Below are 495,784 nucleotides of genomic sequence, written 5' to 3' on the forward strand. Positions count from 1 at the left end.
GTGCCTGTCCTTTAGTATAGTGCTGGAGGGAGATACTGCACAGGGTTTAGAATCAGCGTGGGTAAGGGAAACGGCTCCGAGTGGATCATCATTCTGAGAGAGCTGGACAAAGGGCATTGCACAGTGTAGACATACACTGATACCTTGGTCTTTCTGTTTTTTTCCCGACAGGCCAGAAGGCTTGCATCACTAGAGTCATAGCACAAGTCATAGTATCAAGATAATCTAACAAATCCTGCCAAAACACAACAAATGTCTACTTAGAACAAATTTAGGCTTCAGTTACATGCATCCACCTGCTGCTTGGATTGCTGTGGGAATTGTGTGATTTGAGGACCATATTACACTGTAAGAGCCAGTACGGGAACTTAGCTTAGGCTGATTATTAAGAGATGGGTAGTTCAGTCTTAGGGGAAGGAAGACGTCCAACTGCAGTCCTACGCCAGCAGATTCACTGAGTGCATGTTGGCAGAGCCTCTCTTTAGCTCTCAGCCCACAACCAGTATAAACGGGAAGAATACTGGATGTCATTTACTGTTGTCACTGTGCTGCATGTTCTCAAATAAACAGACATCCCTATAATTAAGCTAGATATAACTACTGCTGTTTTGTTTCAGCTTTAATACATTTTGGCACTTTTTAAAAGCTGCTGGGCCATATTTATTATACGGATAAATCTGCAGAGTCAGGATTCACGAGAGAACTTTCTTTAAAAGAGAAGAATTACAAGTCTACAGATATTGTAAGTATTGTGTGGATGAGGAACAGGGATAGGTATGCAAGTTCAGTTTTCAACATGTAGAATAATACGTCCTGTAAATATAACCCTTAAGTTAAATATATAAATGTAGAGGTATTTTCTGAAATAAATTAGTGTTAAATGTTTTTCCTAGTAATGCCTGTCACTTAGTAGTGTTTCTCCAAATGCTTGTGAATTATTACTGCTCTGAAGAGCTTGCAATTTATGCAAGTTTTCTTAGGGATACACTCTTTGTAACGAGCATTAGAACCTCTACCTCAAGAGTGGTTCAAATCTGTCAAAGACTGGACAGTTTAGTAGCGCTTGAAGTGTGTTCAGTGCTGTAGAAAAAGGTAAGTTCTCTGACCCTGTGAAGTAGGGCCTTGCCAGGATGCTTTTGCAGTTGTCTTAGCTGATCACATCTTTTCCTAGGTCAGATTTTTTTTTTAATCTGATGTAGCATTTCCTGTACTCCATCTGCTATGCTGAGAAGGAATTTCTAGCATTTTTAAAAGTCAAAGCGCCATTGATATAATCCTATTTGCAGGAGAGGGGGGAGAAAGAGGTGATACTGTCAAAAGATTGTGAGAACAGAGATATAAAACATTTATTAAAGCCTCAGTTTAAAGAACATATTCAGGAATAAATGACTTAGGTGATGTCTACTTTAGGTATCATTGCAGCTGAATTTTGACTAATGTTCAAGTACATTTTCCCAGAATTACTGAGGGTGAACTACAAATTAAGAATGTAGTTTTCCCTTTTAGTGCTTTTTGGTATTCATGTTATTGAAATTAATGTAGTCCTGCCATTATGAATGTACATGCTGATGCAGATACTCCAAGAGCAGTCAGGTGAAAAAGTCAACGCTGGTGGCTTCTGTGGGATTTCTGAACACAGCACGTCTACAGAATAGAGCTCTGAGCAAGTGCTTATGATTGGAAAAAAAAAAGTATTGCACGCTGTTTGCAAATACAGGCTAGGATACTTTGGAGACTGCTTGGGTTTATAAGAAATGCAGGGAGCGTGAAATGTTTATTTTCCAGATTGAGATTGTTTTAGCTGTCCAGACTGTTATTTCTGTAACAGAACTAGAGCATTCATTACTGACACCTGATCTTTTCCTTGACTCAGCTTGACACCACCCGAGTGACCGCAGACTTCTGCACTTTTTGATTATGAAATGCGGAGCAGTTGAATTCCATAGGAGAGCCTTTTCCAGAGTCTGGTATCGTCACATGATGAATGCAGAGGTCAATAGCCATTTTTCTTCCCACTTATATGATTTAATTTAGTTATGAAGTTCTAGAATTTTACTTATGACCAACTTGCATTGTAAAGTTCAAACTTTTTAAGTATAATTAAATACCAGGCATAAGCAAGGGATCAGAAAGAATGGCCAAATATATTTTGTATGCTGGGAAAAGAAAGCCGGTGTAAACCCTCAGAGGTAATAATACACCTTCATGGAAAACATGGACAGTCCATGCTAGATGAAAATTGATTTGTTATTATACATTGCTATGCCTACTGAAACTTCAGGTTCCGTTTTCTCATTTCATTTTATGCTGGTGGATGTATATTAATTTAAATGGTGCTATTTCTTACATACGTAATGAGTGACAAAAGATCATTATCTGATTAGTTGTCACACTGATTATAATATGAGATGGGGTAAGTGTTTGACTTCAGATACACTGTATATATTGTAACTCGATTTACAGTGTAACATACATCGGATTTTGACCAAAAGGATGAAAACAATGAATGAAAAGATCACTGATGTTGTTACTGCACAAAAGCTGACATCATACAAGAAAGCAGTGTAGATGTAACTGCGATACTCCCCAGAGTGATTTCATGGTTCTTGTTTAATATTTGCAGCAGCTGAAAAATGAAGGTGCTTGTTAAATTGAACAAGACAGTGATGGGCTAAACCACAAAGTTTTATTATTTTTCTTTATAGCCATTTTTACTGTGCAGAAGTGATTTCTAGCAAGGATACGCTATCAAATGGCAGGCCTGAGGTACGTGCTTCTTTAGTTGGCCTATTTACTTGCTAGCCGTTTTGTATTAAGCGTTCTCTGGAAGTTTTAGAAATCATGCTACATAAGAAAAAAAGTGCAAGTGCAGTGTCAAATATATACTCTCTAGAGCAAACACAACTGTTACTGGGGAGGACTGGACTAGTGTTGCCTTGTATGCCTTATTTTCCTTCAGAAGAACCTGGTGTCTCCCCATCCAAGAATCAGTTGCTAATTATCTGTTGGGATTTAAAGCGATTTAGACCTGTGTGTTTTATTCAGCAACCTCAAGAGTTTTCAGTCACTTCATCTTGAAAAAAATAAGAACTGTCTTAAAAATTCTGTTTAGCAAGGTGACAATATACTTTTACCCAAAGTGTCTGTAAAAGCCAAGTAGTATTTTAGTAATATTGAAACACCCAAAGTCACTTATAAAGAAGAGATGGAATTTCAAAAAGCTAGAGACATCTGTAAATGCCTAAGCAAGTTTAAAAATCCATTCCTTACAAAACTTTGTCCCCAATCTCAGACGTTTATTTCGAAGAAGAATTACGCAGTTTCACAGACGGAGAGGTAGGAGAGCTGTCTTGCCACCTCGCTGGTAAGAGAGCTTCTGAAACATTTTTGATACTGGCAGTACTCACATTTCTTTTTTATCTTATTTATTAATCAAACTCAGAATTTATCGTTTTCCCAGTGTTTGACAGACTTTATTTGGATAAAACAGTCTGGTCAAAATATAATAAAGTGGTTGTGAGTTTCAAAAATACTTCCAAGAATGAACAAAATTTACAGGTACACAGCATCACGGTCCTATGCAATTTATTATTGCCAAGCTCTAACTAGCTGACTTAATTCCTATCTCTACTTGACTGGTGTGCTGCACTCACCTCCTTCAAATGCAAACTTCACAAAGGTCAGCCACAGATTTATACCTTGATTTAATGAAGAAATTAGGCTCTTACAAGATAGGTGCTGAATTGGAGATTAAAGATACTGGAATGAGAGGAAATGTTGTGAGGTTAGTTACGTAGCCTAGTGCCCAGGACACTTACATGAAGGAGGAAATTGTGAGCTGTGCTTCCTGCTTTGTGGAATTCTTCTGTCTTAGAATTAATTTGTTATTCATCTTCTGTCTTTAAATTAACTCATTATTCACTGGAAAAAGTACAAAGCCCATCCATGATCCACTTCCCAGGTGAGTGCCCTTACCACATATAAGATGGTTTTGCTCTACCCTCCGCTAAGAAATTTCATTAGACCTTAAAGAAGTGATAATACTATATTGCATTCTTGTCTTTGTGAGATTGTTGGGGTTTTTTTCCGTTACTCTGGCAAGTTTTATGGAGAGAAGGAGATGGCTGTAACTTAGATAGCTTTCTGCATGCCTTAATCACAAGACTGTTACGTGATGTGAGAGTTAGGTTTTCTGAAGTTACCAAAAGCAAAATAAAATTTTGTGATACAGCTTTCACCAAATGCAAATCACAGGTAGAGGATTATCAGTATAAAAGAGTTTGTATTGATAAACAGATAAACCCTTATCAATATCTTTATATTGATAAGAGTCCATCAGTGGTATTTATTAGGACCTTTTAAGGAAAATTAAAATACTCAAATTTTTTTTTTTTTTTATGTTGTTTCTTCAGGCTCTTCCCATTATTTCACTTTTTTCCTTCTAGCTTTCTTGTATCCCCACGGGCCAATTAGCCTCATACTTTAAAGTACAGACTGGTAGGGAGAAATCTTTCACTGGTGGAAGATTAATGATCTTAGCGTGGTGACCTAATACGGTAAATGTGTTCTATTTCCATCTGTCTGTAATCCCACTGAAATCCATGAGTCACACTAAGGATGTTTGGCCTTACGCCTTTTCCTTCACTAAATTTTGTGACTCTGTGAGCCTCCCTTCTGTTTTTGAAAGCTGTATATACAGTCACCTGATTTGCATCATTGCTGAAGCCATTAGTCAGAAAGAGCTACTGAAGAGGCAGCACTGGGTGTACCTGACCAATTAAGCTCTCCCAAGCACAATTACTTATGTCCTAGATGTATTAACATTGTTTTGACAGACTGTTTTGAAACTTCCAGATACACTGAGAAATCCTGATAGTTTTATTCCAAATGAATTGATGGAATCTGCTATCTAGTCACAGCGCTCCAGTCTTCATTAATTAAAGCTTCTCACTGAATTTAGTAAACCATAAATTCAGGACTGTGTTTTGCTCCAATGATATTCACTCTGACTATTCTGCTGGATAGCTGAAAGTGGAAGTAGGTTACCTCTGAAGATAACAGAGTGAAAAATGAAGTACTAGTTTCTGAGCTTTCGTGGTTGGGTTCTGACAACAACTCCAGTTGTTCACTATTTGACGCTCAACAAAAATAAACACAGTCCAAAAACTAAATTAAAAAGTGCTATAAATACAGTGCAGGGGACAGAATTAGCAAGCATGCAGCTGCTGAAGACAGATTTGATAAGCTGGAGTAAATTAATTTTGAATGAAGCTTACATTGATATGAAATTTAAAAGGTCAAATCATTTTCCAGTAACTCACCATTAACCCCTGATGTAACTGCAACCTCTAAGTAACTACGTTTCTGCCTCAGAAGTAAAAACTAAATAATAACAAAAAAGAGAGTGAAATGCCATAGTAGCTACACTCATTTAGGTCTGCAATCCTTGATGGTTTGGGTTTTTTTCAACAAGACTGGTCCTAACATCTGTTAAGAAGTGTCAACGCAGACAATTCCATGCTTTATGTTCAAAGTGATTCTTTGCTCAAATGCAGGAAAAACTGCACAACCCTCCCTCCTGCATTCAGCAGAGCAGCAAGTAATCAATTACAATTATTTTGATCACAAACCGCGGTGGGAGGCGACCTGTAGTGTTTCATATACTGTAGGAACACACAACCTTATAAGCAGAATGCTATTTTTTTAAAAATAAAAGGAACTTGTTTAATAAAACGATATTAGAAAAGAAATCTCTGCTGGATATCTTGCAGAGATTATTATTTCTTGTACAGCCGTAGCACCCAGACTACATTTTCATTTTACCAGATATTGTTCAAATACCAAGAGACAGACAGCAAAGATGAAAAGAAAGCAAAGTACAAATACTGAAGTGGATCTGGAAAGGTCATTGATAGATGCTTTTGTTCTGGTTACTTTTCCAAATTCTAAAATACACAATGAAAAGAGCAAAGGGAGAGAGAGACACATCATCATAATCTGAAATTTCTGCAGCAGATTATTCTGATTCTAGAGATTAATTGCCTGTTAATTTGTGCTCCTGAGTACTATTAGGACCAGAATTAAAGTGTAACAAATGTGGCTGCTTTGGGAATATAGTCTGGGTGTGTGGATAAACTGTATGACTACTTGTTTGACAGTCTTGAGTGTTAGGTTATTTTGTTCATACTTGAACAGAAATGTAAGGTGGCTGCAAAATCCCCAGCACCTAGTAAGGAGGTTACACCCAACTCAAGGCACCTAACTCAGCTGAACTGTTAATTTCCTGAGGCTGCTACCATCGCTATCGTGCATCACAGGGTCAGAACGCAGCGCTGTTGCCGATAGCACACAACTGGGCCAGAACCCTCTCCCTGCTCCCCTCCTCAGCTGCAGTTGCTCGGGCAACAAGATCATTCAGCAGCAGAAAAGCACAGAAGGAAACTGTAAGGAGTGACAGGAGAGAGATTTCCCAGGGGCTATAGAAAGGGCAGAGGAAAGAGGAGGAAGAATATTGGTACGTGTTTCGGAGAAGGTATTTGCCCTTGTTCTTGCATAGACAATAGAGAGAGGGGGCCAGAGGCTGCTTCAAAGCACTTCAATTAAGCTTCTTTCTAAATTTCCCATTTGGAATAGCTTCCTTCCCTCTCTTCGCTTTTGAAAGAGGTGAGCAGACTGAATGAGGTGCCTGTTGGGTAGTGTTAATACCCTCCTGTATACCAGAATAGCATTCTTAAGGAGTCGTTTAGGTGCCTTTACCTGGTAAACTTGGTATGAGGCATCTGATCTAGGCAAATGCAAGCTGAGGTTTGTGTTGGGCCAACAGCAAAGCTGTTCTGGCACACGCTTGCATCCTTCAGAGGAGCAATAGGACCTCTAGGAGCCGCTGTCAGCACTCGGGGCATCTTCTCCCCTTGGCTCTCAGGAGATCATGGTATGTGTCTTAGGGCTCTTGCCATATGAAGGTTTTTGGCAACTGGCTTACCAAGAAGGGGAATATGGTGTCTAGGATCATCCTCTTTTAGGAGCAGAGAAAATATTAAAAAAACCCAACCCCACAGACTTTCCATCAGTGTTTCTACAAATGCATTTGCAGTATTGATATCGTTATCAAAGCTGTTAAATGTGAAGACTTGTTACTGAAAGTTCTTTAAACTTAACACTGATGAAAAATAAATGTTTCTTAGTTCTAAACATTACCTCTTCGTTACTGTTTTAATAGCTATTACTTTTTATTTCATCAGTAACAGAACATGGATACACTGTAAGCTTTTCTGCATTCTGTCTTTGCAATTCTGATTTCCGATGAATTAATATTGATTGGCTGAACTAACGTTTATTTTTATAACATCTTATGAAGGATCCATATTTTTCTTCACATAGATTTTATTGCTGTTCCCTGTTAGCTGTTTTGTGCAAAAAAGCTTTACATTATGTCTGGCACATCCATAGGAAAAAGAAGCCTTTTAATCTTTAAAAGTTGCATTGCAATCGAAGTTTCTATCGACAACTAGATTTTGCTTCTTAATTGCAATGAATTACATTGTTTGGATGAACCTGTTTGGTTTGTAGTCATTTTTTGAAAATTCCGATACGAATTCTTACAGCGATGCCTACAAAAATCTTCATCACAACTGTTGGCCAATATTATTATCTCATTGCTTCCCTTTTACATATGTTGTCTCTCATCTTAGATGGTAAATTCTTTGGAGCACTGATTGTCTTTTGTTCTATATATAGTACCCTGCAAATGAAGTCTTGTTTATGATTGGGGCTCTTGTGCAGCATGATAATAGAACTCATAACCTCTTCCTGTATATTTTTCCATTAAAATAGGTAGAGATGGCAGGAGCAGAACGATGATGTTAACGGACTTGATAATGCTGTTTGGGCTGGGCTGTGTAGCACTCTCAAAGGCTGCAGTATGCTGATGGAAGTGGTTTTGCCACTGCTTCACAACAAATATTCATTCAAGTTTTTACACTTGTCTCCTCATTTTAAGTTCATCTCTTGGAAAGAACAGTTAGCTAAATTCCTCCTTTATCAGTCCCAGTAGAGGGGATACTTTGGAATGAGATGCAGAGTTTAGCATCCATAAGAGGAATAGACAGATTTCATTAGATCAAGGTAGGAAATGGTAAGATAAGTGGAAAGGTGTCAGAAGGGGAAGAAAAGTTAGTTGAGTCACCTGGAAGGTGAAGTAAAGAACTCTGTAATGAGAGTGCTGTGGAAAGAACAGGAGATGAGAGCTGGTGAAAGGGGCGCTGATTCTGTGCTAGGAATCCAAGGCACTTAATTGGTGTTTAATGTCTTATGGCAGAGCATCCAGGATCTCACAGTGATGGAAAGCTGCAACTTTGTACCATGAATGTGCAATAATAATATTCCATAAAAATATAAGTTTCTCATCATCGGGTACATAAACAGTTGCTTTCGTTTTGTTACTTTTCATCAGTGAAAGAATGGACAGCTCAAGAACGGGGAGAGGGGAGGGGAAGAGTATATTGCATATAGGGAGGAAAAAGCTGCACAGAAAGGAAAATCCAGAAAGAAAAGCTGAAAGATGAGACCCATATGCAAGTGAGGAAGGAGGAAAGATGAGGGGAAAGTTTAATATTGTTTCCGAACTTTCAGATGGGAGAAAAACAAAACAGGAGAGAACCCTAGGAGAGGGTAGAAGATACAGAAATTAAGGAAGCCCAAGCGATCTTTGAGCTGGGAGAAACAAATGATGCAAATGTTTCTGGGTAAACAGCGGGGAATGCTCAAGAAAGCAACTACAAATTCATAAATAAAGATGGAAGGAATGTCAGAAGACAGGCATATCTTTATTTTTCAGGTAGAAAAGACTGCCATTGGTGGCCCTTCAGCTGATGGATGTATAGCTTTTATGGCTTTCATTTTTAATTCCTGTAGGGGAGTCTTTTTTTTTTTAATACTTTCTTTTCACTGAGCTTTTCAGTAGAAGGAGACATAGAAGCCCAAAGAATGAATGAAATTGTTTACCATCATATCGACATTGAAATGAACTGAAATTTCAGAAAAGTTAAATTATTCTGATTATGAGGAGGTATTTTTTAACAGGGTGAATATTATGGAAGTGCTGTTCAAGGGAGATTATAGTTTTGTCCTTTGGGATATTTGAAACTGGATTGGACAGAAGACGAGAAAGGTGACTGGTGATTTACTACGTTCTGTGTGTGAACGTGAGTGATGGAGACTTGTCGTGCTGTGTCATGCGCAGCTGAACCAGCATTGCTTTCCCTACATTTGCAGCAGGTCTGGTCTTTAATTAGACTCACAGACAAGTAATGCTGCATGAACTTGAATCCCAACAGTTGTATTCCAGGCTGGGATTTGAAGTGCGATCAGGAACTGGCAGCTGCTGATGGAATATTTGTATAGGGAGGTTATATTAAGAATTTTCCTTCAGCACTAAGTATGGGCATAAATATTCTTATGCATAAGGGTTTATACATCCCTCATTAGTTGCACATGTCTAAATCCTCTTTACACTGAGATACTTACAGTGGTGGTTTTAGTTATTCTTAGGGTTGATCCTTTGGCAAAAAAAAATGTATGACAGGGTTTAATAGTTGTACACTTGTTTCTGCTAAGCCCAGCTATTAAAAATACTTCTAATTTCCCTTCAGTGAGTATACTCAATTTGTCTTTGTAGCTGTGGTTGTAGGAACCTGTTTGTATTTTTCATTAGCTAATGTTTCCGAATTGAGGTTTGTGTCATTGGCAGAGAATTTCAGAGCTGAATTTCTTCCTCATTCCAGAGCCTACATGTGGCATAAGTTTTGTTTGAAGAGGGACAGCTAAATGGTCTTCTCATTCTAATATGCTTCTGGAAATTCCCTTCTTGATTCAAACACTTGTAAATTTAGATTCTGTTTGTCACACATGAATAATGCCTAATTCTCTTGAGCCTAATGGGAATATCTGACTCTTAGAGGTATTTATTCCATTGGGTTTTGAATGACAGACCTGTACAAACAACAGTTTGTTCTTTCTAGAACAGTGTGTGGTGCCATTGTCTGCAAAGAGAGAATATGTCTAGACTAGGAATAGGCATGAACTGGAATCCCACATCCATGTGTTTCTGAGTTGCAGGGAAATGGGAATTCATGGTTTTGAGTCCGGATCTTGCCACAATACACACTTTTATTTAGCTCTTACTAAGAAGGTGAATCACAGTCTTCGCTGCTGGTCAGAATGACCTCAGACTTAGAGTCATGTTCATAGTCAAGACCAACATCTTGTGGCTTAGGATCAACTGTTGTCTAAATGTGTGAGGCATATAGTGGGTTAGCAGCAGCAGTATAAATAGAATATATTGTAGGTTTTAGTAGCTTGGACAAAAAGTCACATTCAGCTGCTGTGATGATTTGCTGTTGGTAGTAGGAAACTTAGGAGCATGGAGATTGGCATTGCTGAATTTTGTCCTCTAGGGCAAGGGTGTAAGAGACAGCGTGGTTGGCTGCAGATCACAGGCTTGTAATGAAAGGCCAAGGTGCTACCTGGAGTTTCTCCACCTGTGAGAGGAGCGGTGTCCCATGCTGGGTGGGCTTTCCTGGCCCACCTTTAGCTGCCATGAGTGGGAGTGGAGGAAGACTAGGAAGATCTGTGTCCCAGACCTTTGCTGGAAGTTGTGGGTGAACATACTTTCACCTCTGGAAGAGAAAATGCCTTTCGGAAGAAAACGTTCAACTTTGACCTGGGCGTTTAATGTCATTAGCAGTATCAATAATGAGTAAAATGCCGGCAGATGGCGCCCAAGAATATCGAGTGCCCAGACCAGAGTCACTGGGACCCGGCATAGAATCACAGAATAGTTTGGGGTGGAAGGGACCTTTAAAGGTCATCTGGTCCAACCCCCTTTCATTGGCTTTTGTGTATTACCTGAATTTTTTTTTTACATGCCGCTCTTAAGAAGCACCGCGTAGTACGTCTTCCTAAATTAATTCGTAGAACAAGTAATGCATCAAATTGACAACCACCCATTGCTATGTGTAAGAACTGAAACTGCCTGGCGGTTGGTCGCGGCAAGAAGTGGCTTTGCAGTGCTAGTGACAAGGGAAGAGAAGCACTGCAGGATTCCAGAGGGTAATGCCCATGGCAGGAGGAAAAAAATCCCTTGTTCCAGACATGGCTTCACTTCAAAAGTAGTGACTTGTCTGAAACAAATGAATATGGTAAATAAAACCCCTATAAAGCCTTGCAGAAGGCCGGTTAATTGCAAATAAATAATTGCTTGGGTGGGTGTAATGGTGATGGTATGTCAGGAATGAATTTTTTTGCTTAGTCATGCTTTGCAACATATGTTCAAGCGTTTCTTTACTCATAAATATTTGAGAGAATAAGATGGGATGCCTAGATGTGGGAGTTTTCTCCTCTTGCTCTCAGCACTCAGGTGAAACACACAGAGGGATTAAAAATGGATTAGATAGGCATTCTTGAGGGAGTAGAGAACTCTGGGAACAGTGCTCTGGCCTATTAATTGTGAAGGATGCAAAAAACTGCCTGGCCCTTTTCTGGTTTGGAAAAGCACAGTATTTATATTGGCTTTTATCTGATTTACAGCTTTCTGCTTGTTCTCCCTCCCCCCCCTTGGCTTTCTTTTTAACTGTTTCAGGGTATCCAACGTGTCTTCACCATTCTATTCAGATGTCCTTTCCTGATGTATCCCATGTGCCTTAAAATGTCAGTAGGACTGGAAATAAAACTGTGACCCATAAATTAATACTAAAATGCTTGTGTAATTCCAACTTGTCAAGATACAAAATTTTACTTTTAGGCAATTTATTCTCTAGGGCAGTGTTCTCTGCCTGATTATTTTAGAGCTTTATTGTTGAATTCAATGGGAAGGAAGTGAGGCCATGACATGTGTGTACTTTGTGCACCCATTTTTATTTATTCTTGTATATTTTCTAGATGATGGGTGTGGAGGATAGTCAGCACATGTAATTATTACGTGCTAATTAATGCCCTAAAGCTATATTTAATTAAACCTTTAATAGCAACAGATTACAAATATTCCTGGGAAATAAATTTCTCTTTGTGAAGTAGGGCTGTTGTAGTGCAGCCTAACTAGAAACGGATAGACTGACAGCTTGCACCATCCAACACTTATTTTTCTGTGGGGAAAGATAAGAACACTGGTAACGAAGGGCAAAATGTCACTGTCACAATTTTAGCAGCTGAATCCATTCTGTCTGTCTCCTGCCAAATAGCCTATTAAACCTTTTAGCATTATGCTGTCTGTGACACTAGGAGTTGGTCCCATTTATACTAATAGCTTTACTGTGAGAAAGGAGCATGAATACCCTTCGTTAGTCCTGCAGATAAAATCCTGCATAGTACATGGAACATAAGTTGCTTAAAACATGTTGTTCTCAATGTATTGTAGCATGCAATGTGTTAACTATCTAGGTATGTTTAATATATAGCATAAATTGCGTATCACTGTTCTACTGAGATTCCATGTTGGATTGAAAGTATAAAATTGATGTGTATAATTTCTGTTTATTCCATGGCTTCTGTCACACTAGAGCCCCTTTGTCTCTTTTCTCCCATGTGTACTCTTTTAAAAGTGCTCCTTATAATTCTCAGTGTAGTTCAGGATGGCACAAAGAAAATGTGCCAAACTGAGCAGAATTCCATCACGCAGACTTGTCAAAAAACATTTTCTGAGCCATGCTACACTTTAATGCAATGAAATGTTATCCTTTCATAAGGTTTGCTTCCTTACTTAGCAGTTGTTCAGAAATGCAGTATGCTATTTGCTTATGCACCATGATTTGTTTCACAGAAAATGCTTCCCCCCCCCCCCCCAATTTAGTTTGGTTTCTCAAAGTACAAATATTATTAGAGGCTTAAGAGTTACGGTATTGCTTAGAAATGGATCTTAAAGACTTTTATGCTACTTAGTTGGGACTCTTGAGTTCCTATGAAATTGCAGAGTGCAAGATGCTGTAGGAATCTGCCTGAAAAGCTTAAGCAGGCAGTGAACTCTTATTCATGGTAAGATGCCACACTGTGCTGATTCAAAAAACCAATCAAACAAAAAGAAGTCAGAGGTAGATGTGTAGTCTGTGAATATTTAGTAGGAATTAAAAGAAAAACTGAAGCAGTAAAACATCTCAGATACTATGCAAAGTGGTGCAACTCACTGTGCATACTTGGAAGAAAAACCTTGTAAGACACTCACTTTGAGTAGCAGATGCTTTTGGAGTAACTAGAAGAGGCATTCTGCTGCATAGTGTTTTATCATATTATTCCATAAACAAAGACAACCTTCAGCTTCAGTAAGACAGACCTGCATTCTAGATTAACAGAACAATGAAGGAAAAAAAAAATAATCAGAAACGAGGTGCGCATGAGTGAGCAGAGGGGGAAATTTGCCCCGATTTGCCTATGTAAATTTAGTTCATCCCCCCTGTGTACATGGGTTATTATATAGCCTTTAATCATGTAATGGCATACTGTGGGAAACAGCGCAGCAAAACCACATCGTGATTTCTGCAGTGCTCTTGTCCACACTTGTGATACCATCCTCTGCAAGTGTGTACATTCCCACACATTTATTTCACGCATTTCTCTTCTCTTTAGCTTCCTCCCAAAATAATTAAATAATTAAACAGCTTACTTCCTGCAAAGATCTATTGGCCGATATGTTTTACTTTCAACTTTGCTATTGGCCGGGGTTGTAATTGCTGCAAATCTCTGTGTTTTAAGCATTATGAAGGAGTTGAAGCTATGTTTCTTTTTCATAGTCTAGTTTCTCATACACAGTTGGTATTCTTATGCAGTGTTTGCAAAGATACTGCTGTGCTTTGTTTGCACATCCATCTTTTGATATCTTTCTGGTTAAATGAAGTTTTCCTTTGTCAGGCTTTCAAGTCACCAGATGCCAAAGAGGCAGGCTGAGAGGTCTAAGCTGACAGAAGATTTTGTCCCCAAAGCTGCAGCTTGGGGAAACATACAATAAATTCCTGGTCCCCATATGCTATTGTACAGAACAACATGTGGTCTTCTGCCATTCTTACTAGGGAAGCAGTGTTTGTGAATGCGAGCTGTTCCTGTCACTAAGATGGATGTATTCATTTTTGCAGGGCTTTTGTACACAGCTATTGGTTAGTTTGATATTACTTCCAGGTTTTGATTTTGTGTAGAATGAACTGATCTTGAAACTTCCAGGGGAAAAAAAAAAGACATCAGAAGAGAGAAATTCAGTGTTTCTTCAACTAGCATACTCTTTAAGGAAAGAAGATATGCAAATTCTTTTGGATTTCTTTATATCAGACTGCAGTTACAGCTAACAACACACTTACAGCATGCTACTGCTGGCTGCTTCTTCACTCAGCCTTTTGCTCCATGATGGGCACTGCAATACAATCTCAAAATACATGTAGTATTGCCATACAGTCTGTGTATTACACATGCACTGGTTTGGGTTTTCATTTTCAGAGTAGTCCATTCTGAATTTTCTTGTCACACTGAAGGCTTCTTCATTTAGGTTTACTGAGAAGAAATTTCACAGTTCTTACTTAAAAGCTTGCAGAAAGCCTTCTTGCTGAGGCTCTAACATTTTCTGTTAGGTAATTGAGGTTATTGTAACACGTTACTTGAGGGGCATACAAGAGAACAGACTTCATGTGATATTCCAAAATAAATGCTGACACAGTTTTTCAGTTAAAAAAAGTTTGCCAGAATATTTTAGAAACTAACGATTATATGCTAATATTTCTAGACTAACAGGAATAGAAATTAGAATTAATGAGTTCTCTGCAGGTACATCTGTCGCATATTTAATAATACGAGCCATATTTCATGCTCACAGCACTCTGCTAACATTATGCAACCCTTGTAATAGCTCTCTGCAGTAAATACCAATCTTGATTTGCTGCTAGAGAAGATGAAACTGAGTTTCCAGGCATGACACCTTGAGGTGCTAAGTGTGCCTCCCCCTGAAGTCAGTGGATAGATATGTGTTGCTTGGACTATCTGTAAAAAGCTGTGCCCAGTGGACTTAATGATATTACTTATGACTGAAAATATCCTTGTCTAAAACATATTTACAATTTAGAACCTCTGACTGCCATAGCTCTGCATTGCCCAGTTGGGTGCATCAGTTTGCAGTCGCTGAAGCCTTGAATACAGAGAAGCAGCAATTTCCAAACATACCTGTTGAGCTGCTCATGTCTCCTGGGATAAAGACAGAGATAGATGCTGAATAAATATATTTGCTTAGAGAGCAAAGTTTAACCCGGAACTATGCTGTCAAGTTTTCTGTGGATGCTAATTAAGTGACACGTTTTGTCTGTGTTGCCATTCTCCCCTGTGTAAAATTAGAATAATAATTGCACCTATCTTAGAAGAAACTGGAAGAATAAATCTTTCCCTAGCGCTGAGACAGTGTTGATCCAATAGAAATATGTCTTAATCTTTCTTATGATAGAATAAGAGTACCTAGCTAAGGTGCCAAACACTGCTGTTCTTGACATTGTACATACACTGACAAAGGCATCCTCTTCTTTTGGCAAACTGTGTTCATTCAAAATAAACAGGTAGATAACTGCGCTCTTCGCTTCCAGTCTTTCCATAATTCACAATATGGCCATAAACAAATTGCATCTGCGATTCATTTAACCTGAAATGTCTAAAAGAGTTTACCTATAAATGGAAATTTGTTTGAAATTTTGTTGCTCTCTGCTTATTTGGCTTACTCTCATTTTTAGTCACAAGTAATATAACCGACTATTAGTAGTTTTTAATGTAAAAGTAGAATATAAGGAGCATAGGCATGATAGTTTCAATAGTTGCTGCTGCAGCTCTACCTGTGTGTGAGATTAGTGTTGGCAGGTGTTGAACTCACTTCCCCAAAATAGAAGACCCACTCTCAATTGGTTTGAGTGTGGTCCTGGGAGATGTTCATGCTTCTTTTTGAACTACCACATTTCAGGATAGGATAATTCTATATATGTGCATAGCAGGTATCTTCTATCATATCTATGATATCTTCTATGATATCTTCTATCATAGAGGTGGACCTAAAAGAGAAGTTTTAATTTGGATCTTAACTTTCCTCACATCTAGGGGCTGTTTGAAGGTCTATGTGAATCCCATTATAAGCTTAATTTCTGAAGTTCAGTTCTAGTTCTGAATTTTCCCTAGGCTAGAAATAAGGAGAATTTTTTTCAGTCTGGATGTCCGGTATATATTCTGTCTTTGCCATCACTGTTGGCAGACTTCTTGACAGAATAGAAAACCTTTCATTTTGCCCATTTAGGGAATTTCCATTTACCCTGTGTGATAAAAACTTTTGTTATGAATATAGAAAGACTATGCCTCATATTTTTGTTCCTGAATTGTATATAATAAATTATTCCTTATCCAGGGAAATGGGGGACTGGGGTACATGGAAATTTTTTGGTTTCCAGAAATATCTCATGCTACACTTGAGTTAGGCTTTCCTGTTGCACTGCTGAGTAACTCACACATATGGCAAGCTCTTAGGCACCTGAGATAATACTCTCTTTTTTTCCTTCCTTTTCAGTGTGTCAGTATGACTGTCATTTTATGCCTTTGCTTTAAAATTGGTTTCTTCTTGCAGACTAACATCCAGTCAAAAGGACATCTTGTTTGCAGATAGGTCGTCTTGGCTACTGCCTAGGAGCTTCTCAAGCATATATTAGTGACAAAAATTATCCATCAGTACTCATTATTAGTTCCTCCACAAGGGCTTTTAAAGAATAACTAAGTTTCTTTTTATTTTTAAGGATATAGAAATGAGTTGTTGATAAGAACTGTTGATATCTCACCACAGTTAGTGTCCCTGAACTAAAGAAACCAGTGTACTTCTGTTGCCATTCTTTTGCTTTATTTTTGAGCTGTAGCGTCTGAAAAGACTGTTTTTAAACAGGAAAAGTAAATCAAGGGGTGATGTAATCCCGATGGTATAGTCCTGATGACTATAGACTGAACGTATGGGCTTTAGCAAGTCACTGTTTTTCTCCCTCAGGACATGTCTGCACTGGAGATCGCAGTGTAGCTTAGAGGTATCCAACCTGACCCTAAACTAGACTGTCCAGAAACAGGGAAAATTAGCCCACGGCAGACTCTCTTCAGGATTGCTGTAGCTGGAGAGCTTCCGGGTCTCAGTCAAACAAGCTGGGCTCATTTAAAACTTCTTTTGGTTTCTATACGTTGTATCTCAGGCTTCAGTAAGGATCTATCTAGTTCTGGTTTTCCCTCTTTAATCTAGGGGAAAATGATATGTGTACTATAGGAAAACCTTTATCAGTTGTGAGTAACAAATGTTAGGTGGGGCCAGTAGTTTTTGTAGAACGTCTTTAATTTTTTAAGGGCTGCACTAGCATCAGCAACTAGGCAAAAAAGCGTGCTGAAGTAAAAGGGGATCATGTCTTGTGTCCATTCTCCTTCTAAAAGAGATGTTGAAACTGCATCAAAATAGCAATAACTCTCTTTTGGTACTACTAAACTAAATTCCTGAGAGTGATGAATGAGAAAAAAATGTTTTTAATTCTTTTGATCTAATCTGTGGAGTTTAATTAGGTATCCAGTTTTAAATCCGGTTATGTTTGCATGTGGCTTTAGCACTGCCTCTTAATTCAAAGAGCAAATGTGACCATGTTATTCTCTCACAGACTTCTCTGTAAATGGTCTTTAAAGTCTCAATGCCTGTCAGAAATGTTCATTAGGTTTTTTTGTGACCTTTTTTGTTTTATTCCTGAAAATTTGTTAATAATCTACAAAATGTGGGTAAGCTTCACTTAAAAAAGGAAAAACAAGCAAACTTGAAATAAGTAAATCTCACAACTTTTGAGGTTGAGAATAGTTTACATACAGAAACAATGCAGAATTATGAAGACATGCTTTTGGTGACCTTTGATCACTATGCATGTGTGCCACACTCAGCAAGGTGGTGAGCAGATCCTCCAGAGAAAATGTGCAAGGCCCTGTTTCCTTTGCTTAGGGCTTGTGTTTTTTAAGATGAAGACAAGCATTCAGAATAAAGACAGCCAAACCGACTCATTTTTCCCCAGGCCTTCACCCATCCAGGCCATCTGAAGCCTTCTATCAGCTGGTTACTGTTCCTCACCGTTCCTCTTTCTCAGAACTGCACCTAAGGGTGGTCAAGGGCTTCATCGTCTCTCTTGTCTCCTCTCTTTACAAAAGAGATGTTGCACCTTGCATATAATTCCAATTTGTAAGGACTTAAATTATAGAGGAAGTGAACGAAACTGTCCCAGCGTTCAGCACCCTGCTCTGTTCCTGATCCTGGTTTGTGTCCTTTTAGGCCCTAGTATGGTTACTTGCATATTGGCCATTGCCTAAGCATAGTCTTCTTGAAGTCAAATAAGAGCTATGTGAATAATGGAAAATCAAGAACCGAGACTGTAAAATCCCAGTGCAAGGACTATGTTTTCCCACTGTGCAGTTCATGTTTCATTCTGAGTCATGCTTAAACAGGTTCAGCAGCTGTGCATTTTAAACTGTTCTAAAGGCATGTCATTTTCATGTAAAGGTAGATGTAAGAACAGAGTCTGAAACAAATCCAGGTTGACAAATATCAGCTGTGTTAATTTTAGCTAGAATTAAAACTTTACATTTGAAGCTCTTTATGTTTTAGGAACATCATGGACTGTTCATCTGAACTGGTTTTTCCAGTTTTGATTCCTGTTGTTTTGTATCCCTAGCTTTTGATTGAAAGGTATTAGTTCCTTCCAAACTGAAAAGATATTTTGGAAGAACAACTCGTGCATTTTTGGACCTGGTCATTTTTGTATAGCTACTCTGGCTTTTATGTCTGGCACAGATGTCTCAGATAACTTCCAGCTATAACCAAACTTCCATCTACCTTTTTTATTTTACTGGTACTTGATTCTGGGAAACACATGCATATCCGTATTACTAGCTGTCTGTGAGATCCAGGCACACAAGCACGCACTGCAGAAGTTAATAGTGCTTCATATGTTGAAATTCAACTTTCTTCCGTGACTTCATCTGTCTCCTACCGTCAGTTATCTGTATTGTATATTTTATAATAGGGCAGCTCATGCATTAAAGATCCTTATTGATCAGCCATGATTTGAAGAAGTGCTATTCAGACTTGGCCTAGAGTTAAGCATAAGTCAAATCAAGGACAGTGCTGGCAAGTATTCAGGCTCAGGCACCACAATGCTGAAATCTGCATTTATTCTAATCTGTTCAGATACAATTTCTGCAATGCAGCCAGTGGCTAAGGCTGACCTTAAATCCAAAGAATCCTTGACTGTTGGTCTGTTTCCAAAGGCTTAATCCCTTTTTGTCTTGAGTTTCTTTTGTTCCTCCTTATGCATCCACAGAATTCAATGATATTTCTGCTGCTGTTTTATTTTTCCTGAAGCAGTCCTTCACATCACTTATGGATTATTGGCACTTTTGCACTTTCTTTTTGAAGTATTAATTTCACTTAATCCTACTTCTGCAGCACTCTCTTTCAGTTGACATGCAAGCATACTTTGAATTGCATCAGTGCTACTCTGTCAGTCCAGAGGCAGTATCCCAATGTGATACAGGGCACTCCTCCGAAGAGTCTGAGCTAAACACACAGCCTCCACGTTTCTCCCTGTCTCCCTGTGGCTAACGATTGGAAACTGAGCACAGAAATCTTCCTAGCACCATCATACCACAGATCAACAGTTTAGTGAGTGTGATGCATTAACGAGTGTTACAAATATTACAATTTGAACAAAAAGGGGAAAATCAGAAACAAGATGTGCTGCCCGAAGTACCCATCTGTGATCTTTGTAGGTAACCTGGCAATGCTTCGTTTTATTTTAATAGGTAGAATCAGCTGTCTGTTGCTCTGCAGGCAAGGCATCCCATTCTGCTCATTTCCTTCATAACGTCCTTGTGTCAATGCACCTGTGCCATGTGCACTCTGAAGAAAACAGCTACCTTCTCTAGGCTGACTGCGCTGAGGAAGGGGTTACTGTGAGCAGGACAGGGAGGTTCCTGACCTCGATTTCAGTGCCCAGCTTTCTAGCATCTGGGTGCAGCAATTACAGATGAAAGTCCTTGTGAGTCCCCGGAGCTCACGCTCTGCAAGTTGGTAGTGCTTGCACAGTCTGATTACATAGAGAGTTGTAAAAGACATTGGGATCTCTAGAAATTCAGTAGCTTCAAATTCAAGAAACTCTACAAAGTACATATGAGTTAGAATTTTTCTGAGGATTATATGTAAATTTATTTCAGGGACAACAAGGTGCACACCTTACCAGTTACATGCTCTTCAAGATAAAAAAACCAAACCCAAGCAAAACCCAATCCTCTTAAGATTTCTTTTTTAATATCACCATGACAGTGTATTTTTCTCTCTGACTGACTCCTTGGAAACAGCTGAATCATTTCTTGCTGAAAAGCTCTCCAAAATTTTCAGCCAATGGCATGGAAAATTTTGACGCAAAGGTTTACAAGAAGCTGAAGTCAAGTTGTTTTAATGGGGAGTGGCAGGCAGCTGTACAGTATGGAATTCTGTGAGCCCAGAGTATAATACACATCTATGAAAATACAACCTTGATGTTAGATCGTCCAAGTGAATAGGACATGACAGACTTTTATTCTGTTGAAGGAACATAAAATATTTTAAAACAATTTAATAATTTTTCACTAATAGTAATTGTGTTCATGTGGGTAAGCAAGGCTAGCATATTAGATTTGCATCTATTATGGAAATCTGACCTTTCCTGTAAATCTGAGTAAGATAACAGATTTCATCTGGAGTGTAGAGTTTGTATCTGCCTTAGCACTGTGGCTGGAAGCTTTTCTGTTAGTAGCAGGCAACTTTTGCCATAAGTTGAGATTCCATATGACATACTCAGTAAGTTTCTGTATTAAAAAGGTTGTGTAAATTGAATTACACTAACACCACCTATGGATTCAGGGCTATCTTATTTGCATAACAAACGGTCTTACAAACAGTATGCATACTGTACACTCACCAATTAGGCTTTCTTTTCAATCCTCTTGGTCGTCCATAAAAAGAGGGAAGGTTTTTTCTTTGGTGGTGGTGTTGCAAAGAAAAGCTGCTAATGAAGGAATGATGAATGGTCTGATTGTGTTGCTGTTTGTATAGTTTCACCTTCATTTGCATCAGTACCAGGCACAGATCCCAAGACTCATTTTTCAGTTTTCAGTGCTCCTCTTCTTTGGCCCCTGCCTGCACTAGAACCAACCAAACAAGCACATTTGTCTTTGCCTCCTAGAATACAGGATAGTAATGTTTCCCTTCTTGCACCACTGGGGCCTAGACGTGGTGGAATGTGTACCTCTCCCCGAGCACATCTCCTGTCTTCAGTTGCAGGTTGATTTGGAAATCTGACACCAGCTGGAGGATACACAAAGCGCACTGGGAGCCATCACTATACTTTCCCTCAGGAACGCTTAATGCATCATCTCTAAGTGTGCATCCATTTCCTGCTCCAAGGAATGGATCTCTTATTTAGCATCCTTTTCCAGCAGCTCCCACAGTGTGTTTGGCACTGTAAAAATAACTCCCCCACCCCACCCCCAAAAACAGAGAAAGCACGCAAACAGAGTGTCAGATTGCTTACATAGCAAACCCCTAAATGATTCAAATCAAAAGTCTGTGAGTCCATTGTGCAGAGCAAACAGTGGAGCGATCCCTCCCTCCCCGTAGCAGCAAATGAGTATACCCAACCCACATCTGACAAGTGACTCTTCAGTTCTGGAGTTCTTTGGTTCTTCCTGTTTTTCCTGTCATTTTGAAAATATATCAACTGCCAAAAAATAATGATTTTCTTTTTAAAAAAGAAAAAAAGAAAATGAAAGAATGCAGCCCTTTGTTTTCTATATCTGTTCAGGGAACAAGCTTCATTTGATTGAATGCCAGGGAGAGGATAATGCAATCTCCCATTAGGCTTGTTTGCATCTTTTTCCAGGATGACAGTTTAAGTCTGCTGGCTACAGATGGCCTTTGACAACTGACAACACTTGCTGTTATGCCAGTGTATGACTTCATCTGTGTGACACTGCATGTGACTGCAGCTTTCTTCCTCTTTTGCTTGCAGAAACTGTTCTCCATTTCAGTAGCGCCAGAATAACAGAGGTTTCCCTTGCATAAAAGAACCAGAAGCCTAAAACTGCACTGCTGCTTATGCTAGAAGACACTGGGAGCTGGAAAAAACAGTATTGTTGGAATCTGTTTGTTTGGGGTTTTAACCACCAAGTCTGAAGTTAACTTGGCCAAATTTGGTAAAGCATCTTGACAGCTTCAATACTTTTTCGAACCAACAGTTTCCAATTCTGTTAAGGTCCACCTGGCCGTTTAAGTGTTTCTGTAATATCTATCTCCCATGCACCAGAGTGCTTCCCAAGTAAAGAAACACCAGGCTCTGCACAGCTGTCTTGTTCTGGTGCAAAGCCTGTGGACCTGTGCTGCAATTTGCAGAAGCAGTTTTTGTCTCCTCTGAGTCTTGGCAACCTCAGGAGATGCTACAACTTGAATGAATGAAGTCATCCATCATCTAGCAGCGACTGGAGTAGGTTGAACTCATTCCCGTTCTGCCTTTTGCTTCAGAAGCAGGGAAAAAAGTAACGTTTATATTCTAGACTTCTCTTTTTACCACCTTTGAACAGGGCTCACAGTTCGCTCTATGGTTGGTAGCTATTACCTTTTCCTAATTTTTGTTACAACTGTTTGATCTAAACATGGTCCTAGGGCCTATTCCAACACAGCTAACTTGATATTGGCTTTAAAAAAAAGGGGGAAAAAATACTTTTATCTTTTCCTCAACATTTTTTTCTGTTAATTGTTCTAGACAAATAGAGAGCTGGGATAGACATACAGTGGTATGGCTCATAGGCAGTGCATACACGTGCTGTCAAAGTAGTCCATCATAGGTCTGGACTGGGGATGAAGTTTAGCAAATATTGGGCCTCATAACAGAAGGTGATGGCCAAAAAGTTAAATGCTGTACGGGAACAAAACTCCAGTCCTTACAGAACATAGTGGTGGTGTTATCTGTCAGCACCTGAATTGCAGCTTGCTCTAGCAGATATGGAAATACTTTGAATGCCAGGCACGTGTCCTCTGAGTCCTGGGACATATCTAGTGCAGAAGGGACCATGAGTCTTCCCTCTTCTAGGAAGTTCTCTGTTGTGTCTTGGAAGAGGGGATCTAGCCGGCTGCAGCAGAAGGAAATACTGGCTTGCAGGGGTAAATCAGTGGGCCCAGCTGGAGCAAGGCTTGATCGGTAAAGACAAAAATACCAGGAGTCGTATTTTTCATTCTTTCTTATTTTTAGTGGAACTACAGGAATCCTCCTCTGAACTATATGGTACAAGCATTTCAAAGTCTTCAAATTAGTCATTCAGTTTTAGCAAAACGATGTGGTTTTCAATATCCAGGGAACAATGAAGGGAATATACAATAATCTCTATTTGTTCAAAGATCACATCTCAAAGATGATCCTGTCTTCACCTTGAAGTCACGCTCCTGTGAAAATGCCACTGTCACGAGTCTGTGCACCATGCTAGAGAATAGGAAAATGAATATGTGCTTATCTGAAAATTTATTTTCTTTGAGTGATAATGTCCTTGAGTCTGGCCCACTGTCAAAAACAGTGGACAGCCTAGGAGAGGAATAAAAATTAACATCCCAAGATTTGTATTTGCTATTAATAAGGAGAACCTGCTTCTGCAGAGCATGAGGAAATTCCATAACAATTTCAGAAGACAGTTTATTAAAATAAAATTGAACTATCCTGGGTAAGTAAATTGCCTCAATTAGAGGGAAGTTTTGGAAACAAAGCATTCTGAGAAGTCAATTCTGGCTCCATACTGTAAGCAGGCTGAATTAGCCTTTGTCTGATGAATGAGTTACAGAATAGGTCTGTGACTCTCTTTACAAGATAACTTCTTCAAGTATTACTGGTAAAATGTTATATTCCCCACATCCTGCTAAGAAAGGGTAGGACAGATGCTGCAGATTTAAAACTTTGACACTTATCCCATCTGGTCATCTGGTAATTTAAGAGATGACAAAATAGAGGAATGACACTGACAAAAAGAACTTCTATCCCAGTTTCTTTAGTCATGTGGCAAACATGTTAGATGAACAATCAGGGTGACATCCAGTGCGTTGGAAGTGCTGAGTTATAGTTCCTGTACTGGTCTGAAATCCATCACCTCTATCAGGCAGAGTGTTTGATCCCTTCAAGCTGGCAGGCATGTGGCCAGCTAAATGTCATCTCTGTTGTGATGTTCAAACCACCCTCTTCACAGACTTAGCTACCAAGATGTTAATATTATTTCTATAGAGTCTCCTAATACAACTCCTCTTCCAAAAGATCTTGGAACAAAAAAATTGGTTGCTTCTTGTGCCCTTGATCCTTGTGACTGTGGATGAATCTGTCTGCTCTCTTGTTTTGAGACTTAAGAACATGTGAATTTTCCCCTGGTTTAGACGGATTTTTCTCTATCTAGTGACTGTGAAGTTGAGCCCTTGGAAAGGACAGAGAAGAATAGCAGCTGCTTGGCTGTGAGAAATCACTTTGGCTGGCAGTTTGTGAAAGAACACAGTCTGTTAACTGGTAGCGATATAAATATTCAGGACTGGATTGACAGTATGCAGGACATAAGCCTGCTGGGAACAGTGAAATTGAGACATGGCTTCTTTCCTTCTTTTGTACTCCTTTTGTGAACGCGTGAAGGGTCTCCAGCAACAAGTTTCTTTCCTTCCCCAAGATAAGCCATTAGAGGACAAATCAAACCGAGCGGCAAGGAGTTTTTGTTGGTATTGTTTTCCACTTGGTTTCAACTTCCACAAACAAAGCTAGAGCTGGTAAGTGAGTATGGTTTAGATAGCTTGCTGGACCCTCCCAAAAGTGCTCAAGGCTGCTCTTGCTTTTCCTGGGCTAAAGAGGGGCTGCGCAAATGACAGAGCGTGCTTTGGTGTTGGCTACATTGGGCCATTTTTTTTGTAGTTCACCTCATTGCCTACCAGTTTGAGGCTTGATGCAAAAGATAATTAATTTCGGTGGCGGTGAAGAAGCAGCTCTCAGTGACAGTTAGGGGGCTGCATTTAAAGGCTAATATGGTGACATCAGTACTGAGGAATGTTATTTGCAGTCAAATGTGGCCAAAGAGACCAATGGTTGTACTCCAAGACATAACCATTAAAAAAAAAAAAAAGGTTTAAATGGCTTTCTAATATACATATTCCCAGAACTTTAAAACTGATCATTAGAGCCCTTTTTAACTTATCTACTCTTGGGTCAGATGAAACCAGTATGTTTATTCAGAAGCACTCATAACATTCAAGTGGGATGAGTATTAGAGCTAAGCTAAGAAGCTGCAATTCTACTTATCAATAGACCTAAAACTGCATCAGGTTTGAGATTCTCCCAACGATATAGAATAAGACCTAGATCTGTTTGTGTGTATTATGTAGTTGCATGTGAAGCAGAACCATTTTGTCTATGTACTTATATTTATGCCCTTTATTTCCCCTTTTCTTTTGGGGGCATTTTTGTGTATGCAGCAGGAGTGCACCTGGGACGAGCTCTGAAAATTCTTGGGTAATCTGCAGGCAAAAAGCATAGTAGGGGAAATGCATGAAAGGAAAACTACCAGATTGTGAAAGGAAACCAAGACCGACTTTTTGCTTTGTTCTTATTGACACATGCTGTTTCTACTTCACATTCTTACGTTGCTGAGAAACCCTGTCATCTGCAAACAAAAACAGCTCATGCAGTATAGAGCTGGGTGTGTGCAGAATGTAAAGAGGGAGATATCTGTAGTCAGCCTACAAGAGCTTGCCACATTATTTCCATGCACACAAAAAGTTACTTTTTGGCACTAGATTTACCACCCTGAGAGGCAACCTTTCTGCAGTTAATATATTTTATGTCAGGAAGTTTTTCTGAAGACTGGACTCCCATATTCTTCAGTAGTAAATAAAAAGCTAGCGTTAAGTTATGAATTATGTTCCAAAGCATCAGTCAATATTGTATTAAAATTACAGCACGTGGGATTACTGTTATGTTGTATAGTCTTAACCAGGAGCACCTGACTGAGGGTTACTGAATCTCTCTCCACACCCTTGAAAAGGCAAGTAGCTTTAGTATTAGATTTAGTAAATTCTTGCAGAATTTCTCTAGTTAATGGATGTTTTACTGAGAATAGAATTTGATCCTATAGTATCTTTAACATTTTGTTTTCTGTCCCCTTTTTATGTCCTGCCATCCCTTTATTAACTCTCAGGATGAAAAAAAGAGGCTTAGTTGTGGATTCCTTTCTGAGCTGTTTACCAGCATTTACCCAGTAAGGGCCAAGTCTGTCCTTGGATTTTTAGAAGAGTAGCCCTAACTAGGAAATGCTAAGACTGCAGGATTATATCTGCAATAAAAATTTGGTCCCAGTGGTGAAATAACAGAACATTTTCTCAGCCAAAAGCTGCTTAGTCAGACAACCTGAGAGTAATGGACTGGCTGTATTTGTATTGCTGCAGTGACACGTTGCAAGGCTCAAACCAAGAGGGCACAGCTGGCTCAAGATCCCTAATCGAAGATATTCACGGTAATGAAGCATTGTCAACAGTAAGCTGGTGGTGGGCAGATGGCAGCGCACAGACTGCTGCGAGGGGTCTCCTCACATTCAAATACCCCATTATATCTGCAGGGGTCTTCTGTCCTTAATAGGGGACTCGTAGCTGGGCTTAATGGGCTCTGACTAATGACTAAAAAGGAAAAAAAATGAATAATTAGCTCCTTTGTGATTTTCCTTTCTTTCTTTCACCCATCCTTGACAAGCTGTAAATGGATTTTCTGTAGCTGCTACATCTCACTGGGAAAATCAGCACGGTATCTTTTTAGATGATTAGTCATTATCGATAGGGTCTGTGCTCAGCTCTTGCACTGTAACCGTGTGAGACTGAGAGGTAACAAGGAGACCTTTCAGTTACCAAGTGAGAATTCCTGCTGGGGTGTCTATGGGAAACAGTTGCCCCAGTGCTGTTCATCCCCAAGGCAGTAACAAGACATGGCTAGCTTCATTGCTTGTGACCTACCTGGCTCTGGACACTTAGTTTCTGCAACCATCATGACTACCTGGCTCCTCTTTAAGCAGCTACAACCGTGCGCACTCAAACATGCTGTGTAAACATCGTGGAGAGAGAAGAGACTGCAAACCCTCACATTTTCTACATTGTTTTAGCCCACCATGTGCATTCTTAGAAGGCTTCAGATTTCCAGATATTAGTGATCTAGAATATGTAAAACAAACAGCTTTTTTGTTGGTAAGGTTAAGAAATGTAAAATTTTAGTTTATCTTTCGGGCTTAGCAAGTAATTCCAACTTCAAGGAGAACTCTGTGGAGTTAAGTTCCCTGATGTCCTGTGTTTGCACTCTATTTGCAGAGAGCTTGGCATACCTGATGTCACAGTGTTTGTAGGAAGTGTTGGGTCAATATTTCACTTTGGAAGTCTTGAAAAAGAATGAGGGAGATTCATGAACTGAGAATACTGCTGTCTATATAGGCGAAAAAAAGAAACCCTTAAAATTCAATTGGAAAAAAATGCTGTCCGTATCAATAGTATGTCCTTATTTCAGTGAGGCTATAAGGCAGGAAAGGAAAACCCTTTTAATACAGGCAAGCTTTTTTCAAAGCTGAAGAACCTGAGAAGATTTGAGCTTTTTTCAAAGTATATGGAGTCCCCAAACAGATGCAGCCATCAACTTCTTCCAAAAGCCCAGTACAGTTACGCCGCTACACTGTGGTGAAAGACAGAAGGCAGAGATTATTTAACTGGGGATTCCTACCGGGGTGTCTCTGGCAGGAAGAAATTGCCTCAGTGCTGGTTTTAAAAATGTGCTTTGGCTGGTGAAAATGTGTGAAGGACAATGGAGTATGGAAAAGAGAAGCGTACTTTCACAGAAGGGTAAATGTATAGACAATTTAAGCTACAGTTTTTGGCTTAGTACATCTGAAATATTTGAGAGAACTTTGCATGGCATGTTTCTTAGAGCTGAGTGATATCCTGGTGTGTGTGAATTTTTTTTAACAAAAACCACATTACATTTGTTAATAGTCTGTGATAAGCTTATTGTCAGTTTGAAGCTCAATCCAAAGAAATATGTTTTGTTTTGCGAGGAGGTGATTAACTCTGAGCACGCTGCAAGTGAGAGAGAGTTTCCCCTGACCAAAACTTGAAGTGTCGCAACACCGATCAGCTACTTGGACACTCACAGATGTGTGAATTTTTGAAAAGGAGCTATTATCGAAAGCTTATCTGTGGTTTGCCAGCGTTGCAAAGGCATTATATAGGTTGGTTGAGAAAGAAAAGTCATTTCAACACTCTGCAGAGCATGACTTTGTCTTTTCAGAGCTGAAAAAAGCTTCTTATGACTGCTTCTTCCTTGGCTTATGCTTATATCCTTTTTGGAAAGGATTCAGATGCTAGTGCTTATGGTTTGAAGATGTCATTGGTCTAAGAACATAAATGTTGTCAGCCTACATAGAATAAGTGACGTGTAAAACTTCGTGTGGTATGGAGTGATCTTACCTAATCATGAAGACACAAGTATTTATAGATTGCACAATGGCTTAAGTTGCCTGTAAAATAATCAAATCTGTAAATATCTGTTGTTTGGAAGTGGCCTCCCAGGGCACTCGCTTTCAATAGGTCGGCCACACTTGATGGAAAGCATCAAACAGCTTTGAGCTGTCATTCTTCCCTACCTTCCTTCCCTTTTCCACCAAGCTGTATCTATATGCACAGAGCAGTATGACTTTTCATTATCATCTCTCTTGGCACTGAATAAGAAATCCACAGTCTTAAACAATAAATTCACTTGGTTTAACTAGGTAACATATGGAGATAAACTTTATGTTTACAAAGGAAGGTAAGTAGTAGATAGAAAATGAATTCTGCTGTTTACTACCTAGAAGTAAGCCAGAAAGAACAGTAAAGGATGTTGTAGTATAGAACAGTGCCTTGTATGTGTCTGTAAGATGGTGAAGTCGAGGTATGAAGATTTAATGTCTGTTGAACTCAGTGGAAAGATTGTCTAAGGAGTTGGGGTAGTATGGAGACTAAGGCTGGGGGAGAAGATGTGATGTCACCTCAAAGCTGTGTGTCCTCTTTACTATCCAGCAATGAATTTTATTACTATTTCCTAAAATAAAAAGTTAAAATATGTTTTTGTTTAAAAACCATAGAAAGATTAGAAGGTGTTTGAAGGAAACAAGCATAGAAAGATGGAAATAGATATAGAGGAAAAGAGGAAGATGATGTGGACCAAAGGGAATGAAGCAGAGAGCGTTGAAGTGAGATCAGAAGTTGCTTTTAGAACGTTTTCATTTTGAGGATTTGCATGTATGATTTTAAAAAAAGAATTTGACTCCTTCTGTGTAAAGAAAAGAAACTGAAAGAAGGCAGAAGTATTTAGTAAGTCACGGCTAGGGCTCGGCTATTGTTCCTTCCCCGTAGGAACTTATTTGGATGTTTTGTTTTATTGTGGGAAGTTGCAAAGCATACTTTGAACTCAGCATTGATGTAGCAAAGAAAGTTTGAGCTAGCAGAGAAGGCTACTTCCTCAGAAAATGTAATGACTCAGAAGTGACAGCAGCAGAAATGACTCCCGGTGAGGATCAGTTACTCAGCATCATTATGTGACTGGGCTAAATCAGTTCCCTGACACCATTTTCAGAGTTCTGCTGACAAAAGCTCAAACTGGAGAAGGCTCTGCTGTGGCGGTCAAAGGGAAGAATGGTTTGTGAGGTAATATATACCGTAGCTGACTGAAAGATGACAACGCATTCCAGTTTTGGGGTATTTCTTTTCAAAGCTGTTGTGTGATGTCTCCCAATAATAGTACAAAAATGAAGAGGCTGTTCTAGGCTCACTCTTCTGGACTTTGCTCTGTTTGCATTTACAGTTAGTAATTCTGCTTCTCCACAAGAAACAAGCGTATTAACACGGGCAAGCATAAAAATATAGAAAAATCCTGAAGGCAGTTACATTCAGTTGGCGTAAATTACACAGGTTAATTAACATAATTGAGGCTTGCTGGTTTATTGTAGCTGAGGATCTGGCCAAAATAAGTACAGCGTGTAGCACAATTGTAATGTACCTTCAATTAACAGAAAATTAGAAACACTTGTAATTGCTAGTATATCTGGTAAATAACTGAAATAGACTCAATCATTCATTTCTGTTTGAACTCCATCTGTAAGAAGCAATGGCAGATTTTCTGAATCAGATATGTAAAATTACTCTGATAGCTTTTGTTCAGCCATGAAATGAGACATTTAAGCAATGCAGATCACCCAGCATTTTGATAACATGAAATAATGAAGTGGTAAAATGCTCTTAGTACCCTACAAATTGGTTATAATGGAAGTAAGTTACCTTGGTTGAAAATTGCTTAGTGGACAACTTTTAAGATAGGTTTCATTTGTTTGGGAGGTTTTTGAGATATTTATTGTATTGTCCAGACAAGAGAGTTTTGGTCAAAAACTTTGAAAAAAATATGCTCATCAGAATCTTTATTAATATAGCCTTCATGCTGTATAATAAGGTAGTCCAGTTTGAACTTGAAAACAACATTTCCAGGACTCATACAGTTCTGCAGCTTGGATGAGTCTAAGAGACTAAGCATTTGTCACCTCTAACCTGTCACATCTCAACATGGATGTTCAGTGGAATGCCACCATGCTTGTAAAAAAAAAAAAAAGCAAACACCCAAACCCAAAAACCAAACCCAAAAGAAACCGAAACCAAAAAAGTTGCCATGACAGCTTACATTAACTGAAGGACTGACTCGCTATTGTTAGCCTTCCTGAGTGAGATTTGTGTGTGCAACCAGTGTTAATGTAAATGCTCCTTAATAAGAGCTCTGTGCCTCTCTGCGTCAGCTTCCACCATGAGGAGAGTTCAAAAGGAAGGAGAATATCCAGTGGGAGCCTTTGGAGAACAAGGAGACCATCCGGGGACTTACTGCCTAGAGAGACTATCTTTCAATCAGCTTTGTCTATTGGAAAGATATTTCCAGTAGCTAGCAACAGGTTTGCCTCTTTTTCAATGAATATAAACAATTTGTACTTCCAACAGGGAGACCAGATACAATTTGCTTTCTAGTTTTAGCTTGTGTCATAATTTTGTTTTGGGACAGGTTCAGGTACATAGACTGCATACACAGGCTAAACCAAGGAGACAATGAACAGTGCCAAAAGAGCAAGATGAAAGCTCCTGAAACAAAAGTCAGTCTTTTTCAGACAGGCTTTAATTTCATTTTGGAACAAGGAAAGGACAAAAATTATCTCTGATGTCCATTATTGGTGGGGGGAGAGAAAGAAAAGAATGAGCAGCGTGGAAATGAACAAGAATAATTTTAGTCATGTCAGTGAAAATATTTTTTTTTCAAGCAGAAAATAAGTTTTAAGTGTCTCAGTTTACCCACTGGCTGCTCCCGTCGGTACTTTCACTTTTTATGGCAGTACTTTCGCTGATCATTTCTACAGTTGGACATTCCACATTTCTTCTTTCTGCCTAGAGATAAATACTGAATATCTTACAGTTCAGATGGTTGCTGTCCAGGTTAAAAGTGGGAAAGCAATAGTTACTGAATTGTTAATTTTATTTGGTCAGAATTTAGTAAAATAATTCTCTGCTTAACTTGCTGCTTGATATTTTTTATGCTTGAAAAATAGTTTGAATTGAAGGATTATATCATGCAGTGTGCATGACTGCTGTGAATCCAGTCCCTCTTAAAGGTTTTCACCCATCCATCTTCTCTGTTCCTCTTTAACGTAACAAATATTAAGCAAGATCACATTTGGAAAAGTCTGAGGTTGTGATATCTTTCAATTATACTTAAGTATTCTTGGATTTCTGGTATCGTACTAGGGCTAATCCTACAGCCCCTTGGGGCTGTACAAATATAATGGGAACAGGCGTTTCGGCAAGTTCTCAGGGTTAATTCCTGAGATTAAGGTCCTCTCTTTGGAGCTAATTCTTTATGCACCTAAGTATTGCTGTTAAGCAACACAGGCTTATTTCCTTGAGTAAAATTCACATGTACAGGTGAGGCTTGTTGAATATTTTTGGTTTCTGTGTAAACATGAAGCAATGTAAATCAAACTAGGCTGTAAATATTTTTCATCGCTGTTGCAATCTTGTTGCTTCAATACACAAACAGTAAAATACAATGTAGGGAAAGCTAGAAACTTAATAATAAGATTTATTGAAATATTATCAGTGCAAAGGCCCCATCTTGATATCTTTGTAATGATGTAAATTACTAAAGCCTAATGTAAGTATCTGCTAGATGTGTGAGGCCTGGAAAGAAATAGTATTGCATTTATGAAGTCAGGGGAAATATATTTGGCATAAACTGTTTCACAAAAATTTGATACAGATCACTGCCTGACAGCCTGGTTTATCCTGCATGTATTAAAGACAATTCCAGTGTTTTTGTACTGAGTGCTATCATCTTTTTGGCTGAAGTCTGCAACATTTGTACACATGAATTATTTTATTTATGTGAATACTTCTATTGAACTCATGCATGTAAATATTTTCAGTGCGGAGCCTTGGTCAGTGTAAATTCTTCAGAGAAGTGATTATAATGCCTAATTTTTGGCTCTCTTGTAACAGAAATGGTAATTTAAACACATATCAGAAATATATTTATAAAAACTTCAGTGGCAAATACTTTTTCTAAAATGTGTTTTGAGAAAGGACATATCACTTACTAACCATTAAGAAGAAATTTACAGGAGTGTAAAAACATTGGATTTATGTATGTTGGGAGACAAAATTTAAATTTTTCAGAAAAACTTGTCTGTGTAATCATGCTACATGTATTTAGGAAAAGGGAGATTTTTTTTTTTAACTGACTACATTTGAGAAGAAATTTATTGTAAAGGTTGTGGGCCAAATAAAGTCTGGTATCAATATTTATAATCTTGTTGATTTCAGTTGAATTGCATATGGTAAATCAGGTTTGGACCTCTTGACTGTCAACAATTTGTTGATCTTTTTTACAAAAGATCAAATTTAAGTCTAGTTGTGATCAAGCAAGTTTCTGTGGAGGTTACAGTCATACCAACTAATTTCAGACCATGTCAGCCATTGACCCGATTTTTTACATAATGGGATACTTAAAGGAGTAGATTTTGGTCTTTCTATGGATGCATGGGAACATTCAAATATATTCTGCCATTGGCCGAAAATCTTGGGCCAAATCTTCCATGTTAGTTAAATATATCTGGATGAAGTTATAAAGTCAGATTAGGACTTTACACTATTGAATAAGTTTCACCAATATAGTAAGTGAAATGTGTTTGGTTGCCTAGGATTTCCTGCTACAACATCTGTCTTACTGAAATCTTTCCTGATACAGAGAAAAAGTACTGATTCAGGTAAGAACACTGATTTTTCTTCTTGAACCATTGAAGTGTAGGCATTCAGAGACATGCATCAGGTCTTGTAATTTGTATTTTCTAACTGTACTATATAGTGTGAAGGGCTTCAGAAGCATCTTTCTGTGCCAGGACGGAGATTGCTTTGCATGCCTTGCTTTATTAAACGTGAGAAGCACACCAGTACTAGAAATGCCTGGCTGATAAGCTGATGCACTTTTTATCTACTTGGAGCCTGACTGACATCTTTGAACACTGTTGTATCTAAACAGCTTGAATATGTGACCTCATTCCTTAAATACCATCACTTGAACAGCTCTTGTTGCTAAAATAAAAGCAGTGTTGGTTCTTTGTTGTGAAAACTCCTACAGACCCTCTGACAAACGCAAACTAAACCACACCTTCTTCTACTATGATAAAAATGATTGCTTATTTGTAGCAATTACAGTGTACCTGTAGCAGCAATTACAGTGAAGGTATCGCTTGCGGTTTTTATCACATTCACTTTATGTTAACCTGTGACTGTCACAGAAAGCTCTGGCACATGGAATAAGACTAGGAAACAGACCTCAAGGAAAATGATCCCAGAAAGGTAAAGTGGCTGAATAATTTTGTTTTCTTATACTGGCAAGTAGTTTGTTAACTGCTCCCTAAACTGAGGGAAGATTGGAGGTGAGCCAAACTTTCCAGTAAGATGAAAAGAGGCGAGGATCAGCTTTCTCATTCTATGCTGTCTTTTAATGCTCTGAAATAAGCCTTCTGCAATGCAGGCCTGTGTCAGTACTTTGTTAAGTATAACCAGGATTTTAAAAACACAAGCTATGCCTTCCATTCAAACACAACTGCAAAAACAACTATGTGTTTCTCTGGAAACAATATTTGTAAGTTTTTTCCCAAGAGGTGATATTTGGAAAAGCTGAACTTTTACTGGGAAGCTGAAGGACTATGGACTGGTTAAAAAGAAGCTTAAAATTTTTATCTATGAAAACCATTTTTGTGAGAGGACTGATGTGCAAATTCCTTGCAAAGTAAATAGAAAAGAAAAGAAAAGAAAAATTCTTATTTTAGTGAACATATTTATTGACTATTGTTTAAACAGTCTTTTCAGTTAGTTTGGTGCTCAAAATAGTATTTTGAAATGCAATTGTGATTACATATTTGCATACAATTGTTTTGCAGATGCATTTATGACTATAAATGCACACTCTGTTACTTGTTATGTTTTGGTACTATTGGCAATATTGAGGCAAGTGCCATAAAGGCCAAAGGGGTCATAGGGCAGAAAGGATATTCGGGTAACTACTGCATCTTTAACATAATCTAGACCTCTCCCCCCAAAAGCTGGCTATAAACTGTTTTAAATTGTGTTTTATTTTCAGAATATAACCTAATTTTGTTAAAGTAAAAACTTTTTTAATATAAAACCTGCTCTTAGGTCCAGTCCAGCAAATACTTTGCTACTAAGCAGTTTTGGGTACTAGATAGGGCAGGTTGTGGCTATGAAGAGGAACACACATATACAAGCACTGCAGAATCAAGACCTGTGAGCCGGTATACGAGCCAATGAGAGTGCTTACGGTTTTATTCTTGGATGCGGGGGTCAAAAGAATTAGGAATTGGTGTTGTCCTTGAATTACGTATTGCATACAACCATGATTTACTTACTGAAAGTTTTACTGGACTGAAATAAATGTAGATTACATGGATTGATTTATACTAAAGAGAGCTCACTATTTTTAATCTTTTCATCCAGTAATATGAATTGCCATCAGGATCAGTGTATGCTTGTCACCTGTTTCTTAAAGCTTAGTATTATTTTGTTAAGGGAAGAGTGTGACCGAGAGTGACAACTTTAATTTGTATTTTGATTTCTAACAACCAGGTATAGCATTTACATAAAAATAAAGGACTTCAGTGTAACTTTGGATGCCAAACCTGCATTTTGGGGGAAAAAAGGGAAAAAAACCTTGAGTACAATCTCTGTAACTTTCGTGATCACAGTAGGTTGGACATTTCTGCAAGAGAAAGATAGTAGATGCAGTCAAGTTGCAAGATAGCTGGGCACATTTGTATACCTGCTGGTGAGACAGAGAGGACTCAGGCGAACCTGTTTGGCACTCAGGAAGGTGAGGGAATGCTGCCTTGGAGAAAGTGCTCGGGTCGAGATTCCACAGGGCTTTAAAGGTCAAGAGGAAGCACCTTGAGGCCAATATTGAATGTGGCTGGCAACCAGGGTAACTAAGCCACTAAGGGAGTTATGTGATTACTCTGTCTGCTGCCAACAAAACTCCTGCCAACATCTTTTTGTAGTAGATGAAGTCTATTAATTCTGCATGCATACACATCAGCAGAAAAGGTCTAACATTACGCTGATCTAAAGGGAACAAAACATAGACATGAAGAAGGACAGTTGCATCCGAAAGAGGTGAGGAAGTGTATTGGCAATATTCCCAAAAAGAAAGGAGAAACATTTCACTCCCATGAAGACACACTGGTTGTGCGCTGGACCAGAGATTCCTAGGGTTGAGAAAGAGCAGTATGAGATGTTGTAAAAGAAATGCGGAGTTTAAATTGTATCTAGATAACATGGACATTTTCTCTGTTCATACTGCACTGATTTGCAGACTTCTTAACACTCTGCATACAGAGGAGTCAGGTGCACTGACAACGCACAGCAGTGGCAGATGGAATAGTGGTAATGATTTTTAATCACATCTTTGTGATACTTGGCATATGAATGAAATGTAAGTTTCCTGATGATCTTATTAGATCCATAAGTGAAAAATTTACAGATTGAAGGAAAGAACTGAAAATAGTGCTGTGAGGAGATCCATAATGAGTGATTTAATGAAGTAGTTAAATCCACTGTAGAACACAAACTGTTTTTAATTGGAAACATTGGACAGTTTAATCGTTCTATCAAATGTTCAGAGGAGATCAAATACCCCGTTGTATAAAAAGCAGCTGGGACACGGGGAGAATGGCACTTATATCAGTGCTCTGTAAGAGGTCAATGACAATTTTAATTGATGCTATTTCAGTTCTTGTGGTATGGTGGTAACTAGAATAGAAATATTTGAACTGCTTGTTCTTAGAAATATGTGGACTTTATTCAGGAGAATCTTCAGCTTAGACTCAAGTACAAAGATTAGATGAAATCTGCAGATAGAAGAAAATGGGTGCAGTTAAAGATCGTTTTATGACTACATCCCATTCCATTAATTTCTGGAAAATATAGGGAGTGGCAACATTCACTTATTTTCAAAGATACAGTTGATAGTTAAGCCAGATACCATTAAAAATGCATGTTGCACAAAAACTAGTATACAGTTCTAAAAAAAAGATTATAAACAACAATGCTGTAAAGATTTCTTTTCTTGATTTTTTAGACTTTGCAGAGCCCTTTTATGGCTTGTTCTTTGTCAGCCTGAGATCACAGCATGGTCCTATTAAATCCATCTCTTGATTTCTTTGGTGTCAGTGTTGCATACCATCCCAAATAGAAACTGTATTACTAAAGTAGTGGGAATATGGGCTCAAGTTTGAACAATAGCAGTATTCCCAGTTTGGTTTTGCTTTTTTTCAAATATATAGAGGAAGATTGCTGTAGGGCATTAGAGACAATAACATGAAACAGAATGTAACTAATTTTGGAGGTAGAGTATTTCTAAAGTTTATCTGTGAAGAGACCGACTGTCATTCATTAAAAAAGAAAAAAAAGAAAATATTCTAGGTTTTGGTCTTTGCTGTGGGCTGAAAGCTTGTAGTAGGGTATTGGGAAGTATTTTTTAGCTTGTGGTGTATGGGTATGTGAAGAGTGGATGATCTTTTGACCTCTCTGGACTAAACACCGGGAAGGTGGACTTTGGGAGTCAGATGGTCCCATCCATTTCCCTGTTTCTGTGATGTATGGTGAATTTGGTATCAGGCTTTGGCTTGGAGTATTATTCTTCTGCACAGAGATATCTTCTGATACTATGCTTTTCATGTAGCCCATGTTTCATTTAGTTAATTTTGAACCTCTTAAGCCTAACTGCAGCAAGCCAGTTTCTCAGCTACCACTAATTCCCAACAGCGTATTGATATTTTGAATCTATACAAGCTGAGGATCTAATCCAATAACTCTTTGCGTAAGAAGGTTGGATCTGATTTTAGTGCCAGTTCTCTTAAATACATAATAGGAACTTTCTAGAGCTAATCTTTACCCAGGTTGGTAAAAATTAAGGATCACTTCACTTTTCCCAGAAGCAAATACACATTTGCATGATTTCACACATCTCTGCGTTTATCTTTTGAAAATAGTATAGTCCACCAATGTCATTAACATGTAAAGCTGTAACAAAGTGCCGTGGTATTCTTAGAATGAGGTTGTGCTCCTTACACTGCAGAGCTGTGAAGAAGAAAGCTCCCTCTGGAGAAACAAGGCAGAGACGATTTCTGCAGGGCAGCTGCGTGCCCAGAAAGTGGTCCACAATCCACAGTTCTCAGACTGATGCAGCAGAGTTTCACATCTATTCTTGTGGTACTTCAAACCCTCATGAGCACTGAGGATTATATTAAAATCGGTGACTTTGTGCTAGGACAACACCAACTTCTTTTCAAGTGTCCTTTTTTTCCCTGCTAGCTGTGGTTCATGTTGCTTTCCCAAACTCTTGTCAGTTCAGCTCACTTGTGTTTTTCACTGCATCACACCGGTCTCTGGGTTTCAAGTGGCTATACTGGAGTCATACTTTCTTCAGCTGAAGAAGCGATGGGTTAAGCAGCTGCATCTCTTGAACTGTTCATTTCCAAATTTGAATACCTTTTGATTTTTTTCCCCAGCTCTATTGTGCTTTCTAGGTTTTAGGTGGGATCCTTCTAAAATGCTTTAATCACATTAAAGGTTTAATCATAGTAACGGTTTTGCTTATTATACATTCAAAAGTCTTTTCAGCTTTTACTTGTGGGTGGGTTTTTTTGCTTAATAGTCATCTGAGAATTAATTCTTAGTCTACAAGAAGTTTAATCTGAGCGGTATTCATAAATGCAGAGACTCAAATTTGTTATTATTCATTAAATGAATGCACGGTTGTTTCAGAATGTTGTCTAACTTCAGGTAACACCTTCCTATTTTAATATCTTTATACAATTAGAACAAGCAGAATGGAAGGTCAGCCTGTAAAGTCAGTCCTCATCATACTAAAAACACTGTAACAACTGCCTCTTGATTTATCTTGCACCAGATTTCAGTCCTCTCGCCTTCAGATACCTATAGACAACTGCATTTTACTGTAGTAACACTTAATGCACATGCCTGAGAGAAAACCTGGTCCTTAGAAATAAGTTTTGAATGAGAAGGGAGAGTAGAGAATAATATAGGCTTAAATGTATATCTAAAATAACAGAACTGAGTCAAACTATAAATACGTTCAGTGCAGCAAGGTAACTTGAAATTAGGTTTGTTGTTGTTTTTCTGCGTCATCTGTTTTTCTGCTTATAAGGAGGGTTTTATGCCCTTTCCTTTCTTCTGTCTTCATCCTAAGTAACAGAACTGAATCAAACTATTAATACATTCAGTTGCAGCAAGGTAACCTGAAATTACATTTTTCACTCTTTCTCTGCCTCATCTATTTTTATGCTAGAAAAGGGGATTTCTTGCCATTTCCTATTTTTTACATTTTCTGTATATTTGGCTCATGATTAATTTCACTCTTTTTCTCCTAACCCTCTCACGTCTGGCTACGGCCACTCTTTCAAAAGCTTAGGGATACAGGTTCCATTTTGTTCTGCCTGTTTTCTTTCCTCTCCAGCTGCTGCTGACTGACACTGCTTGGCTTGTCCTCCCATCCAGGCTGCAACGCACCGGGCGCTTGCTCATCTGTCATTCACAGTTTCTGTGCACAAATTCACACCTTTCTCATTTGCCATTTCAATCTCTTCCCCACGTAACGATCGCTGACAAGCCCCAAAACTCCTAGCTTCAGTATTGCGTTGCTCTTCCTGAGAAAATTACTTCATGCAGACACATGGACAGGAAGAGCCAGCCGTTCTTCATGCTTGCTGTATTAGATGGCCGTTTTTTTTGGAAGAGTACCACACACCTTGTGGCAGTGTCAGAGTTTCTGTGTGGCAGCACTGAGAACACAAATACCCAACATTATCTCTTGCAGTAATCTTGTGGGTTCCTTATCCAAATACTGCCAAACCCCAAACCTGCCTATCTTGTCAAATCCTATGTGACGTTGCCCCAGGTGATACGGCTACAAACACTGCATACACATATCCCACACACCCGATTGTTGCCAATACTCAGAAGGGATTTTAAAACAAATCAGTCATGTGCTGACATGAAGCAGAACAAATGGAAATTAAACTGTTCTGTATATTGTGCTATTAACTTTATGGGCATAATGATTCTTCTGAACTTTCACAGTGTGGGTTACCAGCGCCTGGTTCAGCAGTGCTTCCGGCTGACGTTGTTTGGCCCTTCTGTGGAGTTGTGAGAAATCTGCTTGAAAAAGAAAAAAAAAAAGCCCATTCTGGCAGGGGCTATTTATAATACCTATGTATCATACAGGGGCCGTGATCAGGATTGCGGGTTCGTTGTGTTACGCTCTGTAAATAGGAGATTATGTAGTCTTTGCCTTAGAAGCTTACAACTGAAGAGAACTCACAGAAGTGTGTGCAATTAGCTATAATGTAATATATAGTGTCTGTATATGCTATCTGTTATATTCTGGTCTGCCTATGTATCTAAATTTAGTATTACGGAATGCTATTCTTAACTCACTGAAGATCTTTTTTTTACCCTTTTTTTTTTCTCAATGCCTGTATATATTTCCTTGCTTGCTTCTAGATCTTTCAAATCCAAGCAAATCCAAAACATCTGCAGGAGAAATCAACTAACCAATAATGGTAGGTAGCAAACTGACGGCTCTTTTTCCACTGACCTCTTTGGTTTGTTGTTACCTCATTTTTCCAAAACACCCCCACGCAACATGTCTTTCATCCACCTGTTGTATTGTGTCTTGTGAACTGCGTGTAGGAGGAATCGACTTCTTAACATGCCAGTACATTGCATAACGCAGTGAGGCTTGGTACTTGACTGGGAAGCCTAAGCACTCCATAGGGTAAACAGGAACCTAATTAAACAAAGCCAAACAGCCGGTCAGGCCAGAGACAGTGTATTTTGCTTTTTTGGTTCACATTTTGCATATGCATGTATAAAAATATAGTATATATGCCACATGCAACTATAAATGCATAAATGCTTAGGCTGAAGGAATATCCATAATCTGAACTGAAATTTCCAAGCAGAGGGGAAGACAAAATCCCTAACATAGTGTGTTTCAAAATTACATATTGGTAGGAACGCAATAAAAATTTAAACATCATTCAGCTGCCATAAAATGATCGAAAATTGAACCAATGTATCATATACTATGTATTTATATGGGGGCACCTGATTTTATTGTAAAGCAGTTCGGATAGCACTTGCTATTTCTGAAAAGTATGGGAGATGATATTCTGTACTATTTTTAGGAATAATATGTTTTATCTTTATTTGGCTGCAGTTAGATGGATGCTATACGAAGAAGTAAGAATTAACCAGTCCTGGGCTGTTTAAGTCTGAGGGAACTAAATAGTTTTAGATTGTGCCAGTTGCCAGTGCTGATCTTTCTGTTCCGTGGGTCAGCAGCTGGAGGTCTAGTCCATTTTAGCACCCCTTTTTGTCTGCTCCCAGCTACCTTTCCTCTTATCCCACGGTGGGATACATAAATTACTTTTACAAGTTCAGCATCCTGGGGCAGCCATAGAAACGGATTTTGGAAAAAAAAAGTGCCTAAGCTCAGGGCAGAGAGCTACTACAGAGGTAGTAACCATCACCCACTTCGCGGAAAAGCCAGGATAGAAGTTTGATGAAGTTTTATGTTTAGTGAATATAAAATGCATATACATCTTAGTGTCTTACAACCTTTCTTTTTGTTATATCCTTGAAGAAAAAAAAAAAGGATACTTTGCTTCACAGACAGTTCAGTACAACTATTGAACATCTGTACGAACTTCAAACTGTAAGAGGGGCTAAACCAGGTCAGATGAGCAGCAACATGATGACAGCGATGATCTGGTGAGGGGATTTGTCTAAAAGTGGACTGAATTTGAGGATTCCTCCGAGACAAGAGTAGAAGGTAAGCATGGTACTTGCATAAGTGCTGAAAAGAGACCGCATGAGTGATCAGAGGTCCATCTTACAATCACGTCAGTTACATGAGCATGCCAAAGTATGAAGAAACTGCCTGCATATGGTCTGTGATCACACAGCTATTGAGCAAAATAGAGGAATTCTCAGATTTAACTAATAGGAACACGGAGGCTGTCTTCTCACCATCGAAAGAATTTATTTGAAATGGCAATCAATAGGCCTGTTGTTTCAATGTCATTCTTTTTTACTAGGATACTTACAAAACAATTTTACACTGTAAGGAATACAATGTGCTGAAAGAATAAATAAAATTGACGTGAATTCAGTGGCAGCCTATAAGTATGCATCTATTTGTATGCCTTATTAACTTGTTTCTCCTCTAGATTATAGTCTAGGTAAAAGAAATGACTACTGGTGTAGTGTCAAAAAGCTGCTTGTCATCACTCAGTGAGGTTGGCTTTACAGCAGACTACACAGTTGAAGCATTATATGATTTTATTCTTTTAGCAGCACTCGTTTGAAACTGATTTGCCAGGTGACATTCTGAAAAAAAAAAAGAAATTTTAAGGAAGTCGTCATTCTCATGAAAAATCTGAGTGAACAGGGATTAAGTAAAAATAAAAATTGCAAGCGAAGAGAAATGGAGAATGAAATAAGTTTCTGAGGGTAGACACCGCCTGCCATCTTAGTTCATCTATATTAGCTTCAGGAAGGTTGCAATGTGCTCCATCAGAGACATCTGTTCAACATTACAATGGCACAATGCAAAATTTACAAGAACTCTGTTGAATCAATTTAGTTGGATAAATCTTAAAGACTGCTAGTTCTAAATTCTGATTTTATTTTCTAAAGCTTAAAGTGGGTAAGATTTGGATGAGAAACAAGTAACATATAGCTAGCTACCTCTAAAGCCAGACTGTTTTGGTTTTTTTTTTCAATTTACCCAGGCATTTCTGCCCAGGATATGGTCAAGTTATAGTTATTTCCAGGCTTATACATTAAAACTTGCACTGTTTAGCAACCTGATTCTAACTGATGGAATAAAACCAGTTAATCTTAGCTAATAGCCTGTGCTGAAGTAGTAATTTAAGCAGATGTTACATGGTATTCAAGTAGTTAGTTTTTACTGAAATGTTAGTTTTTCACAAGTTACAATGAGAAGAGTAAAAACTATATTTGCACTGAAAAAAATGCATTTGAAAACAGCTTAGAATAAGTGATACCTGCCAAACATCATGCCCTAGAAAATCTGAAGAACCTCGATTTTCTTTGGGGAATAAAGTAGCCCTATGTAACTTCTTTTTCATGTGCTGTTTCTTCAAGATCTTTTCCTTTTGTTTCTGCTCCTTTTCACAGGATAGATCAGAGACAATTCAGCCTACAAGATTTACCTCCCTTTTTTTTCCTGTCCTTGCCAAAACTGTGGCTACACCTAGGTAGCCTTCACCACAGTTCCACTGGCACGACTCACCTAAAATACATCCCTATCTACAACAGTCAGGAACTAGTTCCAAAACCAGTAAAACTAGCCAATTCAGGTTTCCTATAGCTTCAGGTCTTATATTGTTTGCATCTCTATCCTAGAATATCTTCAGCTGTTCTCACATCTCTCTTATCCTCCTTTTTTGGTTTTGCCATCTGGGTAAAAGACAGACACGCTTGTAAAAACTACGTACTAGCTGATGGCTCCCAAATGGAACGGGTAACAACCAAGTTCTCCTGGCTCCGGCTCTGTCTCCACAGGAGAGCTCGTCAGCTCTCTGTAATTTAGCCAGCTGCTGATTTTTACAAAACTCTCAGGAATTTAATATCCTTGAATCTTCTGCCACTGCCGTAGTTAACTGAAATTGTCCAAAGTGTTCAAAAGCTGGAGTGTTTTATGTGGGGAAAGGTGAGGGAGATAAAGGGCTTCAGCGTATGATCAGCTTGATGTGATACTGAGAAAGCAGGGTAGTCGTGTTGAAATTTTTTTTAGCTGTCCTATCTTTGTCTAACCCAGATAAAAGCAAGAGCTCCCTAAACACTCATAAGAAAGAAGCAGCAGTCACAGTCTTGGTGGTGTCTTCCAAAGCTGCCATACTTTCTGTCTTTGGAAGTCAAAAATGCACTGCGACCCCAAAACACCACCATAACTCAAGTGAAGACTCCAGCTGCTGTAGTCTGATAAAAGCAGTTACAAGGGCCAAGTTACTGAGCAGTGAGCAAAGTGCTAGAAAATGATGGGCTGGTACCTTTCAAATGTGAGCCATTTAAAATCAGTACTGTTGCTTCCAGTGCAAACTTTGCCTGTGCATTGAAGTTTCATAGTCCCAGTAGCAATGCCATCAACCTTGTCTACAGTAATGGTGAAAATGTTGCTACTATCAATCTGTTTACTCCTCGGGCATATTTGGCAGCCAAGGGAATAACCCTGACTGTTGGTAACCGGGCTGTTTCTTCACTAAGTGGGTAAATATCAATGCATAAAAAGAGCAAAAATTGACTTCTAATTTAAATTATATGCACTTTTTCTTTAAAAAAGCAAACCAATTTAAATCCCAAATTATTATAACCTTTATGAATTCCTAAGTTTTAAAAAAGCTATTAAAATAACATAGATAAAATGCCGTGATTTCAGATAGTTCATTCTTGCTGTTGGAGTTGTAAATTCTAGTCACCAAGCCAGTAGCATCACTAGCTTAGCATCTGGAATCAGAATGGTGGAGCTGCCAGATCAGCTCTTGCCACCTGCATCTTCCTCTGAATATGCAGGGAACGTATTTTCCTCGGTCGGTTCATTCAGCTAATTCAGCTCAGTCACTTGTGCATTTCAAGTTAAGAAATCAGAGGTTGAGCACCCCCGATTTAGACAGAGGTTAGATACTCTGAGCCTGGAACGTGCCATCCAAGTTCTGCTCTAAAACTACACCTGTAACTTGTTAAACTGTTCTGTCCATGCTCTAATTTGTGATGTAATGAGTAGATCCTCCTTTCTTCACTCCCCGGGAATTGAACGTCACAACTATGTCAGTCCAAATGACCCGAAAGGTACTGGGCATCAATGGACTTTATTCCCTCCATTGAACCCCCAGGCACACAGGGAACAAACATTGCTGGTTCATTACTTTAATAACAGTGTGTGGGATGTTCACATAAAACAGAGCAGAACTGTAATAAAACCATAAAAAAAAAAAAAGCTAAATATTAAGGCTGAAAAGTTTGAATTTAGACATGTCCATGGGTATAGATTTAGGGATGCCGAGATCTAAACTTGATATTGATTTTAAGCATTCATGTTTCAATGAAAAGTAGGAGGGGAAAACAGGAATTAGAAAAAGTAATTATGATACTACCTTGATCTGTTTGCAAGAGATATTAACAGAGAATGGATTTTTTCTGTCTAGGTCCAATGAAGCTGATGGTCCTCATGCTCCTCGGAGCGTAAAGTATTATGGCCAAACTGGTAAGTGATTAATTTAATCGTATTTCTTAAAAGTGTGAGGGGCTGAAGAGTAGCAATATTAAACCTAAAGTGGGGAATTACCTGTATTCTGGGTAATTGGAAAAATTTTCACCATTCATTCTGATTCCTTAGAAAATTACAGGAATGCTCACAGAGAGTCTCAGAAGACTTCACATTCTTGTATGTTTAAATTTTCTACAGTGACCTGATGCATTTAGAAAGTGGTATTAAAAATCGCTTAGTGTACATCATTCTGCCACATTCCCAGGGTTTTGTTTTCTTAATAGACTATTATTAAGGCGTGAATGGACACATTTGATTCAATTTTGTTGTTGATATATTGCATCATTGTAATAATGAAAGGTAAGTCTTCACTCTTTATTTTCACTTAAGGGCTCTTCTGGTTGACTGCACGCTCCCTCGGAGTGTCCAACCCTCACCCCCCTGACTGGGCAGAGAGGAAAGGACTTCAAGGAAAATATTTATTTTAAATCCACGCTATCTGCTTGTTGGGAACTTGTTAGTCCTATGAGTTAAGCAGCCTTCACTGGGGTCAGTATTTAGATAGGAGGTTATCCAGGAACATGGAAGTGCTACAGGAAATGTTTGAGGTTTTTGTACAGAAGTCTCGTCTCTCTTCAGTGTAAACAACGCCTTCTTTGGGTGTGGAAGGACCCCAATGCTTAGGGTCCTAAATGTCTGTAAGATGTAAAATTGGTATCTTAACTGTGCATTGTCTTTTAAGACCTAATGGTACTTTGCAAGGGAAAGAGCAGTCACACCAAAATCCACTTAACAGTGGATTCCTGTGCAGTTTTAGTGATGTGAATTCCTCACGTCGTAGTCTCATTTGCTGGAGAGCATTGTGTATTATAAGTCGTTGCTTTGATTCACTTCAAATGCTGGTATATTTTAATGGTGAGCAAATATATTCTTGTTCATTGTTGTAACGTCATTTTTAATGTTATGCATCAGCTTTGGTTTCTTTGAATGACAGCTTAAACAGACCCAGTTGTGGCCTAGGAAGAAACTACCTGGATGTAGGAATTTATAGCTACAGCTAATGGCAACTTTTCACTGGTGGCAGCTGGTGTAATTAAGAGCTGTCCTTAAACCACTCTCATTTATGCAGATGGACTGGCTCAGCACCCGGCTGGCTGGCTGAAGGAAGTTTTAAAGAATGTTTTGTGACCGATCTGCATCAGAATACTGTATATTGACGTGGTTATTAGGACATTTACTGTAGAAATGGACTGTTTGGATTTACCAAGATGATGTTGGGGGCATAAAAAAAAGTGGAAAAATTGGCTCCATCTAAGTTGGCTTATGGGATGTTAGAAACAATTCCAGGATAGGAAGTGCCCGGAACACTAAAGAATATAAAAGGTTTAAAAAGCTACTGTCAAGAAAATGTTAATTCTTGCAGAGAACCAGGCTGAAAGGCAGGCCCCACAGAAGATTCTGATAAAGCTGAACCTGACTCAGTCATCACCAAGAGATGGTAATCCCTCTGTACTATTGCTTTAACACTTTTCCCCTCCGTATGCTGCGTTTGTATTGATAAACTAGGCAGTGATTTTGTCACAGTATCCCACTACTGATGTTGAAAAGAAGTACAGCAGGTGTTCAAACAAAGACAAACCTGCTAGGTAAATATGCTTGATGCCCAAGGCACTGCAGCACAGGCATAAGCTGAAAACAAAAGAATCACAGAGTTTTATCCTTCCAGAGATAAAGACATGATGCCTGAAACCTGGAGGATTGTACTTCGAGCTTAAAAGGAGGGACAGAAATCCAACCATCCTTGCAATTTTAACTCCATCTTTTTAAATTACTGTCTGAGACCAAATGTTTTTTCCTGTTTGATCCCGCTGTGAAGTGATAATACTGCATTTGTCCCATCACAATTATTTTCCTAGTCTACGATACGCTGTGATACCATATTACTTCTGCGTAAGATCAAGAAGAAGGTCACAGTGGACAGAAAAAAATCCAACCAGTACATAGCCATTGTCAGCACCGCTGTGGAAATTCAGAAACACACTGACAGGTGTTTCTTTTTCACGTGCTAAATGCTTTTCTTCCTAAGTTCGCTATATGAAAACATCTCATGGAAACTAAGTTTGTGAATTAACTTGCTGAATATCTGCAAAATACTCCTACTTGTTGACAACCTTCATATAAGAATTGTAAAATATCTTTCTAAAGAGCTAAAAGGAAGCGTGTTTTGCAGTATAGTTTCAGTACTGGAGAGCTGTATTTTCCTCTCGCTTGTTAATTTGACTTGCTCAGGCTATCTGGAACTCCCTTCCTGTTTCCCTCCAAGACCTTTAGTCACTTCCTTTCTCTTTGAAATGAAAAAAACCTTTCATTTCTCTTTAACTGATGATGGATTCTCTTACAAGCATTCTGATAAAATCAGCCAAATTATATATAGATTTTTCCTACTTGTAGGTGACCAAAAATCACTGCAGTTAGGTATGTTAAAATTAGTTTCAGCGCTGTGTCTGTACTCAGAATTTTACAAATTTTTAAAGGTACCTTGTTGCCTTAGGGTATATTTTAATGGAATGTTAAAATTCCATTTTCTTGTTTAACCAAGAGATGCGAAAAATAGATTGGCTGGTGAAATTATATCAATCAAAGTATTTTTACTTGCTATGCAAAAAGCGCAGATTTACAATACAAAAGTAAAAGTCTATTTACTTTCCGGGTATGTAATAAATGAGTACACTGATTTTCCAATCCGATTTAAAAAATTTTTCAAAGCTGATTTTTCCTTTTAGCAAAATATTTCAGGCCAACCAGCTACTGTGAATGGGGTAAAATGCCACTGAAGATTACAGACCTCTATTCATCAGTAAGGTCATTAAATCTGGCCTGTTTTTTTTCTCAGATAGAAGCCATCACCAGATTGTTACTCATTTCTTAATGCAATTTAGCATATTAAGCTTCTTCAAAGAGCAAAAATGTTCTGAGAATTTACGTCACCCAGAACGGAGTGCTCTCCCCCATGTACATTCTCCACATTGACTAGGTGGTAGGAAAAGAGAGGAAGTATTGTTAAGATTTTCTTTGCGTGGACTTACACCGTGGCAGCTGTGTGTAAGACACTGGGTAGACATAGCAATCGCTAAGTAAAAAAAAGACTGAAGGTATCGGTTTGTATCTTAAATCATGAACCAAATTAATTACCGGCTCGGTGAAGTGGAAGTGCTGGTACTGGAGTTCCAGCAGAGATCTAGGGCTGTGATCCTCCACGTCAGGACCCACCCTTTCTACCAGATCAAAAATACCATTCAGGGGTAATCGACATCTCGGTGAAGTTCAAGGTTGATACCTGAGCTGACCGAGCTGAACGTTGGGTTACACTCTGTCCGAAGTAGTGTAATATAAATTTCAGTGAGGGTGATGGGAGCCACTGGGCCTGTTCTGTCTTTATTTATGCGTATGTAGTCCACTGGCTGTAACAGAGTTGCAACAATAAAACTAGGAATACAGTTTAGCCCAAACTTCCATGTTTTATATTTAACAATACGTTGAATCTAATCCGCCCATCCTGCTGCCACTGCAACATCCCTTATATAGCTGTAAAAAGGGCTGACTTGAAAATATACACAGATGATTTGTCAATAGAAGATACAAAATCTTAGGGGAAAGGAATGAAATCTCAAGACCTCACAGGTTGTTAAGTGCTTATTCACCTGCCGTGAAATTTTTATCTCCATCAGGATAACAGTGTTGCCTTCACTGCATTTATAAAAATGCTTTTCACATTCCTTCTAGTCATTTCTGGTAGAGATAGGGAATATTGATGTCTTTGTACATCCTTGAAAAAAGTCTCATCTGGAACTTCCTGTGCCCGAACGGAGACTGGATCGGGTGCAGGGAGAGGCTGCTGGGAGGAGCAAGGGAAAGGGTGACAGCAGAGCTTCTCTAGCTTTAGCTTCAGAAAGCAAGGGCTGGACAAAATGTGTTCTTTTAAGCAGGTTAGAAATTAAAATTCAGAGATTTAATTTAAATTAAAGGGAAAAGGGCGTACATTGGCCTTGAGCAAATTAAGACTGGAAGTTAGAAGAAGGTGTCTAGTTGTTTAGAAAATGGGATATTTTAGAACGGCCTTCCCAATACAAATAGCAGCAACGACCCACCCCCACTCAAATATTTGGGTTCAGACAGTTCATGCAAAGAATATGATACGTTTTTCTGAGACAAGAGAGGACTCAATGCTGGGACCCCTTAGAGTCCCTCCATTCGTGTGTTGCCATCCTGTTTTTCAGAAAGTGACTGAATGCTGGAGATCTAACCCCAGTTTCATGCTAGAGACTCTTCCCTCCACGGTATGAAACGTAGCTGCCCCCTCACCACCTCCACGCATTCAGATACGACCAACAGAGCCCACTCGGGAACTTCTGATGCCAGGGCGTCAGTCATTCTGCTTACGGGGACCCGAATATGCCTCTCTGCATAGACGGCACCCTACATGGCAGAACGGAAGTGACAGGAGAGTTGTGGTTCCTCTTCCTTAAGTTCTTGTGTCTCACTGAACTCGCAGTTTGCTTGCCCTGAACGTTTCCGTGAACTGATCTCTTCGTACGGGCACACGTGGGGGAACGACATCATCTGTGGGTTAAAAATCCATAGTAATGTTGGAATAGTATTAAATATAGAATTGTAAGTCCTTTTGGTCTTGTGGTAGCTGCGTGGGTGGAAATTACATCCACATATACACCATTTTAGTTAAATTGTTACCCTAAGGGCTTTGGCCAATGTTCCGCCTCTGAGCAGAAAGCAAGAGACCACACCAGACTCTAACACAGAGATATACGCCAATTTTTGCATTGTGAACGAGCCACCATTTTTTCCTGCACAAGTTGCATAATTCAAATTTTAAAGAGCTGGTTAGATCTGTTCAGATGGCCGACTTAACTAATACGAGCGGTTAAACAAGTTTGTCTCTTCTGAAAATGTCTGCCCTCTGTTTTTTTCAGACACAGTAAGTTTTTTGCACCGTCTTTTGGCTAAAACTCCCATTGCCCTCGGAGGAAGGCGCTGACCGGCTCCGCTTCCCACCCCAGGGGCGATGTTCCTGCCTGCGCCGGCCTGCGCGGAGCCCCAGGAGAAGGCGCGGGACGGGGAAGGAGCCTCGCCGCCTCCCGGCCCGGCAGCGCGGAGCCCCCCCGGGATGCCTCGGGACCCTTCGGTCACACCCAGGGTGAGAGAAACCGGGTTACGGTTGATCGGTGCCTGGCAGCGGGGGTCCCCGCGGAGCCCAGTGATACCCTGTCCTTTTTTAATAGCTACGGGTTTCTGGCCCCTGTTTAAAAAAAACGAAAAAAAGTAACACCGGTCCTGGCGGAGGAAAGTGATGAATCACGACACGCACTCACAAGATGTCGTCACGCTGCCGCCCGAGCCCGGCCCGCGGAGGGATGCAGGGCTCCCCCCCCCCCGCCCCGTTAACGCGAGGGGCCCCGGGCTGCGCCCCCCACCCCGCCACGTCCCCGCAGGCCCGTTCCGCAGGGGGCGCGGCGGCCCCCAGCGCCGCCCCCGCCGCCGGGCCCCCGGCCGCCGCGCAGGTGTGGCCCGCCCGCCCCCAGCCCCGCGGGCCGCCCCCGCCCCACCCTGGCCCCGGGGGCAGCCCCCGCCCCGACCCCGCGGGCAGCCCCCGCCCCGCCCCGCCCCGCCCCACCCTGGCCCCGGCCCCGGCGGCAGCCGCCGCCCCGCCCCCGGCCCCGCGGGCAGCCCCCGCCCCACCTGGCCCCGGCTCCGGGGGCAGCCCCGGCCCCGGGGGCCGCCCCCGCCCCACCCCGCATTTTCCGCGCTGAACTTTACCCGACTTCTACATCCCCACTTCGCCGGCCCTCGCGCCCCGCCCCCCGCGCTGCATATTCATGAGGTGGCCGCACCCGGCGCCGCGCCTCATTGGCGGTCCCGCCCCCCCCCCCCTCCTACTGGCCGTCGCCGCCGTCGCTCAGCGCCGCGGCGGGCGGGCGGGGCGGGGCAGGCGGCCGCGCCCCACCGCCTCCCCCACCGGTGACTCAACAGGGCGTGGAGTCCGGGTCCCGCAGCGGCGGCGGCAGCGCAGCCCTCGCCCTCCCCCCGCAGCCGGCAGAGGCACAGCCCCAGCGCCGCGCACTCATTGTTCCAGCCCCAGGCACCATGGACGAGCTGGACCAGTCGTCTCTGGTCTCCTCCTCCTCCTCCTCCGGGCCAGCGCGGCCGCAGCAGCCCCAGTTCAACTACCAGTTCGTGCTCGACGACGAGAAGGAGGAGGAGGAAGAAGAGGAGGAAGAGGAGGACGAGGACGAAGACTTCGACGAGCAGCTGGAGGTGATGGAGAGGAAGCCCGCCGCGGCTCCCGCCCCCGCCGCAGCCCTGCAGGAGCGGCCGCCGCAGCTGCTGGACCTCGGCGGCCCCGCCGAGCCGCCCCGCCCCACCGCTCCGGAGCCACCGCAGCCTGACTGGAGCCCCCCGGGAGCCGTCTCCTCCTCCTCCTCCTCCTCCGCCACCACGCCGTCCCCCGCGCAGGAGCAGCCCTCGGCCCCAGCCCGGCCCGCTCAGCCCCAGGCGCCCGAGCCCGCCGCCACCCCCCGGAGAAGAGGGTCCTCCTCCGGCTCGGCTGGTGAGTGCCTCCGCCCCGGGGCCGGGGAGGGTGGCGGCCGGGCGGGGGGCAGCGGTCCTCGCAGCGGGGCGCCTCCGCCCGAATCGCTCCGGTTCTCGCTCCCCGCTGCCCCGCCGGGAGGCTCCCTTTGTCTCCCGGCCCTCGGCCGCCTCTCTGCGGCATCGCTCCCTCCCCTCAGCCGCGCCGGGGCGCGGCCCCGCTCCCCGTGGCCCCGCCGCAGCTCATGCGGGAAAAAGGGCTCCCCCTCCCCCTCGCTTTTTTTTTTTTTTTTTTTAATTTCTTCTCTTTCCCTCCTCCTCCCCTCTCTGTTATGCTAATGGCGGGAGGGGGGAAGCGCCGCCCCGGCCGCCGCCTCGCACATGGGCCGCCTGGGGGCGAGGCCGCCGCCTGGCAACGGCCGCGTCGCGGGGGGGTGCGGGGGGCAGAGCCTGAGGTAACGGCCGCGGCCGCCCCTCTGGGGCCGCGCCGCCCGCGCGGGTCCGGCCGGTTCTTCCTTCCCCCGGCGCAAAAACCTGCCTGCGGCGCAGCTGCTGCCTTCCCGTCCCCTCGCCGCGTTGTCCCGGGCACGGTTCACCCGCAGGGCGGCCCGACGTGGCGGCCTCCGGGGCTGGGCGCGGGGGGCGGCGGGCAGCCGCTGCGGCGTGGGGGAGGAGGGAAATAGAGATGCTTTCAACCTTACTCATTTTAAACAAATCACCTCGCTGGGAGGGGCGAGGGAGAGGAATTAAGGAGCAGCGCTGCCTCCTTTCCTAGACCTGCCTCGCGGAGGCAGGGAGCCAGGGGAAAGGTGAGGGGATGGGCTCCTCTGCGGGCCTGGCAGGGCGTGCGGCCCTGCGGCCGGCAGCCCTTTGTGGGGAAACGCCGCTCTCCGGCTTCAGACAATGAATCTTAAACCCCAAGAGGGAATGTAAGCTGGTGAAGTACGTATGGAAGCACAAAAGGCGTGCAGGCTGCTCGCTGCTGTAGGTGTGGCAGTACTGGGAGAAAAACGTCAACCTCGCGTCCTCTGTATGCCTCCTGGATGGCTGCAGCTAGCCGTAGCTGTGGTCTGGGGCTTGTCTAAGGGAATCACCCCTTAACGTTGGGGTACCCTGAGTTCAAAACTGCTGTAGCAGAGGGCGTGCCGCCCCCTGAACGATTGCCAGGGCTGCCAGAGTGCCAAAACCCTTCTTGCGAGGTCTAATCTAGGAGGTGACCCAGCATGACTAATGTGTTGCATGCGGATTGCGACTGTGCCTTGGCTCTGCTTTTGCTTAGCTCAAAATACAAGAGCTAACTTGAGGCCATTACAACGGTGAAAATGAACAAATCAAAGTGCCTTATCATGATGGTGCATGCTCATCTTCATTGCTTTTGTCATATCGGTACATTGTATATGTTCTAAAGGTGCAGGATTTCAGTAACAATTTGATGTCATGGTATGAGTGAGCATGATACTCAAGATTTAATCAAAAAAAGCATTTGGAATAATAACAAAAGAAGGCCTGTTAAACCTGAATTGAATTTTGTTGGGGGGGGGAGTTTCACAATGCATTTTATTGTGACAGGACTTTATAGTTAGTTGTGCTGTTGTCTTTCAGGAAGCCTACTTTTTTTGTCCTTCTGGTAGCTCTCTGTGTAGCAATATGCTGAGGAGATTTTTTTTTTTTTTATTTCCGCCATTTGGAGGACATGATGACAAAAGCTTGCAACAGATTTAAGAGGAGGGATCCTATATGATGGGTGAACAGAAATTTTTCTAGGCGAGTTGTTTGAGTGGAGCTGTGGAAGGTTTGAGCAGAACAGAATGAAAGGAATAGGATCAACCAAATCTTGCTGTTGCTTTGAAAAGTAGGGATAAAAGTGTGATTTCCAGAGCTGATTTGTTTTTCTACTCCCTGACCCCTGAAGGATAAGGCAAGGAGCACAGTAATTCCTGAAATATATCTTCTCTATTAGAGTAGAGGAGACCTAATTGTGTGAGAATTGGGTGGTGTAGCTGAGAAGTGGTGTCAGAGTTACTTTATAAGACCTGATTGGAGGGGATGGAATTTATCAGCGATAATTAGTTTAGAGCTCTGAAGAGAGGACCGGCGTCTCTGGGAGGCCTGTTTTCCAAAGACAGGGTGTTGTAACACATAATGCTCATCTAATGATGGGTTGGAGTATTATAGGCTATGTTTTAAGAACTCGAAACTCGTAGATGAGAACAACTTATTCTGATGAAAGCATTGTCTAGCTATGTCACGAATACTTTGGTCCTCTCACATGCAGGCGTACTTAGTTTTAACACCAGCTGCTAGATGAAAGACTGAAAAATACTTGATGTTCAAATGGGTGCTTAGCATACTCAAAACCATCTCAATCAAAATATTTAACTTGGGTCCAGATTAGTTCACTTTCAGTCTTGCTGTGAAATCGGCAGAATCAGATCGATGCCTGCAACTTGCGGCAGGGTGACTATGGCATGGACAGCCACGTGATTGGGATGGTTCCCTCTCTTCCGGAGGGTCACGTTTTCATTTACTTTCAGCTCTGTTGTATGATTTTAAGGTATAAGTGAAGAATTGCAGCTCACAATCTAGAAGCTTTGAAAATATTCTATTCTCTTCATATTTAAAATCTAAGGCTTTGATTTAGTGAGGATTTGAGGCAAGTAACTTTGAAATTTTGTTTCCAAGAGAAGGAGAAAGTAGCGTTGCTTGTAGCAAGTATGGGAAGAAGAGTAGGGATTCTTTTATCTGCAACAATAGGCCATGGTGCTGCATTTTGTCAGTATAACAATAGAGAAAATGTATGGACTACTTGATGGCCCATTAAAATGTATTATTTGTATTCCAGGAGGTGTTTTAAAAAGTAAATCTTTGTAATTACTATTAGTTACATACTTCAGAGTGTTCGGTATTGTTGTAAGAAACTGTGACATAATTATATGTAACACAAGTCTCTGGCTGTGTATCAGCAGCCTGCCTTCTTAAGAGCTAATATATTTGGTGAAGAAGAAAACAAGCAAGAGGGCTGCAGTAAAACTTATCCTCTCCTGGATGCTTGCTTGCTTTTTTTTTTTTTGCTACTCACTGTTACGTAGGTAGCAAAAATTACAATTCTTCTTGAGATATTACTACTTAAATCTTTTGATTACCTAAATTTATGTACAGTGCAAAGAAAAGTAAATTTGAGGTAGTCATACATGGTAAAAGTAATGCACTTTTTGTTTTTTGCTAGGTGCCCAAAGTAACATTAACCGGTAAACTACGATGAGAAGTTACTGCTTCCCACCTTTAAAGCCCTAAATCCTAGCAGCGCGTATTGCTGCTTGTAAAGGCAGGTTACATATGACTTTCCTGGAAGAGACTATTGTGATTTCAAGTTAAATCATGCACTTACAAGAAACCGGTATAGTAAACCCACCAGACTGGCCACAGACCAGCATCCAAAGTAAAGAAAGATGTCTCCTCGTGTGTCAGTTGCCTGCAACTCGGCCACAGTCAATGCATATGCAAATGTTGTGACGGGCCAGTTTATTAATTAGTCTTGTTTTTCTGTTTAGTTTTATAGGACTTGGTTTTAATTCATCAACGTTGAGGAGAGGTTTCATGAACAGTTTGCTTACGTGCCAGGCAGAGTCAAGCAGAGGTCAGCAGGGATGCCCCAGGCTGTACCAGGAGCACATACACTGTTCTGTATTAGAGTTCACCCTTGCCAAGCTGACCCCCAGCTGCAGTAGTTGATTAAATGGAGTGATCTATACCTGCTTCCGCTCAGTCTATAGAGCGTACCGTTTATCCTGTGGTGGGGATACACAGATCCTGTAATTTGCATTTTATACAAATTCTAAAGCGGCATATATGCTCCTTAGATTTTTTTTTCTGTGTTGCTGAGTTTTCTGGTGTGCTGCTATGTATACAGAGGAGTTGTGTGGATTTTAAGGACTGAGTGCAGCATGACTTGGAAAAAATGTAGCTGTCCTTGAATACTACCACTGGTGACTTTCATTTGCACCCTTCACTTATTAAAATATGTTCCTGCTGATCTTTTGAGGTGCAAGACCCTTTCTCTGCCCACCCTCCCAAATGTAGTCAGTAAAGCTGTAAGGGAGGTGGTCATAACCTAGGTATATCAAAGGTAGAATGTGATTTTTTTTTTTCCCTATTACACAGTTTCCATTATAGTGACATATGGGGAGGAGAGTAACCAGCAATTTGGCTGGTATAGTAAAGATATTTTCTTCACTTCGTATTTTGTGTTCCCATCTAGCTGAGTTCAACGAGGGATGGTTTTATTTATTTGGTTTTATTTATTTGGTTTTATTTATTTGGTTTTATTTATTTGGTTTTATTTATTTGGTTTTATTTATTTGGTTTTATTTATTTGGTTTTATTTATTTGGTTTTATTTATTTGGTTTTATTTATTTGGTTTTATTTATTGTCATGTGCAATGTCTAGCACAGTGGGGCCTGCTTCTGTAATTCAGCTGGTATAAGAGTTTCTAAAGCCAAACAGCTATTTCTTCTGTTAACCAGAAGTATGCGCAAGGATAGTCCTGCCAAGTTTGATAGTATATTTGCTTCATGTGTGTATCCTTTGACTTGCTTTCCAGGATAAAACCACATAGCTTCCACCTACCATATAATGATGTAGCCCTCAGGGAAGTTTTGAATTGCATTGGGAGTTTTCCCCTTGGAGATGAAACCCTACAAACCACAAGTTAGGAGACAGCGAAGAACTACTGGTTGTTTGCCCTTTTTTCCCTTCCTCCCTATCTGTAGTTAAGGAAGTTTCCAGCATGCCTGTGAATTGAGGACTATCTTGTCCACCCTGTTGCATCACCACTGGTGAACACTGAACCTCTTTCTTATCTCATAACCACTAACAGCAGGACTCGTTTAAGAGTTGAGGACAACATTTAGGCCTCCCTGTAAGTGGTTTTCTCCTGCTGACTGGTACAAATTGCTAGGAAAGTGTCAAGTCCTTTTGCAACAGCTGATCTACAGATGGGTTAGAAATGAGTGGTTGTTGGAATATAAAGGCCTAAGGGCAAGACACTCAAACTTTGCAGCTCACGAGGAAAGAAATAAGCTGTGGTTGTTGGCAGTTGACATGGTGAAAAGACAATCTTAAAGTAGATCTGTGATTGGAAAAAGGTGATTTCTAAGTGGCTTGCAGATGCATCTTGTGTGTTATTTCAGTAATTTGCGATGCATTTTTCTAGTATAACTTTCTGGTTGGTGTATTGTGAGGATGTTGTTTTAACTTTTCCTTCCTCCTCCAGTGTCCAGGATGGGGAGGATGAGGATTTTGGAGAGCGCTCAGTCTGGGAGCCTGGCTACTTAGCAGAAGGCATGTAGGCGTCATCACTCTAACCCTGGAGACCAATTTTCCCATGCTGTTAGAATCCTGTGGGGGCTTCGCTGCTTGCCACCCGATTTTGAGGGAGGTTAGTGGCTTTGACTGCCTGTTTCAATGTCCATTTTGTCACACCCAACTACTTGGTGGCTCTCATCAGATTAGTCTGGCCTTTGCGTGCTGGAAAGGTATTAGAATAACAAAGGGCAGTTAACGTACAACTTGAGGCATGTCTTGGTGTGCTTGAGTTATGTTTCTTTGTTTTCTGTTAATATTTTGAATAAGACTTTTTTTTGAGCTGGCGTGTTACTATAGTAACTATGAAACTCAGATACAAAAATTAGCAATGCACAGTTCAATCTGAAAATGCCCTTTGGGTTCTAGATATCTTGTAAGCAAGGAAATAGTTCTTGGTCTTTTGCTGGCTAGAAAACGTAAAGCAACGTTTAGCTTACAGATAAATTGTCCTGAGATATTCAGAAACGCTTATGCATGAAGTAGGAGGAAAATTGTGTAACTATCAAGCTGCATTAGAAACCAAAAGAAAAAAAAGCTATTATTACCACATAAAAAATACTGAACTGAGACCTATTCTAAGTAGAGCAGTCAAGTATGTTTTCATGTGGCTTTTTTATTTCTTGTTTTATGAGCTAAAATAGAAATTACTCCTGTTCAGCTTTGAAAACACTGCATAATGTTTTCTACTTTTTTAAGACTGTTTTTTATGCTAGCTGTACCGTGCTGCCCCGAGATCACTGGACTACAGCTGACATACGTTTGGTAGATAGTTCTCATTGACAGAAATGCCAATTAAAAAAGCTATTACAATAGCAATAAAATAATGGGCTTATTAATATTCACAATATCTGAGAAAATCAAATTATCTTAGAATGTTTTTCTTTCAAATGGAAATAATCAATCTGCTGCTAACTGTAACTGTCAAAATACGAAGATTTTAAGTTAGAGATGTTTTTAAATTACTGCTCTTCCCCATGGTTTTTAATGGGTTTGTCTCCATTTATTGCTTTCTGATGTGTAAAGAAAGAATACTTTTAACTTTAATTTTTTTTTCCCATCATGTAGAAGTGTTAGGAATACCAGTTTGACGCTCTATGGTTTTGCTGGAAGGCTTGCTTTGTGTCTTAGGAATGTACTGTGAACTCTTTTTAATGAACGGGGCAATCATGTCATCAACTTCATCGGCTAGGAAGAATATGTCAATTAAGATGTCTTTAAATAAGGCACAAGACTGAGATAAACAAACTTTTCTGTTGCCAGTTAAAGATGTTCTCAGTCTGTTAGATGCTGTTGGTCTAATGTCAAGGTCCTACTGCTTATCCAGTCGTTACTAGTTTGTGACAGCTTTTCTTGAATTTTGCTATTCCCTCTTTGGACAGAAGGTAAAATTCCTTAACACCTGTCTATCTCTGTCCTTTGTGTGTGATAAGGAAATGAATGCAAAGTAAAAGAGATGAAAGAGCACGTGCGAGACCTTCAAAAGCAGCTTGTAGCTGCAGAACTGAAAGGGAAAGGAACAAGGGAGTAGAAAGATGTATGTGGCAGTGGTGGAAACAAGATCGCTTCTTTCTTGGTCTTCAGCCAGGTCTTCAAGTACTCATGGCTTCAGCTTGAGAAATGCTGTTCAAAGGGCGAGGGGATGAATTTCCAGTGTATTAAACCCAAGTTTTCGTTAAAAGATCACATCGTTAGATAAGAAAATCAGTTTTCCCGTGTGATTGGTGTCTAAGTGACAAAAAACTGAAGGGGATAGCTAAAACCCGTCTTGACCAAAATCTGTTGCAACCCAGGAAGTGCAGTGCTGCTTGATACCTAATCATCTTTGTTGAAGAGGAGGACATCAGGACAGTGTGTGTCATGTTCACACCGCTTCATTCATCTCATTAAACGATATTCTTATACAAATGCTGATGGCTGTAATGAATCCTCTAATGAATGTCCATGTTCTTTTTCCCTCTTTTGAGATGAGGATGTCTTATGCATTAATTTGTTTTTATTTTACAGACTATAAGCTCTTATGTCAGAGGCTTGTCGCGCAAGGTAATGTGTTGGGAATAGATGCTAAAAGAAATCAGTAGCATCTCTTCTCCATTCTTTAAAGATTAATTTAGCTAATAAATACATTCTTCAGCAATGATCAAGTTGCTAATCTAAATACTGCATAATTTGTTTAATTGTGGGGAAAGCAGGGACAAATTCCATCTGTACAAATCAGTGAAAGGGAATCTTATGATTGCTATAATCTCCAAAATTAAATTGGATAATATCTGCATAATGATAGGATTTGCATGGCTCTTTAGACCTCCTGCCTTTGAATAAGTTCTGGTGTAGTTATTATATCTTTCTGCTTTGTGACACTGCCAGAACCCAAATTTCTGTTTGTTACTTCAACATACTGTTAAAGAGTCTGGGTCTTGAGGAAGAGTTATTTAGGTTTTTAGAGGAATTATCTAGTATTTTTTTGGTTACAAATACTGCCAAAGACTGAATACTTATCTTCAAAGCCATGTGTAGCTGGACACATGTGTTTGCAATTGGCTAGATTGTGCCTTTTTAATTAAATATATTAAAATAATTAAATCGGTGAATATAAATACTGGATCTGTGAATGTTCATATCTGAAATCATTCTAGATTCATTCTAAGCTTTGCTATTAAATATATTTGTGATTTATGTATTAAATGTGATTGTGAAGTGGGTATTTCAAGCCATCAGAGATGGGCTGTGAACAGCTGAAGTTGATTATTGTGGCCACCTGACTGTAAAGGGAGGTATTTACCCACCACCTGATGCTAACTCTGTAAGAAGGCAGAATTTATGTGATTAGGTCAGTTGATACACTTGGGGGAAAAGGCACAGGCCTTCAGGGCACAGTTAATGTATATGACACTTTTTGTTGTGTCACTTATTCGTCTGTGAGCTTAGTTTATGCTCAGGAGCCAAATAATTTATCTTCATTCTTCAGAGGATTTAACTTTCCTCATGGCGAGCCACAGTGGATTGCTGGTCTGTGATAGGTATGTGTGTCTTGTTTCTGAGAATTCCTTGTTCTCTTGTTATACTTGGTATAAGAATAATGAAAAGTTTCTTTGGTGCTGACCTGTGTGACTTTTTTTTGTTTGTTTACTTTTAATAACAAAATATGCCAGATAAAATTCTCTCCCTGCTCTGAAGAGATACAGTGACACTCATATTGCTGAGGGACTTTTAATAGGAAGTGGCATTATAGAACCATCCTCTGAAAAGCTGCTTGGATCCTGTCCATCGTGTTATTGATCAAAAGGTTTGGTTGCAAGAGCGAGGTGAGGCTGGCAGTTATGTGTCTGAAGTATTTAATGGCCTTTTAAAAACACCCTTATAGTGGGTACTTATTTTGGCAATCTGGGAATTGTAATGGAAAGAATTGTGATAGAGCCAGAATTAACATATCTTCCTTGTCCGTCTGTTCTTGCTTTGGTTGGCCATTGGGTATTGCAGGGGAGCGGTACTGTCTCTCTTTTCACTCTATAGCTGACCAAAAGAAGATGAAATGGCACGTACCTTACCTCTGTCATTGTATGCTTTGCAGTATCTGCATGGCTGAGCAATTTGCCTCAAATGTAATTTTTCCAAAAGAGGAAAAGGTTGCTGCAAGTTGGACCATGTGAATATGATATTGGAAAAAAAAAATTGCTTAAACCAGTTTGGTTATAGATTTCTGCTTAGACAATAAGAAAACACTTGCTTCTTGCTGGAGACTTGTGTTTCCATAAACAGAATATTTAAAGCAGCAAGCATTGTTCAAAATGCTTGTGTTGAACTTTTCTTTATCTATTTCGAATAACATGAAATGAGAACTCTACTGTGCAGTAGCGTGCAACTCACTCAGCAAGCGATGCATGATATCGCTTTGCAGTAATTTCCATGAAGAGCTGAGACGACCTACGGCTGCCCTTGTTAATAATCAAAACTCTCGGATCCTTTTGTGATCCTAGTTCTGATACCCTCAAGATGTTAAAAATGGAGGTCCTGTTTTCACTTAAATCTTCAGCAATTTCCATCTTCTGTAGCAGCTTGTATACTTTCCTCAAAGATTTCCACGTAGTTTACAGTCTGAGTTTTCTAGACTGGAAACTTCTCTTTATAAACTTAGATCTTTTTATAAGTTTACACATATAACTAAAAAGAGCTAAATGAGAAAACCTAATTACTTGCTGTGGCTCTGCAGCTTGATCTAATGATGTGAAAAGATGCTATTAATAGTTAATGTTCTTTATCTTGAATCCCTTAAATAATTGGTGAAATACCATATTTAGAACAATTGCATCATAACAGGAGATGATTTAAATGGAGTCTGTGTAGGCAGCTGCTTTTCTCAGGAAATTCTTGGGAAGTTGTGTGCCCTTGTTTACTTTGCAGTAGGAAATTAGGCATCCAAGAACTTGACTCTCCTTGAAATCATTTAATTTAACTTTTAAGTGGCCAGGTATGTTGTCTTTGACACTTTATGCCAAGAGGTAACAATTTACTTATAATAAGTTGACATCAACACACACAGGCGAAAAAAACCCCATGGCAGTTCTTCCCTATGGTTATGAAGTGTGAGGGTACTGCACTGGTCTCCAAAAGCCTTTTGAGGTTTTTGTAGTTCTTGAATCTGTAAAAGAGTAAAACTTCATGGTAGTACTACATACTTGTGTGTTGCTTAGATAATGGTTTGAGATCAGAAATGCTGCTTGGGGCAGTCTTCACCATGGACAAATTAACAACTTGGTGCATTGAAGAAGCAAACAATTTCTCTTTCATATCTGCCCTAGAGGGATTGCTGCAAATGCAGCTTTTACACTATATATGAGTCATGTCACAGATGCCATTCCTTTGAGTATTAATTTTACCCTGTTTTCTTTTATTGCTAAATATTTGTTTTAACAAGAGAGGCCCTTCAAAATCAGCGTCCCATTGTGGGTAGGTCTGTAAGATAAAAGCAGTCCCTGTCTTTTAGTTAGGCATTTTGCTCATTTTCTAAACATGCAAAGGTGAAGTGGATTCTTAAAAACTTTATTCTTGCCAACTGCTTTTTTCTTTTGTTTTAAGAATAGCGTACATTCTCCAGCAAAGTAATCCAGAAAATGTTTTTTTCTTTTCTGAAGACTGAAACTGCCATCTAGCAGCCTAATAGAGTCTTCTACCAAAGATAAACTGTGCATCAGGGTGAAGTTTACTCAGTGTTTATATGTAGAAAATAAAATATTTACTTTTTTTTCCCCCTAATGCTAAGCTTATACATAAAAATAAGGAGAGTATCAGAACAATAAACCTACTTTACCACAGACCTGCTGCTGATGCTTGGAAGGAGTCACATGTGAGAGCAGATGGAAGGGTACATCAGTTACCAAAAATCTGGTGATGAGGGACAGAACACGTTCTTTCTGAGTTCTTACTTTCTGTGACTAGACTTAAGTCCTCTGCTTTCTGTTGGCAAGTGTGTTGGGGGGGGCAGGTTTTCTTCATAAATTGCTTTTCTTGGAATTGTCAGTTTATTACTTTCTCATTTTAAACATTCTTCTCTCTTTCTCTGGAAATCTTTGCAGCTAACTTTACTTTCTCTCTCTTAGCTGTCTGGGAAATCTCTCTCCATTTATTTCTCTGCTTTTTATCCAAAACTTTGATACTAATTTTAAAGTTTTATGCTGGTAATATCGGTATCTTGTAACAACAGCAGTTAGTGGGCAATCAGCAAAAATTAAAATGAGAGTTTAAAATGACACCTCTTTGTCATGCTGGTGTCAGGTTTTTATTTTTAAACTGAAATCTGTTTCTTGTTGATGGAGCTTACATTTTAGCTGAAACCACAATACAAAGTTTTAGAGTTCATGCTAATGAAAGGAGAAGCTACAGGGCTGTTTGTGGGTGGCTTTTTTTTTGAGGGAATATTTAATTTGCAAAAAGCCAAGGTAAAATTTGCAGAATGTTTTTGGTTAAAAATAGGAATGTGATCAGAATGACTCACGTTGTGCATCACTTTGTTCTGTTGTTCCTTAAATGCTTTTCCTTTCCCACTAGGGGGATATGTTCATATATGTGGATATTAAAAAAAAAAAAAAAAAAAAAAGCCAGAGGAGTGTGTGCTAGTGAGCAAAACTATTAACTTTCTCTCTTGTTAGGCAAACAGCAGTCATGCAGTCATTGGTTTGGTGATGTGTGGGTGTATATGTTTGAATACAGTGTTAGTATTTTACTGAATGCTATAAGGTCACCTGGGCAAGGTTGAGTCTGTCTATAAAGTTCTCTTTAAAAACCATTGATTGGACTACTTCAGTAACTAATATAAAGTAATACCATTCACAAATAGGAGGTCTGTCTTTCTCTTAACTGAATGCTGAAGGTAGGTTACTAACCTGCACCATTATGGATTTTTGGCATTAAATCTCCAATCCATTTCTGGAGATTGTTCATTTCGAGGTCTCATTCTTCTGTATTTCATGAAACAAAATCTGTCTTCCGGTGGAAACTGTAATTGAGCAGTTCCTCTTACAGAATTAATTTTTTTTGTTATGATTTGTAAAACCTGAAGGCTTCTTTACTTAGATTTTCTTTATAACTTTGGGTGAAGCTTTGCTGTAGCGAAGGCCCGCTTCATAGGTCAAGAAAGGAGTTTTGAATATGCACCCTTACTTGAAAATAATCTTGCTTAGAGCTTGATATATTCTGAAATTTTTTTACTTGATTCTAGTAGTAGTGTACTACTTTGTTTCAGTCACCTAATTTTTGCCATTGATATGAAAATAGGAAAAGCCACCCTCAGTGATCTATGCTCCTCGCACTTCTGAATAACTGAAGTTATTCCACTAAGCATAGTACTTCATTACAAAACTTACTACATTTGTTGTCAGCTGTTACCAGTGCTACCACTTGAGCAGTGGGTGGGAAGAGGCAGCCAGTTCTCTAGAGTGTTCCGCAAGTGTTGGCTGAAGCGGCTTGCGTGTTCCTTGTGGTATGCTTTTGAGCCTGGGCAGTCTTGCTGTATGCCAGGCGACAGTCTGATAGACGCTGCATTTTTTTTCTCTTGTCTACCAAAGCACCCACAGAGTTCTGTTTCTGAAAGGTTTCTAGCTCCAACATCCGGTGGTAAGGATTCTTCAGCGCAAATGTCATTGCTGGAAAAAACACCATTCCTTTCACCATGTCATTTGAATTACAATTTGAAGAGAATGAGTGGTTCACGTGCTCTCGGTTAGCAGTTATGCTGATGTGGGAGTTGTAGAGGTCCTACTCAGTTCTCCCTGCTTGCCTGGAGGTGTTACACAGGGCCCACAGCAGGAAAAAGTCCTTGTATCTTCTTCCTTTCAGCACGAAAAAATGCCATTCTGATGTGGGTGGAGGGAAAGTGGGTGGTTCTCCTTGGCTCGTTAGAAAATACTGCTTTTACGTAATCACTTTTCACGCTCCAGCTATGTGTGGAAAATAAAGTTTGGGTGTGGGCATAATACCCTTCCATTAAGAGAACCTGGGAATTCAGTGACTGGCATAGCTGTATGTTTTTGTGTTGCGTAAATGGAAGCTAAACCTGAGAAAGAGTTTCTGCATTGTGCTGTCTTAATGGAGCACTGAAAAAATCAGTGCCCGTGCTCCTAAAACCAGTGTTCCTCACCAGAAACTGAAACCTCTCTCTCTGGGGTTGGGAAGTATTCAAAAGATTTTTTAAGTCTAGAATTTTTGGTAGAGATTGCAGTTGGTCTTTGGACACCAAGTGTACTGCACCTTCAGGGACTTGTGCATTTTCCTCTTCACCTGCTTACCCCAGTGGACTCTGTCTTCTTTCTTTGTCCTGCTTTTACTTCTACATTTTCAGCATCTCCACTCCATTGACTTGTTCTTGGTTTCCCTGCGAGGTCCTTTTTTGTTGGGCTGTCAGGAGTCTCTGTCTTCGTGCTGCACAATCTGGTCTCATCAGGTCCATCCTGGTTTCTCTCCCCTCTCCTCCGCTCCAAAGTGTAGACCCCTTCTAGCAAATGAAGGTTATGCTGCTCTGGCATGGCCCGGAGGAGGTGAGAGTGTGTGGCTTCAGGGAAGGTGCAGGCTGTGGAGTAGTTTCTATTACCAGCTTCCTGGTGAATTGCCACATCATAGGTCCCTTGAGGCTTTGGACCTGGTGTGTGTGTGCAGCGCTCCAAGGGGAGCGTGCTACCGGCGGGTAAGAGATGAGGTGATAGATTGACACTGGCTCAAGCGTGGAGTGTGTGGACACTGCTACTCCATTTAACCAACAAGTGATTAGGTATTTCAGCAGGATCAGCATCCAGTACACGCATAGAGGGACACAGTTCTACGTTTGTGGTCAGGAGCTGTTGCTTGCTTGGTCCATCTAGGCATAACGTTGAGAGAAAAGGAGAGCGTGCTGTTGCTTGGTGCAAACCCTAAGGCTTGCTAGCCTAAAATCTAAAGCTCAGCGGTGACCCGTGATGTACCAGGTACACTAGGAACTGAAGAAAAACCTCTGATGTTACTGCTAAAAGCCTCATTTTGAGGAAGGCAGAGCAGGCCTCTGGACTGGTTAGTCCTAAGGTGCACTCGTACTGAAGCCCCTTGTTTCACTCTCCAAACCAGGTGACTTGCTAACTTGTCTCATGGGGCGGTGGGCCCCTTGCAAGCAGTCTGCTTGCGGAAGAGATCCCAGTGAGCCAGGGCATGCGGAGTCGAGCATCTCCTGAAATAAAGGGCATATGGTGATACCTGGCAGTGTATGGAAGAGCGTTGCAGTTCTGTGACTTAGTGTCACATATTGATCAGTTGTCCTCCAGTGTGGTTTTTGTCCTTAAAAGCTTTTGCCACCACTGAACTGTAACACTGCTTTAATGTGTTCTAAATTCGGAATTGAGGTTTCTCTCTCTGTGGTCCTTAATAGGAAAATGTAATTTCTAGAAAACTGAACAGAAATCCCTTTGGCCCGGCAGGAGTTGAAGAAGCTTCTAAATACTGAGTCCTACACTCCAACTTTATTACTCTGTTTTCTTATATCTTGCTGAATTTTGTGGATTGTAAACATCACTTGAAGATAACAACGTTCTGTGAAGCAAAACCAACCGACTATATTGTGACAGGAAACGTAGGTTGTGAGGAGATTTGATTTTTGGAAAACTGCTGGTGGGATTAACTTGAGTAAGCCAGACAGGTCATGAGTATCTTGAAGTGGCATTGCTTTTGCAGAAAGTCATGGTTCCATGCCAAAACAAAAATTACCTTAATGCCCTGCTTTACTGGGTTATTATGTATGCACTGCTGGGTCTACTACATTTCCCACTTTTTGCCTTTCATCTTTCAAAATCAATTGCTTCTGTTTTTCTTTGCTTTTAATTAAAAAAAGTTCTTTTTCAGTACTTGATTTTGTCCAGGCAAATAGCAAAACTAAAGATTGTTGATGTCTGTATTGGAAATTCAAAATCTAATTGAAATGCTTTAATATAATTTTGCACTCTGCTAATACAATTGATGTAAATTGCAAATATTCTTTAACAGCCTTAATTTGAAAACTTTATGCACTCTTCAGAATGAAATATATTTACCTAAATGTTACTATTTTTACATTAACGTAATGCCAACAGGCCACGATGGACCTGGGAGAAATACTGCTGCTCACACAGAAATCCAGACAAGGACTGGTTTTGATTTGCCTGGTTCCTAATGATGGCTGGTATTGCTGCTTCTAGAGTGTTTTTCATTAACTGCTTCATGCAGCTTAGTCAAATGTCATAGTTGTATGCTTTTACTTTGGATAATGCGCAATATGAAACTCTGGGATTGTCCAGCTTCTCACCATTGTGCATTAGTGAAGGAGGGTGACTTCCTTAGCTTAGGAGAACGGTGTCCTTCCTTATTTTTACTTAGTTCTTTGAATGGAAATTGGAGAGCTGGGATTGTCTTGTGAAATATTAGCACAAAATTCAGCAAAGCCAAATATGCTCCTTGGATCATGCCAAAAGAGGCTTTGAAAAGAATTCCTTCATTTGGAAGCTTGTCTACATTATAACACAACAAAAATGGTAAAGACATAAACATAAAGCAAGTAGTACAGTAATTTAGAATAGAATTGACTGTTACCAGTTTGATTAGTATCAGTATGCCTGATCAGTGCTCTGTTTGTAGGGAGTTTCGAAGCTTACTTCGGTCATTTTAACTTTTCACCAGTTTTGGTCGTGTCTCCTTATCGCTGCTGTTCTCGCACAAGTTAGTCGGCGTTAGGAGACCCTCTGACAAAGTGAGCTGATTAAGGACAGTGTGTCGGTGTCAATGGCAGGTGTTTTTTCTGGTGCTAGAGACACTGTAGCTGCTCTGTGGTGTGGAAGTTTGGAGAATGAAAATAAAGAGTAGCTACTGTGGTGTATCTTATCCTCAGATTGGTCCCTGGCTTGGAGGCTGGAGACCCCTCCCTTGCCTCAGTAAAGATCTCACTGTAAATGGAGAATTCCGAGCGTTGCCTCTCCCAAATTACCCGGCTTGTATCTAGTTCTGTGGTTCTTTGTGGGTGTAGATGTTGGCTATGGATCTGTTTGATTTACTGGGAACTGGCTACTTGCGTGCTTTCTCCCCTCTTGAACCTAGCCTTTATTTCTGCTGAGGTTATTTGTTTGTTTTTCAGATGAGACCCTTTTTGCTCTTCCTGCTACATCTGCGCCTCTGATGCACTCCTCTGCAGGCAAGTTCTTTCTGCTCACCTTTGTCTGAATACATCCTGCATTTCTGATCTGATCTCATTAACTCTTTCCAATTAGTCTGCCTTTGGCAAAAGTCAGCATGGGTCCAAGAATAGCCTCTATCACATTTTTCAGTTTTGACTTTTCAGTTGATCTGTTCAAGATTTTAATACGCATTCATTTCTTTACATGGTAAACTGTTTTATAAACAAGCTACAGCCATCTGTGAATTCTTGGACCCTTGATGTAGGAGAGAAGTTGATACTATTAACAGGTTAACACATCAAAGCATAGTTGCTTTACCGATTTAGCAGAAAGATTTAATCCATAGTAACTTTCTGCAGTATTTTATATAAGTAAAATTTGTACCTGTAGTATTTATTTAGTGGTTTTCGTTAGCTACACTATCCACCAAATTCCCATTTTAAAAAAGTGTCAAAAAAGCCTTCTTACTGGCATGCGCGTTTGAGCATATGTTTATGCACAAGCATACACTCATACCCTCTCTCTGCCTCACCTTGCCACCCCGCCCTCCCTCTCTCACTTTGTTAATATTGCCTGCTGTACTTGGATGCTCTGTACTTGTCTGGCATCTTCAGCTTTACTGTGATCTTTGCGCTGCATAAAGTTGCTGCTTCTCTAGCCTCTTGCATACTTCTCTGCTAGAAGAGGTGAAATAGAATAGTGTACTTTAACTGATACTTTGTTTTAATGCCTAATAGTATTTATGATAGAACTTGGAAGAACCTCTTAATAACTAACATCATGTGAACCTGTCATGAAAGTTTGCATTGACTTTAAGAGCACTTGCATTCTCTAACTTTCCTTTCTGTCCACGGTCACAGAAAAAGTTATGGACTTGCAGGAGCAGCCAGGTAGCACTAAGTCGCTTGGTCAAGAGGATTTTACTGCAGTCCCGCTTGATACTGCTCCTTCTCTTCCCTCCTTCTCTCCTATCTCAGCTGATCCCTTTAAAGAGCACGCAGCCTTTGACACACTCTCAGATGGATTACCTGCAGGAGGCATTTACAAAGAAAATGCAAGTGAGGTTTGTAAAGAAACTATGGAAAATGCAAGAAATCCATTTCTTGCAGAGGGAAATGAAAAAGACGTTTCGGAGATGAAATACTCGGAACCCCCATTTGCTAAAGCAGAAGCAGCCATTTTATCTCAAGCTAAAGAAGAAACACAGCTAGAGGGCCCTAAAGAATTGCCTAATCTGGAGAAAATGCCTGCACAGCAGCTGAAAATGTCTCCAGAAACTCCTCAAGATTTGTTTGAGAAAAACGAGGAAGATCTCTTTTATAACAAAGATGAATACAGAGGTGGTGATCATGATGAAAAAGGGGCATTGAAAGAAGACCCTCTTAGGAGGGAGGAATATGCAGACTTCAAACCATTCGAGCCAATATGGGAAGTAAAAGGTGCTAGTCACGGACTGAGCAGCGTGAGAGAGGATGTTGGAAGTAAGATAGATGCCAAACCAGAAAGCAGTTTAGATGAGAAATATGGTGTAGATAAGCTGAATGTGCAGAAGGATTATGAAAGAGAGAGTGAAGGCAGCGCTGAAGATCGCTCTTTCCCAAGTACCCCAGAAGCTGTAAAAGAACCTTTGCAGACTTACATCACTTGTACTAAATTTGAATCCTCTATAAGTCCTGATGGTAACAAAGTCAAATCTCTTTCTCCACTAGAGGAAGGCACTTCAGAGAATAGAACCGATGACGAGAAAAAAATTGCAGAAATGAAAGCTCAGACGAGCACAGAACAAGGTGATTTTAGCACTCAAGCAGTTGGCAAGCAGGAAGGCCAGGAAGCTGACTATGCTAAAACAGAGAGTAAATCAACAGTACCATCTGACACTGCAGCAAATATGCCTGAAGGTCTTACTCCTGATCTAGTACAAGAAGCATATGAAAGCGAAATGCATGATGCAGCATGTACAAAACTTGCTTATGAAACAAAGATTGATTTAGTTCAAACCTCTGAGTCAGTACAAGAGACTCTGAAACCTGTGACACAACTCTGTCCCTCATTTGAAGGGTCGGAAGCTGCTCCATCACCAATATTGCCAGATATTGTTATGGAAGCCCCACTGAGTACTGGGACTGCTGGTGCAGAAGCATCTGCCGTGCAGCTTGAAGCTTCCCCATTAGAAACATTTATTCCTACTGCTAATTATGAGAATGTAAAAGAAGAGACTGAAAAACCTCCCTTATACCAAGAGGCAGTGAATGTACCACTGACACAGGCCCAAGAAGCAAAAGAGGCGTTAGCATTTAAAAAACCTGATCATGATCATGAGAGTAGCCCCAGTCCTGAAGATATAGAGACTCCATATATATCTATTGCATGTGACTTAATTAAGGAAACTAAGGTCTCTGGTGAATCTGCTTCTCCATCCTTTACAGATTATTCAAAGACACCGATACCAGAATGCATTTCTTGGGATGTGCCTGAACACAAGGAAGTTGTTGAAAAACTGTCTCCACAGTTTGGAAAATCTGACTTGTTTAGTAGCCAGGTGATACCTGACTTTACTGAGAAAGTGAGCGAAGATCCCTCTCTCATCTTAAAAAGTAAATCAACTGAGAATATTGTAACTGATGAACATGAGGAGCGACTAGTGGGTTCAGTAGCTGCCACGGGCAAGCCTTATCTGGAGTCTTTCCAACCCGAACTGGACTCTTCCAAAATTGTTGCCACTCTGCCGTCTGAGCCAACACCTACAAAAATAGCCAAGGCAGAGAAGATTCCTCTTCAGATGGAAGAGCTGAATGCTATCGCTTATTCAGCTGATGTATCTGTTGCTACAGAACCAAAACCAGCAGACAACAAAGCGCTCTCACCCATGGAGTCTTCCCCAGTCCCAGTGGAAGAAGACTTTGTGATGTTAGCTCATCCTAAAACTGCTCCTGAGTTTGTGGCAGAAGCCACTGACAGAGAAATAATGCACAAAGATGACAGTGGAGAGATTGCTAAGGTGATCCAAGGTGAGAAGAGGCAGTTGCCTTGCCCAGAGCTACCCTGTGATCTGTCTATAAAGAATGTAGAAGTAAAAGCTGAGGAAGATACTACTGCCTTGAAAAAGTCCTTGGAGGCTGTGGACAGAGAAGTGCCTGAAGTATCCATGATATCTTTACCGGCCACAGATACCTCACCTTTATCTGCTGAAAAAGAAATAGTCAGTGTAGTAAAACCAGAAGCTTTTGAGAAGGAAGCTGAGCGAGAAGCTGCTTCTGTTAAAGAAAAGGAAAAACCTACTGCTGTATTTTCAGCAAAGCTGAATAAATCTTCAGGTAATCTGTGTATGCTGTCTTGCAGTTCACTAATCTGCATAATTCTTTAGCTAAACTTAAGCATGTCATGACTTAATCTTTTTAAGTCACTTTCTGTAAACTTCTCTATGTAGGCCAAGGATAACAGAAAATGTTAGTGCCTGCACTTTTACCTTTTTCATATTCTGATTGCTTTAGTACTTTTTTTTTCTATTTATCAGGGATGGACTCACTGTCTCCAGTTTTCTCCTTCAGTTCTCCTGCTGGTGATCTGTTGATACAGAAATAAGTCGCTACTCACTGCAAGCTCTTCTGTGGTTGTCTACAGGCTGGGCATTAGGTGGCCTTCCAAACTTGCTCTTAATATGTGATAGGAAGACAAGGATGGTGTTTCAGTCTGTTGTGTGTACATGATTTGAAGAGGCATTTCTTTCTTTTCATACACGGTCCAGACATCAGACTTTGAAACGTAGGAAAATACCCTTGCTGCTACTGTATGTGTCTGGAATCTGGAAAAGAACCTGCGCATCTCCACTCATGTGACTTGCAGCTTGCGTTAGATCAAGGCCAGGGGTTTAAAATAAATAGCGCACATGAGGGAGCTTAGTATTCAGGTTACTAGGAAAGTGGCCATTAAGAAGTTGAGTATCCTGCAAACATTAAAATTGGTTTATACACAGCACAGATACTAATTTCCATTTTTCTTTTCAGGTGGGGCTTGCACTTCAGTGTAGTTAATTTTTCTTCTAGTAATGTGTAGTTTAAGTAGCACAAAGTTGAAGGAAGGGTAAGACCATTGTTGTGTTGCGTTCTGTTTTCTAAACTGAATGCCTCGTGGAGTCCCAGCTCTTTTAGACTAGAGGAGTACTTTGCTTTTTCATACCACAGCACTCTGCTGCTACTGAAGTCTTGCACCAGAAGCATTCCTGCTAAAAACAGCTACTGCAGAAAGCACAATGACTTCATTCTAAACAGAAAACCAAATGTTAGTTTGACTCAGCAGTAGTATATTTGTGCAGTAGCTGCAGTCTACAGTTCATAAAATACTACATTCCTAATGTATGTCTTCTGCATCAAATGTATTTTTGGAAGGGAATAATAGATGTATGTGGAGGGGAACGTCAGGGTGTTAGTGCAATTGAAATAGGGTTTGGAAAATAAGGTAGAAGACGTAGTTTTTATGTTTAACTTGGCATGATAGTTGCCATTCCTCCTGTTCCACCTCTTCTATACATAAGGTAGGCAGAAAGGAGAGAGTTTTCCATTTCCCTTGTGATGAAATTTCAGTGATACCTGCACTGTTAAAACACTGTTTGTGTTCGGTGAAGACTTCGCTCCTTGCGCTCAGGCTTCCAGCATATAGTACTGTCTAGAGAACAGCTGCTGTGTATCTTATACTTCATGTCAAAGAGTTAATTGTTTAGACATCAGACTGCTTTAAAAAAACCTGAACATTACACTTACTATACTAGCTGCTTTGTTAGTTTTTTTAACAGGAAGCCTTTTCAGAGTGGTCTTTAATCATTGCATGGATGTAGCAGACTGGGGGTGGCAAATCGCTGCCTTGGGAAGACAGACTCTTAACTTTGGGTCTGACAAGGACACAGCTGCTGCTCTGCTGTCTATGGGAAACTGCCGGAGAAGCTGCACATAAAACCATTGGCCATAGCAGGGGAGGAGAGAGTTGAACAGTGTCTTCGTTCTCCCATCTAGGGGCACAGTGCTGGGACAGGGCACGCATCTGTCCAGCATTGGTGTTAGTTGAGGGGCAGGAGGCGGGCCAGGGCGCTGGGCTGGGTGTGTGGGAAACTGGGGAACTGTCTACAGCCTTTCTGTCAGTGTTGTGCTCACTCTGTAAATCAGTTGCAATTTTACTTTTTGACATGCTGCGTTGTTTGGGAAGAAAATACATTTTTTTGCTTTACTTTGGAGGAGCACTTTCTTAAAGCTAAATAGATGAGAATACTAACTCAAAAATGTTGTCCTTTTTTTTTTTTCCCCCTAGTTCCCCCCCCCATCTGTGCTGTTTACTGTTTTGCTCACTTCTGCTGTATTATAGAATACAGAACTGGACTTCCGAGACCTGCCCGAAGAGTATAATGACAAGCCATGAACAAAATCGGTTGTCTGCTTTTAATACCACACTACTTAAGCACAATTTCAAAGTAGCGTCAAAGAACTAACACATACACTTGTCTTCCATACCCTCAGAAATGAGGGATAATTCATCACGAGGCCAAGAAGTGGATCTGTGCATGTGTTTAGCTTTCTAAGTCTACCTTTATTGTGTGGGGTTTTTTTCTGTCTTCCTATCAGTGGAACTGAAATAGATTTTACTGTGCCTCAAGACATCTGGAAATCAGTTGGCATGATTGTATGACTGATGCTTGTTAAAACATTAATCTCAACTGCTTTACTGGTGCACTTAAATTAAGGTTCTTGAACGCTTACTTAACAGTGCTGTTTTTTGAAAGCTAGCCTAAATGCCAACATATCTATGTGTACCTGAAAGTGTAACTTCCAACAGTCCCAGTGGACTGCAGGGAGCTAACAGAAACTCTAAAAGGGTTGAGGATTTTTTTTTTAAACTCCACCACTCCAATAAAGCAAATGTAAAGCTTTGAACAGCCTCGTGGGTAGAACGGGGTTTGTTTAATGCTGTCTGGCAGACCCTTGGGTAACCTGTTTTGTTTTGTAATGATATCAGACCACAGGGACCTTGTACTTCATAGCTGCACAGATGTGAAAAACAAACAAAACAAAAAAAATCCCAAACCAAAACAAATTCAGAACTGTAGTTAACTGTAAAGAAACCCCTCTCCTTGTAAGGAGCTCCTATTTATAACAATTTCAACAGCAAATACCCCCCTGCAACACCAGCAATTCCTACTGACTTGGATAAAGTGATCCTTTTTTTTTGTTTGTTTTCTTCCATTTCTCAGTACATGCTCTATTTGGCTTCCTAGCAGATAATCCTGCTGCTTCACTCTCACACTCACCAGCCTTCAAAACACATATTTCTGATCTCCATAAAAACACTGTGTATTAAGTAGTGACTTCAGAGTGGATGTTTCCTGATGGTTCAGGTCCTGCTGACCTGTGCCACAGCCAGTGCAGCTCCAGCATCTGCCTGGGCTTGCGCGGCCCAGGTGCGTGCACATCATGCGGTGGGGGGGACGACCAGGGGAAGTCATGTTTTGGGGTGTGCTCATAAAAAAGGGCTTTGATGCCATCTAGTGTTCATAAATGAACCATAACACCAGCACACTGTGCCTTTCAGAGGACTGCATCCCAGGTTTTGAGGAAATCTGAACTCTAGGAATTGGTTTAATATTCTTAGAGTTAAAAACTAAATAGACGTAGTATGTATCTTAGCCCTTCTGCTGTACAGACTTTCTTCACTGATAACCCCTTATTCGCTTTTGGGTAGAGATTGTTAATGCTCCCAAATAGGCTAGAAAACCATGCTTTCCATAAACCTTTTTTTGATCGGTGGGGTGTGGAGGATTTTATATTATTGAACTACAAAATCAAAGTATATTGTAGAACCCCCCAAAATCTAAACCTCTGACCGTGACAGAAAGTTGTGTACCAAAATGTAACCACATTGGCAGTTTAAATCTCTCAGTATATTCATGTCGAGCATTACAATAATAATTGAAAATGGTGCTGAGGTCCTTACTGTCAAGGCAGTTTCACAGGACGCCCTTGTTTCATGGTGTTTTTGAACATCAGGCTCTGTAGACATTCATTTCAGATTAAATCTTACAGGTTTACAGATCTCTTGTTTTCGTATATGCTCCAGGGCACTCTGTTATTGAATTACAGAATTGCAGCTAATCACTAATATCTTGCATTTCCCAGACTTTCTTGAGGGGGCAAATTCAAAGGTGAAGTCCAAGTGGGAAATGTGCTTTGAGAGGGTGGCTGAGTGGTAGTAATGATGAAGCTTTCCTTTTTACTCCCGAATCACGGGGGCAGAAATAAAATACTTCCTGTGATTCTGTAACAGCAAACCAGGTCATTACAGTTATGTGAAGCTTAAAAGAAGTTAGAAATGCCGCCTCACACCAGTGCTGTACCCATTTGGTTTGTTTCTGTTAATTTCTGTGTTTGTAGTTAGTTAAATAGAGCCATTCAGCAGATGGAAAGTGTTTGGTTTGGTTTGTTGTTTCTCACTGGGGGGAAAAAATACCTTGGAATGCCTCTGGAGTTTCTTTCAGGAGCAGATTATTTGTAAAATATAATTTATTTCAACCTAAAATCTCAATTTAATCAGATTGTATTCTTAGATTCTTTGATTGTTCAGGTCTTCTTTTATGCTACCAGGTAAATAATAATAAATGCAGACCCACGTTCCAGGGTGGAGAATTTGCAGAGGAGTGGGAGGAATGAGGAAAAAAAACCCTGAACGACCTTGAGTGAAATTTTTCTGAAGGAAAGACCTAGACCTGCTGTGTTTCATTAGAGCTCTCATGTCACCCCCGTTGAGAGGCAAAGGCTTGTATAGCTAAGGCCGCTAACAGAGCAAGGCCTTTGGGAAGTTACTTGCAGAGTGGCAGAATTATGGAGAAAATGGAGCGTTTGCGGTAAGTTATCAGCTTTCCCAGAAGCACAGATAGGTGGCCAGCATTGAGTGAGGCTTTGGGCAAGAGCAGAATTGGGTAGTCATCCAAAATGCTGTCCTGTGGGAAGTCAGGAACGCTCATCAGTACAAAAATGCTGTTGTCAGTCCATCTGCTCAGGGAGATTTAACGACTGTGTAGCGAGTAAAGTACTCACCCTGCAAGCATGCAGCCCCTCTGAACGTCGGTGCGTTCAGTAGAAGAACATGTTTAGAATCGATTGTGTCTGTTTTAGTTGTCTGGGTGACTTGATAATACCATCTTGAAAGTAGCCTGTTAGTTGGATGGTTTTTGTTTAAACATTGGTGTAGAAACAGGTATGCAATTTCCCTAATGAAACAATAAAGCTTAGGCAGAAGTTTGTTGACAGTGCTGGTACTCAGTTTATACGTAGAATAGGGTAACATGGGTGTATCTTGCCTGAAATAAGAGATGGGAGTACAGAGGGATGCAGACTTCATTTTAGGTATCGTTTGCGTGGAGTGGTAAGTGTGAACATTGAGTATGCAAAGAGGAGGATCTTGAGGGCAGGGAGGAACAGTGTGGAGGGAGTTAGTGGCTCACTGGAGATGGGAGGATAGGGACTGGTAACGCAGCCGTTCTCACGGCTGGGCTGCGTGTTTGTCCATATTCTGGCTGCTGCCGATTTGCTGTAGCTGCGTGTGTGGCTACAACAAAAATGTCTGTTTAGGAATGTATTGCATAAATGTACTATTTTAAGTATGTAATATAAAGAATATGAAGAAGAAATGAGGAGGCTTTAATTGTGTATCTCCAGAAATTTGAGAATTAGTGGGAAGAACTTCCTGAAAACATCAAGTTTTTGACTAATTTAGCGACAATGCAATTATCCAAACAAATGAGGGGGGAGAATTACAGATTTTGGTGGCTTCCAGTTGGTCTTAAGAGTTTCAGCTCAAGGACAGAGGCCAATTTTCAGACATGTTTTGTACTTTTTTTGTATAGTGCAACTTTTCAAATTTTCTTGCACTATGGTCTTTGAATACGTACTTCCCACTTCTCTCCTATAGTACGCGTTTTGATTTACCTGGTGAAATTGTGAATGAAATGCATGTATACTTTGTATAAGTACTTTGTATAAGTAAAAACTACAAGTAACTGGTCTTGCTGTCAAAGGAGGCCTTAAATTTATGTAGCAATTGAAGCAATAAACAGGGCTTTCAGGTAACTTTGTGGTAATCTTTCTCGATGTAACATTGTCTGTTTTAATGAAAAGTAACACTCTCTAAGGACTGAATCAGAATCTCCATCCCAGCCAGTCTAGTATTTTTGTGGAAATGTGCAAATGTCCTTTTCTGGTTCTTTAGAAAATGGTGTATCAAATTTTTAAGAGGTTTTGGAGCAATGCAGGGAAGGTTTTTATTGTCAGCCCCAGATATTAAGAGACTCCGAAGTAGAAAAGTAGTCGTATTTTTTTCAGCAGGGGTGGAACACAGAATGACAACATCATTCTCACAGCTCTTCTCTTTCAGATTTGAGTTTCTAGTTCATGCTCATCTCACGTCTGTACAATACTTCCTCTATGTTATTTTCTGTATGTTAGTAGTGTAAACTTTCAGGTGCTTGTTTTTATTTAAATGGAGGGAGCATGTAATTGTCAGGTCTGCAGCTGACAACATAGGATGCTGATGTAAACTAAAAAAGGGAAGGTGTTTGGTTGTAGGAATTAGGTAGAGGGCGAGAGAACTGTTCTTCTCAAACCTCCGTTAAGATGAATAAATATGTCTGAGCAGTTCATAAGGACTAAAGACACCAGCAAAAAGACTTCTTGTGATCTTCAGGAGCCTCTTGCTTTTGTTACAGGCACAGAAAGGGTCCTACTCCGTTTTCCTTCGACCTTTTTTTTGAAGGGAGAGGGGTGTTACAAAGATGTCTCTGTTAGTTTTCTAGACAGTCAGACATTTGTTTGAAAAAATGAGGGGAAGGCGTATATCTAGGAGATTTATAAACGTGTTTTAACCATTGTTTGAAAAGCAATCTGTTTAAAGCCTGTCTGGTGACTACTTTTAGCTCCACGCCGTTGTGAAAAGCCGCTTAGGGTGGTTCAGCTTTTGTTAGCCTGCCCTGAGCCTTGCTGCACTGGCGTTTCCAATGCACCGGCGCTGCTCTGCAGGGAGAAGCTGGCTCTCTTCGTGCCGGTGATTTCTTTCTCTGCCTTGCGTCTTTTCGGTTCTGCTGGCAAGCAGTAGGAAGCAAATGGCTGCACCAGTCGGGGATTGCATTTTAGTCTTGGTGGCGGAGCGTTAGCAGCCTGGTTACAGCTCGCACTGCGTCAGTCGTGCTCCACACCCCGCGCTGTCAGCTGACCGGCCTCCTGCAGCACCAGTGCAGCAGCAGACTGCAGACGCTGCTGGGGAAGCCCATGTTTCTCATCCTGGGCTGTAGATTTCTTCTCTTGCAGCTGTCCTCTTGGTATGCATAATTGATAATCACAGCTGGAGGGTAGATCGTTTGTGGAGAGATGGACAGTCAGCCGAGCAGTTGGAAGGATAAGGGTATTTGTTCTTTCACCTTTTTTTCCTTTTTTTTTTTTTTTTTTTTAAAGCTAAAGATGCTGCGGGTTGTTTTTAGGAAATGGTGTTTGTAGCATGTATTTGATTGTGAAATGTATCTGAAGATGTAAGATCTGCTTGTACTGTATGCAAAATTGTAAAAGCTGTAGGTTAAAATGGGTAAATATGAGCAATGCAGAAGAATAAATTATTTATGTAGGTGAAATAGCTTGTGTGACATGGCAGATCTTTTTCAGTCCTACAGAGCATTTTAAAGAACAGCTTGCTTTGGTATGCACTGCACAAATACTGGCATAGTCTGAATTTAGTTGATGTTCCTTTGAAATTCCTAGATTATTAATAATTTAACAATACGAACCATTAACTCGAAAGAATGTAGTGTCTGCAGTTCATGTAGTTTAATAATTTTATGAGGAGAAATCTCATGCAGACTACGGCAGGGTAGTGGTTGTTTTCTGTTTGGCATAGTGTGTTTGGAGTCTACCCTTAATCCCATTTGCTTTGGATTTTTCATAATTCTGTTGGATTCTAGGTAAAACTGTGTCTGATTTTTCAGAATTTACAGCCATAATACCAAATTGCTTTAGGTAAATAAGTAGCTAACCTTAAATTAGTGTGGTTCTGACCTTTGTTCCTGTAACCACCAATGGGAGATCACCAGTGTAAATCTCTGTGGATCATTATATTAGTGCTTGGTGTGTAAGAGTTGAAGCCTTATTTGAATATGTAATCTGCAAACTTTATCAACAAGACAAGCTCCGAAAAAATTTTAATCATCTCTGGATACTTAAATATCTTCTTAAAGGGCCCTATCATGGTTGGTACTTGTACTTAATGAAGTTTTCCTCTTTTTTTAATAACTATTGTTCAAAATCTATGTGTTTTCCCACTTGGACAAAATTGCCAGCTGTCTAGAATCCACAGAATGCTCTATCCAGAACCTAAATGTGTAGCAAAAAACCCTGCAGGGGAAAAAACTTTGCCCCTGCAAAACAAGTTTCTAAAAGTTCTAATCTTTCATTAAGGTGCTGTCAAATATTAGGAAAAAATACTCCGCAGTGTTTAGTAATATGTTCTTGATGTGTAACTAGTTTAAATGTTCAGCACTCCATACGAAATTCTTGGGGTTGGGGAAAAAAAAAAGGAAAAAAAAAAAGGAAAAAAAAAAGAAAAAAAAAAGGAAAAAAAAAAAGAAAAAAAGAAAAAAAGGAAAAAAGAAAAAAAAAGGGGTGAGGTCAGAAGGTTTTTGTAAAAATTGAAAGACAAGTTACCTTTGGTTATTCAGGCCCAATTTTCAGGTTTTCTTTTACAACCTGATGAGTAGGGTTGGTGGTGGTCTGTCCGTCACTGCAACTGAAAGCAGACATTTCTGAGCCTAGAATTTGAGGCCTTGAGAATAATGGAGTCTTTCTGGGTTTAGAATTAATGAATTGCCAATCATGAGCACGCCTGTATGGCACACTTGGGGGACATACACTGACTAGTGCAAGCCATGCTGTTACAGCTGCACGGAGGCCAGTAATGTGGGGTCTGTGCACTTGGCTTCTTTGCAAAATGTAGACCTGGCTAGCGTGTAATGGAACTGGCCTCAAATGAACAAAGCAAACCTGAACCCATCCTACGTGCATATTTTGTGCTGGTATAACTGTTTCAAGCAGGGTTTTAAATTCCTCTCCCCCCCCCCCCCTTCTTTGTTTTTATGTAGTGGCATCCCCTTAGGTGGAGGAAGCTGGTTTAGTGCCTATTTCTCCCTCCAAGGAAGTCCCTACTGCCTTGAGGTTTAATTATAATTTAACTTGTAGAGATAGAGTCTAAAAGAACACGGAAGCAGAGCAAGAAGAAGGTTTTCTGGGGAAGCAGAAGAGTCTGGTTCCTCTCCTTTTGCAACTGTTCTTGAAGCCTGGTTTGGTGTGGTTTCTGATAGCATTTGTTTATAACAAGATGAAGATGCCTTGTTTCGTGTGTTCTTCCTTCATTAGGTCAGGCTCCAGTGGCATAGAAAATGATGGGTAAAGTTCAGGGACTGATGACACTATTCATTTTGCCCCAAAATAAATATAGAAGCAAATATTGCAACATGCTTCTTTCCATGCTAAAAAATAACCTTAAAAAAATATAACGATCAACTCTAAAACCAGAGAAGAGCCAGACGTATGGTTCATAGTTAGACTTTTCAACTAAAGCACTACTTTCTAATTAATATAATCCTAAACTTAGTTTTGGTCTGCGTGTTTCTTGTGCTACAGTCATAGTAGTTGAGGAGCCAGCATAGTGAAAGTGGTGTAACCTGTGCTATTGATTAATACCTGCGGTATTGATCATCTAGATAGGCAAGATGAAATAGGTTTACCCTGGGGATGGCATGACTTTTATTTTTAGCGCTTTTAAAGACAGGCTGCCGTGGAGTAATTGACACTGAAGAGTCTTAACATTTATTTATTTAACTTTTAATTATTCAATGAATTGTCAGGTTTTAATGGCTGAATGATGCTAATGGTAGGATGAACACCACAGCTATACTCCCAGGCTATCCCAGGATTATTTTTTCTTTTTATTAACGTGCTGAAAATCTACCTGAATTCTGGTTCAGATTAGTTAAATGGTGGAAAAGGTTGCATAGGCTTGTGCAGCCCTTGAGCTTTTTAAATTTTTATCGTGAGTAATCGGGGCTTTGGAATGGTTTTCCCAGTTTGTACATTGTGCACACATGCATGGGTATATGATTAGGTAGAAATGAAAGAAAAATACTGCTTTGGCTCATTAATAATTGTTAGATAGTATTTGCATTTTTTGGGGACAACCTGGTAGTGTCGGACTTCGGTTTCATTCTAGCATGTACTTTGTAAAATCTGTATCACTTTTTCTTGCTCGGGACTGTGGGGCAGATGTGCCAAGTCTGAAACGCATGTGATGCAGACTTGTTTTCTGACCTTCGGGGTCCAGTTAGACAAGCCTGTCAGTCCCACTGGACGTGCCACTCCTTTGTAATGTCTGTCCCTAGGACAGGGAAGGCTCTGTTGGTTGAAGTCAGCTCCACGTGCTTGGCACCGCATGCAGTCATGCTATAACCACCCCGTTTTACCAGCCTGGGATTGTTTTGTTGTTACTGACTTGCAACAAGGCAGTCAAGGACCAAACTGGCTTCCAGCACATCTGGTCAGGGTAAAAGGAGGCTTGAATTCTGTGGCCCGGTCTGTAACTGCTTCTGTTTGGGATGTCAACCATGATTTTCAATGGTCATTCTGATGTAGGAGACCTTGAAAATGTCAGACCCCAGTCTACTAATGGTCTTGGTGCTTGGCAGACTTTGACCGCTTGATAGGTTGGTGGCTCCTCCTTGGAGTTGGTCTATCTCCAGCTAGGGCTGCCCCAGACCGGGCTCGACCAGGCTTTGAAAGTGAAACTGCAGGGTCAGATCTTGACTGCTCGATACTCTGCACAAAAGATCAGTGGAAGCCCTGAAGATCACTGTCGTGTAAATATGAAGTTTATTTAGCGTAACTGGAAAATGCCTCTCTAAACAGAAATTAACAGCTTTTTGCTTGTTTGTGGTCGTGTCCTGGTTTTTGCTGGTCTAGAATTAATTTTCTTCATAGCAGCCTGTTTGGTGCTGTGGTGACAGTTGTCGCCGTGCGCTTCAGATGCATTTGAAAGCTGCCCATTCTCAATACTTCTGTTAAATTTCTGTGTTAGTACAATGCTGGCTGTTCTTAAATTGATCGAGAAAAGGCTCTTAATTGTGCTTCTACACTATTTTTACTATTACTCGAAGAATATAAAGAATTTCTGCTTACCTTTCAGATTACAGAAAGGTTCCAGTGTAATGGCTGCTGTTCATACAGGGTTTGTAAATCGCACACTTGTTTGCGTTTTTTTTAACCTTTCTTCTCCTTTTAGACAAACAGCCTTTCTTTGGCGCTGAAACCCGTTTTTTGTTTGTTTCTGAACACTGGATAGAGAGTGGTTGTTCATTGTGAGCGGGAATCTCTTCGCTCCGCAGCTGCATTCTGAGGACTTAGGGCAGAGGCAGCCATTGGCGGGGGCCGGCCAGATTTCGCGCTGGCTGGCAGCGAGGCGGCAGGCAGTTGCGTCTCTCTGCCGACCTCCGAATGCCCTAGCAGGAAGTGAAAAGGCTCCGGGTAGTCAGCTGTGCAAGACCTGGGTGCATGCGGGCACACTCAAGATGGATGCCAAAATGGGTTAGTCCCTTTTTCTTGGTTTTCTTTAATAGATGTGAATTAAACTCGCTTGTAGATCTCCAGGCTTTTAATTTCTCTTTCTGGAAGGAGAAGGAAAAAAAAAAAAAAAAAAAAAAGGGTTACTTGGTTCAGTTTTATTTAAAAAGAGGATTATCAGGTTAAATATATTAAACCACTTGCTTTTGTCATCAAAAAACAACACGAATTGTTCAGTTTTAAGTTAAATGTCCATGAAAGAAAGAAAAGCCTTCCAAAAAAAAATAAAAATACAGTGATAAACCTATCACGGCACTTGCTTTAAAAGCAAAATGTAATTGGATGAGTTCTGCATGTAAGGCACGGATGCTAGCAGTACTATTTTTAGACGTGTCAAGTGACAGTTCATGCTTACCAAATGTAGGCAGCTGTTCTTGCTTTAGAATAGGCCTGGAATACTTGCATTAAATGCATGATTATAGTTCATATTGTATAAAATAAAGCTTAAAACGGTTTCCATGAGGAAAGATACTGCTTGGCAGGGCTGTTCCTGAGAATTGGTTGGTGTTTTCGTTTTCCTGGTTTTTTTTTTTTTTAATCTGCTGTGAGTATCTTGTGTATAAGTTAAAGCCAGAAAGCTGCTTCTAGTAATGCTTTTAATCTTTTACTTTAGAAAGAAATACAAATACCTGTTTCTGATCAGTTGGAGAGTATAAATCAATTTCATCCTGTACTACTGAAAATTACAGATCAGTTTTGCAGTGACTTACAACACTGACTTTCCCTTTGAGGAATTTACAATGAAACAAGATACGTAAGTCGTTAAGCTGAGGCTGATACGGTAGTTCTCCAAATGGAGTGGAGGCAGAGCGAGGAAAAATGCTTCATGTGCATCTTAACTCTGGTCTGGGAGGTCCTAGCTTGGGGATTTTTCTTACTGATTTCCGAGAACAAAAGACTTGAAGATGGGTCGCTAGAGGCCATGTGGCATTTGTGGTATGCTTTAATTCCAGCAATTTACCTTTGTTTCTCGTGTTTTGGAAATTGTCATACAGATGAATTGCTGTCCTTGCATTCCTTATAACTGGGTTTGAGTATCTCATTTACAGAACTAACGCTGTCTGCAAATGGAGAGGAGTAGGGCTCATACTTAGTGTGTCACATGATATGGGAGCAGCGCTCAAATTTGAATGTATGGATGCTCAAATTGCAGCATTTAAAAATAAATATAGTTTCAGTATTTGAAACAAATACTCAGAAAGAAATGAGTTTTTTCAAAGATTTCTTGCATGACTTAGGAGCACAAAATCCACCAACATTTTTTGGCAAGACTGGTTTTGAAAATCTCACCCAGGTGTTATGGATACTTGCAGCTCAATTTAGGTTTACAGTTTACGATGATTTTTAGGTCAAGCTCACAATTTCATTTGTAAGCTCCTTTTACATGCTAAACTCGCTTAACGTAAGGTGTAGAGACACTAATAAACACGTTTGTGATTAGAAGCAATGCCAAAGAAACCAAAGAAAATGTTGTTAAATTTAGGGATTATAGCACATACAAAAGGAATTCTACGATGACTTGATTTTTTTGTTTGTTTGATTTTTACAAGGTTGGGCTGCAGTTTGACGAGGACTTTGCATTGGTGCTGTTCTGAGAGCAGGAGTGTCACCTCCTTGGGTTGGCTGCTCTATCTCTCACCCCATATGTTTGTGGAGTCACATGGTGAACCACATCCAGAATCTGATCTGGCTGGCTGCTTAGTTTTTATTTTATTTTTCTGGTGCAGTAGTTGTCAGCAGCATACAGAAAACCAGGCTGGTTCTGTGTGTGGCCATGCAGAGGAAAGGAGTGGGATTGCGTGGTGGTGGAGGGGTGAGGCTGTTTATTTCCACAGCAGTTTTGGTTTATGACAAATTTAAGGTGTTCATGCCACTGTAACCTGATTCTGTCTGTACAGCTTCAGGAAATTTCTGCTGAAACGTGAATTAAATATTTGGATAAAATATTTTGCATTATGAAAATGGCGGCTTTAAGTTTCTGACCAGGGTTCTCATCTTTCCAGCACCTGCTGCTCAGTACCGTTTCCCTACAGAAATAATTAGGAAAGGACTTCAGCTTCTGAAACACTGGGAAATTGCATCGTAGCCCCAGTGGCGTTTTTGTGTTGTACCTACAAGGGGATTTTGCAGACTTTGGCCTACAGAGGCTACTAAGTATTTCATGTTGGTGCATTACCACATTTTCATCCTGTAAGAAATGATAGTCAAATTTTATTTTTTAATTTTCTTTTATAGTAATTCAGAGTAAGAATCTGTTCTGAATTGTGACATGCTATTTTACAATTAACTTCGGTGATGGTTAGGATGAGATAGGATTGCTAAGCTTGTGTTGTAATAGTTTTTCTATAATTTGAGTTCTGTATCTACAAATTCTTATGTTATTGCTATTAACAAGCAGTTTTGATGCAGAAGAGGAATTTGTTCTTGTGAGAATCTAATCAGCTGTGGAAGTAGAAATCATGAAGAATGAGTTTTATTGTGTATCTCACGATGAAGTATAAAACTAGACTAGATGCCCCTGCCCAGTTCTGTACTCGGCAATGGAGAATGATGTTTGTAGATTTCGTGAGTTCAGTAAGGTAATCAACTGGCTGCGACTGCACCTCAAAACAAATCTGCAATGGATGTACTAGGCCATTACCTATGACTTGTCCAAGGGTGTAGTTTACTCTAAACAGTGATGCTAAAAATGGCATAATATTGTGTTCTCTTATGAGGGTCACTTAAGGAAAAAATAAACTTGGCTTACAAATGAAGTATTTTGCATTGTTGCACAGCAGAGTTAGCCTCGATTGACATTTCAGTGAGATTTCCCTCTTGATGACTCAGTCTGTCACCCATAATCAACATTATAAACTCCCATGGGAATGTCTTCAGTCAAAAGGAAACAAAATGAACTGTTGATGAGTCTTGAGCAGTGCCTTTGCCTCTACCAGATTTGCAAAGGTATAACGGTTGAGAGATCTGTTAGTGTCTTGTCATTTGTTCTAACAGGGAATCCGAATCAATCTCTTTAGTGAGTGACCTCCACAAAATCCACAAAAAAAAAAAAAGAAATGAAGCACAAACTGCTGTGGTTCTGGTGCAGAATACAGCACGGTAGTTGAAGAGATTAATTCTGACATTGCTTAAGGGCAGAATTGTTCTTAAATTTTAGCAATTACATTTGAGGTAATCCTAATAACAATAATCCCAATAATGGGAAGTCCAATGCAAAATCAGTGCTAAAATAACCTATTTCTAGTTGTAATTTCAGCTCTGGTCATATGGTGAGATAGCGAGTTCCATTCTTGATGACTCTCAGCAGTCAAATGAATCACGTTTTACTGTTTTTGTATGGATGCAAAAGGTATCTTGTTCTAATTTCTTACCTTTTTTAAATTTTAGTTGTTGACCTCCTTTACTGGCGAGACATTAAGAAGACAGGAGTGGTGTTTGGTGCCAGCTTGTTCCTGCTGCTTTCATTAACAGTGTTCAGCATCGTGAGCGTGACAGCTTACATTGCCTTGGCCCTGCTTTCTGTGACGATCAGCTTTAGGATATACAAGGGAGTTATCCAGGCAATCCAAAAGTCTGATGAAGGCCACCCGTTTAGGTGAGATTTTTCTTTCAATTAAGAAAAAGTGTGTTGTTTTAAGGAATGGTGGTATTGGTGCTGTTAGAAGCAGTAGATGACATATGCCATAATATATTGCGTAATAATGTAAATAATATCTGTACTGAAAAATCTGTTACCCAGCCTATGATTACTCTTATTTCAGTTTTTCTCAGTAGGCATACACAGCGGTAAAGAAAATGAATTGATCACTTGGTACAGGGGATTTCCCTGGGAATGCTAGAGTATCTTAAGTTACATTAAAAAAAAAAAAAAATCTATATACTTCAATCTAATGGAGTAATACGTGCATTTTAGAATGTTATAGTCTTCAGAATGTGAACCAGTGGCAGATGATGTACAAAATTTAAAGAATACCCAGGAGATGCAGCACTTTCAATGCAATATATTTAGAAAAAATCAGAATAAACGTAGCAGAGGATGCTTTTATCTTTTTGGAATTTTTTTTTTTAAGAATACTCTTAAAATTTATGTTTTAGTATGTAGCAGCATAGCTGTGTTCTCCACATGCAAGGCTGTCTTGTCATCAGCAGAATCCAGGTTCATTGCAGCCTGCCCAGATCAGAAATCCGGAAACTTGGTCTCTGAATTCTAAGGCTTGAGGAGTTGAATCATAGGAGTAATTGAGGTCCTCGAAGAGGACCTCCGAGCTCTTTGCTTTAAGTGATGAGCTAAGTCCTTGGGGCATACCATGTGTGTGCACTTCCCTGCAGCGTGGGAATAGGGTATCCAGGGTATTCATCCTTTCCCGTGTAGAGTACAGTGGTGCCCATTATCGCAGAGCTGCATCTTAAGAGAAATAAAAACTTATTAATGTGTTAGAGTAACACTTATTAATGTGTTACTAAGAGTGCATGTTTACTGTTTCCATACCAGCCCTATCCCACACTGCTCAGACTTGCTTCTCTCCTTCATTAATCAATGAAGTGGTTCAATCTCAGTTTCCCTTGCACCTTTGAGAAACTCCTGTGTGCCCTCCTATTTACAGCTCTCTTACTAATTTTGCGGTATTTCCAGTTATTCTTGTTCTCTTCCTCTCATCTTCAGTAAGGCAAAGTAAAATGTTTTCTTGGGTTTACCTCCATTCCTCCCTGACTATGTGTAGTGGCTCATTTACCCAGCGGAAGCCAATCTATGCCTAAACGAGCTGTGGGACAAAACTCTGGGAAAAAAAGGAGTATTTGCTTTCAAGCTTAGATCTGATATAAAAAAAATACATCTGAACAATTGGCAGCAACATTCAGTATAGCAGTATGAAATATGTATCTTTTGTAAACTTAGTTTTTTTGTTTGGTTTTTTTTTTAACCATCAAGGCCTTGTATGGCCATCCTTACTCGCCCTCATTAGGGTGAGTAATTCCCAGCTGAAATCCTGTTTGCTCTGTCTACCCAGTAGTGCTTTTCAGTATCCAAACAGCATTTCCAAGTTCACCAGTTCAGTTCTTTCTTAGCAAGAACAAGCAAAGCTTGTTCTACCTGTGCTTCTTCTGCAGTTTATTTCTAAAAATACTGGTATTTGTAAGAAGCTTCCAGACATTCTTGTCCAAAATACCTGGTTGCTTACTTTTTATCTGTATAGCTTCAACTACAAGAAGGATATTTTTACTTGAATTTAGTTTGGCAGTGAAGAGCCTATCCATGAGATCACTTTAATTTTTGATTCAGGTACTGAATATCTTGCTGATGAGTTGAGAAGGGTGTGCAGATTCAAGCCAAGTGTGGATAGCAGAATGTAGCCTTGAAATGGCCGCCCTCTGTAGTTATTGTTTTAAGTATTTTAATTTGTTTTGGACTTGCCACAAGGCCACGTTTAGCTTTGCCTTAAATGACATACACTGGGGCCTCCACTGTGCATTTTTTATTTTTTAAAAAATCAAAAAAAACCACCCCAAAGCAGAATCCCCCTTTAAATGAAAGAAGAAGTTTAACAACTGTAGTAACTGTAAAATGGGTGCCTTGTTACAGATGTGCTGCATTGCTCCCTCTCCCTCCAACATGCAAATTAGATAAATAAGTTATTCTTTCTTTAAAGAGTCTAAATTGCCATAGCCACTGCAACTACAGATAAAAGTCACAGTGTAGTGAAAAGAACACTTAACCAGATAGGAGCTTATATCTTTCTGTTCAAAGAACTGCTGTCACTAACTGTAAGAAATTTTTTTAGCAAATGATGAAAAACGTGCTCATTTTACCACGCCTTAGTGTGTTTGTTACAGCTTAATGGTAATTTCAGAAGTGCCTTCCAGAGGTATGAATGGATATGTTGCTTTTGTAGGATTTTTTCTGTTTGAGAAATGTAGGAATCTTGTAGAATATTAGGCCGCCTAATACAATAGCAAAAACAGAGAATGACACCCACCCCACCCCCCCGACTGTCTCTCTCGCATTTTTTTAAATACACCTTGCCCTTATTAGTGTAGTAGATTACAGCATATGCTGAGGAGTAGGAAGAGACTTCATGGACCAAGCAGCATATGCGTCAGTGGTGCTGGACGCTGTTTTGGCCACTCGCTAGCCTTGTCTGTTCACACACGTATGTTAGCCAGCGCACCTTTTTTGCCTAGTCCAGGTAAGACTGTGTGTGTGACTTAGTCACTGCACTAGCACAACATAGCAGTAAGCAAGAAACATTTTTTTCTTTTCCTCTAAGAGGTTGTGGGGTTTTTTTATTTTAAGGTTCACTTTTACCTTCTAAGAATAACTTAGGTTAGTTCTGTTCTACCCTTTTAGCATTCCTCATATGGTGAGGTTTTTCTCTTTATAACATAAAAAGAATGTATGTTGATACTGTATATATAACATACAACGTGTTGATACTGTTGGCAGCACTCTTGCAGTAAAGTTTCATAAGCTCTTCTTTCTTGCAGGGCTTACTTGGAGTCTGATGTAGCTGTGTCTGAAGAGCTCATTCAGAAATACAGTAATGTTGTGCTCGGTCACGTTAATGGCACAGTCAAAGAGCTGAGACGTCTCTTCCTAGTCGATGACTTAGTTGATTCTCTGAAGGTAAGTTTACTTCAGCTGTAGATAGAGCAGCCTTGTGTAAACAGATTCCTTGCTGACCTAGCTTAGCAAAGCCCACTAGGCCTTATAAACATGAATGAACAATGGCATCTTTGGCTCCGTATAAGTAAATACTGAGTTTTAGTTTGCTTGTTGGGAGTACTAAGCCTTTTTGTTTTTCAAGAAGTACAGCTTTCTGTTAGCCACACTGAGTTGAATATGAAGTGCTGCATGCAGTAATAGAGTAGGTAACTTCCTGTACTTTTTTCTGACAGTATAATAAAAATGAGTGGAAAACTGAAATAAGCTCTGGCTGCACGCAGTTCAGCTGTTACACCTCCTTGCTGGTGCTTAACAGCAAAAATCTTTTGAGAAAACAAGACATTGGGCATTCAGAATTTGTCGCTAACATATATCTCTCCCTCTTGAAAAATCTATGTTTTGGGCTAGACTGGCACAGTCTGGTTTTGTTTTGTTTTTCGGTTTGTTTTCTGTATTAGAAGAGTGGGGACTGAGTGATTCTCCACTGAGGAGTGGGGACTGAGTGATGCCCTTGTTTTACTAGGAAGGTGGACACCCGTTTCAGTCCCTGGATTTGGGTGTGAATAGCTGCTTCTTTTAGTGATGCAAATTACTGAAATGGGTTTTGCAAGTTGCTCTACCTCAAGTGTGCAATACTGCCTAACAGGTACCTTGACTATGCCCAAGTAGTATGTAATGGGATTTATTGAAGGTGGCAGAGCAAAACTGACAGTGAAGAATAATAATTTAAAAAAAAAAAAAAAATTGGCTGAAAACCCTTCAGTTTTGTTCTGTGAGAATTATATTCTCTCCTTTCAAGCTAATCGCCTTTCGTCATTTTTCAAACAATTGTTTCCTTTACTGAGTGCAATGTGTTGTCCATTTCTTTTTCAGTTTGCTTAATCTTCTTGAAAGAAAGTTGCATTTATCCTCCAGTAAATCCCTTACTTAGTGCTTTGTAAAGTCCTTTGAGTTGTTGTGGGGTTGGGGGAAGGGGTTTTTAGTGAAACTTGGGACAAAAATAGGAAGGCTGTAGAAGTCTGTTATCTTTGTGGAATAGAAATTGGAGGCAGATCTCAGGATCTTGCCCAGAGTTGCTAGATCCTGTTTCTCATTATGCTTCAACTTCAACACAGAGTTTGTGCTGGAAAAGTTGTGCCTGATGCTGTGCAAGTCTCCTGCAGTAAGAGTCCTTTCCCTCTGGAGAAAGGAAAGATGATAAGGCTGTCGGGTTGTTACCTGGGGTCTGCTGCTCGTGATGAAGATTCATTTTCTCAGAAGGGAAAGAGGAGATGGGATATTAGCCCAGGGTTTTGTGTAATAATCTTCCTGCTCCTAAAGGGTTGTGCAGTAAAAGTATTTTTATGAGGTGGCTGCACGTTCTTATTTTCTGGTCATCTTTCTGGACATGATGGATACTGCTGCAATCGTTTTATGGCAAAATGGCTGAAATAAGACCGTTACTGTCTGTGCCTTGCCAGTGTTTCCACACAGGGATTGCATTTTGATGGCTAAATCCTCTCACCACTGCCCATCGGTCTGGTCTGTAAGAAGCTGTGTCTTGCCTTCATGCTTAAGTGACCAAGTAATTAGGATTCATCTCTGCAGCATCTCAAGGCCACAGCCTTGACTAAAAGAATTATTGTTACAGGGCTAGAATTGCATTTTGAGAACTTAAACTTGGGGTACCAGGGAGGAAAGGAACATATTCTTTGTTTATTGTGTTTTTTAAGGGCATTGAGTTTCAATGTTCAAAGAAAAGTTATTTTGTTTAAGTTGTGTTTGGATCTGATTAAACAACATCACAGAGAAACTTGCAGTCACAAGGGCACTTGTATTTCTTTAAAAATTAAGCCCATTGTGGTATGTTCCTTCATCTGAGTTAGAAGAATTTCCACACCATTGGTTTAGAGATCACAATCCCTTGCAGTAAAGGAAAAGGAAGCAGTGAACAGCCAACTGCTGTTTCAGTTAACACTGTTTTAAAAACTAGGCCTTTCAGAGGAATTATGTTAGAAGTAGAACTAATTCCAGTCAGAATGTCTTCAAGGCACTCTAATCACTTTTAAAATACCATGGTACTATAGGAAAGACATGTTTATTCAGCTGAACTAATTCATTTCCCCTCTTGCCTTCTGACATGTAAAACGTTTTATGTAAGTTAATTAGTCTAATTTATGGTAGTTGGGAACAACCCTTATATGAAACCAGTGAACGTCAGGATGGTTCACAAGCACAAGTTACTGATTTTGAAGAGTTTGTGCTTGAGGAGAACATTAAGATGCTGGGGGTTTATGTAATATAATGGCCCTGGTTTAAAAAAAAAATAAAAATATCTTGGCTCCTGTAGTTTAAACATCTTCACTGTAGGAAACAGCATGTTTGTGTATAATTAAAGTTACTGAGCTTTAATGTAGAAAATGTCTGCAGGTCAGTTTATTGTATGTAATAGTTCTGGCTGTAAAATCTGTCTTGTTAAGATTTTTTTCTTTTTTATTAAACAATGCTTCAGTCATGGAAGTCTTAAAATGGACTCTAAATATTTATGCAGCACAAGGAGAAGTTCCTCACAGCTCTTGAGGAGCAATTCCAGAGGAGCCTTTGCCAGATAGTCCCAGGAGAAACTGCACTTTGTCCTGATAAACGGCGATCTAGGGCGTCACCCCCAGCTGCGCAATGGTAGCCGTTCTGACACTGGGGCACAGTTGCTTTCAATTTGTCATTGCTCAACTGATGTTTTGAGAAACAGAGCTCTTCGCTGTGTTTGAACTATTTTATAGTAAAGAAACCGATACATGGACGCTTCTGGATTTGCCATTAAATTGCAGTATGCTTTGGGTACTGGGGAGTCATTAATCATTGGAATGAGGTAGGCAAAAACTTGATTCAGTCCATCAGCTATACTGTTTTTTTTTACTGGTTGACGTATCATTGTAACGTTCAGGCTGAGCTGGGGCCCTGTGCTTTCCTTCTGTCCTGTCCTGAGTGTGTGGGAAGAGCAGAGAAGATCTTTGTAGGTCAATCCTGGGTTGCCTTCTGCTTTTTTTTTCCGTCTTAGAGCTTTAAGTGTTTAGACGTGTTTCAGGTAAGCCTTTTTGCATTTGTAAGGTTCTCTGAGTTTGTCTCATTTCTAAGGAAAAAAAAAAAAATAGAGACCAATACGAAATAGAGACTGATACGTAAATGTGGGATTGAGATCAACACCACTTAATCCCAGGAGTGTTGTTTTCACTGTCAGACGGGTGTGAAGAGAGAAGGTGTTGTGGAAGGGGGGTTCTGAGGTGTTTGCTGAACTTCATTTGCTTTGGTAGCCCCAGCTTTCAAAGTAGCTGTCCCTTACTGACGCGGCAGAGAGGAGGGGGTGGTCTTGCTGGCCTCAGTGGTTCCCTCTCCCGCCCACTATGGATAAGTGAAGTGGATTGAAAACTGCACGCGCAACACAGTTCGTCGTTAGACCCTGATGCTGCTCTGGTCAGACTTCAGGAGAAGCAAAGCCTGTGTCAGTCAAAGGTTAACTCCTGGATTTTGATCTTTCTTGGGCCATAAATTCAATGCTTACTAAATAGGATTGGATAGTTCTGATAATTGTTGGGCTTTGGGATTGATTCATATCTGTTACCCCTCTGCTTACATAAACTCACAGTTTCTGACTTGGTCATAGTCTTCAGCAACATTACTGAATGTTTACCTGACCAGGGTGGTGCTCAGCCTTGGTAAGCGTGTTCATGCAGAGGAGATCTTGGATAGCTGTCAAGATGCTCTGCTGTGTGTGCTTGAAGCTGGCATATTTAGTTCACTGAATGCACAGCCTGCAGGAGAATCGTTCTGAACGATCACAGATGTGGGGGCTTTTTGCTGCAGTAAAAGTTGTCGACTTTCCTCCCGTCGCTGGGGAGGGGGACGTGCTGCATGTACAGACTTGCTCTGAAAGGAAAGTATTTGTTCCGTTAAAATGTCTTGTGCAAAGAGGCAGGCAGGCAGCTCTCACCCTGGCATTGCGGAGAGCAGAACTGGGCCAAGGTTTGAATGAATCATGAGGGAGTTTAGGGAAATCTACTTTATTTTTCTTGATAAACCTGCCAAAATCCTTCAGTGGGAATGCAGTTGATGGTAACATTGCAGCCTTGTCTGAGGGTTAACTTTGTGCCTCGAGTGCTGCTTGTGTTGCATGTAGAAAACTGACAGATAAAGAACTGCATCATTTGCAATTAATCCTACTGAATTTTGAATGGGATCAACTTTGAATGGAGCTCTTGAAGTAAACTTCATTTCAGTACAGAGGTCGTGCAATTAAACTCATATTGATTGTCATGCCCTTATTGTTGGCAGTTGATTTTTGTTTGGTTTGGCTATTTTGCATCTTACGATAAGCTAAAAATGGACATTTGGATACGTAACTTCTGAGTAACTCAGCTGCAGGTTAGGTCCTTGCCCACACCCACAGTCCTTCAACATGCATTTTTTTATTTCCAGTGCTTTGTACCCATCTTCTCCTTGCGTGTATCTCCTGCGCTTGTTAACTGTCCCCAGACCTTGTCTCCCTGATGCCAGCAGCAGCCTCCACGCCATGGCTGGCTGGCTGTTCGGTGCTTTGCAGTGTCTTGCACTGGAAATAACCAGACTTGCTTAGTTGATTTCAGGGCTGGGGTTTCGTCTGTGTGCTCTGCACAATGCAAAGCATAATTCAGCGCTTAGCAAGAAACAAGCACCGGTAAATCCACTATGACATCCAGATCCTGGCTTCTGCTCAGTTCCTTATGGGCTGTGCAACACTAGAAGAAACTGGCTGATTTTCCTTGGGGAGGAATCCTACACAGAAATAGAGCTGGCAGCCTTCGGCCCCCTCCCACCCCGGTATAGGTCAGAGGTGTGCTTGGGACACTCTCCACCTGGCAGAAAGCTGAGGGGCTTGAACTTCTGCAGATCTTTGTGTAAAGCTAGTGAAGCGGAGCGGAGCCGGTACTCGACGGGAGCTGTACAAGTGCAGTCAGCAGGGTGGCGGTGGGGGAGGAACAGGGTCTGGGTACGAGTTAGGGGCTGGGATAGGAAGCCAGAAATTATGGCAGTGTGAGGGTTTAGGTGTCTGCCAACAGAGGGATGTCTTTGCTTCTGAATTTGTCTCTGACCTAGAGCCAGCTTCCATTTTATGGCACTGTTGACTTCTCTCTTTCCTGAATTTTTTAGTATCCAAAGCTCCTATGTTTTTTTTTAAGGGGAAAAAAGTCAATTAAGCCAACCTTGCCATGTTACCTTCCCGACGTGTTTTTGCCCCGATGTGACAGAAGTCTAGTCAACGGTTTATTGAGACCTTTGCTGAGCCAAAGCGTGATTATGATAGTTTGGTGCCGTCGTTGGCGCTGCAGCCCCGGAGTGGATGGGCTTGTATGTTGGCTGCTGGGCTACCACACAAACAAATGACCTCCTACGTGGGAGGCGGGAACTGTGTTTGCCCATCGTTACGAAACCCGGGATTGGAGGTGTTGTATAAATGCAGAGGGCACTGAGCAGCCACCGAGTACTAACAGCTTGTGGTCACTGCTGACTTGGGCTGAATTCAGCCTGGTGACCTAGACGCAAGAAGCCACATATCCTATTACTGAACCCTTCAGCCATCTTGTCACTCATCTATAATTACATGAGACGTACAAGGGTGAAGTGGAGTTTGGGGCGTTTTAGTTTCGTGTGTGTGTTGAGAGAAGTTCTCTCACTGCTCTAACTAGTACGTTCTGGTAAGACGGACTGTGGGCTGACATGCTTTTTTTTTTTCCTTTTTAGTTTGCAGTGTTGATGTGGGTATTCACTTATGTTGGTGCCTTGTTTAATGGTCTGACATTACTGATTCTGGGTAAGTGTTTTAAATTGTGTTAAATACCTGGCATACAAAATAACCCTGGAAAAGCACTGAAGTCTGCTCGGTACTGAGGCTATTCCTGTGTTATTGAGAGTGCAGCAGTGTGTTATAGCTGTGTGTCCTTTTCTAGGACGTTGATAACACTGCAGGATGGATCAGTTTGAATTGCGGTGTTGAATTCCTTGAGAGCGCTGATTTTCCAGACATTGTATCATTTAAAAGCATGTTCTGTTGTGCTTGTCCCTGTCAGGGTTAGCCTTACTTGAATATCATCGCTGTATTGTGACTTTGGAGGAGGTACAAAATTGGCTCTGGCCGTGTCCCACTGCAGATAGTTTTGTATCCCAGAGCAGGCTGGCTTCAGGTGTCGGAAACCGACTGACGTTGGCAGAAGCCCTAAGCATCCTTTTTGAAGAATTTGCATAACCCACAGTGAGAGAGTGAGCTGTGACCAAACTTGCTGTACTGTTAATGAGACCTGGAGAACAGCCCAGCTTCTCCTTAATAGGGATTATTTAAATTACCGGCCAACAGTTTTTGTGTGTGGCTTAGTTATTTCTTTTTCTTGTACCTTTGAAAGAAATGTCAAGGTGTGAAAACTAGTCATTGTTTTACCTGACCACCATCCCTTTTGTCAATATTTACACCTTTGATGTGCTCTTTTCCAGCTTTGATTTCGCTCTTCAGTGTTCCTGTTATTTATGAGAGACATCAGGTGAGTGTTTAATATGATTCATTAAATGCTTCAGAAAATTAGCTCTTGAAGCAAACCCACAAGCGAATAAAAACAAAATTCGTTTCAATCTTGTAAAATCTTTAAAGCCTTTAAAACACAGGCCTTTAACTGGGAGTCAGTGCCAGGGCCAAGAGAAGCGAGTCCACGTTGAAGTCCAGGCTGCGTGTGCTTTCCCCTCCACCTTTTTGGTGGAAGCGTAAGAAGGCTTCCCCAGCAAACAGTTGCAAAAAAGGCCCGATTAACCTGGAGGCCTTCTCTCCTCTGATCCAGATTTGGTCAGGACTAAAGCAGCAGTAGGCACGGTGGCGTTAATCCTGATGTAAGTACTCTTACAACAATTTCTGAAGAAACCTCTTTGGAGCTGGTATTCAGGATTCATGTCCTGAAGCCCTGTGGAATTTGTAGCCCTGGCAAAAACAGGAGGTGGGAGACGCTCGGCACAGTCCAGTGCTTCTCCTGTGGAGAGACTAATGTAGAAGAAAGAGGTAAGAAGGAGCCAAAATAAAACACGTATGATTAAATTATAGCAGGGCTTGAGCTGGGACTGTCTTCAGCAGGTCATAGCACAGGAGGGGGGAGGCCAGCTCTGGCTTAGCAGTTCCTTCTCCTCTTTCAAAAACAACGCTGCTGATGGAGGCCAGCCTGGGACTTGGGAAGGGAGGAAGAAAGGCACTGAGCAGATGGCGGAGCCTCTTGGGCTCCTCTCCGAGCTCCGAGGAAAGAACAAAGTGCTCGGCGGTGAAAGGAAATCCTGTAGCCCAGAGGAAAGACGATGGACAATTTGTGTGGCTTACTGGGCTCGTCAATCCTCCTGATGGGCTGAAGGCTGCTCTCCGAAGGCGTAAGCTGTTTAACAAGCCCAGCCCCCCTAAGCAGCTTTCCTTCTCCACGGTGCCCAGAGGAGGCGGAGGAGCCGACTGCCCCTCACCGAGGGCCTTGGTTGTGCACCCTCACGTGGGGGCGGCCTTGAGAAGAGGCGGGGGGAAACGCTAGTGACCGGTTTGATGGAACATGCAGAAGCCAGGGATGAATTTATTTGGGTACTTACCCGCTGTTCCCTGCCGTTGTGCGCATTCCCGGAGGCAAACACTAGCACGTGCTGTGCCTGAAGCCACGGGAGCTCTGGCGTGGCATCGAACTGGGAAATAAACACGGCTGAGCCCCTTCCTTCCGCCAGCGGCCTTTCGTGTAAAGCACATCTTGGTGCGGTGCGACTCTGCCTTCCGGGCAGCAAAGTAACTGTGTGTAAGAGCTGGTCTGTAACATCTGTCATCTTCAATTTCAGGCCCAAATTGACCATTATTTGGGACTCATGAACAAGAATGTCAAAGATGCGATGGCTAAGTGAGTTGGGTTGTTTTTGGTTTTTTTTATTTATTTCACTTTATCAATAATGTTTACAGTTCTTGGTATGTGTGGTACTTCAGTACATAACAAATGCATTACGTGCACTAGTCCTGGAGGAAAAAGCCCTTTAAATTCGGAATGGTTATAAAATCGGCTCCTTTCTTGCTGATGCTGTTGTTAAGTTAATCCTATATTATTTCTAATAGAAATCTGTGTATTTGAAACCATTAGTGAACCCAGAGCCCTCAGCAGTTGCAATTGAGGGTGAATGAAGAAGAGTTTAGCAGTTTCATTGCTTTCTGAGTGTAGTAGTTTTGTGTTGCTGTGATAATTATCTTCACGTGTTTGTAAGACTATGTTTACACCTACTTTTTTTTTTTTGTTTGTTACTCAAATGCTGTTCTTTTTCCTCTCCTGTTCCTCCTGTAGGATCCAAGCAAAGATCCCTGGGTTGAAGCGCAAAACTGAGTAAAAAGCCTGAAGCAACTTATCCGGGAGGAAGTTCATCTTTTAAGGGGGAAAAAATACTCATTTGGATTTACATGGGGAGGGTCAGGGAATAGCAAAACCCTTGACATTGCAGTGCAATTTCACAGATCTTTATTTTTTAGCAACGCAGTGTTTGAGGAAAAATAACTGTTTTGACTGCCATGTGTTTCATCATCTTAAAAGTATTGTAAGCTGCTATGTATGGATCTAAAACTAATCATCTTTCTTTATCCTGTGTGCAGCACTGGCTAATACAAAAGATTTGAGAAAGCTGTACATTTTGCTTCATCAGAGGTAGTCCCTGCTGCGTTCCAGAAGAGGTAGTGCAGGTGGAGCGGAGGATAACACTTCCCAGTTTGTGCACTGTGTATGGTCTGTGTAGATTGATGCAGATTTTCTAAAATGAGATGTTTTAGAAGAATATACCATTTTAGCAAGTTTTGAAAAATCTTGCCTTTTTGGTATGAGTATAGCTGTATTGTGATTTTATTGTTTTATCAATTGCCTATATATATATATATATGTGTTTCACAAAGCTTAGATCTTTCAGCTGCTCCACAGTGCTTCATACTTCAGAGAATTGAGTGATTTCTGGACTAGCTCCATAGCACACAAGCTTGAAAAACTAAAATGTCTCTGTAAACACTAGCATCTGTTTAAAAAAAAACAAAAAAAGAGAAATGAACAAAGGAACCTCCACGTATGTTAAAAGAAAATTACAGCGTACACTTTGTTGCACAAACGTACAGTAGTTGATTTTGAGCAAATAATTCTACAGTCTCTCAAACTCTGATAATCTGTGGACCGAATATCTAATGCTGCAAATGTTGTTTGGAAACGTAAAACCTCGTTACGCAAGGAATGATAAATGAAAATTTATAGACTTGCAGTTTAAGCTGTATCGAACTAAGTCTGTGGAATGCATTGTGAAATGTAAAAAAAAAAACCCAACAAAAAAGAAAAAAAAAAAACCCAAACCCCAAGTATCAATAAAGCTTATAGACATAAAATAATATCGGTATTTTGCTTTCTTGAGGCAAGTTTAATATATTTGTGTTTATTTTGTTTAAGTTCATCGTGATTAAATATCCATTGTACATGGTGATGGAAATAGTTTGTCAGACGTATAGCAATGTGAGTAGGTGGATTTTTCATGATACCTTTTCTTTTCGTATGTGCAGTGTGAAGCAGTTTGTTCAGTTCCAGTGACAGATTTGATGTCCCGACTAGCTGTGCCGGCCGGTGATGCTCAGTTCAGCGCGTAGTTCTTTCTTGCAGCGCAGATTCTTGCCTGCAGCGAGGAGGCCTCGATGCTGAAGGCCCCCGTTGTTACCGCTGCCAGCTGCGCCGACAGCTCAGTGACACGGGGGTGACGGTGTCAGACGCCACTTAAGTGGTGTGCGTGAGTTGGTTATCGAAAATTGTGACAGAGGAAATTTCAGATTCTGCTAAACGAAGTGAAGATCCTTGGTTTCTTTTATTTTTGAGACACGAACGTATGATGCCATATTCTAGTTTGAAGGAACTTGTAAAGCAAGTCCCAGTAATCTTTTCAGATCAACCTCCTGAATCTGATTTAAGAGCTGGACATTGAAAACTTGTATCCAAATTTATTTGAGACACAGATTTTACATTAATGGCATCTTGACCATTGAAAAATAAATTAATTCATGCACTAATATTTTAGTTTACAGTATAATACATCATTACTTCTGAACAATTTATACATAAAGCTGAACCATATAAACATAGAAATTTTAAGTGTTTTCCTGACAGACACTATTGCTTTAAGATATTTTTCACATCACCATTTATTAATTCATTCTGCCACGCAACTGGTTTTGTTTAGGATACAATCAATGTGAAAGGAAGGCAAACATTATTACAGACGTAGGCAAAGAAGGTGCTTACTGACATCACCACCTAACATGATTACATCACTTGATCAAGAAGGTTTCTTTGAAAAAAAAAAAGACTGCATAGGGACGCTTATTGTGTATCTGACAAACTGATCTTCTGTATAGTAATATAAGGCATTAATAAATTCAATTTTAAAAAAAGGTGATTCGTTGAGGTTGCTGAAGCACTTTTGTGTGTTAAATGTACATTGAGCCACTCCTTTACCTGGGTAGTCGTTGCAGCCAACAGCTACCTTTTTATGCAGCGGGCATCAGGCGTGGATTGGCAGGAAGTTTCCACAGTTCAAAATTCTGTTTTCCTGAACTGGGACTAAAGCACTATTTAACTTTTCAAAGACTAAATGTAAGTCTGAGTGTTCTATTTTGGCCTCTCTTTTGCTTAACAAACAGTCTTTTCAAAAGAAAGGTAATTTCAAAATACGGATGCTGTTCCATGCCCGGAATCTCCAAAAGCATTTGTTTTGACATTGCCCACATTTTCTGTTCCTTTCTAAACAGTTTCATTGGGAAAAGTAGAACTTACTTCTCTTCCTCCGATTCCACTGTCCCTGTAGTTTTTGGTTTTGACAAAGTGTTTGTTAACAAACGTTGAACGGCTTTACTTGCCTTTTGTGAACATCTGCCCGTGGTCTCCACTTCCACGTGGAGGCAGCTCTCCTCTCGTCTCAGCTGCCTGCTGCCCTCCTGCCCCACGATCCCGCAGCCCAGCCACAGACGAGGGGGCTGCACGGGGTGCAGGTGAAGCAAGGATGGGGAGAGGAAGTCCAGATTTAGCAAAGATGATGTTTTTCTTGAGGATAGGAAAATTTTCTGGTATCGGCATGATTTATTTTCTACTCATAAGCCGCACAGGACTAGCAGTCCCTGCTAGTGACGTACCAGGCATTCCTAGAGATCACTCTGGATGTCTTCAGGAAGCCCCTCCAGAATGGGAAGAGTGGGAGATGATAGATAGTGATTCGTGGAAGCTTTCAGACCACTTCTTAAATACACTAGGTGGCCACTGCCTGTGGAAGTCGTTACCTATAAAGCACATTTTCCCACAGACAGAGTGCAGGAACACTTGGGGAACAACTTCCTCCATTATTTGTGTTAAAATTTCTTTAACCAAGTCCCTCCATACTCTTTCTCCCTCTACTCACTCTTTGAGTTAAGCTTGAAATTCTGGCTGCGGTCAAGCTACCATCACGAACCAACTGTGAACAGCTTGTCAAGAGGTGTAACGCCGTCAGGAATTTGTCCTTGTAACAGCGCATAGCTTCTTGCTCTTGGAAACATTTTGGAATTCACTTGTGAAGGTATTAAAAAAAAAAAACAAAACCCAAAGCAGAAAACAGGGATAATGTAAGTACACAGCTGGAAAAGGTGTTAATGGTTAGCCCTCCTCTGTGTGAAAGTTATAGCACCGTATGTTGAAAGCAATTGGTGGGAGGCAAGACTGTAGCCCATACTACTGGAAAATTACTCAAAGGCACTTCATGGATAGAAAATTTTGCCAAGTATATATATTTAAAAATAAAATAGACTTTTAAAAAAAAAATGGTAGTTTGCTCCTTCGATTACTGAAAGCTGAAGTGTGAACCCCAGCATGCTCATTAAAAGCTTGCAGTTTTACTCGGCGCACCAAATTTGAGTTTTAAGCAGGTGTGGTTAAACCCACCAACTTTCTTGAACAAATGTTCAAGCCATAGATTTTGAAATTACGCAAATTAAAGGGCCCAGCGTTTTCTCAGTGTGCTCCCTTTTCAGACATTGAGTAACACAGTATTAGGCAAAAGCAGCTTCGCGAGTGAACTGTTCATCACTTGGCCTACCCAGGTTACAAACCGATTCCCTTTCAAACTTCAGCTTCCTTCTCAAGGATATTGGTCTTTCAAACGCAAGATCACGTTCACGATCAGTAAATTCCTATGAGTAATCTGAAAATGTGTCATCCATGCAGCATCGTATGGAAATTACAGCAGCCGAAGGGGTAGAGGCATTCATGGCTGTCCAGTCCAGAGCAGTCACTTGGTGGTGGCAGTCACAGCAGCAAGAGGAGTCTCCTTTCAAAGACATCGCCATACAAATACACTACGAAGAAATTAATTGACAGCATAGTTATTTTTCTGAGTAACTTGATGACAACCTTCAGCATATCGTACTAAGAGAGAGACAGGCTGCCTCAAATACCTGGATGGCTATAAACATAGGTTTACCAGCAAGATGCCAGGTAAAGCAACGTTAAGCCCTGGAGTTACTCGACAAATACCGGCACTTGAATGTGCTTCCTTTTCTCGGGAGAGAGTTAAAGCATCGTGACTAACTAAACTAGTGCATGTGTGTTGTGTTTAGTGGAGGCCTCCAGGCTGGAAATGCTATTACTTTAGTCTGTATAGTTACACTTTGAATCAAGAAATCCTCATCACAACTATACTGTCAAAATTAAGGCAGCTGATGATTGATAAGCTTTTCTGACTTGTGTAACTCCTAGCTGCAAGTTGGGAATTGAGGTATGTATGTGCAGCCTTTGTTCCTGCGCAGCTGCTTTTTGATCTGATGGAGCCTCCTGCTCTCCCACTGTCCAACCCCTTTTACAAAGACAAGTACTTCTCCCCCCCCCCCCCCCCCCTTTTCCTTTTTCCCCCAAAGTGGAAAATGAAAACATCTATTTTGGGGGGGGAGCTAAATTTGAAGAACAGCTCATCCCGTGCAATGGGAGGAGAGTTAAATTCACTGCAGGGTGCTGAGGAAACTGAGCGTAACACCAGTACCTATGCTGCAGGCACTGCAGGCTTACTGAGGGGAGCCTAGTGTCACGAAATGCACATCAGCAGTTCTCTGCTTCTGGAAAAGATGCGCAGTCTCGTTCACTGGCAAAGATGACTCAATCTTGCAGTCTCTGGCTTGTGTTTTTCCTGCTGAGTAAGCAGTTATAAATACCTGGTTCTTGAATGCGGCTTCCCGGTACTTGCTCCTGTGAGAATTTGTGCCCTTTCATTTCCTACCTTGTTGCTTTTCAGTTTCCTAGTTCTGCATTTTGCTGTTCAAAAAAAGTCTGTTACGTTTTGTGTTTTAAACACGTTTAGTTTTTGTTCCTCACCCTTCTGCTCCCTGTTTTGCTTCGCAATAGTGTCCTCTCTGAGCAGTACTGGAAGCTCAAATAGACTTGGGGAGTGAGGGTGGAGAGGGATCCGGCAGGAATCACTCATGTGTGTGCACACACACACTGGCTGTCTCTTTTTAGGGGGAAAAAAAAAACCCAAAACACCCCAATACAAACTTAAAGCACTTTTCAAGAAGCCTCCTCTTATTTGAAATGTCTTTCTAAATCTGTCTATCCTTCTGTTCAGCCGGAATTCCTGTCCTACCCTTTGCTGGGCAGGAGCTATTCAGTTATTTTTGTGTGACTGACACCCCCACCAGCTGTCTTTGATCTAAATGTTCTTCAGACACACGAGTGGTTCCTGTGCCAGCAGCCGGGGCTCCTTCAGCCACCTCTTGGCGCCCAAAGTCTCAGAGGTCGGTGCTGGCCCACACGGCAACAGGTATGGTCTGCCCTCTCACAGGGAGGAAGGCAAGCCAAGGAGCTACAAGCAGATGCCTGGTAAACACAGAAACCCACGTGCAAGTAGAGGCGACCTTGTGAATGGCGCCAAGCTGGCAGGAGCCAATTGGTGCAAGTGACCATAAAATAACAGCAATTCCAGAGTAAGAAAAACAAGCTAAAACTAGCGCACATCAGCAGGCTTCAATGACTGCAGAGTGGGCCGAGAAAGGTGTTAAATGCATTGCTGTCGGTTTGGCATAGAAGGGTACACACAAAATTTTTGATCCACATAAAAATAAATAAGCAGCTACCTGCAGTCATCTCCTCCTGTACTTATAACGTACTTGTCATCATGAGAAAAGCGTATGTTGGTGACATGCGCAGAGTGCCCAAAGTACCGCTTGTGTTTGGCCTATCGGAAAAAGAACAGAAGTTCAGGAATCGGTACAGTAGCGGGGCATTACAGAGTGATAAAGTTGCCTTGTGTGTGTAGACAAAAATCACGTCCCCAGCAGTGCTGGCGTCTTCGAGCCCACAGTAATCCCAGCTCAGCACCTGATGCTGTGCCTGCTGTCCTCCCCGGAGGCTGGACGGCGGCTACCCTGTCGCCTGCGAGCTGCTCTCCTGGGGACGGCCGTTCTGCCGCACAGCTAACTCCCACGCTCCTGCAGCCAGCACTGGCTGGGAGCAGCCTGGAGATGACCTGTTGGACCGGGCCGTTTGGACGCCTTAATATCATACGCTAAGGAGTCTGAACATGGGGAAAAGCAAGCTGTTTAGATTAAAATAAAATATCCACTTACAAATTTTTCTGTGCACGGGAAATCAAACAGTTTCACCAGACCAAAGTCATCTCCTGTGACTATATTTAGGCCAGCATGGGTCACACATGCACAATTGACATCTGCTTTATCTGCGTTTCGTGGCCAAATTCCAATGACTTCGTCTCCAAGAATGCTGTTCCAAAACCAAGTTAAAAAAAGAGCATTAGACCATAAGACTGACTTGCTGCTGTTCTCTTCCAGAGCGTGGTGAGGCAACACAGCCTGGTAATAAAAAACTGTTTCTTTAAAAACAAGTCTTTTCCCTCTAAATCATTGCACCGAATGCAATCTCATAATAGAGAGCATCACAGGAACATACCTTTTTTTGTGTGACACTTACTTAAACTATCTCTATCTATAAATCCTGAGGTTTATCTCCTGTGAAAGCACTCGCATCATTTTATACAAGCAGTTTGTGCAGCTATGGTCTCCTCCTTTCCTTACGGACATGTACGTAGCCTCCCACGGTGATTTTTGACAGCGATGTTCTCTTCTCTTAGCCATAAGTTCTTGAATGAGGGGATGCTTGTTTGGAGGTAGAGTATTTCTTAAAATAGCTGTTCTTCCCTTCGTTTAAGTTCCTTTATAGTTGTTCCTATTTACCCGCATATTAACTGTCAGATGCGTCTGCCCCACTCCCACAATCTGCCAAGAGTCCTTAGAAATGAGTAATTTGGGGCAGATTCTTGTGCTTGCTTGATAACAGAGCAGTAAGAGTAGGAGGATTCTCACTAACCTTCTCCTAAAAACCTGCCTGTATTATCACCCACTGTTTACTGCCAGATCTGCTTTTGGCCTGTTCCACTTTCCGCAGTGAGAGCACAGCCATAGTTTTGTAATGGTGTTGGGAGGGTCCTATATAAATCCAAGTCAGTAAATATATTTTAATGGTACCCACAACTTTCTTAACACAATCAGCTCACGTTTCCACGCCTCCTGTGCCGCTTGTGTTTACTGACATGGGATAAGGTAGCGCCTACGCCAGCGTGCCAATAAAAGCGAAGCTTTAAGTGGTACAGAGCCATGTGAAGGGCCAGGCACCTCACTGTTGGGAAGCCTGGGACGAATGGCAACAAGCCACTGTGGCTATGACAGCCCTCGGTACTACTACAGTAATAATTACTACAGACACCAACCAGCTACAAATGTGTGTAAAAAAATAAGCGTGTGAGATAGAGCTTTGGGGAAGGGGAGCGTGTACGCTTTCTCTCGCAGGTTTGCCAAACCCTGGGGACGTTTCAAGCATTTGGGTTTACACAATCTGGTCTTGTGATCTGGTCTTAGTTCTGTATTACACCTGTCCCCAGTCAGGCAGAAGGTTGTTCTTTAGTTTTTTTACCTTGTCCACGTGGCCCATGTGATCTTTTCTATTAATGCAGGATCTGTTATTTGCTTTCCTAGTGGTACCTCGTGAACTTGACGCTTATAGGCACCCGTTGAGACCTGAAAGTAGGAAGGGAAAAAGCTAGTAACTTTGCCACCATTTTCTTTATGAGATTTCCAGCAGTAATATTCCCAACGGGTTTTATCAGGAAATTAACATCTAGGATAAAATTTCTGATTTCTCCTAATTAGCTATAATTCATTATGTGCAATATGAAGTAATAACAATATTACAGGATGACAACTGAATGAGCTGTTCATATGCACACTGCACAGCTGAGAGATTTCCTTTTAGTTATATACTCTCTGGTTTACCTCAACCTAATTTTACTAAACCAGAAGAATTTCAGAAGGAAACCTCTCCTATTAATCCATCTATCGTATGCATCCCATCCTAGGGAAAAGGGAGGAGGAGAACTGTTTCTATATTGAGGTTATAACCCACAGTTTCTTTCTCAGTGTTGTACCCATTCCCCTTTGCCTTTAGCGCACTACTAATCTCGTAAGGGAACTGAGCTATATTGCTGCGGTCGGTGACGCAGAGCCCAGGAGGAAGACCTGAGTATTTAGAAAGAAAGAGAGGACTTTCAATAGGGCTCTGCGAACATCCTAAAGGCAATCTGAGTTATCTGGTCTACCTCGGAAGATTTAGGGGCACCTTGAAATTCAGAATAACTTTAGAAAGCCTCCCTCGCCCTGTCTTACCTCCATCTTCTTGTTATGTCTGGTAACGGGTAAGTCACAATAAACGCAAACAAACATGGGGCTACCTGAGACGTACCTGGATGTACCTGCTGTCTGCAGAAAAATCCATCTGTATGACAAAACTTGCAATGTCTTTGCAGTAGCCTATTCGGTTTAGGGTTGCACCTTGAGTGAGATCATAAAAATCTACAGTATGTTCTTGTGAACCCACTGCCAAAAACCTGTTATCTGGGCTGATCCTAGACAATAAAACATGGAATGGGGATATAATTTACTGCTTCTGTGCCAGATTTTCTTTTGCTTCTCATGTTAACACAAGCGAACAAATTTCTTTTACTAGAAAACAAGAAAAACCTTCTATCAATAGCAAGACCGAATCCAAACCAAACCTTGATGCTTAATAGGTTGAGGATATCATAGGTAGTTAACCGATGTTAATATTGCACTCGCAGAAAGCACACAGCACAGTGTGCAGAGTAACACTAATCCTCTGTGAGAAAGCAACAGGAACTGCAATTTTAAGATGTACATTAATATTAATTCTCATAATCACAGCTCCACAGCGTACCAATTACTAGCTATATTCAAGTGGATATAACCGAATTAATCACAGGGAAAAAAAGTGTGTGGTATATAAGACATATAAGCTTTAGGTATACATAGATATAAGCTTTAGGTATACGTAAATATAAGCTTTAGGTATACGTAAACCCACCAGTCAGCCAGTAAATACATTTCATGATTTCATGCAGGTTTCAACAAATATGGAGTTATGAAAAATCTGGAAATCAACTTGGAACTTGATGGACTTTTTCTTGAGTAAGGGCTGCGTGTTTAGAGAACTTCAGCTGACATTTCTGACGTACCTGATATCCTGAATTGCAGACTTCCTGTCTCGCTTTTTGCCCCAAACCTTAAGGCTGTTTACAAGTAAAATAACAAATTCTCCATTCTTCATGCCAATTGCAACCATTTCACCATCAGGACTATATGCGGCACATCTTGCCGGATGACCCAGATTCACTTTGTTCAGCAGTTTCTGTATTAACAAAAGCAATAGGCTCATACCTCCCCTGGAGAAAACTGCCAAGCAAATGGAAAGCTTCCAAACACAAAGTATAAAAATCATGTATTAAAAAAAAATTGTCTATAATTTCCTCTAAATATAAATCTGAAATTTCACATCAAAAAATCACATCCCACCAGGCATATGTCACAAAACAGACTTCAAAATATAGATGTAATTCAAATGGGAGTTTCATGTTTGCATCCATCTTGTTGCAGGGTGACTTCAAGTTTTACACCGGAAAGAAAACTATTTAGCAGAAAAGGCTGGAAAAAATCCATTTCCTATTTTGTTTGAAAGGTGATTTTTGATAGCCTCTACAAGTGCTGATCAAAGTAGGTTTTTTCCATTTGATTTGCTATGTGAAAACATAGTAGAATGCTCTTGCATTTTCACTTACCTGACTGTATTTATAATATATTCATTTTCCATATTAAAAATTATCCCTATTAGCTCAGGTAACTACCTTTTGAAAAGGCTGAGGTAGGCTAGCATAAGCAGAAACCTTTTTGTTATTTTAAAAAAATGTTTTATTTATTTGTGGTTTTTTTTTTTAAATAGTTGTTGTTATTATGCAATTTGACTCAGAAAAAAATCCCGAACTACACATCCGCAACATGCTCGGTTCTGAAGAAAGGCTCTAAAAAGGAGGGAGCCATGCTTGCCAGTAAGGGAGGCTTATTGTCAGGGTCTGTGTGTTAGTCAGTGACAGGACAATCTGTGTCACCCAGTCTGTCAGCAGGGAATTAAAATGCTTCCTTAATCCATGCCAGCCTGTCCTTTTAGATCAAAATAAGCAATACACAACAAAAGGCATCAGCACGAGTGCTTTTAAATAACTGCATTTCTCTGAAATCGCTCGCTTTTGGAAAGAGCAGCGTGCTACCTCACCAAGGACTTACCTTTTCACATCGCCACATCGCAGGGAAAAATAGAACCGTACCAAAACAGAAGAAAAACACTGCGCTCTCTACGTGGCTGCTCAAAGGCGCGTACACGGCTGGAGGAGCGCACATCGTACAGTTGGAAAAACGCATGGTTGTATAAAATGATCATTTTTAAACATATACTTTTCAATTTAGTGATACTCACTTTGTCACACAGGTCCCAGATTCTTGCTGTTCCATCATTACTTGCAGAGATAAATATGTCTTTTGAGGGGTGAGTTGCTAAGCCCCAGATTTCCCCTTCCATGTGACAGTCAATCAACAAGTTTGAAGCAGCATTTTTTTCTCCTACTTCAAGGATTTCTCCGTCTTTTGTTCCCACTAAAATTTTCCCCTGTTTGTAGCCGAAAGAAAGAACGAGAGATGGGTTGTCAGTATAACAGACAGAATATCAATAGCAGTGAAGCACCGACGTATTGCAGAAATGTCTGTGATAACTCATCCTGATTTATACTGCTTGTTCATGCAGCATCTTAAAAACAGGAGAGTAAAACACTGACACTTTCACACCTCGAGATCTGAGCTCATGTTCTGGTGTTACTGTTGAATGACCGCGGTGCATTTCCATCTTGCCATTAAGGATTTTAATTCAGATCAAAGCGTTTACATACAAGTTGGCAAAGGATGATTCTCATACCTCTGATGTGACTAAATACCATTTTTGGGCAATAATAAAAAATCAAACCTAAACCGCATGAGCTTTCTCGACAAATACTTGGAAAAAGCATAAATAGATACAGTTTGGAATTGGTTAATGGCTACTTGATTAGAAATATAAAGCAACATTCCTCTGTGTGGTTGTTATCAAAGAGCATGCCAAATTCCTGAGACTTGATACACGAAGTTAAATAGAGACCATTTCACGAAGTGTTAGGTTGGACAGATACTCATCACCTGAAGTAACACTCCTGCATCATCACGCACTCCTTTCATAACATTTACAAGTACAATTTAGACATGTGCAAGAGTGATTTTAGCATCTCAAATTACTCAGTTATTTCTACTGTTTTCCACTTTATCAAAACTTAAAGTCAGTCAGTAATTCTCAGTGGCAAGTTGTTTTATTAGTGGCTTTAAAAAAAACCAAACAAAAAGCTAGGATCCATTCCGCCTAACTGAAGCACCTAAACTGTGCCTACATCTCACGGGAAGCAAACCTTGTAAAGTAGGTACCTAAGTTCCTTTTGTCGTTCAAAAGAAGGGCAGGAGACAAGGTCCTACCCTGGTGAAATATGTTCCTACACTTAGCGCTGTCCTTTAGAGGCCTTCAAAGGCCTTGCCCTCTCCCTGCTGACTAAGCAGGCACTAAGCATCAGAAACGCAGCTTAAAGCCCATCACTGAGCTCAGGAAGACAAGTAAGGAACTGTCACTGGGTAGGCAGACAAAGCCTCCTCCCGTAACTTGACAAAAGTCGTCTCCCGTGTGTCTCCCATCCAACCTCCATCAAGAACAACATGCAGTGATGCGTGCCGAAGCGTAACATCTGCCACGTCAGCTCACTTACTTTTCCTCTGCAGACGGAGCGCACGCACTCAATGAGCTGGCCCGTCTCAAGCTGAAATGCTCGGCACCGTTTCATCTCTTGATCCCACAGCTTTACAGCTCCCCCTTCTTTAGTGCTGAAAAGAAGTGTGTTGTATTACCCAGATGTCTCCTTCTGCATAGGCTACAACAAATCCCATATGTAAATCCCATCAGTATTTTTCTCATTAAATAATAAAACATACATTGAATCACCTTCTACTGTACAGAAAGACACCTCACAATCGTGTAATGGAAAGTAAATAATAAAAATTTAAACGCCGTCACACTTCATCTTTAATTTTAAAGAGTATCATGCCTGATTTGTAAAAAACAAACTGTTCTCTTGTCACTTAATCTCAAATCTCTGTCACCAAGATAAGCTTGGCAAATTTTTTACTTCTGGTAAATCAAAGAACTTACTAATCACAGAGTCTCCACTGGGAGAGGTTGCCTGTAGTTTGACAGAATTAAAAAATTAAGAAAAACCCACTTACATCAGGCTGGCAGGAACTCTGACAACAGGGGGCTTATACAGGTGTTCGTATCAATTGCTAATTTGGGGTTCCGTATGTCCTTTGCACAGTATGTGCGTTACTGTGACCCTTAAGTGTCCTACTTATTTGTCCTTTACTTACTAAGACACCTGGGCACGTTGTGTAAAATATAGATTGAAACTGCTACAGTACAGATACCACTTATCTCTGGGAAGCATTGCATATGTCTAGGGTACTGGATAAATAAAAAATACCATATGAGAGACAAAAGTTGAGCACTTTAGGAAGATTGTGTGTCTTACGGTCTCTCCTTCCCTCCTGTAACAATGAGTCCATCTCGAAGAGTCGTGTACATTGTAAACACTGGCCCTGTGTGAGCTTTTGCCACAAGTCTAATCAGAAAATGATCCTTCCAGACGTAGACATCTCCATTTATGGCACCAGTAAACGTAAGGTTATTCTGCAACAAATAGCAATGATCTCCGATATAATAAATACCTTAGCATTTTTGTTCAGATTGAATTAAAATTCTTTTAGCTACTGAATTTCCTGAGAAAAGTCAACTATGCAACAAACGTAGGAATTAAACCATCTGCATTGAGAGAATGAGTTTAATGACTGCACTCTAATGGTGTTTCTTTGAGATGTTATAAATCATATGGGTCCCAGTGTAGGGCACATTCACCTCATGCATCTCATCTTGGGATCTTTCAGATGCACGTACTTCTTTTGCTATGCATGTGCTATGTCATGTCTCCTGCTGGTGAGATGGACGGCAGGTTACCACTACTGAATTTTAAATGATGTTTCTGTCTTCTTTGAGTATGCGTCAGTGAGAATCTCAGTATAGGTGACTGGCAAGCAGCATCTTCAAAATGTTGAAAATAAAGTGTATAAAGTTAAACGCAGAACTAACTCAACCTGATAACTGCTTTAGGCACCAGAGCAATGGCATAACTTCTCATAAAAGCCATGAAACTCCTCCATGGAGCAAACCGGTCAGAGGTCTGGGACTCCCTGAGGAATGGGGAAAAGTAGCAAGTATTCCGCACTGCAAACGCTCTTTTGGAGTGTGCTCTGTGAAATGGAAAAGCTTGCCTAAAGAACTAAAGATGGTCTGACCTTGAAGTCCACTGACTCTGAAATAATAGATACCAGGAAAAATTGTGAGTGAACCCTTTTGATAGGGGTTCAAAAGAAAGTCTCATTTTCTGCAACAAAGAGCAAGGTGTCTGTTGAAGGAACTGGGGGATAGAAGCCCCAGAATGACTTTCCACCATTTGAGACAAAAATTTAGTGTAGCTGTATCCCAGCACGACCTGTTGACTTTGGCATTAGATGGACCTAGATGAAAATGAGTGAGGTCCGTGGATGGATGAAGAAGCACAAGGTATGTGCACAGCCCCTACTCTAGTAAGAGCAATTTACTCACGCTCCTGTGACATGGGCTCATAGTTCCAGTGAGATTCAGTGACACATACTTGAGGAAGACAAAAACATCCTGCATGAATGACATATGCTAATGGAGTAGAGTTCATCTGCTGGTTTTGAAGGTGCCCCTTACAGGACCTTAGTTTTATTATTTAAGAGAATAAAATGTCTGTTGGACTGTTTCTACTTGGAAAGTACAGACAAGCAATTTGTTTGTTCTAATATTACATTCTGCTTCTTTTTTAAAATCACTTTTGGGGTCTTTAGTGTCCATTACATTACTCCTATTTTATACTGGAATAATGCCATCGGAATAGAAAGAAATGTTTAGTATTAAGCAACTGTTGACAACAGTGTCACTTGTTTGGGCACAAGAATGAGGATTTGGGTGCCTAATTTTATACACTCACATTTCACACATTAGTACTATCGTCCAGGGTGGATAATTAGGAGCAAAGGGTTTCTTTTAATTGGTGATTTGTATAATTTATGTTTAACCTCTGCAAAGGTAATTTCTGTGGGGTTTCTGGATGAAGCAGAAGCTATTTCAGACCTCAGTATCATAGCAACATTGCTTTTTCACTCTTAATAGGTATTGTTTTCCTTACAGTAGCACTATGGTTCCTTAATGATCACACAGGAGAGTATTATAGACTGTCACCATTAGCTGGATCACTAGCATATGTCATACCAAATACTGACAGCAGAAAAAAAAGGTTGCAGAGCCTATGCACAAAATAACAATACTACATTTTTCCAAGTTAACCAGTGAAGTGCTAAATAACCAGCAAAGTAAAAAAATACAAGCCATGGTAGCTGATGCTGTAGGTATGCACAGACATTAATAAAAAACGTTCACTAACAGAGAAACCCAACCCTGCTTAGAAAACTTACATGAGGATCTAAAGGCGTACAGGTTTTAAATTAAAAGTTTAACTAAAAAGCAAGAGCTCCATGGTCTTGCACTGTCCACACCGTACTGGATTTCAACAAAGGAAATTGACACTTGCAGTTTTAATAAAAATGTATTATAAAATTCTGTAGCAAGTAATTTGAACTCACTGCTCCGAAGGCAACAGAAAGCATGGTTTGCATTTTGGCATCTTCCATGGAACCAATGACTCCTTTCTTATAAAGCAAAGCACTGCCAGCTAATGTCCAGAACTTCATGTGTTTTACCCCAACAGACACAAACTGAGTGTCTGAATCTGGGCGGAACTCTACAACGAATATCCTCTCCAGGTGTCCTCCCCTGCTAGCAACTTTAGCCCCTGTTTTAATTAGGAAAGGATAAAAATAAAGTTAAATTTACCTGCAAAATTAAGCTCTGATACGATTTTATAAAATAAATTGACCTGATATTGGATTAGAGAACTGTGTCCCAGATGCTGAAAGCTAAGCAAATCCCGACATTATTTAGTGTATCAAACATCTTAATTCACGCAACCTGCAAGGTCCCTGGTTATTCCATTGCATCTGATAGTCTTAGGAAATGCAGATTTAGGTCTTCATAGCATGATAACAACACAGAAATTTTGTATATCATCAGTGAGTTACCATCTGGTGAAACACACAGGGAAACATCTAATGAGCTGAGACACTTCTCCTCTCCCCTCCACCATTTCTGAAGATGATAATTCTTTTCTGGAAATGACTTCCCAAAGGCCTATCTATGGTGTAGGATTTAAAGTTCAAGTATTTTAGGAAGAAAAAGAAAGTACTTTCTTTAATTTCATGGAATTTTATATTAAACAACATTCTTTCCTTAACTTCTATTTGTAATAGAAGTTTAAAACTTATTTTCTTATTCATATTTTCTAGCACCTTGCTATCTCCTTTAACTGATTTTGTGACTTAGGGAGCCGTGATACGCTGAATAAGAACACAAGTCTATTCCAAAGACTTGAAAGGAAAAGCAAATAATTGTACACAGTTCTGTCAGGCTGAAGGAACGCGATTTTTCCAGAGTTACCTTCTTGCCACCTCCACACTGTGATAGTATGTTCTGGATCAACTCCCACTGAAACCAGAAGTTTGCCAGTCGCACTGAAGTTGACATAGTTGACCCCTTTGGTATGGAAGCAACGTAGCATTGAAATCGTTTGCTTACTCATAGCATCCCATATGTGAATTGTGGGAGTTGTACCTACATGTAAAAAGATGTATTAAAAAGAGAATTAATTCAGCATCTGGAAAGCTTCAACGCAAAACAGGCATTTTTCAAGAACATTTAACCTAAACAGACACTTATAAGTTGTGGGGTTTTGTTTTGTTTCAAGATTAACACTACTCAAAAAAAAAATCATAATAGCTTGCAAAACACAGGGGGAAATCATTGCATTTCATGAAGTAAGACAAATTCTAAAAGAACAACATATTTATGAAGAACCTCATGCAAAAGAAATTGTCTGTAGATGTTTCACTTGTATCCGCGATTCACACAGATACAACGAGGTAACATGAAACTTTTACATAACTCTGCTGACTAAAATTCACAAACGAATCAGCCTTACCTGGAAATTCTGTCATATCACCTGCATTGTGAGAGCAATGGCAAATGAGGAAGCACCAAGGGAAAACAACAGGTGAAATAAGTCATGTTTCTAATGCTGAAGTGCCAGCATCAGCACCAGAAGGAAAAAAAAATTAAAAATTTGAAAATGGATATGGATTAAATCAACAAAACAAATAAGCAGGAATATTGTTGAACTTTTTTGGGTATATTGTTTTTCTTTATACACAAATATCGCAACAGCATTTAGCACTTTTGAGTTTTAAAAGAAATGCTAAAGACATGCAGTTTTAAAGAATTATTAAATTTAAAAGTTAAATGAATCTGTAGTTATACAGAATATCAACCAAAATCAGAAACACTGATTTCATGGGCTCTTATTGACAGAATAGAAAAAGGGCCTTTAACAGTCACCTTTTCCCTGTCATAGAAATCAGTATTTTGAAGAGGAGCTCTGACAATATGTGCGGGTTTTTGTGTTTACTCAACATGCAAATTGAAGTGCCCGCACTCAGTACGGGTGGCCAAGATGGTTTGTCAAGGTGTTCATCTACTACCATTTTTCTGCCCCCTGTTAAGTTATTTATTACAGAAGTTACGGACTTGAGTCTCCTGCCCGGCATTTCCCATACAATGTTTACTCCTGCAAAAGGTACTAGGGAATCTAACAGGACTCTCCATGTAAATAACAAACAAATAAATACACGTGGTTTCACAACTGGCCCCTTACATGTGTCGTAACTTCTGCTGAGATTTCACTCTATTTCTTTCCCTTTCCACCTAGCTTTTGTGCTTCTGCCTAGGAAATTTTCATTATTGTATTTTCACTGCTAAGCATTTTACTGCTAAACAAGTGCCTTGGATACAGGGAAGGAAAGAGGGAATTCTATAAATCTTATGATTACAGATTAATGAGGTGATTTAGTGCAGTTTATCAAAGCTTGCTTTCGGAAATATGACTGTACTACAATTAACTCTCAAATCCAACGACTTGCAATCAGAGATGAAATTGAAACCATAAGAAAATCCTGAAGCTTGATTACCTCTTTAAAATCAAAGAAAAAGTTTGAGGACAGTAACACTAGCATGTCCGGGTAAAATTCCTACACAGAAAAGCCCAAAATAAATCAGTGCCCCTGATAATTTTTGAGTAAAACTTTGTTATATGGAGAGTCACCTACCGATCTGGCTGGTAGCCACAATATTTTTATACTTTGGGTGCTGATTCACAGTGAGGCAGAGAATGTCATCAGTATGCTCCAGGTAGAAACTCTGACTACCTAATAAAATTCAAACATGTTTTTATTCACAACGGTATCGAAGAAAGAACCACCACTGAAGCAAAGAATATTCAAGCAGCTTGTTGCTACACTCATGCTGTACTCTCCAGGGGATGGATGGGGAGAGGGCAAGAACTATGTCGACAGCGGCTCTGCTCTCATTCCCAGGCACCATTACCAAATGCACTATGAACGTAACCATTAACACACACATACATAAAAAAGCGGTATTTGGTAAACTAACTATGTCCAGGGAAGCAGAAATCAGCCCAAGAATCATCCCGTAGCCTCCTGTAACTGCACGAAAAAGCAAAACTAGCAAATGCAGGGCCCAAGTTTCCCGGTAAATCAAAGCAGCCAGTGGGAAGCGAAGTGGAGAGCAAAGCCCTGTGAAGTCTGCGCTTTGCAATATCCTCCCGAGGGAAAGGGCCCAAAAAGAACAGATGGGACCGTGCTTCCCAGCTCCCCAGGTCAGAGGCCGTGCTAGGACTGGAGTCCCCAAAGGTCACCAGATGTGACAGCACTTCTGCCTCTGTGCCTCCTTGGCAGCAGAGCTGCTGAGCGCACCGCTGTGACTGTTTGGTTCACTGTGGCAGCAAGAGGAAATAAAATAAAGCCAAAATTCCTTTAATTCCTATCTTTGTTTCTAGAGACGTATGAAGAATATGGAGATGTTGGTGCTACAACTTAGGGCCAGATAAATTTTTGGTGTTCTTCCTCCTCTTCATCACCCAAAAGGCAGAGACTATTTCTACCCCTTCCAAAGAGCAACTTGCTCACACTGTATTGCATCAAAATGTACCCTTCCCCGAGTACGTCTTTGCTAAAACAACTCAAAATGAAACAATGGCTCTTACTGCTCCTAACATTTTTTAGGCTACTAGTCATTTCATAACCCAGGCTCTCTCCTCTGAGAAAGCCATTCCTGTCTCTTCAGCGAGGATTTTAGCAAGGCACAACTGCAGAAATAGAACAGGTTTTATTACACTTCCTAGCAGAATCTCATACCTGCTGAAAGGAACAGGATGGCTCTACAGGATGACCTGAACAGGAGAAATTGTCAATCTGATACAATAGCCATCTAAAATTTTTTGCATTATTTATCAAGATGCAAAATGTGAGAAAGTTACAGGAATGTTAAAAAGTTAAGACTTTCAATAAGAAATATTTTACTCGTAAAGCATTTTTTATCTCAAAGTGTTGTTTCAAGTTGAATTACCAGTAGAAAGATTTTGAACTACGCCTGCTGCAGCTGTGTGGAAAATAATATCAGCACCATCATTTAGGTAATGAAGGTTGTTGCGGCAATCAAACCCTCTGTATCCAAAAACATGGTCTAAAGCCAGCTCCTAGTCAAATAAAACAAAAAGAAAGAATAAGAATAAAGTGAAAGAAGGAACAAGGAGATTACAGAGTTTGGGTCACATAAGCGCAGTTCTAAAGTAATTACACAAGCTACAAATATCTTGTAGAGGCAATAGAATAATTAAACAATAGTTAAGCAGTTATCCCTGTTCTTCTGCTAATTTATTGAGGCATGACATTCTCACAGACTATCTACAATGCTTTAATCAGTCAACTAAGGCACTGCATTTATATTATTTCTTTCATAATTCAGGCAGCTGTAAATGTTTTGTTTCTGTAAATTTCCATTCAAAATATATACAACTTACAAAAAAGGTCCAATGTTATGAATCTTCCCATCACAGTTTAATAGCTGTATAGGGTATCAGGTATTTGCAAATATCTTCACTTCTACTTTAAGAGTCTTCAAAAATCATTCTCGTAAACAACCAAATTTTAACAGACCAATTCTGACCTTAAAGTCCTTATAAGAAGCAAAGGCAGGCCATAAGTAACTCTACATTTAAAACATCAATCAGAGGTGTAATTTCAGCTTACAATAAGCAATTGCCAAGGAAATTTCCTCCAGAAAAACAGTGATGGTTAGTGGATTGTTGCTAAAGTTGCTTTTATAGCCCAGAAGACAGACTTAATGAATCTGTCCCAAACACAATTACAGCTTACTTTGAACAATTTGAATGACATCGACAGGCCAAGCAATTGTTGCAAATTGTCCACACAGACCACAGAATATTCCTTGTTCAGTGTATTACATGGAAATTCCAAAAAGTTGTTTAGGGGGGCCCTACAGTTTGGGGAAAGACTTATGTTGCAAAGTAAACGAGCAAATTTCATCGTTCAAAATCACGCATATGGTCTTTCATGTGCGAAACTGCAGTTTCTGACTGTATTTCCCTTGGGGTTATGTAGTGAGTATGGGTTCTGCTGTGCACGCACATACACTTTGGCTCTACCTGCCTTTCAAATTAAGAGACAAATTTTGGGTTTGGAGAGATCTGATATTATAGGTAAGCTTTAACACCCTGAATCTGAGGTTCTTTCTGACAGAGGTTGCTGCCTGTCACATCTTCTGGTGTTTGCCACCAGAGCTGAAAGCACTTTCTAGACATTTCTTTCTCTTCTCTTCTACCTATATGTGACTTTAGCTGCCCTCAAAATAGGGATTCGTTTCACCCAGCATGTATTACTTCTAAAGCAAATACAAAAGTATTAAGCCTGACCTCAACCAGTTTCTTTTTTTTGTTGATATTGTTCTTTTGCAGTTTTTCAGGCTGAGGAGCAGCTCTGCTAACTGGTGGCCTGAAACAAACATGTAAAAAAGAAAACAATCAATATGTTGGAAAGCAAACTAAAACCTTCAAAACCATACCATGCGTTTTGTATCTGAACAGAAAATGGCCAACTGCAACTGTATGAGCTTAATGCCTAGCTTTTTTTTTTTGAGTTGTACAATAAACTGAAATCATAGGCATTTTGATGGAAAGAGCAGAAGTAACATTGATGTAGATTTAGTGGATGAGTGGCAGAACAGACCACTGTACACCGATTTTATTTTCTTTAAATCATAATGATTTAAATCCATGGAAAATCCTTGAATATTAAATGGTAGTAAATTGTTGCTTCCAGAAATGATCTAAAAGATTTTCTACGGCTGGCAGTTGACCTTTCCCCAACCTTGCTTCTTCTGAGAAATTCCATCACAAAACCTTGACAAGACTTTATTAAAATCTCCTCAAAATCGTATTAGAGATAAAATGATTACATTTTAAAATGTACAGGTCATTCATCCATGTGAATTTAACAGAGACTAAAGGCAGCAAAGCATTTTCATATAATTCCAGTTGCTAAAAGTAGCTAAAAAGACAAATGTAGTACACAGACTGAAACACAATTTGATTTGTGCAAATGGTCTTTAAAGACAGATAACCTTTACTGCTACGATTTGACTTGATCCTTCCAAGAAAAAAAGAAGAGGCACAAACCTAAGAGGAGCAGAAGGAGCTCAGCCTCTAGAAGTTCACGACCTTACAAAACCAAATGCCTGCTGCACAGGCTCCACTTTGGATGACCCTTGTGTTAATTTAAGCACAATGATTCTCCCTTTCTGTTAACAGAAATTCACGAGAGCCAATTCTAACCCTGTCAACAGCAGAGCAGAGCCATTTACTGGAGAAATTAGCCCATAGAAATCTGTCCTAGATTCTTTATCACATTTGATCATCTTTTACTTAGAAAACGAATCTTGCTAGAAGGTTGGGGTAGAAGTGGTGATGGCAAAAGAATAAAAACAGGTATTATGGTTAAATGCCTACTCCAAAACATCACTTGATGGCTGCTGTTAATAATACAAAAAAACCCACTGCATGCCTTTAAACTGCAATTGCAGATTCTGGAGACCGGGTTAAACAACAGTGGGGTTCTGTAAGTAAAAAACCAAAATGCCTGGCCTCAATTTATTTAATAAACACTCGAATCTGGAAAGCATTTCCACTGTTTAAGATTTAAAAAAGGTGCGAACTTGATATACATTATATATGCTGTGAAAATTAGATTTTTCTTGTCCTTATACTGTAATTACCATTAATTCTTGTTTTGCAAAAATTAATTGCAGAAGAATGAAATCCCTTTTGCTTAGAGGGCGCTACTTTTTCTGGAGTTGTATTTTTTACGGAAGGTATTAAAGGCAGCAATTGACAAAGTGCACAGCTAGAACACTTATTGCTGCACAGCTAGAATAATTATTGCAGGAGTAAGTAGCATGAAAATCTGAGCTCTAAAAAAGACAGAACAAAGCTGGAAGTAAACAAACTAACCCACTTCTCAAGCAAACAAGCAAACTCACTAAGTACTAGCAAAGTACATTAACAGGTGATCTTGTAATCTTGATCTTACCTTGATCCCCTTGTAAGCAGCAAACAAAGCCAAGTAAGAAACTTAATACAGTTTAGGTGTACTTCTGACCACTTTACTCATGCACAAGCATTTTTAGAGTCGATCAGTCATTCCTTTGTGGCACAAAACATGCTATTCAAGCATGCCAGCAAGAACTAAAACAGAAATTAAAGAGTGCACCAGTCTACAAATTCGGAAACATCATACCCTGGCATCCCTGGGTATACTCTGAACTAAAGATCCTACGGGACAGAGGGAGAAAAGGAAGCTACATCCATGCTTCCTGCACACTTTATACTGAAGGCCAATGTGATTCCACGTTTGTTTATTTTCAGGTGCCTGACAGGGATGGAAACTGGTAGAAACTTAACAGTCTCATAAGCACTGTTGAGAATTTCACACAATGGATGCTTGTTTTCTATCCTAGTTCAGCCTGCAATTTAGCCTCATAATTGTTCATCGGTAGGCCAACTTCCTTATGGGGACAGCTTGTACTTTTTCGTTCACAGGGAAACAAGTACCTTTATTTTAACTGAAAGTGGTCAATCAAGTCACGTTACATAACCATCAGTGGTAATTGGACCGAATAGCAGCGCAATCACCAGTAGAGAAGGGGCAGAGGAAGTTATTACAAAACTTAATTCTCTTACAAAATAAAATCATTACGTGAGGCTAGAACAGCAAAAGCCGTTTCAGCCCGGATTTACTAAGGCCTTTGAATCAGCACTTATGAAAATAATAAATCATTTTCTTGTATGCTGCCTGCTCTTTTTTCTGTTTTAGTGTAATTTTAAAATGGATCATTTTTACATTTCTTTACCTAGGAATATCAGTTAAAGTTTATGACAAGAGCAAGCCAAACTTTTTTATGAAAGCAAGAGAATACTACCACTATGACATGATTGATAATCACGAGATTGTAAGCATGAGATTTAATTTGGAAACATACACATACACACATATACTTTTATATATATCTATTCACAGTACACACAAACACAAATGTTGTGTGCATTCATATATACATGTCCATGTATATATACACACGTATGCATTCATTGCCTTATTATCATCTTAATAAAACAAATGTAAAGCAGCATCAAAATTTTAACATTTTAACAAGTCATTTCATTTTTAACAAGTCTGTGACTACACCTGATTTATTTTGATACATAAGATGGCAGTGTCAAGACAAGGAATTTGCACTGTAGCAAATTACATATATTTCCCCTTTTTGACCTATGCAATCTGCATTGTACATTCACAGCAATCTGTGCTTTTTCTGTGCTGTGTGTTGTTAGTACTTACTTGACAATTCCCTGCCTCCAAAGGAAAGCAAGTTAAAACATAATACAAGCATTAACGGTTTCTTTCCAGTAATTTAAAATAAATATGCTTATATTACGTTATGGGATGAATGAGTTCCAGGAAAGATAAGACACAGTCAGACATTAGAGGGCTTTCAGTTCTTTAGGTACTGTGAATACAGCAAATAAAATTTCTGTTACTGATGATTATCTTGATGATATGCTTACACAAGCATAAGCACGGTCATAAATCAGTGAGCTAACTCCAGATTTAAACTGACAAAGTCTCACCCACTCTTTTTATGGGTCTTCATGCAGAAATGTAAAAAGATGCAAGTGACAATTCATTCACTCTCACCTAACCAAGAAGGCTATCTGAAATGGCCAAGACCAATGAGGAGGAAGAGGAGCCTAAATCATGGGTGGGGCGAACAGGCAGCACCAGGACAGAGAATAACAGATGGACAACCAAGATCTGGGCAGGGGGGGAAGAGGGAGTGGGGTTTTGGAAGAGTGGGACACCTTGAGGGTGGAAAGAGATGTGATCTTAGAGAACAGGGCCAAAGTGTGTGTGGGGGGAAGTTAGATCCATTTAGACGGAAAATAAAGGAGAGAAAAGGCAGACCAAAAATTGTTATGATAAATTCTGTGGGACAGGGATAACCAACTCATGTTTTTAGAGCACATGGCATAACTGGTCTCTGATGAGAGATGCTGTCTGCATCAGTACTAAATTGGTGAGAACACAAATATTCTGTTCTGAGGCCAATGGGAACAGAATTGGATCTTCAGAAACAACGTTGTGTGAAAGTGACAAACGATGGGGTTTGGAGCAGGGGCAGATAGACAAAAATGTCCTGACACCGAGAAGGTGACGGGCTGGGCCCAGCAGAAATGGGTAGAGAAGAAGCTGAAGAGAGTCCAAATGGGAGACTAACGTCTGCATTTAGATGGTTGCTAACTGGAGAGGGAACGTACTTGGTTGCTACACAAAAATAAAAATGAGCAGGACTGTTCCCAAGAAGAGAAAACAAGGTTCAAAGAGAGGCAAGACGATCCACTACCAGTAGGTTTGTTTGGACAAGAGAATTAAAAATCCAAAATTTAAAAAAATGTACTGTTCATTTTGTAAAAAATGCAAAAGCAGCTTTTAAAAGTACACTTCCACTAGTTGACAGGAGGGGGACTCCCAAGTACCCTAAAACTGCTGCAAAACTCCTAGAGCTTTAAGAAGTGACTGAAAGATTTTGTGAATTCTAAACCCTTGGATTTTCCCATCCTAACATACACAGTAGTTTTACATACAACTTTTCCTGCTGTTACTTTTCCTTTACATTTTGTAGATAACACAAGACAACAAAAAAGAATAGTATCCAATGTGAAAATATCCTACTCTCTAATACAGTGGATCAAAGCAAAGCTGAAACAAAACTAGAGGGAAACATCAATTGTAATCTAAATTATTTTTTAAAAGTGTAGCACTGAAAAAGCTTAGCATGGTTAGAATATTTACGATTTCACATGTATGCTGATGCACTCTTTAAAAAAACAAACAAAAAAGGTATTGCAGAACGTATGGTGGTGATAGCCATTTTCCTATTTTGTAAGGGAAGCTAGTCAGTGCATTCACATGTCATTCTAGTTCAGTCTCCAAATGTGAAACAAGCAGAAAAGCAGATTAATAAGAAGGATCATCAGTTCTGAATGAAATCCGAAGGCCTTTATTTTTTAACAAGTTCATTGTTCTAAACATCTTGTAAAGCTGTTAAACTAGACAACTATTGTAAACAGGCTGGCCCTATTGCATAGAGATCTGTCATACATAATACACTGGACAGACGGGGCTGTCTGGAAGCTCCCTCAGCCCCCTTTGCCAAAACCAGCTTCAAGGAACACATTGTAACATGCTTTAGGCAAAACCTAAATTTCTGTCTTTGAGCTAAAAAGTTTTGAATACCTCAGGTAATGAGACTTCAGGAGAACTCTCTCCATATACTACCAAGGCATCAGAATCAACCCAACTTTAGCATGTTCTGGAAGGTCTCTCTCTTTCCTTAGGCTTCTCTCGGGGTTTGTGATCATGTTTGAGAGGAAGAGTCTTTTCCATTTGTTTTGTTATTCCTTACATAAACTCTGACATGTTTTGAAGCTGTGCTCATTCTATAAGTAAAAATATTCAACCAATAGTATACGGAGAACTTTTGGGCTGGAGGTAAAACATAATAGGCAGATAAAATAGCATCCTTCCCCTGCATAACAAAACATACCGGAAACAACGCTTTTTCGATCATTCCTGGACTACAGCCCACACAACAACCCTCAAAAAAAGCTTAATATTTCGCATCAACCTCAGTGCAGAGAGCGCTCAAGTTCAGAGAAAGAAATGTCGGTAACACGTTGCGCCTTGTGACAGTATTGGCATCCCTCAATTCCATACCCACTAAGTGTCACACAAATGAAAGAGACCTTTGGGCCAGCTCATATTGTTGTAAAGAAATAAATAATCAAAAGAATAATATTTGAAGAGAGAAAATCCAACTTCTTAACCTTCTTTAACTTCTCATTTTTATCAGAACATATGATTACAAATGATGCATAATAACACAATTGAGAACAGGCTCCGAGACAGATAGCTCACGGAGAGTGAGACAAGCCAGTATGTTAAGAAAACAGAAAACCAGACAAACATGCTAATGCTGCTTTTTGTTTTCTACACATTCAACCTGCTTTAAAGGTTTTCCATCACCAGGTATATTACAAGAGTTTTCAGTTTATGTAGATTCATGCAAATCAAACTAAATGAAAGCTGCAAACATAGGATATATGTTAGCGGTTAGTAGAATGCAAAATGCAAATACATCTTTGCCTTTCGTATTAGTAACATAAATACAGTCTTCACGCAAGCTTGTTTTGCTTCTTATTATATAAATTCTTTGCCAGGTAAAGTGGTCCCAGTTCAAAAGTTAGCCCTTTTCTGAAATGGAGCACAATTCCTACATAACACACAGTAGAGCTTACAATTGTCCTGGATTGTCTGGGACAGTCCCACCAGTGACCAAGTGGTCCCGTGGTGTGGGAGCACTGCTCTTGGAGCTCCCACACTGTGAGAGTGCTCCTGCAGCACCTCTCATTGGCACCCCACTTCTGTACCATACAGGCAGAGCAAAGAAGAGGATGCCAATCAGAGGAGCAAAAAGGGAAGAAGAGAAAAATAAGGGTGGGTGGGGAGGATAGGAGGACAGACATGGAAAGGGAGAGGAAGAAAAACAAGAAGGTTGGGGAGAGGAGAGAGAAACAACAATCAATTAATTATCTTAACCGAATGCACCAACTAATATAATCACAAAATAGTTAAAAACTGTTCCTCAGCCTCATCTCTCCTGTTATTTTCCCATCCTAAAGCTGTAACTGCTGACAGAGACAGTAAATCTTGGGCCCCCCACAAAAATACCAGACCATGATTTATTTCAAATCCTGCAAGTAAAATCTATCATGTGACCTGTACGTTCCTCCAAGATATTTGCAGAATCATAATTCTTTTCATTATGTAAATAAATGAGACAGGAAAAGTACATTTGATACAGGGCTTTAATTTTCTTTTCTAAGGAAAAACCTTAACATTATCCCCAAGTTTGTCATATATAAGGTTTTTTGCCCTTTATACTAATGAAATTTCTCTGCCCAGTTTACTTAGGGGCCCAATACTCTGGAGATCTGGAGAAGGCCAGCGTAATATAGATTTCCTTTTCATCGTGCTGGATTGTGCTAAGCACAAAGCACGTGCTAGGTAGTAATAGAGAATGCACAGCGGCTGCTCAAAGTCACAGTTGTCTTGTATCGAGTATTACGTCAAATCTGTCCTCCTACTCTCTTTCCCATGATGGGGGAGAGAAGGGACAAGAATTGCTGGCTCCTCTCTTTAAGACAGTAGAGTAAGTCTTTGTATTAATTTTGGGGGGGAGTAATTTGTGAATTGTTGATTCCTTTCCAGAAGGGTGGTGGTTGTTGCAAAGCTTTCCCCTCATAACCCAGCACTGCCTGTATCAGCTCTCAACCATGTTCTTGCAATCTTCTCAGCAGACACATCACAGTTCCTGAGATCAAACTCCTCCTGGATTGTACAATGATTAGTTATTTCTAGAGAGATAATGTATTTCAAGTTTTTCAGATTCACCGCTCTTAATATTACAGAAGCATAGAGTCCTGCAAGCTTATTCTAGCAAACACAAAGGTTAAGAAGATGGAAATGTAGCTATAATAAAGAGGAAAATAAAACGTCCATCTTCTTGAGCCAAAACTGTCTCCTAGGTGTCACATAGGGCCTTTGAAGCGTATTTGTATATTATAAGCAGGGAAATAACTTTCTAAGTGACGATTCACCTTCTGAATATTACTATTTAAAGAAAGAAACATAGTGAGCTTAAAGTCCTTGCCCCCAAGAAGCAGCTCAGAGCAACAGCCCCAGCTATTCCCTTCTCTTGCTTGAGCTGGAAGCTTGTTTTTCTCTCTTTTTTTCTTTTCTTAATTTAAACTTACTTTGCTTAATTCTTGGTTTCTACCCACTATACCTATGAATAAGTCACAATTTTGCCTCTCAGACACACAATGAAAATACAGCAAGGGGGACATTTCTTCTTCTCAGATCCTCATTGCATTTTGCAGTGAAGTGGACCAGCAGTTTTTCAGGTCTTGTGATTAACTCACTGCTTCTAACTTAAATGGCTTTCTGGCTTGGAACATAATTTTTAAAAATTACACAGTATGTAATCAATCTCAGAGTATTCACAGTATGCACATCCCATCAGATGCACAATCCTCGGGGTCTTCATACAGACATATGGCACAATTACAAAGAGGAAAGATTTGGGATTTGGAGTATTTTCTCCAGACAATCTTCCCCCCTCAAAAGACTACCAGGTTTTCCCACGTACCTGCCTAAAAGAGAATGGAATACATCCTCTGGGTTCCCTTCTTCATATCTGAAGGGACTGGGAGAGGCTACTTCAGCTGTGCCTTTTGCAGAAAATGTAAAGCTTTGTGAACTGGCTTCAATATTACTTGTTGCCATCTCACTCAACTCTGTGCACAGAGATTTCAAGACTCCATGTCTTGAAGACCCGCTGATTTAGAACTTGGGTTTTCCTGAACACTGAGAGTTGAGTACTCGTAAGCTTTTAATTTTGTCTGGCTTGATCAACCGTCACTTTGGACCCTTGTAGGTGCAATGAAAAGTCAGCCCACTGCTTTCAGGAAGCTTTTAGAATACGGTCAGACAAATCCTTCATTAGCAGTTACATTCTTTTGTATTCTCGGAAAAGATGAAATCTGGCACAGCTGTGAAGGTTGCTTCATAATTCATACGTCTTTGAGAGGTCAGCTTCACCCTGAAGCACTCATAATTGGGAGTGTTGAGACTCTGCATAAATTGTGCGCATATTGGTACAACTGTGGCCAAAAATTGAAGTCTTTGACAATTGCAGTAGCCAACACATTAATCTCATCTTATTGCATCCAAAACCCAGTACCTTTCACAGCTTAAGGCCCTATCCCAGCACAACACCCTCAGAAACTGCAGTTTTGCCTACATTTCACCATAAAATTTCTGCTTCTTATTGTTTGATGATAAATTCTGGTAATTTATATTAATCCGATGAAGAAAGGGAAGCGAATCTCTCTTTGCCTAACAAGCTATATATGGAAAGTATGGGATCTGTTGACAGATTTATCAGAACAGCAAAGTCCCAATACCAAAGATGTGGTTATATTGAAGTAGCTGTAATTGAAAGATTATAAAATATAAATATATATATTTTTATATATATATAAAAAATGCGAAGAATAGCTGTGACTCCTTAGCAGAAAAGATGGAAAGGACAGTTACAAGGGTTTATTTTTAAGCTATTTTAAAATGAAATACAAACCTGTTGATTACATAGAGAGAGAAAGAAGCAAAAAGATATGGAGAATGTTAAAACCTTCCTTCTTGCTCTCTTCAGTCTAGAACTTGTTATGGGATAGATTATTCCTTCAGATAGGCTACAGTATGCTATTTTCATGTACAGTCATTATGAAGAGACTATTATGGAAATCGGAGGCAACCTCACTGCAGAGGAGGTGTCTACCCATTTAATTAGGCCCACCAGCTATAAACAGAGTGGGTAGTGTGGAAACACTTGGGCATACTAGAAGAGCTTCCAGCTTCAGTGTTGCTTTGTAGCGTTGGATAGCACAAAGCACATTTCCCCTGCGTTAGGGATTATCAGTGTTAGTATGACAAACAGGAAGCCTGCTTCATTTGTCCTGTTTTGTGCTGCTTTGCAGGTACTGTATGTTTTGTTAAAAAGGTTGAAAAAGGCAAACTGCCTGTTCATTTCAGGGGGTGCCTTCCTCCACAGCAACACAGCAGGTTCAGCTGAATCAGCTTACGCAGCGTAGGACTGAGGATGTGGACAGACCCGCAAGTCAGGAAGCCTGAAGTGGACGTGGCAGGCTGAGATGCTCCTCTGAGAAGCAGGGTACTTGCTTGCATGTAACCATGGCCAGGTTTCAGAGAAAGCAAGCTTCCTAGGGACCCAAAGGGACTGTGGTGATTTTCACTCCTGGACTGAAAATAGTGCTGAAAAGCTGTGGAAGAGACTGATGCTTATGCTCATACTGTTGATAATTCGCTAGCACAAAACAATTGTAAGCCCAGCTTAATCGGTCAATTAAACTCACTCTACAGTTGCTTTTGCATCACATAAAGCAGAATAAAGCAGCTGGAAGGTACAAGGGTTTCTGGTGTAAAACGTCTGACCATTGTACCATTGGCACTTGTTATTTCACGTGTAATAACAATTTAGCAGTATTTGCCCAAAACAAAATAAAATTTGTTCCTTTTTTAACTCAATCTCAAAACATTCATGTTTACTAGATAATACACTATGCCTTTTTATAGAAAAATGGAGGAGCAAGGACTTTATATGAGTAAACGAGAAAATGGAAAGAGCCTTAAAAGAAAGGGAAAAGAAATGGTTGTGGTCCAACATTTGACTAAAAAAAATCACTAATCCTCCTGCTGCATGTTGTTGTTAAAACATTGTAATAAAAAAAACAAAAGGGGTGAAACATTTTTTTTCTCATTTTTCACACCCAACATTAGTTCAAATACCAAGTGAAAAATTACTCATTATTACTTTCTGTCCATGATGTTCAGCACTGCATTCTTTGAGAACTTTAAAAACATAAACTAATTTCTTTTTCAAGGGTCTGCATGAGATTAGGAAGTATTATTAACTCCATTTTGTATCTTGCAAATGAAGACACCAAGGAGATTTTTAAAGCCAAAAATCTCAAAAATTGCCACTAATTTTCAGTAGGCAAGTAAAAGAACCTTAGACTTTAATCTGTTCAATGTGATTATGTGTTACATGTTTGTTCAAAGAACTGCTTAAATGATCTCCACTTGCAGCTGTGAGCATGCAGTTTTTCTGCAAATTCAGCCGTACTTCTCTCAGCTGACAGCAGGAAATGAGGAACACAGAGTTAGAGGCTGCCTGTAAAAATATTCTATTTGCCAACCATCACCAAGAAGCTCTGTGACAGAAGCAGGAACAGCAAGAAGTCAGCTCTCCACAGGCTCCAGAACGCTCTCTTCTTGCCTTCCCGGCTACACACAGTGCTCTCATCTTTTGCAATACCTGCAGCAGGGATCCTACAGTGCAGCAGCGCTTACTTCTGCACCCGCTGTGTTCCCTGAGGACTACGTATCCCATTCTCTAACTAGGGCAGGATCCCTGTGGGGAGAATGATATGCCATCACACTACTGGTATAGTTACTAGTCATGTGTTCTGGGTAAACTGAGGGGAAACAACTGAGCTTAAATTCTTTCTGTGGGTTAACACACAGCCATCCTTTTTGTCAGTGCCCAGCATCGGGCAAAAGCAAGAAAGCTCATGATAAAAGAATGAGCACTTATAAAAAGCAATTCTATCAAAGAAACTGCATGGATTCACAGTTGAGGCATCAACTGGATTCACAGGTGTAAATTTACTGTACACGTTTTTATTCATCAGAACTCATATAGTAACCGTCAGCATCCACAGGCTCTTACCCTTCCTAAAGCTCCATCCCAAAAGGGGAGTAAGACACCCATGTTACCAATAAATGCCACAGCTATTTGATCAATGCGGAGCATACTTTGTACAGATACAATGAGCCTAGATCCAGTTCCAGATTACAAAGGGGAATGTACTTTACTGGTTATAGATACTCCTGTTCTGTCCCAGCAATCCTGTCCCAGTCAGAGCTTTTTACTCACCCACTCCCCTAGGTCTGTGTTTCACTGGACCTCGCCCTCTATGCTTAGCTCTTACCTTTTCTTTACTGTCCTCTCCCACTACTGTTCTCCTTCCAGCCTTTTTTTTTTTCTCAGAGTAATTCAGCCTAAGGCCGTGTGCCATGGGAGATTTCAGCTTTAACAGTACCGACTTGACACAATTGCAAGCAACTGAAAATCTTTCAATGAAAACATCACCAAAAGCCTTAACTACAAAGTATTTACAAGCTCTTCCCATCACAAACGCCCTGCTGCAGACATATGTACAGCTACACATACTAATTAGGAAAGAATATAACTGCTTATGTGAACAGCAGAAGAGAATGCAACACGCGCAGATGTTTTACTTACATATACATATTTTTCTCCATCACATTAACACGTCATACCATATGAACACCATTTTAAATGTTATCTTGTGAATTTTAAAAATCCTGTCTTATTTCTAAGGACTAATTTCAGTTGAATGAAAAGAGATAGAAAAGAATGCAATGTACATTTGGAAACGAATGCCTTTGTGTGACATACCTCTCTTCTACTGAAACTTCCTTCAGCTGTTGATGCGGTTTTGTCCCTTCCATTTCTCGGATGCTTACTGCATAGATCTTAGTGGTATAGTCAATTGCTTTTTCTCTTGCAACATCACTATCATAACCTTAGAAAAATAAAACATAAAATAAAACAAACTACCCTTGTTTCATAGTGGAAGAGCAGAAAACAAGAAGATCTGCACCAATAGAAGGAAGGAAACAAATCCTACCAAGCTCTCCCTACACTGAACTTTAGCACATGAAAGTTTCTTGCCCACTTCAAGCTAAACGCCTCCATCAGTCTCTGTGGAACGAAGACAAATTAAAGATGTATTTTATACAATCTTTTTTACCTCCATCTTCTTCTGCATCTGTGTCTGATTCTTCACTATCAACCAGCTTACTCTCCTGAATGCCCAAAAATTCTCTGGTCCAGATCATCAAAGCTGTATCAGCACCACCTACAGTCAGCAGCACAGAATCATTGTGTAACCACCGCACATTGGTTACCTGTGCGCTGTGACCCACATACTTCTTGAATTTTGCATGTTGGCCCTGTAGCACAAAGAATTCGCATATTAGCAGTCTGACATATTGCAAACAGCGTCTTCCTTAATTCCTTTTCTTGCGCAGTTTCTAATCACAGAAATAAATACACTTATTACCTTCACCGGATATGAAAAAAGCTTCACAAAACCAAAATCATCTCCCGTAGCTAATAGTGTTCCGTCTTTTGTAAGACTAGCTGCATTTACAACAGTGACATCACTGTGCATGGGCCAAATTCCTTCACAAGTAGGACCAAGAACACATGTCCAGGTGTCCCACTCAATCTTCTCTATCTGCAATCAAAATTTCCCCAAAAGAAGTAATCTTAATACATACCAAATACACACTGGTTTTATGCGTACATTTTTCTATGTTTGATATTAACTTAATTTTTTTAGTGTTTTTAGAAACTGTTCACTGTTTCCAGCTAGTTAATACAAACTGCATATCTTCATCAAAAGGCTTAAAGCTTTCAACATTCCCGCTTTCCCAAGGTAGAGCATGATTTGGATACAAGTCTCCTTAAAGATTTTCTGAGGTGCTAAACATTGGCAATTTTATAGAAGAACTGTGTCACAAATAATCAACATCCTTGAAAGCCAGGTCATACTGCTTAAAAATGGTTTACAACCTGTATGCACACTGATTACACAGAAAACAGGTGATTGTTCAGGAAAGGGGATTATGGGAAATGACTGCTATTAAACAAACAAAAATAAATGTAGAGATACAAACAGAAACTGCAAGTTTTACCATTTACAAATGCTAGGAAAGACACTATACAGAATGATTAAATAATTCTAATTCTAACCACTGTAAATACAGTATTTTAAAAGGAAAAAATATACCATTTGAAGACAAAATATGCTAATTTTCAACAGTCCAGAAAAGTAACTTTCACAGTAAAAAAATCCAGTAAGCGTAATTCGTACCTCAGCAATTCTTATAATATGCCTTTTCCCCCTTGGTGCTTCAAAAAATAGTTGTTCTTTGGCACCAGAATTGACTTGCAATAACTTTCCTGGATACGAAATAAGAGTTTATTATGAATCTTATTCATTATTAGGAATATTATGAACTTTCTTTTGATTGAGTGAAGAGATTTCTGGGCGTAAGCTAAAAAATTATCGTCCAGAGAGTTATTCATAGCAAAAGTAAAACAAATGCCTAGAATCACTCTCACAGGAATCCTATACTCCTGATTCACTCCAGAAGTAATATTTTAAATACCACCCAACATCCTTAAAAAATTACTGTCTTGCAGCAAATTGCTTTCTTCTGCTATGAAATATTTTGCTAGTGTTTTATCATCATGATAATGGAAAGTAAAAAAAATAAATGCGTATGCTATTAATTTTCATGGCAATTTTGCAAGACAGCTTTGCCAAAAGTTAAAAACATTGTAAGCTTCTGTCTATTTTGCACTGCCTAACTGGCATATAGTCCAGCTACAGACCAAACTGTCCTTGAATGTGAAGTTTACCATACCCATACAAATACTGCGATACTATGAAGATAATCCTGTATGCAACTGATAGTATATGAGCAAGTATTTTTGCATGAAGAAGCAAAAAATGCTTTCAAACTCAGTTTTACAATATTTCTGATATAAGAAAATTAAAGGTGTTTTCTGAATTTTTCAAATTACAACTACTATACTAGTGTAAGAAATCCTGGGGGGATTTATTATCATAAAAGCAGTTCTACAATATCTAAACTGCATAACTGCCAGGGAAAGCACTCTTTTACTGAGAAACACTGGATTAGACCATCAACTGATATGAACTAGTGCAGTTCAAATGTTGCTATATTTTGACTGGGCATCTTGCCCTTTGTTACATGAGCTATGTTCAGTCTGTTGGAATCACTGACAACAAGAAGTGCAAGATGGGACTATAGCAGTATCATGCCCTTCCTATGTGACCTGTATAAGGTTGTACAATTTAGCGTATTAATCCTTTACATCTAGAAGTTCAGTTAAGAGTTTCCAAAAAATACCATTAAGGACACAAAGAATTTTCAGTTTTCTTATACTTTATATCTGCACATGTAACACATCCAAGAACTGGCTACTACAGATATACAGGTATTATCAGACAAATTGCTATTATGCATACACCTATCAGTACTCAGATTATCAGGGTTGTCAGCAGGCACACAGTGCCAGCTCAGCTGCGGCATGGCTTACTAGCTCAAGAATGGCACCCAGACCTGAATGGGTTCTGAAAGCAGGTTAGCTCCTATCGTCAGTGAGCTTGCACCACATTTTGGGACTAGCACAACAGGGGAAGCAGGGCTCAGACACACAGGAGGTTCCACACAGAATTGTATTAGGTCCGGAAAGGCGTATTTGCACGAGCTCATTATGGATCCTGTTAGACTTAATTAGTTGTGACAATAACGCTCTCTAACTTCATTGCCGTGATTGCCTTGTAATGCTCAGCAAAGAAGAAAGGAAATTGGACATGTAAGGTGGAAAAGAAAAATGTGCCATACACTACAAAACTATAAAAAGAACAGGGCAAAGAAAAGCAATATTATGTTCATAAGTGACATTTTAGTCATATGTTGTCAGCAGTGCAGTACCATGTACTCTGGTACAAACACTACAAGTGAGGATGAATTCCACCAACAAATGTAATTGCACTGAACCCATATGGTGCTTGATGTTGAAAAATCATTTGCATTAGTAGTTACAGTTTATCTTAGTAACTGGTACAAGAACAGTTTTCTGATATTCTGTTTTACAGGCATTTTAAATCTTTTTCTCCGGTCAAATATTTTACCTCTTGAGTCCCAGTCAATGTGTGTGATATAGCTAGATGCACCTTTACAAATGCCAACTCTTTTGCTGGTAAGTACATTGTAAATATCTACAAAATTATCATGGGAAGCCACAGCCAGGTACTTTCCTGATTCTGTAAAGAAGAGACACTGAGGTTATTAAAGGTTTACATGTTATAATTATTATTATGCATTTTTACTACTGTAGTGCATCCAAAAGCACTAGGGTAGGGGTGGGCCCCATTATACTAGGCTGCATACAACCTACAGAATTCTGAAGTATTTAAATGCATGGAGCACATACAAAGCCAGTCTACCTTCTGAACATTCAATCTTATGTCTAGAGGAGAAAAACAAACTCCGAGATAAACACTGCCCTTTCACTTTATCACCTGATTATACCTCGTGAAAACTTTATATCTGAGATCATTTCCTTTCTGTGGTGAAAAGAGACCATATCTTCAACAGTGTCAGCATTCACCACCAGAAAACTCCCATCATTCAACCCTACAGCCAAGGCTTTCCCATCAGGAGAAAAGGCACAGCACCGTCCACCTACAAAAGAAAACGGAAAGGAGTATCTTAAGGTTTACAAACTTGGGATTGAGAAAACCATCAGTCAACTGCAATTGAAAGGTTTTTACATCACGTATATACTTTTAAAATAGATTTGTTATTTATTAAAACAAATATGTGACAGGAGGGCTATGAATAATGTTTTACTGAATGGGAATGTACCCTCTGTATAGGCTGTTCTTGAGTTGACAATGGTGATTTGATCAGTCTTGAATTGGGTTTAGGTGCAAATACCACCTTCCAACTACGTTCTAAACACACTGATGATAGAAAAAAATAAAAAAAGAAAAAGCCCAAAACCATGCAGAAAGGAAATCCAGATGAAAACTTGAAAGACTCATTACGGGCAGCATAACTACATGTCTTTCAGGGATACTACACTTGAAAGCTTCTTCATTATGACTGAATAATGGTTCCTTTCAGGTGGAGCACATTTAAAACAGAGATGTACTACACTTCCACCGCTTACTTTTTGCCTCAACATTATTTCTGACCATACTCTCTCATACAGCTATCCTCATCCATTGATGAGGAGTTCCAAAACAATCAATTTGACTCTCCAAAACACTTGACTGTTTTCCCTCAGCCAGAGTTCCTGCGCTCTGGCTCTGTCACTGAAAATGAAGCATGTTGAATTTATACCATAAAATTTCCTGAAGGATATGAATGAGTAAACGAAATAAGAGTAATTTTGAGAAGGCAGCATTTCAACATAGCTCATCTACTTTTATACAGAGGAGAGGGCAGGAAAACTGTTCATTTTCAGAGAAGTTGGTATAACATGTAAAGTTTGTATTGCCACTGAAGGCTGATTGTGTTTAACATGCAGAAAATTTTACATTTGTATTTATAAGGAAACTTTTTAATGTCAGCAACAAATACGCTGGCCTTAAGTATTCTTAGGAAGGAAAATGATTCTGAGGTCAACTCATTCCCCTTGGAATCAGAGGAAAATAACATTCATTTTATTATTATTCATTACAATAGATTATAATCCTTTTTCTTTCTACCCTTTTCATTGACTTGACACATGCCAAAGACAATTTACTTCTTATGCTTCCAATTTCTTAATGACTGTGTCCTCTTCCTACCTAATGAATGCCTGTGATATGCACTGAAAGCAAAGATGGAACTGTTACAGAAATAGAGTAGTATCATTACTATCACAGCATACGGCCAAATAAGAATTACCTTTTTTGAGTTTCCTCACTGCCAGCATGCGGTGCTGGGATGAAAGTTCCCAGATTCGTAGTGTTTTATCATCACTCACTGTTGCACAGACAGGCAAGAGAGGATGAGCTGCCAAGCCCCAGACTTCTCCTTCCATATGTCCCTAACGGAAATCATTTAATAGAAGAGAAAGTAATGCATTTGTGTTTATGAATATGTTCTAGCACTTGCCCTGCCTCCTTTTACGAGTCTCAGACAATAAGGCATTCACCATCTTCTCTCAAAAATTTTCCACATTCAGAGACCTAAATGTCTGGTCTGTTTCCTCTGATAAACATCTAAAATATACCCTTCCATAGTCTCCTCCACTACTACTAGCTGTAATTCCTGTTCTTCCAATGCTCTTCCAGACTTGAATTGAACAGGAAATAGTTATGCCCCAAACAGGACTTTATCCTGAAATCCTAATATGGGCTCATCTGCCTTCACGGTTTATGTAATTTCTTAGATCCTGGAGAACTTGTTTGCCCAACACACATATACTTAGTTCTTTTAATCTTTCCTCAGAACTCAGTTTTCAAACTTTTTAATCACTCTTCCTGCTTTTTCTAGATTTCCTTCAACGTGCCTACAGGTTGCTGGCACTGCATTTCAAGGTTAAATAATTTCTTACTATTCTCAATCTAGATTTCAGTTTGGTAACTGGCATTTTTGTTGAGATGGAAAAATACCATTAAAAGAAAAAGGGGAGGAACTGTCATGACGTCTTGATTACACCTTAGGTATTTTCTATTTTGGCTCAAGTTGATGCATGCAAGCATGTAATTTAAGCTGGATACAATTATAACACTTCTTTTTATCAGAAAACTCACAGCAATCGGGCAATTTTAAGGTAATTTTACTCTCTCGCAACCTTACTATTCATGTGAAGGGAACTATGTTAGGATGAGATTGCAATTCCAAATTAGTGAATGAGTCAAATAATTTATCAGATGAAACTTTGCACATTTAGGTTAGTAAGGCTGTCATGCAGGCAATACAAATTTGAAAGATTACTTTCTGTGATCAGAACTAACTGGAAAGAAGAATACCAGAGAAACAATATTTTTGTAAAAAACAATGTTAATTTAGTCAGTTATAGAAAACAAAAAATAAAAACTTGACAAATTTTAACTCAGTAAATGATATATACAATTTTCTACATATAGACATTAGGGTTATTCAAGACACTAAACCAAAGCAACACCAAATACATCAGTGGACATATACATGAACATTTTTTAACCAAACTTTGCAAAGTACTTTGTCTTGCAAAAAGAGGTCTCTCTGTGCTTTGCAACACATGCAATGTCAACTGCATGTCACTGTAGGAAGCTGTCATAACTCTAAAACAATTTTCAACAAATTAAAGTATAGGATCCTTCAGAATACACTATATTATTTCAGTAAAAGCAAATAAATGGAACCACACTGTCAAAATAAAATAACTTGTGCTAGCTCTACTCTTCATTTTTCATTTTTATGTTGGGTCTTAAACTAAAATATCTAAAAAATTCATAAAAAGTCTCATCCGCCTTTGAACTTAATGGACTGTTTGTTTTACCTTCAGAATTCTGTAATCCACACTGAATCTCAAAGTCATTTACATAAGAAAGCATCAACTTCTGCCTGAGCAAGGAAAGGAATGGTGGCCAACAGGATTAATGAAAACAGAACAAAAATGACTGGGAAAATCTTTTGATGTCTTGTATTTCTACAGGGAATATTTTGATATGGAAGATCCATACAGTACCTGAACAAGTAGAGTCATAGGACCACTTTTATCAATTTCAAGTATCTCTCCATTTTTAGTTCCCACTAGTATATGCCCGTGTCCTAGACTGATGGCTCGAATAGAAGGATTGTCTTCTAAAAGTAAACCTGAAGAATACAAAGATATTAATTTTTGGTTTTTACTGTGAAATCAAAAAAAGCCTCATATCACCTATAGTTAAAATCTGCTTAAAATCATGAAACATGAGATACGTTTGCCTGATCAAACCACTAGATAATCCATGGATTTAATTAATAGTTCCAAGGAGGGAAGCTTGTGTTAGTCTATGTTGTGGCAATATCAAGACTGATATTTTACTGCTTTAACAGTGACAGTGTATAAGGGGTTCAAATGCTCCAGCAACACGGACAATTAAATCTGTGATTATCTGTGAATATCACTTTACAGACTTCCACACTGATGGCTGGGGAAGTAGAATTTAACAGGTCTTTCCAACTCATAGGGACCCTAGTCTCGCTACCTGAAATTTGGCCAGTTGAGGAAGCTAGCTGCTAAACAGAACAGATTTTGGAACAGCCAGACTCAAAGGCTCGTGACATTTCATTTTAAAATCATTTCTTCAGTGAAAACAAAGCCAAATGTCATGGAATAGAGGAATAAATAGCAGAACAAACTATAAATGGCAAAGACTATGTGAAATATAACTTAAATCAATCAAAACAGAAAATTCCAGCACAGAGTAGTAAGTAGTATATTACTGTTCCCTTTGTGTTCCGGTAAGATTTGACACCTATTACTGCCATTTACCAGCCTTCATGCATACAGTCCTTATTAAAACACACTGAAAAATAATACCTTTAGAACTAGCAGATAGTGCTGCTCTTTTAATAGCGTACGTCTTCAGACATCTTTCAAACATATCATCCCAAAGTGCCACAATTCCATCTTTTCCACCAGTTACAAACCCCTGTACGATCACAGTATGAAAACATACACAAATGTCAGCACTCGTGTTAATATTTAAAAAGACATGTCCAAAGGCAGTATAAATTCTCCCCTGCATTTTACCTATGTGTTGAATTAAAAATACTGGAGCCTATACCTATGCAGAAAAAAATATAAGAGGAGAAGATTGAGAGAGTTGCTTTTCTAGGGTTATAAAGACTTAACCATGCAGAGTGCATACTACTGTAAATAGTAATGCTGGACCATAACATTTTTCTGCATGTGGAAATAAGCTATGGAAAAACACGTGCTTCATCCTTAGAAGAGGCAGTAGTTGGTAATAATAGCTTCTCAAGTTATTTCAGGTTCAATGGACTTAACAGATGCTTCAGACTGAGTTCTAATAATGCATAGGGACCAATTCTTTGATTAATTCCCTTGGTAGATTCTCTTTATCTGTGCCAACTGAGTGCAAAACACAGCATAAATAACTAACCAGCAAAAACATAAGTGAAGAGGATGTCCAGAAGATAGAGTGCCAAGATCAAATAGAAAAATTGATGGAAAAGCTAGGAACAATCTATTAGGGCCAGAAAGGATTGAGCCACAGGGATCTTAACTGACCTTGATATATAAAAATGTTAATAGCTAATATTCTTCTTCTCATGCTATACTTTTAAAGTTGAAACTATAATCTCAAAAAGGATATTCCACTATCAACATCTTCAAATTGCCAGTGGATTTCAAGTGGCAAAACTTTGCCCCAACCTCATTTATGTGATGTCCATAATGTATTTTGCCATAGCTTCTCTTAAAGATTTATTGATGCAACTGAAGGAAAATACTTTTGATATTTGGAATAATTAACTCATAAAACCAAAACCTTTGGATATTTGAAGTCTTGTTTGCTTAAGATACAGTCATAGCATTATTAAAAATTCATGTTTCATATTTTGGAAACTGACAATGCAAAAATATTTTTGGCATCAGGTTGAAGAGGCAGTGAATGTTACCTGTTACTCTCCTGTGGTGTACAAATATGAAAATGACACACATGAGCACAGTGAGAAATAAATTCTGCATATTTAGAGGTCAGAAAGGTATCAGTCAGGTAACGAGCACATAAAATGTGGTGCTTACAAATACATGTCTATCAAATAACAGAACTCATTATTATTGGTTTTGTGATTTTAATCACATTCAGATTCATCCAGTGCAACTTGTTTTCTGTTATGGTTTTGTTTATCAAAGCATCTTCAATGTTAGTGCAATGTAGAACAATGTATTGCTTACATACACGTACAAAACCCAAGTAACTTCATTGGGAGATATGTTAGTTATACGCTTCTAAAATCCAGTATTGCAACAAAAATAATAAAGATGAATGGATCACATAAGACGATGAATACCTTATCCAGTGCATGCATGGCAAACACAGGTCCATCATGGGCTTTCACTGTCTTAAGCAACAGAGTATCCTTCCAGATATAAATGTCTCCAGTAGCAGCGCCAGAGAAAACTAGATCTTCTATTCGCCCGTATGAAACACTCATCATAGTTTCCAATTTTCCAGTAGTTCCAAATGTTCCTCGTTTTGATGTAAAGCCTCCACCTGCAATATAAACAAAAGTAAGTCTTTTTATATTTCGGTTTGTAGCCATAGTGCTGAAAAGGACAAACGTCTCGACCCCATCATCTCTTGTGATTGTCTAAGACATAGGAGATAACAGAAATACTGAAAGCATAGTGCACAAGGGAAAACCATAATAAAAGAAAGTCAGTCTAGTAATGACAGTTTTGAAGCACTACAGGCTCTATTTTTCAGATTGTTATTTCCAAGCAAATGATAAATTTTGGTGAGGAATTGTGTAAAAAGAATTAATACAATGGCTGGCAGAATATCTTTTGCACGGAACAGCCTGCCAAGCTCCTGCCAAGCTTTTGCTCTTTAGAGGTGACCACAACTACACGTGAGAAACTAGAGGTTTGTTTTAGTTGTCCGCTGGCAACCTGACAATTTGACAGCAGTTTTGCAGAATGCATGACGGGATTTGCTCCTCTTCTGACTGTCAGAGAACCAAATTGCCACAACCTTACTTTGGTTCAGAAAGCAGGAAGTAGCCATATGCGCCCAGGAGCGCTTATAGACAAAAATACACATACAGTTACAAAATAATATAGGTAGTGGTGCCCTTGCTTCAAGTCATCGTGTATTTCACAGTTAACACCAGACTCATAGTTCCAATTCCACTGAGTAAATCTTAATTCGAAATAGACCATTTTTATTGCAAAGAGACTATTCTTGGAGTAAGATACTGCTTAATGCAAATTCCTGTAATAGAATTTGGCAAACAGCAATGCAAGTCTATTTAATTACTACAAAAATAACCTAAACATAAAAAATGCAGGGGAAAAAAAAAAAATCATTTTTAAACTGAGAGCACCTGAACCACTTGAACGCTGTAAAGTATGGTATAAGAATAGGAACTTCTTAAAACTATCTAATTTTGAGTTGTCTTGAGTTCTATTTTTAGCTGCCCTTGTGCCGCCTATCTTTGCTGAATTTTACACGCAGAAGATGCTCTCTGAGATCTTTTTACCAAGTACTCGTGTAACGTGTATATGATTGAAAGTCATGAAGAACAAAAAAAATCCAGTCCTGAGTAAAAAATATCCTCAATCAGAAATCAACTTTGCTGTCTTTCTCAGTTTGACAGAACAGTCTAGACTGATGGTTACTTCCCATTCTGAATATTTTGTTTCTTAGTTTGCAGAATCTTGTTGCGTTTTTAAATAATGGAAAACACATTTTCATTTTTCATTATTTAGAAAAGGACACAAAATTCCTGTGTCATACAAAAAATACATTCCCTTGATTCTTGTGGTACCACATCCTGATTTTTAGCCTAATGGATAAAATATAAATTACTAGAACTGAACTTCTGCAAAATACCTGGTTCTTTACTTCTTTTTTGTTTTGCCCAGGCACGTATTTTAAGGTCCATCCTCAAAGCTATCTTTCCAGCCTGGCACCTTGAAACATGTGCTTCCATCTCTGGAATTCATCTCTGATGACTGAAAAACAGCTCTACCTTGAAACTGAAGGACTGCTGAAGTGTTACATCAGTACCTGAAGGGCAAACACTACTGTTTTTAGCAGCGTGCCAGGGGCACCTAAGATTCTTAGCTACCAGCTGGCATTTTCACAACAAGGGTCATAACCTGCCTAAGTGAATTCCAGGACTGCATGTTTTCTGAGACCCAAGGATGTTTGTTCAGGAGAAATCCTTAATACTATGACTTGAGTTAAAAAACAATTAGCTGGAAATGACTTCCAAAGAGAAAGGAATATTGTGACATTTGCTGATTCAGAGGTAAGTTTTCACCCTTTTAGTATTTTGGTAGCTATAAAATTGCTTTACAAATAAAACAAATTCTTAAACTGAGAACGTGATGTTCCTGTATTAAAAATATATACATTCTCAAATAAATTAAATATAAAATATTCAATACAGTACCTGTTTGCTGCCAAAATTTGATGTGCTTCATCCCAACTGTGACTAGTTTGTCTACATGATGTGGATTACACTTCACTACAAATATTTTATCTTTATGGCCCCTGCAATAAAAATAAAAATTAAAAAACACAGTAAGGGATGACTTAACAATTCCAACTAAATGGCATTTCATCATATTGGACTAACCAAACATAGCCTTCAACAATGAGAATCTAATAACCATGACTGTCATGCTCTTGGTGCAAATACAACAGTATGGATCTATAACACCATGAGAACTGGCAGACGAGTCACAGAGGCTATGTTTACGTTATCTCTACTGTCATTACCCTATCTAACAGAAGGTAGAGAGCCCTATTTCTAATCTGCAAGAGTTTAGCCTTGGAAGTCTGACCCACAGAGCTGGCAGAATGTATTTGAGCATATACTGCATAGGAATTAGACTACAGAAATGTGGTGAGTAAAAATTGCCTCCCACTGAATTTCAGTTCAGTTAAGTTATAATGAAGAAGAAGGCAACAAAGGTCAATGCAATTCAGAGAAGGTATAAAGGGCAACATAAATATTTCAATGGATAAGAACTCAATAAATATTTAAAATCCTCTGTCAAGAAAAATGAAGAAGTCTTTAACCTCCTGTGCTTCAAGAGGAAAAATAAAATAACAAATTCTAAAATTATAATTTAGGGAACAGTTCATTCAGCAGCATATACACCTTCAAATTTAGTTCTCGGGTAATTCAAGTTATTCTTGTTCGAGTATGTATTTATGGGAATTTGTAAGTTTAAGTTTCACTGCTGCAAAAAATATTCCCAGACGCAAAGTAGTAATTCTTTCTATTTCAGTGTTTTATAAAACACCAAAAGCAAAAATCACTAGCTTTTCAATATGAATTTTCAGGTTTTGTACTATGATAATGTCACTTTGTCTGACAGGTTTAGTAGATCTGAAAAATCACATGGTTCTGATAACCTTCTTGGTTTCAGTATTTTCTCTTGGTGAATCAGTCTAGACAAAAACTGGTCCCTTGACATCTGAAGTGTATCTTCTTGCAATTCCTCCTTTTTCTGTTCCTCTACTTTGCTATAACGATGCCCAGCCTTTCAGTTCAGGCCGGTTATACTGCTTCTTCTGGAAGCGTCTATCACACAGGCAAAATGTACTGCCCTGAGTCCAAAATCAAACTAATTGCATCCCAGTGCGGGTGTCCCCTGCAAAATGACAAGAGTATGTCTGCCTGTGTGATAGGACGAATAGTGCTGACACATGAGATCTGGAGTGGATGGCCTACATTTCCACCCCAATTTCCTACAACGGTCAGACCAAAACACGTATACAAGCCTATGTAGTTTTTTTGTCCTCGTGTGCCAAGGGACTGGCACAGGACATTTGCTCTTACAGAATGGAGAAAGGAGAAGAGCATGATGTTCACTGATTTAGATTGTAAATAAATTTGACAATGCCCCCCTCATCTCCCTTAGGGATTGCAGTCCACTAATACAAAACACTAGGATCAAATAGGACTAGCACTGCATCAGCACATGAGGCATGAGAAGCCAGTGAAAGAAGCTCAGGTACGTTTTGATTCTAACAGCGTATGCTTACTCAGTAAGGATTTTAATGAAACTAGACATAAGATTGTAGAGCCAAGATAGAGAAACAAGCTGTATAATTTACCTAGTGAGCAATTAAAACAAATAAATAAGAGTATATTCTGAACATTGTGACAAGAAAACTGAGAAGACATGCTGAAATAAATCATCCCAAGGAGATTAAGCAAAAAAATATTCACAAAAAATAAATGTAACTACAGCATAAACATAATGAAAGTTTGTACATAGTGAATGTACACTTCATTTTTCAGGTTTAGTCCTGTAGATGAATTCTTCTTGTGGGTCTATATGATTGTAAGGAGATGTCCTTCTATTCTTGTCTGCTAAGGCCACGTGAGGATCATGTCTAAAATTTGGATGTAAACTCTCCTGTCTTGGTTCTTGTCTCTCTCTTTGTATGTCCTATTGTGCTTACCAGAATGGGGGACTTGCCTTTAGACACCGGTAAAATATAAACAATAATTTAAATTAGAACTTTTTAGAAGATAAACTATTTTTTTTATGCTCTCTGTAAGGACCCTGCATATTTTCAAAAGAATAGATTAGCAATAATAGTAGATACATTGGGTACATATAGTATTATACACTGAAAAGAACCCGAGTACTTAATCTTATAGCTCTCCTGTGAGCAACAAGAGACAGGTAGCGATACAGCCCATCGTTATCTTGTTTTTAAAAGCTTAGAAGGTCTCTATGGGAATATATAAGGTATTTTTTCACTTGTGAGTCTGAAGCTCAATCTGTCTGGAGACAGTAAAACTAGGATTGGAAAGCAAATGAAAATGTCACATTTTACACACAGACAACACTGTTGCTAAGTAAGCTCTACATCACAAATTTTAATCAGGATTTAAAATCTTGCTGCCTAATAAACTGGATGTCTGAGACAAAATTATATAGCTAATATAGATTACGGTACACACACACTCGGATCAAAACGTTTATTTATTCAGTAATGGTATACCACTAACAGATAGTACTGCCAGGAGACAATCTTATTATTTCTTCTGGAACATGTCACCATATAATAGTGATAATAGTCTAATACTTACATAAAAGTAAATTACCTTTCGCAGGCACTTTTCAGTTATATTAATAATTTCTACTGACCAATGCTAGATGCTACGTGGTTGCAGACAGCATATGAAATAAACTCCTTGCCCTTCTGGTATGGAAGTCCATGCTTATGTGAATTCTACACAATTCTAGTATCTTGACCTCAGAGGTACGTTTGATTTGCTGGACAGAAACCAGGTTCTCAAACAGTTTGATTCTTCTAACATGTACAACTAGTTTAGTATAAAGAAAATGTTGCAATTCAATATTTTAGAAAGAAAAAAGCAAACACGTAAACCGTAATCCAATCCTGTTCCCAACATTGGTCCCTTCAAGCAATTGCAAAAGCTTCTTCACTACAGGGTTATTAGCTAAGCTTTCTGTTAGCAATTGCAAAGAGCAAATATCTCAGAAAAAGCTGACTCAGAAGGAAGGCAAGATCAGTAGACCTTGAAAAAATCTATTTATATTAGAGGGAACACTTTTTTCTTTTTAGAAAAGTGATCTGCATGTGTACACTGATGGAACCCAGCATACCATCTAATGCATAAAGGAAAATATGACATCTCTGATGACTTCTGCCATGAATCAGGAAATAAAATTGGGAGAAAATGTTAACTTAACTTGAAAATCATTAAATGAGCTATAATATCAAAGTAGGTATCCTAACAGAAAGGCTAGGGAACTGTTGACAGAAATAGTTCACAGGATTTCAAAACACTAAGCTGTAGATCCCAAGGTCTTTAATCTGGATATATTGCTCTGAAACACCTTTCTGTTTTCAGAGGGGTGTTCTGTTTTTTCCTATAAACAAAGTAATACATGTGGATGATACTATTCAGAAAAATGTAACCACAGGGCACATTTATAGAGAGATGTATTCTTACCTGGTTGTAGCTAGCTTTTCTCCTTTTTTCCAATCCCAAAACACAATGGCATGATTATCATCTAGCCCAACAGATGCCAAACATTTTCCATCAGCTGTACAGAAGCAATACTTAATGTTAAAGATGCTAAGGCTTTAGCTGAAAATATAACAGGCGATGAATACAACAAATACATTGTAAACTGAATTTCAAATGATGTGTTATAAATGAAGTAAAAAAAGGAATTAATACTTTGAGAGATTAGGGTTCAGATTCACTGATGGCCTTCAGTTCCTAAAGTAGACTGCGTACAGAACTAGGCAAATGAACTGAGAAAGACAGTCAGCCTGCCCAACCTCTTAAGATGACGGAAGTCTATACCTGATGAAAGTTTTATCCACGAGGAGGATTCATAGTGCAATACTTAGCACCAAAATGAATACCTATTGGGTGATGACACATCAAACTGGAATCCATAGATTTCACACAGCACTCTACTAATCCATAACCTAGCCTTCCTCTTCTTAACTAAAGTGACTTGAAATATGGCATCACCCTTATCAGAGACAGAACAGGTTGTGTTACAGGTCACCACAAGATTTTTCTGCTTAATTTTTAACTGTACGATTACAAGACAGGCTATTCTTTTCTAGAAAAGGCATTCTTTTGACTTTATTATCTTCTATTATGTTTGTATGTCTGACATAAGTTAGGGGTTTTTTGATTTGTGTTCCTTATCAAACCATTGATCTTTCCCAAAGGCAGACACAAAACATTGCTGTATGTAAGTACGAGGAAGGTAGGTAGGATCAAACAAGACAATGAAAGTCAATTTCATAAAGTCCAAGTACTCCAAAATCACATTACATTTTACTTGAAATGCTTCTGATCAGATGATGCTTCTTTTCTTTTGCTTGAAATGGTGACAAGAATTATTAGTGTATAATGAAATGGGTGGTTGAAAGTTAATAGGCAATGTAATGAAACTATAAATATGATAGAAAATTATACGGCTAAAATTAACTGCCGGCTATCATCTCTTCTACTGCAGGAAAGACACAGCACTACTGATAATGAGAGGAAGAAAAGCAAGAACAGAATGTCATACATAATTCAACAGTACCTAGGCATCCTTGCTATGTGTATGAAATAATGATAAACAAGACCATTGTTAAAAAAATTTTACAGACAAACTACTGTCATGGAATTTTGAAAATTTTTAAAAACTAAACCATAATTGCTGAAGTATATGATAAGGGAATTGAACTTTATAGGTTGTAGCAGGAGCTGATTACCTGATTTTTTTTTTAACTGAAGAAAAGTTAAAGGTGGAGGAAGTAAAGAACTGGTGAGATGGCCAAAAGAGTGAATGGAAGCAATGATTTGAGAATGTTACTTCTTGTAGAAGTTAACAGATGTTAAGGACTCTGTGCTTAAGCAAATTTGACTTCAAGAATAAGAAGAGTGCCACTGGTATGAATTATTCCATTAGAACTACTTCAAAGTTCATAAGGCTGAATAGGTCCTCACAGCTAGACTGGGCTCACAGTATTTGGCAACTGAGTTCTATGAAAAGCAAGTCAAGAAGGAGAAGGGGAATTACAGAAGGAGGAAAAGAGTTTACAGTTGAATGAAACAGGCCTAGATGGAAGGAGTGTAAGTAGGCAGGAAGGAATGAAGTTGAAAAACAGGACAGGAAACCCAAACTGAACTTATTTAAAAAAAAAAAAAAAAAAAAAAGAAAGAAAGATACAAAAAAGGAGACACAGAAAGTTAATGAGAAAGAAAAGCAAAGGAGACAGTAAGAACTATTCTGTAACAGTTTTAGTGCGATAAAATGCTATGAAAATAGCTGATATGAAAGGTAAATATGCAGTAATATGTATTTTTAAGAGGTATATTTGTATATTTTGATGACAATTATTTTTAGGGGTAACTCAATTATGTAATGGAACATGGTTGACAATTTTGTTGGTAAGAATACAATTTAAACTTTATTCACTTGAAACAGGAGGTTTTATGCACTAATACGGGCTATACACTGATTACTATAAAAAATTATAGATGTTAAATTAGCCACCAGATATTGCATGAATGAAATTATAATCTTCAAATCATAACATCATCAGAACGGTTCTACAGCCCTGTACACTGTTTTCAGTAATGGCCAACAGCAGATGTTTGAGAAAGCGAGTAAGGGCAGAGAGAACTGGTAAATAGTCAGCCACCAGATCAAGTACAGCCAAAAAAGGTTGGGAGTTTTGGGTTTCTTGCTTTAAGCTTCAAGTAGTGTGGCCTGAACCTAATTGAGAAATACCTATTATTAACACAATGAAAACTCCCTACATAAGACCAAAGTAGCACTCTGATCCCGTAGTGAGGTGCATATTTGCACAACTATCTGCTCCTCTCTATGCCAAGAATCATAACTAAAGCCAGTCAGGGATACAATATGCGCATTCTCAGGATCAGGTCCTAAAGCAACGCTGTAATGATGCCAGTGGTTGCTACTTTTAAAAAGAGCTTTAATATTTTTGTACAGATTTATGTCCACAGAATATGTGGCCAGCTTATTCTTTAGGCTTTTATAGAGGTACATGGATTCTAATACACGGAGTACTACTATCTGTATAGGAATCTAATTTTTGTTAAAAATGTAAACAACAAAGTAAGTATTTTCTAAATATATGAATGTTTATTCAACTAGGGGTCTTAATGAGAAGTTCTTTAACATCTATGCACACTACGTCAATTAGATCATCCATATTCATTTTCCCTTCTTCCGGTACCGTATCTACTTTCAGAGGGAGGTTACAGGCCACAGTGGAACAGCAATTTCACATTTGAATTCCAGCTCTTGGATGAACACCAAGGCTCCTCTTCTGATAATGGAATATGACTCAGTTCCACAGACTTATCTTTGTGGAAGTAAAACTTCTTTCGTATAGTCCTGTCTAATAAATGTGATCTATGTCCTAATGAATTCTTACCATATCTCTAGAGAGGAGAATATGAAATAAATTACGTTTAACTGAAAAAAAAAAAAATCAGAGTTAAGAAAAGGATAGTTCAGCTAGAGTAATTTCCTTTTTTTTTTAATAGAAAAAGGGAGAATCGATTTCTAAGCACTTCTATAAAGATGCAAAAGTATGTAAGTCACCACCATATGGATAATGTTTTTCAATGCTGAATACAGGAATTACCCTTTGGCAACTGAGACAACTTAGGTCATCCATCTCAGAAAGACAAGTAAGAGAAACAGCAGACAACCGTCATATTTACTTCTTCTGTAAACTCACTGAAAAATGTAGGAATTGTTAGCAAATTTGAAGAATTGTATGAGCCTACTGATCACATTTCCATCTCATTTATACACTTCAAGTCACCATTCTGCCTTCTTTTAAATTATTATACCACCATGTAGACAGCCACCAGAGTCCTAGCTGTACGCTTGGTATTATGTATTAGACATCACAAAAATCAATTATTGATCGACTGAGAAAAGGCCCATGACTGACTACTATACACACTATTTTTATCAAAACTGTCAGCAGACTTTTATGTAAAATTTGTATTGGTTGTAAAATTGGCTAGCTATTCAAATTAAGATTTCATCATAAGGATTGCTTTTTAATTAATCGTTTGGATAAATGTAGGTTGTGGCTTACCTGAAAAATCCAGTGCACACACTCCTCTTTGATGCTGGCCTTTGAGCAATGATAAACATTTCAGTGTCTGTGTGTCCCAAACATGGATAGCAGCATCTCTTCCAACCTAAATCAGAGGGTTAATTGGAGTATCTGCTCATAGAAGTTCAAAGCACGCCAGTATCTGTAATTAGCACTATCACATCTTCAAAACACTCCAGAGGTAACTACTTTTCTACTTGCCCTATTTTATCTTTTAGAGAAATATCAGTAGATACTCTCTAAAACATCAGTATTCGGTATCATATTAATTATATCATTTATCATGATATATGAATATATATGAATATACTGAATATATCATATTCAGTACCAGATGTCAGTAGAGTGCCCAGCATAGAATAGCCTTTATCTGAGTAAGGCTTTTGAATGCTACTACAGTACAAAAATACTGAGACTGACTAATGAAACCCCCAAACCTCCTAGGACGTAGATAAAATACAGCTCCTGCATTTTACAGATGAAAGCAGAGGTTCAAAGCTAATACAAGATTTTTTGCAGGGCCACAGCATAAGACTGGCAGTTTTTCTGCCATTATATAGGGATGATTTAATAATCACCTCAAATAGTTTCCAGTCCAGTACTCCCCAGCAGTTTGGCAGGGATATAGGAAACAATACGCAGCTTACCCATATTTAGGAGTAAACACTATGCTGAAGGACAAACAGAACCACATTTTTCCTAATTATATATTGTAAAGGGAATTTATTTCCATGTTTTGCTAAGATCATCACTTCTAAATACCCACCTGTCCAGTAGCAACATAGTCTTTCACTGGGTGAATGCTTAGGCTGAGGATGTCATCATCGTGACCAAGATACAGCCTTTGAGTGTGTTGTTGCCTATTATATACAACAGCTACAGCAGCAATATGATACACTACTTCTCCGGTTTGTGTGTAGAACAAGTTATTTCGACAGTCATAGCCTCTATAACTGAAGTAAATACAAAACAAATTATATTCTGTTTCAAAACAATTCTAGTACTTTGCGTAACAAATTGTGCAAGAATTTGTGCATTAACTTGAATGGAGTACATCTGCAGTGTCAGCTTTGGCTCAAAAAATATCACAGCACACACGCAGAGAAAGAATATTCCCCCTAAGTGCAGGCATTCATGAATCTTCTCATGCTTTAATTTCACAAAAAGAATATATAATATATAATATATGTTTTTTTTATATATATATATATATATATATATAGTGTCCAAATACGTTTTACAGGGACTTGGGTTCAAGCAGAAATCTATCAGGTATTTTTACAAATCACAGCTATCACAATCAACTTAACAGAGAATCTTTGCTCCAGGAAACATAAGGATGTAGTGAACATCTAGTTTAAAATGTAATTCTATAAAATGCAATGCTTATGTATTATTTATTATATGGCTACAGTATTATAAACTTCTCTTGTTCCTTAACAAATACAACTGAAAAAAGAAAATCTATGTCTGATATTCCAAAAATTACCCACAGTAATAATGACAAACAAATTAATTGTGGGTAAGCTTTGCTAAATGCTCTGACGTGAATTGATTAACATTGCTAGGATGGTTTAACAACCAAAACCCAAGTATTATCTAATATTACTCTACCCATGTATAAACTGCAACTTTAAACTGTCCTCAGGCGCTCGCTCTCTTTTAAGGAAGGGCACAGAATGGTTTTTCTCTTTACTTTGCTGTTTCAGCTGAGGTAGGTCTTCTTTGTAAACCTGAAGAATAATTGTTAAAGTTAATTGCACATCTCCAGTTTTCTAAATATTTGTATATATGAATGAAAGTGACTTTAAGTATTAAATTTAATATATGTTAATGTGATGTTCAGTAGTTACAACACAGAGTAAGTCACTATGGCTCCCTACAGAACTTAGATAACAATAAATGTTTTCCAGACAATGAAGTCCCCCGACATGTGAGTGGCCCAGAACATTAGTCTGAAGTAGCAGCAGAGTGTATTTTTTCTAGAAGATTCCAGTGTCACTTAGTGAAAAGGAATTTAAATATTGACCGGAACTCTTTAAGTATCTTTTAGCTTCATATGTGCTTCAGTGTACATACTCAAAGCTGAACATAATGAATTAATTCTATCTAGGGATTATGGTGAAATATACAGTAACCAACAGCACTTAAGTGATTTGCCATTGTGTCCAGAATCCCGAAGTAGAATTATAGCTCCACAAATACACTGAAGACACAAAATACTACACATTTAAATCTTTCAGAAATGCCAAAACTCTGTGGAGCTGCTAAACATATTTGAAGCATCTTCAAAGCTGTGGCACCAAACAAAATCCATTATAATGCTGAAATATAGCTTTATTGTTTGTCTTCTGTGCCTACATTTTTTGGATTTTGCAAAAGGACAATGAAATTGCCATTCCCACAGAAATCCACCTGACTGCAAAGATGGAATACTGGATTTTTACAAGAAAGGTGCTCATATAACGAGCTGAGCTTTTGAAATGGTAGGCAAACAGAGCCTTAACGTATTGTGTCTGTCACTCGTATGTATTGTACTTTATCCTGAGCGTTCTCATCCATTTACTCTTGCTCCTCAGTGAATGCTACCAATGACACAGAATATAGGATCGTCATTTTCTAATGCATCTCAAAATCTAGAATCCTCTATACTGCTTCATCCATAACGTTAAAAAAAGAAACAACCCAAACCCAATTCTCAAAATAAGATTAATGTTTTTGTTTCCATGTGCTTTTGTAAATTATTTCCTTTTACAAAATATGAAGTCCAGCTTATGCTTGGGGTTGTCTCACACTTCCTGTATAAGATTCTATTGTAAGTTGCTTCTAGCTTTTTCATGCATTAACCTGCCTGGAATATTGCTGTTTAACTGCCTACAACTATTTTTTCACTTTCAGTTTTTAAACCCAGACGTCCTTTTTGACACATAGACAGCATGGAGGAGGATGCTGCCTGATTTGAATACAGATGGAAAATCAGGAGAAGGAGGAGGAGGATGGGACAAGCACTCCAGTGAGACTTGGAGTAAAAGGGAGGGGAGGGAGAAAATTTGACAAAACCTCTGTTTCATTTGGCAAACATGACCGATCTCTGTAATAAAGAGGTAAAATAAGCTGTTGGCTTATGTAATTTATTGCAGAATCTAGAAAGTGAGGTGAAAAGACAAAGGATGGTCCTTGGCTAAAGTGTGGAACATTAGAGGTGACCCTTCCACATTCTAGAAAGCAGCTCTATGTCAGCCATTAAATCACTCAAACCAATTTGAACCAAGCTCGTTGTGTATTTTTCATGCTTAGTACAAGATCCCAGTTCTGGTCTGAGGAAGTTCTGACCTTTCACCATTGCAACTGATAAGATAACAGGACAAGGTGACAAGTAATATTCTATTCACAATGACAACAGCTCCTGAAAATCAGGTCCCAAGTATTTTTAAATAGAAGCGGGAGTCAGAAGACAGATAGCAGAATTTGATGTTAATGTTTGCTTTCCTTCAAAACAAGGATAATAGCACCCTTCCACATCACAGACTGTTATAGAGATCAGTGTTTGTGAAGCACTCAGTATCATGAATGGAAAGGAAAATAATTCTGTCTTCAGAGACATGTTCAAGCAATGTGCAACAAAGGCGGCCGTGGAACGGCCTGATGAATGAAAAAGGATTGAATAGTTTCTTGTTAGGCAAGAACTAAATATCCCATACACCCAACGAAGTAGAAGTCCTGCAGAAATGTGTAATCATAATCCATGCACCTAAAAAGGGCAAAACTGTGTTTTATTATGGCATTTTCTAAACTTCATGTAACTTTGTGACTTGAATGTTTTCTAATATAGTAGTGTGGGTGCAAATTGTTACAATGCAGGTTGGGTGAAACCTCACGTCAGGGAGCAGCAAGGTAAAACTGCTTGGTAAAAGAAGAGGAGCCAAGAGCTGAGCACGGTAACAAGGCCAGCCAAGAGAGTGCCCTCACAGAGAGGGGTGCAGTCCCACAGTGCCCGAGTGACATGAGCACAGCAGACTTGGTGACTGTAACCAAGTCCAGGCAACAGTCCTGATCACCAGGCAAGCCCATAGTGACAAAGCATAAATCAACACTGAAAGATCAGGTTAAGGAGTGGAATGGCATACTACCATTCCTGAAAAAAATCAATGCAGTAAAGAATACTTATTTGATTTGTTTTCTTCTTGCATGGAAGCAATCTATCTTAATTTATCTCAGAAAACAGTTGTACTGAAAATAGAAAAAAATTTACGTGTATTAAGTGATTATTAGAGACCAATTTTACTTGGTTGCCATAAACTAGGGTAATTTTAATTCCTGGACATTGTTGTCCTTGGCAATAAAAAAGAATCTGTCACAAATAAATGTATTATATAGGCTACACACTCATTAAGAGTACTCTGCTTTGAACATGCAGAAGTCATACAAAAACTCCATGAGCTGTATTCTACAAATTGGGATTCTAAATTTGGTAAGACTGAAAAGTCTTCTCTAACACCTATCATGAGAATGGGGATAGCAATAAGCTCTCACGTTTAAATCTGTGCTTTTTAAGATATATTCTTTAATCTAACATATAAAGGCATATACACCAACGCTTTTTCTCCAAACCTTTTTAAATTCTCATATCCAGCTAAAGTAAACTCTGTTTTTATGGTTATTAGTTGCCCAATCAGCTGAATACTGTCAAAATAATCTTCCTAGAGCAGTCTGATGAATTAGCTTCAAAATTCTTTTGCTTATCTTTACTGAGTAGTCACAATAAATTGTCAGGTAATTGGCACCGTGTGTTAATTTTTACTCACCTGGCGATCATAGTTGATTTGAGCTTCCTGCTCAATGTCAGAATCTAACTCTGGCACATCAGATAAATCTGAATCTGATTCTTCACTGTAGGAATCAACGCCACCCTCTGCATTAAAAAAAAAAATTAAAAATCAATATATAACACATCTAATCACAAGAAAATAGTATGTGATGTTTTTATATAATTTAGACTACATGCAAAGCAGTATTCAACAGCTTCGGAAGCTTAAGTAGCTTGTAAAAATCATGCGGGCTGACTGAATGTGTCAGGTTTCATTTCTTTCTCCTGTTTTAATGCCTGGGGCAGGAGGGTGGCAGAGGGAAGTAACTTAGTAGTTACTAGTACATTTCCATCATCTGAGAGAATACCGTTTTCTTAACAGGCTTCGGAGTGAAAACATACAGAAATGGTAAATAAAAACTTTCAGTGTGATCACTGTGTTTAAAAAGATTTGCTGTAACACAGGTATTTTACCAAATTGTGCAGGTACGGGGTGAATTTTTGCCCTTTTGCTGAAGGGAATCCAATTTTCAGCAGTTGCCACTACGTGGTTCATATGGCTTTTGCAGAATCTTGTAAGTATCATGGATATAACAAGAAAAAAATTCTAAAGTACAGCTATCACATATATGTGTGAATTTGCATTGAAAAGAAAATTAAACAATTCAACATGTGTAGTCAGACTTCTGAACGCAAGTTAGATGGCTAATTTTGAAAATGTAATTTGATCTAGCAATCTCCCTCTCAATGTCTTTTTTCAGATGCTTTGACAAACACTACTCGTGTATTCCTAAACATACAATATAGCAGAGTGCAGAAGAGCTTTTAATGTACCTTGCCTGAAACAAATGGTTGTCTATGTAAAGTAAAATTGTCCCAAACATGCTGAGTATATGTAATTCCAGGGAATAATAATAAAAATATTTTCTGTTAATTCAATAAAAGCTTTTCCAACAGTCCTGCATTCTCTGTTGATTTTATTTAATAAATAATTAAGAAGAGATCATTTTTACCTTGTGGAGATGTTTCAAGGATGCCATTTGTTATCCCTTCTGGAATAAATCGCCACTGAAAAACAGAGTGATCAGCACCTCCCGTACTTAAAACCCACTGAAAATCATGGGACCAACGGACATTGGTTACATGTGCTGAATGGCCAACGTATTTTCTAAATTTAGCTCCTAAAAAACAAAAATAGAACTGTTAGTTTGTAAGAAGAAAAAAAATTAACGTTGTAACTAATAAAGTTAGGCTTTTAATGGAAACACAGTCTAAACACCCTTATGAAAACTGAAAAAAAACCCCTTAAATGCCTCTTGATATTCTGATGCTAATAGTAATTGTAAAATAAAAATAAATGGCACAAAATAATATGAGCGATATGTTCACTTCAGTTTTCTGAAAAGCACTTAAATCTTGGCAGGAAGTACCAGATACACATAGGGTTTAATTTTCACCTTTATGGCCATTATTGCTAATGTGAATTATACACATGTCTTGTGACTTGTACTATACACATAAATTCAAATTCACTATCAGAAAATATACTGATATGATATCAAATTAAACACTTGAAGATCATGGAAAGCCAAAACGTTTTACTTGGTTTTGTTGGCGTTATGCATGGTACAGTGCAAATACTGAGGAAACAATCTGTGTTAAAAGCCTACTACAGATATGAAGCAAGTAGTTCACACAGAGCTACATTGACACACGCTAACAGACAGTGAAACCCTACTGAAGTTTCTGAAATTGTTACTGTCATAAATTTGGACGAATTATAGTAGTGCATCTGGTGTTGATACGATTTTGATGTGTTGTAAAGTCTTGCTGAATTAGTTTCTGAAAATGTACTATCAGAATAAGCACGTTAAACTATACATTCTCAACAGATCTAAAAACAAGTACATAATACGTTGGCAGGAAATCGCAAGATACATAGAGGGTTGAAGTCTCATCTTTATGTCCATTAACACGACTATGAATTGTGCACACGCTAATTTGAATTATACACAAGAATCAAAAACCACCATTAGAAAATATACTGATATGGTATCAAAGTAAATATTGCATTCTTCAGAAATACAAAATACTATCTTACCTTTCTTTAGGCACGGAAATCTGAATAATTTAACCAGCCCAAAATCATCTCCAGTCACTAGCACTGAGCTGTTGTAATTTCCATCCACAGAGTTGACATCTGTAACGTTTGTATATTTTGGCCAAATTCCATTCACTTCAAGTCCTATCACACAGGTCCATGAGGCCCAGTGAATTCCTTTGATCTCATCTTTGCTAGTTAGATGCTTCCCAGCTGAAAATATGCAAGTGAATAACCTCTTTAATCATTCGTTTTTCAGTAAACTCCATTTCTTTTCATCACATTTATCTGTGTATTCTTCTTGGGATTAGTCTTTTAACCTCAATAAATTATAAAGATTCACAATTTTACTTTAAATTAGTATAGTCTCACATTTGTGGTATTTGACAACATCACACGTCTTACAAGTTCTAATGCAGCTGCACATAAACATGCTAAAAACATACAAAAGTGGAAAAACATTAGATATTTATGTAAGTTCCAGTCAAGAAACTCCGCTTGCAGATGTACTATTTATATCATATTTTTGTTGTTCTCTTCAAATCAGCACTGAAGTTTACTTGTTCATAACATGAGCCACTTGTAAACTTACACGGCATCTTGTAGAACAGTCTCTCTCCCGCACCGTCATTGGTCTGCAAGAATTTACTATCCACAGACCAATCAATATGAGTTATAAAACTAGAAGATTTGTTGCATTCTCCTATTTTTTTGTATCGCTGAGCAACCGCATAGATATCCACTGGGCCATCGTTAGAACCCACAGCAAGGTAAGAGCCATCCGGTGAAAATTTCATTTCATGGATTACTTCTTTTTGGTCTTTAATATGAACTACCTCTGTCATGTCTCTGCAAGAACCAATAGTGAAAATGTGAACTGTAAACTTGTGAACATGCAGTCCACAAATATTCAAGACAAATATGAAGATAGGTGCACTGAATAATTTGTACAACAAAAAGCACATTTCACAAAAAAATCCTTTTTTGAGAAGTCCCTATTGCTTTCATTGGTTATAAGCATACTTTTAAAGCAAAAGTTAGAAACAACTTTACCTGTCAATGATATTCTTCATTCTATTCACCTAATTTTAGCTGTAAAATTAATAAAACTAATAAATTTAGCTGTCTACTCTAAACTAGACCAGACCGTTTTTTTTTTTTTTTAAACATAAACAATGAAAAAAGAGTTCCATCTGAATAGCGATTACCCTGTCTCTCACAAGACCATGTTGAAATGGCCTTTGGGAGATACCCATTTCTCCACACTGACTCTTTTGGGGAGACAGACAACAGTTTAGAGGCTAACCATTACACTGGTAAAGCTTGATATGATTAATCCCACATGCCACAACCTGTTAGCTACAGCTTTGGGGGTTCCAGCACCACCCACCAGTGGAAAAACACAAGTGACAATACATTGCATGTGTCTTTGAAAAAAATCAAGGCAGCTATATAGTCTAGTTTTCAAAAAAATATTCAATTCTTCCCTATCAAAGTACATTTGACATAACCCCCTTTCCTATCAATCAAGGAACCAAAAACTGCCATGCTAGTGAACACAGACAACATTTTTGCAAGTAGGTTTCTCCAAATTCTTTGGCTATGAGGAAAGAATTAAAAGTAAATACATTTAAAAAAAAAAAAAAATCTTCCCCTGAGTTGACTGAACAATGAGCCAAGTCTCAGTGCCATTAATTTTGTATTTACAAAGACAATCCATACCAGATTATACATTTGGGCTGTAAGGAAATTTTGTGAGGAAAAGTCTTCTGCAGATGTCATGCTTCTGTTACTCTCAATTTTAAGCTTTTTCAATATTTTTCCTGAGTTCTGCTTTAATTAATTACTGCTAGTAGCATCAAATTTATGAAAAGACTCAAATTATTTAAAAACCAATAAATTTTGTTAATACCTCTTAAAAATGCTGATACATAGTACTGTTAAAAGCAGAGTCCTGAAAGGAGAATCATCTGTAACCGAAGACAGAGATTTCTGGGAGACGCTGATATGAATGGAAAGGTTAATATTATAGATGATCAGGATCTTAAAAAAACCTAACAGAATAATTTTGTTAGAAATTTCTCTTGTAAGGGTGAAACTCCAAAATGTCAATAACAGTAGAAATTTTGTTGGGAAAATTCTTATTTATTCATAGCCATTTTTTCCTTCAAAAAGTGTTTTGGAAAAAAAAAATATTCTTAGCTCTGCCTTACTACTGAAAACTGGTAACATAACTATTCCGTAGTGGTAAATATTGCTACTGAGAAGAGCAGCTACTTCTCTGGATTATTCCATAGATCCACAATCCTTCATGGGCAAGAAAAAGGAGAACAAAGATTTGTGTCGCTGAGTAAATGATTCAAAAAAATGCCAACCACAACACATTGCCATCGTCCAGTTTTCCTGGATCATGGGCTGCAGATTTGTTACCCTGTCAGAAGATCTGCCACAGAAAAGGAACAGATGGAGAAGCAACTGCATTCAGGGCCTTACGCAAGGGTGTTGCCACTCTTTCAGGAATAATGCTGGGTTTATCATTATCAGCCTCCGCCAGCTGAATCATGAATAATGTTAGGTATCGGGCAAATTAGCAAAGACAAGATTACTGTGAGACAAAGAAGATTAACTTCTTTAGAAAAATACTAGTCTTTGAAAAGGATTTTAAATTAATATGAACAGATCACTTAAGTTTTGTTAAAGTCATTAAAGCAGTACATTACAGGGGTTTGCACAGATCTTCCATCGATTGCAAGCTTTTCCCTCCTATCACCTAATAGTTCAAAGTATTTTAAATATATGCTTACCAGACATATGGAATAACGTTAAGGAAGTGGTAAACTCTTCCATGTATCAACTAAAATAGCTTATGTGTTTTGAAATCACGCTATTTTGTTTGGCTATTTCACTCTATGGCCAATTTTATGTTTCACCTGCTTTTGTGTGTCTTCCATAACAGTATTCCACACAGAAAATACCTACTGCATACGATGCATTCATGCAAGAAAAGGCTTGTCATCTAATATGAAAAGTAGAATTCACGTATATCTTGCAAATGCTTAAAAATGTCTTTTAACCACTGATTATAGCATCCATTCTTGTATATGGCAAGAAATGAACCATATGGTCAAGGAGATCCCTCTCAAAACTATGTTCTCTCTGTTATGCACATTTCTTTTCACAAAATATCTGTATAATTACAGAATAAATAAAGAAAAAAAGCCAAACTTGAAAATCTTAAATTTTATCAACATTATTACTAAAAGCTAATATTTTGAATTAAATATTAGAAGAATTCTTTCCTCATAATTGCCAAAGTACCACCTTTTAAAACACCAAGTGATATTATGGAAGCACATGCTCAGTTTTTACTCTTTGCTTCTGATAAAATACCTAATGATTTTTTCTTTTTATAGGAATAAAAGACTTTATAATATGGTCTTGAGTTACTCAGGGGAAAAACAACTAATAACATGAGAAACTAATGTAAGATTTTCTCACCGTACTCGAAGAACAATGAAGGAGCCATCCTTCATTCCAAGTGCTAACTGTGATCCATCAGGACTGAAAGAGACACTCCGCACTGCTTCTTCCATATTACAACGAGCTATCAAGGCATGGTCAGCAAGACTCCATAATCTGCACCAAAGGAAATTGAAAGCATAGGAGATTTTTCTTGACTACACAATATTTCAATATCATCAAGAGTAAAAACAAAAAGTCTAACTCAATTGTAAAGGCCCATTTGCATTCACACCTTATATTAAGATTTTATAATGTATTGAGTTCCTTTCTAACCATGGAATGAAGATAATTGCACTGACTTGAGCTTATAGACTTACAGAAATTCAGTTTTTAAAAACTCAAAACTGCTTATCAATCTAGAAGAGAAAGGGTGTGTACAACAACTGCCTGAATCATTACATGGACACAGAATTTTCCAACAGTGGCACTGAATGTCTTGGCAAATAGTATCAAATGAAGCTTTCAGACAACTTCAAGTGAAATTCCAGGTTCAAATTTCTTTCAAAACAAAGGAGTCTTTACTGTTCCCAGTTCTAGCAGGGATGACACCTCAGACCTGAACACATATCTGTGATAGCAGAAGAGAAAACAGGGTGAAGCTAAATTACATAATCATTTGGTGTTATCTCCAGACTTTACTTATCTGATATAATAGAATTCCCCTAGACGAATAACAATAAAAAAATATGCAGTTTCTGTAGACAGAAAGGGTCAATGCAGATCAGACTGAAATTTTCACTGAAAGTGAAAGCAATACTCAGAGAGCATAAACATTCCAACCATGGGGAAAATTCTCTTGTCATAACCCTGAATGAACTAGTAGACAAAACTGCATGCTGATTCGTTCATTTACATAATTTTAAATAAAAAGAATCAACCAATAAATTATGCCGTAAGATGGAGAAAGCAAATAATGTGCCTATATTTTTAAGAAGAATGGAGGGAGTTTCCCAGATCATTACAAGCTGGTTAATCAGATCTCAGTAGTATGCAAGATTTAGAAAAAAAATTAAAGTACAGAATGATTAAAAGTATGGAAGAAAATGCATAAAAGACCTCTTGGGGTAGAAAAATTAAGTCAGCGATACCCAACTATCTTTATTTTGAGGACAGTGTCATAAATCTAATGCATTTGTAAAAGATTTATAAAATATTCAGTGAAATATTTCAATAGTTGCATATGTGATTGTTGGCTAAACTCAAGAAAATGACAATTTGTACAAGAACTGTAATGTGATACCAGATGAAGTTTTATAGTAAGCTTTACAGAAAGAAACAATTAGGCTGGATGGAAGATACTACTGAGATTTCTAGGTACAAGCTTTGGAATAGTAACATTTAATATTTTCACTAAAGACACTGGCACAAAAGATGAGAATGTTAATGAGATTTGCTATGGACAGCAAGCTGGGAGGCACTGTGAACCCAGAGGTGGATTTATCATATTGGAAGAAACTGAGGTTTCCTGATGATGAAACAAATAGACATGGAATGAAATTTAACCAAAGCCCATGCTTTCAGAGCCTTATGTCTGGCACTGTGCTGTAAGCTTGAAACACAAGTGGAACCAGCAGAAAGAAGTAAGATCTTACACTATTTTTCAATTCAAGAATGACTATGATCCATGAGTGAGTTGCAGACAGGAAAAAGGAAATTTGATCCTAAAATATATCCTGGGTGCTATTCCAGAAGGTACACAAAAACAGTAGCACACAACACATAGTGACCTCAGCTGGCACGTTCTTACAAGTTATCTCAAGAAATCGGAATAAAAACAGGAACAGATGCAGTGAAGGATTATTAGGATGATTAAGAGAATGAAGACCGTATCACATTAAAGAAGACCAAAAGAGTTTAACTTTTATACCTTAGTGAAACAAAAGCCGGGAAGGGATAGTATTGCTTCCAAAAATACATCAGAAGGATAAACGTCAAAGAAGGAGAAAAAGTTATGTTGAAGGACCATGTTGGCACTAGAACAAATAGCATAAACAGAACATTGAATATAGCCTGAAAAGAAGGACTTTTCTGACCACCCCAGCAGCAACATTTAGATACAGCCTCGAAGTAGAGTAACAGGGGAAAAAAATAAAGATAGAGTTTGATAAATTTAGTAAAAGGATTATAGAATTTGACTGCCTGCATTGAGAAAGAAACCCTTTGGGCCTTGTCAGGTTAACGTTATTAGGTTCAGTCTAGAATCAACAACCCTGCATGATGCTGGTTTCCTCTTACACTGAGAGAATTCAAGGATGAGAAAGAATTTGAAAAGGCTTCTCCATGAAAAAATGGCAAGCGCTATTTCCTGGTGAAAAAAATGGGTGTGGGATGCTAAAACTGTTTTCAAAGACAAAACAGAAGTAGATAAGATGCAAAATTCTTAGCAGCCTTGCTAGGGAGAAGCTATGAGCCCAATACAATAAAGAATGAACCAGAAAGGATTTTGAAAGATTTCAAAGGAAACATCAGGATAAAATTTGCCTCCAAAATGTTGCTTTCACATGGATCACTTTGACCAATACATTAGAAGTGTAATTGCAATTTACTTGGCAGTGCAAGCAGAATAATTCAATTTTCTTTAAAAAAAACCCGCTTCGAATTAATGGAAGGGTAATTCCAAATATGAGCTTTTTAATTTTAAAACAGGAAAAAAACACATTTTGCACGTGTACAGGCATTTGTATACACAACCGACAAAATAAATGCTTATTATTATTTCATGCTTATGAAAATAGAAAAAGTATCTCTCCTGGCAAAATACTTCTGCACGTTGTTTTTGGAAAAGCCAGATAAATAAACTATTTCCATATAAAATGTGTATGTGTTTTCAAATCAGGCAAAGACATGTATTTACCATTCTTTGGCAACTTTCCTATGCGTTTGTTTAAATGACTGAGTTTAAAAAACCCAAACAGGCTCATGAAACATTATTTTATTAGTCAATATTCCAGTCTTTTCTGTCATATACCTGACAGATGAGTTTATTTATCGGAGCACATACTGATTACAGCCTCCCAAGAGGCTTACTAGCAACCACTTCATTTGCAGAAAAAGCCATAGCTGATGACAGAAGCTTTACTTCTGACAGAAGCTTTGTTTCATTCAATTGGCAGAACAATGCTCCACACAAAACATCAGAGATATAAATATTCAAATGGATTCATACAAAAGCAGGTTCTAATCAATCTTCTTAAAAATGCAGGAATACAGAAAGAGATCATTCAAGAAGACGGACAGTGTAGCCGAGATGTTCTGCCAGAACAGCAGCTACTTGTGGTCCTACAGCTAGACGTTGTAACACGACGTTACAAAAAGACATGTGTGAGGTCCATTGAGCAAATGTAATAAATAATTCTGCGTGTCTCTTAGCATTCAGATGAGAATGATGCTTTTTTCCTGTTCCTGTTGTAAGAGACAGGAAGCAGGCAGCTTTCCTAGTTGATATGCTTTTGAAGTTTAAAATGTAGGAAACCTGTATTTGGCTAGAGCCTTCTCTCAGCTGTGCTAGGGAAAATCTACAGTAATTCCCCTTAACTCTACAGAGGTCCCTTTCATTTAGACACCTCACTTAGACATGAGAATATAATCTGGCCCACTAAATACTTCTATTTGTAAAACAATTTAGATTTATATTATATAGCCACTCTTTTCAAAATAATGTGATACCAAATACTAAGAAAAATTACACAATGAAGAGCAATATAGAAACACTGCTGTCAATGCAATTATGTTACTGAAAAAAAATTGTAAGAAAATCCTTTCGTGTACTTTATCTTAATGAAGATATTTATATATTTCACTGGAATTCCTCACATGAAGCATTAGTATATACAAAAATAGCACTGTCTGAACTAGAATTCAAATCCCACATTCTCTAGTGCCTAAACAGCTAAATGGATGTGTGACGTTGTGCAGTAAAATACCTGTAATGTTAACAAATGCACATTTTATAGAATGGCAGTGTTCAAAGGCATCAGTAATATAATAATCACTGTAACAATGATGATAATCATAAGAGCACCACTAATTATAAGGCTTTATGCACACAAAGAGCATGCTTGCACAGTCTTTCATAGAGGGGCCCAAGTTTGTTCCAAGCACGCTTGGAGTCAGCAGTACATTATCCCGCTCCAAGCCGGAGCTGAATTACCATGCTAACCAAGAGATGAGTCCAAGATAATAAATCCAAAGTCTTAGCATGGCTTATTAGCTTGAGGGCAGTACAATGCTAATCCCAGCTTTGCAGCTCTTGTTTCAGAACTGGCTTGCATCCTACCAGAATGCAGGCAGTGTGAATTTGCACCTGTCTGTAAAACTGTGCAGACAAACCCAAGCAGAAGAGACTATCCATGCATTTTATAAACTGAAAGAAATAATACTGATGTGTAAGAAACAGGGAGATAACATGACTGTAGTGAACAACTGGCAGTTTTGTTAGTTTCACAATTTAGATTTTAATTATGGTTAGAAAGAGATGAGGGATGGCAGGAATAGGAAACCAGTACAAGTGAAAAGATAGAAAGGAAAGGGAAAAAGAAATTCCAACTGAATTCCAAGCTTCAAGGCAGAGGTGAATCATAATGTGGAATCTGAAGGAGCATAAATTAGAAGCTGTATGTATGGTAGGAGATTGATTTTTCCCATTGAAATATGGCCAAATGGTAGAATCCACATGTATGTTTCTGAAATAAGTTGAATAGTAGTCTGTAAAACCTGAAAAAGTGTTTGGTAACTGCCTGGGGTTGATTTGAAAATATACAATCAAATTGTCTATACAAGATGAAAAGCAGTCATCATCCATCTGGCATAGGGTTGGAGAAAAACCTGATGGAGGGGTTAGATATTAGGATAGTAGGGTCAGGAGAAACTGCTAAGGAGGACATTAGGGGAATCAGAGCTTGGGAAACCAAGCTGTCATGAACCCCACTGTTCTGCAAGGGGTAGGGCTTCAGGGCAAGGGCAGAACCACAATTTGGGGAAAGACTCAGGAGGCTGCCATAATACAACCCGGTCTCCCAAAAGTCTCTCCAGTACCCATGGGCAGCTTTGGCAGTCAGGAAAACCTCAATCTTTTTAATCACAGGTAAATAATTAGTCACAATGGGCAGTGGCCCTGCCCAGTTGCAATAACACACAACAGCTGTGTGGGTATGGGAGTACATCCACTACAGTGAGAATCTTAGCTTAACCTCCAAACTTTACTGTAAAGTCTTACTAAGCATATTAAAAATGCTTAGGTTTTTTCAGAGGCTTATCAATTTGCCAAATTTTAACAGGGACAGGAAAGGAAACATCCTTGACTTTGTGACCACTTCCACAAATATGTGTACAAAACTTCAAATCTCTGCTACAAAGGCTTGAGGCGCAAGTGCTACAACTAAATATCCGAAGGACCTTTTTCACTGGGGTAAACCAGTGCATTTTCATTAATCTCGTTTTCTGGCATTTTAATTGAATTGGGTTTAGATCAGGTTTTCTAAACACTCATGGCTGAGTCAGACACCTGCTGTGTAAAACATTGGTCAAAGGTATTTAGGTTTTAGGCTTGTTGCATGTTATTAACAGAAGTACGAGGTGACCATTCTCCATTTAGATACCTACACCTGCTGTTCAGAACAGTAATGAATTAGCACTTAAAGCAGTGTATATAAATCCAGCATGTTTTGAACACAAATTCTGATTACTTTTACGTGATGTGTGGAGCCCAAATATGAGGGCTGAAGAGAAAAAGCAAAGCTGCTAAGAAAAACATGGGAAAAAATGTTGTCTTAATGGAGTCTTAACATAAGGCCAGAAAATAAATAAATTACAAATATGTCAAATTGGCATTGGTTAAAAATGATGCGTACATGAATGAATAGATAAAAAATAAATAAGATCTAGCCTTACCGTACGGATCGATCATCACTGCCTGTGACTGCTAAAGGCTTCTTTGGGTGGACCGCCAGGGCCCAGAGCTCCCCTTCACAATGACCCTGCATAATCAGCATGGGTTTATCTCTCTCTCTTACTAGCACCTCAAATATTTCACTGTCCTGTGTCCCTGCTAAAAGTCTGTCCGCTTTCCAACAGACACTTCGGATGGACAAACCTGACAGGGGACAGAATAATCTTAGATTAATGGCAACGATGAGACAAAGTCATAGTCAGTACAGTGAAGATCATTAAGACTTCAAGAGTTAATTTGTAACAACTGTTATGCTTTGACACTGAAGTCTTACAATACATCACAGCTGATTAAATCTCAAAACAGTTCTGCTAAATTATCTCCATTTGACAGAAAAAGAGAAGGCTCAATCCCAGGAAAATGCTGAATATCTAACATCGCTGCTGCCAGTTTCTCAAAGGATCAAATTCTTATGCTTTGCGTACACCTTGGGAATTGACTTTAAAAAACAATTCAATTTCACATGATTTAAAGATCTAAATTTTAGATTAGGCAAGGTTCCTGTGACTGAAGCTGATTTTATTCCTTTTTTCAATACTTTACTTTTTTGAACATTTAAATAAAATGTTGAATAAAATTTTAATGGTGAATTTAAATGGTTTGTGCCCATGTTATCACACTTCTCTCTTTTTGTCCCAACTGATTATTAAAAAAAAAAACCCAAACAAAACCAAAAAACCAACACAATCTTGCTTTGCATAACTTTTAGAGAGCTTGATCTTATTCCACAAATCTGATCCTAACTTTGCAGCCAGAATTTTACTAACCACAAGCTTAAAAATACCCTCTTAACAGGCTGAGCAATTTGATAGCTGGTTGACTGTCTGTAGCGTTTGTATTTTCTGTTCCAGTATATGAAAATTAAAGTTGGGATAATGGGTCTAGATGATGTGAGATGTGAACGAATAAAAAATCCATTTGTCATGTAGTCAAGGTCAAACACATCATCATTTTAACATCTTTTGGAACTGAATACACAATGCAATTAACTACTGGTCACATAAATAAAATATATTGTAGGCATTTTGTGTCATCTCTTGAGAAGGGCAAATTGATCTTCATTTATTGTCTTGTCCATTTCCAGTACCTTTTAATTTTGGCAATGTCATTTTGTGACATTTCTACTGAAGCTTTGACTTACATCTTCTTCTTGATAAACACCAAAGGCCATACAAGGAATGAAGTTCAGATGGAGTTCAGTGGAAAATGGGTATTGTTAAGTTTTAGAATACAAAGTACATCTTTTGATGTGGGAAAGGTAATGTTTTCTGTGATGTACTGCACATAAAGATTAGCCATTACCAGATTTTTTTACTAATATACATGTATATTTAAAAGCCAAGCCTATGATCAGATTGTTACTGGTGATGCATCTCATTTAAAAAAAAAGTGTTTAGTACTCTTCAGTACAGGATGACTGATGAATGAGTATATACGGGGCCGGGGGGGGGAAGTCTTCCTGGCACCCTAGAAAGACATTTTAAGTTTGAAAGCTGATACCTTTGCAAACTGCTTTGGAAAAAGTAATTGGAAAGGAGGGACAGAAGGTCATAAGGTAAGCAGTTAAGGCTACCACCATTGCTTGAAGTTACATACGTGCTTAAACTAAACAGTGCCATTGACATAGCTGAAAATGAAACAAAATTTCCACGGTCTGTTAGTAGCAAGCACTAAATGGAAGTGATCATCAGTGGATGACATACGAGACAGAAACAGCAGAAAAGGACAGAGACATAACAGGAACATCGCAGGCAAGAGTTGTATCACATTGAAAGAACACAGAGAGAGAAGAAACCCTGAAACAGGAAAAAGATAAAAGTTTTAAAAACCGATGGTGACGGGGTATAAGCGCATGCTTGGATTTTATGACCTGCAGTCATCCCCAAGGTCCTAATTTTTATAGTTGTAGTCAGCAGTCCCACCACACTTTTCAGAGATACACCACGATGTCTTTTTACTTAGTCTCAGTGATTATGCTCAAGGGCATACCATCTTTGACTAAGCTTTGTTAAATTTTGCAGACTTGCTTAAGTCAGTTTCTTGCCATTAAAGCAGGCAATGTTTTTATTTTGACAAACAAACATAAACCTGAAGGATTTAAATGCTTTGAAGACAAGATTTGGACAGTGTTCTAGTTTTAGTTTTCAGAAATAAATTAATCAATTTTAAAAATTTTTTATCATTTACATACAAGTCCAGATGGCAACTCAATTCACTTTCTGCAAATGAAATTTTTTACTACTTTTGCCAAGTAAGAAGATAGCAAAATCCTCTATTGACAGTCTCTCAGACATATAGCTGCCATTAACGGTGCCTGGCTCTACTTAGCTGCTTTCATCTATATATTCTGTACCCTGTAGCATTTAGGAGATGATAGGAATAACGGCATCAAGCTAGAATCACTCCATAGCATGTCTAATGAGAATTCACCTTCAGTAAGTCCTTCCTTGAATTAACTACCATCAAGATCAAAATCTCTTCTTAGGCAACCTGTAGAAGAATAGCTAGGTGCTTTCTGCAGACAATGTGCTAGAAGACGACACCTTTATGAATACACTACAGCTCTGTAATGTAAGTTTCAATTGTGAAGTAATAATTTTCCACAGAAGATAATGACAGTCAATTAAAAGTAACTGAAGTCAGCTAAAGTCTGTTTTGCATTGAGTGCGGACACATGCCAGGCAGCAGTAAGGGCAAAAAAGTTGCTTCTACTCTGGTCTCACAAATATTTGGGATAAAGCTCCCTCCCAGAATCACTTCACAAAGAACCAAGGAGATTGAAGATGCATGTTCCGTGTGTGAGCACTGCTTTCTCTGTGTCGCCCTTCATATATGTTATTCTGACTTTCATTAGGAACGGACTGCCTGCAGGACTGGTATTAGCCAGAATGATCTGTCTAACCCACATGTACAGGCTTGTATCTCCACAATTTTTAGAAAGTACTTGATCAAAACTGCTGTAAATGGTCATATGGTACTGCTATTGTTTTCTAGAAGAGAATGTTAAACATTATGATTCTGGCTGCAAAAAACTACATAAAGCCAGAACTACAGAGCAAAGGGGCTACTAGTTGGCTGTATCTGACAGCTTTTTTTGAGGGCTAAATTCCGTGAGTTTACATTACAGTATGGCAAACTGGTGGAGCAGTGTTCACGTAAGGCGGTTGGCAGTTTGCTTGTTGGATGAGCCGAGATATTGCAAATCTATGCATTTTAAAAGTATTAGAATCATCAGCTGATCTGGTTTAAGATAGATGAAAAATAAACAGAACGAGCTTGTTACTAGATCACAAGCCAAAATATCCATAATTGAGAAAGAAAATTTTATCCTTCTTAGTGGCCTCTTGACTATTCCAATGGTAATTTTAATGTGAAAACTAGGTCTAAAAACATAAGCTAAGAAGCAGGGGAAATTAACACTAACCATTACAAAGTTGGCTGCCAAAAGTATATAAAGCCTACTTCAGGCCAGCAAACAGACTGCTATACTCTCAATCCAAATGGATGTGTAGACTTCCCAGAAGACTAAGATCTTGATAAAGCATGCATTACTATCTATGGAGATTATAAGTGCTCTGAGAGTCTCATCATAAAATAAAGTGATGACTAAGCTCATAGGAAGCATGATTAGATTCAACAAATATGATGGTCAAGAAATTAATAACATTCTCTCTACTAAATATGCCAAGTGGTACCATTCCAAATGAACCTAATGGAGTGTTCGGATGCTCAGCATCTTTGAATATTGGGTTCCAGAAATCTCAATTAATTAAATGAATTGCAATTAATTAATTAAGTTAAAGATTGGCTAACTTCATTCTCCTATCTTTTGGTGTTCAATTAGTTTTTACTTATCTTCTTGTATCTGCATGGCGGGGAGCAGCAACCATAAGCATCCCTCTGTTTATACTATGAAACATGGAAAGCTCTTCGGGCTACATCAGGCTACATCATTGTCAGAGAGAAAAGGGAATACAGATCTCAAAAGTAAATACAGTAATTAAGTAAAAAAATCAGCAGTATGCAGAGACATTTATGCTTCAAATTATATTGTGTCATAATCCATTATCTAGATGTGTGAAAAACCGTTAAAGTAATAGCTCATTACCTTTGTATCCTTGTTCAGTCTCCCTGAGATCAATTTTAGTAATTGGTTTGAAATCAGTGTCCCATAACCGAATGCAACCATCTCTCCCTCCAGTGGCAAAACCTTCCTCACAAGCATACATACTAAAAATTCCAGCCTGTTAACCAATAGTATAACAAGTTTTAAAGTTCTTTACAATCGATTTAAACACACAAAGCAAATGTTTTTGAACACTCTTGTTGAAGGCTAGAAACTGCTAGGCAGCAAAATGCTGTCCATCCAGAAAGCAAACCAGCAAACACAAGGGGATACTTTTATTTCAAGTGCTCCCGCTGTAGCGATTTATGTAGAAATTTTCGTACAAACACCAGTGATCTAGCCTATTTGTAGAACATCAAATTTGGTTTAGTTAATATTATTACAAGGACTATTAAATAAATAATGGAACACTTAAAATAAACAGTTACCCGGAATAAACAAAAACAAGCAAACAAGCAATACAAATATTCTTACAGGTGCAGAGATGATTGAGACATTCTTTCATGAATTCAGTTCAGACATCATTTGGAATCTGACAGGAACTGAAAGAGTGTCAATTCATTCTCTTTGTTGAAAGACAAGTTTCTATTACAGTTTGAATTTCTTCATTTTCGAAAATGCCTCATTATGATGACTGTGCTGTACTACATTGGAATAGCTCATGGAATGCCTGCTGATTCAGTATTTTATTAAGAAAACCTCTCAGTTAAGGCACAAGTTGAACTGCATGGAAATGAATACAATGAAGACCTGACCTCTGTTTTCAAAGTGGCCTTGTTCAATGTCTTAATAAATTAACATTTCTAATTAATTCTAAAATAATTAATTACACAGAGATTAGAAATTGGGCAAGAGAATGCATATTAGCTGCAGCAAACCCCATAATTTATAAAGAGGAAACAGAACACATTGTATAGAAAGAGATTGTATTTAATCATTCTAATGAATCTAAATAAAATTCTGCAAACAAAATTCTGCAAATATACTACAGGGGTTTATTGTTTGCCAAAGATATTTCCATGTTATTGCAGCTGCACATAACCGCAACCTGGCAACTGCACAATAGTTCTGCAGGTAAGATGTGCCACTGACTTCAGTCTGACTGCTTTCATAAACTAGGGATTACTTCTATAAATAACGCTTACTCTCTGAACACTTAAATCTAATTTGAAAAGCTACTATGGATCTTGATGCACTGCCAACATAATTAATTTTGGGAGGTCAGAAAAAACTGTTAAGTTTGCAGTGCTCTTTCTAGAAAGGTTCTAGAAGAAAACTATAGCGACAACTGTTAGATTTTGTATCACTCTTCTAAGAAAAATACTTGTTTCCTTCTGTCCAAAAAACCCATGCTAGAATGCCATTAGCCACAATCATATTCAAAATAGTAGTTCTCAAATACATTTGAAACAAGACATGAAAATCCTACTGTGCCTTTAGTGCAGCAACAAGAGAGACATAAATTTATTATATTAGAGTGGTTAGAAATCTAACACGATCCTATACCTTCCCCTTTTTCTCTGTAATTATAAGCGTGCCAGATTGGGGGGGGTGTTATGAAGCCAATTGGAGTAAACTGTCTTTGGAATATGGTCGGAGTGCAATTCACAGATTAAACAGGTTTACTCCACATTGAAGCTTTTATGAAGAGTCAGTCTTCAGTGTTGGGAATTTTAGTGGTAAAATTCTGTTTAAAATAAGATCATTTGGTTACCAACTATTTTTAAGTAAACTGATCATAACTGAGGCTACTCAGTCGGTGAAGCTTTAGATTTACAGGCTTCACTTTAGATTTAGTCTGCTTGGTTAAATCAATGCTATAAATATAAGCAGTTCTGTCAATATCAGTTCAGCAGCTAGCATCTGTTGGCAACATGTAAACAAAGTATAAGATTACATATAAGTTCTTAATTGATGAACAGCCTTAGACATTCTTCTGACCTGAAACAGAAGAAAATCTTTGTAGATAAGCCTTCAAGAAGTTTTTCAATTCAATGAACAGTTTGTTTCAGAAATTGACATTAAAAACACAACTTACACTATGTGCTCCTTGAATTGTGCGGACTAAGTTTAGCCCTTTCCAAACATAGATGTCTCCATTTAAAGCACCAGAGTACGTGATATCTTCTTTTGCACATGCTAAACAAAGGATAGTTTGGAGATCTCCTGTTTTACCAAATATTCCTCTCTTTGCTGTCAGTGCATTTCCACACAACGTCCAAAACTGTGAAATGTAAATGACATATTAGGAAAAATTTCTGCAGAATTTCTCTTTTTTGGTATTAGTGTGCAGATCTCACAGATGTACATCCTTACAGAGCAGTGTCTGGACAGACACTTAAATGACTCCTGTAGCCCTATCAGGATGCCCATTACTCCAAAACTTACCCACTTACCAAGGAAACCCCCAGGAGAATGCAGTAAATCTAAGAACAAAACAAAATGATCAAACTGTTTGAGAAAGTGAGGCACAATTCTGACTCACTATTGCTACACTACCCCTTCTCATTATCTCACTACCTTTTATCATGTTCTGCTGGGTGGTATCTGGCAATATGAATGCACACTTTTTAAAGCCAGGAACGGCCCATTTTTCTTCTCTGCAAAACTTAAAATACAGCTACAGTTCAGAAGTAATAAAATACTTGATCTTAAAGAACTTATGTGCCTGGAGTAGACATTTCTGCCCTTTTCCAATGCACTGGAAGAGATACGTCCCTCAAATATAGTTATATTTACTGAGAAACCATCTGTTGGATGGAGACTGCAAACGCTTGTACGTGAAACAACTCTCTGACTACGAGAGTAGTAGGCTCTCTAAGTGTGGAATGGTGACTTTCTTGACTTCTACACAGACACAGTAACATTCTGCAAAAAAGAATGTAAGACTGACTGGGGAAGAGAAAAGAGTCAATAGAATACAAAGTTTATCTTAAAAGGGTGGGCTAGAAATATCATGCTATTTCTTTTTGAATCAGTTCAGAGTGCCTGTTTTTTTTTTTTTAAACAAACATAATTTTATCAAGTGGAGAGGATAGTTAGTGCACTCAGCTCCCTCTCAAGGATCAGACCTTCCAGGGAAGGCAGAGTAAAGAGAATTTCAATTAGATGTGTAAGAGAAGTGCTGAAATAGCCAGGCCTGCCAGCACTAGGATGTTCTGGACACATGCAGAAACAGAACAGTAAATCTACGTGGCGTAGCATAGTCCTGAATGGACTTGCCAGCTCAGGTCTTTATTAGTTGAGGCATCTATGCTCTGTGGTGCATCGCACACTGGAAAGATACTTTCAGAGATGATTGGACAGGAATACTCAAGTGTCTGACATAGATGCATAATGTCTATCTCATTCCCACGTTATATGCCTACATCTTTTCATGGCTATAAGCCAAATTTTTAGGTCTTTCTCTTTGTACTTACTCCTATAAAATTCCTATAAAGCTGAATTCCAGAAAATCCTTGGAGCAAGGATTTTTATTTCAGATCCTTCTCTATTTCTAATTCAATTAAATTTTCCCATTGCCTCTTCACATAAGCCAATTTTTGAGAAGGCAGTGGGAATACTCACAGTATGAAAGCCCTGGGGGAAGTAAAACATATACTGTCCTCACTTCTGGTTAGCTGCAGAAGGGCAAGAGAGCAGGTAGCAGTGTTAGGAAATGGGTGGAGGGAGGACCCTGAGCTCAGTCTGAGATTCCTTAGCTCCTAGGCTTTACCACAGCTTCTAATATCTGCTCAGCCAAATGAGCCAATAGAACTGAAATGCTAAAGGAATAAATGGCACTATTCCCAAGTATTAGTCCCAATTCTCCAAGTGATACAATTACATTAGAGCTGTTCTTTTCCTTCACTGCAAGTTAAAGTAATTATCACATTCCCACAGCCTTATAATGAACGGCAAGTATATAGACTGCTGTTTGAGCATCACTGGAGGGGAATATCTAGTCATTCCCCCCCCTTTTTTTTTGGCATGCCTGTATCTGTATATATTTACTTTGCCTGGTATTATGGATGTTCAGGGTAATTATGGCCATTTTAAACAGAATACAGGTGCCAAACAAAGACAGGTTTTAGAAAACAGCTTGCAGAATACAACAGATGGTATCACTTCTGCCAAAACCACCCACAGTTTGAAAGCAGTGGTGGTTTTAAGGGCACAAGCTTCTCAGTAACCAGAACTAGAGATATTAACTGGTCTCCTAAACTTCTAGTTAAAGCTCTTCCCACCCCAGTCATGTGAAATAATTGCCATCTGTTAGGAATGCTTTTGATGAGACAGGAGAAAAATAGAAGCCTGCAGGGAATATTGGCAAGCAGAAGGATTTCTTGCTAAGCTTCTTACAGGCACGAGAATGTTTTACCATAAACTTATAGTATATATCTAGGTTCATATTTAAATCAGCTCTGGAAAAGGTGACTTAGAGGGAGCAACTAGTGGGGCCCTAGAGTTTTCATCTGTTCATCTCTGCAGGTATTGCATACTTTCTCCGTGGTATTCCTACAAATGCTGGTAGCAGTTCATTCAATACATACTTTTAACTTGGTTCCTCCTATACCTGTTCAGTGACCCTTTGTGATGCTTGATGAGAGAAATCACTAGAGGCTGAGACAATTTTGAGACAATTTAGGTGGAATGGAGAGGGCAGAGAAACCTAAAATTACAAGTATATGATGACAATTACACCAAATGATCTTCCCACTTTGCTTGCTAAGTGGATCTGCACCTCAGTCACTGCTGAATGTCTAAACTGGCTTCAAACAAAAAGTTTTGCTGAAATGTTCACAGAGTAAAGAAAGAAAAATATAAACTGTCTTATATTTAAAGCCCTCATCATATAAGAGGACAAATTTCTTCTGTGACATTTATTTACTTTTTAACAAGTAAACAATAAAAGCTATTTACCTTTATGTGTTTTACTCCACAGCTGACGATTCTGTTTGGCTGATATTGATCCCAGGAAATATCGAATATCTGTTAAGAAATACAGTAAGCTGATATTTTAAATTATACAGTAGTTGCATCTAGGCTCAGCTTGCTTTTATCAATTTTTAGGCATCATTTCTGTTGCAACATATTACTAAAAATGAAAGAATACTATTTAGTTAAATTTGGAACTCTCTGTAAACAAAGATTAAGGCAAATATGCAGGCCTCCTCACATAGTTCTGTCAACACACCTCATTGCTGCCTTCACACTACCACTCTATTCTAGCTCCAAGATTTTATTGAAGAAACAATATTTACTGTCTCAAATAAAATGGGAATTATAGTGTAAGCTAATGTTCCTCAAGTTTAGGGAAGAAAGATTGGTACGTTTATCTTTATTCATTATTTTAGGTGAAAGGTACAGTATCTAATTTAACCTGATTGCCAAAAGACCTCAGTGACAAAATGGGTGAATATCATTCATCTGACCCAACCTACAGAGTTAAAATCGAATTCTTCATTTTGATTAATGTTACATTTACGTTTATAATAGCACGCATCAAAAAATGAAGTATCAGATCCTATACAGCTTACCAGAACAAACTTACAGTGTATTCTATGACTACGGGATTATGCCAAATGGAAAATATTATATAAAGTTTGGAAACAAGATGTTTGTATTTTGGCCCAGATTTTCAACAATATGTTATTTTTAGACTTTTCACCTCTGGCATTCAGCTTTTCAATGTCCAAGCTGAGAACCAATGAGGTTACCACAATCACTAGTTACTTCAGGAAACTACTGAGGTCAGTAGCAAAATTTCCACTGACATAACTGGAAAGTGAATCAGTTCTGAAAGAGAATTTCAAATAAGGACTAAGATTCGGTTGTATTGGGAACATTGTAAGTAAAAATGAAGGACCAGATTTATTCAGATGACATGTAAGATGCAGATAGACTGTACGTACACACCTGTAATGGGAAATCCTTCCTGTAAGGAAGGGTTTAGTCTGTTGCTTTGCATATACAAATACTCCATCATGTGTAGTAAAACATGATAATACCTCAAAATTATAACATTCTAACATGTTATAATATCATAATATGGATAAGAGAAAAGTTGTCAGAATGTGTTCATAATTTATTTTAATGTATTCATCCTTGTGCTTATATATGTTGGGGAGGTATTTTGCTTATGCTAAACCTGTTCGAACATTTCCTAATCCTGCATAATATTCTAAATTCAGACCTGTTCAGTTCTCATATTTATTGATGTTATTATGATCCTTTACCTGAAGTTAATAGATATAAAAGGAATATTTATCCTAATTATATTTCTCCTACAGGTAACTGTCTTAAGCAAAAATAAAAGGGAGATAATTAAACTTTCCCTCAGGATAAAGTGTCCTTTTGACATATTCAGAAAGAACATTATCTTTGTCCACTGAGCTAGCATTTCACATCTTATATAAAGAGCTATAAATCATCCTAATCAGTGCGTAATTACAAAGTATTTCCTCCCCAGGCTTGCTAGACAGTCAGCTCAAGAATCCATCACATGCCTCATTTATTAACACAGTGCTTTGTGCTATGTCTGGCACAATGAGAAGAAATTAATACCTTATTCAGTATTTTAAAAATCAGGTAGAATGATCAAAATTATCTTTGCATTAACCTAATATAACCAAAAATTATTTCCAAAACACTTTTGTAACTCCCAGACAAAATTCAGTAAACCCCTCATACAATTACCCTGTCTGAATGGCCTGTAGCTGTTGCCAGTAGTTTTCCTCTCTTCCAGTCCCAAATACACACTGTATTTTTGGCATCCAGTCCCACTGAAGCTAAACGCTAAGGAAAAACAATAGTAATCCAGTTAACAGAAAATCAACTCAAAAATCAGTTTGCTGTAGTTCAGATTATTATGTGTACAAATGGATTTTCCCACATGTGACTTGTGTTTGAGCTACATTGCAAAGGCACCATCAAGATATCCACACATCATTTATTCACTGGAGAAAGCACTGAAATGTCTAATCTTTTCTAAAAAGTCAGGTTATTAATTTCAGGTTACCAATGTCTCAAGTACAATTCTTATCATGAAAGATTTGAAGCGCTTCTTTCAGGTGCACACAATTCTAGCATTTTGATAAATTAACCTGATAATAAAAGCGAATGGGAAATAAAAGCTCTCACTATTTCCAAATACAGTGTTGTTCATTATGCTCATTTTGTTGAGCTTTAGAATCAGAATTGGATATACTTTTAATAATTGCCTTTTACATAGCTTAGTATATCAAATCACCAATTAAAATAACTAATAATTTTAATATTTTTAAATCTCAATAATGCAAGAAAGAAAAAGAACAAAATAAAATGGAAGGCAAAATCTTCCTGTCTACATTGAATTTAGTAGACAGCAAAAACATCAGGTAGGTCTGATTCTCAGTTTCTTTGCACCCTAGTATTGACAATGACTACTTGAATAATTAGGGAAGAGGGGGAGAAGGTAGATTGCATACATCTGCAACATACCCAGAAGATCAATGGTTATTGTGGCGGTTGTAGGTTTTTCTCCCTTCCAGTGACTGTGCTAATTATGTCCAACTTGATGTGATTTCTGTCAGTTTCTTATTAGGTGAGAGATCTTTGCAGACCAGAGATGGTAGAACTGGGTGTCATGATCTGTACCAGTGCAAAAACTAAGCTAGTGCCAGATGTACTGCAACTGTAAATAACGGCTGTGATGCCAACGTATGTTAGATAGGGATATAGAATGGATATGTCCAACCTATTAGTAAAAGGAATATGCCCGAGTAACTTGCACCATGGGAAGATGAGAGACTATTTTAATGGGAAACAATCTTGTAGCGCAGTAACATGACTTCTTAAAAAAGCTGTATCTGTTGCATCCATACTGCCTGTCCCTTGTTCTTCTCATTGCCCTGTCTAATAACTTCTTATCATAAGGAATTAAAGTCCAACTGAAACACCTAAGCATTTTGCTCTGTTATAGGAAAGCCTGCACTTCAAGAACATGCAATAAATGAAACCTTTCTTTTTGCCTCAGAGGCAAAGATCAGCAGATGAACCATCTCATCCAAATGGACCTATGTTTCAGAGATTACATTGACCAGATCTTTTCCTTGAAGATTTGCTTCAAGAAGATGACTTGCAAACTGAATCTCTTCAGTTGAATTTCCTTCAACTAGATGTCCACTATTTTTTGGCTCAAATTTTCAATACACAAATTGTTTAAAGTCTGGAGATGTCTGTCATAATACAAAAGGACTGAGCCAGCAAAGAAAACAAGTGTAGTTACCAGAGATTCCTCTAAAATGCTGTATTAGAAAAAATAGTAATTGCAGTGAGGCTATCAACTACTGCACAACTGAGAGAAGAAATCATTATTCATAAAGGAACAGAAGGCTCCAGTTTTCATTCTCTAGCAAAATAATTCAGAGACAAGGTACTCCATGCCTTTTCATACCATTTATAAGCGTAAAAACATAGTGTACATCTTCCTTCTTAAGAGAGCCACTATCAAAAGCCTCTGGTTTAAATGCAGTAGGTACACATGCACCCTTCACTGTCTTCTTAATAGTTACAGTTGCTTTATTTTAGAGCAATGAAATATATCTTTTTAAACTTTGGTTTCATGGGAGCTGACAACCTGCATTATGCCTAATGCAATACCTGAACTCTGCCTAGTGAATAATGCATAACCCAACTAATATCCTACCAGCAAATGTACTAAGCAATATGGTATTAATGAAAAAAAAAAACCAACCAAAAAACCAAAAACTTATTTACAGACTTATAGCACGAGTTCCTCTGAGTCCAGTCTACTTTTATATTGTCTTTCACTGAAATAAAAACACCTGAGGTCTTGTTAAACCAAGCTGTGTGAGAGTCTACTGCTGGAGCTTGCAAGACACCAAGTAGTCAGAAGATTTGATTATGATATATTACATCAAAATCTGTTTGAAGTCTCTCCACATGCGAGTCTTTGAAACGGTAGATAAAGGTAGGTTCGAAATTTGGGGTTCTATCACTAGATGTGTACTGACTAGCTGCATTTAACCTAGGACAACATGCTTGATCATTAGACATCCGGTAATGAAGGAAAACAAAAATCAAATACGGGAAAGAATGAACATGCTCCTGCCAGTTACCAACATAAAAATATTTCTTTTCAGAAAGGACTATTATTGTAGCAAAAATAAGTTTTATTTGCCCCTGAGCAATCTAAACCTACCCAGGGGTTTGGATGTACTGATCAAAACACAAGATATTTTTCATGGAACCTTCACCGATTCCAACTTTTTCTCAGCTCTTTTATACTGTTCTCTTCACCATGGAAACCATGGCAGTACTTACAGTTATCTTTTAGATTCATGATGTGAACAACATCAGACCTGAACTGTAACTACCAGTCAGGAAATTACCATTAGTGAGGTAGATGGACAGTGAAAGTACTAGGGGAAATTAAGAAATATTTTATATTTTCTTCTAACATAGGTCCACTGAGGAAGGTCTCCTGCTGGCAGAAAAGTAAAGTGATAAATGCTGAATTTCCTTTTTGGTTGAAACACTTACACTTTTAGTCCTCCTTCTGGAAGAGAATTTGACAGATTCTGTTCAGAGAATTCACAGAACTACCAGAAGAAAATATCTGCCAAGTAGTTTATGCACATAATTAAACAATTATTTTTAAATCTACACAGATTTAGAAGATCTGGCTAAAGAAGCCCACTGCTACCTAACACCAAATTTAGAAATGTATGTATGTATTATGGCAGTGCCCTCCTCACTCCATTTAAAAAAAAAAAAATTATTTTTAGAAAGCACACAAAAAGGGTTCATCCAAAATAACTCAGAACAGAAATTGAACTGTGTAGTATTGGTGAAATACTTCAATATAAAAGACATCAGCTTTGTAGGCAATTCTGTGAAGGGTAGATGTTAGTACTTTTAAGGAGAAACTGCAGTTAATTCCTGATTCAACAAAAGACATTTTTAATTATAGGCAAACTGGCAGATCTTCATTAAACATTTGAACAAAGTGCAGCTTCCCCCCCGCCAAAGGTCATCTCCTGGCCATATAGAAAAAGCCCAAACTAAAATACATATTTTTAAATAGCAACAGTTCTGCAAGATATTCAACTCCCATCAGTACTTTTAAAATACAGTATTAATTACAGATAATGTACAGAATAGGAAATTTACTCAAAATATATTTGTCTCCAAATTTAAAGCTGTATTGAAGGTACATAAAATAAAGGAAGCATACAAGCTATCCCTTGATTTAAGCTGCATATAGATCTTCTCCATATATTAGAAAAGTTAACAAATCCGGTCTACTCCATTACCCAGTTTGTGGTAAATTATGCCAGGGAAGCACTGCAGAGACAACTAAGCTGTCTCCGTGCAGTGTCAGCTGAAGTCCAGCAGAGAGTAATATTTCAGAACTAATTCATCTGAATGCCTGAAACAGACACCCCAGAGTTTCTGGTACAAAAAGAGCTAATTAATTAACTTGGCTAAAATACAGATGCAGTGTCACTATTTTGGGACCCACAGTAAATCCACATACTGGAGCTGTGCAGCACTCAGCAGCTAGCCTTGGAACCAGAAGCTGTGCACAGCAGAGTGGGAGGAAGCCCAGCTGACTTTATGGGGATCCAGCTCAGGTAGAGAAGCAGAATTATCTGGGCTTTTCCTCAGTCTACATTTATTTAGGAAGTGGACAGCTGACAGAGGTAGCAGAGAAAAGAATACATTTCTTATTGCATCTGTGCCTTATGTTATTGCTGAATTTATTTGTGTTTTGGGGCTAAAATACAAATCTTTCTTGGCTATTAACAGACATTCAATATAAAAGAATGAAAGGTATGCATTAGAAGGAAAGGTGCAAGCAATGTATGTGAAGTCTGTTTTGTCCTGTCACAAGATGCCAGCTCCCTTGGGTGTGCTGACTAAATAAACTGGAACTGTTAGCAGCTCCGAATTCCAAATACTCCAAGTCTTTCTACCATGCCCTTTAATTTTGGCTCAGCACAGCAGCTTCTTCTGCAAAGCCAGCAAGAGCAGCAAAAAGCCAAGGTACATTATCCATATTTATGTTTTCCAGCATTGGTCTTTCTCCAGATATGAAAGCATTCTGTGCAAATTTTTATTTCCAGAATAAACTGCAACTTCTGCAGCACTTCCAGAAACAGAACGTTACTGTTCTGCAAGGTCAACACAGCAGTAAGTTCAGTTTTTTATTACAGCAAAGAACCCAGCAGGACTTTCAGAAGAGCCTCCACCTTTAACTCATACTGACTGCGCTCTTTGGTGAGTCTTTATTCCCATTGGGTGCTTAAATAGGTTTTAAAAAAAAGTTTATCCACCAGTCTTATGAAGTTAAAAATGAGAAAAAAAAATTAAGAAGAGGTATTTCTAAATGAACAATATCTTAAAAAATATTATAGCATTAGAAATTTTGTTCTGTTGACTTGGGGGTTTTCTCATCTGATTTTTTTATTCCACAATCCCCAGGAACACCTTTTTCTTTAATTGGAATTGGCACAGGAGATTTCAGAGGAAATGGCTTTACTTTAAGAAAAGTGGAGGAAGATGGTTGAAAACTAGGCTTAAAATAGAAAGCTAGTTCCAATTTTTAATGGGGAAATATAATCCACAGTGCTGTTTAGTAATTCAAGTTCCCCAATGCTTTTCAAACATGTTAAAGGCAGCTGCTCATGTTGGTGTCCTTCATTTCAGACTAATCTTTAAACTGAATATACACAAGATAATGCACAATAAAAAGTACTTTTGTTTCATGTGAGAATACATTTTATGCATTGTATGGCCAGTTCTGATCTCAGAAAGAGTAATAAAAGCACTGTGTGGTCAGTGGAAGAGCAGCTAGGCATATGATAATAAAGCACTTCTCAATAGACAGATAACCATCTAGTACATGGTTTTAAGAAAATCATTTAAAGGCAGTTCTGCGCTATTGGGATGCAATTCTGAGGTACACAAGCAAATACAAAAACCAGTAAGGATCTGTGCAAGAATCCAGGTATCAGCTAATCTACGCATTCCTAAAAATATTTTAGCAACCAGCTATAAAGTATGACCACAGTGTTACACCAGAAAACTCATTTGGACATCAATAATCACAAAATTGCACAGATAGATATTTATAAAACTATGAATGTGAAATATATCTCAGGTTTATGTGAATCGTAGATCTATTTTCCTCCTACTTCATTCACAACTGAATGCTTTTAATAGTTTGCCTCTGCAGCAGGGGGGGATCAATGTGTTTAGCTGTGAATTTAGAACACCATTTACTTACATTTTAAATTTTGTCTCAAAATATCATACAATCATATAATCTAATCACATTGTACAAAGCCACACGCTCTGTGTCCTAACCCCATTATTCAAGTAAATTGACTGTGCACCCCAGCCAATGAGACTCTCCTAGCAGTGAGATTACTGAAGCTCCTCTGCCAAAAAAGCTGCAGGATTGTGAGGACTTTGCCAGGAAACGATCTCTTTGAACAGTAGGTGACAAGTATGTGGTGAAGCTATTACATTTGAGCCACAGAGGGCCATTTCTTCTATGGGTATTTGTCCCACACCCAATGCCTCTACTTGACTTGAATGCTAGGTTGTGATTTTTGTCTCAAACACATCTTTGAAAGAGCTGTATTTGCAGTCCTTAAAATTAAAAACTTAATTGTAATAGGAGTTTCAGCACTACAGCCATATAGCTACCTAAACATAAAAAACTTTAATGTGCATATCTTCTAGAATCAGAAAGCAAACTAAATTCAGAACACAGAGAAAGAAGATATACAAACCTGGCCATCTGAATCAAAAGCTAAGCAGGCAACTCCATGTGTATGTGCATCCTTAAGAACAGACACAGTCTGTACACGGTAGGAATCCCAGATGCAAATGTAAGGGTCCTTCCCAACCTGCCCTGTAGCTACTAAAGTTTTATCCGGGTGAACTGCAAGGCTGAAATAGAACACAGTTGAAGTTATAATACACTTTCTGAATCAGTAAAATAGTATAAAATGTAAAAATTAAATTAAAAAATAACTTAATTTTTTTTAGTTCTCAGAAACTTCAGCTACTTTTGATTTTTTGGAATGATCATATCAACTGTCTTCAAAACTCAGTCTCTCCCATTACTTCAAATAATATTTTACTGAGACCAACATGGATAGTGCAGAATACAATTTATCATGTAATAATATTTTAACTAGAAACTTTAAGGAAAACATAACCTGAGAATTTTTGAATACTTTTGCTTGGTAAGCTGAATGAACACACAGACTTTTATCTTAGTCTTTCATAGCTTTATAAAGTCAGTGGATGATTTTCTACAATTTATTCCTCTTTTACACATCAGCTCAAATATTCTGAAATATGGACCAGTGGCTGAATAATGGATATTTTTCACTATGAAAAATACATGCAAGAAATCCGCTCATCTTTACATGTTTAAAGATAGTAGCCTCAGAAGAGAGAGAGAAATAAATTGTTTCTCCTATATTTGAAGAACAATGACATATGTATTTAAGATCTACTTTTAGTTACTGCTGCCTAAGGAGAGGTAAAATTTACTGTACCTTTATTAGTTTACTCATTTTCTCTAACAGCCAATTAGAAACAGTACTTTGCACAAAAACTGTCACATCAAGCAGCGTTTCTACTACTTAAATTCAAGGAAGGTGCCAATGTTTCAAGAACTGTTTCCTGGTTTTCAGTGATTAACTCCACTAGCATTCAGAAGACTTGCTTTGACCAACTCTTTCTTATACATTTATTAAACACTTAACTTTTTTATTCTCTGTAGTATTTGTACAGCGATATGTTACTGCAAGCTGCATTCTAATGCAGGCTCTATAGCAGAGTCAAACTACATTTCCGTTCACGATCCTTCAGATATGAAAATTTCCACCAGGCAGCCCACAGTATCCTTCTCTCTCACCCCTGCCTAAGTGTGAACGCTAATATTTACTTCCATTTTGTTGTGTTGGGAGCATTTCTCTTAGACGTCAAACATTTTTTGGAACAAAGCAGTAGCATCATTTAAAAAAAAAAAAAAAATTGTATTTTCCTCATCACACATAACGGAGTTTCATTGTAACACAAAAGACAAAAGGCCGCCATTTAGCAAACTTCATCCCACATTAACAAGAGGAATGCAGGCTCTCAGTAGTGACACAGTACCAGAAGCTGCTCTTTGCAATTATTCTGAGCTATTGTCAAGCTACCCTTCAACCCTTGAGGTATTCTCTTTGACAAAACCCAGAGGATCTAGTTTGAAAATCTAGCTTGGGGATGTTAATAATAAAAAACCCTCCCTAAGGTAATATGAATACAGAGACAATTTTACACTGTTATCCAGGAAACAAATTTGAACAATGTCTGAGTACGTGAGCTACAGATAGAATAAGGAAAAATATCCTATTAATAAATTGACGTTCAACAGATGGCTTAGGGCAGCTGAATATTTTGCCTATCCCAGGAGTAGATAATACTAATTATTAAGAATTCATCAAAAAACTTAAGGAAGTTTCAAAAACTTATGTATTCCATTTTTTCACGTTAAAGAACAATTCATGCAAAAAGAACACTCTTAGCGCAATGCCCAGTAAAACTGTTCTATCTGCTCCTGCACTTGCTCATTCCTCCTTTCCTTCATAGGCTTGGGCTCTACATTGTACTGTGTGTCAACTAGTTCACCTCAATTCTAAACCTATAAGGGGAATACAGGATGACTCCACCATACTTCAGCTGTGATACCTATAATTAAGTTAGAATACTTTTCTTCAATGATAAAAACCAGATGGAAAAGATTAATTGGGCTAATCTATCTCACTGCTAGAACAGAACTGCAGCTTAATTACATCTACCTCTGCTTTGTACAGTTCTGTTTTCACATACTAGAACTTCCTATTTTACATGTTGTATTTCCATTCCTGGATATAAGGTTAAGAACAGGAACACATTTCCTACAACATGAATATGTCTGTACTGAACATGTCTGTTATTTATTTTATCCTTTTTGATGCATGAAGTCAACTAGCGGGGGAACTAAAATTAGGAGCTAATATCAATTTTTGGTACCTAAATTAGTAGCCTGATTTTTCAGAACGGCTAAGGACATTCATCTCCCGCTAACAGCCTTTACAATGCACTATAACTGCCTACGTTCAGTCTGGCTGTTAGATAACCAAGGGTTTATTTTTGGCAGACAGAACAGTGGGTTACAGAGTAAGGAAATGACGTCCAATTTCAAGAACAAATCTTGGTGACTGTTTGATACCTGTATATGATTTACATGTTTGTTGTGTATTAAACTATAAAAACTGTATGCGCAACTATATAATATGTCTGCTGTGTGGGTCACTTCCTGCCTTCAGACTGTAAGATTTCCTGCTGGCCCAGGTTCTGTGCCCTTCCCCGCCTTTTAAAATGAGTACCAACTTCATTGCTTGTGTTTTGAACTGTTAGGTGCATTTCTTCAACCTTTCTAAGCAAACATCCTATCCTATATCTAAAGCACTTACAACGATACCACGTCGTTATTTGCGCCACTGGAAAATACTGAAATACTGTGATAATCAGTGCAATATGAAAATACGATTAGAATAGATTAGACATTCAAACAACTGCAATTTATGGTATAGAAAAACATTATCAGGGAATTACTTCCTATTCCTTTCAACAGGAAGAACATCTAAAAACACACAAGCCTCTATTATGCAACCAGACAATTTTCTGCAAGTCACAGGCAACAGGCCTGCAGATATCTGTTTGAGATACATTAGCGTATGTCAGAGCTGTTCGACTAAAGCAAATGGCTGGACCACTGAAGACTTAACATCGCTGAGCAAGTCATTAATTTCTTCGCCCCCACACCTCCTACCACACAACTTTACCTCCCTAAGCCCGTATTGCCTTGCTCTGCTCATCCACCAGAGTTTGCACACTCTTATCATCAGTGTATGTACATTTGCAGACCTATTCTCAGTACTGAAAATACGTAACCATTCTGGTACCTAGTAACAATAACAAAAATAAATAAAGTGGGAAAAACAAAATCAAGACTTATATCTTAAAATCATGAGCATTTCTCTTAAATGTAATTCACATAATTCCCGTGCTTTTCCCATAAGCGCACTATACAAATTTCTATGAGCAAAGGCTTCACTATCAACGAGCAGTGAGAGGAGGGTTGCTCCATGAAGAAAGATGAGCAGGTAACCAAGGGCAGCCATGGCACATGCGGTGCCCTCACTGACCGGGGTGTAGTCCCACAAGATCTAAGCGTGTGGGCAGAAGAAATTTCACAAGAAAGTTTCTCCCTGCTTTCCAAGTTTGTGGGAAAAGGAACTGGACGCTCTCTTGCTAAAGAGTTGGGGTGGAAACGGAAAGGATAAAAGTAGCAGCAATTGCTGCTGGTACTGCTTGCTGGTAGTGGCAGTCACTTCCCCGCGTCTCAATCTTCTCTCTGTGGGAACAGGAACAGATGCACGTGTAGGGTAAGAGGCAGAGATCTCGGAAGCGCATGTTCCCTTCCTTCCAGGGAAGGCAAAGAAAGCAAGGGGATTCCTGGCAGTCTGCTCTTCTGAGCAGCTGAATGCTTTTGTGTATGCATAAAGCTAACTGTGAATTCCAAAAACACTCTGATGTGTTTGCAAAAAACGTCTGTAATAAAAGTGCCTCTATAGGCACTTCTTTTAAGCAAACAATCCATTTAAGATGAACTTTAATATTACTTTAGGTAATATTTTAACATTACACCTTATTAATAAAAAGATCTATTAGGAAGAAGAGATTTCAGGGAACATTTCCTTTTCCTTCCCTTCCAAGATCAACAACTATGAATCCTAGCATCCAAGGCTGGAACCCTGTTAATTTAGGATAATTAAAGATGCCAGTCATGTGTTCCCGCAGGGTCTGATGAAATGCTTTATAAAAGTCATTAGTGGATCCATCTGGTCTGGGGGCCTTGCCAGATGGTAAACTATTACTACCTCCGCAATTTCTGTTGCAATAACATCCCGCTCCAAGACTTTCTTTTTCTTTTATAACCACATTAGAATTTCAAGGGACTGAAAGTATTTGTTTCTTGTCTATATTGTATTTTTTTTGTTTTCTGTAACAGGTTCCATACATTTATATACATACAATAGAGATCTCAAATTTAAAACCAAGATGGAACTAAGTAGAAAAGTTTAGATATGGAATGCAAACTACTTCAAGTAGTTGAATCGAATATTAAATTGTTTAATTGAATTGAATATTAAATTGTAATTTCTGTATTTAAATTTTTCCCAAACTGCGGATAAAACAATTTTTTCTTCATAAAGCACATAGTCAAGGAACCAGAGAATTACAGATGCTAGAAAGAATGGATGACTGGGAAGAACAAAAAAGGGATGAGGGAATTGATGACTGTTGAGGAAGAGAAGTTTCAAGGCTCAGGGTAGGTTTAATGACAGTCTTCCAGAACATCAAAAGCAGTTATAGAGAAGGTGGAGGTACTCTTTTCACAAGGATCCACAATGAGAGAACAAAAGGCAAAAGACACAAGTTGCTCCATGGGAAATTCTGTCTGGATACAAGAAAAAAATTCTTCACCATAAAAAGAATTGCAGATTGAGATAGGTTGCCTAGAGAAGCGGTAGAATCCCCCTCGTTGGAAATGATTCAAGACTTACTCGGCTTGACAGGACCCTGGATAACCTAATCTAAGGCCATGCTCTCAAGAGAAAGTTGGACTGGATGATCTCCAGAGGCCCCTTCCAAACGAGACTTTTCTGTGATTCCAAATACTGAAATACATCAAGAAAGTCTAAAGTAATCAAAGTAAAAATGCATTTTGGCTCACAGCAGTTTACTTGCATTAGATAATTGCTCCTTGATGCTGCAAAAAGAAATTAACGCCCGTTATCTTTAATACATACATACAGAATTGATACGTTCGTTGAGATCTTGAAATGGGTGCATCAGATAAGAGAGAGAAGTTTAAAACTCACTATTCTGGGTCTTTTAAATATATCACTGCACTATCCTATTTATCAGGTAGTCAAAACACTTTTTCACTGCAGCAGCCAAAGGCTGAACGTTTGCTTTTATAGTTTTGAGTGTATAATTTTTCAAGGTATGTTTTCTATTTATGAATGCCTTATTAAATTGAATCTTTTTATAACCACCCTATTAACTATTCTTTGATTAGCATGAATCAAGCAAATACACTTTTCATACAAAAAGTTTCCAGAATGCCCCATCTGACAAACAAGAATTGCTTTTTGAAAGAGGAAGTAAACACCTACAGTTCTGAATTAAGTCAATGCAGACTGTGATTGAAGATCACTGTGTTAGATGGACTTGTCATCCGTCTCTTGACAATGCAATTCATGCTCAGTGCTGGGGCTGTCTTGCACCTTAAAGCAGCGTGCAAATTTGATGCTATTCTAAAATAACTCTAGATAGTTAGACACTGATAAATTATTCTCCACTCCAAATCCATCCTGTTTTAAATTTGGAATAACTTTCACGTTTAGACAAACCTTTACAGAATTTTGCAGTTTTATGTAACACAATGCTATACAATGATAATGAAGACTTGGGGAGAAATGTGAGGTAAATTTAAAACCAAATTCCATAGCAATGCATATGCTGTCTGCATATGATTAATTCCCTTCAGAAATAAATGAAAGAATTTATGCTTTCTTGCTCAAAATCTGCTACAAACCCTACAGTTTAGCAGAACAGAGAACATAGCGGGTCTTTCCTCAGAATTTAGGTCAAACTTGTTACGAAGTACTCAGGGCACTGACTGTGCTATGCTTGAATGATGGACAGATAAATAACACAGCTACATTTTTTCTTAAGACTTTTTCTCTGTAGCAAAATATATCTCTGAAAAAGAAATATTTCCAAGAAGCTCCAAGCCTGCCCTGAAATAGGCCATTATGTGCCAGTAGGTATTTTCTTCTTGGTTGCCCCCTTCTGCTCCGCACTGTTAGTTCTCAGTGCGGAAAGAAGTGACACTTTCAAGATCCTGACAGGCCAGCAGGCATGTCTGAAGACCAGGGATCTTTTCAGCTATATTTTACTGCTCACACAGTGCTAAGGACAGAGCTGTCTTCACGTGTCAGCGAAGAATGCAAACGCTCTTTCGGGAATTCCTCATTTCACAGGACAAAATGAGTTTCTTTCGTGAGTTGTGGGGTCAAAAGGGAAGGCTATAACTCACTGTACTGACAGAGCAATATTATTGGCAAAGTAAGGCAAGATGCAGCCTGATCCCTATTTCTGGATACAACACAAAACATAGCCAAGCCTAATTAAAAGGAACAATGGAATAAAGACCAGCAGTTCAGTGGAAGCAAACGTGGGGACCTGCAGGAGCAAGGGAAAAACACAGGAAGGAAAGGGAATCTAGGAAAAAGGAAGGGGGAAAAGGAAAGAACAAAGACACCTGCACAAACCCCACTAGATCGTGCTGTAAAAATGGAGAGGAATTTTAGGAAGAAAACTGCAGGAATTTGACAGACTTATTCTGCACATAATCTCCTCCCAGATTACTTCTGAAACACAAACACCACAACTATCATTTGAGGAAAATCAATCTCTCAATAATGAAGGAGATTGCTACTCATGCACATACACAGCTCCCAACCTTTTGCTCCTCCAGTGCAAGCCTGTGACCCCCACAAGCGGTAAAGAGCTGGCAGGCAGATCACACACCAGGATAACCAATTTTATTTGGCATGTACCACAGCGCAGGTGACAGAGGCTATGGGAGTGCACTGCAGGCATATGAAGCAAGTCTCGCTGGGAGAAGAGAGACAACAGAGATCTGGTAGCTCTGATACTCGCAGACTCTGTGTGTGTGCATATATATGTAAATATATAGATGAAAAAATGGACACGCTCATACAATTGAATTACGTTTTACACATGTGAACATATAGCTGTAATAATACTTTTAAATATACGAAATATTGCCACACACTTGTTGGAAACAACTCAAGTACAGAACATATTTGTCCTGAAAAAATAAGAATATAAACGTGCATGGAAACACCACTGGATAAGGGCAATGACAACATTTTCATTTACTGGCTTGATTTTTATACAGTAATAATTGCTTATATATAACACAGAACAGCATATGTGTACAGAAATATGTTTTTAAGATCATCTGGCAAATAAGGCATTTTTTAGGTCTAAGTTCTTACTAACTATTCTACTGCTTGCTTTTCCCTTCCATATACCCTGTGTAGGAAGAAGAGTGATACAGTCAGAGGTTCTAGCATTTATTCATAATTCTGCACCGGCTTCCTACCTAGAACAAGCCATTGCAGGCTAACTTCCTCAGCAGCGATTTCTGAATTTGGTGGCCTGCCTCAGACAGCTACCATCTGCTCGTCAGAGGAAGTAAACACCTACAGTTCTGAATGAAGTCAATGCAGACTGTGATTGAAAAATCACTGTGTTAGGCTTGGCACTCGTAACTGGTCCTGGCCACAAACAGAGTCTAAGTTTAATCATTTATGAAGTGGCTGTGCAGCTCAGCTGGGCTTAAGAAAGGTCTTTGAAGCACACACATTAATAGCTGTTGTTATGCTAAAGTATACTTAAAGTGTCCTGGGAATGCAAGGGGCATTTTGACAAGGATTTTATTTCTGACTATTTTCCAGAACTCGTGGCAGGGTAGAATGGTGGCAGGAGCATGCAAAGTTATAACCATTCCTGCCACTCTAAAATTACTCCTCTTTGTCCTCGGGAAATTACTGCTGACCTGCTCCCAGTGCCAGTGTTTGTTATTCAAGCCTATGGAGTTATTCCACCACATTTCAATAAAGTTTGTTCAGCTGCTCAGCGCTTATTAGAAGTCTTAACAGATCAGGCCCATAAGGCTGTGTAAGTAACCTAGCAGAACATGGAATTTGTGGTTGCAACGCGGAGCTACAGAGGTGTCACTGAGTCAGGCCAGATTTAAAGACTAAATTGCTTTTGAACAAGTGATTAAAATTTCTCCAATAACAAAAGGGAAAGAAGCAAGAGAAAAAAACTCTTAAAATGTAATGTTTTGAGCAAAAATGTTCTGCACTTTAATTAAGGCCAGCTCTGATTTACACTCATATGCATCTGTACAGAGAGAAAAATTTGTCAGATTTAATAAAAGAGAACGGCACTGCAGCAGTCCTACAGCACTGCGGTTCCTCATCACACATGGCTGCAGTAACACAAAGGTCACACAGTTCTGTAATGATGTATTTTTCTCATGCGTATTTATTTCATATCTCTCTCATGGATATTTTGCAACTCTGAGTTTCTGCCAGTGAAAAGAAGTCCTAGGAGATTTTATCCAAAGCCCATTTAATGACATTAAAAGGTAAGTATAAACGACTGTTGATGTCCTCATGAATTGTGTTTTTTGAGCAACAAGTGATCAGAGAAAAATATGCAGTATTTCCTATTAGCTGCACTACACCAAACAGACTCTACTGTGTAATTCTGAAATCAAACTACCATATATCAGTTTTCCCCTTCAGCTTTCACATGCATGCACAGAGTTTCCATCTGAGTCTAATTATATTTGCATTCATGATGATGATTGTAGCATGCTACAATACCTGAAAATAACCCCCCAAATGACACAACTATGAAATTTCCGGAACTTTTCATATGTAGCATGGTATGACTATTTTTTCAAGAAAGACCTAAAGATACACTGGAAAGAGAGGGTCTTGGCCCATGCTGAGAGAAGTATGGAGATGCTGCTAAACAAACACGAGCTGGATAAAGTTGCGTTGATGTGTGGGGCTTAGCCAAAACAGCTATAGTGCTGCTTCTGGCCTGAAATAAAACGTAGTATTTTTTTTGTGTGTAGAAACAGAGCAGGAAGCTACCAAAGCTATAAATTAGAAAGGAGAGGGAATAGGCTTTTCAGATACCTGAAGGATTTCTGGATAACCTCTTGCTACGTGGCCTCATTCTTTGCCCTGCTTGCAAATTATAGGTATGTAAGTCTGAAGATCATAGCAACCACTAAAAAATGAGAAGTAACGAGGCTGTAAAGGCTTTGGCCAAAAGACATGTAAATAAATACCCAGGACAGATACACATGGCATCTCTTGATTTAAGTGGTGTGATTTGACAAAATCAGTAAGATGGAGCTGAATCAATCAGTTGTAAAGAAAAATGTACTAGTTTTGGAGACTAAAACCAGAGGGTCAGGAAAGAGGAAAGAGCTATATTTAGTTCAGCATTATATTTGTCCCCTGCCCTACTCTATTCTATGTTTATGATAGTTAAATGGACAATGTAAAATATTTTGAAATAAAATGCATAGTAAAACATCAAGTAGATACTTGGTCTATGATGTTAAGATAAAAACAGCAACATACATGATATCAGGTTAACTCAATGATTTTTCAGTACATGGAAAACTAATTATACACTGCTGTAAATGTAGTATTGCTCAGTAGACACTAGAAAAACTTTCATGTTCATCTGGTATAAAGCATTTTAAGGCCAGTCTGAACACTGTGATTGGAAATACCATTTACACATCAGAAAAAAAACCCTGTAAGTTAAGAAATGATGGCCATGTCACATGTTGTAGCCTCCTTTATTTCCTGCGTTCACCCTATTTCAGTCTGACTCTGTTGAAATACCAGATTCAAAGTACAGTCAAAACAGATGACACCAACTGTGCATTGCTGCCTGTAATCAAACCATTTATTTTTCTGATTTTGTCACACTCAAGGGCTGAAACAACTAAAAATGGACTGAATGTAGCTGTGCCTTTTCTCCCAAATGCAGAGATGTGATCATAATTCAGGCAAAGATTAAGCCAACAGCTCTAAAACTGGTGGTCACAATGAACAGCAAATATCTGTGCACTGATTAATTGCCCACAGCATGATGATGTCAATCAAGCTGTACTAGTGTCACTGCAGATGGGTCCTATGCTTGACAGCACAGCTGAAGGTATTCTTTCCAGAGGCTGATTCAGTAATTAACTGCTTTGGGATTTCCTGGATCTACTCTACTTTTTGTACAGCTAACAGTCATCAGTGAATACAGCTATAACCATGCGGATCACTCAAGACACAATCCAAGTCAAAACATTTGCAGAAACATCTGAGAAAGAGGAGAGAGGAAACGGGAAGAAAATCTTGGAAACAGGACAGACAACAGATACAGCTAACAAAAAGAGGAATCAAGAGGGAGCAACAAAATGAATGAAATATAGAAGATGTGATAACAATAACCAAAAAGCCCAGAGAAGAACAGTTAAGGAGAAAGCGGAAATATTGTGGAGAACAAGGAAAACACCCCAGCCACTGTCATAACTTTTCTGGATCACTTTAATTTTTAGTTTAAGAGATTTCATCTCATCCTGTTGAAAATCCCTGAGTATATTCACATCTGTGACAAGTTGTATGATCTGACAAAAACTCATACGCTCTTGTTACAAAATTCACACTGGGATAATAATATTGTTTGCATAGGTTTGCCTTTAACTGATTAGCAGAAATAAGGATTTTAAGCCTAGGGAAACTGTTACTTCAGGTGCGATGAATGCATGGCATTACAGCTGCATCCTACTCAGGCATTCTTCTCATGATAATCCTGTCATACAACGTTTTGAGTTCAAGAACTTTAATGGAAAGAAATAGAGAAGAGCAAGAGCTTGATTCAATAATATATCAAACAAATGCATGCTGAGCTGCATTTGATCGGTCAGAAGCAGATGATGATTCTTTTTATGCAGAAAGTCTACAGAAATGATAAATGTGGCAATACTAAATGTGGCTGGAGAAAAACATTCATTTTTAGATGCCCTAGACTATGGGGGGTTTCAGTGCTACTAAGAATGCTTTTTTCTCCTTCGAACACTGCCAGCTGACATTTCTCATTATCTCACAGAAACGCGAAGCCAAGACCAGCAATTTTGTTACTTTTCAAAAACATGGTATTGTACACTGGATGATCATCAGATCACACTGAGGGACATAAAAGAATTTTCCTGTGGTGAAGGGATTAGATTTAAGTTTACTTTTGTACTTTCTGAATGACAACAGTCCATATTCTGTGGCCAGTTGCACCTCCATAAGCTAACGGACCTCTAGGTATAATGAGGGGCAGAATCTTGCACAGTATGTAGGAATTGGCAGTATCTACATTAGCCAACTGCCGCAAGAAGCAGTTAGTCTTTGTTGACCGTGCTGTAGTGGAAGACACGTAACACTGATGCATTGGCTACATATGTGGATACAGTCCAGTTTTAGGACTTCCGCTAGGCAGCAATAAAATTTCATCAAACTTCTAGGTCAGCGTGGTGAAGTGTCTGAGATCAGCTACGCTCTGTTGTAATTCTGAGTTCGCCTAAACTGAGACACCTTGCTCCATTAAGAACTGCAAAGAGGACAGAATTGTTAACGCCATTTTGTCATAGTCAGTTAAAAGTGCATGTTGGCTTTGGTTCTCAGAGAAACTCTCTTTCCCTGTATTTTAGAGGTTGAAAAATAGCAGAAATAGGAAAGCAATTCTTGTATGATTGTATAGAAATCCTACTCCCTGTTTGGCGTGCTGAAATGAATAACAAAGATTACATTGGAGCAGAAAACATTGCAGAGCATATAGAAACCATATTTAACATTAAAATAGGTCTATACTCTAAATCTCTAACTACAGTGCATCAGTGGCAAGGTCATTAATATCAGTTTTATGAGCACTCTTGCCAGGCTTCCAAAATTCTGTTTCACCAGCTAGTTGTGTAGAACACAAATACAAACACTATTCCTAAAAATTCAAAGATTGCTTTTAACAAATACATATTATAAATCCATTTTCCCTTTTTCTAGCAATTAAAAGAAGAAAAGTTTCTATACAATAATCCATGAAACAATTTTATTTTTTGAGAAGTGCACTTACTAAAATAAATATGAGTTGTGAGCTTGCTTTATATTGCCTGACACAACCTGAAGATTGTAAGTATCGAGAGTCTCTTTTGTATGGGATAGATTATACAAAGATTCTGTATCTCAGTTACCAATTACCGTGACAAGATGCTACTAGAGCTCATCCACCATTAGACTTGCACGTTAAACTTCTTACATAACAGCATTTATCTAGTTTCCCAGAGCCTATTCTAGCTGCCGTATATGAAAGGCATGTCACCCAGCTACAGCCTATTATTAAACAAAAAGCAGCTAAGTATCATTATTTTTTAAAACCAAAATAGAAAATAATTAAGGATTAGAAACAAAGCCTTGGTTTCACCATACTCTGCTATACTTCTGATGATGAAGTTATGCAGCATCATGGTAAAACCAACAAATTGGTTCACCAATAACATACCAATGCTCTGCACATAATATCCAGAAAGGTAAGCAGTAAAACACCAAAGAAACACACTTAAGAAACTAATGCTGATCAGAATTTTCCACTGTTTACCTTTTAGCCTTCTCTCCTTTCTACCACAGGCTTTGTCAGTCATTGCGACTCAGCCGATTTCATCTACTGCTGATTTGAAACTAAGCAGAATGTTGCTTTTGACTACGAGTTAACCATGCTAAATTTGAACCACTAGGTAGGGAAAGATCTACCTTTTAATGGGAAAAACACTAAAAGATTTGAGGAAATATTTTTCAATTTCTTCATCAAATGAAACTGGAAAATATTTTAAGGTTTGGGTTTTTTGTTTGGAAAAGCATAAATAAGCATAATAAGCGCTTACCAAGTCTCCTGAGCAGCTTCTGTGAGTCCAGTTTAGTAACTGAATTCTGCATCTAACCCACAACTATTCCCAGCTGATCCACATTTGTTATAAATTGACAACCCTGGCAAGTCCAGGTGCAGGTATTTTAATTGCCCGTTGCTATTTGCAACTTCTGACTTCTGTTTTTTCAAGTTCAGCAGGTTAAGTAGAGGTGAAAGACTCATCAGAGAAAAACGTGTGCTTAACTGGTGTTAGACAACAGAAACTCCTCACAGGACAGAGCTGTTTTTTATCAGAAAAAGCTAAAATTCAAGTCCACATCAATTTGATATCACAGAATTCATTCTACAGCCAAGGTCTTTTTCCCAGTGGAATCTCTAGTGTCTAAGACACAGACATGACACTAAACATCTCATGTAGTCAAGGTGTTCACTTGGTGGAGGTGGAGGTTTTCAGAGGTCTAGGAAAAGGAAGCTCATTTTGAAGCCTTATACTGAAATAAAGTCCTTATTAATCAAAAATAATCAAAGGGCACAATTTTAGTGGAAATCCGGCTCACGGCACTGCCTGTAGTTATTTAAAATGTTTCCAAAACTCAGTTGCTCAAGCTGAAGGATGGTATGTATTTTGCTCCACTTGTGAAAATATGCCTAAATACAGCCAACTCACATGTCTGAGAAAATCACCATCGAGATGTATCTATTTGCTAGTGGAATCCTCTGAAAATCTCGTATGCAGGCATCGGGACTTCAGCTATGATTGCTCCATCTCCAGCTATTACGCTAGATGCAGGAACTGGGAACAGGGAGACTGGAGGTGAAAAACGTCTGAAGACGTTAGAGTTCTTGGATCTAGCAGCAACAGAAATCTGTGGGACTACCACGGTCCGTTTCTTCTCAGAACTTGAAAGTGAACTCATAATTTCTCCAACTCCACATTGCTGCTACCGACTAGATGGAAGTTCGCTAGCAAAGGATTTATCTCGCCTCCTTCTAGCTGTTATTCACATAGAGGCACTGTGAAGGTTAAAGGACTGTAAAAGCCTATGTGAAACATAACAAAACATATGTACAGTTAGCTTAGTGCCTCCCTCTTCATCACAATAATAAAGGAAGCACCCTTTCTCCCTGAGGGCAGTACGTATAAATATATCCACTACAAGCAGGGGCAGATACCAAATATATCTGTGAAAGGAATCTCAAGTTATTTCTTCACCAAGGTACATGGTGACTACATCTAGGCCATATAACCTGTGGCCTTTGCCAATTTGAGAACCGTAACTCAAAGTATTTCAATAAACTGCCATTTTCCCAAATTTATTTAAGAGTAAAATTCACCAAGTTTTTCTAACAGTTATATTTTAGCATACTGGCTAACATGAGACACCTACGTTTCCCATTAAAACTACTAAAAATACTGTAAGAACTAGATAAACACATTGAAAGCCCTTAAAAATCTTCCTTCACTCAACACATACAAATATTGTTGAGTTTATCTTTACAGAAATCACTAAAAGAGTATGAAAATATTATCCTTTACCATAGAGGCATAAACCCCCCAAATTATATGAATTAAACAAGTTTCTCTCTCCTATACCTGGTGAAAGACAGAAATTTACTTTGGTTATTTTTAGAACTTAACTGTATATAGAAATTATAATCAGAAAAAGGTTTATTTTACTTTTTTACGTCTTTCCTGGTTCATTGATAATTTTTATGTGTTAGAATAATTTTATGATGCTTAATAGTAAAATAGACTTCATATAGTCACTTGAAAAATGTTTTAATTGTTCCACTTTTAACTTCTTTTTAACCGTTACTATTTTCCTGTGATATTGAATATTTCCTCTAAGTCATTTACTGCCATGTTAGGCAAGTACTTTTTATGCTTCCTTAAAAAAAAAAAAAAAGAAACCAAGGAGAAAAAAGTAAATAAGTTCACCCTAGTGCGGTGGTCCATACAAACGCAGACTACCTGAGGAGTTAGAAAGTCCATTAGAAAGTCAGTTACATTATTCCATCAACCCACTGTCTAACCAAGTAAAAGAAAGAAGCAGCTTCAAATGTAAATGTTAATACTAATTACACAAGCCAAAGTAAAATCTTTGCTTTTGCCTTTTGGAATCTCACAGAAGACTGTATAAGCTCTAAAAATGTAGTTTTTCAGGCTAATGTGGGCATGAGCAGTGCTTTCAGATGAGAAACTGTAGTTCCTCAGGATTAGAAAAAATCAAATTACTTCTTAGATTACTGTGATATAAAAATCTTATTCTTGAGATTATAATTCCAAAAAGCAGGCGTTAATACCAACATAGTATTTTACTGGTATTTAGGAATACCAGTTCATTTAGGAGAGAGAAACTTGTTTAATTCACATGGACTTCCTTTAATCTTTGTGATACCCATTTGAAAGCGTATTAAGACTATATATATATGCATAATAATGTATATACAACATAAAGACTATGCACATGCAAGCTAGTATACAGGCTATATCTAAGAAAGCCCATGGTATGTATCCTGGGTACTGTATAAAAGACAAGGTGCAGGTACATCAGACAACCCTTGCCTCTGCTCTGCCACCGAGATTCACCAGCTCCTCTGCTGCAGGTGACAGCAGAATCTACTTCTCCCAAATGTCTCCATCTTACAAAGGGAGGCATCATAAATTAGCATTGCTAAAAGCAATAGAAATGACAGATAAGAAAGTTCAAGGAGGCTCAAGCTGTCTACCTTAATGACAGTTAAAATTCTGTAAATTATGTCATGTGGACAGTCATACTTTACCAGAACAAGTCAAAGAACAGGATGAGAGTGCCCAGTGCATCTTCTCAAGAAGCAAGCCAAATGTGTTCTTTGGCACTGCATTCATAAATGTGAAATTCTATAAAGGAGAAGGATGTACAACAAAGTTGTCTTACTTAATATGTTCCAAGCTTTGGCTGCAACGCTAGAAGAACTATATACAGATTTCATTCTTCATTAGCTTCAGAACAGAAGCGTATGACAGCAAATACAACTACTAGAAGTGGAATAAATCAAAATGCTATTTTCCCAATAATTGTTTACACAATCATAATGTTTTAAGTGCACATTAAAATGTAATTTAAGATTTGAATACAATAAATCTGCCTAATTCAAATTACTGTATCTACAGGGTCTATGGGATATACTGCATATACAGCGTACTCAGGGTATAGCTTTTAAAATTTTGTGTTGCAAAACAGCTTCTGAGCTGCTTTGGGTATTCATACCTTGTGTTGTGCTCTCAGTATAGGCAAATAGATCAAATGGGAAGCAGACATATTTTAAGTAATGGTGCATTGGAGGAATTCCCAGATTTGCCATAGAAGGAGTAATAAAACTAAGGATAAGTTTGCCCTTTTTGAGTTCCGTGCTAGTGGTACCTAAGCTAGCTAGTTTAAAATATCTCCAGGAACATTATAGTCTGCAGTGCTAATGCACCTGCAGCTCAGCCAAAAATACAGCCATCAATATTTTCTGATTACATTTGTATTTTTGAAAGCAAAAGATTAATGCATCCGACTGATGTCTGACATCATCCACGTTCTTCTCTCTCTTGCAAAAATATCAGACTAGTTGAGAAACAACTAGAATTTTAATGTATGTTAATTTGTGCAATGTATTTTGCATAAATTTGCCTTTATTTTTGTATTATGCAGGCAGCTGGAATAAGTAAAAAAAGATCTGTAATCATCTCAGAATTTAAAAAAATTGAAAACCAAAGCTTTATTCCATATTCATGGTTTAAATATTAAAATAGTAAAATTCTGTACTTTGGCTCTTATGATCTCATAATGAAGTCATAAATATATTCAGAAATGTTTGTGTTTTTACTTTGGAAATGAGCTTCATAACCTGACTGGAACACACCTTAAAAATAAAAAGTGTTTTTTTTTACACAGCATTAGATAATCATATCTTTTGTATTTAATTGGAAAATGACTGAAATGATTGCATTTAAGTTTAAAAATATTCATGTTATCTTAACTGGCTGAAAATACAGCTCACTGCACTTTTTCTTTTTTTTTAGATTTTTTTAAACTATACATGATGGCCTATCAACATTAAAGCAAGTAGGTGCTCCACATTTAAGAAAGATTTGAAACTAAGATTAATGAAATTAAAAGCAAGTAACAGACTAGCGATAGCAATATGTATCAAATGCTAATACATGGGATTCTGCCAAGCATATCCCTGAAAAGGCCAAAGTCTGCTCTCCTGAAATCTGGGTTTGTGATCTTGCTTAGTTTCCTCACTGCCGTCTCTCAGGATCCTGAATTCCACTACCTCAATGGTCGCTGCAGCCAAGTCTGCTCCCAACCTTAACATCCCTGACCAGTTCTTGTTTGTAAATACGAGGTCCAACAGGATGTCACCCCTTGTTTGTTTCTTGACCACAACAGGATAAATCTATATATTCAGTTATTTTACGCACATTGAGAACAAACCTAAATACCCCTTCAGGTGCAGTTCAACAGTGTTAAACAAAAAAATAAAAACTGAAGATTGCCATACGTTTTTCCAACAATTCCTCATTTTAAAACCACCTTCATATCTATACCATAGGTTTTGGAAGAGAATCCCTTTTTATGTTTTCATTTAATCTCTTTACAGATAAATACACACATTTGAGTCACAGTTCCTCCCAGCCAGATGGAAATAGCTTGTTACATATAAAGATTATTTCTCTTAGGTTTCAGTTGAGTATTTTGGAAACAATCCTCAAAAGAAACGAAGTCCCCTCTTCAGAAGAAACAATTCTATTGATGAACAAGGTAAACACTTCACTAGTTTCTGATGCACAACGGAATATGAGCAACATATACTGAAACTGCAAGAGACTATGGACATGTACAGAAAACAAAAATATTAACAAACAGGGGAGATGTTCCATTATTTCTTTGTGTTTTATGCTAGTCTAGATAGTTTGGACAAAACAGTTCAGCCACCAAAGTGTGGAAGAGATTAATGCCAATAGTTTCTGCAACACTCTTCCGGGAAAGCCATCCTTCCTGGAAATCTGCATAATAATACTGCACGCAAACAACTTTCAAAGGAGATTATTTTTAGAGATACTCATATTTGTATTAAATTCATATGAGAGCAGAGAAGAGGAGAAAGGGAAATTATTACACTCTGACGGGCTTTATTTTACCTACTTCTACAAATGTGAAAATACCGAGATGCATAGCATGATCCTGAGAGCTTCTACAAGTGACTGATTGTCAGTCCTGTGTCCATCTTGGCTTGTCGTACCTCCAGGATCTCTAGTACTGTGGCCTGATGCGAATCTGCTGTCACCCCAGCATTCCAACAAGAGAGGGTCTTCAAATTCTCAGAAACATTTGTTAGCAATTTCCTGACTGACTTTTGTTATTTAGAGTTGGATATTTAATTGCCAAGCCCTCAGCAAAAACTATGTTAATAGATATGTCTATACTAGCAAATAAACCACTCCAGAACACGGATCCAACACTGACCCACTATCATCTATGCTACTGAAGTAGCAGCAGTTTTGGCCCATGGTATTTAGTGCTTTCCCAGACAGCGCCTGGACAAGGTTTGGAAGACAAAACATGGCACGGACATTTCCTATGACCTGGATGCTGTCACCCTCTTTTGAGGAAGAAAACCAGGCAAGTGTGTGGATGCAGGTTGTACCATGCTATTTGTTCTCAAGGCTGGAGAACCAAATGCCTTCGCTGTTTTATTTAGAAGTAAAGAAGTCGTCAGTTGTCCCTTGACCCAACAGTACTCCTCGTGTTGAAAGGTTACAATCAACTGAACCTCATTTTAGAGAAATAAATACTCTTAGCTGTGTAAATCAGCATCTAACTCTTGCAGATTTGGTGAAACAATGCAGATTCATAACAAATTATTCTTTTACCGAAGGGGTATCATCTTGTGTTGACTGGAAGGAACTATAACATAAATCTCTAGATTAACACAGAAGAGTGAAAATAGAACAGGGAAAAAAAAGGATGCAAGACAAACAGAATTAAGAGAAAGTAAGACAGCAAGGAAACTTTCCACATATTAGTCAAAGAATGTCTCTGAGTTAGCGTGGAGAAGAAGAGCCTTTAGCCAGCCTTTAGGGAGGTGACTATGGGGTCATCAGTCCAAGCAGATTGCTGCAGCTGCGTGGGAGTTTGATTGATAACTGTGAAGTCATCTCCCTAAAGGCTAGCCAGAAGCACTCGTTTTTATTCACTCTGTCAGCTGAGCTTTCTTTTTACAACAGTGTAAGAAGTATAATAAATTTGAGAAACAAGGAAAAATTACTAAATCAAGAGAACTATAATTTAAAATATAAATGAAGATTCTAATTAAGAAAAATAAAGATTAAATGTCTAACAACAAAATGATGTTCAAAATTTACGATACGCTGCCAACTTTTTCTATGAACTAAATACCTCAGGGTTTTTTACTGGTTTCTGAAACAGCTGATCAAAGACATATGCTAGACTTTTCAAAATAAGATAGGTAAAATCCCGCTTAGGGACATGGTTTAGTGGGCATGGTGGTGTTGGGTTGGCAGTTGGACTCGATGACCTTAGAGGTCTTTTCCAACCTTAATGATTCTATGAAAATATGTTGGCACATTGTATGAACAATTGAGTCTGTGAAGTCCCACATCAGTGAGCAATCCAAGACCAAAATAGGAAAGAGACAAGCTTACTTTGGTTTTAGTTCCACTGAAGCTATTCCATTTGGGTTGGTGGATGCCAAAGGTAACAAGAAACTAGTTGTACCTGACTCAAGGGAGCCAGAGGAACAACTGAAATATAACATGTTAGAAAGAGCATGCTAACATTCCCACAGGAATAATCAGTACAGAAGATAACTGGAAATGACATGTGAAATGCCATGATCTGTCTTCAGAAAGAAATGGGAGCTAGAAATCCCCATGATGTTCTGAGCAGAATGTAATGTCTTATGCTCATGCCTTAAATTTATGTTGAAATATAGTGACGCTCCTCTGTTTGTGATTTATTGGTAATACGCTATTATCAATAAACTAGATTTGGACATGTTGTTAAAAAGCCAGTAGACCAAGCCACAAAGAACAAATCATGGTTGTGACTATCACTTTTTTTTTTGGTGACTATCACTTTTTTTTAAGTTTATATCCCACACCAGTGACAAAAAAGCCCCTCCTGTCACAATCCAAGAGCTTATTTTTTTTACTGGTAACATTTCCCAGGAGCCTAAAATTCTGTCACAACTCAGAAAAATCTCAGATTTGCCGATATTGAGCATCTCTATTTAGTTCCAACTGCTTAGCAATTCCGGGTTTAAGTCCAGTACATTCATAAACTGAATGAAGGACAGCATCACTCATCACTACTACCACCAGGACAGAAGAGAAAGTGTCCAGAAGTTAAAGGAGTAATCCAGGGGTGGCCACAATCAGTGTAATTTCATTGTCAGGAGTTCTAATACTATTGATCTGAAATTATGGTGAAATGGACTTTTTGGAAGGCTGAAGGGAGGCTCGTTCCCAAATTTGTTGCTGTATGAACACACAGCTTACTGGGAGAGACATGTTATCTAGAGATAACTCACAATTGCATAGACTGTGGCTGTGATCAGCTCAGTCGTCCATAAATCCAAAGCACACAAGATGCTGTAACATGGAATAGAGGTGTGGGGCTTTTTTTAATATTGAACATTTATGTAAGCCATTTATTCAACAATTCACTTGAAAGCCAAATACATATATTATATTTTATATATTTATGCACTATATAATTCTACATAATTATATAATGATTTTTTTATATATACAATATTTATATTTTTGTGTGTATATATAAAAAAAATTTTAAAAAAACAGAACACGATCCTGACAAAAGGCTGAGGTGGATCAGTACAGAGAAACTATAGCTCAACTGGTAGTAACCTGTGACAGCTGCAGAAAATGCTCAGTTTTGAGGGGGTTAGGCTGATTAAATAGTTATATCCGACAGGGAGGAAGAAGGCAGAAAAAAAATTTGTGCAGTGCACTTAACTGTCATCATGTATAAAGTAACTGATACCAAACTAAATGACAAGGTAAAAGAACATTTACCTCTAGGCAGTAGGGAGTCCCATAGATTCAAAATCATAGAATCATTAAGGTTGGAAAAGACCTCTAAGATCATCGAGTCCAACCATGAAAAATAATGGATACCACAGGGAAAATGTGACATGCAAGACACTGTGTACAGAGCACATTCAGAACAATTACATCAAATAACTATTTAATACAGCAAGAAACAGTGCATTCTAAAGAGCTGCTGTCTTTAACAGCAGTGTATTCATACTTGATTTAATCTGTCCTCTGTTGAAAAACGAAATACTGTGGTTATTCCTAATTTAAATTATCTTATGACCCATCACCAGGTCTAACAGTTAACTGAAACAGAATTGTAAAATTATACTGATGTAGACACAAGTGCCAAAATATTCCTTGCTCAAATAAATGGACACTGCGCTTAGCTCTCTTACAGAAAAATCATACTATATCTCACATTATGCCAACTCTCAGAGAGAAATACTATCTAATCAGATTTAAAATATTCTTAAGATAGGCATTTACAAAAATAAATAGCCATCACCCATCTTCTACGTAGATCTAAGATTTCCTCACATGACTAGTCACACGCATGTATTCACCAGATTTTGGAAAGTGAATCTCTTTCTCACCCAAAACCTAGCATGCCGATTTATACAACTTGAAGTCTTTTCCACTTGTTTTGAACTCAGTCTAACCAGTCCACTCCAAGAACAGCGGAGGTCACATGCAGATAAGAGTCAGTGCTATCATTGCTAGCAAACACATGAAGAGCTATACAACATAGAGGCAGTTAAAGCAGGAGTCTTTACACACACCAGGACTCCTAGCATCTCTTGCAATTGCTACGTTCATCATCGACACGGTCTAACTTGAATAACATCTCATGCTGATGTTTTAAAAGAGAAGAGCTTCATCATCAATATCAAAATCGTGCAGTTCAGAGCTAGGTTCAACGTCCACTGAATCACAGAAATTTGTACAAAAAGTTTCAGCAGAGTTACATTAGTAAGTTGTAAAGATTTCGGAAAAGTGTGAAGATTTTTAGACTTCTCGTGTTAGTATTTTACACTTAAAGATGTACCTCTTAGTTCTCTTAACATTATGCCATGATTAATCATAGCATACAAATAAGCCCTGGAAATCCAGGTATTTTCTAGACATTTTAGACATTGAAGATTAATTTACTTCCAAACTTTATAAATGATCCATCTGTGTTAACAGAGCAATTCATATGTTAGCACATAAGGTAGTGCCCACAGAGCCATCATGATAGCTGAAAAGCAAATTATGTCTGTGGTAACTCTACAGAAAGATAAGAGAAATAGCAAAGAACGAAGATGGAGTTTGGAAATTTAACATGTTCTTTGAATCAGATAACTACCCTTCTGTGCTGGCTACAAAACGGATAGCTGGAAAAAAATGTATGAAGGGAAATCTTTCAGTACCTCTACTTAAGGTTATTTCAGGCAACCAGCTTAGAAGAGGTTTGAATTGCCTGCCTAGAAACAGTTCACCTTTGGCAACTCAATTAACTTAGGCTCCTGACTTTAGTTTCTCAAGTAACACCTAAGCTAGATAACTGAAAGAAACTACGTAAATACTTGACACACTCTTCAAAGCCCACAGGCTACGTGCACAATCTGACTTGATATTAACTTATCTTGAGTTAAGCAATGTTGACAAGATTGCTTTATGGTTGCTTAAAAAGGAATTGTTATAAAATGTAAATACAGTAAGTTTCAAATAAAAAATAATGCCATGTAATTAAATTAATATTTTTACATAAGCAACGGTAGATAAAATTTTCAGTATTAAATTCCTGAGGAACCAGAGCGTCATTGGAAATGTTCATTAATCTTCATGTTCTGGTGAATGACTGATCACATATTTTGAAAAGATAATCACAAAACGCTTCAGCTTATTTTTTCTTCAGTAGGACTGGCTGCACTAAACACCGTCATAATATAGGACCCCTTCTATTATTCAGAACAAATGTACCTCTTTACGCAATATACAGTCATTAATTATCCACAGTTATTAATTTTACCTGTGTTTTATTGGATGTGCAGCCAGTCACAGGCACAAATATGAAAGAGCAGGTGTAAAGTTATTACACTACCAAAAATCCATGAAATGCTGTATTTGAGAGATTACAGTTATCCAAAGAATGCCTTTTAAACTTTTTTTGGTGAGATAATACTAGGATTTATATAAACAAACATGGAATTATGACTTTTTATGGTTTTATGTAAGCACTATGATTCATCCTCTTGCCTATTATTATTTCTCTTTTTCTCTTGATTTCTTACCAAACTATTCAAAGCAGAGATTCTGAACCTGGAGTTCTGCTTTCTGTGAAATCTGAGAGAGCAGGTCTCATCGGAGACCTTTTTGCTGTATTTTCGGTGCAGTACTGCAGTGGAGACTGAAGTTTCACGCAATTATGTAACTGCCTGGCAGCATGTCGTTTCAGGCGGTTATAATCTGTTTTACTGCTTGTCATTTTCTAATACTCTGTTTTTTCTCTAGCTTATGGTATCATAGGTGTTATAGGGGTTTCTGCCTTCTACATCACCGTAGGAGAGAAAGCAGGCTTCATACCACAACTGCCAGGTTCACCTGAAGAACAAAATGTATCTTCCTCTTCATACCATCTTTTCTATTTCCTTTTGCCTCAGTAGACAAAGCATTACACTCTCCCCTTACAGAGAGAAAGTGGGTTTTGCTAAAAGCTCAGACGATACTTGGAGGCTAAAACTGAACAGAATATTTGAGCATAAACCCAATTTAAGATTAGGGGAGTGCCGTTTCAATAAAATGAGCTGATCAACTGCATTCAGTTTGGTTTAGCAGACTTCCAGATTTAACCATATGATGGCAGACAGCCAGGAATGTGAAATAGCAATAGACTTAATTGTGTGCAGGGCCATGAAGAAATAGGCCTCTGCTTCACTGATTTAAGGTATTAGTTTCAGAGCTTTAAGAAAAATACAAGCTTTTAAATAAGATTTCATGTGTCCTTGTATACAGTTCAGGTATCTACTTGCTCTTCTATTCTCTTCTAGGTTTCCTGAGCAAAATATCCTCTCTCCATGAAAGAATTCTGAGAATGAAACTGCATCCATGCTAGATATCTATTACAAAAAAATGTACCATACCTAATTCCTCAGTATAAACCTAAGCTAAAAAGTATAATGGACAAGCTCTCCAAAAACTTATCCCATTCCTGGCATTTATTGTTAATGCAAGCCATAGATTTTCTGTACAATGCGTGATATTATTATTTAGAATGTCTCTGGTAATTCATTAATCTATACTGCAATAAAAATTGTTAAAATATACACTGACATAACTAGCTTGGTGCAAGAGTTGAAAACTGTAGGCTTTTGCCATATGTGCTTTTGAAGATTTATTATTCTAGAATTCTTCTCCACATCTACAGAGCAGAGAATAAAACAACAGGTCGTATTCTGCTAAGAGCCTTAAGAGAGTACCAGCATTTAGCAACTTCTGTATTTTCTTGTTACATGAAGAGAGGAATTATTTTCCATAGATTCTGTTATAACGATACTGCTGGCTGCTTGCAACAACTCTTTATTGCCTCCTGCCTAGCTTTGTAATACAGCAGTGATGCCTTGGAGGTGAGTAGCCAAAAAATCAGTATGAGACCTCCATTAGTATAGCTAGTAGTATGCACTCCACTCACTCTGCAAACAAAAGTAAAATAATATATGATATGATATTCTTTTATACTGCATTTTATTTCTCTCTCCAAGAAGTTAATCTCCTTACAAGGAGAAAAACAATAAAATTTATAAATCTGAAAATTTGATAGAAGCCCAGAGAAAAGTAAATTTGAAAACAAACCAAAGAAAAAATGCAAACCCGTCAAAACTGTAAGTTATTAGCTAAGTTCTATCTCAAAGGAAGAAATTACTTTATATCTATTTTCTTAGGATAGTAATGATTTATGAAATTGTTTTTTTGATAAAACTATTAGTGTTCTGCCAGGGACGACTCGAATTTATGAAAGGTAATTTTAAAAAGGATATCAGGATAATTTAAAAGGATAAAAGAATAGTTTTTAAAAGGCAGTAAGTAATTTTAGGCTGCCATACAGACTAGGACATTAGTCATAAGAGAAACATTTTTGTGTTGAAAGTTATTTCGTTAGCAGTTCCTCTTCAGCTAAAATATAATTAATGGAAGCAGCATTGTACAAGAGCAGCTAAGTAGCCTGCAATCTATAAGCAATAGGAATATCAGAATAGTCCAAAAACTGTATACTAGTGATATAAATTTGTGATATGAAGTGAATAGGGATATAAATTTGCTGCTTAAGTAAATAGAATGCAACGGTGGTAATTAAGTGCCTCTATACTCCTTCCAATAATTAAAATCTCCCTTTTAGTTGGCTGGGTAAAATTCCAGACACAGCCCAATACATTTTGCTCACAGCAAAAAATAAAAAACACCATGTTTCGATCCCATTCTATCTTTAGATAGAATTTGAGGGATTTAATTAAATGCAAATTTCATTAAAAGGTCAGTATCCGGAGTCGTCATACCAAATTTCTTTTAACACCTCAGTTTTTCTTAAAACAATATTTACTCTGTGTGTGTGTGCATGCGCACATGCTTTATTACTGTCTTTTAATTTTGTCCTTCACTTTACAGGGATTTATGATGGAGGTCCCTGAACATTTTCTTGTCTTAGTTCTATTTCTGAATTAATAATTTCACTCAACCAGAAATATTAGCATGTGTGGTAATTAAAACAAAAAAAAACAATTAGCCAAACGAACTTAGGATTACTATCCTTAGTTTAGAAAGGTGTATGTAAGTTTTAAAGACCTACTGAAATCTACCTTAGCAAGGAATAAAGTACCTTCACTGATCCATTGTGTAAGTTTAAACTAGAGGCTATGGAAGATAATTGCATGGATTAATGTAGTTATCAACATTTGACGGCTATAGTTATATAGTATGGATTAAACTATACTACCTGTTGTCATCTATTTCTCAAAATATATTTTATAGCAGAAATGTAAAAGCTTTCACGCTTTTAGCTGGACTGAAAGTAATGATTTACCACCACGAGTAATAAATGCATGCATCTTCTACACTAGTCATCCTGACTAGTCTCAAGTTACAAAATAATATACTTTTAAATGTGGCAATTACAGCTAAATCAGCTTTTCCAGAAGTAGTCTACTCTTTAACATACTTTGCAGCTACTGCCTCTTTCTCAAACATCAGCTTTCACTGTCACTGTCTTGACTGCACCAACCTCACACCAAGACAAAAAGAGAAGTTAACGTTTAGAAGACCAAATTGTAAATATCAAACCTATTTACACAGATCTCTACTATGACCTACAAGCAGCCTGCTCTTAAGTTTCCAGTTCGGAATAAAGTATTTAACACCTGCACAGCTGCTTCTTAGAAGAACTCTCCTGAACTGCTAACAAAACGCCAGCAAAAATTTTGTAGTTGGGTAGATTAAGCAAGTTTCACTTGGAACAAAGCACTAGTTGTATAATATCCTTCAATTCGGAGAAAGTCATGGGATCAGTGTGCTATTCAGAAGGTAAGAAAATACAGAAACTAATTATGGCTAACACATAAGCCTTATTCCAAAATCACTTTGTTGTTCTTCACCTTAATCATCAAAACTTTTTATGCATACAGTAAGCTATCAGTGCCTATTTATTGGCTATTAGGCCAATTTAATAATATCCAGAGGTAAAGTTTACACATTGATGCACAGGAAATGGATACAAACTGCTCGATAGCCACTTCATTACTGGCCTATCCGCTTAATAATCTTAACTATCCTCTTTAGTGCTCCTAGCCCATTCTCTGTTTATCCCAAGGTCACTTATATAGTGGTCATATCTCAAACAATACATCATACAGACTGCTTTTTTCCACCCCCATTTGCTCCCAAAGAACTTCAGCCTACTCAGGCAGCACCATGATTCATTTCTTAAGCTATCATTGCAAAACTTTTTAGTGTATATACAAAGAAGAAAGAAGGAAACCAAAAGCTCTTGTGGCTAACACCCAACTTGGGCAATGTTCATAGAGTTCGGCTTTAGTCTAGTGAGATCTACCATCTCCCAGCTCCTCTTTGGCAGAGAGAAGGAGGCTCCTCTGAAGCGGGTAGAAGAGAGATGAGCCTAACACAGATGTGCAGCTTTCTGAAAAAGGGAATAATAGAAGGGAAATAAAGAGAATTAGCTCTCCTGATTTAAATTGATTCTTTGTTAAAATTTTCTGTTGCAGTATGAAATGCCAAATTTTCATTTGACATTAATTTGAAATATTTATTTTCATTTGAGATCTGTGGTGTAATTTATATACAAAATGCTATATGCAAAAGAGTTGCATATCCAAAAGAAGTCACGTGTGTCCCCAATTTTAATTAAATTCTGAATAGCATGACATGTGGTATAGAAAACAATTCATTAAATGAAGAAGCATGGGAAATGTAATAGAGAAAGTGCCATGCATAAAAGAAAAAAAAGCATAGTGACATTTCTTTAACACCATTATTTAATAACATTGAAAAGATTTTTGGGTGTTTAAGTCTCAAAGAGCAAAAACTTTTGTATCCTGAGCCCACGTCCAATAATCTTAATCTTCTAAAAATATCCAGGAAGGCTCTGAGCAAGCTTTTGGGTAAGCAACCTTTCCACCACAATAAATATCATGTCTACGTTAAACCTTAGTGCACAATCCACTTCTAGTTCTTCCAGGTGGCTATATTCAAGCAGATGCCTCTAGCAGGTTCCCTGAAACAGCATTACTTGAACAGGTTCTGGTAAAATCTGTTGTGAAAACATACCACTTAAGGAATACATGTACCTATTACTAGGTAATAAATTTCTCTGCTGTGCCTTTTTTTTTTTTTTAATGTTTAATGAATTATTACTTGTTTACCCAATTAATGATACTTACCTGCCAGACCTATGGTGTTACATTAAATTAACATGCATCTAAAAAGAGAAAGTAACATTCCTGGTTGTGATTTTAGTGGGCTACCTGCTTTAAGTACCTTTTGCAAACTGCTGTTTTCTGCAACCACGTAGCACAGGTGCAATTCTTTAAAACCTGTTTCCTGGATTAAGACTTAAAATAGCCACTACAGGCCGAAACTAGAGCATGTCTTCAAGATTAGTCTGATATTAGTAATTCTGGGTTAGACCCTCATCTGTACCATACCATTACGTTCTTATGCCACAGAAAAGGACTACAGCTGCCTGAAGGGAATTTATATAGCCAGCCCTAACTGCAACCTGTGAAGGTGCCAGGTGCACTGACACAGGGGAAACAGAGGTACGTTTACTGCAAGGCCACCTCCAGATACCCAACCAAACAGCAAAGAGAACTCTCTGGCAAAAGGCATTTACATTATTTACCTCTTGGGAAGGAGGGATTGCATTATAAGCAGTCTTATAAGGAATACAGCACAGAACTGCCCATCCCAAAAGCAGCTTGTCAAACTGAGATGGTTATATCTAATTCCCAGATACAACCAGACAAACTTTTTCAGCCTGACAAGCAAAAGTTTTAAAATAGCTCTTTCAACAAAAGACAGCTTTCCTAAAGACTCAATATAATATCCTCCTCCTGTTGCCACATATTTAAAAAAAAATGCAAACCTCTAGAAGTAGTAGAGCCAGCCCATATGCAGTAATCACTGTGGGTGCCTAAGACCCTGGACCAGGAGCGTCATTGCATATTACAAACTTGTTTTACGGCTGCTAATAGAAAGAGGAGTTTCACTGAACAGCATTTCAATGGGTGTTTAACATAATATATAATTTCTAAACATATGAGAGAGTAATCTCAGAATCCTAGAGGAATCAGGAATCTGCTATAGACCTACCGCTAAAACCTTGTTTAAATTCAGCCACACTAGTACACATTCAACACCAGTATAAACAGGGCCAAAGAGTTGCTCCTATTAGTGTAACTTGTCACATACACATAATCATCTTTCTCATATTCTGCCAGACAGAAGGCTGCAGAGAAAGCTCAACTTTCACCTAATCATAGATTCCAGCATTTGGAGAACTAAGCCAAAATTCCTTTAGGCACCTTATGAATAATGTTCAAAAACTAGAAATATGAAAGAAAAAATTAAGGAAATTTACATTTAATGTGTTTTCTGGTCAGACAGAAGCTGACTGTGACTAACCTTTTGTTAAATATGTCTTAAGATACATAGAAGAAGAAAAGTATGGTCTGACTAGTCAGGGTGAAAGGGAGAAATGCTCTAGCCTTAATTGCAAGTAGAGCTGTAATAAACTGAAGGCATATTTTATTGTTTGTCTTTTTTACTATCGTAATCATTTCTAGAACAAACAACATTCCTTTTTAAAAAAAAAAAAAAAAGAGGGAAATATTACACTGTATCCTGAACACTTCAGAAGTCAGCTCATCTTGCCCAAAGCTGTTATAAACACCCTTATTTTGCAATTAATATTTGCAAGTAATAAATTACTACTAAAGACAGTATAAGAGTAAATGTCACTTGCAATTTTTATCTCTGCATATGGAAGACAATTTCTGAGGACGAGGAAGCAGACGTTTTGCATAAATACATGCCCAATTTTGATGTGGATGCATCAATATTAGTATGACTATATATAAACTGTATTACTAGTCAGCAACTTTCATGTAGGATTATCCCTTGAACGTTCAGGTCTGCTAAAAATAATGAAGGCATTCAAAATTCGTGATAAAAATTCAGTAAAATCTTTTGTAACAAGGAGTGTTAGGCAACCAAAATAAAGGGGTTGCTGTATCTCTCTCAGAGTATAGTTTATTTCATATTCTATTTTATTACCATAGTTTCAGTGTATTCCAATGCATCTGTCACAAAAGAAAGAACAGACTTCAATGCCAGCATCAACAGAAATTGTATCAATAAGATACAGTGTACCAAAGTTCATTATACTGTTAGACTGTTTAAAGAAACTTGATGTATTTTATATGAAAACCACATTAGTACATGCAAACCACCTCAGCAATAATTCTGGAATCTGAATGTGTACAGCAAGACAACACACTTATTGAAATTTGGAGTCAACAAGTCCATCTCTGACTGCTGAGTTGATTATGCTGTTAGTCATGTCTGGTAAGTGCAAAAAACTCAAGAGGTTGCGAAAGCAAACGTACAACCCAGAATATCACCACTACGCAGTCACACAAATAGCAATGCCCTTTTGTTTCCTTTGAGTAATACATCATTATTAAGTTGTTCTTTACAACTTGCATAGTTTTGTTCAGAATGTAAGGTAGAAATGATGTGAAAACTAAACCGGTAACTCTTATTTCCAGTATATCTGCAGAATGCATATAACCCTTTCCCTGCAATACCAATGACACCAGAAAAAAGGACTGTGATGTTCTTCCCTGGATGCACCCAATGTCACTGTCCCTGAAGATGTGGCAGGGTTGAATGATGTTTCCTTTAGAAATCTCTTGGGTTGGTCCATCATGTCAGTCTTCAAGACAGGCATGAGCATATGGTCTACACTTGGCCTTAAGTTCAGGCCTACCTAAAGCTTTGGGGGTCTCATTCCAAGCCTGTTATAAATACCACCTCTAAAGAAGAACTTAAATTCAACATGTCTGTTAGACAGAAACTTGACAACTAAATGTTCTTGGGGTAGAAATGCATCTCATGAAAAACAAGCTGCTATTCCAAAGAAGAGTCTTTAAGCGGGAAAAAAAGTAGGCATTTTTGATGTTTACTAAGGTTCCTAAAAACCTGAGCAGTAGCAAGTGAGCAGAATACTCTTTTAAAGACCTTAAAACCCCTCCTACTTTTGCAGAGAAGCATCCAAACACTTCGAGCTGTAGAAGGCACATGGATACTAGGCGCAAGGCTAGTCCTAAAGTCATTGAGGATACTTCACAGAAGTATTTATGGTACCTGAAAACTGTTCCAGCAGTTTGTCCTTCTACAGGGATATATCAGAAGATCTGTTACAAATATTGCTGCAGTTCCTTCTCGCCCAAGACTTTTTCTTTTTTAAAATAAATAGTATTCTCCATCAAACTGAAAACCCTGTTTCTACTCTCAAATAGACACTATAGCAGAGGAGCTTTCTTCTGCAATGCAGTACAAAACCAAAAAACTCCCTCTTCCATTTTCACCAAAGGAAGCACAGCCCTTGCGTCCTTGAGGAAAAGCCCGAAGCACGGACTACAGCAACTTGCACCTCCTCATCTGAAAAGTCTCACTTGCCAGTTTGTCTGATGCAAATGTTGGAAGGACATTTGTAGCCCCTACCAGACACAATTCTTTCTTGAGATATCCAGTTATGAACAAGTTATCATGGGCAAAAGTATGAATTTTTAATACTAATTGCTGAAATACCCATTATTATTTTTCCATTAAGTGCTAAAAGAAAGATGTGATTCTTCCTGCAAAAAACCAATCAAGACTTCGAAGAAAGAAAGTAAGTATCTGAAAATTGCTTAGATAAATCCATCTGACATCCATTTAGTCAGTAAGAAAGACAGGAATAATAGTTCATAGAGGTTGATCTCTTCTGTTCTACAAGATGCAGTTTATAAACTTCTGTAAAAGTTAGAGCTTGTATACTTTTGCAGGAAGTTTTATAGTAGAAAATGGTAATATAAAACTGCCCTGTAAGTTGTCCCCCCCATCCTTCTAACTAAAAAGATAATTTGAAATTAATTAAGGTTACTCATATCAAAGCATTTTCTATGAGTTTTCATCCTGTTAAACAGCCATTACGCACCACTACCTGATGTTTTCTAGTCAACTTAAATCAAATTGAAACAAAATAAAACAAGTAAAAGAGTTGCAGAGAGTTAATGCAGAGCAAATGTGAAAAAAAAGCTTAGTTTAATTTTTTAAATTTAAGATACTGTAAGCAGTGGGGAAAAAAGGTAAAATAATGTGACAGAGAAATATCTAACTGCAAAATTCCAATATAAGACTAAAGCATACCAAAACCTTGATTTTTAATAAGCTGGATACTCAGTTCTGTGTCATAATGAGTTGCTTCACACAAATCCAATTGAAAATGTACTATACTAGCTCATACAGACTTAAACACTTGTCTTTTTTTCAGCTGTGGAAAGATAGAAACATAATAAAGAACCAAACATTTTCTACAGAGGAATACAAGTGCTTCCTATTTTGTTGGACATGTTTCTTTCTCTTCCATTTTGAAAATGAGTTAAATCAATCTGATGATTTAAACGCTCAAAACTCCACTTGTGATTTTTAATAATAAACATCTTTTCACTTGTCCAAACAAGCAAGCGAGCTGTGACTAGACAAGCAATAAATCTTACTTATTCTTCTACTACCATATCTGACATGTCACTGGGAGGTATACAGACTGGTCTGTATAGTACTATACATCTGTATACTACTATAATGTAGCTAAATGACAGCCGTTCCCATAGACATACTGCTACAAATGCCTACTGAGTTTCTCTAGACTTTTAACTCATCTATGTATTTTTAAAATCACGTTCAATAAGATACTGTAACTATATATTGCAACACATCTGATGCATTAATATGGATATTTAAGAAACAAATATTTATAGCAGCTCATGACCCAGTAAAGGCTTAAAATCTAAATGCAGCACAGCAAAAAAGAGTGGCCACCAGAACTTGATGAAATAAATGGCATTCTCCCCTGGTTTTCTGAGATTTAAAGCAAAAGAAGCAATAAGCTGATTAGATGAGTTTTTATGGGGAATGAATTTCTTTAATATGAAACTCCTTTAACAGCCTACTGTCTCAAAACAGTTCCCAAAGCACGTTAGCATACACAGATCTCAGATTGTGCTTCACCCTAACTGTTCCAAAGTCATGTCTTTCAAGTTTTAATAGCTTTGCATAGGAACTTGCATAGCACTTGCATAAGAAACAGGTCTGGAATTTCTGTTGCTGAAAATCTCGGATGGCTTCATTGCTACTTTGCTATCTTTTAGGTCACTACATTTCAGCAGACCTGCATGCGCACCTTCTGTGACTAAAGTCAAGGTTTAGCACAAGCTAAACTAAGACAGTACAGTCTTCCGTGCACTTATGAATAAGAAATAACCACAGTAACTTGAACATCATTCTACAGTGAACAAGTGCTGTCACTTACCATCCGAATGGTGGCAACTAAACATAAACAAAGTATTTTAGATCCCTTCAAATAGGCACCACACTATAAACAGAAATATTATTATAATACATAATTTTAAATAAAAATATTAAGGCACAATTTAGATATTTTAACTCTGAGGTTTTGATTTGCATACCTCTGCCATCAATTTACTTCTTTCAAAATTACATTTACTGCAGTCAACAACATAGGACATTGCTTCAAGCATCATATTTCTTTTTTCCCAACTGCAGAAAGATAAGAAAACGTGCAGTCATGTTCCAATACGCATCCTGCCTCCTGAAACCATCACTCTAAAGAACAAACCAGGCCTCTAGTCACCCTCACAGCCAGTAAATCCCATCACTGCTGGCACATCCGCACGTTTAATCTCAATCTGTCAGCACAGTGGAACACACACACCAGCATACTTACAGCAATATTCTGATAAATCCGACATTACTATTACATTGTAAGCAGCCTTACATAAACAACACGCTTTGGTATCCATAGATAACAGGCGGGCTTTCCAGGTGCCGTGCCCGGGCACCAAACACTGCAGAGACCTGAGAAAGGGAGCAGTCTCTTGTGGCACTCTGCCTCGCAAGTGACTTGCTTGAAGGCAATTGAAATGGAAAATGTGCTTTTGCAAATGCATAATACTACAACATATCAGATAACACAGCAAACTGGGGTATATAAAAAGTGCAGGTCAAGTCTTTAATATGCTGTCAAAGGTGTTCTCTCAGTAAGTTTTGAGATATTCAGGAAAACTGTTCAACACTGCAGAAATTCTTGGAAATACAGGAACAGGGAGACGTAACTTTATTACTATACCATCAGAAAAATTTCTCAAGGTTAGGAATCTCTGTTTACCAATGAATTCTGTAAAAATAAATAAAATCAATTGTATTTTAAGTTATAATGAGAAGTATCTCAACTGGTTATATTTTTATTTTTGCTGTTTTCTGTGTCAAGCTTTCTTGGCTGTCACATGCATAAATCGCAGCTTTCACATGCATAAATTGCAGAAAAATTATAGGAAAGAACTGCCTCCATTCAACATTTCATCAAGAGAAAAAAGAGGAGTGATCTAATTGCTTGCTGCTATACAAGTAATGCACAATACAAAAGTAAGAAAACCTTCTGTTCTTTTGAAAGTGTTCAATTACTGTCAAAACTAATGATCCAGTCTTGCAAGTGGTTATACTAAACATAAATCCTACACTTGCATGAATTTTCTTGAAGGCAGTGACGCTGCATGAATTGCAAGATTCTCATTAATACATTAACTTACAGCCATTACAACGAGCTGCTGCAAAAAACCACTTTTAAATTACTCAAGAAGGAAAACAATCCCCATGTGTTAATATTACGGCTTCTGAAACCTAATCCTGCAAAGCATAAATGACTGAATTAGATGAAAACAAGTTACGCGTGTAATGATATGTCTACACGACACTTTCTACATTAAAATGTTGCAATAGCTATGCTTTTACATAGCTATTACACATTAGCTGTGATGCTTCAGCTAGATCACATTTCAAGAACTATCAAATGTAGAGCTACCGTGCAAGACGCTTCGTGATTGCTTTGTGGTCTGTAACATAGACCTTAGGGTAAACGTAGGGCTCATAGCTGAGAGAAAGGAGGAATATTCCGATCTCCACCACCCTGAGCTGCTAGGCTGTACTCAATAATCAAAGCTTTCATATTTTTTTTTTTTTTTAAAAGAGGGAGGGAGAAGAATAGGGTGTATTTTATGCTCTTTGATTGTAAAGTAAACTTCATAAATGGCATGTCTTTTTAGTCTCCAGACAAAATGCATCAGTAGTCTTCAGAGACCAGAACCAATGCTATTCATTTCAACCACCCGTCGATCCTCTTTTATAATGGCAGTACATGTTAATCAATAGCATTAACTATTCCACAACTAAATAACATGCAAGAAGAACTGTATTATACGACTAGAAGGAACAAAAGAATCAGAATGCTTTAGGTAAGAAGGAGAGCTCTGGAGGTTACCCAGTCCAACCCCTCCACAAAGCAGGGCTCACTTCAAAGTTAAATCAGGTGGTTCAGGACCTCATCTCATCATGAATTTAAAAGGAGAAAGAGCTTGGAAGCACAGCACCTTGTAGTGGCTTTGCACAGAAAACAAAACACTTCAGAGCTCACTTGTTCATACTCTGAACATCTACCTTGTTAGCTGAGTGCAGTATGTTAAGTTCCTTATACAAACAGAACTTATTTTTCAAATATGAATCTGGAAAAAAAAAACAAAAAGGTCCTTTCTCCATTAATCCAATAGAGTCTGGTCTACTTTAGCCCAAACTAAATTACGTCCAACTGCATTATCTTGATACAAAGCAAGAGGCAGGACTATTAAACTTGTGAAAACACATTAAACATACACTTTTAAACATGTGACCTTTTCACCAAGGACAAATCTCCACTTTCATGACTGCAATAAACACTTCAGGGTAATGTGCAGGTTCTCAACCTTCTGATTCATGGGTTCATCAACTTTTTTTTCCACAAAATAGTATTCACTGAAACCTTTCAACACAGAAGGAGCTAACGGCAATCCTTGGAAGCAGAAGATCTTCCCACTTCAAGGTCTTCCAGTCTTAAGTTTCACAGTATTATCCAAAATATGCAAATTTTATTTTTTTAAATAGTATTTCAAATCTCTTTAGAAATCACAACCTGTTGGACTGCAAATGTATGCACTGCTGTTTAGAAGCTAGTCTCAGGCAAGTAAATACCAACAAAAGCAGAAAAGCTGGCTAAGTACATTCATTCCATTCATCTCAATTGGATTACAGCTGTGAAGCCTAAAATGTGAGAATTTAAATTCCCGCATTTATTAGCCATATCAGTGATAACCACACAAGGAACCATCTCTCGAAAGTGCTTACAGTGGTGGGATATTACATCAATAAGGACTGCAAAATGCAACAAAAGCAAAGGAGGCAACCATTACCAGGTGCAAACAATAGAATATTCTAGCAGCTTTTTGGAGATTCTCTACTTCCTTAAACCCCGTGTGACAGCGATTTTTCTTTGCCACTAAAAGCTGAAATTAACCATTATTTGGGTCCTGCTCATGCTTTCTGGACCCAGATGTTTCATCCTTTGTTGAAACTATAATCATCCTACAGAATTCTGATCTTGTTGCAGATCAGAAACAAAACTTGTCTTTCCAAAGCATTAGTTGGACATACAGCGAGTCCCTCAAGACACCCGCTGATCTGAACAGGTGGTTGTGAGTTTTCTTTAAAGAGTAGAACAGGCATAGGCAGCGTCGAAGTACAAATACCAGACGCTCACATTCTATTCCTGTTGTACATTCTAAATGTGACACTGCCAAAAGCAGTCTCCTCATATGAGATGTCTTAAAATAAAAGGTGCAAAAGTTGTACAATACAACTGGTTTTGGGAGGGAGGTTTTGTCAACTATAACAATCAGGACATTTTTTCCTCAGCTGATGGAATATTAAAATAAAAAGAAGAAAAAAAAAAAAAAAAGAGAGAACCAAAGCATCACCATCCAACCAAAAACCAGGGGATATATGTAGATAGGTAGTTGTGTCTTGACAAATTATATTTCTAGTATTTAATGAGAATTCAAACATAAGCTCAGAAATATACAACTCTACATGGATTACACTTCACATTCCATAGAGTATCAAAATTTATGTCCTTAAAACAAGGAAAACTTTAATTTCATGATACTGCAGACACATCTAAAATACTCATTCTTCTCTGAAGGATCTGAGCAGCCAAGCGGCTATTTAAATAGCCTTTTGGAACTGATAATACCTTTGAAACCAGAATGAACTTTCATGCACACCCACCGTATTTCATGAAGTGCTACTGCTTTAACACATCACAACAGGGAGGAGAAGAATGCTACTACTAGGATACACAGCAGCCAGAAGCTCTCACTGGGGAGAGTGGATGGTTTTCTGGAAACAAGGCTCCAGAATGATTACATGACAATTATGTGGCTTTGCTACTGAGTGTCAAAACTCTGACTTCAGCAGATGTTTCCACACTACTACCGCACCATGAGTCACCTGGGACTATTCTGGTTTCACATCATCAAGAGAATGCTTCATTCATGCTGAATTAGGTGAATAGGGAGGGCAGCAGTTAGCTGTGCTCAGAGGAGTGTCATTACCATGCAACATCCTTTATAAGGATATTCTAGGTTCAGATTTCTGTCATAAAGCAGTAAAAACAACATTAATTTTCTATTTTACTGATGTAAATTTCTGTATTTTGGACAAATTTTTTAAAAGGCTACCTTGAACTCTGTAACCACGTTTTTATCGTGTTATTTTGTGAGGTGCGGTAAAATTAATAATTCTGTAAGACAACAGCATCAATTAAACCCACTTCTTAGTATTTGAAAGAAAGAGACAAAAAAATTGGTCAGACCAGGAGCAAGACCTGTGCTTCTGTAGCCATCTTGCACCAGCACAGTTGGGATTTTTTTGGCTGGAGTACAAACAGCTAAACTTGATTTTGAGTGAAATTTTCCAGATGATATGAAAAAAAAAAAAAAAAAGATTAGTTTGACCTATGAGCCAGATTTATGACACTCTTGTGCTGGGATTTGCTGAGTGTAAGGAGAGCTACACCTGCCTTCTATAAGACATCAGAATCGGAGAGCTAGGGTCCCAGCACTGGAAAGATTAAGGTGCTGGATCCGTGATTTTGCAGCACTGTTGCACTGAGATCTTCCCGATGCATTTCCGTACTGAAACGAAGTGCTCTGCTTTTGGTGCAGTGCAATAGAAAAACTTACCTTCTCTCTTATTATAGCAACATTTTGAAGCTTTGCTACAAAAATAATAATAACAGTATCCAGAAACCCAGCTTTCACCTAGACTGCTGGTAACAAATCTGAGCTGCTTTAAAACGACGGGTACAAGCTGAGCTGTGAGAAGCAAGGAGGGGGTATTCTGCCAGCCCTACATTCTCCTCCCTTCCCTTTAAACCCCACCCCACCCCACCACCAGAAAAGTCAGCCCCCTTACCTGATAATATCATCGTTGTGCCCGAGGAAGAATTTCTGGCTGTGCTCTCTGGTGTTATAAACCACGCCGACTCCAGCCACGAAGTAAACCACCTCCTTGCCTGCCGTGTAGTACAGGTTGTTGCGGCACTGGTGACCCCTGTACCCGTAAACCCACTCCAGACGGAGCTGGCATCTAGGAGCTGTCCGATCCGCCATGATAACCAATCCCCTCTCCCCACAAGCACGCACACAACCGAGCGCTGCCCCTCCTTCCCTGAACTCCTTCCCCCTTCAGGGTTTTCCCCTTTAAAACGTTAGCGGTCCCTGCCCAGCTGCCGAAGCTTCAGGTGGCACTTTGGAGCGGCGATCTCAAATGGAAAACACATTCGCGGATCCGGTCTGCCGCCGCTCTCGCCGCTGCGCTGCCACCATCATGCGCTGCTGCCGCCGCTGTCCAGGGCGAGCAGCTGCCGCGTCCCCGCCGCTGCGCGACCCGGGCAACTTCTTGGGGGAGAAGGGAGATGACAAAAAGACACCTACATAAGCAGCAGACAGGGCTTTTTGTTTCCGAAGGCAAAGTAACTTCTGTGCGTCACCACCGCCGCCTGCCAAAGGCTCCCTGCTGCCTCTCCCGTATTGCTCCTTCTTGGCTTCCCGCTAAAAGCCTCCTGGGTGCGCTTCTTTTTAAGATATCTACCTTTGGGTCAAAACTGAAAGAGAGAAAACACAAAAAAAGTGTTTTTGAACTGCTGAATGCGTGTGTATTTAAAAGGCAAAGGGACTACTTTGATGGGGGGGAGCACTCTTTGGACCCGTGCTGGGGCAGTTCTGAGCGGTCTAGGGTCTTCTAAGCCTTTTCGGGAGGATCCAATGCTCCGAGTCTTCATATGAGATACTATTGAAAGAGGGGATTCGTATACACCATCCAGCATAAATATGGTGCTATTAGCCCACCTTTCCTTATCTCCCAGCAACCCAAAACTTCCTCCTTTTGGAGTCTACAGCAACTACGTAATTAAAACAGTTTTGCATTCCCATTTTTCAGTCACAAACCACTCCAATTCGCCATGAAGAAGCGGGGGCTTGTGTTTTTGTTTACCGTCATCCTTTAGAATGATATTCCCGAGGAACACATTTCCTTGCTTGTCTCCTGCTTTTTCTAAAGCAAGGTTTGTATTGTCATTATCGGTCGGGCGTGGGTGCTGCACGTTGTTTGTGAGAAGACATCCACCACTTTATAGTATCACCCGACAAGAGACCAAACCCAACCCTCCAGAAACTCGGCCACAACCGCCGGGAAGAGAATGCTAAAATCAGAGGAGCAAAACCAAAGACTCATTCATAGAGCACAGTGCCAGATGGAAGAGAAGAATAAACTACCCACTGCAAGGCGAACCCCTTTACCTTTCCCCACACAACGCGCCTCACATTCGCTGTCCGCCCAAACGGAAGAGCGGCGTGTTGGTACCGGCTTACACGGACGCTTACAGCGCCGGCAATACTCCCCGGCGTCCCCGGGACGCAGGCAACATAACCCGCAAGCGATACAACCCGCCCTCGATGAATTAGGCTCCACGCTCGAAGCAAACCTCAGAGTAAGACCTGGCATCCCACCCAGAGCCAGTCTCCAGAGGGGGGCATCGTCCCCCGCGGCCCCCAGGCCAGCAGTCCCTATATCGCGGTCAGCCGGGCGCTGCCCCGCAGCCAGGCTGGCCAGTCGCCGGAGCGACGTCCCCGCCGGAGCGGGCGAGCCGGGCGGCCCCCCCCCGGCCCCCCCGCGGAGGGCGGGCCTCCCCCCGGCGCCTCAGCGCCGGGCACTGCCCTCTCCCCCCTCACGGCGCCGCCGGGGGGACGACGCCCTGGGCGTGTGCGAGGGGCGGAGGCGCGCGCCCCCCTCAGCGAGGTGGAGTCTGGGGCGGGGGGGGGGGAGGCAGCGGAGGCTCGGCCGGAGCAGCAGCCCCTTCCCCGTGCGCACCGGAGGCGGACGGAGGAGGCAGGCGGCGGCGAGAAGGGACGGCGCTTCCCTGAGACGCCGGGGCGAGCGAGGAGCGACCCCACCGCCGGCGGGGACCGGCTTTGGCTGGCAACCGCGGCGCTCGGCCGTCCCGCCCCGGCCCTCGCGGCGCCTCACGGGGATGCGAGTTCTGGCGGGCCGCCGCCCGCCGCCCAGGCGGGAGGGGTGACTACGGCTCCCAGGGTACCCCGCGGCGTAGGAGGCGACGCGCCGGGCGGTTGCTGTGGCGACGGCTCAGCGGAGGGAGCCGGGGGCGGGCGGCGCGAGGCGGGCGGGCGGCGCGAGGCGGGCGGGCGGCGCGAGGCGGCGCGAGGCGGGCGGGCGCGCCGCCCAACGGCCGCCCGCGGCTCTTCCCGCCCTTTCTGAGGGCGCGGCCCCGACCGGCCTCCGCCGCTGAAGCGGCTCCGCGCGGCGCAGGCAGCTACCTCGGTTTCCGTTCAGTCACACCGCGGGCTGCCCCCTTCGCCCGCTCCCGCCGGCAAGCGGAGAAGGGGCGTCAGGCGTCGAGTACACGTTCACCCCGGTCCTCCCCTCAAATGGCGCAGCTTGCAGATTTACACGGTAAAAACCATCCTTCCGCTTTTCCCGTCCATAATTGTATCCAAAAGTCTCACAAGGGCTTAGGAAAATTAAGATACAACAAAATTAGCCGATCCTTTCTTTGCAGTCGGCTTTTACTGCATTGTTCTTCCAGCAGTTAACCTGGCAAGTCTTGGCAGTCACGCACCAAAACACACACCTTGTTCTGTCCAAACATACACAGCCATTAAAATGATAGTTTGTTGTTGCCACGCACGCAAACCATTACTACAAAAGCCCTTTTCAAAAGGAATGATAACTGAACATAGAAAACAGCAAATATATTTACGCCTGGGTGCTGATGTCCGCGGTTTAAAATCTGTTGGGACAAGTCCTTTCCCTCGAATTGATTTCCCTTTGGTAATACGCCAGGTCTTCAGGACCGAACGCGTGGTACACCTGCATAAAAATACCTTCTCTTCCAGCGGTCCCTGAGGAATGTGGTTGCAAAGACTTTTAACGCTGTTATTTACTCGTATTAAAGTCAGTTCTGCACGTAATTTGAATGCTTTTAAAAGCTGTTTAAAATATTTCGAATTCATATAGGGTGTAGCATTTGCTTGAGTGCCTTTGTGACTATCTCCCACTCGTTTAGATAAATAAACTTAGGGACTTTGAAAATTTCAGTAATATGGAGTTGCTAAACCAACCCCCTCTTCCCACCTCCTTTTAGGTAACTGTTTAGAAAATGTGTTTAAAATAATGACAATGTATTTAACTTTTATCCTAAAAAAACTCTTATGGGTTTAAGATGCTTCATTTTCTTGTATTTTCTTATATTTTGTTGTTACAAAACTTATTCTTGGAAGAACCTTGTGATGCCCCTGAATAAACAAGTTAATGTTTCTTGTCTTAAGAGCAGATAGTTTAATATTGACCGCGAGTTTCTGTCTGATAAAGCTTGTCCCGAAAGATTTCTAGGATCGACAGCATTAATAATAAGGTGATACATCATCTCTGAATGTCAAACTGCTAAGCTACATTGTAATTAGGAAATAATATTTGCACTATAGGCATTAATTCAAGATAACGGAGTCTTGACATAAATATTTTGTCACCCGTGGCATTGTCCATTAGGTATGTGATTGGTAGGGTTTTAGTCATCCAGCACGTGGGTAATTATTTACACCGTTCTCTTAGCGTTACTTTCCTTCCATCACCAAAAACCTGCTAATAAAATACAGCTAGCGTTTTGTTGACTTTCAATCTGCTCACCTCTCTCCGCAGGGTCACTGTTGGACTTGGCTGGTCCCACTGATGCTGCTGCTGCAGTGAGCTGCAGGTAGGTGGGCGCTTTTTTTCTCCTAGAAGAGAAACTTGATATAACCTCTCACGTTCTTGTATATTCATACTCTTTACGTAGCCTCAGAAGGGCAGGAGCAAGAATCGCTTTAAAGCAGCTGTGTGTCGCGTTACCCACAGGCACACAAATCCACTTGTGCTGGAAACCTGGGTGAAGTATCTTCATGTAGCTGTGAAACAATTTCGATCTCATTATTTCATTCTTGCCTGCTCTGAAACATCAGAATGTGGAAAATCGTTTTGTCAACTAGGGGGTGTGGGTACCTAATAAGACTTGCAATGAATTATTAATTCTTCATCCTTCCTCATCTCAGTATTCAATGGAGTAACTTCCATGTGATCTTAGCTTTATTTTTATGATTTGTTACATTATATAATTCTCATTAAAAAATTAATACATATGACAAATAGGCTCTTCATCTACTCAACAAGGACAAGCAAAAAACTAGTTTCAAGTCTCTGCTTGGCTGTCACCTTTCTGTGAGCAACAGCGGTCACTACGAACTTTGTATTTCATCCTTCAGTAAACCTTTGGCATATTTTTTTTTTTCTTTGTGATATTTAGTAGGGTCAAAGCGTGGAGGCATTAAACAATAGCCATTGTTTTACTAAAAATATATCCTCAGTTTGAGAAAAAATGGTTTGTTATAAATCATTATTGTTATTGTAATGAGGTAGACTAGTCATGGACCAACACCCCAAAAAACCTGAAAGAAAAACCTTAAAACTAAACATGTGGAACAACAAGTTCAGTTTCGCTTATTTTCCTATAATCCGTACTCTCAAGGATTTTGTGAAAATTTTTTTGGTGATTGAATTACCTTTCATGGTGAGTTTTTTGTGTATCTTTTTCCAATTAAAAAAACCCAACACATCATTACTTTCCTACTCGGAGCTGTCACATTGCTAAAAATATCCTCAATACTGCAACCTACCGTTCGCTGTCAGTACAACATAAATATCACTGATGCTTTCATGTTTTCTTTTTAGTGTTAATACCGGGTATAAATCTAACTGAATGTAATTCTTGAGATAGAGGCCCAATAACATAAGCTTTATTTTAGATGGGCAGCTGTAAAAAACGTAAATGGAATTCTGGAGCCCTCAGTATCACAAATGTGAGGAAGGCTGTGAGGGAGCGATACAAACCAAGACAGAGTGTGAACCTCAGTAAAAAAGGGCATTTATGTTCAAAAAAGGGTAGTCTGAATGTATTTCCAATTTAACATAACTCTTGTAAAAATCAACACTTCATATTTAAGTATTTTAATGTATTTAATATATTTAAAATTGTATTTAAGAAAATAATTAAAACATACGTAAAAATTTGCAATAGCAGCACCATATTTCCTCCCCATTGTGGCAAGGAGCCTGTTAGCCTAGTCTAGAACATATACCCCGTGACGTTTACTTCTTCTTTTGTTTTAAATGTTAAAACAAACTAATGTAGCATCTTGTACGAGTAGCACCTGAATGACAGTTACCACACTCGCTCTCTGCTGAAGGGACCATTCACTGCTGCTGGGGTTTTTGAGGGGTTTGGTTTTGGGGTTTTTTTGTGGGTTTTTTTTGTTGTTTTGTTTGCTTGTTTGTTTTAAAGCACGCCTTGTAGAGAAGATGCCAAAAAGCACCACATCTCAAATTAACTACAATCCTCTGATGTATCCTACCCACTCTATACATATCTAAGAGCTGTGATTAACAATGAACACTGAGGTTTTCCCTCCCAGAAACATCTGTGTTATGTCCTAGATCTTTCCTACACAAAATGCCATTTATAACTCATATTTCTATGGATGAATGTACAGCAGATGCACAGAGATGGCATATTAATTGGTATTTCAAAATTGGTACCGCTTATTTGAGCTGTAAATAATTTTTTAAATTATATAAAAGCTGTAAGAACCTGGGGGGAGGGATCAGAAGCAGGAACTGTGATCTAGTTCTGTTTGTTGCCTGGCATTACATTAATCCAATCCTGATTGATGCCTCTCGGTGATTTTACAATTTAACTACAAAATAATAACAGGGGAATTGGCTCTAAGCTCTTATTCCTTGTGGGCGGAAATACTGATTTGCATTGATGAAATGCTAGGATCTGGCCAGAAATAGTGTTAGGGGGAAAAAAGAAAAGAAAAAATCGAGTCTTTTCCATTCTCAAATGCAAAGCAAGCCCATTTCTGAACGATCGGACATACCATATTCTTTCAAACCCTAGCCTGGAGAGAAAGTCCTTCTGACCAGCCATAATACATTTGTTTTGCCGCATGTCTAAGTGCAGTCCAGGACTGCCATGTACAGCAGATCGATAAAAACCATCTGTCTTAGCCTACTGTGCTCATTGCTGCTCAGAGCCCAGCGGTACAGAGTAAACAGCGTGGTCCGCAGAGACCCAGCCAGCCTCCGAAGCAGCCTGGTTGAGCCCGTCGTACCTCTGCATTGCTAACCCTCTGCAAGCCACTGCCGTTACCTCCTGCCTCAAGGGTCTCCCAGACCTAACGGGAGACCTAACCTCTAACGGGTTACTGCCAGCCTTTATCCAGACATGCATTTAGAGCTGTCTTGCTGTAATCTTTTCGTGGAATCTCAGTGATCAATTTAAAATTATTATCACCGTTGCAGAGATGTTGATCTTCCCACAGGAACTGCTCTCATTTTTTCTGTCACAGCGAGGATGGTGGTGTTCCCTCGCCTTTCAGTATCCTGGCTGCCATACTCGACTCGGCTTCCTTCCTGTGATGATTCATCTGAGACATGTCTAAATCTTGCCACAAGTTTACGTAACTGTTTTAAAATCTGACTTTTCCAAGTTAAGAGAACTTTCATCCAAGCTCTGAGCTCTCTTGAGTGCACAAATAAGACTTGATTATTCAGGTGGCAGTGGATCCGTCGCAGCCAAGCATCTCTCTGGATAGAGTGACCTCTCATGGATAATGCTGGCACTCTGTGAACAAGGGAAGTTTTTTCTCAGCTAGGTGTGGGAGTAAAAGAATAGCAGTATTAAGAAGAAACTAGTAACAAAATTCATGTTAGGCCCAGGTAACTTCTACTGCTGTAACATAATGAACCGCCACAGCATCTCATGAAACAGTTAAAGATTATTACGTGAAATTCATTAATATAAAAAGTAAATGATACTTCAAACATAGAACACCACGTGTAATGAAACTGCATTGTAGATGTGATGTTCACAACCACCAGGCTGATCAGGATGCTGAGCTTAAGCAGCAAGGGAACATTCAGTACGAAATACACACTTATGCACAAAATCCTTCATTCCATACTTTACAGAATGAATTTGTATTTTATTGCAAAGTAGACCACTTTAGGTCTCCCAATACTCCGTTCTGGGACTCTCCTGCAGGTGTGATGACTGGGAAGCCCAGGCTCTCCCCCTCGGCTGCTCCGTGCTCCGGGTGCATGCTGCATATGCTGCATTATGACACACTGCAGATGTGACCACGTGGGCTTGCTGAAGCGACTCCGCTGCCTCAGCTACACCGAGTGACTCAGATGTCAGGTGATGGCACACGCAACTCATCTAGATTTGCTTCGACAGCATTAGCACATGTTATAAGACATCTCAGCCCGCTAGGCTGTTGTTAGAATGCAGAGCAACGAAGGGTACAAGCTGAATTAGAAGCCAAACCTCTAACTCTCATGCTTTTTGCATTTAATTGCTATATGTTGTAATATATTTCTCTTTATTCGCCCCCTGTACCGCAGCATTTACAGTACCACCTTGGGGGTTTTTTTTATGCCTTATTTGCACTTAATCTTGTTTAAAATCCTTTGAAACAAAACCCAATAATCCACCAGAACCAGAATATTCATTGAATTGCTGTCACAAGGCTAGAGAAAAACGCTTGACAACAGGGGATAAATTCCATTCAGCAGTAAGGAAGGAAATAAATTAGAGTCTCAAGCGCTGAATACTGACTCCTCAACTAGGCCCTGCACACCCGTAGCCGTGGGGACAATTCAAATCCCGATGCTAGTCTCTGCTGCATTGAGAACACAGTGCTTTCTTACCCCAGTTTTGTTCTGCTTGACCTCAAAGCGTACCTTCCCGATGACCAGGACGCGGAAAAGCAAGCTGAATCCTTCTTCCACTTCTGCTGGCCGACACCTCCTGTTCCTCCATTCCTCCTGTTGTCAGGATGCGGCTGTATTGTTCAGCCCATAGGTAGAGCTGTAGTGTCAGAGAGCTGAATTCTGCTTTCTCCAGTAATTTAATTCTTAATATTAAGTCAGTCATTTAGCACAGCCTGATTTTCTGAGGTTTTGGGTTTTTTTAAATATAAAGGACTAGTGTTTGTTCCCACTGATTGTGATCTAAGTTTCTGTATTTATTCAGCCATCTGTGATTACTCAAGGTAGAAAAAAACAAAATATCCACAAAAAAGCAGAACTGTATCATACCTGCAAGTTATTTATTACAAAAGTATATTCTTAAAGACCCTCCACGTTTAAAGTCCATTCTCTGTGAACTCAATCATAAAAAAGAGACCACGGTGAAGTGAAAAACTGTCTAAAACAGTATTTCACAGGAACAGAGATTAATCATACATTTCTTTTACTTCACCATTAATCTTCCTCATACAGAGCACAACCCTACAATAGAACGTATTCTCTATGCAGAACAGATGGATTAACAGATTATTTGCATCAATCTAAAAGAAAGCCCTCCCACCCAACTCATGCTTAACTCCTGTAGCTAATGAGTTTGGGGGATTTTTCCCTCATTGTACTTAATTCATCGGGACATGGAAAGGACCCTTCAAGCGCAACTCTCTGATTCCTTCTCAGCTTAGAATGCAATACGAGGCTCCCACCAAAGAGGAAAAAAGGAAGGCAGACTGACCTGACTAGAGGAGGATTTCTCTTTTTTGTAACAGTGACAGCAACGTAGCTGAAAAGTGGTTGGCTTTAATTAATTGCCTTTGAAAATTTTAAGGTTCAACTTCTATATTACTTTTGCAATGTATCTCCAGAGGAAACATAAACAACTTACATATGGGTTATCTTACAAAACCTGCTAACAAAGGAAACTGCAATACAGTGTTAAACTGTACTACAAATCCCCACTCTTCAGTGTGGTAACCAGAAGGAATGTAACGTTTCATCTATCGAGGGGTCTAACCACGTTCAGCGGTGCAGCTCAGAAAGCGATATAGCCACCTCTGCAACAGTTAACACCGGTGGCAGTGACAACCGCCTCCAATTTCAGTCCTGTTTCCGTCATCTATACTTAGTCTTTCTTCTTCCTCTGATATTTTCCAGCAGCCCCTTCACATAATCCAAGAGAGATTCCCCCATTCTTTCTCCCTTCTGCAACTAGCACACCAACCTGACTTTTCTGACCTGGCTTTGTCCGAGGAGGCTCTTCCTGACCCACCAAATCTCTCTGCACGGAAGCTGCACCCTGACGGTCCAAAGGGGAAAACAGGCAAGGCTTACTAGAACTCACGCTTGTTCCTCAGCAACTTGAAATCAGTTCCTAAGCAGAAAAGATTTTTATTCAAGTAGTTTTCAGGAACAACTTGCAGTTAAGAGGCAAGACAAAACAAGAAAAACAATTCTGAAGGTGTTGTTCAGACACCTGTTCAACCAGGACACTACAGGATTACACACAACAGGTAGTCAAGATCAATCTGTTAAATTACTCATCGTAATAGCTTAATTGAAGTGACAAAAATGGTAACAACATTTTTATGTACTTTAATCAACTAAGAAGAATGTTTCATATTCTCTTCTAATGTTAAACCTCAGCTTTTTATACCGTATTAAATTTTACATTTACAAGGCTAGTGGTATCATCCTACATTTTACTAATAATTAGACTGGAACAACATAGTATTACAGGAGTAAGAACTCATGTGCACGAATATTCCATTGTTTAATAACCCAAAACTTCAGAAACAAGAAAAACCCAGAAAACACAGTATACTCCATGAAAAGAATTAAGACACTGTATTGGTCGCATGTTCAGAAAAACGTGGCTTGGAAACACACTAGTTTGCAGTTTATCTGCCTTCCATCTAAAATTAGATTTAGTGTATTTTAATAATCACACCCCCCCCCCCCCCCAAACCAGCAGGTTCCTTACATTTCATTGATTTTAAAACTTCTAATGGCTGTTAGGGCTTCTTGGAGCTATTCCTTTTAGATGGTTCCCTAGATGGCATCCAACCTAAAGAAAATTCTGAAAAGATGCTAGTCTTTGAAACGCTGACAAGGTAAGGAAATAGTGAGCTTTGGAATCACCTTAGCTGCATTAGATGTATGTCATCACAGAAGTGCAATGGTGGCTGTACCTTGAGAGAGGTATGTTTAAAAAAAAAAAAAGACATAAAAAACCCCAGTGAAATTAAACTGGGCAGGACAAGTCTTCAGTAAATGATAAAGTTCAATTACTGCCTGATTTACTGAGGACTTCAGCACTTGAGCAAAGGGTAGGCAGAAAGTTGGAGAACTAAGATTACTTAAAATAATGTTCTTTTCCTGCAAACTAGTACATGGATATTTACCTCAATTGGGTAAGATGCTCAGGTAACTCGTTCAGTCGCCCTAGCCTATGCTTATGCTTACTTCCTCCGATTCTGCTGGACTTATTTCTCACAAAAAATATCTACGTCAAAATATTTTACGAAACGTTGATTTAATTCCTTCCCTCTTTATTCTTTGGCACTTAATTTGGGGGGCAGGGTGAAAGGGCAGGCGGGTGGGAAATGAAGGGAGAAGGAAGGTAGAGAAAAGTGGAAAGAGAGAAAACAACTATTTCAGTATGAACTTTCGCACAAAAAAATGGAATTACATTTGAAGGCATTGGTTTCAGTGCACAGGAGAGATGACATTTTAAAATAACTTTATTTTTGATCCTCTTTCAAAATTATGATTTAACATCGTCAGAAATGAAATAAGAAACTTAACCAGCATATTTAGTTTTAAAAGCATTTAATGACATAGCATATATTTAACAGATAGGGTAAAAGTCTAGAGGTATAGTTCGATACAACTGAAAGCCAGTTCCAGTACTACTCTTGACTACAGGCCCAGTCATTGAAAGTTCATTCCTATTAAATGTAATTTTTGATTGTGCAGTAAGATGGAAATTTTTCATTACAATAGTTACAGTGACAGAGAAATGCACACTATGTATCAAAGAGCAAGGTAATGTAGCAAAATTATAACACACAGTGCTGCAGCTGACAAGCAAGTAACCATTTGAGTAACATTACTTTTCCAGTAAATGCTTCAGTTCCACTTTTACACTTATCAATGATTTTAAAGGGTTTATTATACATCTAGTCTTATTATACTTTGTACTAGAATTATCTGAAACATACAATATAATGTATTTCAGCAAAAAAAAAAAATTTGAAATTACAGATTATTTAAAACTGTATCAGCCTGCTAATCCACCTTGTACACCAACATTCTCGTCTGTCGTACTCGATGCAGAAAAGCTTCAGGTTGTGTTAATAACCAATGCCAGGATATAAATGGTTTGTCCGTAAGTTAATGCATACCTGCACTCTGTTACAGCAAAGATAATACACTATCATTTTAATAAATGTTAGAATTGTAATGGGAGGCTCTACTAGTCAAGACTCAGCATAACAACCTTAAATGGAAGTGAACGTTTTTGAAAATTTGTACATTGGTTTTTGATGTGCACAGTAGATTCGAAAGCACCGCTGCCTTGCATACCAATAGCACTAGGAGTGGGTTGTTTTCCAAGACAGCCTCACAAAATTGAGGAACAGTTTAAATATTAAGATCTAATCTACATTAACTTCATTTAAAAAAAAAAAAACAAACAAAACAAACCCCCAAAACCTGGTCCTCCCCCTCCTACAGAAGCTGCCCAATGCACCTCATACATTTGTAACTTTAGATTCTTTTTTGTTGGCTTTTTATTTTAAAACGCTCTATAAATAAAAAAATGTCAATCACATTGAGGAACATGAGGCACAGAGAGTAACGTATTGGTTCTGAGCTCGCATGCTGGAATTCCACTGGAACGGTCAGAGAAGTGCAGTGTGTGGAGATGGAGTTCACTTCTTTTTACCAAAAAGGCTGAATCTTTTCTCTTTGTCTTTCTCTTTGTCTTTCTCCCGCTTGCCAGGGCTGGACTCGCTGGTTATTGTGACGCTGGCAGGCAGGGTCTGGGCACGGCTGGAGGCTGGAGTGCTCTGGGTGGTCGGGGACACTTCGATTTTATCAGAAGAGATAGCTGATGTGATGGCCTGAATCCACGTGTTCATCTCCTCCTTCAAGAAGCCCCAAAGGCAGAAAGCTGTTACAATCCGTGTGTCACACGCCCTCTCTAATTCACTCAACATTGTGGAAGGGGAAAGGATAGAAGTGGGACACGAAAGGAAATGCGGTCCTAACTCATCATCTGGCACTCCTCTGGTTACGCACCTGCAGAAGACGTCTACTAGAAGCTGTACCTGAAAAGCCCAGCTGCCCTGGTGGTGCCCGCGGGAGCTTCTGAATCTACACATTACGCACACGTATGCGCAAGACTGCAGACCAGGAAATTAAAACGCACCCCTAAGCGCTTGGCAGCTATTTTTTTCCTGTTGTACGACACCACATCAGTGATAAACAATAAGAAAAACAAACTTACGTCGTCTTTGGCTTGGAAGAGGTATTCATTGCCATCAGTCAATCTGTAAAGAAAACAACCATCACAAATTTAGCTTAGTAGTAGTCACACTGCTTCCACTCCTGCTTGTTTAGCTACAGTACAAAATCAGACCGAGACATACAGGACTGCATGGGACAGTCGTAACATCTATCGGTGCACAAATACACCCCGACAACCCATGTTTTGGTATCCTGTACTGTCACGCAGAGGCAGCCACACACACTGCATGTTCTGGTCTCTAGACACGCTTATGATAGTGGACGTGTTCCAGTATGTCAGGACGCACGGCAGAGCTTGTGGTCTTCAGCAGCTGATGACTGCCGTTTCAGTTCTTGCTCTTTCAGGCACATCTTTTCTCTTTTGCAAAAGACAGTATGAAAGTTTACTCAATACTTTAAGAAGACAACAGTCACAGGCAACACCCAGAGTTTTCATGGCTTTTGTAGAAACCTAGCAAAATTCTGCAGCTGCTCTGCCGTCATAACTACTGTGGTGGTGACTCAAGATACTACACTGTGTGTTATTTATGAGTAGTGGCCTCTTCTCGCACTGAAAGCCAGAGCCTCCCTTCTGTTTTATTTCTGCGCTGATTTTACTCAGATGGTTTAACTGGGACACATTTAACAACGTATGTGAAGATATATATTAGTTAAAAAAAAAACTGAATAACATCAGATCAGGCATCTGAACAAGGAGGAGGCAGGGCCAGTGGGAGCTGTGTTGCAGGCTTCCTGATCTTTCCCCACAAGAAGAAAGCATTTTAAAATCTCTTTATGAAGTATTAAACAGCAAAATAACAGACAGACACTAGGAAGAATCTAATTATGCCTTGCTTTCTTCTTTAAAAAATTAAGAAAAATATTTCCAGTGTACTCTCCACAGATCACTACTAGACCTTTCTGTGAGAGATCTGCCTGCACGTGAGATCTGTAGAGACCTCAGCCTCTCAGATGTTCAACAACATACCCCTTCTCGGCTTGGAGAGACAGATTTGACATGACGAGCCAGTGAACTCTCTGGGGACTCTCCTAACGAGAGTGAGTAAAGAAAAGACGCTACATGCAATTACCCGAGAGCCCCAATGCAGGTGACAGGGTGCTGTGAAAAGGGAATTGATTTTTCTGCCTAACTTTGTATTTGGAACAGTGTATCCTTACATTATCAATTCAGAGATGTTTAAAGTAGTATAAAGGATGAATCACATAGCTGCAGGCCTGTCTTCAAGAAAGGTAAATTTCCCTAAATATTTGCTATATATTTCCCTATATATTTGCTACAAAGCAGATTTCCCTGGATATGGATTCTATCATCTTTAGAGGATTTTTGTATCAATAGAAAACTAAAAAAAAAAAAAAAAAAGAAAAAATTCTATCTTGGAATACATGAACTGGTCAGTTCATAAAGTGAGTCTCCTTTGACAGAATCACCTAGCAGCTGTGTAATAATAAAATATTTTTTCACTGTTGGCACTAAAAGATTGATCAGTAAAACACAAACACAATTTTGGAAGGAAAAGCCTTATTTTTTTTTAACCTTGGAACAGCAAGTACTTCACATACTTCACAATGAAATGGTCTGTAACTACATGTTCTAGACCTGAAAATGTGATAGATGTCTTCAGTAGTCTCCTAAATCCACACTGAAAAAATTAAACAAGAGGCTTGATTTTGAAAAGAGCAGAACCACGAACATTCAGCTCTTTTCCATTAATTCCAGAGGGAGCAGCTGAAAAGCCCAGCATTTTTAAATGCAGGCTCCTAACCTTAGGCAGACACGTCTAGTCTTGTCCCAAATGTAAATAAAATGCACAGATTATTTTGATAGTGTTTTGTGCTTGCTACCTTTGATAAATATACCATGTTTCAGTGTCAGGAAGAGCTTGTTCAGAGAAGTAGATACTGCAGTTAGTAACTACGATCAGTTCTTGGGCTGGATCCTCCCATGAATTCGCACAGTGGACATACCCACCACAACTTAAACTAACGGCAAGATGCTTCAACAGGTTTACCTTAGCTTGAACACATGCTTTTTCTTTTTATAATCGACCGCTATTTCACAGACTGCTTCTTTCAAGCTGACAGGAATCTCATTGTGGTAGGGGATGCCAGAAGCAGCAGCTTTCGAATCCTTGTAGAAGCCCATCTCTTGGTTGTTTATGACACAGTACACATTATGCCATGACCTTCAAGACACAGAAAACAACACTTTACTTGCGGAAAAGTAAAGTTTAGTAACTTTACTCTTACTTGCGGAACTGGAGAAACCAAACACAATTATTTCTATAAGATAACGGAGAGTAGTTCTGAGAATGCGACTACAGCATACACTGTCCTGTAAACTGCAGACAGCAAATTCTCTCATAAAAGCATGGCTTCAAGACAAAACCACTGACTTTGAGCCAAATGGAATAGAGATTTCCAGAGCTCTCTTTGATAGCACGTAAGCATATCCTAACAGTGGGAGGATTGTTTGGCAGACTAGGCAGTTTGCATACTAGGGAGAGAAATGGATTGACCTTTTAATGACTACGCTTTGTTGTAAGAAGGAATTCTCATTGTGCTGCAAACTAACGAACGGACTGCATGTGAAATCCTTGATTTTTACAAATACTCTTAGTGGCATCATCCACCTCATTCTCTAATACAGCTATAAAAATCAATGATTACTAGAAATAAGAGTCCCTAGATATTGGTATTGGTGTCTGTCACTGCCTCAAAATAGTTCTCCAGTGTGAACAACTCTAGCCGAACAAAAATCATGGTAGTACTGCACTCATTTGTGATCTGCACTCAGCTCTGCTCAGTAGTTCGGCTCCTACCAAATCCCTCAGATGTTGGTGTAGCTCACCACTTGCTAGTCAACATTTTCCTTGTCAGCCCAGTCATAAATCTGGTTTCAAGAGCTCTCTCAGGTCATGAAGGACCCCAGTCTGCTTTTCCAGTGCAGACAGAAATCTCACAAGCTTTGCCTGTTTGAGAACTGCAGGATCAGGTCCTTAGGAATGGAATCAACTAAGGCACACAAAATCATCTTCACCCGCTTTTCTCTTCTGAACAGATTACAGAGTAGGTGGAAAGTGCTAATGTGCAAACAGAAAATGTCAGAAGAATATGGACATTTCTATTCTCACACCTACGTGTTTTTCTTTTCTTGTAGTAACGTACAACTTGAGAGATCTGGAATCAAATGCCACTACTGCCACAAATTCATCATGTGAAGTGGGAAAGTCATGGTATCTTTATGCCTCAGTTTTCCACCTTCCAAATATGGCTAACACTGCATTTTCTACCGTGTGTCTTTAGGCTGCAACTTCATAAAATACACTGTTCAACCATCCATATGCAGTTCCTACAACAACAGGAGCATAAGCCTGAAAGGTCTTTAGGAGCTGTGAGAAGACAACAACAGCAGGGACAACATTTACTGTCTTACATCCTGGCAAGTTCGGATGCAATTATCTGCATTACGCATCGAGTACTTTACCTGCTCGAGGCTTTCTTGCTGTGTGTCTCCCACTCATGTTTGCGATGTAAGAAGCCCTCCATCTGAGCTGAAGGAATCTCCTGTGTTTTGGCTGGTAGGGTAGCAGCAGTCTGAGCCTGAATGGCGGTCTTGGCTTTGCGGTCTGCCGTTGGAGAAGGAACAGGACTAGACTCTTTCGAACTTGTCCTCTGTTCTGCAGCTCCATTGACCATTTCATTTGTTTCTGCAGTTTCTGCCACCTAGGAACAGTGGAAAAAACGTTCAGCTAGAAGCCTCACAACACTGAGGTATCTTGCAGTTAATCTGTTTCCCTGCACAATGTGGCTGTGTATAAACTTTGCCTGGAGAATGACCCAGGCCAATAAGATCTTTTTCACGCTCCATGGAGACACAGAAGGCCAAGGAAATTAGAAGGTATGAATGGATTAGTACCCATTTTATAGGTAGAGAGACGGGAAAATAAGAGCAGCTAAACATCAGTGTGAATTTTACTGTGCTTTGCTCTGCTGGTCAATTCATATTCTTTTATATATTGTTATTCCTAAAATGAGAGCATTCAATTCTGTTGCTAAGTACTCAAATGTTTGGAACAGTAACAATCACACTTTCTGCAAACCTAGAGGAACAGTAGAAGTTATACACATCAGCCACCTTAAATACATTTATGGCATTACTGAGGTATTAAAAGTCTATAAAAGATATTAACTACGAGTCAGCAGAAAAATATGTCAAAATTGCCCAGGAGCATTTACAAAAATTTGTGCAATTTATTTGTTTCTGTAAAAGCTCCTTTCCCGCTTTCCCCATTCCCCTAGTGACACAACAAAATCAAAACATGCAGAAATTAGAAAGATTACACCATGCATTTCATCTCCACCATCCCAGTTAGGATATTGGATCTTAAAGACAAGGGAAATGAGGTCATGTGTCAATTTATCAAGGTCTTTTTCAGACTTTCGTTATTAGGTGGATTGGATTTTTGTTAAAGGAACTGAAAACCACCACAGTCACACAACATCACACAGCTATTTACCCCCAAACAAAGACAGAACCAAGGCCTTGCCCATCACTTGCTTTGTTGATCGCGTTGCCTGTCGCACTGTGATCGAGATAGCCTAGAGAGCAGCCATGTTTCCAGCAGCTCTGACTGGTCAAGCTGTCGACGTCTTCAGGAGCCATTCATCCAAAAATCATTTAAATTGGAATCCTAATGGCTATAAGCTTTTGAAATGCAGCTTGGTCCCAGTTTTTTTTTTCTTGTACCATTACTTTGACATGTAGAGCCATCGGTAGCAGCTCAGGAGTTACACAACCATTGTGTATTATTATTATTCTTATTAGCAAGTTACTAAAGCTTAGTGCTGCTAATGCTCTAGTAGATTACAAACATTCTGGACTGTTTTTATGCAGACAAGCAGGTATTTGTGAATGGCACAATAATTAGACATTCCCACTTCTGCACATGGCCTGGACAATTCAAAAGCAGCCGAATTATTATGCAACAAACTAAATTTTGCCACCGTTTGCTAGAACTTCTTATACCTGCCAAGTACACGTTATCGTACCTCACACCTTCGTACCTCATATATTGACCTAGGAAGATCTAAGTGTCAACTTGCTACGAATATGGGAAGGATTGGTTAACTGCCTTTAAGCAATCTAAATCTCCAGAGTACAGACACTACACCACTGAAACAGGGAAAGGATCACAGCTCACATTCCGCTTCAGTCATATCTATTTTACTCTGTCCCTGAAGACGTGTGGCCTTACAGCCTAGTTTATAAGAGGAAACATCTACCCTGCACTGTTACCCAGCAGAAGTAAAAATCAATGGCACTGCTTCTTCACAATTAGGATAAATCTAAGTCATCAAAAGTCACTATTTGTATCCAAATCTCAAAATGTAACAAAAATGTTGCATTAAAGGGGGGAGAGGGTAAATAAACAGATGAGGCTGAAGATTATCCAAACTCTGCCAGCACAGCTACTGTAACACAGGTAGTAAAATAAACAACCACTGATTCACCAGTGAAAGCTCAATTAATCAGTCATCACCAGTGCTGATCACCGATGGCCAACAGATCACATTCAAGAAAAAGGACAGCCCTTTGCAAATCTTTTCGACCAGTGACAGCTACTGAACTTCAAACTCTCTGCTTTTCAACTGGCTGGATCCCTGTCTGAGATACATGAAGCCTTTGTGACCAGCAATAAGGAATTACATAGACCACGGTAACTTATCTCAACAACTTACGTAAACTACCCAAAACTACCCGTTACCTAAACCGATGCCGAAAGTAGCATGTTTTCTGTAGCGATACCGGCAAGATGTGAAAATATTACCCATTTTGGGGCACCTATAACCACTAATCTGAAGTAAACCAGACCAGTTTCAAAACAGTAGCCACTGCACAGCTACTTAACGTGGTTTTATGGGAAATAACATGTAATTCAGTGCTGCAATCTGCAACCCTGTGGTTTTAAAAGATAACTGCCAACTTTAATCACACAATCAGACCTGTAACTTCTACTTAAAATTCTACTGATTGTAAAAGGGCTATGAAAAGCTTTTCTGATGCTCTTTCAGGTTTTATTTCCTTTTCATGTGTTATCTACAATTAACAGAAAACAAGCAAAATAAATCTGAATCATAAACAGCTATGCGAAGAATGTGTCATGAAAATAGAGAAAAAACAGGAGCTAAACAACCTTTAATGGAAACATGCATCGGGCATGCAGAGACAACGCAACGGAGGACAAACAATAGCAAACTGTACTGTTAACAACCAAACAGTTATCACGTACATGAATACAGTTTTCTTAATCGTGACTGAGAGGTTAGTTGCAAGTGCTTTAGTGCTAAAGTGCTACTCTTGAGATATTTAAATCGGGACTGTAACATGCAACAAGACAGCTAGTGACAATGACTGGAGACATCCCTTTGATTTTCATAGTGCTTGAAGCAACATTATATTCTGTTCATCAACTTAAGTCTCTGCGCCACAGCTTAAATAATAGAGACGTATTCGCCTTTTTCAGATGCAAATAGATGACAGCCTATATATTGTTCTGGCCTAAGTACCATTTTAATGTTTTAAGCCAGTACGATAGGCTATAATAAATAGGTGAAATCTTACACCTCTAGTGCCTAAAGTGATGACATTAATCGATGACTTAATTCATTTTTCTTCATCATAAAAGTGTAATTTTTATATGTAAGTACATTTTTAATACAAGTTAAAAAAGTGTACCTATATAAATTATTTTTACATACTACTTTTTAGCCAGAATACATCTGAAGGCTTCCCAGATGGTGGAGTCTGAAGCTACAGCTATACTGCTCTGAGAACTGTCATACTCTTACAGGCATAGAGAGCCAACACTGGTGTAGGTAGTCACCAGATCATCTGCATAAATTTATATGGAATTTTTAAAAGCATTAAGAAGCTATATGTTTTTATCCTGACAAAAGAAAAAAAAACATGCATCATGAAGTGGAAAGACAAGTTACAGCAAAAGTACAATTACTGAAGCACATCCTTTCAATCATCTTTCTCACTTTACGAGCTCAGCCAATACAGAACAATCCAGCTGCACTGCTCAGCTAGTCGTCAGAAGTCTAAATTCAGATCAACAGCAGCATATTTCGCTCCTCAAATCAGAAATACAGCTGTGTACATCTGATGTATTGCAACACAAGATTCAGTGAACTGAGCTAAAAAGCTCTCATGAAAGACTGAAGTGCAGATGGCAAAGATTAACACGGAAAAGCACTATGTATCATAAAAAAAAAAAAGCAGCAAACAGGTGATGTATAAGGCTGTGGTAACCAACAAGATGATGATGATCTGGGATGTGCTTGCAGGCCACCTTGCATTCCTTGCCACAACTATATATAATTTCATAAACATTAGAATGTACAACAGACAGCTCACTTCATCATTCAGTATTAAAGATGAACCAAAAGGCTTTATTTAAAGAAAGAAAAAGGTAGAACTGCTTAGTATCCTAGAGCATTGACAGAGTCTGTGTGCAGACTCAAATGTAACTGGGATGGGCTATTTGAAAGATAAACTTACGCTGAAAGGCATTTCCTCCCAGAGTCCTAGACTGGGACCTGCATTTCCTTTGCAGTACTGGTAAGAGCTCTAATATCCACTGATCTGAGCCTGCCAGGAGCCTTTCCTGCACTTAGTATCACCTCAGAGAGTGAGGTTTAAAAACATAAGAAAGAGAAGTGTCATTTTTCTCACCACTCAAAGCATTAACTGAAGCAAGCAGGCTTTACAGGAAGGTAATGGAGAGAGAAGCCAGTTTTCAACTACTGTGTTGCTTTACCTATATATACATATTTACTGGTATTTTTATGGCTGCACGTTAAGATTATTGGCATGCATCCTGACTCTACCAGGACACTCCCTATCAAAAGGGAATGAATAAGGCATGGACCATTCAACCTGCATCCATATAAAATAAAGAGCTGGGATCTTAGACCAACGTATTTTATTTAGTTTTTAAAGAAAAGCATCACAACCTCTCCATAAGGGTCTGCACCCTACTCTCATTCATACTACAGTCTCTCCAGTGTCAGTAAATGGAATTGTCGTAGTGTAAATTGGACAGGACCAAGGTAAAATGGGGCCCCAAAATAGCTATTCAGCAGGACCACAACTCTTCATGAGGACTAAATACCGAGATAAATCTAGATACTAGTTTTTAATGTTTTATTTCACGTTTATTTTTATCTGCGGTCAATGAGTCCATTCTGCATGGAATGTTATACAACTAACCTTAAGGCTTTTATTTGCCAATAGTTACACCTCTCCCCTCCCTCCCAGCCTTTACTCCCGAGCTCACTTGCATGTATTATCTTTGGCCTTGTAAATAACTCGCTTACTAATGCAGCTGATTTAATAATGTTGCCGTGCTGAAACCTGTTAGTATAACTCGATGCGTCATACCTGTCAGATTCTAGTTCTCTTCTTCATTATGATGTAATCTCATTATATCTCAATTACTCATATAAAGGACGATTTAGCTGGAAAATCTTAATACTATTAGCGACATGAAAAACTCACAGTAAATAACATGAAATAAATGTGTCACCTTAAAGCAACTGAGTGTCAGCGGGGAGATTCAAATAAACAAGGATTAAAGTGAAGCAAATATATCTCTCCAAGGGGCTGCTAATTAAATAAAAGTCAACTGATGGGAAGGAAGAGAAAAGCAGCAGGGAAATCTGAAGCCAAAAGATTAAACCAGTACCAGTAAACCATACTAAAAAACGGTGTCTTTTGCTGCAAATGATTCTGTATGTCACAGTCCAGACCACGATCGGTCATTGGCTGTCCGTCTGCTAATAAAGTTTTTGTAGTTTTGGTAGGTTTGGGAGCGGTAACTAACCCGTGGAGATTCCTGGTCTGATGGCAAACCATTTTGGGAAACCTGTTCTCCTTTTGTCCCATCCCTGTTGGGAGAGAGGAAAAAGAAAAGAAATTGTATTAAGTTCCTGAAAGTCACCCATCTTTTTCACCAAAATGAGATGTTCCTGCTGAATATTGCACGCCTCAGAAATTCAAGCAAGTTCTTAAAATCCTTGGGCCCAACTGAATAGATCCAACGTTAAGTGAGATCAAAACAGGCTTTCCTGACTATTTCCACCCATCTAAATAAAACCTTACAAATAAGTCTACTCCTATCACAAAGTAATTTTAGAAATGTTAGTGTTCCATGGACATGGCTTGAAATCGATCCGTAACTGAAGCTCATTAAAGAAGAAAGCCAAGATTGTTCAAAAATTTTAATTCGTGACACAGGGGGTTTAAAAACAGCACTTTTACTTTCGGGCCAGGTACATCTCAACAGCTGTAATGCTGCGTCATGATGAAAAATGGGAACATTCAACTTAGCAGTGAATTCACATGTTTGGGAAAGGTCCTGTCCCCATAAACTACATCCACCAAGTCTTCTAAAAACGGTCACATTACAAAACCGTGCAACCTCCAGACTGTCCCTTTACAATGCATCTTCAGCCTGAGAACTCTGTCTGAAGAAACAGCGTAAAGTACACAGTTCAGCTTCCCACACCCTGGGCTTACCATTGCTGCTGGGAGTCTGCATCCTCTGCAACCTTTGGGCTTGGCTCGGGAGTGGGCGGCTGTCTCTTCCTCTCCTCTTCCTCTTGTTGTCGACGTACTTCCAGCAGTTCCAACTGAGAATTGAAACATTTTTGTGCATTTAAAAGCGCTGCACATTTTTCAGGGGCACTTCTAGAAACTAGCTCTACATTCTTCTGAAACGTTACTGAAATTAAAGTTTATTGGAGTAAAATTTGAAGGCATCAGTCTTTAAAAGTATTAATCATGCAAAGTTTGTTGCACTGAATTTGTCAGTAAAGGCATACAGTGTCAGACCCTTTAACATCAAGTAGACTGCCTGGGCAGCAGCTTGCCACTGTCCATGTTTCTTTTCTAATTAATTTTATTAGAACAAAAACCAGACAAACAAGAAAGCAGCCCAGGCTATTAAAATACTGACAAATGACATCCTCTTGCCTGCTTACCATACATAGAAATAAAGTGTTCCACATCTCAATCCCTGAAATTAACCATCTAAATAAAACCAGCCTGATTTCTGAAGATGCTGAGAAACTCCAATTCATTTTGTCTGCAGCTGTAACACTCGGTGCGTGTGAAAAATCAAGCCACTTCAATTTTAGGGTCTAAAGTAAAATTATTCTCCAAAGATGATAACATGCTCTCCAAGCATTAATTACTGACATTGCAGCTGTGCTCAAAATGTGGGTTTTGTTGGGTTTTTTTTGGCTTATTATGTCTTTCTAGGGGACAATGCAGCCTTGCACTGGAGCAGTCAAAACACAACAAACATTTTTGTCGAACCCCCCTCCCCACCACTGTCTCCTCACACTGTCATCTTTAACTGAAAATAATTTCAAGGATTTGGATCTGGGTCTTCTTCACTCACAACCCCCCTTCCCTTTTAGCAGTACAACCTGTATGGCAGAGGGCTGGAGCAAACTGCTCAGCTCTTGAATTTGCTTCTGGGTCATTGCTCCTGGGCCTGAGGCAGCTCTTGTTGACTACTAAGGTCATTTATCACTTAAGCTTTCCTTGCAGGTTGTTGCGTTCAAATGAACCTGAGAAGGTTTTAGTACTGTTGGGAACGTGAAACTTAAGGCCCAGGGTGATTGGCCTAGGTTGATCAACAAACCGATCAACAAATGGAGATTAGGTTGGTGATGCTGGGAGTTATTCCAAACAATCAGACGGCACCAAAATGAAGGGGAATGGCCAAGAGACGTTATTCTCGCCTATAGCACTCACCGTGGTCAGTCTTTCCAGTGCTGCAAATCTCTCATCCCAAGTAGCCGCAGATTTTTCAAATGCTTCATGCCGCTTAATTAGTTTTTCCACTTCATCAACACTTTGACCTATTTCACGACTGGATAAGTAGGGCTCCTGTCCCAGCAGCCAGGCCTCAGCCACACTTGCATCTCTTGAAAACTGGTGTACCTCCAAAACTGAGCAAAGAATGTACAGGTATCAGCGCCATTAATGTCAAAAAGAGCATCATGAAGTCATCAGGCATCTTCTGAATTTACTTAAAAATAGCTTGGGAAAAAAGTAAATGTATTTGGCTAAGTATTTTCCTTAATTAAGCTCACTGAAATTAATCATTTAAAAGACAGAAATTTGTCCTGTTGGTTTTGATTTGAGGAAAACTAAAAGTTAAGGCTCACCTTCACTTCTTCTACAGACTATTTCATTTTGCAATTTCAGAGTTTCCTTTTTGTTCTAATCTGCTGTAACCTACTAACTTCAGAGTAGAAAGTCTGTTATATGCTGGTTTTCTTCCTCAGACTGCCCTCTCTACCGAACAGCTAGACATAGGCTGTCGTTCCCTTCAGCAAGCAATATTTCTGTACTTCATGCTTGTCTATAGTGCTACAGTTCCAGGTTTCCTTCCTTCCTTCTGTCTTCACAGCTGAAAAGAAGCTCCCACAGCTTTTGTGAATGGGATCAAGCAATTTTCATGAATAATATGGTGCAAACACCCAAACTGAGGGACAATCGCCCATGCTACTGTATTTCTTAAAGCCTGCTGAGGCTCAGGAACAATGAAGAAAGTATACACAGCAGCCCAGAACCCCACAAAATGATTACACTGCACTATACGTTTGAGATCCTGGACAACTGTCTGCTGCAAAGGCTTCAGTCTGTATATGAGATATGGATCATCTTAAGAGTATCAGAACTGGGTTGTTGCTGCTGGTGTAAAACTTGCAAAATGCTGCAACGTTTAAACAGTTTGTCAGTAAACTGCTCCTCAACATTCTAGCCTCTCAGATAACGCAGGCACGTTACATGCATAAGGTAGCAGGGCTTTACTTCTCCCTATTTTTTAGTAGTGCATCCTTTGTAGAAACACAGTTGGAATGCGACACCTGCAAAATACGGTAGATCTGTTTCACCCAGCTCCAAATTTGATCATATAGAGTAAGACCTTTGGTGCAGGTTTCTTGGTTTCAAATTCTCAGTTATTTTACAATCAACAGGTGTGAATCTTACAGTTATTACAGTACAAACACACTTTCAAGCACTGTTAATAAAAGAGTAAGGAGCTGCAGGTTTTTTCAATGCTCAGAAAGACACAGTGAAGAGGGAGTTAGATATGGCCCTGCCAGAAGAAATCCAAGGACCTCCTTACTCAGTCTCAGCCACTCCCATCTGTCTTCCCATTTATCAATCATTTCTTTTCTTTTTTCTGTCAGCTGCAGCAGCTTTTCCTTGATCTGGATTGAAGGAAGAGGAGAAGGCAGGACTGTTACATAAGCTCACCCACCACACCGCGTAAGCCAGTAAAAGCAAAAGGCACTGGCATTTACGGACAGGATACATTGTGCTAGACTGTCAGAAAGTGACTTAAATGTGAACACAACAGCTGTTTTTCTCTTGGAAGCATAAATAAATATGACATTTGTATTAAAATATCACATTTGCATAAGCATACAGTATCTCTTAAAACTACAGCACCAAGATTATTTGATAAAAAGAGTATAACAGACAAACAAATCTGAATAGTGCAACCATGTATTGCACCTTCTGCCCTTTTTCTAGCAAATAATGCAGAATGTGCTGCCCACGACTGTTACAAAAAGCCTGCAGCTACCTGCACTAACACCACTGATGTGCCAGCGTAAGCCCCGTGTTATTCTCAGGGTGAATACTGGCTAGCAAAACCTCCCAGTTCCTCAGCAAATGTTTCTCCGAGCATACTCCACAGCACTTGTGTGTAATGCAGACACAAAAAATATCACCTCCCTGAGTGGGCAGTATCTTACATTTGGCTATCCTCTCTCCACTGAAGGGAGGCAGGAAGAAACACGGATTAAGCCTCTATCCTCTGGCCTAGACAAATCAGAAAATAAATCAAGGCCTTAAGCAGTTGGACACATTTTTCTCTTAATATTCCCTGGATTTACTCCCTATGAGACAAACTTTTTCCTGCTCCTTCCCCTAGCAGGCCTCTTCACAGCATTCCAGTTCCCCTGTACAAAATTCAGGCTGTCTCACGGTTGTGTCTGCTCTTGCTCAAAGTAGTCACCTTTCCAAACACAGCCATCCCAGAGAGTGCTCTCTGCAGAACTGAATGCAACAGCTTCTTTGCATTTCCTGGACTGAAAATGATACTTTAAATTTAGGTGCCATCTCTGCTACCCAACATCAATTCACAGAGTTAAATTACACACTAATTTCACAATAGCAAATAAGTGGAACAGTCCCTGAAGTAATGCACGTCATTATAAATACGCAGCTTATTAATCTGTAGATTACACAATGCAAGTTTCTCTAGCTGAAACAAAATCTACAGGCCAGCTGCACTGCGGCTGTTACACGTTCAGTAAGCACAGTACCTCCTCTGATGCGTAGTGTTTTCTTGCCAAAAGAGATTTGCCGAGCTCAATGCAGGTAGTAAAGCTGTCATTTCGGGCATCGATTTCTGCTTTGATACCCTGGTGATTGTTCATTAGTAGTTCAACAGACGAAACATCCCTAAAATGATCGATCCATGGTTCAGAAACATGTATTCCAGATTTAACAGCTGTTACGTTTTCAAACAAGTAAACTAACCCAGAACTGTACAATAAAAATAATTCCTAGATTGTCTTTGTAGTCCAGGAAGCAAGATTGCTAGCAGCCTTTCCTTAGGAATGGCACCAGTCTGGTCTGAATCAGAAATCAAATAAACAAACGTGTGGGACAATCTCTTTGAACACAACTTTACATTGCAATTACTTCAGTAGCCCCCAGCCCCTGCTGGGCAGCGATACACAAAAGCAAGCTGCTACACTACCATCAGATTTTGACAGCCTCTCTCTGAATTTCTGGCTCAGCGATACTGAGTCTTTTCCTTAACTGACCTGCAGCCTTATCTTCTGATTGAGAAGAGATACTTCACATTACCTTGGCTTTTCTTGGGCTTCTATCTGTCGGATAACGTCTTCCATCCAAAGCATGAGATCACGAACCATGCTGAAGAAACGGAATTTGTCTCCTGTATCCACCAGTCTAACCCTGCGGCCCTCACAGGCATCCAACAGCGCCTTCCATGCTTCTAGGACCTCGTTTTCCCTCTTCTGGATGTCATCAGCTTTGTCTCCAGCATAGGCAGCCTGAAGGCGTGCAGCATCCTCCTGCAGCTGTCTCACCTGGTATGTTTTTATAAGAGAGAAATGCATCAGTGTTTGGATACTTTTGAGTCACAAATACAGGGAAATTTTAGCTGCTAATTCATCATTTGAATGGCTTTCTAAAGTCATTGCAAATATATTTGACCTGTCGACACTAAAAAGGTTTGTTCTGTTATTAAGTCAGTATATCCCTCTGAGAATATTTCTTGGAGAAGACTGTTGGGTCAAGGGGCCCCCAAAATAACAAAGATTTGCCACTGCCTAAACCTCCTGTAAAACTGGGTGCCAATACAAAGTGACTGTTAAATGTCAGGGCAAATGGGGACCATTTTCATAATGAAATTTTCAATGTCACTCAGAAACTCCTGTATTAAAACCGCTACTCTGACAGAGTATAAAAAACGTATTTTAACAACAGTTTTTTTTTCAAAAATGTAGATCATGACTTCAAACAGAAGAAAATTTGGAAATTCAAAGATCTTTCTACTATTAGAAGTATCTTTTCCTTTCAAACACTGTCTTGGGACATCAAATGCTATTTCTTGACTGTTTCACATATTTTTGAGCCAGGAATGTTCTATTGTCTCTTTTCTAATTATTTTCTCTCTCTTTTTTTTTTTTTTTTTTAAGACGTTTGAACACCAAATTAAACAGTGTTCTAGCTACAGGCAGAGATCAGGCCGTTGTCATAATGATCCCTCTTGGTGCTCTAGCTGTTTCACCCGAAAACTGTCCTAAGCGCTTTCACCACAGCTCTGCGCTATGATTACACATTCCTTCACTTAGGCCTTGATTATAATTACCTTTTTGAGAGACTGGCATTGGTGTTTTGTGAATGTCTCCCATTTTATGTATAAAATCTACAGCTTCCAAAAGTAAAACACTTAGAAAATCAAATGGTTGTTATATCCCCTTTATTTTAGTGTAAACAACTATGTAAATTGCAACATAATCAAGAATTGGCAGGCAGCTTGGCCATAAAAGCTATCTTTTCTGACCTACTGGGATAAATGCAGTCAGCTGTAATTCCTCCATTCTTTAAGCAACTCGTTCTCTTCCGAAATTCTCATTTTGGCAGCTGAACATTGTTTTTTCGTTTAGAATCCCCTGTGTGCTGTATGAACGGCTGCTGCCTTCTATTTAACATACCTTGGCTTCAAAAGATTCGGAATTAGATCAAGTTTGGCTGCTTTTAAAAATCTTAGCCTGGACTATGTACTTTAAATCTCTTCAGACTGCTGTTAGGAAGCATCATAAAAAGCAGTAATTAAGGCAGAATGCCCAGATTCATAACCAAGTCAGAAAGCCTCTATGTAGGTCTACAGACCTCCTTTGCCTCTCAGAAAAGAAAAATTAAAAGTGCCTAGCAGAAGAGGGTTTGGCTGGGGCTTTTTGGCATTAAAAAAACAAAACAAAAAACAAAAAAAACCACCCAAAAACCAAAAACCCAAACCCCACCAAAAAACAACCAATCAGGCTTACACATGCCTTCATATTTGCCCCTGTCCTCCAAGTATCCTTTGGAATATCGATTCTTCCATGGGACAGGATAGTGGTGTCTTGCGTTCACCAAGGTGAACATGGCATAAGGAGCAGGTAAATCTAAGGTGGCTTCCAGCACAATTAATATAACACCCAAGAACAATGTTAAGGACAGAAAAATCTGAAACCTGTATTTCAATTATCTCTGGTACATTAAAAATTCTTTACAGATTTAGTATCTGTTCAATGTCTTTCAGAAATTGACTGAAGAGACAATGAACCTTTTTTCCTTCAAAAGTAAGCTATTACCCAACCATATCAGCCACACAGGGTACTGCTGGTGCTGCTGCTTGAGGCAATCAGAGAAAGGTCCTCTGAGGAGCTAAAGCGTGCTACCCTCATGCCTGTCCATCCGCTCTCTATTCCTACGCACTGTCAGGAGACATCACAGCTTTCTGCTTTACTTTAAATCAATACAGAAGTTCTCTGCCTTTATGATTTCTTCTTCGACCAAGGACAGGAAATGGAATAATGTTCAACAATTACCTATGTATTCAGAAATCTGTGTACTTACGGATTTCTATTTTAGATAAACTAATTAACCTAATGCAATGACAGAGAAGCAGAAAGACAGATAAGAAAATGATGCAGGTGAAGTTATTCCCACAGAAATACACTTGGAAAGCAGCTGGCAGCACTCTGTCTCCCAGCCACGGAGGGGCCAAGAGCAGCAGCAGAACTCTGCAGCTCAGGTTCCTACACCCACAGACAGCACCGTTCGCCTGCTACACACCTGGGTGCCAAGTGCCTGGATATCATGCTCAAACGTTGTGTGCATTCTCTGTAGTGTTTCCACTGTGTTTTGGTCTCTACCAAGCTCTTCAGGCAGTTTCTTATGTTTGTCTTGAATACGTCCTAAGATCTCCTTGGCATCATGGTAAAATTTGTGCAGTTCATAAGAGGCTGCTAGAATTTGTGTTCTCGTGTCAATGAGCTCCAGGAGATCAGCCCAGGCCTCATTGAGTCCGTCCTTCCACTCTGCAATTGTCGCAGCATCTGAATGTCCAGAGTTGATGAGTTCGTCTGCCATGTGGTTAACAGTATCAACACGCTCCTGTCCAATGTTTCCAGTGTCTCGGGCAAATTCTCGGAATCGCTCCTGTAGCATCTGAAACGCAGAGAAACAGACTCATGCAGCGCTGTAATTACAAACTGATCTGAGCAAACCAAGCAAGCCAGCCACCCATTTATATTAACCATCTACTGTGTGCAGCATCCAGAAAAGGAAGGTCAACCTGCAGCCACGTCCAAAGAACTTACTGTTACATGTTCGTAATCCTGTCCCAGCTCGTGGGATCCTGCCACCACCTCCCTTTCAGCAATCCATTGCTCCAGGTCATCCACCTCGCGGTTAAGCTGGAACAGCCTGTGTCTCTCATCCAGCTTGCCCCGTCTCTCTTCAGCTAGATCCTTCAGGCCTGCATACAGCTTATCCACTTTGGACTGGCGCATGCTGATACGCTCACTGAAAAAAACAGAGAGCATTGAGCCCTCATCGTCTCTCGCAAATAATAAAAGTAAATAGAAAAAAAACCTACAAGGAATAAAAATCACTCTTGGGCTATTTAATCCACAGAATGCATGTCTGCTGCACGCACAGATTTGACTCATACACACTGGACCAATCCTCTGCTGGCACAGTTGACTGCACTAGCTGGAAAACTTCTCTGCCCTGTACATATAACCCCCGGCTTTACAGAGTGAAGCTGGGAACCAAGCTCTCCATCTGTTTGACCACAGATCACACCAGAGTCTGCTCCCAAAATTACAGGCAGGATCTGAGCTGCTGAAGCAAGCAGCATTTCATTTTCATTTAAATTCTGTTTTGAAGTTCAGAAGTACTCATGGGTTTCTTACTCCCTAAAGCTCAGCATTTCCAAAAGTGATTAATATTTCTACTTGCCGTATCTTTTGCCTATATTTTGTCTGAGCCATACAGCCCTGTCAAATTGCCTTCCCTCTGCCTTGTAAAGTTGATTATGTTATTCCAGTACTTAGTCAGCTCAGCCAGGAAATCCACTCTCATCAGAAATTATCAGGACCACAAGAGAGTGCTTCTGAGTTAAAGTAACAATCTTCCACCAGAGGCAGAGAGTGTTTTTCCTAAGATAGTCCTATCTTCCTATCTGCTAAGGCAGAGCAGGTAAATACATCACCCTCATAGTCAAATCAGCCTTGCACTCAAAGCCAATGGAGAATTCTGTTTGCTTAGCTGCAGCTCTTACAGCAAAACAGTTCTTAAGCTTCCTGAATTCTCCCACAGGGAAAGCTATTTATGAAAGTTGAGATAAATTTACCAAAGCCAAGATGTTAATGTGCCCATGTTCAAAGCATCAGATTACAGTCTCTGATTCTACTGGAATCTCAAAGAGAGGAGGAAGATCTTGGGGAGCACTGCCCTAACAGACAGAAGGATAAATGACTGTGACCCTATGGGCTGGACATAAAAGTTGGTTGAAAGAGTGAATATGGACCCTTGTCTCTCAGGATAGCTATACCTCCGTAAGGTTCAGCAGTGCTGGCAGACCTGACACCGCTAGCCTGTATAAAGGATACAACAGACATTTATTGAAGGTGTCCAGTACTATCCAGAAATCGGCAGCTGTACATGCTGACCCTGTTCAGGATCCTGTTTCTGGCCAAATCAGGGTTGTCCAACATGCATCTTGAACTGAGTGAGGCCGAACTCCTCTTCCTCTGTACACTCTTCTGAGCTACTTACTCTTTACTGTAGTCTTTGTGTGTCAGAATGACCCAATGAAGTGACTGAACTACTAAAAGAACGCATAATCCAATTAAAAATGGCAGTTAATACCTTTCTGGGTGATTATCTGCCACCAAAGTTCTGCTGGTCTTTGAAAGCTGGTGCACAGTTTCAGCATAGTCTTCTACGGCTTGTTCCAAAATCTGGTGTTTCTTCAGCATGGACACCGCACTCTGTTCATCCTGTAACGGTGACAGAAAATGACAGTCAAGTCCCCCACTCCGGACAAAGACACCACGCAGCAAGTTCAACTTGGCGTGCGAGCAAAAAGCAGTAGCCAGAAAGATTTATAAAGAACTGCTCCTAAGTACAGCTTGAAGACAAGTTGTTCTGACAACAGTGTATTAATAGTTGAGTTCACAGCAAATGGTACCCACAGAAAGCAAAACAACAAGTGAAAGAGTGAATGCAACAACCTCTCTGGGATGCAGAACAAAATTACATCAGCTGTGCACTAAGCATGTTGAATTTCCCCTTCTATGAAGCTCTTTGTGTGTTTGCACAACACTAGTGATTGTGCAGGGCTCAGAAAAATGGAACAGTTTTAGACATGTCACTTGTCAGGCTTTTCAACGACAGCCTGGGCCAAAGAAAAGAAATCCTACGGAGCCCATGCCAAAGGATTCTCCACACCAAGGTGCCTGAAGAAATTCTGATCAAAACTTTCTATGCATTGTTAAGCTTAAGAAAAACAACCCCCAACTCTCAGTGTTAACTGGTATCGTCAATAAGCCTTTTCATTAGAATATTTTTCGTGATATACTATTCACATTAGTATTCCTTTTTAATTGCATTGCTTAGATATAAAAAAGAAAACAAATCCTTTTTAACTGAAGACTGAACACCCATGCAATGTGTTATACTGATACAAAGCTGAGTTTCATTTTGTCAGGGCAACGAATGCAGTATATTAATGTAAATAACAAATAAGATACAGCACTCTAACACCTCCTTGAAAAATAGAAGTTCACCTACTCTTTGGTATGGTCTGATGCTATTGTGGTTTCACTTCACTGGGAGTAAAAGCTGATGACTAATGGTATCAATTGAGTGACCTTCAGGCCTGTTTCACAGACAGGTGCATCGTGCTGTTCCCTGTGATTCAAAACTACCAGAAAACTTGACCTAACTGGACTGTATTGGCAACTCCGACCTTACAGCAAAGGAAGGTACACAGTTGCCATCCACAGTCTGACGATGCTTCACTGACTCAGTACAGCAAGGCCTATCCTCCACACTATCAGAGATGTCAGACAGAAGAGATGATCACTTGAGGTTTCACAAGGGAATTAAATTTGTTTATGTCACCATTATATTAGCGACATATTCAATTATGTCACCTGCCCCCCTCTAGCTAAGCAATTAAAACCAAACTAGTGTTGCCGTGGAGCTGCTTCACCTTGGCTTTCTCTTCTGACATCATGTAGAGCTCCTGCTCACTCATCCAGGCCTCAGCCTCGGCAGCATCAAAATAATACTGCTGTGCTCTGTGAGACTCCTCTAGGCGCTTGTGGCGTTTCTCTGTCTCCTCGATGAGGAGGTTCCACAGCTGCTGCAAGTCTGCAAGTCTCTGCTGAATTGCTTCAGCATTAGGGCTACTCTCCGTGATAATGTTTTGACTCCTCTCAAAAATGTCATCGATACGAGGCTGATGTCCCTGGATTTCTTTCTGAAGGGTCTACATGGGAGAAAAGCAGACTGATGAGACACTGCACCAAACAAAAAAGAAATGCCAGTCAGGGGTCTTAACTCTAGAGGGGTAGTAAAACACATGCCATCAGCTCGTGGACAAACCGGGGCTGTGCCCTCCCTGAACATGCCACCACCCGGTGGTCACACCACCCCCCATAGCACATCACCACTGAAGCACCCATCATTTCACCGCAAGCCTTTCCTTCCTGAATTAGTCAGCACTATGGAGAAATAACAGGTATGGAGCTCTAACAGCACCTACTTACCTGATTTTTCTTTATTAGTAGCTGCACAGTCTGGAGGTTGTGTCCATGATCAGTAGATGTAGCTATAGGCATCCTCTCTCCGACCCACAACTGAAAGTAAGAGAAGAAAAGCACGCATGATTTCAAGCAATCCCAGATACAGTTAGGGCAGCAGAGAGAGGCTGGTGCACACAAGATGCAAAAAGCAGTGTTACTCAAACATGCTATTGAGAGACATGATCGAAAGGTTTCTTCCTGTGACAGCTCTGCAATAGGTGTGACATTTTCCTATTGTCTGGGGAATAGGATTTCTGTTATACTCACAATTTCATCTTCCACATCCCGGTTAAACTGGTGGATCTCTTTGGAGGCCAGCAGGTTTGCCTTTCTTTCATTCAAAGGTTCCAACAACTCCAAAAATTTCTTTTCTACAGTAAGGCGTTTGCCATCTACTTCATCTGTACTCTTCCCTTCTTGACTTAAAGCCCTTGCCTGGCTTTGCAGCTCCTCTATCTCCTTCTTACGAACATCCATTTGATTCTCTAGCATCTAAACAGAAACATGGCAAAAAGGTCCTGAAAACCAGGGTAAAAGCAGTTGATACTAGTATTGACTAGGGTATGTCAATAGCTTCATAAGAAGGAAGAACAGATGCTGGTCAGTAAGGATTTACCACATTAATAATTATTGTAGCATTCATATTGCAAAGAACAAGGCTTAAATACATTTTCACAACTGTGGCCACCTGCTGATATCCCTCAGTTATGCCTGCTTGAGCAAACGGTGAATTTGGCCAATGACACAGCTGAATCTCTTCTGTCAGTCGTTCACAAGTTACCCTGAACAACTTCGGAGCACAGCTAATTGCACACAAGAGCATCATTGCTCCCTGCTGTCCTTGCTACTCCTTGCTGCCTTTACAGCAGGGAATCAGGGACCGACCAGCTTCAGACAAGTTTGAATGACAGGCAGGCAGCCATGTACAGAGAAGGAACGACCGGTGACTGGAGGACTACAGCGGGAGACAGGATAGAGATATTAATGTGGGGAAGGAAGGCAGTATAAGGTAGAGATTGTATCAAGAAATTTATGGCTGATTTGTTTCTGGGTGCATTTCTGGTTCTTCTTAAAGATACATGAAACAACAGGGAGAAAGAAAAGCAAATAAATTCTTTTCTAAACTGAAAGGATCCCCCGTCTGTTCCTTTGAGTGCAGATATCTGCTGTCTGCCCACTCTGCAACCTGCGCTCCGTTTACCTGCTGCTTCTTCAACAGGATGTTGACACTGGTGAGATCTTTTCCGTAGTCGTCCGACTGAATTTGACTCTCCAAACCATTCAGCCACTTATCCAAATCAGCACAGCTCTGGGTAAAAAGCTCCGCCTTGTTTGCATCAAAGAGACGCTGAGCCTTGGTCTGGGTAGTGGATTCAAGCTCTTCCCACATTTGATGGAGACCTGTCAGCTTTTCTTTCACTACAGCTTCAGTCTCCGGTTTCTCTGCAATGAGCTGCATTCCCTCCTGCAAAGCAAAGAGCAACAAAATGGTACCTCCTCAGGAGCACTCACAGGCCCTTAGTTAAATTATTCTGATTAGTAAGCACTCAGGATTCCTCATCTGCTGGCAGCATCAACCACTCATTTTCTATCTCCAATTATCCAGTGACTTCTTCCAGAACATCAGCTCCCAGGTCCGTCTGTTGCCAGGAAGAGGGTTTCTTGGCAATGGGAAGGTCAAGCAATGCCTCCTTTCTCTTCCCCACTACACACGTTCCTTTGTGAGAGCTCCTGGGGACACTGCTCAGATGGGAGTGGAGCAGGCTGCCCCACGCTGCCTGTGTGATAGCGGAGGAGGGAGCTGCAGCTGAACAAGCTGTGTGTCCAGCTTCTGTGGAACATTTCACTGGGAGAGCGATGAAGACCCAGCGTAATGTGGGGCGAGGGAGCTTATGGCACCAAAACGGAGCTGTGCAACTGAAGAGGGTTATGTCGATGGGCTACTGCAATTACCATGGGTCTAAGCAAATATCAGAGAGGAACAATCTTCCTTGGGAAGCAGGAACCCTGTACCTAGCACCAGCAGAGCACTTGGACTTAAGAGATCTTTTTGCCTTTACAAAGATTGTATTAGTTTTGGAAATATTTTCTTTACTTCTAATTACACTTCTACCTCTGTACCTGGGTGGTGCTGACGAGGGACAAAACCTTTTCAGATGTGAACACTACTCACTACCCAGCACATTTAATAGCTGTGACCACTGGTAACATTAATACAGTGATTGTCAACTGTGGCTTTGCTGCAATCTGATTTTTCAGAGGCAAAGGGTGAGGATGTATTAGCATCACTAAAAAAGTACTTCCAGTACTAAGAGAAGCCTTCTAATTACACCAGTAAAGGATATTGCTATTTGCAGATCACAGAAAAGCCTCTAATGGGATACAGAGTGCCAAAGTGGGAGAGGAAACGAGCAATTAAGCTAACTTACACTGAACAGAAAACCACTGTCAGAGCTAAAGACGAGACTTCCTTAGTGCTCCAGAGCTGCACATGAGAAATGGGGGGAAAAAAAGTACAGCTCATCACAGCACATTAAAGCCTTCAAAGTAACGATACAGAGCTGTAAATCTTAATTAATCACAAAACTGGCTGTACTTTACCTCATACACTAATTTTGCATGGGAAAAGGCAGCCTGATTATAGTCCTGAGTGAATGAAAACCAGCATGGCAGCATGGGAGGCTAAATTCAGTTCGTCACCTACATTCAGTTATTTCCCAGGAAGTACTTCCACTTTATTAGCTCAAATCACAACATTTGCCCCTTTTACCCTTTGGATATGAGAACCAGGTTATGCCTTCCTCTTAACAGATAAGAAAGACTAGACAAAATTAAATTGGCAACTTAGCCAATGACCATTCTTTGAGAATGTCTTGGATAAAAAACACAACATCAATGAGGAGTAAAATGGGTTAGATGGTGATACAATGCGATAGATACTTATTCTACACGAATGAAATCTCCTTTTGCCTTAGCTGGCGAGATGATTCAAGAACGAATTCTGCAGAGGAACAGATCCCACCTCTGTGCATAACCATCTTTGACAAAGTTGAGGGCATTTTTCAGATGTTCTTTAGTTACCTTTTCAATCTTCTCCAGCCATTCTTTGTTGGATGCAAGTTCTGCCATAAATGCCTGATGCTTCAGCCATTTGCTATGCAGGTTCCTTGCCTCGTCATAGGACATATCCTGGGCTGTAAGCATCTTTTCATTGATCCAGAGTGAGAGCTGAAAAGGAAAATACACGTGTTTGTGAAAACATCTGTAGTGTGAAATAATGCCAAGTATCAAAATGCCGCCAGATCGAGGATAAAGAGATGCCTCTACAGAAGAGTTGCACGAGATTCAGAGACTGCTTTTACTTAGGGTTCAGTCAACGATCCACCTCTTTAACAGTTAAATTTAAACATCCATCTCCAAGATATATATAAACCATGACTCAAGCAGAAAGGAATCAACTCCATGATGAGCAAAATCAAGCACACAGGTCTCACCCAGTTCTCAAGCAAGAGAAACAGGGACATGTGTCCTACTTATTGGCCGCAGTGTATTTTCGTACTGCTTTTCCCTTGCAACATTACTCAAGGTGCTACTCAGGACTGGGACTTGAATGTCACCACCACACCCCTGGGGAGCCTTACTGACTTCCTGAGGACACTGCAGAAATATACGCTAATGAAGAGGCATGCAAAAGGCAGTCTCCAGGATTAAAGAGAGCCCCAAGATAAATTTTTCAGGGAAACACTGAAAATGAGAACTTCTGTATTTCTACTTGTATCTAAAGTCTTCAGAGATGGTTTTGTACCATTAATTCACACCACATTTGTACCTTTTCCCCATAGTCTTTGCTCTATATAGGTTTACATAAATAAATTTGTTTATTTGTCCAATCTCCAGTAGGGTTTTGGTACTCGAGACTTTCCTTTTTCCATTACATAAAATCCAAGACTGATCTCATTCCGGTTTTCTGCAAATATAAAGGCACTGAGAACAATTTCCAGATCAACACTGGAGAAAATCCAGTACTTTAAAAGATAAGCTTATTTGTCAAGGGCAAATAGAATGTGAAAATGATCATAGCAGCCAACATCAAATTTCCTCCTAGGGTGAGTCTGACTGCTTTATCTATCCCTTAGGTGTGGATAAAAACACATTCACAGAAATTTTTATAGAATTTGAAGAAGATTCATTTTCTGCATATTTAGAGTCGCCTACCCAAGCAGAAAATGTCAAAACAAATCTAAGCTTTGTTTCTAGAATGCCACTTCAGCGATGCACGCTGTCCTGCCGAGGAAGCACCCTGACAAGAAGAGTAACAGAGCACAGGCGAGACTCGCCAATTCTCCGCTATGTACTCAGGATACAGGGCAACAAATTCATTTAGCATTCACAAGCCTTTTTTAAATTGTCCCTTAAAGGCACTGTTAAGCTCCACAAAAAGGGAAAACTTATCAAAGCAATCAAAGAAACTCCTCATCTGATCTTGCTATCAAGTCTAAAGAGAAAAATGCTCATGTTAACGAAGACCTCTTTAGGCAGCGAAGTTTACAGTTATAACAGGCTACTGTGCTACTCTAACAATCAAAGGCTACATTAAGGATTACTATATAACCCAAAATTAGTGGTTTTACTACTGTCTTTCTGGGTAGGAGACAGCTGCTATACTCGGCAAATCGCACTGCTTGTCTTTCATTGTTTGCTTTTACTCAGCCACAGCATTAAGTCCTCTGAGGATTTAAAAGTGCTTCCCAAGGAAAGGTAGTATCGTTCATATCAACAGATGGGGTGACCCAAGACACAGACAACACGTGGTACACAGCCAGTGGCTGTCAGGATAAAACCCTCATTTCTGACTCTCACAATGTTGTTATGTTCCTTCTGATAACACAGAAGTGCAAATAAAGCATTTAAGGGGTGACTATTAAAATCTGGTTTTTGCAACTGCTATAGTCACTGGAAGCCAGTATCTTCAGTGCAAAAGCAGATTTAAAAAATAATACAACAATTCCCTAAAACAGTGCCTCAGGTTGACGCTTGGAGTATTTATTTCTCCAGAAAACCCTAAGTCAGTTGTTAACGCCAGCAGAGCAAGCTATTAGGCTGCCTCCCATCCTTTGCACCTATATCACAAAATTTTGTTTCTGCTCTCAGCTCCCAGAAGACTGTAACACTCCACAATGAAAACCAGGCATGAACTAAGAGAAATGCAGAGACAAAACCCTTGTAAATCTGGCAGAGCAACAAGGGAAGGTGAAAGAGCACCGACTGCTGCTACACTTCCCACACATTGCAAATACCCAAGTTGACACAGCCTATCTTACGGCGCAAGGCTCACAGACATCTGCGCTGCATGACAAAACCTGCCGGCACACTCTGTGAACAGGCAGAAAACTTCTGACGTGCGGAGTCTCGCCAAACGCTTTTACTCTGGCGTCCCTAGAGAAATTAGCCCAGACAGTGCTGGGACTTCTAAGCTCTTACAGGGAAGATCAGCTTTAATCTCTTCGAAGGTGAGCTGTGAAAGAGCAGAAAGTCAAAGAAAACTAAATGGCAAAACTTATCACATCTCCTCTTCTCAGGATTTTCTGCTGTCACTTTTTACTTCATTCACTCAGCAAATTTATCTAACACATTCATATTTATGAATGTGAGAAACAGACAAAAAAAGCAACACCCCAGGATTAATCTGTGACAGTGTATCTGACTACTAAAACCAAGAAAATCTGCTGTGTTTTCCCTCATCTGTGACCCGGAGGAAGGGTTTATCATTGGTGAGCTGTTGTTACAAGCATTATCCTGCCACCTCCTTGAGCGCCACTGACCCTGCTCACTGCCTCGCCTGTGAGTCAGAGGCAGGAAGGAGCAAGGGGCAGGAGGCCACATTTACAACAATGCTTCAGAACGGAGTGACCGATGAGGAAAGTGGCTGCCCCGGGGACGGAGCACACTGCAGAAAACACTCTTCCTTTCCTCAAGTTACAGACGGATGGGAAACCGTCCCTAAGGCGGTGGGCAGGAAGGCCAAAGGATCATTGCCAGGTGAAACGGAGACTGGTTCAATCTGTTTTCTAACAATTCTCAGCTTCACGGTCAGCGCTAACGAAAAAGCAAAGGGCGAGGTATTCCCTTGGCTCCCTTCCACCCCGCAGGACAGTGGTGCTCCATCACACAATCCCTCCAGCCCAACGTAGGTATCAGTACGCACTTTGTAATCATGCTAATGCAAATTCTAAATCTCATTATGGCTGTCTTCTCAGAAAACAACCATTCAATTATTGTCAAGGCTAATGTCCTCTCAAAAAGGATTGCAGAAATTTGTAACATTCGGGTATTGTAAGTTCTGTCTTCGAACCGTACAGTCAAGACATCCATGCTTTAGCGGCTGGAGAGAAACAATCGAGAGGAAAGGCATTCAGGCGGCCAGACGCTAGAGCTTTTGTTCTCCTTTTTCTTTCAGTGATACAGGGGAAAAAACAGATCCTAGGGAACACAACCACATTGACACAGAGGCTAGAAGAGCTCCAAGAGCCAGGGGGATTTTTGTACCAGAGATTTACAGAGGAAGGAAGAAGCTGCTGCTAATAACAGCAGAATTTTTGCTAGCCTGTCATGTTTTTACTACCAAGGAAGGAGCAATTTAAGCCAAGTTCATGGTTAGCTTACACAATGCAGGAAAACAGACTGCATCTAGGCAACCAAGCAGTAAACATCATTTGCCCAGATTATGATCATCATTTTGTTTGTTTCTTGTACGAAATCTCAGCTGTGGGCAATTCCATTCAGACACACTGCAGTGACTTCCAGTCTCTTGTAGCTGGATAAGATGTGCAGCTAATATACTGACTCTTGAATTTAAAAGCACAGCTTTGTCATAGTCAGCTCTCTTTGCAGGCTTCAGATAAGGATAGTTAGTTTTTAATGCACATCACAGGCAAGGCACTTAGTATCTGTCAGCGCTGCACGAAATAACCTGAAAATTACTCGATTAATTCCTCATGCTAGGAGCAAGATTCTTCCTAACTTTAAAATGTTGCCTTCAATGTAAACAATGCATGTAAGTCACTAGAAAATCTGGAAAGGATTTCTTTTTTTAAATGTTATAGTACTTAACAGTTTTAAACACATGCAAAGTATCTGATAAATAACACATTAAAAATTATCCAGTTTAATCCTGCTCCCCTCTTATTCCTAACCTCCTGTTCTTCTAATATTTTGTAGAAATCACTTGAAATCTCCTGCACCAGGCCACATACACATATAGAGCTATAGACAAAATTCTTAATGAGTTCAGTGCTAATCCCACCAGATTCCACATGATTAATTCACACCACAGCAGAAAATCTTCACTGCTTTTGGCAATTTTCCCTGTCTTTAGCTTAGATGACAAAAGGAAATTCAGTTAATGAGAAAAAAAACCAAACAGATGAATTTTTGCAGGGTTTTGGGCAGGGGGTTTTTTGAATTGTTTACTCCACACTAAATACTACTGGATGACTTGACTGCAAAATGCTGAGTATTCCAGTCCTCATAAAATATGGGGTAAGAATGCTCTTCTGCAGGATGCATCTTTTAGCGATAGAAGTGAAAGGATGTAATTTACCTCTTGACAATCTTGAAGAAACTTCTGAAGATCCCTGTTATCTTTCAGTCTCATCAGAAGTTCACTGGCTGCTTCACGGTTCTTCCTATGTCTAGTCAAAAAAATAAGAGCAGAGAAAAAAAATCCTTGAAATAGGCATTTCATGCAAAACTGCCATTTGTTCGTTTCTGTAGACCCTCTGGGATACACATATTCAATAAGTATGTGGTGTGTGTCTTTCGCTGCCTTTCAAATGAGGGACATTTTTGAAGCTCAGATATGCATGTGTTATTCATGCTTACTTAAGTTCAGCATCTACACGTTTCTGTGACCAGTTAAATACACAGGGAAAATTTTGAAGTCAGCAGGGTTTCACAAGTGTTACGTACAGAATTTGTCCCACTAATTCGAAGACCACAGGAAAGTTCAGACTGTTTGCAAAAACCATAAGAAAACTATCTGCAAAATTGCAGCAAGAAGATTGCATGTTATATGGCTCTTGCAAAGTGCGTACTTGCTGTAATGCTCTTTATAATATACCTTCGCTATAGCTCAGCATCTCCTTCTCCTGAGCAAAGCTGTAGTGGTTTATATAACCTTCCAAATGCTGTATTTAACAAACAATGCATGCAACACACCTGTGTGTTTCTGCAAACAGAAGCTTTATGCACATTGGAACATATTTTTCAGAGCCTTTAAGAGTAGACAGAAGAAAAGAAAAGGTTAGTCTAGAAGCCCTATTTTTAATTCATAGCTGTTTGCCCCTTGAAGGATGAATCATGCTGGCAGTCCCAAAGGTCTTGGTGGGTTCTCTGAATAGACATGGTGCCTGCAGAGCTGATACCCAAGGTATCTCTGAACATGTTTTTAACTAATGCTTACTTTGGAGTAGTTATCCCTGTCCTTCAGTACCTTCATTATTTATGAGTCGATTCAGATGGAGGAGGCAGAGTAAAGAAGATAATTTTTATTTACTGCTCATTGTGTTAGATTTGTTCGTATTTCACTGTACAGGGTCTTAAAGTGAAATATTGCTGCCCTTTGTAATAACCTAAGATAAATAGGGATAGAGAGTTGGAAATTATTTTAAAGGGTGGCAGTTTATAAGATTATCTCAGCACATACTGGCAAGAGCTAAATAAATCCATGTTAGTGGAAATCTCCAGAGACTCATGATATTCCAGAAGACTATAAATTACATGTTGATGACAACAACTGGATTAAGATACCACTTTCCCTGATCTACAATAAGTTACCAGAGCAAGCTCTCTGGCACGGATTTAGTGACTTCAGAAACACAAAGAATACGTTTTACATAGAAGCAAAAGGTCTGTAGGCAGAGGAATAGGAGAAAACCCTTTACAAGACTACAAATTGCTTCTCTTTTGTCTCAACAGCTTCCTCTGAATAACCAGGCAAGCAGCATCTATATAACTGTAGGTCAAGAAAATTGATTTACAGATCGGATGGCAAGGAAGACATATGTAACCATCAAAGCAAGAGGCTGGAGTCCAAGCCCAGGTAATCTTGAAGTTTTGACAGGTGTTATCTGAGAGAGCACAAAGGAGAGGACACATAAATTGTGCTTAGGAAAAATCCCTATAACATAGCTAACATCATTGGGTTCAATTCCACTCTTTGACTGGTTTTTATATGCCTGGGCAAATACAGTGCATTACTCAGGTTGCTAAAATGAAGCAAGGAATTGCTTGGGTGATTTTATCATGATGATTTCATAGATTTAAGGCTAGATTACATTATAGATTTATGTATTCTGGAGAGGACGCTGAAAGTTGTGAAATTAAAAGGAGAATTTTCATGACGCTTATTTGAATAGAGTTAAGAGTAAGTAGAGAAGTTCTTATGTTGAGAAAACTTGAGTTTAAAAAACTAACAAAAATATCTGCCAGAGTGTGTTGGAAATACTAACTTAAAGAACTTTGAAGGGCAACCACGCAGGGACATCAAACAGATGATAACATAGCTTTTTTTTTTTTGTCCTCAGCATAACAAATATGATCTTTGGTGCTTAGAGCTATTTAACTGTAAAAAGTTGTTTGGTTCTCCAAGATGACCTGGAGTGAGACTGAAAGATGAGTATTCTCTGAAGAAGAACAGGGCTGAACTGTAACAAGGTTTAAACTGGATACTTGAAGATGTGGTAATTGTATTTTGAGGACAGACACTGCTGCAACAGGCAGGAATTCCTGTATTTTCATCACAGAATTGACATTATTTTTTATGGGAATAAAGGGCCTTAAGAAGTCATTTAGTCTGTTCTCCTGCCCCAGACTGGCTATATCTAAACGTTATTAATTCCTTGTTCATGTTTCCCTAAATTCTTTAAAAGCTCCAATGACAGAGATTTTAGAATTTTTCTACTAGAAAACTTCTCCTACCCCCTACTACCAGTACGTCAGAAGGGCTTTAGGTAGAATAAACAGGCAGACAGACTGGAGAACAGAACCCTTCGTAATACAAATTTTTATCCAGATACTAGAAGAGTGTGGTGTTAAGGAGGCTGCATGGTCACCCTGCTTCCCTGGTCATGCACGCAGAGGACCCAGCTGAGCCAGCCAGGCATGTCAGGGTGGTGGACAGGCTGGACTGCAGCGCTGCTGAAGGCTACAAGCACTCGGCCATCACTGGAGGGTGGAGAAAAGCGCAAAGCTTACTGTTCAACTGTTGATTGCAGTCATAACTATTAAAATCCTGCTCTTCTGAGACGCGCACAGCAAAGAAGGGCCAGAAACTCAGACCCTGTCACACTTCAGGTTGCCAATGACTGCTTCTCACTAATTTGCTAAAATAGTTTGTCGAAGAAGATCCCACACTTGCACAAAAGAGTTTGCTCTGCAGACTCTTATGATTTAGAATGACTTTGAATTCATCTGCCTGTTCACATATATGATAAATATGATAAATAATCACATATATGACTTACACCATAGCTGTGTCTAGGGCTGCATTAAAAGGGGGCTTCCCTATGCATACAACTGAAGAGGCAACCTCAGATTCAAGTGTCCAAGCTAAGCCAGACCTACACGGTAAAAGAGGAGAGATAGGGAATGTACCATAGTCAGTTAAAACACGGGGGCATCTTCCTTCTGTGGCAACATTATGAAGAATCTAAAACAGGAAAATGAGATCTGTTCAGCACAAGGAGGTGTCTGACTCAAATTAATCCAAGAGCAGACCACCTAAATTTGCCACAATGTTCCCATGCTGTCTCCCCAGAGGCCCCTGAGAATGCTAACAATGCTGAAAACTGACAAAATCACTTGTGGTTTAACTGTAAGCCTGTGGGTTTCAAAGCCTGTGCAGGAATAATAAATCTTACACATAGCGTGAATGCAGCTGCCTGCTAAGAATACTGAGATATATGCAAGGCAGTTTTAGCTTCTTTAGTTGTTCCAGCAAACAAGAGGCACTCTCCTTTCTGAATGGGCAAGAACAAAAATTACTTCTGTTCTCTGTTGAGCAGAAAGTTGCACAAATACAAAAGTTGATGAAAAACAGACCCATATCACAATCTGAGTCAGATCTGCCACTGTCTTTAAACTAAATCTCATTTGCAGTATCAGAGAGGCCATGTGTAGGCACACAGACTAGGGCAGTCCCCTTACACTCTTCCAAGAGAAAATGGAGGAGAAAACGCTTCCCCTCTGGCTGGCAGCAACAGCAGCAGAAGTCACCAAAGCAGGGACAGCTGCACTGGGGAGACCAGCTTCTTTCCTAGCTGGAAAAGCTAGCTAGTGATAGCTTTATTCAAACCCATCTTCTCCTTCCCTCACCCTTTCTCCATGTCCTTATTCCCATTTATTCTTCCCCATGAACTGCACTGAAAGATTGTGCTGAACTGTTTATCTCCTATTGCACAGCTCCACTCTGCTTCTGCACTCTCCTCTCCTTCCTTAACCTAATGACTATCATGTCTATTTAGATGGTAACCATTTTAGGGCAGGGTCTGTCTGCTGTACCAATAGACAGTGGGATCTCCTCTGGAATAGCTTGAAAGCATGACTGTAAAAAACACTATTAACAATACTAAAAACTACAAAGAGCTCCATATGGGAAGTGTGGAGCCACTGCATTATTTGTACTTGTTTGTTTTGGTCCTTTGTTATACATCCAGGTGGAGCTTGGTTGGGAGAGCAATTTTTTGTAAAACCAAAGAGGCTTCCTTTGCTACCACTCCCACTACACCCAGCCCTAAGGCTTTGTTCTTGAGGCTTATCAGCCTTACAGACTCAGAGAGCAATCACACGGATTTCCTGAATAGCAGTGCACCGGATGGTTTTTGCAGTGCTCTGCATAAATAGCTTTGGAATTGAGGAAACGCATTAGAAAAAAGTGGGCTTAAAAAAAATAGTCTCTAGGACTTGCCTGCCATTCAGAGTAGGAACTCCAGCACATGTCCCACAGCCAGGACAGCCCAGGTGGGGTGTCACGGGACAATGGGGGCACAGAGGAGTAGCTGCACTGGGGGGAACAGTCACCAGAGCACCACAGCTGGGACAGCAAGAACCTCTCTGCAGAGCACACAGGACAGAGGCTGAAGCCATCTCCCACTCCAGCCACCTCAGAAAGGGCTGCAAGAAGCAGCTGACCATTTCCTACTATACCCTTGGATGCTATCTTTTAATATTCCAAAAGTTACAGAAAGAAGACACCTGACCAGAAGGCCAGGATTAAGTCCTCCTGCTTTCATAAGTGGATGGAAAAACTTACAGCAGAGGACATAGAAAGTCAGAGAGGGTGAATAAGGAAAATTAATTTCCTAGCTTTCACCTTGATTGCTTTCATATAATCCCCTCTTCCTGGCCTTTGCAGATTCTCTTTGGGATCTAAAGAGTCAAGCTGGTTAGAGAGAGAATGAAAACGTGAGGTATCCTTGGGGTTAGGTTGCCAGAGGGCTCAGAGGCCCTCAGCAAGCTCTAGGAACAGGAATATCCGCCTTTCTTGAAGCCATGAGCCACAGCTAAAGTGGGTGCATACACAGTGAGACACGTTTGCCAAAACAGGAAAGGCACAGCATTTTCTGAACTACTTCAGTTCAGTTTCTCCGTGGAGATAAAGGCACCTGGATAACCGAGCTTACCGGCTGTGGGAGGATGCAAGTCTGACAGAAGGGTCGTCAGTAACATTTGACGTAAAAGTTCTGTATGAGCTTACTGCTGTGTTCTGATACTCATGATTGAAAAGCGCCTTGAAAGACCACTATTATTCAAACCAAAAGCAGAAAGAACCATGAATCACAGCCATCAAAACTGAACATTTGGTTTTCAAAGAAAAAGAAACTCTTAACGTTCTATAGCATCCATGCCACAGCTAAAGAGACAAAGCAAAAGACTTGTTCTAGGATTAAAGACACATTTGTACCAATGCTTCCTAATCTGATTTCAGAAGGGCCAGACAAGTTGGAAAAGGCGATCAAAGCCAAGCGGGTGGGGCAGATACAATGCCAATTACACTCTTGAAGATCCACATTCCTTCCTCAGAGGAAGGACAGGAATACATTATAATAATTAAATCAGCTAGGAGGTAGCAGAGGAAACTGAGACTTGTGGAACCAGCTATAGCTAACTGCTACAGCTCCTACCATAATATAAAGTCTGTTAATACTCCAAGAGTTATATAGCAACACTCATATAGCCAAATTCCGGGTAGTGAGCTCATTACCTATTAAGTCTCTAGAAAATGGGAGAGGTACTATCTAATCAAGATTAGCCCGGCACATTTTTGAAACATTACAGTTCCTATTTTTCCACAGGACAAAGAAAACAGTCTGCAACAGACATTTTCTAATGTGTTACTTCACCTTTGGATTCTAGTAAAAGGTCGTCTCTCTCAGAAAACAGAATTAAAGTATGAACAGCTACACTCTGCCATCATTCTGACCTTACCTGTCATCAATAGAGTCCACTTTCTCCTGGATTTTATCAGAGTTAATGTTCCCATCACTAACTAGCCTCCTGCCAGTCTCTACGACTGCATTGATCTTTTCTTCATTGGCATCCATCGTGGTCATGAAATCCTCCTGTTTTTTAATAGCAGCTTCTGCTCCTTCCAAGGTAGTGGGCATTTCCGTGTGCGCCAAAACATACTCCTGTGATTAAAGCATAAATCAGAGAGATAAAAGTATTACACTCAGGCTATGCTGTCTGCTCCAACAACAGATTCACCACATATGAAAAGAAACGTCTCCCAAGAACAGGTAGAAGTAAAATACAAAAAGCAAATTGTAGTTGAAAGAGGGCAATTTATCTGTCTGTAGCTCTCCTGCCAGATGATCTTGTTTGTTAATTGCTTGCAGTATATGGTGCCAACCTGTAGAAACAAAATAAGGTATATCTTGACCACTTGCCTGGTTATTAAGAAATGCTTCTGCTTGCTTGGTGTCTCTGAGAAATAGCTGGTAGGCATGAGACTGGGAAAGGAGATTTTGCCTGTTCTCCCACATTTTGTGAAGCTCATTCCATCCAGTGTCCAAAGCTTGTAGGCGCTGGCGTAAGAACATGTACTGAGCGTCAGTTTGCCCTTGTGTCACCATCTCACCCATGTCCCTCATTTTCTGATAATCTTCCTCATAATTGTTGATTTCATTCTTAATATTCTCATGTTGAGTGAGCAGCTTCTCAGCCTCTGTCAGTGTGTTCGGCATATCTTCGGATGCAATTGCAGTCTGTGTTCTGGATAGCCAAGACTGGAAGTCATCCAGATCTCTCAGGAACTGCTGCAGTTTGCTTGCCTCTCCAAGGGACTCTTCCCGGTTCTTGAGGGTGGTCTTCATTTCTTCCCATACATCATTGATTTCTGCGAGCCGTGAAAGGATAGCCTGGGCCTGGTCAGGATGCTCTGATTCCAGCTTTTCTGCCTCTTTTTGCAGGTCGCTTAGCTTGGCTTCAATGGCTACCAGGTCACGTTCCATGCCCGTCAGCTTCCTCTGCAGGGCCATCACTCCAGCTAGATCATTACCCAGATCTTGTGTGGATTCAATCACTTTGGTCTTTTCCCTGATCCAGGATTTGGTTTCATTACATTCAAGATGGTAGTTCTGGATACTCAGAGCAGAGAGCAGAGCATCTTTCTTCCTATCTACCAGTTCTCTGAACTGGCTCCATCTGGAATTTGTGAGGAGAGAAAAGCAGAGAAATTGAGATTTGTGTATAAATAAGGGAAAAGGATACAGCAATATTGCCGAGTGAGCAGTTGCTCACATTAGCTTGATAAGCCATGAAATAACCTAACTATTCGTGTTTTTTTCAGTCCTTCCCATATCATCAATAGTTTTAGCAAAACAGCCATTAACCAAGCTATGGCATATATTAGAATATGACAAGTACCAGCAACACTGAGTCCTTAAAAGTATAATTTTTCCCCAAGTGAAAAATTGCTAGTTACATCTAATTTTCACACTAAATGTACTCTCGGTTTATTTTGAAGCCAAAAAATGAGTGAGTTTACATGAAATTATATTGGTTTCTTTTTTATCATAATAGTCATTACAGTAAATTTCCAGCTCTCAAATCAAGGTACTGATGGACTCAGGACCTTATTGAAGCCAATAGCAAAACTCCATCTGTTAATCAAATATTTGAAAGACACAGCTCTCTTTCCTTCTGAAGGTTTAAAGGCCTACCTTGAAGATACTTCAGGTAACAGTATCAGAATATCTCAAAAAACACATATAAGAAACACAAATGTCCCCACTGTACTTGTTTCAGCCAGTGTCATGTTCATGAGCATGAGGCCTTCACTTACCTTGTGTTGAGTTTATCTTGCTGTGCTTTGATCTCCTTCTCACTGGGATGGCCGCTGTGCATTAGCTGTCTAGCAATTTGGTTCACTACTGCAACACGGGATGCCTGGTTGTTCATTTCTGGTTCTAAGCTTTCAAATCTGGAGGGGGGGCGGAAACAAACAAACAAACAAAATCACACAGGCATTAGAGAATCTGAGCCACAGGCAAGCTGAGAAAGGTAGCTGGTGTAAAAAAACTTCCACCCAGTATTCCCCAAACTTCCTGGGAAAAGCATTCTCACCTGTGCTGGATCACTTCCAGGTCCTCCAGCTTCTCTGGAATCTGCATATTATTCAGCCACTTCTCCTTTTCGTCAATCCAAAGCTCACAAGCATCTGCCTCACTGAACATCTTATAAAGAGCAAGGGTATCCTGCAAGGCCTGTTTACGCAACCGAGTCAGCTCAGCAACCTCTTTGTATCTTTCCTCTATTCCGGACAATCTGCCTTGCACATCTGGAGATCCAGCGTGTTCCTGCGGTAGAGCCTTTGCTTGTTCATGAAGCGAGTCAATGGTTGGCCGGTAGCTTGCAATCTCTTCAGCCACATCTTTGTGTTTCTTGACCAAGGACTGAGTGGAATATTCATCATGGCCAACATCATTGCTGGAGACAATTTTGAGGATGTCCAACATCCATGCATCAATGTCATCAGCGTCAGCCTGGAACTGGTGAAGGAGAGAGGCTTCCTCCAGACGCTTCTTCCTAATGGCAGATAACTGTTCCAAGTTAGCCCACTGCCCCCGGATATCCTTAATTCTTTCTCTGATTTTCTCAGACCCAAAATGCTCCTCCGCAATCATGTCTTCACCTTCTTTTATCGCCTGCTGAAAGTGGCCACTACGACCACTCATTTCATCTTCAAATGCCTTATGTTTACTCAAGAGACGGACGACGCTAGTTAGGTCCTTCCCATAGTCATCAGATGACAGGATCTGTTCCTTCTCCCTGATCCAACCCTCTTCTTCAGCCATTTCCCAGAAGAATTTCCAGAGGCGCCGGGACTCCTCCAAGCGGGCGCGGCGCTCAGCTGCAAGCTGGCACAGCTCTTGGTAACAGAACTCCATGTGAGCGACGCGGTCCCTGATAACTTGCGGGTCACACGGTTTGTAACCTGTTCAGATAGAGAACGTACATTACAACTTGGACTGATTCATTTTCATCTCTACAGCTGGGGCATACACAGAGTTCTTAATTCCTGTTTGTTCCATTTACGAAGTTTACGTAAAGGAATTCACAGTTAGTCTCCTCAAAGTGAGTGTGAACTATTCAAGCTCCACCATACAATAACACAGATCAGAAAATACTGTTCTTTGCATAAAGACAAAAAAAAAACCCGAAAGGAAAGATATTCATGACTGTTTTCAGTGAAACAAAATTCACTACTCCAGATTTATACCAGCTTCATACACACAACTGCACAAAATGAACATCATTTACTCTAGGTAATGACACTGGTTTAGTGGAATTGCTTTTATTTAGCATAAATTGGGACGGTATCAGACTGGGTCCAATAATTTGCACTGTTTGCATTAGAAACACAGAACGGGGAATTAATGGTAACTACTACAAAGCTACAGCAGCTGCTGATTAGGAGTGTGATATCCCATGCAAAGCACAACGCCACAATGAACTCTTGAGCAGGTACCTGGACAAATTATCATTGACACAGCGGTAAAGAAGGAACAAACGAAGCTGGATTCTCTTACTCTGGTGCTAAATTCTACCTAACGTGCCTTGCAGAACTAATGAGGCTTATAGATAACCTCCTATATTAAGACAAGGAAGGGTATGTTGGCTGCTAGTTACCTTCTCCATCGGTAGCAAACTTCTGAGCAGATGCATTGACCCCTCTCACTCTCTCAGCCTGAATAGCAATGTCAGCTTCCACAAGAGCATGTTTCTGCAACAGGTCTTCAACTCCTAACAAATGTTTGCCATAGTCTTGAGACAGCAGAAGCACCTGATCAAAACGTAAAAGACAAGTAAAATGAGCTGAAGGCCATAAACTGTTTCTTTGTGACTCCAGGCATTACACTGTTCTCTGTTGTTACATTGATTTAAGTCCAGAGGAACACCAGGCCCACGAGGAGAGCTATTTCAAACATATAGAGACACAGCTAGTATGAATTTGAGCCAGTATTTTTAAAATCACTGGCAACTATGAAGAACTGGACTGCTCTTTAATGCAGTTTTAAGTCTAGGATGGTAGGAAGCTAAGTTAGCTCAGCAGGACCAATGAAAAGCTCTCAGTCCAGGTACCGTGAGCTGCCACTGAACTACACACATCTTTCTTTCCTCCAACAGCTTCCAAGTTCTGCTGGCTGATGGACAAGAACAAAGTCACGGTCCTTTCCCTTCCCAGGAGAACAGACAGGAAGAAATTCATGCTTTTTAAAGCACAGAGGTGAAGAGGTGACTTGTTCCCAATGTAAACTGTGATGAAAAGAGATTATTTAATTCCCTTTCACCAAAATCGTCATCCTTACCCAAGCACTGTGACCAAAGCCTCTGGCCCTTATGAGAGAGGCATGAAGCTGAAAAGTAGCTTTTTATAGGAGTGAACTTGTTCTTTTTCCTTACTTGTTTTTAATCTTTATTTTTTAAAAATCGTCATAAGGTTTAAGGAATTTGTTCACTGCTCTTGAATGTGGATCTTCTGCATTTGTCTATTAAACCAGAGGGGCAAAATGAATCTTGAAAATCTACAAAAAAGGACATCTACGCCTCTCCAGAATATTTGGTCTACGTTCTCAAATGGCTAACACCTACCTTCATCTCATCCATCCAGTCCATAATGTACAGCATTTCCTGGAAAATCTTTTGCAGACCAAGATTCATCTCCAGCCGCTGTCTCCGTGCCCTGAGCAGCTCCAGGAGATACTCCCATAGGCGTATAACGTTGTCCTTTCTCGCAGTAATGCGTTTGATATCGTGGTAATTTTCAGTCTCAAGCTCCTTTGCAACCGCAACCACGGCCTGGACTCGTTCTTCATATGCTGCAATGTCTGTTTCAATGGCCTCATGCTTTTTTGTTGCGGCCTCTACTGCTGGAAGGTCAAAGCCAAAATTATCCTGTAAAGACAGAGACGTTTCCTTCAGTAATGGCTGCCGAGGAGAAAAGCCCTACTGCTCATAACATGATTTCTGATTGTGCAGAATACTTGTTAGCAAATTTGGGATCTCAAAATGCTCTGAAAAGTCTTCTTCAATAAAATCAGAGATACCTCTGATAACCAGAGAACCACTGATAAAATCAGAGGCATCATTTACCACCTTTGGGGTAAGAATCATGGTGGCCATCAGCATTAAGCTGGGGGTTTGGATTTTTTTTTCAGTCATCTCTAATATTAAAAAATTAATTCCTGGGCTAATTTCACTGAATTGATCAAACTATTCAGATAAAGAAAATCTTGACTGTGGGTAGGTATTTCCATATCAATATCTCCTGAGTACAGACTGATAGATTCAAGGAAGGGATATCCCAAATGCATTAAAGATAGGACATACAGATTATACACATACACACTAAATATACATTTGCATACACATACAACAAATATAAATATACATAGATTCAGTAAAATATGAGGCATAAGGGAGGAAATGTTGTCTTTGCAAGAACTCTGTCCTATAATTACTCATGGGAATCATTTTAGTCACACAGACAATTTCTGAAAGCAGCACCTGAGAAACGAGACGCTGATTTTCACTGAGCCAAGTTTCTCTCATAGCTGCCTTGCGATCAAATCTGCGTGCAAGTTGTTCCAGTTTCTCTTGTCTGATGAGCTCATTTCGCAGTGCCAGTTCTCTTTCATGTTCAGCTTTTTCCAGTCTTTCCCAGGCCTGAAGTTGTGGAGAAAAAACATGCGTCTTCTAAACACACATTCTTATAGGATTATGATAAATCACATCTTCTTTGCATGAAATCGGGACTGAAGTCACTACAGCCAAGTTTCACAAAACTGGCTTATTTATTTATACACCAATAAATCTGGTTTGTATTGGCTGACCTTACACCCTGTCTGCTAACGTAAGCCCATGACTTTAAAGTTTTTCTCAATTCATTCATTCAATTTCTGAGCAAGGAGTATAAGACTTGTTTATCTCAGATGCATTTTCTCGAGTTCGTTTGGTTTTTGCCTCCAACAAAGCCTAAGCAAACCACCTGGCTTGAATGCGTAAGAAAGTATTTGTTTAAAAAAAATCTTCTGAGCACTACTCCCAAATAAGCGGATTCTATCTTCCTCCTTTAGGAAATGAGAACTATAGATTCATGCCCTCTCACCCCTTAAATCAACATACAATTGTTGTTCTTTATTACATCCACTTTGGAAAAGAAAACAACTGCAGAATTCGGTCATTTTTGGTGCACACAAGTCCTTTTTTCCCCCCAAAGCCAAAAGTTATTCACATGCATGACATTAATATTACAAAAATGAAAAGTCTTAGAAGCATATTGAAAGCCAGCTAATCACCTTTCAGACCTTCTTACAAACAACAGAAATACCCACAATTAAACACAAACTACCCTAGATTCTTCTAAATCCTAGCAGATGTGAAACTGCCTGAAACCCAAGTATTTTAGGCATTCACAGGCACAGGGGCTTAATGCAAACAGGAGAGCTGTGCAGTTTACTGGATGCAGACCGAGGCCACAGACACTCACAACAGCTGCTCTGGGAATGCCAAGCATGATCAAACACAAACGAGGAAAGCTCACAGTTTTAAGTTGTTTGTTACCCTTGAGAGAGCTTGTCAGCTCTGCTGCTGTTCTGCCAGCTGCACCAGCGTAGAAAATAGCTGCATAAACCCTGAGAGGGAACCCACAAGATCGGTCATGGCGCTTCCTTCACTCTCCCACACTGCAGGCAGCGGGGCAAATGGGGAGGGCTGCAATACCTAGATATTGTTGCTACTTTCTGTCAATTAACTCTTAATAGCCAGGACCCCGGAGGAGCAAGGCAGGGCTACTAGATCCATAACCAACTGCACAGAGTGACTGAGCATTTTTCCAGTACAGAAGATCTTACAGATGCTGAGGATACCCAGGGACTCGGTTCAGATTAGTGAGTCCGAGCTGTAAGAAAAGGTCACTCCACCTCTCCCATCTCTTATGGTCCCCCACATCAAGGCTGGAGATAGGAAATGTGTTTCTTCCCAGTATACTGAGAGAGAGACTGAAAGAAAACAACAAAATTCCAAGTTGCACAGGAGGAGCTGGCTCAGTTTACCTTGTTAATGTCAGAGATGAGTTTGCCCTCCCTCGGCATGTATACTTTCTGATTGTTGGCTCTCATTTTGCTTTGGATGGTAAAAAGTAGCACTTCTAGGTTTCCTTTTTCTGTAAATCTAAACAAAATTTTGCAAAAGAATTGAGTTACAATAAAGTTTTCATTGCTACTAAGGTATTATAAAGCACTTCCTTAAAATATTGACATTATGAATGGAGCATTCAGATAAACACCTTCATCTTGTGCGAAAGCTGGAAGCAATTAAAATAGCCCACACATCCCCTGGAACCAGTTGGGTCGAACAGCAAAAGAAGCTTCACAGAAGTCAGCTGTCTGTGTGTTTAGATTTAAACCCCCTTGGGGGACAGAAGACTGCTTTTTTTTTTTTATTCTACTACATGCGTTGCCCTAGTTTACTCTACCAACTCAAGAAACAGAAGTTTTATTTAAAGCCCACTGCAGTCAATAAACTCTTCCCGCTGTTTTCTCCGAGTTGTACACCTGGGAAATAAACAAACTGCACAGGTACTGGGGAACAGACTGCAATTTTAGAAGATGTCTGGATACTCTGTAATGTTTTGGATTGTGATTATTATCCATTAGACAAAAATAATAAACAGATCTGATATCATGATCCTAAAAGAAACTTTCCAGAAATAAGTTGCACAGTTTTGGTTGTATCAGTTTTAATAAGCATAACTATGTCTTACAAAGCCAGACACACTTCCTCTTGATTTTGGATAAGCAGAAAGATTCTTTTAATAGCAGTGTATTGGTATTATACACTGCTAGCAAGCACGACTGGTGATATTACTATACTAACATGGAATGCTATTACCACTCATATTATAAGGCAGGCATCTCAGTGAAGTGACAGCTTCCAGGACTCTCAGATCCTGCAGGCGACACACTTTTTATTGTTGTTGTTGTTATCTGTACATTGAATAGCACAAAGCAAACAGGCCCCGAGTAATAATGATGAGTGCCAATTAGAAATATGGTATCTGAGTTTGTTCAGAAAAATAAATTCTTAAGCCAAGACTAAAATTACTTGGATGTGTTTGCTTTTAAAAAAAAAAAAAAAAAATCAATGATTGACTAAACAAAACAAGACCACTGTTGTTTTAAGCTAAGATTAAAATTACTTGGGTGGTTTCTCTACTGTGCGGTAAGTGTTGAATGCCTGTAGCTGCTGTTGCACACCAACTAGTGAGTTGGCAAATTTGCGATTGTTGAGGATGATAATAGTTTGCTCAATCCACTCGAGAAGGTCAGAAGCCAGCGATTCGTATTTTTCAATCATTTTCTCCGTTTCAATGGCATTGTCAAGCACCTGCAACGAGCAGCACAACATAACATGAATAACAAGGGCAGCGCTCTTCAGTCATTTAAATCCAGCAAGCTACATAAAAGAAACTGTTGAGACACCTGACTTACAAATCAGACCACTCACTCCTGAGCGCCACAGGGGCTGGGATCTCCGAGGAATGAGGGCTTTGCATTTTTCAGCAGCAAATTCCCATGATCCCATGGCAATAGAGGGGGGCTCACAAAAGGATTCATGTTCAGTCTGCCAGCTGTAAAGACGGGGGCAACTTTGCCAAAGGGCAGAGAATGACTGCACAGTTTTTAAATGAGGGACTTTTCTGGGCTCCAGAAGAGACAGAGGACCCAGAGGGTGAGGAGCAGTTAATGAGAAAGGAAAAGCAGCAATGATGCAAAATTAACAAGTGAAAATAAAACACTGGCCAAATGTTTTCTAATACGAGGCAGCTGGAAATTAACTACTCCTCACAGTCATATGGGAATATTTAACATTCAAAACACGTTCAAAAGCAAAACTAAAAACTACCATACAGTGGACTCTTAAAAAACTAACACCCAAGAGGGGAAAAAAAAAATCAGAAAGATTTCAACTGCTTTATAACAATCTACAATTTGAACTTGCAAACCTTTCCGATACGTTTTCCTTCAACAGCCAAAGCTTTCATCTTGGAGAAGTAGTGGTAATATGTCACCACATAGGTGATGATTGACTTTTCATCAGGATGATCAACACTGATATCTGCAAACCAAACAAGAGCTGTCTTAGCATACTGAGAGTGCATGGGTTAAAACAACAAAGCTAATAATGCAACAAGGATGCGTTTAAGAGTCAAGAGAGATGGGTTCAGTGGCAGTTCAGCTCCTAAGATTTATGTCCTAATCAGAAATAAATTCAGCAGCTTTGGACTGGTTCTGGATTCCTTGGCATTGTACAGTTTTGAACTCCATCACTAAGAAGTGCTCCTTTCTCCCTTTGTCTTAGTGTGGACTGTGGTTAAAGCACACATCTGTGGGCTAGGGGCCTTTGGGCCTTAGAGTCAGGCGCCAGACTTTGCCACAGCTTGTGCACGGCCGTATAACTTCTCAACTGTGTGAGTTGACAGAACTACCGTTAATTGAGAACTTTGATGCTATATCAGTTTTTGGAGAGAGGAATTCAAACCTAATTGTATGTCTGTCCAGGCAAATCTTCTGAGAGATACAGATGGAAAACAAATTATTTCCTTTCCTGCAGCAATTCTGAGGCACTGGAAAATAAGCAAGAAGAAACTCGCCCAAACACATAGCCTCTCTATTTGCCCCGTGACCATAAAGTTTCTTCTCCTAGCATTGTGAGCCTTCCAATACACATGAGCATGCACACTCTCATGAAAGCACAGACTGAAACTCACTGACAGTCTGCAAAAGCAGCTGCTAACTATTTGCTGAAATCCACATCATTCATCTTCCAGCTCACAGAAAGCGTTTCTCAGAGCAGATCAGAAGGATGCCTCTAACTGGAATGATTTCATGGCCAGTCCCGTGATCTCATCAGATGGGGGAAAATAAACATAGGATTAAGGGCTCTTGTGCTACCGCTGCTCAGTCCTCTGCAGGAGACATCTTGCATTCTCTCCTTCCCTCTCTGGCTCTATCACCAGATGAGTCAGCAGCATCCAGCTTCTCTTTAACACAAAAAACTATCACAAAGCTGTGCCCTGCAACAAGGAGGGGTGGGAGAAAAGAGCCCACAAAGAGCCGTGAAGTGCTGAAACTACAGGAATTCTTACCCTCGGGGTCCAGGAGCTTAGTAAGACCAAGGTGTTGCTCTGCAAGGTTAAAAGCATTCTGCAGATTGTAGTGTGCATTTGATTTCTTCAGCTTGTCAAAATCAATCAGATCAGGCCTAGACAGGATGGAAAATTCTTTAGATTTCCCAAAGCACAGTGCAGCCACCCTCAAATGAACAAATGAACTAAAATCTGCAATCCTCAGAAAACCTGGCCCCTCATGCTGCCAAGGTTTCGCTTGCCCAGTAGCCCTGTGCATTTCAACGGCAGTGTTAAAGGAATGAAGCAATGCCTAGCACATGCCATGGCAGAACCTAGCCCATGGCAAAAAACGGAGGATAGTTTACCAGGGATAAAGGTGACCTGGAAAACAAAGGAACAAAGTTGTGGTCACCTAGTCTCTCCTCATGCCCACCTAAGTGCGCAAGCCATCCTAATAACTTCACCTGAGCATGCCAATGAGCAGCATCCCCAGCCGCGTCAAAGTCTAACACCAGATTTTGCCATCCCTGCGCGGGGATTTCTTTCCCCTCCAGGCTGCTGTTGTGTGTCGTGTCCCTCTCCTGCCCCCGAATTCTAAGGGACCAGACCGGATCATTGGTTACTCAATAAGGTACAAAAACTTTTCTTCCAACCTGGTCAGTCACAAACCAAAACAATCACGTGTATAATTTAGTCTCTTGAAACCAAACGCAACCTGTTTTGACTTGTGATGTGAGAAGCTGTTGCCCAGATGAGCTCACAGTGACCGCAAGAGCCGTAAAGCTCTCAAGCAAGGTAAGTTGTTGTAAAACTCTCAGCAATTCTTCAACTTTCTCCTCTCCACAGATTTTAAAATCAAGCTGCAAGGTAACTGCAAAAGCCAGTGCACACTGCAACAGCCCAAGCTTTCAAAATCCATAAAGACATTTACCCACACATACCTGTGCTTATGTATTAGTGCATTGAAAGCCATCCCGTCCCTCCAGCTTGTTGTAAAGTTGTGAATGTTGACATTGGGGTAACTGACAGAACAAAAAACAAAGACAGCGCAATCAATATAGCATCCCTGTTGCAGCTCTGCACACTCTGTCACTAAAAACTGGTTGCAGGAGTGACATATTTATTGTAAACCTAAGGGTGGGATATTACCATCCCACGATGGACAATCTATCATCATGACTGTTCTCTAATCAGAGACTGGGCATCTTCAAGGACTGACCCGAGTCACTGTCTGACTTTTAAACAAAGCACATATGATAGCCACCTTTGTGCCCCATGGGTACACAGATGCAAAATTAATTTGTTTGGTGATCTGGGTATTTTGCAAGTCTCCAAAAATTGCAGGCTGCTCACAAACCACTTTCCTAAGAGTTCTTGGAAGGAGAAGATGAAGTACCACTAGAATAATGCTGAAGTGCCCCAAATTTATCACAGGGACATCCAAGTTTCATGGGGGAGACATACTGAATCTCTACAAATGGGTATTTAATTATGCAAGAAGGTTACTGTCAAAGACAGACATTTTGGAAATATTTCGATATATATGGAAAGAGGGAAAAGTTGGTGGCAAACATCTGAAGCATCATTATTTCTTCAGAAGAGGATGAAAAAGAGTCAGCATATTACTATATATTCATGGATTATCAGATTGGTATGTTTATCACACAGCATTAACACAATAAATTCAGAATTTTCTGACTTGTAAACATCAATTCACTTCTCTTGGTTGAATCCACTTAAGGAGAGATATCTGTTTTCTCCATTTAAATTATTTCAACGAAAACTCAAAATGCTGTAAGAGCTTTAGAGATAATCACTTAATCCACACTCACCCAGCTGTCTTCATCTGGCACCACAAAAGCAAAGCATCTTTAGCCGACTTCTTCTCCTTGTTGTCCTCAGTTTCAACACTGATATCTTGGATCTAAAATTAACATCAAAGTTTTAAATATTTCTCTGAGAAAACACATTGTTTGCCTTTTTTGAAAAGATGAAAGGAATTCTATCAGAATATAAGTAACAAAGGAAATCTACGATGACAGGCAGGTGGAAGTAGGTGAATGCTCTTCCTCATTTAAGAGCATTCATGTCAAAAGAAAGCTTCATCTGCCCTTATTTTACTGGAGGATTACTCTTTGTTTAGTCCATTGACAAAACAGTTGAAACTTCACAAGAAAATTTATTTCCAACTGTCAAAGCAAACCCTGCCCTATACAGCATTATGCTTTCATCCTGCGAGGTGTCTCCTGCAGGATGCTGAGCACATCCAGCTCGGTGGAGCCGAAGGGGTGCAGCAGGCAGGGGTCCTCATGAGGGGATCCACAGGCAACAGGTAACCAGGAGTTTCACAGGAGCAAACAATTTTGGAACTTCAAGCTTGGAGGAAATAGTGTTTGCCCTTAGCAGCATCACAACTATATATTCCAGATTCTACGCTGTTTTCCAGTTTTTAAAAAGAGGAAAAACAAAAAAAAAAAGGGGGGGACACACACACACTTTTTACTTCATATGGACAGATATATCTGATTTTATGGATATAGTTCACTGCTTTTTAAAAAGAGTACTGTAGCTTCCGCAAAGTTCCACTGCTGTCACTGAAAGTTAGGCAGACACTTTCATATTAGGAGAACACTGAGCAACACCAAAATTAAGATAATGTTAAATTTATTAAATATTTATTACTATGTTATTTATTATAAATTATATCTTTATTATACAAATTTATTATCCTTTCTGCAAAAGGACTTTGCAGCCTTTTTTAACTGAGGGCAAAGACCAATGTGCAACTTGCTGGAAAACAAGAAATCTCAGCCTTTAGCTGGGACACTGAAACAATTCCTGTGGGCACCCTTAATCTGCTTCAGTGCAAAGTCAGCCACGTTAATGATAATCACCACCGAGGTGAAGAGCAGCTGAGAGTAGCATTTCCTCCTAGGTCTACAAGAGTGATAGGCCTATGACTGGAGCTTCATATTTATTAGTAATTTAAAAATAAAACCATATGACTCTCCACACAGGAAACTCCCATTGGCTGCCACTACAGATCAGCAGCACCATGAAGACTAGTTCATCCTCTCCTCTTAGCTCTGGAGCATGTCCCACCAGATGCTAAGCGCTTTCACTCCCACCATCTCGGAGGGCCTGGGAGCACTCCACTCCAAAGCACAATGAAGTATATTACAAACAAGTATGGAAAACTCAAACGTGTATACCTGTATATGTATACATCTTTACCTGGAATCTCAGGATAATAGTCCAAATAAGGCCAAGTGTCAGCCTGTGATTCCCATCCACAATATCATGAGATCCCATGTTTTCTAGGTGCACTCTTTGCTCTTTGAGGAACTGGAGGGCTTTATCAACATTCTCCAGGCAATGGATGCGCATCCTTCCCTTAGTTGGTTTAGGCTAGAAGGTAAAAGGGAAAAGAAAAACATGTACTACTGTAAATGGAAGGGGGGAAAAAAAAAAGTGCTTGTTAACTCTTCAGTCCAGGCAGGTGAGTAACCACGTTGTCCACTCCCAGCCAGCAATACTGTATGCATTTGTTCTTCAAATTCAATGGACAAAACTGCTCCTTGCATCTTACAGCGCATTTACACGAGGAGAACGGTAGCACGTGTCAAACCCGTGGTGGAAACGCCAACATCCTAGACCTGAGCTGCACACACTGGGTGCCAATTTCATTCGCCTTTCAAAGTATTTTGCCTGCTTAATTCCTTCATTTTTTCTGTCTAGTATATTCGTTCACTAGCTGGAAGAGAAATTATTTTGTTAGGTTCGTGCCACACCTGTTACATTTTCCCAAGATGCTTTTTTTCTCCAGTAATAGTTCTTCCACACTTAAAAAGAAGATTCTGCAAAGATAAAGATTCGAAACAAACTAATAACTGGCATACACATGCAATAGAGGGAACTGGTGATGAATGCTCCAGAGAATATCTGTAAATACAGACACACACTCTCCAAAAAGGCAGCTCAGATTTGGACTGCAAGCTACTCAATAAAACTCCTCAAGAAAGAAATGTCATTGCTTTTTTTTGGTCCGTTGAAGTAGGATAAATAGTATGAAAATAACAGTAGAGATTTATTCCAAACAATTTCTTCATAGGAAAAGGAAATAAAACAATAGTAAAAGAATCAGCCACACCAACATAACACAATTTTTTGAAGGCCCAGTGCAAATGAAAAAAGCCATGAATATATTAACAGCATGTAGAAGTCTTCTGTAAAACTGAATAAAATTAAAGCAACTTTGTTCTGCAGATAAGGATTACAGCTGAATAGCCTGTTCAGTGCTCACTGAGATGTCACCGAAGGTACTCAGCCAAACTACTAATTGACATAATTTCCTTCTTTTCTGCAGTGAACGTAATTAACTGGCCATGGAAATAGCTCAGGCAAAATCCTTGCCTCAGACTGCATTCAAGGGAAGACTTTCAGCCAGAGCCATATTACGGTCCCTAGAAACAGCAGCCTGTATAACAGTGTGTCATAAAGATGAAACGCTTGCTAGAAAGATGCCCTTCAGGACACACAAATCCCTGGGGTCATTAGTTTCACTTCAGCTTTCAGTTAGCACGGTTCTCCTCCAGAGGCCAGGTAACGATGCAGAGAAAGTCAACCCGCAACTCCCAGCAAGGGCGAAGATTTCCAGGAACCTGCCACTGCTTTTGGGTAAAAAAGTCCCTCTGAAGAGGCACAAATTGCAGGTACACCCCATGCACATACCGTACGCCCCAAATGCTGCCAGTGTAGGGTGAAGAGGCATAGCGTGAGTGGGAGCAAGAGTGAGGTTACATGGTTGGCTGAAACCAGCTGGAGATCCCTCGCTATCAGCAGGGACAATCCGGGATCCATCCTTTTGCTGGTACCATCAGTCACCCAGGAGGGTGGTAAACTGGACCACAGGTTTAATTTAATCTTGCAAAATACAGGTAGGAAGGCTGTTCCCAGGGCGGGAGAGGGAGTGCCCAGCTGCAGGGGAAAGCGGAGGCGAGGCTGCGCCCAGCAGCTGCCCGGCCCACGGCTCGCTCCAGCCCATTGCCACACCTGAGCGCCCGAGATCCGCTTATACGAGGTGTGCTCACTTTTATGATGATGGTCCCAAAACACAGGAAGGACTGTGACAGCAGCCATTTCTAAGCAGCAGTGGCAGACCTGACTGTCCCCCCACCTTAACGCAGCCCTTCTCACTTACCTAAGCAGTAACTGCACTGCCTCTAACGCCTCAAGTTATTGAGCAGAAAATGGTTTTAAAAGCTCTTTTTCTGCTCTCAGAAGCAACAGCACCAAGGTGACAGAGTTAATACCATTCACCACAGATGTTTTATTTAGTTCCTGAGACCACCTGCTCCCACCCACACACTGTACGACGACATACTCTCCACTTACGAATCCGGGAAATGTAACCTTCACGTTATTGGCAGGATTTTTTCTCCCACAAACACAATGACTGTACGTGAAGCAGCAAAGCATACACAGTAAACCTGAACAGGACACTGCTCCCTGTAGAGCTGGAGCGGCCTGACATATTTTTCTAGTGCTCCAGCACTAGGTGGACTTTCTGGCTCAGAAATTCCCCGTTGGGACCGTAACAGTTTATTAGCAGTGTAATCTAGGGCTGTTCAAACTATGACTTATTAATGGTCCGAGAAGGCACTTTGAATTTCTGCATAGATGAGAACAACAGCATCACCTAGCCAAAAAAAAAGGTTGGGCACCCTGAGAAGACAGAAGGTTCAATTTTTCTGTCCCTCCACACCGGCAGGCCATACAGTTCAACCTACCGTCCTGCAACAAAAAGAGGAAGAGGCGTCCGAGTCCGGTTTGTACAAGGTGTGGCTGCGCTTGCCACACTCCCCTGCACAGCCTCAAGATGAGACATAGTGAGACGCAACTTCCACCTTCACTGGGCTAAGCACAGATCCAGAAATTACCCAGAGGAAAAGAAAGCACACTGAATGCATCGCTTAGTGTATTTACTAAACTCAGAGTCTTCACACGCACATTGTCAGGAAAATGTTTTACACCAAAAGTCTTCCCCTTTCCAACAGAAAACATGACAGAACTCACTACAGAGAATCTGCTTAAACAGTTTGACCTTTGAGCATCCAGGAATTGTAAGGAATTTACTAATCCTTTATACAGTTATGGAAGAAACCGAGCTAAACGCTCAATTTTATGCTGAAAAAGCTTTATTTTTCAGTTTGGGAGAAGCTGGCTAACAGTGTATAAACAAAATTACAACTGTCTTTTCATACTGGCTGGATTCTTTTCCGCTTTGCTCAGTGAGACTATTGCATGCTATCACTTCCTTTCCAAATACTGTGCTGTACAGAGGACCTTATGTAGTAAGGGCTGGACTAAACACTAGGATTAGGAATCAAGCTGAGCAAAGGAAAATGCAGATGTTGCCCTTATTGGACGCTCTCGTTTTGAGTTTCTCCAACACACCTTCAAGGACTCTGGGTTTTCATCATCAAAAAATCACAACAGCTTCTGAAAAATGCAGGGTTTGTGCAAATGAGGCTGGAGGTCTTACAGAGGGCAAAGAACAGTCCTGCTTCCCTGATTAGTATCCTAAATCCCAGACTGCTCCACAGACATATGGCTCCAGCTCCAGAATCTGAATCCCAGTTTCAAAAGTGAGAAAACAATTCCTGTTTGTTCTACTGCTTCAGTAAACACACCATATAAAAATAATTATCTAGGCTAGTTTCTGCATTTGTTTATTGCTTTCTTACCATTTATGTTTCTTGACTTGATTTTAAGCTTTCTGCATAAGATACTGCCTTTAGATTTCTGCTTGGGTGTCACGGAGATGTCAGAACCTAACCAATACCAGCTAAAATAAATTCCAAAAGGCTGGAGCATATCAGCAAGTGGATGCTACGTGCTGATCCTCCTGGAATATTTTTGGTGTGTGTAATTGTCTCAAGGCTTAGTGCGTTGCGTTATCTGTATTCTTGTTTGCAGAGGAAGGTGTGGTGGAATGTATTGTTCAAACAGAGACTGCTGTCCTCCATCCTGAGATAACGAAGCTACAAAAAGAATTTGTGGTGGTGCAGGCAGCTGCCAATGCGATATGCAAACGATGATGCAAGTGCAGATCCAGCGTTCTCACCGGGTGGGTCCTGCACCCTCCCCACCCGAGCAGCTGCGTAAGCTCTGTTTGCATTTTTCAAAACCTGGAGTGAAAAATGTAAATGAATCATGCAGCAAGAGTCACGCGACTGGTCTGAGCTTCACCACTACTATGTGACACTGGAAGTCAAATCTTGGCAGGCAGATCTGAAGATTTAAACAGAGGTGGCACGGTTGCTGTCTGAATCCTCAAATAATGGGGCCTGTTGGTCACAGTTCTTCCTATATGAATAACATCTGCTACCTGCAGTGAACACGTCAAACCTAACACCTCACTGAAATAAATGATTTAGCATAGAGAGAAACGTGTTTTGAGCAAACTGTAGTTGGCAAACATTGAGATTAGTTACCTCCATCCACACAATGCCTTCATCCACACACGGTACTTCTATGCACATCCAAGTTTCCTTACCCCTCACAGATGCATTTAGAAAGCTCCCTCTCTAGCCTTACTGTAGAGACGCTACACTGTGGGCCATATGTTCAATTCATTAACCAGAGTCTTAAGCCATGGAGCTTCCATTAATAGGAATGCTTGATGACAAGCGATTACACAGTCGCATCCTCGTGTCGCCTTAGGTCTTAGCTAAAGACCCGTATTTCTTTGAAAAGATTGCTTTAAATTAGGTAGTTAAGAGCATAGCCATCATTTCAGGAACTGAAGGAAGAAATGATACCCAGCATTTTCCTGACACCCAGTTTTCCTGCCATGCAGCAGTATTTTTCGCTACAGGGATTTTCTTACCACTCCCTTGTGCTGGTATCAAGGGGGCTCTCTCAGCATACCCAAAAAAAGAACTTGCCCCATTTATTTAAATTCATTTTAGATATTCCTCTAACCAAAGAAAATCCAAGCTTTATCTATCCTAGTAAAACCAAGCACACCCAGGAGCATTCCTGAGCAGCAGGGTGCAATTAACACCACGGTTAAAACTGCTGCAATGCTTCCCAGGGTGGACTTGGCCCTCTCCAACCAGCTGTCCTCCATAACCCCCCAGCACGCTCCTGGGAAGGGAGAAGGGATGTTCCAGGCCGCGGGCCGGCAGGCAGCCTGCAGACAGCCACCTGCATCCGGCGGCTGTGTTTACTAGCACGGAAACAGGCCAGCTGGCCACAGGGCCCGGGAACGTTCCTCAGCACATCTAATTCACCATTACTGAGACGGTCTAAGGGGCTAGAGAACATTTAGTGCTCTGCGCCTGTCAGATTCAGGAGCAGGGAGTATGCTGCTGGCAGCACTCAGCATCTTGCCAGCAAGGAACCTTTGAAGGAGACTTCCTTTGATTCCTACTGAAACCAACAGGAAGATATTTTAATGGTGTGTGGATCCAGCTGAAGCAATAGACTTATTTTTTTTATTTAATATGTAAAGACATTTGCAGTGCTGAACCCTCAGTAATCAGTTTTGCTGTACTTCAGCTGAGCCAAGGATTCACCAAAAAAACAACCAAAACAAATAACCCACGAGGAATATTAATAAACACTTACAAGTCTCTCTCCTGAAAGAACTTCCAGAAGTTTGATGAGCATCCTTCCATCGCGAAGATCAGTGTACAAATCTGTAATTCTGCATGATACACGTGCCAAGTGGGAATTAACCCACTTTGTGAAAGTCTTCTTCTGAACTGCCTCACGTTCATCTGTTAGGAAAACAAGACAATGTTACTCAAAATAAACCACAGTTCATGTACCTACATGAAAATGTGATGTTCAACATGTATAATATTAAATGAAAGGTATAGCTTGTCGTCTTAGCAGAATCATTGAAGAAATTGGGACTTTTCACTGAAAATCCACCTTTCTTCCTATTTTATGACATTTTTTAATGCCAGTGGGAATTTTACTGAGTTACTGTCTATGGAATAAATCTGAACTATAGATTGCAGACTTACTTGCTGCTCAGATAAGCAGCTTTCTCAAGGTGTAGAGAGGTCTGTTGTAGAGCTACAATGTAAAAGTCCCTTTAGACTGATCAAACTGTCCAGTAATTGGATCAAGAGTTATCTTCCACCACTGGAAGAACAGACCAACTTCTGCCCTTGGATACGCACACAAATCCACAACAGATCCCCTGAAATACCAGAAGTCACTTTGGATTAATATAGGTACAAAAGAGAGCAGAGACCAAAGCTTCCCATTTACTTCTTTCCCTTCTCGTTACAATATTTATTTGCAGATTCAACATTTGTAACTGTATTTACACAATGTCAAGATGAACTTTTCCGTAACTGCATGTTTGAAGTAGACTTGCATTTATTTAAAGCCATAGAAAAATAGGTTCTTTCCACCTTCCCTTCCCAGAGTCTTTCACATGAAAACATTGGCTACAAGAGCTCTCTTAATGCACAGGCTTACTACAATCCACGTTAATTCAGAAACTCCTAAACAGCTATCTGCCAAGCCGAGAACTCTCAGAAAATATTACACATCTTTGTGGTTAAATTCTTTTGCCAAGGGCTTTGGATAAAGCCCCTCCTTGTTCGCAAAAAGTCACTTCTCTGACCTGGGAACTACTACCGACCAAATTTGTCAAAACACAGGTGCTCAAACTCGGACTCCAAAGTCCATACTTAGACATACGAATGAAAGCGGTCTGCTTTTCCAAGCAGCTGAGCATCTAAGCCTCCCATCAGTCTCTTTAAAGTTGTTGGCACCTTCAGAAACGGGACACGAAGACTGGTAAATGCTAAACCAAAATGTAACACGTCCAGCTCTGAAAACTCTGAGTATGTTGTTTGAAACATGGAAAAAGTTAATGACGGTGCAGATGAACGCAGAGTTTACAGCTGGCTACCCAGGGTTTCAGTGAATGCTGTCCTTCAAAAGGAAGGACGTGCCCCCTGCCTGGCAGTGCAGCATGGTGGGGCATGATCCCAGCGTGTTCATAACCAGTTACAGCCTCCACACCAACAGGACCTTGGGGACAGCAGCAAAAGCCTGATCTTGGTGACAAGGAATGATAAAGAAGCTGAGGCTGAAGAGGACAGAAAGTTGGGAAACAAGTTAAAAAAAAAGATGGCAAGAAAAGAAATCGTATAGTAGAATGGTGGTAAGGAGGAGGAATCTGACAAGGAGTGGGAGAGCTGACCGGCACTTCAGTGGCGGTTTGCCCAATTACATAAACCCCACCCTAAGATTTCAGTTCCTCCCATGTACTTCTGAATTTATTCTTGCTGCCCATGTGGTAGGATGTGACCAAAGCTAATGCACTGAAACTGTCCCATTTGTAACAGCTTTTGCCTAGCTAGAAGGTGTGAAATTAAAAAGTGGGGCTTGGAAGGATGTAAAAGGTGGAGTTTGTGATAAAACAGCAATATGCTTTCAATGAATTGACAGTTTGCATTACTCTTGTCTGTCCTCACTCTGTATGAAGCAAAGGATTGCCAAGATACAGGAAGCGAACAGGAAATTAGCAGTAACTGCGGCTCGCTTCCCAGTGCACCGAGAGGAGCCCGCTGCAGTTTCTCAAAAGGGGCAGCGCGTGCCCCCCCGGCTACCCAAACCTCTGCCCCCCGCACCGCCAGCGCTGTGAGGTGCACGTGCCCTTTACTGCCAGAACATCACAGCGTCAGCATCCTTAATCAGCACTGTGCGAGCAGGAGAATGGCCAGTTCGCTAGAAAGCCCAAACCTTGTCACAGCCAGGCGATACTAGAAAAATAAATATTGCCTTTGCAGTCAAAAGCTGCAGCAACTCCTAACCATGTTGCAATTTGTACCAGTGGTGTAACAACATAGCTTCTTCAACCTTGGACCAAAGAAGAAAAACCCCAACGCATCTGACCAGTGGAAATAGTTGTCTATCCAAGTAATGATTTAAATATAGCATCTACTAACCTTAAATATGTATTTTATGAACTATTTATAGGAAGTTCCTGGGAATGCTGTATCTGCATATCTGCTTGTCTAGTAATCCATGCTTTTAGTTGAAGTATTTTTTTGAAATGAGTGACAGAAGAAAAACCTTGCAATAGTTGGTGCTTTTTAAAGAAAATTCCAACAGAAATTACCACATCTCCCTTCACCAGCTTGAACAAGCCCCAAAACAGCTCAGCAAATTTGTTTACTTAATCACTGTAGTCTCTATACAGAAGCACAACATTCAGAGATCCCTGTGGTTACATTCATTCCAGAGAGAAATATGGACATACAGGATCCTAAAAATAGAGTTGGATATAGAAAATATTATGTAAAACAAAAAAGCTATCAAATATCATCACAAAGCCATCCATTAAAAAAATCTTTGGTCAAAAGTTATGGTTATCAACAATCCTCCCAATCTGGGATCACGATAAAAGTAATGGGTGGGAAAAGAACATCCATGTGGTTTTAGTAAAAGAAGATGAAGGGTCAGAGCCTAATTTTGAACAGATTAGAGACTTGACATGGGAAATGCAGTGACGTGCCAAGTCAGGTTGTGAAAACTTTGGTGCCGTTGTATTAATTGATACCAGCTTAGGATCTTCTGTTGTTGAAAGCAAGTCAAAGGAAGTCAACAGATCAGCCGGCTCCAGGCAGCCCTTTCAGGAGGGGGAAGACAGGTCCCTCCTGCGGATGGTGCCTGGGTGTCGCTCTCTCAAAAAGGCTTCCCCACCCCAGCACGATTGGTGGCCCTAAAAGAGGACGTGAAAGTGCATTCTTCAGGCAGTGAGGATTCAGGGAAAAAAACCCTGAGAAAGTTCCAGTGACTCCTTTTCTTCCGTGTTGCCTCAGCACCGAATTATCAGTGAGGGAGAGGATGGGAACACGCCCACAGGCTCTCCGCACCTAGCTGGAGGCCCTCTGTGCATGGGTAGCTGATGCTTGGTGCCGTTATGCATGTTTTCTTTGGTCTAGTTCGCAGTTGCTGCCTCTCCCCTTCTGCCTTCCCGTTTCCTCTGTCTTGCTCTCTGTGGTCCTCCATTTCCTGTTTACGGCGAGAGTTTGAAGGGCTCGGTTGGTTTTTCTGGCTCCTCACCACCACACCCACCCTGTGCTCGCTCTCGTCTTCGCTCCTCTCACCTGATCCCCACCCATCCTCTGCAGTCCTCCTCCCTGCTCGCCCTGCTAGATAAAAACAGTGTGAAAATCTCTACTGAGACCACAGCTGTGATGGTTTCAGTGCTAACTCCACATACTGAGCCTACTGTTGGCTCTTCACATGTGTCTGAGCAACTTCATTGCTGTAGACTTTAACAGCTTTTTGTTTTCTTCCCGTCTCTCCTCCTTTCCTCTGATTCACAGCAAGAACGGCCAAAAGCAGCGAGATCCCTGGCTGCCCGGGTGCAGCCTCCAGCCCCGTGGGAAAACCCTGCGGCACCGCACAAGAGCCAGGCCCCCAGCTGCGCACTGCCAGCTTTTGGGGACAACCAGCAACTTATCTCAGAAAAACGCCACCGGAGAGACACAGCAGCTCTGTCAGTCTCCTAATGGGCCGGTCACCCAGGAAGGCCGCTCTTTATCATGCAGTTGGCACAGGCAGAGCACAGCTCTCTAATTCCCCGCTGACACCATTAGCGACAGAAACACCAGAAGGAAGAAGGCGCAGCCGCTCTTACCCCTGCATCGCTTAACTCCTGTTGTGCTCCCACAACGTGGGAAAGCAAAACAAGCCCGTTTTGAAAGTTGCGTGGCTGGGGTTGGTCGTGTTAAAACCTCTCCTGATTATTTCTACATGGTGTTTCACAATGACTGCAGGTTTTTGCAACACTTTTACCAACACTTTCAAACTGATAAACTGTATTTTTCTGCTCTAGGGTTTCAGGTTAAAACATGCACAGAATTAAAACCTATGAATTTTGGTTATATGTTTCAGAGAAAGAAACATACATACAGAAAAGCGGTACTTACAGTTCTGACAGTTCGGCTAAGCACACAACTATGACTCTTATTAACGTGCAGTGCTGTGTGGAAACCTACACGCTAAGGGCCAGGTGCATCCATGAGTGATGACACCAGGGATTTAATATCAGCGATGGGGCCTGAAGCGCTATTTATGAATCTCATGTAATCATTTTGACAAATGTCCTTCATACTTTCAAAAACACAGTTTTAGATTTTGAAGATTAATTAAAACTAGAGGATATGGGTGGAGCTCCAAGTGTCCTACAGCTTGTGAAAACATTTGTTTCCCAAGGGTAAAGAGAAACGCGCAACATGCAGAACATGCACAGCAGGAAAACGGAAGCCGATCTAACAGCAGTATTGATAATAGAGAATCCAACTTATCTTGAAGCAACACTGGGAAGGAAATTTCCTTTATGCGGAAACCCCCACAACAATACTACTAGCATACAGCAGCTTGCAAACCCCAGCTCTGTGATTGCGATAAATCAAGGACTGACTTTGTTTAGGAGTTCAGTAAATAAACCGGAGTTTGTACACTGAAATTCACGTAAACCAGGGCTGGACAGGATGATCACAAGCTGGCATCTAGCCCCTTCCCCGCTTGAGGAGAGTAATTTCTTCCTCTACTAATTGGATGAGAAAAAACCCTAACAAAAATGTAGGTAACTTTCTGAAAGACCAGAGCCAGGAGTGTCAGTCGCTGAACCCCAATGCAGGGCAGTGGGGGGGCAGTCACATACACCATCCTCCCTCTGTCACATGCTCAACTCTGCTGAGTGAACTCAATAGGGCTGTGCCAGAATAATGGAGAATTATGTCTTAATAACTGCCCTGGAAAATGCACGGCTGCAGGAGCTGGCTGAGAGAAACGTGGGCCCCCATGACCCCTTTGCTGCTCCCACATGCCAGGAAGCGTTATCAGCCCCGGTCCCTTCGCATGACCGCAGCACTAACTGCTGCTGTGGCAAAGGTTACCCGTGCGGCCGCCTGTTTTCTAAAACAGCTTGAAGACGATCTGCTCCCTTCCATACTGGTCAAACCACATTTTAAACAAACTGACCTTGAATCCATTTCAAACTGAATGACAAATATGTTTGGCGCACACTGCTGCCAGCCCAGCACAGGTATAACGACTTTCAGCGTGCAACAGCTCCTGCCAGCCCCTGGACAGCAAAGGCCTCCGCACCCGATCAGATAAACAGCAAAGGGGGTGCTCTCAAAGGAGCTGAAACGCTACTGAAGGAAACAGAAATTAGAACACAAAAGGAAAGCTAAAAGGAGCACCAAGTGTCTAGGACTGCTGCCAGGCGCTCGGTGTGTATGCAGCCGCCCTGGGACAGCCCAGCCTTCAGAGGCACCAAAATCCTCCCTGCTGAGCCCAGCCGGCAGGCAGCTTGCTTTATGCATTATCAATGTTTGTGGATCCCTGTAATACCTCAAGCAAGGCAAATTAAGGATGAGTTTTAATCCCTAACTCCAAAAGCTCTGTCTCCTCCAGGTTTACGCCTTTTTCGATTTCCATGCTGAGAGTAATTTTTCCAGCTTAAAATTGTTATTTTTTCACTATAGCAACAAACGCAGCCAGCGCCCACCCTACACGAAGCACTGCTAAACACACTGACTCAGAGATCAGTTAGGCATTGCTCCAGGTGCACCACTTCTGCTGATATCCAATATCCACAGCTTCCCAGAATTCCCCAGATCATAACCTAGGTTAACCGCGCACAGAGAAAAGAGAGCTTCCTTTCACAGGACAACGTTCTCATTACTGTAGGTTTTCAGGGTGCAGGATAGCACTCTATGTTTTCTCGTAGATGTGAGGATATACGTGAGTTAAATAGCCAGTAATATTCACAGTTTCACAGATTCCAGCCGTGCTTGGAAGTTTTTAAATTGAGACAGATGCCTGAGAGAATGGCAGATCAGCTACTGGGGCCAGAATGTGGTGATCAAACAAGATTTTATCAGGAAGCAACATGAATGCACATATTGCGATAATCTTCACCCTTTGCTATAGTAACAGAAGACCAATACTGAACATGAAATAATTCTAATACAGGTCTAACCTCTGTTGTTTCAGGCAGGCTTGAGCACAGGCTTGTACAAAATAACTCCACCGTACCTGGCCCCGAGGCCAGTACACAGACCCCTCAGCAGATCTGACAGGACCAAGTAAGAGCTCCTTCACCCACCAACCCCATAGCATCTTGAGAAAAGAACGGTGCTGGTGGCTCCTGGTCCTTAAGCTTCCTGTCCAAACAGAGGGCTGCATACTCAGAGGAAGGCTGGGGACTACCAGCAGCCCTGGCCTGCGATCCATGCTGGGAAAGGAGGCTGAGGCTGCGTTTTGTGTGCTCCTGACAGCCCAGCAGGACCCCACCCTAGGGTGAGACCCTTGGCTGGGACCCTCCGTGGGACTGCCTGCCTGTGGGGCTGCGTGGCAACACAAATCAGTCAACGGATGCAACACTAAATATAACCCAGAGGGGAAAAAAGCACCTCTGTGTATCTGTGCTGGATCAGCTGAGGAGAGAAACATCTGCTTGGATAAACACTCACGAAATGACGGCCTTTTCACACGGTCCCGGTACACGCTATATTAGTACGTGTGGCAGTAAGAAGCCCAGAGAGAACAATGTATAAGCATACACAGTCAGGCACAGAGAGTTTAATTTAAAATTATTCCAAATTATTGGAATCGATCAACAGGGAAGAAAATGATGGAAGGAAGAAGGATCACCCAAGTCAGGAGGAGGACTATTAGGTGTCTGTAGAGAAAAGGAAATAAAATTAGTTTCTCTTAACATTCAAGTGTCCTACAACTATCTCCCCTTTAGTAGTAAGGCAATAAAACTGAATAGTGGATACTGCTTTTCTCCAGCTGCAGATAACTGGTCAGGACTGAAAACAGGAGTTGATGAAAATGGAAAAAATGAGTTTAATGTAGAAGACAGAAGTCCATAACACGCATGTGCAGAGGCAAGCAACAACCTAGAATGAAACCTGCAAGAAGTCAAACTTACACACCTTACACAGAGAACATGACACACGTGGGTCCAATGCTTAGAAACAACAGGTGAACTTGAAAAAAAAGGCATCTCCTTCATTTTTACTTCAATCTTGCAGACAGTTTAGCATGGAGAAATGACTGCAGCTGATGGTTTTGATACAAGTAAGATGTATTTGTTATGGTTATTTTATGGCACGAAGTAATCTGTGGTGTGACTTCCCCATCAAAATTGGTGAGATTACACCAAAGCTTTTACATGCTCCAACACGACTTAGACAAGAACTTGAATGCAAATGTGAAAGATAACAAAGCAATGAGGTGATTTTGTTCATGCTGTGTTTAGCTGGTGATTTTCATTAGGAGCAAAATCCTTGCTGCTTTCCCGACTCTGCTACACAGAGACTATTGTTCAAAAGTCAGGGGTGTGTTCAGCAATCCATTCTCTTTTACTAGGAAGCTCCGGCCAGCTTCTAAATCCTATTAAATATCTACCCATCTCTACTAAACATTACAGCATGTGACTACTTTCACTGCTGAAAATGCTCTGAAAAGAAAAAAAGGAAAGCTACATAATGCAGCATGTGGAAAAAACAGTTCTGCTGCTTTCTCTCTTTGATGTCACTAAACCTCACTCACACAATAAAATGATGCACAGAACAATGTCCGGTAGCCAGCCAAGCATTACAGGGTGTGGAAGGGCAGGTCCCTTCATTGTCTTTATTTTTACACAGAGTTTATGGCATTTTGGTGTCAGCAATACAAAAATAAACCTCCTGAAAGCCAGCTTCAGATTCATGAAGAATGATTACGTTCATCTGCAAAAAGTTGCTGTAAAGTCTCCCACAGCAAATAAATGAAACATAAAAGTCATCGGGGTTTAACAGATTAAACTGGTGGAAGAAGTCAGCTTTTTTTTTTTTTTAATTCAGAAGAGGAAGATGACATATTTAAGCAGATTTAGAGAGAATATGTGCTCGGCTCTCCCTACATTGGTGCAAGCTATGTGGACTGCTTGTTTAACTTCAGGAAAACTGGAACGCAAAATTGTGTAAATACCTCCTGCATCACGACCTCCCTGCAATGGAAAACACCGTGCCACACAGCCCATTTCATAAACATTAACCATTCAGCTTTTTTTTCTAGTACTCTAGGATACCAGCTGACTTCTTGTTTTTCTGTATGAAATGCAAAGCAGCTACAGAAATGCAACCTTTCTTGTCGATGATTAAAATGGTTTAACACTTCTAGGTGCTGCTCTTGGGAACACCTACACCCATCTTCAACTTTAAACACATCATCTGCCCTGGTTTCAATATAACCACTCACGTTATTGAAGTCCATTATGAGAAAAATGTTCAAGAGGACCAAGGCCTGATCTCCAAAATGTGTTTGGAGAAAGATGTTACAAACCCGTCTTTACAGCAAAATAGCAAAAGTACAGTTGAATAAAGCAATAACTTTACGGCCTAATGAGCGTGCAGTATAGAGTTCAAATGGACCTCCTTTTAAAACCAGCATGAAAAATACCTCAGTGCTGTCAGCGTTTAACATAAAAGGACACAAATGCCTTATGGCTGACTTGACGTTAGTGATTTACACTTGCTGCCATTTTTTCCCTTTGCGTAAGAGACAAATCACTTCATTAAAAGGAGCATGGAAAAAGCATCGGCCTGTCCCAGGACACTGACTGTGAAATTCCCACAGAAGAACAGTGAAAACCTGAGGTCACTGTACTGTTTCAAGTACACGCAATCTTGTGGGGTCTTTGCAGTTTCCTTTAAAAAACATTGTGAGCATAATGCAGAGAAGTGCCAGGGTTTTTTGGAGGGGGGGGCAGTGGTGGTGTTTTCCATACTTGCCCAAACCACTGTCTGATTAGCAGTGTTAGCAAGGGTGAGAGCAAGGCTTGGCACAGGCAGAGAACATGCCAGGGACTTCACTACGTAAGGTCCATTTTATTTCTTCCCGTGTTCAGCAAACCCAGCAGAATGAAAGAGTTTTTACAGTGGATTCCCACTTGTCTATAAGAGGAAAAACAAGGCTACAGAGGAGGGGGTGGTTGGTGGTTTTTTTAATGATTTCTGTTGTTCTCTTTTCCTTTCAGCACTCCTCCCTCTTCTCCGCAGCTGCAGGTAATGCAACAGTTCTCACACAAGACTACTAGCAATCTGCTATTTCTACAATCCAACTATGCAACCAGACTGGGATCCTCCTTATCTAGGTCTTTGGAAATATGAAATTGTAACTCTTAAGCAGAGATGAGTCAGTAAGGGATGGGCATCAGGACTCAGCATTCATCATGAAGACAGAAAAATGGATGCTGAAACCCATCTTTTACAGAGCAAACCCAGGCACCGTGGACAGAAGCTTACAGCGGCACACACCACCCTGGAGGAAGGAGACCTGCTTGCTGGTGGTGCAAGGCTGGACGTAACCAAGCGAGGGAAATTCTGATGGGAATCAGTGACAAGAAAGCTGTCACTGTGAGGGTGTTCAGACACTAGATCCCCCACAGGCTGTGGGGGGGATCCTTAGGCATATTCAAATCTCAACAGGGCAAATCCCTAAGCAACCTGATCTAAGATTGAAGTTGACCCTGCTTTGAGCAGGTGTGCTGGACCAAATAAACTCCTCTTCCAACTTAAAGTACTCTGTGATTCTATGAATTTTAGCAAGCTTAAACAAGAATAGGCCAGAAGACTGAACTGCCAGTATTCTTATGGAATCCCATCGAGGGATTTCAGAGAGCTGTGGGATCTTTTCTTTCATCTGAGGTACAAGTTGAGACATTACACGGAGAGAAAAGTCAAAGCTGTGGTATGTTTTGACCATGCTTCTTTAAAAACTCATTGCAATCAGAAAGAAGAATAGATGAAAGAAATGCCAAACCTTTGTTGGTTTCATGTTTAAATCTAATTTCACTTTAATGACAGAAAAGCATGAATAGAAAATAAATAAATCTATGATGAATGCATTTAATCCTTTCAAAATATTAAATCTCAGTGCTAAGAGATGTTATCATTATAATTAATTGCTGTTAAATTATAATTTTCATTATCACAAATATTTTAAATGGAAGAACATGTATTTAAACAACCACTGCATTGATCAGGGATTAATAATAGCTGATTTCATAGCCTTGCTGAACAATGTGTTTAGTTCATCCAGTTTCCATGGTCACGCAGTAATTTACTATTGTTAATTGCATGCTATATTGTACAGTCAGACGCACTACGCTGTACTGACAGGTTGCCAAATAAAAGCAGTAATACCGCAGGTAAGCCAGGCCATGGCTCAGCAAGCCTGAGATCTAAGCTAAATCCCAAAGGTGAAAGCTGAATGAATAAGAGCAATAAAAATATTGTAGACTACAATAAAAATTACTTGTATAACTGAAGGAACCATGGTATTTATAACATGCAGCTATTTCTAAGAAGGGAGTTTTAAAAATGAATTAATTTTAATGAGATTTGAAACAAACTGCTAATAAGAAGCATTAGAGGAAAAATCCCTAATCTCTGGCTCTAATCTGCAAACCCATCATGCAGAGCTCCAGCTGAAGTCCTGGAGTTGTCATCTTTTGAGACTGGCAGAACTGATGCCTTCACCTGTTAGCTTGCTTAAGAAAAGCTCCAGAAAATTGAACCACAGTGTAAACTTTAACACAGACATTCCAATCAGTCACTCTTTTTTAAGAAATCCATGTGGTAATTAAAAAAAAAAAAAAAAATCTTTCTTTCCATGCCATACCTGCTTTCTTAGGACTTCTGAGGTACAAACAAGTTGCACATACATTCTAATTTCTCGCCTCCAAATTTTCCTGCTGGTTTGTTTGATTCCAATCCAAATGTCATTTACCGATCTGCTTTTGTGGGACAATGTGGCATGTTTAAGCAAAATCGTTTTAGCCTTTGGAGTTATGCAAGAGTGGGGAAAAAAGATACCTTTCCAGCACAGTATTTCCTGCCCATGTAATAACTTTCAAAGCAGTACCAGAAAAAAACCCCTTTGTTTGAAACTCTCAAAGATGTCTCTGAGATTTAAAAGGTGACGCAAATTTGAAGGAATTAGCTGGGTAAAATTATATTTTGAACACCTTAAATGTGTATCTTCATCCAGACACATCACTTGTTTTTCTAGTCTTAAAAGTGGACTTGTGAGTCGTACTGATTGTGCAATGCATTGACTACGCAAACTGAAAAGCTCTACATGAGTACAAAGGTGCGGCTTCTATTGAAGTTATCCATGACAGCTCCCAATAATTTACCTTCACTTTCTTTAATTTTTAGCACACTGAGAAAATTAAGTGCCAAACATCATCAGCTCAGCATTATCAATATAAGAAGCACCCAAACACTCCTGATCAAAGTCATTTCACTGATGCCTCCTTAATCACATTGCACATGGGCTCTGTATTCTGGGCTTTCCCCTCCCTCAAAATGTGAAACATGCTATGAAATATGGCAATTAATAAAGGAAACAGAGCACAAGAACTTCTGGAAGCTAAGTGTCTGATTAATGCTCCCAATTGTCTGTTAATGTAATATTAATGTAATTTAGAAGTAATTCAGGTATTGGTTAAGCACAGAACTATTGCACATTTGCCTTACATATGCAAACAAGCTCCTTGAACTAAGACTCCTTGAACTACAGTCTTAGTAGTTCATACCCATCTTGCACACCTTCATAGCCAGATCACAGATACACACGTGTACGCAGGCATGAAAATGCATTTATGACACCTTACATAGATTGTGTGTGCCTAACTTGTGTGTTCCTGAAGCCTGAGACATGACAACTCACTTCCAGGTCTCCAAACTTATGGGCACATTTCAGCCTAACTCAAATGCACAAGATGTTTACGCATAAGAAAAAGCTCCATGAATACACTTCTGAATATGAAGTCCACAGTGACCTGCAGCTGGTGCCAGGGAAATGTTTTTAAACTTGGCAACAGGAACTAAATGAGAAGGGAGAGCTGACTTATGTAGCACAGAAAACAAAAGGTGTTCTGGCATCAGGTAGTTGACAAACGTACACTTGAAAACTGCTAGGAACTGGTTGGGATCGGCCATGCTCACGGAGACTGGAGGAGAGGTAAAGGACAGCCCCGTACCCAGCCCACTGAAGTGGGTACTGCGGAGATCGCGCCCTGTCCAGTCATTTTAGTCATTCAGGAAAAACAGGGGGAAGAAGTCCCCTCTCAGCTGCTGTTTTATTTTGTGTTGCTACAACCGGCAGGTGCTGGTCCCAGCCCTGCCATACCCAGCCTAGAGAGAGCAGCCAGCGCAGAACTACGCTCCATCCCTACGGAGGACGCCACTGCCAGGACATGCTGCACGGCTGAAGTTTTTACATATTTGGTGTCCTTAAGTGTTGTCTGTTCTCCAGGACAACTTGCGGCTGCTTTTATTTAGAAAAAAAGTATCTGCAGTGAGGAACTGGCTGGAACACGGCTGGCCCCAGGCGCAGAGGATATGTAAGCATCTTTCAAGTGGCACAGAGCATCATTAGCATCAACGTGCTGGCAAATATCAGTGCAACTCACCTGTTAAGAGTAAATGTTCCAGTAAATAAGGATTTATATCATGGGGATTTTATAATACACCCTCCCAGGCATCATTATGAAGATATTTATTTTGAGGGAGAGACAGAGAGAGAAGGACTTAATATGTGAGCAGCAGCGGATTTATGGAAAAAATGTGCCATAACTTCCATGTCTGACTCTGTGAACTCCTTCCATAAGGACTTAGGCAACAGCTATGAACAATCATCTCCTGATGCAACCAGCACATAATCTGCTATTAGAGGCTGATGGATTATCAGTGCACCCGTAGAAGTGACAGTGGCCAGAACATCACTTAGGGAACAGTCAGGAAATTGTCTGTGGGCATCGCCAATTTTCTAAAACGACTTCCTTGAGCTAGAAGTGAAACACGCTTTCCTGTTACCAGGTGAGGCCATGAGGATGAAATGCAACTCACACCTCGCAGGGTGAGCAAAGCCTGTGATGACACAGGGAGGGAATGGGGTGCAATTCACCTCTTGAGAAAGCAGTCCCACAGCCATCGCTAAAATAGTTACCAATACCCTTTCCTTCTCCTTTGGGCTCAAGATTAGAGCCTCGATCCAATTAGACTTCATCCACTTAAACGAAGAATCAACACATACCCCGTGGTTTTTGTCCGCACCTCCAGCCCCAGCGTGCAGGGGCTCGGCACAGCAGGCGAGAGTGGGTGCACCCACCTGCACAGTGGGTACAAACACTGCCGTCCCAAGGAATTACTTTTATTTAAACAACTTGAGACACTTAGCATGTAAAGGTAGGGTTAGCCCAAACTATTGAACTCCCCAATGCATTAGAGTAACAGAAAGGTCAGAAGTTCAGAATGCAACCAACACCTGATGTTTCTAGACACCTCCCCTATTTATTCAGAGCCTTACTTAACTGCCATTCCGTAATGACTATTACTCATGTTAAATTGCAATCAAAGTACATTCACATCCGCGATTTCAGAGCAGTCTCTTTCATTACATTGCCAGACAATCTGGAAAAGCTGAAGAGGAACACACCCTGAAAAAAATGGCCATTGCTCTACCAGAGTAAGTCTAGTTTGCCCGGAAATAACAGTGGAAAGATACTAAACTAGATGCAGAATTATTACCCAAAGCAAACCATAGTTAGTTGACTACAGATGAGACAGCCGTGTTTTCACTTTCCTTTTTTCCTGGAACCAAATCATAATCAGATCATGCTTTCAAAAACTGGAAACACTGCCTGGACAAAATGAACGCTAAGAGCTGGACTTCTGGGTTTTTTGCAAGGGGAAGACTGAACCAAACATACGGTATCAGCATGGAGAAGCTGAAACCAAAGAGGAGGCATTATTTGAGAAGAACGAAGGAGCAGGCCTGAATCTGAGAGACAAAATCCCACGAGCGAGTCCCTCTGCACTGTACCTTTGTGCAGTTTCATTGCCTTTAATGGGGCTGCCTTGGTTTAGATTGTCTGAGAAGTGGGCTCTGCATATTGGCTGATTTTCTGAAGAGTTTACCAAGCCATTAAGTTAAATTTAGGTATCTTTATTAAACCGTGGGTTTTTTTTCCAAGAAAAATCTGGGCAGCCAGCATTTATTTTGTTCAGATAAACTCTTAAATCTCTTTCTAACAACGCATTGTGTTGTTTAATCTTTGCAGGCATAAGGCCACCCCTTACTTATGATTAGAGTGCTGTGGTAATACAGATCATTTTGTACCTTGCCACCTTGAAGTGCTTTCTTCCCTGCCTCTTTGGTATGTAATTCTCCGGCTATTCTACCCGAAAACTCAGTTCTGATGGAACCAAATCAGACAAGAAGACTTATAGAAACCAACCCCAAAACAATCCTCAGAAACATATGCCTGGCTATTTTGACAATATTCAAGGCAGAGATGTTTGCAGTCTCTGCAAGGGATAACAAATATGATTCCTGTGCAATACCATTTGGGATGATGCTTCTTCCATTTGCTAACATCGGAAGTATTCAAAACCTGCAAATGAGAAATCATATTTATGACCTCCCGCCCTCCCCCAACAACCTTAATACAGTTTTACTAAAACCAGTGCAGGATTTTGCATTCTACCGATTACCTGTCAAACAGAAAATTGACCCTGTCCGGTGTAAGTTTGTCATGCACGTGTAACTGGGCCTGTGCTTTCAAGAGTTCCAGCTCCTATTTTTTATCAACAAACCAAACTTGATTGAACATGGAATCATCATTTCCAGTTATCTCATGAAAAGGCCACTCGGTAATGCCAGGTCTTTCACAAGACCTTCGAAAAGCTGCGAACGTGGCCCCTAGACTATGCCACAGTGACTGCCTGCGTGTCTGCTTAACTGTACTGTTCCCCTCAGAAACTGAAAGGGCCTTTTTCTTTAAGCTTCTTTCTAAGTGAAACAGTGGGGCATTCAGCACGGCTATGAGACTGGTTAATATTAGTTTGGCTACAGTAGTTCTCTTTCAACAAAGGAGGCTCTCAGCCTGGGATACCCTCATTCCAGCAGCAAGTGTACAATGTCTTTTGTGTTAACATGGGCTCTCCTGGGCATCGTGACCTTAGACTCCACATCAAGAGTCACAAGCACGAGTGGTCACCATCCCTCTTGTCTTTTCTCCTCTGAAAAAAATGCAAGGATTCAGCTGTATGCATTTTTAGGAGCAGCAAGCAATTTTAGGCTCACATGCCTTCCTTAATTACATTCAGGCTATCACAGAGGACAGTAGGGCCAGAATTACTTTGGGTGCTAACTATGTTCAGTATGTGAATGAAGTTACGTGTTCAAAGCTGAATTCAGAGTAAGGCCCTCCTCCGCAAATCACCCCTGCTCCCATCAGGAGGGGAGCACGCATGTTATCCTCTGCTTCTGCTTGCCAGGCCACCGCCTTATTCTTGTACTGAATTTCAGAACTGATGGAACACAGAGCAATCCACTAGTTCCTTACTCTCTCCATGAATGACCCTTTACTCTGAAAGGACTAATTCTGAATTGGGAGGGGAGTTGTTTGCCTAATACCTATTAAATAATCTTCATCTTCGGAGTTGTTACATCACCTGAACGACGACACTGGGAAAAGGACCACTACCTGCCAGCCCCAGACATAAATTTCCAAATGAAATTCCAGGTTTGATTTCTTGTGGGAAGAGCAAAGTAGATTCTAAACCACCTTATTTATTTTATTCTATCTCCTTCACCACAGCTTTTAAAGTTAACGGAGACTAATTCCCAATATTTGGCTTACCAGTTTTCCCAAACCTGTCTATTCAATGAAGATAGTTCATTTTCACATAAGGAAAAAAATACGCCATTGTCATACCCTGCCACTTAATAGCTGATACTTAATACTTCTCAATTCAACTTAAACAGGAACAAAAAGACCTTCAGAACTGTAAGTAATCAAACACTCTTTCAATGAATTCTTACATGAAGTTCAGACTCTGAGCAGAAGGGGTGCACCTACCAAACCGCACGTCCTGCGCTGGGATATCACAGAAGAGTTGTTTAGTACAGGGCATAGGAAATGGGGATTTTGTGAATCGTGTTGCAAATCTGTAATTTGATTTTCTTCACCATTTCTCCTTAGCTTAGATAGCATTTCATCCACTTTAATAGTCAAAGTATGCACCCAACAGAAAACAGAAAGATGGAAGGAAATGAAGAAGAAAAAGGAGGAAATCACAAAACAGATTTCAGAAAGAACTCAGGAATGAAAGCCTACCATTGTTCTGGCTTTTTATCACCGCTTTCATCTCTGTCCGTAGTCTTTTTTTATTGCCCCACTTTCCACAGAAGTTAATGGCAAAACCCACAATCAATTTGAATAGGGCTCTTGGATAGGAAAAATATTTGGAATAGAAGCCTGTACTCCTACGTGGTTACAATATGCCTACAAAACATCGGGATGGTCTGTGGCGTTTAGCTTGAGACATCCAATGCAGAAACACAAAAGGGCCAGTTCCTGCGCTAGCACAAACGGCTGCATTTTCAGATTCACAGAGCTACAGGGATTTACACCAGTTAAGGACATCACACAAATCATTTTACTGTTCTAACTCTGGCAACAAACCACCCCCAGGGTATTCAAAATACCTTACTGTCCCATGTGAAAATAATCTGCTTACAAGCTTTGTTTACTTCACAATTTCAGAGCCACAAAAAGTATACCAGAATTGCCCTTTTTTAAACAAAATTATGCTCCAGAGCCTAGGGTTTTCTGTTTGTTTTAAAATTAAGTTTCTTATAGACACAGTTAAAAAACAAACATTACAAACATAATCTAAATAGAAACTGAAGAGAACAGACTACAAAAAACCTGAGGCAACAGCTCAGAGTTGTGAATTTTCACAGTTATTTCAGTGAGGAGCCAAATCCAATTTAAACGTTTACTTTTTCAACTGTATCAACACTGACCATATTAGCAGAATACCTTATGCTGTGCTCCTTTAACTTGCTTTCTGTATCTTTGCGAGAACCAAAACCCATAACCAGAAAAGGTAAATTTCTGGACATTTTGAAGACAAAAAAAAAATTCAGAGCTTTTTGAAAGAGAAAGCAGAAATTTGGGACAAAACATTGTCTTCAGTAGCTATAGGATTATCAAAATCTGGTTTATTTCCCTAACAATGAGAAATTTCTTAGTCCTCATTTAATCTTGAGCCATCGTAACAGTTTATCTAGCAGTAAAGATGGAGTTGCCATACTGTCCTAAATAGCCCTTTAGAACAGGGAAAATACAAAACAATGTTAGACTTTACTTCTCACTGTTCATTCTGAAAGAAAGTCTTTCACAAGAACTTTCTGTTAAGTTTTCCTCAAAATCTCCTATTTGGGGTGTGTGTGTGTGTGTGTTTAATATCAGGATTGGGAGAGAATGGGAATGAAAGGTTTGAATGTTTTTTTAAGTTCCTGGGTGTTTTTGAAGTTTATCCTTCTTAGGCAAAACTATTCCAGAACCTTCTGCAAAACCTTCTTCCATGGGTTTGCTATATATCATCCAGGCAAAAATTTAAAAAGTGTGGAGGCAAAGTTAGATAGTTTATGTGTAATAAAATTAACAGACAACATGTGTGGTCACTGAAACATGGCTTTCGCTTCCGACTGTACTCACCTCATCAGTCCCCGTCCGAAGGAAAGACATGAAACACAGATTCCCCTTCCCCTGCTGCAATATTTAGGACTAGGAATAAATAATGGCCTCTGTGTGTCATTCCACAATTTCTACAATGTAATTGTAGGCTTTTACTTCTGGAAAGGGCAGAAATGATAAGGCAGCTCTGAGCAGCCTTGTCTCACTGTGATTCTCTGCATCAGCTCTGTGCTACAAAGGGATGTGCAAAGAGTTTAAACTCCACCAGTTGGTTTTATGAGTAGACAAATACAAGTCCTAGCAAGTGATGTGCTACAAATGTCCATTTTAATGGAGAACCTGGACATGTTAGTTACAACACTTACACAGTCATTTCCTCCAAGTTAAATCCCTAAATTATACACTCAATTAGTTGGCAAGATAGCTTTTATAACCTGCACGTTTGAAATATTTCTAGACAGAGAAGACTTTCACCAATATTCGGCTACCATCTTTGTTTCAGATGGCTAAAATGCCCTAAAACTGAGTCTAGGATTCAGACATGTTTGCAGGAATCTTTACTTTGGAAAGAGTAAGGGCCCAGCTATCACAGAAATACACATTCAAAACACTTTGTCTGAGATCACTTAAAAACTCTTTGCAAATCTGACAGGCCTTCCAACCATTTAGCTTGTGCTCATTGTTCACCAAAAACAGAAGACTGAAGTATGCTGTGACACATGCAGGCTTTGGAACAGTTTCAGACAGCAGAAAATCAAGCAAAATTTGCCACAGGAATATGAATATATTTGCAACTTCAGTGGATCTGAGAGGGTGGAAAAAAAAAAATCCATGTAAACCAGACACATTTCATCTGGAATGAAATTCAGCCTTCCCGCGTTTCACTTTTAACAGAAATTACCATGACAAGAAATGCCTGTGACCAATTTGGTAGACAAAGTAGGATGTCCTTCAGTTCACTAATCACTGCCTGTAGCTATACAGGTCACTGCTCGCAAGAGCCTGAAATCCTTTAAAAGGTAAATCTTGCAACAAGGAAGACAGCTGTTGAAACTGTCTTTTCAAAGGGCACCCACATAACTTCAGAGGATCCTGGGTGTAGCAGAAGATCTCACTGCCCTAGCGCAGGACAGTACTTCAGCAACTCCTGCAGACTTATCAGTTTGCAGTGTGAGCTCCCTGTTTATCCTTGGGTATAGGCAGGGATTTGGGGATAAGATTTTCTTGCAGGAAAAGCTGTGGGGAAGCCCTGCTTCAGAATAGAAAAACAGAAAAGTTTTCCTGCTGTTCTGCAGCCTGGATGGGAACCAATCTATGCATACGGATCCCTGTATTATCGAAGCCGATTATCATTGACCACTTAAAAATAGAAACTGCATGTCTCTCTTTTTATGCCAAACTGGAACCCAGACTAAACCTACTTGGGTCATGGCTGTGTAATCCTTTGATCTGCAAAGGAGCTCCCCTGCTGAAGGGCACTGCTATCAGAGGAAGGTTTTTGCCCCAGACACCCAAGATACTCGTACAATTGCATTTTGTTTTCTGGTGCAGGTAACGCTGTGTAGCCAGAGTCAGTCTTTCATCCCCACGAAACAGAGTTTTGAATTGATCTAAAGCTGGCTTAAACAACTCTGACGGGAAAGACAGCTCACCTTTCCAACAGGCTTATTCCAATGGTCACTACATTAGGTGTCGAGTTTTTCAAACCATGCCATTTCTAACATGGCTGAAAAGTAGTAATAAAATAAAGGCACTTCCACCCAGGCAGCCTGGTCACCAAAACACATCAGGCTCCCAGGAAAAACAAACAGTTTCCAATCTGAAATACAACATTAAAAAAATAAACAAAATCGAAACATACCACACAGCAGGGTACATCACAGAGCTCCTTTGAAAGCTGGCTTTCTTCTGGTGATTTATCAGGAGCACAAATCTAGCTCACCCCCATCCCCCAGGATTTTACATTTGTAATTACCACTGGAAATTTCACACCTAGGGCACAGTCTTAGAGCTGAGACCCAACTTTCCAATTACACTGCAGGAGCTGATAAAGTCACCAGGCTACTAAATGCCAGAAACGTTAATAAATACCACGCTGTCCTGTTAACCAGGTGGGAAGGAGCCCCTGAGCAGTGATGATAGCTGCTTCTCTGGGCTGGTGGCAGCTTCCCTGTGGCACTGACGCTCACTGCCTCTGCTGTGGAAGGTGATACTGCCGCAGGGATCTCCTTCCAAATTCCTGACTTGCATTAACCTTTTCCTGCCAACCCCTACAGCCCGCCAGGCCAATCCACAGGATCCTGCCATGCTAATGTAGCACAGGTGGCAGCCTTGGTTTGTAATTAAAACATATCTGGTTTGCTTTTCATTTAATTCCTCAACTGAGCAGGACAAATTTTCTCCACTGACGTACCCTGCACAAGCTACATGGCAACACGTTTTCCACAAACAAGTTTTGGGGTCCTGTCTTTACTTGCAGAGAGCTACTCCAGCCCTGAAATGCGATCCCTTTCTACTGAACAAGTGGCCATGAGAACCAAAACTCCACACCTAGGTTTAAGATGATAGCAACCACTGATACTATCTCTCACTTATCATTCCAGGACTGGGCGAACTAACCATAATAAGAACTTACTGAAACTTCATAAAGGAAACAGAACTTGCTAAAGCATTTTTCTCCCCACACCTGTGCTGACATTCTGACGAGCACAAGGACTGAGTATGCTAGACTTCTCAATTATCATGCACAACAAGACTTCAGGGTTTCTTTTGACACAAAGACAGCCCTGACTCACTCGTAGCAGTGTCTTCTGCCGCATCCTGCTTCACTCCAGCCCATCAAGGCAAATGGGAGCTGGGATCTCCTGCAAGGTGACCCTTACCAGGTGCAGAAGGAGCCAGTCTGGTCCCTTCAGTGTAGTCCCACAACTTGCACTGGCTTCACACCCCAGTGGGACAGGGCTGGAAAATCTGCTTTAAATGCTCCACCATCATCACCAAGTTGAACAACAGAGTTTCCTTACAATCATCACTTCAAGGTATTTAAAAGAAATGGAATGTAGGAGTGCCTAGGTGATCACTTACGATCTGAACTTGCTTTGTCCCTAGCATTTTGGGGCAGAATTAGGTTGGCTCCTCTTTTCTTCTCATGTGAAGCTGCCAGTGCCAAATCTAACATATTGTCTATCTTAGGAAAGAGGAGATCAGAGAGAGTTGTCCTCTACTCACTGCTGATTCACGCTTCTGCTTTGTATAGGGCCTGAGCACTTGCTCTGTGTTATTTTAGTCAAAACAATATGCTCCCGAGTGCTTTTTTTGAGGAAAACTCCCAACCTTCACTAGATCTGAACAGTCCCTTGCTATAATCTAGTGCAAAGCTGTGGATTCACATGAAAATTCTAGGAACTGTGAAAAAATGAGGGGCAAATTCAGCGTGAGAAGAACATGAGTAGAGGCTATGGTAACCCTGTACAGTGCCAATACTGATGCTGCTCTAGAGAGCTGTCCTACTGGAGGCAAGAGGGGTGAAACACACTTATAAAGGAGGAAAACACAAAAATAAGAAGGCAGGAAACCTTCAAAAGGTACTTTGTACCGGAGACTGAAGAAGGTTTACAATGTATCTGCTCTTACTTGTTTGTACACCTCCACAGTGAAAAAGGTAAAACTGGTGATAAATTTGTAATTTAAAAATATTACGTATATTCAGCTCATCCTTGCTGGGTCTGAGTCTGGATGCACTGAGCAACGCCCAGTGCCACAGAACACCCAATGTTTTCACCAGAGCCTTCTAGCAAGAGGACAAGAATCACCTCAAAATTTTACAACTACGAATTAATGGCTTTTTAGGTATTCTTCAAACAAAGAGCCATTAATCCAAGGAAAGACACCTTCTGTGTCAGCAGAGTTAAGCCACTCCCTTTACAGCACACAATATTTTGTATGGTTATTCAGCATTTCGTGTAGTATCTAGTGCATAGTTTAAAACATTTCCTGTACCTAAGATCCACCCTGAACAAGATCATTGGCAGCACTATTTTTCAAGCTTCTCTACCTCCTCTGCAATGTAAGTAAACAGCTATGGGATGGCCTACTGCAAAGTCCTGCCTTACAATTGCAGGAGAATTTTATCTCTTTTGTTAGAGGAAATTGCAGTACATTTAGGGAGAGCACTGCGATTTTTTTAAAATGTTTTTTTAAGTCAACACAGTGCATTCCACTGAAGGGAAAACTCACTTTCTGTGCTTTCAACACTGCGGTCTGCTTTCCTCTTTCAGTGTGATGTAAACACACAGATAATGGATTCCTGAAGCAGTGACCCTGAAAATGATAAAATCTGCCTGCTTTAGACTGCTAACTTAACCAGCAAAGAAAGAGGCATGAGCCAGCATTTTTCTTCCCATGCCACAAACTTACCTCGTTCTTTTTAAAGCAAGTACCGCAGCCTAAGATCTGACAGATGTCCAAGATAAAGCCTCTAACGTTATTCCCTCGTGTGCAAGTTTGGAGCCTGGATTTTCCATGCCTTGCCTGAGGAATGTCTATGTTGCCAGTGTTTAAGATGCTGTCATTTTATCTTATTACATCCAGCACGCAGCCATTACTGTGAGCCAGTTTACAAGATAAACAAAGTACTATGAATGAAAGATTCCCCCCCCCCCCCCCCCTTAAGCCAACTAATAGGAACATTCTTTGCACTAACCAGGCTCTTCCTCTCTGACAGGAACCACAGGACCACACTTGTGGCACAGACCAGAGTTAAAATAAGAAACATGCACAGAAGGGCTGAACTTCACTGTACTTGGGCTGCTCTGGGATTATTTACAGAGTCACATGGATGTAGAGGAGGAGGAGGTTTGGTTTTGGTTAAGAAGTCTTTTTTATTTTGAAACTGCAATGCTAGAGTTCATTCATCCCTGGGACATGCCTTAGAGAAACAGCAGAGCTTGTTTTACCCTGTCTGAGGCAGAGAGATGCTGGGCACAGTCCTCCTCCACTGCACTCCTAATAATCTGGGTTTCCAGCACAGGTCAGAGGCCTACCCTTTAGAGAGCACATGACCGTTCCCCAAAAGAAACATCTGTTTTCTTACACAGATAGAGAATTTAACGGGAAGACATTAAAGGACATTCTCCCTGTCTAAAAGTATATTACAAAATGAAGAAAATTGGGAATGTTAAAGTAACATGAATGCTTTCTCGGAGATCTTCTACGACATGAGCAAACTAATTTGTTTGGAAATTATGCAATTGTTCTTCATTTGAAGAAGTTAAGCCACCCGCCTTTACAGGAGGTACGCAGGGAGTTAGAAAGGGCTCTCGCACTGCAAACTGCACCCAAAGCAAGCTAGGATTTTATGATTAATTTCCAGCGTTACAACTGCATTTTATTTATGGATAAAATAAATAGAAAGACCACTTCCTCACTCTTCCCCTTACTGTTCTAAGCAACTTGGTCTGGGTTAGTCCTCGTCTGTAATGCTGAGTGGCTCAGAGGTTGGACACGCATCTTAACACTGTGGAAGACTGAGGACACCTTCGGAGAGATAAAAGCCACACAGTATCTCTTAAAAGAACACAAAGCTTTTTCCAATAGCACCACTTTTGGCCTCTCTCATTAACACCTTGATGCAATGAGAACAAGCCCAGACTAACATGTTTACGGGGATCATATCATAGCAACACCTACAAAAAAAAACCAGCACAGGCTTACCTTGTAACTGCTTGAATCTTCCTTCTAACTGATTATAGTTATATGGCACCTGAGCTGCATATCCTGGGGACAACGGCCCAGGCATACTGGTTGGTTTTTGTAATTCCATTTACAGGTAACACAGGAATACGATGAACTGCAGCATAAAGGAACCGCAGGTTTCTCTACCATACATCCAAGTAAATCCCAGCTTTCCTCAGTAGTTTGGCTTCAGTCCCTACAGAAAATGCTCTCACTGAGCCCTAAGTAAATAACAGCTTCGGTTCAAAATCCAGCAGTGTGGGTTGGCGGTAAGTTGTCTGTAACAGATTCAAACTTAAAGCATCATGAGGGTTTTTCTGGTGGGTTTTTTTTTTTCCCCGCTCCACTACAGGCAACTCTCAAGTGCTCGAATCTGGTTTCAAATGCTTTCCTGGCTCTGGCAAAACTAAATCAAATAAAAGCAAGCCTGCGATTCAGCCCAAAGTAAAAGCAGCATGGAGCCACGCGCTGCCGTCCTTGCCAGCACTTCCAGGAGCCGCGCACACCTCAGACCTTTCTGCTGGTTTGTAATATAATCAGCAGCCGCCCGGGTGCGGGCTGATGTCACTTGATTACCATACAGCACCGTGGAGGAAGCGAAGGCTGTACCAAGGGCGAAGGGGCGGCGGAGCAGGGGAAGAGCGGGACGGTTCATGCAACGCTGCAGCAAGTTCTTCCGCTGGGTGCAGCCCGCGCTGCCCTGAGCCCTGGGAGGCAAGGTGCCAGCGGAGTCCCCAGCCCTCCGCTCCCAACACACCGCCGCAGCCACAGCAGATGGTGGTATCTTCCTGAGCAAAGCTGGTGGAATTACAATCTTTTGTTAAGAGCCTCATGTAACGGAAAAGTCTCAGATTACTATCACATGAAAAGGAGGGCACTTTTCTTTATTTATCTGCAAGACCGTTCACTTGAAAAAGTAACACACACACACACACACAGAGAAGCACTCATTCAGTATTTAGCAACAGGCAAGGAGGGGACACAAGATGTATGCTCCAGCACACTGGGAACAAACGAAAGCTTTGTGAAAGGGTTCTTTAAACAGCCAATTCCTGTCGCTTCGTTTTATGTTACTTGCAGATATTGAGGATTTTGACATCTCCTATGTATGTGGCTCCTTGCCCATTTATCAGCGTGCTACGTATTACTGCAAGATTAATGGTTGTCTGGGCTATGCACTGGAGGAGGAAGGCTGTAATGTAAATAAGGATGCCTTGCCTCTGATTGGCACCTTAATACCCCGCTGTAATAGAAACGTGCACAACAACAGCAGCAGTGCTAGGTACTGGAAGTCAGTTCCTGCAGATGGTATTAGACAGAGGATGTCAGTTTTCCCTCAGGGGCACGAGCTCCTAGCCCTCACTTACGAATAAGTGAAATTAAAAGGTCAATTCCACATTCATATTCTTGGTATGTAGCATTTGCCTGTTCATTTTTAAAACTGCTGATAAAGTTCACAGAAATGTTTTCTTTTTTTTTTTTCTTTTCTTGCATTTCCAAATTCCTTTCCAATGGAATCCATGTTCTCTTCTCCCACTCCGTCCCCTCATTAAACGTTTCAGAATGTTGCCTTTGTTTTGATGCTGTTGTTTCACAAGTTTTTAGTCATATAGTAATTTATGTGAGGACAATTTCTGTGGGAGAAGCTCAGCCCACTCCCACTGACTTGCTGCAGCCCTAGCTCCTGCTAGGCTAAGGTGGAAATTCAACCAGCCATTACCAACACACCGGGAAACAAACGTGAAGTAAGTCCAACCATGAACACTGCTAATTTAGGGAGAAGTGATGGAAGTCAACACTTCTCAACTGAAGCTGGGATTTCCAAAAACACATGGGACTGTTGAAAATGCCTGGCACATTGCTCCCAAGGTCATAAATACACTTAAAATATTTATGACTTTTAACTATACTGTTTTTCTTAAAACAACATAGCCCTAGTCCAGAGTTACTTATTATATTGATACAGAAGGGCTTTTACTAGCACATTTCAGTGAACCCCTTTATATCACTATAGCTGTATTTACACAAGACTTTTGGTAGTACAGCAGACCTCAAGCAGAGCCTAAAACATTTTTGAAAGTTGTCCTTCAATCTTTTCAGCACTACCTACACTTGGCCACTAAAGACTATTCAGCTGCCCAAGCCAGATTTTACAGTGTCGGGGAAGAAAGCAGTTGTCCGCAGGGGCAGCTAACCACCACCATACCGGGGACCAAGGTACTGCAGGTTTGTGCCCTAGAAGCGTGTTTGCAAGGCGAAAGGGTGATCTGAGGAAGCACCTGCACTTGTCACTGCGGCAGGCAGGATGCTGCTCTCCAGACAACAATGCGCTGATGTGGCACGGCGGTCCCCTGTTCCTGCTAAACCTTCCCCTGATAATCTTTGTACAGTCAGCTGTCCCTCCAGCACGCAGGGACCCACACGCTGCAGTTGTGGCCATGGGATTTCCAGGCTGGGGTGGGAGGGAAGAAGGGCAACACAAAAATACAAAAGGCTCCAGAATTTACACGAACAGAGCTCAGTGAACTGAGCCGTTAACATACAAATGCAAACTCCCCCAAAGCTCAAGGAGTACGTTTTACCCAGCACACAAGTACAGGCTTATTTCCATCACAAAATTTTTTCCTGCAGCTTTCTACCAACAGCAACTTTTGCCTGCGATGCCTGACCTATGTTATAATTAAACGAAACCCTTCCCCTCAAGAGCAGGCACGCAGCCAGGCCCTACCTGCAGGCATATCAGCTCATTACTGTCCCACCTTGAGCAAACAGGTGTTGCTATGTGAGAAGGTAAAACTAAAGTCCAAGTGACTGACAGGAGAGCTGGAGCATTTTTAACACCATGAAGGCCAGAAATCGGGAGCCAGGAACTTCTCCCCAGCTGAAAGCTTTCCCAACACCTTTGGCAGGCGACACACTAATGCACGTGGCCATTATTAAGAATATTAAAAAGTAAAATATTACAAAAGCAAAACATTAAAACCTCAAAATAATCATTTGGCTTTGACCCATATAAAACACAGACTGGCTTTCCCCACCCCATCATAAAACATTAACACCACATACATGAATTTACACTCCAGATTGTCCCCTGTGGGACAACTGAATCTGGTAAGCTGAAGATTCCCAAGAAATACTGAACGAAAGTTGGGGCTTGGGGTTTTTTGTCCGTGTGCCCTCTCTGTCCCCCCCAAGTTCTGGCCTGCCCAGTAGCACTAAATGCTGCCTTAAAAAGAGAAGGAATTGCAGCAGGTACGGAGCAGTGCAGGCTACACAGTGAGTAGAGGGAAAGCTAAAGGGAAGAATTTGTGTTTGAACTGAGCTTATTTTGTTCAAGGTTTGAAAAACAGAGACACAAGACCCTAACACGTTGCGGAGAACTCGGCAGCACTCACTGTGAAGTTCTGACTTCATTTTATCTGCCATCCAGGTTGGCATTTGGGCTGAACAACAGGTCCCCAAGCAACAGATGTGACAGACTTTGTTAACGTTTGTATCAGCTCCCAGGGATGGCCCTGATCGCCAGGTGCTGCTGACTCATCTGCCAAAGCATTACTGCTGCTTTGCTGGGCCCCTGGAGTACATTTTGAAGGCTCCACTTCACAGGTTGGTGGTAATTCAGTAGAAAGAGCAAAGCAAAATGGGGATCCATCTGTATTTGTGAAACTCTACACCGTATGTAGCAAGACTTCTTAAAAATGGGCATCCTGCCAGTTCCCATTTTTATTTGAGTCACATCAATCCTAATACATTCATTTGCTGTTGACTCCAAATTAGTAAACCCGAGGCCTGTTTACTGCCGCCATGTAGCAATGCATCAAATCGATCACAAGGTTCTCACATGCAAGGCCCTTTTTTATACCTGGTTTCTACTCATTTTCTGTTTCTCTTTAATTGACTAAGCCCTTGACATTACTAATTAGATAACATGTTATGGAGGTGAATTAATGCTTTAAAGGCCAGAGATAAGGTAACTTTTAGCACTGGTCCAAGTGTAACTTATCCAATCAACACAGCTTGAAATTGTCCATGGTGTAATTCATCACTGATTACACTGTTGGAGAAAAATAAGGGCCAAATCATATATTAAGTTTAGTATATCAGGGAGGAGGGTTTTGTTGGGTTTTTTCCCCCCTCTAAATTTTGTTCTCAGTTTTCTCCCATAGCTGTGAAATAATTTTTGCTTGCATTCTTTGAATTGTACCTCTCCCATACTACTTGACTGGTACTGATGGCTTGCATTGTTTGTGTACTTGTTAAGAGTTATTAAATAAAAATACAAATTATTATCCACTTAACCATAATGCAATGTGTGACTTAGTTGACATGATTAGAGCTTTGCAAAGCCTCAAGGAGAACAAGAGGTTGATTACAGTAACATTATGAATGTAGAAGTAACATCTGGAGGCAAGTGCTTACCCCAGAACAGAAAAGGATCTGTCCCGGGATCTGTCTTTACATGGTTCTGAAGATTGCTGCTGAAGTGAATGGGCTCCTATCATAAAGGAAAAAACTAATGTTAGTTCTAGCAAAATTACCGTCCAAATCCCTAATCATCAATGTTTCTAAGATTGAACAAAAACTACCACTTTTCTCAGCCAAAAGAAATCCCTTAAGAAAAATCTTAGCATAATCTCAAAAAAAGTATAGACAAAAGACCCTCTAAGAAGTTCCCGGCCAAGGATCCAGTCCATAACTTTTGCAGAAAATAAATGGTAAGTGTGCAGTGCTAATATTACTCACACAGCCTCGCTAGAATTGGAATAGCTAGAAATTCCCTGACAACCTCATCCATCCATCCATCTACATTATCTTCCACCAGTAAAGTCAACCAATATTGGCTGACTTTCCTGGGTCAACAATGAAGATAGTACATGTGGTGAACACAATGTTCCAAACAGGCCCACCCTCAAAATACATTCACTTAATGCATACGTGAAAAACCAAGAAAGCAATGCAGAAAATGTTCCCTGCGTACCATAAAACAAATGCATGCTTTGTACTACTGTGTTCTGAAAGAAAGATGCGATTTTACAACTCCGCAAAAGACAATTATCTTTCTAATGGGAAGCAGAATGCACACCAGAGCTTACAATAATTACGAATCTGGTTAATCATCACCCTTGTCTTTCCTCTTTACTCTTATTTGCTCTTGCAAATTCTCTAGCTGGTGACTAACTAGGAAAAAAATACAAGATAAAAAGGATGATTTATTAATCTAAAATGCCACAGAAATCACAATAACATTTGCTCTTCACCTGAAAGAGGGTTAAGTTCTTGCACATCCCCTCAGCGCCACAGTTAAGAACTGAAACTCGTAATCATGTTTGCCTTTCTTGATTTCTCTGCTGATACCCCCCGTCCACACAGTAAAAACAGAATCTCTCCCTATACACAGGCAACAGAGTAAGGAAAGATGGTTTTTGCTGTGGATCGTTCTAGAATGTAATAGGAAATAGTTATTTTTATCGTATTTGACAATTTGCATAACATTGATCCTGAAGAGTTAGCTGATTTCCCTCTAGTTTATGTATCTAAGATGCTGGAACAGAGAGAAGCAGCCCACACACTAAGCAGAAAGTAGCGTGCCAACTTAATTACCTCTTCTGCAGGTATTAGTGGGAACAGAACCATTCATCTCATAAACCTGCCATTTCCTGCAATACTTAGCAAATGTCTCGGGAGAAGGTGAAATAAATACAAACAAAACAAGAGATCTTCTCTTAAGTAACATCTCTCTTTCAGAAAGTATTTCAATTTTTCTGTTTAAAGGGGATTTTAGGTCAGTGGCAAACACCAAGGCATTTGGTACTCCAAGTCCATTCCAGGTATATTCTCTGTGAATCATGTGGGCTTGGGAGAGCCAACACAATCAAAAACGTAAGGGAAAGGGGCAGATTAAAAAGCAAGAGACAAGGATTTTTATTACAGAAGTGTCTGTTCACGTGTTTTCCTTTTGCCATGTCCAGGCTTGACCTTCCAGCAGCTCCACGCCGAGTCCCAGGCACAAACCAGCTTTGGGCTCAAGATGAACCTGCAGGTTGTGGTGTCCGAGACCAAAGCAGCACAAAACCTTTGGGAATCTTTTCACAAATCAGGCCAGAATATCAATTTATTACTGAAACTGGGTCAGTTCCACCCGGTTTCGGGTTTCAGTTTACACAAGTCCCAGATTAACAGGAAAGTTGACATGACTTTTGTAACAGCATGCCCTTGGTAACTGCAATAGCGGAACGCTTGCCAGGAGAGCCTGCAGAGAAGAGCTACATGAGCCACTCATGTTTGGAAGAAATCACGGTTTGTGTTGGTTTGCATTCCAGTCCAAATGGGTTCTTCTGAACTGTACCGCTTCCCATACTCCGTGAACTCATCAAAGCAGGGAAGCCATCCCTGAAAAACTGTAACAACTACATTCACAGGTTTTGTTTGCGGCCCACAAAATGCACTTGGTTTGCTGCTCCCTGACTTAGATGAATAACCCTTAAAAAGCCTATTAAAATAAGCATGGTGCACAGGAACGCACTTAACATACTCACTTTGTGACATTTTGGCATGAAAACACTTCTTGATTTTCATCCAGAAAATTCTTTTTTATGGGTTTTAATGTGCTTTTTTAGAAGCTGTAATTATTTTCATTGCCTCTCCCTCCCTCCTTTCCTCCTCTATCTGAATTGCATCTATGTTTGTATGTAGGAGAGAGATTCCCACCCTCCTTTTTTCTTTTCTTCCTTCTGCACTGGTTTTTTTTTTTCCAGTTTGACCATGAACACAGAAGATGCACTGTTGCTACACCATAATCACTCGGGCATGAAAATTCAATCTCCTGCTACTCCTGAGCAAAATGGAAATTGGGTGAAAACAACAAGCAGAACACACTGATATTTACAAATCTCCATAAGCCAGAGTATTTATTTCTGCTATTTCCCTTGCTTCACAAAGATAGAACAGAAAGCATATAAACTATATTAGTGTTCGCAAATACGTCCCAACTGTGACCAGCCACATTCGCATGTGGTCAGTTTAAGAGAGAAGAATAAAAAAGTACCTCTCCGTGTTGCCAGTGCCATAACCGGAGGAGCTCGAGCCCCTAAATTAGAAACCTCTGAAGTTAATTGGGCTCTCTACAGAATTTTGGATCCTTTTATACCTAAGCAACAAAGTTCCAGAAAAGCCGAGGTAGTACAGGCTTGTGCTGATCCTGTAGTTCATTCAAAATGACAGAGAAGGAAAATGTTGGAAAAAAATTGTTGGAAGTTGTTTTTTTTAAAAAAAAAACACATACTAGATGCAGAAACATGAGCTGAAAGCCTCATTATTAAAGCCAACATAAAAAAGACATCTCTGTTTATTTTCGAAAACCTTCTTTCATCGAATCTCACCCACTAAATTTCCCCATCTGGGAATTGCCTATCTCTGCAAAAAAGCTTAGTGATCAATTGACAAGTACTAACGGTCTCAAACTCGTGAAGTTATTATTCCAGAGCAAACCATATTTCATTTTTATATAATGTATAGAATACTAATATGTACAAATACCGTCAACGTTTGACACCCATCCGCCCTAAAGGCTTAATAACATCTAAAGGAAGCAAAACTTCAAAAAATCATCATACCACATGCACATAACAAAGCAGTTGGCAAAAAAATAGTGTTTGCATTGCTCACTAGAAGAGTTCAAAACTGCTAGGAAGAATGCTAGAAACTAAAAAAGTGGAACTTGGAAGTGGATTTTCATCATCCTCTCTACTTGTCTGGTCCTCATCCCTGTTCCTGTTCTTTTTGCCTCTTCCCCATCAAGGCAATTCGTCTCAAGGCAATTTGGGTTTATATCTCTCCAGGATATTACCTCAAGATAAGAATCAAGGCTCTGATCTGAGAGAGTGATTTCATCACTAATCTTTCCCCATTAGAAGAGCTCCAAGGTTAACAGAAATTTAGTAAACAGTTTTTAATCCTGTATTGAATTTCGCTTTGCAGTATGCTCTGCTAGACATTATTTATACTTCAGGGAGTGCTTTCATGCAGTATCCAAGCAACAAATAGAAGGAAAAAAATGCAAGGCACATTGCAGATTTGGCTGAATAAATAAAATAAATACAGAAACACTGCTAGTTAGATGCTAAAGACATGAGACGAGAACATTCTCTTCTGCATACGCATTTTCTGTGAAAAGGCTTCTTTTAAATTATAGGCTCATGACTAGGTTTTGAAATGCATCCACAGCCAACCTCACCCCTGATAAAAGTCATAAATTTAAAAAAAAGTTAATTGCCATTATTGGCACGTAGTTTCTATAAACAAGAAATCCTTTCCATTAAGACGACTCAGCAAAATACCTAAAACCAATCTCATTATTTCAATGAAGGGTCATTAACAGTTATCCTATGGTTTCTCCGTATTAAATATCCCCAAAACATTGATTCCAACAGCAAAGAACGTTATAGTCTCTTCAGTCTTCAGGTTTCCCATGATGGGCCACTATGGGTCAGATTCCCAGCTGTGGTTTCCAGCATGGTCTCACAGAAGCCTCATGGTCCAGATTCTCAGCGTAGTCTCACAGAAGCCAACGGAGAATGCCAATTTATACCAGCTGACAACCTGGCTGGTAGGTCTTCTCCTAAATCATCAACTTCAGCATGATTTTATCCCAGCTCTACTATTGTGCCTGGCTTAGCTCCCACTAACTACATGGAGGGTATCTCACAGTGAGTATTTTTCCTTTCCTTGAGCAGCTGGTGCAGCCGGAGTGTTTTACTCCCCTTCACAAATCCTACCCTGCCTCTCCCTGCTGGGCTTGCCTGTCCCTGCTTCAGCTGATGCAGAACGCTGCATCTCACTCGTCTCGGTGTTGCGGGCAGCCAAAAGCACGTCCCCCGGTGCTTTTACGCTTTCTCAATGCCATGGTGATGAATGGACGATGAAAACTAAAATAGACAGGAGAGAGCTGTGCTGTGCCAGTCTGGGCATTAAGGTATAATTGTCACCTAAAATCTGTGCAAGTAAGGAAGCACACTATGAAAGTTAGTGCAGTGCCAATGTGTCTAATACCCAGGTATGATAAAGCAGCTTTACCTGCTTTCAGGATTACCCTCATGGGCATTTCATTGGTAATATCCTGCAAGCAGATACGCATATGCACACATGCACACAGAGTCAGCATACGTATGTTAGTTTTCCATCTTCTTCCTGTAGGTACAGATGGCTTTTTATATTTCATCACTTCTTAACTACAGGACAGAATTCTCTTGTACCTTTATTTTGCTAAATTACTGAATTGCTGTCCAAGCATAGAGTCAGCCCTTTGTGAATAAGGACTGGCGTATGTCTGGAGTTCTCCACAAGAAACTACGAGAAGCAGATATGGTACCTGCATTCCAGTCCAGGATCTTAATGCACAGGAATTCAAAGATCTAAAGATTGATCAATACAGGCTCATTTGCTGGCAAGATGCTGGGCTCTCCCGTGTACATGTCCAACTCAATATTGCTTAGTCTTGAAAGAATTTTACCAGAGACGTAAAATGACTGCAGCTGTCAGACTTTCCAGAGAGGGGCTACCAGCAACTGCTCCTATCCTGCTCCCTCCCTAAAGAAGCAAAAAGCCTATTTTTCCAGCTCCGCTTGCCCTGCCTGAGCAATGTGTGCCAGATTACAGTTATTCACCAGGACGCAATCACTTTCACGCATCACTCTGTTGCTAAGTAATCACATGCATGATTCCAGAAAACCCCCCAGTTACATTCAACAGTACTTTTTTTTTTTCTTCCAGAAGCTTGGCTCTATACTCGGGAAGCTACATTAGACCATGGATCTGCTATCTAATCAGACTACAAAGAATCTGACTTACACCTCCACGTAGTTTGCACACTACTTGTTTGATTCTAAACAGAGAGAGCAAACATGCATAACTGATAACCAAAAATTGTGTTACTATAGCAATGAGATACAAACAACCTCTATACCAAATTACATTTTTGATGGGACGTCATTGAGTACAAGTTGTGCACATTTACTTGAAAGTTTTGTGTACCGTAGACATACAGTGACACTTCTTTATGGGTCAGTCTACTGATCATCTTTAAAAATAAAAATGCTAAGAACAAAATATTATTTATTGTCTGGTTTTTGCTATTTGCTTCAGAAACAGTTCTCCACCAGCAACTTTAAAAGCGAACACACAAATCAGCAGTGACAGATGGGCTAAGCTTTTTCTTGCTTTAGGATAAGAGCACACTGTTCACCAGTAGTCACAGCCAGCACTGCAGGTGACATGCGTAAGTACAGCAGCTTCTCCGCTGCTGTGCTCTCTCCCTTGATGCCTGCATGACACAGAACACGCAAAATGATACTCCTGTTTTTAACACCAGCCTCCTACAGATTCTGGTAAAGTACTGCAGCTTAGAAACTACAGCTGAGAAATTGTTCCAGAAGTAAAATTCAGAAGGAAAGCATTGGGTGAGGTCGATATTTGGAAAAGCTTTTGTTGAAATAATTCAATCAGCTTTTATCTGAGCAAAGTAAGCCCTTTCATGCTCACCTGGGTAAGTCTGCATTACGCCTTTGGCTGCTACACAAAAACATGGACTAATAACCAGCACTGCCACGCCAGTGCTGAGAAGATGCATCTGCAGTTTCACTGCTGTGAGGTTTTTACTTCTGTTTAGTGTCAAATGAATCCTTCACATGCCCTTCAAACTTGATTTACAAGCATCAATATACTGCCGAGTTCTCTTTCCTTAACCACTTGCTGTTATTAAAATTAGTGCACTGATTTTGAAGTCCCAGATAGCTCAGGTACTGGATATTCATGAAATGTACTGCAAGAGATTATTCTCAGTATGCTTTTTCAAAGCCAAGAATAAACCAAATCATTGTATTTTGTCCTTTTTTATTGACTTGAGACCTAAAAACTTCATTCTGGCCATGCAGATTTTTTCTACCTTTAGCGTATACTCAGAGTGAAGCAGTAGAAGCTTTGCTAAAGGAGATATGCTAGGCAGCAGGGACAAGTAGGTGCACGATACCTGAAGAGTACTACAAGCAGGATTTTTCTTTTCGCTTTTTTGGGGGGTTGTTCTGCTGACTTTTTGCACTGGAGCTGTGGGGGGAATGGCTCAAATATCAGGGCCAAAAGGGCTAACCCAGCACTTTCCCATTGCAAGTCTTCTCTTTTTTTTACCCTTAAGAAACGGGTATTCCGCTATATTAAAAAGAAAAACTTTTCAATAGTGTAACTTCAGTAACAACTTCAATTATTTTCCCCATTTGCTTCTGGGAGAATTTAAGTTACTGGCGTGAATTACAAGCCTAGTTTCTCTTTGTGCAATAGGGACAACTAAGGAAAGCTGCACGACGAATGCAGTCTCCTTACCTGTATTCCCCTGTAAGGTTCATGAACAGTGACGTGCAACACTAGCAAGTGTCCTGACCTACGCACAGTCGCTTAGGTGGAGCTGAAGACGTAATGCATAGCTTCATCTGCCCTGAGCTAAGATATGCCTGTTATTTCGTAAACTTTGAAACTATTTTTAATTCATATGCCAGACAGCTGAGTCACAGACCTTCTGGTCACCCAGGTGAACACAGAGGACAAAAGGACAAAATACAAATGAGCAGAAAAGCGAGTAACTTTAGCCAAGCATTTTTTAATATTGAATTAGCTAACTGAAGAAATGGAAAGTTTTGGAGGTGACAATTCTCATACTACCTGAAAACAGCATTTGAGACAGCGAGCATGGTACAACTGAATGTCGCAGTCCCAGACTGAGTGTGACAAATTCTGCTGAACAACTGAACTGTTTCTTAAGGCTTTTTTAAGAGCTCTACGTGCCAAGGCGCTGCACAGCAAATCTTGTTAGCTAATGGTCCTTGACAGACAAAATCCAACACCTGAGGATTTGTGAATGAAGAATTTTGCACAAACTTGATATCTTTCTGGCTTCTACAGACCAGGTAGAATTACCTGGTCTTCCAGCAAGACCTTCCAAAGAACCACAGAGAACAAGGACAGGTGAAAGATGATTTCCTACAGTGGGATATCTTACTTTACGAAGTAGAGATCAGTTACCTTCTTCTCATATCAGTTGCAGAGTGAGTTAGTTCAACATGAATGGCAACCAATCCAGTTGCATATCCCTTCAAATCTGGATGCTGATTGAAAGCTGAGTTCCCAGATTATTTATTTGTTTTAAAACAATCCTTCGCATTCTGGTTTTCACGGTGTACAGACCACTTTAATAATACCGGTTATCAGGTGCTGTGCTGACTATTGTGCTTTTCTACTGTTATTATATCATACCTGCTTTAACTGAGCTTTTCTCCAATACATTGTCTGTTCTGATCACAGATTATTCTGACCATCTCCTGCTTTGCTCTTTAAATATTTCAACATCCTGATGGAACATGGGGACATTACGGTTCTTTCTAGAACAGAGTATCAGACTCTAGCTACAGAACTCACTTCTCGCCTACTCACTCTCTACCTTTCCTTACCTTAAAGGAAATAAGCTTCATTTGAATTACAGTAAACTAGAATCAATACAAGATGGAAGCTTCACAGAAGAGGCATTTCACCACTTGTTGAAGAATGTGGACAGAAGATGCTTGCACCAACAGAAAGATCCACATTGAGTATATCAACCATTAGTCAGGCAGTGTAAAATGCCTACACGGCTGTTCTACCTTTGAACGCAACAGCTTGCATCTTATAGATGGGGAATAAAGAAGCAGTGCCTGGTCTGTTCATTTTGAAACCTTCTGCACTAGGACAAGGAGGTAATGATACATGTGCATTTCATAAACCGCAAGACATTGATAGTCTTTTGATTTATCTCGTCACTCCAATGAAAGGCAGACATACTGAAAGAGCTGGACAACCACAGACAGTCCTTAGATACAACTAACCTAGGACCTGTGGAAAGAAAAATGGTGTTGTCAGAAGGTGGCCAGCCTTGAAGACGTGGGAAGACGCTCGTGCCCGCAAAGAGCCAGTGCCCATCTAAGTCAGACTGGAGTGTTATTCAGTAAATCTGGGCCCTGCAGGTGGTGCACAACTTCTGCTTCAGAGAGTGGCAAAATTCACCCAGGAGAAAGTGATGGTGCAATAGACAGTCAAATTTATGGGTTTTAGAGCCCAGAAGAGCCTCCTGATATCACCCAGTGTGGCTTTGTGTGCACTACCAGCCACAGGCTTTCACACAGTGATTATCGTGTCTGATCCTGTGACAAGCAGCTGAATTGGAATACACCTTTCCAGAAAGAGCCCGTCTCAATTTAAAGAGTACAATGACAGAGATTATTGCTATCCCAGCTCCAGGCTGCAGCTGTTAAAAACCTGGAAGTGCCTTTCTGGGGAGATGCAAGGGAAGATTACCCACCAGACAGCATATCCGAAAATACACGTCGAACGGTGCCAGGAGTACCATCGCTCAGCCTTTTACTATAATCTTTGATTTGCAATACAAACCTCTCTTCGTTCCTCTCTCCCTGCATCATGATTAGGCTTTCAAGCACTGCTGCAGTACGCTAAGCCAGGTTTTGGCAGCACACAGTATTCTCAACACTAACAGTAGAGAATTACAGGTATGAAATGTATCAAATTAAAATAACTATGAGTAATGCTTAAGAAAAAAATAAATACATCGTACTCCGGGAAAATGTTTAAATATGCCTCTGAATAGAATCTTCAGCAAAATTATTTGCTTTGACATTGGTATTTGTTTTAGGCTATCTAAATAATTCAAGTGCTTTCCTTACGTTACTTCTCCTTGAAGTAAGAGTTTCATGTTTATTATTCATTACTCAGGTGGGAGGCTCTGCTTGCCATAAAAGTGAGTGGAACAACCAACTGCAGTAAAGGCTGGATGTGGGACCCAAATGCTGCTAGTGAGTTTTGTACTAAAAGCACTTCCCATCCAAGGAATGTAAAACAACCTACAACCACCAACGTGGCAGGAGTAAAATACAGTTTCTTCCTCAAACAAGATCAAACTATATTTAAAAAAAAAAAAAAAAAAAAAAGTCAAGATTCTTCTCATCTACCACCACAGGCATCAGTCAGGTTGCTTCTGACCCCACCTAGTCAGGCATTTTACCTGTAATTTCAAATGCACACTGTGATGAGAATTGCTGTAATTAAAAGTCTTATAAAGACAGCAAAATTTGCCACACATCCTTTCTGTGAGCAGTTCCATTAAGTCGATACCATTACTATCCTCAGTAAGGGTTATATGATCTTCTCTCTGCCCACCTGTGTGAACTACTTTAATTTCCCTGTTGCTCAGCTCCAAACCTGATCCTGCCCTGTGCCTGACATGTAAAGGAGTTCTGCATCTAATGCACTCCCACGGCCAGCATCAAGAGGAAAAAGGGCACGCTGTGCTCCGGAGTCAGTCTCATCAGAATCACAAATGACACAGATGATAACTTTGTCTCAGTACAGTTAATTTAATAAACCTGCTTCAACATGTTAGAGTGTTGGGTTTAAAACTGTCCTTGTAACTAAAATTTCACTAGCAGAAAGCTCAGCACATTTTGAGCTGTTTTCCATGCTTACAGTATGTCCCACGCTACTGAGGCATTTTATTCAGAGGTCAGGAATGTGGGCATGCTACCATAAAAGTCAGGAAATCATTTACAGAACGCATAAAAATCGCTTTGCAGGGCAATGCCTCAGAGCTGAGAGGACATGACATAATCTCCTTGCTGCATAAACAAATTTGGTTAATGTACAGCCTTTAATACGCAATAATCAAATGTTTTAAACAACAACAACAAAAAAAAGACCCAATCAAATTTCATTTCTCTGCTGATGACAGTGTAATTCAGCAGAAGACAGCATGTATTTCAGAAGCTCTGCTTCTTCAGAAAAAATTATAGTTTCAGCATTATTTACTAAATGACAACTATCTCCATCTACCACATTCCTCCATTTCAGGACATGTGAGATGTTTTGAACACTTCCAAATGAAGATCTTTCGAAGCACAATTTTGTTATCCTTCTGATTTTTTTCAAATCTGGAAACCAACATCATTGCCAATCACAGAAACCCAATCAGAATAATTTGCCAAAATGGTTAATATCTGATGAGACTGAAGTGAGAAACAGTCAGTGCAACCTTCTAATTAAAAAAAGAAAAAAAATACATGGATGAAATCTCTGCTCTCCTGTGCTTACACCAAAGAAGTCTTCACAGTAAATCTGAACAGCCAAGTGTTTGCAAAACGTCAGATATGAGCACATCCTCATATCCTCATCTCAACATGAGACCATCATGTCCCACTGATGTCCATGGACGAAACAATCTCAAAAATTGTTGGGTCAAACTGCACTCAACCTCAGGAAAATTTCAGCTCTAGTTTACAGACAAGGTGCAGGCACTGAAGACAGACAGTATCCCGTACTATCACATACACACAGCATCAGAGTTTTGCTCATGTGATCAGTGCTTACCAGCTAGGGCCTTGATGCGGGATCGTTCAAACAGTCGAGCAGAACTATTTTCATTGTCCCAGTCATCGACATCCCAGCGGTTGTTGACATCGCTGTACTGCTGTTGGATTTCAATATTGTCATAATCTGTCGCTACTGTTGTCGTCATCCTGAGTCTTCTTAACCTATTCTCACCATCAGATTCTTCTTAAAAACCTCTGTAAAAGGAAAATACGTAATAATAATTTAGGCAATATACAAATATTGGAAGTAAGTTGTAAAACTCAAGCTCAAGACTTCTGGTTTCAAAAATCAATGACTTTTACTCGAAGCCTGGGCACAAGCTCAAGAACAGGTTAGATACCAACCAGTCCTTCAAAAAGCAATGGAATGCTCCAAGTCTTCTTAAAAAATGAAATACTTCACAAAAGCAAGATTTCAAGCCAGTAGCTTTGCTGCATACACACAGCCAGAATTGTCATGTTCAACTCCGCACAAAGTAGAACACGTATGAAACGGTGCAGTAAGATACTTTCACAATTGTTATTTTCAAAAGCAGCCTGTTAGCTTTATAAATCTGTGAATGTTGACTAAAGCATATGGAGACACAGATAACTCAGCTAAGAAAAACCTGAAGTGCAAAGACCTCAACACCTTTACAAAATGGTACACATTCTGATGAAAAAATGCAAATGCTAAAAAAGTCATATAAGCATTTGACCAGCAGAAGCCTTTTAACATACATCTGAAGAAACATTTCTTTCTTCACATGCAAATGCCGACTTTGTGACCGGTCCTGGGGATTTATTTATGAACTAATCCAGATAAAAACAATTAACTGATGCATTGCTTTGAACTCTCCCTAGCAACAAAATGGTAGCCCACCAACGCAACTCTTTACATGAGGTTCTCCTCTCTCAGGCAGTCAGATACTGTTAGCATATTCATACCGCTTCCTAATCGGAATTTGCATGTACTTATCAGCACTAAATATAAAAGAGCCTACCACCTCCTCTAGGGGAAGAGCAGGGAGGTTATAAATGGCTGCTAAACTAGAGGCTGTGAACCCTGCAGGAACAGCCGTTGGCCTGGGAGCACGGATCCAAAGCTCTCCCCATCACTGGGGGTGAAGTAGCGGCTCTGTTGCATCCTCCATAACCCAATCCCTCTAAAGTCAGTGCTCGGAGAGACCCAAGGGCTGACCCTGAAGAGCAAACACACAGTTCACCTTTATAAAAATAGAATAGTTATAAAAAAAGCAGTTAAATATTTGGGAGGGGGGGGGCGACTAGGTTTTAATAGAAATAGTCATATTACAGGAAGACTTAGAAGAGTATCTGAGAAAAATCTCTCATTTTGTGGATCCATCTGTTTGTTTCTTTCTGCTCTCCCTCCTGCGAGCTCTCCATCCCTGTGCTGTTTAAAATAGCAAAACAGACAAGGGGTCACAGCCTGGAGCTCCCTCACAAGCGCTGCACCTTTTATCCCGGTACAAGCTGCGGAGTCAGGCCCGGCGCTTCCCTCCGAGAGCCCAGCGACCCCAGCCCAGGCTGAGACCCCGGCTAGGCGGTTTCCGGCCCCTCAGCTCACCGCAGCGAGACCAACAGCCGCAGCAGGTGAACGGGTGTTGCCTCCTACCGCAACCGACCTCGCGGGGGTAAGCCGGCAGCGCAGAGCCCACCTGTCACCCCCGCGTTATCAGCTAGCGGCGAGGGGACGAGCTCCGCCCGGCCCGGCCACCCTCCCCGCCCGGCCCGGCCATCTGGTGCCACCTACTGACGCAGGGGAGCAGGGCAGGGTACAGCACCTTCTCCTCCCGACGTCCCTGTCCCGCCATATCCCCGTCCCTCCTGCGGGAGGGTAGACGATGGCTTTAACAGGCCCACGTTCGGTCCAAAGAACGTGGATATCCTGCAGTTGACACAAATCCAGCTCACAGGGGAAAAAACAACGTATTTACTTCCACTGCTCGCGCACTTAAGAGGCATCGATTTTCCAGACGGTCCTAGAATAAAAAGGACGGGTTGATTTTCTCCTATTCCCCACCACAGATGAGAAGGTTCCACATATATTTACTTGCAAAATAATCCCTTCGTTTTGCACAGAAATGGGAAACGAGCCGCACTCGAGGCTCTTACATAAGAAGCTGTTACCAAAGCCCATTTGTGAGCGATTCAACCTTTAAAAAAGGTGGGAAGAAATCGCTTTAGTTACGGTAAGCTGCCAACAGACTGAAAGAATATTAAAAAAAACTTGCTCTGGGAAAGGTCTTTAAAATGATACTCCTTTGCTGCGCATGCCTAGGCTGACATTTTCCAGCAGGGAGCTCTGGGGATGGGTCCTTCCTCGGCTGGACAGATTCTGCCCCTACAAACAAACAAAAAGGATGGAGCAAAAACGGGGGAAAGGATTAAGTCCCACCCGAAACATTTCTGCACAGCATTTACCACCTGATCCTCATCTAGTATCGAGCCTGGACAAAAGCCTCCCATTGATTCCTGTACACAGGCAGAAATCAGGGTTAATTCCAATTAAATCCACAGAGTAGCCATGGTACAAACGAGTAGAATCAGACTGTTCTACAGCATCAGTTTCAATCTTTTCAGCTTTCTGTATTCATCAGTGCCCAATGAAGAGGAGGAGATATGCCACTGGAAAAGCAGCAGCTCAAACTACAAAAATAAAAGCAGTGACCCTAAAACCAGGATGCGGCGACATGCTAATTCAGTATAGATGTTACAAGCCATCAGATTTCATTTATTTCTGTATCATTTGTGTTTAGATGTACACATAACTGGATCCAGAATAAATTCAACTATAATTTGTGCTTTATCACTTCTCTTATCCTTCCTGAGCATCACACAAGCAAAATCTATCCCAGATAAAGCTAAATTGAGCATGAAATGGGCCTGTTATCCTACACCTATAGGGCTAGAAAACTTGCATCCTTGTCCTGATTCTGTAGAGATGCTGAAAATAAAAGCAGTGCCTCTTTCACTGGCTGACATCAAGCTCCCTTTTCTGGGATGCGGCTCAACGACAGAGGGACAGCAGAGACGGGTAGCAGACACACACTGCAGTGATAAAAATAAGTGCCTTGCAGCAAAGCACTTCTGTGGTGAGGTGAGGATAACACCATTCAATCCTAACTGAAATAAGCTGCCCTGCCTTCTTCCAAAGAAAGACCCAGCTACATAATGTGCAACCACCGCCTTAAGCCTGTGCTGAAAAACATTTTTTCTTAAGACTCCTGCTGCAGCTCTGGTCCAGCACAACCCCGTGGTGCCTCTGGGAACAGGGAGGGAAGGTAAACACAAGCCCCCGCAGAAACCTCCAGGCTTCTTACTACAGAAATGGAGGTCCTGCAGATGGGCTGAGCTACAACAGCACATCTTGTTTCTAAGTTATATTTGACAAACGGAAACACCAACACTGTCTGCAACTGCCCAGAGAGTAATGGGGAAAAATGTCTGAGAATTTTTCTGGAGCTCTTAATGTAGCTGAGTTCACTGTTAATGACCTCAAGCGAGATCTGTCATCCATAAAATTAGGCCTGCACTTGAAAGACATAAGCTGAAAAAAACTGTATGTGTATATAGAACATAGGCATACGTGTAACACACACACGTTTACATATTTATTTTAAGCACGACATGTTACTTGCACTAACTGCTGCTCAGTACCGTAATTTTATTTGGTCAGACCTCTCCTGCCAGATGGTTTCAACAAGTACTTTGTGAGTACAGATTTGTTATTGACTGTGTAGTCAGCACAAAGCAGGAGACAGTTGTATTGTGTACCATTAGCTTACTGCAGCACTCTGCACTCATGCGCAAAGCACCCCCTAACACCCTTGCAAGAAATCACTATAGAATATGTAGCACAAGCAGAAAGCATGGGGACAGAAGAACGCCTGTGCTCCAGCAGGAACAACCTTTGTCATTTAAACATCCTGGCCTGGCTTTAAGCTGAAATACCAATCTAATAAAGGAACAATGTTTTCTGTGGAGAGACAAACGTAACATGAATTTCAGCTGTCAACATCCTGAGCAGTCTTAATACAGAGGACTCCAAGCCGACCCATTCTCAGAATACGATAGACACAAGCCTACTGATAACAAGACATTTTAGAAATGGCAGGTCCCAACTTCATTACCATTCACAATTCAGACACAGACTCTAAGTGGCCTTTATATAGGACTTAAAAACAGATAAAACAGGCATTGTTATTTCTCAGCTAGTCCACATCCTCCTAAACTTACATGCCAGCACTGTGTGCACCTGGGCCTTGGAGATATTAGCAGGCAATTACAGGAATAAGCAAGCACATGAGTGAACTAATAGATAGCATGCAACTGCTCCGGTCCCCAAAATCCGCAGCACAGACCCAGCACGATGGGCAAAGAAAGGTTTTGTAAATTTGACGACTTCTGTCTTTGTTGATAAAATATAACACTCTATTGCCTCTGCAGTTGATAGAATACTGGAAGACCTCGTAAGACTAAAGGGATCAAACCATTTCATTTCAAAGCAGTCTTTAAAATATATTGCATAATTTGAGTGCGGGGGGGGGTTGGCATCATCTTCAAAAAGAAGAAATGGCTTGAAGAAAGAATCGGCTACCAGAAGAGCATTTTCTCAGACAATTTTCAAAGGCAATACCCAGGGGTCAGACCTTTTGTATTTACTTTCATAAATAAACCAGATTCTGCTCTGTTTGTTTCTCAGATAATAGAAAATAAACAGTTTTATTCAGACCATCTGAAGAACGAATTAATTTTAAAAAAATGTTTGTCTACTTTTAAATGCAATAATGTAATTCACTAAATAGGCTAAGACTATAATCACTAAAATTCTGCCATAACCACACATCTGGAATTACTTCCTAATAGTTACATTTATCAAAAGTAAACATTATTTTTTCAAGAGTTACTATTCTTCCATGAACCATTCTAAGCTGTAGTTAGTTTCATATTACTCTTACTATCTAAAGATTGGCAAGAGGTTTTTATGGTGTTATGATTGAAGAAAATGTATTTTGAACAGCAATCCCCAAATGGCCTCATTACTTATGTAAATAGACTATTCCCTGGCTAAAGCACAGTCAAACCCATTGCAGTTTTTCTGACAGTTAAGATAAATTGTATGGGACTGAATGGCTTAGAGGACTGAAAATGGGATACAGACACTTCCATCTCTAGGTTACTAGACCACATGGTCCAGAGACAAGTATGAGCACAACCACTGCAATAAAGAGAATGGTCTCGCTCCATTTCCCTCGTATCAGATATGTACACCAAAGAAACCAAAATTACAAACCACCTCCTTTCTGGTAGCCCTCTCTGAAACCAAGGCTGGATGAGCACAGAAATAAATTCAATTACCCTTTTTGCAGGACTTCCACCTCCGGATGCTTTCACTCCCAGTCTGTACTGCTTTTCTCCTGCTGATGACTCAGACCAGGGTAATTAGTCCAGCTCTTTAGCAACAAATTCACTTTAGAGTAATTATCATTATTAAAAGGAGGAAAATCTAGTTAAGATGTAACCGAACTTTGCATTTATTCTGAGCAATATTCAGCTCCCTCCTAACAGCAGCACAACAGACATTTAATATTTTTTTAAAATATCATTTTAAACCCATATTTAAGCTGGAGAATGGAAATTCTTCTGAGCTCCCAGCATCCATCCACATCTTGTTTCCCCATCAGGGCAAGATTCTCACCTTAGCTTCCACAGAAAGGAAACTGGCCTGATCACAGGTCAACAGGGACACCTTCGGAGAAGCTCAAGGCTGTATGCAAAATGACATACAAATTCAAACACCCCCACAAGTCAAACTCTGCAAGTCTTTAAAAATATACTAGTTAGAAACTCAGAGCTCTACAGAACATCTGAATTGAAAAAGTGAAGTCCTGTGAGTAAAGCTTAGAAAGACTGGAAAACGCATGTCTCAACTCTACCCACTTCTTATCCTGAAGTCTAAGGAGCTGGCTTCCAGCCTGTCTCCGTGCTCAGCCCAGAGACCATTGCTTTGTGTTACATGAACTGCAACACCGTGTTCAGAGAAAGAAGCTTCCCCTGTCCTGACAGGGCAGCGTGGGCAACACAATCGCTTACATTTTGGCTTGTTGTTTCAGCTGCTAAACCAATTGTAAAATAATAAAAGTACTAATACAGCAAGGCTTTAACTGCCCTGACCTCCAATATCCTCTCTCTCTCTCGCATGCAGGGTCTGGCTCCCAATCCCATCTTTTCTTCAACAAACAGAACCACACTGTTTCTGCATATTCCAACCCAAGAGTGCTCCATGTATTTTGTGTCTCCTTTCCTGCTTGCGCCTGAGTCAACCCACTTTCTGGTGCTGACTCCTCTGGCTGTCCACGCCCTGGGATGTGGAGGCCGAGAGCTGAAAGCACCCTGAAAGGTCACAGGAAAGGGGAGGATAGGCTGTGCTACCGGGGAGTCAAATGCCACAATGAGCATGTAGGGCATAGAAACTTCAGGAATGCAGAAACAAAGCAAGACTGCAGCCTCTTTATTCCCAATACAGGCTGGAAAAGTGTGCAAAGGTCATTAAAATCACGCAGCCCATCCTTCATGAGTGAGGTCTACTTCCCACATCTCAGGTAACCCCATCATTTGAAACCCAGCAACCAGGGAATTAAGAGTGGTTTACAGGCTCTTATTTTTCTTCTGAGGTCCCCAGGATATCACACTCTAGCTGGGAAACTGGTACATATTACGTAAGCATTGAAACAACTTCAGAACGTGTTTGCACTGTTCACTGTAAACAAAAATACAGCTCACTGTACTGGAAACCCACATTGTTTTCAGCAGGGGTGACTGTTACACACCCGTGACCAACATGTGTAACGCACAGGACAAAGATTCAAACTGGTTCATCAAATGTAGTGCTTACAACTAAGCACCCAGCATCCCAGCCAAGAGCACAGAGAAACTAATAATGACTGAAAAAAAGTTATTTAGTAAACCTGAACCAAATCTCTATTTCAAACCTTTCAGTTCCAGCAAGGATCATTAAAATCTTCTAGTCTGACTCTCTCCACATTCAAAGCTACAAAACTTCACCCAGTTTCTCATCCATTACCCAGCAAATCTGGATTCCAACATTTTTTCCTGAAGACTCTAGAATAAATTGATATATAGGGTCCAAATTTGTTCTCTGTAATCTGAGGTAGCTCCACCCAGCCGAGGATGCAACCCATAATGTGCCACCATTATTTGAAGAGCCTCCTGAAAACAGAAAGGGCTTGGGGCAGAGGCTTCATACTGGTTTCATCCAAGATAGGAGTTGTGGGGTGAGACTCTCTAGGTTCCTACTTTTCCCTATGGAGCATCCCAGATCAGATACTGCCTGTGAACTGTCCTCTAGAGAAGCCCATGCCCCTCCACCAACTACATACAAACCATGAAAAGACTAAACCAGAAAAAAACTGAGACATTTTAGGGAGAAAGTGACAGTTTTTTGAAAGAAGTTAATAAAGAGGAGTACAAAAATCAAGCCGAACTGAACATTACCCACACAGAACGCTTCAGGGTGGAGTAAGCACCAAATCCCTTCTGGGACTGCCCTTCCTTTTCCCTTCATCACTTGAAGAATGTAAAACACATTTTGGCAAGCTGCTAAGGGGAGGGAGGTGGGGAGGGCTCTGATAATCAGCCATTAGCACACTTCTAGCGAGCGATATTCTTCCACCTCTACTGAAAGGGAAAGTCTACAGGGATCCAGACAGAGCCTGGATGGTGGCACAGTCTGCACTGAGTTACACACAGAAGCACACAACACGCATGAGGATTGTGTTAATTAAACTCCACATACTTTGAGTGCTAGTCGCAGGCTTAAAGAATACAACCTCCTATTCAGTTTTTAAGCAAAACACAGAATACTCAGCCTCTTTCCTCATGTATTTATGGTTTTCCTTCAACAATCACTGCTGGGCAAGGTTTATACAAGCTGAGTCAGAGCTAAAGGCAATTTAGTAGTTTTGTAAGAGTAAGGTTCAGCTCAAATAAGTACATCACAAGCTAGTCCATGGCTGCTCAAGTGAGGTCCATGGATTTAATATGGCTTCACTGAATCTCACAAGCCACCTTTATATCCAATGTGGCCAAAAGAGATTAACTCAACATCCAAAAACTCTCATCTTGTGAAACATCAACTGGGCATTTTCTAAAACCCATCATCCTATTTTCTGCTTCTAATTAAGTCAATAAAGAAATTCCCATACATTTCAATTTGCACAGCTCTTAGTCAATTGCTTTTAAAAAACACTTTCATCACCCTCATAGAGTCTTTCCTAAGTCAGCTAAATGCAGCCTGTTAAATTATTAGGATATCTGGGAGCGTCCTGCTATGCAAATGGCTTAGCTGGAAAAAACCTGGGGGACCAGCTCATCAGTTCTGCTCTACAGTTTCTCTCCCCACCTCCATTGCTGCATCTATCATTTGTTAGCTTCTATATCCCAGTTAATAGATCTCCCACCCATTTTCAGAAAAAGCTGCATTTCTGTGTAGGGTAACCCATCCAGAAGGTACCTTTTACAAAGCCTAGGCTCAATGAAAATATTCCCATGAAGTAAAATTCAAGTGCCAGTTCGTAAGTTTTAAATAAACCTGCCAAATCTGCTGTTCAAAATTTGCAGACTTGTTCTGGTGCTTGACCACCCAAAAGCAAATGCAGCTGGTCTCTTTGAAACTGAAAAGTGAAAAATGAGCAGCAAAATCAGGGACTATATTCTGGACAGTGACTGGAATAGCATCCTGAATGTTGTTAGGGCTTCACAAGACAAGTAATACATGCTTGTGCACCTGTGCGCACTGATCTATGGGGTCATCTGCAATGAACAGTTGGCAGGCCAATACTTTTTCTGAGGAATATGACTGTCAGAAGGCCAAGAGCCCTTCAACTTTTACAGCCCATTTATTTTACGATAAAACACTTAGAAAATTTTGACCATGGAATTGCCTGAACTTTTTGAGAAATAAAATAACATAATAGCAAAAACCTTCTAGTGGTGGTAAGTTAGTATGAAGTGATTAAAAATATGAGTAGGCTGGATAAACAACATGGTTGCCACATACACCAGAAAGGGTGCTTATAGTTGTAAGCCGAATGAAATCAACAAGAGGAAATCAACTGGAGTTAAAACCAAACAGGCTCCAGGTCAGCTCAGTCCCTTCTGGAATTACAGGAAGGACCTTACTTATGTAGGCTCTGTCAAGGTAACATTTATTCTGATATACACTTTAGCTTTAGCACAATTCAGATGTTTCACAGTGACAACAGAAGAGACATGGAAGTGCAAATACGGCTGTCTGTATTTATGAATGGACACCTACCCCGGCAGATTTTTAGAGAGACATGCCATGGAGATAGGACCTTGCTTCAAAGGAGCATTCAGATTTCAAGCAACCTTGTAATGTTGTTAAAAGTCTCTGCATTTGACCCTTCTCAATCCTGATCATGGAGCAAGGCAAAGGTGCACTTTCCAAACACCTCTAAAGAATCCAGCTGAAAGGAGTCATGGATGAATATGTTGGGTCTTTAAGCTGGTGGAGGACACCTGGGACATCTTGCCTCATGGTCTGGCAGGAGGAAAGCTGACATATTTCAATAGTTACCAACAGGCTTCCAAAGAAACTACCAAAAAAATTCCTTCCATACTGAGAATTTAAAAAGACAATATTTAGTATTACCATGTTCTAGAAGCTATCTGTGGGTTGACCTTCACCAAAAGAATGTGAAAATATAGGGCAGCTACAGGGGTATTTACCTTTTTCTTCAAGTGGAAGAAAACAAAAAGTCTTTTTTAGTATTTTTCAAGTGCTCAAGCAGAGCAGAGTTCCAATGAAAACCAGTTACCCTCGGAAAGAAGTTTCCCATTTTCTGGTTTCTACTCTCTCATGACCCAGCTTACAAGAAACAGAGCACCGAGCTTTGGAAACCAGCTGTGTGTCAGTAAAGGACTGAAAACAGAGACGCTCCCACTGCCTTAAGTCTGTCAGACATTTGGTTCTTCTTTGGATGAAGGCATCACTGTCCGTGCTCGGAGAAGAGCAGAAAAACCTTAGCATCTTGACCCTAGCCATGACCCTAACTTGGCAGGAAGTGCCAGACAACCTGAATGCCCTCGGCAACATCACTGTTTATTTTGATAGTGCTCCAGAACTAGTGCTCCAGCAAACTGGCAGTGCCAGGTGGTCTCCAGCCCATCGCAGGCCGCCGAGAGGCATCACGGAAACAGCACCGGCTCAACTGTCTAGCTAGCTAGCCTGTAACCTAAAATGAAATATTCCTTAGGAAAAAATGTAAAACTCGGAAGTCACTTGATCGTTCAATAAATACTGTGATTGCCTACGCGTGACCATGTAATTTATAGATATAAGTTTACACCTGTTATATTAATTCAAAGGAAGAGAGCTACAGCCAAGTTTCTGGGGACAGGAAAGGGACTAGAGATGCTGTGCAATGTGCCTTCATCAACCATAAAGCCAGAACCGGAGGTTTCTGCCTCACTTCTCACTCCCACCGAGAGGGTCTTATACAGAAGCAACAGCCATGAATTACATTTACAGTGAGAGAACATTTGCAATGAGAGGACAACCAAGCCTGTCTTTGCAATGTGTGAATGCAAAAGCTAACTCAAAACTGGCTACAGTGGATCGACACGCTTACACCCGCGAGCATATTCCTCCTCCTGCGGTCTCTCTCTGGGAACTTGAGATGCGATAGCTCTGACCTCCTTACAGGAGGAGCGCTGCGAAGTAAACAGGCCTGAGGATTCAGCCGGCCAACTGCTGTCTCTCCTACACTCCTATTTTCCCTCTCCATTTCCACACCCCACCCTTCCTAGCCTTGTTATTAATATAGCTTCCAACTTCTATGACGGCTAATAAATGTACATAGTCGACTTTGCAACTGGAACCACTGGAGGTCAGGAGCACAGACCAAGGATACAGTCCATACAGAGAATACAAAACGCTATTTCCCAGTGCTGTTGCCCAGCTACTGGAACACTATTATAGCTAACACACACAGACCAAAAAAACCGGGTGCAGCAAAGAATTACTTTTTGACCAAAGTAACACTTCAAGCACTGAGACACGTTTGATAAACTGGAACAAAATGAGAATGTAACAGGGTATATAACAGCTACATCAAGCCAGAGAAAGAAAGAAAGAAAGAAGTCTATAGGGCCTGGCTACCACGCTCTAAGATCTGGATATATGTCCTGGCTTACTTGCTGGGGAGAAACAGGGCAATGCACAGGTCCCAGCCCAATCAACATGCTTTCAACCCGTAGACGTGTAGGAGTGAACCAGAGCCTCTGCCCAGGCTCTGCACCATCTTCCCTTCCCTGGATCCCCGCGAGCTCCCAGTTTTCCTTCCCACAGGGAGGAGGATGCGACGCCCACCTGGGTCATGCCGCAATGCTGAGTTGAGGCACAGCCAGAACAAGATGCAGCCGTGGGAGGCTGGGCATGCTCATGGCTCTGGCAATCCAGGTGTGTCTATGCGGGAGAGGACACAAAAACAGAGAGTAATCTCAAGATATACTGCTTTACACCTAGACAAACCTCTGCGTTGGAGCTTTTTATTTTATGGCAGGGAAAGGTTCCATCACTCGCAGCCAAGGAGGAGAAATTCAGTAAAGACAGACTGTGTACAGGCCGCCTCCCTCCTCGGAGGTGCTGGTCAGGGGAGGCCGCCTGATGACAACCTTCCAGGGCTGGAAGAATGAGACTGAGCTGTTTTGGCTCTGCCTCCAAACTGCAGAGCAACAGTGGGAAACCGCACCCAGGGAGACGCCTAGGGAGAAGAGGATGTTTTGTTGTGTAGGCTTTTGTTCTGGGCTTTGTTTATTAGTGGTATTTCACAGCCAGGCAGGCAGAGCATGGAAGCAATTTAAAGGGCCAGCCTAGAAGAAATAACCTGCTACACAGTCAGCAAGTTTTGAATTAGCAAACAAACAACAAAAACCAGATTCTGGAGGCGGGAATGGGGAAAGATTTGCTAACACACTTCATAAGGCAACAGCAGGCAACATAGTTGAAGCAACAGCTGGTTTCAGCAGCACACTAAGCTCCAGCACCAACCCACGAAGGAGCAACCCTAAGTCCAAATACCCAGAGACTCTCATCAAGAAGAGACATAAGACAGCACTAGTTACTCCATGGCAATGCCAAGATGATCTATCTGCTCTCATACCGGCACTTGGTCCAGGCACCAGAAATTCCCGAGACCTCTCTGGCTGAGCTAGCTCTGCTTTAACCAGAGATGCTTAATCAGCTCAGTGAGGTCTGGATGAAGAACTGGCCTAATAAAGAATTCATTTTTGGACGTGTGGTGGTCCCAGAGGAGGCTCATCAAAGACAGCTCCAGAACGACCATTTCCTTCAGATGTTGAAACCCAAGTCACAGCCAAGATCATGCAGAGCTTTGCCTCTCGATGGCCAAACTTAGTGCAGCACTGGAGTATGTTATAGGGACCATATGGATTCTAGCTGTTATTTCTTTAATGAAAATAAAACGAGAATTACTAACAGAATGGGACAACTTTTGCTGTGATGAGATTATGTCAAGACAGTACTTAACTGTTGGTTAGGGAATGCCAGCAGTTCTTTGAATTCAGAAATCTTCGGAAAGTGAACTGAGAAATAGAGCAGAGCAGTTTGATATTAAATCCCCCACTTGAAAACACGCACGTTAAAGCAAGGTGGTCAGCACACCCGTCACTGATGAGCTGAGAAGGAATGGTACTGCCCCAGTGCATCTGCACATGAAGCCTGTGAAATGACTACATCTTCTGCCCCTCTTCAGTAGGAAAGTATCAGACTACTGTATAATCTCTAACGTATTTATTTCTCTTTGAGTCCATGATTTTTCCTTCTCCCTTTACAAAGAGCATACAATTTTTTACATGGAGATACTGGGATGACAAGTGCCCCCAGGAAGGCCTTAGGGAAGGAGGGAGCATGCCGTCAACACACGTCTCTGCTTCAGCAGTATCACGTTTTCACTGGCGTAAACCTTGCAGGCACAAGTGCTGACGTGTACACACAAAGCCCAACGAGCACAAACCCGATGCCTGCAGCTGTTGCAGCACTGAGTGCAGGACTCCATTTCAAAACTCTGCAGTCATTTCCCCTCCAAGATACGAGGTCCTCTTTGTGCACATGCAGATTTTTGACTATGCAAACCAGAAACGTGGCTGAAAGCTATTTGAAAAATGATCCTTCCCCAGTAGGAGAGGAAAACGTCAGCAGTCATACAAGTAAAGCACCAAGTTAGATAGCGTACAGCATAATTCTACCAGGCCAACGGATTTCTGGTTCAAGAAACCAAACACAGCTTGAACCACTGGTTTCCAAAGAGGAGGAAATGTGTCTCATCCTCCCCAGAGGAAACAAAACACACATCATCCACTCATTAGCCTCTTGGCAGAAGAAATAAGAGCACCACATCCAAACTGGGCTCCTCACTTCTAAACTAACCTTTAGTGGGTTAGTGGGTACTAACCAGAGGAAGACAACAGGTAGAACCAAGCATACTGCCTGCATTTGCCCACACTGAGGTTTTAAATGGACACCAGCTGTTAATTCCTTTCTACATTCTTCACATTTTTTTGGCCAACTCCCGACAAGACTAACAGAAACCTTTCCCCTTAAACTTTCATCTGATGCATAGATAAAATAGTCAGGCTTTTTCAGGCAAGGAAAAGAAATATATATCATTATTGCCTTAATTTAAATGCATGCCTGTAGGTCTTCAGTGCATGGGTTTGAAATGGGTTAAAGAGCCTTAAAGCCATCTGAACTAAGTCAGTTTGTTATTCGGGGCATTTGTGACCAAACAATTTCAGATGCATCCTGGGAGGAAAAAGTACACAGGCCAGAATTTAAAACCCTGGGAAACAAGATGATGGATGTGGAGCAAAAGCCCAGAAAAGCTACGTCTTAAATAACCTGGGTCATTATCTTGGTTCTTTGATGTTTCAACTATGGTTAAGTTTGGGTTTTTTGGTTTGGGGGGTTTTTTTTGGTATTTTAGTGCACATCCTTATATGCTCTTCATGCAAGACAGAGATATTTATAATTTTATATATGATATAGTGATGGCTCTTTCCAGGTTTCTCATGTCAGCTTGCTAGTAGAGTACCATCTTGTATGCTTCTGCACTTTCTGTGAAAAGCGCTGGCACTCCTGCAACTACCTAAGTTGCCGCAGCTGCTTTGAAAGGAGCACCACAATATTCTTCCCCAAAACTTCATGGCAGTACTCGTACTTACAAGCAGCATGAGAAAAGTCTAGTAAATAATTTGTAAGAAGCAGTGGAGTCACACCAGATGAAAACAACAAAGTTTTACTTGAAAAATCTCATCAGTCTCAGACACAGACACCACCATCTATTTTTGCCCATGAGAGCTTGAAGGACTCTGCAAGGCCCTGGCTTCACGTTAGCCACAGTCTTGCTACCCCTAGGATGCTACTCCTGGCAAGTACAGCTCCTCCAGCCAAGGAAGCTGCAGCTGCGGTGACACAACACCTGGCCAGCTCTGCCCCAGCTGACCCCAGCAAGCCTGGACCTTGGCTACACAACTGGCGAGAGATGTTTTCCAGGCGTTGGGGCCAGGAGAAGGGCTCCCCCAGCACCCTCTGCTCCCTGGGGCCACACACGCTGGCGCACCAGGAATCACCCAGAGCAAAAGGTACTTTCCTCTGAGGTACACATTATTCAGTTCTAAACACTCTAAGTAAAACAGGCAAATAAACAAACCAATGACATTTAGCTCTTCCAAAATATCTAACTATTGTTATCGGCACTTCATTATAAACAGCTTCTGGCAACATGTAAATACAGCTTCATTTGCATACAGCAGCTTTGCTAGCCTTGTATACCCAGGGAATGGAAACGGCTTTGCAGCAACAGAAAAAAAAAACCCACAAAACAATAATTTGGTCCAAGAGCTTCATGGTTCTTTGCACTGACCTCACAGGCAAACAGCACTATTGTACAAAGTATTTTCACACTAAGCTTTCAAACACCATCTTGTGAAGCACTGGGGGAAAAAACACAAGCAAATACATTGTGTTTCTTCTGTGATTACTCAGTTTCAACTGGTTACCAGGTGCAAAGCCCAAAACCTGCCTACGAATCCCATGGAGTCATAACACACAGAAGCTGACGAAAAACCAGCATAAAGCAATGATATGTAAAATATCTGATTATTATTTCATTCTGATTTGAGTTTTTTGTCTGGGAAATAGATCCTCAGTTGGCACGTACCCAACCCAACAGCTGCATTGCTTTTCTACTTCCACAAACACTCTAAAAGTTAGCCAAAACCCTGTTTGTGCTGGCAAACACCCAAGATTTTATTATTATGTACTAATAGTTCATAGTGAGAAATGTGCACTACAGGAAAAAAAAAAAAATCCAGAGAAGCTAAATAATTGGGTACAGATGTTGAAGATTTATGAAGCTCTGTCCACTGGACAGTATCTTACATATTGTTTCTATCACCTGTTTGCTTTCTGAGTTTTTAATAAGATAACTATGTGTACTATCCTTGAAGAATATTCTAGAATTCTTCCTTCAAAAACCAGTAACTTTTGATCTCCACTTGTCTCCTCTCAATAACAATCTCTCTTCATAGTTCCACAAATGCCACTTTATATTCATTTCATATTTAAATAAGATCTTGGCTGTTGTTTTCATTATCTGGCAACTTTCGAATGCAATCAGACTATTTCATTCTTACTTCATGTCCCAAAAACTAAACCGCACACATCATGCCAAATCCCCAGCATTTAGAATTCATTATAAAATATCTCATCATCCCAAAGACACTGTTTTAAATACCTAATCATTTTCACCTTTTTTTTTTTTTTTTTCCTGTTTACTGGCAAACAACATCTGCTCAACATCTTTGGGGACCATTGCTGCTTCATTATTATACAGATGCCCAACCCTCACTGAGGCCAATACTCAGGTTAAGCTGCCTAAAAAATAACCCAGTCCCAGCCAGATTTCTGAACCTTGGTTCATTAAATTTAATCTGCAAAGTATCTGGAATGTGCAAAGTACTGCAGCTGACAGCAAATACTATGAAAGTAAAAACACAAGAAAATCACTGTCATTTTTAATAACTGACGTGTAATGGTTTTGCTGTTTCAAATTACATCATGAGTGCTTTCTTTCCACCAGCATAAAATGGCAAAACAAGGTACTGAAGTTCACTTGGTTGTTTTGCCAAGAATTTACAAGAGAGGATAAATCACTGAAAAAGGTTGCACTTCTGCAAACCAATGCATGTGACCGCTGACATTTCTGCTCCTGCACCGTCAAACAAGAAGCATCCAGGCTCCCTCCCCTCCTTGCCCGAAGCACACCATGACTTCGTTGGATAACCTGACACTTGCCTTCACCTTTCCCACAGGCCACAGCTGCTGATAGACTCTTCCTGAAAAATTATTTCATCCTTTCCGATAACGTGGCTTACAGACCGTATGAAGGTCGTGACCTCATTACAGATTTAGACACTCAGTTCCCATCTGAAAAAAAGGAGATCTGGTAAATTTGGAGGGTTGGAAAAAGGTCTATGGAGATTAAGTTTTTCCTACAGCTCTGAAATAGACTTTGTCAATGACAATTGTACTTTTGGTTCAAAAAAAAAATCTCTATTTACACAGTAAATGTGTAAACAACTACAGGGTTTCCCCCTGTTCACCAACTGGCTGGTGTGACAGATGCCCTGACGCCACATACAGCCACCCTGTCTCTATACTAAACGTGGGTAAAGAGATGCTGAAGACAGCACGCTGGCTGGTGGGGTCTGTCCAACTTCCCTTTCTACCCCAGGGAATTCAAATAGCAAAAAGAAACATTAAGAAATGACAAATACAGAAAAGTTCCATTTTACATCATGAGATGTTCTTCCATGGATGGCAAGCCAACGTTTGCTGTGTTAGAAAATGACTACCCGTTCTCTCCACTTTCTTTGTGAATAAATGAAGTGAAGAAACACTTCCACTACACGCTGACTCCATTCCTTGAAGAGTTTTTGAGCTGCCTTCTACTGTTTCCAACAGATGGGCCGATGGCCTGAAATCCTCATCCAGTTCGATTTTATTTCTTTCTTTCAAGTGTGTAAGAAGTTTGACGTTTTGTTGCTTTACTACATAGCTCAGAAACTGTGGAGAAACTGTGCTGTTCCCCTCAGTATCTGCACCAGACCGCCCAAATTGGCTCTAAATTCTAACCTGAAGTACAAAAGTAGAACTACATTAATTTATCCAAGAGGTGGAGGTTGGTTTGGTTGTTTTTGCTTTCATCATCAGATTTGAATCTGACCAACTGCCTCCAAGGACAAAAATGCTGCTGCCTAGTAGTATTCAGCTTCACTATAGCTCTGGTTCCTTGATTCATGCTCCCTGCATTCAGGGGTTGCTATGGAAAACCTCCACCTTTTCCTTGAAATTCAGAAGACCTTAGCACCTTTAATTGTCTCGGGCTATGGAAATATATGAAGCAATTCCCATACAGGAAGAAACAAACTGAAAGAGACATCCTTCACATGCCACTGATCACTTGCCTTGGATACTGAACAGATCGGTCCTGCAATAAGAATAAAAAATTATATAAAAGAATAGCGTACAGCCAGTTTGTGGGCTGTCCAGAGTGCTCAGCCACAATAAACCAATTTCTATTCCTTGACTGCCTTGAGATAGAAGTGATCAACTGAAGAAAGAAAGAAGGAATCCCAGACTATTTCTTGTTGCTTAGGGCAACAGCTTAGGGCCTATCCAGAACAAGTCAACCATCATACCATTTCCTTGAATTAATGGTGAGAAACAAAAAAATAGCAACATGGATACTAAATGTTAACCTTGAGGAAGGGTTATATCCTAAAGATACCAGCAGGAAGATGCAGAATCTGGCTAGCTACAAGGCAGACATAAAAGTCCGATGAGCGGAAGGCAAACGCTTCCAGAGTACAGTTCACTGTACTCAAGCTGAGCAATCACATCCATGTTTAAAATAGCTATACCTACCTGAGATAACCCAGGTAGTAACTCACAAAAGACATCTGAGTATAGAATTTGACATTGCAAATGCAACTTTATGAATTATCCTGTAAAATAGCAGTATTGCCTCTCACATAATAAAAAAAAAAAAAAAAAAAAAAGAACCAGGCTCTGGAATTGTTTAGAAAATAACCATGGCAGGTGTTTTTCATTTTTCTCTGCGTCTTTAAGTATGACAGGGTGATACGGTCATGAAGGAATGCTTGCAGACAAATGGTAGAACCTTATTTATATTTTAAAAGTAAAAGCTAAGATTCTCACATATTTAAGATTTACAGTAAAAAACCATACAGCCCTGAAGCAATTTAGAAAGTGCTAATCCTGATAATTTTCCACCTAATGACTATTTACTACACAGTCCTTTTAAATGCTTGGCAGCTCTCCAGATCTTCTTGCTTTTTCTTTCTCCTACAGATCACTCTAGGCAGCCATCTTGGGTGAAGAAAAACCTCCAGAGGAGAACGCTCTCTGCAGTCTTTTCAGGCTCTAAAAGCTTTGTTTCCCAAGGGAAATCCTGAGCATTGTTTCACTTTCAAGGCAAAAATAAAATCTTAAAGCTTTAAAAGCATTGCCAAATAGGAATACAGAGAAGGAAAAAAAAAAAACCAACCCAAACAAAAATTTTTTTTGAAGGATTTAAAAACTGCCATTGGTTTTACAGTTTAAAAGGCAGTGGGACTAGTTCTATTACTCCTACTAGGAATAGATTTTAACATATTGTACAGATCCACCCCGTAACTTGTTTTAAATGACATTCACTGTCATTTGGCATTTTTTAAAATGGAACAGGTATTTGTGATCAAGTGATCTTACTCTCCTGCTACCCAACCGGCTGTGCTTTCATGTTACCGTTGTAGCTTGCATGCGTCTGGAGAAAGCCTCATTACCAAAAATGCAGCTTAAGAGTTCATTAGTGAAAGTGTAACACTACTATAGGCTTCCAGAGACCTCACAAGTTGCACTGGCATTGCTACTTGTAATGTTCCCAGATGTCTCCTGAAGCCGTGACTACCATTTTCTCAGTGGCCCTCCACCAGCGATGCAGCATTGCAAGAGTCTGCTACCAACAGCAAAATTGAGAACCAGCAAATAAAAGTGCAAGGAGTGTTTTAACTGAAAAGACCAGGTCGGTCCTGCATCCCTTTGCGATGGGAAGGATGGGAACAGGCATAAGACGGGCAAGACAGACACAGCACCAACCAGACGCTAAGGGGCACCTGCAGCTCCCAGAGAGAATCTCAAATACAGAATGACTTTCACATGGTTAGCCTGAAAATGTAGTGCGCATAAAGTCTTAGACAATCTATGCATTTTGTTACCGATTTGGAATTTCAAACCGTATTAAAAAGCAGTGCAATTTATCCTTCCTTGGCACAACTAAAATGTCTGCATGCAGTAAACACAGAAACACAGGGTGATGCAACAACAGGGCCAACTGTTACTCACGTGAGGTGCAGTGTGCTCAATATGCTGCAATCCCAAACAAAACAGCAAGCCCCTCTCATTAACAGCATGTCACCTAAACCACCAATAGATGGGAATGAACAGGATGCACTCTGAGATCGTGGAGTGGGCAAAATCCCTCCTCCCAACGCATGTGTTAAAGCTCTCTTTCTCCGGGCATCACGGAAAAAGGGAGATCTAAACTCACAGATTTGAGCGACGATGGTAGCTATTACAGGAATAAAGCAAAAACATGACTAACCCAATGCACTGCAATCAATATTTGAAATGAAATCAGTCAAGCCCAAATTCAAATCAGGTCAACAGTAATTAAAGCGTCCTTATTTGGAATAGTAAAACCAGAAAACATCTGGATCAGTACATTTCTCAAAGTGAATATATTAATGGGAGTGTTTTGAAATGCATGATGCACTAGTAAGAGGCTTTAATATAAACCTCAGGATTACACTATGTTAGTTTTTCCATTATTATACTCTCCATTAAAAACCATGCGCTGTGAAGACAGCAAGAGGTTAAAACAGACTTACAATCATTGCTTAGCCCTTTCTTTTCCTAAGGATCCTGCTGTTAATTTCTATTTGTGCAACACTTGGTATTACAGCCAGACAGAATGAAGCACTGAAGGTGGAATTTTATGTAAAACATTTCTATTAGTGATAGCATCAGTGTCAACACAACATACAGAAAGAGGCCTCATAATTTCAACAGTGACAGCAAAATTGTCCCCTCTTAGCTCTAGAATGATCTGCTTGGTTGACTCCATCTTAACACACTGCCTCACCACACAACGAATCAGCCATTTTAATTCCTGAATGACTAGAGTTTGCTTTCCCTTCAGCATGGCACTGTACATCAGGCTCAGCTGTCTTGAGAGCAGGAATCTCTCTGCATAAAGCACATGCAAGTGAAGGTAGGGGAAAAAAAAAAGGAAAAAAAGAAATTTAAGTGAGGCTAGGGGAAGGTGGTGAGAGGTAGAGGGCAGTAATGGGACTGAATACATAAAAATGCAGAATTTTTAGACTGTCCCTGGCTTCTTTTTCCAAACAGGCATCTCGGGAAAAACTCTGCAATCTGGTTCTCTTGAGAGGGTAATGATGAACGCAGGCTGTATCTATGCTGCCTTTAATAATAGCCCTGGAGAGAAAATTCAAGTTCCCAAGCCGTAGGAGCAAGCTGGCACGCACCAAAACGGAGGCTGGGTGTGCAGACACTTGTAGGCAATGCAGACATGGCGCAGGAGCGGCAGAGCTGGGGTGCAAAGCTGATAGTTTGCCAACACAACTTGCGAGTCACATAGATGCATGAGTCACGCTCCCACCCTGAGCTCCTGAGCATCCCTCCTGCAGGCTACCCTGCACTGCTCAAGGGCAGGGGCTGCAACCCACTGCAGCGGCAGGAGCAGCCTGCCAGTATGGGGAGGTTTGGCTCTCTCCAAGAGAGCCCTCAGCAGGCACAGGATTTCTGAATCCTGATAATCTCACTATTCTCTGCCTAAAAGCCAGTCATATCGATGTGCAGAAGATGGAGGTAGATCCAAATCATCAGACAATGCCACAGCGCGGTATTTACGCAACCACATGTTAATGCCCACAGCACATAGAGCCAGCATTGCACAAATCGGAGCTTCCTTTGCTCAAACAGGAGCTGCCAGTAGAGCAACAGCCACATTAGCATCCTTTGTAATCCACAAGAATGTATGTCACCGCATTAGTTTGGTTTTGGAAAGATGTCAAAAGAAAACGTTACCTGCAAAATTCAGGGTTTATTTTTGTCATACTGCAACACTATTACTTGCACTCCTCCAGCATTTAGAAGGGACAGCTTACAGCTCACACAGACTGGCAAAATGAAATAGAAATGAAACAGTAAATTCTTTCAAATATTCATTTCTGACATTCCACAAAACTAATACAAGTTCCAGGCAAACAGAATGGAGCCTTTCCAGGGAAGCAGTGGATCAACAGAAAACAAGCTCTAGGCAATAGATGAATCTACACTATCCATTTTGGTGCTTGTTACCCTGCAAGTGCCTGAAGTACAATCCCTTCATTCAGATATTTCACATTAATACTGTACTCAGTAACTGCTGAAAAGGTGCTGTAGCTGTAAGAACACTCAGGCCGACCATGACAAAAAGATATTTGTGCTGACTACCACATTCTTGTTTACCAAATACGTTTTAAAACTAGCACAAAAAACATGTTTATTACCTGAGTTACAAACATCAAGAGAAAAATATTCATTGACCAGAAATTTTAATCTATCCAGAACAGACCGTAGAAGGACAGACCCAAACAAGCCATATTTGACACAGATAGATTAGACAGATGGTACAGTGTGGTTGACTTTGACGTGGCTGAATTACTTATGAATTGCAGACACAGAAGAGTTATGCTGGATATTTTAAAAAGATTTAATGCCTATTAAAACTTCATACCATTCAAAATTATCGTACGTTCTGTGCAACAAAATAGAGACTGTTTTGCAACTTAATCCTGTTGCACTTTTCAGAGCCTATCATGATGTATTTCAATATAAAATGGATATGAGCAGCATTTAGTATTTAACTAGTGCTATATTGTTCCAGAATCTATTTGCAACCTGTGAATTTATGCAAGTACAGGGAAATTAACTGAAAGATGACTAGAAATCCTGATTTAAAATAAAACCTCTGAATTCCTGAAGGCTGCTGAAAGCCTCCAACTTCAAAAACGAAGGCACTCAGCACAAGAGCCCTCTGTATTCATCTGCTCACTTCACCAGTGGCTGCTATCAGATTTTCTCAGGACCCCAGCACAGCACAAGATCAAAAGACATTATTGCAGGGAATACCAGAGGGGGTGAAACTCAAAATCACTATCACGTTTCTGGGGACTATCCAACCCCGAGTTAACACTGGGAGCCCATACATACGGCAGTAACAGAAACACTGAACACAGATGCTGATGTAAAACAGGCCATTTCCCCTGAAGCTTATTATACCTTAGAATAAGCATTTCTGGCACCTACTGTAAACATCACAGGTCACATTCAGCATCGGTGCAACTCTATGGCCTTAAGCATACTCATACCTGGCTGGATTTGTTGTACTAAGAGAGCTGTAGTGTCAGACAATAGCACTAGATACAGCAAAGCAAGCCATTTCTCCAAACTGGCCAGAACCAGCACAAACAAGTGTACGGGTGTGGGTTACAGAGCGGGAGGGGAACCCAGAGAGCAGGAGATTGTACAGAGAGCCTCAGACGTTCTCTGCAAACCCATGGTTGCCAGCTATCGCCTTAGCTCTGAGATGTACCCAACTAGATACCATGACTGTCCTTTCATGGGACAAAAATTACTCTTTACTCACGTTCTCCTCTCAGCGCCAAAGGAGGAAACAATGATATCTCCCACTCCAGCTGGCATAAGGGGAGGATCTAAGCTCTTATACACAGGTGTCAGTCAGGAATAACCCAACCGCAGAAAAGCTATTAGCTAAAAAAGAACAGTCATCATCAATTGTCCAAAATGACAGTCAATTGTTTAGAGGAATAAACAAACAAGGTAACCAACTGTGGATTTGTGGAAATGGATACTCACATTTTCATTTTACCTCTCTGTTAGTCTAAAACCTTTCTCTACTGACTTTTGCCACTGAGTGCTAGAAAAGCTCTATGTCCGGTTTGTTCTTGTTAATAGAAGGCACAATTGCTGGATACCGAGTGCCCCCTTCAACACACACACACGCTCTGAACCGGCGAGAGTACACAGAACAGCATCTGGGGAGAGACAGCAGTAACTGCACAGCTACTGCACAGAGAGCACAAAAGCAGAAACAACAAATTAATTAACCATTTCAACCGATGCGTTAAAAATTACCCTCATCATCATCCCTTTAGCAACAGAACTAGCAGAAAATATCAAAAGTAATGCTTTTACCCAGCAAAGTAACCGTTTCTGTAATTCTCTATGCACCTCATTTGAGACAAAACAGACAACACCAAGATTCAAAACCAGGGTAACTTTCTTACCTGCAGCATAACGCTAGAAGCTTAATTTTTACAGGTGTTAGACACCAACAACTCCCATCAAAATTAATTGGGTCTCCAATGCTCCAAGCCTAAGGCAAAACTGTCATCTCTCTCTCGTTAACCTGGACAGTACAGTTTACAGCAGCTGTGTCTCTAGCACGGGGTTTTCAGGACTCCTCACCCTGCCGAGGCTTTCTGAAGGCTCACAGGGTCGGAGCAGGCAGAAGGGGGTTGTCATCTTCTCTGCAAGTCTGGGTAATACCCACAAAGATTTTAACCAATAAAAAATTACACCCATCAGTATTTTTCATTTTCTGCCAGTTAGACGGGAAAGCGGACGCACTTGAAGCCAGGCCACAAAACATCCCTGGGAGAAGAGGAGCCCTAAGAGTATCAGGTGGTCATGGGGCTAAGCAGAAATTCTCTAGCCCCATGAATGCTGCTAGGGCTTTTTTCTTCCCCCCACCCCCCTTTAGGGTTCTTCCCCCAGATGACACTGCACCTGAGTGCACATGAGCCCACACTGGCCCAGGCTGTGCAATGCAGCCAGCACCACAAACAAGGAGCAAGCACAGGGCAGTGTTGCTCTGGGCAGAGCTCAAGGGCTGGCTGCTGCACCGCTCGCTGCCCAGTACCATCTTACTCCCCAGCACAGAGAGGTGGCTATCTCGTTTGTGTACTGGGAATTCTATTTCCTACCATAACCCTAATTTCTTTACTCTGACTGACAAATGAAGACTCAAGACAAATTTGCCTTCAGATACCCATGCAAAGATTAGGAGAAAAGAGGTTCTGAATCAGCAAAAACTTGGGACATTTTAGAAGCTCTGTAGGAATTACAGCTTGGGATTGCCTGCTCCTCAGGCAGATTTTCTTTCAGGAAGACTAGCACAGCTCCCTCTCCTTCCTCCCACTTGAATCTGCTATTAATTTAATCAAAGGTGGTTTATGAGCAAGTTGAGGACGAGGGATCTGCAATTTAACCCTACTGAGAACAGCCAGCTATAATTCTAAACAACTTTTTTTTCTTCCCCCCCCTCCAGAAAAAGTATCAGCATTCTTATTCACATAATTTTCAATTGTGCTCACCTTTACAAAGCTGGTCTTGACTTCAAGCTATTTGAAAAAGTCAAATTTGTTGCAGTCACAAAAATTATTTAGTGTAAAGGCCATTGTTTCCACCCTTAAAGTACATCTCTCTTAGTCTGGCAAGTCAGCTTGCCTTAGTGTTTAGGCTGCACCGAGTGATCTGGTATTTTACCAATACTTGTAATTTTAGAGAACAAGCGAGGCTATTTCAGAATGGCAAAATGCCCTAGCAAAATGACCTTCACAAGAGCATTTCAAGGCAATCACGTAGACTGCAGTAGGAAAAAACGGGGAGACAGAAAAATAACTTGGAAGCCAGGACACAGTCACACAGGGCTGAAGTGCACACTGTAAGGGAGCACAGGGAGAGGCCTTGTTTCAAACGCAGCAGTTTTTCCAAGACGGATAATGGACCTGTTCGTAAGTCTTTGCAGAGCAAGTCTTAAGATTTATGCAGAGTCCTTTGGTAGCAGAGCACACACACTTGCTCAATCATTTATTGATATTGCTTTTCTCACTGTGATTGAATCAGGAAAGAAGAAACGGGAACTGATCCTAAAATAAGCCTCCCAAGATCTGATTCATGTTGCTAAATAATTAGTCTTTGTCAATGAAAAATGAGCACTGAAGCCAAGGTCCCTTAAGCTATTCCAGATACTTTTACTTTTGTATACACCGAAAGTCATTTAAAAACATTCATGACACCGCTGCAGCAACTTGGGCAGATACTGGCAAGGTTCATGAGGACCACTACTTGCTTGTAGAGACCATGTGCCACCACACACTTTTTTCCAACAACATTTAGAAATGAAAGTATAACTGAATTAGACAAAAGACGCTGGGGATGTCAAACAGAAAATGGTGAAGCTGGTACATGACAGGAGGCATTAGGATCTATCACTGACAGGACGAGGAAGTGCCATCACATATTCACAGAAATCCACAACCTGCAAACGTACACTATCCAGAGCTGACACTGTTCAGCATCTTCTTTTTCCATGTTAACTAAAATGTAACACAGAGAAGAATAAAAATTAACTTATACGGGAGGCCAGCCCTGTGGTTACAGCCTATGGGCATGTTTTGCCCAGGTAACAATGCCAGTGTCCAGAATTTAATCTCTTCGGTACGTTACTGAATTAAAATAATGCACTTAACTGCTTGCCCAAGTAAGCACTAACATGCCATTAAAAGTACGTCAACATCTTTGTATACAAAGTGGTTAATAGGACTCAAGTAAAGACATTACGAGGGGATACCAATTGTCTGCAGGTCAGTTCTTCGCACAACATACTGCACACAAACCACTGACAGACATTTCACACACGTTAGCGCTACCTTCGAAAGACAAGCTACTAAATTCTACCTTGATTATTAAAGGAAGAGTAACTAATAACAAATTCATTTCTGTATATATTCAAGCCAAGAAAGCTACCTTCAGCATGAATGCAGGCACAAGTACTAGATCTGAGGGATCTAATACAAATAGACATGCCTAAATAACACCGGCTCCACTTACATCAACAGGTGATCTGGTCAAGAGAAAAATCATTGGCTAATTTAGAGACCCTGAACAGCAACCAGAGGCCATTGTAAACCAGGACCAAATTGTGTGGGCTAGGTGTATGACCAGCCATGACATCCCCTCCCCTCTTAACAGCATGTTTTTTTCCTGGTGTTTCATCTGTGACTGAAATTCAGCTTGATCGTGCCCCTTTGGCTTTACATGCTTTGGGCTTTATTTTGGTTAGAGAGCAAGTTTGGTGAGCATAAAGCTGTGACCAGAGAAGCACGGCTTGGTGCCAGGATAGGTGGGAGAACACAGAGGGACCTTCCCTTTCTTGGAGCACCTCCTAAAGGTGGGAACTCCAAAGCCAGCTGCCGGGGCACGGAGGGAGCGCATTAGCACCGCTGAAGTACTGTGATTCCCCTGCGATGCAGCCAGACAGACTGACGACACAGAGATTTACCGTGCTTCTTCACTTACCATCAGCGGTCAATCTGACAACATGTGTCACCCAGTCCAAAATGGCATTTCTCCTGGGGTAAGTCCAGGACAAGCCCATTATGCCACATATAATAGTGTCAGAGACCAAAATCATTCTAGTTTTGCCTTGCTGGGATCCACCCTGCCTGAGTGTGAGCAACCTCCAGCCAGAGAGCACCCACCTCCGTGCCCCAGCAGCATGAAGCAGCAGGGCAGGGGCGTTTGGCTCTCACTGGGGAGCCAGGCTGGGCCATGAGGTCCAGGCGTGGGGCTGGGACGAGCCCTGACACTCTGAGGCCCGATGCCCAGCCTTGCTGCGATGAGCTGGCCCCTCTCTGCCTCAGTTTCCCTGCTCCAGAAAAGGTCAGTAATGCCTGGCATGCTGGCAAAGCCCTTTGTGAAACACAGCTGGGAAATGCATAGCAAGTGCTCCGGCCAGCCATCACACAGTTGGGGACTGCGGGGAAATATCATGCTCTAGTCTTCTTTTCTAAGAGGACTGCAGCTTATAATGGCTGACCATCAGAGTGGTTTCCAGCAAAATGCAACCAGTTCAACTGAAGTTAAGTTGATAAATGAAATATTACAGCTGGTCTCCTCCCTACCCACAGAAGCTAAGCTAGAGAACAGAATGGAAAAAAGGATCTCTTTTCACTTTGAACTTCAAAGGCAATTAGAAGAACAGTAGTCTCATCACTCACCTGGACCAACAGGATTATATGGACAAATGAGATTTTCTTTTATGGCAGATGACAATTCAACCGCTTGTTTTGGCTAAACGGTGTTTGTTGAAAGCCTTTCTAGACTTCACTTCCATGATAAAAGGTGTGCATTGTTTGGTTCCCTTCCTTGCCTCATAGTATCATTAAGATGACATTCAAGCCACATGACAAGTACATTTTTTTCCCCCCATTAAATACACAGTGGTTATTTCTGTTTGTTTGTCCTCTATTTCACCCTAGAGGAAATTCTCTTTTCCAATACATCTTTTGTTGATGGCAAGTTTAAGGAAACAATTTTGCTGAAATGGTACTTTATTACTAAATTTTACATTAGTTAACATATAACAACATTGGGGAAAAAAAAATAAACACCTGCCTTTCATTTGTGCATTCTTACAGCTTGTAGGCTGAGGATATCAGCACTAAGTGCACACATTTGAACTTGCCAAGCCCTTGATCTTCCCACCAAGCTCAATAATTCAGATTGCACCCACCCTTGTAAGTGGCCTCCCAAAAGGCAATTAGTGGCTTGATACAATTTTCAGTCCTCCTGCCATAAACATACAGGGTTGAACCCACTGCCTCCAGAGAGGAGGCAGGTCTGTCTTACACCCCCTGCCAACTGGATAGGGTGCTGCCTGGCACCCAAGTCACTGTTATGCATCCGTTTGCATCAAAGCCAGGATCAGAGTCTTGTCGTGATGAAATTCTGTGAATGCAGTTTTCTATTTTAAATTCATATTGTTACTTCTGCATTCCTTCTGGTCCGTTATTTCCTCCATGTAATTTTAGACACTCCTCACTTTCTTTTGATCCATTTCCTGCTTCTTTCTTTCTCCCACCCACTTGTACGCTTTGTTCAACAATAACAACAGATTAGAGTTGAAGAAACGGGGGTGAAGAAGCCTCGGCTCAACGCCTACATAGCTCCAGCCTTGGGAGTGAACCTTTGACATGCTGAATATTTAACTTCTCTGGTAAGACTAATGAAAGAACTTCTCTATTCACAGCTATTTCGAATGCTGTAGAGAAGGCTTAATATTTGAATATTGGAATTGTAATAGCAATTGCAAAAGGAATGGCCTATTTTAAGCAATGCACTGACTTTATGGATGACTTACAATCATGGCCCTGTAATACAGTGAGAGGCAATCAAAGAAGATACTGTGAGACAGTAATTTTTGTGCATAACGCTTGCACTTTCCATGCCATTTTGGATTCTGCATGGAAACAGAGTTGGGGAAATTTATCGTAGTCTCCAACAGAAGCCACCATGCAGCAAAAGCATAAAATTAGTAATTATGACAGCTTCTCAACACATCCAGCGGCTAAAACCAACCAGGTGTTACCTCAGGCTACAGCTAAAAGCAGGGCTAGGAGGTAGGCATACACTGCAATGTGACTAACCTGGACAATAGCTCCGTTCTTCCTCATCCCTCAACAGTCCTTGAAATTAAAAATAATTTAAAAAAAAAACAACAAAAAACCAACCCAAACCCCACAGCTAAAATTAACTATAGACTTGTATAAAAATCCCCTCAGCTGCATTTCTTCGGGTTTTTTGTTTGGTTTCTTTTTGCTATGATACTCAAATTACAAAGCCTCCTCCCGCTTTTTGTTGACGCTACAGATAGCCTGTAGCCTTCATTCTGAAACCAGTAACTCAGGAAGAAGCCCAGAAAGTTTTGTCTGGTTGGTTTTTCCCCCCTGAAAATACAACTTTTAAACAATATACTGTCAAACACAATGCTAATACTACCTATGCTATTGACCATTCAAATCAATCCCATTATATTTCCTGGAGCTTCCCGTGAAGCTAGTTTGCATGGCTATCAGACTGCCAACATCAGGAACCCTTGTTCAGGCCAGAGTGAAATAACTCGGTGCTGACAGACCAAGGATAATTCTTCATTGTCAAAGAGACCTGGGTCCACTAGCAACAAATCAACACCAAAACGTGCCAAGTGCCAGTCACCCAAATACAAAGACCACATCATTCCCCCAAACACGTCACTTTCTGAAATTGGCTCATCAGTCCTTGTATGAGAAACCCAAAGCCCAGGCAAGACTTACTTGGTCATTCTACTGATACAGTATCAGCGCTGCAGAAGCAGGAACAGGCTGTTAACACAATTATTTCACAGTATTAAGAAGAAAATAGGCTGCAACAGGTTTGGACACTATGCCATTAGGCTTTAACCTCTAAGATCACATCTTCTGAAAGCAGTACTAAGAGCAGAGCATTTTTCAGATGTAAAAATTAACAGTAGTTATCGAACAGAATCCTGGCAAGCAGAGGTTCAGATACTTTCTCCTGCTGTGACCCCACATTTGTGTGGCTCCAAATACCTGAAAAAACAACTGTGACCCTGCTCAAAAGCATTGGGGCCTCCCAAACCCACCATAACCCCCTGATTCAGAAACTACCACCCCAGGGAACAGGGTGCTCTCTCTGGCAAGTCACATCATATCTCCAAGACAGCTCACTGACTTCTCAGAGCAGCAGCAAAGGGTTTTCTAAGTGATCCTGGGGAACAAATTCCTATGGTGCAATATTCAAGGACCATGTATCAGCACAAAAAATGTTAGCATTTAGAAGCAAAAAACAGTAGCCATCTAGCTTCTGATTTCTGATACACTCTAAATTCTTCACTTAAAAATTGTATTCTGCCCAGAGGACTAAAGTGAATACCGCAATGTTTTCCTGGCACCTAAGTCTGAAAGCCAGCAGATCTGGAAGAGCTAAAACCATGGTCACTGCAGTTTCAGCACCCACCAATCTTCCACTTGTCATTTCCCAAAGATGAACTGCGCCCTTAAGAGTTCCAGCACTCTGAAGAGAAACACCTGCATCTTCTGGGCAGTAGTTAATGAAAGTCAAAACCAGAATGGACAGATTTTTAAAAGGAACAAGAATTTATTGCTCCTGATGACAACAAAAATGGGAAGCTTTCCTTAATTTTAACAAGATAATCAAGGAAGGAAACTATGTACAAAACATTCCAGTCTGCTACTATACACTGAGGCCAATTCAGAGAAACAGAAATTAAGTGGTATATTTAACCAAAGTTAAGTATTTTTCACTACACAGGTAACTTAAGTGCTTCCTGTTTTGGGAAAACAAGATCATCATTTAGAACACTGGAACAAAACAAATGAGTTTGCCATTTGCAAGAGCAATTCAACCAAAATCTTTAGGAACACTCGTTGGAACCACACTCCATATTCCAAAAAAACGTGACTAGAGAGTTACAAACATCCCAGCCTCAGCCCACTGCAGTGCCACTGTCAGCACCTTGACACGAACATCTCATTGCTTGAGAAAGCAGCTCACCCAGAATTAGAAAGGTTGGGATCTCAGCATAGTAACACGAAGCACAGACAAAACACACTGTGAAGTTAAACGTGCGGGTCTGCCTTTTGCATGGCCAGGAAGTCCAAGACCCTGGTCTTGCACAACAAAGAGGAAGTTCACACTGGGATCGTGTTCCCCACCTCACTCGCCAGGCCCTGAGCTCCTTTGCCAAACCAGGCCCATGGACGTAAGGTTCAGACAGAAACATAATGAGAACTACAATCTAACACCAACACATACGTTCCCTCAAGACCTATCAAGTTTATACTGCAAATACTTCTGACCAGTGTGCAAACCACTGTGAGGCACAAAGCAAATTCAAAATGTGGTTTGTTATTACTGTAGTATTTGCATAATAGTTATTTATATGTATTATAAGCATAAGCATAGCTTCAGAACAGTTAGCCCAAGGTGAATTGCCCATCTCTTTAATCCTTTAATAACATGTTTGGAATGCAATTTGGAAATTCCCCTCTGATAAAGTAGTCATGCTGCCTGCATAGTGACCATTTCTCAACATTCATTACCATCAAGTATTTTAGTCTTTTAAAATTGCAACATTTTGATCAATCCACACAACAGAACATAAAAATACTACAAAGTTATTTTTGTCCTTGTTTTATATATTTGCATGCCCTCCTATCTCTCTTTAGAGCATCAAGTGATATTATGGCCAAGCTACTAAATATCAGAAAGGAGATGCATTTGTATCAAAACACGCATAAAACTTTTAACGGTAAGATCACTACAGGCGCCAATCTAATCGAGATTGCCGAAAATTAATTTCAGGCCCAAAGCTCTTCCATGGCTCCTTGGCGTCCTGCCACAGCTTATGACAACCAGAAGTTAAAAATGAAAACAGCTGTACTACCGTTAAAGGCACCCTGGAATAATGTGGACACGCTGCTCTGCAAATTGCCCTTAAGATGACATGTAGGTTCATCTCCCCATGCCAGGAATCTGAGGAACTTTGTGACTCTTTGAACTTTCACAGCAAGCTGAGCCACTGCAACCCCAAGTGATTCACATTATTTTCTGCTAGTCAGCAACAGCTGTAGAAACATCTCTAAAATGGTTGGCATGCCCTCCGCCAACTCAGCGCTCCACCTATCACTGGTATGTCCACGTGGTCCTCACCTGTCAGCTCTGCTTCAGCAAACAGATCATTAGGTCTTCACCATGTTTCTTTTCCACTTGTTTAGAAGAAGATCCTAGTTAAAGCAATCAAACTTCTGGTTTATCTCAGCCTATCAGCAATAAATATCTAAACAAGCATCTCTAGATCCTGCTATACCCCTACAGCGTATCAAAATACTGATCTTTGTTACACACACTCCAGCAGCATAATCTCACTCAGGATTTACTACCCGATTAGGATTACTTAGACTAAAAACACAGATAAGATAAGAGCTATGTGCTCCCTATCACTCACACCTGCCCACAGAGAGGGTATCATCATCCTTGACTTCTAGAGTTATTTACCAACATTTTGGTATCTTTTCACATATTTTACAATCCTTATGTTTCTAACATGGTTCAGAAATGTAACTGAGCAATATAAAATTATCTCTGATACGTTCTTCTGCATATTTTTATATAAGGATGATTTAAAACCTCAAGCCACAGACTGTGATGATGTAAATCAGCACAGCTTCACATGCTGGGATGTAGCTATGTAACTTGGCCCAACTGGGGATTCAGGTCCTTCATTCTTAAGCATCGCAGAGAAAGAAGAATCATAATATTGCAATGAGAATAAGCATAGAAGGTCCCTCTTTTCTTACTAAACAAAATGAAGAATGCAGTTGAGAGTTTCATTACTAACCTGGCAGATAGTATAGATCATTACTACACTATGGTTACTTCAATACTTGTCTGAGAAAAATATCTTTAATTCTTTGTGCTATATGTTCAACTCAAAGTCACCTTATTCTTGTTTGTCTAGCATACAACAGGAATAGATCTCTAAAAATAACCTAATTCCCCCATCTTTCAGCTCCTCAGGGCAGTTTACCGTATTATTAGCCATTATTCACATCTCTTACGTAAACTGTGCAATTTCTGGAAATTTTTATACCTCCTAATACATAGAGATAATCTGAAGGTGTGCAAGACTGAAAAAGACAAAGCTCAGTGAAACTCGATTGGATTGCATTTTTTTTTACTTTACCTCTAGTTACCTTCTACCTGAGTTTTATGCAAGCATCACTCCTTGGAGCCAGACCCTGACCAGCAATAAAGCTACTTTACGCACTCCAGCGATGGAAAGCTGCAAAGCTGGCTTAATGGGCCAGCTGGGGTCAGGGAATCCCCCCGTGGTGCAGAGCAGGTGTATCTGGTATGCCACATCCTCTCCCAAAACAAACTTTGGAGTATAACCATCGTGCCCTACTTTATCCTGAGCCGGTGCAACAGCCTTCCTTTCCCAATGTATTGTAAGCCAGCATAACATAAAGCAGCCTTGCAGCTGCTGCTGCTGTACAACAGGCTAAATAAGTCTCCTTCCCACAGAGAAGCTCAGGGACTGCAGCACAGGGGACATAAAACTGCTCTTCTCCAAGCACAGGCCACGTGGACCTAACACCTGGGGCCAGAGACTTCAGTTCTGGTACAGGCACGATGGGAGAGTTACATCTTGTGGTCCTCAAGAGCTAAACTGATCCCAGGCTTGTAGCGCAGACCAGAAGCTGACGGGTATTTTTCCACAAATGAAGTAATCCATTTGCCTTTTAAATTAAAAGTGCAGCTCATCACTTGTCCTGAAATCTGCACGCACTAAAAGGTCATGACTTATAACAGCCCAGACTTTTTGTTCTGAATCTCATTATTCCGTAACATTTCCACTTTTACTTTTCCTTTTACTGAGTTCCTTGTCCAGGTCCCTGCAGCAATGCAAACACGCATTCAGGGAACAGTTACTTCAACCCATACTTTCCTACAGCAGATTCGCACCAGGGCTAAACACAACCACCTGCTGACTCAGTATGTTACAACCTTGCTCCAAACCATCAACCACCCCAGCCCCCGCACTTTCCTCACGCTATCCCATTTAGAAGCTAACTCATCCTCTTTCCGTAAGAAACTAATTTAGGCATCACAGGTTTTAAGTTTAAATGGCTTATGCCAATGACTAAAGCTGCACAATCAGATTTTTCTGTTGACAAATTTGACACAGGGCCAAAAATCAAATTTGCTTATTTTTACCCTTAAACAAAACCATATACGGTCTGCAGTGGTAAACCACTGTTCATTTTAATATCCAAATACTGATTGCTTGCATCCAGTGTCTGGTGCCAAAATCCCATCACCAACAACCAGCCCAGGCATGTCTGAGGCCACTGGACTGATTTATCTCTGCCTTGATACTTCCACAGACAGTTCAAGACGAATTTGAAGACACTACTACTAACCTACACTAAGATAAAAACCCATCTCATTTCTCATTCAGATAGCAATGAAGATTATATAAACAGCTTTCCCTAAGCTGGGACTGCAGGATTTGTGCTTCACTTGTATGGTTTTAATACGGCTTTTTCGTTCTTACCTGCAGTCCTATCCTGCCTTCAGCTAAAGACTTGAGAGGAACCTAAATGTTCTTCAGATGCAAACAGAGTATGTTACCAAAAAAAAAAAAAATCCCCCTGAACCCTCAAGTCAATAATCCATTTTTAGGAAAGAATTTGTGCTAAAATGAGGTAAGTGACAACTTTCCAGATCTCCTGTTATCCAGAGTACTATTTTAGGGAGAGTGTGACTGCATTTGCGCTTGTCGCATAGTCCTGCTTCCAATCTCCTGGCAGATCCCCAGCACATTCCAGTATTTAATGCACAACGCTTGTTGGGATGCAGTCCCACTTATCTCCCAGACACATTGACTAAGACTTTCCCACATAAACTGACCCACCCTTTAGTAGCAAGAGGTCACTCAGTACAATCAGCCTTCAAATGAGAAAAACAATCAGGAAAAGCTCCTCTGATGCCAAAAACACAAAGGGAATAAAATACAACAGGCTCCACTGTTTGTTTTATCAAAACCTAAAGACTGCAAGACAGATTTTCAACTGGTGCAAACCAGTGCAGCTCCACCAAAGTCAAGCAGATTTCTTTTCAGTCTTAGGATCTGGCCTCCTAAAAGCATTTAAAATTACAGCAAGAATACATTACTCTAAAAGAGGTTAAAAATAAAAAGTTAGCAATTAATCCAATCATTAAACTGTAGAGAATTATTCATAGTATTATGCACAGAAAAAGGTCACAATATTTTAAGTTACAAAAATAAAAAGCAAATGTTAAACTAACTAGGCTATCTTAACCACATATGGACCCTATATGACAAGGAATACCTGTTAACTTAAGGTGAACTGCAGCACGGTAGTTTAAAGCCCATTTTTTTCCCAACTCATCATCTCTGAGTCAGGCTGACTAAAGGACCGTTCAAATTTCAAGAGATGCGGATCCCATACTTTTTGAAAGTTCAGGCACCCAAAACCAGTGTATGCTGCTCAACTCCCTTGCTTTCATATTTTGTACAGTATAAGTGGGAGAGCGGGAAATAGTATCACTAGCTTTCCTGACTTCCTCACTAGACCCCTGCATGATACAGGGTCTAATAAAGGGTGCTCTGCTGGATGATCCTCCTTTATCAAAACACCCACTGACTTCCGTAAGGCAGATTTAGGCCCAAAGTACCCTTCCAAAAGCACAGAGGCCAGTAATTTGCTAGTGAGAGGCAAAAACGTCTTTCTCCAAGCACAGAGTAGTATGAGTAGCTTCATGCTGCATTCCAGTGCTGCTATAAAGGTATACGCCACTAGCATACTGGAGCCACAAGCTACCCACTAGTGCAGAGCTCTCCATCTGCAGAGACTGGCTATAGATCACCCTTAAACACTTTAATTAAATATTTGTTTACTAAGAGAAAAGTCAGTGAAAGCCTTTGGGAAGAAAATCTTTTAATTAGTTTAGCTACAGACAAAAGTCAACACTTTAAAACTCAGATGCCCAAACTAAAACCTGTGGGTGTTAAAATAAATTTATCTACATTGTTAATTTAGATATAGCAGGCAGCACCTTTTCCATTCTAAGCAAAAAAAAAAAAAAAGCTACTTGCTATAATTAGCTGGAGTATTTGTGGTGTCTAGGCACTAGAGCAAAATTGATTTCATGAATGGAAAAAAATAAGCATTTGGTCATACTGCACAAAACTATTTTCTACTACTCTGCGTTACCGACTGCAGTAACCACGAATCAACCCCACTGTAAACCAGGCTCTAGACCTGCCCTGTCAGCCAGCACTCACCACGCCGTAAGGAACAATATATATTGACAATTTTCTTGCCCTTACAAACACAAGGCTCCCTTTTATCATGTAAAAGAAAGAATCAAAAGCAGATACTCCATGCCATTCTATAATAAATCCATCAATAGAATGATAGGATTAATTCAGGTTCAAATGGCAGTAACTTACAATAACAAAAAATGCAGATCCGAACTACTGCTTGACGGTCAGAAGTCCTCACAACGCCTTGTAGAAGACCTTGACCATGTACTTGGGACTGTAACACTACTCAGGGCTGAATCCCACAGCAAAGATGAAAGACCTCCCAAAGATGCCCTGTCGGTCTGGCTTGGGAGAAGTTTCTGCCCGGTATCAAATTCGGCAATCAGTATAACCTTAAAACGTCAGGGCCAAGCTTCCGAGAGGAGCCTCTACGTCACCTCAGAGCACCTCCCACCCAGCTCACTGCCTCGCCCCAGCCAGCCCCAGCCACTAACGCCTCTAAGAGAGTGGAAAAATAGAAAATAAGACTCCACAAAATTCAGGGTGCAGAGCTGATCCTTCCTGACCACTACAGGCACACAACTGAAGCCCTGAATCATGAGATTTTAGCACAGTCATTATCTTAACGTGATGCTGTGTTTTAAGAAAACTCAAGGCAAACTTTAAAAAAAAAAAAAAAAAAAAGACAGAACTAAAGGTCTGTAGTCCCTATGGACTAAGGCCAGGAAGGATCACAACAACCATTCAACCACTTTCTATAGTGGTACTGAACACGTGAAGCATAAACACTTTATTCATTAAGTTGGCTACTTCAAATACATTAACCTAGGCGCCATTCAATCGTGGGCAATGAAGCAGTATACAAAAGCTTGTTTTGTCTGCTTTAGGTCTGCATATCTTCATCTCTGATTACATCTTCCACGAGCTAAACTAAATCTTTTTAACTATGTTTACAACTACGTATCTTCACAGAACCAATATATTGCATATACCCTCCTATAGACCCATTTACACGGAAGACTAGCAACTGCCCACCCTGATGGAAGCCCATTTCAGGGATCATTCCACACTCTCGCAACTGTGTTGAGTCATGATTAACAAAACCAAACCCAGTGGTCACCCCAAGAAAATTGACCTGTCAGTCAATTCCTATTCCTTTCTTAAAAAATAAACAAACAAACAAAACCTTTGCTACTTCTTCTTTGCAAGTCTTTTTCAATGGCAAGTCCACAATTTCTCCAATTACTTGCAGAAGCATTCTCATTTCATATTCTTACAACTGTACTAATTCCAAGCTGTGTGACTTTAACAGAGAAGGAGAAATCGTTTCCTCTTGTGTAGAGCTGTGGATATGCGAGCAAAACCAGGAGACTAAATCCATCATTCCTGAATGCGTTTCACAGATCATAGCCAAGTTGCTCAGCAGGTGTAACTTCAGGATCTGGCCACTTCTTCCAAAAAGAGAGCAGCATATGTTCAGAACCCCAGTAAACAGAAAAGCTACTTAATTTGGAACATTTACCTGTGAACAGTTTCATAGCAGTATATTTTTAGCTCTATAAACAGGGTATTAATGACACACCTCTCCTGTTCCAACAGCATAACTGGTATGACCAGCTAGTCTATTCGTAGTATCTAACAGGTGTGTGTTAGCATCTGCTGGCACAAAATTTTCATGCTGAGTGGCCCTTTTGTTCAGTTCTTGCTGCCCTCTTGATGTGAGTTGTTGTTGAATAAATCAAACCAACATACCATTTCTTTTTTAAGTTCTAATGTTTAGCACATTCAAAACATTGTGAAATAAAAATGACCACACAACAGCATAACATGTTTCTCTGGTGGTAGTGGTGGCATGCCAAAGAGATTCCTGGTCTGCTAAAAAATATGCAGCTTGAAAAAAAAAAAAAAGAAGTTAGTTTGTGCAATATATAAAGAGAATAGCAGAACGAAAGTGAAAAGACATGAAAAAGTAAGAACATCCTGAAATTTTCACCATTCAACAAGAAAAACACCTTATGGAGAAGAGGCTGAGAAAAATGTTAATGGTGCTGAAAAACAATAGTTCAAGATACTCCTCAACCTTAATCTGTCCTTGGCCATAGGAAGACACATACAATCCCTGAGCACAAAGATTATAGATTGGTATGTATCTTTTCCTAATCACACATATTTTACTGCAAGTAGAAATAACACTTTCAGATGCAACCCCACCCTCCTTAGCCATCTTTCTCAAACAACTGTAAAATGTGTTAGGAACTCAACCATCAACTAACAATACATACAAAACTTTTTTCCATGCAAAACTGGGCTTTTTAGAGGAATAGTCAGTGAAAAACGTGTCTGGGATTAACAATACATGAAATAAAGATGGACAAAATAGAAGAAAAGCTGCCTGCTTAAATATATAGAATTGATCACTCTGATAAAGCTGTTAAATAAGTTGAGACCTACTAGGCATAAGAAAAATTCCTTATATGTTATATCTCTGTAACCCTTTTTTCATTAAAGGAAAGCAAAGCCTGGAAAGGTCCAGCTGTAACTGCTGCAACGTTGTACTCACGTTCATTAAAAAAAACAAATTCACAACAGATCATTTTAAGAGTAATAATAAAAATCTGACAAATGAAAACCATACATGGGAAAAAAAAACCCAGGGAAAAGCAGTCTTCAGTGCAGTCTCTTTGCGGAACACTGATTATACCTCGGTGCCATTTGATGGTACACACATTTCAGCTCCAACACTAGCTTCACCAGGCGAGTGTTATTTGGTGATAACAATCAAGCACAAGATGATTTCTAAGGTGCAAATACACTAGGAAAGCAAGAGCAGACAACTAGATTTTCATATTTAATATCTCTAGGCCAGATTCCCGCTGGCTTAACTTGGGAAAGTTGCCATGAGCTTAGGCAGAGGTAAGGGTCCAACGTACTGGCAAACTCCCCAGCTACATCAGCTGGGAACAGGAGCAAGCCCACAGCATGAGCTTATATGTCAGAAAAGCCCTATATGGCTCTACGCAGTTTATAACATGGAGCGCTGGCCTGATCTCATCGGAAGCTTCCACAGCATGGTGTGCATCACACGCCATAGAAAATAGCCTGCACTGCTCTACTTCACAACCCCCTCGTTCAACTGAGAGTCGAAAAGATCCAAGGGTTTGCTGGTGGCTCCTTGCTCTGACCTAAGGCTGTCCAGTTCCTGTAGCCCGAGCACCGCAGTTGGCAAAGGTTTTCCTAGGACCATGAAATGGCGAGCAGGAGGCCTGAGGTCAGAGATACCAGCCTGGACTGGATTTAGGAGCTGACTCATGGGTAATGGGCAATGATAAACTATCGTACTGGTTTTTAACTTGTGCCCAGATCAGATGACTAAGGAATTTAGGTGCCTATAGAGATTAACCGCCTAAATAACTTTTGCAGTCTGAGCCTTAAACATCTGCATAAATAGACCTTCTCATCTGTGTTCCACAAAATATGTCCATGTACTCCTCGCTAATGAAATACAATGCTTATTTTACAAGTAATCCAACTACAGATATTAAATCCTGTAACTGACCCACATTAAAAAGAAATCGTTAGTCAGGTGACGTAATATAAATGAGCATTACAGGGCCACCCAATAAAGGGGTTTTAACTGATTAAATTTTATGTATGTTGAAGGAAAAACAAAACATCTCTCATAGAATGGTTTGGTACGCCTACTTAAAAGGAGCTGTCTGAGAGACATGCAGCAGTGTTCTGGTCTCCATACATGTAGCATGAACACTTTGCCCCCTCTCTGTTCCACTTCAGCGTGCAGGCAGAGTTCAGTAACGCACAGTAATTCCAAAAGCCGCAGGATTCATGCCACCATAGAGATGAAACAGCATCTGTAACGCTTTTTGCCGTATAACTGCTGCAAGCTGCTATTTCATCCAAAAATGCTGCATCCTGCTTTAGTGAATATCATTTACTGCACTCACCCTGCATTACAGAAAAATGCAAAACAGGCTACCGTTCCATAACCTGACCTCTTTTTTAGTACCAGGTTTACGCTGCTGCATGAAGTCACAAAATATTCCCTACCTATTTTATTTATTGCCTATCTAGTGCTGGTTGTGACACATTAACGAGCCCGCTAGTCCATCCCCACAGCCCTACAACCACTGCTAAGTCATGTAGGCATCGCAACAGCCATTTCTGTTTTACCGAGAAACAGCAAGAAAAGGGAATGCCAATGGATAACAACAGTTCTTTAGAAATCACATCTAGCTGCCATCACCCACCCTTCCTGGCTCTTTATCCCATACCATTTTCATCTACCATCTTTCCCTCCAGAGGCTTCTGAGTATATGCCAGTCCTTCTTCCAGCAGAGATTTCCTGCAATGGCCTGAGGAGTCACAGTCTCCCTTGACATTTTCACGTGGCTGATATCTCTTTGAATAAATTACTCTATATGACCTGCCTCTATAACCCTTAGACTGAGGAGCATTGTTCCCCAAGATGTCTTTCAGCACAATACATTCACAGGGCTGAGTGAACGACAGTATTTTTTCTGAACTAACTAGATGGCTCAATAAGCAGGTTTCATTGTATTTCTATCCTGTCAATAAAGGTCGAAGGCTGTACTGAATGCTCTGGATCTTGATAGTTTACGTTCATTCCTTCTTACAGTAATCCTGCTTCCGACTTTGAACATTTAGCATTTATACCTATAGTCAATGTTGAGCAAATACAATCTGGAAATGCAGATCACTACTCACCTTCTTTAAACAAGAATCCAATTTTACTCACAATTAAGATATCAAAATTACAAATTCAATTGCTCACTCTAGTTTTGCATTATCACTCCAAGAGCAAAAGAATCAGCCTTAAAAGAGGGCTATCTAGATAAAACATCAGACCCCAGTGCCATGAACAAGGATTTTTCAGAGCTGCTGCAGTCTTACAGTAGCAGAAGTCTGCCATGTTTTTTTTGTTAAATCAGGCCTATATCCATCTAACTGCAAGAGCTATCTAAAAGGGATAAAGAAAGCAGGTCCAATGCATTACGCCTTTTAACTGTGCATTCACCTAAGGAATACAAGAGTCTATAAAAGCAGCAGATGAAAGCAATCAAAGCAACGCATCCAGTTATTGCGAAAGGCAAACGCCACTCCGCATCGGTATTATTCCGAAGTCCAGCGCTCCCACAGTACAAAGCACCGCAGCGAGTAACGACCTGACAGCCGGCCGCTAAGACCCCCATAACAAACAGGAGGCCCCTCCGCACCGCCTCCCCGCGGGCGCCCGCCCGCCGGAGCCCCGCAGACGCGCCCTCCCCGCCCGCGCTTCCCCGCACCCCGCGGAGCTCCCCGCCCGGGCGGGCCCGCACCCCGCCCCACACACCGGCCGCGCCGCCGCCGCCGCTCCCGCAGCGGCCCCCGCCTCCTCTCCGCGCCGCCGCCCGCGGCCGAAGAAAAACAAAAAAATTTACATGTATTTAAAAAAAAATAAGAGTACTAGCGGTCCCGAGGTGCAGCGCGCCCGCGGCTCTCCGCACCGCGGCGGAGCGTGCGGCTGCGCGGCAAAGGCGGTACCGGCGAGGAGGGCGGGCAGGGGCGGCGGCCGCGGCCCCCGGGGAGAGGCCGGGCCGGGCCGGGCCGGGGCCGCCGCAGGGCGGGGCGGGGCGGCTCCGCGCCCTGACAGCCCACCGGGGGGGCGCAGCCCGGCGCCGGGGCGGCGCGCTGGGGAAGGACGGGGAGAGGCCGCACCCGGCCCGCGCTGCTCCGGGGCCGCCGCTCGCCCCGGCTCGGCGGAATGGGGGGGGGGGGGGGGGGGGGAAGAGGCTGCGGGAGCCGCCCGCGGTCACCGCCTCGGCGGGCCCGCCGTACACACACACGCACCCCCCCCCGGGAAGGGGGGGCTGCTACCGGCCCGGCCGCCCCTACCTCTCTGCTGCCCGGGCGGCGGCTCTCCCTGCTCGGCGGCGGCAGCTGCGGCGGGGAGTGACCGGCGGCGCCCGCAGCCCCCGCGGCGCTGCGCTGCGCTCCGCCCGCCCGGCCGCGGCGGCTGCGAGGGGCGAGGGGCGGGGACAGCGCGGCGGGGCGGGGGCGAAGCGCAGCCCCCCGCCCCCGCGCCCCTTCCCTGCGGAGGCGGCGAGCTGCGGCCGCCGCCGCCCTGCGGCGCGGGGAAGGGGGCCCGGCGCCGGCAGGTGTCCCCGGCGCCCCCGGAGCCGGGCCGCCCTCCCCGCCGGGGCACCGGCGCCAAGCGGCTCGGGGGGGGCTGCCCCGCTTTTCCCCGTAACGGCGGGCAGCGTCCTGGGGGAGAGCCCGGGGCGGGGGGAGAGCCCGGCCTCTGCCTCACCTGGTGCCGCTGGTGGGACCAGGCCCTGCAGTCACCCCCCAGATCTTCCCCCTCCGTGCAGCGGCCTCCCCGCAGGCCCTCGCTCACAGCCTCCCCCGAATGTTACCCACTGCTGCCAACTACTCCCAGCTCTCCTTTTCTTTCCTTACATTTATTTGGTTACTGGGTCTCGCTAGACTTCATGCTCCTCCTCCTCTGACACCCTCTCCTATCGCAAAGACAATGTTGGCTCACCCCCAGCATCCATTTCCTCTAGTGCTACTCTCCCACTGCTCTGTCATTCCTAGTGGAAATTCCATCCTGGATTTGACTTCCTCCACTGCAGAGTCATCCTCTCCCACTTCAGTCCTGCCACCTTCCTACGTAAACAGCCCCCCTTTGCCAGTGTAACCCAATCCCCTGAAGCTCAACCCCAGCTGCCCTTCAGCCACACTTCCCCTCTTCCTTCTTCTCTGGGCAGGATTTTGCATATGTCTTTCTAGAGAAAATTGCTAACACGCAGCCGGCGTGCCTTTCCTCCTTCCCCCACACCCCTCTTCACCATCCAGTCCAGAGGCAGACATTTCTGCTTCAGGTTTCCTTTGCTAATCCAGGCCCCTCTGCTTGCATCTGTGTCCCGCCATCCTCTTCATTCCCATTCTCATTCTCTCCCATCCGCTATCCCTAACCTCTCGCTTGCACTACAGCTATGGACTAATATTGTCCATCTTTTTAAAAAAAAAAAAACAAACAAACAAGAAACCATCATTGGTTTCATTTGCCTCGTTAGTTATTCTCTTCTCTCCTGCTTTTCATCCCCACACTCACTCCTAAACGCAGTATTTAACTGCTGTCTGGAGTTCCTCTCCTCTGCGCCTATCTCAAACTTCCTCTTATCTGGCTCCCACCCCTTCACACTCAGCTGCTTTGCCAAAGTTTCTAATATCCAGTTCCTGGCGTAATCTCTGGAATATTGCTTCATTTCCATCCTGTCAAAATTATCAGCCTGGCTCTTTTTGGTATTTTGTTCTCCTTTGGTTTCCAAGACTGCCTCCCCCAGAGTCGCCTCCTTACCGCTCCTTCAGTGCATCCTTCTCATACTCCCAATTGCCAGTGGTAGTCCTAATGCGACACTTAATCTGTCATTCCCTCTGTACTTATTGTTAGGTGAACTCACCCCATAAAATACAAACACATTCAGTAACAGTCTCTCTGTGATCTACCTCTCTATTTCCAGGCTTATCTTACCCAAATTAAAGTCTCATTCTGCCCTTTTGGCACCTGCAGGACAGCAAGCCACTGCTTCAACGTGTACAAAAGAGAGCTCCTAAACAGCAACCAAACGGGCCAGTAACTTATCTGCTACCTCCTGTCCTGATCACAGCAGCCAGTATCACCACCCTACTCGTCATTCAGGTCTCCGGTCTGGACACCATCCTTAGCTGGACTTGAGTCCTTTCTTTCTATCCAGGCAAGGCCTAGAACACTGCCCTGCCCTATCCAGCCAGGTGGCCAATGCTCTCACGCAGATTCTCATCACCTCCCTTTGCACTTTTGGCCACATCCCCTTCTGTATCCTTTACAGATGCGCCCTTGCCCGTCTGAACTCACTCCAAATGCTGCTGCACGTTTCTCATCCTCATCTGTCATTTGGAACAAGCCATCCTTTCCTCCCTATCTTTCCAGTGGTCTCACTTCTCAGATCAGGCATAAACTGATAATCGGCAATTTCAGCTCTCCCTGTACCTGCCCATATTCAGCATCAGCATCTACCTTTGACTCACCCAGGATATGAGACAAGTAACCTCATGCTTTCTCTCATTCCTAAGTCCCCCAAACTTGGGAAAAGTTCCTTCAGAAAGCCTCTTAAAATTGTTCTGTCACCATAAAGCCTACAAGAGTCTTGACAAGAGTTAAGCTTGTACTTCCATGTCTGTTGTCTGTGATGGTTCATATCCAGTTCTTGGGACGCAATAAAAATAAAACAGCTAAGGAGCAACCCTCTCCACCTCTCCTTTTTCTTGCTCCTCTCTTGCACTGGTTCTGGTGGTCCACTGATCCCTCCCCGCCTTGGTAAAACCTAATTCAGCAATGACAAGAGAACAGTTCTCTGCTGGCTCAGTGAGCTGAACTGGCTTTCAGCAGCAGACTCTTAGATCAGCTCAATCATCTTGCCTAACTACACTCTTCGATGCTAAAATATCTGAAACAGGCCATCTTTGCGTTCTTTGTACAGCATCTTGTACAATAAGAGCCCATGATTAGGGTTTCCAGATAGATACTAGAAAGTCCTTGCTTCTATGTAATGTAAATGGTGGTAGTAAAGAGGTCAAAAGAGCCTTTTTTAATTTAACAACAATAATAATTCCAAGCAAAACCCTTCTTAACCATTACTGTAACAAAGGACAAGTCAATCGCTTCAATCACTTTAAAAAGTTACATACACAGAGAAAAGAAAAATAAGTGAGAACAATTTTTCCAGCCTTCCTGAACTCCCCGAGACAGTGGTACTGAAATTAGCTGGAATATCTGCAGGATTGAAAGACTGCTCCCGATCAACAGGTTCACTAAATCTAGCCCAAATAACATGAAAGGCTCTACACTGTTTCTTTATTATGTGCACTATACGTTAAAATATTTTACAAAACAATTTCTGTTAGCCCAACTAGAGTTTTGCTCTTAGAAAAAGCTGAAAAATTTGTCTGTGAACAATAAAAACTGGCAAGTGCCTAAGTATATGTACTCTCTCACATTTCAGGCTCTGAAGGATAAAACTTCTCAGATTTTTGATCCAGCATAAATGTTGCTTTTACTTTAGCCATCATTAATAGGAATTCAGAGAACTTAATGATGTATGTGTGTATTATATATAAAAAATAAAAAATATTCAAATGCTAGAACGTTAAGAAACGTCAGGGAAAAAATCATCCTTCACTCAACTATTAACCTCTCTTAAGCAAGTAGGCAGGAAAGAAAGATTGTAATATATGGGAGTGAGCAAGAGCATCCAGCGTATTTTAAGATTCTGTCTGTCTTAACCCACATAGCTCAAAGATGGGTGGGCCATTGATTATCATGGAAATAACTGGGTAGGAATGAATGCCTGAAGAAGCAAGAACCAGAATAGCAGGGGCATTGTGGGCTCCAACCAGTTATCCCAGTTACTGACAGTCATTTTCTTCTTTTTAAAGAGGCCACATTTTGTAAAGAACGTGGCAGGTACAAATGTTTTGCCCGAGAGTTAAAAACAGCATCTCCAGGATGCTATTTTCATTTTTAAAAAATGGCTGCAAATATTTGTATTTTCAGCACGAACCTTCACCTCACAGGATTAGAAAGCCAAAACCTACAACTTTGTGACAATTAAGGTGGGAATACTTACAAGTTAAAATACCAGCACTTCCTAATACCAGCAAAAAAACCCAGTTAGACAAACAGGTTGTTCACACTGACAGCCACATTCCCACTCCTTTAATCAAACTGAAAGGAGTAGAATGAATGGCCATATTAGAATCTGTTGTTAAATGAAGTGGAAAGGGTCTGCAAAGCAATGTTGGGCAAAGTCACTCCCCTTCTGACCATTACTTTCTAGTTAGCTTTGGCTTGGAAGCCCGAGGTTTTTTTCCTCTCATACATTTTGTCTGTGCAGCCATGGATTTCTTACAATTGAAGAAATATTTAATCTTTTTTTCTTTTGAAATTCTACTAAGCCACTGTGCTCAATAATATTGTCTGGTCCTCATCCCACAGAAATATACCCATATGCATATTAACACCTTCACCAAGAGGAAAACACTACGTAGGTATGTAAAGGTAAACACGTTCCAAAATACCTAAAAGATAATTTTAAAATAAATTATAGTTTAAATAACCTAATGCATTGTTCAAAACAAAATGAAAGAATTTAGAGTTTTACTCTTGTCAGGATCTAGGCATTTCAGTCATCTTTGTGTGCACTGAAATTACAAGAAGGTATTTCCAAACAGAAACAAAAGCAGTGTATCTAGATTAGATATTAAGAGTCACAATTGTTAAGGCAATACTAAAACTAGAAAAATTCTATTTAAGGATGGTGGCAATTTCCAAAAAGACAGAAGAAATGTACACCAAGAGATTAATACTGCAATAAAAAACTTCCTAGCTATACCATTAAACTGAAAAAGCATTATGTTATCAGAAAGTTCCAGTTACACAGGTTCACGGTATGACTGAGATGGGAGACATGTTCCTCCCACCAGACACACCTTTCCTCCACCCGTAACACCTAGTTTTAAACACAGTGAGGCTCAAAGGCACAAATCTAGACTAGTGCTTTGTCTCATAGCAGACTTGGCCAAGATCTTGAGAGGAAAATCAAAGATGGGCAATAATCTGCCTAGAGGAAAAATTCATAGCTTCCTCACTATGTGCACAGCTTGTCTGGAAGCATGACAGCTTCTCTATCACAAACATTTCTTCTTCACGTAACTCTATTTCTTCTCATCATCTTAGGAACACCCAGCTCTGTGCTACAGCCTTACCTTCAGTAGCATCTTGTAGCAATGCATTCCCTGCAATGTATTTACAAGTGTATTTGTTTCCCAACAGTCACTGCAAACAGAAACATGTTAGATCCTCACTCCCTGGTTCCCCTTCTCTCTACAAGCAGCCCATCAAGCTGACAAGCCCAGAATTCTGCATCAGGAAATAAACACGCTTCCAGGGTATCTCCATGCACAGTACTTTGCAGTAACCTAACCATGGGTACGAAAGGCATGCCTGACAGGCAGGGTTTCTACTGACAAGAAACAGAGAGCAGGAAAATGGGGACCCTCAGCAGCTCTACTCTCAGGTGGTGTACCAGAGGTCTAGGAATACTCTCTTGCTGAGAAAGTCCTATTTCTATTAACCTAAATGCTCCCCAAACACCTCTGCTACTTTCTGCCTACCCCATCCCCCCAGTATTTGTTCTTAGCCACTTTCTCTACTATCAGCTCCCATGAGCTTAGGGCCTACTTCTCCATGTGCCCAACATACCAAACCCCGGAAAATGACTAAAGCATAGGGCACTTACAAAAGCCTTTGCCTTGGCCTTAGTCAGTTGCTGTCTCCTTCCCACGCCACCAGAGTCAACAGTGGAAACGCTGACAGTGTGGAGAAAAGATGGCCTTCCTGCTCTCCGTGCCAACATCACGGCAATCTTCAGCATCCAGGAGGAGTCCTGGCAGGAGTCCTGGTGCTGGGCCTGCAGCACTGTGGAGGGACGGGAAGCATTAGTGACAACTGGTAGAGGCACAGGGCCAGCGTACCACAACATCCCTTGCAGACATTTCCATTGTGTTCAAGTCGGTACATTAAAAAATAAGCGTCTTGGGACCTACTTGTATGTCCTGCAGGCTCCATACGGAAGAAACCCTATCACAGCGAACATCTACAACTGCAGTCAAAGGTATGCCTGAAGCTGTGCAGACAGACACAAAGGAGGTTTACCCCGGCTACCTCATACACCAATAAATAGCTCAGCTGCAGCAGCGGAGGCCCAAGGGCAGCTGCACAAAACCACCCTGGAAAGAAGGGTAACACTCACGTCACACACACTGAGCTGTGCACTCCCCCAAGGCTACCCTGGAGCCAGCACTCAGCTAGCAAACTTCTATCCGTTGCAGGGTTGCACGTACAAGTTGGAGAAGCGCGTTTGACTGCAGACCAAATGTTCCCTGAAAAAGCCTGACATTTATTAAGGAACACCTAATGGGCAGGTGTAAGTTTCTTGCCTCTTCAAAACATCCTTTGTGGTGCAGCAGTTTGAGGATCAGTCCTGTGCATTAAAGGTGTTAATGCAGCAAGGTTTCCTCACATGTACCAAAAGAGAAATGGTGAGGTAAGCTGACTAAAAGCCTCAGCATTTATCTGTCCTAGGAAAATCTGCACGATTCTCTTTAAAAAAAAAAAAAGCTTTCCCCCTTGCTGCCAAATGTTACTCTCTATTCTCTTTCCTCTTTTCTGGTGTTTAACCGTAATTTTACTCCTCTATTTCCTCTAGGTGCATTAGACAAATACACATTAGCCAGTCTGTGTAATCTGACGAAACAGAAAGTCATAATGTGTATTTGGATAGGTTATACTGGAACAGCTAGTCCATTAACTACTTGATGGAATAACAATGTCTCTATTTTTAGCTTATTTTTAAGTCAAACATTATTATTAAACTTTAATTTAATCCCAAATTCAGATTTTTTAATTTAAAAACAAAAGCAAGTAACAAGAAGAAATGCAGACATGGAAAGACAAAACTGGCTGAAGAAATCAACAGCAAAGTAGCCTCTTTTACTAATGTGGCAGAAAATACAGATGTCTAGGGCAGATACAGGAGAGAGAGAAAAGTGAACTTCAGTGAACCTAATTTAGTCATCTTTGCCAAGTGAAATACAAAAAGGAAAAACAAAAGCTAAATTCTTAGCTCCTCTCCCAGATTTTATTCGCTTTTCTGACACTATGCTTATTTTTCCTATAGAAACTGAAGCTGGGTAAAGGTCAGGTTAAGACATCAGCACATACTCCAAAAACCCATCAAGCATAAACAAGTTAGAAAAGGTAAAGCATTTTTAAATGCTTGCAGTGGTGATTTCCTTGCTCCAATAATGTTCAGTTTTAATTGTCGAGGCTGTGATTCCTTGTTCAGTTCCATGCAGGCGGACCATGTTTGCCTGTACAGGGATGTGTCTGACGTCAGTGGAACCTCATCCAGGTGCAGTCATCTGCTCTCACTGCTTTAATGCTAGTACCATATAGATGGATGAAATGATTCTCAGAGAGGCATATTAACAAGAATTATTTACCAGAAGAAATAAGCTGCTCTATCGTTCAAAGCTTCAGCCTGAAGTTGCTACCTCTTATGCACATAACTTCCATGTCGGATCCTGCACACACACCACACCAGGGCTACTACTCAGGTGCACATTTGCAAGTGCAAGCTGTTAACTTTTAATTCTGTGGGAAGCTTTAAGAAGATTCCCCTTTCCTCGTCTAACAGAGATGTCTCACCTGCTTCCACAAAAGATTGCTTATTCAAAAAAATGTCCTGGCCTATAACATTTGCCTTCTTAATTATGAACTGTCAGCAATGAAGACCAAGAATGATGAGTTTAAGTGTAACTCTATCAGTCTCTGGTGGGCATGGGGCTGCTCCAACGGGAAAGAACTTCTAGTGACGTGATTCTCTTTTAGAAGGGATCTGGGAAAAAAAAAAAAAAAAGCCAAAAGCAGCCAAGCACTGCAGATTTTAAGGGCTGAAGGCATGGACTGCAGGACTTCTTCAGAACTCCACACAGTAAGCCATCCTTTCATAAAATTTGACTTTCAAACTGCAGTCAAAAGTTCTTGAGTGTCTTAGAAGCCCACAGTCTCATTTTCCAAAGTGTCATCAGCATTTTGTCTGTGGGCAGGCAAACAGAATCCACATTCCTTCATCACTCTCAAAATGGGATTGCATATACTGTACATGCAGCATTTGCTAACTAGGAAGGTGAATCTGTTGTTGAATAGGATTTTATCAACCCCCTACCAATGCCCAGCCACACGTCCACAAACCACCAGCAGTGTTCATCAGAACAACAAGGGAAGCATGAAACTGCAGTTTGGAAAATTCTGGCATAGAAGGGAAATGTATGCTCATCTATTTATAAATGAAGTCTGAAGCTAGCTTCACTGATCATCCTATAAATAGTGACTTGCATGAAATCCAATGTAGCGGATCTGATATTTCATACATTCTTGCTCCTTATTCTAGAGCAGCAGTTTTCTGCAAAACTTTGCTTCCCCCCTATTGCTGTGGTACTTCTCAAAAGCTTTTTGAAGCTTACTCCTATGCGCTTGAATTGAAGGTCCAAACATCTTTTTTACATAAAGAAAAAAAAGTCCAAAGTACTATTCAGTCCTTTGCAGAAGGGATATGAAGGGAAGTCTTCTTCCTCCAAGGCTGTACCTAGCAACATTTTACTTAACCATTTTTACTACTTCTTTTAACAGTCACTTTTGCAGGAGCATAAACATATCAAACTGTTGCAAACTCTGCCTGTAGTTTGAGGGAAGACTGCCACCTCATTAGCATACTAGCTAAGGTAGGAATAAGTTTTAAAAGTCTGCTAATATTCTGATATTAACAGTTCATCCACACCTATAGGATCCAAACCATCTGCTAGAAATTTCATCACAAAGCAGAATTAGCGGATGGCTGAGGGGAATGTTGAACTGCAGAATTAAATCTTAATTGTAGGCTAGTTTCCTTGGCTCTTACTCTCAACTTTTACCTTTATTATAATTAGCCAGAGGCCACAATGCTTTATTCCTGTCTTTCAGGGTGTATGGTATTACCAAAACTGCTAAAGCCTAGAAGAACTTAGAAGGCTATTGTTTAATACATTCATCCTCTAGAAACAAAAACAAGATCAGAAAAAACAGAACAAAACTTACACAGCAGGTGATGCTTCTTGCATACTTCCTCTCTAGGAATCCTGTCTCCTGGAAGGCAGCTTTATTTCAGTTAACTGAGTATTCACCTCATCTTCAAAGGTTATAACTTTTTATCCAGGTTACTGTTATAAGCTGTTGACATTAGTTGAGAAATGTTAATGTAAATTTTACATAGCCAAGTAAATTGTGACAGACCGTAGTAACACTGGCTGATGGAAAAATCCCCTGCTAGCCTGTCAAGACAGATTGGATCATCTGCATGTCAAAAGTTATGTGCCATTTTTTGTCCCTATGAGCAGTAGCTCCATAAGGATGCACTCAGCACACCTATTCTTACTTATCTGGAAAACACCACGTTGTGCTCTAGTCCTGGGTAAGCAACAGTTCCAAACCCACATGGGATCCTTTGCAGCAAAATTGAGGTTTGGATTTCATTAAAAAATCCAGAGGTTTCTGATTTTACAGGCAATCCAGTTTCTTATAAAAGGCTTTTTTTGGGGGGAAAAAACAAAATGGCTATTAGGAAAGTTTGAAAAGTGGGATAGCTGATGGAAAGGAGAGGCACTATAAAAATCAGACTGCCTATACTGTTTTTTGCAATCCCCAAGCACCTTTAGAGCCTTCGTGCTACCCACAGAAAATATCAGCACAAAAACAGGTGACAGCATAGTCATTTTCTCAGCCAAGAGGTGAACTTTTTTTTAAGCGCCTGACAGACCAGAATTTGATTTTTCCTGCATTCACACTCAAGATATCACAAAGCACTTTACAAATCAATGCATTACAGTGGTTCGATCATCTCTAGCAAATGGAAGCCTAGAATAGAAAAATGGCCTTTAATATATGACAAAAGAGTCTGATGCCAGAATGTCAGGATGAAATATATAGAGTGGTAAAGATTTGTGATTGCACCTTTCCCCTCAACTGCCTGGAACTCACTGGAAAATGTATATGGTTATTCAAAATATATATTGCTATGACAATGGCCTAAATTCACAACGTTTGGATCTAATTCAGGAGATTCTGAGGATGCAAGAATGGTTAGATCCCGGGGTTAGGTACAGTGTTGAACAAAACCAAAGCCATGGGTTACACAAAATAAGTTTTGTGGTACAAGTCACTGTTACTTATGCAATTCACATAAGAAGAATGTCAAAAAAATATACTGAGCTGGATAGAAGTGTTTTTAAACATGTGCGTACGCATGTAGGGTACAGCCTTCTTAGCAGAGGCCTACACAAGACCGTGTATCTACCCAGCCTTGCTCCCAGCAGAGACTGCTGGGAACTATTTTCAGCTCAGGCCCACTGGTGGATATGAGGCAGCTCCACTGATTTAGTGGTGTAACTGAGATCAGAATCTGACCAAAAGTTTTTAGAGAAAATAAATGGGGGGATTTTTTGAAAAGCATACACCACACTATCTTTCGGTTCTTCCCCGACCTTATAAACACTGCTAAACACCACAGAAACAAACAGTAGCTATGTTTACACTGGAGGAAGTTGTAGCTTGTCAGGATACAGTTGTATAAATAATTTAAAAAATAACCCAGTACATACTGCATGTCCTTTCAAAAAGGAAAATAATAGAATGGAAAATTCTATGTTCCCACCATGCGCAGTCATTCTAGCGTCTGTGACACACAGGCCCACGCTAATGCCTGTTGAAAGTTTCCTTCCTTGAGCTTTGGATCAGGCCCATGGTGCACATAGAGAAAGTGATCTACATCTTTCCAACCAAGGTGGAAGAACTCAGTGTGCACTTTTCACTTGGAATACAAATCTATAGACATAGCAGTTACGTTTTTATAATGTACAATATGAAAGGAAAATAAGGGTTAAATGTAATGACAAAGGAATACAGCATGAAAATGCAGTCATTTTTTGTGATCTTTAGCTATTTTTGTTTCATTTTAGAAGGAGAGGTTCACAGGGACCTAAAAGAAAAAAATAATTAAAAAACCCCAATGATAATAGTGGTAACTTCATGCACACTTGGATATTCTGCTTCTGCTTGAGTAGAAGCCTTGTATTTTTTTTACTCTCATGAATACCGTGTAAGTCAACAATAAAAATATATATCACAGAACTATTTTGTATCTGTTTTGTTTGTAAAGCCCTTTCACCAAAAATCACACTTAGGTCTAAGCAACTGATAGGTTTGAGGATGGGAAATATATTTCACAGCTTTTCACCCTTCAGATTCTAATCTAGCAGAGTCAGAAGGAGAAAGGTGTTGCTTCTAGATGGCACTTTTTATGGCCATAGAACACTTCCCACCAGCCAGATGCTCATAATACACTATGATCACTGACAGTAACTAATACACATGTAAGTGGTCCCAGCAGGGAGGCCAGGGAATGAACAAGTTTCTTGTTTCAGCGGAGATACCCCAAGAGCCAGACTAAGGCATATTAATAAAAGCATACAGAAAAAAAAAATTTAAAAAATCCTCTTACTCCCTGATGCCTCACAAGCCCAGACATGCTCTATTATCATGGTCCTTCAGCTAATGAAACAATCCAACCCACGACACTAGATGTTTTTCCTGTAGGATCAGGGTGTGTTTTCAGTGAAGCTAAAATACAATCTGTGGTACCTCATCTAATTCTAGTCATTAGTCCTTTTAGGATGCACATCTTCCTGGACCTCTGGAGGAAAAGGGAAAAAAACAAAACAAAACAAAAGACTCAGTCAAAAGACTGGTTTTGCCCTGAGACATAAACCAGTGATAATGCTCTGTTGTCACTGCTGCCTCCCATGTTCTCCTGCTGTGTCAGGAGAAGACATAATCCTTGGAAGACTTGTATAATAGGTGGTCTGCACCCATCCAGGGCAAAACATTGTTACTTTAGGAAGCACCCTGGGGTAGGCAGCCTCTTCCCAGACCCACTTTGCCTTCTTTGTTCTCTACCTTGCACTAGAGCACCCTCACAAATCTACTTTATTTTCTGACATGCTCTACGGAATCCAGAAATGTAATGCAAATGAGTAAATGTTTGCTTTACAATCTGGGCCTCAGCTCTCAAATGAAGATCAGTCCCACAGCAAGGGACAGCTCAAGCTGAGGTAATATAGATTCATTATTTAACTAACAGGGACTCTTTTTTGCCATCTTCTATGGCTTGCAGTTCTCACCATTGCTAGGCCAAGCTGTCAGGAGGGTCTGACAATGGTAGTGATAGCAATAATTCATTTATTCCTCTTTCAGCACTCAACACTATCCAGGTCTGTTCGCCCTTACAGTTCTGGTCTCATTTCACCCATTTTTCTTACATGCTTTGCCATTTCTACAGCAGCCGATATTTATTGACTTACAACTTGAACTGCTTGACACAGGAAAGCAGCCTGGACAGTTCCCTACTCGGAACAGTTGTTCCTTAAGAGGCTAAGATGGAAACAAGTTCCAGATTCAGATACATTCTTTAAAAAATGACAAATTTTTCTAAATTTCTTTGTCCAGATGAATCCATATGGGTAAATTGCACTCTGCAGAGCATTCCCACATAGCAACGAGCACCCAAGGCTGCTTAGAGGGTGCCAAGGACAGTGCTGCAGCTGTGCAAGGGAAGGGTCATTTCATCAGCCAACAGCAAGAGCCAGAGGCTTACAAAGCTGCAGACTCCGTGATTGCTCCACAGGTCACCATAAGGCACTGCTGACCCCTTCCACCAGAATCAGCGCTGCGCATGTTGCAAGGTCTTTGGGAGAAGCGTTTCAGCATGTTTTCAAGAGGCTCACTTAAAAATGGGGTGTCTCTTTCTGTGTTGGCTGACGAGAAAGCTGCACACAACAGGAACGTGCTGAGGACATTACATATTGCCTGGAACAGCGTGAACACCTAGGGCCACATTACTACAGGTAGTTGAATTTGTCGTTCTTAAAATGTTATCATTTGATTGCAAAGGCCACAAAGAACAGACACATCACAGCAGCATAACTGAAACTTATGTATTTGCCACCAACTCAGGCAACTGAAAAATTGAAGATTTCAGCTGCAATTACACTTGCAATTAATTGTACCGAACATGTAAATTAGACTTCCATCTTGTTTAAGGGTTTCCAGTAACACCCCCCCTCGCTGGCTGTATAAATCACTACATGATTCTGTATGCAGACAATGACACCTGCTATCAGTGAACAGTTCTCAACGGAAGCTTTAAATCAGCTTCAATGGCTTGTAATGAAGTGCTGATTTTGACAAAAAGTTTGCATTCTTTCAGAGGCATCTCATTTATGTACGCGCATCCCACCTGAAAAATCACTTTGCCTTTGGTCTTCATTCCCTTGAAGAATCTGGTTGGCACAAACTCTTCTTTTTTTTTTTTTCCATATTTTTCCTATTTTTTTTGATTGATTGATCTGAGCTCAGAGGAGCAGAGGAAGATGTCTAAGCTTTTCATATTCCAAGAAGGAATACACTGAAAAGTGTGGAATTTGCTTCATCTTTTTATTCAGAAGGCTTTTCTATGAATCCTATTCATGCTGTTTTCTATCCTGGGATGGACTTAAATATCACTGGAGGCCCAACTCACTACTAACATAAAGATCACTGAAATCAATGGAGATGTGCTGATCTATTCTATCAGTGTTTTCCTTATAACTTTAGGTAAAAGAAGTAAGAGTAATGTAAAATTTTACATGTTCAGAAATCTTCATAACTGACTTTGACATTATGACAAGGGAAGAATCTGGGTCATCTCTGTCTCCTACTCTCCTTTATTTTCCAGGAGAAAAGGATATTACTTCTGTTATGCTAAACAGAAGTCAATGGCATGCTAAAAAGCATGCCGTTTATCAAATCAAGATATTCATTCTAATTTATCAACCAGAGGTCAAGAAATTACCTAGTCAGTTTTGTATGTACTGAATACAGAATACACTTCAGACTTGAATCCATCGGGAAAATACAAGATCTATCTGCTGAAGATAATGGCAGATAAATTCACTACAAATAAAGTGCAAATTTTCCCACCCATGTGAGTAATTAACTATCAGAACCATTCACTTTGGGATGTACTGAGATGTCATGAACTCTCTAGCAAATACCAGAATAAAAAGCATTTCTGAAAGCAATCCTGTGGCTTCAACAGGAACTTCTGGCTAGATGAAGAAATTACTCATTGGGCTTTGATGACCTGTGCCATGGAAACCATACTAGATAGTAATGGTGCTTCCTTCTAGCCTTAAAGAAAGAAAATGTACCTACACTTCTTTTTGACACCTACAAATTAAAGAGGCACCTGTTGATAGGTTAATGCAAACAAAAACTTACTTTCATCTCCAAGTAGAACAGCTGCATTCTATGTCATTTATTCTTCCTAAATCCTTGGCAAAAAAACCTCAGAGAACCTATGCAGGAGGAATGGGTGAAGGGATCAAAAGATTTATTAGGGGCAAAAGTGCAAATGTTCAAATCCAACTCTGCTCTCCCTGACCTCCTATTTTTAGGAAACTGGTAAGAACTTAATTATTGTTGAAAATTCTCCCTTTCAATCAAATGTTGTTGACTTTGGCCAGCAGCTCCAAAAGATATTGGGGAAGAGGAGGACACAGATGTGTAATTCCATGTGAAACCAGGCTAGAAATCACTGTAAAATAGTCCAGGTTTGTTGTTGCTCTTATTCCTTCTGCTTCAATGGAGTTGAACTAACGATTGAGTTATGGAAGGAAGCTGTAGAAGTCTTCTCTGACTCCATACACCCCTGGATAGTTGTCCAACTCCTTCAAAGCATTGTGAAAAGGTCTCTTCACATCCCTTAGTCTAGAGACTGTAACGTCATAGCCTGCCTCTTTATTTTAATTCACAGCTGAAAGTTTGTGATAAGAAAAAACAGGAAACAATCTTACAAATAAACAAAGACATGTTCAGGGTGGATCCACATCCACCTAAAAATTGAGACTTTCCATTATGGAATGTACCTAGTAATAATCCATATCTGCTTTTCACAGTAAAGGCATAGTCATTCAATGTATTTTTACACTCTAAAGTTCAACAAAGCCTCCAATCAGATATTTGCTACAGTTCAGAAAAGCCAGTGGCAAGAATGATAACCTCAGTTTTCATTCCATGGCTGTTGTTTGGAAATATCTGACTCTCTATTAACTAAAATAAAATAAAGGTATGACAAATATACTGTAGTTGTGCACATAATGACAACAGATAAGACCACCGTACTTAAGAGCCTCTGTGGCCCACTATGAGTCTCCGTCTTTTAAGGTATTTACATTTTTTCAGTATCCATAACAGTTACAAAAAGGCTGTTTGTTTGCTACTTGCCATCGAATCTCAGAGACAATTATTTTTTAATTTAAAAATAATAATTAAAAAAAAAATTAAAAAGCTCAACTTATTCCTTCCTTGTAGCACCTTTATCTAGCTGGCAGGACTGGAAGGAATGGAGACAGTTTGCTTTAAAAGGTAGGCAGATAGTAATTGCTTGAAAACATACATTTCTAATAAATATTCCATACCATAACTAGCTCACTGCAGGCCAGGTCCCTGCTAGCCTCACTGGAAGTTCCCAGTACAGACCAACTGCTGTGTGGGTTTGATTTGCTCCTCGCACACAGGACCCCCCAGCAGAGCTGGGAGCCTGCAGAGTCAGAGCAAGCCGATTCAAAGCAATATTTAGAAACTTATTAGCACAGTAGACTTTAACAGCTCCTCTTCTAACAAGCCAGAGACTAATTTGGGGGTTGAGGTAATCTGTCACTGTCTAAACACACACTTTCACAAGTCTCGCGATCCACACAGCAAACACATGAAAATATGCCAGCTTCAGGAATGATTGCCTTCCTCTCTGCAATGAAAGAGGTTGCAAAGGCTCTGAAAGCCAGCATTGCCCCAAATGAAATGTTTTTGGAAATAACAGCATTTCTGAGAGAGACTCACGTCACGCCACCCACGAACTCTAGCTGCAGCACCGGCAGCTGCGCCTGCTTTACTCACCCACGGGCAGCCTGTTCCCAAGATATGCCACCAGGTGTTTACAGGAGATGAACAGGAAGCAACTGGTCTTTGCAAGGCCTCACAGTTACACTTTCCAACAAAATACCATTTCTTGACTATATTATCACAATTCAGTTTTCCAGTTGTCTCATTTTAAAGAGTTGTACCATCACATTTTTGGGCAAGCGCTGAGGGACTAGGGGAGAAGTTGTGTTAATTAAAAAGAAGAGCAACGGTAGCTCTCTCCTGGTGAGGACCTTGATCCGGGAAGAGGCTGCTGTGCACAGCGTGAACCCTGGCTCATGCTCCAGCCAATAAAGATTACAGGCACCATATCACACAGCCATCTTTTCCTGACAGAGCTGATAGAGTAGTCATGTTGCTAGCACTTACATTTTTATCAGGAACTGTAAGATATTTCACATTTTTTCTAAAGACCCTGCTACTGGAGTCAAGTGATTGTGTAAGAATATCAGATCTCTTTACAGGTCATGCTGTTCTATCCATCAAAGAAAAAGTAAGTTTATTTTCTATTTTAGCTATTGAAAAGAGCTTTAAAATGCATCTGAGACCTCTGAAAGCTGAAAATCTGAAAGGCAAGTATAAAAAATCCACCCGCCTTCCTTTTTTCTTCAACCTCGTAAGATTCAAGTCTACCTCCTTTCCAGGAGGATCTAGTTTGGGGGGGTTGGAACTTCAAGGCTAGCAACAGTCGCAGTGAAATGAGCGGGTGGTCCAAGCGAAGAAGAGGACGTCCACCTCAAGTAAAGCTCTCTTCTCCTCTGATCACAAACACAAAACAACAGAACTTCAGGGAGTCCAAGAAGAAATCCACTAGTCTACGTTGCAAAATGCCTGGTGTTATCTGGCTACTTAGGCTTTTGGAAATGAGATCTTCACACAGACATCCAAAGTGGAAAACAAAACAGACTCTGCCACAGATGAAACTCTTGTTAGGAGAGAGGATATGGAAATCCAATTAGGTCTTCATCTCTCAGATGAACCCTTCAGGTCATGGTTGAAGCACATTAACATATGAGGGTGGAGAAGCCTGCAAAGCCAGTCCTAGGGCTGCATCTGCACTATGCATAAACAGAGAGCTTCGGTTCCTGGTTCTGTACTTAGGATTTTCCATAAAGCACCGATTTCATTTTAAAATATGACTTTTACGTAACTAGTACATTTTGTGCAAAACTGGTTAACTCTACACCCTCAAAATATCATGTGCTTCCCAGCATATAATTCCCAGACCTTGACATCTAAAGAATGCTTGGCAGATCCAACAAGAAACACAGCCAAGCTAGATGTCAAAGGTATTTGTTAGGTTTCCAGTCAGCCAAGAATATTAACACCTTGCCCATACTTAAAAGGAATAAGATTTTTGTGGCGCTGGAGACAGTGCAAGAAGAAATGATTATAGGACAGTTTTTGTGTGTTCTGCAAAAAGTTTGTGTGCTCGGTTGGCTTCAATGCATGTGTCATGGAGAGAACCCTCCAAGACCTGCAAATATGAATTCAGAGTGCTGGCTGGACTTGGTAACCTCATCCAACTTCTTAGGACAGAATCTTTTTCATGTGTGCCCATAAATGGAATTACCTGGAATCCAAAATAGCTGAAAGGGAGAGAGATCCTCTCAGATTTCAGCTGCTTTTCACTGTATATCTCTTCAGAAAACTGCCATTGACAAAAACCAAAAGAGACTCTGCCTTTCTAGTGCCTTGAACTCAGAAAAAATAGGAGTGGAAGGGATCCCGGAGGACTGCTTAGCCTATCTCCCAGCCCTAGGGCACACCCAAGACCTGTGTTTGTAATTCTTATTTTGACAGGCCTTCAGTCACAGCCTCCACAATGTTCCCTTCCTTCTCTATGCACCTCTTCAGCTATTCTAATTCTAAAAGTTTGCCCTAAAATCCAGCCCAAATGGTGGCACATCCTAAAGCAGGATGGTGGGATTTTCATACTGTATTGACATCGCTCAGATTTTTATTGGCGTGACTTCATTACAAGCAATGGAGCGGTTTTTGCACCAGCTAAGGGTCTCACCAATACCCGACGACATCAGTGAACAAGCCGTGGGCAAGCAGGCCTGTGCAGAATATCCATCCAGCTTTTGCAGAAATCAGGACATCTTTTCAGATAAGTTCAGTAGAGATCTCTTAAAAAACAAACTAGATTTTACTGGATTTTACACAAAAACACTCCTGTTTATCGTGGGTGCAGCGAGGGAGCAGCATATGTTGGCTGCAAGAGCTGGGAGGAGCAGAGCCCTCCATGCCAGAAGATAGCAGAAGCCATGGGATCTGGCCCTAACCCACTGGCCTGCTTCCCGCGCCTCAGGGCCAACAGGTCTCCACCCAAGACACAGCCTGAGCTGTGGACTTCCCACCTCTTTCCAAAATGCCAGCAGGCTCTGGTTTTCGTGCTGAAGCCCCAGACAAGACTGTAGACTGGAAGGCATGCACCTTCTCCCATCCACACTCCCTCTTCACTGCACCTCCAGCCACAGCAGGAGGGAAGAGGGCAGAGGCAGGCAGGGAGCTGGCCTGCAGGCACCAGGTCACCTGCCTGCACCCTGGGCCGCTGGCTCCTGGCAGCCCCAGGGCAGGGACTGTCTGCCCCCTCCAGGGACAGCTGCTGGGGATGGGGAGGGGTTGTCCCCTCCTAGGAGCAGCTTGCTCCCAAGCAGGATGGGCAGTAGGGAGGGGTGAGAGAACTGGGTGCAGTAGGAGGAAAGAGAGGAGAAATAAAGAGAGGAGATCCTCCTGCCAAATGCATTTGCAGTTTTCATAAACAAGAGAAACATTCCTCCCACCATTGACTCAGGCGGAGCAGGTTAAAAATCCACACTAGGGCAGGAATGACCCACTTGGTACCAGATCACAGCAATAAGGAGCTCAATCTATAACGCAGTTTAGCATTGACAGGACATTATAGGCCAGATTCTGTTCTTATTTTCCACATCTTTAACTCCACCATGACAGCCAACAGCAGAACCGTGCCATCCAGACACAGAAGGCCTTGCAATTACCTCAAGAGGTGCTGATCTCTCAGCAGTCAGCGCTGTAAAATGGTACAGGCTCAGCTGGCAATTGCAGACTCTGCCTGCAAGCTCTGCAGCTGCCCCCCAACCTGTGCACGAGCCCCGCATTTGCCTGCACAAAACGATCCATGTAGAGGCACTGGACAGTGTGGTGAAACACTTGCAGATGTCTGCTGTGACACCACCGCTCAGAGCCCACAGGCCAGCCACTCCCTCTGCAGTAGATTTTCCAGTGGTTTCCCAAATTATTTTAAAAATATTTCATTGATTCAGGCATATTTCAAGGCTCCAATATAATGCTCATGTTTGGAAGAAAAATGAGATTTCCTTCTCTTCCATCAGCCTTTCCTATTCTGCTCCCCGTTTCTTTGTCACATCATTTCTGCCTATGTCTGGGCTGCAGGAAAACTTCCCTGTCACGAGGAACAAGCATATGCCTGAAGGTCAGGAGCGGCTTCCTCTTAGCAGCCGATTCACACAGGGAAAGCTGGAAATGGGATCAAGCAGGCACAGAGCCAAAAGCATCTTCTAGCGTAATCTGGTCCCTGTTGACCTTGGAACTCCAGGAGACATTTGGGCCCTATCCAAATGACCCCTTCTCTGGCTTTTCCTGCGATGCTCACAACTGCCAGGCCACGCCTGTGCAGCAGATAGGAGCCAATATAACTGATTCAGCTGCCACCAAGTCAGTAAAAGCTTTTCTTGCTCCTTTCTGCAGCTCCCCATGCACATGGAAATCTGACTCTAAACAGTACAGCATTAAAGTGGTGGTCAAGCACACCACGTGTAGAAATGCCAGAATTTAAGGATCAGAAACTCACAACTAGGAATAATTGCATGAATGCCCCTCCTACATAGGCCACAATGTCTCCCATCATAATTTCCTTCCCCAGCAATAAATTCTGGGTAAACTGGATTACATCTTGGTTAGGTTTGTCTTTCTAGAAGACTTAGAGGTTCCAAGGGGAAAAGAATTCATTATTCATTCATTATGTACCCTATTGCACTCTTGCAGTAATTATTTACCCTCCTTGTTGAAAACACAAAAACCTCAGAACAAACAAAAAATACTAAGCCACTCCTCTGACTGATTTTTCAGCATCCTCTCCCACGTCCTCAGACGAAGAGCTGCTTGCGCAATTTTAATTCAGCCTTCTTTGTATTATGAACTATTACACACTATTTTTTCCATTGAGCCCCCCAGCCTTCTTTCTGTCTCCAGGAAAAGCGGTCCCCAATAGCAACGAGTAGATACTCATTTTCTACATGTTACTTGATGCCTGCCTTTCTGCTCTGAACACTGCATTTCTCATTTCTTGGCTTTTTTTTTCCCCCCTGGTGCTCACAACTAAGATACCGTGCTGCTTCCTAGCCCTCACAGTCAATCCCCAATTTTTGGCTTCCACTCTCTACCTGTTTATCTAGTCAGACTCAGGCTCCATGAAACCTCTCAGTTTCATTCGTGCATTCATAAATTCCACTCTGCCAGCCCTCACCGTTGCCCTGGTATATCCCTAAGAGGTCTGTCTCTTCCCTCCTGTATTAGAGTCAGACTGCCTTGCCTTTCTAACTGCCTTGCCTGGCTACTTGCTGCCCTTCATGAACATCAGATACCCAAGAGCAGCCTGTGCAGCAGCAGCCAGTTAGAAAAAGTTCGTGCAGCCTCAGTTTGGCTTCCAAGCTGCCTGTCATCACTGGATCAGGTCATTCCCCACTCAGTGCTCAAGCAGTCTTGCAGTTTTCACTCAGTGACTCATCCAAGGCCTATTTCATCACACACTGTCCAAACCTTGAACTGTATCCAGGACAACACATATCCAAGTACCTCCCCAACATCAGTGAATCAATGGCAGTTGTGAGTACTCACAGGCACAATGCTTACTGGTATCCCAGGAAAAGCTTTCAGTAGCAGCAATTGCAGCGCTGGAAGACTCCTATATGTCGCCTTCTGGCCGAGCCTCAAGCAGGAGAGGGATTTACCCACTGCTGTGGGCTTCACAGGTACTTCCTGACAGCACAGCAGCACCAGGATTCAGAAACACACAGTTCTGTGGGAAGAACATTTTAATGGTTTTTAGATGCTCCTTCCCTTGGTTCTCCTCAACCTAATTCCTCTCCTGCCTTTCTCTGTCCCAGTCCCAGATTCTTCCCTCTGCTCACCTTCGGTTCCAGATTTTACCCCTCCCGGAAAACCAGCGCTGCTCCTAAATCCCAGCGCTGCACCCATCTGTGCCACATCTTAGTTCCTTACTTCTCTGATTAGGTCTCCTTCCCTCCTTATTGCCATCTCCCACCTAAGATCAGTCTGCTTTCTCTTTTTACTTCCTGCAGCCGGTATAGCTGCCGGGGAATCAGCGAAAGGACAGGACATGGTGTTTCCCTGCACTTTATAACTCACAACTTTTGCCCATCAGGAGATGGAAGAATTGCCATGACAGTCTGCTCAGAGGTGGGCCTGCACCAGAACATGCTCAGTGCCAACAGACTCTTCCCTGACTTTAGCTGACAAACTCTAACAAGTTTCTCCTTGGTAGATGGTGTCACGGGTTTTCTGAGGTTTTATAATGACTAAATTCAGGCTACTTTCACAGAAGTGGCAAACCACACATCTGTGGTAACTGCCTTCCTAAACAGCAAGTCAATAAAGTTTAACCAATCTACAAAAAAAAAAAAAAAATCATATAACATGGGACACACTTTGTTGTGAGAACGAGCTGAAGTGCTTTAGTTGAAAGTTAAAAAACACACAGCAAAAGCAAATTCAATTTGAGTCTGACATACAGGGCAAGATACTTTTGTACAAAGAGTTCAAATTTGACATTTACAAGTGTCATGGTTTAACCGCAGCCAGCAACTGAGCACCACACAGCTGCTCGCTCACTCCCCCCCCCCCAGTGGGATGGGGGAGAGAATCGGAAGAGGAAAAGTGAGAAAACTCGTGGGTTGAGATAAGAACAGCTTAATAATTGAAATAAAATAGTAATAATAATAACAATAATAAAAAAAGAATGTACAAAGCAAGCAATGCACGGTGCAATTGCTCACCACCCACCACAGATGCCCAGCCAGTCCCTGAGCAGCAGCCCCCTCCGGCCAGCTTTCCCCAGTTTATGTACTGAGCATGACGTCCCATGGTATGGAATAGCCCCTTGGCCAGTTTGGGTCAGCTGTCCTGGCTGTGCCCCCCCCCAGCTTCTCGCTGGCAGAGCATGAGGAGCTGGGAAGTCCTTGACTAGTGTAAGCACTGCTCAGCAACAACTAAAACATCGGTGTGTTACCAACATTATTCTGGTACTAAATCCAAAACAGCGCTGTACCAGCTACTAGGAAGAAAATTAACTCTATCCCAGCCGGAACTAGGACAACAAGCTACTGAAAAAGGGGAATTGGAAGTCTCAGACAAAGTATCTGCATCATTTATTGGCACAGCCATCCGAACTTTCTATAATATGTTTTCTTAGCAACTGAAGCTTTTTGGGAGATATCAATGTCTTAAGATAGCCTCTACATGTGGCTTTTCTTTTGAGTTTTTTTGAGATGCTTTACCGGCTACATTTTTTGGTGAAAAAACAAAACCTGTTCCCACCCTTCTATCTCTGCTCCGTTGCAGCCATTTGCACTCAGCCATCACCTCAAAAAAGTTACAGGCAATTAATTCCACCAGATGCTCTCCTCTCTTGCCGCTCTGTTTAGGAAATGTTCAGCCATGTCAAGCTCTTTTGGGTATTTTTCCACTGCTCAAAGCCAGGCCCTGTGGCTCTCACATCAAACTTCTCTTTTGCCCACCTCCAGTGATACTAGAAAGGATTTTCCTTAACCAAAACCAAATGTCCTGCCTTCCCTCTTCTGAAAAGAACCAATGTAAATTGATTACTAAGCCTGAAAGTCTGTCACTGACATTTCCTAGAACAAGAACATTTATTTATCTTCTCCTGAGATACACAGCTCAGCTGTGCAAACAATGAACACTTCTGAGCAAGCTAATAAACCTGCAATTTATATCCATGGATTGTCTAATAGAGAAGACTGAGTTATTCTTACAGTCATGAGAGAGAGAAATGAGCGTAAATGATATTTAACCCATTAGCAGCCAGCTGAGCAAAAAACTATGGCTATTCTAAGAAACAGCGAAGTTGGTGGAAAAATGGCCTAGCAAGTTAAAGCAGGCCTTTTGTTCATATTTTAACGGTGGAACAATGCATGGGCTCAAGCACTGTGAATGTCCTCTGTGGATCTGGACCTCTCTGTGACTCCTTCTAGACCCATATGTTGCTGTCTTGGAATCCAAAGCTCTGAGATCCTACACCCTCCACTTAGGTTTAGGCACAATAAATCATGCAGCCACAGTTGAGGAAACGGTTAAGAGATCTCCACACCCTATCCCCTCCGTCCCTTTCCTGACTGCTTGGAGCCTCCCAAATCCCTCTTAGTCCCTCCAAAGTAGTTGCAATAAGATGTCCTGTCATCACATAGAAACACTGCATTTGCATGTTATGCTTCTGCAGCGCTTCTGCACTGACTTGCAGAGGGAAAACCACAGCACTGCACAGTTGCTTGCAGGCTCTGCAGCATTTTTCAGTGGTGAAGTGACCCCTTACTCATCAGAACTAGTAACACTGGTCTATAGGCTTTGAAGGCTATGGATTTTGGTATGAATATACAGCTCCTTTGAGACGGGTAAAGGCCTAGCCAAATGTTGAAAGTTAATTTGCCTAAAATTAGCAGTAAGCCCTAGTAATCAACTTATCATCTCAATTTCATAAAGTTTTGCCCATCTTAACATTCCCACTCCTTACATGGCAATCTCTGCTCATTACTAATGAAGACCGATATTCAGCACAGACCTGTCATTTAAGCACTCAGACTACTCATACTACGATAAAGACAGATGCTCCTTTTGCATGGCACCAGAGGCTGTACCACTGAGACCACTGCACACACACATTTTACTATACTCGCTTTAAGAAGGCAAAAGGGATAAAGTATGTGGAGATTAGAGAACAGGGCAAAGCAGCAAGGCTGTCAGTGCTTAGCCCCTCTGAAGCTTCACAGCTCTGAAGATGAGGTTTTCAAGGGTCCCACGTAATTCAAAGTGCTATGATTTTTAATTGCCACAGAAAGAGCTTAACACACAGACATATGCCTTCAGATCTGTGACTTTGTTCCTAGTGCCCAGATATCAACACTGCCATAAAAGAGCTGTGAACTGGAAAAGCAATGCAGACATTGAAATGTAAATGAGTATACAATCATCTCACTTGGCTCCAGGATCTATTACTTACCCCCACTGACTTTTGAACTAGTAGAGGGTTTAACAAAGCAGGGCATAAGCACTCAATTATTATGGACATGTGTTTACCCTGCAGATGCATCTGGATGGCCTGGCAACTTGTGTTGTAGGAAGGATATGGGATAATTTACGGTAACAAAGTCAAGTATGTGTTGTTCCTCTAAACTCTGCTTATTGGCCTCAGATCCTTATCTCCTTGACACTCAAGAGCGGTGCCTTACAGATGCTGAAGTGCCTTGAACTCAGCTGGCATTGTGGGAAATCTCAAGAATTGGAACAGGAGGCTTCTCGCAATGAAAAACACTCCTTGGACAAATAGAGATGCTCTCACCCGTGCCCTGGAAGATAATTCATGCTAAACTGGACCAACTTCTGCACAAGTCTGAGCAGCTTCAGCTCCCACTGAAGTCCTTGTGAGTCACTCCCACTTATTTCAGGTTTGAGTTTGTCTCAGTGCCTTTGCTATAACGCTCCCAGGAATGTGCTGTCCCTTTCTGCACGTTTCACTCTCTCTGCTTGCTTTGATTAGTTTCAGTGCTGCTGAAAGTTTCTGCTTCACCACTGCCTGTACTCACCCATGTACCCACAATGTTCAGTTCCCTGTCCTGCCTCCCTGCTACACTGTACCACAAGCATCTTGTGGTCCTCCTGTATGGCTAAGATGGTGACATACATCTTGTGGACGCAACCTCACCCCAATCCAGCATCACTAAATGCTAATGGAAAGACTCTCAATGACTTTGACAGTCCTTTTCTTTAAGGTCTAAGAAAGCTACCACCCCATTTTCACTGATGTAAGTCTGTATCACAGTTTTTACCCTTTGTTGAATTCAAACCAGAAGTGCACTCTCACCAGTGGTTCATTCCCAGCCATATTCATCTTTGCTTTGATTGATAAGGCTTCACATCATTCTAATCCATATGAAGCTGCTCAAGAGACAGATCCATTCCGTGTAGGCTTTTCTTTTAATTTACCCAGGTGCCCTTTGATCTTGTGAATCTCTATTTAATTACATGAGTTGAATGAGCTTCATATCGTATCTCCTGCTGCACTATGCTCAGGTCTTTCTTTTCTTTTTGGTTTGAGATAGGAGAGTGCAATTCTTGGAAGCACAGCTCTTTAATTTTAATATGCTACAAGTGCAAGAGTAAGCTCACCTTCAATTGCTCCTCATTGTTGATGCATGAATAAACAACCAGCAGAGGAAGGAGAACATTACAAAAAGGTGCTTCTAGATGAATAGATTTGCCAGCCATAAAGGGCCTCAGTGATTTCCTGGGGCATAAAGGCCTTGGTGGTATTGCTCTGCCACTTGCAATCAGCATAAGTGTAGTACTTTACAATTCTCCTTGACTGCTGAAAAATAATACAAAAAATAAAAACAAGACAGAATTATAAGACAAAAAAAGTCTACACTGCACCCCAAACTAGCAGTCCAGAGCATGGAAAAAGAACTGTCGCTTTGCAGTAAGCAAAACAGGTAAAGAAGTGTGACACAACAGAAAACGAAGCTGGGAAAAATTCCTCTTATTGCACTTCTGTCTCTTTGTCTGGCTTGTTGTCTGGCTTGACTGAGAGTTTGACCTCTTCTATTTGTACCCTAGAACATTCTGGGATGCACTGACAGTAATGTGATCACGGCAGACTTAAACTGTCATGCAGGCAGGTGAGGACTCAGATCACTGGGCTCCAGTGAAATGGAATCACTTCTTGGGACCCCTAGGCCAGCTTTATGCAAGCTTTGTACCACCACAACATTAAGATCAGCTGGCTTGAGGATTTGGCCAAATAGGTTGGATTCCGAGCTAGAGAAGCACCTCATTTCAATACAGCAGCTGTACTGTGGAGTTCACCTTCGGGTAGGATCTTTAGAACCCAGTCCTCAGTAAGCAGTGCCAGGCATCCACAGCTGGGCTAGAACAAGCTATCTAGATACTAGATACAACAATCAGTGCAACAGTACAGCTCTCCAGCTCAACTTGAGTACCCTGCTCCTTTGCTTGTTAGCTGAGCAAGTACCACTTTCAGGTTATTTGGTTGTAATCCCTGCCTGCAGGGAACTGAGCCTTTAAGAGGCTCTGGAATGGGCCAACTGGAACAGACTGTTACATTACATATGTAGCACCTCATACTTGACTATATCTATCGGCTGGGATTCAGGCATCAGGAGGACCACCTTTACCTGTGCCTGGGTCTTTGAACCACCACTGAACGACACACTTCTTGTGTCATCCTAACTCACAGCAGCGATTTACATGGTTCCCTAATGCATAAAACACAAATCTGTATCTAAAATTAAGTTTCTACATTAGCTATGCATGGTATAACTCATTAAAAATGGATAGTCCTTTCAAGCTCTGACACATAAGTAGGGAAATATATTGCTCAATATGCACAAAGTATTGAAATAAAATATCCATTATCTGCATGCCCCTGTTTCAGCAGAGTACTATGGAATGTGGTGGTGATTAAAACAGCAAGATTTTGCTGTCCCTGTTGTTAGGTTATGCGTATAAAGCTATTAGGAAGCTGAAGGAAGTGAGGTCAGTGAAGTGGCTGACCATCCTGTGGCATACCGAGTCTCACGCTGCGGGAACAGGCCTTTGTACAATGGAACAATAACTTTGACTGTTTCTCCTTTGAAGGTCATACTGAACAGGAGTGCAGGAGCACTGGAAAGCAGCCAACTTCAGAGTTCCCACAGCAAGCATGAAACAGTCATAGGTACTAAAGAGAGTTTTACTATGGACTCCCCAGAATAACGAACTCACAAACTTGTTTCTCCACAGGCAACAAGCAGTACTGCAAGGCCACAGCAGAGCCCTATGCCACAACCCTCAAGGCGGGGGGCTCCTCACACCAAGAATTCTCCCCATACCCGAACATTTATTGAAAGGCCAGCTTTATTAATGAGGCCCCACGAGCCAAATCTGACCCCTTACACATTTCCTTTTTGATCAAGCAAGGGGGCTGCTGTCCTCTTTCTGAATGTATTGTCTCACACAGAGAAAACAATGCATTGTTTTGTTGGTACATGCTTCTTCCAGTCCAGATCTTTGCTACAGGTTAAGTGTATGAGGAAAAATCATACCCAAACATTTTGGCAAACTATCCCCATCTGTGTGATGGTTTGTAAAAATGGTAATAAAACAAGGCACAGATGAAGTGAATTGGAAGTCCCATTGATAGAGACTGCAAAACATAATACTCATTTATCTGTTGTGGATCCACACTTTTTTAAATTGGACAGACTGCTTACAAACGTGTTTCTTAATATCTGTGAATAGTGCATGAACCGGCATTACTGAAAGAAAAATAAAAAAGACGATGCCTTATGTCTGTAATAGGATTAAACTGTTTTTCAAGCTCAATTAGCTGACTCGCTACTTTAACTTGCTACCAAGAAAGCATCAAAGCAATTCATGGGATATATGGCAAATACCTACTCTACTCAAAGGATGAATTCTGCAGCATGTAGAAGTGCAGGTATGTGTATGAGGTGTGCACAAAACGAGCAGATTTGGCTTCTCCAAAAGATTTGTTTGGTACCAATGATTAGGTCACAGAAAATACATGATTCACCAAATACAGTTCTTACAGTAATCCTGCAGCCTGAGTCTCCTCTTCAGAGTAACTCACTAGACAATAGGTCTGTGTGAACAAACATAGGAATCTTCATTAGACCTTTATTAAATCTTCTGTATACACACCCCACTGTCCATTCTCACTGAATTCTTTACAAAATCTCTTAAGCTGCAACTGCTATACTCTAGCATCACCCAAGTCATCCTTGGTGCTGCAGATTCATCGACCAATTAAGTGACATAAGCTCCTGTAACCTAGGAGATCAGGAGGCAGTATTTTCATGAGTGTGAGAATATTCAGAGACATTTCCTGAGATTTGGATTTTGGCTCTGCTTAACATTTTACCACATCAGCGGATTTGCAGTACAGCTAGTTAAAGCTAGGCATGGCTGGCACAGTCGATTTAGTAATATTGCCACCTTTATCATAGTGCCTCGGTACCTTAAATTCATTACAAGCTTTCAAGATTCCTGCAAAGTAGGAAAGCATCTGACTTACAGAGGAAGTGCTGATGCTCAAAAATTGACTGGCTCACAGTCACTATGTGGATGGAGGAGCTCAGAGCTAGGAGTCAAACACAGATCTTCTGAGTCCTAGCTGAATGCCTAAAGCCAAATGCTCATCATTCTGTTCTAGCAAATTCCTTCTGCTATTTCTGTTAGGGAGAACCAAAGCTTCCAAAACCATTTGCTTCCAACGGTCTGAGAAATCACCCAGCCTAGAGATACAGGTTATGATGATATTGTCAGGATATCTTGCCTTTGCAATGTTACTATGTAAGGTTAATACAAATCATGTTAAAGACATGGTGTATTGACCCATTTCAGTGACAGGAATAGCGATTGCTAGGTGAAAATGGTTTATAGCTTTGTAAAAGCATCCCAAATATGCAAAAAGCATTATAAAATCATTCACTATTAATTATTTAAACAAAATTATTTTTCTGTAATTTTGTATGGCTGGAACTATTTTGATGCTTAGGCTAAAAAATGAACAAGTCTACAAGTTCACAAGAAAATGGTCTGGAAGTGTTGTGTTTGTTTTTTTTTTTTCAATTGAACAAAGCTTATACCCCCCCACTACATTACTGTAAACCACCCCTGTCAGCATGCACTGTACCAACATGCAGCAATGTCACAGGAAAGGGGCCTTATTTTTTGTTGATTAGATTTCACTCCATGTGGTAGAACTCATTGCAGTAAGGCAAGAAACCCAGACAATGAACAAATGAACATCTGAAGGTAATTTAGCTGTCTATGTGATAAGACTCCTGAACATGATGCAAAACGATGTCAAACAAAGCCACTTCACTAAGAGCAGTTCTGTTACATCAGCCAAATGCTTAGACTGGGCTAAGAGATACCTCTCAAGCCAAATGTCTTCAGTTCAAATCAATATTCATTGTTTATCATGGAGAGCAGCTTTGATTCCGAGACATTTTCTGGGCGTTTGTGTGCATTATGATCACTTTGCAGAGGGCTGAAGGGAGCTCGCTGGAGTTTTGGCAGATTCAAAAAATGAAAGGAAGGTAATGAGACACTTTTCTTATCAAGCAGCTATTTGGATACTCAGCAGTGGAATGACTGCTGCTTGAGTTGCCCACATTCTACTTTATCTTTTTATTAATGTTTTAATTGACATTTGCAGTGAATAAATGTTTTACTGTTTTCTCTGTATTATTCTCTGCACAAGAATAAGCACAGAGCAGCAGAGACCAGTGTCTACGCTGCACACACTACCTTCAGAGACATTCCACTGTCTAGAGCTGTTTCCAGGCAGTCTAGTCAAGGGAGGAAGGAACAGGGAAAGATTAATGAGAACATGAATGAGAAGATCAGTGCCAAACCTGTGTGCAATACTCACCTTCCCTGAGCACCAGGCAGCTTCTTAACTCCTTCTTGGTTTCTGTAAACTGCATGTTCTTCTGAGTCATTAAAAATTAAACAAATAAAAATTAGTATTGTTTAATGATCCCACTGCTCTCATCTCCTCTCAAGTACTGACAAATAGGTTTCACATTGAAAAATGTCCTTCTTGCAGGACAAGTGGAAGGGGATTGGAGGCAGAGGAAAGACCACAGGCACAATTGCATTGAGCTGTGCTACAAAGGGGTCCTGGACTACCCGTAGAGCTCCCAGTATATCTCTCCCTTTAGGTACTGTTAAATTTAAATAAAATCTTGGTCAGAACAGCAATCAGGACACCAGCACTTGCTCAACAGGATAAGTAACTTTAGTAAGAGTAAACTTTACACATTTTGGCCCTATTACATTCATTAGCCATTATGTTTGGTGTTTACTCACTTCATATCAGATATTCCCCACTTTCACCCATGGTTAGAACCAGAGTGTTGCACAGACACTCTGTGGTTGCACAAACCACTTCCCCTCCCATGTGCAGTGACAGCAGTTGTATTCATAGAAGAGTTCTAGTAGGAACTTCCATGGGTCACAGCTTAATCCCCATTGATTTGTGCCAAAGAAACGCAACGACAGGGCTGTGTCCTTTTTCAAAGATTGCAGTTTTGTCCTGCTCCCATTACTTACTACAAATGGGAAATGCTTATTAAACTGAGGCTCCATTCCTTTTGTTAGGCTGGAACCACTGACTTTGCAATTTCATTAACTTGCGACTAGATGAAAGCCACAGTCCTCTGAGACAATTAGAACATAAAGTGCCATTACGGGGCCGATCCAACTACCGCTAAAGCCTATGGCAGCATTTCCATTGACTTCAACCCCACCCTATCACTAAAGATTGACTGGAAAAGACTTAATAGTACATTGCAAGTGATTTTGATTCTAAAGTGTATTCTGTTCCTACCGGTAGCTGCTGCTTTATTAAACATGCTGACCATCCACTGCCACAATGCACAGAGATAATGCCACATGTCACAGAAATATGAGGGTATTACTGCTTAAGCTGACATGTAAAATGATAGCACGACGTAATGCTTGAATACTGCCATCTCAGGCTGCTTCACTGTTCTTCACAAGTAGCCACGCATAGAAGAGAGGTGAAGCTCTACCATTAGATGCAAGCAGCAGCCAGCCCACCTTGTAAACATAGCCTCAGTGCTGCAGTTTTGCGAATCAAAGCCTAGGACAGGATACCATTCCCAACCTATGACTGGCCGTAGAGTCTGGTAATGAGCCATAATGTTATGTATTTCAGCTATTTTGACATTCATATTACGGAAGGATAGAATTGATGAACTTGCCACTGGACTAGAAGCAGACACGTCCTCATGAAGCACCAGTCAGCTGAGCGCAACACAACATTGTAGGCTTATCAGTGACAGACTAATCTATTGCAATTACAACTGCTGATTAACTGTAAGAGGTTTCAGAAATTCACTAGACCAACCATACAGGTTAAATCTCACAAGTTCTGCTAAATCAGTGCTATAGAGACAATAATATGGCTAATCATTCACTGTCTTCATTCCACAATGCAAACGTCTTGAATAATGCCGCCTTAAACTTGTCTAGAATGGGATTTCCTGCACAACTGTGGCATCTTCTCCCATGTTTCTTTTCAAGAATGTCCAACTTAACAGAACTCTGCCCATCCAGGTGTGCAGACAGATTGGTAACTCATGTCACAAAGTGACAGATCAATGACCTAGACACACTGGGTAGCATAGCTTCTAAAGGAATTCCTCATGACTGAGCTCCTAACAACGTGCACGCATGTCTAACTACCTAATTCCCACCCACCATCCTGAACCGTATCTCTAGGGATAGAAAAAAAAAAATCAATCTTCCCTGAAGCTCCTCTTATATTTATATATTCAAAAGTACCGTGGAGATAAACATTGACACCTCATTGACAAGAGCTTCTCACTGCCTGGGAAGGAAGAGCGTGTTATGGAGAAAACGATGCAGCCAGGAACTGCAAAAAGCCTCAGCCATAAGCTTTACAATTTTACGCTGGACTGTACCAATCGTAGGCTGAGTTCACTGCAAGATTCTGCTGCTTTCCATCAACTAAACCAGGACAGAGAGCTTCCTAGTGCCGGTAGTCTGTATTAGTGCAAGAATGCTTCCATAGCAGGATTACAAAGACTGCTAGTGCATCCCTTACAGTGAAATGTCCTCTCAGGGGCTGAAAGATGAGTTGTACAGTTACTCTGCTAATAGGATCCATGTCACCAGCAGAAGACAACACAGTCTGTCTAGTCTGTAAAGGTTGAGCAATTCAGTTCATAGCTGGACCAACTGGATTTTAGGCTTCTCTCCACACTAAATTTCACTGCAGAACGTGGTCAGGAAGAGAGGAGGGTGGAAGCAACAAGTGCAGCCACCAATTCTCCTTTATCCCATTTTTTTTTAACATTGCTCAAAACTTATGCCTGATTTAGATAGCTACAATTCTCCAGACCTAAGCAGACACACAAACATTGAGACACAGAGGTAACATTAAAGACCTAGCAAATGAAAGACTAGACAGTGCAGAGTGAAACCTGGATGCCAGGCCAACACTTGCTCACTTCTTCCTTCATTTTGTCTCACGAAAGCAGCACAAGACAAGCCCAGACTCCACTCACACCCCAGGGAGAACAGCAGCGGGGACACTGTCTAACCTCTCCCGTGAATGAATTCTCTCACCCCATGGTAGAAGCCTTCTTTTTTGGCACAGGGGGATAATCTGCATCTCCTCACCATGCCAGCATGGGTGATTGTAGGTTGGGTTGGTGACCTGTGAGAACATAACTGCTTTTATCCTCTCATTGTTGCCTCGAAGGATTTTTTAGCTCACAGATCAATGACCCAGGCACACTGGGTAGCATAGCTTCTAAAGAAATTCCTCATGACCGAGCTCCTAACAATACATCCAAATGTCACAAAAAGTCAGTAAACACTGTGAAGACTCAAGCGCACATTCTAGACAGCAATACTGGGAACTTCTGGTTTTAGTATCCACTACAAAAAGTCCTAAAACGTCAGTACACTTCAAAAATTTTACCACAATTTTAGTCTCTAGCTCACAAAATCTCTGATTCAAAAAAAAAAAAAAAAAAAAGAAGAAAGAAAAGAAAAAAAAAAAGAGAGCTAAAACAAGACCCATACCTTCCACATTGCATTTATTTCCTAATAATAGCCCACGCTCATGCCAAAATCTGTGGGACAAGGCTTAGGAGCCTTCTGCTAGAGCTCTCTTACAAACTCCTCCCTTGCAGCTTCCTTCTGGACTGAAAGTTGCCGCCTGGGAACAACCCATGAAGACTGCTTCTGAGGCTTGAGGAACACAACAGCTCACTGGGGATGTGCAAGGAGTAAATACCTTGGTTTATGGCCAACTTCTATGTAGCCTTCTGTCAAACCTAGCAGTGTGAACGTCTTACAGCAGTAAACTCCTCTGTTCCACTGTACAGCACTTGGCACAGTGGAGCCCCATATGATGACTAGAGGTCCTGGGCACCACAGAATACAGGGGTTTAGCCTAAGTTGTATATATCTGAAGAGACAAATGGAACAAGAAAGGATGAGGAAGATTTATCCCAGATTTTTTGCCTTCTATGACAGGAAGGTTCGGTGTGCTGTATCATTTGACGATGTCACTGATAGAAGAGAAAGCTATCTTCAGAATATAGAAATGTATTTTGTAACAAGTTCAAATTAAATGGAACTGTGATTTCTCAATATGTACAATGACTAATGAAATGCTTTCACTAATGCTCGATGAAAATAAAAAGTGTCACCAATGAAACAACAAATCTGTTAAAGTAATAAGCTTAGAAAGCAGAGAAGATAAATATACTTGGATAACAGATCTTCCAGAGTGCACAGCAGAGGGACGCAACCAAACAGCCAGTACAGTTTCTATGAATTCACCCGAGAAGCTCAGAACAAATGAAATATCTTCAAAAAGGAGATCTGATAGAGGAGAAGTCATCAAAAAGATTAAAGTATAGGTATACTCGTGTGGTACAGGGCAGGATAGGCATTGGACTGCGTATTTATAGTCTGATTGACGTATGAATTAAACTGCGTATGAAATAAACTACACAACATGTAATGCTTTAGGAAATATGAATCACAGCCTGGAAACATTTACTCATGTAAGCTATGAGAGTAGCAATGTTACTTACGAGTAGAAACCAGTCACACTAGTATGGATTTAAGCAGTCTGTCCATTTCTACTGGAACATGGACAGTAATAACAGCAATTATAAATTTTAAAATCATTCTCATCGTAATGAAAGAAATTTAACTCTGAGCTTGTTCATGACACCTGCTCATTCTTTAGATCATTTTTAAATTCAAGAATGCAAGTTCCCTCAGACTCCTCCTTTGATGACATGGTTTAATAGTCCAACTTCTTTTTCAAGTGACACTGACTTTCCTTTGACTTAAATGAGCATCATTATACTGCCTTAGTACAACTGAATAACATACATGTCTAAAGGTTGTCCTGTGGCAATTAATTTTCTGATTTAATTTGTCATGTATATGCCTTCTTATCCTGTAACAGGCATTTCTTTGTTATTTAAAATAGTAATACCTGTTCTTCTAATGATATTTGGTCTACTTGGAGAATACAGAATTAATTTATTCAGGAAGGTGAGCTGGCATTGACAGAGGCTCCAAGAAACTCCAGATGGGAGAGCAAAATATTCATATAATATTATTTTGGGAAACACAGTTGATGTACACCACATGCTACTTACACAGGACTACAAATAAGACAGTCCAGGATCAAGGTTCAGGTGCTTCTGAAGTGATAAAATTCAAGCTGGTTAGTGAAGATGCTCTGGGCATTCATGAGACTGAAAAGGCATTAGATGCAATGGCAACATCCTCTCTACCACGCTAACTTGGTCTGCCACTGATTTTAATTTTGGCATTTTGTTCTTTTAAGACATCTTGTCTAAAATTGTACTTTGTAAAACTTAACAGTAAATTAACATGGGTTTGGGTTCTGTGTGTGTTATATAAATATCCAATTAATTATAACACTGCTTCTGCTACACTTCATGTGAAAAAAGTCCATCCAGAGAAAGTATGCAAGAGTGCCAGGGATGCAGAGCTGTTTTCCCCTTTAGCTATTAAGTTGTTTAACTAAGTGCCTAGAATATCCTAACTGCGTTCTCTGTGACTGCAGGAAGAACTGAACTTACAGAGATTATCTGGTAGCTTTACTGAGGTATTCATATTTTGCAGTGCTGACCTCTGAGGTCTGACATTGTAGGTTTATTTAGAATGTACTAGGCATCCCAGAAGGCTGTAATTCATCTCAGGATTGGTTCCTTATGCCTAATATCTGTGTTGGTGTTTGTACAGAGTCTTTTAGTTCTTACTGATTTTACCCTCTCTTCTACTCCCACTCCCCATACTTTGTCAAGTTACTTTAAAAACTTACAGCTCGTTATGAGAAATGAAAAGTTGTAATGCACAGGATCAGGAAAATCCCCACAATATTAGAATAGCTACAGATCTGATCATTTTGGTAAGACCTATATCTACAAATGCCAATTTATTATTAATATGGCAATGATGGTAGAAACTGAAGAGGTGCAGCTAGTAAATTAGTGCAGTTTTCATTGATACCAATGGAAGCTGAGTTTGTACAACAGAAGGCTAAACTAGAGCACTTTCATACATTTTCTGTTAACTGAAGAAAAATGAAGAATTGTCACAGCATGTTGTATAGGGGTACGTTTTCATTTTGGTCATAGCACAGGATCTAAAGCACTAAGTAAACACTATCTCAAATAATTTTCCCCAAAATGTTCAAGGACTATTTTCCCATTTTGCTACCGGTCTTCGAGAGGAAAACTTATGAAACATGTAAGTCTAGTAGGGTTATATATAGTTAGGACAAGTATGTCTTTCTTGAAGTAGAAAGTTGACAGTTGATTTTTCGTTACTCTTACTGCAGCGAAGTGCATACATGAACTCTTCCGGCATGTAAGAGGGGCCAGTTTGAGTACTGCAGGTAATAACTTGCTCTTGTCTGTTTTATGAAAAGCTGCAAGTTAAATTTTTGAGTTAAAATGCCGAGTCTCTCCGACACAAGAATACGGGGGAAAATCTGTTGGGAATACCAGTGAAAAGTACAGGGAAAAATACTGGAGAAATATTCTTAATAAAACATCCTTCAGTCTCTTGAACAATTGTTTGCTTTTAGTATGGAGGGAAAGCCTAGAGTAAATTAGCTGTTTTCTTGTTTAATGTTCTCTAATATGAAAAAAATTATAGACTTAAATCTTACACAAAAGCATTCTCTTCTCCCTCAAAAGGGCTTGCTCCAAGGGTTTGTCTTCATTAGTTGTAGAGAGCAGTGACACATTATTTTTGCATTCCTGTGGACTGCAGCAAATTGTCCCTCTTGGCTGTCATTGTTTCCTACGGAAGCAACAATGGCTTCCATTTATCACAAGCTGACACCACATGGCATGCAAAATTACATTTCACACTGCAGCATCCAAAGAGATGGTGTAAATAAAAACCATTTACATAAACCACCTAGCAACCAGAAAAAAAATAAAAGGAAAAGTATAACTGGTTTCAAAAATGAAGTACCTTTTCATGAATCACAGAGACTTCTACTTCTAACCAGCAGCTCTGAAAGCATTAACTGACTTAAAAACCACCTTACAGAATGTATAGAAAGAATCAAGAGGCTGATGCTCCAGGGAAGGCAGTAAAATTTCACCATTAAAAAAGGGTTCTGATAAACATATAGTTTTCCAGAGACATCAAAGCACAGTGCAGCTGTTAGTACGTCAAAGAAGTATTGTGTTCCCTCCAACAATTCACTGGTGTCAGCTTGTGTTTGGTGTTATTGACATTAGAATAAGCAAATGCACTGGCCTAACAGTGACTCTAGGCTCTTTTTGTTTCAGTTGCTGATGGTGGTATCGGCGTCTGCATGTTTTTATGTACAGTAGGTAACCCCCCCACTCATCTATCAAAGGCCATTTCATTGTAGGATATAAAGGGCTCCTCCCCAGCAGGGCAGCCAACATCCACTTCAGTTGTCTGAGAAATGCCTGAACTTTTGTGTCCTCTCACAGGAATTCTAGGGTATGCCTTGGCTATTTCTCTGACGTCTGGTTTTGATAAGTGATTTTCAGAGCCTACTATCTCCTAGGAATTCTGCAGGAAGAGACTGGGTGAGGTCATTCAGCTTTTCACTAAGTTTCCTTTCTCTGTTTTTGGCTGTTCTAGTGAACATGACCCTCTAGCACTCAGGAATATTTCTGTTCCCTTAGGAACTATCGACCTCTTGCTGGTTTTATCTCTGCACACACAAAAGCTCCATGTCGCTGGAAGGGGAAACAAGGTTGACATTAACCAGGGGAACATAAGCAGCTCGTAGATGCAGCTGTGAGCTGAGTTCATTTATTAGCTCAAGTGCTGGCAAAGCTTACACTTGTTTCTCGGCCTCTCTACTGGCCATTGGCCTAGGTCCGAATAGCTGAAGGCAACGGAATAATAGCTGGTTTGTCAGCCCATTTTATTCATGAAATGGGACACGGCAGGAATGCTTGGAAAGAAGCAACAAGTGAAAGAAAATGCATCTTATTTTCTCTAGTTCACAACTACTCTGCCTCAGAGAGTGTGTGACTTGCATACGGCTCTTCTATACGAGACTATTCATATCAGATTTCATTTCTTGCTGCATGGGTTGCTATGGATACAGTTCTGAACTGCTGCTTTTGTAGGCCAGGAGATTTATGAGCGCATCCTGAATGATTTTGCTCATCAGGGTCACGAGATTTTTATTTATTTATTTTTAAATAAACAGAAGTGGAAACAAACATACCCTGCATTTCTCAAAATATTTTTCGCAACCAAATCCTGTATTTTGGGTCTTCTTGAAGTCTATCAGAGTCTGTGGATCAGTCCCCTATTTATACTAAGTTACTGATCTATAAGAAATACATAACCATACAAACTCCTAAGAGCCAAGGCCTGGCAAAAGTTAAGGGTCTGTATCAAAACAGACCCTTATGCATTAGCCCTTGTTCTAATCTTACTCATTCCAGCTTTTTCACACGCAAAGACAGTTGGGTTCAGTGAAGTCACAGCATAAACAGACTCTTTAGAAATCCAAATCATGTGATTTATGATTAGGTTATTGTTTATCAAAACTACAGGAAGCCTGGGTGCTACAATATGCACCAATACAAAATGGAGCACGTACAAGTAATACAAAAGAACATATCATTAATATTAACTGCTAGCAATTCTAAATCATCTGACAACAAATCTTCATATTAAACAGGCAGTTGGAAGTTCTGGGATAAACATACTCGTCACCTTCCTGGATGCTATTAATCACACAGAATGCACATTGTCTTACCTTTCCTCGGATGGGTTCATTAGCAGAGTCTCTGGCGTTGTGCCGATGGCGAAAGGAGGTCTGTTCCTGTAAAATCTCTGGAAGACCTTTGGATGCTCTAGGAGTTGCAAATGGAGCTGAAAAATATAATATTGTTAGGGAGCACTTGTACTACATGATCCAAGGTAGCCCACACAAACACGCTATGTGCTGCACAGAAGACCCGTGATAGCTGCTTTTCTTGAACTGCTCAAAGTTACCTTGCCAGACAAGTGAAACCACAACATTCACCACAAGGGGAAGTGGGCCCTATGAGTTGGATACTCAGCTCTGCTTGCAGATGTCACGGCAACGCAAGGTTTTGTTGAGGGACAGCATTGCTGAAATGGCTTCCGAGCAGTGGTTTTACTGGGGTCAGGATGAAGGCCAGACTGGCAGATTTTGGAAAAGCATTTCAGTGTGATCACTTTTAAAGTGCAGGACAGAAAAGGCCTGTCAGATCACTTGGCAGGTGCATGAATATTTCTTACAGTATCTTTCTTCTTGTTTTCCCAGGGACATTTTACCTCTTCACATTATCCCTCCCCTCTGCAGGACAGTTTAGAAACTGCACCATCAATGATTCAGCACCAGTTGCCACTACACCTTTATCAGCAGTCTTCCAGGCAATTTTCCATCTATTAACACAACAGTATTACCCTCTAAATGAACATGAATAATTTCCACTGTTAATATTTAATGAAACACAGACTGACCCATTACACTGAACCATGACACATCCAGGCACAAGAGGAAGAAAATGAATGTCAAGCACAATTTAAATACTCTGTATCAAATTCTCCAAAATGACGAGCAATTTTGAATTTTCAGCTTGAGACATGGCATAAGACCAGATCCACTGGTGGACAAGTGCTCAAAGCTTTCTGAAAAGCAGGGCTGCTTAAAGCGTTTCAAGTGGGTCAGGCTGTCTCACTAATCACTGTTGAAATGTAGGCCACTGCACTTCCATTTGCACAGTGGTAGCACAGCTAAGTTGTCAGTCACTAGGACACAAAAACCTCAAAAAAAAACCCTGAACGTGGGAACAGAGCTGGAATAGAGTAAATTTACAGTTGGCATCCCTATGATACAACTAGCAGCACATGGACAGATGCTGACTTATTGCTATGCCGTTGCTGGACCAAGACCTGTATCTGCTGCAAGATCCTATTCTTGTTGAAAAATATTTATGACAATAGCAATAGTCCATTAATATGTTGAGAGTTATCTATTATTAACTAGGTAACTAGATAATTATTAACTTCAAAACAGCACCTTTTCTCAAAAAACACATAAAAGAGTCATAATTGGCCTACATCAAGCTCTCTGCTGCTACAGCCAGACTGCTCCTAGTAACTGAACCAGCTAATTTAAGGACATTTATTTTGGTAACGTGCACCATCATACAGAAATAGTGGTCCATGGGCCCCATACAGCAGCAAAGGCCAGATCAGGTATGTAAGTCTAAGCCTGATAACCTAAAGTCCTTTGTTAGAGTAATAGCAGAGGAAAAAAGATACGCCACTGAGAAGATAGGGAAACAGAGGTCAACAGTATGAGTTCCTCAAGGTCAACATAAGTGACAGCCTGCGCTTAAGTGCTTGTTTGCCAGGCATAGCAGGCTAAGAGGGAATGCCTATGCAGACCACTAAGCGAAACGAATCTCCCAGTCTTTTCACAAACTGGTCACCTCAGTGAGGTTGTAATTAACATGGAGCGGCTCGCTAATTAGCATATGGCTAGTATTGAGAAATATACTGAAGACCGTTAATATGCTAGAAGTGGTTAGTTAATACTAACATGATTCTGAAGATAGAGCAAATCTATATTCAAGTACACCGCTAGCAGTTTTGGGCCACTCATCTTCTACTCAGCAATTCTAGAGCGATCCTGGGCAATGATACGCAAAAGCTCACACCTTGGTTGCACTAACTACAGAAGGGGAATAGTAATACTTGCTTACAGTCTGCAAGTACAAATATAACTTTTGAATTTCCTACAAAAGTACACACACATATAGATTTGTAGCTGTTCATGGAGCCCTACAAACTCAAAGCATGCCTGGAGCTAGCTACAACTTTCTGTGCAGGAGCGATAGACATTTAGAAACAATACTCCTTTATTTGTACAGAAAAGGAAGTGTTTATTTTGGTAGAACTATAAATTGCCTATCTGATTCCTGATGACAGTGTTTAATAACTGAATCTAGATATGCAATTGAGGAAGACCTTATCAGTGAAAAATTAAATTAGATGGAAATTCTAGTTCCCAATCTTCATATTGGAATACAGAGGTAAGTACATTCTTATCAACCACGGTAGTAGCTGTGTGTACAACACTGGTATCAGACTCTGCTTTTGCTGCAAGGAAAATGCCATTCTTTAGAGACAAGGTAGAATCTGAATTGCTCAAAACCACCTGTGAATAATGCCATTGTTGAAATTTTGAGTGTGCATGTGGTTCACATAAAAGTAGTGAGGATTTTTTCCTCAGTATCTGAACACCTGCACAGAAGATCAAAACTATTTTCTTACTCAAAGTAAGTTTTGTTAGCTTTTGAATACGTTATCTATCCTAACACATTTCAGCGCATTAGTTTTGCAAATTAATCTTCTATAAAAAGACATTAGTTCATTTCTCTCAGTAGCATTTTAGGCATCAGAAGTCTACTCCTAATATATTATGTAAATATTCCAGTAGAGAACCTTAATAAGTTAATATTTCCAATAAATAACTAAAACACCCATGCACATGAGACTGAAAAGAAGAAAAACAAATTCAGCGCTCTGCTTTCCTTACACAACACTGCAAGTCATCTTAGGAAGAAACATGAATCCTTGTCTTTCAGCATTCTGACATTTCACTCCATGCACGTACAAGTCTTAACATGATGAGGATATAGGGGTGGTCAATACACATCCCTGGGACTCTCCAGTGATATCACTGTAAACATTTCTAGAGTTAAAATGCTGATCTAGTCATTTCCCTAAATTTAATGTGCGTGTTGGAGAGTGATTTGTCACGTTCGTTATTCTCAGCTAGAGGAATTAGCATTGCTGCAGCGATTTGAATGATTCTGCCCACTGTGTCTCACAGTTGCAAAGTTTTTTTGTCTGCAGAATTAAAAGCTTGACAGTTGCTCACAATTTAGGGAGTGAAAAAATGCATTTTTTAGAACACCATACTGAGATTATCCAAAAGGACTGGCCTGGCTGCAACACAGAAAGAAGTCCGCGTCTCTCTAAGAACCTGCCTGTGTGTTTTTCAAATGGAGTCACACGATACATATGCAACATCTACTGCAGGTTTTGTATTGCTGGTGCTGATGCTTCAGGAAGGATACAGTGATCCTCCATTGGCTGGATCATAATAAGCTGGTGAAGGGTCTGGAGAACAAGTCTGATGAGGAGCGGCTGAGGGAGCTGGGCTTGTTTAGCCTGGAGAAAAGGAGGCTCAGGGGAGACCTTATCACACTCTACAACCACCTGAAAGGAGGTTGTAGCGAGGTGGGCATCCGTCTCTTCTCCCAAGTAACAAGCAATAGGACAAGAGGAAACAGCCTGAAGTTGCAGCAGGGGAGGTTTAGATTGGATATTAGGAAAGATTTCTTCACAGAAAGGGTTGTCAAGCACTGGAACAGGCTGCCCAGGGAAGCAGTTGAGTCACCATCCCTGGAAGCGTTTAAAGATGTGTAGACATGGCGCTTAGGGACATAGTTTAGTGGTGGACTTGGCAGCGCTAGCTTAAGGGTTAGACTTGATGATCTTAAAGGTCTTTTTCAACCTAAACGATTCTATGATGAGGCAGCTTTGCTCCAGTGTTGGTGGTTCAGGGAAGTGTAGATAGCTAGGGAACTTGCAGAATATTTTAAAGTGGTGGCTTCTTCATATGTTAAAAAATACCCTCTTCCAGCAGCCTTTATCTTGTCACCTCCCTGGGGTATATAACTGTGCTTGATGCAGCAGAAGTCAGTAGGGTCTTGGCATGGAGGAATCTTATTGCTAAAGTTTGAAAATTATTTTAATCTGTTTGTGCAGCAATATACAACTACTTTGACACTTTACGAAAAAAACCCCAACAAAACAGATGGGTTCAGTAGGTCCAGGGCATCTCTAAAAATCTGTTCAAAGAGCCTGCATTCCAGCTGAGCAACTTAACAAAACTAGATCTAGCTGTTAAAATACCTCTAAGGAGTGGGGTTAAAAAGAGGGGGAATCCTTATAAGCCTCAGCAGGCAATAGCCCATGCAGTCAAGTCAGCACATAAACCAGCACCAGCTATCATTTTATTGGATTCCTTTGGTGGGGGCACTGAGCAGGAAGGAATTTTTATGCATATATGCATACACAGAAGAACTATTTTTTCATCTATGTAAAGTCAAAACATACTGGAACCATAAATTACATCCTGGATAAGCGTTCAGAGTTTATATCCTTTTAAGGAATACAGCCTAAAGTTAGCACCCCACTTCCAAGGTATAATCTTCCATCACTGTTAGATTCTGCTGCCTGATCGCAGCCAGACAACTGGCTCAACACCAAGATCACAAATATGCCAACATATGGAAACAATTGCTTTCCTTTTGATTGGAAATGACATATTCTGGGTGTGTGCACAACATCCCCCATCGATCATCCAAAATGGTTCATTATTTGGACTTAAACTTATTATCCAATAGAAGATCCCTAGAGCCTTGTGTGAAGGATAGGAAAGATATTTACACATCCCAGAAAGCAAAAGAGCCTCTACATGGTGATAGCTTGTCTGAGCCACACCACGTCCTGACTGAGCTTGATTCCTTCTCTGTACAAGGTTGTGTTTCACGCACCAGCATTGACGTTGCTCAGCTTAATGCAAAAGCAGCTAAATCTTGAAATTATACTTGCATAGTAAGGCTGTGCCGGCTGCTCATCACCCCTGGAACTCCAGAAAATCTCCGCACATTGGCAGTCTCAGCAAGAGAAGTGAGGAGAAAGGTTTAACAGTGAATATTTGACCATAGATTACATGCTTTGACACCAGTAACAGCCTATCTGTCTTAATGAAGTTGCAATGGCAGAAGGCCTGCAACACAAGGAAAAAATCAAGAGGATTTTTGTTGAACCCACATGGCTGATCTGGAGATAGAGAAATCAGGAAGGCAAATTCCTGCTGAGAATGCAAGGAAAGTCTGGTTCAAACAGTTTTATGGTCTCATACAGCAAAGAATAGTGAAGGGAAACAAAGGCAAATAACTTCCTAAAGAACTGCCAGTATAAGTCAAAAGACAGAAGAGGTCTGTTTTTTAAAATCAGTAAATACTAGTGATGGTGGTACTTTTAGATGTATTTTTGGAGTTACTCTGGGCAGAGGCCTTATGCGTCCCAGGAACAGGCCCACAAACTGAAAATGAACTTGTAGCACAATGGAGGTGAATGTATATTTTTTCATTGCTTTCAATAAAGCCAGGGGTTCATGTGAATGACGCCTACTAGCGATAGGACCAACTATTTCATGGTAATGTGAATTCTGAAATTGGTTCTCTATGGATTATAGAGAGAGGCTTTCACATGGAGGAAAAGTAGGCAGAAGCACATCCAGCTGTAACATACAGCAGACAGAAGCCATCAATGGGGCTTTTTGGCAAGAGGAAGACTATTATGATGATTATGGGCAATCAAGAGAAATAGACTCAATTCCCACCTCTGCATGGCTTTCCTGCAAGAACAAACACAAGTCTCTCAAAGGCAGATTTTCAAATGTATTTAGGCACTTGAAGACGCAGATGAGCGCCAGGTAGGATTTACAAATGCATCTACGCAAGCTAGATGTTTATCAGCACCTGTTCATGTCCTTTGAGTCCCCTATCTGCAGGAAGATTACAGATGTCATCTATTCAGATCACAGCCAAATTCTACCTTCAGTCGTATGCCCAACATTTCCATGTAAGTGAAAGAGAGGAGTGAGCTCATATCTAAGGATGGGACATAGCCCCAAGTAGAATAGGAAAAAGGATTTGCTGCATGACAAAAATAGGCCGAGTGCCTTGTCACATCTGACAAATGCCTCAGATGGCATAGCACAGATTTGTAGTGGTGCTATTAAAATAGATTATATTTCCACTGAATAAACTGATTTCTTGTCACAGGTAGGTTGGGAGCCACTTATTCACTGGCAGTGAAAATGGGTCTCAACATCACTGGGTATCAGGGAACTAACCCTTATACTGTTTTAAGAATTCATTCCTAATGCATCCCCTCGCTGCCAGTTGTTGATGAGCTCTTCCAGGCTGGATGCAGCAGACCATAGAGCTCCTCATGCACGCTTACAAGAGCTGCCCAAATGCAAAGGAGAGAAAAAAAAATTCCAGTCATTTAGAGCATAGGTTGCAAAGTCAGGCCCTTTCTTGCTAAAAGCAGGGTGTGATGATCTGCCTGGGTTTGGATGTTTTCAATCATATAAAATAGAAGTAGGTCAGACCCTCACCTAATATACATTCATAAAGTCAATGGCCCCTGTTGCAGACAAGGATTAGGTAGTAGCTCTGATCCACTGCTGCTGCCTGCTAACTAGTAGTTAATTTGCATTCCTTTACAGTCTTTCTGCATTTACCTTTTGTAAACAGAAAGGCCATATTAACAAACAACACTCCAGGAACTGTGTTTTAGTTGTGAATATTAACTGTGATGAGTCACACAAAACCCACAAGACCGCTGATGAGAAACCAGCTTGCTTTTCCTGTAATAAAAGCTGACCGCCCAGATGAAAAGACCACAGCCTCTAACTCATTTTGGTTTGAAAAACCAGAAGTAGGCAATTATGTTTTCCAGCAGATACTGCTCTGGCATGGGAGAAATATTTGTTGATATGACTCTAGCTGGCAGACAGGCAGTTGTTGGGTGTGTACCACAGAAAGAATACTTTCATTTTTTGGCATGGTATAGCATTGCTGAAATACCAAAGACCATGGCTAATTAAGTAGAGTGATGGAACAGAATGATTTGATGATAAGATTTAATTGGTATGAACATTCTCATAGACTAGTTATTGTATCTGTCTGGGAGGGCCAGACATTCAGCTGTATTAAGCATTGCTCAACTGTAGCTGAGGGGGTAATAGGGCACAAGGGTGCCCTTTACTCGCTCTTGGTCCTGGGACTGCTCAGCAGTCAGGTCTCAGGGGCAATTTAAAGCAGATTGTACCAGTCTTCTGTGGCCCCAGTCTGCTGTCACAGTAGCTGAAAATCACCAGGATCAGTCACAACCCCTTGCCCCTGCCATGTCCCCACGCTGACTGTTGGGGAATGGAGCTACATGGGAGCTACTACAGCAAACGCGCACTGCCCAGAGACCATGCCATGGAGAGCAGGACTGCTCAAGCTGCTTCACACCAATAGATGGAGCACAGACCGGGATCCAACCATTAACTGTGTAAACGCTGTTACTTTCAGTTGATTATTTTGATTCTTTCATAATGAAGCTGATTATCTTAACTTCCTCAATGGGAAGCAGTGCTTGGATAAGCCACTTGGCACTTAATAGAACGATACTTGTTCCGCAGCTTGGCTAACACAATGAAACAGGTTCCTCCCAATATTCTCTATCTGTATTTCCATGGAAGCTTTCCACAAGTCTCCCATTTGAGGCTCCAGCACTACCAGTTTAGTACAGTCTGCAGTCTCCAAGGATACAAACAAAATCCATTTAAGGGCTCCCCCAAGGCCAAAATTCACTGACCAAAGCCATGGAGCAATGACCAGGGTCATATTAGGACCAGTGAACCTTGCATTTCAGAGCATTCTCCTTCCTTGGACATGGATGGATGATCGTAGCATTCTGTTACAGGCCACTTCCGTCTGCCTTGACACATGGCCAACATCAAACAGGCAGAAGAGCCAAGATCCTTCCTAGAAGAGCCCAGAAAATTTCTGCCACAAGGGTACATATTATTTGTGTTCAGCACATGTTTAGGTCACCAAGTCGGGCAACATGACACACAGAAGGGTGTCACAGGCTTCAGGATCCTTTGGGTAAAGGTAGACATAACCACCACACTCAAAAGTCATTCTAAATTTCACCAGTCATCTCTGCAAAAAGCTCTAACTTTTGCTGCAGAAAGAATGAGAAAACTGAAAGTAATTCCCTAATGATCTCTTTCACCCTCCTCCTCAGTGTTTAGCAAAAGATGTCATAGTTCCAAATGTAGCTTTTTATTTTCCACTATAAAAGCTTAGCTATACACGGTAAATCTTAAAACATAGTTTCATAACTCGCTCGCATTTGGCTATGGATTCAATGCAAAATGGTCTACTCAATTACAAAACTTGCAGCAGTTAGGTTATAACAACAGCCATTTGATCTCTTAACACAAAGTGATCCTGTATATACCAAAAACTATACAGATGAGTTAACTATTGTCTCTGGCTTTCACTCCTACATGCTAACGCTTGGATACAGACCCCCTGAAGAGTCAAGAGTACCGATTTGCTGAAAGATTTGTGCCTATCTGTATTATGACTTTTTTATTATGTTCTTCTCCTCCACTAGCAGAGAAAAAGAGCCAACAACTGCCATTCTCTTTCCCCTCCCACCCTGGAGGAAAGAAAGCCAGCACATACTAGTTCTTGCTGTAATGTAAAAACCCCTATTTTCTTCGAATGCCATTGTCCTCCCTTTGCTGCCAGAGACCTTGGGATCTCCAAAATCTGCCTCTCCAGATTCTCTCTCCAGACCTGAAAATCTAAGCTTCCTATCAGCCCACAGAAACCGAATCTCAGAGCATCATAGTAGTAGCATTATACTTATTTCAAGTGTATCAGGCTCTGATAGTTGAGAAAATACATTGGGTTCTCAGACAGAGTATAGTCTGCTGTGTTCAAAGTGTTGTCTGGCCTTGTAATAGTAATTCATGTGACTTTTTTCATTGAAGACAATGCAGTTCAGCCATTACACACTGGTCTTCAAGACTGCTGTTACATACTTGCCACACTACTCTCTTAGAATATCATTTGGGGACAGCAGCAGTCTCTTGTGATCCTCCTGGCATAGTCAGTGAGGGTGTTGGCTCATCAACCAGTTGCCTCCTCAGAATAAATATGCATGGAATCAAGAAATGTAGCTGCTCTCCAGCAAATTCTTCTTATAAAAATAAGTGATGAAAATCACAGTAGCAGCAGTTTGAGTTGACTTGCTGATAATACAGTGCTACCAGGCACATAAAGGGACACATTGAACCAGTACTGCTTTTCCAGCCAGTCAGCTCAGCTGTTATAGACATGCTTTTGGATGAGGCTTTCCCCCTCACATAAGTCTGATTTTACAGAAGACTTAGATCCCCAAATGCCCTACTTGCAGAGAATAAAACGCCAGTCATTACGCTGACAAAACACTAGCAAGAGAGAGCGCCTGTCTGAACAGTTTTTTAAAAATTGGTCTAGACTTGCTCTCATTAATTTGCTTTAGAGATGGCTGGGGAAATGGACAAGAGAATGTATTCTGCCTGCCTTGAGCCCTAGTGAGACAGCCCTTCACTAGCACTGTGTTAGTCTGTGCTGCAGAAAGTGCAGTGCAGCAGCTAGAAGCAAGCACTCGGGTAGGAGGACATTCAGCCAGCTAAAGCGGCCGCTGCAAACAATTGTACTCTGACAGCAGAATTCAGTCAAGCTCTCTCAAAAATAGTTTCCAGTATCTATACATTAAGATTAGCTGAAGGAAGGTTCTTACAATCTTAGAGCCTCCAGATGTGTATTCTTTAAATAGAAGTATTTCCTCATGTGATAACTCAAAAAGGTTTGTTTTTCACATGCCAGAGGAACAGTTGTTACTAATACAGAGTTATTTAACAGTTTAACTCTGCTAACACAGGCATTCGGTTTTTATAGCTCCTTACTCAGGATGGCGGACAGTCAGAAGGAAACACCTCAAGTGGTATCAGTAGGGTAATTCTTAACACATACTGTTATAAGGAGACAAAAATCTTATCTGCAGACAGGTGCTCTCCGTGAAGAGTAGTTTGAAAAATGTACGTTATTTGCTATTTCTGAATATAGACAAAAAAATACAACTTACAGATCTGTTGGCAGATAGCAACTATTTGATAGTGTACACAGTGCAATCCAGTCAGGTAACATTATCTAACACTAGAGAAAAACTTTGAGGGTTCTCACCTATTCCACATGAAGGCCACTGCTGACTGAACTCAGCTGGCAAAACCAACTCAGACTGGTTTCTGAAGATCAGTTCTTTGGGTGCTCTGTAATTCAGTGGAGTATAATGATACATGTGGGACAACTCAGCTGGCCACCAATGATGCTTTAAAGTCAGAAGAAAGAAGATCAAATTCCACATACACAGCTGAACACAAAGCTGTTATTACAGTGTTTCTAAAGTGTCCCCTCAGCATGCTATCCACTACAATAAAACCCTGCCACTACTGCTAAGACCATTCTGACACCTAATAAGAGCCTTCTAAAGAAATAAATTCTGTGGCTACATGAAGTCCCAAACTCATTTTAAATTTTAATAATAGGTTGCTCTAAGGTTGATGGTCTTATTCAGATGTTTAGATTTTTTTTTATTATGGTTCTTTCATGCCACGTACACATCTACTACAATACTGAAAGAGGAAGTGCAAATTGTTTATGCCTGTATTGTCTTGGTGTCTTTTACTCCCATATAGTATATTGGCTTGTTTAGCAACCTTACATTGGAGGTAATTAATCTTGCATAATGTGGTTGGGGATTATTGCACCACTGGTGAAGATGAGCAGTGTTTACTTGGGAGAGATACAAAGTCTCTGTTGACAATTCTTGTGCATAGTTCTGGCACATCAATGTTAAATATTCTGTAAGTATTTGGGCCGAAAGAGAAAGCAGACAAGGAAGACATTTTTACACCAATACATGTACTCTACTCATTGATAATAGTTAAATACGTTTACACCAAGCAAATGAAAAAATGTATTGGTTAAGAAAGTCAGTAGACCCTAGATATTATTCACTGCTCTGAAACCAGAACAAGGTTTCAGTGCAGTTATTCTGCTATAATCTGGGTTTAAGTCTCAGCAAATGCCAAAAATTAGATTCTGTTTTCATTCACACTAATTTTGTTCCAGTTACTCCTGAGTCATACTAGAGAAATGAAGATCAGGTTGTACAAACAGTTGCAGTGAAAGTGTTAATTTCTCAGTTCTTCTAAATTAAGAATATGACTCATTCACATCTACTATTTATTCCTGAAGGCACAAAACTAATCCAAATTCCTGGACTGGATTGCCTATTTTTGAGATTTTTTTTTAAACATTGTTCAGTGGTTTATTCCTGATTTAATTCTGTGGGGTTTTTCTTCTTTGATCTGGCCACAGTGCCAGCTCTCTCAAGTGATAATGACTTGCTAACAGCCAATTTCAAAGGTTTTGACTATTCTTATCAGCTGCTTTGGACACTGATTAGCTGAGGTCTCTACTGCCTCATCAAATGCTGTTTTTCTGATTCTGCTTGCCAGCGGTTTCTTTCAACTTATCTTAGTAATCTTTCCCAGAATCCCTCAATCACCTCTCTGCAACTCTTCCCAGACATTCTGTTCTTAGTCTCCTACCCTTTTTTTTTTGTACCACCACATAATGACATCTCTGATCATACTATTGACACGTTAATAATATGCAGTTACCATTGTCTTTTCCATCTTTTCCTCTGTGGTCTATCATTTTGATCCAACCCTCCTTTTCAATAGATACCAATTAGAAGCAATTAAGTACTTAAGTTAGAAAAGGAAATAGTTCTTTATTACAAAACAGTCACCCAGCTAGTTCAGTCATTTCAAGGAAATAGCAAACTGTACTTTTATTACAGCGATAAACAGAATAAAACTGATACTGAAATACACAGTTAATGTTTAAAAAAAAAATGCTCTCCATCAAGACCCAACACTATTTTCTGATAAGAAGTCTTATGTATGCTGTAACTTGAAGTCATAGACAAGAAATCAACTTCACAGACCAACATGTCAGTTTCTCATCTCAGAATATTCAGCTGATAAAGAGCCAATAAAAATTCACACTGTTAAGTTTCCAACAGCACACTTTAATACTGAAACATCAAAGTTATCGTTAGCCTTATTGCTGTGCCTGGAGGATTGTCACATAAACAGGGCCCTGTGTCACCCAGTATGCAAATACACAGTGGAAAGCCAGTCTTTCACCTAAAAATCTAATCTAGCTCTCAAAGAAGTAGTTTCTTCTGTTGTCTTTAATGGAAGAGGGGGATCAGCTCTCTGAAAAGTTTCCAGTCTAGTTTTATTCTACATGCCAATTCTACTTACAAATAAACGTCTTTTACTAACAGGTTTTATTGGACTCGGCAAAAATCACAGCTTTTCCTTTAGTGACTTTGACATGTAGCTACAGCAGTGTGTGTTAATTAAGGGTTGCTTATCAGGCACTTTTGTTTATAAGTTAGCCATGCTTGTACATATTTACATTTACATATACAATATACATAAATTCTTTTAGGGCCTCAGGAACATAGTGTTGATAGGACATCCTGATCATTCAAACAAACCTGCTATTGCAGGCAACTCTGCCATACGATCCCTTTCATGTATTCGCTCATGTATAACTATCTTAGTAATTCAGGTTTTGCCCATTACTCCTACTCTCATTGTACCAGAGCCTCACTGCTCAAAGTCAAAAGCCACCTCATCTTCAGAGCGATCGATTTCTTGGGCCAATAAAGCCCCAGTCATTCTTATCTAAGTATAATCCTTTAACTAAAATTCGTTATTCTTTCTGCTGTGACCCCGAGTCCTTACCCCTATAACATAAGCAGAAATAGCAACGACGTTCTCTAATACTTCTGTTTCTTTTTGAAGGGGTTTAAAAAAAACACAGGTTCTCTGTCTCCTTTCCCAAATCTGGCTCTTCCATCCTATGATTATCGTACTCACCCCAACTGAACCTGCTCCAGTTCAATTTCTTGAACATCTTGTACACTCTCAACTGTCAGACTGCACACAGTACAATAGTATTAACACTTCTCTATCTCTTCTGGGAAGACCTCATACGGTGCTTCGTAGGACTGGACATTTCTATTACTGTCATCTTTCAGGTCATTCAGCTCCTTCTGTTCATCATCCTGACACTCTCTCCAAATTATGTCTCTTAAATAAGCACATTTTCACTTCTTCCCAATGTTAATATTCAACATACACACACGTATGTGTGCACACGAATCCAGGAAGACTGAATTTGATGAACTTTCCCATTATTGTCATACAATTCACTCTGTTCATCAGCTCTTTACCCATTTTCCAATCTTTGAACCAGGGCCCATCTTTTTTAGTTTTACTTGTATATTCTCATGTTACCCAGGAATTACTACATCAGTTGCTTGTAAATCAATGCTGATTTGTGCTACCATGTTTCTCCTGTCTAGAAAATCAGATATATTAACAAAATTGTTAGAAAGTCTAGGCTAACTGTTATTCTATTTTCCATTTGTTCTAGAGTCCCAAATGAAGTAATAATGAAATCTTGTCACTGGGTGAAATTATCTCATTAAGTGAGAAACTTGTAAGAACATTAGACACTGACCAGCATTATTTAGATATGGACTACAAGACAAATGACCTTTTTACTGGAATTCAGACATTTTCATATCAGGAATTCTACACTTCCATTTGAGGCACAAAACACTCTTTCTTGTGCATGTTTTGTCACTGCTGAGGGTAAGCCCTTGGATCCTAAATGCTCAGCATTCATCAACAATTTCTAAATCATCCATATTTCTCAGGCTGCTAAACCTTACACATTCCAACTTCTATACATCTTAAACATTATCTGATTTGATAAAAATGCGTATTCACATTCTTGTGATCTTACTCCTGGGAGTGTTTTTAGCTTTTTCATTTTTTTTGTTCATTTACAGTTTAACTGGAAACTGGATGAGGCAAAGCAGAGAGTTTGGAACTGTATTAGGTTAATTGTTATTATATAACAACCTGGATGTAATATAGGCATTACCTGTATTACCTTTGCAGGGAAAGAAAAGGGCCTAGAATAGGCTGACCTTTCTTTGGGTTTACAGTTAGTTGTTTGTCTATTGTTCTGCCTTTCCCCCATGAATTCTGGACACGCACGGAAGTGTCCATTAGAGGTCTGTGGCAACAGAAAACGTTATCATAATGGTGGCCATGCACTTTCACCAAATAGAAGCTTCTCCCTGCACGCAGTTACTAGATGCCTGATAGGACCCTGACATCCAGCTCACAGGCTAGAGAATTCAGTCCTACTTTGTTGACTCCCTTCTGCTCCATAGTAAATCACTGGGATTGCAGTGATGAATTCTGTGGAAGGCAGAGATGAAGTGGAAAAAGCCTGGCCAATAATCTTCTCATTAATCTTCCAGCAGATGTTTTTACTTTTCGACCTGATACTTATCTCCCTACCTGTCTGCTAAAGAAGAGTTTTATTATGAAGCATCTCATTTTACAGTTGTACATGAATACAAAAGACGACAAAAGAGATTAATGCCTTTATGCAAACTTTGAGCCCTCAGGGTCAGGGCAATCTGTTATATTCTCCCTCTTCAGGATCCTTCACTGGTCCCATATTGGAAAGTCCTGACTTAAGAGCATCTCCAGAGGAGCTGGTGTTCACCTGTAGACACTACTTGCCAGATCTGGGGATTTAACAGGCCCAAGTTCCCATTACAAAGTTAAATCCCCTCTCAAAATGCCAGCATTAGAAGTGGTAGGCAAGACCTCAGAAGGCCAGAACAGGATTATTCTACAAAATCTAGACTGACTTGAAGTCAATGAAATTCATCTACTATATGGCCCTGAATATTTTCAACTACACTTAGTATATATCATAGTAAAAAACTGAAAAAGGAATTCTTATACTTTCCAAGCAAAGACTTTCTTAGCCGAAGTTCCCAAATGTAGTTGATTAGTGTATAGTAATTAGCATTATTAACATTTATATTTCTGCCAGAAGAGGTGAGACCTGTGGTACTTAGAAAAACACATAAGAGGTCTAATGAAAACCTAATTTGTGGAAGAAATGAGGGAGGAAGGAGCTTAGCTTTTAATCCTGTAATGAGGGACTTGCTAATGAAAAAGAAATTCCTTTAGAAGGCTTTCCCAGGAAATACCTCACTTCGTAAGATTAATTTGTATAACGTCCCCATCTTTTGGATTTTGAAAGCTCTTTGAAACTCTGTTTATCCAGTGTGTGAGTAGCTAAATAGCAAAAGAGAAAAAAAAGAGAGAGGAAAAAAGTATAAAATAGCTCGTTTGACAGAGAAAGTCCCTTTGACAAAGATCTCTATAGGGGAAAAAAAAAGAGACACGCCAGTTACAGGCCCCAAAACAATGCTCTTTAATTTCAACCTCAGCTCCTAGTTGAGCAATAAGGTTTATGGAACAAATGTTTTCTCTTCTCTTCTGCTTCTTTTTCTGTTTCTGTTCAGGTTTTTTGTTTACAAACTGCCTAGCCTACCAGTGCCCACTTCCATGCCTGGAACCTACAAGTTCTTCCACAGTTCATGTAAGAAAAGCTACTGTATGTGACAGATACTTTCCTGTATCCTGACGCTTCTCCAAGACAGTCACAGCTTTTCAGAGACCTGTTGTAATACCCACAGCCCAAGGAGCAGAACACCCAGGTGAAGTCAGGATATGATTCTGTGGCCCAGCATGTGATACCACACCCAGACAGCCAAGCTCAAGTTCCAGAGCATTGCAGTGCCAATAGCCTAGACAATTTCCCTTGTTTCTCAAAAGGGCTAAATAATCACTTAGGGAGACACCACTTTGCAGAACTGCTTTGCGCATGCGCACATTCACACACAAAAACAACATACTCTGAAGACTCAAGCCTACTCCTGCCCATCCCTACACGTCTTCCATCCTAAGCTCCTGACTTTGGCAGCCCTCAGGTACCTGAATCGCTCTTTGCATTGCAAGTCACCCCTCTGAGAGCTAAGGACCTCTCCAGTAACAATGGGGAGTCCTGAACTGGGAAACGCTCAGGCTCTGGCAGAACTCCACCCCATAATAGCATTATACTGCTTCACTTTAGACCCAGGTCTGGTAGGTGGGAAATCTCACCAGTCCACTTTGCTCCTGAGGGCTTAAAGCTGGGACCCTGCACTGGCAAGAGCACTTAAAGCAGGTGGGGAGGTGCCCTCCTCTTGTGAAGCATGCAGATCTCCAGGGTATGGTGCCTGGAAAGACCCAGAGAGGGTTTGTGAGCAGAAGGCGATGGGGGATGAGCACTCTAAAGACAGGGAGTGCTGTCTATCCCCCCCAGCCTGGCTGTTAGCACACCGTTGCTAAGAGACCCCATCCAGGAAGCCTGAGGCAGCAAGACACAAACAGGACTAAGCCTGAGGGAGAAGAGGAGAGCATGGCGGCACCTGCACCAGCTCTGCTAACAAAGGCTTCAGCCCAGCCTGCTCCCCAGGCTGCCTTCTCCTCGCCTTCCCTCTCGCTCATACATGCAGCTAGTTCATATCCCTATTTCTTACCCTAGCCTGAAACACATCAGCCATTAGTACAGAACTGGAGATCAGCTCAGTATGGAGCACAAAGCAGCGGCTTCCTCTTTAGCTGCGAGGAAACATTTGCTGAACAGGGACTGTTCACGCAGACTGCCACAATTGCGGAGAGTGAAGGAACACACACTGATTGAGATAAACGCCCTTGATAAATTATGTTTCTCCCCCTTCAGCAGTTAGGGATGGAATCTAGGATAATACACATTTCTTGATCTAACACATGCTGAGCTGTTTGACCTCACCATTTTCAGTTTCTCATGCTGGTTAGCCACAATACTACTTTGGAAGGAAATCAGTGAGGTTACCTTCCTGCACTCTGCTCAACATCTCCATCACAATCTAGTTGATTCGACACTTCTCAAGCAGCACGTGAGTGCTCACGGCCTTGGAAAAGCAACTTATACAGAGTATTTATTCTATAATTCCAGTTTACATCAAAAGACACCTTGCTACTGTTTCAGCCCCAAGCAGAAATGAGTTAAAAAGGAAGAATATGACCTCCAGTGCAATGTTTCTACAGCCAGACCCAACTTCCAATTCCTTATCAGACATTTAACTGTGGCATGAACCACGACACACACCCCCCCCCAGTTTAAATTATGCTTGTGGAGGCTACTCCTCTTGCGACTGGACAACTGTAGTCAGCACTTCCTTCAGAACCCCCACTTAGTCCTGAGAAATAACTTATCTGAAAAGGAGGGAACAATAAGTTTAAGTTCAAGAGAAAAAGGGAATCTATCAACTTCATTAACACTTATCTACAGAAAGAAATATTTCCCTGGTAAATTTCCTCAGTATAGACAAGGCCACAAGTTCAAATTTTCCTGCCCGTTTCTTCCCCCAAACATATTTTAAAGAAAACATAAGCATACCCTAAGGGGTATTTAGGGTTTGGGTTGTTAAATTTACAGCTGGCATCTGAAGAAAGTGGCCCTTAATGTGTGACTGGAGTCACTTACCTGATCACAGGTGGATTTAAGTTCTCTTGATGACAGAATTGTCATCCCCCCTGCCCCCCTGCAGAATAACAAGTGTAATATTTATGTAAATGTAAGTGGGTGCACTGCAGAAATCAGCACTGCATATGAAGGCATGGAGAAAATTGTGTACTGTATCTATACCAAGAGTAAATAACTTTCTAAGCATGGTATCGTGTGGAAGGATTTAGTCATTGTGGTTTCCTGAAGAGAAGGCAGAATAGCAATGAGGTGGCACACTGGGCTTCCACTTGTTTGTTGTAAGCCAATTGCCTCTGAAAGGATTGCAGGATGTGTTCAGAGAGGGATTTAGTGGGGGCTTCAGGGAAGGAGCTAGAGGCAGTTAGGGAGGGATAACTAAGTTTCAGAACCCTAATAACACTTATTTATAGTAAAGTGGGTTGAAGAAGTAAGATTGGTTCATGTAATTTTGTTTTCTTGGATTAAACTTACTTGACACTGACCTTAAACTGATTGGTCATCTCTGAGATTCAATTTCCCTAAGCCTGTGCATACATGACTTGACTTTTTTTAATATCAAAGTTTTCTTCATAATGAAAGAGAAGAGCAATTTGAACAGATGAAAGCCCACTAGAAGCCTATAGAAAAAAAAAAGTCACAAGCTTTACAGAAAAGCTTTCAGATTTGAGGAAACTAGTTCTAATCAGTGACAGCTTCACTACTTTTGACTGGCTGTAAAGTCTGCCTCCTTCATTTGTAGCATTGCAAAATATGCTTGTTTGACTCACCCCTCAAAGAGTAGGCCAGTCCAGAGCTACCTTTTATCTTCCCATAGTTACAGTTGTGGTATATGTTTTGCCACGGTGATGCCCACATCAGCATTTTCCTTATGAACTGGTTATTTAACACACTTGCAATTTGCCATTACAATTTTGCCCTATTTGGAATGTATTCTCCAAAGCCTCCCCCTGCAAGAAATGCAGCACACACTGTGCCCTGAATGAGGGAGATCAGACATACTGACCCAAGCAAAGCTCCTTTGCCCTAGCATCTTCTTTCTTCAAGAATAATGTGAAGACAGAGACTATATTAAATACACCTAATGTAGGGAAGGATTGTTGAAGCAGAAGAGTATATTGGGATTGACAAGTGCAGCCCTAGCTCTACCTCTGGCTTCTATTTTTCTACTGGTGTGTTTATTTTATTAGGCTAGACAGGCACTTTCTCTTTTCTGCATGCCTGGGTAATGCAATCCCCAGTGGTGTTACGCTGTCAGGAAGTATCACCCCCAAATATCCAATGGAGTGTGGCTGTTGAGGCAGGACTTCTGAGAGAGACTGTAACTACAGCACAAGCAGGAACCTAAGCCATTAGTGATCAACATCAGCTAAAATGCACTAGCTAGAGGAGAGGAATGAGGAGGAGGGGAAATATAAGGCTGTTCCTGGGTTAGCATTATACAGGGAGCTGTATCAATGGTGAAAGCCTGAAATAAAATGGAACAGCAAATCCCAGAGGGACAGAGCAGAGCTACAAAGGTTTCTGGGAGTTAGTAGACTAAAACTCTAGCTGACCTCAGACTCAAGGGAACTATAAAAAAGACTGTCAAGAAGGGAGTGTCTTGGAATTAGCCATTAGGATACAACAACTCTAATCTGAAGCAACAAAAGACTGGAAAAAAAGAATGGAAGCAGCTCAGCATGGAAAGGTCTGTATATAGTCCTTACACATTATGCTGCAGCTACTGTCGCAATGCAGTTCAGCAACGTACTTCAGAAGACTCCTAGAACTGTTTAAGGTGTTTCAGATTTTTAAGTTGCTCCACTTGAAATTTTAGGTTGTCGCTATCATACATCCAAATATATAGGTCTTGGGTGGAGGAAAATGGTTACTAAGAAACAGAAGTCTGAAATTCCATCTTGGACTAAGAATAAACATCTCTGTCACAGACAGATGGATCACAGGCTCAGATGTTCAAAACGAGATGTTTGAGGAAAAATAAATTAGTGGGGAAGTGTGAAGCAGTAAATTGGTAGGATTTCTCTCACCAAGACGAGCATTATCTATAACAATTGTGATATACAGAAGCATAACCGAATAGTCCATGACCATTGAGCAGCTAGTATTGCATGTACTATCAAGACAAAAGATTACTGATGCTGCCACCCCTAGTATCAGTGTAAGAGGTTTGCTTCAAAAGATCCCTTAACCTATTTTTCTAATAGTTAGCAGGGAGATTTCTTTTTCTTTCTAAATGCTTGTTTCAATTGCATTAGTCTAGTGGTTGCTTCAGGTGACTTTTAAACAGGTTGTTCTCTTAAGTATTTTTCTTCTCATAGCTGCAGGTCTTTGATTTGTGGTTATTTTGTTTACTGTCTGAATTAAAGCATATTTTTAAAATTCAGAGGGTATTTTCCCTTGCTTCTCTTATTAGATGCATCAGTTTTTTGATGCTAAATAATGTACAGCTGACATCTTGTCTTTTTTTATTTCAGTGAATAGGAGCATCTAAGGTTAAGTCTGCCTCCTAGTTTCCAGAAGTTAATGCCTCCTACATTGCAGTAGTACCGGAGAGAAAAATCCATTTTTTCCTCTTCCACTTTGCAGTGATGGCAGCAAAGATAATACATTATTGCTGAGGTTCTTCAGAATTGATAATTCTGTAGCATTTTTAGCAGAATGGCCCTGGTTCTGCAAACTGTCTCCTTTAGACCACTTGAAAACCTTACCCTACGGGCTTGCTACAAAGCAAAACAACTATCCAGGCCTTTCCCCTAAGACCAAACACAAGTTGGATTTCTAAGGTGGTTTGCTTCAAGACAAGCCTGTATTGAGCATATCACATCTTGTTAATTATCACAGCCATGCCATATCCACTATAGCTTTTAGTGTCTCCATTTCCCCACAGACAGTTTTTTAAAAATGCAAATAAGTCCTGGCCATGGCTTTTAGAAAAAAGGAAAGAGGACATGAAAAATATCTCAGCTTTCCCATGTGATTCCATTCCCTACGCTTCATGACTACTATCTAAAAGTTAAAAAAGCATCCAGTGAGTGAAGAGTGCTACCCGGAGGTAAACAGCTGCTGGTCAGCGGAGCTGCCAGATAGAAAGCCCAGCAGCAAATCAGCTTCATGTTTTCCCGTTCTCACCAATTTCTTTCTAACAGGGTAAAGCAGATGGTATGTGCATGACTCAGGAAACTGGTTGGGGCTGGGGGGGCAGGGAGGGAAAGTACATCACCTAGAAACAGAAGGTGAAATCTCACACCTCTGGCATAAGAGGTTCATTAGGTGTAAAACAGAATTCTTCCCATTCTCATTAACCCAACACTATATTTGAAGATGTAATACTAAAGTGATTAACTAGCCTTTGCATCAGATGCTAAAATAGCTCCTAGTGTTCAGTTGTATCACAAACTGCCGGAAAGGTTAAGAGCAGTCACTGCAATCCACCCTGCACGTGTACATAAAACACTTGGCTGATTTATTTCAGTATTAGATAGTGTAAGAAAAATAAGCACTGCTGGCCTTATTCATTAGGATCTGCCCTTTTTGCCTGGCTGAAAACCTGTAAGCATTTCTCATAAGCAGAACCATCATCTCAGTATTTTCAGAACAATTAAGTTAGTTCATTCAGAACATGGGTATTTTAAAGGTACCTTGACTAAGCCAAAAACCTGCAGAAGTTGTGGCTATTTGTCCCTTTTTTTTTTTCCTTCCCAGAGTATTATAGAATTTCCCCTGAAAAGCGCAGCTCAGGAATACATTTCCTACCACCCAAAGAGTAAATTTGTATGGCTAGGTCAGAATAAAGTTGTTATTTCATACATGATAGTTTCTACAAATAATTGTGTGTAGGTCTGTAATACTCTGCTGACAAGAATCTCGGGAGCGAGTATTAACACCATAAAACCAAACTATTATTTATTCCACAGGACAAAGACTGGTCACATATAGAAGCTGGAAGCACACCCATGCACTGCCGGCTATTTAAACAGAGGTGACAGAAGCATCACCAGCCTGTCTTACACATACGGACTGACATACCCCTATATCTATTAAGTACAAATATACAATGGTTTGCTCAAGTTCCTGCATATGAAGGTACTATGCTCTATTCCTAACCTGCACCTTGGTGCTGAGGGAGCTTCACAATCCCAAAGTCTAAGAGTTACAAAGGTGTAAAGATCCCTTTTACAGCTGAAATGACTGAACAAACCTTTTAACCTTTCTGTACCTTAGTTTCCACATGTCTGGCAAATCACACTTCCTACCTTTGATAAAGCAGTTCCGTGACTGGAAGCTGAAAGGCACTAAGTATTCTTATTCATCTGGTGGTTCTAGGCAGGAAAGCTTTGGGAAAGCATTTATCACATTTATCACTGCATGCTTATCTGGATCCAGCAAACTTGAAGAGCTAAGTCTAGAAGAATTGAAAAATGCATTTTCAGTTTGAGAAACATCAGCTTCAGACTAGGTTAAATGTCATGATGTTACTGAAAGACCAAAAGTAGAAAATGGGTCCCTTCCATCAGCAGTGGCGAATTTCACAGTTCTGAATACTTTAAACAGTAGAATGTAAGAAATCAGGGGTTTAATGGACTTTGCTTCAGACAAAAGTGTTGTTACAAGTGTTAGTATTGTATCTTAGAAATAAGATAAAGCACAAACTCGTCAATCACTCTGCCTACAATTCAGTTAAAAGCAATAGAAATAGTTTCTTCCTTCTCACAGGCACATTACTGACTGCTAGATTATACTGTCTGCATAATGAATTTAAGTAATCAGCATTATGGTATTCAGGCTATGGCTTAACTGTGATAAACAGTGCCTAAATCCTATTCATCTTGGTATATCACTCATTCTTTGGAGTACACATTACTATTTAGTCATCATTTTGTTTTGAAAGTGTCAGCAAACTTAGATAACTGAACAGGTTTTTTCTCTCAGAGTTATATAGTGGGTCATTAATTAGTTTTAACTTGGTCTGCAAATTTTTTGTCTGCCTATTTCCTGACAGCAGACATGGTCATTTCTGATAAGAGATGTTACTGTTATAGCCCCTCCCTTATCTGGAGATACACGTCACAATTCATGTGTATTTTCCTACCTGGTACTAAGATTTGTCCCCCCAAGTGAACCAAGCTGCTCAGCAGTACACTAGTTGTACGGTTCAGCAGCATATGTCATAGAATTTTATGAGGCTAGTTGTTTTTAAACAGGGAAAAAAAATACTAAACATCAGCAACAGTTGTACAAGACTCACAGTGTCTCAAATGTCCCCAGCTGTGATCTGCCCAGAGCACCGAGATGCTGCCATCCAAACAGGTGATCTCTTAACAGTCAATATATTATTTTGACCTCTCTTTTCATGCTCCAAACATATCTCCTGAGCTTTTGCTCCTGAATGCCTTCTCAAGCTCAAGAACTCCTTCAAGATAGGACCTCTTCTGCTGAGACCCTCTTCCCCAGCTAGCCCTTTTCTGTTTATGCTGCTCACCAAGAACTAGTTTCCAGTGATGCCATTGACTGCAGCTCCAAATAAACAACTTCAGGTAAATTTCTTCATGTTGAGCTTTCTAAAAGTCCAGTTCCTGCACCCTTCCTGCTCTATTTACCATCCCTATGCCTCAGCTGGAATTGTATTGTTATTACTATTAATGCTTCCCAGGGTTGTATGTATCCACTTATCTCTGCTCCCACTCTGCAGAATAACTTTGTAACCGCAAATCGGTAATTACTTGTTTGCTCGGGATAGCACAGTATCTGGCATGTTTTCAAGTGGTGAACTTCATGCAAGAAAGTTCAGGCTTTTATAATGTTCCTGAAGCCACAGTGATACTTCTTTAAGTAGGAAAAAACAAAGCCAGCACCCAGAAAGTGACTTAGTGTCTTTATCTTATCTACCACTTCCCAAACACTGTCCCATTAATAATGCATTTCCTTGCTTGGGAGTGTTCCTCCAGTTGCATGACCAATTACTGTTCTCACTGAAGTCCATGGCGGCATTCCAATGGAACATAAATTAGTGCCTCCGAGGACAGAACTTGCATCTCTCCGTTGTTTATTTTCTTATCTCCCTGCCAAATACAAGTGAATGCCAGGTTACCTTTCAGCTAATGGAGAAACCTAGGGATTCTGGGTATACCTCTAATTCAGCCTGGTTTTGGTGTGCTATGCATATCAGATCCGGAAAATAATTGGTCTCAAAACACCTAAAAGGCATTGTCCCTTTTTTCTGGAATAGACACCAGTGCATGGTCATGATGGACAAAATTTACTTCTTGACACTGATCAAATGTCTGTGAATCAAAAACAAGGATTAAAGCCTTTAATGTTGCAAAACAAGTTTGTGTCTCTAGCTGGTCATGCACATCAGTAAGTTTCTACTGTGAAAAAGATCTTCAGAAAGTGTGGTATTGTGCTATTGTCCCCGTTCAGGAACAACTCAAATGCAGGAAGAAATGTTATCGACTGTCCTATTTCTAAAATAGAGGAATCACAGGCATTAGTTAACACCAAGAAGCTATTTGCACAGCTACAAAAGAGCCCGCACTGCCATTTCAAACAGCAGATCTCTTCTCTGATGGTATTGGGCCAAACTTCTCATACTCCTCCATTAATGCTGTTTAGAGTGTAATTCTTTGTGCCGCCACCTTCTGATATAAAGGCAATTACATTTCACAACTGATTTATGAAGTGATTCATCAGAAAAGATTTTCATATATTTATATTTGTACTTGTATTAACTTTTACCGTAAGATCACCTAATTGTGGAAGACAGTTAGTATCCTCTTAATTACTTAAACCATTCTTGAACTTTGACTAGTAAAACCTTTCAACCCATTCCTGCAGCCCTTTTAACCAAAAGGGAGGTTGCTCCTCCTTTGATCTTCCATTTCAGTATTTCGTATTCAGTTATGTCAGTATTAATATCAAATGAACTGGGACAAGCGTAGTTATTTTAAGTCTGTGCAATGTGTTTTGGTTTTGATGCAGAAATAACTTCTGACTCTTTTTAATACTAGAACTTATACCCACTACACAAGATACTGTGCGGAGCCTTGAAGAATGAACAATACTACAGAAATTCCAACTTACAGTATTGCCATGGTATACACAGACTTTTAAAAAAATTACAGCATACACCAATTTTTGCCCTCATCATCTTTCATTACAGCATTCCCTTCAAATTAGAGTACTTTTGGCATGTAGTAGTATGTAGCTATGCATTAATCAGTAAGCTCTCTTGACTAATCCAGTTCATTCTGTCTAGTAAGAGGATTCCAGCAGCAAACATGCATATAGTTTTCTAAGAAAGCAAGCCAAGAAAGGCAGCTCCAGAGGATATCAAGAAAATAAAGTGACAAATTGGTGTCACATAAGAGAATGTATGACAGGAGATACCATCATGCTTTTCTCTGTACGAAGGCTCAAGAGTGAGTAGGTATAGCAGAACATTCCTATTCTACATTACAACATTGTAAGTATTGAGAGTAAATAGCATAATACAAGATTACATCATTCCTGACGAGGCAGAACACTCATCCTGTTCACTCCTTAGGGAAGATATAATTTTTTTATTCTTTAATCAAATATAAACAAACCCATAGATTTTTGAAAGTGCCTGGCCGTTTAGGAGTTAAGCTCCAATTTTAATTAATGTCTGGTCTTAAGGTTTAATGATGTGAAATTTCTCAAATTACAGTAGAACACAAGTCAGGCACAATTTTCCTTCAAGAAAGTCAGCATTGTCCAGAATTCACAAATAACTTGGAAATAGTGCGAACAGACTTTCAGAAGTCTCAACCCCTTTTAGATAGGTGGAAACTATTTCCACTTATAGCAAGAATGGAGCTGGCCTACACATCATTCATTCTTGCTGCATTGCATTTTTAAAACAATAAGTCAAAATAAAATTAAAGTATATCTACAGTTATAACTGAGTGATATTAGTATGTGGTAGAAAAGGAAAAAGGTGTCAACTTAGTTTTGATGTCTAATTAGACAATTGTTCTTGCTTTTTTTTATCTTACCATTGGAATTCTTTGGCTCCTCAAAATCAATGATGTTTTCATTAAATCTAGAGATACTGCTCACGTTCTGCACACTATTTCCACAAATTGGATGATTTTGGACTCATGATACTAATAAAATCTGAGGATTAAATAAAATGAGAAGATTAATGCATGCAGTGCAAGACAACACTTCATTAATTGCAGTAACACAGCAACACGTGACTTGCAGCATGGAAAAAATACTGCCAAGCAACCAAATTCTACAGAGGGCTCAAATCTCCCCAGATGTGAAGGTGTTTTGCCCAGACTCATCCAATCCCTCTGACAAGCTCTTCATCCAGCTTCAGAACCCCTGAATTCACTAAGCACATAGGCCAGCCTCACTAGCCTGCCCAGGAAGCTGACAGATGGAAGTTACCACTATCTCCTGCCATGCCACAGGCTCACCATTAAGCCTTGACCTGCTTGGACTGCATCCTGCCTCGATCTGAAGGATCTTTCAGAGAACAGAAGTTACTTTTAAAAGTCTTCAACTATCTGTCTTGGAAAAAGTCACCCAAGTTATAAAAAACAAACTGGTATCTGTTCATTTATAATAGCCTTTTCCGGAGAGCAACAATGACACACTGTCCTCTAGACTGCTTCTTTTCAACATGCTTTTGACAACACCATCTCATGTAAGCTACTTACAAACGTCAATCTACTCTTTCTTGCAGTCAGTACAAGACTCCATTTTCTGTGCAGCATATCCCCAAGGAGCTGCAGGATTATTTGCTTGTTGCTGATGATCACCTGGGCAAGAGTCCTACAAGCTCGTATTTACCCACAAGGCAGGTACTGCTTTGTGCAAATCCAACATTTCCCTGTGCATAAAACAAGTTACTTCTCAAGCTGGCTATATGCCTCGACAAATACAGGATCCTAACTGTACTGCAGGCATTTGCATGAAAACACAGCTATGCAACAACCATTAAGAACAGATATGATGCATTAAAGTTTTATTTCAATGCAATGTAAAAAGAGCCTAAAGTGTCTGTAAAGGCATTTCCCCATGGCCATGCATCAGGACACCAGCAGCACTCTAAGTCAAGTATTAATTCCTAAGTTTGATAACAGATGGGCTTTGGCCTCAGTGACCCCTACATCACAGGGACAATACTTTTTCCTATGTTTTATATTATTATTACCCTTATCACCATCTTGGGCCTCCACCTTCAGCTAGAATGAGGAAGCATAACAGAAGAGATCCCTTTGCCCCTTGAACTCCATTCACTTCAGAAAACCTACATGGGTATACTCCAGAAGTACAACTGGCTAGAAGGCTTCCCAAAACCTTGAAGGTATGGAATATTTATTCCCTTTTCCTCTTCCTCTGAAAACCCTGCCCAGGGTTTCTGGGAAACATCGACACACCTGTAATGCTTATTTGCTCAGCAAAATCTTAACTTCTCTAAGAATGAAAAGCATACTATGTGCAATTTATTTAGCACTGTTAGAAAACTTAAATACATTATGGCACAACACAAAGTACATGTATTTTAGTTTTGAACATCAAAAATGCTCAGAGCTAAACTCGCTAGAGAGCTTGCATGTATTTTTTGCCTTTTGTCATATCACTGATGTGAGGGAAGTGGATGTTGAAAACAGAAAACATCAGTATTGCTGACTCACAAAGAGGAAGGTTATAGATGTATTCTAGAATCGACCTTTTCATTAGGCTCAAAACAAGCACAAAAGCAGAGGCTGAGTGTTATCACACAGATATAGAAAAAAACCCTTGTGACACCGACTCAACTAGAGATCTGGCCTACAGTATACAGGCCGCAGATTACAGGAATTATATTTGCTTAATGCCATATTAGAAATAACTTTTGCCGAAACACTTCTTGGTTAGGAAAAGCATTCTAAAATCCTTGGTGTAGTGCTTATATCAAGACTTCAAATATTTTTCTGGTTTCCAACATGAGAGACTTACATATAGATTTCTTCATCTTTCAACTTTCTCAAAGTTTTCTACCAGCACATTTTCTCCCAAAAAAGTGAGCACATTAAATGGCTGCTTCCCCCTCCTCAAGCCTTGCATTTCTAGTGGAGTCGGGGTAAAATTACTGAGTCCTTGTGAGCATCCAGCTCCACCCATGCGAACACATCAAAACAATTTCGTCTTTGGCTCCTCTTCCTGTGTATCTAATCTCCCGTTTGTTTTCTGCCTTCCTCTATTATTGTTGCTCAAAATACAAGCAAAGCAACTTGGCTGGAAATGCCTTTGACTGAAGGGGTATTCTTTTGCCAGGTAGCTGCAAGGAAAATTTAAACTACTTACATTCGGCAGGATACAATTTTCAGAGAGGATGTAACAGCTATTGAGCTACCGCTACACTTGAACTTTGCCATTTACCATGAGTTGAACAAGAGTTATTGACAATGATTTCAACAAAGGATGCTTGTGTATAATCACAGAAGTCAAGTATAGTTTGACCTGTAACAATTTATAAATAACTCCTGCAAATTCTAGAAAGGAGATTTTACTGCTTAATGCACAAAGACCCAGTGAAAATAAGTCTAGTAGTCAGTAGAAATACCTTCCTATGCACACCTTGCTCTGCACAGATGAAAAATGCAATGCTTAAATTATGAAGTGTCCTTTCCTGAAATTAAAAAGTGAACCACAAATTTGAGGATGTTGCCTAAACTGATGCTATCTAACCCTTAGATGAGGTACAGACCAGCCAGTGGAAATACCAGCTTAAGTATCCTCACGAAGGGTATCTTAGAGGATACAGCCCAGGCAGACAACAGCAGGCTCAGCCCCTGCTCACAGCCAACCAGAGGCCACGTGACCACAACAGCAGTATTACTGCGCTTTATGTATTATATACTTCTCAGGGACTTACAGCTTAAGCCTCCGTCATAGCATGATTGTACCGATCTCGATTAACTAAGAGCACTGCCAGATCACGCAGGTGCCTGCTTGGATATATCAGATCTAACCAAAGTCTTCCAGTACGTACTAATCCTGACACGAAAGTACTTCAGAGGTGAGGATGATATAGGTCTGTTCCAGCCCTGACAGACTCCTTGGTGCCTGTGAAAAGAGCACTATATATGAGAATTAGATCCAATACTGCAAAGACTTATCCAATATTTATTGCAAGCACGTAACTCAAGTTTCTCAGGACCTTTCATGTACTTGATATGATGTGCATCATCTTGAATTAGGTTCCAACATACATTCTTAACTAAGGAGCAAATACACATCCATAAGGGAAATAACTGAAATCTTCCATTTTAGTACGAACATCAAAAGTGCAAAAAGATCAAAGCTTCCTTTATAGTCAATATGGATGTAAGCTGTAGGTAGACAAGGAAAAAGCGGTGAGAGGCCACACATATCATCTTGTTCCAAGACTGATCTGCATTATTAGAGAGAATTTTAAGCCAGAGCTGGTTAGATAATCTTAGTTTGAGGCAACATACATTTATTTTAAATTACCACTATATCTTAACTAATTATCACAAACAACATGATCTATAATACAGAGCTGTTAGACTAGATCTCTCAGCATTCCAGTTCTGTAGTTAAGTATTTTTGGTGAGATTACAAACAGTAGAACAAATTATTTTGCATCTAAAATATGAATCACAGTGTAAAGATTCGGTTCCATATGGTTATATGTAACAAATCTCACTGTGCACAAATAATCACTGTCACTTAACCATTTGTCTAACTTTCAAGATGCAACAGATTAGATCTTGGCATTTTAGATACTAGATATTGACACTTATGGTGTAAAATGTCTAATACAGCAACTAAGAATTCTTACTTTATGTGAACAAGGACCATTTATATTTATCTCTAGTACAGAAAGCATCCAAGTGCTCTTGCAACGTTTTATGGAGGCATAGAAAATATCATGCAGCAAAAAGTCATAGTTTTGTGCTTAGTCATGTTTTCTTCTATTAGTATCTAGTGCTGAATCCTGAGAAGTCAAGCTTGGAAATCTCCTTTTCATTGGAAAAGCTTGTTCGATCTATGCGAGAACTTGGGCTTCCAACTTTACTCAGCCAGGATTTCCTGCAAGAAAAATAAGAGAGGGTTAGCATATGAAGAACTGCACACGTGAGGTTTATTCTCCTGTCACGCCTTTTTTTTTTGAGAGCCATAAGAAGTAGTCTTTCAATGAGGAAACTATCCCAGATATGTTTAGTTCTTTTCTGTTTTCCCTCCCTTTCTCCTTTAAAAGCAAAACAAACTATTTAAAATGTATCACTATTTCAAATAGTATTACACAATATTACATTAAAAAACATCTGACAAAAGGCTAAAGCCGATTTACTGTAATGATCCCTTTTAAGTGCTTGTCAATAGCATTAGAATTGTTATACATACCTTTGCAGATTCAATACTATACTTTTAGCAAGGACCTAAACACCGTTCATACTTGAAATATATTATGAAAAAAATTCTAACAGCCAGCTTACCCTGACAACTAAAAGAAATGGAAACTGAAATGAAAATGATTAAGGTCAAAACCAGCAAAAAGACAAAGCAAACAAAAACAAAAATGGTGTCACAAAGTAATACTAAATTATAATAATAAATACTGAATTTTATACAGGCATTCTTAATTCATAAGTGGCTATTTTGCACTTATTTGCATTATGATCCAATCTCTAATTATGCTGGTGCTTTTGCCTTCTTCCACAGCACACTAGAAAATAGTATTGAACACAAATTACCATACGGTAATCAAGGTTGGAAGCTGACAGTGCGATGGCTGCTCCTACATGCCCACCCACTATATTCCTATCCTGCAGTAATTTGCTAATTCACAATAGCGATAAACTATTGTGTGATAAAAGGAGGTGCACAAACACTTGAAGTGCAGCAGACAACACTGCTTACAGAGAGGCTTATTTACAAAAAATACTTTCTCAGTATTTTCTGTTGTACTAAAGTCTCAGAAATAGGAAAAAAGTATTTTAGTGTACCATATTTTAAGGAGAAATATTTCTACACTTTAAGGAGAGATATTTCCACACAAACACTTTTATAACTTTAATGATGCATAAACTGGTATAGACACATAACTGGTTAGTATTAAAAAATATATCATTATTCATTTAAATTCCAATTTGAAGACCATAGAAGTTACACCTTATTAACAGTTATGTTAATTAATCCTTTGCAAAAATCACACAGAGCATTATAAAATGCAATGTTCTTGTAGTGAGACAATTTTGATGTCTTTATAATGAAAATTGTGCATAGAGATTGCTTATCTTGAGCCAGTAAATAAAACACTTGATGTATAGGAGCATTTCTTAGAGACCCTATATGACAAGATGTTTTAGACAATTTCTGACTCAACATAACAGCGCAAAATATCTCAAGTGTCTTAGCTGGTTTAAGAGACAGGTCATTTTCTCCAGACTGTGCTACTCCTTCATAAGATTGGTCTCATCAATAGCACAGACAGTTCCAAACCTGTATTCAGGACCTACACAACTAACCTTGTTCTTGAAACTCTACACACAGTCTCTTGACTATGAAGACATGTACATCCTTAATACTTTAAGAAAGCAAGTTATGTCCTACTAGTGTATTTTTGAAATATAACCCTAGGAGTATGCTTAGTGGATTACAGACCTGCAGTGCCAGAAAGCTCTGTGAGCTCCTTCCTATTTGACCACGAAATTAGAGGCTCTATATGGAAAGACTTCCTAGAAAACACAAACCAGATCTGGCTATCTCATGTTCAAAGTGTGACAAGCCCTAATTTAGTATACAGCAACTAAAATTAATAAATATTTGTGAGATGTTTACACATCTTCACACCTCTTGTTCTTTGCTTCATATTGTGAACAACCTCCCTTCTCATCTGTTTTAGATGAAGCCTTTCCAGTAAGAAGTATAACACAGGAATAGGAGTACATGAGCAAAACAAGAGAATCCAACTTTCCACTCTGTGCTGGAGTCCTAAAGGCAGACCCAGTATTTCAACAGAAGGAAAAAAGCCAAGTAATAGATCAGCCCATTTGATTCCATATTATGAAAAACTTGAAAAGCCCCTTGTTTATTTAGCAGGAAAGTCTCTAATATAGTTGGATGTTCTTGAAGGAAAAAAGAACATGTATTTGTGATACTAAATTACTTAAAACAAAAAACCTATCTGTACTATTTTTAGAAGACTAATGCGGTATTCACAAGTAAACAGACTTTTTTCCTCTTTTTCTTCTCATTTTAAAGGTGAGCTTGTCCTGGACAAAACCAAAAGAAATATATTCCTTGCCCAGCCTTCACAACTGTACATAAGACCAAAATCCATCCATGGCTGCTTCCAATTCCCAAGTTCCACTGCACAAAGAAAGTAACTCTGCAAACTTTGCACAGAGCAAGGTTTATTCATTGTCAGCTCCATATACTCTCACATGAATAAGGATAAAGCAGAAATTATGAAAATCCAATTAAAACAATCCAGCTCCATGGAAACTCTATAGGATGCATGTATTTTATTCCTTATTTAATGCAGGAGGTAGGGAAGGAAGTGTTACAGAACTGCTCCCTACCTGGGATTTGCACGACTACAGGGGCTCAGTTCTTCATTGAGATGCTAGTACTTTGCAATAGGACTTTCATTGATCATCCCTTACTTCCCTCAAGTGACAAACCGTTCACTGAACACTACGAAGCAGCACATTTTTTTACAAGCTAAGAAAGCAGGAAATCAGTATTTGCTAGAAGTAGTACACACTTATAGTTGTTTCCTCATTTATCTACAGAGCAGAAAATGTCATCTCCAATATCTTTGGTAAGGGTAGTATTTTTAAAATGGTTTTAACTTTCATTAGTATCTAGATCAATAGACCCAAGTTAGGAAAAGGTTCTGTATCCTCCTCTTGCTTCACTCTGCCTTCTTAATTTTTTCACATGTGCCATGAATTTCAGATCACCCAATGCATGCAAGAGATTAGCTACAATTACTAGCATTTGGAGTTTTAGCTTGCCATTTATAACATCCATTTTAAAATTCACTGCTGCTACCCATTTCTCCTCAGTAGTGAAAAAGACAGCCTCCACCTTGCTTGTCAAATGGGGTAGGTCTGAATCAAACAAGGACTTTCCTTTAAACTAGTCTGCAACAGGACAGTATAGAGCTTACTCTTCAATTTTAAAGGATATATTTCTAAAGCTATGCTGCTTCAATGAGTCTGGAACAAGAGCTAACCTCCAAACAGCCATTTCCTACCATGTTTTACTTCTCGAGTACTTGTCCATGCAACCGCTCTTGGCCATGCTCCGATCTCACTGTTCAAAACCACACTGGCAGTGTGGGGAGTAGATCAACTCAGATCACTTTAATCACAGATTTACGAGTTATGCAACCTCCCTGTCCAGGGGAGGAGGCAGGCCAGTGCCCTAGGGTCTCTCCTCAGGGTGTGCAGCACTCCTAGCACCCCCCTCCCGCCCTCTGCCACAGGGTTGAGAACACCCAACTGATTGGTTCATTCAGACAGGTGGCACCTGACGATTGGCTGTTGCCAGTGTGGGCCACCCACCTCCTTCTGGAAGCTTCTCCACAGCCAGTAACCACCCCTCACCCCCAAGTGTCCCCTGCAACTGGGCCCCATCCACCTCAACAGCCACATCTGGGCAGGGCTGCTCACAAAAATACCCCCAAAATAAACCTCAACATTCCCAAGCACGTCTGACAGTCCAGGCATTGTTACTGAAGCCACTCGGAGCACATTGATTTTCTCACCATTCTGGGTTTTACTTCCTCAGCCCAGTTAGGACAGGTTGCCTGAAACAGTTTCCCAGCTGAACTTAAAATGCATGCTTTCTCTATCCCCATATTCATGGTGGCTTACTCCTCAGAGTTTAAAACAACTGGATCAATCGTTCTTTGCCTTTTATAATTTCATTAACTAAAACAAACCTTACTAAGTGACTCTGGCTTGTTACCTAGGTAACCGGGCCCTTTCCATTCAACATGATTAGAAAACAACACCTAAAGAGCTGGGTTTACACCGTCCCAATTTAGGTTCTCACAGAAATAGCCTGGCTGCGTACAGTATTCCAAGCAGTCATCTTGCAAGCTGAAGCACATGTGCCTACCTGTTAACTTGTCAGAATGAAGCCTGACCAGGTCAAACCTGGAGAGTTCTCTGGAAATGTTATTTAAGGAGCCTTGCCTCTGTAATACAAGATAATACTAGCACAGCCCTAAAAGACACCACGCTTTGAATACTACAGGCAGTAGAGTAACCTCATGACTTCCCTGAATAAGATCTGGTTTTCTTAAACTGAAATCTATGCTATAGAACAGATTTCCCTAAAATAAATGGCTTGGTTGGCACTATGACTGAAATCTTTTCCTACTTTGGTTAGGAAAAAGTAACTCTGGTGCAGGAGGAAACATGCCTTTCTGCACCTTTACACAGGGGGCATGCCAAGAAGCACGTAAATGAAAAATGCATTCTTCCTGTGCTAGACTCTGTATCAAACCATCAATATACATCAGATGCTTCTGCAGTAGTTCATTTGTTGTCTGCAAAAAGCCAAACTATTTTGTCCCAAGATTGGAGCAGTTTACAGTCTATAGTGTAAGAAATGGACAGGAAAACTACCTATGGCATTAATACTTGGTGAGCTAGGCACAGTTTAGGAATGTTTGTTTCTCTTCACCTTAACCACAGTATCACTTACAGCAGAACAAGAGAAATGTGTGCTTTTATTTAGAGGGAGAGAAAAATCAAGGCACTAGCTTGTTTATACTTTATTTCCCTTTGTTTGGGATAAAATATTGGAAAGAATGTTGCTTTTTCAAGATTGTATTTACATCTGTGACAATGTATAGACTAGGATTGCAAATATTTATAAAATACCTCCAAAATGTTGTTGTATTCTGAAACAGTACTGTCAAGTTTTCATAAATCCTGATATTTAAGTGTTTGCAGAAGAAATGTGGAATTCTTTTTCACTGTTGTCTGGCTTCTGAGCTTTTAAGAACATCAGCCAGTGTTTTCAAGCTTTTCTCTACAATCATAAGGGCTAGGAACATTTTACTTAAAACCTTTGTTTTTATAAAGCTGAAATTCACATCTAGGTAAAGCCTGTAGTAGCCTGTACAGTAAAGACATCTCACAGCTTATTGTAGAGCCATTCCATTGTCCCTACACCTCTACTCCTGCTGCAGGAGCCGAACAGTAAAATGGGAATCTGGAGATAAGATTTATAGGGCTCAGTGTTGTCATGAAAAGAGTAGCAGGAAGGATAAAAACCTCGGCAACAGAAGTGTTTGAAAATAGTTTAGTTCAACATGATTTGAATCAGTGTGGCCTGAAAAACACACATTTAGCATTTTAACTTCAGCAAAAGCAATCAATGCCTTAATAAGGTGGAGAAAACAGGTACTGAAGAAAATACATGAGGGATCCTGGGGAGAATCCTGGGAAAAATTACTAATATTTTGGTGCAGGATAAGGTCAAGAGGACTCGAGCAATATGTACAGTCAAATTTCTCCTACTGGCCTTCATCCTCTGCTCCTAGTAATTTTTTAGTTTTCAAAACTAGGCCCTAGTTTGGGGTAAAAACCTGAAGCCACCTGACCCAAAATGCAGCTGTTTCTAGAGCTCTGCTCAGGGGGGGGGCCTCCGTGCTGCCATGGAAACTGCTGCACCTCCTCAGGCAAAAGGTAATCGGGCAGTTTTTAAACTGTTGTGCCTACTGCCTGATACACCACCAAAACCACTGCTGGCAGCGGTCCACACTGGGTCAGGATCAAATGTCTGCACTTAATCGCATGTCCATGCCATTTGCATATACATACCTGCGAAAGGAAGGGGGAAGTAGTAGAGGCAGAACAAGGCAGAGCGCAAGGGAGAGGAATTTTGACACACTTAAGAGGACCCCATTACAGTCCACCAAATCAAAGCCAAGTGACAGGTTACTTCAGAGGTTAAAAAGAGAAAGCCAGCAGTAGTCTAGTGACAGGTTACTTCAGAGGTTAAAAAGAGAAAGCCAGCAGTAGTCTAAGGATACAGGCCAAGAAGTGGGTGGGCTAGAAGTGAAGCAACCTGCTCCGGCATAGGCACCGTGCCCCAGAAGAGAGCTGGAGCCTGTAGGTGTGGGGAAGACTGCACTGCTGCTGCCTGTTCACTAGCTGCTCTGGGCACCCCGACAACAGGAATTTCTTGGCCCCTTGGATACTTAGCAGGAGTTCCATAACTGTTTTAGAAAGGGGAGAAAGATTTTTAATCAAAACTAGTGTTTGACTTCATATCTTTTAAACACAGCTGTCAGGTGAATGTTGTTGATTTGTTTATATTTCTTCCTTTTCTGTCAAACCCTGCTGCACTCAGTGCCAGCATTTCTCTAGAGAATACATGATGAGCTTTTCTTTGAGGTACTATTTGAAAGTAATGTCAACAGCAAGGGCAAATTAGCAGAATCTGATATATTAAAGATACAAATTAGGTGTGATAATACCAAATAAGCTTCAAATACATATTTTGGTATAGCAGTTCTATTTATAAACCTGAGAAAAGTGACTTGTATGTTAATCACACAGTGTATGTTTTATTGGCAGGAGTTTAATGTCAATATGATCATTACTAGTACAGAATTTGATTCCATGTACCTCAAATTTACTTTGTTATACATATCTGATCTATGTTAAATGTCTTTATCTCTTAATTTGAAGAGGAGGAATTATCCCAGAATGAATGAAACCAAGTCTGAAGTAATTTTTTCTTGTATGCAATGCAAAGATCTGTTGTGGATTTTCCTATCAGTCATTTTGTTAAACTTCAAGTAGAATTTAATGATTTAACTTAAACATATGATCGTAAGAAGTGTATTTTATAAAAAAAGTTATCAGAATACCTCTTTGTTTAAGCCATGTTAGGCAAGTCACATTTGGCTTCTTCCATAGATCTTATCAGAAAAAAACTAAGCAATGCTGCAGAAATTTGTTCCAACAAAAAAGTAAAGTAAATGAAAAGTAAAACCAAAATTCAGCCATTTCAGTAACTCAAAACAGCTTTTATGTCCACACTGACCTACAGAAAGTAAAAGACAAAAGAGAGTTTCCTGTTAAGCTCGTGTCCCATCTTCCCCAAAGCAGTAAACGTACCAGACAGCCAGAAGCAGCAAAAAGGCCTATTGTATTTTTTCCTTGTAATGTGTCTGCCTCTACAGGGTACGATTTGGCTCACAAGGCAGACTAGGAATTTTGGCTAACCCCACTCCATTGCACAGAAAGCAATTGAAAGTTATTTCTCATTCCACATCTATTAAATCAAAGGCTACAGGAAGCTTAAAATGAGGAGGAACTGTTGCTGTTAGCATACCAGTTCAGGCTTCTGGAGAAGAAAAGCTAGTTCTAAAGCTTAGAAACCAATTAGCACCCATCACCCACATAAACTGTATTTAAAACAAATGGCTGTATTATGGAGTTGAACAAAGAGTAAAGTACTATTGCCGCTGACCATCAATTTTACACCTAAAAGTGTAGTTAAACCCTTTCCTTTGCCACTTCAAAGCAACCCTATTGGAAGACCATAATGAATCGTCACACTGACCAATTCAGTTTTACTTAAAATCCATTTCATTATGTAGTCCAGTAAAAATAAAACAACCACTACAGTAAAGGGAGCCCAGTTACAGTCATCCAACTGGCAAATTCATACCAAACCAACATGCATCCACAGTCCAGGAAAGCATTCAAATAAGATAGGAAAAAACTTCAGATGACAAATGCAATCCAGAATTTGAAGGACTACACTATTCTGTTCTCTGGTAACGAGGTTCAGCGAGAGACAGACATAAAAGCCATATGAAGACCACCCCCCACATTACCATGCTTGCTGTATCCTCTATGTAATTCTCAGAAGACAGATTTACACAGAAAAATACAGATTAATTTATTATGCAAGAACTAAAAATAACACCAGACCAAAACACAGTGAATTCCTTCAAGCACCACTGGGATTCTTGCTATTTTCCTCAAAAGCCTCCCTTATTTTACAAGTACTTAGGATAGCTAAGACTGAAAAACAAAAAGAGTCACTGAGAAGTTGCAAACTGGCCCTTTCCAATTTAAAATAAAGGAGATCTTAAAAGGGAAGCATCACAATTTTTAAAGCATTTTGTTATAGAGCACTGAGCAAGTCTAAGTGAGAATATTTAATATTTCCAGTGTTGCAGTGACTGTACACAAATTTACCTTTCCCTAGAATGCCACTTGTTTGAATAGTTCAGGAGCTAGCAGGCAAAACATGCAAGAGTGACTGTTCCTGTCAAAGTACCTTATAGAAGCAATCCACACATGTAAGTACGGATCAAGTAGCTGGTTGTCCAGCTGCTCCTCTGCTGAAGTGCATGTACAATTGCTTTCGTATGTACAAAACATTTACCTGCCCATTTTTATAGTAAAAACAGAACCCACCCCTCAAGGCTGTCACAAAAATCTCAGCCGAAACAATTAAACTGAAATACTTACTTTGAATATGTTGGTATTTCACATACATTTTCTTCTTACTATTAGGTCAACTGATTAATGTATGTTGCGACTTACAAGTTACCTTTAAAGAAAAGATAACTGCAACACACAGTGTCTAGCCCCTATAGAAGTGGATGCTGTTGACAGAAAAATACGTAACGCCTGAGAATTTTATTTTTCTTTTTATCTATAGCTTGCAAAAGTGTTTTGGAATTTTCTTAAGCATTCAGCTAGCTCAGCTCCATTTTTTCCACTGACTTTACATGATGTGATTTAATTTGGTAATTTAAATTACACACTTTCAAATGAAGCAGCTACACCCATCTTCTTAACCTGCAATCTCAAGGAGCTTTTTTTAAAGCAACTGTGATATAAAATAGTAGACATTTTAGTATAGGAATTAAAAGATCAGGAAAATGTTTTAATAGTGTTATATTAGAGAGCACAATTGTTCAGAAAAACACCAAGTAGATTATACTAGCTAATAGTCTACTTAAATTTTACACTATGAGAAAATTTGGGCTTTGCCAAGACTTACTTTCATAATGCTGGGTGTTTTTTTGCATTATAAATATAGCTACAATAAGGAGGAAGCAAAAGATTAACATAAGGATATGTTACAGCTATTATGCTCTTTACTCGACAAGAGCTATTTTGTGGTTTCCAGCACACCAGAACATGCTCTTGAGGTGAACCCAGCATGGTATGTTTACAAGGAAGGTAACATTATACCCATGGTATAGAAGATGTGTATATAATATTCCCTGGAAATAAAATCCCCTTTGCAATTGATTAGATTTGTTACCAAGAACCAGGACTTGTTGATATGTATTATTTATTGTTTCCATAAATATCAGAAATAGATCTTGTATTTAAAAACAGTCATATGCTTCCCAAAGACTAGCCTGTCTCCTCTGCCTTGAGGTAAATCTCCAGACAAACAGCAGCAGAGGAGACAAAAAATGAGATGTGTCAAGCCTCTGGCATGCTGTCCCTTATGGAAGGGCAGACAGACCTTATGGAAGTGACTACGTCTTTCCACATTGTCACATCCCAAAGAATTGTATTCCATTTACAGTAAGAAAATTATTTTCATTCTTTAATATATTACTTCTTTACGATGTTTTTCTTATGACTTCATACACATTAAAAATCCATTCTTGAAAGACCTAATATAAACACTGTTTTTTTCCTACTGGCTTTGTAAGTTCCATAAATTTATCATTTCACTGGTGGGCACTTTGGTTTTAAGTCTACAAGATGACACAGGCTATCTTTGCAGGTAGGTATGAAATACATCATTTAAAGAAGCCTTTCAAGTCATGATCCCAAACTACTCTGGTAGGAGGTATCTTGGATGTATCAGCTGAGCTCTTGAGTAAGAGATAACAAAAGTCTCCGCTGTAAGCTACTTGATTTCCTACATACCTACATGATTCAAATCTGCTTTGTAACATCTGAGATGTTTATACTTTCTATTCTTTATACTTTCTATTACTATCACAAGAAGCTCGATAGAAAAAAAGACCTATTGATGTGAGCGCAACTGTGCTGCAAGCATGCCTTTGGCAAAGTCCATTCCTGTGGTCTATAAACTGTCATTATGAATATACTCACTTAGTAGAAATAAACACACTTAAAGCTCCAAGATATTTAAGGACACTATCAGAGCATGAGCACATCTTTTGGTTCAATGTTTCCTTCTGTAAAGAACCTGTTATTTTAAACAAGGCTTGTTAATATTCATTGAAACAGGATCTGATACATGTTCTTTGCTATTCAGTGGTTCCTGTGCTGTGCTACTACATCATATTTTTATTACACCTGTTTTTTTAGACTATTTATCTAAAAAATGCTTTCCTGTTTATTTGCAACAGTGATAAAATTTATCAAGAAACAGATTTTTTTATAGGAAAAAAAATTTTTCCTACAAAAATAAACCCAGACTAGAAATCCTGAACTATCACCTTTTCAAGGCAACTATGGTACATGCTACTTAAAGTTACCACTTACAGAGTTACCACCAGCAGATTTACCGATTTTTTTTTTTTATCATTATGAGGATAATGGGCCTGATCTTTGATCTTTCCTCCTAAACTTTCCATTAGTTTTGGACATCTTCCTGCTGACTCATTAGAATCTGCCCTTTACCAGTACTTTTTTTTTGGTATTGAGAGTTTCAGACTTCAAAAACTAGAATAAAAGCAGAATTCTACTGAAGACAGCATCTTATTTCTACTAAAGTCAACAGTAACACTTCTTATCAGGACAGTGAGATAGACTTGACCTCTGTTTTTACAAAATTTAAACAAAGATCCACAACTACTTACAAGAAATAAACATCTAAAAAAGCCCAAACCAAGGAAACCATCTTTGGAAGACAATTGGTCCATACTATTTTCAAGTATTCCTTACAAAGAGGCATTGTTAACTATTAATGAGCATCTTGTCTTGCACAATCAAAATTTTAACTTTGTCCCTTATGCTTCATGTGATGTAAGCTGCCAGAGCAGAAAGGTGCATCAGGAGGCAAATCTGGAAAAAAGGTGTTTTGGGTCAACACATTACCAGGCCCAGGAAACACTCCTCCAACTCATTAAACATGTAGTGAGCTGGGCAATACTCTACTGCAAAGAATTTCCATTTTAGAAAACATATTGATCCCTTTTTTAGGATAACTGCACATTCCTTTGCCATGGGTATCAACTAGATAAATCTAAGTTTCTAATATTTTCTAGTCCAAATAACTTGTTTGGTTTCCATTCTAAATAAGCAGTAAGGGGTTAGGTAAAATCAGCTCTCTGCTTTTTTATGTATATAATCAAGCATATAAACTATTATGTTTTTCAAGAGCATTGCTCAAGGCAACACCACCTTGCCACCTAACTACTGTCTCTCACAAAGGTTCTTTATAACAGCAGAGTAAGAGTAGTGTTATAATTTCTTAATATACAACAGGTCTTGATATTTGTGAAACGTGTGGTAAGAATAGAATTACTGGCAAAGTATAAGTATGTTCCTAAATTCATAAATCTTCCCATTTTTTCATCTTGCCCTCAAGCTTCAGGGGCTGTCAAAAAGTATCAAACATCTCATTTGTTTTCTGTAATTTATGCCATTTTCTTTCTTTCCCTTCCCCCTTTTTTGAAATTTTGTTCTGCCTGGACAGTTAAAGCAGACAGATCTGGTTTCGATCACTTTCACACTGTAGACTGCTGCAGGGACTATGTAGGTTTTGTAACATGAATTGAGAACTACAAAAAAATCCTAGAAACCCAGTAATTTCACTAGCAGCTAGTTTTACTGACACTTGTTACGTACAAATATTTCATTAATAATATGCTTGACAAAACCTAGGTTTTGTAGCTAATTGCCAGCGCCTCATTAAGGCACAAAAGGATGAGTACTGAACCCTAGCAGGCTAGTCGTGACTCACCACTTTGAAAAAATTTTGTTTTCCATTGCAAGGCTTGCACATGCATGCCAGAAAGGGCTTTCCAACAGAATTCATGGAACTGGGATAACTCACTGGAATAGTCACAGGTGCTCAGATGCATTACCTCTTCCCTGACTCCGTGTTTCCTGTGATGGTCATGATGTGGTGATCACCTGCATGATCACAGGTTTTGGCCCTTTCCTTGTTAGCTATAACATTCCTGTCTCAGCTGTGCTAACATGCACATTAAGAAGGGATTCAGGACTGCAGTCCAAAGTTATTTCTTCACTTTAAGGAAGTAGTAACTAAAGTATTTCAAATAGCTCATTTCAAAAAACCGATTTCAAAATAAACTTAGAGTTACTTGGTGCTTCCAGTGACAAAGATTTCCAAAGGCAGAGAGTTGAAGTGCTGGCATTGAAGACAGGCAGGTTTCCTAGAATAAGACCTCTCTAAAGGCACAAACTCATGCTCTTTGAATTTGTTCATGAAGGTCTCTTTGGCCATTTATAAGTGCATAGAGAATAAAAGATGTTGTCCTTTTTTGCAACACCAAGACCTTAGAAGCAAAACAGCACTAATTTAGGAGGAAGAGTTATGCAAGCTTACAAACATTAGCAGTGTATCATTAGGGGGAGCTATTCTAAAAAAATAATTTTGCAAGATTAACATCAGAACAGTTCATGTCATTATGCACTTTATAAAAATAAGAGTATGTTCCAGCTTCCTTGTTGTCCAGAAAAAATAGTCCAAACACTATATAAGTCATATCAGTTAAATATGAACTTTACAACAGCTGCAATGAAATTCAGGATATAGCATACACCAGATGAAAAAGGTGGCTAGACCACAGATTTGGCTCCAGATAAAGACACTAAAAGCCTTCAGGAATTCAAATGCCCATTCCGAGATAAGCAAGGCCTGATTTTTAAGACTACTTATGATTATATGACAAATTTTGTCACCAAACAGATGTAACTGAGATCAGGAAGGAGCTCAGTGCACATCACTACTGCAAGTCGCATTCCAGGGTCTCAAACCAGGTAAAAGGAGAAAAACAGATCACATATGAAAAGCCTAGTCTAAATTACTTGACTAGCACCATGGGGGAAATCTATGGCAGACTTAGAGAAATCCCCACCTTTCAGAGCAGCGTTTAATGGTCTTAGTTGATCACCCTTCTTTTCTTCCTGCCTTATTCACTGATAAGACTGGTGAAAACAGAAGACATGACCAGAAGCTACAAGTCCTTTTGCTATACAAAGCCCACTGCCTCCTCTGAACAAGCTTTCCCTGGACACTGAACAATGCAGTGGTTCTATGAAAAATGTGGTTTGTGATGGTATAATTAAATCCTGGCTGGACAGGCACACATAAGCAGAATGAATTACAATTGAGTGAGTCTTAAACAAACAATTTCACCATTTCTCCTAATCCTACAGGTTGCATCCCCACCACCAATACCCCTCTTCCTTCCCTCAGTACATAACTTGGGAATAACTTCACCTCTGTAAGAGTCCTCTGCTACCCCACCTATCCTGATAAGATAATGCACTCTTATTTGTCTTTTTACTACTTGCCACTCCTTTCAGGAGCAACGCTGCTTTCAGTGAAGGAAAATGGCCATACCAGAGCACTCTCTGTAGGAAAAGAGTCCATTTGTGTGAAATTCTCATCCTGCAGAAATTGGTGGAAGTCTTTCCAATGGCACAGAATCAGAATTTCATCCTTTATACCCTCAACAAGCAGGCATGATTGCCGTTTCATTCAACATATTACAGAAATACAAGAAATGCAAAATAATAGTTTCATTTCTGACATCATATTGACTCATTCTCCTGTATTTGGAGAAATTAGTAGCTTAGTATTCTATAAGAATTTTCATTAGAAAACACACACACACAAAGTTGTCTGAAGTAACACAACTGCTAGCATTATGTAAATAGATGGACAGATACATCCTACATGGGGCAAAACCTGCATTTTGTGTAGACAAGAATATATAGAGAGCCAGATCCTTACTGTGACACTTCTAGATAGAATATACTCTGAAATATATGTAGGTTTCCAATTCAAAAGACCTGCATTTTTAAAGACAAAACATACCTCAAACTCTTGAATACCAATGCTATCTTAATCACCAGAGCACATTTCCTCTTGGATTCACATACCAAACCACATGCTAAATTATTTAGGAACACCAAACAGCTCCAGGAGCCTGGAAATCCTGGTACTCAGATGTCAATATATGTCAAAATCCAGTCACCAAGAACTTCTGCTAGCAATTCATTAGACAGTGAATACTTGTAATGCTGATGCTAATAACTAAACATACATAATGCCATAAACAATCAGTACACAGTTGACTCAGTTTTCATTGCAATGCAGGGAATTCAGCCACAGAACTTTGATTAAAATTAAAGTAAAACATATGTCTAACCCTCCTGCACTTCTACGAAGTTCTCAGTGTATACTGCGTAGCATCAATAAAACAACACTGTACTGCAAGTTCAAAGTTCCCACGTTTACCTTCGCTCTCCTGTTCCTTCATTACATGACAAATACAGCATTTCAAGTATAAGAGCTGTAAGAGTTATTATGAAGGTGCCTGCAAGTAAAAAAAGTATCTCTACTCTTATTAGAGAACAACTTTTTCTCTTATAATATAAAGCAGCAAAAAGGAATTTTATTTAATTAAAACAGTACATCCGTTTTGGCTTTAAACTTAATATAGGATGTTACAGTCTTGCCTACATATTTTTTTGTTTCCTTAAACAATGGAAACACGAGTTCATAATTCAAGTATTGACAGATCTTTTACTACTATGGAACAAATAATTGCGTTCTTTCATTATCCTTTGCTTTAATGATAGAAACCACCTTTACTCCTTTATGCAATTTTGCTTATTTATCCATATATTCTGATACAGTATGTAGAAGAATACCACCACGTTTTCTTAATTGTTTTATCCCCCAAAAAACAGATAGAACTCTGCATTTTAGCTTTAAAATAATTATTTCCACCCCATTTTTGTTTTAATTGTTGGACATTTTTCGTGACTTAGCTTTCTAAAACTGGGAGACAAAGCCCCAAAATTCATAAATAGTGAAGGGTCCATTTCTTATTCCAGCTGTTAACAGTGCTTCATCTTCAAGGTACATTAAGGATCAGTTCAGTGAAGGTCTATGAGAGCTAACCACTCAGTTTCCTATTCAGGATATTCACTTATAAAATTTAACCCCAGAGCCTGATCCATTACAAATATACCCAAACAACTGGTAAGCATATCTCAATATAACTAACTCAAGGATTAAGTATATTAGTTTATGAAATCTGGATTTAGCTTCTTAGACAAAGAAATCCAGTATGAACTTGAAGAGGCAACACCCTTTTTAATCCAGACAAAAAGCAATGTGATTACAGTTGAGATTCAGGATATTTAATTAGATAAATATCTACCTGCTTTGCCTTGCTCTTACAGCAGCAGTAAAATGATAAAAACAAAGCCAAAACCCCTGCTCAACTAATCAAATGAATTGATGGTTGAGAAAAAACCCTACAACTCCTCTCTGTACATTCAAACCTGAGTTACAGTGCTGGGCCTATCTACCACTCCTTCACTGCATCTGGAGACAGAGAGATCACTCCAAATTGCTAGAGCAGATTTTCTCCAAAACCCACAGCACTGATGTGTCCGTAAGGTTGGATGGCATCTAAGAACTGGATAAAGGGATAACAGTTTCTTACTTTTCACAAAATGCAGAACACTGATTTTGTTAGGAAAAGAGTCATGCATTTTTCCCAGATATACAATTGATACACCACTGGTATGACCAGCAAATACCAACTAGGAAACAGACAAAACTCTGAAGCAACAGGGCACTTGGTGGAAGATAAACTTTTCTTTTTACCTGAACACATACACAACCCTTACTTACAAGATTAAGAAAAAAATACAGTGGGGAAAAAAAACATAACAGGGAGAACCCTAAGGAGAACAAGTTACCAGAACAGAAAACTATGCATAAACAATTCAGGCCTTGATCTCTATGTATAGTTTTAATACAATTACATTTACTATGAGCACATGGGACAAAAATGGTTACATGGCTGTAGTTTTAACATAAACCATAAACAGTTCAAAGCTGCTACACTTAAATAGAACAGCCACACAATTCTCATAGAAACCTGGCTGGACACCAAACCCAAACATAGACATAGATGCTAAGGGGGATGCAAAGAGCACTTAATTCAGAATAATGGGTAGCTTTCCAATTCATTTATATGTGGAAAAAAAATTTTGTCCCTCCAATTTTTCCTCCATCTCTATTACTGTTACTCTCATGAATCAAGGCTATCTTGCTGCGTATACACTCTATTGCACAACTTGAGTGCTGTGAACGCAGCTCTAACTTATGTTGCTTGCCATTAGCTCCACAAGCAAGTTCTGACAGTCAAAAATCACAGGTCCTTGGTAGTGCATCAAAGATGCAGCTGGCACAATGCTTCCTTAAGAATTGGTCCTTAAGACAAAAGAGAACTACTCATCAGCAAAAAGGACAGAGGAAAAACAAGAAGTTGTTTTAAGCAGAGTTAAATGTGGCAAAGATAGCAAGAAGCAAGTATGAACAGTAATAGTGTGCCTAAATATGCACAGTTAAAGACAGAAGAATGTATTACAGCAGCACTCTGCAACACATCAGCATTCACATCCTCCGGTTTTCACCATCATGCTCAAGCGACCACAATCTGCACGAGCATTGGCAGAAAAGCCTCTGGAGAATGAGGACACCCCCTTAAACCTCCTGATGAGGTTGCTTTGTTGCTGGGTAGCTTGTAGATGGCAGGAGTAAAATATGCACAGCAAAGTCAGGTAAAGCCCGAGACAGAACATCTCCAGTGTATGATGGAAGATCAAGTGACAGGTGAAGATGAACGAGCCTTCACTTTGATCCATACACTCAAATGTGGAAGCAAGAGAAACAAAGAACTACGTACGCTTCCACATAAGGACATATATAAACAAAATCACTCACACACTTCTACAGAAATCACTTTGTAGGTTGCTCCAAAGTAACATGCTCTTAAAACTGCAGATTTTTGTGTAAAATGTGATAAAGCACACCTAAGTCTCTGTTCTATGATGTTCCTACGTAACATTCAAATTGCACTCTTTCCTGATATGTTTTTAAAGAAAATTCAGTTTTAAAGAAAATTCCAAGTCCCAAGCAATTACTTATTATTTACTGTTCTTCAGGGCACCTCGGTGAATTCTGGAAGAGACTATGTTTGTAAGGAATGCAAAACACTTCCCTTATGGCAAAATTCTTTCAGATAATGAAACCTGCTGCATAAGATGTCGGCTAAAGGATACAAAATCATTCCAGCTGATCAAAAGATTTTTTTTAAAGCAAATTATTTTCATTAATTATTACTTTATGTACATTTGCCACTTTTAATAGGCATTAGAGACAAATTTATGTTAAAATAACAAGCATTCAGTAGCTATTTTTATCAGCAGTATCCAGGAAATATGGCCCACATGACTCTCCACTCATCCCATAGGCTAGAGAGAGCTCTCAGCACAGCAGCGGCTAGCAGAGTTTAACAGGGTTGGTATCAGTCAGCTAAAAGTAATAGTCATGGCCCTGTTCAGTTCATTCCCTGGGAATGGTGAGCCAACGTGTAAAGTTGTCTCTTCAACTGATAGTAAGCCCTATGAAATAACACAAAATAAATGAAGCATAACTATGAAGACCACATTCTACCATACACCTTCCAGGAATCTCTAAACAATATACCAGATCTCCAAATCACTAGAAACACTGGACAGCTTTGGTTCTTCAGTGATGTTTGGAATTTTTAATCTCTTAATTTTAAAGAAATAGGAAAATCTTGAAAGATAATTATATTAATGATAAGGTACTGATATTTACTCCAAAAGTTTAAAAAGGTATTTACTTTGCCCCAAACAAAGCACTGAAAGCTTTGAAGAATTCAGTAGTTAATGCAATTACTTAGGATGCAATTATAAAGCATATTAAATTTAAAAGTATGTGAACTTTCATTCATTTATTCAGGCATAAAAATATTAACTCTGATCCAAACAGGTAGACATGAAAAAACAATATAATGTTTCTTTAAGAATTTTACTTACATCGGTATACCACTGCCAGTACACCGAAAGTATAACAAGACTCCTGCATGATATGAAGGGCAGAATTACTGTTGTTCAAATGCTTTAATCTGACACAATTAGAGTATAACACGACATCTTCATGCTGAAAATAATTTGTTTGAGTATTTCCAACTAGAGTCAAGTTCATCTTACACAGACACTAATTAAAACATGTTTAAAACACTGCTTGACTAGGAAAAAAAGCTTTCAAACTCTGGGGTTTAAGCTGGGACACACTACAATCAGTAGAGGCAGTTCAGGTGGAAGGCGATAGTATGCAATACCTTGGAGATGCCAGACAGTGCTCCAGCCCACCGGCCAGGCCCTCCCGCCCATGGAAAACCTCCACCAGCAGGAGGAGGTTTTCCTCCACATTTACAAGAGGTAACACTAGCTTTGGAAGCCAGCCAGGATGAGGATGGCAGAGATGACAAACCATATTAGCAACAGTTTCACATTGAATCACATCTACCTTTCTCAAAAAAAGTTACCCAAGTTGTTAGACCAATTAGCTATTTTAGTGGCACCTAAAAATGTACCAGGCTTTTTTCAGAAGAGGCAGAGAAGGTCTGCCACAAAACTGGAGCTATAACACAATGAAAGAGGTTAACATAATGTGAAAGGGAGTTATATTGTTACAACCACTATTGCTCTGTGACTAGAAACTTCAGTTTAACTCACTGAATTCTGCCAGTAGCATTCATAGCAGCAGTTAGTTCCATTTACTTCTAAACAGTTACTCAGAGTAAGATACTACTAAAGGTATGTAGAAAAACCAGCAGGAGGGAGAGGCTTCTACCCGTACTGCTGCCAGTCTCAAAAGGTCTTCCAACCCTCTTAACGGCTCTGCAATGTCAAGGTGGGAAATGCTTTTGTAAATGGCACTTAAGTACTAAAACAAGCAGGCTAACTAGAGACAGTGTGGTTACACCTACATTAGCCAGGAGCACAGACCAGCAAGAGCAGGGAGTACAACAGTTGGTGCTGAGGACCTGACTTCCACACAGTATTATACATTTCAGACAGCTTTTCCCCCCATGATTTCTTAAATTAGAACAGAAAAAAGTGAGGAGATACAGCAGAAGCAGGACACAATATCAGAAAAATATCAAAACTCATTTTTTGAAGTGTTTCTGTTCTTCCTAATACTCCTACCTCTTCAAAGTAGTACTTCTTAACCACTGAAAAATTTCGGGATTCCTCCAGAGTTAAGTATCTCAGTCAGCTGCAGACACCTCCATCCAGTATGTTCATCCTTAAATAAGTAGAGATGTGAGCCAGACTTGCGTCTCCTGGCTTGTAGGTGAATACTATGTTAAATGGACTTCAAATGTCTCTTGGCATGTCTGCTACAGTAAGCTTAAAATTGTATTGTGTTTCACAAGCACACCACATCACACTGTTCCTCCTTTAATTCAAAGAGCTTCTCATTTCAATAAGACCTTGCAAGAATGGTATTTGAAAAGAGGGAAAGAGATTAAGAAATAAGCACTGAAACAAGTTTCCCTGCATTTTTATGAATTATATATTTTTCTATACAAGACAGTAGACAAGATTAATTGTATGTATGTTTATAACCAAAGTTTTCAGACTTCCAAATGTCTCATGCTCAAGTTTCCCTCTCATACTCACTGTTATGATGGCAGTGTTCCTACTAAGTTTAATTTGGCTCATCTTATATCCCTCAACACACTGCCTGCTACAGGAATAGAATAAGCAGAACAGAGTTGGGGTGACATGAGCACACATCTATGATTCCCTCTAGCTTAGCACTCATTTCTGCAGCCTCCGTTTTCTGGGAACTTATAATTTCTTCTTGCAAACAGAAGTTTTACACAGCCAACAAGAGACCAGTCACACAAATATTCAGCCTTTTTACTAAACTCAGTACCTACAATGTTCAAATAGCAAGAAACAACTATCAACAAATATTAATAGGTATATTAAATTGCTATTCAGCAATTAGAAAAAATATTTCTACCTAAGTCTTTCCAACTTCTGCTTCCATGTTGTTGAAATTTTACTTTCAATTAAAGCTGTCAACCAGCTTTATTGAAATCAGAGATGTTAATTACACTTGGCAATCCCAGAACTGCTCTTATTTGGCAGAAGTGTTCTTCAATATTAGCCACCAAAAGAAAACTGATGTTTAAATTCATCCCTTTTCTCATGGCACTGATTTCCCTGCAAAGTAGATGGAAAACAGGATTCTACTAGTGCAGTTGGTAAAAGAAGCATCTAGAAGGCAAAATATAGATAGCAACTTCTACATATGCAAGTAGATTGACATCTAGTGTGAAAACACTGAACTACAAAGCCTATACTGCATATCAACAAGGACAAATTTAAAATAAGTAAAATATATGTATTTGTTTAAATGACAAGAGAACCAAACCCTCCAAATGCAAGCACCTTTGAATCTTCTTTTATTCAAATAGCTACACAGAGCCAAAAACATTACACTGGAGGAAGTGTAACCTCTAAAAGAGAAAAAATGAGACATGAGCAGTGAATCTTAAAAGCCAATGAGAGAATCAGGAAAGAAACTCAGACAGGAAGGCTGAGAAGGAGAGGAGCACAGGCTAGCTGGTCAAGCAGAAGTTCTTTTTCTAGCCTCGGATAAGGTGAAGTAGAAAAGTTAGAGACAAAGGCAGAATGGTTGCATGAGTTGTTTTAGAGTTTATGACTGAAAAAGATCTTTAATACCTTCATTTCTCTGATGTAGGCCCAAAGTCTGATGAGGAACAGTTAAGTAGTCTCTAGACAACTATGTTCTTTAGCACAATGCATATAGCCAGGAAAGACAAAGTCTGTATGTTGTAGAACAGATAAAAGGCTTTTCATGATCATCCCGCTAAAGATTAAACCCTAGTATCAACAACATTATCCTAGAATTTAGCTTAAATATCTTTAGTCAAAGATGCTTTTATTCCTGCAATGTAACCTCAAAAGTATTTGTCATCTTTTATTCTTACCAGTATCATGTCTAAGTTCATGGTAGCATTGGCAGGGATTTTGGACCTCAACACATTTTCCTGGCAGTTTCAGTCATTTCAGGCCTATTTGCACTTTTTCTTGTCTGTAGTAATTTTGTAAAAGCAGTATCTAAAAAATAGTGTCTTAAAAGCTGACAAATGCATTCGCACTACAACTCCCCACCTACTTATGATTCATTTATTATAACAATATTAGGATATCTCTTCGGGCCCCTGCCAAAATCTCCTCAAGCCTATTCATTTCATACCCGTGTTCAGATATTAGATGCTTTTGAGAAACTAATAGTATCAGCCTATTGCTAATATTTGTGTGATGGCTCTTGTTCATGCAGCCCCCCTTTACTGTTGGTGCTGAAAACAGTTTTTAACAGAACACACACTTTCAGCCAAAAACAGTTTACAAGCCTCCTACTAAATAAGAGTGGAATTACATAGCAGCAGCTGGAGCTGTTTGAGATGTCATCCACATGTACATTCTCACTCCAGGTATTTAGAGGCAACACTCACAGCCTGTCCACCCCCACCCTTACGCTCAGCATATGAACACACTAGATGGATCACAAACATTGCTATCTCATTTCCCCCTCAATCACGGAATTCTGGAATTGAAAAGCCTTTGAAAAGGCCTTGAGAGAGAGGGGCAGGAGCATGGAAATAATTATGCATGGGGACAATGCAACATAAAGATATTTATAAGAAATTGTTTCACATATTTGAGTGACTGTCCACATTCACACAAGGAAGCCTTCAGGACACACACAGTATTTTATTATTTTGCATTTAGCATCACTTAATATTACCAAGCTGATATTAAGGAGCCATCAGAGATGTGGTACATACAGGCATCCAAATTAAAAATTCTCTCCCATTAGATTCTATATTCCCCACTATATCCCTCAACCCTTAAATTTTTTTCTTCCTGTTGATTGTCTCAAATCCAAAAGCACTGATTATGTTGTGTTCTGATAACCTATTGCCCTTAGTGATGGTTAATTGCCCAAATTAATTTTTTTATGAGTAAATACAATTCCTTAGCTTGACATTGACTTTATATGTTAATCATTAAACAGCTGAGTTTCTGATGTTGTAGATATGCCCAAAGGCTTGTTTTTACTCAGGAAAACTTAGGACTCAAGGGAACCTCTGTGCAATGAGTCAGAAGTGAGTGATGACTTCAGGATAAGGTCTGGAAATGGTAAATGCATCTGGAAAAAACAGAACAAATAGCTGCTCACTGTGCCATTTTTGCAAGGGCACAGAGTAGAAAACTAAGCCTACACACTGAAGTAAAAAACTGTCCTGACAGTAACTATACTGTACACATCAAGTCAACCAGAAAATCGTTTTTTTGGCACCATTTAAACCTTACAGAGTTCTAAAGAGAAAGCTAAAAATAATTTGCTCAATACCAAAGACCTTGCCAATCTCTAATATATCCAGTTCTGCTCCCCAAGCTAAGGATTTTCAGAAACTGCAAAAAAGCAGACCCCAAGGAAAAAAATCCATATCTTCTGATTGTTTTGTGCTAGCAACCCAACAATATGAAACTAACTGGAGAAATGCCCAGTAAAGATCCATGACTGCACCCAAGAGAGCTACTCCAGAAACGTACTGAAAACAAATGAAAATTACATATTTTTGGAAGAAAGAGCCTAAGTTTTGTTTTCCTTGAGTATCCAACAGATCTAGGGGTTATGTTTCTTTAGATTTACTTCATTCACCATATCTTACACATTAGACATGTAATTTATAGTTCATCATGTTATTTTTAAAGCTTATTCCTACCAAAAGCAGTTTGTGTCATCTCTTCACACACGAATTCTGACACTCAAAGTCCTACTCTAGCAGCCCTACTCTGTACACATGTATTTTTTCACTGGACACAGGCAGTTTAAAGACCACCATAATTTAAATGTGATACATCAAGAGAGACTTTGTATGCAACTACAGGAAGAGAAACACAACACAAACCACAAATTAAACATACCTCCTTACATCCTAAGATACAAAAACTCCACAGTTCAAAGAAAGCCTGAAGGAGATAAAGAAGTGAACACATCCAGAAGCAACACGTGAGATTCTTGCTGCAGAGAAACTCTAATTATGAAGCAGTTGATATTTCATACCATACTTTATTGGTTCATGAGCTACATACACCACACTGTATTTTAACTTTGTTGTAAGGCTGAGAAGCTTAGGGCCCCCTCTCTAGATTCAGATTTAGCTCTGGCTGAACATTTCCCAGAAAAACAGTTCAGAATTCAGCTGAGCCAACTATCAAACATGGATTCAGAATCTGCTTTTTCTTATTTGTCATTAGTATTACACTGGGTCTGATTAAGAAAAAGACTTAAACATATCTTGGCACTACTTGAACATAATTACTTTATTTTTACCATCCTTTTTTCTTTATTAGGAGAACTAGACATCAGAACAACGAAATGTGCAATGAACCTGAACAGATATGGCACAGAACAAGAAATACCTGAAAACTATTCATAATACTCTTAGTATCTCCTTCTCGCTAAAGATTATTACTAATCCCACACATTCAGATTTACTAATCAAGTGCCAGAAAATCATGAGACCAGCTGAAATCTTACAAGATCTTTAAAATAAAATTCAGAGGTTTTACTCGCCTTTGGGTTTTGGCATTACATTAACAGTGCCAACTTTTTCTCTGCAATATGCAAGGCTGGAAACCTTTCTTTAAAACAGAACTTCAATTCCTACATAACAGGTTTGTACCAAGCACTGGGGCTTTAAGAAAAAACAAAGTATGTCACAAAAAAAATCTTTAGTTAGCAATGCAGTCAAGATGCAATCACTGAGTCATTAGTGAACTAAATATTATTGTGCCTGAAGACAGGCTTCACAAAACAGACTGTTGCTGTTCTCTATAGAGTTAGTTAACTAAAACCTAGCCTCCCTTCCTTGACATTTTTATACACCAACTAAAACACACCAGAAGTTATTTGCTAGAGCAATAGCCCTCTTTGCATAATTTCTTAAGTTACAGACCTTTCTCCCAAAGGAATCTAATTTTTCACCTTTCTTAAAAAGATCTTTCCACCAAGTTCCATATGCTTTGAAAAAAACCTTTATGAGGCTTGCTTTTCTTTATCTTTAATATATCACTAGATTGCTTAAATTTCATCAAGGCATAATTTCTTTGTCATCCACTCACTTTGTCCCACTATAGTGGTATAAATGTATAGCCAAAACTTCAACTTAAATTGCCACAGGAGGAACCTGTTTGCTGTCAAGCTGTAGTAGAGCCAGAACAACTGAGAGGGCAAAAGTGCTCATGGATTTCCACATCTGCTGGCCTCAAGACAGCTGCTGCTCTTTCTATTGGAGAGTGACGGAATCAAGGACAAAAATAAAATCATTTTGAAGTACTTGATTCTCCTGCCCATCTTACTCTTTCCTCTTTGAGCTGTTATAGAACCAGAACTAACATTTTCTTTTATGTCAGCATTTAGAGTACTTCATCTTATGCTTTCCTCTTAAGCGAGATCCATCTCATTGCCCGCAACACCAAAGCTAAGAAAAAGCTCTTTTTGCTTACTGTATCAACAATCCTGTACCCTTAGCAGAAGGCAGGCCCACAAGGTCCTGTTTGAAATACTGTCTACAATGGTAATAATGCACAATCTAATGTAAATGTGGAAAATTTTTCTTATATACTAATCACAAACACAAATGCTTGTTTTAAGCAAAGGTAAGAGGCTTATGTTACTCTGCCATGGACTACAATTTTGTTTTCTTTAAACATGTAGCAACTTTTTTAAAACTCTAAGGTCACTGTGAAGACCGGGATGACTGTATACTAATGATACAGAGTATACATTATGCTTGCCTGCAGCAGACTGGAAGGGCAACATGTAGCACAGCCCTTCCATTTTGTACTCCTGTATTTAGATATGACCTTGAGATTAATTCCAAAAGCCACTGGTATGTTACACTGCTGATCCACTTTAAGAGCAGGGAGGCAGTTTGAGAGGAGAAAAGGGTTACCAACCACAATGCTCTAAACAAGTGGCATCAACATTAACTTGAAATAGGCTGCGTGTTCCACCCTCCAGCAAGCCCATGTCACCTCTGTGTTCACTTCCTCACTCATAACTTTCACTTGTGGATTTGCCTAATCTTGTGACCAGCTGAACATGACAATTCTGGATTGCATTTTAGGAGGTGTAGATCAGAGAACTTATTTCTACCTAAAGACAGCTGTTTAAAATTAACACTTGCTACATACCAGATATACTTTGACATCAACACATTATTGAAACTACTATAAATTGTCTGTCCTTTCCCACTTTGTCCTTTGAGGTGGTTTGTTTTTTTTTTTTTTAACAGCAACAATAAGCAACCGCCTACCAGGGAAACCACTACTGCAAACAAACACTTTGCTACCCTGGAACACTGATGCACATTAACCAAAGGGACTACATATTTACTGCCTTCAGCACTCTGGCATTTCTGTTCCTTTTCATCATTAAGAATATTGGGCTAGACAGCACATATCACCTGGCAAAGAATAAGAAAATATGCCATTTCTGTCAAGTCCCCCATATCTGAAAGCACATGCTGTGATCTCAAACAGGCAATGAAGCAGCATAAGGCAAATGTTTCCCATAACAAGTGCCATGACACAGTCAGGGAGATATGCACAGACCCACCCTTGCACCAATCACATCCCACTAAAGACACCTGGGTTCCATATTTGTACAGAAGCTATCAATTTCAAGATTAATGTCATAACTTTTGATAGTCACATTAGCTGGAAAAACATTTAGAGCATTTTAGTAAGTTCTATTTTCAAACCACATGGTAACAGAGCTCTTTTATGCCTTTCTACAGGGAGTCACGTTCCCAGTGACATGATCCCCTCGGGAGAAGACAAGTTTCCATGCAAGACTCCAACTAAAGCCATTAACTTCATTTTCTACCTCCATTTGGGAGGATAGTTAAAGCACAGTCAGGAAGAGGAGAGCCAATAGCACAGCGTGCCTTCCTTAGGAGCTCTGTTGTCAGGGTAAAGGCATCAGGCAGGTCTCTAGTGGGAAGGATTCTTCAGCGATCCCTGCACAGGTCACAGCACTGTCCCACAGGCTCCAGCATCTCCTCCCACATCAATCCCACACAGCAACATGGCATTTTAACTCACTGGGCAAGGCAAACACTGGCACCTATCCCATCAACACGCTGCTTCATGCCTGGGTCCCGTATGTGCTCTATACTTTGCAATTTCCATTTGTCTCCAGCAGGCATACCTTATATGCCTGACAACTAGAAAACCTGAGATGATTTTTAAGTCTATTAGATCACTCCCAACACAATCAAACAAAATATTTAGCATTTCTCAGGATGTGTAGGGCTTAATATTTAGGTTGTTGGCCTTCTACAGGTTTCTGGTTGGGAACAACAGGAACATTTCTTAATATTAGTGTCTGGTTTACTATTTTAGCTAAGTTGATTTTAGCTAAGTTTTAGTTTTAGTTGATCTTTAGCTAAGATTTTTTGTTAGCCTAAATTCACTGAATAATTCTGACTAAACTCAGGCAAAAGAACAGCTTTCAGAAGATGAGAATAACATACAGTTTTATTAAAAGACTACAGGTCTGTTTTTTTAAAATGTTTATCTATGGGTCTGCAAGTCCTGAGAAATCTGCTGAACGTACTCAAAAAGCAAGGCAGAGATAAATCCTGCCTGCTGTTCTGGTCCCACACCGAAACCCTTGAAAAGGATAATAAAGACAGCATCACATTTCATAAGAGATTTCCTGAATGCCTGCTGAGCTGACCTTGTTTACAAGTACTCACTGAAACGATTAATTGCTCATACATTCCACTCCACACTGCTATGGCTCAGAATTTTCTGCCTATACTATCCATACAGACATGAGCCAGAAAGAAAATTTCTATGTAATTATCCAATTAATTATTAAGGCTAGCATTTTACAAAAAATGCCAGCTGGCATACATAACAATCACTTCACTTCTATTGTGCAAGAACCACAAAAGGCATTTGTTTTCTTATTAATAGCTACAAAATACAGACAAAGTTGAAGTTTTGTTTTAAACTACAGAGGATCAAAGGACAAAGAGAATAGAGTGGTGAAGGACTGGACTGGGAGTCAGGAAACAACTTGAATTCAGAGTCTACAACACAATTCCTGTGTGACTGAGCCAATCAATCTCTGTGCTACAGGTTTCCATTTGTAAAATAATACTTTTCTCATTCTGTGGCTTTATTGCTTAATTTTACTATCTGTTCTTTGGTAGTAGGAATCTCTTATAACACATTAAGAAGCAGAATGGGGTCCTTACTGACTAAAGCCTATCATTTTTTTTCTTTGCATTGTTTAACATCAGGGAGATTTTGATTAGAAAGATGTGATTTCTTCTGAACCTAGCAGAAACTGACTGCTCTGGCTGGTGCAGATAAATCAACTGATACAGTAAGGCAACAATAGAGTTTGAAACAGTCCAAACACAGTTACTGTAAACTAGATAAAAGCATGCTATACCCTGAAGTTTAGAGCAAGGTGTTATTCTTCAGTGCTTTATTGACTTTAGCTAACCAGTGCACAGAACCCCAACTACTTAAAGGAAGAAACTTTGTTATGATTAGTGCAGGACTGGATATCAACAGTCCCACACCTCCCTCTCAACTCCACCACAGATTTGCTGTATGAGACTGTACTGATGCTGCTCTGTGCCCCAGTTCCTCTATGTACAGCATGGGAATAATCCGTATGTAGCTACTCAGAACTGTTTTCAATTTTAGTTCACATTTGTGCTAGGAATTAAAAACAGTGTTCACCAAAATTTGCCTCAGCACCCATTCCAAATATACATAGTACCTTCACAGCTATCAATTTCAGCACCACTACAATAGTATAAAGTAAATGTGAACTCTTTTTTTGAAGTTACACTATATTACTACTGATGTATTTATGACATAATTAACCGCAGTAATAGCATCAAACACCCCCTAGGCTGGGTAACAGTAGGTCCTGACAGCTGAACTTCACACAAAACCGTTGTGTTGTGTGAACTGGCCAATACAGAAACCCATTAGATCTTGATCTTCAGGGGATCCTGATACACATCTGACATCCCTGCCACACATAGCATACAAAGCACTTCAATCTTCAAACCAAGCAGAAATGTATCTCATTTCACTCATGCTAATATTCAGCACTTTTCCCCCTAATTGAGAGGATATAGCAGTTAGAGGAAAGCTGAAAATACAAAACTGTGTTAACAGGGTTCATCACTAGGACAGCCAGCATTCAATCAGCATTGCTCTCCCTAGCAGGTCTCACACAACACACCGTGGGGATTACTGCCGAGCATTTGTGAGGGCAGCAGGATAATATAATATAGCAATTCATGCTCTAACAAAAAGATCTGGAAAAGCAGCCAAATGGGCAGCAGTCATTTTGCAAGGCATCATGGGAGCCCTGTTTGCCTGAACTTTTGCAAAGCTGACCACATCCTAGCTTTTTTCAAACATAGGTAGACATCACGAGTGATGTTTGTGATGAACAGCAGGGAACAGCAAATGTGTTTTCCTATCACTGAAGCCGAGTAACACTGCTCAAGCACAGTTTCCCAGCCAAGTAGGACACAGCACATGCAACAGTAAATTGCAGCAGCACAAATAAAAATTCTATCTGTGTATATACTCCCAACCACAGATAGGTTACAGGTGTGATTCACTAGAAAACAGGCAGCTGACCTAAGAGTTTGAACAGATTCATCTCCAAAAAGATCTGAATTTGCACTCCAACAAAGTGGTTTTCACCAGAATACACTGCCAGTTTGTCTATGAGGCTGCTGGGGAGCCTGAGCTTTCAAAGTTCACAGCCCCAAAATAGTTGTGCTATGCAGACTTGCTCAAGACCAATCTTTCCAACGCTCCTGGCTCTGCAACAGCCTCTGCAGAGCTCCCTCAGGGCCAGAGTCCTTACAGTCCCCCGACTGACAAGGAAGATCTCAGTTTCCAGGCTCCAGCTCCTGGCTCCAGTCTGCAAAAGCAGGTCAGGAAGATCTCAGACTGGCAGCAGCCAACTGCTCTTCTCCACCCCTCCTAGAATAACAGAGCCAAACCATCTCATTTTCCTAAACTCTCAAAAAATCTCCTCTGCAAAACACTGAGCCATCTAAACTTAAAGAAGATTTTAAATCTACACAGACTGACAGTGGGGTATAGCTGTGCTGTCTGAAAAATTCCTAGTACTCACCTTGAAATCTGATTTCAAGGAATGGCTTATATTATACAATGAGCAGGGCCAGAGGCTCAGGATTAGCATTTGTACAGCATAACAGGATTTCAGGCGAGTTCCTCTATGGTAGATCAAACCTGCTCAGATCCAAAAATATGACTGAAATCACATTAAATGATTGCTGGGAGATTTGTGAGCTGGAATAGATTGGGTTTTTTGCTCCAGATGGTTTGTTTTCTAGCAAATATTAAAATTCTATGGCTTATAGAGTCAAAAAAGGGAAGGAAAACTATTTGTCCAGGACTCTCTCCCATCAGAATGGTCATTGGGAGTTCAAGGAATCTTTTTCCAAACGTAATACCAGCTGCCCATTTTAAACCCTGATTTTCTTTCATTAAGTTCTGAATACTTTCCAGACTTTTTCCAGACTGATTTTCTTTGTTCCTTTAGCAGCGGGGAAACAAGCAGGAAGAGCCCACAGCATCACAATGTAGGAGCACAAGTCTGAACACCAATGGAAAGTACCTAAGGTACACAAGCGGAGTATTCATTATAGATAAAAACAGCCAGCTGTTTCACCCCAACTACAGAAAAAACATAACAAAGAATACCAGCTTTGAAATAAAGCTTCTAATCCAGTAACATAGAGTGAATACAGTAAATCAACTCGAGAGCAAAAAAGGATGTCAGACCAAACCCAGTGTCTTCTCCAAGTTTTATATAAATGATTCTCTGTAAAGACTTCTGCGTCCCTTTCAGAAGGGCCACATAAAACAGAAAGGCAGAGGTACAAAAAGTAATGTTAACTCTGCAGGATAGTTGGTAACATCCAGCATAGTTCAAGGGAAAAATCTCAGGGCATCACATTAAGCAAATAAACACTGTATTTCCCTGGAGTGTAAGACAAAGGAGCAGAGGGAAGAGTTGGGGAAAAAAGAACAAGGTAAAATTGAGTTACATATTATATAAAGTTATCCAGCAACTTTTTTTCCTACTGCTGCAATGCACTAATAGGGGCAGAGAGAAGAGCAGCATCAGAAGCATTGATTTTTTTTCCTCCTCCTGTTGGCAAAGGGCATATCTTAAGTACTTAAATGTGAAACTACTCATCTTCTATAAAAATATGGTAAATAAACTGAACATAGCTTGCCCATTAATCAAATCAGTACTACAGTAATTTGTGGAATAAAACAAACCGGTATCTCTCAGCAACATAAAACAGCTTCAGAGTTCTTTCCCAACTAGCTTCCTCTTCCTTTCTGGCTATCTGTGCAGCATGGCATAAGTAATAAAGATTTTGCTTCAAGTCCTAGATTCACCTAGCTAACTAAGTGCTTAAATCCTAGAGACATGATGCTTTTCCAAGTCAGCATTTTTACCACCAGAATGTTGGTAAGATCAGTAGCAGCAAGATTCATAGGATATGTGCATAACTACACTAGTGAATTCAGAACAAAATCAAATCCACCCACTCAGCACAGGATTCATGGTTAACTATCTACCCCCTCCTTTGTATGCTGTCCATTTGGACTACAAAATGTTTGCATTCCTATGGAAGAGCTCTTGCATCTGGGTACTACACACATGATGTAATACATCTCAAAAATATTCCCTCCTGATTTCTCACCAGCTTAATCCTGAATCTGTTTGCCTAGTTCATAACACTTGCTTTGGGGACAGCAGCAGCATTCTTGTAAAGGTCTTAGTCTTTACATTATGCAACCTTAATATTAGTTTAATGTTGCTTTCTCCTGTGGATTATAAACACAAGTCTCTAGACCCAGAATAACAGCCTTCATCCCTCTTAATAGAGAAAATAGAGAAAAGTAGTTATAACAGGCTTGTTCCCTACTTACTGGACTATTAATCTTCAAATATAATCACCACACAAAAGGAAAACAAATGCCTTCAGCCATCAAGTGGGAAGATCAGAGAACAAAACAGACATTATAGTGCACTGTAGTACAACTCATTTCTAGTCTATTCGGACTTTTAAATGCTTGGCTTTACAAATTCAGTAATGATCTTTTAACATTGCTCTGCACATTTAATCCCCATTTTTAGACCAGTTAGCTCAATTCTTTTCCTTCTCAGTAAGCTTCTGCAGGTTAGAACACCAAGTGGGCACCCTTACCAAATTGTAAGTTTGTATAAACAGTATTAGTTATCCTTTCAGCATACAGAATATTTGTTAATTCTTATGCCTTGCCCTTTTCAGAAGTTAAAGATCCACTACGATATCCAGGTACAGTGTAGGTATCTGTGGCTATTTCTTGGTTCATGCTAATCTCAATTAGTACTTACCTAGGGAGAAACGTCAGAATTTACATGAAACCAAACCAAAAATTTTTATACCAGAATTTATATCATGCTTTTGGCATGGCTTTCTGGACAACATTAAAAAAGTCAAAACCATCCTACACAATCTTTGTGCCTAATCTGCTGAAACACATTAGCCTTAAGCAATGCAGTTTAAAAAACATTTTAAAATGTCCCCATTTATTTCAGTAGAAAAAACACTTCAGAATGAGGTCAAAGAAAGTGTGTTTGAATAAAAAAGCAAAACAAAATTACATTTCTGAAGTTGTTCTTTAAGAACCACATTAGTTGCTTTTTATTTTCAGAACTCATTTGAAACATCACATGCAAGCTGTGGCCAAGATGCCTGTATATAAACTCACTGGAGTTTACATACAATTGCATGTGCATAATTCATGCACATGAATAAATTCAGTCTCACCAGCACCTGAGTCTACATAGGAAATTATAACAAGTTTCTCAATTTCCTTTCCATTATGTTTATGCAATTTGATATAGGCAAACATGAGCAAGCTCTGCCATGTGCTAAGATGACTGGCAGCTACCGAGTACCATTGGTGAAGCACTAAGCTCAAGCTAGAAAACCCTGCTGAGAAGAAAGGCACAGCAGCTTAGGTTCACTGCTGTGAAAACAGAGTCCCACAGCTTTTGGCTGTTTCAACAGGGGCAAAGGAAGATTGTGCCTCAGAAGGCAAGACAGACATTGTCTCAGCAATCTTGACAGAGTAAGCTATATTCAATGGGACAAACGTTTAAAACCTTACATCACTCAAGTACTAGTTTTATTTCATACTGTGAAAACCCAGGCAGCTTTGTCAAGTAGAGCATCTATAATACGTTTCAAAGAAACCTACACTTTTCAAGTACATGCTTTTATTGACAATTACCAATTTGTTGCCAAAGATCTATTTTTAACTGTGTGCACGCAGTTATTCCCCTTGATAAGCTGGTGTACAAAAGCCTCCTTAAAAATATAGTTTAAACTGAACTTTTACTCAGTATTTCTGTAAATGTTGTACTGGAGCATAAAGACATTTAGAACAATCTTTCTTCAGCACAAAAAGCCAGAATAACGGCATTGAACTGTTCCACATCCTATTGTATCAGTAACAAGAAAATGTCTTCACTTTGAAAATACCAAAGCATTACATGTGGTCCCAGTAATATCAACTATAAAGAATGCATAAATGCTTAAAATGCTCAAATGAATAAAAAGCTTCCACTAGAAATCACACATCTTGGTGGCATTTGCATTTTGAAACCAGTCTCCCAGAAAGCTCAACCAATCCTGCATAGAGTTGCTCTAGGATAGTAACTGTGGTTTAATTAAAAGGATTAATTTAGAGTCAAAATAAGTTTCTTTATTTTTCAGTGTGGATGTAAGAAAGTCATATCACTCCTCTAATTATGCAAGAAAATCCCTAAACTGAGTGTTCAGACAACAGTTCCACTCACCTGTGTTTATAGTACAATCCAATACAACCTTGCAGTCCTACTTGCTTTCAACTGCAACAGAGATTTGAGAATTGAATGTTAACACAGATAGTCATCAGCTAAGCAAATGGAAGTCTGGAATTCTGTAGCAAATTAGGACTTCATGTATTAACACTGCTAAAGGACTTTGAAGCATTAATGCAACATCCCTGTGGAACCATTTCCAAAGAGGTAAGCCACCAGAGAGACACAGTAAAAAATTAAGCACCTTGCCCAAGATCACATACTGAGTTTTCCAAGACGCTGTATAGACTAACACTTCTTATTCCAGAGGCACAATTCCAGAAATTCAGTCCTGCTTAAATGCAGAAATAACATCTGGTAGATGCTCTATAAACGTAAAAGGAAAGCAGCTCTGTCTTCTCTGTATCTAACATTTAAACAAATATTACTATGCTCGCTAGTAATAAGAACAGGAGACCAGGTATGAGAGGCTTGCAGCAACTTTTTTTTCCCTTTACAGAGACCTACAAACATGCAAAGTGTGGAATACCTTAAAATTTTAAGGAACAAAAGGAGTCATATGGCTCCCAGTAAAGCAAATAGACATTTCTGGCAACTTCAGAGGGAGCTGGAATGAAGAAACATTCTTCACTGAATTAATTCAAGCATCAAATACCATAAGCTGTTGAGAGGTGGCCCCCTCCCTCAAATGAAAATACCTCAGTAGACTTGTGTTTATAGTATGAGACTAAACTATAACATATTTTAGAATAATAGCTGTGAAAATTAAACACTGCCCTAACTTAGTAACCTTAAGTGTCAATGAGAACATGTGATCCTCACAGGACCTTTTTATTCTCAAAAGTGACTAAACTGCTTAGCCTGTACTCCTTCAAAAATCCAATACTCAAAAGGTGAAGAAAACATGAGGATTAAGCTCTAATAAGACAGTATTCAGTAAATCCTAATTAACTATTTGTATTATAAGCCTACATTTAGCATAATTTGTTAAATTAGTACAAACTATATTTTTATCAAAATATATTACTACTATGAACACTTCAGTGATCAGAAATGAAAAGCAGACATTTTTATAGAGAACTCCAATTCCACTGAGCCACTGCAAATTCACAGCGACTGTAGATTTTTCTAATCTAGTAATTTTTACAAGGTCATACAAGACAGCTATCTTTATATCCCAGCAGAATAAATGGAGGTTTGGAAAACATTCTTTTTGCACTATTCCATATCCAGAAAGACATAACCATTGTTAAAAGCTTTAGTGGTTTATGGCATTTCAAACTAAAGAACAAGGACAATCCAGCACAGTCTAAAGGACAGGACCTGTGCCAGGAGTCCACTTCTATTTCTGGTTCTGTCACTGGTGGGCTGCGTGACCTTCAGTGGAGAGCTACACCTCTCTTCCTTCAATCACCCCTGGTCCACAGGGAGAGAACTGCCTTTTGCTATGCCCCTAAGTGACTAACAAGAGGGGACTTCACTAGAGGGCAGTAGGCACCGCTGTATAATATAAAATGGCAAGGGCAGAACAAAGGTAAGCCACTAGGCCTCCAGTTCTGTGTTGGAAGCATGCAGCTCTCTCCTTCAGCTAAGTATCATTAATATCTTATTGGTTGTATTCTCAGAAACCAGTAACAGAAAACTACATCTTCTGACTCACCTGACCCATTCCTTGTCTTTGCAAGCAGAGTACAGTTGCTACAATAAACTGTAATTAGTTATTCATTTATCTAGTTTTGAACTGCTAAAACCCTAAAGAAGAAGGTTTAACTCCATTCTTTCCCAGGCCATCATCAGTAACATTTAGTAAATCTAATTTACAGGACCAAGCTCTGAGCCTGCATAACTTACAGTTCACAATTTAGCCTGTCAATTTTAAGCAATAATCAAATAATCATAGATAAGAAATTAATACCTCAAACATTTGGTATGAAGAGATGGTCACGTTTACCATTATACTAGCCACAAAGATTATCGTTTAACACAATTTTATTTTCCAGTATAGGTTAGCTTTACCTTTAAAAAATAAAACCAAACCAAGAAAATCAAGCTTTTCATACTTGGACCCACAGTGAACTACAAAAACCCCACCATTTTTCTTGTCATCTGACTGCTATTGAGACACTGAAAAACTGTAAGTCACCTTCAGCAGCAATTAATGCAAAAACTGTACTTCATTACAATCATAAATGAGAACACATCCTAACACTTTTTCCACCATATTTTGTATTTTAGCGAAGTAAAAAGAAAGCTTAAAGAATGCAATTTTAGTTTCACTGTCCCCTTTCCTTCAAAATATATCACTGTCAGCTTCCCAAGAACAGCACATCCAGGAAATATTTCAGCCATACTATTATGGCACATAGCTGCCTCATTGACAAGACACAAGGTAAACATTAAGTGCTCTGCATCAGAGCAGATGTATTTTTATAAAAAATTAGCACAGCAAAAAGTATTAGTCCTCACAATTTTATAAATGTCTTCTGTAACACTGAAGCATGTAATGACCAGTGTTGTTTGCATGATCAACTTCAAATCTAGCAGTTGCAATTTTGTGTCTATATGCTTTTCTAGACATGTGGGATGCTAATGTTCACCTTGGCCTACACATTCCTTGATCAGATAAAAGATACAATGGAATTTCAGCCAGTGTGTTCATTAAACATGGCTACTAATTAAATCATTCCAGTAATCAATTTTTACAACCTTTTAATAAATACAACCCTGAAAACGTACACCTATGAATTTGGAGCCTATTTTGAGAACAACTGCATTTATCTTTGAGTAATGGTAAGAGTTTCTCACAGCCTACTTAATCTGTTTTAGAAGTACTTGTATTACAATGGTCTAGTGATCTTTCTTGCTAAATCCTCTCTACCATGTTTGACCATAAACTTCGTTTCCACACCCCCCCCCCCCCAGTATTTCACTTCCACCCCAATTAGCTCACCCCTCTGACATTCTCCTCTCCCACACTAACAGATTTCAGAATTTTCCTTCTATCTTTAGGATCAATCTCCCATAATGATTTTTTTTCTATTACAGCATACCTTTAGTTACTGCATCATGCTGCCTCTCCGCCCCTTAGACATAAAAGTATCTCTGGAAGTTTTGTACCTTTTCTGCTAGTCTGATGTTACTCACCACTTCTTGGATCTACCAACTCCCAGTCTGCAATCGCATTATTTTACAGATCAGCTGTTGCCAAACCCAAATTGACTTCCATATTCTCTCCCTAATCCATCAATACTTCCAACCTCTCCAAACTTTTCACTCAACTGCCTTTGTCGTCTTTTCAATAGCAGGCTCCTGGGTATATCACAGACATCTCAAACGTATCTAAAAACCTAAACCACTTCCTTGTCTGTGCAAGTGTCCCCTGCAGATTCATGTCTACCATTATGCCTAGGTTCATGTGCAAAGAAGTGTTACAGTTTCTTCTCCTAAACAACATTTAGATTGAGCTGAAAATTTTAAAAAATATCCTTTTAAAATGGATAAAAAAAATCTTAAAATACAGACTAAAACCTGTTCATTTTATACCTCAACATAAATTGGGTATTAAGATCTAGAATTTTGCTCAAGAAACCCAGCCATAGTCTAAATATGGAGAGGTTTTTTTTTACTAGCATTTAGTTCCATTTCATGCCATCAGGGCTATTCTCTGCAAACAATTAAAAAAATTATATTGAGGAAAAAAGTATTTATTCAATGCCAGTTGGCAGAGACAGGAATCTTGGATACACCTGACTAATAAAACAGAGACAGAATGACAGTTGTGATGTTAACTAATACAGAGTTCCCTTCTCCCCTTTTACATGGTAAATATCTAGATTTTTCTATGCAGATAGACACTGAAGTAATTTTCAAGTCTTGTGTCATTTATATATTTAATATTAATTCTTAACTGACATTGATATTAGAAATTAAAACATTCAAATTAAACTACCATTAAATTACTGATTAAAAACAATTTCCAAGACAAGCAATCTATATTTAATATCATGCCTTTCTACAAAGACAGGAAGAATACTTACTATGCTGTTATATGCTACTTATGTTTAAAAAATGTCCTAAGATTTTACATTTTAAAGTGTCAGCCTCATTTGAAATCTGATTTTTTTTAAATAAATTCTGAATTTGGCAATCCACAAGAGTCTTATCTTCCTTTTTTAATGGATAACTAAGTAATATGTCATCATCCAAAGTTCAAAAAATTCTCATAGGAAAGTGATTTCTAGCCGGTCAATGCAAGTTGCTATGGCAACAACCACAATGACTGCAAAGGCTTTAACCTTATTTAATGAATAAAATGGAAAAAATGTCACAAAATACTATAATGAAAAACCCTGTACTATAAGTCTCAAAGAAACCAAATGACTACCCTCCTCTACCCCATTTAACCATATCTGGGCTGGCAAAAAAGCCTTCAGTTTACCATAAAGCCTTATGTCATTATGATTTAGAAATGCTGCGACTCTGCTTTTCTTGTTACTATAGTATTCTTTGGCTTACAGACAGGTAAAAGACTGAAAATGAGCTTTTAGTATCTAAGCATAATGGATGTTATCTATGTGGAGCAGTAGCAGCAAACAGAACAGGACTATAAAATACAGTAGGGAAAAAGGTAGTGAAGAAAAAGATGGATTCTACCATAACAGTCTAAAAATAGATTCCCTTCCAATGAAGCATGTATAGTTGAAAGTATCTACAGAACAAACAGCTCCATCTAGAGATTAAAAAGCAAGGGACATTAAAGCAAGCTTACAGGTAAAAGGTTCTCAAGACTTCTTAAAAATGCCCTCAAAATGATCTGCAAGATCTCCCAATTAAAATAAAAAATTGGTTTCAAAATACATTATAAGTCACCTGATCTTTGAGAATCTAGAAGTTTTTCATTAAAAACTGCAAGACAAATCTTGAAATGAAAATATCTAAAATCAAAACCTGCTCACTCATACCCTTAAGCTTCTTGCATTTCAGTGAAATTCACACTTAAATCCTAGCCTCAGGGAAGTCCATAAATTTTGCCAGTTTTCAGTGTGATCAAGATTTCACCACCACAGAATGTAAATCAAAGAAGTCAGCCTCCCAGCACCACTTCAACAAAAATTTATACCCACATTCAACACTAAGTGAACGGTCCAATAAGGAATACAACTTCCTGCACATGCAACATTTTTCAGGCCCCAATCCTTCATACTTACTTACCATTTTCCACTTATTTCTGCAACAGTCAGAATGCCCCTGCTAAGGTGTTACATGCTCCAGAGCAAACTATTTTTGCATGTCATCTTTCAAAGTAATTCATCATAATCAAATTTTATGTCTGCAGGGAAACAATTACTTCCACATTTTAGGACAATATCCAGGCTTCAAGCACACTGCTTGAGAAACCACACCAGGCTCCGGTAAAAGAGGCCAGTTCTTTTCCCTGGCAGGATGGGAAGGAACCAAACCCACAGCCCACTGCCTGCATTAGCAAACACTCTTCCATGCTGCATCTGCAACAGCAGATACATAGCCTCTGGCTGCCTTCCCACACCTAATCCCTCAGTTCTAACGCAATAAAGTTGTATTTGACTACCCATGACTCTCAAAGATCATCAGTTACCTGGCCAACTGATTTTCAAAACAGATCTTCTCTAACATGCTCTCACTTGACTAGAGAGCTTTAAGTACGGGTGGATAGTCATATCTCCAACTCTCCTGCTTTAAGTCTTATTTTCTCCACTTTATACTGGTTCTGGTCACTCTCCACCTGAACTCCACACATGCATTACAATCATGCTTAAAATAGATCACCAGGACCATCCTCATAATTCCTCCCAGATTATATTTTACCTTGCAGCCTGCATAAAAAAATCATATAAAGGCATTGTTTCTTGAGCCTGTACTGGATGCTTCCTAGCTGTGCCTCACAATACAAGTAGTGACACAAAAGAGAATAAAAAGGTTTAGAAAATTGGGAGCAAAGGACTGCTGCTGGAAAACCGTTGGGTTAGAGGTCTGCTGCATTACTGCTCCAGAACAAAGGCATGCTTTGTTACTCACTCCATGCTGCTGGTAACATTGAATTGCCTCATGGTGTTTTCTCACTTTTTTTTTTTTACACTTTCCCTATCTTTATCCTCCTCTCAAACCCTTATCCCTCTTCTCCTCCCTCCTATATTGCTTTTTCTATTTACCTGTTCTTAAACTGTACTTTCTAATGGCATCACTACTCTATTTTTAGTCTATGTTCTTGATTCTATTTAGCACCATGAAAAGATAAACATTGCTTATGATAGATCAAACCACCCCTTCCACCTCCCCCTAAAAAATACTAACATTGACAAGCCAGAACCAGTAAAACAACTGACAAATTATTTTATTACCATTAATAAGTGATTTTTAAAAGTCCAAGTGCTGCACCTCTGAAAATCAGGCTATTTTGTGCCTAAAGTTTAATTTGGAAACTTAGGCAACTGTGAAAAGTCCTGTCCAGAAGGCACTGCACAAACCATTCTTGAAAGATTTCTACAAGGCAACACGTTGATCCAGTATTTGAAATAGCACTCACCAGGAACCTTTCTTGAACTATCTTACAATTTTGATTCATGTATTTCTCTGAAAAGTGTTCAATTTCTTTGAACATACGAGATCTCCAAATTTTTAAGAAGTGTCATATACATACAGTCTCTTAAGTTCTGAATATCTAACAAATACAAACCAAAGCTTGCATAGGAAGTTGGTGCCAGAATTTCCTCCTGATTATTTATCACAGTTTGAATACAAATGTATGTTTAGGATTACTGGCTTATATTAATTTGCCATAGCAGAAGCAAGCCTCATTTTGTTCTTATTTAATATAGCATTTCAAATAACCCTTGAATCTAGAACACAGTATTTTGAATTCCTAGGAAGCATGACTGAGCATTACAAAAAAATGCTGTAAGCTCTGGAACAGACTTCAAAAACTCAAACCTACTTTGATCTTCTACTAACATGTACTAGCAGAGAGAAATAAGGGCCTTTCAGAGTAGCTGTTCATATATAATAGCTCCCTTTTCACGTGCAAGTTCACCAGTTTAATACCAAAAGTAAACTCACTACCTTTTTGATATATCGGAGCACACACAGGGAGCAAGGAAAAGTGAACTGTTTCTCTGTCAGCATTCTACTCTAGGATCTCCAATTTAATAATCCGTATCTCAATGCATGCTTCAAAATCATACCTCAGCTTCAGCATTGCAACATTATTCCCACATCAGGCAAAAACATTGATTTCCAGCATGAAATGAAGACATGCCAACTCACAACAACTTTTTATTTGCTCTGAATATCAAACACAATGTACATCGAAAGCTTCAACTTTTTTTGTTGCAATCCAGCTTGCTGACCCGACTTAAGACTGCGTAACAACGAAATAAAACCTTTTATTTCCTTTTGGAATAGTCTGTATGCCAACACATCTTTGAGAACAAGCCTTATCTTGTTAGTCTAATTTTGCAGATCCCCTATTACACACAAACTTTCTGGTGTTGGGGTAAGTGCAGTTTCCTTTAAATCCCAACAACACAGGTAACAAGGGAAAAGGATGGATGAAAACACTGCATTCTGCAGCAATCCTAGTTCATGCAAATAGAACAAGTATCAGGAGCTCAGCTGTGCTTTCACTTAAACCTGCTTCATGAGAACAAATCGACCGACTAGAAGTTTTTAAATGAAAAAGTACTCCAACAAATAGAAACCAAATCCTGATTTCTCACACTTCACTTTCAGTGTTCTAAACTAGCTAGAGAGATGGCACCAAGATACTAAATTTACAAAATATTTAGATTAGGCTATTAACAAAGGTCTTCCAGAAAATAAGTATAAACTTGACCTAGGAAACAAACAACTGATGTTTCTCTGGCTTTGTAAATGTTTTGCAGCCCAAGATAAACAACCTAATGTTAAGCTCAAGACCAAAGAAAATCACTACAAATTCTTCCATTGCATTAGATAATCATATATAAATCTCTTTACCAGAAAGCATAACACTATTTCCTCTGCAAAAAGCCAACTCCACTTTATGTAAGTTCAGTTTTGAAGCAAGTCCTGTGTTAGAAAGTGCTGGCAGAATTTGCACTAGCAATTGTCCATCCATAATACAGTTTACAAAGGAAAGTTTTACCATCACTCATTCTTTGTTGAGAGAGCAAACCACTGAAGGATTTTTTAAAACTCCTAACAATCTCCCTATATACACTTGCAAAAAAATGACAGTTGGAAGAAACCAAATTAGGCTTTGTGTTTTCCTAGGCATCATTTCCTGAGAGTGACAGCTGTAAGCATTTGGAAATTGGCAGTTTAGTAAAGAAAATCATACCCATTCTTTTAAAGACACCAAAATATTTCAAAATTTATTTGCGGATGGTAGAGACTACAGGCCTTTGCTAAAATGTATTAATTTTTTTAAATCAGGAAAAAAGTCACTTAAACCCAGTTTCCTTTAGATTGATTTTAGCACAGGCTGAGCAAGCATTTCAAGAAGTTCTTCAGTCTGTTTCTTTACAGAGATGTTTTGAAGAGTTAAAAACCAGATCTGTGCTCACATGTTTGAATAAAGCTTTTTCTTCATTTCACAAGAAAAGAATGTTAGGGAAATACACTGACAAACCGTGTGACATTAGAAATTAGAAGTGGCTGATGCCACACACAATTTTTAAAGCTTAAAGATTATTCTACAGCTTAAAAGAACATATCTCCTCAACTCCTCAAAACCAAAACTGATTAAAGTACTGTTACATTACTGACATATGAATCTACTTGTCACTTTGGATTAAAAATGTTTCTGTAAATGACTTTAGCAAGACTAAAATACAAACCACAAAAATACTTACATTGCATTTACTTTATCTTCTGGGCCCTGAACTTGGCCTGTTACAGTTCCTTGACTGGTATTTTTAACCCAGCCAACCACTCCTAATTTCCTAGCTTCCTCTTCTGTGTACTGATTTGAAAAATAATGAAAGAGGACAATCAGTATCAGTACATACACCACATGTATACCACTTAAAACACTTTAATTTTCATAGCTTTATGACCTACACTTAAGAAAAACAAAAATGCATGGATGATGCTCGTAATCAGGCATTAAGATATTCCTGTCAGCTCTGAAGTTGCAGCAGAAGCTAACTTTTGAACAAGAATGAGATTTTACATATACATAAGTGCATGAGTTAATTCCCACTTCTGTTTTCACAGCTTTTAACACTTTTCTTCAAAAAACTATACATATGATGGCTCCCACCGAGATAAAACACTGCTCATAATAAAAGTCATCTTCCTCTTTGCTTTATCATATGTATATACATAGAAACCTTCTGATAATGTGAGGCTTTTTTTCATTCACAGGGAGGCTGAAGACTTGCTCCCCTTATTTCAGGAACTTTTAACACAATTTTCATCACAAAGGACTCTACTAATCCCACACCACTCCCTTGTACCTACTCTATTCCTTTACCATAGCTCCTATTGCCGCTCATTTGCCTCTTCAACAATCAGTGTCTAAACTCATTAAATTTGTTACATGTACAAACTTCATAGTTCCTTTTCTCCAGTTTCATTTTAAATCCTTTCCACCTGACTTTCACCCCTTAAATTCTATCCCCAGCTGCTGCATTACTACTAACAAAGAGCAGCAAAGGTCATAATCTAATTATACTGGTTTTCTAATATTTTTGCAATACCACAACAAACTATGGTTTCTCAGCTATTCACTTCTTGTGATGAAATCGGGAACTTCCAAGTACCCTGGGTTTTGCGGAGTTTGGGTTTTTTTTTAAACTTTCTCATTTTCTGGCTTTCATGTATTTATGAAATATATGCATGGTTTTCATAATTTGTCTCTGAACACTGAAATGATAGGGAACAGAAAGCCTGTTTTGCAGAAACCCATTAATTTTTTGTTCTATGTAGGACAATAAAAACACTATTAGCCAATACACAGTACTTCATTAATAGCAAATTTATTTACGTTAAAGGTACCTCCTCTGTTTTGCTTCTTGCACATTTAGTAAAGAGGTATAAGACCACAAGGCCCATGTTTTTATCTTGTATTACAGAACATCAGACTGATGGCTCTAACAATAAGATCTGAGAGTTTCCAATACATTTTGATGAAAAATAGCCACCAAACATTTTAGAGTATGGGCAGTAATACCCAAAACAGTACACAGATACTAAATGTGCGCACTGCACTACCAGTCTCTTTAGACACTTATTCTAATGCCAACAGCCAAACTTTAAGTCAGTATGACTACATTCCAAAAGACAAAACAGATTTTCAGGTAATCTAGGCAATGAAAAGGTGTTGCTATGAAGAGTATTTTTCAAGTTGATTATGAGCAGCTTCTCCATACCAACTTGTCCAAAAGCACAGTAATGCAGCTGACAACCCGCTTCTCAATACTGCTTATCAGCTCAGGACTGGCACTGTGGTGCATGTTCACATGGCTCCAGGTCTGCACCTGCCCATCACCTATTGTGTGGGCACACACTTTCCATTTGATAAAATCATTAAATTCAAAACATACTATATTGTAATCCATACCAATTTTGCACTATTTCACAATATATATAAACTAAGCATAAAAACTTTTAAGTCTAATATTAAACATGGCCCACTGTTTTCAGACAAAGAACTGTTCTTAATTGAAACGTGTCCTCTTGTTTCTTGGGTTCCTGTGAAATGCAAAACTACCTGCTGCATGTTCAGAGCTGGTGGAGGTGTTCGGCTGGGATATGAGCCACAGACTGCATGTTTGTAGCACGTTGTTACAAGGAAACACAATAAGCTTCTTTAAATGCTGGTACTATAATTGCCATTAAAAAATTAAACTGAACACATTGTTTCAGAAGCTAATAAAGATCTTCAGACTTAACCTTTCTAAAGGTTAAAATGTTATAATGCTCGTGGCTGTTTTACCACAAGTAATCCAAACACAATCTTTAGATATTATATAAACAAGCAACACATTAGTAAGCTTTTAAAAATCCATTTTAATAACAGTAATATAAAACATTTTTTTCCTTTTAAATCCACTTGCAATACTTAACCATCTAACCTAGAACCCAAAACAGCAGTTGGATATGTTTATACTCTACAGACCTGTTGCCATATTTTTAGCAGTTGAAATACTATACTGTAAAGTAGAACTGGTAAATCAGACATTGCCTTACCATCCTGAAACAAACACCTAGAAAAGAAAGAAAAAGACATTAAAATAATTCGAAAGAATACCACTTCGAAGAATTTCACTTAAAGTTACAGTAAACTGCATACAAGTAATCTGTCATCTTTTCTTACAGAAATTTCAGAGAGCAGTTATGAAATTTTAACATTGGGCAAACTACAGAATTTGCAGACAAGCTGGCCTTGAGCCTTCTCTTGGACAACGATTATTTTCATTAACGCAGTTAGCGCATGTAGCTTTCTCTAATGAAGGTGTTGCAGTACGGGAATTGCCTTTGACTTAATTTTCACTTTAAAGTTTTGCTGCCAACCCGCGGGGGGGCGGGATTTCCACATAACCGCGCTGACAGAAGACGCGAGTACAAACGCGGGCAGCGGAAAGTACTTTTGACAGAACAGCCTGTGCTCCCCAGGGAACCGGCGAGCCTTAAAATGGGGGCATATTTACAACCTTTTTTTCCTCTTCCCGTTGGGGAGGAGGCAGCGCCCGCTCCCGCTCCCACACACGACGCCGCCGCCTCAGCCCCCTCCCGCCGCACTTGGCCCCGCGCGCATGCGCGGCCCGCCACAACAGCGCGCCCTTGGCGCCGCCGCCTCAGCGCGGCGCCCCTCACCCCCCCCCACCCCGCAGCGCAGAGCCCGTCTTTACCTTGCACTCGTCCAAACACTTCGTAATCCACCGACTTCAGCGCGCCGGAGGCCTTCGCCAGGGCAGACATGGCGGCCGCGCCGGCGAAGGAAGAGCCGCTGTCGCGTCGTTCGCTGCTCTCCGGGCCGCGGCCGAGCAGGGCCACCGCGTTCCCCTCGGCGAGCGGCGCCCGGACGGGAGCGCGCGAGGCTCAAGCTTCCCGCGTAAGCGGCCGCCTCACACAGAGGCGCTCCGGGGAGAAGACACCCCAAACTGACCCCTGACTGGGGGCGGGAGAAACCGCCACTCGGGGAACACCTCTCCCTCCGTGAGGGACGCGGCCCCACAGCTCTGAGGGAAGGCGCGACCCTTCACCGCCTCACCCGGAGTACGAGCGCTCTGCGGCAGCTGCGGCCAACAGCATGTCATGAGGTACTTGCTGAGCCCTCGTGAAGGTGTTACTCCCTCTTAGATTTGAGGATGGAAATACGTTGAGAGAACAAAGGTCTGAACGAGACTGTCTCCTGTTTCAGGACTGGTGCACTAGATGTATATGCCCATCCGGGTTTCCCACCTCGAGCATCCCATGACAGGTAACCAGCATTAGCCTTTTTCAGGCATTTACAAGAATCATTAAAACAAAAAAATATTTGCCATACATGGCTGAACTGAGGTAATTTTGACTGATAAGGTGCAAAGTTAAGTAGTTCAGAGCTAAAACATACAAAAACCCCAAATTTATCTTGGGCATCCCTCCCTGGCAAGGCTGCACGACTGACTTTTCTCACATTTCCACATTATTTAAGCTTTCACCCAAAGTTTTAAAAGCTCCTTTCTCTTGCCTGTTCAACCACTGTGCTGAGGCAAATACCAAAGCCAGCAAGGGACTGGGCTCCACAGCTGGAACAGCAGGCCTTGGAGATAGAAAGATCACCTCATGCAAACTATTCACCAAACCTTCAGTGATATCTCTGTTAGTGCTCATGTTTTCATTAGCAAACCTTTCCAGAACATCAGCAAGTAATTTATTTTACGTAGATGCTACACGTGCAAAAACAGGCCAGAAACTCGTTGTTTAGTAGGCTGAGTCTCCAACCAAACACCACAAAGATTTTTCTCTGGCACGCTCTGTCTGCTGGCAGCTTAACTTTTTTCTCCCCCACACCATTTGCTTTTTCTAAAAAAAAAAAGTATCTAAGTGTCTTCAGGCAGAATTCTACACTAGAAACAACATGTAACCAACCTTAGAAGATGAATTCAGCCTTCTCTTACTCACCAAGAGGTAAAGGCAGGTCAACTGTGACTTTACAATAAAAATCAAAATAATAATTTTATTTGCTTTCTCCATTAGGCAATTCCACACACCACCTCATGTCCTAGCAGTAATGCAGCATAACCTGAGTTGTTTACATGTTTGGATCTCAAGACTAGAGGGAAGTTAAAAATAGATCAAGACCTAGAAAAAAATAAAATTGCTTTTCCAAGACACATCAAGTCACTAGAGAAACAACCATTCAATTCAGAGCAGAACAAAAATATTCACATCAATTCAGAAAGCTTCCAGTATCACAGGGAATAGGAACATAATGGACAAAGTTTCATCATTTGCTTTAACTATATGACATATTAAATCAAATCCTTGCCTTTTACAGGGGTCATACATTTTGCTAGTGTGGAATCAGCACCATTTTGTTTTTGAAGAGGAGGATTCTACAGAATGAGGAACAGAATGCAGAATAGACCGAAAATCTTCTGTCATTTGCTGCCATCTATCAGCAGTGAAGAGCAAGACAGGTAAAAAATAAATTTACAATAGCAGCCTATTTACAGTACAAAGCGTTGTAACGCAAGCCTTGAAACCAGAGCTTATTCTGGTACTGATTACACTTTGCTATCTGAATATTCCAGTACTGGCAATGGCAACCTTTGTTTTATCAAGAGACTCTTTGACCTTTCAAGTGAGTTTTCTTAATGTCACTCAGTTAGGTCTCCTCATATCTGCACTGGCTTGTTCTCAGGATGGGAATCCATTCCTATCACTGTCCTTGAGAGCTTCCTGGCTCAGATGTACTCTCATCTGCTGTCTTCCTACTGCTATTGTCTTATTTCAGAAAAGTCAGTTTAAGATTTTTTTTTTCATTTGTCATAAAAACATCTTGCTACTCTTTCCCTAGATGAGTCCGAGTTTCTCATTATTTCATGACAAGTAGCAGAGATACCATGCAGAGCCTGAAAAACTCTAGAAGATGATACCATGAAACACCTAATATTTTACAATCCAAGTAATCAATATCAGTAAACAAACAGTATTTAAATACACTAATTAGCAAGAGAGCTTTAGTGTATACTATCAAGAAAGGCAGACAGTCTGTATGAAGTCAGTGAAATTCTGAATTTTTTCACCCTCTTTCAGCTGTTTACTCTAGGGTGGTGATGTTGGCCTAAGAAGAATCAGCTGGTTGCACTTCCTAAAGCTACAGCCAATTATAAAAAATGCTAAACACCTATATCTGTTAAGGCATAAGATATGTTCCTTGATTATACTGCAGAGAAATGCAAATGGTTATGAACATTTCCTGCAATGAACAAATTGTTGTACCTTTAGGATGAGCTTGAGGATGAACAGAAAACGTAATGCCATAACATCTGGAGGTAAAATACAGAGTCTTTCATACTGCTGCCAGCTTAGCTATTACCATATCTTGGATTCAGTTTGTTACTCAGTAAATAAGTGACTTTTTTTATTACCAAAACAAAGCAGCATCAGTCATGATTAATATCTGAGTGAGAAATTCCAGGCTGCAGTGAATTCCAGTGACGACCATTATGGTGCCAATTTACCCAGGCCTTTGCTATGCTCGCAGCAATTGCTTTTCCAAGATTCATCTCCTATTTCACCATATTAATTTCACTTTTCTAATTGCTACATATCCTTGTTAAGTCAAATATGTGCTAGCCAGCTTTTATTCCTCTGTCTCTTTCAGAAGACGTTGTTTTGTGTTCTCACTTCTGGTATACAGATTGATTTTCACTCCCAGCACAGTGTCATCTAGAAACAACTATTACTGCAACTGAAGCTTGTACAGAAGGGCTTCTTTATTCTAAAAGGTGCTTTACCTGGCAAGCTTTCTGCAATTGCTGAAAACTGCATTGCAGATAGGTCTAGTTTTACCACTAGGTCATCTGCCTCTACTCAGAGCATTAAACCTTTAAAAAGTCCTCCTAGTACTTACTTTAAGCACAGTAAAGTTTTCCCGCTATCCTGTTTTTAATCACAGCATAAAGAAAGGACATAGCAAAGAATATCATTATTGGAAAACACCAAAAACCTGCAATGGTGCCATTGCAGCCAAACATCAGAGAAGAACACAAGCATGGCTATGCAAGGAGCTAAGGGTGACCCTAGCACTTAAGTGATACAGTCTCACAGTACCTGAATAGGGTGGGCAGAGCCAGGGGGTGGCAGCAGGGTCTATCCAGGAGCAGTAGAAGACCGGACTAGAAACCCAGCAACAACATAGAGACAAGGTGTATCTGAGAGGCAAGGCTGAAGACAAAACCAAAGACTAGTCTGCCTGTGGCTTAGGGGAAGTGGATGTGTGCAGCCCTGAGCTTAAATGGAGCTCCTGGGCCAAGGTGTGGTTGGGTCCCAGGTGAGGCTGGTCAGGACAATTAGACCTTGACATTGGCCACTAGCAATAAAAAGTTTTTGATAAAAGAATCTCTTATTTATTAAACTTTTGTTTTGGTTGCTAAAGTTATTTTGAAAGCTGTAGCTTCATTATTTATACTGTTTGTTCATCTCTGGCACAGAATAGTTGGAAAACCATTAAAACTTTTTTTTCTTTCAATACCCGCTACTCCTGCTTTCTCTCTATGCGGCTGTCACCTCACACCACTGTATCTACTTGATGTTTTCCACTCCTAAAATTACTATCTTTGGCGTTCACGCAGATGTCCCATCAGGCACATAACCTCCCACCTTGCCGTCTTAATTCATCCTTCAACTTGTAACTATGCTGCTATTTTTCTGCATCATTTTAATTTAACGTGGCTCCTCCTCAGACCTGTCCATGATTGCATTTCTGCTCTCCTGCTATCTTTTTGTAGAGTTTCTTGCACAATCTACAAACTATTAACATTCCTGACTTTTCTTTGGAGTTCACCCCTCTCTCTCAGCCATCGGCCTGCTAGCTGATATCTTTAGCTATACATTTTCTTTAGAGTTTTTAATACTTGTGCACCTCTGTTGCATCACTCTCTATCTGAACCAAACTCTAAACCTGACTCACTTGCAAACAGTCCCCAGCTGATTTTGATGAGTGGTTTCCCAAAGGATACCAAAGCCTCTAGATAAAAGAAGCTACCGCTCCTGTTACCTGGTCATTGCTGTTACCTAGGGAGCATTGAATGCCTAGGAAGAAGGTTAGAAGCTGTGTAAGTCAGTTTGTCTTTTTTAGCCTTTTTTTTTTTTTTTGCTTGTTTTCTGTCAAACGTAATGTATATCAGTCTCTCTCTTCTACCCTTTAAAATGTTCTTTCTTTTGTGTTTATTTCTTCAAGCAAAGTGATAAACTTCCTTCCTTCCTCTTTTCCTTGTTCTCTTATTACATTTTCTTCTCCTAAATTGTATTTGCTCTCGTTACTTCATTTCTGAATAAAAATTAATGGGATTATCACCTCTGAATAAAAACTAATAGGATTTTCAGCTTTATAGACTATTTCAAAGTTGTACAAGCTTCTTCAGGGTCTGTATTTTGTAGTCCCTATTTACATCATATCTAAATATACCAAAAACTATTTGGAGGCTTAATCTTGACCAACTGTGAAATAAGAGATGGCCTCACTTCATCCTGTTTTTTCCTCTTTCTGCAGATCACTGGCTATCAGTAGCTGTCGTCTTCTCTTAAGCGCTAAAGATTAGATTTAGAAGCCTGAAGGACCAGGCAGGCATACAGGGGGATTCTTGAAGAGCCTTAGTCTGCTTTCTTCTATAAAAGATAGGAAGCAATGGCTTATTGCAGAACTACTGAATAGAAAAGTTGCAACTGTGCAGAAATAAGCACAAAACAACTTTTATTCTGTAAGCTTTAGGACAAGACAATGAAGTGTTCCTAGCCTGTAAGGGTTTGGCTAATACCATTGCCAGTAGCCATGAGTCAGCATATTTGGAGGAAATTAAAAATCACATGGAATAGATGTAAAAGTATCAACTGAAGTAAAGATTTAGGCTCGATATACCTTTTATATGGTATATCCATATATCAGAGAGAGTCTAAGCACTTCATAGAGAAGTGTAGGAAAAGTATGTCTGTTAAGAGAGAGCATCTAGGTATAAACTAACAAGCCAAAAAGCAAAAAGTAGTGCTTAGCAAAAATGAAGTCTCATGTTGAAACAGAACAATGTAGGAGGAAACTGTTTTCTTTAGCTGCATCACAAACAAAAAATTACTTTGTACTGTAAAACTGCAAAATTTGAAATTCAAGCATATAAATTTCATAAAATCTTTGAGGATGATCTACCTGGATATGTATATTGTAATTATTACTGTGTAACCTAGAGAAAAATTTTAACAGAATGGTTGAAGAAAGTACTGTGTTCAGTTTTGAAAGAGGATTTGATTACCCTTCTGGAAAAACAAAAATGAAAGATTGTTGAAGTAATAATGTGTGGACAAAACAATTGCTAAAATGTTTGCTTGGTGGTTGACTGATTAAATGTTACAGATGAATCTACAGTATACCCATAGCACAGGCAGGTGAGCTGGTTACATTTGAATCCTGATCCATTTACAATGCAAGATCCAAATCCAGCAATCTGATCTGTGTGGGAGGACCCACACACCTGTGCAGAGGCCCACTTAAGCAAGCCGAGTGCTGTGCAGAGGAAGGGTCATGCCTTTCAGATCAGATTTCACGGCTGCAGCCAACTTTGCGTGGATGGGGCCTAAATTTGTCCCTTTCATGCTCTAAAATCACTGACTGCTTACGTAAAGTAACGCAAGTTACATGGTGACAGATACAAAATTGTGAACCCATTATATTACTGTGGCTAGACTATATTGTGTAGATTTTGTGTTACTTTATGCTTTTTTAAACAGTTACTCTGAGAGCCTACATGTAGAACAACCATGTTCTTGTACAGCAAATTGTATGGATGACTTTTTGTTTTATTAAAGCCCTGATTCACTACATCCTGATTCTGTCTAGGGCATGAAGACCTATCAGCTGTATCTTTCTCTGAAATGAGCTTTTATTTTTTAAGTTAAAGCAGTAATCCCCAAAGTTCTTTTGCTTGTGATCCCATTCACAGCTCCATAATTTTGTTTGATGTCATATATAGTTATGAATATTTGACAAAACTAAACTTCTGTCCGCTCTTCAACTTTTATCATTGCCATATCAAAGTCTTTAGTTTGCTAACACTCCTCCACATAAAGATCTAAGGCAATAAACCACTAAACCTCCACCAACAAAACCACGTGAAAATAAAGTTCAGATTTTTCAGCCTAAATTAAGCTTTAAAAAGTGTTTTCACTGATACATAAAAAGAAAGAATCTTCAGGTAAATCAGTTCTAGTTAGTAGTAGTAAAAAATTTAGTCTAAAAACATAATAAGGAACAAAACCACTAGGTAAAAATAAACGCTTAGTATGAGGAAATCAGCCCTGACGACTTGTATCATCATTCCAAAGTTCTCTTAAATGATAAAGTGTTGGTAAATAAAACATGAGAATATGAACTGCTGTATCCTATAGCAAAAAAATCCACCTCAAACGAAAATGTGACTGATAAAGTCATACTATTGAGTTCTAAAGCATAAGAATTGGAGGGTGCAATTTGGGGTTAAGTCTGTCAGTCCTATGCTGCATGCTGGATGAAGTAAGCCTTGGCTTGATGATTAAATCTGAACACAAACCCACCTACTGTAACGCCTGCAAGGATTTAAATTCACTGGGTATAATTTCATTACAGAAGATAAGTGTAACTTGACTTTATAAGCAGCTTGTGAACAAAGGAATAATTTAACCATAATAATATTTTAATTTTGTGAATCCAAGACCTAGGAGTTTTATGCAAATTAGATTAGTTCCTAAACTAAAAAACATGTAAAAGCAATGTTATTCAGGAAAAAGTTTTTTCTGCACGTAAACAGAGTGTTAAAATTCTTCAACTTAGCAAGCTGTTCTTCTGGCGTTGTCTTTGTGATCTCTGTTTTACCTGGATTATTATTTAATGATTTGAAATGTCATGCTTCCTGAGGTTTTACTGGAGATATCAGTGAGGTCCAAAGGGAAAGAGAGAAAGTGCGAAAGGATTTGGGCTCAGTGAAGAAGGGGAGCCCAGGCCATCCTCTTATATTTAGAAGGAACACGTTAGATGTCTTAGTCACGTGTTTGATAGGAAAGCAGAAGGAGATTTATCTGACGTTTGATTTATGAAATATCAGTTCACAGGAAACACATTAAAATTTGGGGAAAACATTGACTGAGACGCTGCTGATGGTTATATTTTCTTATGTAACATGCTGAGGAGGAGGAGGAGGAGATGTGGTCATTTAAGGCAGTTAGTTCTTTATTCCCATTGAAATATGGGAAATTTAAGCATCACCCTTCCCACAGCCACTAGAACAATGATGTCAGATTTTGTGGAGGATTTAGGGCTCTATAAAAGATCTAAGAAAGCACAAAAGAGCGTGGGTTGGTAAAGGAATGGTTTGTAATGGAGGTGGGTTGACAGCTATTACATTTTGCAGTTCTGTGAAACTATTTGATTCATTCTCATTAACTGCATTAGCCCACTATTTCTTCTTAAAAGCAACAAAAAGAAATCCTAATTAGTATTTTGGAATCTTTAAATGTTTCGTGCAGCCTGTGTCATCAGGTATTTCAGTCAAGTCTCGCTGAATTGATTACCGCTTCAATTCTTGGAACTGGGTAACTTCAAAAGCTTAAGTTACAATTTGTGTTGAAATAGATAAAATGAGCTATGTGCTATTATTACGCAGGTATCTGAGAACCAGTGATGGTCAAGCAACTGGCATTGATGGAGCAGGGGGTCGGAATAGCTTCTTAGATTTAGCAATAAATATTGTCATATTGTCATTTTAATTCAGACGTTCTCTGGGAAAGTGAATAGTCTGTTCCAAACATTTAAGTTCCCATAATATCGCCTCCTTAAATTGGTACTTTGAGTTATTATTTCTGCTAGAAAAATAAACGGTAAATTAGCAATAACAATGAAAACATGTTGATGTGCTCATCTTGCTAAGATAAAAAGAGAGAAAGCATGAAAGGCAGTAAGTCCATAGGTACTGTCTATATTGTAACACATGAAAACTCTCAGGTGATTTCAGATGGTCCTTCTATTCTCCATTCGTAGTTCCCTGACACAGGACCTTGTACTGGTAAGAGTAAGCTGATAAGAATAACAGTTCTTTCCTGAAGAAGCGATGTTTATGCACTCATTGTGTCCATCTGCCCGTCAACCTCCCATATCTTTCTCCCAAGTTTGAATCTGCTGGCCAACTCCAGTCAAATGAGGGGAGTATGTTTCAAAGACATTATCTTGTGACAAATTTGGTGAAAATCAGCATCTGGATGAAGGAAGACGTTCTGTTCCCTCTGAAAGGTGGGCTGAAGCTCTAGAAACACATATCACATTATCTAGATGCAGCAGGCAAGACCTAGTGCATGCCAAAGGTAATGAAACAGACCTCTACATCAGGGCCTTGTGTGCCCTTTCTTTTGTCCTAACTAAACAGGGTTTATGCGTAGATAAAAAGGTCGCTGCTGTCGGACCCAGACTTCCATCCATTCTTATACTACCTTGATGACATCTTCCCCATCCAACCTAGTAAAAACAGTAGTAGTTCTGATAAAATGGGAGGAATCAGCATGATTTTTGTAGCAAGAACTCATGTTTCGAATCAACTTGAATGCCTTTTGAGAAATCAGTGATTATGTGGAAAAGGGTGATCTGGTTGACAGAGTGTTTCTGGATTTTTAAAAAGCTTTTGACAAAATCCTGTATTAGGTTACTCTGGGCAGTAAAAGCAAGTGCCACTGCGAAGAACTACAGAAGTATCTCATTATACTAAATGACTGGGCATTAAAAAGTCAGACTAAATTCAGTGTTATTAAACACTGTGCACAGAGCAAAAGCACACCAAACTATGCAAACACAGCAGTGGTTTCTGAATGAGCCATTTATCACTCAAGAAAGAGATTCTGGAGTTCCTGTGAACAGTTTTATGAGAAGATCAGCGTACTGCTCGGTGGCTGTCAAGAAAAGCCCTTAGGAAAAGAAAGTGCACAAAGTAACAGAGAGCAAAACAGAAAATACCCTCGGGTCACTGTGCAAACCCTGGCTGTACCAAGTATCCTGTTCTAGCTGTTCCTCGCCTCAAAAACAAGAGAAAAGGCAACAGACAAAATCAGTAAGGATGATCTGAAGCCTGGAGCAGCTTCGTATGAAGAAAGACTAAAAAGACTAATATTCTCCTGTGTCTTCTTGCGACAGAAGAATATTAGTCTGTCCAGGGGCTACCACATAGGTCTTTATAATCATAAATGGTGAATAGGCCTCATTATTTCTCATGTATGAGAACTCATGGGCATCAAACAAAATTACCAGGTAACAAGTTCATGACAAACAAAAGGGAACAACTTTTCACACTGTGCATGAATTAGAAATTGCGGTTGCAGAAAATTGATGCCAAGACATAATGAGCTTAAAAAGCAGATGAATGAGGGGATGAAAAACCAATTTAGCACTATTAAACACAACAAAATAGCCTGTGACTCAGGATGTCTGTCTGTGAACTGAAGAAAATGGAGAGTATACAGAAGGGAAGTAAAATTGTATGCATGCACAGTGCTTAGTCTTTAGTTCTTAGTTTTAGTCTTGTCACAGGAAACTGTTCTTGCATGTTTCCGCAGCAAAGACTGACTGAGCAAAGCCTGAGGTCAGTCTTAAAAGAAACTGAAAGCTTTCCTGGAAAAAAGAAACGTTTGCGTGGGCCAGAGAGAGAAAAAGGCACAGAGCCTGGGAATCTAATGAGAAAAGAGGTGAATATCTAAGTTTAAATAAATCAAAATGAGGGAACCAGAAGGAGATACTGAACAAAGCAACCCTGATGGTACCAACCACTACCTGAAAAGCCCCTGGAGAGCTGGGGGATGCTATCGCACGTTTTGAGCAGGGGCATGATAGCATTAGGTACACAGGGCTGATGGTCTTGGCTGGTATGGCCATTCTCGAAGCCTACAGTGTAAGCACTGCAGCTGATGCGATGCAGAGGTGTTGTTCTCGGCAGCTAAAGCACATCAAGCTGTTGTATGCTCTGTTGGGATCTGAAAGTGATCCCTACTTGGTAACACCTCTGGTACCCCTGACACCACCCCAAATTCCCTTTCCTCCCAACTTCCCATTTTAAAATGTCCTGCTTTTCAGAGGTGTTAGTTTGCTAGGGATAACCAGAGTGACTCTGACCCAGTTTCTTCTGTTTTCAGAGCCTGTCAGGCCTCCTGCTGATACCATTCCAGATGCTGATGACCAACCCCTTACTCCATCTTTCCCAGCAAAGAGGGCTGGAATCTCTAAGGACAACCATTTTTCCAATCATGTCTCATCAGACAGATTAATTCATAGCAGGGTTATAGGATTTGAGCATGCATTTGGCAAAGCCAAGAAAGCATGAATCAGATTCTGTATTCATCCATTGCAATGTTACTGAGAAAGAAAACACATGGGGGTTGTAGATAGTGGTATCACTATCTGGCTGAGGAAATAACAGTTAACGCCTACTGTATTGTCCTGCAGAGCTCTCTTTTGAGATTACAAGTTATCTTTTCTGCTCTTTTTGTTCAAGACAGATTCTCTTTCTTATTGAGTTTTTTAAGCTTCCTTAGTTCTTTCACCCAGTTCTTGGTACTTTTCCCAGGAGAAGGGCAGCTTCTGGCTTTATACTAAATATGGCTCAGTTTTCCACTGGGCTGAGCCTTTAAGTTACAATATACAGATGTGACAAAAGCAACTTTTCCCTCTCCCTGGGGTTTCTCTGAATTTACAGTCCTATTGTGTTCCTTAATTAGAACATTCCTTCTATCGTAAATGGCCTTTTTGACAGTTACATTCCCAAGGTTTTTATGAAGTGTTAATTTACAGTCATTGTTTCACCTTGAACTCTTCTTAACGGGACACCTGGCACAATAATAAAACCCACCAATTTACAGTTCCTTGAACCTCAGTTTCAGTCAGCGGGAGCTGCATTGCCATAATCATGCCCCTGACACAATTATACTTATTATCCCCATGTTACTAGGACATAAGCATAAACAACTTGCCACGTTAGACCAAATGAATGTTAGATAGCTCTGAGCTTGTTTCACGTGATCTTCTCAAAGGTTTGTTAATCTGCTGGATGTCTCCATAATACCCCGTGAGAGAAGCTGCTGCTTTAGAAATGTGCCAAGTCGTCCACCATGCAGATTCAATGCATAAAACCATGCAGCCAGAAGCAAAGTATAAATAATTCTTTAGCAGGAGAGAAAGGATTGGTTGCTTAAGGGAATATTTAAGTGAGCTTCCCTCTCTTCCAGAATTCATAAATATTTAAATATTTCTGATCCACGTGTCGAAACAGTGAACACACAGTCCACCCAGAGAGTTAAAGCCTGAACAACCACTTGAGCTATGGCTGTGATAAACACAACAATTATTTGTGCTGAGTGCTGCTTGAAACAAGGTTGAAAACCTGAACAACGATTTTTGGCTGTTATTTGATTTATCCTGGGTTGGGAAAACAGACCTTACACTTTTTTCTTTTTTTTAAATAGGCATTGCCAATTTCTTCTGCTAACTGGAACAACATAGAAGACCTTACATTTTCAGCTAATGCCTAATTCAAAAGAGGAGAGACTGCAGATATTTTAGGATGAAGAGTAGCTGTTCACAGGTTCCATCCCTTAGTGATATCCAAATGGGCTTTGAAGGCTTTTCTGAAAGAAAATATTTATAATCTTCTAATGTGAAGAAGCACACTGCTGTGCGTGATACCCCACTGAAGTCAATGGGACTATTTGTGAAGCACGATACTGTCAAACAAGTTGGTATTTCACAGTTTGTTCCTATTTCAAAAGACAAATCCTGCCCAGAAAAGTTATATATAGTTGCCATTTTGCTAACCTAAGAATTGGAAGGAGACTGAAATGAGAGAAATGAATAGACAAACCAGAGAACTGAGAACCGCAGATGAAGATGCAACAGATGCATTTACCACTGAAAAAAAAAAACATCAGCTACTCAAGCACTTGGGGTAAGGTCTGCCACAATTTTGCTTTGGCAAACACAGAGTAGCTGTATGAAACTGCAGAGTCCATAATGAGCAGTTTCTATGCAAGTGAATGCAGGCTGCCAAGGGACTGTGTTTCCTTGATTTCTTAGAACAGCAGAATCCCTAGGATTGACCTTTGCGAGTTCACTGTCATCACATGCTCCTCTGCAGCTGGTTTCTGTTTGGCAAGACAGTGAGACAGAAAAATCCATCTCAATGCCTCAAGAGGAAAAAGAAAAAAAAAAAAGTAATGTTTCTCTCCCTGAAGTTGGCTGCATTTGTTTCATATCCAAAGAATTATTATTTATTTCAAATAGCTATGAGTAATTTGGAAATAAATCAGCAGTAAGGTCCTATAATGAGGCTCAAGTCTATTACTTTTTCTCCCTGCAGGCACAATCGTTTCCAGGGATATCTTCAGGAGTTTCAGATACGTAGAGGAAACAGACTGTCAAAGGCAGATTCTGTTGTGTGGATTTGAGACAACTTTGCTTTCCAAATCTTAGGCAATAAGACACCTAAAGAGAACAAATCCAGGGAGTGGAGAGGGAAAACCAATTTTGCTATAAATTAATTTATTTCACCAAGGAGGGTTTTGGTCCTGTTTTTGTACAAACAGTGACTGTCCATCCTTGTAAGAACAGTAACCCACTAACTTTAGCTGGGAAAGAGAGGAGGCTAAATAATATCTTGTGAATTGATATACTTGAGGATGGATTTAACCACCTGCACCCTCATAAACAGAACCACCAAAAATGTAAAGTGAAGGATGGCAATGTTGCATATATTCGGTCAGCCTTGTCTACGTAGTAAGGTTGTACAAATTATACAGGTGCCCATATTAACACTTTAACCCCTTCGCAAGTGCCTTTTCTTTCTGTTCCTTTCCCAAACAATATAGGCTAAACTGAGAGAAGTTCCACTTATATTAGAACATGTGTATCTAAACAGGCATTATAGAAATAGAACAATATCAGTGTTCAGCGTATGTGCTTTAGGTGATACTGAACCCGCCTCCCCATCCAACTTGAAACATGTAATAGAGTATTTAGACAGCCTTACTTTAGGGACCTAAAATTAGTTACTCTGAATCATACTTTAGAAGAACCTATTTTTGTCCCATACTATACAGGAAGCTTAAGTTCCTTGGCACCTCACTCAGATGCTGTAATCGCTCTTGCCCCCATCCTCCAAACAGATAAATTCTCTGTAAAATAGAAGCTTATGCAATAGGTCTGTTTCTAAGTTGTAGTCTTCTGGCTCATGAAAATTTTCTCTATATTTAGGTAGAGCAGTGTTTCTCGTATTTTTTTTTAAATAAGGCAAAGGAGGTCACATGTCTCCAGATGAGATTTTCTAGCTACAAACCAGCATAGATATGTTGTTTTTAAAATCAGTGTTTCTGTTTCTTTGACTTAAAACTAGTGATTTAAATTGCATTCACACACACCAGAAGATTGGTCAGACTGACTAATGCTACTGCCATCTTGCTTATTGTTTCTCAAGGAAGTAATAACTGCAGTTGAGCTCCTAGGGACAGGAGGGGAGACAAGCAGCTGTAATTACTGCTTTTCACTGTTTATACCAGACAAGGAACTGCTACTACCCAAAATCTTTAGAGCAACTCAATTTCCCAGGGGCAGGGGAGTGAACGCTTTCACAGCAGGCTGTAATTACAGGCTCTTCTCATGTCCCCATCCTGAAGGGACGGAGCAGCTCCTTGCAATGAAAATGCCCATGTTAGTTTAAAGACTTGGAGCTAGTAATCACAGATGCTGCTTCTTGGAGAAAGTAAGTTACTGCCATCTTGTCTGAAAGTTGGTGAGCAGGATGGCAGCAGCTTCTTGACTTTCTTTGGCATCTTTCAGTGCCTGCTTTGGATGACTGACCAATGTAGAAACACAGGGATGAGAGAAAGTCTTGAGGATCCTCATCACTGACAACATCAGAAAGCAAGCTATTCCTCTTTGCTTTTGTAATGGGGTTCTTTGAGATACGGGGGGGTCACAGACCAGGACAGGTATGATACAGGTAATATGAAGCTCCTGTTGGATTGGGAGTTCTTTTCCAAATTGTAAAATATATAGAAGTCTGTCACTCAAAAAATTATTCAACTTTTAACTTAGGTCGGAAAGGACAGATGTGTCACTAAGCAAAATGTCTCTTTAGGAAAAGTAGTTGCTGGAGAGCCGAGATAGTAGAAACCACGGTTAAGGTTGAGTGACAAGTTTCCTAAATACCGATGACAGTGCTGGTGTTAGTTGACCTAAGGCAGCAAGCCGTCCAACGAGGGAATGTGTGAACAACGCGCAACGTGACTTAAGCCACTGTTAACAGTCACAATTTCTCATGAATGGAAAGATTGTATTTTTTTCACAACTACAACACTTGGATTCATCAATTCTCAAGATGTAATGCCAAAAACAACAGGTGGCAACCATATTTGGGTTGCTATCAATTCATATTCCTCCTACTTAATAAGTGGGGAAAAAGCTGTTGATGCAAGTAGCACAGACGGGCTCCGTGTTATGAAAGCTAGTCCTTCATCATATGACTCGGGAACCAAATGTGCTTTTACACACTGCTGCAGCCAAAACATATTGCAAACTTGAAGAACAAATTTATTTTTGACTCACTTGGCAAAATGTATCATTTTTTTCCTTTTAAATAGCAGAATGCCAGCATACTGGGAAGGATTAGTTTTTTGATAATTAGTAAATGTAATTAGTAAATTAGTCTATGCAGAAAATACGTTCAAAATGCAAGTACTCTATGTATGCTTACTATTGTAATTGTGAATGGTCTCAGAATCTCCTTTTTCCTTGTTTCAGATTCTGAAAATGGGAATCCTATTTCTGAGAACGAGGAGGTCAAATTAATTAGTGCGATGACTGTCTGAGGTGCTGAAAGCATACGTTGCACATTTTTCCCCGAAAGGTAAGTGGTTAATTCTGGTGGAAGGCACTTGTGTGTCCGAGGCACAACGGTCACAGACGAGGAGCCTTGCTGGTTCAGATAAAACAGGCTCCCTGAGGTCAGAGGTGCTTATTCACCTTGCAAAATACTTAGAAATGTGTGAAAAATCAAGCTTCAGTTTTAACTCGGGTTCGAAAGGGCAGAAACTGCAGGAATATTTTTTTGATAATATAGCTATGAAGCAACAGAATGCAGCTTTGAAGTTCCTTATGGATCTGCCAACTTCAATTTCAGAAAATTGGACTGTAATTTTGATTTTTTTTTTCTCCAAGTCCAAACAAACTCTGCATGCTTCGAATTTAATAAACACTTTCCCACATCGGAAACGGCTGATTGGACAAACGTCTACTGCAATCAAGTAGGAAAGAAGAATTGCCCATAAATGATAGAAAATAAGTAATTTTAAACTTCTCAGTTTCGAGGCACATATATTTTCACTTATCCTTAAACATGGATACATTTTTATTACAGCTTATGGGCCAGTTATCCAATTTATCATTCTCTGAATTTATGGTAAAACTATTCATTTCATAGTGTTTAGCAGCACCTTTTGCTTATTCCTTTTTTCACCAACAAAGCACTAAAACAAAGAGGTACTTTGTCCCCATAGAAATTTGACCATAATCAAGTTCCGTTTTTCATTTAGGCCAGAAAGGACAGAGATTCATGTATAAATTGTTTTGCGTAATGTAGATATGAGGCAATAAAATGTAACTTCAAGGCCACTGTGAAAGATGTCAACAGATACCCTCCAAATCACAATAAAAATCGTAGCTAAGTCCAACTATTTTGTAATAATGTAAAAGTTGGTATACATAATCTACGAGATTATGTGATACAAAATCTTCTAGGAATGGAAGGGTATTTCAGAAGTATTGCGCACTAAGCAAAATCGTGCTTCCTTTATTAAAAGTATGGGTCTAGAAAAGTGAGAAAAGGTAGAATGACCTTTTTTCTTCGATACCTGCTCGAAAAGGCTCCGCCTTTCTAGCACTTCAATCAAGGGAAATTAGCAAAGTCTTTTATCCTAGTCTCATCCCATAACCCAGAACAATCACCGTCACCGAAGCTTTGGGAAAAGGAGCTCTTTGGTGCACTTAAAGTGATTACAGACTTTAACTTTCCCAAGATATTACAAGAGGAATACTTGATGGGAGAGCAATGAAGTAGGCTCGAGCCTCCTTTGGGCACCTGGGAAAACCTTATTTCTAGAACGCTGATTTATTAGTACTCTTCGTCAGAAGAAACCTACAGCACTTGCGCTCACTGGTTTTTTTGGTGACCGTAAATCGAAGTAGTGCGACTGTGCTCGTACAGGTGTACGTGAATATGACACACGGGATCATTTCCTGTTGCAGTGGACTGGAAATAAAAACAATACCTGATACAAAAGGCGTATAACAAGATGGCATAAATGCACTCTTCAGGAAAATGCCATGAGAATATCTGAGCATTATGGCCTTCGCTTATTATACTTAGGTTTTCTGTGGCATTCCTCCTCTTCGTAATGTGTTTCAGCATTTAGTGAGCTATCTTTTTTTTTTTCATTTTAAGCAGAACTAGTTTGAGCATAAAGATCAGAAAACAGGATTTGCCCTTGTCAGTAGCTTTAAATCTAATCAGTTTGCAGCTGTTGTACAGTCACAACGTAATTCTTGAGGGGAAATTCAATTAACAATTACATTTAGGAGACAGCTGGAGATAACGGCTATCAGTACTAGTAGCGCTGTTATCGCATATCCATCGCGAGCTTGATCCTACGCTTGCAGGCCAGTGGCAGGACCGGGCACCACTGAGCTCTGCTTCAGTGACTAGCGTTATTATTTCAAATAAGCCTCTTAGACAGCCACACAATCTGCTATCAAACTCCGTGGCCAATTGTCTCCATCGTGAAGCCCATCCCCACTTCACATTACAGTAAACTTTTTGGGTGAAGACCGACGTTCTGCTCTTGAGAACAGCTGGAAGGTGAATATTTTTATTCTGAATTACGTGTTCGGATGGCGGCAGCTTTACGAAAACGGCTTTT

At 40.1% G+C, this 495,784-nt stretch overlaps 5 protein-coding genes and 2 long non-coding RNA genes across 18 annotated transcripts; 2 read left to right on the plus strand and 5 right to left on the minus strand.

Moving 5' to 3' along the window:
* The first annotated feature begins 33,394 nt into the window (after positions 1–33,394).
* Positions 33,395–40,350, plus strand: LOC143159125 (uncharacterized). 2 transcript variants are annotated; one of them, XR_012995121.1, is made up of 2 exons: positions 33,395–33,456; positions 40,292–40,350. It is a non-coding gene; the product is annotated as an uncharacterized LOC143159125 (long non-coding RNA). The 2 variants fall into 2 exon arrangements; XR_012995122.1 differs by lacking the exon at positions 33,395–33,456 and adding an exon at positions 33,927–34,048.
* Positions 40,351–48,505: 8,155 nt separating this feature from the next.
* LOC143158788 (uncharacterized) lies at positions 48,506–52,281 on the minus strand. The gene is made up of 2 exons (XR_012995062.1): positions 52,222–52,281; positions 48,506–49,703 (listed from the first exon to the last, which is right to left on the minus strand). It is a non-coding gene; the product is annotated as an uncharacterized LOC143158788 (long non-coding RNA).
* Positions 50,149–98,466, plus strand: RTN4 (reticulon 4). Of its 4 annotated transcripts, XM_076335201.1 has the most exons (9): positions 51,136–51,705; positions 67,664–67,720; positions 68,564–71,017; positions 85,778–85,985; positions 88,874–89,012; positions 94,806–94,875; positions 95,550–95,596; positions 96,903–96,961; positions 97,394–98,466. In XM_076335201.1, the coding sequence occupies exons 1-9, from the start codon at positions 51,243–51,245 to the stop codon at positions 97,434–97,436; spliced, it is 3,540 nt and encodes a 1,179-aa protein (XP_076191316.1). In that variant the 5' UTR covers positions 51,136–51,242; the 3' UTR covers positions 97,437–98,466. The 4 variants fall into 4 exon arrangements, with proteins under 4 accessions (XP_076191317.1, XP_076191316.1, XP_076191319.1 ...); XM_076335202.1 differs by lacking the exons at positions 67,664–67,720; positions 68,564–71,017 and adding an exon at positions 50,149–50,295 and having other exon boundaries at positions 51,129–51,705; XM_076335203.1 differs by lacking the exons at positions 51,136–51,705; positions 67,664–67,720; positions 68,564–71,017 and adding exons at positions 81,964–81,998; positions 82,113–82,354.
* Positions 98,467–99,416: 950 nt separating this feature from the next.
* Positions 99,417–219,729, minus strand: EML6 (EMAP like 6). 2 transcript variants are annotated; one of them, XM_076335199.1, is made up of 42 exons: positions 219,503–219,729; positions 181,308–181,467; positions 175,201–175,299; positions 173,425–173,493; positions 170,561–170,746; positions 168,505–168,640; positions 164,339–164,540; positions 158,426–158,563; positions 155,520–155,776; positions 154,928–155,140; positions 153,840–154,007; positions 152,825–152,931; positions 149,634–149,752; positions 148,786–148,972; positions 147,999–148,104; positions 144,352–144,445; positions 140,797–140,897; positions 138,688–138,890; positions 137,189–137,300; positions 136,352–136,479; positions 134,581–134,722; positions 133,216–133,368; positions 132,816–132,947; positions 130,962–131,050; positions 130,146–130,322; positions 129,834–130,035; positions 129,479–129,605; positions 117,654–117,732; positions 116,288–116,417; positions 114,970–115,068; positions 113,790–113,810; positions 113,249–113,422; positions 112,339–112,547; positions 110,148–110,305; positions 109,332–109,446; positions 107,972–108,160; positions 106,680–106,852; positions 105,890–106,052; positions 105,065–105,168; positions 103,705–103,858; positions 103,213–103,313; positions 99,417–101,445 (listed from the first exon to the last, which is right to left on the minus strand). In XM_076335199.1, the coding sequence occupies exons 1-42, from the start codon at positions 219,697–219,699 to the stop codon at positions 101,421–101,423; spliced, it is 5,898 nt and encodes a 1,965-aa protein (XP_076191314.1). In that variant the 5' UTR covers positions 219,700–219,729; the 3' UTR covers positions 99,417–101,420. The 2 variants fall into 2 exon arrangements, with proteins under 2 accessions (XP_076191314.1, XP_076191315.1); XM_076335200.1 differs by lacking the exon at positions 113,790–113,810.
* A 10,500-nt stretch (positions 219,730–230,229) lies between these two features.
* Positions 230,230–366,656, minus strand: SPTBN1 (spectrin beta, non-erythrocytic 1). Of its 5 annotated transcripts, none has more exons than XM_076335209.1 (36): positions 366,573–366,656; positions 324,016–324,212; positions 284,859–285,010; positions 279,459–279,632; positions 278,057–278,148; positions 277,166–277,246; positions 276,243–276,358; positions 275,100–275,212; positions 274,293–274,480; positions 273,148–273,265; positions 271,601–271,759; positions 270,686–270,988; positions 269,723–269,876; positions 268,157–269,027; positions 267,876–268,013; positions 266,479–267,235; positions 266,018–266,220; positions 260,133–260,223; positions 255,614–255,760; positions 253,734–253,997; positions 252,800–253,024; positions 252,497–252,586; positions 251,938–252,216; positions 250,590–250,720; positions 249,035–249,239; positions 248,508–248,882; positions 246,006–246,250; positions 245,456–245,594; positions 244,249–244,333; positions 242,865–243,061; positions 241,620–241,732; positions 240,925–240,988; positions 235,521–235,759; positions 234,046–234,219; positions 232,017–232,059; positions 230,230–231,654 (listed from the first exon to the last, which is right to left on the minus strand). In XM_076335209.1, exons 2-36 carry the CDS (start codon positions 324,161–324,163, stop codon positions 231,439–231,441), a joined length of 7,089 nt encoding a protein of 2,362 aa, XP_076191324.1. In that variant the 5' UTR covers positions 324,164–324,212; positions 366,573–366,656; the 3' UTR covers positions 230,230–231,438. The 5 variants fall into 5 exon arrangements, with proteins under 5 accessions (XP_076191324.1, XP_076191320.1, XP_076191321.1 ...); XM_076335205.1 differs by lacking the exon at positions 366,573–366,656 and adding an exon at positions 365,924–366,004; XM_076335206.1 differs by lacking the exon at positions 366,573–366,656 and adding an exon at positions 365,470–365,490.
* A 35,889-nt stretch (positions 366,657–402,545) lies between these two features.
* CIMIP6 (ciliary microtubule inner protein 6) lies at positions 402,546–423,547 on the minus strand. The gene is given in 4 exon segments (XM_076335354.1): positions 402,546–402,874; positions 402,877–402,910; positions 403,951–404,066; positions 423,490–423,547. Coding segments are annotated over 4 exon segments (537 nt in total).
* Positions 423,548–432,584: 9,037 nt separating this feature from the next.
* On the minus strand, positions 432,585–478,608 carry ACYP2 (acylphosphatase 2). Of its 3 annotated transcripts, none has more exons than XM_076335211.1 (4): positions 478,465–478,608; positions 477,803–477,819; positions 475,462–475,571; positions 432,585–433,534 (listed from the first exon to the last, which is right to left on the minus strand). In XM_076335211.1, exons 1-4 carry the CDS (start codon positions 478,532–478,534, stop codon positions 433,420–433,422), a joined length of 312 nt encoding a protein of 103 aa, XP_076191326.1. In that variant the 5' UTR covers positions 478,535–478,608; the 3' UTR covers positions 432,585–433,419. The 3 variants fall into 3 exon arrangements, with proteins under 3 accessions (XP_076191326.1, XP_076191328.1, XP_076191327.1); XM_076335213.1 differs by lacking the exon at positions 478,465–478,608 and adding an exon at positions 478,267–478,330; XM_076335212.1 differs by lacking the exon at positions 478,465–478,608 and having other exon boundaries at positions 477,732–477,810.
* Positions 478,609–495,784: the final 17,176 nt, after the last annotated feature.

Source organism: Aptenodytes patagonicus, chromosome 3 (genome assembly GCF_965638725.1).
Source record: "Aptenodytes patagonicus chromosome 3, bAptPat1.pri.cur, whole genome shotgun sequence".
Classification (NCBI taxonomy): domain Eukaryota; kingdom Metazoa; phylum Chordata; class Aves; order Sphenisciformes; family Spheniscidae; genus Aptenodytes; species Aptenodytes patagonicus.

Excerpts from the sequence above, each read along its gene's own strand:
- ACYP2 (XM_076335211.1), bottom strand. The coding sequence starts at position 478,534 with ATGTCTGCCCTGGCGAAGGCCTCCGGCGCGCTGAAGTCGGTGGATTAC. Across the intron at positions 433,535-475,461 it reads GAAGATAAAGTAAATGCAAT|GAAATCCTGGCTGAGTAAAG; the intron begins GTAAGTATTTTT and ends TTTTTCTTGCAG.
- EML6 (XM_076335199.1), bottom strand. The coding sequence starts at position 219,699 with ATGGCGGATCGGACAGCTCCTAGATGCCAGCTCCGTCTGGAGTGGGTT. Across the intron at positions 137,301-138,687 it reads CCATGCATGCACTGGATAAG|GGGTTTGTAACTGGTGGAAA; the intron begins GTATTCATCGTC and ends GTGATCGTACAG. Across the intron at positions 131,051-132,815 it reads CATTGACTGGGACTCAAGAG|GAAAGTTATTGCAAGTCAAT; the intron begins GTAAAATATTTG and ends TTTCGTATCCAG.
- RTN4 (XM_076335201.1), top strand. The coding sequence starts at position 51,243 with ATGGACGAGCTGGACCAGTCGTCTCTGGTCTCCTCCTCCTCCTCCTCC. Across the intron at positions 94,876-95,549 it reads TCTGACATTACTGATTCTGG|CTTTGATTTCGCTCTTCAGT; the intron begins GTAAGTGTTTTA and ends GCTCTTTTCCAG. Across the intron at positions 95,597-96,902 it reads TTATTTATGAGAGACATCAG|GCCCAAATTGACCATTATTT; the intron begins GTGAGTGTTTAA and ends CTTCAATTTCAG.
- SPTBN1 (XM_076335209.1), bottom strand. The coding sequence starts at position 324,163 with ATGACGACAACAGTAGCGACAGATTATGACAATATTGAAATCCAACAG. Across the intron at positions 274,481-275,099 it reads AAGGAAAACGTATCGGAAAG|GTGCTTGACAATGCCATTGA; the intron begins GTTTGCAAGTTC and ends TGCTCGTTGCAG. Across the intron at positions 232,060-234,045 it reads AAGCATGTGTTCAAGCTAAG|ATTGACTGATGGCAATGAAT; the intron begins GTAAACCTGTTG and ends TTTTCTTTACAG.